This window comes from Camelus bactrianus, chromosome 35, assembly GCF_048773025.1.
Source record: "Camelus bactrianus isolate YW-2024 breed Bactrian camel chromosome 35, ASM4877302v1, whole genome shotgun sequence".
Taxonomy (NCBI): domain Eukaryota; kingdom Metazoa; phylum Chordata; class Mammalia; order Artiodactyla; family Camelidae; genus Camelus; species Camelus bactrianus.
The window spans coordinates 16,129,940-16,706,655 of NC_133573.1; the positions used below are offsets into that span (position 1 = coordinate 16,129,940).

Below are 576,716 nucleotides of genomic sequence, written 5' to 3' on the forward strand. Positions count from 1 at the left end.
GCCAAATGCTGGCGTTGGTTTCTCTGAGGATGCTCTCTGAGGTTTTACATGCAAAACCTGAGATTCTGGGCAGAGTTAAATTCTAAGGTTTATAACTCTGAAAGGGACAGATGGCAGACCTACCCTGAAATAGCTTTTCTGGAAGAGTAACACATGGTAAATTGCATTAATTGTAATAATTGCTTTTTATGCCTTGATAAAAACTGGCAAAGACCTTCAAAGATCTTCTAATCATGGCAAATTAGCACAGCTCCCCTTAGCAGTGACAGAGCTGACAGTGTTATGGCTTTGGCTTCTGCCTAGAGGCTGCAGGATTTAAAAGAGCACAGGGACCACTGGCTCTGGAAATTGATGCACAGTTGGGGTCCTGGATGTGCACGAGCTAGAGAAGCATCTAGTCCCACTGGGGCCCAGGTTGTAGGTATTTCTTATAGGTACACATTTAGTTAATTTAATAGTTATGGCACATAGGGATTTAGAAAAGTTCCTCCCTTATCATATACCGCGGATGCAGGTTACGTTGACGTCACAGCATCTTTCCTCTCAAACCCAACAGAACAGAGGAGGTTGGTGGAGGGCAAGCTTTCCTACAATGTTTCTATATTTGTCTTCTGTTAGCAAGCCATGTGACTCAAGGAGAACTTCTATTATTTAACAAAAAGCTTTCTGGTTGTTCCGTTTCTCTTTCTTCTATAAAGTCTTTTATGTCTTTGCTTTACTGCCCCTCCTTTAAGCACATTGAGTCAAACTTGCGTTTGGTGCATGGAATTAGGCTACAACTTCGGGTATTTTCTCTTTATTTTCAGCTTCCAGGAATATTTATGGCTTTTTCTCTTCGTTCACTCCTTCAACAAACGTAAGAAACCTTTATGGAGAAAGCAGTAGACTGCATTACTCTACCAAAGCAGGGCACATCAATGGCATGTTAGATCGAAAGATTACTTACAGGAGAAGATTTCTTGTTCCAGACACTATTCAGAGCACTTTTGCAATATCTCACGGCAACCCTGTGAGATTAGGATCATCATCCCATCCCTGTCCTGCCAATAAGAAACCTGAGGATCCAGTCAGATGAAGTAATTTTTTCAATGTCACCCATTTCGTAAGTGGCAGAGCTAAAACCTGAAACCAGGTGGTCTGCCTCCAGACCCCCTGCTCTGCATGGTCTGCATCTTGAAGGACTAAGACTGAAATGATGCGGGTGGGAAAACTGGTAAATAAGCAAACAATTTCAGTCCAAACGGCAAGGGCCCTGCTATATATACATGCAACTGTTTTAGGAGTCAGCCAACTTTTCCTGTCAAAGACCAAATAATGAATATTTAGACCTTGCGGGCCAAACCACCCCTGTTACAATGACTCAGTTCCACCATACTAACAAGAAAGTGCCCAAAGACAATATGTAAACAAGTGAGGTGGCTGTGTGTTCCAATAAAACTTTATAAAAACAGGTGACAGGCTGGATTTGGCATACAGGACTGCAGTTTGCCAACCTCTGTGCTCTGGGCTAGGGGATTATAAGGAATTGGGCACCAACTCTGTCTCCAGGTAAGGGGTAAACATTTGAATTAAGTCTTGGCTATTGGGCACCAAAGAAGGAGAGTGGCATTTGAAGCAGGCAGAAACGTGTTTGAGACCTAGGGACATCAAACAGAAAATGAGTATTCAGGAATGACGTGACATTGTGAGTCATAAGAGATGGATAAGACAACAACAGAAAAGAATTTTGGAGAGAAGGACTTTGCCCATGTTAACAAATAGTTTATTGTGAAATAATTGCTTTCTGAGGGTGGTTGATTTTATTTTTTTGTGGGCTTTTGCTCTCCTGTGTGAAGAACTTGTTTCTCTTCCCATGATACAATTTTGATATTTTCCATCTTAATTTGTAGCATGGAAAACATCTTCGTTTGCAATTCTATCAGCAAAACAGGAAGAAGAAAAAAACACAGAGTGTCTACCATCTTCACATAGATAAATATCGTCAAAGAAACATGGTGTTCCAGAGATGCGGGGCTTAAACATTCTAGGAGATAGTCAGATAGAAGATGAGGACAAATTTTTGTCTTTTGTAAAACCCCCCGGGTGTAATTTTGCCATTAGTCAAGATGGATGTTTCAGTGTTGAAACATGAGAAATCGTTGAAGCACCAACGGCATAACAAGAATGCTGCAGGGAAACGAAGCTGATTCCATTCCTTTCCTTGGGCTGTAAGTCAACTAAAGTTGCTTATGACAGCTTGCTGATGAGACATGATTTATAATGTTCACAGATACTTGTCCAAGTTAATAAGTTTATTAGAATGACTGCATAGGTCTGAAAACTGTTGAGGATGGTGTTGGATTCTAGTCTCTAAAATCAAATGATGTTCCCAGGAGTGTTTCTGGGACAGCTTCTCATGATGGCTGAGTCTCTCTGTGGGAGAAAATGGTGGGGGCTGGAAGATAGATCAGGTTCCCTCAAAACACAGGTATGTCCTCTCTATGCAATCAGGGGAGTCCCTTGGTTTTAAGATTCTCCATCTGGAAAAAATAAAGTTTCAAATGAAGCATCAAGTTAATTGGATAATACTCCTAAGTCAGGTGCTGGGCCAAGATGCCAGTTTTCTCAAAAGAGAAAAACAAGAGGTTTTATGTAATTCTTAAGCCCCTACCCACATGGGAAGCATACAACGGTATAAAAGAGAGACATTAGGGTGCTTTAAGCCCCACTTTCCCACATCGACCCAAGGGAGCAGGGTGGAGAGACTCTGCCCTGCCCTTCAAGCCCAGTAGGGCTTTCTCCCAACCCCCACGGTTAGGACGACACGGTGGGGCTCCTTGGACTGCCATCTGATTCCTACCCCTGAAGGGTGGAGCGCAGGCTGGCGAGTTGAAGAAAGGCCGGCTGAGCTGAAGATCACCCTGCCTGCAAAGGCTCCACCAGTGTCTCTTGTAACTGGAGGAGGGTCACAGGGTCACGTGGGAAAGAGCTGACAGGAGGTGGTCTTAATCTGGTGCAAGACGACCACATAGCTGGTGAGGGGACTTCAGCTGGAGGTGAATCGAGATTCACAGAGGCTGAGGAAAGAGCCGTTAGGGGCCAGTGGGAAGAGAGGTTCATCCTACCTCACTGAGGTGGCTGTAGGTGAGGCGGCCCTGAAGGCATCTCCAGAGAACCCACAGAAGCATCACAAGAGGGAGAATGTGTTTGGCACCCGCCAGGCTCAGAAGGCATGAAGCCAACTTTGACAGCCCCAGTCACGTAAGAACGTTCCTGCCCGCCTTCCACCCTCATTTTGTGGGCCTCCCTCCAGTCTGCTCCAGTGCTGGGGGTGTCAGAATCTGCACTTGGCAACGTGGGGAAGAGAAGATGAGCAAAGGAAGGAAACAGAGCAAAGACTGATCACACCACCTTCCCCGACGGCAGCGTCTGGGCTACACTGGGCCTGCACTGGGAAGAGGAGGAGAAGCATCAACTCTGACCAATCTTAAAGTGCTGACTTTAAAAAAAATTAATTTGAATTTGAAATATAGTCTGGTTACAATATGTTAATTTCTGGTATACAGCATAGTGATTCAGTTATACATATATATACATATATATATATACCCTTTCATAGTCTTTTTCATTATGGGTTATTACAAGATATTGAATATAGTTCCCTGTGCTTTACAGTAAGAACTTGTTGTTTATCTATTTTATATACAGTTGTTAGTATCTGCAAATCCTAAACTCCCTATTTATCCCTCCCTCTTCACTGCCAGTTACCATAAATTTGTTTCCTATGTCTGTGAGTCTTTTGCTGTTTTGCAAATAAGTTCATTTGTGTCATTTTTTTAGATTCCATATATAAGCAATATCACACAGTATTTTTATTTCTCTGCCTGGCTTACTTCCCTTACAATGACAATCTCCAGGTCCATCCGGGTTGCTGCCAATGGCATTATTTCACTCTTTTTATGGCTGAGTAGTATTCCATTATATACACACACACACACACACACACACACACACACACACACCACAACTTCTTTTTTTTTAACATTTTTTATTGATTTATAATCATTTTACAATGTTGTGTCAAATTCCAGTGTTCACAAATTTTGAGTCATTCATGGACATATACACACTCATTGTCACATTTTTTTCTCTGTGAGTTATCATAACATTTTGTGTATATTTCCCTGTGCTATACAGTGTAATCTTGTTTATCTATTCTACAATTTTGAAATCCCAGTCTATCCCTTCCCACCCTCCACCCCCCTGGTAACCACAAGTCTGTATTCTCTGTCTGTGAGTCTATTTCTGTCCTGTATTTACACTTTGTTTTTGTTTGTTTGTTTGTTTTTGTTTTTGTTTTTTAGATTCCACATATGAGCGATCTCATATGGTATTTTTCTTTCTCTTTCTGGCTTACTTCACTTAGAATGACATTCTCCAGGAGCATCCAGTTTGCTGCAAATGACATTATGTTGTCGGTTTTTATGGCTGAGTAGTATTCCATTGTATAAATATACCATCTCTTCTTTATTCAGTCATCTGTTGATGGACATTTAGGCTGTTTCCATGTCTTGGCTATTGTAAATAGTGCTGCTATGAACATTGGGGTGCAGGTGTCATCCTGAAGTAGGGTTCCTTCTGGATACAAGCCCAGGAGTGGGATTCCTGGGTCATATGGTAAGTCTATTCCTAGTCTTTTGAGGAATCTCCACACTGTTTTCCATAGTGGCTGCACCAAACTGCATTCCCACCAGCAGTGTAGGAGGGTTCCCCTTTCTCCACAGCCTCTCCAGCATTTGTCATTTGTGGATTTTTGAATGACGGCCATTCTGACTGGTGTGAGGTGATACCTCATTGTAGTTTTGATTTGCATTTCTCTGATAATTAGTGATATTGAGCATTTTTTCATGTGCTTTTGATCATTTGTATGTCTTCCTTGGAGAATTGCTTGTTTAGGTCTTCTGCCCATTTTTGGATTGGGTTGTTTATTTTTTTCATACACACACACACACACACACACACACACATACCACAACTTCTTTATCCAGTCATCTGTTGATGGACATTTAGGCTGCTTCTATGTCTTGGCTATTGTAAATAGTGCTGCTATGAACACTGTGGTGCATGTATCTTTTCTAATTAGAGTTTCCTCTGGATATATGCCCAGGAGCGGGATTGCTGGATCATATGGTAACACTATTTTAAAGGACTCTCCATGCTGTTTTCCACAGTGGCTGCACCAAACTGCATTCCCACCAGCAGTGTAGGAGGGTTCCCCTTTCTCCACCCCCTCTCCCGCATTTGTCATTTGGGTCCCCTTACTCACAACCTGACCATCTCACCCCTAAATTGCCTTGGTGTGTTACGACCTAAGAATGGTCAGAGAAGTCACCAGGTCTGCTAACATTTTCATCCAAGGCAAGCAACTGAAAAGCCTCACTGTAAAGTTGCTTTGATTTTGCATTTATGCTCTTCCTGGGCTGGGCCTGGTTGCCCCCCACCCTTTTTTTTTTTTTTTTTTTTTTTTTTGGCCCTCTTTCCACTCTGTTCATCATCTCAGGGCTGTGATAGCAGATTTCTCAGGTGGTCCCCAAATTTCTAACTGCTGGTATTTACACTCTGCACAATCTCCTCCCCTTGAATAGGGGCAGGATTTGTGAGAATAATGGGACCGTCACCTCCTGGATTAGGTCGTGTTGTATAAGACTCTGCCTTAGCAGAGCAGAGAGGGAAGGCTGCCATACCCTGAGAGGGCCAAGTGGCTAGGACCCGAGTGCGACCTCTAAAGGGCTCTCTAGTCTCCACAGCCAGCAAGAAAACAGTCTGACAACCAAGAGGCGATTAATTCTGTCAACAACCTGAATGAGCAAGGACGAGGACCAGAGTCCCATATAAGACCCCAGCCCTGGCCAACACCGTGAGTTCAAGATGTGAGTCCATGAATAGAAGACCCACCTAAGCCAAGCCTGGTCTGCTACCCAGGGGAAGTGTGGAGGAATCGATATGTGTTGTTGACCAGCTCCAGCTGTGTGGTAGCCTGTTACACAGGCGCAGAAAGTTAATAAGAGAGTTGATTCTGGGAGGCCGCCTTCCCAGGCTCCCTTATCAGCAGGGATCCAGCTGGGTTCTATCAGTGACAGGTGCCACAGAGAGACACAAGGGGAGAAACTAGGGTATCTCCCTGCCTCTCTGCTGTGTCTGGCCTCTGGGGCCATCACTGTGTTTCCCTGATGGTTCCAGCTGCCAGCAGGTGACTTGTCGGGTAAGAACTGTCTTCCCCCACCCCCTCTACCCTCTTCTTCCTTCCCCTTCTAATGGTTGAAGATGTCAGAGATGGAGGAGAGAAGGAGAAAAGCCAAGGAGGGGGAACAGAGGAAAAGCTCATCACACTTTTCCCTGACTGCAGACTCCAGTGATTCCACCTCTCCTGCTGTTCGTCTTGCTCCCTGACGCTGCCAAATTCTGGCTCATCTCTCCCGCTGTCCCCTGGTTTAGCTTCTCAGCCATCCCACACTTGGGTAACCCATTCCCTGCATTAAAGTCCTACTTTTAAAGAAAAATTCACATGGTTTCTGATTGCTGCTGGACCCTGACTGATAAAGCATCCCATGAGTCATGCATGTCTGCCTAGCTACCTAACTATTCACCTCTATAGAGAGGTATGTATATGTGTGTGTATGTGTGTATATATGTGTATGTGTATGTAAGTATATGAATACATATATATACATATGAAATTTTTTTAGTAAAAGAATGAGCCAAAGCAGATTCAGTGAACTACCATCACTTCCAGAATGCTTTCAGGTTAGCAATAAACTTCCAAAAGAATGCATTTTCTTGCATTTAGTAAAATGGCACATTGAGGGTTTTCACAGACAGATCTTTGATCTAATTGGGAATCCCCACTCTAGCCTTGTCATCTAATCTGTCACATCACCCATCTTTGGGTGTCTTCTGTACCTGTTGCTGAACCAGTCCCAGAGACTCTGAAGAAAAGTTCTGCCTCCTCCTCCTCCCCTCTCCCCACCATCTTCTCATGTCTTCAATCTGAAGTTATATCATTAGCCTAAATCCACAAAGCCCAGAATTAGCAAGCACTGGAAGCAAAGTGTGATATCCAGGGTGCCCGGGTCATCCAACAATATATTTCATCCATCATAAAATAAGACATTTCAGAAACCCACTCATTTGGTCATGCTGGTAAATTCTGCTGTAAAGCGTAGATACTTTCTCAAAGAGGTGACTTCCTAGACTATTACAGAATTTCAACTTTCTTGCTCCTTTTTTTGGCATGATATTTATGGCTTAAATTCACAAGCACAAAAAACAATGTCAAGAGAAAGGGACATTAGATGCAAAGACTCAATAACCCAACCAAAGTGAAGCTGCCGCACCATCTCTTTATTTAACATTTGTGTGTGTGTTAAAGAGCAAGTCAGTGGCTGGACTGTGGATCAGAGCTGCCAGGGGCTCTCAATTTCTTACACAGTTAGAGCTATAATATGAATACCGACTCCATCACTGGAACTAGCCAGACGTCTCACCCATCAGTAGCCCAATGTTAGCATCAACAGAGAGAGAGAGAGAGAGAGAGAGAGAGAGAGAGAGAGAGAGAGAGAGAGAGAGAGAGAGAGAGAGAGGAGAGAGACTGACTCAACTGATCTAACTCAGCTGATCTAACTCATAATGGAGTCTAGCCACCTCCTGATACGCAAGTTGTATTTCATACTGGCTGGCGACTCAGTGTTACTATGAAGACTCCCTAACCCTGCTGCGTAGATCAGTTTTGCCCACCCTGGGCCATGATGGAGATGCCCGTTGGTTACAAATCAACAGGCAGTGCAGAGCATTTACCTTTCTGACTTTTGATTTTCATCCCACAATGATGCTGTGGACGGAAACAACAGTGGATTGAAACGTGAGCCGATCCTTTGTAGTGAATGCTTTTGTTGACTTCTGACGAATTCCTCTATCTGTACACAAGCTACAGCCGCAGATGATAAATGAGCAGAGTTCTGACATGAATGCTGGTTGATATTTTTGTTTACGTTAATGAGTAAGAAAGAAGTGAAACAACAAAGAAGACATATGTTGGAATTTCACTCATTTATCAGTGACATGAATGACTTCTTTGCTGAATCAGGTAATAATTTTTGAATACGAGAACACTGCATTTTTTTGTGTGTGCTACCCACAGTGCAGTAGCTACAAATACAACAGACTTTTCAGTTCCATCCACATGGTTAATATTTTCTCCATCATTTAAGTCCAGAAAGTCCAGAGAACAACAAATCTAGCTCAGATTGGTTGTGCTTGCCAATTTCTGTGATGTGAATCTTAGTATGTGATCTTCAAATGTTAATCACTAAGCAGGAAGCCTGATTAGGGCAAGACAGAACCTTGCCCGCTTTGCTAAATGCGGCATCTCCAGGACTCTCTGCAGTTCACGGCACATGGCAGGTGCTTGTGATACTGCAACAATGAGTAAGTCCTCTCTATCTATCTTATTCTGAAATAAACAGGAAACAGAAGTGACTCACCTTTTGGGAGTTATTTCACTACCATTCCTTGTTTTTGAGAGTTTCTTGTTACTTTTTTTTCCCCAGTTGGTGACTGAGACCTGGCAGTCTTCAGAGGCCCAAGGGTGCCTTCTAACACCTTTCCCTTCCTTGGTCAAGATCAGGGAATGGTTGGAGGAAAAAAGTGAATCAGGGAATCTAAATCGCATTTCTGCTACGTTTGTTCAGAATAAATCCCTGTTTGAACGTGGACTTGTGAAATAAGGGAGAGATTAGCAATCCATTCTCAACTTGATTCCTTCCTCCTCATATTTTTATCAGTAACAGTTTTTATTTCCCCCTTATCATCTTCATTCTGGTCCTAAGTGCCTACTGCCTCCTGCTGGGTTTTTCTTAAATATCACTTTGCTGCTATGGCTTTCCTTGGCCAATCCATTTACACGGTCCTTATCTCAGATTGCCATAAGCTCTATTTCTATATTTTTCTCTAAACTTCTCTACATACTACATTTTTTTTTGGTTTCTTTTTTTTATTAAGTTATAGTCAGTTTACAAGGTTGTGTCAATTTCTGGTGTACAGCACAATTTGTCAGTCATACCTGAATATACATATATTCATTTTCATATTCTTTTTCACCATGAGCTACCACAAGATCTTGAATATATTTCCCTGTGCTATACAGTATAAACTTGTTTATCTGTTCTATATATACCTGTCAGTATCTACAAATCTCAAACTACGTATTTTTTTTTAAATTGAAGTATAAGTGGTTTACAGCGTTGTGTCAATTTCTGGTGCACAGCACAGTGATTCAGTTATATATATGTTATATATATATTCCTTTTCATATTCTTTTCCATTATAGGCTATTGATAGTATAGCCTGTTGAGAATAGTTCTCTGTGCTATACAATAGGATCTTGCTGTTTATCTATTTTATACATAGTAGTTAGTACCTGCAAATCCTGAACTCCCTGTTTATTCCTCCATCCTCCCCTTCCCCCACTGGTAAACACCAAGTTTGTTTTCTATGTCTGTGAGTCTCTGTTTTGTAAATAAATTCATTTGTCTCACTTTTTATACATACTATATATTTTTATATATAGATTATCTATGTAAAATTTATTATGTATTTTTCTCTAAAATATTCTATATACTATATATGTTTATTTGTTCATTTTCTGCCTCCTCCTTCCCCAACATAATGTAAGCACCATAAGGGTAGGAATTTTTTTTTTTTTTGGTCTGTTTTATTTACTGCTATATCTCCAGCTTTTCAAAAAATAAATATTTATTAAATAAATGAACAAATTGAGAACCTACTTTGAGCCATAAAACCGTGCTAGGAGGTGTATCACTGCTATCATAAAGCAGATATGATTTTTACCCTTGAAATGTATATTGTTTAGGCAGACCATTATCAAAAATCACACACTTATTTAACTTGTTTTAATTTAATTAAGTAAATTTAATTTGAGGGGAAAGTACAAGGGTATATTAACCCAATCGTAAAGTCATGGAAAGCCTCGCTTAAAAGACACTGAATTTTCAGCTGAGAGCTACGGGATGGTGGGCAGACACAACTAATGACCAAGAGAAACAGCAACGGGAAGCCAGGATCAAGAATGGAAGGCTATATGGAGCCGGCCGCGTTCGCTGGAGCGTTTCTGTCCGACTTCGGGACGTGCGGACTGGCGGCTCCTCCTCAGCTGGGGCGTCCGCCGGCCCGGGCGCAGCGCAGTTGAGCAACTTGACCGAGATGACCCCGGCAGTTCCGCGGCTCTCCTCATTTGGAGCAGGGCGCTCTATGCTTCAGAGGCTCTGAGTATTCTGGGACATGATCCTACCATTTCCTGAAGTCTGGGCACATTACCCCTTTCTGCAGTGCGCCTGCAATTCCCAAGCCTCAGTGTACCGATACTGCAGTGAGCATCTGCGGTGCCCCTGATACATGTTCTGGACAGGCTGGGGGTCCCTGGGAACAGCGGAAGGTGCTGTGTGGGGGCGGCATTCAAGCTCGCCGCAGAATCTGCGAGAACGGGCCTGACTGTGCGGACCATAGTGTGCAATTCTGCAAAGTAGATATTGTTAGACCCACTTTTAAGAATAGGAACTGGAGGAGAGGCCAAGATGGCGGGGTAGTAGGACACACATAGCTCACCCTCTCCCACAGATAACACCAAGACACATTAGAAAAGAAGCAGGATGCTACAGAAACGAGAAACTCATAACTGGGAAGGTGATAACTCATGAATTACAAATAAAATAAACACGAAATTCTAAAAGAAGACATTTAAATCATTAAGAGTGGGAGAGGGAAGCAAGAAAATACAGAGTTTTTTTTTTTTCTTTCTTTATAAAATTTTTTGTTTTGGGTAGGATGGGTTCGAGATATAGTAATGGGCTAATAGACTTACAGAAAAGGGTAACCACAAGCCAAAAACTTACAAGGGAGTCACAAAAACTAAATAAAATCCATGATAATACAAAGGAAAATTACCAAGACACAAAAAGAAGAAGAAAGGAACAAAGAGGAAATACCAAATCAACTGCAAAGATAAGTTCAAAATGGCAATGAACACACATCTATCATTAATTACTGTAAATGTTAATGGACTAAATGCTCCAGTCAAAAGACATAGAGTGGATAATAAAGCAAGAACCTTCAATATGCTGCATACAAGGGACCCACTTTAGGGAGAAAGACAAATATAGATTGAGAGTGAAAGGATGGAAAAAGATATTCCATGCAAATGGAAAAGCCAAAAAAGCAGGTGTTGCAGTACTGATTTCAGACAAAATAGACTTTAAAACAAAGGCCATAAAGAAAGATAAAGAAGGACATTTTATATTGATTAAAGGAGTGATACAAGATGAGGATATTACACTCGTTAATATATATGCACCCAATATAGGAGCACCTAAGTACATAAAACAATTACTAACAGAGATAAAGGGGGATACTGATGGGAATACAATCATAGATGGAGATTTTAACACTGCATTAACATCACTAGACAGATCTTCCAGACAGAAAATAAATAAGGCAACAGAGAAATTAAATAATACAATAGAAAAATTAGATTTGGTGGATATTTTCAGAGCATTACACCCCCCAAAAATAGAATATACATTCTTTTCAAGTGCACATGGAACATCTTCCAGGATTGATCATGTAAAATAGATAAACAAGATTATACTGTATAGCACAGGGAAATATATACAAGATCTTATGGTAGCTCACAGAGAAAGGAATGTGACAATGAATATATATGTGTTCATGTATAACTGAAAAATTGTGCTGTACACTGGAATTTGACAGAACATTGTAAAATGATTATAAATCAATAAAAAAGTTAAAAAAATAAAGTATTGTAGCAATTTTATAATCAATAAAACTGAGCCATGTCAAAAAAAAAAAAAAAAGAATGGAAAGCTATGGTCAAGGACACAAGAACGTAGGGAGCTTGTGCTGTCAGCCCTTTTTGAACAAAGTTGCTTGCTAACAAGACCCAGCCAGTCATGAATTAATAAAAAATCAAAACTTTAGGAAGCCATAGTGGAAGAAATAGCCATGAGAATTGAATCCATTTAGATAAAGGACTAAGAATAAACATAGGGGGAATTATGGTTACAGGCCAGAATGAAAATGTTATCAACTTTGACAACATGAAAATACTAGAATAACCACAAAAATAGGAAGAGGAGGGAGAAATCACAGGAGGAAGCATGAGTGCTAATTTCCTCATCTTTCATAGCAAGGAGTTAGAAGATTCTGTCAAAATCAAAGTAGATGGTTTTAAAAAATTATAAGAAGTTGCCATTTTCTTGAGTTTTCAGTTGTCTTTCTAGATCCTGGATAGAAGGCCTTTATCAGATATGTGCTTTGTAAATATCTTCTCCTACTCTGTGGTTTGTTATCAGTCTCTTAACAATGTCTTTTGAAGAACAGGCATTTTGCGTTTTGACAAAGTCCAATTTATCACTGTAACAGCCTCACACTGGAAACAACTCAAGTGCCCATCGTGGGCAGCGATAAACAAACTATAATACATACATATGGTGAAATATTAGGCAGCAATGAAAAGGAACAAGCTCTTGATGGACACAGCAAGACAGATGCATCTCAAGATAATTATGCTGATGGAAAGAAGCCAGACAAAAAAGAGTACATAGTGTATGACTCCACTTACATAAAATTCTGGAAAATTCAAAATATGACAGAAAGCACATCCCTTTGACTGCATGAGAAATTCAGGGAGGGGTGGAAGAAAGAGACTTGCAAAAGGGCACAGAGAAACTTCTGGGGGTGAAGGATATGTTCACCATCATGAGTGTGGTCCCAGTTACATGCACGTGTACAGATGCAGAACTTACCAAACCGTACATTAACATCAGTATGTGCAGTTTATCTGTCAATTGCACTTCACTAAAGCTGTTTCAAAGCAGAATGAGTCTATTAATATCTTGTGCTTTTATTAACTGTAGAGGATTTTTCTAGGAAGTAATATTACTTATGGTGAAGAAGCCTGTGTCTGGAAGTTCACCTCTTCTTTCAGTTTCCCTTCAGCTTTTTTAAAATATAAATTCAAATAAGTGTAAAACTTTCAACCTAAAATACTATGAATAATACAACCCTATTTTTTAAAAAGTTTTAAGAATCTATGCTGTATTTATGTAAAAATATACACAAAGCACATTTTATTTGTATATATATGTGTATATGCATTATATATGTACTATAACAATTATATTACATATGTGTATTGTGTATATATAAACATATATATACACATAAAGTATGCGTATGTATTTGTAGATGTGTGTGTATATACAAACAAAGTTGTAAATAATCTTAAATGTGAATAATAGTTATTTCTTAGTGGTGGGTTTTTTTTTTTTTTCATTGTATTTTTTTGTCTTTTTTGAGGGGGGAGGTAATTAGGTTTATTTATTTATTTATTCTTAGAGGAGGTACTGGGAATTGAACCCAGGACCTCATACATGCTAAGCATGCACTCTACCACTTGAGCTATACCCTCCCCCCTTTTTCATTGTATTTTGAACTTCTTTGTGTTGCTTGAGTTTATCTCAAGCATGTATGCTTTTTTGTAAAGAAACATAGTTCTTACGAAGACAAAGGTGGGTGAAGAGAGGAGTCGAAGGAGGACCAATTGGAGGAAGAAGAAAGTCTGACATAGTGGGAGGACTCCAGGGAAGCACCTGTAATAGGTAGGAAGAAAGGGAGGGAGGGAGGAAGGAAGGAAGGAAGGAAGGAAGGAAGGAAGGAAGGAAGGAAGGAAAACACTGGAACATGAGGGAATGAACCAAGATGAGCTGAGGAACAGAGATCCTTACTATGCAGGATCTTGCAGCCTGCTTTAAGGATTGAGCACTTCATCCAAGTTTGAAGCAGGGAAATACAATGAGATTTCTAATAAAAAGATCACTCCTTTAAAAATCTATCCAGGTGGCTGCTGTTTTATGGAGGTTTTGTAATAGGAATATAATCATTGCCAGTAAACTTAAAAGATAAAACAACAAAACCAAAAAGAACATATCAGAATTTTCACCTGAACCAAGGTGAACTTTTTCCCTCCTACTTGACTCATCTAGGCAGTCAGCACTGCCACCCTAGCTGGTGGCTGGGGCACTGAAGTGGATTCTGGTTTTTGCTTTTGGTTCTACCCCCATCAGGAGATTACACAGACACAAGCAAATGTATGTTTTCCTGCCCAACATGAAAATCGGGCTTTGATTAGTTATGAAAGGTGAGTTCCTCCTTTAAGATAGGGAGAGAGAGAGAGGCAGGGAGGGAGGGAAGGCAGAAGGAGCAGAAGGGAGGGAGGGAGAGAGGAAGAGAAAGAGGAAGAGAGAAAGGAGACAGAAAGAACTACATAAGCAGAGCTGAATGAAGCACACATGGAGCTGAAGACAGAAAAAAAGAGAGAGAGGAAAAAAAGAAAAGGAAAGAAGGGAGGGAGCATGGTGAAAGAAAAGAAACAACATAAAATGACAAGAATCAATATGAGCAGAGGTGGGTGGATCCCTTCCAGCCCTAGGCTGCTGTAATTATTTAGCTCAGTGGGTTGGGGCACCAGGCGATGGACCTTAAGGGCTTGGATTAGACCCATCACTGTGACCAATTAGTTTCACTACATCCCCTGCTCTGCCTCAGTCACTTTAGGTCATGTACTTCAGTTCTTCAGTTTTTCACACCTCAGATTATTTTTCTGTAAAATGGAAGCAGCCATATTTTTTTCTTCCTTATGAATTGCTTTTAAAAATTTGCATAATTTACATGATGGAAGCCAGGGCATCAATATTTAAGGCAGAATTCTCAATACAGTGCTCACATTTTTGCTTGTCCCAGTCTGTCAATAAAGATTCACTAAGGGTCCACTTTTACGTTCAAAATGCCCTATTCAAAGTTCAAAGCTGTGAAGGGGAAAAAGCAGGTATTAAAAAGAGTCCCCTTTCATCAAAATTCACAACTTCTGATCTTCAAATGACAACATTAAGAAAATGAAAAGGCAAGCCACAGACTGGAGAAACTATCTATCTAAAAATAAAAAATATAAAATATATAAAAAAAATTCTTACAAGATGAACAACCCCATTTTTAAAAAAAGAGCTAAAGATACCAACAGACACTTCACAAGAGGAGATATATGCATGGCCAGTAAGCACATGAAATGATGATCAACATCATTAGTCATCACCCACAATGAGATTTCACTACACACCCATTAGAATGAGCAAAATTAAACAGACTTGACAATGCCGAAGTATATATAGAGCAACCGGTGGGGGGAATATAAAATTGTTCAACCTCTTTTGAAAAGAGTTTGACAGTTTCTTATAAAGTTAAATATACACTTACCAGGCATCCTACCATACTACTATTTACTGAAGAGAAATAAAAACATATGTTCACACAAAGACTTATTCATGAACATATAAAGCAGCTTCATTTATGGACAGTCAAAAAGTGGAAACAAACTGAATGTCTATCATCAAGTGTTTGGAGAATGGATACACACATATGCTATCTTCATATACTAGAATAATAACAAGCCAAAAAAAAAAAGAAAAAGGACTGATTACAGATATATGCAACAATGTGAATGAATTTCAAAAGCATTATGCTGAGTGAAAGAAGTCAGGCTCAGAATACCCTACTCTGTAAGAACTGATTTATATAAAACTCTAGGAAGAACAAATCCAATCTATAGTGACAGAAAATAGTGTAGCAGTTGCCTAGGGCTGAGGAAGGGAGGGAGCTGACTGGGAAGAGACAAAAGAGAATCTTGACGGTGATGAGGTGATGAAAATATCTCATACTTAGATTGTGGTGGTGGTTACATGACTGTATACATTTGTCAAAACTTACTGAAACGTACTCTTAAAATAGGTGCATTTGATCATATATAAAGTATACCTCTAAAAATTAGATTTAACTTTCTAAAAAATAAAAAAAATGAAGCAAGAGTCTTTACATCAAAGAGCCGGCAGTGTAGGAAGCATTGTATCCTTAGGGCATGTTATTCCCAATCATATCAATTTGAGGAGGGGGAGAATTTTCCAGTAGGGGATCTTAAAGCCTGTTCTAATATTAACATACTTTCTATATTAATGTAGCCATCAATCATATCTCAATCTATAAAGTGACAAAGATGCTAAGGAAATCAAGTAGCACATTAACTCTCTCTACTGACATCTTGACTATCCTTTATAATGTCATCTGCCTTCAAACAAATCAAATTTTGTCCTAAGAAGTACTATTCATAATATTTGTGCCATCAGCTTTACATTTATTATGCGTACTGGTTAATAGCAAGGTTTTTTTAAGCTTCAGAGACTTAAGTGACATTTGAAAAATATCTGAGATGAAAAATATAGTAGATGAATAATTTCCTTAATCAGTATAATCGCCAAGAAATTGATTATCACAGTTTACAACTGGTTCATGGGAATATCTTTAAAGTTTTGGACTACCATCAAAATAAATGTGTTACAAATGATCATTTATAATATACAAAGAGAATTAATAATAAAAAGCTACTTTTTCATATCTTTCTACTCAAATGATTTCCAATTACTGTCACTCAGTCTTTTCTCGAATTTCCTGCCATTACCTTCTCATGGTAAGTTTCATGACAAGTATCCACAGGGAGCAAGAATTGTTGCGCTACCTCAGAAAGTGCTGATTACAGCTAAGCAACTGACTTCAGTTACCCAAGAATGACAGACCACATTCTCTGCTGCCTTCATCCTTGCAGAGTGTTCCTGGTCTGGCCCATCCTAAAGGTGCTGATTATAAATAACCCTGTCAACCAACAGGTGATGGAAAGATCACCTTTGGACTCAAGATACAACAGGTTGCAGTCCTGAGGACTTCCTTTTCCATTCTGTTTTTATTTGCAGCTCTTAGGGAAAATAAATGATAAGGGTTAAAGTCTTCTAGGGTTAACTAAGGCTAGGACCCTGCCTGATATGGAAAATTGGATTTTTGGTCTGGCATCTCTCTTCCAGCATTTTTTCTTGGATTATAATCAGTAGTAGACATCATTCTTACTTGAGCTACATGTACCACTTCCTTAGAAATGAACTAACAACTGCTATGCACCAGTGTGCTAGGCACTGTAGAAAAAGTTTTAACTTAATCTTCTGAACCTCCCTACAAAGTAGTGTTTATTGCTATTTTTCCATTTTGCAGAAAAGAAAAATTGAGCCTCAGAGCAGTCAGGTAATTTCCCCAAGGACACACAGCTAACAATTAGAAGAGGTAGGAGTCAAGTATAATCTGTCTGGCTCCAAAGTCACCATGGCACCCTGCTTTTCTTACGGGGAAGCTCAGTGTCTACTTATGGAGACATCAAGGACAATTGGACCATGTTCAAAGGGAGAGAGATTCTGTTCAGAGAATAAGCAGTAGACTCATACTAAATCTAAAAGTCAATATGGGATGTAATTTTGACCCTGCAATATACTGCCAAGCCATTAACATAAAGAATAGTAGTTTTATGTTCATCCTCTACTAAAACTCTACTAATTTTCAGTAAGGTTGATCCAAATAAATTCATTTTTAAGAGCTAATTAGCGAATATTTCAGAGGGTAGTTTGGCAGCATCTAATAAAATGTAGGCAGGCATTCTTTGGACCCAGCATTTTCACTTCTAGGATCTGTCTTGCAGTAAAACATGTATAAATATCGAAATATGTATGTACAAAAACATTTTTTGCAAACATCCTTATAGGAGCGAAAGTGGAAGCAATTCAAGGATCATCACTGAAGGTTGGTTTAAAAAGTTTTGCTACATTTTTGAACAACATTACTATGTAGGTTTCAACGAAAGAGGTAGATTGACATGATGTGGGAAGTTATCCAAAATATATTTGGTGGAAACATAGGTTGCATAACAATGTGTATTATTTTTGTAAAAATAAAAACACACATAAATAGAAAAATCTGGAAGGGTACATGCTAACTGTTAACAGCGGGTTATCTCTGTGGTAAAATGTTGATGAGATTAGGCAGGAGGGGAAACTTTTGCCATCTTAGGTACTGCTAGATGTTTGCAATAAGAATGTGTCTGTGAGTTTAAATAAAAGCAAAGTATTTGAATTTACACTGCTTTTTACTTTTTATAATGTATTCATATACATAATCATTTTTAAAAACATGTGAATAGATCAAAATGTAACAATGATTATCTCTGGATGGTGGGACTAAGATTTCTTTTTAATTTCATGTTGTACATATCTTTATATTTTATAACTTCCCTTAATGAATATGTATTACTTTTATAATCATCATAAATTATGTGAATCCCTGGAGAAACATCTTTCTCTCTGGAATTTGGCTCTATCAGCCATCCCACATGGGAAAGACTGAAGGAACAGGATGTTCTTTTTACCTCGTTAGCCAAAACAATGCATTCTCAACCTAAAACACTCGGCTTGACCAAACAAAAGGGAGTGCTGGGTTTTCTGAATATATACAGGCGTATTCCTATGTCTCAGATGGCTTGGGCATATTTGTTTGGGAATGTGATCAACCAGTCAATCGACACAGAATCCACAGGCTTTTGTTTTGCTCCACAGGCAAGGTACCATAAGGAATACAATAGTGTCATGCGGTCCTCTCCTTCAGGGTGAAGGTCAGGATCTCACTGAGCAGAGAAATACCCACCCACAGACCATCAGACAACACCCAACATAACATCTGAAGGGTTTTTGTTGTTGTTGTTGTTGTCTTTTTGAGGGGTTGGTAATTAGGTTTACTTATTTATTTATTTATTTTTTAGAGGCAGCACTGGGAATTGAACCCAGCACCTTGCACATGCTAGGCATGCACTCTACCAGTTGAGTTATACCCTCCCCCCCCCCCAACATCTGAAGGTCTAAAGTATTCAGTACCACTGTAGGCATGAAGCAGAGTCAGAAGAGATAAAAGGGTTGGCGCAGGTTCACGGCGTCGTGGTCCACTTGCCTCCCATGTCAAAGGCAATGCATCCACCTTAGGGAGCTAATTGAAGTTACTCAACAGAGCTGGGATTAACTCCTGTTTCTTGTACCCATTCTACTAGGCTAGATTTGCTTCATCTTGGCACTACTGATGTTCTGTGGTGAAAGGCTGTCCCATACATTGCAGCATATTTAGCAGCATCCCTGGACTCCCCCCACTACAAGCAGAGAACACGCCCCACCCAGCTGTAGTAATAAAAAGTATCATTGCCAAGAATCACCCTCAGCTGAGAACACTGACCAGGCTGACTTTTGATAGATTATGAGTGAAAAGGGAGCAATTAAGATAGTAAAGAAGGTAAAATACACTATCTACTGCGAGGGGAATGGGCAGGAAATCAGCCAGTCTGAGTGAAGCAATGTACATTAGTGAGAGTGGAAGAAGACGGTTACATACACAAAGTAGGGTAAGACTCTCGCACTGCAGACGTACTCAGACATAAAAGGAAGTATGAGGCCATTGTGAAGTCTGAATAGAAAAATGTCATGATGAAATTAATGTTCAAGGGAGATTGGTTTGTGTGCAACAGAAGGAAAGCCTTTATGGGGGACAGACTGGATTCAGGAAAACAGCTTGGGAAGAAAGAACAGTCTCCTTGGCAGCTAAGGGAGTGGAAGGGCTGGTGACGATGGTGACAGAAAGAAGTGATAACAGATTAGATATATTTCATAGGGAACACTGTCTGGACTTGGCTTGATATGGAAGGGGAAAGAGAAGAATGAATGAAAAATGACAAAGTGTCTGATCCTGGGTGACCACAAGGGTGGGAGTAAAAGTGACAGGAATGGGAAAGTCAAGAAAGAAAGCCAATTTTCGTTCATAGATGATCATGAGCTTCTCCATCAATATGTTGATTTTGCGGTCACAATGAGGTATCCAAATAGAAATGACCACTCAGCAATTAGAGACAAAGACCAGAGTGGTTTAAGATCATCATTCCACACTTAACAGTCTCAGGAGTGGAGACATGACCTCAAAATGGAAAGACCAAGTTTGTGGACAGCTTGTGAATTTGTTCATCTCTTCTTTACAAATACAACTTGTACAAAGAACTTGAATTCACAGACTTAAAAAACCAAAACCAAAACAAAACACCTATGTGGCCCAGAGTGTTTCTAATCCTATTAATTTCTCATTTAGCCGTTCCCTCCTGAAAAGCATACAGGATACAGGCAGAGAAGAGAAGATTATTTCTCCCAGGGTTCATTTTATGTTTTCAGATATCGTCATCATCCAGAGGAATTTATTTATTGCCAAATTAAACTCGAGCTATATCAAGTACCACACAAAGATAACACCACAGATGTGGTCCCTGACTTCTAGACTCTTGCTTACATAAATTGGTAAAACATTCCCAGGTAGAATAAAAAATCTGAAAGTATGCAGAAATAGGAAGTACGCACATCATGGACAAAGTTGAAAGTATTGGTAGGACTGGGGAGACAACTCCAGAACCATACCAAATGGCGCTGTAGGCAAAGCAATGTGAACATGGGGTGGACAGGGGATTCCCCCACCCCCTCACTGAATCACTGAACGATCTTCAGCAAATCAGTTCAGTTCATGGAGTTTGCATATCTCCATCTGTTAAATGCCACTGATATTATCTGTTTGAGGGTTGAGTCATCTATTTACTTATTCAATAAACCCTGAATTTTTTACCTCCATATGCTGGTCCCTGTGGGTGGATCTAGAAATACAAAGCTGAAAGCAACATAACCCTTACCTTTGGGGAAGTTGGTAAAAAAAAAAAAAAGTTTAATTGGAGGGAATTGTATCTGTCAGGATGCTCTTGACTGTAAGTAACAAAAGATCCAACAAAATGTGGCTTAAATAATAATATTATTTCACATAAAAAAGTCTCAATACAGTAGGTTCTAGGGTTGATTCATTCAGTGGCCCAGTGTCATCATGAAGAACACAGGTATTTTCTGCCTCTCTACTCTGACATCCTCAGTATGTCAACTTCAGTCTCATGAATAAAGATGGCTGCTATAGCTCCAGACAAAACATCCTGAGGCAATCAAAGATTGAAACTATGAGGATTAAAAGAAATAATGCATGTATAAACCATAGGTCCTGGCACATAGAAATTGCTTAATGGATGTTCGTTTTTATTATTTTTTGATATTATATGTTACTATTTTGCTCTGGAGAAACTGTATTAGTTTGCTAGAGCTGCCATAACAAAATATATACTGAGTGGCTTAAGCAGCAGAAATGTGCTGTATCAGAGCTCTGAAGGCTAGAAGTCTTAAATCAAGGTGTCAGTAGGATGGGCATCCCTTCTGAGGGCTATGAAGGAAGGCTGTGTTCTAACCTCTCTCCTTGGCTTGCAGATGGCTGTCTTCTCCTCCAGTCTAGTCACACAATCTTCTCTGTCATTATCTCTTTGCCTTCAGTGGTGTTCTTTTTATAAGGACACCAGTCATATTGAATTAGGGGCTCATTCTACTCCAATATGACCTCTTTTTAACAAATTACATCTGTAACGACCCTATTTCCAAATAAGTCCACATTCTGAGGTGTTTGAGGTTAGGACTTCATTACATGAATTTTGGAGTGGGAACAAAATTCAACTTGTAACACGGCTCGTCAACGTGCTTTAGTGCAGGTGTCTTTTTTTTTAACGAATATTTTTTAAAAGAATCTTTCTAGAGATAGAAAATAAGTTGAGAAAGAAGAACTCAGCCAAGTGTCTGGTGGACTAGATCTTCCTTCTAGGCAGCAAATTCCCTTTCTCTGACTATGGGTGGATTTATGATGCACTTGGAAGTCAAAGCCTTTGTGGGAAATTTTGCATACACCGAGCTCTTCATGCAAAGAATTACGTTGTCGTCTTCTCATTTTATTTCCTTTACTTTTTCCCTCCAACTTCATCTCACTTATTTCCTTGCCCTTTTTAAGAAAAGAAAAAAAAATCCAATAGTATTCATTTGCATTTCTTCCCAATATGGGGGGCGAAAAACCAATGGCCAAGGGTCTGCGAGTATGTTCGTCTTTGCTCCACCCTCTTGTTCTGGTAGTGACTGTGTTTGGAGTTTGGCCATGGTTTATGTATACCAGAGAGTAAAACAAAGCATAATACTTTTTACTAAGCTGCACATTCTCCTGGGTGCAGGGAGAGTTGTAAGCTATTAAAAGTTGAGTCTGCTCAAGGGAAACTCCAAGACCATCTGGACCGTCTGCCCTTCTTTCACTGGGAGCCACAGTCACTGTGTCCTTGGCCTGGAGGGATGTTGGATGGAAGAGAGCACGCGGTTTCATTTCTGTAAAGAGAGGGAAGCCGAAAGGGGACCTAACGGGGTCCATCCCTCCTGTCCCTCGGTGGGACTGCGGGCTCGTGTATTCTGCCAAGCTGAGAAGCAGGCTGGTGTCAGCGCCCTCACTTCCCCCGGCTCCTGTCTCCCTCCCACTCCCTCCATCCTTCCTACCGGCTCTATTAGTGTTTGGGAACTGGAGCTTTTTAATCTTGTAAACCCAAACCTTCCACCCCAGAGCTGCTGCCACTGGTGCATCTGGACACACCCACCTGGGGGGATGGGAGACTCAGCACCCTCCCTGAATTTCAATGAAAACCATCAGGTGTGTTCATAGTGATTACTTGCAGACGCCTTATTCAGTTGTATGTACAATTTTTAATTTCAAGCTAAGCATTTTGAAAACCAAATTAAAGACTTTCCCCTTCTCTTTTAATGCTTACCATTAATATTTTTTTTAAAGGAGAAGTGAAAAAAGTTTTAGCATCTCCAGCAGTGTGTTCCATGAGTTTCCTGGTGGGAGGTGATAAAGATATTTTTTTTAACTGACTAAAAATGGTTAGCCACAACACCATGAAAATATCTCAGAATGTTTTAAAATGAAAAAAAAAAAATTCTGTGACATGGAAATAGCAATTTAGAGGGGGTCCAGGGGTTGCTGGCAGCTTTGAATGGCTGATTTCAGCCGTCTCTGGACCTCCCTTATGACTTCCACACCAATTTCCATCTACTTCAAAAAAGCAAGCCTCCTGAGGTACAGAGAGGAGGGGGGAAGTATGAGACCATTTGTTATTTTGGACACAGATGAATCCAACTGAGGGAGGACATTAAAATGTTTCAAGAAACACAGCCTTTGAAATCCAGCAATAGATTCACATCTATAACAGACTCTTCCGTAATATAAACCCCCTCAACCGCGCACGGAACCCTTTTGTGACTCTGTGTGCCTCAGATCCCACCCCCTAGGCACCTTTTTAAGTAGTGGAATTTAGCTCTAGCCTTTACCAATGCTTAACAACTACGTGCGCCATGCACAGATCTAAGCATAAAATTATGGTAGACAACACCATCCTAAAAATTCCCACTATTTTAAACTCTGCTGTCAAAAAGAGGGTGGAGGTGCACTGCTTTGCTATATATTCCTGGAGAAGGATGAACACCATACTTTGTAAAGTGCTGTGTCTCTTATCCAGGAGGATTTCAGTTGATATGGCTGGAAACCCAAACTGATGTAACCTAATTTGCATGCCCAACATGGAGATGTGATGAAGTCTTAGTTACTATTTACTGTTCCTTCAAACAATACTGAATGAATAGTTTGAATCTCATCCATTCCAATTGTTAATGACCTGAATTATTTTACCAGTGGGCAGATGTTTCTCATGACCATCTTTCTGCTACCTTCTTCTTTCCCTTCCATCTTAGTCTAGTCATTCTGAGGCTTTTGATGCCCGCGAACCGGCCTACTCAAGGGCTCTCACTTAAGCATTTTCTAGATGCTTATGTATTCTGGTCACTCCTATTTTTTGTTTACTCAGGCTCCCTTTTACTTAGGGAGAGCCGCTTAGGGCTTGTAACCCTCTCTGGGAGGAGATGGAGGGTGCCAAGGCCTAGAAGAGAGAGCGGGAATGCAAAGCTAGGGTAAGATGCTTCTGTGCATTTCAACCAGGTTTAATGTTTAATGCCATCTTGGAACAATGGAACAGAACAGTGAACTGAAACACGCAAACCTATTGCTCAGCACGACCGTATTATGCAGGGATTATTTAAATGTAGGTGAGACACACACCAAGATCCAGGCACATTTTCAAGGTCAGGTAAAGTGAAAGGTGGTTCTTTTCCTTTAGGTTCTAGCTCTTTGTTACCCTGGGAGGGAAATCTAGTCCTGACATGAATGGATTGGCCCTGAGAGACCCACTGACAGTCCATGTCTCTGTGCAGTTGGGTTAGACGGATTTTTGACTCAAGTCTTGTTCTTCCAAACGTGGATGAAGCCACCAGTTCCATTTCAATAGCCCTTGATTTACTTGATCTTTCTCTAGGTTTTTCCAAGGATGCGCATCTTTGGAAGTGTTTTTGCTCTGTTTTTCTCAAATAATGAAGGACGCTGTTTTTGCTGTTTGGGGTTGTGGTTCCCCAGACTCCAACCAAATCTCTGGGATTACCCAAATTAATACCTGTTACATCCCATTCCAGATATGGGTGGGAGCTTTTGCCATGTGGTCTTTGAGCCAGCTGTGACTTGATTTGGGTGGTTTGGCTCCAAATGTGGGGGTGGGGCTGCGGTCTGGACCACAATAAAATCTCTGTGATGCCATGTTCTTAGGTCTCTGACGATTCACTTTTGGCAACTCCAAGCACGCCCCAGACATCAGATCTCCTCCATCACTCAACTCTTCCTGGATGAGACAGAAGATACAGGTGTTGTCATTCTCACTTTGCAGAGGAGGGAAGTGAGATGCATTTATGTATGGTGATTATGCAAGTTCCGAGGACAGACCACATTAGCATACATTTTGTTTGCTTGTTTCTATTCTTCCCTTTACTATTTTGTGACATGATCCCAGTATCATGTCTGGACATCCAGATTCTTGTCCTGATGATGACACTAATTAGCTGTGAGACTTGAATTCCTGGAATCCCTTGACTTCTCTGGACTTCAGTTTTTTTATCTGCCAAATGTAGGAGCTGGATGCAATGGTCTCCAAACACCTTGCCTGAATGAATCCTCCAAGGTTCATGACATCTTGTTTTCATACCCCAATCTTTTTTTTCAGTGGAGGGGGGATGTGGATAAGATGGCAATATTTTATTTTCCAAAGCTTCAATTAAGCAGAATTGGCTGAGTAGGGAACTTCTCTCTCTCTACTCTTGTTTCCATATATAACGGCATAAGTTGCTAACTATATGCAAGGAAGCATTCCTTGGGAAAATGTGAAAAATGTAAATGTGGTTAGAACTCTTTTATAATGCATACATATGATCACTACTTTATAAAGTTGGTGATCTCTGTTCTCTTGCAGTCAGAAATCAGCACACACACAAAAAAATCAATGAGCTACTGGTAGGGTTGCGTTAGTGCCCTTGAAGAATAAAATGGCAAAAGAAAAGTTATAACAGAAATATCATTAATTGATTCAGTGTGAGGATCTGGAGCCGAGTCTTATTCTGGTGCCCTGTACGGCCCTGAGTTTAATGACAGTTCACTAAATGATGACGTAATGGGGAAGTTAATTTATGCTTGTTGCTCTTCATGATAAAATAAAGCTTGTTACTTTTTTTTTTTTTTTAAGTTTGTGATTATAAATACCACCTTTTCAGTTTGGGGCTTCCTATAAAGACTTTTTCTGAATGGGAACAATGTTGCTGTGGAAGTGAATGGCCGCCATTTTGCTCTCTGAGATCAGTAAGATAAATTCTGAATTGTTAACCTCGGTATCCACGCAGCCAAGCAACCTGACAAAGCTTATTACCCAGGAGCTACAGCATCATGGCAGTCTGATACCTCTATTCTCCCTCTTCTTCTAAATATCTACGTCAGGTCAAATGAATTCTCTTCTTCAGCTACGTCAATGGGTGCCCTGTGGGCTTGTGATGAAACCCAAACTCCATCAATGGCTGAGAAAGCCCTGTGTTTCTAGTGCTGGGAGAGAACCTAGCATGAAGAAGGGTCTTGATGAACGTTTGTTGATTGAATGCAAATCCAGTGTGATCTGGTGCCTGCCCACCTCGCCTACCTCTTCACCTTCCCCAGCCACTCTGGCCTTTTACACGCTCGGGAAATGTGCCAAGCTCCAGTCCTGCTCAAGGTTTCAGCTTAAATTCTCTTTCCCTCTTCTCACCTGGTTAATTCTACCTTCCTTCAGACCGAACATCATTCTTTCGGGTTTTTGATGATACCCCAATCTTATTTGGTTCCTCAGATGACTCTTTCTTACAGGATCAAATTCTCCTCTTTCAGAGAATTATTGATTTTGTAATTATATAACTATGTGTGTGAATATTCATTTATAGATGGTTTCTCCCATTAGTCTAGACTTCACATTCCACTGGGGCAGTGACTGTGTCTGCTTTGTTTAAAACTGTTTACTCTGTATATTAGCACTGTGTCCATATGTAATGAGTGCCCAATAAATACCTATCTTCAAAATTATTTTAGAGAAACCGCTGGCGTGCTAAAATTAAATATTTATTTACCCTAAATACTTGATGCATGTACACTGAAAAAGTAGACAGGGAAAAGTAGGTCCCCAGTTTCTATCACCCGAAGCAACCTCTGCGTCCTTCCAGAGGTAATTGGTGGGCATAGGTGTACCTTCCACGTTTATCCAATAAATCTTTTTTGATGAATGAATTCATGAATCGCTTCTATTATCACAAACCCATGGTGAAACTTTGGCAGAAGGCAGGTGATGAGAGCTTTCCATTCTGTGCCTAAAACTGTAAAAAATAAGCCTTAGCTAAGCAACAATAACAACAAATTTAGCCAGCTCAGAGGAAAAAAAAAAAAAAACCTTTTCATACTGATTCTTTCTCTTTGTTTAAAGCTCTGGATCAAAAAATAAGCATGAACGCAGAATGTCACCCAACACCTAGAAAGAAATGAGATTTCTTTAATGAGGTAACCAAAAATTTCTTCTTTCTTCAAAAGAGATCATCCCATTTTTAGCCTTTTCGGCAGCAAGAGAAGCTACCTGATGAAATCGGAACCATTTGGGTTCTTAACTGGAGAACCCGGTGCACAGCCAGGAACGGGGCAAGGCGTCTTCCTTAGGCACCTGTGGGACTCGCAGGCCAAGCTGATACGCTGGACACTAGGATGTTGGCCACACCAAGGTCTGGGCCCACCAGCAATGGAACAAAAACCGCAGACAGCCCCAGTCTGCTCCAGCTCCTCAGTCCTGATGGACGGGCCACCACTGCTGCTGGCCAGGTACTATGTTGTGTGGTCCTTGCTGGGCTCTCCCAGGAAGCAGCCTGAGTTTGTCCTGAGCTGATCCAAGATGACTGTGTTCATGTGCCAGGACTGCTGTAACAACACACCACCAACTTAAACCAAGAGAAGTACGTTCTCTCATGAGAAGTTTAAAATCAAGGAGTCAGCAGGGCTGTGTTCCCTCTGAGGGCTCTAGGCAGGGATCCTTCCTCGCCTTTTCCAGTCTGGTGCTGCCGGCACTCCCTGCCACCCCCTGGCTTGCAGCTGCATGACTCCAACGTCCTCCTCCCTCATCGCAGAGCCTTCCCCAGGGCCCCTGTCATCACGTGGCTTCTTTACAAGGATACCACTCATTGGATTGAGGACACACTTAATTCAGTATGGCTTCATCTTTGTTCAATTAATGACATCTGCAAAGACTCTATTTCCACATAAGAGCACATTCTGATGTTCCCCAAGGTGGATGTGAATCTTTGCAGGGTCACCATTCAACCCAGCCTGGTCCCCAAGGCAGACGACAGTGTCCAGAACAGCCAAAGCCTGTGCCCATCTGAACACCTCCATCAATGAGGATGGTTCTCTCCCACCACACCTTCATTGTGGTCCATGGGGACCTGAGCATCTTCGTGGGCGCCCTCCACGCACCTGCCATTCAAACCATCACTCTCTCACACCATTTGCTTTCAGACCAGGTGTGATTTTTATTGCCTTGCCCCCAAACCCTCTCCCTCGGTGATCCTAACAAAGCTGCAGCAGCAGAATTCCACCCCACACCGGAGCTGCTACATGATGAGACAATCTCGGAGCTCAGACCTCGTGTTCAAGCAGGGCCTTCCCTAATGGAAACACCGGTCTCGCAGCTGCGTTAAGAAGTGGCTCTTTGTTAAAATCCTGTTAGCACAGTGACAAATAGAGCGGCCCACACAAGCAGCGAGACGGTCCTCCCGGAGTGGCAGGGATATTCTGGGTGGCACGTCGGGGGAGTTATGAAGGGATCGGGCTTCCTTCCCTACTTTCAGCTGTTAGCCTGTCAGCGGAAGCTGCTTTCCCCCTGGGGCGGGAAGGAGCCAGTTTTGCTGACAACACCTGTACACAGAAAGTGCCAATTTCAGAGCGTGTCGGGTAGCAGAAGCATCAGGAAGATGGTGCCTCTGGAGATAAAGTTGGTCCTGTGAATGCAGAAACTGGGATGCTTTCCAGGGTGTGGGAGCAGAATTCTTGATCTCAGGGAGCTCTGTGTAACCAGTAGCTTGTTTGGTTCTTACATGAGGGGCTGACACAGTCTGTAAGTAGCAGGTGATGGGCGATTTTCCTAGTTGGAGGAAATGCTACATTTCCGATAACATATCTTCTTACCCAATCCTGTTTACTTAGTTCACGCCTAATTCCTAAGCCTGCAAATTTATCAGAGATGTTGCCTGATTCTCCAGGAAGTCTCTAGAATCCCATTACAAGACCTGACCTCTCCATTTATAAAGTGAGTATAAATGCTTAGGTAAAACAGCAACAAGATGTTAGAAATATCCAGTGGAAACAGCATTTATTCACCCAACAATATTTAAATATCAATATACTCTAGGTGCTCTGCTCGGAAGGAGGATACTGGGGTACCGGGGTGAATGAGATGGGGTTTCTTCAGTCTGTAATCTACTGAAAAGGGGGTCTGATCATGCTTGAAAATGAAACCCAAAGCCACCTGCCACCAACTTCAGGAGGGATGGCTCTCTGAGTGGGTCACGGGAAGGAGTCCCCTTTGGAGTAAAACATTCCCTTGTTGGAACACCGTGTGAAGGGCTGCATTCCTGGACGAGACAGGATTAGGGCAGAGCTGTTCCCAGGAGTGGGGTTTACCTGCTTCGGTCAATTCATCAGTCGGCCGTCAAAGAGATGCTGTCACCCTACCAAGCACGGGGAAGAGGGCCAGTTGACACCAAAGGCCCAGCGTGGCCAGAAGTGGGGTGATGCTTCACTAACCTGGCTGTCATCACGCACCAACTTATATGTGTAAATAAAGCAAACATTTCAAGAGATCAAAAGCAGAAACTCTGATTTAAGAGATGGAGGGAAGGGAAACCTCTGCCTTTTGGAGAGGCTGAGAGAGTTCTGCTTGACAGCAGAGTGGCAGTGTGGGGCCGAGGAAAGGACATTTGCTCTAGAACCCAAAGAACTTTTTCTGTATCCCTGCTCTACTAGGCACTAGCTCTGGGCGCTTAGGAAAGCTCCTTAAACTGAGGTCAAATTTCCTTTAAAATGAAGACAACCGCTGAGTAAGAATGAAAGAAAACATAAAGTGCCTGGGACCTGGACGTCCCTCAATAAAATCAGTGCTATTAGTAATACACAGTGAATTCAGGACAAAGTTAAGCGAAAGCAAATCACCAAATTCTATTATGTATGGAATAAGCATGAGGTAAGACATGAGGTCACAGCGTATTTACAGGTAGTGTTAATAGAAACCTGACTTATTTCTAGGATGCATAGGGATCCCCTAAGGTTATTAATGGAAAGGGCAGTGACACACATATATAGACATTCATGTATATACAAATACTCATGTATGTATGCATATATATTCATGTAATATGTGTATACACATACAGATATGTGGTATGATTAATAACATATACACAGTGTATGGAGGATGTTCTTACGATCATATTCTAGATGGAGAGATACACACATGAATGATTAGCACCTGATTTGTGGTCATAGAGTGTCCCAGTAGAACAGAGACCAGTGGTAGTTTAGATGCTGGTCCCAGTTCCCAGAGAAGTAAATTTTGGTAAAGATTCTTTGGAAATTGACTCATGCTGACCAGAGCATTTTAGGTTTTCCTTTTGGGCCATTTCTCTGGACTCGTAACAGGTAAATCGGGGCTCTGGGATCTTCAAGTTCAAACTGCTAAGGAAGAAATCAATGTCCCATTTTAAGTCCTGAAGATACAGAAGTTAGTGAAAAATCAGCCAACTTTTTCTGGAAAGGGCCAGATCATAAATATATTTGGCTTTGGGGGCCAAAATGTGTAACAATCTGTCACAACTAGCCAGCTCAGCTGTGGCAGCACAAAAGAAACCAGAGACAGTGTGGAGAGGAATGGAGTGGCTGTGTTGCAGGAAGACTTTATTTGCAAAAATGGGCATGGGCCGGGCTTGGCCTGCGGCCCATACTTTGCTAATTATTTTCCTCAGGGGGCCTCCACATTCTAGGGATGATGGAACCTAAGTTCTGGGGGTAGAAGACGGGCAATAAACCAAATAAAGTGCAATTTAAAACACATCGATCAGGGTAGGCCTTATTGAGAAAGTGATTTTTAACAAAGATTTGAAGTTGGTGAGAGAGTTATATTTGGGAGAACATTCTAGAAAAAGGACTGAAGGCATAATAGTTCTGAAGTGGGAAGAACCTGAGGGCCAGGGTGGCTGGAGTAGATCAAGTGAGAAAGGGGGGAGGAGAGGAAGGCAGAGCACACACGACCATGGGGACCAGGATCACTGGGACTCTGAGCGAAAGGAGACAGCAGAAGACGCTGAGCAAAAGTGGGGTCTGACGTCTGTGTTAAAAGGATCGCTGCTGGACACAGACTGTAAGGCGTTAAGGGGGAGAGCAGGCAGCCCACCTGGAGGATGCTGCAGTAATCCAGGTGAGAAGTGAGGGGGGCAGGAAGGTGGTATGAAGTCTTCAATTCTGATATTTTGAAGGCAGAGCCAAGATTTTTCTCAAGGGTACATGGGGATATTGTGACTATGAAACTTTATTAGAAACTCAACTGTTAAAACGTAACTTTGCAACAAACAAGTATTTAGTACACGGTGTGTAAGAACAAGGAAAAATATAAAGTTAGGGTCAACCTCTGATCTTTATTTTCAGCAATTAATATTGACAGGATTGAGACAACCCAGTTCATTCTGGATTCTTATGACTTTTCAGTCTATACTCCAAATTATCACAATGAGGATTCACCCATGCTAGGTGGTTCCCAAGTAATTTCTGTTCCACAGGATGAATCTGATGTGACTCTAGGCCATCTGGCTGAGCCCATGAGAAAGGAACCCTGTGAGTTCCACAGACTACAAGTGTGGTATCATGGCTAGTGATCCTGTGGTCAAATGGCCCTGCTCAGGGATTCAAACTGCACATCAAAATGGTAAAGTCTCTTTAGTCTTGTAGCAAAACAAAACAAAACAAAACAAAACAAAATAAAACAAAACAACACTTTAACCTGAGCCTCTCTCCCCAACCCCAACTTTTTCCATCTCCTTCCATCTTGCCTGCTTGCTTTTGCCTTAACTGAAAAAAACAAAAAAACCCCACAAAACAATAGACTCATGATTAACAGAACATTTAACTTCTAGTAAAGAAAGAAAAAAATTCCTCTTGCAGACCTAAGAGCCATTTTACAATTTATTCCTCCATAATCCTGCCCTGCCTATCTCATGAGGCAGTTGCAAGGACTGAACGCAATTATCTACATGCAAAGGTATTTTGCACACTACCTGTAAAGTACACAGCACGCGGGCAAGGCCAAAGAAAAACAAACTGGGCCCAAAGTTAGGAAGGAAGGAGATAGTAAAGATCAGAGTAGAAAAATCAAACAGAGAAGAGAAAAACAATAGAAAATATTAGCCAAACTGAGTTACATCTTTGAAAAGATAAACCAAATTGACAAACCTTTAGCTAGACTAACCAAGGAAACAAGAGAAGACCCAAATCAACAAGATTATCAGTGAAAGACAAGACATTACAACAGATATCACAGAAATACAAAAGATCATAAGAAGCTACTACAAACAACTGTATACCAATAAACCTGGGACAACCTAGAAGAAAAGAAAAAAATCTTAGAAACATACAACCTATCAAAAATGAATCAGGGGGAAATAGAAATATGAACAGAAAAATTAGTCATCCTCCAATATCTGCAGGGGATCGGTTCCAGGACCTCACACAGATACCAGAATCCTCAGATGCTCAAGCCCCTTTTATCAAATGGCATAATATTTGCATATAACCTATGCAATCTTCCCATATAATTTAAATCATCAATGTAAATGCCATTTGCTGGCATGTGGCAAATTCAGGTTTTGCCTTTTGGAGCTTTCTGGAATTTTTTTAGTTTTTTGGGGGGGGGTAATTAGGTCTATTCATTTAATTATTTTTTTAATGGAAGTATTGGGGATTGAACCCAGGACCTCATGCATTGCTGAACATTCACTCTACCACTTGAGCTATATCCAAACCCCTGGAATTTTTTTTAAAAATATTTTTGATCCATAGTTGGTTTTGAGTCCATAGATGTGGAGTTCACAGATATGGAGGGCTGACTGTACTAGTAAGGAGATTGCATCAGTAATCAGAAACCTTCCAACAAAGAAAAGCCCAGAACTATACAGCTTCACTGAATTGTGCCAAACAATTAAATAAGAATTAACACCATGTGGTATATGTGTACAACAGAATATTACTGAGCTATCAAAAAGAATGAAATTTTGCCATTTGCAACAACATGAATGGAACTTTGGGGTATCATGCTTGGTGAAATAAGTCAGAGAAAGACAAATACTCTGTTATCATTTATATGTGGGATCTAAAAAATAAAATAAATGAATATTACAAAATACAAACAAATTCACAAACAGACTCACAGGTTTAGAGAACAAACCAGTGGTTACCAGTGAGGATGGTAGGTGGGAGGGGCAAAGTAGGGGTAAGGGATTGAGAGATACAAGCTACTATGTATAAAATAAATAAGCAACAAGGATATATTGTACCACACGGTGAATACAGCCAATATTTTATGATTAATTTAAATGGAGTATAATCTATAAAAATATTGAGTCACTGTTTTGTAAACCTGAAACTAATAAAATTTTACAAATCAACTATACTTTAATAATAAAAATGAATTAATACCAATCCTTGTCAAAACTCTTCCAAAAAAATGAAAGAGGAGGGAATACTCCCAAACTCATTTTATAAAGCCACCATTACCCTGTTACTAAACCCTGAAAAGGACACTACAAGAAAAGAAAATGGCAGGCCAATATCCCCAGTGAAGATAGATGTGAATATTCTCAATAAAATGTTAGCAAACAGAATTTAGCAGTACACTGAAAAAGGATCATTCACTATGATCATGGTGGGATTCATTTCTGGCATGCAAGAACAGTTCAACATACACAAATCAATAAATGTGATACATCACATTAACAGAATGAAAGAAAAAAATCATATGATCAACTTAACAGATGCAGAAAAAGCATTCACGATACAACTCTTTAAAAATTTAGGTAAGAAGGAACACATTTCAACATAATAAAGACCGTATGTGACAAACCCACAGCTAACATCATATTCAATGGTGGAAGGTTGAAAGCTCTTTGGCAAAGATCAAACACAAGATACAGGTGCCCACTCTCACCATCTGTAATTAAAATAATACTGGAAGTCTTAGCCAGAGCAATCAGGCAAGAAAAAGAACAAAGGCATCATAACTGAAAAGGAACAAATAAAACTGTGTCTTTGCAGATGACAGGATTTTATGTAGAGAAAATTCTAAAGACTCCACAAAATGTGTTAGATCTAATTAATGAATTCAGTAAAGTTGCAGAATATAAAATTACTGTACAAAAATCAGCATTTCTATACATTAATAATAAATTAGGTAAATAAGAAATAAAATGATCCCACTTACAACAGCATCAAAAGCAATAAAATAATTATGCCTAGCATAAATTTAACTGAAGTGAAACAGCTCTACAATGAAAACAAGACACAAAAAGAAATTGAAAAAGACACAAAAAAATGGAAGGGTATCCCGTGTTAACAGACTGGGAGAATTAATTTTAAAATGACTATATTAACCAAAGCCATACATAGATTCACTGCAATCTATATCAAGATTTCAATGGCTATTTTTTTTAACGGTAGAAAAACAATCATAAAATATATATGGAACCACAAAAGACTCCAAACAGCAAAAGCAGTCTTGAGGAAGAAGAACAAAGAAAGAGGCATTGCGTTTCCTGAATTCAAGCTTCATTATAAAGCTATAGAAATTAAACCAGTATGGTAATCACAAAGAAAGAGACACACTGGCCAGTGGAACTAAATCAAGAGTCCAGAAATAAACTCGTACACATACAGTCAACTAAAATTTGACAAGGGAGCCAAGAATACTCAGTGGAGAAAAGACAGTCTCTTCAACAAATGGTGCAGGGGAAAGCTGATATTCACATGTAAAAGAATGAAGCTAGACTCCTAAATTATACCAATAACAAATATAAGACTTCCGTAAGTCTTCTAGAAGAAAACACAAGAAAATAGCTCCGTGAAATAGGTCTTGGCAAGAGTGTTTTAGATATGACAATTAAAGCACAAGGGACAAAATAAACAATAAACAAATTGCATTACAACAAATTAAAAAGCTTCTACACAGCAAAGAAAACATCCGTCAACAAAATGAAAAAACAACCTATGGAATGGGGGAAATAATGCAAATCATGTATCTGATAAGGGGATAATATCCAAAAGATACAAGGAACTCACACAACCCAATAGCAACAAAACAAAACTCAAAACAATGGACAAAACACCTGAATAGACATTTTTCCAAAGATGCACAAATGGCCAACAGGTACATGGAAAGGTGCTCAGTATCATCAGGGAAATGCAAATCAAAACTACAATCAAAGTGGGAGGGTGTAGCTCAAGTGGTAGAGTGAATGCTTAGCACGCATGAGGTCCTGGGTTCAATTCCCAGTATCTCCTCTAAAAATAAACAAACAAACCTAATTACCTCCTCTCTCCCCACCAAAAAGCCCACAATCAGCTCACATTGGTTAGAATGGCTATCAACAAAGAGACAAGAGAAAAAATACTGGAGAGGATGTGGGAAAAAGGGAATCTTGGTGCACTGTTTGTGGGGACTGTAATTGGTGCAGCTACTATGGAGAACACGGCAGAGGTTCCACGAAAATTAAAGATAGAACTAACCATATGATCCAGTAATTATGTTTCTGGGAATATATCCAAAAGATGAAAATACTATGTCAAAGAGATTATCTGCACGCTCACATTCATAGCAGCATTATTCACAATAGCCAAGAAGGGAAACAACATTAGTGTCCATCATGACTGGATGATGAAATTGTGTTGTATGTATGTACGTGGAAAAGCTATAAAAGAAGGAAATCCTGCCATTTCTGGTAACAAGGGTGGACCCTGAGGATATTATGCTAAGTGAATTAAGTCAGGCAGAGAAAGACAAATACTGTATGATCTCACTTATTTGTGGAATCTAAAAAAGCCAAAATCAAAGCAAACAAAATTATAAGAGATCAGATTTGCAGTTACCAGAGGCAGGGCGTGGGGGTGGGTGGAGGAATTAGATGAAGGTGGTCAAAAGGTACAAACTTCCAGTTATAAGAAAAGTAAGTACTGGGGGTATCAGTTTCAACAGGATGACTAGTTAACCACTGTTGTGTATTTTAAAAGTTGTTAAGAAAACAATCCTAAGACTTCTCATCACAAGAAAACTTTTTTGGGGGGTGAGGTATTAATACAAGGTGATGGGTGTTAACGAAACTGTGGTCATCACTTCACAATATATGTAAGTCAAGTCATTTATAATGTACACCTTAAACGTACACAGTGCTTGTCAATAAAACTGGGAGAACTTTTTTAAAAAGCTACTTTTTGAACTGTGGGTATTTTGTTAATCCAGCTACTAAGTAACCAGAAAGAGTGTACAATGAAAAGACATGAAAACCCACTTTAATGACGAAGCAGAAGAAAAAAAAAAAAAAAACCTTGAGATTTTTTATTATGCCTTGAACTTAAATATATGATCATATGTTCTGAACTGTATAATATGCCAATTCCATTTTAAAACGATATGCATTTAATATTTCCCAATTACAAAAATATACATATTATTACAGAGAATTTAAAGAACAGAGCAAGTATAAAAAAGAAAATTAAAAAAAATCTGCCATACAGAGATAATTTATCAGCCATAAAGTCCCACTCCATTTACATTTAATTTTTCTGTGCATACATATTATAAACACAATTTCCTTTTTCCACAATTGGGACCACTCTGATATAGTTAGTTTTTTTTTTAAATTGAAATACAGTTACAATGTATAGTTAGTTTTTTATATCTTGCTTTTTTACTTAACTGGATAATATGATTATCTTCCTTTGCCCTTAGATATTGTTCAACAATTTTTAACAAACAACTTAATAAAAATGTATCATGTGGTTACACAATTAACCCTTCTTCCACTGGTGGGCATTTAAATTTAGCTTTTTTCCACATTTCCATTGTGTTTATAAACCTGTAGATAAATTTTTCAAATGCAGCTCTGTGTATAAATCTCTGATAATTTCCTGGAAGTAAAAATTCTGGGTCAGGGAACACAGTTTGAAAGTTTTGCTACTTATCATCAAACTGCTACAACCTTTCTGGAGAGAAGTTTACAGTCCCAATTCCAGCGTCTAAGGATGTTTGTCTCATGCTACTCCAGCACTTAATATTACCTTAAAAAAATATGCACATTTCTCATTGCTACACGTGTCTTACCTTTGCTTTGATTTGTATTTTTTTGATTACTAGTAATCTGGGCTTCCCACCCCTCCACCAGTTTCTTGGAGATATTGCCTCCCTGTGAATTTATGTGCACTGCCCATATTTCTAACTAGAGTGCTCATCTTAAAAAAAATATATTCACAAGGCTGTACTGTGATAGTTTTACGAAGGCTTTGTTGCCAGTTTAGTTTTACATGAAATCGTTCCAATCAACAGCAGTAGAGGTATTGTTCTTCCTTCTGTAATTTCACAAGCTAAGAAAAAAAATCAATTAAAAAAAAACCTCAGGCTGAGCCAAAGACTGCACCTAGAAAAATTACATCAACCCAATCTCCCAACAGGTGATGGCACATGGGGATTCCTCTCCCCACAGCGCATGTTTACAAGGAAGCTACCCAGAAACAAGAAGAGCAGACCTTTGAGTGGTGACCTCTCTGATTCAAATGCAAAGTCTATTTCCTAAGGAACTCAAGACGTTTTGTATTCTGATTCTGCCTTTTTTTACATGTTCCAGTGGTCCTGGTCTTAGGGTTTCAACTGTGAGACTGAGAAGAGAGGATGCAGGAACAGATACAGACCATCCAGCTGAGAGCGTGTTACATTTTCGCACACCTGTTAAGACACTCCAGGGTTGACAGTCTTTTTAGCACAAACATTCCGCTTGGATGTATTTCCGTTTCCATACATATAGCTGTAGGCAAGAACAGAGCTGCCTCTCACAGATGTTAAACAATTGCCTGTTTTCTCGATTCTGCCGCTGCAGTTTCTACGCTGGGCGTGGTGCAGGGTGTGCACATTTACACAACTCCTTTGGCATCATCAAAGTCACTGAAAAGGATGTTTGATATGAGCAGACTTGCTGCAGGGACAAGCAGCGTACTGGAGGATTTTTCTCTCTCAGCTTCATAGCTCTAGTCGACCAGCCACTGGCAGAAGTCATATTCCTTCAGCCCAGAAATGCTGCTTTCCAAAATCTTTTGGCAAAATCTCCTAGAGATTTGTTTTTCTGCTCCTTCCTAATTTAGAAACAGTCTTCAAAGGAAAAAAAAAAAAAGACAAATCGATGTGAGAAGAAATTAACTCTGATTTAATTTTTCATGGAAGGTTTCAGGGTTTATCAACTACAACCACCAATAAAATTGGACAAGATTGTTTGTGGAGGAAAATTAACAAAAATGGGCATGTACCCCCAAGATCAGATTGTATTTTTATTCAAGAAGCAACAGGTGATACAAATTCAAGATTTTATTCAAATCATTTGTAAGTGAACATAATATCTCAGTGGTGAAGGAAGAGTTTTAATAAAGCAAAGATAATGAGTTATGTGAATAAACAGAAAGGTGAACAGTGTTAACTGTGACATTCAAATGACTACATGATTTTAATCATTCTTTTCATAATAAGCAACTCTGTGAACATCTATGGAAGGAACTAAAAGCTGTGCCTCGGATGGAATTTGCAGCTGATTTAGAGCTTTGTTTCCTGCCTTTGGCAATTTCAAGGAAACAAATGGAAATGGTTTGAAGAACTTATAAAAAATCTACCACCGGCCAAAAAATTTAAAAGGTAAGGTGGAAAGCACTAGAAAGAAAAAAAACAAAACGCACACACACACACACACACACATTGTAATTGTGAGACAGGACAAGAGAGAAGAGGAGGAATAACGAGATAGCAATCAGAAGTCCAGCCCATGCCCATCCCTTATTTGTTCTTGGCTGTCAGGGGCTTCCGGCTGATCTTTTTCGATTTGTCATTATTTTTCTTCGGCGGTTCCGGGTTCGCCTGCATGTGTCTGCCGTAGAGGCTGAAAAGAGAGAAGGGGGAAACGGTGAGATCCACCTGATGAACGTGAGCTAATGCTTCTACTGGTAGAGTTTTCATCAACAGATTCATCTCCAGGAAATTCCAGGAAGCCAAAAAAAAAAAAAAACCAAAAGATCATTTGTTTTCTCTGGGGCATACGTTGTATTTAGTCATTGTGAAGTGCCACACACACGCACACGCACACTCCCAGCCATGAAGTCCAGTTCTGGACAAGTCTCTTGGAATCGCACAGTCACTGCACGAAAAGAGCAAAGGAAGAGAGATCCAGGACTAGGAGGGCCATAATGCACAGCTCAGCCGTCCCAGACTGAAGCTCCATGGGCTCCAAGTGTTTAAGTCGACAGTGACAAAAATTGGGTTGAGCTGAAAAGACGGAGTGTCCACTTAGCGCAAAGTGAGCAGCATGCCGGCCCGAGAGCCCTGGGGCCGGCCAATGTGACAGAGAGCAATGGTGCCCGAGCCCACCCTCGCGGCTCACGCGTGATGGATAGCGCCGGGACGGTGACCACCCATCAATGCCACGTTAATCAGTACCACTGATTAAATGTTGACAAAGTACCCCACAATTACAGCGGGTGGCATCCATCGCAGAGCGGAGCCAGCTCCGTGCGGCGGAGGGGACTGTACCCAACAGCAGATAGTAATTAATCAATAATTTATGAGTAACTCTGATTAAACTAAATTAAAAGCCACCCTAAGGTAAATACAGCCCCACCTTAACTCTCCTTGTTGATACCACTGTGTCCTCGAGAGAGGCCGGTGGGTGTCTCAGTGCTTCCCGAGGAAAGACAACGCCTGGCTCCTCTTGGTGCAGCTGCCTTGTGCCACCTGAACAGGCGTGACACAAAGACTGACCTCCCTGTACAAGGTGCCCTGTGCTCTAGGGTCCACCCGAGGAATGGCCACTGTCTCTGCACTTGGCAGATACTGACGCTTCTGAGGACACTGACCTTGTAGGTGACAGGCCGAGGGATGGACCTGGCACTCGGAGTTGTCCAACTGATTTGGCGCTTAGGGAAAGCTGGACACTGGGTTTTGATAGGTCAGACTGTGGTCTATCTCCTCTGGAGGCTTCCAAGCGCCTCCTTTTGAAGCGGAACATGCAGGGTCTACCAATAGTGGTTATCAAGATAGGTCTCTGCTCCCCGGGAGTGAGTCTGGCAGCAGACAGACCTGCAAGCTGAAGACCGTAAGTCCAGCCAGGTGCTGCGAATGTCCTCCAGGTAAAGGGGAGGGGGCGGGGCAAGGAGGTCCCACATGTCCTAGACAGGTAACACCAGAGCCTGCAAGCTGGCTTTCAACTTCCGCAGAAGTTCGCTTGGAGGACTTTTGGCTACTTGAATGGAGAGGCAGGCCCAGGGCTGGCCAGCCTGACAGTGGGTCGCCCTGAGCCTCACAGCAGAAACATCTTCCTCCCCAAGAGAACCTGCCGCCCAGGGAGACAGATCTTAAAATCTGCATAGGCCCTCCTTCCTAACACTCTGAAAACGGCCGCTGGTCCCCACCAAAGTCTTTGTCATGGACACCTGGGGCCCTGGCTACAGCTAAAGAAACATCGCTTCAGGCAGAAAGAAAAGTTCAGCCAGTTCAGCTTTACCACTGCTGCCACTGCAACCCCCAAGATGTCCCTGTCCTTGTTGTCCTATATGGCAAAGGGGACTCTGCAGAGGTGATGAAGTTAAGGATCCTGAGACACAAAAGTGATCCTCCATTATCTGGTAGGGGATGTGGTCCAACCTGTACACCCCTTCCCCCACCCAGACCCCCACCCCCAGCATCTCTCCCAGATGCACCCAACAGGCAGAGGAAACCTTGAGCCAAAATCCAGTCATCCTTTACATTCCTCACCTTTATCAACACACTCTCTGAAATAAGCCTATCCTCAAAATCCCTGCCCATATGTCTTCTCCTCCTAGGAAGTTGCTTTCCTCAAGATCAGGGGCTTGGTGGTGCAGTGGGATGCGCACCAGGGGCCTCTGGTCTCCAAGCTCCTCTCATCTGGTATGAAGCCAGGGTCTGACTCTCTGTTGTGGATTCCCAGGCACCTACGGTCTCAGTATCCTTGGTCCCGCTGCTTTCTGACAGCTTCACGTGTCTCCCCTCTAGTTTCCAAACTCTTACTCCCATAAGAGAAAAAGACATACACCTTCTTACTCACGGACAACATCAAACTTTAAGGATTACGAAAACGTGCAGAAATGTAACTCCCTAGCTCATGAGCTTGGAAACTCAGTGACACTCAGGTGCTGGGAAAGTGGTATCAACAGAAAGAAAGAGGTCAGAGCAGGGAGAAGAGATATAAGACCTGATCAGGGCCTGCTATGCACCACACCCTGAACAAGCAGGCATGGAAGGCTTCCCAGAAGGGGTGGGGGTGCCGCTGGGCCCTGCTGGCGGCAATCCAGCAGTCACCGCAGAAGGCAGTGCCAAAGCCGCTCGGGACTCAGCAAGGCTCTTCTCAGGAAGGAACTGGCATGTTCCTGTTTCAACACACGCCTTTTTATGCTCAGACCCCACTGTGTGCCCAGCCCTCCTGGGGCTACCCAGCACATCGCCCACTACAAAGGGCCAGAAAGGAGAACGCAGTCCTGAACTGGATGCTTAAAGTCCTCACTTTGCCACTGATGAGCTGCTGGCTCTGGGCAAAAGATCGGCAAGCCTCACCCCCACCGTGCCTTAGTTTCTCCATCTGGAAAAAAACGATGTCGTTTTCTCCCAGGGTGGCCGTCATGGTGGGTGGAAGGCGCCCAGCACCAGGGCAGGCCTGGAAGCAGACAGAGAGGGCTCATCGAAAAACAGGACACACGTGAGGTCACAGTCAGGCTGATTAAATAAGATCATTAGATGATGACTTACATCTTCAGGGCATTTTCCTCTGAAAAATAACATGGTATTTTCCTATCCATGCCAAATGCCCAAGCCTTTCTGGAAGCAAAGTTTGCCTCCTCTTTGAAGGAAGCCACCAAAGCAGAGCTAAATGCATCGCCCCACTTCCTCCGTGAGTCACCAGCGGAGCGGGGCTGACTGCGCGGCGCGGCGTGAGCCTCTCCGTCCCCCAGCTGCGTGGGCGGGTGAGAGTCAGTGCTCCACTCTCATGGGAGGTTGGACAGATGACAGCGCCCGTTCCCACCTGGAGACGCGGCTGTGGCAGAGCAGTAAGGACGAGCATCTCAGGGTCCAAAGTCTTGGGTTCCATTCCTGGCACCACCGGCTATGGGCCACGTGGCCTCCATTCGGGAAGTGTGGTGGGCAGAGTACTGCCCCCTCCCCAAATGCCCACATTCTAATCCCTGAAACCTGTGACTCTGTTTCTTACATCACAAAGGGACTTTGCAGGGGTGATGAAGCTAAGGATCTTGAGACAGAAAGATTACCCTGGATTATGTGAGTGGGCACAATGTAATCACAAGGGTCCTTTTAAGAGGGGGGCAGGAGGACTAGGGGCAGAGATCTGAACGTGCCACGCTGCTGGCTTTGAAGACAGAGGAAGGGGCTACCAGCCAAGGAACGCAGGCAGCCTCCAGACGCTAGGAAGGCGAGGAAACGCGTTCTCCCCTAGAGCCTCTGGAAGGATGAGACCCTGCCGACACCTAGATTTCAGACTTCTGATCCCCCTAACCTACGAGGTAGTACATACATTTGTTCTGTTTCCGGCCACTAAGATCACGGTAATTTGTCAACAGCAGCCATAGGGAACCAACCCAGTACGTGAACCTCTCTGGGGCTGGCAGTGAGGATTCTGCTTCATTTCAGCAGAAAAAAAAAATTTTTTTTTTAATCTAGGGTAGTAACTCACCGAAAAGAAGGAAAATTTAAAAGCGAGGTTGCAGGAAGGGCACAGAAGGTGTGTCCCCCCAGGAAAAATGGGGGATGTTTCTACCAGGAGAGAAGGGGGTGGGCAGGCCGACTGCCCCTCCCCGCTTACTACAGTGAGACGGCAAGGTCCCAGCTCCCTGCGTGCTCGGAAGTTGACAGTCATGGCCCTTGTTCTAAATGTACCCGGGAATCTAATTTACGGGGGTGACTGAGTGATGAGACACAGACATCCACGCCTTTGAAAGAAGTTCCATTCCACGCAGTTCCCACGAGGAGCCACAGCACACGAGGCCATGTGGGGGAGCCCAGAGTGGGTCAGGAGGCTCGAGGCTCACGGGAGAGGGCATAGCCCAGTCTTTAGGATGGTTTCATGGGAAGGCAGGGGTGAGGCAGGGTAGGTGAGTACGAGTGAGTTTAGAAGCAGATAGTTGGACTAATTTCAGGGCCCAGAGCTACAGGGTGGTCTCCAGTCGTCCAGTACCTGGGTCTGGGTCAGGGGAAATACTGGCTTGGTGCATGTGAGTTAGGTAAACGTGGTGATTGGGGTCAGGGTTTAATTTCTTTGGATACGAAAGGCAATGCTAACAGATGGGTTGTTTGCTCCTCTAGGAATGAGCTACCTTGGGAGGGTTAGTCTCTCCCCAGCCAGCAAGACCCCCAAGAGATCAAAGCATCATAAAATATAGGAAGTGAAAAACAGGACTGATACAGTCTACAGCTTTCGGGATGGACTGTGGTCCCCCTGACCGCCCCATACCCTCCTCTCATGACCTACCTTCTAGCTCCTTTACCTCGGAAGATGCCAACAATCCCTCAGACCCTGGTACAAGGTGCTTCCTGGATGAGCACACCCCTTCAGGCCTCTGCTCTGCTGGTACCCCTCCTGCCCTACTGGAGCCCCGGCACCTGCGTGGGGGTTTCTGCAGAACAGTCCTGGGGCCTCACTCTCCTTTGCATTCCTGTACCCCATTTACCCCGAGACGTGTGACACTGACAAAGTGACTAAGTTTTGCCACAGTCTGAGGTCCTCATCTGCAATATGATGAAAATTGCTACCTTGCCGGGTTCAGGGGGAAGAGGGGGTTAAATCAGACACAGACAAGGTCCTATCAGAGCAGGTGTTCCAAGACGGCAGCTGCTGCTGCCTTAAACCTCCCACAAAGGTCCGAGACTCAGGCTAAGCTGGCCAGTTTCCCCTGCTTCTCAGATGATACCTCCCCACAGAGCGTAGCCAGGAATGTAGCTTCATCATCGTGAGCCTGTGGGGCAGACGCCTTCTCAGGGAGGTTTCTGGCAGGCGCTGAAATCTGACCATGTCAGCTTGAGTGTGTTAACGAGGGAGCCTGGCTTACAGGCACCAATGGGGCCACAGCTGCTGGGCGGGGGTGAAATGCTCAACTCAGAAAATGGACGGAACGGGTAGCAAAGGGTCTTGGAAAACCTTCTCTCCCCTGAAATCTGAGGTTCCTCGAAGATAATAGGGAGATGTTCAAAGAGGGGGGAGAAAAACCAACAGAGAGCAATCTCAAGTGACAGGAAAGGATCAGTTATACTCAGGAGTCTGATGAAAAGAACCCTCAAAGGCGAGATGCCTGCGGATGCTCTGTGCTGTGGGACTTGAACGAGGCAGCATCACCCATCTGCAGAATCCCAGCTGAAGATCAGCTCCGGAAAAATCATCATGAAATGATTCTGCAGACTGCAGAGGTCACCAGATCGGTCACTTCAGAGGCAACTTGTTAAAGCTGCCTGCACGCAGGCCCCCTGAAACTCCCTGCAGCTCAACACCCCTGGCTTGGTGACATCTAAGGTGACACAGCAGACAATTCCAGCCCCCCCAGAATCAGAGTAAGTTTTGCCACAAATATTACATTGAGCAGTATGACATGCGTGCCTTTCTATGATTGCTAAGTACATTTTATTCAATACGGGCAACTTCATTTTGGAGAAAAAAATCCATTTGAGTCTTATTGTTTCTGTTGGATCCAAGGGTCTCCTACAGACCCTCGCACCCCTCACAGCTGCAGCAATAAAGACTCTTGGCGACCATGTCTTTTGTCTTGAAAAATCTCTTCCCTTGGCTGCAATGCACTCTCCTGGTTCTTATTCTTTCTCCAGACTGTTCTGCAGTCCTGATGTTTTTGCTGTTAGCTCTTTGTATTTTCTTCCCTAGAAGATCACCTGATTTTGTCATTTCAGTGATTATCTCTGAGCAGAAGCCCTCCAAGTCAGTGCCATCTTTAACCCCTGCTATGTCTTATTCCCACTTGGACACTTAGCTATTAAACCCACCCAACACACAGAACAGTTCCCTACTCCGAGCTCCTCAGGTCTGTCCCTCCATGTCTCCAGGACTTTAGGATCAGAACAATGAAGTCATTTTGACATCGGCCTCTTTTTTCAGTCACCCCATTAATCAAGGCTGACTGAAGCTCTCTCCACCATAGAAATTCTGAGCCTGGGGCCAGAGAATGATCTGAGACTCAAGCAAAACTGTGTTTACATTTTTCAGCAGAAAGCACACAAAGCTTTCATCAGCTTCTGCAAAGGTTCATGACTTGGGGGAGAGGATATAGCTCAAGCAGTAAGTGAGAGCTTAGCATGTATGAGGTCCTGGGTTCAATCCCCAGTACCTCCATTAAAAAAAAATAATTAATAAGTAGACCTAGTTACCCCCCCCCCGCAAATAAAAACAAACAAAAAACCCTGTGTTTGAAAAAAAAAAAAAAGGTTCACAACTCAGTGGATTAACAAGCCGCTTTATGGTGCTTGCTCTTCTTTCCATCACCCTGTGATTTGATTCATTCTCCTTTTCTCCTCCCCACTCCTCCCCAAGCAGGCCCGGATCACATGGCTACCGGATCACGAAAACAGGTCCCTTCTTGGTCTCCGGATGCCAATCCCATCCTTCCTACAGTGTGTCCTACACACAGCTGATAGAATCCAGTCTCCTTGGCTTATGCGTGGGAAGCAGCATCCACGACCCACTGGATCAAGCTCCCAGCCTGGTGTATGGCCGAGAACAGACACAGAACATGCCACGCCATGCCCAACCAACCCAACGTCATCGCTCTCTGTTCACCGACAGACAGGTACAGTCAGGCGGCTCCGGAGGAGGGCCGCGTGGACTGTAGGAAAGGTGGGATGGGTGTGAGTTTTGCCACCTATTAGCTGAGTAAACTTAGAGTCCTGTATCCTTCCAGAACACCATCACTGGGAAATGGGAAGAACTACATACTGTCTACGTTGCAGGTGATCTGAAAAAATCTTAAAAGGTGCTAAATCAATCCGACGCCTGGGATTAGCCTTTCCTGGCCATCACCATTCATTCTAGCCTCAATTTTTTTTTTGCTTATCTGTGTTACTATTGCCCAGGATGCCTGCAGTTCTGCAACTCAGACCTCACCCACAGTTTTAGGCTTTTCACAGCCTTCTCTGCCCTGTCCCCTGCCCAATTTCTGCTTCCACAAAATACGCTGAGGTTGGTCGGAATTTCACCCTTAAATCCTTCATAACACGCACAGCAATTTCCGTTCTTGGCTGTTACTTCCCAGCACCAGCAGAACGGCTGGATAAGGATAAGAACACCTGTCAATACGGTTACTGTTCAATCAGCGGTCACTGTCCCCAAAACCCCAGCAAGTAAGGGCTTTTATCGTCTTCATTTTTCAAATGAGGAAACTGAGGCTTAGCAAAAGGCTTGATCAATCCCAGGCGATTACTCCAAAGTGCAAACTCTTTGGGCCTCGGCTGTCCCGTCTCCCGTTTGCTGGATTCCTCAGTGTTGTCCTCCTCACCAGCCTACCATTTGCTGGAGGGCGGGGACTGCAGACTTCCCTTCTTTTGTATTCCACACACTCAAGGCACTTCTGGAAGCACATTGGGTGCTATGTAAATATTATGTTTCGGAATGCCAGGTATATGAGAGGTACAATATGCTGTTCTCAAGTCATTTGCTCATGTCATATGCCTCCCTCCTGTTGTTTTGGGTGTTTCCATGGCAAGTCCTTATACAGACCAAGAAAAGAACCAACTTGAAAAATCTTAAGTGTGTGGCCAGTGACAATAATGGAGAGAAATAATTTTGCTTCTAATCTGTAATCTTATGGTAGGATGCTAAATTTAAAATCTCCACAAATACATCTGTGGACAAAGTGTGAAGCCTAGATTATTAATAAGCATTTGCAATATCTTTATTTATCCTATCTAGCAGCTCCAGGGGGCTGGTGACAGAACCTCAGCACACAAAGTGCTGAGTCTTAAAGAAAAAAAAGAAAAATGAACAGTTACCACATTCCCATGAGAAGTCTCATTAATTCAAAAGGCAATGATTTTTTTGAGATCAAGCCTCCAAGAGATGGTTCCATGAAATTCACCAACAGCGGGACGTGTCTTTTACATTCTCCTCCATTATAACCCTCACCGCTCTCTGTCCCCAACACACAGTGTGAAAAGAATCAACATACACGTGCAAATGGCACCCATATAAATAGCCAAAAGGAATCTGTAACTGACTCAGGACAGATAGGAAGCTATACCAAAATATAAAATATAAGCAGATTTTAAAGCTATCCCATACATTCTAGAGTCGCTATCTTCCGCACTGGAGGGGAGAAATGAGAATTCTGGTGGAGCAAAACTAACAATCTCATGCACAAAAGATGCTCATTAAACTTCATCATCCTGTCTACTCTAATGATGGTTTTACTTAATAAAAATTCCCCAAGCAGTTGCAAGGATATTAGGCAAGGTCTTTGGTTATGTATCAGAGGTCTGAGCTGTCACCAGCAAGCATGCAGTTCAGGGGGTATGTTCCCTGGGGAAGGAGCAAATACAGCTTTCACAGAATACATGCAGAGAAAAATCTATAACTGCAACCTGCTTCCCTGCTTAAGCATTTAAGAGAATAGGTAATCCTTTTAAATTAAACTGCAAAGCGCTAAATGTTGCAATTTCCAGAATAAACTAAAAGGCAAAGGAAACAAGACAAAGGGTATTGGTATGTTTTCTAAACAAGCTCCTTCCTTAATAGACTTCAGACCTGGAGTAGGGGAGAATATTTTTTATACAAAGAATTATCTGGGGACATGGTACTTGAAGATTGAAAAAGAGACATCCAACCATATATGTGTCTGTGTGTTTGTAATACACACGCAGATATACAAACCTATTTATAAATCCAAGGAAGGAAGTGAGAAATTATTTCTATATGTGCATTTAACCCCTTCGACAGTTATTCCTGAGAAAACACTACTACTAAAATTCGTTAACTTGAATCTGGAACTCAATAGCTAAATAGTAATTATCTAATAGAACCCTTAACATGGACAGCAGGAAGTTAATACTATATAATCACAAATTCTTGCTTTTGTCCATATCATATCACCACTTGTAAATTTCACATCCTGCCAATATAGACTTGGATGGAGACATGATGAGAGTTGGGGCAAGAGTGAGGTACTATCCTAAAAGTTGAATTTAAAGGCAGTAAGATCGCCCTCTAGGTGTTAAATGATAACAAGGAAAGTTACCCCAAGCAACACGCACAACTCAGGCCAGCAAGACTTGACCATAAGCCAAACAAGGGTATTAACAAAGCTGGAGAGAGGTCCCGTCCCTCAGAAGAGTGGTGGTACTCATCAGGAACTCAGTGTGCTGAATGCTGGCAGCGGGCTTCTAAGCACCCTCTGGAGAAAGGGGGTGAGGACCCAGGCTGGGAGCTCCGTGCACACCCCGACAGGACTCCGTCTCCAACTGGAAGTAGTGAAGATAAACATGGCGCCATCCCAACCCGTCAGAGGCTGACCCGTGCCTGTGTGGTCCAGCTTCTGGCCAGCTCTCGCCCCTCCTCTGCCCTTACTCCCCACCCATGTTCCCAATTTCCAGCACAGGGGCAAGCAAATCAGGCCCCTTCCCACTTCTGAGGTGGGTACGTGCCATTCACTGTCTGGCACGTGTGTCTCCAGGTCTCCCTGATAGCACGATTACCACCCTCATTTTACAGGCGAGGGAAAGGACAGAGCAGAGAGGGTTTGGATGTGAGTGGCTATGCTGTCCCAACTTGGTGTCAAAACAACTCGCTCTCAAACCTCTCCCTTGACCCTTTAGCCTGTGGCCAACCTGTGCCAACCAGAGAAAGACCCAGGACCTCAGCTCAGACTGCTGGGCAGGAAAGTCCTTTCTTTTCTGTCTGAGTTGCATGAGGAGCCCAGATCTGCTGCTGCCCATGGTGACATCTGTGAAGAGAGCTTGCCTGGATGAGACACCAGCACAGACAAAGCAGAACTGAAAGACGGAGAGAAATGGGGTCCAGCGACACTGAGCCCTGTATCTTGCCATGCCTGAAGTCTACTGCATCGCTGCATTATTATCAGTATAAAATAACCAACTAATCTCCGTTCCTCTTTGGCTTTGTGTTTCTTGCAATCCCAGGAACGCTGAGTCCTGACACATCACTCTGGCCTACTTCAAATCTGAGTTCCTAAGAGAGGTCTTTTCTGCCCACATGCTCTCTGTCTAACTACATTCTTTTCCTTCACACTCACAGTCACAATACAAGTGTTCTGTTTATTTGATTACTTGTTGTTTCCCACCTCGCTTCATGAAAGGTTAGGTCCGAGAGCAGGAACCCTGTCTGTCATCTTTAGCATCCTCTGTGACTGGTATGCTACGGGCACACGGTGCATGTTTGTTGACTGACTGAACGAAAGCAGACATCACTGCACTATGATGTCTGAAAGTATCCAACTACGTAGGTATCTTCCCACCTGGGTCTTCAGTGCCTCTCAAGCACGCACTGTCTTAATCCTTTTGTTTCTCCGGCACCTGCCACCCACCACTCACCTAATGAACACTGACTGGGGGACTGAAAGAACATCTTAGCCAAGGAAAATTTCCTGATGTCCTCAATTCCAGACCCATCAAGGGATTACAGACAAGCTTCCCCTTCAGAGCTATTCCACTGAAAGGCCATGTGCTGTGCAGGTGAATCTTCCAGTCTTACGGGCAGTTATCCTTTGTTCCAAAATTCTGGTCCCTACATCAGTTTATGTGCTTTCCTCAGTTTCTGCGGTGTTTTTGAGGCTGCAGGGCTGAGGGTGAGACCATGGGTGCAGCAGACGCACCAGCGTTATTCTGTGAAGCTGCTTGGAAGCCCAGTCCATTGTCCCTTGTGGAAATTCTCTTTCAAAGTACTATGACCAGGGGTTTCCATCTTTACAGGCCAGTAGGTTTTTACTGAAATGTTAACCATCATTTGATATTAATAAGAACCAGCTGAATACAGGAATAGCTTATAAGAGAGAATTAAGTCACAATGAATAGTATAAAAACACTGGGGTTTTCTTCCTTTCCTTCGGACAAATTAAAAATCAGAGTGAATTTTTATCATCAGGGAAAGAGAGGAATTTTTCTGACCACACGTGGTTCCTTCATGAATGGCTTGGTGTTGCTCACGACCTTTTAAGTTATGATGCTCGTGATCACAAGAGCAAAACTCAGGTAGTGTGTACTACGCGTTAACATTTCCACATGAAGCTTCTGTGGTGTCTTCTTCATTAACTCATTTAAGCCTTAAGCAGTATCTCATGCAAACAGACACCACGCAGGGGTGCACATCCATCCTGCGGCTCTAGATGTAAGTGATGTTACCAGTACAGAGCCAGTGTCACAGAACTGGACCACTGATGCCTGAGCAGAGAAGCCTCTACATTTCCTCTTTCAGGCTTTTCAGGTAAGGACAAGTAGCAAAACCATCTTTAGAGGTATCACCACTCGCACTCTTCCTCTTTCTTCTTGTGGCTATTAATTTGGACCCTCAGCTCCTGGGCCGTCCCTTCCTTTCAGTTTTTCTCAGCCCAGGCGACTGGATGATTTGACCTTGGCAGGTGACTCATGGCCAGGTCAATGGAAAGCTAGACATCTCTTTAAATTTAGGTACAAGCCTACAGGTTCTAGACTGCAGGGCAGCTGACACTGAGCTGGGACTCAGAAGGCTCTGGAATTCACCCACTGGGCAATCTGCGTTTCCCTAGATGGAAAATCAGGCATTTGGACTTAACCATCCAGCACGTGTGCCTTGCACACTGACTGGGCATTTTATCAGAATGCACCCAGAACCCGCTTAGATCAAGCCTGACAGGCAATGGCGTCACCCTCATCGGAGCTGGGCATCTGAACGGAACATGCATGTCTTACACGTGCAACTTGCAGAGCACTTTGCCTATACAGTAACGCATTTACCCTTAAGCAAAGTCATGGTAAGTGAAACCTCACATCTCCAAAGTTCCTCCTATGTTCGGGTTAAATTACAGCATGACGCCTGAGGTTTTAGGCAGCACTGTATCTCATTTACCTCTCCTCCTCGTCCGTGGGTTTTCTGTGAGGTAAGTTATGTTCCACTTACAAAGCAAAGAGATTATAAAAAATAATAACCTTAGGGATCAAAACCAGAAGGCACCCATCTACCTACAGGTGGACGTATCCACACGGTGCTTTGGCCAGGAGGCTCTCACCACATGGACATCAGGAAGAAGCAGCCACAAGAAAATTCAAGTCATCACCTCTTGCCATTCATTTCCCCAGCACAGCTGAACTGCCTCACCTAGGCCGGGCTCTCTCTGAAGTGCCAACCCCTTCACATCCCTGGAACACAGCACATCGTGTTGATTTGTGCTTTCCCTCCATTCCTGATCTCGATATTTGAGCTACTTACTGGCCGGTGGTAAGGAGGAGATGGCAGCAGGGGAGGAGCGAGGCAGTTTTGGGCCAAGAAGCAAAAGTGATACTTGGGAATCAGCCCAGCAACTGTCCAGAGAGTGATGGAGAAAAACACTAGGAGAGTCCGATAGTAGAAGAGACTCTGCATTCAAATCTTCCTTTGTTTCACTTTCATTCTTTCTGGGTTTTGCGAAAAGAACACACTCCAAGAAGGAATGGAGGATTAAAAAAAAATACTTTAGCCCTGATATATCAGCAGATTTAATATAGGTCATCCAGTTCCCCCAGCTATTTTTTTAATCGATTTTTAAGAGTCTCGGAGAAATTTATAGTCTTTGGGTGCAAAAAGTTTAAAGATTAAGCTGTCTATGGTTTACGCTCAATGCTAAAAGCGATCTACTGGAGGACTCCGTGCATTGGCTGTAACTCCGGGTGGGGATCCCGCGGATGCGAGAGGAGGCTGTGACTCCCTCTGGGGCTCAAGCTTTCGTTGTTCAATACCCTCAACGGGTCTATTCGACTGAGAGCAGAAGTGTGGCTGTGGGTGGGGAGAGGAGAGCTGGAGCTTGTCACAACAGACCTTTTCATCCAAGAATCGCAAGTGTGTCGTCTAGGAATCTCACCCACCGAACACTCCTGGAAGGTGTTAGAGCGCTCTAAATATAGACGCTGAACACGAGGTAGAGATGCCAGAGGCCCAGGGTTTCTGTGGAATCCTGCCTGGGGCTGCTCTTTTGTCATGGTTTCCAGTACAGGCAGGCCTCCTTTTACTGGGCTTCACAAAAACTGCCTTTTTTAAAAAAAAACAAAATTGAAGGTTTGCAGCAAACCTGCATCAACTCTATTGGTGCCATTTTTCCAACAGCATTATTTTTTTTTTAATGAAGGAATGTATGTATATCTATATTATATATATATATATATATATACACACACACACACACACACACACGTATATATACATATAAATATATATATATATATATATTTATTGTAGATATAACGTTATTGCACCTTTACAATGGAAACAACTTTCACATGCACTGGGAAACCAAAAACGTTGTGGGACTTGGGCTTTTTGTGTGTGTATGTGTGTGCTATTTGTTTTACTGCCGTGGTCTGGAACAGAACCCACAGTATCTCTGAGGTCTGCCCGTACATCAGGTGGTTGTGGTCATGATGTGGCCAATATAATGACATTTGGGTGAAAAATCAAAGGGAAAGCATGCAAGATAGTTATTACAGATAATGACACACCATGTTCTGTAATAAATGACTCACACTGACCTATCCTCTCATGGAAGAATAGCTATTAGTCAAGAAGATTTTTGCCCCACGTATTTCCCCCAGAATGGTAAAACAAGCCCCTCTTAGTCTACAGAATACCTACAGTGAGTTAATTTTTCCTCTCATAAATATTTCAGGAAGCTATTTTTAAAGTCTTATTTTTAAACACATATTAGCACTTCCAATGTGTGGAGACGTATTCCGTACTTTCGCGGATCTATGGACTAGCTCTGTCCAGAATATAAGATCCACAAAGGTAACGTTAAATTTTCCAGTAGCCACGTTAAAAAACACAGTAAAAAGAAATAGGTGAAATCAATTTTAGTAATAGATCTCATTTAACCCAATATATCCAAAACACGATCATTTCAACATGTAATCAATGTAAACATGATTAACGATCTATTTTACCCTTAATCTAAATGATTCAGTAAGTTTATGATATAAATTTAATGAATTTTTTTTAACTGAGTGTCTTTGAAATCTGATGAGTATTTGGAAACTCTGATAGCACATCCCAGTCAGGCCAGCTGCAATTTGGAAGCTAAAGTCACACATTGTTAGCGGTTACCATTTGGCACAACACAGAGACGGTTCAAAAATGGTGACATCAAGCCATTATCTTGTACTTAGATGAAAAGCATTTTGAAAGCTGATGGACCCTTTCTTGGTGCATGGTTACTTTTCATACTTTAGAAAAAGGAAGGATGGAAATACATATTTTTTTATATATGTATATAAAATTATACATGTAATATTTTTTTAAAAGTCATCCCACTTATCTAGAGAGCCTTCCAATATGTTTGTTTGTTGTCGTTCTGAGAATGAGCCTGCAAAGGTCCTCAGGCCAACACACATAACTGCAAAGTAGAGACAGTCCCTCTTTCCCCAAAGCAAGAAAACATAAGAACAACTTCAAGAGCCAAAGCAGCTCAGCCCGCAGCTGGCTGGGGTACTACCAAGACCCCGTGTGCTCATGACTTTGGCCGTTTCCCAGGCAAGCCGGACCTCCTCGCCCAGCTGTGCGCCTTCTAAAGTGGCAAATCCTAAATCCAGACTCTGCCACTTCACCCTGCTCCGCCCCCCTGGCCACCTCTGACCTGTGGCCCAGGGGGTCCAGGGTGGGGGCCGCACACAGGTCTTCAGAAGCTCACTGCAAATGGTCATGAGGTGGACAGCACAAACAGGCTTTTATAAAGGAGAGAACAATGAGCTTAGAAGAGACGGGGACAAACATTAAACCTGTTTCTACATCAGGGCTAAGAGTATCGTGCCTCCACTCCTCGCCAAGGTATATTTCCCATAAAACTCAGAAAAAGGCAACTGAAAATGAAAGAACGGGTGGGACCCAAAGGCTCGCCTGCTTCTGAGCTCCCACAGGTACCCTCACGACCCTGCGCATGGCTGTTGACCTGTTTCCAAAGACCACTGCTTCCGTCCCAGCAATGACACAGCCCCTCACCTGCTACCCCTCTGGGTTCCCCTTCTCGGCTCGCTCCTCTCATGTCACTGAGGGCTGCCACCCTCACCTCTGGCTAACACTGACAGTGAGCCTTTCTTATGGGGACAGTTTACAGTGCTGACTTAAAATGCCCACAAGGAGCAAGGCTGGTAGGACTTGTAAGTACTGGATGAACACACGGGTTCTGGGCAGACTTCCCAGCTGTGTCGCTTGGGCTACTCCAAGCCTCAGTTTTTCAGTCTATAAAATGGGAATTATAATCAGACCTACACTGCTTCCAGACGTGAGCAATGGATGAGGAAATCATGTTAGAAAGCCTATCACTGTGTTTTGCCCCACAGTAAACATGAACTATTTTTTTCCCCATTACAACCACTGTTAAGAGAGGTTAGGTCACTCGTGCAGGATCTGATAACAAATGGGAAAGTAAAGAAGGTCCAAGCCCTGATTTGTCCAACCTCAAAATCCAGCCTACTTTGAGAGAGAGAGAGAATGTATCTCTATGCTTCGCACCTGTGTGGAAGTTAAGGTGTCTGGCAGGCTGTTAGACATAGTTCTGAGGTTCAACTATAACAACTGACAGCTGGGCTACCTTGGAGAACTTACTTAACCTCTCTGAGCATGCTTTCTCATCTGGAAAATGGGATGCGAATAATAACAGTGTATACCTCTCATAGGGTCATTATGAGAATGAAATACCATAAACTGCTTAGCAGGTACCCAACAGGTGCTTAATAAACAAGGCTTTTACACACAGCGTGCTCTAACTGGGCTTGTCCATCCTAAACTCGGTTAAAGCCACAGAGTTACAAAATGACTTATGGTTGTGTGCCTAGAGTTTTGCACAAAACAGTTTCTTTCCAAAGAGATACTTTCTTGAATGTTATGATACGTATGCTTGAGAAAAACAGCAAATGGTAGAGAACATAAGGTGGGGGCCTTGGATAGAAACCTACCAACAAGTTCAGTCACTTTCTGGGCCTGGTCTTCAACGAACGTAGCACAGTCAATGACAGAGATGAGCACGGAGGGTCTTCCTGGAAGAAGGAGCTGGCTCTTCTGCTCTGTCCAGGATGCTGGATGGGTGGCTCACCAGCACCAGTTGGAAAAATGAATAAGGGTACTGAGTACACCTTCAACCTCCCATTCACAGGCTGAGCTGTCCTGGAATCTATTCAGAGGGGAACCGCATTACGTAAGACTCAATAATCTTTATGGTAACTCTGCAGCGAAAGTGTCATTTGTTGTAATGAACACTGATCATAAGTTAAGCCCCGAGCTACTCTCTCAGTTATTTTTCATTATATTGTTCCTTGCTCTGTTATATTTCAGGAGTACTGAGGGAATTCATCCAACCATGTTCTCTAGTCAGCTCTTCCTTTACTCAGATTAGATTCTGCTAAGATGCAACAGAGCAATTTGCAAACACACTGATTCTTAAGGAAACGCATCAGGCACTGGTTATATGTTCTCTGCCAGTGCCAATGGGCACCCACCTTCCTCCTGGTTATTTGTCCCCTTAATTTGCTATTTTTCTGTCTGTTTATCTTCCACTCAATCCACAGCATCGTTCTCTGGGCCCCAAATCTGAGAGCGTATTAACAACATGTTTCTGGATAGTTGTTCCTTCAGCAGCAACTATCTGTTCAGTGAGACAACTGGGGTAATGTTTCCCGAATCATCACTGCCTCTCATACAGCTCTCACCTGCGAGCGCCACTCTGTTCACAGTACCATCATTCTCTCCTCTGGCTGCTTTAAAGGGCACTAACTCCAAAAGGCAAGTCAGTGAGGAGAAGCTGAAATTTCTCCATTAAAAAAAAAAACAATGAATATGAAAAATTCATTTTGCATGTTGTATATTAGGCTTGAGATAGAATTTCCATATGCCTCTGTGCTCAGTGCTCTTGGAATTGCTTGTAAGTAGGTTGTGAGTCCTTGGAGAGACCACGTCACTGCCACACTTTGGAGGCCACCAGCACAAGGGCTCGGAGACCACGTGGGCTGGCCTTTGGTCACAATCACTCACAGGCTTTACCACTTTTCCCAAGTATGAGGCCTCAGTGCATTCCCATCCGATACAGGGCATTGTTGCTTTCTATCAGGCTTTCATCCTTTCATTTCATTTCATCATTTAATCAGCTTCCATCCCGTTCGCCACAGTGCCAGAGAAGAATTTAGAATATTAAGGATAAGAAAATGGCACCGGCAGGCACTGAAGATCTGGGCTTGCCAGCCTGGGTCTCTCTGCAAGGACAGACGTGGCTGAGAATGCCTCCTTTTCAGGGAAATGTAGTTCAGTGAACTGAACTGTATGCAAATGGGCACAGTGATGCCACAGTGTCTGCTCCTGCTCTTTTCTCCTGACACACATCAGAGAAAAGCTGAGCAGAAACTTATTAGAATGTCTACAGCTATTTAAAAATAAAATGAAAAATTTTCCCCCCAAGACATGACACAGTGCTTCTGGTGAGTGCAAAAAACTATGGGTGGATGTAAAGACTATATGCATTGTAAACATGCGTGGAACAATCCCACACGAGGTCCTATTTGGTGGGAATTTTGTAGTTGTGGGGAGGGAGGGCACAGAATCAGGGCAGGAAGAGCTCAAAATACAGGTAAGGAGGCTGACTCCCCAAAAGCTGAGATGAGCTGTACACCCCGTAACATTATGAACAAGAACGAAAAAATTGGTAAACAAAGGTATCCTGTCTTTAAGGGGAAAAAAAATCAGTGCAGAGTAATTAACCAGAATATCAGTTTCAAATCAGGTGTAACACATGAGGAGACTAAAGAGGCAAAAGGCATGCGGAAACTTTAGTCACTGTTAAACCAAGAAACTGTGAGCACTTGATGCAAACAACCATACAAACCTGAAGCCAAAACAAAAGCCCACTTAAACAGAGAGGACTGTTCATCTGTCTGAGCCCCATCCTCTTCACACAGAAAATGGGCTTTCTCTCTGCCACCTAACAAAGTGGTCACGGCGATTCAATGTCAGGTCCTTCACACCTGAAAATGACTCCCTTTGAACAAAGGCTCACCGTCGTTACCCAAACACTCCTCTCAAAGCGCATCTGCCTATCATGAAGTACTAAGAAATTAGACATGAAGGAAAGCTGCCTCTCTTACCTTCTGAGGCATCTGCACTCTGTCTATGGGGTGTGTATCTCCTTGAATAAATCTACTTCCACTTTATCAAAAAAAATTTTTTTAAATTTTAAATAAATAAATTAAAATTATAAAAAAAATGGAAAGACATAGATGGAAGGATGTTTACATAAAAAAGCATCGTTTGAAATAATACTCATGTGCAGACTATGGATATCTCTTAGACAGAATTACAGAGAAAAAGGACTCTGGCAGTAATCCAAATTGTATCTTCCTTCCTTTTTAACATCTAAATTTCATTTTTAAAAACAAATAGGAATATATTACAATTCATTTAGAAATTCAGAAAAACGTTAAAAAAAAAATCAGCCAGAAGCCTCCTACTTAAACATAACTTGTACTAATATTTGGGTAAATTTCTTTCAAGTTTTCATCTAAAGTATTTTTTAAAAAGCAGTATCACAGTTTAATCATAGTTTATCATTTTATAAGTAGTTTTATTATTTTAATCACAAGATATGGCATCAGTATTTGCCACAATTATAAACACAATTATTGACAGGTGCCTATGAATGTGACTGCTTCCAATATTCTGTCTTTGGGGAAGTCATTTAACCTAACTAAACTTCATTTATTTCTCACTGAAAAAAATAGGGATAAATGATATTAACCATCATCATTAGATTTTTGTGAAAGTTAAAAGAGATAATACTTAAAAAAATTTTTTCCCTTAACGGGGGCACTGGGGATTGAACCCAGAACCTCGCGCATGCCAAGCACACATTCTACCACTGAGCTATAACCCCCATTCGAGAGCATACATTAAAGGAAGTAGTATCTCACAGAAATGCAAGCCTCTGTTGACGTAAACAGTGGATAACACATGAACTCATTTCTCACTGGACTGTCTTAAAATGAAGCATACTAGCATGTAAGTCACAAATCCATGGGGAGGGTAGAGAAGACCCAGACTTCCATTTACCATTTTTCCAAATACTTTGCATTTATTATAAACAAGGGTGCAGATCCTAGACTCCCCAAAACACATCAACAGGTACAAAGCTAAGACAGAAGTGGTGAAACATTAACAGAGGGGCAGGGAACACTGAGGTCTTCCTTCGGGAATTGACCATCAGTGGGAAAAGCTAACTCTACAATGAAGGGACTCAGTGTGCCCCAAGCAGGTCTCAGAAAGCAGCTGTGGCCACGTTCATCCTGGAGGTCAAGGACTTTTTAGACACAGGCACCAAAATGCTAAACCGCAAAGTCTCAAAAACTGCAGCACAGTTTAAATACATACACTTAACAAAGTGCCAATTTAAGACAGTAACAACAAAGACAGTAAAATTAATACAGTGACTTACATATAACACAGTGGTTCTCAACTCTGCCCTCCGCCAGGGGCCACCTGGCAATGTCTAGACACACCTTGGGTTGTCACACCTTGGGGGGTAGGATGCTGCTAAACCCCCTACAATGCACAGGAGAGTCTCCAACAACAAAGGGTCACCTGGTCCAAAAAGTTATCAAGAAAAATCACAGTGTAAAGGAAACTCACAAGTAAAATTAAACCTGAGGCCTTTACTGCCCAGGAGCCACGGGTCTGTTTCCCTCACCCTACCGCACCCTCTCTGATGTAACATCTCCCCCAGGCCTTGTCTCCCAAAGCTGTTCTGTAAAATGACTAGATGTACAGATGTGAACTTTAACATTTAATTATTAGATGTGTATTTTTCTTAATTGCAAATGATGCCAATTGATTGTTTATATCCTGCTGGATAAGTCTCTTTTTAAAAATAATAAAAAAAAATATTTAATAAATAAAAAATATTTAATAAAAATAAATTTAAGGATGTGAACTGATTTAAGGAAAAATATTAAAGCTCATAACAACATACATGTTATTTGGATATGGCAAAATCAATCTTCCAGAGAAGAGTGTTTCTACACTTATTTTGGTTTCTGTGTGGATCCCACTCACAGGAAGCCACTGAACAGCTTCAGTTTGAGGCTGAGGATGATCCGAAGTCAGTAAAATTCTCCAAGTTACAAAATGAAAAAAAAAAAAAAAAAACCGCACAGATTCACTCGTTTCAAGGCTTCTTCTGGGAAGGAACTGTGCTCGTAGTTAGACTTGGGGATTTCAGAACCACAGCATTCCAAAGCTGGGAACTGATCAGGACTTTGTCTAAAGCAGCAGGAGGGCTCTAGAAAATGCTCAGTGAAAAAAGTTTCTTAGTTAGGAAAAAGATGTCCAGAATTATTGAAAAAGGCTGTTTATAACGTAAGGCTAGAGAGGGTTTATACATATACACACAAGGGCAACACGAAGGAAAAACGAGCTCTCAATCAGAATAGATGCCTAAAGACAGAGTTCAAAGGCAGAGACCGAAGAGAGAAAAGCACATCAAACAGCTTCCTAGAATGAAGCTAAATCTAAGAAGCCTTGTGAACGACCACGACTCAGGCTCAAAGGTAAGGATTCTTGACCCAGACAGAGGTTTCCTGGGACCGTTTAAAGGAAATGTTAACTAGTCAAGAAAGCCCATGAAGGAGCACGGTGGGCTGCAGGTTTGTGGACTCAGGACCCCCACAGGAGAAGACCCACAGCACCGTGTTAGGTGATTTAACACAATTGTCCATCTACTGATGCGACTCAGCAATCTGGGTTTCTGGGGGTGAAATGAAGCGAGAATTGTAAGTTGGACTACAATTCGAGCTTCAGTTTAAAAACAACTGCAAAATTAACACTGTATCAGGCAAAGGCAAAAGAAAGTACATTAGAACTTAATCTTCGTATAATCCGTCTTCAATCGCTAGCGATTCAAGGAACCAGAATTGAAGGGATATTAACACATTGATGTCAAGACCTAGAACGTGGAAACGTGGACTGGGATTTTGAGGTGTTTCGTCGTAAGTCCCTCGCTCTAAGCACAATTTTATTAAGGAGCTGAGTGGTCAGGCCAGGAATATGTAAGTGCACTGAGTTCCTGTTTTCAACCACGAACCAGGATCCTGAGGGAGGCCGGGCGTAAGTGTGTGGAGGTGTGAGCGGTGCTAAGAGACGCACTCATGCAGCAGCTGGCGGAGAGGCTGGGCACTGCAGAGCTGAAGCGGTCATGCCAGAGGCATGCCTGTTACCTCCCTCTTCCTCCGCCTCTGTGGGCTGCCCAGTGCCAACGTCCCTCCTCTTCAGAGCCCAGCTATAGTCATGCCGACTATTTCTGCCCATGGGATCATCGCTCTTTCCTCTGAACTCCAACTCTCCAGGCTGCTGGGAGGTCCTCAACCTTCTGTCCACTGGGGCTGGGGATACGATTCTGGATACCTTCCCATCACTTACAGCGGCTGGCTCCTGGGACGCCGGCAGAGGGAGGGCACCGGTGTAGTTTCAAAAAGCTCCCTCCCACCACACTGCCATGCTCCTCTCATGCCACCAGTACTACACCCAGAGCCTGCTTTTACTTCACTGCCCTGAAATACTGGCTCTCTGGGTTGGTGTGCACACCTCAATTAGGTGGCAATCCTGAAAGCAAAGACAGTGTCTTATAAATCTCCGTCCGTGCAGCCTGGTCCCGTACACACCAAGTATTCCTCATACATAATGCTCGTGGGCTGATTGATTAAAAGAGGCTCAGGCTCACTTCCTTCACAGGTTTGTAAGAAGAAATATACCAGGAAACTGAAGGATGCAGCTGGCTTCTTAATTAATATGAGTCACTTGGCAGTTCTTAATTAAGAACTCTAAAATAAAGACCCACCTTTCTACCATGCCAAGTAGGTATCACCTTCATTAGTATTGAAGAGCTGTAACCACAACTTCATTTTTATGCCCCTTTCTCTGCCCTGCCAGATGGGAACATTAGCTGTACAGTATTTATTAATATAATAAACAAAGACAAGTGCAGAAGCTTGGGGGAAATTCAGGCAGAATTAGTTAGTTGTACTCCATTTGGACCAGCTTTACGCATCGGCTGAAGGCAGTCTTCTCTTGTTTTGCTTGCGAGAGGAAGACCCCATTGAGAGTGGTCTTCCAGGCTGCCCGACCTCTTGGCGTCCACTGGACATTCGTGTAGGTGGAAGTCCTTTATGAATGAACACAAAGTATTTTCTGCCCAGTATCAATGTATACTGGATATTCCAGCAATGCAAGTTCGTGCAAACTGAGGTGGGAGTGTGTTTTGTTTTGTTTTGGAGCTCTGGTAAGAATTGTACACCATCTCGCAAAGTCACATCACTGACATGGAGACCACTTAAGAGTATCTGAGCAGCCAGCACATCACATCTCTATTTGACTGCACTTGGAGCCGTCAAATTCAGAAAGAATTTCCATGCACAGATGCAAACATCTGACTACTGCCTCCTCACCCCCAGTGTACCCAGGAACAAGCAGTTTATACACTGAATGTCCACAATAATAAGCCGTATTCCCTTTATTTCTCCAATATGTTACAGGTGGGGAATTACAATGACTTCAAATAAGTTGCATATGGAGCATGTTATGTTATTGACGAAATCTATTCCAGGTTTTCAGCAGCACTGACAAAAGCACTGGTTACATGAAAGATCTGAGAGGTTTGAGAAAGTGTCTACTCTCATAGGGTCACTGGGAAGGTTAAATGCGATTAATTGGAGACAGAGGACTGGACCCAGAGCACAGCGAGTCGTAACTGCTTAACAAACGTCACTATTACAGTCACCACCCTCTCCCCGTCTCGCTGCTCGAGTAACTGTTGGAATAAAGTGCAATTCACTTTCTGGTCCTCCAGATACTCCATCCAGAGGTGAGACAGACAGGCAAGAGTGGAGGGCATTCCTCTCTGCATCACAAGGAGGCTAATAAAATGTGGCAAGATGCCCGGAAGGGAGAGAGATTTTTTTCCCAATAGCTCTGCTACTCACAGAGGACACTTCATTAGCCTGTCTATTACAAACCACTTAAGACACATATTTATTGACAGCAATCTGCCAATTGATTAAACATCTCAATATATGAAGCTGACTCTACATTAATCAGCAGCTTGGAGAACATGATCCTAGAAGTTAGGATGGAGAGTTTTGGAAATCTTGGCCGCACTTCCACCCGCTTGAACCTTCTGTGAAATACCAACACGTTATCAGATCAAACAGTTAGTCATCTTCTTCTTCCATGTCGGAACCCATTATATGCAGACACGTATTATTAACACACTAACATTCTAACATTTCACAGTAGATCCGACTCCCATTCTAGTCCACTTATGTCTTGTACATAATGCTAAGTGTTTTTCAACATAAAATCTATAAAATGTCACTGAATTTAACTTCAATTTTTTTTACCTGTTTTTCGAATAAACTGAGGGCAAAGAAATGTTACATTTTTTACTCTATGTTCTGTAAAATTTTGTGCATTTCAGGAACAGCCACGTGAGACGGGTGGAAAAGGCATTCATCCCTGCACACTGTGTATGTGTTCTTAACAACAATTCTGAATAATTATTTTATACGAATCATATGCTTTTTCACTTTGGCATTGTTTTCTCACAAATGTGAACTTTGAGGTGAAAAAACAAAGAGGCCAAGAGCCCTGCAATTAGCTCAAAAGGAGAACTTTGAGAAGTCTGGTTTATGACTAAGCTCTCACCTTCTCTCTTTTTATTAATTCTTACTCTTTACTAATTGGACTTGATTGTTTGAACTTCCAAACAATCTGGAATGACTTTTTACCACTAAAGGAAAAGTCCATTTCTTCTTCAACTACATAAAAAACAAGGTTATGGAAAGAGTTTTTTTTTTTTTTTTTTTTTTGCTGTTGTGGTTTTTTTTGGGGGGAGGGGAGGTAATTAGGTTTATTTATTTATTTTTAATGGTGGTACTGGGGATTGAATCCAGGACCTCGTGCATGCTAAGCATGCACCCTACCACTTAGCTATACCCTCCCCCTCAAGATTTTTTACTTTCACAGCCTTTCTTGTGCTCATCTTCCTGCCTCCTGAGTGTCACATTCTTCAGTACCTTCTATATAAATATATCCCTTGAAGGCTTCACTCTTGTCCACAACACTAGGAGGGTTGCTATCATGATGCAATATTCCACTGTCTTCTCTGCCTGGCCACCCAGGGATCCCTTGGCGGCCCACTAACCATGCAAAGCTCCCAAACTTCAGTGTGCACAGGAGTCACCCAGTAATCTATGCATGTGCAGAGTCTGATTCAGTAGGTCTGGGGTGGGGCCCAAGAGCCCGCATGTCTGATCAGTCACCAGGTGATGCCAATGCTGCTGGTCAGGAGATGACATTTGAGTTATCAAAGGGCCAGAGGATGTTATTTTAATTAGTGAAGGTTTACAACTAGACCCACTGGCATGAAAATGATCTGGGAAGACTGCAGCTTCTGTGCATAGTAAAACAAAATACTCAATAATGGGAAATAAAAAGAAGGGCTCCGTGAGCACATGTCTTCAAAGTGACCGCGTGAAGAGTTTCAAACTTATCCCACCCACCATGTGCTCACTGATTACCGAGCCTCCCCTGTGGGACAGGTGTTGTGGCTACAAGTGTAATGACAACCTCCATCAAGTGGTTCTTTGAATCATACAGATCTAGACTCGATTCAAACCCCATCTTAATGTTCAGGATGTGTGCACTTGAAGACTTACTTAATCTCTGAGTCCTGATCCCCTCATCTGCACAATGGACCGTGCACACATCACACATATGCACCTGGGGAATAAGAGAACCTCCCTCCTCAGCTCGTGGTGCAGGTTAAATGAGCTCGTGTCAGTTAATTTGAACACATCATCAATATTCAGTAAATGGCAGTTGTTATTACTGAAAATACTGCCTCTGCCCTCAGGCAGCTCAGATGATAATGTTTTTGAAACTCATCTTGTCCTAAATGGGGGAAAAAAAAGTTTGGTTGAACACTCTTCCTTGTTTTGGTAACAAAATCATTGGATTAAGTTTTTAAACTATTGGGCTTTTCACCCATTAAAGTCAAAAAACATAGATTTTGAAAGTCAGGATCACCTAAACTCACTTCGCTTAAATGTCTTATTGCACAGATGAGAAACTGGGGCTTGGTCGGGGCGAGCGATCAGGCCAAGGAGACAGAGGTGAGATATGCATTCAAAACCTACCTGAAGCCCAGGTCCAGGCTCTTTTCAGTCGGACTCCGTCACTCCCTGCAAAGCCACCTAGAAGGTCTAAGACAAAACTGACAGAATCTAGAGACATCTGCCCTGATGAAACTGTGCATGTCAGAATGCGCTTTTTTCATCTTCAAATACTGGAGGGTGCCACATTCTGATTCTTGTGTCCTTTCTAGAAAGGGACACGCCCAGCTGGTAAGAGCTCCTGGGCTGTATCAACTTGGCTCCTACATGCTTTGCCACCATGGAAGTTGCAGGTGTGAGAGGCCGTGACGCCAGCCAGCTCCTAGAATGCTCTGTGCTTAGGGAACTGAACCCCCAAGGGTGGGGCCCGTGTTTTCTTCACCAGGATGATGGGCCTGGTTCCCAGCATTCTATAACACTCAGCAAGTGTCTGTAAACCCATCAGTGAGCGAGAGAGAGTGTGAAAAAATCAACGGGAAAACTCATGAGCAAATCCAGGTGCTCGTGCTATTGGCTTGGCACCCGCCCTCCGCACCCCTTCCAGCTGTGCCAACTGCCCACCTCTACCTGGGCCAGGAGCAGTTGGGACAGACTGGAGGCTCTGAGTCTCTGTCAAGACCAAGGTCTTTCCTCTCTGGCTTATGAGAGGAGAACGGAGGTCACTGGACTGCTAGCATGGTAAGAACTAAAATTATCTAGACAAAGTCGAAAAGGGCAAAGAGAAATGAAATTTAGTAAGTCTAATTCCCTTAAACTTCCCATCTGTCTCATCTTGTGTGGGTATCTTGAAAGCAAGAAAATTATTGGGAAATTCAACCCAAAGGGTAACTGGAGAAAAATCACAGGGACTTAAAAACTGCCCTTTACAACAAAACTGGATCCTCAACCACACCCAGTCCTGCCACGGAACAGGGCAGTTTATTTTTATGTCCCTGTCTTTGTACCTGCGGAAATTTTCCCCTGAAGAATGAACCTGTGCTAAGAGTAGCTCCTGAGTGGGGGCTGTGTACTGCTGCAACCCCAGATAAAACCTAAAAAGAAGTTTATGTTTTTGCCAGATAATCTTATCTGATGATTAGTGACTGAGATGCAACGTGAATTAGACAAAATTTTATTTTAAATTGTCATTATACATCAGCCCCCTAATTTAACAAGAAATTATGAATCATGTAACTTTCCTTGAGGAAAAACAACTTACTTAAACAGTCCCTGCCATTCCCAAAACAGTATTTATGGGTGCCCTTTGTTAACTGATGTATTAAAGATTATTCTAGAACATATGCTGGAATACTGCTTGCATCATAAGCCCTGCTAACGAAAGCCAGCCCATTCACATACCTATATGAAGTTAGTTTCCTTTTCTTATTTTCTCAGCTCTTCAGCTTTCCCCGTTAATACTAGATCCCCTTCTGACTTTTTTGACCATCTCCCAATAGAGTATCATCTCTTCCAACAATCAAGGGTCTGTTGGCCCACTTCTTGCCTGTCCCCAGTGAGAGTCAGAGACAGCATCCATCTTCTGATGTCACACAGCTCCAGGAAGCACCCACCTGCCTTCATCCCGACACATCATTAAGGCAACCATTGATGGGTAAGTGAAATGATACCCAGAGCCAACATGAGCACAGGCTGCCGCCCAAGCCGTCCCTTTGTGAGCTGGGCAACTTTGTTCACTACATGACCCCACCCTGCAGGTGCCTTTCAAGATTCTTTCTCCAACGGTCAGATCCATTTAATTGAAAATAATTCTTCCCAGGTGGAAAGATTTCACAAGCCTGGGACCCAGCATGAGGTCAAATTGGATAATCAGATTTAGACCTTCTGGGAACACCTCTCCAAATGTCCGCTCAGATTTAATCAATGCCACTTTTTGAAATTGAAATACCCAAACTCAAACCCCTCTTCACCCAGAAAGTGACAATTAATTAACCACTTCCTTCACTCTCTTTCCCCATAACCAGGCTGAGTAGCTGGAGCTCAGATCAAAGTGAACTCCATCAGAGTTTCCAGGCCAAATCTGCATTGCTTTCAGCTGTTTAAAAAAAAAATTTATTTTCATATTTTATGGTTTTTCATTTTTACCACCACCAACAAACATCAAAAGATTTGGGTTTAAGGGTGCAAAAGCACCAATCATAATTAGCATCCAACTGTCTGCCAGCAAACCATTTCTGATAATTAATTCGGCCATCACAGAGAAAACTGTCATGTTCCACGGGGGAACATCAGAAGGCCAGCCTTCTGCATGAAGCGGCGGTGCCATCCCCGGCGGGAGCCGGGTCAGAGCACGTCCCCAGGGGGAAGAATTCAGAGCACTGAGATGATTGAAAAAACAGACAAGCCCAGGGCACAGTGCTGCTGGAGCCCACGAGCACCCGGGGGGGGACACAGTCACTCTTCAGAGAGCCCGCCGGTCCCACCACCAGGACCTCGGCCGCATGCTTCTGTGAGCCTCACAATTAAAGGAAAGGAGGGTTTTTTTTTTTTTTTTCACTGTGAATAAATAGCACTACTAAAGGCTTTCTAGAACACCTTCAAACTTCAGTTGGTCCCCTACTACTCACTCATTTTAGTTTGGCCATTTTCATTAAAAAAAAAAAAAAGTCAAAACAGTCATTCGATGATCACACTGATAAGACAGAAGAGAAAGAGAAATTCACTCGATGGGGCAATTCCAAATCCCACAGTCCTTTGTTTATATGGTGGCTATAATACTCTGTATTATTTCACTGAGTTACAGTCCTTGTGGGCCTGGGACCCCCTCCTGGTCCCTACTTTTATGTCCCTAAAGAATGTGTGCTTCCTGTTTCCATTCTGAGAACCCCACCCGGCACAGAGGGTCCAGCCCCGAGTGGGCACCCCCGAAATGTTTATCCCACCCATTTCCAAGTGTAGCGCGGTTTGAGTCAGAGGCATGGGGAAAGCGGGAGCCTGGACTGATCCTCAGGGGAGATGTGACAGGGTGTGTGCTTCTGGAAGCCGTCCACAGAAGCACTGGAGCTAATCTAATTAGCTGTTGCCTTGACTGACAGTGTCTTCTCTCAGCAGGGGGTCCCCTCTGTGAAGGGCAGAACGGAAATTATTCAATACTTATGCCTGTTACGCTACTATGACATATCAAAACTTGCATCAGTATCACTTTGGCCTTCCCAAGACAACGAGAAAAAAAAAAAAAAAAAACTCCCTTGATTTCCCTTCAAAAATATTTCCTTTGGTGTCCCCTACTACACCAACCAAACCAACAAAACAAAACCCCCACCGAATGATGAACAATACACCAGACTTAGAATTCTATGTCCACTACGGGAAAACAGTTGCTGCCTGAAACTGTACGAATAAACCATTGAAAAAACAAAGCCTTTTAAAACTCTTAGATCCTGACTTCTCACTCTTCTAACTGAAAGTAACCTATACCTCCTGTATGAAGAGTAAGTTGCACGTATCTTAAAAAACCCGGGAGGATTTTTAAAAGTAAGTCCCTACTTAGGATTCCAAGATATCTAGCACTCTGCGAGGAAAGTTACAGATGAAAGCAAGTGAACTGCACCACCACCAGCATCATATTACAAACACACATCTAACAGCTGATTCTCAGTGAGTTCTTTCGAAGGCAAACTGCTCGGTTCTACACTAACGCGCCTGGAAGAACCCTAAAGAGAAATACAAACGCAGAAGCTCTTCTGTGTGCCAAATTAAACCTCTCAAGTCTTCCTGGATACAAACAAAGCTGTGTGCCGAGCAAAATCCTGTCAACCGTGCTGGCCACCATCGGACGGTACCACCGGCTGGCTGGAACGACTGGTTCCTTTAGATCAGGTTCCCAACCCCAGGGCACAGGCAGCTGGACCAGACAACTCTCTGCTGTGGAGGGTGGCTCTGTGCCCTGGAGGATGCTTAGCAGTGACCCTGGCCTCTGCCCACTGACACCAGCCACACCCCAACACACATGGGGTGACCAAAATGTCCCCAGACAGTGCCAAGTGTCCCCTGCTGATCAGGACTGCGCTGCTGGAGAATCACTCATTTAGATTGACAAATACATGGAGTTTTGAACAGCTATAAAGACTCTAAGCCCAGTAAGACAAAGAAATCATCTTTATAGATCAGTGTACAGATCAATCAGGGCCCACTGAGGACACAATGGTCTCTGGCTAAGAAAAAAAAAAAGCTTATTTGAGCCTCTTCAGCTCACCAAGAAAGAACAGAGATAAACCACGGATGGTGCCTGTGGTCCTTCCCCCTGCCCGGGGAGCAAAAAAAGCAACCAAAGTTGCCACCCTATGATAGCGGTGTGTTTGCTCTTGTTTCTTGATTCTTTCCTCGCGTCGTGGGGGTTACTCGGCTCTGGCTAGGTGAAGTTGGACCCTCAAGAAATGTTCTGAAAAGCACCTGTGTTTTACAGTGAAAGGGCCAAGGTGGTGAGTCCCAGGGCACTGCAGGTATCCAGGCAGAGGGCAGGGATGCTATCAGGCCAGGGTTGCCAAAGGAGGGGTTCCATGTGCAACACGACTGGGCTAAAAGACCTCTCATGCTCAACTCCCACATTTCATGAGCCTAGGAATGGCTTTCAAAACTCAGAACCCTCAGAGTCCCTTCTGAGAAAACTGTCAGAAGCTCCGGCACTCATCCTGCCTTGGGTGGGTCAGGATCTCACAACCCCAGGACCCCGAGGGGTGATGGGCACCAAACGGACATCCATCAACCTGCCCCATCAGTCACAGATTCATCAGGGTTCCCCACCTGGTTCAGAGCTCTCTCTCCAACTGGTTTTCCCCTCCCCATTCCTAATTCTCATTAACCCAAAAGACAAATTACAGAAGTGTGTGATCTCACACTGATGTTCAATCTGTCTTGTCTAGCATCCTCTATTTATCACATGGCTTCAACCAAGCGGACTGTGACTCCTCTGTCTTTGCCAAAGCAACCCCTTCCCCACGCAGGGCTGAAGCCAGGGGGAAGGCAGCCAGGAAGTCACAGACGGAGATTTGCACCAACGTCTACTTATGCCCATTTACAGACAAGATCTACTGCAAGATGGGCGATGGGGCTATGGTTCCTGTGGCTGCAAGGAACTGGGAAATTTTCTCTGCTCTTGGCTGAGCCCAGGTGAAAAGAACACTTGCCTAGCGGTTCTGCAAAAGTGACAGCAGCCCACATTTTGTTATTCTAGTTTCAAAGCAAGTCCATGGCAATCCAAACAGTGGATCTGTAAGCAGTTTTAAACACCCAACTGCATCCCCCAGAATTTGTTCTAATTTAAAAAGAATGGAGCTATTCCTAGGTATACGAGTTGTTACATTAAATTTTAAGTGGAATTTTGTATCACCTTATAATGTTTTCCTCTAAGGAGTATGCGATTTTCATACCCATCTACGTGCCTCACATAAGTCTAATCCTTTTGCCTCTGCACCTTATGTTCTAGATTTTTTTCCTGCGGCCAGTACATTAAATATTACTCAACTCCCATGGAATAAAAACTTGCAGAAATGTGGCTTTCTCTCTGTTCATCACCACGTAGATGAATTTCACCAAAATTCACAGAATGGGGGCTCTGGAAGGGCCCCATTGTAGATTACCTAGTTTATCTCCTCCACGGAGCTTCTAGGGAAACTGAGTCCATAGAAATTGAGGGACTTTCCTAAAATTAACTGACAACTAAACTGAGACTCTGAATTTCTCCCACTTTGCACTTTCCATTAATCACAGCTGCTTTTCTACCCAAAAGGTGAAGCATTTGCCTGGTTACTTTGGCAGGACCACTTCAGAAAACTGGCAGTTTCTTACAAAGTTAAATATAGATCTCTTCTGCCCCTCAGTGATTCTGCTTCTAGGAAGTGACCAAGGGAAAACGAAAACATATGTCCATACGATGACTTGCACGAGAATGTTCACAGTAGCTGTATGCATAATAGCCCCAGACTGGAAATGACATTAACGTCCAATCATACGCTAAATGAGTAAGTAAGTGGTGGTCTATTTCTACAATGGAATAGTGGTTATTTATTTTTCTGGCAGATATCCTGGGCAAGTTCTCCTGATACAAGAAGAAGGAGAAGACAGTTCAGTTCTCCTGGATTATCACCAGAAGCCCTTTGTACTCCTGGCCAACCTACCTCACTTCTTCAAGTCTTTTTTTTTTTCTTTCTCCTAGCCAACTACTATTCTCTCTTTTCTTTCTCAAGCCTCTAAGACTATATGCCTCCCCCTCCATCTTCCCTCTCAGCCAGTAACCTCACTCCCTATTTCTCTGAGAAAATCAGAACGCTCCCAAGAGAAGATCCATCCAGTCCCAACATGGGTTTACCAACCTACCCACTGCCTGTACCATAAACTCCGCTCTCTCTCCTGTTGCGCTGCATGAACTGCCTGGATCCCCAGCCAAGGCCAACCCCTCCCCCTCTCCATTTCAGATCCCAGTCCCTTGTAGCTTCACAAGGACACTGCTCCAGCAACTGCCCCACCTCTCCTAACTCATCCCCTTCCCCCACTCTGCTAGTCATTCACATCAACATTAAAGCATCCTGTCTGTCCCCAGTGCCCATCTTAAAAACAGCAGTCCTTAACCCAACACCCTCCTCCAGCTTTGCCCACCTCCTTGCCTTCACCTGGAACAAACTCTGAAAAGATGTATCTCTGGTGAACCCCTTCCAAGCTAAGCTTCCAGTGGCAACTTCATTTCATCACCAAGACAAGCTCTTGGCCTCAGTAAGACCTCCACCATGTCAACCCCCAAAGCCAATGTCCAAGTTCTCTTACTCCAGTTATCAATGGCAACTGGCAAAGCTGATCACGTCCACCTCTTGGGACAGTTAATGCACATGGTTTCTGGGACCACCTCTTGGTTCACTTAATGACTGGCGTGGCAGTTCCTTCTGTTGGTTTTTCTTCCTTTTAATGACTCTTCAACACAGGGTGCCTTGGGGCTCAGGCTCTGGGCCTCTTCTTTTCTCTTGACACCCCCTCCTGAGATGATGCCCTCCAGACGCATGACTGTCAGTCACTCTATATGCTGCTGTCTCTCCAGCCAAGACCCCAGTCCTGCCTCCAGACTCGGGGAGTCACCTGCCGCTAAACTCCGCTCCTCTCAGCTGTCTGAGGGCTGCTCCCCCTTGACCCCAAACTGCCCTCTTTTCTCAAATCTGCTCCACTCCTGCGATTCCCCATTTTACTGCTGCCAACTTCACACTTCTAGCTGCTCGGCCATGAAGTCATGTCATCCCTGATTCCTTTCCTTCTCTCCATCCCACCTCCAATTCACCAGCAAATGGTCAGCCTCTCCCACTTCGAATACATAACCAGCGTCCCAGCACTCCTCATCATTTCCACCTCCACCACATGGGCCACGCCACCCTCTTCTGCTCAGGTCACTGCAATTGCCTCTGAATTATTTTCTCTGCTTTCCTTCTCACCTGCTGGTAGCAGTGATCCTTCTAAAAGACTAACCAGCTTCTGCTTAAAACACACCAATGGCTTCCTGTGTCCTTGAGAATAAAGACCAAACTCTTGTCCCTCTCACCTCTTTGACCTCACAATGGCCTCCCTGCTGGGCCAAAAGCTGGCTTCTCCCAGGCTGGGGCACTTGCGGGTCCCACTGTCTGGAGCTCTCTTCCCCTAAATTTCTGCGCATCCTTCAGGTCTCTGAGGCCCCCTAGACACATTCCACCCTCTCGTGCTTCTCACCACCTAACATCAACCCCATTCGTTTGTTCCCTGATGGCCTCTCCGCACGAGAACGCAAACTTCACGAGGACGGGGATTGGATTTTACTCCCTGTTGGATCCGGGGCAAGTAATAGATGCCATAAATACAGGTTGAGGGAAAAAGTGAATAATACAGAGGCTTTGTACTGAGTGGAACAGGCTCCTCCCACTGCTTGCAAGGAAGGCATGACAGGTAAGTCACGTCACTGACACGCTGGCTGAGACCAACACGGACGAGCTCTGCGCTATCCCCGTCACCCTAAGACGGTCAACAGCACCGAGTCAAACCGAGAAGCAATTCAGCCTTGCCTCCACATAAGATTGAAATAGCATTTATGGTCCGCACTTTTACTTATGAATTCAACAAACACTGACGAACGTACAACTGTGGGCGTGAACTAGCGAAAGAGGAAAACATCAGGCAGGTGGCGCCAGGAGGTTTCTGGCAGTACATGCTGTCCACGGATCTGTGTAAAAGTGCGGAATTCGTGGTGAATTTCACCCCCTCCCCCCACTTTTTTTTTTTTTTAAAGCTTAGATCAATCTGGAAACACTGAACGTGGAAAACAGAGGGAACATACAGATCATTATAGGTCTGCGTTAATGTAAAGTCATTCTAGGCATTATTCATAACCGGCCGTGCACATTTCTAAGACGGCATAAACACAAATGCAAAAACTATTACAAATGAACAATCAGATATCAGCCACAGACCAATGATCATTTTCTGCAATTAGGGACACAGCTCCTCAAAGAAAGAAGAGATTTTCCCAGCAGAGAGGAAAGTGGGGCAGGAAGAAGAAAGGATGCAGAGACCCGTGTCCAGACCACTGCATGCTGAACAATGAACATGCCATGTCATTTCTCTAACTCTCTATTTACAATAAAATCAAAGGAGAAGAGTAACCATAACATTTTTATGGTACTTTATGGCTTGAAAATCGTACATTTTCTTCTCCTACGCTGAGAAATTTTGTGTCATGGACAGAACAGTATTAATTATACACTTTTTAAAATAGGTTTTATGTATTTTTATTGGTGTATTTCATACAGAAAGAAGCTGGGGGGTAAGACACTCTTCCAAAGAGGGTTCTATGGTCGATAAAGTTTGGGAAACCGCACCGTGTAGGGCTTGGCTAGACACCAGCGATGCACGCTTGCATGTCAGAGAATGGTTTTCTCAAGGTCTGTTGAGGTTATCTAAATATAAAACACTCTTTTTTTTTTTTTTTTGGCTTTGAACTTACTGATATCTCTGCATTTTATTACACAGACCACCCTAGACTGAAGTTTCTCCAACATCACATCCTGACCTCAAATAACTTTCCAAACTGAAGCCCCAGTGGGTTCATGACAAGTGCAAACCAGGCCTGTGCTTGCTGTAAAGGAGATTCAGTCACTGGGTGTGAGCCTCCTGGCCCCTACGAATGGACAGGGGCCCAGGGTGTTCTCACAGGGGCCCCGGGCGAGGTTAGTTTGGGGATGGGGTGAAACTGCTTTCTCTACAACAGCAGCGGACGCCCAGGGGTGAGGATGCCCAGAAGCTCTGCAAAAACCTAGGCTCAAGAATGACACACATGCCATTCAAATACGCACAGATCGATCTAGTCCAGAGAACAGCTTCTGACCCGCACTGAAGCCTGGTGGGATGGGGGGTGGGGGGTGGGGGGCTGCGTTAGCCAAGAAAATGCTACAGTTGGGCATGGAATTCAAATCCCTTACGGCTTTCACAAGTCAAAGAATGGATGGAGACACCTCGCTGGGTAATTCATGCTTATGAAATATGTGTGAAGTTACTGTGATTTATAAAGGACTTTGTGAAAGCCAGACTTGGCCTCTACAGGAATAACACGATGCCGTGTAAAACGATTTCATTATTAAAAGTATCCTTTAATGCAAAACGATCTTGGACAGTTACTCGCATGTGACCCTGAAGGACCCTGTCCCTCCTGAACAGTGTGACTGGCCGGGGTAAATTATTTCTGTGGTCTCACGCAAATGGAAGTTCTGAATTCAGTATGTTCAAATTATTAAGTTATGAAACACCGATGCTAATAAAACCGCGGCTATGGTTAAGAACTGTGATTAAAATCACACATGACTGTGACCTAGTCAACAATAATGTATTAATTCATAAAGCTGTACGCAGCTTATCCACTTACTGTAATTAAAACATGCTTTATCACAAATTGCCTTGCCAACCCTTAAATTTCCCCGAAACTGCACAAATGATGGCCAAACAGCAGCTCCCGTGATTCTAAATCTTTCAGACCTGGTCACCAAGAAAAAAATAACCTTGTAATAAAAAACTTCATCTCTGTTCTAATGTAACCCTATTGATTCGTAATACATTTAGAGCTGACAAACATTTTGGTACAATGTATGTGTGTTTAAAAGTAGAAAAAAAAATCCACGTTCAGAAATTGAGGAGAATAACAATGTTTCACCTATTTCTGCCAACATATTAACTAATACAGCAAAAAAAGATCCTTGATATGTCATTTGCTAACGGAGGAGTGCTGGGCGAAGACTCAAGCACAGAATTTTATTGCCGGAGACATTTTCATCTGCAGCCAAATCACCAGGGAAACACTTTGTGAAACAACTTCATTCTGCACGGAGACTTTGTGACAATGTTGGCATCCTAAGAATTTGTTCAGGTTTTTCCTTTTGCATCTACCTGTCTGTGCCCGGAAATATTTACAGCAACACCGCAATTCATGCAGACATTCGGTTTAGTGGCTGGAAGCAACCGAGCCAGCTCATGTTTTATCTCGCCAGTGAGTTCAAAATAAGTGCTCTCAAGTTGTATGCTTTTAATATAAATGAGACAATATATTTTAGGAAGGGTTCATATCAACTCCCACCTCCCATTTCATATTAATAGGAACTGATCTAACATTGGGGCATCTCCAAAGTTATGGACTGAAGTTTCTTTATAAGCACCCAATCTTTCTGCCTGAGTTGAACCAGAAAGTTAGGAAAATTATGAGAGAGAGAGAGAGAAGGAGAGAGAGAGAAGGAAGGAGAGAGAATGAGGAAGAGGGGAGGAGAGAGAGAGAGAGGGAGGGGAGGGAGGGGGGAGGGAGGGGAGAGAGGGGAGGGAGGGGAGAGAAAAACCACAGGGTTTGCTGGACTCTGGTTATTTTGATGTACTTTCAATTTCAGACCCTGTGTTTATTTTGCCTTCTAGTGGGTACACGATGCCCAAAACAACTGTTGACATTTCACTTTCCCTCCTGTCCAATCATCACATAAGTGCTGCCAGGTTCTCATCCCTAAGTAACTCTCCCAACCTCTTCATTATTTTCCTGGTCCAAGCGACCATGTCTCTCACCTTGATGAGTCCTTTCGGCTCTCACAGTCTAAGATACAGCTCGCTTTCATAAACTTGGCATTGTGTGTTCACCATAATGGAGCAAAAACACCCTGCTCTTGACTTTTTGTGGATTTGGAAACAGGGGTGGAATTGATTGTGGATGTCAGCCTGAGTGTAGCCGAATTTTGATTTCCTCTGTCACCCAGCACGTTACCTGGTGATGGAGAAGAACACTAATCTGCACTTTCTCTAATAACGTTACTGAGAAGCAGTCAGATGCGGTGGGCAAAGGCAAGGAGGATATGGTAATAGGTGGTCTGGAAAACAAATCCTGAATAATCCGGAAAAGCTGTGAAATAACAAAGGGCTGCCCTATGGAGACACACAGAGGGCATTTTGAAGGCACAACTGCACCCAAGCCAGCCTTTGACCCTGGACTCTGGACTCTGGTTAGCGAGGGAAATCCACCACGAGCTATTGAATCTGGGTCCCAAACTTCTTCCATCAGTGATTTTTCACAGACTGCTGCATGCCGAGAGTGAGCCACTTTCTTTTGTCTTAAATTTTCTGGCCATTAATTATAACCAGGACAGCACATTTTTTCATATCGTAAGTAAACAAAGAAACATCATTCTTGGCTTTGGAGGAATACTGGCATTACATAAAATCAGACCATTATTCTTGAAAACCAATCTATAACATTCTTTTCTGTTCATAAAGATATTCTTCAAAAGGACCCTGAAATAATTTATTACGTGAAAAGACTAATCTCAAACTATCCACCACATAGAACAAAATCCTTGTGAATTCTCTATTTTGAAATTATATACGATGCTTTGCTAGTCTTGAGATTTCAAATATTTATGCTTTTCTGTGCTTTTTAAAAGTCAGGTTTACTGGGGTATAATTTATGCACAGTAAAATCTCATGCTCATTCTTCAAATAAGCCGAAGTAAAAATGTATCAGTTCTTTAAAATCAAAACATTCATTCTAAGGGGTGAAAAGGTAAAAGGTCCCTTTTGATCAGTGCAATTGCTCATTGCTTAATTTACTCAGGAGACAAAAAAAAGTGATTAATGTTTTCCTCACAAAGGGATTTATAAACCAGGATGGTTACTCAGAGATACAACCACAGAGGACAGTTAAGGATCAGAACGCAGCATGAAAAGTTAAGTCCAATAACGCGTGACCATGTGAATCATATAGATGTGTCTGGACAACGTCAAACACATAACGATGATTCATAGAAAAGGGTAACAGATGTGAGCTGTTACTGAGGAGAGAAATGCCATGATCGCCTTAACATGATGGCCACTCCTTTACTTCAGAGTGGATTTCCAGTGGCCACTTGAGATGTGAAAATTATTCTCAGTATGTGAATAAAGCTCATCCATTAAAGAATTCATTTAATAAGTTCACACTTTATGGACCAAAGTTGCATGCCTGATAACAAATGAATGACTTAAAATATATAAGTTACATGTTACATGAAGTATTAGGATAGGAACAAGCGTAAGGTAAAGTCTTGTCACCTCACTCCACCTCCTTCTGAGAACTGTAACAAACTCCGGGATCATAATTCACTTCCACCCAAATAACATAAAAGTGATCAATACGAAACGAGATCCGTGTTATTAATTCTCGGGCCACTTGTATTAACTATGTGGCTTTGGCGGGGAGGGTACAGCGCGCATTTTAGCATGCATGAGGTCCTGGGTCCAATCCTCAGTACCACCAATTAAAAAAAAATTAAAGAAATTTTAAAAAACCCAAAAAACTATCTGACTTTGGTGGGGAGGGTACATATTTAGCATGTACAAGGTCCTGGGTTCAATTCCCAGTACCACCAATTAAAAAAAAAAAGTCTTAAGTAAAAAAAACCCCCAAAAAGCAAAAACTATGTGACTTTGGAAAAGTTACTTAACTTCTCTGTGCCTGTTTCTAAATCTAATAACAGAGGTAATAAGAGCACGCGCCTTCCACGGCTGTCCTTGAGCTAAACTAGAAAATACAGGCCCGTCCTCTCCTGCCACCCCCCGCAGCCGCAGTACATACAAGATGTCCTGATCACTCCCCGGCTGACCCACCGCACGTCCAGGCGCAGACGGCCAACAAGTCACATGGGAAGTTCATGCTTTTGGAGTCAGTTCTCACCACGACAAAAGTGTCTCTCGATGGTCTGAGGAATCTGAATTTAAACACTCTTTCTTCCCATTACGTGGATTTAACCACGAAGTCGCTGACTGCAGGTACCACGACTGGTGTGTCCCGTGTCACAGGTGCTCTGCCCTGCGCACGCCATACGTTCTCTTATTTACTCCTCACAGCAGCCGTGGGATGCATGTAGATGTACTGATTTTCCATGTTACCAAAGAGATGGAAGAGAAGTTAAAGGACATGCTCAAGGCCTTACACCTGCAAAGTGGTGATGCCAGAATGGGAACCAGACTGTGTGTGTCCCCAGTGGGACTAACTGCCACGCAGAGTGCAGAGTTTCCATTTTTGCACGATGAGCGGGTCTGCCGACAGAAGAAAAGGAGTATTTATGGTGAACGACAGAGTACAATTCATAGCAGAAAAGACCAGGAGTGAAAGTTTTCCCATGCTATAAATAAAAGTGATTTTTAAGAGCAAAAATATATATTATGATATGTTAACTTAATTAACAAAAACACTGGTACAAATGACTAAGCTTTACTTATTTCACGGCACTCCTGCAAAGAAAAAAAAAAAAAGGCTCTTTTTTCCATGGCAGCCTTCCAGAAAACCTTCTGTTCCTGATCTAATTTTATCTACAGCAAAATAAAGTCAAAGAAATTGGGGGCCAATATTTAACAGCTCTGATCTCTCAGCACCCTCTTTTTAGATGGAAAAAAAAATCAGCGATATTGGAAAGGCTCTGGGAGTTTCAAGATATAAATCTGTTTTTCCTTAAGCCATCAAATGTCATAACCAATGAGCTAAATCATTTTATATGGCTTTTGAGATTATCACGTCCGAGTTGCAAATTTGGTACAAGCAGATCTGGTTTGTTTGCACTTTGCCCTATGGCACTTAGCAGATACTGTGGTGTTTTTTTGTTTGTTTTTTTTACAAATAGAAGGTTTGTGGGTAACTGTGGCTTGTCAGATGATGGTTAGCACTTTTTAGCAAGAAAGTACTTTCAAATTATGCAATGTACATTGTCTTTTTAAGACATAATGCAATGGCACACTTAATAGACAAAAGTATAGTGTAAAAATAACTTTTATTTGTACTGGGAAACTAAAAACTCGTGAGACGCGCTTTACTGCAGTATTCGTTATTGTGGTGGTGTGGAACCAACCCTGCAGTATCTCCCAGGTGAGCTTGTAAACACAGCTAAGGATTTGGGCCAATCAAGGATGTTGAAAGTCACTTCTGTGCATCTTTTAAAGACTATCTCAGAGAGCCTTTAGGAGGCAGAATCACTTTAGGTGAGATTTGTACAGAAAGTGGTTTTATTTACATGCTTCACAGAAGCTTATCTTTTCTTCAGAATCATTGTAAAAGTTATCAGAAGAAGAAAGAATACTAAAAAACAAACAAACAGGTGAAAGTCAAAACATTTAATCAGAGGCAAATAGTAATACATTTTCCAAAAGCAAAAAAGATTTCCACCTATGCCAGGGACTTAGGGAAGTCATTTTATATTTCCTAATTTGAAGATCACAAATCACATTTTTTTTTATTGCAAAAGCAATTTCCCCCCCAGATTATCAACATGGCAGTAAAAGCGATTCTCACGTGCATTCCAAAACAACAACAGAAGCAGTTTTGGGACCAGATGGGCACAGCGCTGTTCAGCTGCTTTGGGGTATCTGGCCCCCTTCTTACCCAATATGAGAAAGCACGTTCCCCAGTCAGGAGGGTTGCTGTAAAGCAGGAAGACACCAGTGGGAGGGCTGTGTCGTAAAACACCTGAACTATCAAAAGCGGAGACCCACGATGGCCGACGACTGCTCCTAGCACGGTCAGGAACCGAGTCTTTCCATCCTTGTATCTCCCTTCTTGGTTCAACGCCCAAAACATAACTGCTCACAGAGAAACCACCACCACCTTCATGACTTCTCCCCTGATCAATCCCCTTCTCTCCAGCAGAACCAAACCCTTCCTCCCACATCCCACATACCCCACTATTCTCTGCCTGCCCACAATTTCTCCCATCGTAGCTCCCCAAAGACTACACTTCACCTATGTGTTAACATGTTTTTTCTTCCCTTCTACCACGTATGTCACTGAGGCAGGGCCCAGAGATCTTTCCAGCTTCAGGGCTCAGTACAGACACGATAGATACTTCTGTGTACTAGTTTCACCAAGGTCCGTAAGAGTGGCCATCAGTTTGTCAGGATACTGTAACTGACAATATTAAAGCATAAGAATAAGCCCACGGAAAGCCCACACTCAGTATCACAGCTGTCAGGGAAATGCAAATCAAAACCACAGTGAGCTGGCATTTCACACCCACTACGGCTGGCTATTATCCTAGGAGCCATCCCAGATGGGCAATAACGTGTGCTGACCAGGAAGTGGAGACACTGGAATCCCCCGACACTGCCAGAGGGAACGAAATATGGTCAAGAGCTTGGGAGGACAACCTGGCATTTCTCAGATGGTTAAGAGCCATTCCAAGGAGGGAGGGTACAGCTCAGTGGCAGAGCGCCTGCTTAGCGTGCACGAGGTCCTGGGTTCAATCTCCAGTACCTCCATTAAAAAAATAGATCTATTTATTTACAATTAGGTTTAATTAGTAATTAGGTTTAATTACCTCTCCCCTCAAAAAACAAAACAAAAAAGCAATCCCACTCCTAGGAATACACCCAAGTGAAATGAAACATGTCCACACAAAAATGTGTATGTAAGTGTTCAGAGCAGCATTACTCATAGCCAAAAAAGTGGAGACAACATAAATACCTATCAACCGATGAATGGGTGAATAAAATGGGGCTGAACCATACAATGGGTTATTATCTGGTTATACAAAGAAATGAATTTCTAATACATGGTACACAACCTGGACTGTGAACCTTGACAACATTACGCTGAATGAAAGAAGCCAGTCCCGAAGGACCATGGACTGTATGACTCCATTTAAATAAAATGTCCAGAGTAGGCAAATACCTAGAGACCGAAAGTAAATTAATGGTTGCCAGGGCTGAGGAAAGGGGCGAGGACGATGCTAAGGGGTGTAAGCTTTCCTTTGGGGGTAATCAAAATGTTCTATAATTGTGATAATGGATGCAAGCTCTGCGAATACACAAAGTCACTGAATGGTACGCTCTGAGGGGGTGAACTGAATGGTAGGTGAACTTTAATCTCAATAAAGCCATTAAAAAACCACAAAGACACATGGGACCCTGGGCATCTGACTCTTCTTCAGTGGGCACATAAGCAGAAACTGGAATGACCACTAAACTCTGTGCTCGTATCAGAATTAAGTCTCTCTGGGTCATGTTTTTCTTTAGTCGCTCAAAGACGGATCATTTTGGGGAAACGAAGTCAGTTCAAAGATGATTAAATCAATCAAGTCTGGCCATTCTGATGTCTCAGATGCTCACTAATTTGCTGACTCTGTGGATACACGGCTTATTGCTTTTCTCTGTCCTGTTGCCTGTGAAGATATGTCAAAGCTTGTTACGAGCCTCCAAATTAGAGACACAGAGTCGGAGATGAAATCTCCAATTAGCCAAGTTTATAACTTGTTTGAGGAAGCAGGACAGAAATAATGCCAAGGGTGAGGGCAGTTATCCACATAGCTAAAACAAAACAAAAATTCATCTGTGGGGGGTGAAATTATATAGCAAATTCAATGACTTGCTCTCCGAAGTAATGGCTTATCAATATCTTACAGTAACTTACGGTTAAAAAGAATATGAAAATGAATACATGTATGTTCCTATATGACTGAAGTATTGTGCTGTACATCAAAAACTGACACAACATTGTAAACTGACTATATTTCAATTAAAATATATAAGAAAAATAAAAGTAATGGCTTACAAAGAATTAAATCTACTAGGGATATATACAGAAGTTCGAGAACAATTCCGTAAGATACTGGTTTTTAATTGCTAGCTTTGCTTAACTAGTAAGAACAGGAAACAGTGGGGTACAAATGCTAAACTTGCTCAAGTCACAAAGTATGAAAGCATTAGTTGCGGCAGGTGACTTTAGGCTGTATTTACAAAAAAAGACTTTTCTACAGTATATTAATTTCCCCCTTTCCACTAAGTAGCCTGTAAAATGAGATTTTGTTCTTAGACTTTTAAATAGTAGAAATCCACTTAAATATTTCTTCAAAATATACCAGGAGGACCCCATGAACTTGCTTAATCAAACATTTAAGTAATTTCATCTTTATTTATAATTTATTTTTGAACCATCAATGTCATTTTAACTTGAAAAGGTTTTCACTCTAATTTATTCATATAAGCAAGACAAATACCCTAACAAAATGCTGATTATAACTAGCCCTTGTGAATCACAAAGACACCAACTCAGCATGTGTGAAAACTGAGAATTAAATTCCTCTCCTTCTGTGAGATATCTATCTTATTTCTTCAATATCCAAACAACTGGGATAACTGATTTATCCAAATCAATTAACAAAATTAAAAAGGATGAAAAAGAAAAAGCACATTAAAAGAGGAGAATTTTATCATTATTTAAAAAGAAATATTGTACCTGAAAGAACCCTATACATAGCTTTGTAAATCCTAAGAGGCACTTAAAAATCAGAGCTAATAACAGAAGGAAAAGTAAACAAAATTTTTAACTTTCCTATATGGGAGAGACACAAAAAGAAAGAAAACTAAATCAAAGGCTTTGTAACACACTATCTTGCAAATCAAGATAGGGAAGATGCCAAACAGAAGTATCTCTGCCTGCTCTCCCCTATTAAGTTCTTTATAGGCAAGTGAGTTTTTTTAAGAGTAGACAGAACACAACTGAATTCTGCATTGAATTCCGTATGAAAATCTTCTGCAGAAAAAAAATGCAACTACTGTCTTCACAAATCATTAATATTTGACTAACATTCCAATTTTACTGGAAATCACTCCTTAACCTTGATTGAAATAAAATTTTAAGAGACATAAGGATATTTATTGGGGAAAAAAACCAAGCCCATTCACACCCACAGTGGTAAAGTCAACTCCCAACATGCCACTATCAAAAACTTTTATAGTGTTTAACACTATTTTAGGACTTCTGTATAAAAAAACAAACAAAACACATCACATCCCTGCCATTTAAAACTCTTTTTCAAATTTTAGTCTCTCCAGAGGATGAATTAGGACCAGGCAATTCTCATCACGGAATAACACACTTGTAACGTGCTTTGTCAAATTACACATACGCAATTATCTCATTAATTTGGACATTAATTAATTTGCTCTTTCCCTCAGGCTCAATTTGTAATCATGGAATAACACTAATACAAAACTAAATTAAAATATGCAGGCAAGTCCATTCTGTGAAAGCCGAAACCATCTCTTGAGCTCTCTGTGGTTATTTTCAAAATTCCCTGTATTTTCAGACATGTCACCGGGTTGACAGCAGAATTAGCAAGCTCAGAGTCTCATTGATCACTTCTCTGTTACAGGAGACGTTTAAATGAAGACTACACAGGAGCACAGCCAAGCAGGATTTTAACAACTCCTTTCTTCCCACTCAAAACACTGCTGACCTGCTGTCAACATCTATCAAACATGGCAATTGGTTGATGCTTCGCAAGTGTCTATTATTTTTATTGATAACAATAAAGGTATCTTTTGAGAAGAGACTCTTACAAGTAGACAGGTCCAGGAAAGAAAGAGGCACAATGGCAAGGATTGAGTTTAAATTAACAGTAAGGAGTCCTGAAAAACTTTTCATGTTTTCGTCTGAAAAGCAAAAGCAGCTAAATTTTTCATAACATATATTTCACTCATGTTTTTAATATTTATAACTGACACATACAATTTACTAACAAAAATGTGGACTGCGGAATTTATTTAGATTTGATTTACTCCAATCATCTTTATTAGAGAAATTAATTTTTTATTGTCACATATCCAAGATGATCTTCTGCACATGAATTTTTACTATGAAAGAGTTTAAAAATTTAAGTGCTATATGCGTCAAAGGTTTTACTACTGAGCTATCGTGTTTCTTTTTACGTATTTATAAAATTTATTTTTCGAGCTTAAGTGTCAAACAAGGCATATATGATTGAATCAATGATCTGAAATAATCTCTTTATTCTCTTCTTTCTAGGTTAAAAGGTGCGCTGTGTTTAATGATGAAACATTCATTTATTTGGCCATCTTTTCATCTAAAATTTATTTGAGGAAGAGTCAGTTCAAATTTACATTACTGGAAGGGAAAATGCCAAATGCTCACCCTTCGCGATAATATTTTTTTACCTTTCTTTAGCATAAGCATATAAATTCTCAGTGTCACTGCCGCTGAGTTTCCCTGCTATTTTTATTTTCTACTGTCAGAATATTCAAAGCTGACAAATACTGCGGAACAGACATAGTTATTAAAAGCTTCAATTTACAGCAAATAGTGACAGTTTGCTTTGGCTGCTCATAAAGCAAAATCGAAGAGGTGTAAATATACAGGGAAGGTAGAATAAACACATTTTAGATACTTTTAAAAACAGTTTCCAATAAGCAATGCTCATCTGAACTATTACTCCAAAGGTCTTAGTTTAGGTATCAATTCAAAGAATAAAAACAAAATGATGGCTGCAAACTTTCAACAGCACTTTAAAAACTTTACTTACGGGCATCTTTTATATCTAAGGAAGGCTTTTTGAAAAAATCACAAATAAATGACTAAAAATAGAAGGTGGAGAATTTCGAACGAATCAAGACTCATCTATTTGCAAGAGGAAAAAAACTGAATAAACAAAATATTTCCATGGCACAGGAGTGGCTGGTATGCCGTTGAGCTGAATTTCCTACCATAGACAATAACCCCAGACTTTTACGGCATTTTAGTCAATTTTTTGAGGGGGAGAGAGCATTTATGTACACAAACACTACATAAATTCTGAAGGATGGCAGGGGTCAGATGATGTAAGATAAATTTCAGAGACAACACTAAAACGTTTCTGATACGGAACCCTTCCTAACCCCTCAACGACCTTTTTTTGTGAGGCTGACTCACAGTGGTGCTAAACCATAAAATCTATTGCTAGGAGCAGTCAGAAATGGGAAGAGAGACATTAGAAAAAGAAAAAAAAAAAAAGACAAGAAAATTCATACGGAAAAAGCAAGAAAACTTTCTCCCATCCAAAAGCTTGCCATCAGCATAAAGAGGTTAATTCAGAAATTCTGCTCGGAAGCCACGGAAGGGGCACTGACAGCAGGAAGAGTTGATTCACATGCCTCAAGGCAAGAAAACCAAGTAAGAATCTGGAGAAGTGAACCATATCCAAAAGTAGATGAGCTCTTGCCAAACTTTCCAGGGTGATGGGGATGTTCTGTATCTTGACTGGGGAGCTGGTTATTTGGATATACTCATTTGTCAAAACTCAGGGATGTGTGTATACTTAATGGTCTATGCATTAAATGTACATCAATTACACTACAATTTAAAAAATTCATAAATGTATGCCAAGCACATGCTTATTTTAATGTATGAGATGCAAAGTAGTCTTCTGTTAATAATTTTTTAAGAAATTTTTCTTAATAGAAAAATATAAAAGGGAGAGCGAAGGAAATCCAGGGGAAAAAAGAGGACTGGAAGCAGAGAGACAAACCATTAAACTTTGAGTCATCATTGAAAAAGATCTATTTCCAAAGCCTCAAATGGTGTTCTTTGGGGAAGCAGAATTTTAAAAAAGGAAGGAATAATGCCTCTTATTCGCATAACTCTGACATGTTATCTACATTTATTAATAAACAAGCTTTTGTGTTAATAGCAGGCTCTTAACAAAACCCCGTTTTAAAGTTGATGAAATACACCAAACGGTTCAGCGGAATGCCCAAAGACACAATTAGGAAAGAGCCAGGCTACAAATAGATCTCTGAGACTCCTGCACACAATCCATGTCACAAAACAATGCTCTGTGTGCATATTGTGCGTGTGGCAGTGTGTAAAACATAAAAAGAAAAGCCACTGTTAGCTTCACAGAGTAACGATGAGGATTCCAGCTTCGCCTCCACGCAGGATGTGTGCGTATAAACGCGCTGGAAACTAAGCACATGAACTGAAAAAAGAATTTTTTTTCCCTAAATATTCGTTCATTCATTGGTGTAAAAATCTGCGACAGGGTATATACTGGGGTATGCAAATTTATATCAGCTACATTCTTACGACTGACAGGGCTCTTTGATAAGAAATGTTGAGTATAATTTTGTTATTTTAGAACAGTTTTCATTATGACTTGTTTGAAGGCAGTTACACTCGATTTCAGAAGAGCAGGAAGAAGATCACGCCAGACAAGACTGCGTTTTCTGTGGACTGATTACCAGGATGTGCTTTTCTCACATCTTCTGAAAAGTGAGGGAGAATCAAGTCCACTCAAAGGGACTTCAGAGAAGTTCAGTGATGCCTAAATGTGACACCAAAGCTCACAGATGCCTTGGCTGGTTCTGGAAGCTATATTCTCACATAGACCCCTCGGATCTCCAAACACATATGTAAGATTCTGCATTAATAGGGTCTTTTTTTCCAGATAAACTCCAGTAACTCCAGCTGCCTAGCCTAAGAGGGTCAGCATGACCTTGAAGCTCATACAGTTTGCGATATTGGGCTCACTGTGCTCACTCCAAACTTAAAACACACACATAAATGAAGGAAGTTGGTGTGCATTTCAAAAATCACAAAAATCACTGAAACAACCCACATGTACCTTTTCCTTCCTAAGTAGAAAAATGCATTTTGCATCATTCAACAAGATTTGCAAAATGCAATCTTAATGCTTAGTCAGTGGATAGTTACAGATATGATATAGGTGGGAACCCCGTTTCAATTCATTTGTCACAATCCTTACATGTTTCTCCCACGTGCAATTTGTATCTTCTTCCACAATGAGAAGTGGAAGACCAGAAATGAAACAACAAATGCAAAAGCAGAGCTAATACGTAACCACCACCAAAAAAGTGCAAGACATATTTTCCCCTTTTTGTGTGTGTTGTTGGATTCTGTTTGCTATACTTCGATAAAAAAATATATATACCAAAAAAAAAAAAAAAGTACAAGACAGAAAAGTGTGGTGCTTAATCCTACCACTGGAGAAAACTACTATTAATACTTAAGGTATCAGTTCAAAGCTTTGCAGACCACAGGTACCTAATCTGGTTATTAAATTAGTAATATGAAAATTTTCCAGTGTCGTTAGTCTTATACAACACACCTTTAAATGGTGGCCTAGCATTGGGTCATATGGATGCAAACCTGTTTAACTCTATCATCACAGGGCACTGTTATTTCCAACCATTGCTATTAGAAATTAATTAATTAAGTTTTTGCTTGTTTGTTTGTTTGTTTGTTAAAAGGATTATTATTTCATGTACAACATAAAGTGAACACTAGCTAAAGAATTCCATGTCCTTTAAGGTTTTAGCCAGTGGCTGTAGGGTGGGGTCTTTATGAAGTCAATGTGTCCAACCAAACAAGTGATTTCTTGGTAAACTTCAGAATTCCTTTCCACCATAAATCTTTGAGCAATCAAGTGTGCAAAACACATGCTCAATCACAAACCTGAATTAACAGAAATTAAAACTGGAAGGACTTACCTGACCTAAAAAAAATCAGCATAGTATGTATCTCCATAAACATTTTATGTTATACAGAAAGCAAAGGAGCTTTAACAAAAGTTAGAAATTTCACTCAGCATTTTTAAGAAAACTTACTGGAAATAAGTTGTTTAATTTAAAAAAAATCCCCCGATTTCTTGTGTTTTTAATCAACAGAATTAGCGATCACCAGCAACAAATTGAGAGGCAGGCATTTTAGTAGCTGTCAATAATGTTTTCCAGGACCATACAAATAGAAACTAACAGATAAATAATGTTTCAAGGAAAATACCCATCTCTTTAAAATCCTGGGAATATGCAAATGCAATATAGCTTCATACACTCAGAAAACTGGTTCTTTATTCCTCAGAGATTTCTCTGTCAGTGTAACAAGCTAAAAACAAAATATGAGTGACAAGTCCACATACTTAGCTGATAAGGAACATGGAGTCCAACAGTAACCACATTAATCTCTCACCGAAGTTATGTGACTTCCAGGCAGAAATATTGATTCAGACCCACTCTCCTGCCATAAAGTTGGACAAGTATTCAAAGCGGAGCTGGGAAATTTCTCCCCAACAAATGGCAACTTCTAGCACTTTCTTTAGCACGTCTGGCTAATCAAGTTACGAACCTGACTAGTTTAACTCAAGCATTAAGAATTTTTAATAAACAGACTTTGGATAATTAGAGTCTATGTGTGTGTGTATATATATATATACACACATATACATATGTGTGTATATATATATACATAATCTCACCAGATACTGAAAGTTATTCAAAAACTAAGCACTGAAAGAACTAAACAGTATTATCCACATAGTTATTCCAGGTTGGATGTTTTAGCTCCGTGGGTATTAAAAATTACCATAAATCTTTATCATACTCAACAAAAAGAACACTCCTCGGTTACATTTCATTCTTCTAGATTTAGCTTTTTGCGCCTGCTTCCATCAAAGGAGAGTTGAGAAAATTCTCTTTATTTTCCCTCTCCCACAACTTTCTTCAGCTGCTCCAGAAGTCACCCTACAGATGGCTCCTGTATTGCGCTCGTCAAGTTCTGTCATCCTTCCCTACTGGTCTATACAAGGTACAACTTCTTCTAGCGGATAATCGGGTTTTGTGGCATTTCTCCTCATCATAAACACAAAGAGTTTCAGTGGCATATGCCTCTTCTTTTCTTATAATCACTGTTACCTTGTGTGTTTTCATTTTTCATTCTGAACACAAATTTGTCAAATTCAACCTCAACAGAAATAAAAAGCCCCATGTATTTTAGAAGACGATTCCTTAAAGTTCTCTTGTGAATTTTCTAAACTTGGGGGTTGGGATGAAAAAAACAAATAACAACAACAACAAAACTGGTGTCATCTGGTACGTGGGGGATCTTTTTCCACAGATACTTCTTTCCCCTTGAAAATATAAACCAAGTCTGTCCTAATGTTCAAGGTTTGGCTTCAAAGATAATCTGGGGCTTATTAAGAAAAACAGTAACATTTTTGTTAAATTTCTTCTTATGTTTGCTACAACGCAAGAAAAGCTACACTCTACATGTTGGCCTGGGTCTTCGAAGGGAATGAGATTATAAGAACACAAGACTTCCTGTGGCCCCACATCCTCGCCCACAAAGAGTCCTTCCTGTTCCAAATCTTAATTCTGCCAGCCTGCTATCACTGTGATTTTAGTTTGCAGTTCCCTGATTACTAATAAGGCTTATCAATAAGGCTTATCATTTTTCACATTAACCATTCATGTTTTCTTTTCTTTGAAATGTTTCTTCATCCCTCTGACCTATTTTTCCTTTATTCACATCATTTCTTTGTCTATTTTAGAGACTAACCCAGTGTCAGTGATGACGTGTTCCAGAGAACTTCTCCCAGTTGTGGTCTGTCTTTTCCACCTGTGAACAGTATCCTTTTGATAAATCCTTCCCCACTTTTTTTTTCTTTCATTCTGTGTTGCTTTCATTTTATTAAAAAGTTAATTTCAAATCTACATTAAACTAAGCTGAATATAAAGTCTTAATGAAGGAAGCCTGGTGGTCTCATTTACAAAAACATACGACCACTGTCCTCTGGCTTTAAAACTTCGGGAAAGTCATTTTATTTTTAATTTAAAGTATAGTCAGTTTACAATGTTGTGTCAATTTCTGGTGTACAGCATAATGTTTCAGTCATACATATGCATACATATATTCCTTTTCATATTCTTTCTCATTATAGGAAAGTCCTTTAAAACAGCTTCATGTTCTCATGTTTTGCCACCAGACCCCAGGAACACACTCCTGTGTCCACTTCCCACATCCACATCTGCATCTTACGATGCTCGTCAACAACCAGAACAGCACGTCTCTTCAGCAGCACGTCATCCTTTAGTAAAGAAATTACTGGCACAAACTCCCCATCCTCCAGTGTTGGCTTAGGTCTTAAATTTTCAGCCTCCTCTCCATTAATAGTTACTGTCACAATGTATGTGATACAGTGTGACAAACCTGGATGCACACAGGCGGCCGGAGAAAACTCAGCAACATCCTCTTTATAGCCAGTTTCTTTGGCAAGCTGCCACGGAGCCTGGAGTCATAAACATATTCACTTCTCTTTTTAATTTCTTTCTTCCCTTCCCTCCCTTCTCCTCCCCTTCCTCCTCCTTTCCTCCCTCCCTCCCCTCTGCCTCTGAGCCTCTCTCCCTCTCTCCCTCTCTGTCTCTCTCTCTCCCCCTCTCATTTGCCAATATACATGGGATTATGTACAGGTTTTCTACCCTGTGTCATTGGTCTCTGTGTCTACACCTACACTAATACCCTAATACCACGCTGTCTTTTTAAAAAATACATTTTTATTGAAGTATAGTCAGTTTACAATGTGGAGTCAATTTCTGGTGTACAGCACAACACTGCAGTCACATAGGAACATACATATATTCACTTTCATATTCTTTTTTAATTTTAAGTTACTACAAGATATTGAATATAGTTCCCTGTGCTGTACAATATAAACTTGTTGGTTATCTATTTTATATACAGTAGTTAGAAGTCTGCAAATCTTGAACTTCCAATTTATCCCTTCCCACCCTCTTCCCCCTGCCCCACCCCATAACCGTAAGTTTGTTTCCTGTGTCTGTGAGTCTGTTTCTGTTTTGTCAATAAGTTTGTCTTTTTTTTCTTTTTTTTTTCAGATTCCCCATATGAGTGATACATATCACATAGCATTTTTCTTTCTCTTTCTGGCTTACTTCACTTAGAATGACATTCTCCAGGGCCATCCATATTGCTGCAAATGGCATTATTTTATTATTTTTATGGTTGAGTAGTATTCCACTGTATACACTGTCTTAAACACTATAGCTTTATAACAGATCTTGGTCTCTGTAAGGCAAGACATCCCATTCTATTCTGTGCTGTCTCTTTCTCAGAAAGGACTTGGTTATTTCTGACCCTTCACTCCTCCAAACGATTGTAGAACTAGCTTGTCAATTGGAACTCACTTTCCTCTCTGGTTGCCTTTAATATTGCCTCCACTTTGCCTTTGGTATCCTACAGTTCTACCATGATATATCTAAATATGTGTCTAGTTACGTTGCTTGGTATACAATGCATTCTCTCAAGCAGAGGATTTCAATTTTTCAACAATTCTGGAAAATTCTGCCTCTTCTACCCTGAACAAATTGCCTCTCCACTACTGGGAAATAATTCCCCGTGAGACGCTCACACTTCTACATGTTTTTTGAGCAGAGGCACTGAGAGCTTTGGTTCTGGGATAACTTTCCAAGGATGCTTGCGTAGTGAACAACCTTAAAAGATAAAGTCTCCCCCGAGAGAGGAGGGCAGGTTTGTTTTAATGGCCTGGAGAATAAAGGTAATGTCTCTCTCCTGGGCAAAGAGTTGACCTGCTTCCAGTCCACTTAAAAAGAGTGAGGTTCCTGAGCTCAAGTGCCTTTGGACATGGCTCATGGCAAGTCCCAGGTCCACTGGGGCCACTTGGCATCACCCCCATGGGACTTGGGGAGCAGGTTTTTGATACTCCCCATTTTTAACATGTTTATATTATGGAATTCCTAATTAATCTGTGTCAGATCTTTTCATTCTATCATCCTTACATCGCACTCTTTACTATTTTTCATCTCTTCTGTCTGTATTTCACGCCGGGTAGCTTCTTTGTGATTTTCCTGTCCATCAATTCTCTCTGCAGCTGTGTCATCCTCCATGTAACCTACCCGCTGAGTTCTTAGTTGTGACGGTATTTGTTCTTTCTTGTAATTCTACTTGGTTCCTTTTCAAATCTTGTGGATCATTTTTGATGGTCTCTTCTTTGTTGCTCATTTTTTTTCTTTATATAATTCACATGCATTTGTTTTACATGCAGTTTTCAGCACCCTAGTGTCATTAGGCATAGGTGAATCTAAATCTCTTTCTTATTTCTGCTCACTTTTGTGTTTTGGCTTCTGTTATATCCTGGTTGGTAATTTTTGGATTGCTTTGTTCTGTGTTAGCTACTTTTTTATGGTAACCCCATACAAGCTGCATCTGTAGGAATTCTGAGGGAACTGGATTGTCAACGCTTTTATCCAGAGACAGTTTACACTTATCTCTACCAAGTGCCAGAGGGCTCCGCCAATCTGGAAACATGTTACCTAAGTTTTTTTACATTAAGGTTTCCATGACCCTGCGAGAACTATAAATTTACACCCCAGACTCATCCAAAAATAAGCTTCAAGTAGCGCATTCTCAGGGGAGATAATGACAACTATTTCTGGCAGAGCAAGAACAAAAACAGAGACATTTCCTCTTCTGCTCCTTCCGTAGTAAGCTAATCTTCCTTCCTTCCTTCCTTCCTTCCTTCCTTCCTTCCTTCCTTCCATCCTTCCTTCCTTCCTTCTCTCTCTCTCTTTCTTTCTCCAGCTCTGATGTTCAGGGAAGGTGCAGTCCCCTTGAACTTTCTAGCTTTGTAGAAGTGTTTCAAGTTTGACATTCCAGCTTCATGCAGACCCCAAGCACAATCACCTCTTCCTTCCCATGGCACTTAAGCTATTGGATTCCTTACATGGGCACTGCCACTGGGGCAGCCCTGGTCTCTTTACTACACCTCTGCAGTTTCAAGTTATTGTCCAGGCTTTCTGCCCCTTAAGGATCTCCCCTTACTCCCTTACAAGCTCAATAATGTATCTAAAAAGTAAGCTACTCTGATTCACTCTGCATCTAGTCCTTCAGGGTAAGAAGGCTTTCAGAATATCTGGTGCCCTCCCATAAACTATCATTTCTACATTTTCTTTTTTTGCCTATCCCCCATCCCCCCACCAAAATGAGCATCTTTTCCCTTCTGCAAGTGTCTTTTAAAGATGGTTAAAACTAGCTGACCCTAAAAGTAGGCAGGAGACACTATGAGATAAGAGCTTTTCTGTCAATTATAAAATTTTGACCAAAAGCAGTTTGCAACACTGATACAGCTGACATAATCCAACACATGCATCAGACTCTTAGCCCCATCTTCACGAGGGTAAGACAGAGCATTTCACTGACCATCTCACCCCACGTGCCTGCCCATGGGGTCTCGAGGTAGCACATCTCTTTGTGAAACATGGGTGCATTTTCTGAATGAATTTCTGATGAAACAAGACTAGAAATCCTCCAGAACCAGTATTTACTTAAGAGTCATCATAAATTACTATGACACACTTGAAAGAGAAGTTTCCTTTTATTTTTGTTAAATACATCATGTTGCTTCTGTCTGACGCCAAGAAGACTTAAGTTTCTCTCGGCTCACTGTCCTAGTAAGATCACACTGCCACTTTTTCGATTGGCCTTCACGTATACACTCTAGCCTGTCTTAACTCTCAGTAGAATCTTGGGTGTCTAAATTTTGGCAAATTTTAGTCACAGCTTTACAAGTGTATTTTTAGTGATTTGAAACCCATTTTAAAAAGGAAAGATGAATCCATAAATGAAAATGCGGTTGAAATTCTGTGTCTTTAAACCAAGGGAGCTCCCAGAGTTGGAATCAGTTGGACATTCTCTGATAGTTAACAATGCTAATGCAGAAAGACTCATTTTAATTAAAAAATGGAAACCACTTTTTTCCTGCCATTTAAAAATTAAAAGACAAAATAATCAAAGAAATCAGGCAAAAGATGACTATTCCGTGAAGTTAAAGATAAAGAGTAAATCTGGCTACAATCCATGACTGAGAAGTCAGCTGTGGTGATGATAATAATTTTGGGGAGCATCTCTCAACAATCGTTAAAAAAATAGCCTCTAAGACTGAAAGGATGTAAGCATATCTGCTCAGTACGAAAAGGGAAAGGAGCCAGATATAATGATGTAAAGAAAAGACCATGGGTGCTCCGTGGATTGCTGCCTTCACGTCACATGGCCTATGTAACTTTAAGCATCTTCCAGGCAGTTCTGTTCACGCCCAGGCCAACCGGCAGATACAGTCACTGAAAGACTTATTCAGGATGGTCCATTCAAAGCCATCCTGTTCTAAATGAGGGGTGCTCCACACTCACAGACACCAGGAGGAAGGCGCATTCCTAACACTCGAACTCTTTCTGCCCTTTCTCACGCCCTCAGACGGCAGAGTCCTTATGCTGGTGAGATGGAGGGACTGAAAATAAAGATGGATTACTATTTAAAGCTGTAATTTACTTATTCGGGTACCTACATTCTTAAATGGAGACAGCAGCAGCAGATTCTTCGAACAATTCCTCTTAATGCTCTTGATGGGGTAAAAAAAAATATCCTTCAATTACGCCTCAATGCTGCTCTCGGGAAAAGCCCGGGACCATCAGCTCTCCCACTGTGGAGGGGGAGGCTGGCGGGCTGGGAGGCTGCGCCGACCGCCAGAAAGGGTACAAGAATCACCCCTCGCGGAGCAGAACAACTCCCTGCATCGTGAGTGGGCGAGGTCACCCCCTAGCCTTCCGTGGTCTGCATGGAAACACAGGAGGAGGACGCCGCTCGGCACACCCCACAAACTGGCGTGATGACAATCTTTTCACTTCAACCACAAACACAAAACTGCAGCCGAGCCCGGGGGAAAGCTAAGCCCAGGCTGTGAACGAGGCGAGACCACTTCTCCTCATTTTCCCCTTTGGTGAAGGGCTGGCCCCGGAGCAGGGGCAGCTAGTACCTCTCAGAAAGAGAGTGCCCAGGTGGTGGTGGGGCAGTCGCTTTGGGGAGGTGATGGGTAACGGAGCACTTTCGGGGGAGCAGTTCAATCACAACAAACTCCAGGAGTCACAACATGGACTGGGGTTAACTACGCCTCCAAGAACACTGTTTACGGTACAAACACTGACCTTTCCTTTATTGAGAATTTTATGGAACTCACTAAAATCTACAGCTCAGAAGCATCTCCTTTAACACATGATTCTGTTTTATAAGGAAGGATGGTTTCATTTTAATATTAGAAGTTTATGAGATCTCAAGGGAAATCCTAGACGACCTGCTGGGCATTCCCTCTTGTGCGCGCCTCCCCTTGGCTACAGCTGTCGTCCCACTGAGGCCGCCACATGGGGTATCACCGAGGGTGGAGCTGGCTCTGGGACAGTCATCAGTTTCTGCGTAATTCTTGGAGGTATGAAAAGATACTTCTAGAGGATTAAAATCATGAGGACATCAAACCAAGGGGAACAAGGAAGTGTCATATACTAGATACCGCATACTTCTTAGTTCCTAAAACAATGACTACATCCAGGAGGGATTCAACTTATGTTACACGTTGATAAACCAGTGCTTTAAAATACACAGAGCACTAAACACTGAGCTGCAAGCCGAGAGTGAGAGTCAGCTGTCCTGTCTGGGAAATCCTGGGGAAGTCACTTCATCTTCTGGAGCTGCATTTTCCACCCAAGCACAGAGAGGGGACGTTAAGATTATCTGAGGTTGCTTTAAACTGGAGTATGTTATAATTAACAGTCTAGTGTTAAAAGTTGCATCTATTCCTCTTTCCTAGCATCATCTAAGTTTCTTAACCAGTTTGGAGACATGTTACTGGAGATAAACATCTCTTTGCCACGCATCCTTGTTAGAGCCCTCACGCACGCTCTCTGTGGCGTCCTGTGATACACTATTGTTAGCAACACTTACCCCGGTATTCACTAAGTGATAACTATGTGCCTGATGTGGTTCTAGAGCACTCTATACGTATCACCTCACAGATTCCTCACTAACAACTCTATACAGGACATACTATGACCATTCAATTTTACAGATGAGTTCACCGATGCTCAAAAAGTTAAATATGATCAGAAATAAGTGGTGGACTCAGGGTATGAACTGAAGGCAGCCTAACTCCACAACTCATCTCGACCATATTGTTACAAGGACCAAAGCGATATGTTAAATACTCAGCAAATAACACCTACACACAGTTCTCCAAAAACTCCACTGGATGCTTGTGATCTTCAACTGCTCCACCACTCCAAAAATTCACATCCCAGCCACATTTTTAGGTAGCAGGAATATTTTGATACCTAAATATTAATGATATAATAACTTTTCATACTGAACAGAGATTTCTGCCTAAAACTTACTCTCCAAAGGGGGAAAAAATCCCACAAATTTTCTACAGAGATAGATGATTTCTTCTAAACTTCTGTGAAAGATCACATCAGGCAAAATGGAAATGATAAAATATGTATTTAGGAGATGCTGATACTGAAAATATTCTGTGGATAACTTTAAAATTTAGACAAATTTCTATTACGGTGCCATGATAAAATGGACAAGATAATATATTGGATCGAGAAACAAGAATTCAACAGTTCATCTAGGCAGCTACGCAGTTATGAATAATTTTAATAAATATGCAAAGCTGGTATTCTGCCACATAAAATAGCTAGTCAGTTGTGAACCTGAAATATATTTTTAGACTATAACGTGTCTGTCCTTGGAATTAAATAATTAATTGTCACTTTCATGAACACTACTATTTTTGATTCTAGGTAGTTGCATTTCGTCTTATGCTTTTTTTTAAAGATTAATGTTGATCTCTTCACCATTTTATCTGTGACTATTTTATAGATTAATTTTATAGCTCAATTTTTATTCAACGGCTAGGTTCCCCACAGCAGAATACATTGCTGATCACTGGCCACATGCATCTCTATACCCTAGAGATAACATTGCTGAACTAACTTCAAGGACATGATTTGAAATAATAAATCCTATCTTCACCATAGCAGATAGAGACAGGAAGACAAGGAATCCCTGTAGAAACGAATGCATCTAAAGGACCAAAGAACAGCTAATGAAGCAAGGACTCATGTGCTGTAACTGAAAGGGTACATAACAACTACTCTCAAATAATGCATCAAAATACTTTAGCCTTAACCAATGGTCCACGCTTGGGAGACTGGTTCAGGAAGTTATCTGTCAACCGCCACTAGATCATAAAGACAGATCATAAAGATGTGTCCTGGTCTCCAGGATAAAACCAACACTTCCCAAGAATGAAACTCACACTCCAGCTGCCCATCTAGTTAAGAAATCAGCTCTGGAATGCAATATATTTTCCAGGATCAACTTTTCTAACTACATTCACTATGGATACAAAAAGAAGACAAGAATAAAAGTGAAGAGCACTGAACGCCTGAGTTCAGATCCCGTCTCATGGTCATAAGCTGTCCCCTCTAAGCCTGTTTATCTTCCTTATAGCCCTGCAGTTACTGAGTTCTTGCCAAGTGATGTCAACTAAGTAACCACTTTGTGTGCATTTTCTCCCTTAGTTCCCTTAACAATGTGTTTGTACTGTAGCATTGTGTGCAATTGTACTACAGTACAGTACAATTAGAACAAATAATGCTATAAAATGAATTATTATTAACTCTATTTCACATATGGAAAAATATATGTAAAGCCTGCTAGATGTGAGGTACTTAGGAGCTCAGCAAATTGGTGAATCTAAAGACACTTCTCTGAGCCCTCCTGAAGGTTACAATTTAATAAGCAAAGATGTATTATACAATCACATGAGTAAATATAACCTTACAAGAGCATTAAGTGCTAAGGGAGGTAAGAGGTATCCTAATAACAGATTAGCTGGTAGAATAATGTGGTGAGTTGAGCTCAGACTTTGCAGTGAGGCAACCTACATTTGAATTCTGGCCCCACCCCCTATCAATTGTAACCCTGGCTAAGCTATTTACCATCCCCTTGTGTCAGTTTCTCCTTCCATAAAATGGGGATAAAGAGAACTTAATTCACAGAGTTGTTACAATGATTAAATAATAAGCACTCAATAAACAGTTGCGGTTGTTTTCTGCCATTATAAATTATTTGAACTTGATAAGGGGTGGGGGCTGTGGTCAGGGTAGATTTTCCAGAAAAAGTGATAAATGACGCCAAATCTGCAGAACAGCGGGAATGAGCCGCACAGCAGAAGAGGGCAGGTGTTGGGAAGCAGTGATGCTTCAGGCGGAGGTAAAAACCGGTGAAAAGGTTCAATGAGCAATATAGGGTATTAACTAGCAAGGTGATCTTAGATCATTTATTCACTTTGGGATTCACTGTCCTCAACTGAAAAATAAGGAGGGAAATTAGGTTCTCTCTCTGGTTTCATGATCTTTATAATTCTGTCCAATTTGAACACAATAAAACAAAACATTTGAAACAGACTAACTGGACATGTTTCACTCCTTCCTCTGGTTCTAAATGCAGCCAAAAGGTCCTCAGATGTAAATTTTAAGAACATCCCCAGTTCATCTCCTTTCTAGTCCCCCTGCTCTGATCTCCCTCATTATTAACTTCCCTACATCTGTAAATAAAAGGAATCCGACTGCAGTGACCTCGTTTTCTATCTTTGAAGGTGGTTTTGCACTTTCCAACTGCAATGTCAACTTTCTGCTTCGGGAGTAATGTCCGTGGATATGGTTCTAGGCAGCTATGTCCGTTCAAAGGGCCCATTGTGTACAAATATGGCGAGGACATGTTTATGCTTTGCCAAACTGCTGATACAACATCATATGCATTTTTGGTCATAAGAGATGTCCACTCACTGCGAGGCAGTGGGTTTTTCCATCAACACTGTTGTGCACTGCTTTCTGTAGGAGTTCAAGCCTCACTACTTCAACCTAAAGCCTGTTAGAAGTATTTGTAAGTTTCTACTGCTTGACGTGAGCACTGGTACAAACTTCACAAGCACGTGGTGCTGGTGTAATCAGAGCTTATTTTCAACACCCCCAAGTTAGAACAAGGTTACTCAAGACTGTGGCCCATAACCCTGTCGCCTGGGGGCAAATGGGTTCAGAGCATTTAAATAATGTACTTACGACAATGTGGCCACCCAGACAGTGGAGCTGGGATTCAAACCCAACTGGACTTCCCTCTCAAAAAGCCCTTGCGAGTTCTCTTGTAATATCTTCTTAAAATTAGTATTTTCTTTCTTTCTTCTTTTCTTTTTCAAATCACTACATTGCTTCTCCCCCACCCCAATTTTTCATTAACTTCCACTTTGGAATTTCCAAAAGCTGCTCATCCTTCAGCGTTTGGCACACTGTTTTACTCATCCTATGGCTAGATGAAGTCTACCTCTCAGATCATCAAAGAGAAGACACCTTTGTCTAACAGTGACACTACATTCACAACAGAAGCCATTTCTTCATCTTCTCTTCCTCACTCCTGCTTGCACACCAGCAGTCAGAGCAAAGCAAACATGTTGATATTTAATAGTACCTGGTATATATTAGCATACAGACTGAGAACAGTCCCTAGAAAGTACAGCCTCCTTGCAAATGATTTCCAAGTCAAAATTTTAAATTGTAAAACTAAAACCCAGATAAAGCAGTCCCTAGTCAGGCCTATGCAATGCAAGTCAAGTCAGTGAATTGTTTTCTAAAGCCGACCAGGTGAAGGTTTGGTTCCCACTGCTCATGCCAGAGCCCAACTAAGGATGGAAAGTTTGGTATATTTTAAATTACAGAGGAGAGCACAGGGACCAGTAGATTTGAGTTGGCATCTAAATAGAATTCATTCAGTTTTCACCATGCTTGCTACATAACTGTACATGCGAAGGACTCCTTTTTTATTCCATGGCAAGATTTAAAATATAGGCACTCGATCTCTGACAAACAAATTCCTCAAGTTAGCTAGCAATGCACACTGAGACATAAAGTGAGAAGCTGATATTCTACTTCTTCAAGGCAAAAGGCCCAGCTGTTAGAATAATCTGTTGCTGCAAAGTCTTGGGCTGTCCTCCAGTGAGGGATGGACAGTCTGGTGACTGGTCAGAGCAGGGGCTCTGGGAAGATTTTGCCAAAAAGAAGATGAACTCTACCTCCAGACTAAATTGACCTCCTGAATTATAGCCCATAAAACCTCTTCCCTATTAGATATCTCTCCACTTAGGGGTATCTAGAAACCACATATTCAGTATTTATAAGACTCAACCCATCTTCCATGCTCTCCCGCCCTGCATCTCCCTTTCTTTCAGTGTGCCGTTAGTCAGCACTATGGATAGCTCTGCAGGGACTGTTAGCTCCAACTAGGATTGAAATGAAAGATTCTTTTATAGCTTGGGGGGAAAAAGCTGGGGTGCAGGGTATGGGGTCTGAGCTAATTTTATATTCTTTTTTAAGGTCAAGCAATGTGACTTTCTAGGCGCTATCCTCACAATTCTATGACACTGGCACTAATAATTTTTTTCCTTACATTTAAAAGTTTTTAAACTTTGGGAAAATTTTGCCCATACACGAATGTCAAGAGAATAATATAATAATAATAATAGTAATAATAATGATAATAATAATAATAATAGTAGTCCCCATGAACCCATCATTAGCTTCAAAAATTATACACTAGGAGCACGTTGTGTTTCTTTCCTTTTCATTTCTCTCCCCTCCCTCCACTAGATTCTTCTGAAGCAAAATCCCCCAAATTTTATTAGTTCATCCATAAACATTTAAGTATATAATCACAGACTATTACCACATATAACAAATTAATGATTCCACGTCATCAAATATCCAGTATTTAAATTTCCTGATGATCTCAAAACAATTTTTTACACCTTGTTTGTTTGAATGAGATTTTTTTTAACATGCTGGAAAGGTTTTAACACATCATAGTTATTACTCTTATCTTGTCAGAATTGATGCAAAGGAGAAGACAGTAGAACAAAATCTTTAAGCTACCGAAAGACATAACTATCTGAGATTTTATACTCAGTGAAAGTATCTTTGAAAAATGAAGGAGAAATAAGGAGTTTTGCAGATATCCAAAAATGTGAGAGAGTTTATACATGGCATATGCACAAGACAAGAAAAGTTAAAGGAAGCCCTTCAGGTAGAAGGAAAATTATACGAGACAGAAACATGGATTTATACAAAGGAATGAAGAGCACTAAAAACAGCAAATATGTAATATATAAAATGCTTTATTTTATTCGTACCCCTATAAAAGGTATTTCACTGTTAAAAATAGCAAAAATGTAATGTGGGGCTTGTAACATTAGTAGAAGTAAAATGAATGACAACAAAAGCATGCAGCCTGGGAAGTGAGAAATTAAAGTTCACTATTTTACGGATCCTATACTACATATGAAGTGGTGTAATGCCACTATGAAATACTACAGATGTAAACTATAAGCCCTAAAGCATACACTAAACTTAAAGAATAAAAGATTATAGCTAATAAGCCAACAAAGGAGATAAGATGATGCCCGAAGTAATACAGAGTCCAAAAGACACAAAAGAAGGGGAGGGAAAAAAGAGATAAAACAAACAGGAAAAAAAATAGTCAACGGATAGATACAAAACTACATATATAACTAATCACATTAAATCTAATTGGAAAAAATATCTGAATTAAAAGACAAAGACTATCAGATGAGATAAAAAAGCAAAAACTGTAAGTTGTCTATAAGAAATTCACTTTAAACACAGAGATACAAAAAGGATAAAAAGGAAGAACGGAATATACCATTCTAATGTTACTCAAAAATGATGTGGCTATATTGATATTTGACTAAATAGATTTCTGGCCAAAGAATATAATGAGGGCTATAGAATTCCACTGCGTAATGAAAAAAGGGTCAATTTATCAAGAGGACATAAACAATTCAAAACATTTATAAATCTAATTACAGAGCTTCAAAATACATGAAGCAAAAACTGACAGAATTGAGAAATAAACAAATCCATAAGCATAACCTAAGATTCCAACAGCCCGTCTCAACAATGACAGAACAATGAGATAGAAAAATCAGTAGATATAAAAGACTTGAACAACACAGCGAACCAGCAACATACAGAAACAACTGGATATCCATATGTAAATAGATGAACTGTGATCCATAACTCACACCATATAAACAGATTAAGTCAAAACACACTGTCCTAAATGCAGAACCTAAGTTACAAAGTTTCTGAACTAAAACAAAGAAGAAAACCTTGGGAACCTGGATTAGGCAAAGAATACTCAGATGTGATACTGGAAGCACAGTCCCTAAAAGAACAAGTAATAAAGTGAACTCGACAAAATTCAAAGGTGTCATTCTCTAAAAACACTGCTAGGAGAATGAAAAGACACATCCCAGCAAGGGAGAAAAGCTTTGCTAAGCATGTATAAAGGACTTAGATCTAGAACATAGAAAGCATCTCAAAAGAATAATATAAAAAACTATTCATTTACAAAAATTGGTAGATGTGCACAAAAATTTCACTAAATAAGATACAGGAGTGGGAAAAGCTCAACATCATTATTCTACAGATAAACACAACAGAAAACCTAATCAGACCCTATTAGAGAAAATGAAACTGCAAAAACTGACCATATCAAGTGCTGACAAGGGTGTGGAAGAAGTGGAACTCTCAGACACTGCTGGTCGGCACATAAAATGATACCACCATTTTGAAAATGGTTTGGTAGTTACCAAAAAAAGTAAATCTATACCTTTCATATGATCCACCCATTCCACTTTGAGGTATTTACAGTGACACAACATGTCCAATTAAAGAACTGTACACAAAAGCTAGTAGAAGCTTTATTTTTAATAGCTCCAACCTGGAGACAACCCAAATCTCCATCAACAGCCAACTTCATAAATGAATTATGGTATATCCATTCAGTGAACTACAGCAGTAAAAGAAATGAATTATTGATACCTCCAACAATGATTCTCAAGATAATTATGTTAAATGAAAGGAGCCTGATTTTTTTTTAAAGCGTACACACTATATGTCTGTCTGTCTCTCTCTAAAACACTACAAAATGCAAACTAACATATAGTTAGAAAGTAGGTCAATGGTTACCTAGAGATCGAGGGAAAGGAGGGGAAGGGAGGGGAAGGAGGGAGGGATATGGTTTACACAGGAGCACAAGAAAACTTGGGAATCACAAATGGGTTGACTATCTTGATTATGGTGCCTGTTTTACAAGTATACACATGTCAAAATGTATCAGGTTGCATACTTTAATTATTTACTTTACTGTGTATCAATTGCTCTTCAATAAAGATGCTAAGTTAAAAAGAAAAAAAATCTAACTAACCCAATGTCACACAGCTAGCAAAAGATAAGAGCGGGATTCAAACTCGGGCAGCCTGCCTCCAGAGTCAGTGCCCACACCCACTGATTTACACTGAGGAGGGGAGTCCTGAGTGCCTCCTGGAGCTGGCTTATTCCCCTGCTTGCTGTTGGGTAGCTAAGCCCTCCTCTTGCTGTGTTTACTCCCAGGCAGTATCAGGGGCATTGCACAATTTACTTACCTTTCCCCCAGAGAAATGCTTCTCCTGGGTCCTCAAGTTCCACTGGTATAAGCGTGCATCTCTGGGACCCGGAAAGGCTCTGAGACCAGAAGCTGAGCGACACTGCCACTGTGTACCCTCTGGTTCTCTTTTGTAAAGGAGGCAGCTACACTTATTTTCAAAAGCAGGAATTTTGGCATAATGTAAACAGAGCAGCTACAATTCTCTCTCCCTCCGCCCCCCTTCTGATTCACACAATTTAATCCACATGATATCTACATTTTAGGAAAAATACTTAAGACGTCACATTTTGTCATCAATCCTTAGTTAAAATTTCACGGGGAGGACTTGTATGGTACAGAAAATTAATACAACCTGTGAGAAAATTGAACCTCAAACCTGGAAGGTTTTTTGACAGGATCTGTGTGTATTAAAAAGCCCAACATTTCAGTGAGCACACCATCGCTTCTCCCCCATCACTCCCCACCTCTGTCTCTTCTGGGCATTTCATGCGTTTAACAGGTGCCAACAGGTGCACTTCAAATGCCACAGGTGGAGGGGATGAGTAATGAGACACAACCTGCTATGCGTTAAGGCTGATCCAGAGTCCCCTGGTACCTTAAGGCAGAGTGATGACGGAAAGATTCCTTATGCCTTTACACATCTGGGTTTTTAGATTCAGAGTCCGGGCTCTGAGCTGTTCTTCTGACTTGTCAACATATGTTTATATTTTGAAGACTGGGAGGAGGAGCTGCCTCCTCTTCCCTCCCATCCTCTTCCCTTTGCTGTTTATTCCTGAGCAACTACTATAGTGCAAAGCCTGCCAAGTCACCTTCTATAGGCTTTTTCGTACCATCACGATGGAGGACAAAGCACACCTGCAGCCGATGTCCAGGTCCCAAACACAGATGTGTCTGTTAGATGACAGAGGTCTGGCTGATTGAAAAACAAAAACAATAACAGGCAGACGGTCTGAGTCCAGGGCAAACACCCTCTTGCAGCTCTGGTATTTCCCCCCTCCCCGGTACCTTCTAAAATTCTATGTGTGTAGTTCCCTTCAAAGCCTAGCTAAAAATTGTCACTGGATGGGATGGGAAATTGCCGGCCAGGGAAGGCGGCAGCCTTGGAAACATCACAGAAACTGTTTATGGTGATGGAAGCAGCTCTAATAATATCACGAAATCGAAGCAACTCAGACATAAGAAGAAACAGGAAATGCTACAAATGTGTAATGGATGTGTGATGCAAGGTTTTCAAAAAAAGAAAAAAAAGATTTCCTCCAGCAGCAACGTCTAAACTGCAGGTTTCTGTGTACAGCTGAAAGGACATGCCCCATTCATCAAGTGTTCTGAGCGCTGTCTGGGTGCCACACGCTGCCTGAGGCTCCTGGGGACACAGCAGCGCCCGCACAACATCCCTGCTCTTGGGGGGACCTCCACTCTGGAAGGCGGCAGGGCATGAGGTGGGGTCCGCTTTAGGTAAAGTAACATGGAAAGTGTTTCCTTGACACTGCTAAACCTGATGAGACCGAGGGGCAGGCCAAAGGCCATTTAGAAACGGAATCTAAAGGTAAAGCTATTTGTGTTAAAAGACAAGTATCAGTGCCTAAGAAAATAAAGACGTAATAGACAAAACCTCAAGAGGTCACACAGGCAGACCTCGTTTTATTGAGCTTTGCTTTATTGTGCTTCACAGATACTGCATTTTTTCTTTCTCAACAAACTGAATATTTGTGGCAACTGTGTCTCAAGTCTATCGGTGCCATTTTTCCAACAGCGTTTGCTCTGTGTCACACTTTGGTACTTCTCACAATATTTCAAGCTTTCATTATCAATATTTCATTATCCTATTTGTTATGGGGATCTGTGATGAAGGCTCAAATGATGGTTAGCATTTTTTAGCAACAAAGTACTTTTAAATTAGTGTACCATTGTTTCTTTAGCTATAGAAATAATGCTATTGCACACTTAACAGACTACAGTACAGTGTAAACATAATTTCTACTTCTTTCCTAGTGTCCTAGGAAACCAACAATTTCTGACTCACTTTATTGCAGTATTTGCTTTATTGCAGTGAGCTGAAGCCAAACCTGCAACATCTCTAGGTATGCCTGTAGTGGCGTGCTGTCCCTATTTCACTATTACTGTCTCCTAAGTGAATCCGAGTCTGCCTAGATATCTGGTGATCTACATTTTCATATTCCTGAGTGGCACACACTCTTGGTTTCTTCAGTATAAAATCTGGAAGGAGGTTGCAATTTCTTTTTCTTTTCGGGTGCTCTAGGGACACTGACAATAAAATTTACTGAACTCACACACTTAGCAGTTAATTCCAGACACCTGAATCCAACGTCTGGAAGAGATGAAAATGGAGACACGCAAATGTGGGATGACCACCCACGTAAACGTACGAATGATTCTCTATGTACAGCCTGGCAAAGGGGGAACTGGATTAATGAATTCTGATAACAGAGTAAGACCAAAGCAAACTTAGTGACACAGGTAAACGGGAAACATCAACATGAATGCAGGCGCTCTGAATACAGGTAACTGTTGTGCTCTGTCACTTCTGGCAGACCTCAGGCCACTCTGCTCCACCTTCGCTGCTTATTTGAGAAATGTGCACTTCTGGACCTCAGATTTTGGACTCTAATGCTATTTTCTACTTAAGTGAACCAGGACTCCCTGGAGAAGGCTTAGTCCTTGGTTGGGGCAAAAGAATCAACCTGGGACTGGACCTAATAAGAAAACCAAGACACAAAGAAGAGAGGATGAGGGAAGCCTGGGAGGGACTGTTCTAGCCAATGTGACCTCAGTTACTGGTACAAGATGAGCTGAGTCAGGCCAAGAGTCCCCACAATGTCCAAAGAGATAAATGGCACAAAGGATGGTAGAGAAAGGTCACACCCTTACATACACATTAACTGAAGTCCAACTCTAAAAAAATATAAAGTGTAGCCTTCAGTGGATGAATACACAGCCACTTAACCAGAGGGGTAGCTGCAGGAACGTGGGCTTGTAACTGTCATATCAGAACCACTCGTAAAGGGGATGAAATCAGAATCAGAGCTGATGCCGGAAGACAGTCTTCAGGGGCTGAACAGCTGGGAAAAGGAGATACCGTTTCAGGACCCCTGAATGCTGCCTGCACCTTCAACCGCAGGATGGGGATATGGTCCTCCAGGAGGCTGAGTCTGACTCGAGAACCGGAAAAGCTGAATGATCGTGAGCGTACCCTTAACCCTCACACACGGACTGCCCTTTGAGAACGTCAGCATAAACTCAGCATTTCCCCACTTTCCTCCTTGATGTGACCCAAAAGCAACAAGGAGAACATGAGATAGTGTTATTCTTAATAGAACAGATGGGGTCTCCATTTTCTCATCTGAAAGCCAGGCGAACATCTATGTCTCATGGAATCACAAGATCACGTGATCTTATGAACCCACCAGGAACCCACCAAGGCATGGAACACGGCAGGAAGTCAATGAATGTCAATTTTCTCTCCTCAAAGTAACTGAGGCCACTTCTGTCACTCACCAAAACCCCTGGATGCTGGTGCGCAAACAGAAGAGCAATGGGGGCTATTGAAAGTATCTGACTTTATTGTGCATCTGAATTTTTCTGGTAAAAGCTGTTCAAGATTCTTAGTATTTCAACCACAGTAAAACCAAAATCATCCTGTATAATGCATCCACATGGTGGTCTTGAAGGAGTTTTTTCCCTACACACTGCTATTTCTTCTTCTAACCATGTTCCAATATAAAATTAATAGAGTATTTTTATTCAATCAGCTTATAATCAGTCTTCTCATTCTTATTTTTTATCATATTTTTATTATTTTAATATTTTATTATTATATCTTATTTTATTATTCTTATTGCCCTGTCTTGTCCATTACACTTAGAAAAATGAGACAGAGGTTGGCTTCAGGAAACTTAAAATACAGCTCCAAGATTTTAAGCATTTCAAAACAAAAACTTTTATTGACAAAATTTACATTCCTTAGGAATGATCTAGAACTTAGTACCAAAATAAATTCTCTAGTTGCAAGACATATTCTATTAAAAGATCACCACTCATGCAGTTTCTATTGAGAATGCACAGGAACAGATTAAAAACGCTCATAATCTCACATAGTCTGAAACATACACATCATCTTTGTTTACAGCCAAAAAAAAAAAAAATTTAACAAGAGAGGAATTAAAACAAAAATATCCACGCCTCTTATATGGGAGCATGAGGCCCAATCTCATCCTTTAACACAATCAATTCTCCCAAGATCCATTCTTCTGTATTTCAAACTCTCATGACCTTTCAAATATAGAAAAGGTTACTTATCAATCACTTAAGTGGGAAAATAACCCCTCTATAAAGAAACTCAGTGAAGAAGTATGTCTTCTTGTTTTTTTTTAATTTTCCCTATTCTCCATTATGTCTTTGTGAATGACCACCTTTTCCCATGTCCCCCTGAATCCTGTAGGAAAACTGGATTGTTACAGATTCTTCCAAGGATACAGGGAAGTCTGACGCTATCCGAGAGGTGTTACGAACAATGCAAGATTTCACAGTGCTTAAGCCAAGAACAGGAATAATTCACGTGGTTAGTGAGAAATCTTCTCTCAAGCTCTCATTTAGAGAGTCCCTTTCCAAGACTCAGGACACATTTTGAGACGTGATGTCACCTTGAAGTGTACCTGGTTAGAGAGAGACGGATAAAAGGGATGGTTCCACTCAATCTAGACAAACAAACGGAAAGGGGACCTGGAGGAAACAAAACCAATCACAAAGACACACTCTCTGGGGTCTCTTCCTTCTTAACTTCATGGGTCTCTGCAGGTGAAAAGTTGCTTCCTGTTTTGTTTTGTTTTTTAAATAATCTATTCAACAGTGAATACACGTACACAGTGGAACATTCAACAGGCACCAAAGGGTGAAAAGTGAGGAAAATGTGCCCTCCTCTCCCTGCCTCGAGCATCAAGCTACCCTCCCTAGAGATGACCACCCCCACCAGTTTATTCTGCCTTCCGTAGAAACATTCCGAACATTTACAAACACAATCGTACTCCACACGCTCCATGAAACACCCCCTTGATGGACAAAGAGAAGGCACAGACCAGCAGATTCAGAGAGAGGAAGGCCTCCCTCTCAAAGATAATTCCTTCATTTGTGACATTGAGGAAGTGTTTCATTTCTTACAGGAGAGAAGTGTGGGGAAAAAGAGACCTACATAAATAACGAAAGACCATTGCGATGACATAGCCTTCAGTCAGTATTACAAGCTGAGAGTGCACTGCAATGTCTCGGGGCTTGCTGATCCTGCAGCAGCCAAAACAAAGATGCCAGAATGGGTTTTTCTTTCTTTCTTTCTTTCTTTTATTATTTTAGTAATTATTTATTTAATGTTTATTGATTTTCATTTATAGTTGGTTTACAACCTTGTGTTAGTTTCATGTGTAAAGTGATTTGGTTTTTGGTTTTATATATAAACACACACACACATGCACACTGTATGTGTGTGTGTGTATATATGTATACACACACTTTTTTTCCAGACTCTTTTCCATTATAAGTTATTACAAGATACTGATTATAGTTCCCTGTGCTATATAGTAAATCCTTGCTGTTTATTTTATATATAGCAGTGTGTATCCATTAGCCCCACACTCCTAATTTATCTCTCGCCCCGCCTTTCGTAACAGAATGTTTTTGCTTTCTGAAATCAGGGCAACCTGTTACAGGGTTCCTCTGCATGAGACGGACCATTCCTACAAGACACTGAGGGTGGTGCCACGTGTATAGCTCAGAAGTAAAGGAATCTTCAGTGTGGCTTCCTGGAAGGTTACAGTGTCTTAAGGGAGAGAAAACATGCACTGATAACCCCTTCTCCCAAATATAGGTAGTGTTGACAGAAATAAATACTGAGTTATAAAATGCTGAATACCACATATCATGAGCTTAGCATGACATCCACATGGTAAACAGTCACTGATCGCTATTATTATGACTTTTATTACTATTAAAATTGCTCTAAGGAATATTCAACACTCGGAAGAGAGATGATACAGGAGCTCACAGCAAACGGGCAGTAGGGAAACATGCAGGAAGAAGGCCTCTGAGGAAGCAGTATCTAACATGGTACTTGATGCCTAACTGGACGTTCAAAAGGTAAATATGAAGAAGGAACAATCCAGGCAGAGGAAACAAGATTTATGGGAAGCCCAGGCAGAAAGCAGGCTGTATCTCTAGTAGGAAGTAACCCAGCCCTGTCGTTCTGGCTTCATTCCCAGTGGGTCTCCATCAGGGCTCTCCTCCGGTGCCCACTCAGCTCTCACCTGGCTCACTGCCACGACCCTTCTGTCCTAGAGGATGGTGAGATTTGGTACACTCAGGACAGGGCCGGGGAGACAGAAAAACCACCCCCCAAGCGGTCCATCTCACATGTCTCTTACTGTAGCATCAGAATTACTGTATCTTCAGACAGTGCCAGGAAGGCAGCAGACAAAGCCCGTGTCTCACATCTGTCAGAAGGCACACAGGGAGTCCATCCCCAGGAAAGGGAATTTGTCTTCTGCTGTTTCCCCAGGCCATTTCAAGGAGCGAAAGTTTAGCCATCTGGTCCCAAGGGAAAGGACTGAGGCTTGATAAGTCTTGGCTCTGGATGACAGCTGTAATGAAATTCCGAAGAAAAGGTAGATACCGTTTTAAAAGAACGCTGTAAGCTTAACATTAGAACACGATGTTTCCTACCTCCTGTATATGGAGTGTTCTCAAGTCTTACAGTCAGATCAAACGCAACATTCTCCCAGAGGAAAACAAAGAGAAAAGGTTTTACCCAAGAAGATAACGACCACCCTGCTGGGTCTCTGCATGAAATTATGAGTAAGTTCGTGCGTACTGGTTGTAAATGCAACACACAACGGACAAAAAAACACAGTCTTAAACGATCCTTTACATGCCACTTTCTCTACCCTATTAAGATGCTCGTTGTTTCTTTGATTTATCTGATAATAAATTTTTGATGACTGGTAAGTCTCATAAAATTGCTCTGGTGCTGACTACACTGATTAATAAGTCTGAAGAATCGAAAGTGTCAGGAATTCATGTGTACGAATAAGTTACTGCCAAACATATATTAGGCATTCCATAAAATACAGAATAAAAAGGTTGATCTGGTAGTTTTATCTTGTATCCATTTTCCTGTAACAATTTATATTCTGGGTCATCATCATCTTCCGTGGCCTTTAAAAAAAAAATCAATAAAGTAAACCCATGGGGGGGGGCAGAGTCAAGAATTAAACTACATTAAAAAAAATAATGAAACGATACAGACAATAAAACATCTTTTCCAGAAAAATAGAGAACTCAGAATTAGCAGTCACTGCTGAGATGACTCTTAGAGATAACCTAGTTTGAACCTCTTGCTTTTAAGATGGGGAAGGTGAGGGTGGGTGTGACGCGGTCATTTGCCACTGACAGGGCTGGGGCTGGAAGCCACTTCTAAGACCGGTTCTTTAAGAACAGACTTCATGCCCCCTTCTCTTTCCTCACAGCTTCCCAGTGGAGCATGTCACTGAGTCTTGATGTCACGGTGCATCATATGAAAACATGCTCTCCGTCTCTGGGGACGCTGGGGACGCAAACCAGCTTTAGTTACCTGAGAAGAGAATTCTGTGCCCTGTTATCAGGACTCTCGATCTTGCCCAGAAAGACTCCAGAGACCTCCTGAGACAAGGCAGGGAAATGGAACAAATGTCAGAAGGGCTCTCGATGTGGTTACTGGAACCCCAAGACGAGACAGGAAATTCCTCACTTCATACCTCACAGGGCAAAACACTGGTAGCTACCAGGCAGGGCCACAAAGTCACAGGGAGAAGGTTCCACGCTTACTAGTGGGGTACCCACTGCAAAAAGTAGCCAGGAGGCACAAAGGTGGCCCACACTGCATTTCCCAGAAGTAAGGTTCTTGTAGAAGAAACGGGGGGGGGGGGGAGGGTGCCTTTCATTCCCAAAGGATTTTCAAATTCCAGCCAGCTTCAGTTTTTACACAGTCCATTCTTAAGAGATGATTAGAAACAAAAACACTGACCCCTCTGCCAAAAAAAAAAAAAAAAAAAAGAACGTGCCCTCTGTGCCCCTAAAATGAAACAGTGGTGAGTCTGCACGTTATGAAGGAACGTAAATCTGAAAGCCAAACACATTAAGAAAGGCATGGCGGTGGACCAGGGGCAGGGAGGGATTCAACTTTCCAGAGTCATTTAAATACACTTACTAATAAACAGAACATACTCACCTGTGAGGCTGTGGGGGCTATGGAAGGAAAGAGGAAATGGGGTGCTGGAACAAACTGACAAAGAATTGAATACATTTGAGTAACAAGTGTTATGAGTTCCCCTCAGAAATTCATGTGGAAATCCTCACCGCTAGTACCTCAGAATGTGACCATTTTGGAAGATTCTAGGGTCTTTACAGGGTAATCAAATTTAGGTGAGGTCATTAGGGTGGGTCCTAATCCAACATGACTGGTGTCCTTCCAAAAAGGGGAAAGCTGGACACAGAAGTAGACACACACAGAGGGATGACCATGAAGACGCAGGGAGAACACAGCCACCCAGAAGCCAAGGAAAGAGGCCTGGAACACATCCTTCCCCCACAGCCCTCAAGAAAAACAACCTTGCCCACACCCTGACTTTGGACTTCAGATCTCTAGAATTGTTAGACAATTACATTTCTGCTGGGTGGCTTACGCAGACAAAATTAGACAAAATTAGATATAAGCAGGAAAAAAAAAGAAAAAGGCAGGGTGCTTATTCAGTAACCTTGCCATGCAAAATAACCAAAACCTCAATTCCTAAACAAACACTACCTAACTGGATGGAGGAAGAAAAGCACATACATTTCTAAGCTGATAAAATTTATGTGTTCCAAATGAGACTATTTAAAAATTAACTATTACAATGGGAAACTGTATTTTCTTGACCACAAGCTTTTAACACCAGGAGTCTTAAAAAACAAATACGGAATGATACACAAACACAATAGAATAATACTTGGAAAGCTGTTTCCTTAATGGTTGACAAGTAAATTGGGGGCATCAATAAACGTGAGTGGACATAAAACTCACATTCAAGCTTTCTACCTGATAAATCTGACAGAAACTCCTTTCATAATATTATGCATCCTAAACCAAAATATCCGACATCATAGGAGAACCCTGAACTGCCAAGAAATTACAAAAAAAAAAAAAAGTGAAAAAAACCAAAACCTCCAACAGTGCCCGACCAGAATAAGAGACCAGAGCTCAATAAAAAGCCAGCATGTCATAAAACAAGATATTACTGTGCAGAGAATAGAAATCACAGCTTTGTTTGATTATAAAGTGCCCCTTATTAATTTCTCTCTCAAATAAAAACAGCAGAGGCAGGCAATAACTCATCATAGCTGGACAGAAAGCATCAAGCATTGCTGGGAGTTAATAAAGGTTATCAATATGTAGGGTGGACAGATCTCATGTCTTTGAGGAGGTCAATACAGTTCAATACGATTATTTCAAGTGAGTATCGTCTGAAAATGGAACTCTTTGAAGAGGAAGTAACTGGAAACATTTTCTTTCTGGAGTGTAGATGGAGTGTAGACTATGTTTTAGTTTCCTTCTGTCAAGAGGGACAAATTATCTATATTCTATTTACCTTAAACTGATCCTGTAATGTATCATGCTGTACATTACAGCTGTACAGGACAGGCTGAATGCACATGTGAGTCACACACAAGGGGGGGATAAACGGTGTGGGAAGAGGATGTGTATGCTCAGTGGCAGAGCATGTGCTTAGCGTGCATGAGGTCCTGGGTTCAATCCCCAGGAACGCCATTAAAAAAAACTAAGTAAATAAGTAAACCTAATTATCTCCCCCCAAAACAAAAACAAACAAAACATAAATAAATAAAATATTTTTTAAAAAACAGTGAGGGAAAGAAACAGAACTGTTCTGCTCTTTAAAATCGTATGTAAAAGCTCTCTGCAGTGTGAGGTTCCGGATAAACATCACTCTTCTCCCTTGGATGGAGCAGCTGTGTTTTTTCCCATCTGCCCCTCTAAATTTGTTCACAGCTCTTTAATGTTAAGTGCTGTAGTCATTGAGCAAAAAGCAGAAAGACCGACAGAGCTCCAGCTCATTGGTCAAACTTGATCTCACAGAGCTCGCCCAGCACAGCGTGTCTGACGTGTGACCACATCAGAGGACCAGCCTTTCCCAAGGCTGCGTTTGTATCTGAGGCACGTCAGAGAGAAGGACATTCCAGCATATGTGTAAGATGGGGTTTCCTAGATGCTTTCAGGAATCCCAGCTGAGCCTCCTGAAGCTGGTTTTCAAAGCCTGGCAGAGTTTACCTTTGACCTTTATAAGTTTAGAGGGTAGAGGTTCCCCACTGCAAACCTCCCCGACCCTGGTACACTGGAAACATCAAATGGAAAACGCCATCCATTTAAAGACCTGACGTGTTCTGCATAAGCTATAAAGTTATAGAAAAGCTTCCAAAGGTATGTAAAGACGAAAGAAATGAACATGCAAAAGAAAAAGGGAAAATACTAATGACCCCTGAAGTGTATCTGAATAACAGTGCTAAACAAAGAGAAAAAGCAGAAAAGCGAAACTCCTTTTAAATGTGGATGACATCAGGCAATTTGTCAAAAAACTTGGAAGCGAAAGAAAACTGTGATGCACTCATGCTCAAGTAGTCCGCTTTTCCCCTGTTCCCTTAAGAGGACAGGGATTAATTTACCAGCACAATTAGTAGCTCATGGCCACACAGAGAAAACAGGTGAGAGACTAGACTGAGCTGATATTACGTCCCAATTTGTAATCTATTCAGTGCAATTAAAATTTCTTAACTCTGCACGCTGGTAACATACTACATGGAGAAAAAGGAATGCTATGTAATTTATCATTTAAAGTGAACACAAAATAAGGGGTATGACACAGTACTGTCCCGAACCCAACATAGTTTATAGGTTTCCCTTTTCTCTTTGGTTTTTCTTAGCAAGGTTCATTAAATGAGTTGCATTTGCATGTGCACGGGTCCAGAGATGTCAAAAGTCTGAATCCTATTTCATATTATGAAGGAAATGTGATACTACATTTATTAACTTAAAAAAAGAACTGCAATATACATATGTAGCATCTATAAAGGAAACAAATTACCAGGAACACAACACATAGTCAACTTTCAAAAATAAAAACAATCTTTCTGTCAAAAGCTTTAGGGGGGAAAAAAACGGTTCTCCATTTCATCTCTACTATAAGGAAATACTGTGTTTCTCTGGCTTACTTTGAGCTACTTTCAGACATCATCATGAAAGAGAGACATCTTTGTAATCTTGCATACGCATTGTCACCGTGTGAAAATTCACTGACTGCTTGCAAGGTCCTGGCAGATCAACCCTCTCCTCCAGCCTTCTGTGATATTTCTAAAAACCATCTGCTAGTTCTGTGGAACCATTTCTACCCCACCAGAAAAACAGTAAGGTTTAGAGAGGCTTGTTAGAATTTCCTTCTGCAAAGGGCTGTCTTAAAATGGCTGGGATCAGCTATTAAGTTTGAAATTCTTTAGCCTTTTGATAGGCCAGATATAGCTGTGATTTAAGGCTCTTCTAGGGCACTGAGTTTGCAGCTATTTGAGAACATAGTAGTTGTTTAATAAAACCTATTTATACCCACAACGGCTTTAAACAGGTTTGCCCACAGTGCAGAAAAAAGAAAACATTACTTCGTTTTAATTCTACGAGTAAAACATTTTGAGACACAGTAAGCAGCAGATCCAAGTAGTCATTCCTCCTTACAAACCAAACAGGGTGATTTATTTTTGCCAGATTTCCAGTGAAAAGAAATTGCCTGCATTTTCCTCATCAATGCTCACCACTCACCAAACACTGCTCTGTTAAAATGTTTCCGCTAGGTAACGTTAATAATAGTTATGAATGAAGCATCTTCGTTTAAGACTAAGAAACAAAACAGAAGAGCGAGTGAGTGTCGCAACCGTTCCCTGCAGATAAAAGACAGTCCCAGGAAGGAAGGGTGACGCAGACGCACCCTTCGAGTAACACCAGCCTGGAAATGAGGCTTTACAAATTGCAGCCTTCACGACGCGGCCTGTTTTCCAGATGCCACTTTCAACCAACACGTTTTCAGCTTAACATTTGTCAAACCTCTTCTTTTGTGAAGAGTTAACTTGTCAGCTTTTAAAATGGCTTGCGGTTCCTATCCACCCTCCTTGATGGAAATGTGAAAAGTGTGACTTACTCCCTTTCACAAAGAATCTTGTCAAGGATCCTGACTCCAATCTGACTTCTCCTCCTGGGGAAGCTGGAGGGGGGCGGGGGGAGCCTGCCTTCCAGAAACTTAACAAGCAGTGGTGACTGGCCTATCCTAATTCTGCTTCACAGAAGCAGAAGTGGCTCAACAACAGTCTGAAAACGCTAACGTGTGTGTAGGGTTGGATCCTCTACATCCAGACCCAGCGAAGCATTTTAACAGAGGGAGTAACTGACAATGACCGGTCAATGCAGCGACAACAGCCAATGTGTTCCCTGCCCTGAAAGGACAACAGATGAACAAAGAGCCATCTCCATCCCAGAAATGACGAGGACATGATGAATGCTCCAAATGTACTCAGAAGAACAGTCTCTTGAAGAATTACACCCCAGCCTCCTCCCAGCACACCTGCCCACATCCCTCCCCTGCTTAACTGCCCACCCTTATCAAGTTAAATCATTGCCAAGTATTTTAATTCTTCCTAAACACTGACTTCACGGTTGTGTTTCAAACACCCATGTCTCAACATGGAGTCCCTTTGAGTCTGGAAATCAGATCATCCATCTTCCCTGCCTGTCCCTGCCCTAGACTCAGGAGGCCCTCAGAGGATGAGCTTAGAACAGGAAGGTCACCTTGAACGTTGACAGCGGACGTGAAGGAAAATGAAACGTGCTGGTGAGTTTTAATGCTCTCATTTAGGTAATGGGTCAATTGGTTAGGAAGAAGAAAAAAAGAAGAAAAGAAAGTAGACTCATTGGTATTTCAAATGCCATAACCAAACATTAAAGGATGCTTTTATGACAGTCTAAAGATCAATTAAAGATTTTTTAATTGGAGAGGGTGTATGTGACTCATACAAAAAGAGACAAGATAGTGAAGATTAGAAACTACAGCTGTTAGAATAAAGGATCTAAGACAAAGGTACTGAATAAGACACTTCCTTTGTTTAAAAAAATACGAGTGTAGCAAATGAACTGCCTCCTTGAAGGCTGTTACCTGGACAGCTTTAAAAAAGTAGCCAAGTACCTGCTAATTAGATTTTTTTTTCAAGAGAGTTGAGAAGGCTACTAAAAGTCTGCTAATTATGAAGTGCCGCGTAAATTAAAGAATTAAGTTAGATTCTAGTTACATGAGGATATACTAACATACATCTATTCATATAAAAGAGAACCTTAAATTTTAAAAAATCTGTGAAACATAGTGGTGGCATTGTTGTGTGAGTATATTTTTTAAAGACTAAGAGCTTGAGGTAGGGTCTTATTTAGTTAACAGTCCACATTTCAGGCTAGGGCGTTTGATAAAGGAATGTTGTATAGGAGAACGGGAGGACAGAAAGCTGTAACACAGGAAGCAGGTAAGTTCTCTTTCCAGAGGAGGGGAGGGGAGAACCCTAGGAATTCACTCTAAGGGAGGTCCCTGCCCTTGAGGAGTTCAATGTCAAGTGCATTCGCCCAGCAGAGGCTCACATATATGCCTCTAAAAGCAGCCAACAGGGTACTAACTGGTCCCCCCAAAAGGGGACAATGGCTCTCCTGTGCTTACTTACGCTTTTTAACATTGACTTAACTGGACAAAAGATAATATAATTCTCCATGAGGAAAGCAAACACATAAAAAATAAACTAGTAGGCAAACTGCTTAGACTACTCTGATCCTCAAATGTAAGATGCTAATAAAACAGGTAAGAATACATACATCAAATAAAATGTTGTGTCACAGAATCCCTTTCAAATAAGGTACCAATTAACTCAATCAAGCAACACTTCTCATTCATCCAGAATCCTAACGATGCTCAAATAAACGGAAGTGGTTTGGAATGGCATATAGCGGTGATTAACTGCCTAATAATGACGCTGAGGTAATACAAAATCCATACATTCACAATGTGATCTTTCAAAAGGAAATTAAAATTAGAAGCACTTGCATACACAATGTATTCTAATTCTCTGTAAATTCCAAATGAATGTATGGTAAATTAAAAAAGTGTTACGCAGAATAAACAACAGAGCATTTTCCCCAATTCTAGATTGACAGGAACTTATTTATTTTTCTGCAGTTACCATGTACAATGGTTTGCTAAAGGCACACCCAACAAACCAAGCTCTATGAAGCCTTCTATTTACCAACTAAACATCAGAGCCTCACCTAAAACTGATGCTAGTAACAATTAACAGTTTAAGAGAAACCAAATGAACAATAAATTAATAATCTGCAATTATATTTTCACACCTTTTCATAATTAACTAAACGAATTTTCAAGGCTGAGCTATGTTCAAATTCCTAAAAAAAAACTATGTATCTATAATAATTGCACACATCTATGTGGTTCCTGAAACAATGAACACACATTCTATACATCTCTCATTTTACTATTAAGGTACATCTGAAGACATAAATGTCACAATATTCTCTTGAAATCTAAACCATGCTTTAAGCTGCACTCATATACAAGGATATGCTATCATTTGGGCAATTTTAGTCTATATTTGCTTGAGGACCATTATTCTTTCCCAGCTCATCTTCTCTGTGATTCTGTCAAGTGGAAACATGACCATAAGAAGTCCCAGGTGTGTGTCCGGGAGCACGGCTTATGGGGAGTGTGTTATCAGAACCACAGCTGGCCATTCCCGGGCAAGGACTCTGCCCTGCCAGATGTAATACTGCCCCTCTGACCCAACTCAGATTCAGAGAGAGCTGTGCTGAGCTGGGGGGCGGTATTTCTGATACCCAAAAGAGAAGGGGGACTCCAAACTGAACATGAGCCACCTCTTCTCTAACAGCTGGGATGTTAAATTCCCAGAAGTTGGTATCAGACACAAAAACAGATTAAAGCTGACTATAGATTTTTTTTTCACATCTTTTGCATTCACTTCAAACTAGAGTTGACTAGATTTCAGCATGAGGGGGTCATGAAGCTTTGAGATAAATGATCACTTCAATTTGGGGGTCAGGGGTAGGGCGAGGGGGAAGGTAATGACAGGAGATACAGTAACAACTGTGCAGATGGGGGTGGTAGGCTTCCTTTCAACCCGCACACACTGAGGAAGAAAGACGCGGGAAGGGCTAGGTTTTAGGGCTGGCTCCCACAGGTGCCCTTGAGCAGACGTGAGGACTGCAAAGGTTTTGATGCAGTGACTTAAGCTACCTGATTCCTCCTCCTCTGTATCTGCCTTATCTGTTCTCTGAGAGAGATTATTATCTCACTGGAGTAAAAAGCTTCTAAAGAATAGAATGACGCTGTCTTAGTATTCTCTACTGATTTTATAAATAAACTGCTTAACAATTTTGTTTGTAACTTGTGTTATTCCTTGCCTTCAAAGGAGAAAAAAGTATGTTCTGATCTTCATGTGTCTGGTGAATTTCCTTAGCACCACACATAGTCAACCAATGTAAGACCTTAAAAATTTTCTAAACAAAATTGGTATAGATTCCCTTTGAAAATGTCAATTAAAAACAATCTGTAAGTAACAGAAGCAGTTACTACATGTGGTTACTAATTTAAAAAATTAAAAATGCTCTGAGCTGAATGCCACCAATGACAAGGTCATAGATAGCTGTTGTTTTTTTTTTTTTTTTTAACTGCATAATTACAAGTACTATAAAACCAGTCTGCAATTTCAGAAGATCATAGTCTACTTACTATTTGTACGTCTCGGAACGGATGTATTCAAAAACATGAGACACGCCAAGCTGGAACTGGTCAGCGATTGGGGTAACCCAAGGATTGTTCTCTGCTTTGAATATCTGCTTCTGACCAGTTAGATCCAAGTTTCCTAAAAGGAAGGAGTGGGGGAAAAAGTGAAAGTCATCCAAACAACACAAATCAAATCTAAGAAGTCAGTCCCGCCCAGTAACCACAGCACAACCTTAAGGATCTTCTGAGTCATGTGATTTGTTTTAAAAACATGTACCCCAAGTCATCAGTGGTATACAAGCCACGTCAGTGATTGTACACTGGCCCAAGAAATTAGGGAGGGAGGGAGGAAGGAAGTAAATCTGGAAGGAATTCTTGCAAATGTAGCATTTGCTTCATTTTTCTAGGTATTTGCTTACTAGACACAAAGATGACCCGTCCAAGGTTGAGAGAACCATTAGCATCAGGACCTCCCAAAATTCTACCTTGACAATGTGTTGTCATCACTTGTCCAATCTGATCTAAATCTGATCCAGTCAACATCATTCTTCATCAAAGTAGAACAGGAGTGAAGAAAGGTAACGACATTGAACACGTAAAATTAGTACTGCCTCACTCACCCGGTACCGGAAGCACATCTCAGAACCAGCACTAAATGGATCTCGTTAACGTGGTAATGGTAGAAATGCACACTTGTGTAGCCCTTATCAGTTACCAATCACCTGTAAAAAGCATTTCCTCCTTTGATTCTCCAGCCATCCCTAAGGTCAGTAATTAACATCACTTTATAGGTAAAGAAATGCAAACTTGGGGAAATTAAGAAACACGCTTAAGATCAGAAAATGTCAGAGGGGGAATGTGAGTCTAAGGCTTCTTTCTGACTCCAGACCTCTGATTCTTTCTACATTGCCTGCTGAAGCTATCTGATTACCTGTCAATCTATATCAATCAAGGATGAAATTAGTGAAGGTGTCAGTGGATCAGTCAATTCTATTTTTTTCTGTTTGGTATATTTCAAAATAATAGCAAAGGCAGTGTGTGAAACGGCTTCCTATAACATGTTTGCCTATGAAAGAGACGGACAGAGATGTTAACGCAGCAGAGTTGTATGTGGTTTACTTGGCAGGAGACTCACCAAAACCCTTTCCCTAAAAGTCCTACTGAGGAAATTCAATTTCAGGCTCCTGGTCTACAGTCCAAAGTTTTATGGACAAAGACGTCCAGCAATTATTCTTCCCAGAACACAACCAAAGTCCCCTATCTGTCCTGTTCTAAGGCTCTACTGCCAATTTTGTCACAACTGATAAGGTCAGAACAAGGAAAATGCATTCTAGGATGGAAGTATAGCACAAAACACATCACCTCCTAGCTGATCTGAGCTTTAGAAATGAAAATATTTAGTAGGAAGATGATGTAGCATTTCTTTTTAAAACAAAAGAACTGATACTTTGAATCTGAATCCTTTTGGTTATACAGGCAGACCTTGTTTTATCATGCTTTTGCTTTATTTTGCTTCACAAATACTGCGTTTTTTGTAAAGTGACAGTTTGTGGCCACCCAGCATCCAGCAAGTCTGTCCGTGCTGTAATTCCGACAGCATTTGCTCACTTCATGTCTCTGTGTCACATTTTGCTAATTCTCGCAATATTTCAAGCATCATCATCATCATTATTATTATTACTATTATTATTACAAACATTAAAATGATCAATAATCTTTGGTGTTACAATTCACTGAGGGCTCAGATGATGGTCAGCATTTTTTTGCAATAAGCGATTTTTTAATTAAGGTACCTATATTGTTTTTTCAGACATAATGCTATCACACACTTAATGGACTTCAGCATAGTGTAAACATAACTTTTACATGCACTAAGAAACCAACAAATCCGTGTGACCTGCTTTACAGAGATATTCGCTTTAGAATGGCAGTTTGGAATTGAACCTACAGTATCTGAGTTGTGTCTGTATGAACTTGCAACTATTCAGAATAATGGAGAAAGAAAAGACCAGTATAAAATTGGTTACAATTTCATAAGTTGCTTTCAAAGAAAACAGATATTACTAAATATTGAGAGTAACTCATCATGATCTTTCCAAAGCTACTTAGAATCTGTTGGGGTTAAGTACAAAAATACGCAGACACATTTCTCTCCAAGACTATCAATATTGTCAATTTCTCCATCTTAATGGCTCAACATCATTAGTCAGATGTTCAATCATTTGGGAAATTAATGGGCTTTATGCTCTAAACCATGATTCAGAAAACTGCTTGGGGCAAATGAAAATCCAAGACTTGCACATATTTTGTTCAGCTGAGCATTCTACCTGGGTGTAGCCTTGCTTGTAATGGATGGGCATTAATATATTTTGTTTTTATCTTGGGGTGGGGGTGGAGGTTAGCTTCCCAAGAATCAAACTGATCGCTTGTTTAAAATTCTTTATAATTCCTATTTCCTCGTCCGCTATACTCTCAGTCCTCTCTTCCGTATCATTCTCTCATTACTTTTTTCTCCAATTTCCTCTTTTCCAAAAAAGGAGTATGATAGAAAGCATCATTTTTTTAAATGCACAGTGTGTATATTGCCCACTGTACTTGGGAAGCATGGTCACCGAGGGAAGGCTGACGCAACAGGCGACAGTAACCAAGGTGCAGCAACTCACTAAAAAGGTGGGGGGAGCGGGAAGGCACTAGAGGTTCTCTCCTAAAACATTCACCTAATAAACAACCTATACTGACACACTATCATCTTCCCACCTCACAGCCCTGCCCACTGATGCAGCATGAAATCAACTACAAAAAAAATAAGAAATGAGACCTTTGGAAACATATGTCTTCAAAATGAATTAAGAAAAAAAAAAAAAGCCACTAAAGCACCAATTACGTAAGGATGTGAACCAACTCCTAAGCAAAGGGGATTTCCATGTGAGAGGCTGCTCTGCTCTAAACGTCTTTCCTCCTCATCCCCCCAAATTGGTTATCCTACTAAAAAACACAGCCTCCGTTTCTAATGGGTGTAGAGTTAGGTCCGCTGAACAAGCTTCCAGGACTCCCTGTCATTCACACATTATAACCATGAATTAACTCAGCTGGACTGCTTCCTTTGTAACTGGCCCCGAGGGGGATCCCAGGAGTGTGGTATCTTTTTTCTCTGGGGAAGAAGAGTGGGAAAAGCACAGAGTATTTATCAGCACGTTGTATTTTCTGGGCTCTGGGTCAATGTGAGAGCAACGCGGACCAGGGGAAAGGTCTAGGAAGGACCCCACAGACAAGCCTCAGCTATTCCAGAGTTGCCCAGGAATGACTTCCAAGGGCCAGTGAGAGGAAGAAGACTCTCTTATTTCCTGGGCTGCATTACGAGCCCCCTCCCACCAGGATCAAGGTGCGCCCCAATAATCCAGAAGCACAGCCATGTTGTCAACAGGGTTTAATGCATCACCCTTGAAGTTAACACGCAGATGCCCATTTCTACGGGAGAGAAGAGGCTGCTGCTTCTACCAACAACCTAAGAACCCACTTTGTTCACTCAGTAACAGCCTCTGACTGAGCCCGCAGTCCTCTGAGTGGTAGTCCTCTGAAAAACAACCCACTCAAGTTCTGTGCTCCCTGGTCGCCACACGCAGAAGACAGACCTAGGGGAATCATGTCAAGAAAGGTCAGCCAAGTTCCCTGGGCCCTCTCATCTGAAGCCTTTCACCCCCTGGAGATCTGTCAGCCCCTTGCAATGTCTCTATTTAAGCGTGTCAGTGGAGACAGAAGAGGCACGGGGGAATGCTAATGACGGCTGCTAACTGGAGCACAGTGGAAAACGCGGGATGGGGGCTGGACACGCTCCCCTCGGGGGAAAAGGAGTCTTACACTGACGTCTGAAAGTTGGGATACACAAAAAGGACCACAGGCCATTCGTGGGCATTTTCGTTTGTTTTTTTTTTAATTGAAGTATAGTTCGTTTACAATGTTGTGTTAGTTTCTGGTGTACAGCATAGTGATTCAGTTATACATGTATATATATTCTTTTTCATTGCAGGTTATCACAAGATGTTGAATGTACTTCCCTGTGCTGTACAGTAGGACCTTGCTGTTTATCTATTTTATATGTAGTGGTTTGAATCTGCTGATCCCAAACTCCTAATTCCCCCCCACACACACACACTTTCCCTTTGGTAATCATAAATTTGTTTTCTATGTCTGTGAGTCTCTTTCTGTTTTATAAGCTCATTTGCATCATTTTTTTAGATTCCACATATAAGTGACATCATACGATAATTAGTCTTTCTCTGTCTGACTTCACCAAGTATGACAGCGTCTAGCTCCATCCATGTGAGCATCTTCCTTTCTGTCACTTCAAACTCATCTGTCCATCCCTGCTTGGGGGAGGGGGAGGGGAGGGAGGAGGGATGGGATTACCCTCCCCCACCCACACTGGTTTGTTTTAGTGTCAAACCATCCAGAGTCAGACTTAATAGCAAACAAACTTCAAACAGATTCACAAGTGCTTCACAGGCCTAACAGAACTGGGAAGCCTAATAGCACATAATGATTCGGGTTCACGGGCAGGGGCGGGGGGGGGGGGAGCCCAAACAATAGCTTTGTGGCTGATGCCAGGCTTTTCTTTTTCTTAACAAAGACCCAAGAAACCATGCTTAACGTCCACAGCAAACCTTAAAGCAGGCCACTGTTACAGGCGACAGAGATGGAAACCGCACAAGACAAAGCCAGCGCCGCCTCTTCAGAGTCATAACCAGGCTGGGCATAACAGGACGTGCTTATTTTGTTTTCTGAGTTAAGGTCACTGGTGGAGAACACCGTACCTGCTTCTGCGCAGCTGCAGACCTCCCAGCCGGCTCTGTGTCTCCGGCTCCCGGACCCCACTCTGGATGCAGCAACTTGAGAAGAGGGTTAACGTAATTAGAGGCAAGCCCGGCCACGATGCTGTGGGAAAAGCTGACACCGTCTCATACTGGCCTAGCAACAACTTACTCTCGCCTCGGCCGAGCTCATCCGTCAGCTGTCGGAGGTGGGCTCCCTTTCGAGTAATAAGATGCAGGAGGCATCACAGCCCACTGTCAGGCGGCTGCAGGGGCCCTCGCTGGCTGCACGCTTCACTGGGTCTAGTTAGGGGCCCGCGCCCATCTCCTTTATTAGCAGCTGGAGCGGCGCTCCGCTGCTGTTCTAACAAGGATCAGGCAGCAGGATTAAGCACTGTGACAAAGAGGATCTAATAAGCTAGAAAGTGGTGCCTCCACAGACATGCTGGCTGACTCCCAGACACAGGTTCCCTCTGCTTGTGCTCCGGTGGGGCGGCCCGAGCCATGTGGGGAGCCAGCCTGCGCCGTGATTAGCGGTGACCCTCTGACCGGTGTGGCGATGAAGATCATCTGTCACTCAGAGGTTTCCTCTGCAATTGCAAATTGGATTTTCCATTTTATTACCTGCAAAAGGCCCACACAGGCTTCTTTCCAGAGCGCCTGATACAGCCAGCTTTGCCCGTGCAACTGTCATTTTATAAACGCGCAGTCGTGCAAAGCCATCATTCTCCTTGCTAGTAAGAAACATGGTGACCGTAACAGGCAGTTGTGGCCTTGTTAATAGGGCTCATTTTCATGTGTGGAAATTGGTTGTTTTCATAATCATCCTGTTAAGAATTCTTCCCGAGGACTCAAACTCCTAAAACATGTGGCCAGTCACATCATTTATCGATGAGGGGATCTGGGCAAATTTTTTACATCATCAGAGCATCGTTTCCTCCCTCCCTAATTCCAAAATACCACAGAATGCTTTTTTAAATTAATATACTCGAAAAGCCAGGCTCTCTCACTCATGAAAATCTAAGGCCGTAGTCTAACAAGGTAAAACTAGCAACCCATGGCTGATTGCACAGTCCATCATCAGTATACTGGATTTGCCCAAACCCAGGTAATTGATTCGCTCTTGAAGGGGTCGAGGTGGGACCTGATGACAGCTGAAAGATCACCTCTGCTCCGCAGTGAATCCACACCCAGAAGCTAAGCACAAACAGCCCCAACGCAAAATAAAAGCTATGCTTAGGGCCACTGCAAAGGCAAAGAGATATCCTGCATGTAAATTTCTGTGATTCTTATTCCTATGTAATAGGCTACTAATTGTAGAGGTGCATGGCTTCAGGTAACAGCTGGAGATAGACGGTTTCTACTCCTTTTCACTTCTTCAGCAACATATTTTACTGAGTGGAAAACAATCAGAAGGCTTATAAAATGATACTCGTATTGCAATAATAAATGTAATAAAACAGTGGAAACAACCAGAATGTTCACCAATAGGTGAGAAACAGAATAATGTATGTTACAGCCATACAATGAAAAGCTATGCAGTTACCAAAATGAATGAAATCTATTTGTATGTTTTGACCTAGAAAGGTCATTCTAATAAAAAAAATATTAAGGGTCCATTAAGTTTGCTATGATTTCATTTTTGAAAAAAGTATAGAAGAAAGAAATCCCATAAATGTATGTGAGGAAATGTTTATGTGAAAAAGAGAAGGAAAGAGAAAGGAGGATTCCTATTGAATTGTTAATATTGGTTTCCTCAAAGAGGGGAAATTCAGGTGGAACAGGGATTCAAACCAGCAGAACAAAGGGTAAACTATTCATCTTTTTCAAGATTGCAGGTATAATTTTTACAATTAAAAAAATTAAGGGGGAGGGGTACGATTTAAAAACATGATGGATGCTAATTAGTACAAAAGACTGCATCTTATTTAAAACAGCATCATCCTACTGCTGGGAACATCCCACTTTACAGGTGATGGATGGTCTGCACAGCCCTGACTGGACTGAGAATCCAGGTCTGAGGCTGCTGCTTTTTCTGGGCATCATCCATGCAGTCAGAGTAAGCCGGGATGTCTCATGACAGCTCTCAGATTTATTCTGCGGGGAATTTGAGGCCACACTGTCATTCCGGAACTGTCTGCTTAGCCTTCTGGTAACACATTCTGAAAACAGGCATTTTGTTCACTTAATATACACAATACACTGCAGCTCTGTGAAAACCCCTAAAACTGCTACTCTTCCGATCTAGCCAAGGAAAGAGGGCAATTTAAATAAAAAAGATTCTAAAAAGCAAGCCAAATGGTTCCGACCAAAGGGGCATCTGATTTATGTGTGTGCCGGTGTGGACGAGTTCAGAAACCCTTTTAACCAATGAAGAAAAATATCATTTTACAGTTTCCCCCTGGTGTCCTTCTTGGCCATTGGATGATATCTGTGTTCCCGGGTAAGATGGAATGGAAGGGTCCCTCCCTCACTTGTAAACACGGTTACCCAGCAACAGAGCGGCGGACATCCCTAGTGCACACCACCACTGTGGCTTGATCCTGCAAGTCCCTTTCTATGGTTGTTCAATAAATAATTCATGTTGTAAACCTGGCATTTACGTAGGATTCCCCCCATCATTCTCCTGAGTGTGGGAGGTAATCCTACTTCTGCTTGCAGACTTTCCTCTCATTGTTCGTGTAACATCAGGAAGTACAGACGAAAGCCAGAAGACCCGGCTCCAGACCCACGTACCCTTCACTGGCTTCGTGACCAAAGGACCTTGGGTAATTCCTTGTGTTTTCTGAGCATCAGGTTCCTCATCTGCCAAGTAGGGATAAAAGTACCAAGTGACAGGATTTTGGACAGGGGCCAAAAAGTATATCCAATGGCTCTCTAAACTGGAAAGCACTGCATAAATACAAAATACTCTTTTCATTAATCGGGTTAAGTGAAATCTGCAAAGGAGAGAAAAATGTATCATCGGGAAACAATTTGTCTAAAACAGAAGCGCACTCAGGGAATTCATCAAAATAAACCTACATTTGTGTGGTGGCAAATGTAGATTTGCCGGGAAAGGGTCCCCAGTTTGTACGCTTCTCAAAGGTCTGTGATCAAAAGTAGGGCCAAAATAAAATTTAGGAACACTGATTTCATATCCTGTAAGACTGAGAATTCTAAACAGCAGCAGGCTGTGGCACCCGACAGGGTTGGTTACTGGGGTGCATTGGGTCATTCACTGTCCTCCTAGCCCTGATCATCCTTCAAGTTCCCTAGTTCACAGCGGGGAGAGGCTGAGGTCAGGACAACCTTCTGACCACCTGGGAAGCTGACAATGTCAGCACCGGGGAAGCCCCAGTTACCCTGGAGACCCCAAGGAGACAGCCATCATTAATACAACATAAACTAAAATAAACAGATGCTCAAAGTATGAGTTCCAGTCATCACAACTTACTGTAGGATCATAAAGGCATCACAAACCAGCCTCTTCACCATAGCTACTTAAGCTGAACACACACAGGATGTCCCCCTAAAGGATCAAACTATTTCAGCTAACTTAGCACTTACTTAACGTTCAGTCTCAGGTCCCTTCCACAGTTCCCTCCCCAGCAAGATTTAATATTAACAGTGTTTCTTGATTGTTTTGAGACACAACAGGCAAAAACAACTTGTTGTTTTCCTCCTAGGAGGCCCCCTTGTCCTTGTTAATCCCGCAGCCCTAGTACGTGGGGTCACCGTGACAACCATGATGCCCAGTACAGCGGTCCCACAGCATATGTTAGAAGACTTCCAACACCCTTTCAACAAAATGTGTAGAGTCAGTGTGAGGTGACGGGCCGGTAATATCGGAAAAGTAAACCTTTGAAATTTACCTTAACGTCTATGAGACAAGCTCTATGGCAGCATTGATGCTTCTGAGTACAGAAGCGTCGGCGAATACAGAAGGACCAGGAAATGTCAAGTTCTGTCTCACTGACTTACAGTTCATGAAACACTCTCCAATCAAGCCTGCACATATGCAAAAGGACTGTAGTTCCCAGAGTGGGTCTGGGGAATGGACACCTTCCCCACACTGCTGGTGAGAGCACAAATGGGCACCTCTTTTCTGAAGGGTGCTTTGGCAATATATATTGCGAGCTATAAAATCGTTCATACTGTTTGACCTGGTAATTCCACCCTTATACTAAATTTATGCTGAGGACACAATCACAGATACTCAGAGATTTATTAACACAAAATTTCACTTGTGCTGCTCATGTTCCTCCAGAACATCTGGAAACAACTCAAACAGCCAAGGGGTCGGTCAATAAATTATGAAACACTCCGAGGCTGGTATAACCATGTAGTCATATGATTAAAAATGTTTTCAAGTAACATTTAATGACATGGGGTAATGGTCATGACATAATATTGAAGGTTGAAACATAGGTTATAAAACTCACAACGTGTTTTAAAAAACGTAAGAATATACACTGATGTGTATGAAAAAAGACAAAAAATACACACATAAGTATATACATATATGAATAAAGAATAGAAGGAAATCTAACTTTAATAGGGATTATTTCTGGATGGTAAGATCATGAAAGTGACCTTTTACTGTGTTTCCCAGATATTCTAACACAGTGGTTCTCCAACTTGAATGTGTATCAAAATTGCCTGGAGAGCTTGGGAAAATCTCCAGAGTTTTCGATTTAGGAGGAGACATGGGTGAGACCTGAGAGTTTACACTTCTAACAAGTTTTTAGGGAACAATGTTTCTGGTCCCGGGACCACACTTAGAAAAGTCTGTTTATTTGTAGCAGGAAAAAAAAAATTTTTAAGCCACCAAGTGTTTTTAAAAGTTCAAATAAAGCAGCACAAAAAAATTCAATCTGTTTAGAGTGCTGACAAAGAAAAATGAATTTTTAGATACTATTTCCAGTTCTCTTAAGGATGTTAAAAAAAAACCCATGAAGCAGCAAATGTTTAACCATTATCATCATCTTCATCATAATTGTAATAGCTATTAATTGCTGAGCACGGACTATGCACCAGATGTTGCTTCAGAGCTTTGCATATATTATTCCAAGGAGTCACAACAATTTTGCATGGAAAAAAAATATCATCATCATCTTATTTAAAAAAGAAGAAACAGCTAACATTCAGGGAGGCTGAGCACCATACTCAAGGTCACCTGAGTGTAAACGGAAGTGCTGGGATTCAAAGCCCAATTTATCTGACTCTTTCAAAGCCCTTGGTCCTCCCAATAAAGGACACTTCTAAGACATTTTCCTCTTCCTGAAAAAAGGTACTGAGATACTGTGGGAAACAAGAGTCTGACATGGTTTAAGGAGCACTGGGGAGGCATGAACAGAAATACATCCCTTACCTCCCTCCCAGGGCCCAGAATTCTATCATCAGAACCATGATTGTAGCACTATTATTGTTGCCTCCAGGAATTTTCTTTTTAAATTAAAATAAGCTGGCGGAGTAATGCGTTAGGCTGATACACTTTCATGAATGTGACAGAGTGAATATTGTTAACAGGCTGTATTAATATAGAACATGCACTTTCCTATTCAAGTGTCAAAACACAAAGTCAAGGAATTCTCTTTTTCCTTTTTTCTTTTCCTGACTTCAATTGATTATTTGCACAGTTTTTAAAAAGAATGAAATCTCATGTAATTATACACTAAACAAATGGTTATTTTTTAAATAACACAATTTCATTAAGTCAGAACTGTTCAGGAAAATCATTACAGGATTACAGGACCTGAAATTATCCTGGGGAAATTTTGATCGGAGAAAAAGGTCAAATAGGTCTGAATCTGGGTTAGGGCATCCCACACAGGGCGTCAGGGGCAGGCTGAGGGTGGAGCATGCCAGGGGATGCTGGGTGGCATATTTCAATCTTCCTTTCTTGTTTTATTTGGAAATGTCTATACCACCGCAGAGAAACAGCCACGACTCATGATTTACAATAGCCAGGGCTGACTCCAAGCGCTTTTGAGAGCCTCACATGTCTCTGATAGTTTCAAAAGGCTGCTTTCTGGGGAATGTGGGTGGAGGTAGAAGGCAAGGAGATTATGCCCCCTTCACTCCCATCTCCCACCACCTCCTGGACACCACAATCCTGGCACCAAATGAAGACACTGGGCAGATGTGGCCAGAAGATCTGAGACCACTCCCTTTTCATCCAACATGTGTAACTGTACTTTGAGATTCCATGTGTACAAATATACTAAGTCACATCCTTACAGAAGGACTCTGACCATGATCTAAATGCACGTACAACTGGGGGGCCCATTAAGGGAAGTCTGCAGGGCAAGAAAGGTTTGTGAGATGGAGCCTTACACATATCCAGATTTGTACTGAATTTTAATTTCCAAATTACATAAAAAGTGAAAATGGCTTCTTAGATAACTTCATAGGGGATAAAAGGTCAAACACAGGCTGATTCAATCCATATAAATATGATTGCATAATCTTAATAATAATAAAATAATAATCTTACTAACTTTCCCAAATGGCAACAACTTAGCTTTTTAATGCTTAACCTCAGAAACAGTTGCTTAAAAAACAAATTTTCAGCCAATAGGACTCATGCTGAAGTTTAAATGTCATTGTAATACATCACTAGGTGCTTGCTCTTATGGAAGTATGAAACAAAATTAACTTTATTTCTTTATTTATATATAAATACCCTTGAATCCAGTTTTATTAAAGGTTAAGTAAGGGATCAAACTACTACACAGAACCTAAACTTAAGTTATATGTAAAAATGGCTTGTTTCGGATTTGCTTCTCACTCCAGAGCTTACATTTTTATTACTTTGGTGCCATGTGCTACATTCTCTGCAGAGGCTGGAGATGGTAAGGGTGTGGATATTATGCCATATAAAATATGTACTAAGATAATTAAGAATTGTGAGTGACACAAATGCTAAGTCTACATGAATAAAACTGCAACAACTGTAACTGAATTCAAAATTATTCATGCTAAAAAAAAAAAAAAGCCAAATGTGTTTTAGGTTAAGTATTAACAATCCATTTTAATGCATTTTGATGAAACTGATTTTCACTTCTTTTAAGTTTAACAATTATAGCTCCGAAGTCAGAAGCAACAGAAGGAAAACCACTCATATGAGAAGGCAGTATTTCCATGTGTGTCAACACACACATACTTGTCCACTCCCATATACACACACTCACCGACTTCAGGACTTAAGAGATATGATAAAAGCAAAAACTACATACTACAGCAGAAATGACACAGTTAAAAAAAAAAAAAGAAGAAAAAAGTAGAAAAAATTGATGTTTCTACTTTTATAGGTAACAATGTACTTTTTTTCAGCGTAAGTCATAAAAGACAAAATAATTATCCCCAATTATTATAAATAAGAGTACTTTCTAGTCTAGTGCTAACCCAGAGTCAAGCAAAGGCCACAGACATAAAATAATATGTTTAAAATTTTTAACATTAAGGTTTAAGAAAAATCAAAGCAAAATAGTTAACTCAAGGGATAACAGTCTACCCCACCTCCCAAGGATCTATGTGGACGATTCACCAGTCTTCACGTGTGAAAAGGCATTAACTATAAATAACAGAGAAAACGGAGTTTCTCCACAATTTGGGGTTTGGATGAAGATGATTACATCATGAATTTGGTTTCCAGTATTTTTGGAAAGCCAACTGTCTTGGGTTAAAAATATGAAATACTGTCACAGTTAAACAATAAAAAAGGAAAGGACGTACTATAATACTCTAAGTCAAGGGAAAAAGCAACTCACAAATACAAAATCATTTTCAACATGTGAAGGTGTTTCAGAGGCTTGATTTATCTACGAAAAAACAGAGCTCAAATTAGCCAACCCAGGCCCTGGCATTTCACAACAACTCCTCTGGCTGCTACTGGTTTACGCAGTGCGGTCAGTCCCAAGATCCCAGCTTGCTACTGTCAAATTGCAGACTTTCCTGATATTCCTGACCATAACCAATCATAAAAACTTACAGGACAAAAAAAAAAAAAAAAAAAAAAAGAGAGAGAGAGAGAGAATTCATGTATTTTCAAAGGCAAGAGTTGCTTTCAACACTAAATAACAACTTTATGGAGTAAACATGTGACATCCTATAAATTATTCACATTTATCATTTTATTTAACTGTCATGATCTGGATACCTAAAGAAAAGTTCACAAGGGAAGAAAGTCTTGTTTGGTCATAATTTGACATCACGTCTAAGAACAAACGGTGTCCTGTGGCTTGGTCAGGAGCCAGGTCCCTCTGGCCGCTGAGGTAAAGGTACCACAGTACGTGGTGAAGTTGAGGATAAACACACGAGGCTCACACAGTGGTCACAACCAGGGCCTCAATTTTTAAACAATTGTACTTTTAAAATGATGCCAACGCAGAATCATTTATGGGACGTCCAGACGTACCTCCCTTCAGATGCTGTGTGATTTATTTGCGATGACCCAAACTAGCCATGGCCTCTCTTGCTTCTGCACCCATCTAAATGCCTCTCTGTGCTTCCTGACAAACATCACTCAATGTCACCTCTTCGGAGAAGCCTGCCTGGATTTCTCCACTGAAAGTGGCTTCTTATGACTTCTAACTATCTCAGAATCGGTTTCACAGTAACTATTACATGCTGGAATTCTTTTGCTTGCTTTGTTTTTCCCCCCTGAGGTCTGTTTCTCCAGTTCCGTTGGTGGCTCCGTGGACACAGCAGCCATGATGGCCGGCACCAGTTCAGATGCCCATTCTGGAAGTCTTCTCCCAGCTCCTCTGTTAGCCCTGACTGTTGCATCTACACTCCCACAACATGACCCAGCGAGTGTCCCCACAACTGCCATGGGAAAATGACACTCGGGTAGTCCTCGCCCACATCCACACACTTCCCTGCAAATCCCGTATGTGACATTCACAAAGACTTTGGACAAGTCTATATCCCCTCTGGGTCTCCGTCACATGGTCTGCGAGATGAGGGCTTCTCTGGGACTAAAACAATGAACCCACAGGAGCCCGGCCCGCAGAAAGAGCAAGAGAAGCAGACCCCGTCCCTACCACAGCAACTCCTCCCACGACTCGACTCCTGGAACCAAAAAGATACAAGGTGCGAACTTCTGATGGAGAAAATGGGTTTGGAAAAGCACAGGAAGTGCTACCAGGCTCTGACTTGGCAAACACACGAATGGTGGTGTCACCGACTGAAACTCACAATTCTGGAAGAGGAGGAGAGGAAGGGCACGGGCGTGTTACAGGTGACACACCTGTGGGGCACCCAAGTGGAAACTGCCACCAGGCATGAAGGTATACAGCCTGGAGTATCAGGCCAGAGGACCAGCTCAGCAGAGGCAAGGGAGTTAGCACCACTTGTGAATAAAAGAATTCACAATCAAGAGTTAAGCGTCTTTAAGAAATGAGCCCATATAACATATGGTCCTTGAGAGAAGGACCATAGAGACAAAATTCCAGACAATACAGGTTAGAGGAAACTCAGCTTTCTGAAGAGCATGCTACTTTTACATAATTCAAACTATTATATATTGATATATAACATTATACAACTTATTGCGCTAATTGACATAATTTGAGTCGGGGAGTCAAGTGCATGGCAGTCTTTTATTCTTTGCGTTTTCAAGTACAGGTGCCATTTTGGTGGATCAGAAAGAGGAGACCAGCGGCCAGAAAGGTTAAATTGCTCCTTAATTATACAATATTTGCTACTTTTTCATCCTTTAGCTACAACAGTTCCTCAAAAATGTTGTGGTCACTTTAAATATTCCAACTGTGTATGTTCTTTAAGGAAGGACTCTTCCTTTGCCAAAGTTAGGGCTCAGTCTTCTGGGAGCTCCTTGCTGGCACCAAATTACACACCACAGAACAAAGAGCACCTCCCTAAAGTTCAAGGACGCACAGGGGCAGGGGTTCCAATGACAGTTTTCAGGTGCTTTTTGATGATGATGGTAACATTAAGCTCCTACTTGAAGGCTGTGTACAGTAGTTCTCCATTCCCTGATGTTACAACGCTGCACGGGGACATAAAGCCAGCCCCATACCAGCATGGGCCCCTCTGGATAAAGCACTCTTCTGACATCACCAGCCTCAAAGAAGAATGGGGAGCCTCGGCCAGCGTGTCAGGTGTCAGGGCTACCGCAGGACAGGTGAAAAGACACACGTGCAAAGAGATGGACTCAGGAGGATAGATACACAGCGCTGGAGAGAGCATGTGGACAAGGCCGACTGAGGTGGCACCAAAACGCAACTCAAACTCCATCCTCTGTTCTCCCATAGAGCAAATCCACATTATCAGGCTTAGATTTTTAAAAGGACTTGTTCCTAACGTAACTGAGGAGACAACCAGTTCAACAGGATGGAGCGGAAGTATTTCTGTGTATCCTCCTTCCTTAAAATCCAGTGGGAGAAGGGAGAATGATTTCTTCAACGGAACGAGTCAAACATCACCACCTCCTATCACAAACTCTGAAGAATGGTGGCTGAATTCGGGGAAATTTAGACCAAAAAGAGGCAGAACAGTGATGGCTGACCTATAGCTCCTTGAATTCAAACGTGACACCGATTTTTCTAACAGTCCTCAAAGCACCATCCAATGGGCCTCTGCTGAAGTGCTCATAAATCAGGTGAGGGTTTGCTGGGAGGAAAGCGGGTGCAGAGAGTATCCCCAGAGAAACCCAGGTTCACAGCGAACAGAAGATGAGCTGAAGGGTGAGTGACAGACGGCACCTTTACTGTGTGAGGTGGGGGTGAGAAGAAGGAGGGAGTGGACGCAGGGGGGTCATGTCAGCACCGAGAGAGCCTCCAGTTCCACCACCAGCCCCAAGGAGGGAAGGTCTGGAAAGGGAGAGGAATTTCACCTATGGAAACATAGCTCAAATGAGAAACAGGGCTGATGCACAGACAATTCCTATCATGGGAGCAGTAAAAATGAATGAAGTAGAACTCTACGCGACAACATGACATTCTCAAGACAGAATGTCGAGCGAACGAAGCTAGAATACGTACAGAGTAACTCCATTTATAGAAAATGCAGAGACAGCATAACTACATGATTATATCAGAAGTGAAGGCACCAGTTACCTCGGGGGCAGAAAACCTAAGGATGGACTGGAAGGAGGTCTGAGAGGACTCCGAGATTCTGGTGGTCTTCTGTCCCCTGACCTGTGAGTTCCTGCAGGTGGATAATTCCCTGAGCTATAAGCTTATGCTGTATCAACCTTTATCTATGTATTATGCTTTAATAAATCCAGCAGAGAGAGAGCGAGCGAGCGAGGGGGAGAGAGAAAATAAATAAGTACTCCCATGGGCATCCTAGTCACCCAGTAAGTGGAAAAACCAGGCTGGCCTCAGCTGTCTCTCTAGCAGATTCAACATCAGGAGACCATTGACAAAGTTCCAGGAGAAGAAAAGCTTATTCAGGAGTTTTATACCCAAATTTTCTATCAAACAAGAAAGGGCAGACATTCTCAAGTATGTAAGAACTCAGGACATAAAACAGTCTCCTAGAAACACAACTACTTGACAATTAAATCCAGGCAATTAAGCAAAAATCAAAAAGCCATCAACCTATTTTGAAAAATAGTTTAAAAACACAGTCACACATATTTATATATTAAACATATATAAATAATGTATATAATACGTATGTGTAAAATGCCTCAATGTTGCCAGTAATTTTAATGTTTACTTAGAGTGATCTTTTAGGAATTAATGCCTTCAATTTCTTTGTCTCAAAGAGTAAAACTTTAATAACTTCTTCATTCGATTTTCCTTTCTCAGATTCAAATAAAATTTAACATTTAAAAAAAGTATTATGTTCTTTACATAATCAATATAGTTGCCTTTCTACCTTCTGGCCCACCATTCTGTCCATATCAGAGACATATATTTCTTCTATTTTTTTTTTTTTTTGACATTTTGATTACTTAATCCTTTGTTAATAGGATACAATCCTTAAATTAGAGACATATTTCTTGAATGATAGTTATTGAAACATGATCACTGTTATTTCAAGTGAGTGAGATTTTGAGTCAATTTTTTTTTAGCTTTCTGAATGTTTTTGTTCTTTAAAATAATGAACATAAATTACTATATAAAAGCAACATGATTTTTTTTTCCAACATGAATTCATTGGGGCCAAAAAATGGTGACCCTTCCTCTTGTTCACCACGCTCCAGACCCCACCAAAAAAAGTGCAGAATTTAATGTACCTACAACACAGACCTTGTTCTCTATGATCTGTGCCCACTGGATGAACTGAGCCCCAGGGTTCAAGGACGATCAGGTGCCTCACTGACAAAACAGGATCCCTCACGAGGGGAGAGCCTATGTGCGATGTCCCTGTTTCACAAACAAGATGACACACTCTGGTGATTAAACTTGTTTTCCTGTTATCAAAACCAACACTCTGGACTCCAGAACACTTTCCTCTAATGACTTGCCTGGAGTTAATGAGGGAAGACTTTCAAGCAACTAATTAGCACACGTGCCTCCCAGCACAGGCTGCCAGTTGGTGATTTCTGCCGAGATGCCCACCAGTGAGGGAGCAGGGTGCTACCCTCTCACCTGCAGTGACCACAGCCGTCGACTTGCAAGTCGACTCACCAGTCGACTCACCACAGTGGGAAGAGTAAAGATGTTCCGCCTGGCTGCATCTTTGGTAATCATCACGTGGAGGAGAGAACTGGAAATGGAGACAGACAACACAAAAGCCCCCCAAAGCACCCGAGTCATTTTCCATGTTCAACAGAAACAAATTCTGCCTTTTCTGAGATAAATATGTGTTTCTGGCAAATTCACCATCGCAATGAAGATCAATTAAAAGTCAAACAGAAACTGGTAAGAAGTTAAGAGTTCCTTTTCCTTAGATACAGCAGAAGGCTGCTCAATGGGTGGATTGCAGCCACACACATCTAAGTGTTCCTGATCAGGCAAGGTAATGACGGGGCTGGAATTTAGAAGTCTGCATCCCTCAAAACGCACCAAGTGCCTAACTCAGGCCACAGCTTGGGGCACAAGTTTCAGGAGACTCTTAAGGAAAATTTTTTGGCATCTTTCCCTCCAGACCCATACGGTGAACAGGGCCCTGAAACTTCCAGCTGTGAAAGGAGTAAACATGAACAATAAAGTGATAAAAATAAGAAAAAATGTTATAAAGAGTATTCGAGAAACCACTAGCCACGCGGCGTCGTGCTAATGACTTCTACTTTTAGATGACAAGTTGTGCTATTTAAACAACCAAATTTCACTGCAGACATCCTTCAGGAACAGGTACCAAGGCAACCAGGCTGATGCCAGGCGGTGGGGAGCCGTGGGGAACCGGAGGAGGGAGAGCACACTTGATATACTGATAAGGATCCAAAACACAAGCCACCAACTTAAAAAATTATCTGAAGAAAAGCTGAAAACTGGACTTAATTCAACATCCATCTGGCATCTCGGATAAAGAAATAACTCAGGACTCCTCGTCTTTACGAAAGTTGATATTTCAAAACTGCAAGCAAGGAAGATTCAAGTTCCCTGAATGAGATTATTTTCAAGAGATTCTTGTGGTTGACATTTTAGTGATATTTCTGGACGTGCCATCTTGGGTTGATTACTCAGGTACGGAATATTAAACTAGTCTTCCCCATCACTTACTCCCGCTAGAGCGGCTAAAAGCATGACAGGGCTGCTGTCAAAATACGTCATCAAAGACTCCTATTTCAAAATAGTCCTGTGTCAGAAACTATTAATCATAATATCAATATATAGAATGAGGGAGGCGAGCAATACAAACTTCATTTCCCCCCAAAATGAATAATGAATACACCTACACCCTTCATCAAATGTCGACCCAAAAGCCCAGTAGAACGAGGATCCTGGAGTCAAGATCCAGCCAGCGCACACGATTCTGGAGGAGAAGAGGTGGGCCCACCACGCAGCCAGCGAAAGGGATGATTGTCACGGATGTAACTGCATGACAAAGCTCGTGTGTCCGTTACCATGTGCAACAGGATGAGCAATGGTTCCCCAAATACATTCAGCATCTCAATCCCCAGAATCTGTGAATTTCAGCTTCTACGGCAAAAAGGACTTTGCAGATGTGACTAAGTTAAGGATCCTAAGGTGGGGGAATTATCTGGTTGGGCCTGAAAGCCTCACAGTGGTCCTGCTCTAAGGGATAGGGGAGGAACCAGTGTGAGAAAAGGCAATGTGACGGTGGCCGGAGAGATGGATGGCATGCATTTAAGGCGGGGAACAGACCAAGGAGTACCGGCAATCGCCAGAAACTGAAAAAAGGCAAGGAAACTGGATTCTCCCAGAAAGCCTCCTTACAGAACGAACTGTGCCCTCCCCTTGATGTTAACTTAGTAGAACTGATCTCGGACATCTGACCTCCAGACAGTAAGAGAATAAACTGGTGTCTTCAGGCACTAGGTTTGTGACAATCTGCTATAGCACCGACAGGAAGTTAACGCACCATGGAAAGATATTCTGGAGCCTGACTCCCCTGACTCTCTGAGCTATTCACAGTGTCCCCTCCTTCCACTTGGGAAACTTTTCACAGCCTCGATGTACGATTCGTAAAATGTCTATGAAAGTGGTTGCCTCCTGTTACAAAGTGTGAGTAACATAACATGTTTTTATCTTGGCACAGAAAGTCTGCAAATGAAGTATGTTTATAGACTCATACAGAAGCTATAAAACATTATTAGGGATAGTACCAAAACAAATATACCTTCCATCTCATCGACACATTTTCAACTTTCTTCTTTTATAAAACTTGATCAATTTAAGACAATCAAATGAAAAGTTACAAAAATCCTACTAATACAGAAAATTTAATGTTACTCAAAGCAGTGTTTGCTACAATTCGAGGAGTCATCCTGGGTTAAGACTTGACAGCACAAAATACAGTAGCGCAAAGAAAAAGAAAACTGTGATCAATTGAGGCTCAAAGTACTGTTCTGAAGGATTCAATCACAGACCAGAAGATTTTTGTTAAAGCAGTCAGTGATCAGCTAAAACTTAAAAAACAACTATACCGAGTGAGCAAAAGTTCTGGAATATCGATTAAAAGAATGAATTTTTGAAAAGAAAGAGCTTGAGTTTTTGGTCGCTGCCCTAGGAACACAGTGAGCTGAGAAAGAACATTCTGCAAAGATGTAGTGAGGTTGGGCAATTCACTTTTCTGCATTCTTTTACAGCAAATTATAGCTCGCGAAGTCTTCTGGATAGCCATTGCTTTTGCTTGGGTCAACTGAAATGCCCAAACAATGAACCTGTGGCACCCACCATTGATCTTGCTAATTGCAGCTGCCACTACCATTCGCTCCTCTCATCTCCAGGCAGCCCTCTCTTCCAACACTATTCCATTCATTAAATGGTCAGAACACACAAGGTGACTGATGTCGTGTTTCACTGGCAATTTATACAACTGACTTGCAATGCTGTTGTTGCAGTGAATCGTGATTTATTTGTCTCACATTGTAGCACATAACCTTTTAAATGCAAGGGGTAAAAAGTCAAGACCTCTTCTAAGTTTATATGGGACCATCTACCACTACATCCTATGAACCAACTTTGAAGGAGGACCGATCACATGAGAGAGGGAATTCTTTTCTTGTCTGTAGCTAGCACTTCATGTACAACTCTACCTGTGTGTCCTGGGCTCACTCTCTGTTCTTTACTTGTGTGGGATGAAGAGGGAAATCTGGGCAGTCTCCTTAAATGTCATCTGTACCAGTCAGCTAACAGAACCTCGATTAAAGGGTTAAAAGGAGGAATATTTGGGGTGAGAATTCTACACTGAAGGGTCCATGGATATTCATCTGGGGGCGTCTTAAAATTTCCCAAGTTTTATCTAAAACTTCATATGCAAAAACATTTTAGGGAGAGTAGCTCTGTAGGTTTCTCTGGTTTCACAAAGGAGTCAGGGATTCTTGAAAAGATTAAGCATGATGGCTTAAGGGAACGGAACCTTTTGTTGCAAAATAAAAGAAAGTGAAGGCATAAATAAGCATGTGAACAAATGAATAGTATCAAAGGACATCAAGTTTTACACCAAGGTTTATAAATAAAGGTAAGACAGAAACAGTTGTGTTACAGGCTGAATGGTGCCCGCTCCCAAAATGCTCACGTGGAAGTACTAACTCCCAGTACCTCAGAATGTGACTGTGTTTGGAGACAGGGTCTTTACAGAGGCAATTAGTGAAAAGAAGGTCATTAGCATGGGCCCTAATCCCATATGACCAGTGTGCTTCTAGGAGAGGGGATGTGGACATGCAGAGACACTCAACATGGGTGCACACACAGAGGGACGACCGTGAAGACACAGGGAGAAGGCGGCCATCTACAAGCCAAGGGGAGAGGTCTGGACCTGGTCCCTCCCGGGTGGCCCTCAGAAGGCACCAACTTTACCAGCACAATGATCTCGAACTCCTAGTCTGCACTAAGAAAATGAATTTCTGTGGTTTAAGCCCTAGCAAACTTACACAGTTGATATTAGCTGTAACAGTGAACTAAGAAGATACTTCAAAAAGTAATGAAGACCAAGAGATTATTCTGCAGGTTAAAAATTTGTAAATACCAAGAATGACGGTGGAAATGGCCTTAATGAACACTTGTAAGTAACATGGAAGAATAATATGCATGAAAATACTTCCTAACAATTACAGAACACTGCAGGGTACATGATGTTTTCCAAGTGCACATGGAAACTCATCAACACAATGCAGCGGGCCATAAGACAAGCTGGTAAATTTCAAAAGGCTGAGAGTCACAGAGATGATGATTTCTGATCATAATGTAATTAAACAAGAAATTAATAACAAAAAGATTATAAAATTATCAAACATTAAAAAAATTTCTAAATAACCCACACACCAAAGAAAAAAATCTCAAGGGAAATCAGAAAATACTTTAAATTGAATGGTAATGAAACCACAAAAAGCGTGGGTGCAGCTAAAACAATGATTAGAGAGAAATTTATTTCTCTACATGTTTGTATCAGAAAAGAAGACTGTAAATCAATGATCTAGGATTTCACCTAAAGAAGCTAGAAAAATCTGAACAAACTGCACCTAAATTAAGCAGAAGAAACCAGCAAAATATAAAACAAAGAATAAAGAAACTGAATGAAACAGTAACACTGGGTTTTTGAAATGAGTAATAAAATCTAAAGTCTAGCTAGAACATTCAAGGGAAAAGAGGAGAAACAAAATTTACTACTATCACAAAATAAAAATGGGGACATCATTATAGATAACATAGAACAACTTAAAAGAAATACACAAAAATCTCTGAGAGATGCAAATTACCAACTGACACTAAAAAAGAATCCGAAGTCTTACAGCTATGAAAAAAATAACTTAATGCTTAATTCAAAACTTTGCCACAAGGGTGGGGGATAGCTCAGTGGTAGAGCCCATGCTTAGCATGCACGAGGTCCTGGGTTCAATCCCCAGTACCTCTATCAACAACAAAAAAAAACAAACAAAAAAACCCAAAATAAACCAAATGACAATGGGAGATGTACTATAAAGCTATTGCAATAAAATTATTTTTTTTTAATCTTTCCCACAAGGAAAACTCAAGACCCAGATGGCTTCTCTAGCGAATTCCTTCAAATATTGAAGGAAGAATAATGTTCAATTTTATACTTTTTATAAGATCACAATATTCCTCATATAAAAACTATATAAAGGTACTACTATAAGAAAAGAAGAAAACTAGAGACCAATATCGTTCATGAACTGAACAAAGCAGAAAAATTTTAAACAAAAAATTAGCAAATCAAATCCAGAAATATATAAAAAGGAAAATACAAAAAACAGAAAACACATGATCATTTCAATAGATGCAAAAAAGCATTTAACAAAATCCAACACCCTTTCACGATAAAAGCATTCTATAAACAAGGAATAGAAGGGCAATATTCCTAAACCTGACAAAGGTCATCTGCAAAAAAACTGAAAACATAATACTTATTAGGAAAAAAGCATAGACAAGAAAGGCTAACCCATGATCAGTTGTGACAAGGCACAGTTGTGGGTCTAACACTGAACTTCTGGTGCTGACACCACGAAGAGCATCACCCTCCACTCCCCCCTCCCCAACTCCACCCCTGACCAAGAGGAACTCACACTCCCGCATGCAGCACCATTCGGGTCTGGTCGGGTTATTATAACATTACTTATTTTATTTGAGCTAATATAATATACAGGAGAAGCTTTTAGGGAGATGCTACATAAACATAATATATTATATATGTATTCAGGTGATAGGAACTGTATTTACAGATATGCCTCTGGAATAAAAAAAAAAAAAAAATTAAATCTGGAAGCTCAGCACTGCCGGCATTTCTCCGGGGCAAGAAGACATTTAGTGTTCTACTAAATCAAAGGATGTTCCACTGGAAACAGTGGCATGCTTTACCAGCTGGTGTTAACACAGATTGATGCACAAGTTCAATCACACCGAACCTGACACTGGGCTTCCTGAAATTTATAATATGGAATTGAAACCTTTTATGTGTTGCAACTTCCCAACCCCTTTAAAGCAGTAACTCACCAGGCAGAAGTATAATTCATTTGGCGTTTTTAAAATCCACACTTAGAGCATTTTCCAGGGCTAAAGATGCACTGGAACAGAATATATAAAACGGAAGTTGTTAAAAAATACATCGTGGAGGAAGACCTGACGGGAGTCGTTTCTGATGATCGTCTAAGACCACGAGAATCAAAGAACAGGATATATTATTTTTGGGGAAGCATGGCAAAAGGGACATGAACACAGAAATAAAACGTGAGCGCATGTAATATAATTCAAGGCAAAAATTCAACGTCGGGTAAAGATTTCTCTATCCCTCGCATTTTCTTTACTTTCCAAAGAATAAAATTAAGGCATCTATTTGGAAGCACTGCTGTCATCTAATGATACACAATGCCCTTTCACAGGCTCAGTATTGACACATTTATGGATATACTATTGGGAGGAATACTTATTTTTGAAGGCAAAAGATCTGAACTGAAAATCTCATTCTGTCCATAACATGCCACATCAGTAATACAGCTTTGGGCAAGTCACTGTCCCTCTACACACCTCGGTTTTGCCATCTGTAAAAAGTGGCCAAGGAGTTCTCCCTGGTCTATTACACAGAACTGAGATCAAGTCTGTGAGATCATTTTGCCAGTCATAGTATTGTGTGTGGAAACAAAAGGATTTCTGTCAATCCACCTAGCTTAAAAGTAACTTCAAACATGTTCACGATTGACTGACAAAGTCCATTTTGAACACGTGGCCCAGGCTCTGGGTTCTGGTTCTGTCTCTTACAGCTTTATTATGCTAAGGTATTATGAGCTGTGGCAACCACTTTACAGATTAACAATTACGTCTTCTGAGACAAGTATTTTTGTTCATATCTAATCCACAGGGCCCTTCTTTCATAAAAAATGCTATTTCTTTACGCAGACTAATTTCTATTTTTCTGTGTCCTAGAATGGACCCAAAACAAAAGCAGCCAATGACTCCACCCCCGTGAACCTGGATTAGTTATCCCAGATGGCGGCAGGAGTTCTGCATTTCAGCTCCGAGTCCAACGGGCCATGTGATCTCAGCAGGTTGCCGTCCACCGCTCAGAGCCTCACGAGCTGCCCCGACCCCATAAAATGGGGAGAAAGCCCCCAGCCTCTCACAGCTGTTGTGAGATTTACATGAGAAAATAACATATAAAACGCCTAATGGAGCAGCTTACGTGCTCAATCAATACTGGCTTTCTCCTCTCACACCTTTTGGCTTCCTGGGATTAACACAGAGAAACTGAAATAATAAAAACAAAATCATAAAATATTTAACCCTAAGTGATGTTAAATGCACTAAGAGATGCTCTGGTACCTCCGAGCCTCCTGCCTCTCCCCTCCTCCTCCCAGCAGACCTACATCCCCTTCTCCCTGCTGAACACAAGCCCTGTGCGGACCCCTCAATCCCATCGATGCCCTGACGGCACCTCTCCCCAAAGGCTTCCAGCTGGAAGGTCTCAGAACCAGAATCAGTCACCTCTTCCAAAGGACAGAGATGAAGACCAAGAGCTTTACTGCCAACAGTGAGGATGAGTGAGTAGCACCAGCAGCAAATGTTCACGGAGCCGGCACGTTCCAAATGCTTCCTGCACGCCGTTCACCGGACTCCCGTGTGCAGCCAGCATTTGCCACGTTAGAAGCCCGCGTCTAGGAGTAAATCCGGGGTTTGCAAACTCCAGTGTATACTGGGGCCAGCGAAATCAAGGTAGAAAGAGAAGTGAAAGAAACAATAATGTGAGTGAGGAGACTGGACTAACAGCATGTCCAAAACAATGTCTCAAATTCTTGACAGTTTCTGTACAAGTTGAGTTTGAAATAAGACTATGTTTATCACACAATTTTAAACTTAAAACTTTCAACCACTCTCCAGCCCACGCCACCTGCAGCACTCCTAACTAAATGTTATAAAATTCTACAGTTGCTCAGTGAGTAACAGGATACTTACATTGTGTTGTATTTTTGTATTTTAAGAAATAATTTTCAAAGGGAAACGAAATATACAAAACGTTGTATAACCCTGTTAAGTCATTTCTTCATTTCTGTTTAACCAGGAATCTTTAGGGGCTCAGGGGAGGATCTTGGTGAGCTGGGAACTGTACCCCAGGTGGAAAAAAGCCAGCAGCTCTCAGCTATGGCCAGTGATTAAGATGTGGGTGAGTGACTTGTTCAGGGTTGCCTGTCTTGGGATCCGTGGAGACAGGACTGTGACCCATGCAGGTGCATGTCACCTACCACACTCTGAACTATACTGTCCTGTGTCTTGTCTTCCATCACGTGCCTTAAGAAGGACACATCAACAAAACCAAGGAGAAGAGAAAAAGATGGCAAATTCAGTGGTACTACTTCTCAACCCAAGTAGACAGACCATGCCCATTTCTGCCTTTCATAAGTAACAGGATTTACACAGAGAAAACCAATTCTGGTAACAGTATAAAGCTGCCTGGGATCAGGGCAGATAATTATCCAGAATGGAGAATCCAGACTACAAAAAAAATTTTTTTCTTAACTTCTTATTATGTCCTTGGTATCTGATTTTTCTGGAGACAGGTTAGTAACTGCCATTACATCTTTTCTCAAGAGAACCGAAGATTTCATACGATAGCTAAAGTAGTTCCAAAACAGTCTGACTTCACACTCTAGATCTTTAATGTTTTTAATTTACGACAAAATAAAAAAGACTTAGAAAGATGGATTTATCTAGTGTGTTTCCAACATGAATGACTAATATGTAGACGAGTGATGAAAAGATAACAGTGTGTGCACACATCAGTAATAGTGAAAAATGGAAACAACTAGAACAGAGGGTATCAGGAGTTCTGGGAGAAGAGAAACATCACGATGAAACAAACAAAAGATAATGTGAGACAGTGAGAAATTCAACAGCTGGCAAACAAAGCTCTCTCTTGAAGAAAGGTAGTCTTAACCGTGGGATGAAGAAGTGAGTGAGAGCCAGCACCACGAGGCGTTCGATACTTCAGGACAAGTTCATAGTTTTATAAAGGACACCAGAAAGTAAAGAAGTGAATGTTCATGTATGACTGAAGCATTGTGCTGTGCACCAGAAATTGATACAACATTGTAAACTAACTACATCACAATAAAAAAAAAAAAAAAGTGAATGAATGAATGACCAAGCCACAAGCTAACCACAGAGCCTTCTAAGGCAGAAGAACCAGGTGACCTGCTCCCAGCCTCAATTACGCAGCTCACAAAAAGGGCAGAGCCTGGCTGGAAAATCATTTGTGAAACTAAACGTGTATCAGGAAAACGGGGATGATGGGGCAGAAAGGACGGCAGTGAAACCCTTCCTGCCACGCCTGATGCCCAACCTGAGGGTTCGCCTCGTGCTGTCCTCATTCTCTCCCCGCCACGTCTCCTCTCGAGTGTATGTCCCTTCTGGTACTTCCCTGCTTTTTCTCACCCTTCGCACCAGAGGCTAATTCTCCGCCTGTCATCCGTCCAGCCAATCACTGTGTGTGATGGAGACTGGCTTTTGGACCTTCTCGGTCATTGCTTCTCACCAGGTGCTCAGCCTCTAAATAATCAACACTTAACAGTATAAAAATTCACCATGTGTGTGTATTATTCTTTTAATCCTCACAACAATACAAGGAGGAGGGGGTTACTACTACCCTCATTCTACACGAGGCAAAGTAAAATGACTTGTCCACAATCACAGAGCAAGGAATTGGGGGGGTGAGATTTGAACCCCAGCGTAGGGATGAAGAGACAAAGTCTCATCCATAATCAACCACGTACATTAAAACACATCTTAAACCTCTGGGTAAGATCATCGACAGCCCATGGACAGAGTGACAGTAACGGGTGATAAGACATTTATAATCAGGGACTTAATGGGTCAAAAACAGAATACTGTGTTTCCTTTTCTTCTGCTTCACGTGAGAACATTATTTTTCTTGAGCTTTTCAACACCATTAAGAAAAGGATTAAGAGGTGTGACAGGAAGGATTTCAGGCTCCCTCCTTCCTGATTCTGTTCATTCTGGAGACGACAGTCAGAGGGAAACTCTCAACACATGACATCACATACTCTCTGAATGGGATTAACATGTGTTTCCACTCTTCACAAACAGGCAAGAAAGAATACACAACCTTCTGATACTTCTTAATAAAAACTGCTACTTGACTAGCAGCACGGAGACCAGGACACTAAGCCAGCTGGCCCAGGTCTGAGTAGTGACGCACGCATCCCTGTCACAGGCTGGGCAAACTGGTGCAGGTAAGGTTCTGACATTTAAAAACACTTTGCTTTGTGGCATGCCTGGTGGACCAACGCCATTTCCTTCTCCAAAGGCAAGTTATCTGGGTGACAAATGCAGAAGAGGTCCCATGACCGTCTACAAGCCAAGAAGCCAGAAATGACTCCACCAAGTGCAAGCAACTGAATCCCGGAAAACTCAGGAAAGAGACCATGTAAAGACATGTTTCCCATCTTCTGCACTGAAGACTCGTTAAGTCTCACCCGTGAGTGAGAAAATACAGAATCTGCACAGAGTACGGCTCGCGGAGCCACCGTTTCCGAGATCACCGTTAGGCTGTTTACTCTGGGGCTTTACCCGTCCTGAGGATGGGTCAGGACACCTGTCTCTCCTTCCTCCCCCACCAGTGTGGGCCTTGTCTCCACTGCACTCCTGAGTTCTGCCATGAATTAAAAGTGGGTGAAAACTTCCATCAGTCACCCTGCTGCTTTTTAGAAGGAGAGAAGAGGTGCTGGCTGAAAATACTGGTCCAAAGGAGAGTTGTGGAGTCAGGCAGGCTCAGGAGATTTCAATCATGTCTGTTTCACCCCTTTGCTGGCAGAGTTAGCTGCTCAGGTTGGGAAAACATTTCTCCTACCACGCAAAAGCACTCTCACTGCGTGAGCACTGACGAGTCATGATGGGACCAAAGAGGGGAGATTATGGTCCCTGACTTGGCCACAGACACTTGCCTATGAGCCAGAACCCTTATAGGTCCCTGATTCTCTGGCTTCAGGGCTTAGGAACCAGAGTGCTACTCGGCTCTATGTTCTACACTCCACCGTCACGTCCAAGGGACCTCAACCGACCTGTGGTATTATGTTTATGCTAATGATGCACAAAATTACAGATGCAGCCCAGACCTTTTCTGTCGACCCTGGAGTCTAATATCCAGTTGCCTTCTTGATTAGATACCCAAAAAGCAGCTCAAACCTCTAGGAATCCAAAACTCAGCTCCTCTCCTCCTCCATCTCCCCAACCTACCCTTCCCGCTACCTTCCTCGTCTTCTTAGTTCCCTAAGACCCAGTCACTCTTTGCTCCCTCCTTCATCATTGAAATCATCACCAATTCCTGTTGGTTCCGCCTCTGGAACACCAGAATCTAACATTACTGCCACCTGGATAAACGCAGAAGGTCTGCCTTCCTTCTGGAGGCTCCAGGGGAAAATCCAAGTCCTTGCCATTCTCAGCTTCCGGAGGCCGCCACTGTCCTCGGCGCATGGCCCCTTCCATGCCCAACTCCAACCTCCTGACTCTGTCCCCAGATCTTCTACTGCTGTCTCTGACCGTCCTGCCTCCCCCTTCTAAGGACCCGCACAATTACTCTGGGCTCCCCTTGGTGATCCAGGGTGATCTCCCCATTTCTAGATGGGACATCACATCTGCAAAGTCCCTTAACCATGCAGAACAGCATTCTCCCAGACTCCGGTCACGAGGACAGGGCGTCTCTGGGGGGAGCCATTATTCAGCCTCCCACACCATCTCACTCAGAGCAGAAGCCAAAGTTCTCACAACGCCCCACAAGTTCCCATGTGATCTAGTCCCCATTCCCTGTCAAAGTCCAACTCTTCCAACTCTCCTCCTCGCTCAGCCGGCTCCAGCCACACTAGCCTTCTGGCTGTTCCTCAACACACAAGCCCATCTCAGGACCTCTGCACCTGCTGTCCCCTCTACCAGGAAAGCTCCCTCCCTCCCTTAGGCCTGTGACTGAACAACACCAAGGTATGACAAGACCTTCTCTGTTGACTCCATGTAACAAAGTAACATTCCCCTTCCCCCCCCACCACTTGGAGAGTCTCTTCTGTTCTCATTTTTTTTCCCCGGGGCATTTAACATCACGTGTTATGTTCTCTATCCATCTATCCATCCATCCATCCATCCATCCATCCATCCTCCCTCACCCACTAAAATGTTACAAGGGGTGTTTTGTCTCTTCTTCTATCCCCTGGAAATACAACATGAAGCAGGGACTCAGTAAACGGTTGCTGGATAAGTGAATTCTACGTTACTGGAAAAGTAAGTCCCTTCAAAACAAGACCTGGCCTCAAGTAGGAACTTAATTAATGTCTGAATGAATGAGGAAACGGATGGGTGAATGACAGACACACTCTATACCTAATTTTCTATAGGTATATGGACTAACGTAAAATCAAGTGCTTTCCTGTTGATGAACCAGACATGACTGGTAAAGTAATTTATTCAAGTTTGTGCAACAGAAGGAAAGTAATACAATTACATATTAAAACTCCACGCAAGGCCTGGACTTTGTTCTGCAGTGTCCCTGCACAGTCTTAGCCCTGACAAGTCAGAATCCATTTGGATTCCCTTGCTTGTTTCAAAAAATCTTGCCAACGAGGTTTCAAGTTAATAAACTCCAGATTTATTTTTAAAGGAAATTCTGCAGAAGTCTCAAAAGCATTTATCTTGTTTATTCAGATATGTAAAAAGTTGAATATTCAAGGGTCAGATCATTATTCACCTTTTCAAATACACCCAGGAGAGCAAGCCTGGAGCCAGAGGATGCTGCAGGGACGGACAATCCAAGCCCCAAGTTACACAGTCCCCAGCCCCGCCCCGTGGCCAGCCAGGGCGGTCCAGGTGACCACCCTGGGTACCAGGCGCACAGGCAGACAAAAGAGATTCCTGCTGTGGCTGGATGCTTACTGGCAGGGGAAGAGCCAGGGGAACAACGCAACCGGCCTGGGCTGGAAGAGCAGAGCATCAGTTCCTTTCACAGAGGTCACCTCCTCCGCATTCTGCGAAGTGTTATCCCAGCCCTGCTGCTCACACACCAGCAGGGAGGACCAGCCCCACAAGTCACCACATTCAATCTCCTCTCCTTCTGCCACTGTCTGGGGCAGGGAGCAGGTGGTGTGCTTCATTCACACTTGGAAACACGGCCTTCTAGGAATCCTTACTGGCACACAGATGGGAAGAGGGCAGCCCAGTGGTCAGGAACACGGATCCAGAAAACTGGGCATCAGGGTTCAAATCTCGCCTCTGTGACCAACTGTGACCTGATGCACACATCACCAACATTTTCTAAGCCTCAGTTTCCTCAACTCTAAAAGGTCCACTTTCTATTTTTTGGACAATTACAGGAGCCAGCACAGGGAAAGCACTTACCACGGTGCCTTGGCACATAAGGCCTTAGTCCATCTTATTATAACAGCTATTATTACAGTACTATCATCATTTTCTTTAAAAAAAAAATCACTGTTCAAAAATAAATAATACACCTACCTTTATCTTGAGTTTAGCTAGGGGCTTACCATTTACTTACAGCTAAGTGTCCTTGCAATTTGGGAAAAATGCCACCAGCCAGATGCTGAAATAAAGCTTTTCTAGGTATGGCTAGCAAAAATAAACTTATTTAAAGACTTTCTCCTCAACAAAAAAAAAAAAAAAAAAAGAAAGAAAGAAAAAAAAGACTTTATCTCCAATTCTAGTCCTGAATATATAATTTGGTATTAGAGGGCATTAACATGACCAAACATGACCACGTGCAGAATTTAAACAGGACAAGCAATGTAAGATTTAAGAATATACAGGTACACAGGTACGCATGGGTTCAATCAGCTGTTTTCCTACCAAACTATTAGCTGATAGAAATCTCTGACTAATCCAATGCCCTACACTGCCCCATGCTTGAAAAATGAAGTAAAACAACAAAACACTTTTTTTTAACCATTTCTCCTCATCGTGCTAATCCAAGACAAAGGTCAGAAGCACTAAGTGAGTTTTACCAAATTACACAAGACATAGCCTCACACAGTTGGTCAGGGAGGGAGCAGGCGTTTGTATCCTGCAAAAGTTCCCCATGAATTACTAATGCCAACATCTGTGGCTGGCAATCACGGTCCAGAATCTTTCCTTTGGTAAGAAGTGTTTTGTTTTGTTTTGTTTTGTTTTGCCTTAAAAATGTTCCTGAACATTTTCTCTTGATCTCACGCAACAGGACTTGATGCCCCGTAACTCCGTGAAGGAGCTGAGTGACTCTGCAGTCCTTGACATCAGGACAAATTCCTCAAGACCTCTGGCAGCAACAAAGGAGCCACAGCAGTCGGGAAAGTCAGGGGGAAGCTGTATCTGTTCCATGGAATTGCATGAATGCTTCTTTTAGACTCATGCTGCCCAACACAGCTTTCCCTCCCATGGAAATGTTCTCTACCTGCATTTTCCCATATGGCAACCATGAGCCACACATGGTTCCTCAACATCTGAAATGTGGCTTGTGGCTTCCATGCTGGACAGCACAGCTCTAGACAGAGGCCAGCCTTGGCTTGCTTGTCGCCCTCCTGACACCTTGCTATTTAAGGTCCTTGTTTCATGAACTCATTCGGTACTTATCCCGAGTGTCTACCTGGTGCCTCGCACGTGGCCGGCACCGGGGATACAGTGGGGAGCACACACAACCCCCCAGCTCTCATGGAACTTCCATCCTCATTTATAATAACCACCAGCCTCTTTAAAACCACCAGACTCACTGGATTTACTTCCTCCGAGAATGTTGGGTCAAATGTGCTTTTTTCAATTGTGGGATACTTTGGAGCAGAAAAGCAAATAGTTCTAGTTTGAGAAACAATGCAGTTGACTGTAGTGAAGAAATGAGAGGCTACCCAGAGTCTGCATGGGAGAAGCGAACTCATGGAAGATGTCCAGAAGGACAGCCTCAGGAACATGAGGAAATGGGTTGGACGTTATGTCCGAGGGAGGCCTAGAGGCGCTTAGGGCCACCTGAATGACCAGGCAGAGGAGGACGATTCAGGGGCCACAGCGGGAGGACCAGAGAGTTTCCAGTGAGAACATATTTAACAATTCCCACTGGAGATGGCAGCAGCAGAGAACCAAAATCAAGGCTGGAGATACAGCTGTCGTACATATTTTAACCATTTGGTAAAAGTTTGAGGGATTAAAATAAAAAATTAAGGGATCAAAAAAAAAATAAGAATGATTAGACTTTAAAAAGAAGGGGGGAAAAAAATGATCCCTCCTGGTCAAGGAGGAGCCCTGGGGAGACCGAGAACCACTCGTCCCAGGCTCCTTTCGCTGCACCACGCAGGCAGCTGAGCTGGGTCACCTTTCAGCAGCAGCTCCTGAGACACTGGTACCACAGCTGCTCCATGAATCATCAGGGAAGGTCCAACCCCAGAAGAGCTAACCCCTGGTCGATGACAAATGCTGCTAGAAAAGTATCAGGACTGGGTGCCTTGGATGGAGGCTATGTGCCCAGAAGAGAGAAGGTTTTTTCAGAGCTGCAGCACTCGGATCATTATTACTAATTAAACCCAGAACACAGATCGTTCATCAGCAACCTTACCGAGTTCTGGGGGCAGAACGGTCAGGCGGTTCCCCTGAATGTGGAGTTCCTTAAGCTGAGTAAGCTCCCCAATTTCCTTCGGCAGCGAGATCAGGTCGTTATCCCTAAGGCTGAGCTAAAGAGAAGAAAAAAACAGGAGCTGTCAAAACAATTTTCACATCAAGAGGCACTCGAAAGACACACTCGTCCTGGCCCCGTGCCCTGCCTTCTTCGAAGGCTCAGTCCTTTCCATTTATTTACCAGGGTCTGCAGACCAACGAGGAACAGTATTGGGGAGGAGTGGTTTTATTCCTGCAAAATAAACCGTACTCCGGCTCAAATTGACTCGATTCCACTCCTCCCAGGGCTGCAGAAGTGAATTGATTTTCTAAGAATTTAGATAAATTACTTACTATCTGCAACTTTGTGAGCTTCCCAATATCTGGTGGCAGGATTTCAAAATCGTTGTCACTTAGATAGAGTGCACGCAGGGTGGCTGCAAATTAAACAGCAATATATAAACAGGGTGGCATGGAACCCAGCCACTTGAGGTCTGATCAATATGAGGGAGTCAGCTTTGATTAATAACCCTGGCTCGGTGAAAAGCCTGTGACATACCTAGGGCTCACAATAATAACAAGCAGGTCAAACTTAGATTTACTGGCTGATTGTGGAGCTGGTGTGTTCAGGAAGACATCTATATCCAAGTGAACTGACACAATTAACAACTGTGGGCAACCGGCAGTTTCTGGCCCAGAGTTTTCAATACGCTCTCAGCAAAGATAGCTCTCGTTTTTCTATTACTTCCGATTTGCATTTATGGGCTTGATTTGCATCCAGAGCGAAACAAAAGAAAATCACTGTGTCACCTGGTATCAATGCTTCGCTCCCATAAACAGAAAACTAGGTCAAAAAATAAGTAACCAAAGGCTTTCCTCTGATGGAGGCTGTGATCGCTGTTCACTGTTTCCATAGTCAGACTAATTATTATTGTTTCTATAGCCTTAACGGCAAAAATAAATGAAGGTGAAGGAGCTAAAATAATGACAGGGAGCTTCAAAAATAGAGAAAACCCTAACTTAGGCAGATTATCAGTAATCAGCAATTTGTTCAGAATACCATACAATACTAGTCCCCCATCAACTCAAGGCTAAAACCCAAGGCATCTTTTCACCCTTAACCCGAAGGAGGAGTATAATCTGATGTATGCTGTATTTCTTTACAAGTGTTCAGTTACATTCTATTATCTTAAAGTTCAACAGAACTGCATATATACCCAAGAAAAACAATTTCTTCTGCGGCTCAAGAAAACTGTTAAAGTTGGTTTCATGTGCTTTATGAGAAGTCTGGGATAAAGAGTCTATGTAAGGTAAAAAAATGAAACTAGAGACTAATTCGGAAAAATCAGAATTTCTGGATATCATATAGGTCACTATTTGGAGAAGCAGAACATTCGTTTAAAGACAGCAACTCTTCCCTAAAAATTTCATGAGTTCTCGGAAAAATCAGTTTTTCCTCTTTTTCCATCTGCAGTAAGAAATATGCTTGCCTATAAAAGTTCAAAGTGTGTTCATCTGTGATCTATAATTTCTTAATTTTTGATAGTATACTGCAGATACAGTAGACTACGTCAGAAAGAACTTTTTAAAAAGCTTAAAACAAGAATTCTGGCTGGAAATGTTTAAAGTTCCTATTAGAGGTTTATTAATGGATTTTTTTTAATTTCTTTTTTTTTTTTTTTGGTTGGAGGGGGGAGGTGATTAGGTTTGTTTGTTTGTTTATTTTAATGGAGGTGCTGGGGATTGAACCCAGGACCTCATGCATGCTAGGCATGCACTCTACCACTGAGCTATACCTCCCCTCTAACAATGGATATTTTTATAAATAACTGATTGGACTATCTTTGGGCAAAAAGCCTACAAAGAGTTAATAGCAACATTAGGAAGACACGTGTATTATTATTATTTTTTTTTTTCTGGATGCTCTTTAAAAAGAAAGTCAAGTTCCCTAGCTAAATGTGAGACTTGATCTCATTTAGGTAAAAATCTCCATCAGAAATTTAATATGACATTACTAAGTCCACGTGAGGGCAATGGTGTCAGGTAACTATACATCAAATACAGACTGCTGAGCTATGAGGGAATATTCAGAAGGAATCTGAGGGAAAAAATATATATGTCCAATAATTTCTCTTGGAGTTTGGACCCTGGCAAATAAATTTCACTTTTAGAACGCAAAGGACCATTTTAAGGAGATTTATAGAATTAAAAGTTTCATACTCAGGTAGAAGAAGTTTCCAGGAAGAGAATTTTCATTCAAGTTGTTGTAAGTCAAATCAAGGACCTCCAGAGCTGGGAGTGAGCCGAATCCTCGAGGCAGGGTGTTGAGTCTATTCATGCTGTTGTTGGGGGAAAAAAAATGCAAGACGTCACACAACACAGAAGCATGTATTTACACAGACTGCTCAGCTCACCTCTGTGTCACAGGCCTGGGAGCCTCGTGGGAGAGGCTGAAAGCTTCAAAGATGGCCGTTAATTCCATAATAACTTTGTGTCATTTTTAACCAGCCTAGGAATCCTAGTCTGAGAAGTTCCATGTTCATGAAATGTTTGTTAATGTCTTAGTTTGTCACTTTCTCCAACGCTTGATGCTCAGTGACTGTTCCATGCAGAAAATTAAGACATCACAAAACATCCATTCTTCTAGAGAAAAACTTCCTGATGGATGTAGCAATAATAAGACCTCAAAAGATACCAACGGAGCCTTGTAGTTTTCAGACTTCTGCTTTATTTGATTTCACTTTTTCCTCCCAGTGGGAGACAAAAAAAAAAAATCCTTTTTTTTGTTTTGTAACTACTAACAGTAGTTCAAAATAATTCTCCACTTAGAATGGAGGTTACCAGAGGCTGAGGGAGGCGGGTCATGAGGAGTTACTGTTTAGTGGGAATAGAGTTTCAGTTTTGCAAGATGAGAAACTTGCAGAGATTGGCTGCACAACAATGTGAATGTACTTCATGCTTCTGAATCATAAACTCAAAATGGTTAAAATGGTAAATTTACGTTATGCATATTTTATCATAACTGAAAGATTTTAAATATACACATCTCTCCAATGAAAGCTAAGGAAAAATTTTTTTCTATTATCTTTTTTTCCTTCAAGACTCTTATTTCCCTTAACGTGGCTCCCTCTGAACACACTTAAAGACCCGATTAAATTTTTTTTAATCTAATATAGGATGACAAATATTTAAAACTTGGGAGGAACTGTGACACTAAAAATAATTTTATCCTTCACCACACACACAATAATACTAATAATTCTAGACGCCGATCCTTCTCAGTTTAGATACAATCCTACTCACATCCATCAACCAGGCTGCCTAAGAAACAGCTGACAGCAGAAAGAGGAATCCAGAAAAGAGTGATTTCCACCTCTTGATGGGTATCAAGTCCCAGGTTAACTTTACACCTTGCAAAATAGCCTCCAGGACAATTTTTCCAAAGCATATGGAAATGAGAATACGCCCGCCTATGATGGAGAACTTCATAAAGCCAGAGCAACGGCTGCTGGGCGTCTTTGCTCTTTGTCTTCTCCAAAAGCTACAGGAAGGCCCCCACAGACCCTTCCTTTTAGGAACACTGAACTCCAGGGGTCCTCGGAGGCTCCTCCTGATTCAATAAAGCCTTTCTGCCTAAAAGGCAAGTATTTTTCTCACCTGCACAGTGACCCACTCACACACTTAGGGGAAAAACTAAGTCCAAATCCATGAACACTCAACACTCGGCTTTAGTGAAAACTGTGAATTCTTCCCAAGACAAGCTTCCCCATCTCACTAGGTGGAAAGTTACTCCGGGAATAGCTGGTATGATGCTCTTTCCATGAGGTTCTCCTTGAAATAATTACCAACTTGTAACCTACGTTGGCTTTACATTTTTTGTTAAAAACAAACAAAGAAACAAAAAAACAACTCTGGACAATGAATGACATTCAAAAAAAATGAAAAGCATGATTCAACTTTCCTCTATCTATTCAGATGGTCCAAAAATTCTTGCCGGTTTTTCAATGATCACAATAAAAACAAAATAAAAGCAACTTGTGGTTGAACGTGCTGTTTGGATCATGCATACGTGTGGCCTAATCGCTCTGCTGTAGGAGGGTCTCCTGTGCATATATTTTTTTAAAATTCTAGCTGTTCATTCTAAGGGGTTCTTGATGCCTTTGCCCTAACCAGGGCTGTGCAGGTATAATTCTTTATGCCATTTGACATCAGTAATATCATTTATGGAAACCGAGCCTAATTCCTCTCCCAGAGAACTAAGAATTTTATTCAGACTCTGACAACCCCGTCCGTGCAGCTATGTAATTAAATACAGAAAGCTTTACACAGTCAATAAGTCACCGAGGGCCAAACAGCTCCAAAGTCGACAAAGAGGCAACTCAGATGCACTGGGTAATAAAGGAAAGTTTCCAACTCTGTCCTAAGGCTCCTTGAACAAAACAAAGCCAAACAAAACCTGTAAAACAAAACTGTCCCTACCTGCACCTCTATTTCAGGCCTCCCCTCCCCTCCCCCCCCCTGTACTGTCTTGTCAGTTTTACCTCCCGCGTATTTTTCATCTGCAATCCCTCCCCGCCGTCACTGTTCCTGCCCTAGTTCACCAGGAACGCTCATCTAGAGAACTTATGTGTCTCCTGACCTGAAGTCACACCCCCTCTGACCTCTCCCCATCATGATCTTTCCTATGGGAAATCCTCCCACCTCACTGCACACCCGCCACGTCACTGTGCCAACTCCCCAGTGGGCGGCAGGATGAGACCACAGCTCCTTTCTCTGACACACACGCCCTTCATTAGCTCTTGACTCCTGCCGACAGACATCTATGTATCTTTAGGCTGTTTCCCCACCTGTGATGTATGCTCCCCAGGGTGGATGGGCAGGACCACAGCAGTGCTTGGCACAGAGTTGAGAGCCCAGGAAAGGCTCATCCAATGTAAGAGCAGACTTTCAGGCTGCTCTGCCTGGCCTCACCACCTGTCTCTCCCCTCCCGGCCTCACATCTTAGTCTTGGTGACACCAAACAACCTGCAACCTCTGGAACAGGCAGAGCTCTGAGCTTTCACATCTGTCATTCTCACCATCGGAGACGTCTTCCCTCTACTTGTGAGTCTGACCAATTCCTTCTCAGCATCAGGTCTCAGCTCTCATACCACCCAGGAGAGGAACCCTTCCTTCCAAGGATCTCACCTGCTCCCTGTCCCTCTCTCCCACTGCCAACTGACAGCCTCCAACCCATCTGTGACCCCGCTGGACACTGTCACTGACAACTGCTCTGCCCCCATCCTTAACGCCGGGGGCTGTGACCTTCACTGCTGATCCCCACGCTAGCAAGGCTCCTGGTGCAGAAAAGGCACACAGTCATGAAATAAATGAATTCATAAGTAAAACAACGATGATGATAATAAAAGCTAACCCTATGGACTGCTACCATGTGCCAGGCACTACTCCTAGCCCCTCAGATGTAACTATTAACTCGCTTCGTGAATGATGCAGACATTAGGCAACAAAGCACCTAGTTTTGTAGTTCTTGGATCTAGATCTTGTTTTAGCTTCTTTCTTATATGCAAATAAAGTATTAGGACTTAATAATGTTCAAAACAAAGACGTAAATGGAGGATCCTTTCTTTCCCACTTTGCCCGACAAGTATACAGTCTCCCCATTTGTAGGAGGAAAAAGCCACCACATACAGTGACTTTCCCCCTCCCTCAAACTCCACTCCCCCCCAGATGTTAGGAGAAAGAGTCCTCATGTGTCTTACAAAGACTGTCTCTCAACCAGGGTGCACACCAAATTAAGAGCATCTGACCAGATGCCTGGTGGGGAAAAACTCAACTAAACATCAGTCCGTGCGTAAGATTTTTTTCATGATTGCTTCCCAGTAAATTGATAAATACCTGGCCGGCTTCTCTAGCCACTCCATGCAAATCACCGACTGCATCACAGCACTTAATGGCTATAATTTAACGAATACATGACTTCACGGAGAGGATGAGGCATGAGTGGGCAGCTGCATTCAACAGCTCCAACAGTGAAGCTGGAGTGCAGAAGTCCAAGTTCTGGGTGGCATCCACGGTGTGTGCTGGGCAGGGCACAGACCCCCCCCCCCACACTGGGGTTCTCTTCTGAGCTCAGCCACTAACCTCAGGAGCAATCAGGGCAAGTCACTTGGCCCCTTGGAAAGGGCTTGGCTTCCATTCCACGAGATGATGGCAGTAATGCCTGCCCTCCCTCCTACCCAATAGTTGAGGGGGTCAAATACCAGTGTGAGGACTTTGAAAACTGTGAAGCAATGTAAGAATACAAGATATTATTATTATTATTATTCACTGCAACCTGATTCCACAACCTCAGCAGCTGAATCAAAACTCCCCTCTTCACCTCTGTGTGAAGAGAGACTTGGGACTATAATCTCTTGACCACAAACAAGAATTGTAAGAGTCAATGGAGCGGTGTTAGGAAATGCATCCTCCCCTCAGTGGAAGGAAGCTGCTTTGCACACTACTTTGACTCAAAACAGAAAAAAGAATCAACACATTGCAACTGGTCTGCACAGTTAATGCTATGCAAATGGATCCTTTCTCGGTCAACGTAACAGAAACAAAATTTTACTGGAAACAAAATGCAGTTAAAAAAAAAAAAAAAAAGACTTCCTTATTGCACCAACAATTAGCTTCTTAATTAGCACGCAAACAGACATGCACTAATGGAGACCATAGAAAGGATGCATTAAAACAACAAAACTTTTTTAAAACCTAAAACAGAGATAGAAACTAGAACTCGGCTTCTCCTATCCAATAATAGCAATGACAAGCCCCGCCCCCGCCCCGCCCCCTCCAGCGCTTCCTCTGCTCAGAATCCTCTCTCCTCCATGAGACTCACCTGACGTTCAAGTGTTTGAGCTTCTGAAGGCTGCTGATCTGTGTGGGCAGCTCCTCAATCTGGTTATTAAAGAAGTTCAGCACTTCCAAATTCTTCAGTTCTGCTATGTTCGGTGGCACAGCTATGGAAACAGAAATGCTAAGGGTGAACGCAGGCCCCTCACTCCCCGCCAGGAAAGCCAGCCACACAGTTTGTTTTCCTCTCAAGTGAAAGGAAGGTGCAACTCCAGCATGACCGTCTTGCTCACCTGTATATATCGAATTTAATTTCTGCAGGTGTTTTGTAGAAACACCGGGTAGAAATGGAAATGTTTCTTCGAATGGCAGGAGAAAATTTCAGTACCATGAGCAGCCTGTAAGTGACTATTACAGAGCATATCTATTTCTATTTTTAATTTTTATTTTTTTCCTTCCAGTTTTGAGATATTGACACACAGCACCGTGTAAGTTTAAGGTGCACAACATAATGATCTGACTTACATATCATGGAATGATGACTTCAGTAAGGTTAGTTAAACCCATCTTCTATATATAGATACTAAATAAAAAGAACAAAGACTTGCGATGAGGACTCTTAGGATTTACTCACTTACATATAAAATGATACTTTTCTGATTGTCATGTGATGTCTAATAAGTGCAATTGTTTTCTTCCTTTTGGTTTCCCCACATCTCCACCGAAAGGAAGTCAGCCAACTCCAGATCCCTTCCTGAGTAATGATACATTCACCAAGCTGTTTCAATAATCCGTTATTTGCAGAGCCGTTCTCTTAACACTGGACGAAATCACAATTTTCGAACTCAACCTGAAATGATGAAACAGTCAACCTACCTAGTTTCTGATTTTGGCTTCTGGCCTTTGCATATCCTGATCAACGTACACACAACCCCTCTGACATCAGATGAGCAATAGATCACTGCAGTGTTATTACACAGCAGAGTGAAAGGCCACCTTGGTGACACGATATAAACAGAGGAGTACGCAGATCAAAGGTTACCACTGGAAGCTGGAAGGCTCCTCCTTTCCCAGAGTGTAAGTTTGCCAATACAAAGTTAAAAGCCAAAGGCATCTTTTCCTCCAAAGCACCAACTCTCAATTGGCAGCAGAAAGATTTCAAGAGATTATACTTCTTCTACCCCATTCTCTGATTCATTCTTTCCACAGACATTAGTTACTGGCCACGAACTCGTCCACAGTTTGTGTAAACTCTTAAGATCAAGACTATTCGGGTAACTGAAGCCACGGACAAGGGGCTTGGGTTCAGTACAAGGAAGTACAATGTCTCATGTCAGGACACTTACTTCCCGTCCCAGCACCTCCCTCCAGGGGTGTCCCCAGAAGGCTGCAGACACCTGGGAGCACCTGTGCTTAGAACCACAACCAAGCTGTGTGTCACATTCCAAAGAGATACCTGAAGTATTTAAGGAGATAGCCATTCCAAGAAGTCCAGTGGATAACTCCCACGGGAACGGAAGTCGAGAAGGCAGGCGAGCTGTCATTACAGTTTTGAGTCATCATTTTTCAGCTTGATAAAATGTCTAAGGCATCAATGACCTGATTTCTTTTAGAGGGAAGCAGGCTTGGTAAAAATTAAGAGAAATGCTTTCACTGGAGGAAGGGACTGTGACAAGTAGGAATCAGTCTGAACTAAGACACTCGGGAAGAGGCAGTGGCCCAGATGGAAGATGAGCAAGGCGTGGATTCGCTCCTTAAGAGGCTGGTTGTGTGATGGAGACAAAAGGGGGGATTTTAATGGGAAAAACTGAGGCACCTGGGAATTCCCTCCAGCACCCACACTCTTGGCTGCCAGCCTGAATGCAGGTGAGCCCTACCTGTACGATTTGGCCGCAACAGCACATCCTTAGGTGTGCCCTCAGTCACACACTTCTGGGGGGAATGAATGGTATTCACATTGTGTAAATGACTGCAAAGAAATTCACTGGCCTGCACCTGATGGCTTTCTAGGGGTCCGTTTACCTGCTCTCTCTGCCTGGATCCTGAAGTGTGCAAAGTGCAGGTCTACAGGTGATTACAGCCCTGCTCAGAGACCTCGCCCTCTCCCCCATTCACCTTCCGGCTACCACAAAGCTTCTCTCACTGCATTCATCTGATTAGTTTGAAGAGTAATAAAGAAAGTTAGTGCAACCAGGAGAAAATGATGATCTCAATTTCACCACAAACAAAGAATAATGCAGCCAGAATTACTGCTGCCTTCCCAAAGTTACTCTGCCAATGCAATTAAATGCTGGTCCGAAGGTATCGCCTTTTTTGACAGGATGAGAGATTATTTCACTCTCCTTGCTAAATCAGTCCAATTTAAAACCACCAATTATGCTAAATGTGATTTAGGGCTTGGTTTTGTGGACACAAACAATAACCCCACATTCAATTTACTCAACGTCTCCCAGATTTCCAGTGCACGTGCGAATTTTTTTAAGACTCCATTCAAACGAGATGGGGCAAAAAATTACAGCTAATATTCTCCCTAAACTATAGAATTTCCACCCCTACCCCCCAACCTGCCCTGGCCATAGTTAAAAGCAAAAGAAATGAACCTCCAGACCTATCTGGACGGGATAACACTGACTCTTCCAACCAATGTTTAGAGAAATGTTTATTATGTGCACAGAAACATACACTTTTAGCAGCCAGCATCTCAGTACTTTTGGGATAAGGTAAGAGAGGCACGCTATGTAAAGAAAGTAAGTCACAAGAAAAGGGGTATCAGAATCAACAAATGGAGACAGGTCTAGTGCTTGGAAAGCACACTAATCCCAACAAAACCGTCCATAAAAAAATAACCAATTACTTTTTTACTGCACAACAATATGAGTTGTGCAATAATGAAATCTTATACATAATATATCACATGAACAGTCTACGGAAAGCTACCACGAAGAGTGGCAATGTATCACTGGTCAGAATATTCTGGTGGAATTTTTCAAGACAGCTATGTGACAAACTAGCAAGCAGCAGCATTTTAAAATCTACCTAAACAGTGAGCATCAATCTATTTCTTATTATGCATCTGAAATGTTCCTTTGTTGTCAATCTGTCCAACTTCTGACCGTGAGCCCCCAGCAGTCCACAGGCAACCAGGAGCTGAGTACACAAAAGAAGGAGAGGCCCTGCAATGCAAGAATGCAGGGGGCCTGGTCTGGTCATCTTGGGCTTGCTCTGTGCTCCCCTGATCAGCCCTGAACTCGCTGTGCATCCTTTCTCAACTCACAACCTCTCTGGGTCTCCATTTCCTCCATTTCGAAGTGAGAAGGTTGGATTATGACCATTTCTACATTGCCCTCCCACCTGGCTTTAACATTCTCTGATTCTCAGAAGAGTTGGGTTACAAAAAAATCAATGATATGGATTTAAATAATGCAAGAGAGGGGGCCTCAACTAGGAAGCTCAGTCATGTAGAACTTTGCTGATGGCAGAGAATTCAGTATCATTTTCTGTCTAACCAAAGATGGCTGCGTCAACTTTTGAGGCTTTAGTTGCTAAAAGAAAGTTGCAGAAAGGTCCCTAAGGACTCTCAGGTATTCCCCGGCTCCTAAATGCCACTTTCTGGTCTGGTCACATGATCGGGTGACCACTGGGGATGCTCTCAGCCAGAGCTTCTGCTGAGTTTTGGAAAAAGTGACAAAGACGGGGTCATGTCAGCCCAGGAACTCAGCCCAGAGACTTGTCTCTGAGTACATTCCGTATTTGTAACTACTCAGACCAACAAGTCCAGGAAGACCCTCTTTTCCTTCACGTCCTCCTCAGTCTAGGAATCTGAAAGTCACTCTGGAGTTCCTTCTCTCCAGGAACAGGGTACCAGCCCAGACTCAGCCATCAGCCCCTGCAGGGTTTCTGCATGGCTGCAGGACAAGAAACCCAAAGTGCCTGGGGGGCTGAGGAGTGGGGGCCAAAAAGGCACTCAGCTAACCTGAACATCTCTTTACAAAGCTCCCTGGGGCAAGAAGCCCCAGACAGCACTGGACAGACACACTGGACAGACCAGAGCTCCAACTGTAAGAACCCACTGATCCAGCTTTGCTCCCGAACAACAGCTTGGATCCTCCTAAAAGGACGTGCATGTATCTTCCTCAGTTACATTCACATCAGGCATAGCCACCAGGCGCCGCACAGATGAAGTGCACTCATAAAACCAATGTTACGCTTAAGAACATGCTTCCCCCGCTAGCTAACAACAGCTAACACCGTTTCCCCAACAGAAGAACCAAAAACAACTATCACTGTAGTAACTGGAGCATTGTTCTAAGAGTGTTTCATTCTAGGGTAGAAAATTAATAATTGCACGATGAATAACTTATTTTTTAAAGGCTTTTAGGAGGTTATCCGCACACTATAAATAGCCGGAGACGCTCTGGGGCTGGGCTGTCCAATCCTCTCACTATACATGGCTACTTAAATGTAAATCTAGACTGGGAATGTAAGTTGGTACAGCCCCTATGGAAAGATTATGGAGATGCCTCAAAAAATTAAAAATAGAATTATCATACAATCCAGCAAGTTCACTTCTGGGTATTTAATGGAAGGGAACAAAATCAATGTCAAAGAGAAATCTGCACCCCCATGTTCACCACAGCATTATTCACAGTACCCCAGCCATGGAAACAATTAGGTATCTGTTGACAGATGAATAAGGAAAATGTGACCCACACACACATACACACAACACACACATGTACACACACACACACACACACAATAGAACACTCTTTAGCCATAAAAAAGAAGGAAACCCTGCCTTTTACAACAACATGGATGGACGCTGAGGGCATTATGCTAAGTGGAAAAAGTCACACAGGGAGAGACATAAACTATATGATCTCACTTATATGTGGAATCTGTTTTAAAAAAAGAAAACAAACAAAAACAACATACAAAAAAAACTCAAAGAAGAAAAGAGATCAGATTTGTGGTCACCAGTGGTCCAGAGGTGGTGGAGTAGGGGACGAGGAAATTGGATGAAGGTATCAAAAAAAAAAAAGAAAAAGAAAAAGAAAAATTACAAAAAATTTAAATGTAGATTAGTTGAAATTAAACTAATAATTCAGTTGCCTGGTCAGACCAGCCACATTTCAAGACTTTGACAGCCACAGGGGGCTAATGGCTACCCCACTGGACAGCACGAATACCAGAACGTTCCAATCACCGAACAAAGCTCCACCAGATAGCACTGCTGTAACGCAGTGCGCTCAAACCTTCAAGTGCATCAGAATTACCAGAGGGCTTGTTAAAACACAGATTGGGGGGAGGGGGGTGTACTCCAGAGTTTCTGATTCAGTAGTTTGGGACAGGGCCCCAGAATCTGCATTTCCAACAAGTTTCCAGGGGATGGTGGTGCTGCCAATCTGGGGACCCTATTTTGGTTCAGAAAACATTTAATTCAGTGGTGACATGAAAACCATTCATCCAATACTTAATGTCCCTTACCGCGTACAATAATGCTGAGTCAGATTAGAATACTCTTACCCAAGTCAGGACTCCTCTGCCACCTCAGTGAGCTGCTAAGATTGGGGGCTCATGAAATGTGGAAAAAAATAAGGACAAAAGACATTTTCAGGGGCTTAAAGCACCCAAGTGGGGGCTGTGATCAAACCATGTCCAGCCACCCAGAGATCGTCATTCTAAGGGAAGTAAGCCAGAAAGAGAAAGAAAAACACCGTATGATAGCACTCATATGTGGAATCTAAAAAAAAAAGAAAAAAAAAGAAAAGACACAAACAAACTTATTTACAAAACAGAAACAGACTCAATGACATAGGAAACAAACTTATGGTTACCAGCGGGGAAAAGGGGGCGGGAAGGGATAAGCTGGGAGTTCGAGATTTGCAGATACTAACTACTATATAGAAAATAGATAAACATGTCTTTTCTGTAGAGCACAGGAAACTGTATCAGTATCTTGTAGTAACCTATAATGAAAAAGAATATGAAAAGGAATAGATGGATGTATATGTATGACTGAAATGTTATGCTGTACACCAGAAACTGACACATTACAAACTGACTATACTTCAAGAAAATAAATAAATAAAATTAAAAAAAGAAAAGAAAAAAACACATCCAGCCAGTTTCTGCTTCCCCACACAGATGGTTATGGTGACAACTGCCCAGAGTAGCATGAATGACATTCAAGGGGGAAAAAGCATCGGATTCCCTGGTCCACCAAGTCACTCAGCAACAACTTCCTCATGCCCGAGTGTGGTCACGTGACGAGATGCCACTTGCTGTACTTCTGGCCTTTGAAACACAGGCATCCCTGCAGGGTGCTGGCAGCCACGGCAGCACGGGCAGACCAGCTGGGGTGCAGCCGATCCGGGGGCTTTCTGAGCAAAAGCATCCTTCAGCCCCGGAGGCAAAGAACCCAAACTGCTTAAGGTGATGGGCTCTGGGAGCAGCAGGCACCACGCCAACAGAAGGACATGAGTTCGCCTGCACGCAGCCCACACGGATAGGCCGGTGAGTCAAGCGCTGGTCTTTAGAACCATATGGACAGCGCCGACAGCCGGAGCCCCTTTGGCTACAGGAGGGAACAGACCCGGCACTGGTGGCTGGGAAGCCAGAAGCTGCTGGGAGCACATGGAGGCTGTCATCATGAGCACAGATGTGAAATCTGGAAGGGAAGTCTACCCACCATCGCCACCCAACTTCTCTGCCCAGCTCTTCCCGCAGCATCCACTAGCCCTCTTCCCACAGGGCTGGTTTCCGCTCTGCTGATTCCTGCGAAGGAGAAGCACTAGCGAGGGCGTGAAAACCGGGGACCCTGCCCGTTCACCTCTCTGAAACCCCAAATTAGTGGCTCAGCCGCTGCCTCCTTTACGGGAAACCACTGACGGGCTGCCGGTCATCCCAAGTGCAGGGAGAGGAAGCCTCAGAGCAAGGACTTCATGGAACCACCTGCTCATGGCCAGGCTGAGACTCAGATGCCACCCAGGGGTAGGCACACGCCCTGCGCTGTGAGGGGTGAAACCCTACTGTCTCATGCCCACTTCCAGGGACACCAAAGTGACCCTGACCCACGGACCAAACCCCGCCCAAAGATCCCATACGGATAAGGTAAAACAAAATCAATGGATAGCACTGCTTCCCCAAACTTGACATATTTATACTAAAAATAGGAGAGAAGCCTCTGTTGCCCTAGCAAATAACAATGCCCAGTCGGACCGTTCCATGCTTTTGCTGCTACATACAATTTCTTTAACAGAGAAGGACAGGGGATGGTAGAGGACATTCAAATGCAGCCATTCACCTAGATTCCTAAGTCACATTGCTGCAACGAAGGTACTAGAAAGATGGCCCAAAAAAAGCATGAAATTGCATAAAAATGAGTGAGATTATTCATTACATGGAGGGGGGAGAAGGACCATTTGAGAGGAAATGGTGAAAGCGAACACAGCTCTACCCCCACATGTGATGATGGTGACACTGGGTAACAACCACCCCCCTTCACCTAGGGGAGAAGCCAGATTAGAAGGAACTCTGTGAAATATGAAACCACATGGAGGGGGAGGGTACAGCTCAGTGGTAGAGTGTATGCTTAGCACGCATGCGGTCCGAGGTTCAGTCCCCGATACCTCCGTTACACACACACACACACACACACACACACACACACACACACACACTACACGGACTATGACTTGGGGCATTCTTGGTCAAAGTGAAAGGACAGCCCTTTTAATCCTCGGCTACAATCGCTGGAAGGCTTTGGTCCAGACACACCACAGAGGTGATGTCTAAAATAATTACACAGATGCCAATTCCCTCAGCCAGTTAGGAATCGCCGCCTCTAATGCCACTTTAATGATTACACGTAAAGACGACTCCCCTCACTCTCGCGTACAAGTAATCATGCTCTTCAGACGCTCGCACGCAAAAAAACAAAAAGGTCATTTGTACCTACAGTGATTAGTGACTTTCGTTTTCTGGCCAAAAACATGAGGTGGATAATGAACTAATTATATTTTAGCACAAGAATTTGAAGTTCAAAAGTATATTGATGATAACCAGCTTCCCAGATTTTATGGGATTTCCACCCCAGAGCAGTTATTAAAACAGTGAATTACAGGAGTTACAGGTTATTTAAAAACATAAAGTTTACAGAACAGCAAAGCAAATTCGCATTTAACAGGAACTACATGTTCTCAAGGTAAAAATGAAATAGAAAAAAGAGCTAAGCAGCCACTCAACAAAGGCCAACATCCCCCAAATATTATTAGCGCTGTAAGTGACAATAGTAATACTTCTTTCAGTTAATCAGGGGTATAAACTGAGCCCCCAAACCCAGGACATACTTAGCGTATCCTATCATGGGCCTCTTGAAGATTCTGCAACTTAAGAACTTTTACTAACCAAAAATATCCCTGACTTAAATCACTGCAGGAAAAAAAAGAAAAGAAAAAGAAAAAAAAAGGTCTCACTCTTCAGCAACAACTCAAATAATCAATTAAACAAAAATTAGGGGAAAAAAGTTACAAGCAAGCAGTAAGGCAGATTTTACAGTATAAAGTCAAATACACAAAAATCTATGTCCCTGGGCTATAAAAAGTGTGTACGCACAGCCAAACAAATCTCCTAAGAAATTGACAAGCATGAATTTCTGCTCTGCGGATGCAAAATTTAGTTGACATGTGGTTCTTGTATTAACTTTCCAGAAAAAACCAAGGTATGGTCCAGGCATCCTTCAGGAGTCCTTCCAAACCCTGAATTCTTCTAGGAACACACCTGGGAGATCACACTCTGGGGCTGAGGGGCTGGAGCACCCGCCAGGCTGGAAGTCAATAAATGGCTTTCATCTGGGAGCTGAGTGGGAGAAGCAGCTCTAAGAGGAAAGGCCATGGCTTTCCATGGCCTGGCAGGAAGTGCCATCGCGGAAAGGCAAGAAAAAGGGATAGAGATTCCTTTCTCTAGGGAAGGTTCCTAAGGAGTCTGGAAACACAGTGAGAAAGAAGAGAACACACAATAAATGTCAATCAATCAATGCAGAAAGCAAGCTCAATGTCAGAGCTATCTAGGCTCTTAAAGCATCATTATAATGAGATATTATACACACTCTCTCCCATCTTCGATTGTTACAAGAGAGATGAGGGATGGGTCCAGTTCACACACACGCACACACACATTCATACAACATGCTCTGCCAACAGTTCGTGTCTTTTACAGTAAGAATTAGTTCCGCAAGAGGTCCTGCGGGGTTGCTTCTCTTCCTTCCTTGCCTTCTGTTTCGGTGCTGATGAAGCGGGTGGAGGAAGATGCCCAGTGCTGGAAAAAATCCCACACTGTCCCTTTGTTAACTCCCCTCCTAACTGTTCACAACTCTGCCTTTAACCTTAGCAATTCTCCCTGCTTTTCTACTTGAACAAGTGAAGCTCCAGGGTCGGTATGTGGTGTGGTCCACAGAGCTTCGAGTGTCCCGGAGCGGGATGTCTAACCTGCACACATCCATCACCAGCATAGGCAGCAGCGGGATGGTGAGCCCGGAGGCTTGAAGCTGTAAGAAAGTCCCCAGCCTCCAGCTCTGGTCCCTCAACCACGTTAAGCCTGTGGCTTCCCCTGGATACAGAGCAGGGTGTTCCAAACCGCTAGCTCTTTTCACGCCTTCCTTTCACACTTAAGTCATGGTCGCTGGGGGTGTGGTCCCCAGAGGCTCGTAAGCTGTGGGTAACCCATGCTTTATTTTCACCAAGGGCTGGTTCAGTTGGCTGGAAGGGAGGGCTCTGTGGAGAAGGTTAGAATTCATCTCAACTTTGGGAAAGAGGAGCGAGACGAGGAGAGAGGGGCAGACGCTTCCGCTAAGAATCAGGGTATTGGCCAGAGACTAGGCAGGGAAAGAAAAAGGCTGAAAGAACAGCAAAACATTAGACAAGAAAGTTCAGATCGAAAATAGGTGAACATGTCGACGAGTTTGTTAACTAGTGGTCAATCGTATCAGAGTGGTGTTTTGTTTGTTAAGCTGATTCACAAAGAGAAAGAAAAACTGACAGGAGAAAGGCATTCCCAAGGTTTTACCAGAGTTGAAAAAAACGTATACACTATAGGCAGACCTCGGAGATACTGCGGGTTCCGTTCCAAACCACCACGGTAAAGCGAGTTTCCCAGTGCATGTAAAAGTTACGTAGTCTACTAAGTGTGCAACAGCACTACGTCTAAAAAAATTATGTACTTACCTTAAGTCAAAAGCACTTTATCATTAAGAAAAAAAAAAGCTAACCATCATCTGAGCCTTCAGGAAGTCACAGTAGTCACACTGAAGATCGCTGATCACAGACCACCATAACAGATGTAGTAACAGTGAAAGGTATGAAGTCTTTTGAGAATTGCCAGCATGTGACACAGAGATATGAAGTGAGCCAATGCTGTTGGGAAAATGGCACCAACAGACTTGCTCGACGCCAGGTTGCCACAAACCTCCAATTTGTCAAAGAACACACAGCATCGGTGAAACGCAATAAAGCCAAGCACAATAAAACAAGGTCTGCCTGTATCCACATTCTGTTCAAGAGTACCAACTCTTACTTAACAAAATTTAAATTTAAGCAGATAAGTTAGCTGGAGCTTGTGAGCATTTTTAAAAAGTTATCAAGAATGAGTTTCGCAGCACATTAAAAATCACCTTCTGAAAGTTTTGTACAAATTTCCAGGAAATATCTCCTTTAAGATATAGCATGAATGCATCTACATTGTAAAAACACTAATGTTATCTTTCCCCAACTCCACGGTTTCTAAATCTGAGCTTCACGCACCCCGAAAACACTCATGCGTGATTTTAACAGGATTCACAAACCAGTTGAAATTATCAGGATTATGTGCATTTTTTAGGAATCGTGGACACAGCCTTCACTCTATTCTTAAAAAAAGGTCAGTCAGTTATGAAATGCTAAGAATTGTTCTACAAGAACGTATATACGCAAGTATTGCACCTTCTAGAAGATCTTCTCCCGCCCTCCTGCACGACACACATGTAGAAACACTTTACCTAGTAGACAGTCAACAGGTGATTTATAGAGAAATTTTTGCTAGTAAGTCAATTCCCTTTGAGGGTTCTATTGTAAATAGTAAAAGAAGCCCTTTCCAAGATCAGCTCCCCGCAGCACACAAGCTATGGTTTGGAAAATGACAGGTCCAACCTGCCCACACATTACGGTCACCACAGCCAACCACCTCTCTGAAACTCCTGTAACTGAAGTCGTTCTGTTGAAAAATATACTGTGGAAGAATTAACATACCGCCCTTTGAGCTAGCTCCCTCTTAGCAAAGGACTCCAAGAAAAAGTATTCTAGAGCAGGTACCTTTGGGTTGGTGGGCGATAGAGATCAGAGGGTGACAAGAGTCTGAGCCGAGGACACAACTGCATCAAGACCCACCTTCTCCACCTTCACCCAGTGGCCTTGGGCTGGGCTGGTTCTGGACTATGACCCTGTAGGCTTCCTCACTAAAACCCAGAATAACAAAGTCCCAATGACAGGCAATTTTTTAATGGTACCTAACCAGTGGCACCATGGGAAAGGTACTGTTCAATTAAAAGCTATCAGACTCAATACCATGTATACATTTCTTTCAAATCCAGTCTTCTAAATGATGGCCTAGGAACAAACTGATAAATGTGCACTAATTAAAAGAATAAGATATTGATCAAAGCCTCGGTATTATAAATACATTCATACCCTGTTAAAATGCAAACGGTAAGTTGTTTTGATATTGTCACAAGATAAATGCATGACACAGAGACGATTTATTTTGCATATACCCCCTCCTAGTTTAATTTCATACAAGCCATGCACAAGAACTTTTGCATAAGGCATGACAAATAATCTATGGGAGAGGAAATAAACAGATTTGGGAACAGGAAGGTGTTGAAAGACTAGTGAAGGTCATTCTTGTAAGTTGGGACAGTTCATTTTTCTCATTCATCTCAACAATCTATTATGTCTGTAGAAAAGGGTTTCCATTAATTATGCTTTTTAAAAACTGCTTTTCTTCATTATAATTGGATCTGCATATTTCAAGATGGCAGTATTTTCATGTAAAATAAGCTGCTTAATTCCTTTCTAGTGACACAGTAGAGATCCTAACAATCAATACATCTATAGCAAATCTTAAAACATTACATTAACTTCCACATATTTCAAACATTAAAAACAAATTACTGAAGTCACTCAAGAAAATATGCAAGCATTTTCTTATTTGCTATAATTCCAAATTCATCTATCAGTTATAACTAATAGGAAATAGTCAGGTGAAAAAAAAAAAAAAAAAGAAACAAGTTTTGCCGTAACACTTGTTTTCTGCCTGTTTAGTCATTTCCAACACATTAAATGACAAGATATGGTCACAGTTAAGGTTTGAAATGGCCAACAAGGCTGCTAATAGCTCAAGAAAATGTTTTACATGGCAGTTAAAAGTTCAAAGTATAAAACTCCACAGTGACATTCAGAGACCCACACTTATGAAAGGTTTACACAGAGCTCACTGCTCAACATCTGCACGGAGCAAAAAGACATCCTTTGTCTTTCTTGCAGAAAATGATGAGTGTTTAATCCCTAACATCGTGGGTCGCAAAATGAAAAACACTATTATCATATTTGAGGTGTTGGTAATGTCTGTACATGGGCTTGGCTTTAAGAATAAAATTATTTTTAAAATTAGGAAAAGTATCACATTAAAAAATTCATGCTCAAGAGACTGTTTTATCATTGATGCAGAATGCAATTCATTTCAGAATGCACAGTCTTCTTCCCCACCCAATGGCATTCAAGAATCGATCTGAATACGCACAAAATGCACATTTTCCTGAGTTTTACTTTACATAGTTATTTTTGAATTAAAATCTTGTTACATAGATCTATATTTTAAGTTTTCTTCCACAGGGAAAAAAAAAATCTCGCATATACTCAATACAAAATACTATAGAAGGCAATAAAATTCTCCGAATTTAAAGGAACCGGAAGGAAAGTTCCTAACATGACACAGTGGCCATAATACACACTAAAAATGACACTGAAACTCAGTGTGTACTTCAAACAGAAAAATAACATACCTCCTTATTGAAGGACCTCCTTAATCGTGATAAAATTGCACTATGTAAATGACAGTGGCAACATGCCCTGTTGGACGGAGCCGAAAAAGCTTGCAAAAAAATTTCGTCTGACAGCACAAATTTGGTTTGTCATCTTTTCCACACAAGACGATGGTGGGGAAAATACATATCTCAACAGTGACCTCTAGTGGACCAGTCCTGAAATGGTGGCCTCGGAAAGAAATTCCTCTTAAAGACTGAGAACAAGTTGAAAAACATTTACAAAGCTAGTACTCCCAGACACCATAAAAACCAAGGATCGGACAAGATGCAGACTGAAAAAGACTCAGCTGTCACTGGCTCACCAGGGAGGGTTGTCACAAAGGCAGGCAGTGGAGGAGGAGGGCAGAGACACAGGAGGACCACCTTTGAAATAAGCGCCACGTCCCCTCCTTAGTTAACACTGAGAGCAGGCAAGCCCTCAAGTCTGTCATCTCGGACCGGGGGGACACCTCCCAATTCATCACCTACCAACCGCTCATCAACCGGCATTAACTGAGGGCCTATCTCACGCTCAGCGTGCTTCTGGCACTTTGGTGGGGGTGAGTACCACGTGAGCATGTGACAAGGCTCCTACCCTCAAGAAACTGACATACTACAGTTAATTCTATGGAAATCTTAGTAAATCATTTGGGACTTGAAACATAGAAAACTGAGTGAGTCACGGGTTCTAAACCGGGAGATCTAGGTTGTCCAGTCTCCGTGGAGAAGGGCAACTTGTCCGAGGCCACGAGGGCTGCTGGGTGGGAGAAAGCCCCCACAGCTGGTCATGATGCCAGCTTTCCCTGCTGTGGATCCTTGGGGGTCCCTGAGGAGCACAGGCAGGCACACCTTGGAGATGAGACACGTCTGCTTCCAGACCACCACGATGAAGCGATTATCTCAATGAAGTGGGTCACCAGATCCTCTGGTCCCCCAGGTGCATGTAAAAGTTATGCTTACACTCTACTGTTGTCTATCGAGCATGCAAGGCATTATGTCTAAAAAACAATGTACACACCTTCATTAAAAAGTAATTTATTCAACGGACTACTACTTGGCCATAAAAAGAATAAAATGATGTCATTTACAGCAACATACATGCGCCTGGAGATTGTCATACTAAGTGAAGTAAGCCAGAAAGAGAGAAAGAAAAACACCATATGACAGCACTCATATGTGGAATCCAAAAAAAAAGAGACACAAATGAAATTATTTACAAAACAGAAACAGACTCAATGACATAGAAAACAAACTTATGGTTACCAGGGGGAAAGGGGGCGGGAAGGGATAAATTGGGAGTTCAAGATTTGCAGATACTAACTGCTATTTATAAAACAGATAAGCAAGTCTCTTCTGTACAGCACAGGGAGCTATACTCAATACCTTGTAGTGACTTGTAACAAAAAAGAATATGAAAAGGAATAGATGCATGCACATGTACGACTGAAACATTATGCTGTACACCAGAAACTGACACAACACTGTAATCTGAGGATACTTCAATAAACAAAAAGGAAAAAATGTACTTTATTGCTAAAAAAAATACTATCAACTGAGCCGTCAACGAGTTGTCATCTTTTTGCTGGTGGAGGGTTTACAATCTTGCGATTACAATCAAGATGTGACACAGAGACACGAAGCCAGCAAATGCTGCTGGGAAAAACCGGCACCAACTGACTCTCTCGACGCTGGGTCGCCACCGACCTTCAATTTCTAAAAACCCGCAGTGTTTGCCAAGTTCAGTAAAGCGAGGCACCGCCCAACGAGGTCTGCCTGCACATCTCCCCACGTCACTCCTCAGTGACGAAGGGGCCCCTATAACAATAAAGCTGCCATGGACACCAACTTCCAGAACGCAAGGGGACGCTTCACTAGAGGGCTCCCGGTCCAGCACATCTGACGTGAGCCCGCCATTAGTTAAGAAACAGAAGTCCATACTGGGCACAGCTCCTCCAGGCTCCACGCTGGTTCATCCTGAAGAAACTGTCAGGTTCCAACACTGAGCACTTCACCAGCAGCCGGCTGTTTCCTGCCCTGGTCCGCCACCTACCAGCTCCCTTCCATCAACCACACCTGCCTCATACAAGTCATCACTGGGGAGCCACTATGCGCTCAGCAACAGGCATCCAAGAAGAATCAGAAATGGTCCCTGCTTTCAGCACAGCACAAGATGCATTTGGAGAGAGAAAGAACAGGAAGCAATGGTGGGACAAGGAAGTGCCACACTGGGGTCAAGAGTCCATGAACAACGGGAGTTGGGGGGAAGGAAGCTTTCCAGTTGGCCAGGGTGGTCAGGGGAGCCCGGAGAGAGGATGGACAGAGGGCAGCGGGGGCGCTGCAAGGGAGGGAGGGGGAGGCAGGGCGGCGCAGGGGCAGAGGGCAGGTGCGATCAGGGGAGAGAGGACGGATCAGTCTCCCTCTAGCGGCACGTGGGGAGGAAGGCTTGGCTGCAGGATGTGGGGCCAGAGGGCAGGTGCTGGACGTCAGGCCAACAGCGTCTCCCGCTAGCTGTGTGCAGGCCTGCAGGCACTGGGCAGAGACCAGGGTGTTTCCAGGGGCAGAACCTCATCTTGACTCTGAAAGAATTCCCACTGGAGCAGAAAGAACCTCCTTCTGGTTCATAGAGAGTCACAGCCAGTCACAGCCAGAAAGCAGAAGGCGAAGATTCACTTGCCTCTGACCTTAATTCCATCACGGGCACATGCATCTGGGAAAACTGCTGCAGGTAGTCACCCCCCAGTGAGTTCACTCAAACCCATCAGCACTGCCCCAGTCCCCCAGGTCTAAATGTAAATCGTGTCACTGTAAGAACGAGGAACCTCTAACAGCGCGTAGTATGACAATTTTGAAAGACTTCATGAACTCTCATGTCGAAAACCTCAAGAATTTCTGTTCACAAAATCTTGGGGCATTTAAGGGTCACCAGCCCTCCTTCTCATTCCTCGTGACCTCACTCGTCTTGCGTTGAGTGGACCTGCTGATGTCAAAACCACCAGCAGGAAAAAGAGGCAGACTCAGAACCACACAGTTTCAACAGCCCCACAGACACAGGCTTAGGTGTGTGGAGCCAAAAGGTGTCCCCAGATCAGTTCCCAGCATGAGGGACCAGGTCAGTCATTCTGTAAGGACGCAAGTGTAATTGGCACCAGAAGAGAAAAACACTCACTTTTGCGAGATACAAGCAGCGCTGAGGGGTTTATCTTTTGAGTCCCAGCGGTTTGAATGTGGTGCTGTCAGCCAGTCCCCATTAAAAACCAGGAAACATGAAAGACACTGATTACAATAAAAAGTGACAGTAGGGTGGGCTCGCCCAATTCCATGTAATGCATATTTATATTTCCATCACATGGACATATTTACTATAAACACTGGAAAAACCAGAGCAAAGGCATTCATTTAAATGCCAGAAAAATAGTAAAAGATGCTAATTTGACCTTAGTGGAACAGATCGGGTGTCGCTGACACTACTCACAATGGCATGAAACAGAAGTTGCCAAGACAATTAATTAGAGCTTCCTGGGTTAGGTCAAGAGTATTTCAAATGGGGGGGGGGGAGGAAGAAAGAAATACAAAGTTTGGATCCATTCACAGTTAACCTCTTTCATAAAAGACACAATTTAACACTGTATTTACGTCCCCCTCAATTAATCTCACACTGCATGCCAGGAAAAAGAAACCGACCTGATCCCCGAGCTTTCTCTCTTTGTGGACATTTAGAAAGAAATAAACTACAACCATCTGAAATAATTTTTTAAAGAATGGATCAATTAGTGATATAATAGGAATAAAATGTGTTTGGCTTTCTTGTTTAAATGTAAACTGTTTCCGCTCTAGTGATGACATAAGATCTAAAAGGGGTAGTAAGCCTGGCAATTAAGAAATATTTTCATGAGCGAAGAGACAGAGAGCTTCGGGAATTTCTGCTCACAAAATCTGGGGGAATTTAGGGACCACACAGTCCCTTCTGAACTGGGATTAGGGTCTCAGTGGAGAAAAGGACCATGTGCTACAAAAACAATGAAAGTGGCACCAGAACACCTGTTACAAAAGCGATCACACGTGACTTGCCACCGTCACATTCAGCTGCTGGGGCCACCGGTACCCAAACAACAGTCGTGCCACTCTGCCTTCACCTTACGAACATGTGCTTTTTGCTAACAATGAACTAATCTGCCTGTCTCCTGCCCATGAGGGGCCTTAACTGCCACTCTTAACTCTCAGGTATCAACAGCTCTGTGACGGTGCTTCAAGCCGTATATAACACACACACATACGTACATTCGCGACACACATCCCGCAGCGTGACTTTCTGCTCGGTTTCACTGGACTCGGAGAAGCTCCCTAACAAGTTCTTGCCACATGATTAGAGAATCATTCAAGTCTGCAGGAAATACGGCAGCACGAAGGAGGGACAGTCAATCAGAAATGAGAAGGGAGAGTGGGTCGCTGTCACTAAAATCTTTAAAGCCACAGCTCTAAGGATGAAATAGCCCACATCAGTCGCACAAGATTTGCTTTACAAAGAGGTGTGAAATCCGCTGTGCGTTAACCGCACCACAACACAACCAGTACCCAGTACCATTTTCTGTGGAAACCAGATTCAAGAACTTCAAAGACGCAGATGCAAATGGATAGAATTTGTACAACTTCGTGCTTTTCTCCCCCCATCAAGCAGGGAAAAAAGGCAGATCAATAAATGTTCCCCCTTTGAGGAAAACATATAAATGAAAGCAAAGAATTCTTATTCTAATATTTTTTGATAAGAAAGTGTTTGTTTGTTTTCATGAAATAATAAAGACCCAGCATTTCAGGCCACTGCATTGAGCATGCTGGACAGGGACCATTTGCAGAGAAACAGTGTCATTGTCTTTCTTCAGTTAACACACATGATAAGGAAGAATCCTCAAAACAGAGCAAACTACAAAATTCAGGAAGATCATACGTACGCTCAGGTCCCTCAGCGTTGCCCAAATCAATTTTCAGTTTGCCCAAATAATCATTTGACATTAGTGTCTTTAAAGGAACACAAGAATCAGCAGTATCACCACGTTCCCTACAAGTCAGAAACTGGGTAACAGAGGATGACATCAACTCACTCGTCAGCTTGTTGTGGCTGAGGACCAGCTGCGTGATGTGCGACAGGGTGACTGTAAAAGAAAAGAAAAACACAGTCAGTTAATGCACCCAGAATACACCCACGCGCCTGCAGGTCAAGTGCTGAATTATTTTCACAGGTTGAACCCTTACCGCTCACAAAAATAGAAGCAGGGAATTCATGGAAGGCTGTCTGTTAAATGTGAAACCAAATTAAGAAAAGTCACGCAATTAACAGTGCAATTAGCACAGTGAGTTAGAGCTAATGGGATTAATGTCGCAGGAGCAAACCTGACAAGGGCCCGTTAGCAACGCTGGGCGACCCGATGGGCTGGCCCAGCCGGGGCCATCCATCCCAATAGTGTGAGCCGGTCAGGCGAACCGGCCAGGCAAACCGGCCCCAGGGTCCGGACAGGAACCACGCCTTCACCTGTGCTTAAAAGACCATCCCATCAAGACAGAGAGGTCAGCTCACGGAAGGCCGGCAGCCAGTGAGTTCACGCACGTCCACTGTCAACCCCGAAACTCCCCTACACTCTCAGATAATTAGGGTAAAACCCCTCCCCAAGTTCTTCTCAACAAGTTTTGGTGGACATTTCAAAGCACCTGCACGTTATTCACCAATTTTAAACATCACGCAGGCTTAATCTGCTGAAAAAGATTAGATCTGCTTTGAAAAAAAAAATGGTTTTTCCGACTACCAAGAAAAAAACATACGTAGATCTACTTGAAAAAAACAAGCAAACAAACAAAAAAAGCCAGAGGGGGAAAAAGTGACCTGCCCTCTTCTTTGGGTTCTAAAACATCACTCAGTGGACAGCAAGGTCTATGTATATTTTATTTACGTGTACATATAGATGTGTGTGCATATTATATACATAAAATTAAAATCTGAATGGTTATGCAAAATATACTAATTATACTATATCACAGTTACATGTATTAAGGTTTTAAAGATATATATATGTGTTAAATATTATTTAGAAATTTTTTTCAACATTCTTTCTATAAGAACATTGTATTAATGCAACAAGGTTTTCCCTTTAATGGGACAGTAAGATAATTTTTTTTTCTCAGGAAGGGACTCAGTGTTGGGCCCCAACCTATCACCCCCGACTGCAGCTTGCATTTTTCTTATTTTCCAACTACCACAAAGTTAGAGAAAAGCTCAAGATACAATACAAAGATCTATTTTTCTGCCCTGACCCATCTGAGATAAAGCTTTTGGTCTAATGTCCCACAGAACTTTAGGGTATCTCTACCAAGACACTCTCCTGCACAACCACAACACAACCATCAAAGTCAAACACTTAACATGATACAATCTTATCATCTAGTCCTCAACCTCCATCCAAGTGTCACCAAACATCCTAACTCTTCTTTTACAGAAATGGATCCAGTTCAGAATCCACACGGCAGGTAGCTGCCGGGCCCCTTTGAGTCACCTCTCAGTCTGAGGACCTTAGCAATTGTGACGCATGCAGGCCAGGCTGTTCTGTATTACATCCTCCACGTGCCCTTCATTCTTTTTTTTTTTTTTTAATTGAAGTACTGTCAGTTACAGTGTGTCAATTTCTGGTGTACAGCACATTGTCTCAGTCATGCACATACATACGTTTTTTTCATTTTCATATTCTTTTTCATTAAAAACTATTACAAGATATTGAATATAGTTCCCTGTGCTGTACAGAGGAAACATTTTTAAAATCTATTTTTATATATAGTGGCTAACATTTGCACATCTCAAACTCCCAAATTAATCCCTTCCCACCCCCTTTCCCCTGGTAACCATAAGATTGGTTACTATGTCTGTGAGTCTGTTTTTGTTTTGTAGATGAATTCATTAGTGTCCTTTTTTTTTTTTTAATTCTACATATGAGTGATATCATATGGCATTTTTCTTTCTCTTTCCGGCTTACTTCAGTTAGAATAACAATCACTAGGTCCATCCATGTTGCTGCAAATGGCATTATTTTATCCTTTTTTATGGCTGAGTAGTATTCTATAATATAAATATACCACAACTTTTTTATCCATCTTCTGTTGATGGACACTTAGGTTGCTTCCATGTCTTGGCTATTGTAAAGAGTGCTGCTATGAACATCAGGGTGCATTTATCTTTTCGAGTTAGTTTCCTCAGGATATATGCCCAGGAGTGGGATTGCTGGATCATATGGTAGGTCTATTTTTAGTTTTCCGAGGAATCTCCAACCCTTCGTTTATTCCTGACTAGATTTAGGTTATGCATCCCTGGCAGCGATACTGAGGAAACGCTGTCTCCTTCTCACCACATCCTATCAACTGGCACAAGGTTTCCATCTGTCCCATCACTGATCTTCTCTCAATTACTTATGTCTACCAGACTGCTCCACTGTAAATTTATTCTTTTCCCCTTTGTAATTAGTAAAAAAAAAAAAAAAAAAAAAAAAAAAAAAAAAAAATTGGTGGGGAAGAGGGAAGCGAGGATACTTTGAAACCAATAAAATCTTGTTCTACATGTTTCATGGTCCCCAAAAGGGGGCCAATTTTGACCCTCATAGGACATGAGGCAACATCTGGAGACATTCTAACTATGGCCACCAGGAAATCTAAACTTGCACATTGGCTCACATTGTATTTCTGTTGGACAGCACTGGTCTAAAGCAGTGGCAAGTAGCGGGTAGGGAAACGCTGCTAAATCCTACAACGCACCAGGCGGCCCAGTCAGGAAAGAATTATCCAGGCCACAACATCAGTGGAGTTGCTGCTGGTGTATTTATCGCTACTGCATGGCTTTGTCGTTTCTTACTGCAGTCAATGGGTTACATAATTTTTCTCAGATTATGATGATGTTCATCATGACTCTGATTTGGCCAGTTGGAAGCCCATCCCAGCAGGTCCCTAAGTCCTTTTGACATGTTCCCATGGCTCTTTGGGAACTTCCGTGCTTTCTGGCAAGAGACAGTCAAATTCATTTTGGACTCTTGCTGCCACAACCCTGGAATCAATTAACTATTTCTCTAATGAGCTCTGCTTGTTTTTTGTTTGTTTGTTTGTTTGTTTGTTTGTTTTGGTGGAAAATGATGTTTTTAAGCCCAAACCTGGGCACCAGATGTGCTCATTGCTATTTGGGGGCTCAGTGTTCCCAGCTCCTCTGAGTGGACAGAATTAGAGAAAATACACACACACACACCTACACTGATTTCACTGTTTATATTAACTGAAAATCACAAGTTCACACCAATAGACAATAGACCAATTCCAATACAACATCACACAGCTGATTCTCATTTTCCCCCTTTCCTATTTGTAATTTCCTTCTCCAACAGCGAGAACTCTGGCTTCCCTTATGTTTAATCTAGTTCAGCCTGCAATATATACCCCTACATTTAACTACAGTTGTCTCAGCACTGGACTGGGTCCCCCAGAAGTCTGGTACTGATCCTGGCTCAAGACGAGCATGAGCAGGCGAGCTTGAGATGTGCAAACTTTAGTTCACAAGCTCAGGAATGTGCATTACATAAGGCTACAGGTACCTACCTGGCCAGTGGGGTGCGGAAGACACTGCTGGACATTATCTTCCCGGGCACCCCCAAAACCCACATTCCTCAAACATGCCTTGAAGGTTCATACCTGGAGACAAAGTATGTCCTGAACAAGTAAGAAACAAGCCTGGGGGTGGGGGCAGTGGGGGGGGGGGCTGCACCAGTGAGCCTCTGGGACCGCTGACGTCAGCCTGTGCTGTCTTAACCCTGCTAAACTATGTCCTATGTGAGTGGGCTCTGGGGGACCTTTTAAGGGCTTTCAACTACCCAACCAGTGTAGTAATGCAGAAACCTATCACCCAGCCCTCTTTCTTCCTATGGGGACACCCTTCGCACTCTGTCCCACTCACCCTCCTCACGTGCTCCCCCACCTCTCTACCTCGCACAGACAGACACTCTCCTCACCCCACTCCCGGTCCCTCATCCGTCTCTGGGCCACCAGGCCCACCACCCACATCCCTGAATGCCTCTCTTTTTCGGTCATACTTACTGGCTTTGGGCTTGAAACCTTAGGAGAGGAGGAAGGGAAGAGAAAAGCAGAGGAGAAAAGCATTTCTGTGGGTTTTACAAGCACCACCATGGTGACTTCTTACCTGGCAAGTTCGATTTTAGACACTGCATAACATCTCATGCATTAGTATTTATGAAAGGTAAGACTGTTCTTGTCCACTAAATAAAGCATTCCTTTATCTCTGAGGTATATAGTCTGACAAGAAACAAAAAGAATCTCCAAGAGCTGCCCTCATACCAAAAAGATGAAACAGATTCTTAGACATACAAGCTGAGGTGACGGTCAGCTCCATTGTGAGAGCAAACCAAAAATAACAGGCATTCCTCTCTCACTTACACAAGGACAATGCAGAGGTTCCTGGCATCTTGTGGCCAACCACCCCCAATGCGTGGATCCCACCCTCCATGTTCTAAAATGGCTGCCTGAGCTTAGCCATCACATCTGCAGTCCCTTCAGGAAAACAGGAAGGGGGGAAAAAGCCTTCCTCCTTGAGGATACTTTTAAGAAATTGCATGTGGCACTTCCACTTATAAACAATTAATCAACATTTTGTAATACAGTGATGCCTAGCTGCACAGGAGGTGGGGAAATGTAGTCTGCATTCCAAGTGATCATGTGCCAGATAGAATTAGGGGTTTTATAACTAGCAAAGATGGGGCAAACGGGGACCGGCAGACAACCAGCAGCCTCTCACACCAGCAGGCCACTCCATCTGAACATCACAGAAATCAAATCTGACTACAGGAAAACCTTGATAATCCAATATCCTCCTGCCTTAATTTTTTCCTAAAATATCACAACTACCATAATGAAAAAGAAAAAAATTTGCTCGCCTCCCAGTTAACACTCACAATGAGAGCTTTAATTAGGGAGAGTCGGTTCTTTTCCACCATTCCACTATGTCTTGTCAACAAGTGTTCAGCAGGAAACAAAGTGAAGAACTTTGGAATTTTTTTTTAATAAAGGAGGGAAATGTATTTGTTATTTCACCTAATCACACCACTAGAATGTTTTTCTTTCTCATTATTGCCACAGGGCTACATGCAATTGTAGGTAAAAGGGGAGAAAAAGTTCATAAAAGATCTTTGAGGAAATAGTTAAGGCAACAAAGGACTCTGGGGTGGGTCTACGGGCAAAGCAGTTAAGCTGGACAGAATGGAAATCCCAGAATCCAGCACAAAGCCTGTGACAGGCTAAGAGCAAGTAGCGACAGACGTATTCACACGACCCGCCCTTTCCTTCCACTCGGCTGCGGTGAGTTCATTGTGTGTCACCTATGGAAACAGCACTGGTAAAACTTAAAAAAAGGAGAAAAGGTCTATGGAAGTAGAACGGATTATTTCAAAGTACAAAAGCTGCCCTAATCCAACGTAGCAGCAAAATGGAGTCAGGCTGCATCCCCCGACCTGAATGATCACCTCCATCACACACCGGGAACCTCCCCATGGGACCATCACACTGCGGGGTCCTGCTTGGCCATCAACTGTCAGGGAGTCGAGGCACCAGAACATGTGAACAAACTGTTATTAAAACTCCTGAAGAAATACTATAAGCTGAGTTTTGCCCAGGCATTCTCAGAGTAGAACAGATTTCCCAAAGTCAGCTAAGTAACTAAGAAAACACGCTGATGGTACACGGTTACATGTTTCCCTGCCTTGGCTGTCATTCTGCCTCCAGCCTTTAGAGATGGGACTTGGGTGAACACAGTTATTAGGTCAAAATGAACAGGGGGGAAGAAAGCTGTGGGGAGAGATGTGTTTGCAGGGGAAGCGGAGGCAGGGGTGGGGTGAGGAAGCTGGCACTGTGTATGAGATTCACAGTGGTTTCCTCTCTAGCCAAGGAGGAAGTCAGCAGGAAAGTGCTAAAAGCTCAAAAAGGAACTGGTTCATTCAATAATTTCAACCAAGGACCACTCAGGCAATGGTGGACTGGATGTTTGCCAGGAGCCCAGTGCCGATAATCTCCACCCTGGAGATCCTTTGAGAAGCAACGTCAACCATACATCCTCATCAGATAGGGACAGTCTTGGATTACGCCTGCTGTCCCTCTCAAAACTGGTTTGGATGACAAATCACATAGTCACTCAATTTAGGGAACAGAGAATATGCACCCAAACCTAAACGGCAAGGTAGAGAGGGATCGTGGGCAGAAGAGAAGCGTATCTGAAAGGATAATGAATGGCTGGTCAGGAGACGTCACTTACTGTGAGATGACATGTCTGAAAATGCTTTAAGGTAAGGGGTACAGGAGGCACTGAAACTGGACTCGGAAAACGTATGGAAACTGGAGGTTATGGAGGCAATTCTATGATTATCTGAGCAAAGAGATGGAAAACAGGGAGGCACAGGACTGGGCCGGGCAGCCAGGATTATAATGGAGCAAATTCAGAAAAATCAAAGGATGAGCTAAGCACACCTAGAAAAAGAATCATCATTTCTCGGTAACACAAGGAAACAGATATTACTATTTAAAATAGGTTCGGTTTTTTCTTTCCTCCTTCAGCTTAACGTAGGCAGCAGGAGAAAAGAGAAGTAAACATGATAAAACCCCCATAAGATGACACCACAGACTTGCTTTCAGAATAACCCAACACACCGCCACGACGTGCCACACTGGAAACTCGCTACAGCTTTCAAGTTGGCAAATTAGAAGCAAATTATTCCCCTGGTCGCATTTGAGAGAGGGTAAAAAAGTTCTAGCTTCACAGAATGACATTTATCTCCAGAGGAAAAAAAGAAACACAGCCAGGGTGAGACAAGGGGAAGGAATGAGACTTCGAAACACACAGATGTGGGAGCTGAAATTCTCTGCCATCTTGTCACGGGTCAGAACTAGCCATCTTCGGGTTCCATATGGAAGATTCTGTCACGCTGGTCCCAAAAAACTGGATTGCAACTGTCAGTTCATTTCACACACTGTGTTTCCATGGAAGCAACCAGAAAAACACAGCTACCATCAGAAGGTAAATGGTGTACCTCTTTTTTGACAGCTCTTGTGGTACCAAATATTGCATTGGAAGAACAGCCACCGCAGCTCCTGGGATGTTCAAAGAAGGTCATCTTTGACTTTTCCAGGGGACATCATTCAAATTCTGTGCAGCCCTGCAGATTACACTGCAAACTGTGCCCTCTATTAATTCAATTCCTCCCAAAGTTGTTGACTACAAAGCAGAATTAATTTGAACTTAAAATACAGGATGGTCCAAAAGGCTCTTCCATTTTGGCTCCCAGTAGGCTAGAAAAAGCGACAGTCCTAAATAACCCTGATTTGGAGATGCCACAGGGATGTGGGACACAGCCACGTGTCAGCACCAGGAAGCCACGCTGACCAGTGTGGGTCTTCCGTCTCCAGAAGACATGATTAAAACTCCTGCCCGTGTCGCAGGGCTGAAGTTATTTCACCCCTGGTGGAAGGATACAGATTCGGATCTTCTTAAATATGCGGCATCTGACAATATATTTAAGGGAAGACAGACAATAAAATGTCTGATACCCAGATATAATACAAATACCATATTCATCAACACAACCAGAATCATAAAAACATTTCTTATGACTTTCATTCATAATTTAAAACTTCAAGAAAAAAAAAAAATGACAGCATGAATGCTTTCCTTTACTGCACCACTAATTACTGTGGTGAGTCGGAAATGCTTCAACAGCAACTTTCCCAAATTGGTTACTTGACTGAATTCTACTGCTTGCAGACAGAGGGTTGCTCAACCACAGTTAATTGCTTTTTCATTCAACAGAAAGCAATTTATCGTACATGCCGACTGACAAAAACATGATACCTCTTTCTGTACACACGTTAAGAGCAGAGAACTCACACGTGCTGAGAATCCCCACGAGCTGGACACTGACCTGGGGCTTTGCGTCCACTGGGACATTAAGTCAAAAGATGCTAGACCCAGAGCACTGTGTTACTGACCACTGGAGGCCACATCCTTCCTGTCCAAACAGGTCATTGCAGTCCCCCCTTCACAGAAAAAAAGACCAAGAAAAAAAAATGATAAACTCGGAAGATGCCTGGGAGAATGAAAGTGCAAAATACAGTGAGCTACCTAAGGTACGCAGCCATTATTTGCTCTTGGATTCTAAGTAGAATGGTTTTAACAAATGCTCCCTGAATTACAAACTGCAAGGTACCATACTTAGCTGGTGTGATAGGACAGAATGAGGGGGACACAGCTGTTGTCCTCAAGGAGGGCTTAATGAAACACTCTGACACAAGGCAGAATGTATCAGCACCCTGAGGAGTAAGTGGACCTGGAACTCCCATTAAAAGGGAAATGCTGGATCTAAAGAAGACATCCAAACCAATAGGCACATGAAAAGATGCTCAATATCGCCACTTACCAGGACTGAAAATCAAAACTACAATGAGGCATCACCTCACACTGGTCAGAATGGCCATCATTAAAAAGTCCACAAATGATAAATGCTGGAGAGGGCGTCGAGAAAAGGGAACCCTCCTGCACTGCTGGTGGGCATGCAGTTTGGTGCAGCCACTATGGAAAACAGTATGGAGATTCCTCAAAAAATTGAAAACAGAACTACCATATGATCCAGCAATCCCATTCCTGGGCATATATCTGGAGGAAACTCTAATTCAAAAAGATACATGCACCCCGATGTCCACAGCAGCACAAGTTACAATAATCAAGACATGGAAGCAACCTAAATGTCATCGACACATGACTGGATAAAGAAGCTGTGGTTTATTTATACAATGGAATACTACTCAGCTATAAAAAAGAATGAAATAATGTCATTTGCAGTAACATGGATGGACCTAGAGATTTTCACACTAAGTGAAATAAGTCAGAAAGTGAAAGATAACTATTATATGATATCACTTATATGTGAGATCAAAAAAATCATACTAGTGAACTTATTTGCACAACAAAAACAGACTCACAGACACAAAACAAATTTATGTTTACCAAAGGAGAAACAGTGGGGAGGGACAAATTAGGAGCCTGGGATTAACATGTACACACTATTACATATAAAATAGACTAAAAAAACAAAGTCCTACTGTATAGCACAGGGAACTACATTCAATTTCTTGTAATAGCCTATAATAAAAAAAACTGAAAAAGAACAGATACAGAGATATATGTGCATATACATAGAACTGAATCATTATGCTGTACATGAGAATCTACAACACTGTAAATCAACTCTACTTCAATAAAAAAATTTAATTAAAAAATTTTAAAAAGGAAAATGCTGGGAAGTATTTTCAGGGTTAGTAAAATCTTCAAGGTCCACAATCCACTTTATTCTTTATCTGCCCATTTGTCTTCCTCCCTTTTTCTCCTCCCCTTCCTTTTTTTTTTTTCTTTTTTTACCTATCCGTATTGACTTAATTTTTCCAGCATAAACTATTTTATTTGTGTCACATAAAACAGGCGTGGTTTTAGAAATCAGTTATAGAAAAAAAGCTTAAGCTCCTCAACAGACGGTCGGGGAACCGTGGCCAAGAGGCACACTGATTTTTCTAAGGTTCCCCCGGATCAGAACTGAGGCTCTAACCAAGGTTTCCACTTTCTACATCTTGAGCTCATTCTTTCTAAACTGGAAAAATAATATTCACGCTTGGGCAGAGTCTTCTTCTCCAGACGGTGGAGAGTCGTCTCAGTAAAGAGTATAAACTTGAATGTGAAGAGTCCTTTCTATCTTGAGTAACGTGACAGTCACATAAAGGGACTCAGAGCCCAGCAAGGATAGGAAGTTTCAAGCAGTGCGAGACCCAGATTATAATTCCATGAGACCCTGAGCGGGGAAAAAAAAAGAAATCACTGGATTTTTTTTCTGGAGGGCAAATTCCTCATCTTTAAATGAAAGGCTGAATTAAATTACTTGATCCTGTGAAACATACAAAACAGAGAAGAAAAGAAGGAACTACTATTCATGGCAATGCCTCCTACATCAATAAACTAGGCTGGGCACGTCACAGCCGCTCATTAGAATCCAAAATGTTAACGTAAAAACAAGAGCTAATGTTTACCAAAGGCTTAAAATGCGGTTGCCACTGTTCTAAGAACTTCACTACCTCGTCTACGCCTCACAATAACCCTATGGCAGCACTTTTATTCCCCGCCTCCCTCCCCATTTTAGACGAGAAAAATGAGGACCAGGTTAGGTAACCTGCCCATGGTTTCCGAGCTAGTAAGCAGAGGGGACCCTTTAAAAGCTGTTTCCAAATGAGAGAATCTAATTAATTCTGACCTCTTCTTTCAGTGGTGAATCAACTATAGCAAACAAATACCCACAAGTGGGTGACTGTATATCAATTTATGATGTCCAAAAGGAGTCAGTCCACAGGTTCATTTTTTTCCACCAAAATGAAGCCAGGGCAGCATCAGATGTGCATGCCTTCCACTTCAGACAATACGGCCAAGTTCTCGCACCCCTGCCCACAGACAAGGCAGCTGGGGCGGGGGGCGGCGGGGTGGTGTGGGGACAGGCACTCTCTGCTTCCCAGGGGCTGATGGTGGACATGTCTCTGATTCCTCAATTCTCTCTGCCCCCACCTCAACCTCCCTCCACACTTCTTATCCTCGACCCAAGAGCCATGTTTCCCTGGTGGCCAAGCCCCCTTGAGAAGCAGGAAGAGCCAGAATACTAGACCCTCTCACGCAGAGCCAGGTGGTTCTCAGAGCTCAAAGCATTTGGAAACCTCCGACAGCCACTGAGTACCTGAGGACCTCTGTGCTGTCAACTCCCACCCGCACCCACACGGGATGTGGTCTTGCAGGCAGGGCCTCGAGGTTTGTGCCCCTGGCTCTCAGCTGCTGCCCCGACACCATCCCTCCAGCCCCAGATTCCCAGTCTCCTGGACTGACACCGGCTGTCCGCTGCCCATGGCCCAAACCTGGGTATGTGTTTTCTGATCCGCTACAGGGTGTCCCTACATCTCCTCCTGGTAACAAAGAAACACAGACATCAAACCTGCAACCCTTAGATTAAAATGATAGATAAACAACAAATTTCTTCTGTATAGCACAGGGAACTATATTCAATATCTTGCAGTCACCTATAATGAGAAAGAATACGAAAACTAACGTGTATATGTATGACTGAAACATCATGCGCCAGAAATTGATGCAACATTGTAAACTGATTATACTACAATAAAAACCAAAAAATTCAAAGAATAAGTGCTTCAAAAAAAAAATAGTGAGTTTTGGGAAGACAGTGGAGGCATGACAACCTGCTTCCAGAATCTTGAATCCATACATCAGACAGTAACTAGAGAGCCATCAAAAATCCAAGGACATGATTCAGAATAAAACAAGGGGATAAAGTAACCCCACAAGCTCTCAAATACAAGTGGGTGGGAACAAACAACTGTAACCCACAGGACCGGCATGAACTCGGCATCCGTGTGGGGAAACCTGAGAGACAAAGGGGTGCCCTGAACACCGGGGAACAGAGAACCCCTAAGAGCCAACCAAACCCACTAGAACACATGGCTGACCTATCCGAGGGGAGATGCTGAAAGTCGGGGGCTGTGCCCACCCCAACAGAGGAGGGCCTCTAGGAAGAGCTGATGGGACAGGACACGTCCAGCCCCTGGGACCTGAAAACTGACCACCTAGGGCTCCCTCCAGGAGCTGGAATCAAAACTGAGCGAGAAAGGAAAAACAGAGACCAAGTGTGACTCTGTGATTTATAGTAAGAAACATGAATATATTTGGTGGTCTTCTCTATTCGGCCACAAAGCTCCGAAAACCCTTGGAATTTCTTAGGTGATGAGAGCAACAAAGGTGTCTTTGTTATGTTTATAAAGTGGCTTTGGGAAGTTTCTAAGGATGGAGGATGGTGGCCAGGGCAGCCAGCCCTGTGTAAAGAGGGCTAGAACTTTGATTTCAGTCTCACCCCTGGCCAGTCAGTTCTTCCTAACTTGATCTAGAGATTCAATGCAGTCTCAATGAAAATCATAGCAAGTTTATTTTGTGAATGTCGACAAACTGATTCTGAAGTTTATATGGAAAGCCCAATGACCCAGAATAGCCAATAAAATACTGAAAAAGAAAAACAAACTCAGAAAATTGACATGACCCAACTCAAAACTTACTAGAAAGCCATAGACAGCAATTGGTGAAAGAAACAGACAAATAGATCAATGGAACAGGAGAGAGCCCAGAAATAGAGCCACACAAATACAGTCAACTGATCTCTGACAAAGGAACGAAAGCAATTCAATGGAAAAGGGATAATCTTTTCAACAAATGGGGCTGGAATTTGACATTTACCAAAAAAAAAGAATCTAGACACAGAACTTACACCTTTGACAAACATTAACTCAAAATGGTTCAGAGACCTAAATGTGAAATGTAAAAGGATAAAGTCCCAGAATACACGACAGCAGAAAATCTATGCAGCCCTTGATCTGGTAATGACTTCTCAGATCCACCACCAAAAGCACTATCAAAAAAAAAAAAAAAAAAAAAGCGTTGACTGTGACTTGATTAAAATGAAAAATTTCTCCTCTGTGAAAGACAGTATTAACAACATGGAAAGAAAAGCCATAGACTGAGACAAAATTTTTACAAAACATATATCTGGTGTGGGACCTCCTTCCAAAATACACAAAGAACCAGATGACTGGATAAAGAAGTTGTAGTATATTTATACAATGGAATACTACTCAGCCATAAAAAAGACTAAAATAAATAATGCCATTTGCAGCAACATGGATGGACCTAAAGATCGTCATTCTAAGTGAAGTAAGCCAGAAAGAGAAAGAAAAATACTATATGATATCACTCATACATGGAATCTTAAAAAACAAACAAACAAAAAGACACCACGAACTCATCTAAAAAACAGACTCACAGACATAGTAAACAATCTTATGGTTACTGGGGAAAGGAAGTGGGAGGGGATAAATTTGGGAGTTTGAGATTTACAAATGTTAGCCACTGTATATATAAATTGACTTTTTTAAGTTTCTTTAGTACCGTATAGGGAACTGTATCTTGTAATAACCTTCAATGGAAAAAAAATGAAAACGAATTATATATATGTATATGCATGACTGAGACATTGTGCTGTACACCAGAAATTGATACACTGTAATTGACTGTACTTCAATTTAAAAAAATACACAAAGAACTTTAAAAAGTCAACAGTAAGAAAACAAACCACCCAATTAAAAAATGGGCCAAAAAGCTTAACAGACACCTCATCGAAGAAGATATACAGGTGGCAAATAAGCTTATTTCCACATCAGACGCCATTAATGAGCTCCACACTAAAACAACAAGATACCAGTACACATCTATCAGAATGACTGAAATCCACACCACTGACACCACCAAATTCTGGCAGGGATGTGGAGCAACAGGAACCCTCATTCACTGCTGGGGGATATGCAAAACAGTGCAGCCACTCTGGAAGATAGTTTACACCAAACAGATTCTTACCATTCAACCCAGCGATCATTTTCCTTCGCATTTACCTAAAGGAGTCAAAGAAATTTGTTCGCACAAAAATCTGCACACAGATGTTTATAGCAGCTTTACTCATAACTGGCAATTTGGAAGCAACCAAGAAGTCCTCTAACAGGTGTAAGGATCAACAAACTGTGGTGCATCCAGACAATGAAAGGTTATTCAATAATCAAAACACACCAGCTATCATGCCAAGCAAAGATAGAAGAAATTTAAATGCATATTGCTATGTAAAAGAAGCCTTTCTGTGAAGGTTACATACTACAGGACTTCACCTACACCAGGCTCTGGAAAAGGCAAAACTATAGACATAGAATTTCAGCGGCTGCCTGGAGTTCAGTGGGAAGTAATGAGGGAGACAGGGAAAAGCAGAACACAGGTGGTATTTGGGGTAGTGAAACGACACTATGCTGCATATGTTAGAAGCCTCAACACAATGTACACTACGGATTTTAGCTAATAATAATGTATCAATGGTTCATTAATTGCAACAAACGTAGCACTGGCGTGCCAGATGTTAACAACAGGGGAAGATGCAGAGGGTTAGTAACAGGGGAAATGGCTGTAAAAATGAAGCATAATTTTTTTTTAACAAGGAAAATGGGGATAGAATATGTACAAAACAACTGTTTTCAGCAACACTGGTGGCAGTGGTTAATATCAGCACAGTTAACTGTGTGTAATTTATCACTTGTGTGTAATGTACTAAATAAGGAACTGTGTGATATTCTAATTCTGTCATCATTTGTATCCCTGAGAAGCAGGCTTCTCAGAGTGGAAGAAAAGTAAAGACGTAGTGGGAAAGAAGTTAAAAGCCTTACAGCCTCATATTTGAATTGGACCTACCAGTATGAACGCATTAGACATTTTAATCTTTACATATATATATATGCATTTCTGTGTGTATAATGTAAACATACATACATATATATAAACACTTACACATACATATATGTATTCTTAGCTCTATCCACTAAAAAGCCCTGAAGGTCATTAATAACCCAGGAATAATGAGTACGCTTGTAGCCCAGATTGTGGCCCTAAAATACTTCCCACTAAGACAGACAGACAAAAACAGGGTTGCTGTGAGGACAGCCCACTCTAGGTCTCAGACAGGAATTCACAGACACATCGGGAAGACCCTGTTGCTGCAGATGGCAGGGAAGTTACAAGGCCAGTCTTTGGTCATGTCCAGTGGAGGGGAGAGTCAACTACAAGAGGTTCCCACAGGCCACAAATGAATGATCTGCACTTGAACAAGGTCAGTGACCGTGAGGCTGTGGTGTGCACGGATGCAAACATATTCTTTTAAAAAGCAAAATTTCTGATAACTACTTCTACATTCAGACCTTCTCCCATTGCTCTGGGGTGTGGCCTGAGCACTGGGAGTGTTTTGAAGTTCCTGGGGTGAATCTAATGTGTAGACAAGTTTGCCAGTGGCTGGTACAGACACTAGTGATCTGTGAGCAAGAAACTTCTCAGAGGAAAGCTTGAGATGTGAGTGATTTTTTTTTCGAAAGAGGGCAACGTACGTATGGAGCAAAAACCATGTCTGGCCTGACCAGTGTGGTCTGTGAGAGCGCGTTCTGCATCAAGAATGGTAAGCCTTTTTGCCCATCATCTAAATTTCAAATATTTTCTCTATTTTGGTGATTCTTGCCTTCTATTTCAAAAAGTGTATAAGAGCACACTCCATGACACAACAATTCCAGTCCCCATTCCAGAAAGGAACGTATGCATTCACATGGTCACAGCAGCACTTCTGGTAACAGCCCCAGCCTGGGAACCACCCAGACATCCATCAGTGGCAGAGTGGATGAATGTACTCGGACAGGGTCATACCCTGGATCTATAACCAGCTTCATAACACAAAGGAATCTCATGAACAGGATGCTGAGCGTGAGAAACAGTAAAGAGTGCACCCTATAAATCCTCTGGTTTTCAATGGTGCGCATCACAGGTAAAGGGAGTCTATGCTGTCAGAGTCAGGACCCCGTCTTGAGAGGACAGTGACTGGGAGATGCCAATTGCATTCTGTTTCTTGGTTTGAAAATCTGTCATGCTGCACTGTTATACGTGCACTTATCCACAGGAATACGTCAGTAAAGCTTTCTTGAAATGGATCTTTTAAAAACTATGTGTATTCGGAGAAGAAGGTTCCCATTGGCAAGAGTTTGGGAGGGTCGGCATCCCCGGACATATCCCTCAATCCCTGAATCGATACAGAATCAATAGCCCTGCAGGGCAGGTACTGCGGCTTCTAGAATGGGACCAGGTTGCTGGTAGACACCCAGGGTATGCTTGATGAATTAGCCGTTTTATCTTTGTGAGCTTGTCTGTCTAAAACAGTGGCGACATGAGCAGGGCTAGATGGCAGCAGGTAAGAACACAGCTTCTGAAGTCTGATGGCCTGGTTCAAATCCTGACCCTGCTCCGTACTATCTGTGTAATGTGGAGCAAGGTACAAACGCTCTGAAGATCTCTGCGTCCTCAGCTGTAAGCTGCAGGATGAGGATGAGGATGATAACAGTCCTAATGAGACGGTGACAGTAACCTTCTCATGAAACTTTTCCCAGGCGCCAAGTACAGACGCAACAGAGGTGTGCACACCAGACCCATGAGGGATGCTTAAGCCAGGGATGGGATGGGGGTTAAAATTTAGTCCTGGAGAGCTTCTCAGAGGAGGTGACAGAGGATGGAGTCCTGTGGAAAGCAAGCCATCACTTCTTCAATGAGCATCAGTTAACACTGGGCAGAGGAGGCTGGCTGGAGAGAGACAGGAAGGGGCTGCCCAGGCATGCACGTTTCAAAACACAAAGGCGGCCTTTAACGTGCAAGTTACAGGAGCAAAAAAAAATTAAAAGGTCTTAATGAAGATTACGGTGAAAATAACATGGTCTTCACAGCTCTTTTATCTTTACCCCGAAGAAGTCCTATAATGATGAAAATTCCTAACAGGCATGACCACCTCCTGATTTAACAGCCCATCCAGATAACCAGCCTTTGTTCGTTAATCAACAAAGCGTAACCTCTGTTGATTATTTTGAAGGGTCCTTTAGAAAGGCAACTCCCTCAGAGGCAGCTGACTTAGTTCTAAGATTTATCAGAGAGATATTTCAGTCTAACCTGAAATAAAAAAAAAAAAAAAAAAGATACAGGTTTTGACACCCAGAGGGCAATAAGCATGATGAGATCAAAAAGTCACAAAAAACTTAAAAAAAAAAAAAAAGAAATGATAAAAGGTTCTCTGGCCACTGCTGGGACTCTCTGCTCCCACCAAAGCTGAAGCTGATTACAGGGCCCTTCAAGAGCAATTTTATCACCCAGATGAAGAGTGCAGTGTGGGAGAGATTCTGCAGTGAAATCACTTGAATAAAAAAGTACAGAATTGGTACCATTACTCCTGGAAGCTTTAAGGAGAATGTGTGTGTAGATTACATGCCCTGTAGGCGGGCGGAAATGAAAGAAATAAACGGAGGGGTCATTTGAAGGAAACAGCAATAGAAATCTGTCAGGATGCTAGGCAAATGGCCCAAACATACCAGGTTCTGTGAAGCCACACAGAAAACATCAACACACAACACACATAGAGGCCTTGCCCGGTCTAATTAACCAGCCTACCCCTGGTTCAGGCCATCCACTACATTGGGACTGGTTACCCCGGGGCTTACACACTCTCTCTGGACAGTCATACAAAGTCACTGTGCACGCACGAGGTCCGGGCACGATGCTGGGCACCTGAAGTGAAACAGCGCACTCAGCACTAACCCAGTGCCGCCAAGTGGGTACCTGCGTTTCCATTTGATGAGGAGGAGCGTGAGGCTCAGAAAGGTCAAGTCGCTTCTCTGAAGTTGCACAGTGCTAAGTGGAAAACGGACCACCTGAACTCCGAGGCCCGACGTGGAAGCACTGGACCATGTTTGCCTCCCAGGGTAGGACCTGACCACATCCAGCATCTGGCTGGACTGACAGAAAACTCTAGGACCTGTCGATGTGTGTCTCCAGCCTAGGGAGCCTTCCCCATCAGAAAGCTTTTGGTACCCAAACTCCTGAGAATATTTTTTAAAGGCAACTGACTGTCTCAGAGGAAGGAAGTACTGCAGTTATAAGACACAACTCTCCCAAGTACCCAACCTCCACTCTTACCTTCAAAGCTGAATTCTTGCTCGTCATTTGAGAAACTAAACAAAGCAAAGATAATGAAAGGAAAGCCTGAGACACGATAACCATTCTCTGTCCGTGCAAATCAACTGTCCTGTGGACTTAATCTTGATATTAATGCATAAAACCTAATGATTACAGTTAAAGTTTTACAAGTTAAAGACTATAGGAATTCATATACTACAGCTAACGTCATCATGCCAAACATCTTAGTATGTAAAATATTAAAATATAGAGTAAGCGCTACGTGCACTACTGAGAAATGAGTCCCAGCGGAGGAGGGGACTCTGAAGGCATCCTGGGACCCTCTAGACTCCAGAAGTCGGGAAGTGTCAGCAGCCACTCTTGGGGTCAACCACACTCCAAAGGCCAGAGATGGTGGACTCTCCAAATTCACTTCCATTGAACTCCCCAAGGCTCTTCCCGAAGCCACTTTTTGGGAAAAAAAAAAATTATCTTGTTTTCCAGCACCTCATATGACACCGGAAACACCTGTTTCAGGAAGCAAGTGGCTATCTTTTCTTTTCCAATGAAAGCCAAGGCTTCAAAGAGATAACACAACTGAACTGAAATAGGGACTATAATAAGCCAGTCTCCCTGCTTATAAATATTACACAAAGAATCCTCTTCAAAGCTATGGTCCCTGAGGTTCCCTGAGGTACCACCACGGCCCCCGCAGGGCAGAGGCAGTGCAGGGACACATCCTGATCTTAAGTGCCAATTCAGTACCAGAGACACCTGCTCTCTCACTGCCACCAAAAAGCCATCACAGCTGAGAGAGGCCAACACGCTCCCAGGAGGCTGAGATGCTAACTCGCACAAAAGGGAAACTAACTGGCAGGTGTCTCCCTAAGGATTACCAAATGCACATCATCTATGGCCTCTCATCCCCTTGCCTTTGCAGAGAGGAATCATCAGCACCAATCCCAAGCTCCGTCCCAGGCACAAACGAAGCATTCACAGTAACTTTCCCCTCTCTGTGCCCAACAAGCATCATCTTTTGGGGTCTTCTAGACATCTCCCCTTCTCCCATGTCACCTCCTGGTCTGGGTCTCATCAACTCGCTGGCCTAATCCATCCTTCTTTCCTTCATCCATCAAACGTTTTTGAGCACCTGCTCTGTTCCAGGCATGATCATAAAGAAGGTAGGTACCTGTGAATATTGCACGGGTTTAGTGCTGCCAGCCGGCCAGTGGGGAAGAGAGGTGCTTAGACTAAGAACACATCACAGTCCTGTGTAACAGGAGTCACAAAGCAAGGTGTGTCCACCTTCACGGAGGAGGAAGTGACTATGTCAGCGTGATACAGACAGAGATGGCTTCACAGTGAAGGCTGTGACAAGTGAGCTGAACTTTGGCAGGTAAGTAGCAGGATCTGGGGTGAAGCAGAGGGAGGAAGAGGAAACAATATTTCTAAAGGCACAGAGACCTGAAAGGCTGCCCTGGTTCAGGAAGGACTATCAGTTCAGGGTGGCGGGGACACCAGATGCATGGAAGGAACAGGAGCAAAGGTAGATTGTGGTCAGATTCAGAAAGGAACATGTCATCCTAATGAACTTGGAGCCTTACCATTGCTAATGGACACCCAGGAGAAATGTTTAAGGGAGAAGGTCCAAACTTCAGCCACAGTCAGCCTGAAGAAGGGTTTGAATTCACATCTAACATGTTGGAATTAGTTGCCAGTATCTAAAAGTTAGGAATTTTCATATAAAATTCTGGATTCTTGGCTTCATAGAAAAAAAAAAGTCTGGCAAACATGGGCCAGTGACAATTATTTGGCTCTGACAGCAGACGTAGCGGCTGCCCTCTTCAGATGGGATCCCTATTATGGAACTCATGACCATCCTCAACCAGCCCCAGAAGGCATTTGAGTTTGCCACCCCTGATTTCAAGGAGAGAGTTACAATAAAATGTGTGCCACAGGAAAATAACACTGAAAGCAATACAGAGCCTAAAAGTACAGGGGCAGTAAAACTGAAGGCAAGAGGGAAAGTTAGGAAGACATCACAGTAGCACAAGAGGACATAAAAGCCTTAATGAAGTTAGGAGAATAAACCCAGAAAAAGACAGAAGTCAAGAAATGTTTAACTTACTCCAGACACGAAAATACTTATGTAGTTTTTGCGTGACATTTGTTCAAAGGGCAAAGACTATATTAAGGGAATAGAAAAATTATTCAGAAATAATCTTTAGTCCACCCCAATGCCATCACTCAGCATGGACAACTGATGATGTACAGCAGCAAGAGTCTGTGTGATTCTCATCCTGCCTCTGCTGTCCGTTTTCCAGCTGGGACAGAACAAATTCTGACAGCTAAGCTCTTGACAAGTGCTGTTTACAAGCAACAAGTGGGACTTAAACTGTAACGTCTCAATTACTTGTTATACTCAGAAGCCCCTCCAGCTCCTCCAAGGGGAAGGGCCTCCAGGGAACTTACAAAGGCCGTTGACATCCAGCATGTTGGAGATGCCCCGGTCACTCATGTCCACTTCCGGCTGATTCTTCTCCCGGCTCTCCTCCACCAACTTTTTCAGAGACTTGGACATGATCTGTACCAAACGACAACAAAACAGCACGTGGGCGACGGCCGGCAGGCTGCAGGGATAAAAGTGAGAGAACCCCGGGCTGGCACTCTCCAGGTTTCCCCCGGCCCTGGGAAGTGGGCAGCAGCAGGCAGGGTCCGGGTGCAGGGAGGGGGATGGAGAGGGCGGGACAGGGCAGTGGGAAGGGTCCAGGCACCATTCCCGCCGTGCAGAGAAGCAAACGCAAGTGCAGTACCACTCACGCACACTCACTGCGGAGAGCAGCACCTCACAGGGCGCGAGAACGACAGGCTTCCGCAGAGCGAAACCGCGCGGCGAGAGATGCACTCGATCAGCGCAAAACGGGCAACCGAACGAGGAACACGCCCTGTCCCGGCGCACAGCGCAGGCGCACACCGTGCGGCTCGCAGCTGCACGCCCCGCCCGCGCCCGACCCTTCCCAAATTAGGAGAACAGTTCACTAGACGTGGCTCAGGGCGAGGCTCCGCCCATAAGAGACTGCCTACCCCGCGGCTGGCCAATCACGTCTGCTATTCGGCCTCGAGACTCCACCCACCCCAGAGGTTAGTCCATCCCTCTGGAATCCACCTCCCCAACCCTGGCTTGGAGAATCCGATTGGACTGGAGTCGGCGACTGCGCACTAGTTTGGTTCAGGCTCAGTGAGCAGCTCGAAGCCAGAGACCTGTGGGCGGAAGCCGGGGAGCTCTGGGAGCGGCTGCGAGGGAGTGGTTTGTAGGTCAAGCTGGGGCGCGGGGAAGCTTCAAGTAAATTTTCTCTGTGTGCTGCTGCCTTGTGGTTCCACTTATGGGAAGTTGCTACCCCGAGTCCCTTCCTCACAGTTGTGCCTCCCGCTATATTGTGAGCTCCTCAAAGCAAGAACTCCTTGGTGGTCTGTGCATCCCTGGCCCCCAGGTCGCAGTCACCAGATAAATACGTGACTTATCTGTTCTTATCCTACAAAGTTATGTCATAGTTTAGTTTGCTTTCTATTGAATGATGATTTCCTTAAACAATTTTCTTTTTTTTTTTTAACTAGAATTTTAAACTGTTCTCTTTTTCTTCTTGTACCTTAAGCTTTTCATTACTCCTCACTGTTGGAATCCACTGAATTTTTCTTGAAGATTTTATTGGAATCTACTAACTTACTGCTCTTACATTGATTCTAGCCCTCCAGCTGAGAGGTTATCTATAATTTATTTTCACTTTGTTCCTGGTTTTAAACAGACACTTGTATAGGCATTTAGCTGGAGTACCTATACCCTTCAAGTAACTTTCTCTAAAAGAATGTGTAGGAGGCACAACTGTTGAGTTGTTGAATGTTTCAAGATGTTTTTATTTTGCCCACACCTTTGATCATTTGACTAGCGTGTAATTTTGGGTTCAAAATCAGTATCTCTTAAATCTCAGTGGCAGACTCCCACCGACTAGTGTTTCCTGTGTTGATGGCCATAAATGTATCAGTTTCCTCAAATCTTTGCAGGGAGCTATTGTTTTCCCTTGGGAAGCGTTTGTGATCTTTGATTCATCATGCTGAAATTTCACCATAGTATCTCTGATGGGAGTAGTGTTTTTTTAATCTGTTTAGTGCTTTTGGGTCCTTTCCAGAGGAAGATTCATTTCTCTCTTCCTCTCTGGAGATTGTTTTCTGTTATTCCTTTGAAATTTCTTTCCAGGCATTCTCTCTGATTTATCATTCTTTCTGGAAATTTTGTTAGTCAGGTGGCAGCCTCCCAGGCTGGTTTTCCATAGTTTTGTTTCCCACCCCCCCTCATATATTTCATTTCATTTCTTTCTTTCTTTCTTCTTTTCCCTTTAACTTAATTTCTGAGAGATTTTCTCTTTTATTTTCCAAATCTCTATTAAATTTTTAAAAATTATTTTGGCTATTAATGAAATATACTTCCTAGACCTTGTTTAGTATACCCTGCTTTTGTTTCATGAATGCACACTCTCTTCTCTAATCTTTCTGAGGATAAACTGTTTTTAAACCTCTTTTCTGTTTATTAAATTATGTTTCCTCATGTCCCTTTTTTGTTAGTTTATCTAGTCCGTTCAGGCAGCTGTAACTCTTCCTCTGTCTGGTGATTCCTGGCTATCATTTTGTATTTAAGCATGAAGCCCAAGCTGATTTTTCTAGATAGCTGATGTAGTTATTTTGTCCCTCTTCTGTTGTTGATGTGAATTTGTTTCCCTCCTTGGTCAACATAAATTTTCCCTGGGCTGTTGGTTAAATTCCTTCAGAGGTTAGAACCCAGTTTTATGGCCACCTGGGATCACCAGGCTGCCTTAACTAGTAGAAGGAAATGTGAGCATCAGTGGATACAGTTGTTACATCCTGTTTCAGCCCCTGACACTGCACCTGCCAGCCCCACAACTAGATAACCTATGGAAAATCAATTCCCAGTTCTGCTGCACTTCCCTCTTGAATTTATTTCGGGGTACGTTTACTTTCTGTTTAATTTTCATCACACTTGCCTTCACTTCCACTTTTCCAGAGATTTGTTTTCATTCCCTTATGATCTGCTCTCTTTCTTTTCACTTTTACCGAATCTTAATGAACTGTGTGTCCCTAAGTTCCAGATTTTTATAGCATGAAAACGGGGCTGGCTTCCTGGATATGCAGACTGTGCATACAGTGACCCAAAGCTCCAGGCTGGGATGGGCCCATGCTTGGTTTAACGCTCTGCTGTCACTGGTTTGGAATATTTAATAATTTTTAGACAAGGGATCCTCCATTTTCCTTTTTGCACTGGGTAAATTAGGTAGCCAGTCCTGCAAGAAAAAGTCAGTACTTATCAGAGCTTAAATCCCCTCTGCAGCATCACTGCCAAGGACACCATGCTTACTTAATTTATGCCTCAGTATGGAGGGATGTACTATTCCTGCCTTCAAGCCCACATGGTGGGCCAGTTAGAGACAGCATGAAAGATGCTTGGGCTACAAGTGGCACTTCAGACTGAGAACAGCAGGTCAATTCACATAAATCATTACATAACTCATTCATTTAAAAATGCTTTTTAGTCTCTAACCTGTATTTATAACAAACTACTAAAACATATGAAGTAAGTCACCACATTAAAATTTGAAAAGCAAATTTCTCATTGAATCTCCAAAAATTATCATATCATTTTTCTTCCAGTAATCTCCCCATTAAATTAATGGCCATGGAGTGACATGAGGTCTCTGTAAGTTAAAATTTTTCTTCCATTAACATTATTTTTGACTCTGTGTCATCTCTAAGATTTCACCAAACCAACAGCTATTGCATTCTAATTTTTTCTAGGTCATACAACAGTGTCAGTCTTTTTTAATAATGTCACTAGATCTACGATAAAAGTTGGACTGTCATATTTTAAAAAGGTCACACTCAATCCTTCAGGCAGGAGGGGAGGCACTCTCTTGGTTGGTTGCTGAGGTTAAAATCTCAGCTGTGTCACGCAAGTTTAGGTAACTTTTCCATCGTACCTCATTTTGCTCAGCTGTAAGATGGGGATGAAGGTTCTTTGTGTTCCATTTCAGCGAGTGATGTGAGAATGATGCCTGCCATAGAGCACATGTCACGTAGATGGTAGTTCTCATTTTTTTTTAATAAAATGAAAGATGTTAGTACTTGTTTGGTGAATGTAACCGATTTTTAACAAATTCCTCCAATTACGTGGAACTGAAATTTAATAGGAAATTATCTCCTAGCCCTGCCAAATTGTCACCTGCCCCATCCATCCCCTACAACATTCTTCCCGAGAATGTCTGAGGTGCCAGGAGATTCCTGGCCTGCGGTGTCCTCTCACTGAGATATCCCATCCTGAAGGCCAGATGAGGGTGACTTTGGCCAACGATGGCTAACTTAACCTTGAAGACCAAAAGGCAGGTGCTCTGTCCTTCCTGTTAAGGTCCAGTTCTTTAGGGAGACAGAAAAGGAGTGGGGAGAAAGGTCACAGTGTGCGGAAGCCTGGCTCCCCTCAGTCCTGGGCTCCCTTCCCTTCCAATTAAGACCTCGCCTCACCCACCCCTCAAGCCCATTCATCTTACATATGGCTTTTTGGATTCTACTTACAGCCTATGGAATGAGAGAAGATATTCTTATTTCCTGTTGTAAGTTTTCAATTTTAAAGCATCATAATATCGATGATGCTTTTTTTTTTTTCAGTTCTCACATACCTCCTAGGATCGTGTGTCTCCCTGAATGAAAACGACTCTTGTAGACACCATTACTTGAACGACGCAATCACAGAACAAAGCATCTTCTACAGCGTATGTTAATCTTGCTTTTAGCTGAAATTCCTAGCTCCTGGGTTATTGCACACCTTTCTCCATATTCTGTATCTTTGTGATTCATTTTTGGATGAAAGAGCTAGATCTTATGTCTACGCCGACCAACTTGTATCTTGGGGGTTTTGGTTCCAGCCTGCCTCTTCAATGCATGAACCCTTCTCCTCATAGGGTGTCACCCGTAGGGTTGATTTACCAATCCATCATAGAGTTAAAAGGAAGCAGGAATTTTTAAGGTGAGAACATCTCATTTATGTGGCTCTAAACTCTGTGCCAAGATCCCTCCTTGGGCATTTGAGTCGTAGAGGAAGAGGAAGTAACACATTTGATAATGTCTTTCATTCACTTGGTCCCATGATCTTAATAAGACTTAACTTTGCATATTTAACCTAATGGCTCTTTGTTAAAGGCAGAAAAAAAAAAAAACTTTCTAAAAGCTTCGCTTAACTATGTATAACTATGTGTTGTTAAACTAGGACTTGACAACAGCCAAACATGTGGAAGTTAACTAGACAGGCAGCTTGGCTCCGGAGTTTCCATCCTGAAGGACTCACAGACTTCATCAAAATGTAAACACTCAGCTTGCAATTTTATATGGACCCCACAGGGAAAGACTAAATTTTAATGAGTTAAAAAATGAATTCAGCATCATGGTTTACCTTTCAGTAATGTTTATTATCCCCAGTTTGACATTCGCAGTGAAAATCGCACTCCTATTTTATTAACTTTCGGAAATTTACACAGTGCACGTGCCACAATCATTTCTGACTCTTTAAGTGTTTTTAGAAAATTTCAGCTCAAACTATTAGAATAAAGAAGCTACATTCTACATTCACAAGGTATATATACAAATGTTGATTCCATATATGCTTTGACGAAAAACATAAAAGTTCACATTCTTCTCAGGGCACAGGCAGGGGGTTCAACGGATCAGGATGGCAGGATCCCATCCCGCGTGAGGTCTGTGGGTCCAGCCCCTGCAGACAAACCAAAGTGCCGAGCAGACCCGGGCTGTCGGGGTCAGCTGTCCCATGTTAGGCGGATTGCTGAGGGTCGCGCCACATACTCCGCATGAAATTTGATGAAGACACGATGGGAGGAGGCCACAAAAGGACCTATATCAGTGTCCTAAAGTTGGGGGGGGGGAGAAGTAACAAATTATCTATTTCACAAATTTGATTATTTTTCTAGAAATATTAAGTGTAATTTTTTTAAAAAGTACAACATAAAGCAGCTTTCTAGAATTTACAGAAAACCTGCACATACTTCTAGAATTAATGTAGAGAATTTACAAAGGAATATGGCTGGGGGTTGGGGTTGAGGGGCGAGAGGAAGTGACTGCTAATGGATTCAGGGTTTCTCTTTGGGGGAACGAGAATGTTTTCCAGTTGATTGGACAACAGCTACACAACTCCGCGAATTTACTAAATTTTACTCTAAGCAGATGAATTCTGTGGTATGCAAATTACATCTCCATGAAACCATCACTAAAAGTTGAATTTCCAATTCAAGTTGTTACTGACATTTTCATTTGTCTGATGGAAATACAACTTGTATTTGCAAAGAAAACGATCGTATGAGTCAAGTATACTACTTTCCCCTCTTAACATCTGTAGTTTCCTTTGGGGATTTCTTTTCACATCCTTTGTGGGAAACAGTGTGTGTCTGCTGGAGGTGGGTGGTGGGGAGATGGGTCTTTGTTTTCTCTCATTTCCAAGTCATTCATTTAACAACTATTTATTGAGAGACTTCCCTGTTACAGGAATTATTTTTAGCACTAAGGATATAAAAAAAATGAACCAAACGTACAAAAAGCCCTGCTTGCATGAAGCTTACTTTTTAATGGGAGAAGACGAACTATGAAGCAAATAAGTCAGTGAAATGTCCGGGAGGCTGAGGCTGTCACACAGGGTCAAGGTTGCAGACGAGGGCCCTGCCCCTCTATTCTGCTGGGTCCAACTGCATTAGTCCTACGTAAGAGTCATCACAAAACAGACTTTTTTCTAAGTTAGTAAATTATTCAGGTGTGTGAAGCACAGGGATATTTTTTCCTAAGAGATATATTGGGGTACACACAATATTGTACACTGCCCCAGTGCATGCACGTTTTCCTTCCATTTCAGCCTGCTCCCACATTTCTCCTTGTTACTTCTATGTTGAGAAAACAGTATGAGCAGATGCCAGAAGTTTTAAAGTCTCCTTTGATTCACTTGCTTTTTCTTTTATTCTTTCATGTTTCCAGATGTTCAGATTCTGTTACTGAGAGTGGTGCCCATGAACGATGACAATGACTATACAAGAAAACATCTTCAATGTATTGTATGACTAGCAATCTAAGGAGTGACTTCCATCATCACTCTGTAAACACACTGACCTCAGTGCTAAAAACAAAAAACAAAAACAAAAACAAAACTAAAGAAATCCATAGCATCTTTAAAAAAGAAAACAAGTACACTTGAAAAGAAAATGCAAAACAAATATTGTGAATGCCAGCAGTTTAAAAAAATGACATTTCTATTATAGACTTGAATTTAATGTGCCTCAGTTTTCTTTTATCTGCACAGTCCAGGTTTTCTTTGTTCTTTCCACCTCACAGGATTGTCACAGTATTGAATGGGTTGCATGTTTGAAAAAAAAAAAAAAAGCCATAGAGACATAAAATAATGAAAAACAATGATGTTGTGAAAATAGTTTCATTTCATTGTGAAAATGTTTGCAAATTTCAACTAAATGACTAAGACCTCGTCAGCGTCTACATCTGACACATGACACATTTACTGTGCTCTCTTTTCTGTGGCCCCCTGTGAATAAGTATAATACAATGTCTAGTGATGAGGAGACCCAAATTTCTCCCCAAATTATTGGCTCTGTGTATAAGGGCAGAGCTACCAGAGAGTTTATTAAAATGTTGTCTACAAACCAGAGAAGCTTTGTTCAGTAAGTTAGGCTGCACCCATGCAACAGAAAACCATCCGATGATTAAATATGACACATCAGTGTTTTTAATAATCAGATGTTAATGACAGCCACAAAACAGAATAAAATATGTGTATATTGCAAATATATTCAAAGAAAAGTTTGGAAGAATATATAGAAGAATTCTCAGTTTTAAAAAAAAAGTATCTATTTTTAATACTTCCGAGTAGAACATTTTATCAGTTTTACAAACTGCAAGTTATATTCTAAGAACTCTAAATTTCCAGCAGATGTAATTCTAAGAATTCAGTTTGCTAAGAAGGCATAAATGAGTAAAGAGCAGAGGAGTAGGAAACAAGTGACTTATCGGTAGCCACATCTCCCGTACATGAAAGCTCTGTAGACAATCTACTCTCATACAAAGGAGGGGACAGTGAGCGCAGATGCAAGCAATACTGAGTCAATGTCAGAATTCGAACTTAACTTTTGGGGAAGTTCCAATACACTTGAAATTTATGAAAAAAAAAAAAAAAGATCATTAGTTCCCAGGCCAGCTGTTAATACCCTGTGTATTTCTTCAGAGAATTCCCACAATTTTCAGCAAGAAGTGAGTGAAATGGAGCCAGGCATCCAAATTTTCTATATAGTCTGCCCTCCCTAAGGGCAAGTTCCTCTGTGTCACGGATTCAACCAACCACGGAATCCCACAGATACGGAACTGCGGATACAGAGGGCTGACTGTATTCGTTGCCCTTGGCCAGTTTTTATAAGGGACTTGAGAAATCCTAGGATTTGGTATCCACAGGGGGTCCTGGAACCAATTCCCTGTGGATACCCAGGGAAGACTGTAGTTCTATTCACGTAGAAATAACCATGGATATTCAACCCTGGGCAGTGCATTGACATCACCACGGAGCTTTCAAAAAGCAGCATGCCATAGGCCATAGATCCTCTCCCAGAAATTCTGATTCAGTAGGTTGAGTGGGGCTGGAAGTCCGCAACGCTAATTAACTGCATAGGTGATTATGATGCACAGCCAAATTTACTATTACTGTTAATTTGATGCAGTGCCCACTAGGTGGCATTCGTGCTCCCAAAATAAAAAGGAAAGTCAGAAAACACTTATAAAAGTGCACTGTGCTCTCTGATTTCGTATGTCTGCCTTTAAAAGTGGATACTAAGCTACTTTATTATTACAAATAGCAAATGGGAATTTTTTAAAGTTCGTTTTACTCACTGAGCCACAATACGGTCCAGAGGATGGAGAATTAGCATCGGGTCCATCGTACAGGATGAGATAGTTATGGACACAGTCTCCAGGATCGTCAATGCTGACAAAGTAAAAGCTGACGGTGACAAGCCTTCCAGCAGGAGCAATGATGGCCCATTCGCAGTGAGTGTTATTTGGGTAAGTACCCGGATAGCCAGGGCTGGTGACCGAGCCGCTGTCTCCGTAAAGAGTCCCACCACAGCCTACAAGGAAACAGTTGCAGGAAGTTTGATTCAGTGGGGTATAAACCATCCAGCGTGCTTTAGTGCGCTTCAGGCAATGAGGTGGTTATTTTCTTAAGGTGCTGAGACCCTCTGCAAGAAAAGTGGATGCAGAAACCCTTTTTTGTTCCTTCTTTGAGCCACCTCCCGCCCACTCCCTCTCCACCTGCTCCCCCACCCCACCCCCACCTCCACCTGCACCGGACAATCCTTTCTTTCTCTGACTATCACGACTTAGGGAAGACTTCCTCCAGGTCTGTCCTTTGAAAATAGTGGGTTAAGAACACACTGAGAAAACTGACAACTTGATAAAGAAACTGTAGGAGAGAGCAATTAAAGTTGATTTGGGTACTTTTGATGGTGTAGCGCTCTCTTCACTGGCAATAAGTCGACGATAATGATGCGGGTGAAGTAGAATTAAAAGTGAAATTCTGGGTCAGAACCAAAGAAAGAGAGGGTGTTATTTTAGGTTTTGACAGTAGTTACTTTGTTATAAAAGTGACTTGACCAGGCTTGTAACTGACAGTTCCAAGACTGACGTTAACACAAAGCCAAAGCTCTTTAAATACTGGTGTTAATTTGTTCAGTTTGACAATTTGTACAGGAAGGTTATCATTATTTAGACCAGACAGCCACGGGGATCCAGGATTCCTGCACACAGGAGGAGATTGCGGGAATTAATTAGAAAGCGCTGGCTTGGGTGTCTGAGCACTGGAGTTTTGGTCCTACCTCTGCCACAATCCACCTGTGCATTTGGGCAGCTCAGCTAAGTTTGTTTTATTTCCTTATCTGTAAAATGAGGGCAGAGAGATCATCTTTTACCTTTTTTCAGGTGCCAAGAAACTGTTATCTATGACTGTCTTGATAGAATCCTTTTCTAGAAGAACAGGATATTTGAAATGAGTCCTTTTTTTTTTTTTTTAAGTGAAAACAAGTTTATTTAGAGATACACATTCCATAGAATGTGGTCCATCTCAGAAGGGAGAGTGGCCTCAGGGTGTGAGGGTGGTTAGTTTTTTTGTTTTTGTTTTCCTAATTCATACTTTTTATTGAAGTATAATTGATTTACAATGTTAGTTTCAGGTGTACAGCAAAGCAATTCAGTTATACATATACATATGTATATATATTTTCTTTTCAAGTTCTTTCCCATTATATGTTATTACAAGATATTGAGTATAGTTCCGTGCCCTACAGTAGGTCCTTGTTGTTTATCTATTTTATATATAGTACTGTGTATCTGTTAATCTCAAACTCCTGTCCCTCCCTCCCCCTTCCCCCCTCCCGTTCCCTCTATGCGCACTTCCTGGAGAAAAATGAGTCCTTTTTTAATCATTCTTATTTTGAATGTTTTTAGATATTTTCAGGGACATTTCATAAAGGTATCCTTCCTCTCTTGAGTTAAATGTACTCACATGACTCAAATTTCCCTCACTGATTTGGTCAGCCAACCACAAACTCAGGAAGGTGCTTACTGCCCTGTAAAAGCCATTAACCTCCGGGACTGCCAGGAAATGAGAGGGTCTCTGAGGAACACAGCTGCTTATGCATACGCAAGTATTTGCTCGGAAATTGGCTTTGGGGCCAAGTTTCTTGTTTGTTTTTGTTTGTTTTAATTCTCAGAGAACTACCTTGATGACCAAACCAAAAATTAAAAATATGACAAAATCAGAACTTATAAAGGAATTTAAAAATCTTAACACCTTACCTGTGCTTTATATGTAAGTATATATTCCCTACAGAAATGATGAATGAAAGTAGAATTTTTGTCAATCTCTATTTTCATGGAGATAAAAAAAAAATCTCTATTTTTAACAGAAAGTAATCAAGTACACAGATGAGGGGGAAGATCAGGTCACTTTAATTGTCTTTTTCTGTTGGACACCGTGTGTTTTTCTCGGCCGCACTACTTCCCTCACAAAGCACAGATGTCTTACCAGAGGCCGACGAAGTCCAGATAATTTCATATCCGTGACCAGAAGTTGCCCCGTCACTCTTAAATCGTAGGTACAGCTCACGACTTCTGGAGAAAATGGGATTTGGCAGCAGAGTCCCACAGTATGTGCCAAGTAACGGTGAACTGCTCTCACTCCCATTTCTTACCTTCAAAAACAAGTCATTAATTAGACATATCGTGCCTTTTCCTCTGATTTATTGATGGTTTACACGTGAAGATGTGAGACGACTGGAATGACAACTGTTTTGGGAAAAAACAGTCTTTTTAGGTACTTAATGAAAGGTGAACACATGCAGAAATCACCTTCACTTGCAAAGAAGAGAAGCATTCAATTTGTAGATCAAAAACCATTTATACTTGGATTCTGAAATATCTGTTAATCTCCAGTCATTAAAATATGAAAGCACGTTTCTACACCCAACTAAATAAGTGGTATGTAGGCAATCAGTTTTACCTTTGTTCTTGGGGAGACAGTCTGAAGAATGTAATTAAAGTGAATTTTTAAAAGAGGGCGGAGGGAGAAAAATATTAATTTGCTTTGTTTCCAGTCAATTCAGCCCTACTTTATTCCTCAAACTGCATTTACATTTTTCCCCCTCCTTGAAAATTGCTCAGCTATAAAGGGGTTATGAAAAAAACTACAACATACAAAGAATGATAAAGTACAAAGCAAAAGGAATTTTTATATGGAAAAAGGACATAACTCCATAAATCTATAAAATTTCTGACTGTTAGATACATTTTAAAAACACATTTTGAAGAGGAATATACATATATATATACATATATATATATATATTTTTTTTTTTTTTGGTTCACTGCATGGAGTAGACAGGTGAAAACAGGAAACAAGGCAGTGTGTGAGCGAGGGTAACCACCCTGTGAATTCAACCCCGTTTTGCCCTCAAGCCTGACTCCTGCTATGCATTCACACCCAGCCCTACACCGAGGAGGATGCTTGAGGGATATTCAAGACATCTTATCCAGGCAGTGGAGAGTTGGAAGCAGCTCCGCATGGATGGATGCTGACTTTATACTGATACATGTATTTCAAATCTTGGAAGTGCCTCCATCCCCTTTATAATTCCAGCGTTTAACAAGTGGTTAACTGCTAGTTGTCTCAAGTCATAGAGCTTCTTCAGAGGCGCAGTGGGTAGTCTTGTTGGGTTGTGTTGATCTGGAGAGACTCCTTGTCGGTCTATGTAGCAGTAGCCAGGGGGAGAAAAAAATTGCCTTTCTGGTGCTTTCTGGATTATTCTGCTAAGCGGTTAAACCAAGTGGCCGTGCCATGGATGGAGTAACCAGTTGGCTTTCAGCAGAGAGGGCCACCATATGCAGGAATGCTGGGGGTCCAACCTGCCCCCATGACCTTCTTGGCTTTCGGTCTCTGGGTCTTTTTCCTCCAGGTCCCCTTTCCAGCTGATGCTCTGGGAGGAGGGAGACATTAAGTCCCACTGAATGTGCTAAGGTCTCATCCTCACTTCTTTCTGCACAGGAGGAATGGGACAAGAGCAGTGGGCATCTCTGGGGCTTTAGATGACCCTGAAAGGGGAGGTGAAGGCAAGTGCAGATACCAGATGGGACCCGGAGCCAGGACCTTGCGTGGTAGTAATAGGAATCTTCAGTAAGAAATTTCCATCCCATCATCACTGTTAAAGTGAATGGGATGCTGAGGCTGCCAATAAACCTGTGCCAGGATCTTCCTGCCAAAAACCAGACACAGCCGTACTTTACAGGACTATGTTGCAGTTTCCTGTCTTTGCTTATTGGACAGGAAGTTTCAGACCCATTTCTATGGGACAAGGGAGGGCAGCTGGGGGGGGCAGTTGTCACCCCCAGTGCTGGAGAGCCAGCCCTTGCTCCCCGGTATCCAGAGGAAATGGCAAAGTTAATGCTAGTCCATGAGGGGTCAGCTCAGGCTGGATGTGAACCATCCAGCTGCACAGTGACTCTGAGCTGTCGGGACCATGCTGTCCCTTTCCCCCATCCGACTCCTCCCCTTTCTGCTTTACACCTCACACAACTGTTCAGCCTCCACGGTGGGTGAGGTACGTAGGTCTGAGTGTAATAATGTGATTGATGCAAACAATAATGTCTCCCCGCTGCATCCATCTCCTCCCAGCCTCCTGCCATGGCAAAATTTCCCCAGAAAAAGGCAGGAGCTTCCTCTGACTACACAATCCATTGAGAATATTCTTTCATAGAGGACTTAGATTAATTCTAGAGGAGAGAGCATTCCAGGATGATAAAACTTAACAGGTGTAGCGGAGCAAACAGACTTTTGGGAAACCTTACCAAAGATTTGCATGTACATGAAACAAAGCTGATTTAGAAAGTCTTGGGTAAGGTTGAGGTGTAAATTCAATTCACAGACGAATTCAGCATCTTTGTACCTACAAGTCTTCTGTTGCACCTCAGTTTACTTCCTAAGAATGAACACGTTTCCAACAGAGTCTGCAAAGGACCCTGGAGTGAACTCTGGGGGTTTCATGGCAAATTACAGGCCCTGAGATCGAGGCACAGGAGGGCTCTCTCCCAGTGTGTTTGGGGAACAGGGTGGAGGGTGTTGCAGGGTTGGGGGTGGGGGAGACAGGCAAAGAGCAAAGGTGCTTCTTCATCCAGATTAGGAGAAAGGAATAGAGCAGTCCTTCCTCTGCTGAACACATGGCCAAGGAAACACTCCCCTTAGAGAATATCGAAGATGCCCCAAACTTCTTGTGGCTATCAGGTGAACTATTAAGTATCATTTAATTTCATTTTTATCTCTATTCCAAGCACACTTCTTCAAGTCACAGCCATCCTCCATCTCCAAATTAGCCGCTTTGCACTTGGACCTCCCTCTGGTCCTTCTGGTCTCAACTCACACATTAGCTCCTTCAAGAAGCCTTTTCTGTCCCCTCTGAATTAGGTGCCCCAACCATGCTGTCTCTGTTCATCAGCAGGAGGTGATGCTTTCCTGTCTGTCTTTCAGCAGATTTTGAGCCTCCGGGGGACCCTGACTATGTCTTGTCCCCTGTTGGACTTCTAGTGTCTGGACGTAGAAGACAGCTGGTAAATTACTTAGGAAATGAAAGAGTAATGGATAATTTAACACAATGAGGAAGGGACATGAGACGCATTAGCGGAGAAGGTGGTGAAAGGTCTTAAGTGATCCATCATCTTTTAAATAATTCGTGGCCGTGCTATTCAGTTGTATGTTACCTCCAAGAAGTCCCGTGTGCATCCACTCGAGTCCTCGATGCCAAATGAGTGAAAGAAGAGGGAAACAGTGTGGTTCTGGGGGACTGTGAGAACCACAGTGCAGTCCATGTTACTGGCATAGTCGTCCGGCCAGCCAGGGCTCTTCAGATTGCCAAAGGCCTTCGTATATTCTCGGTTGCAATCTTAGAGGCAAGAAAATAAAGTACTCGTAATTAACGTAGGCATCCCCAAATGTAGTGCTCTTCCATCTGGACGGGGGTAATTCAGAAAGAGCATTAAGGGAACAAATGTCAGAAAAAGGCGAATCCAGCCTCTCCATTTACCTTTGAGGTTATTGGGACCCCAAGACGTGAGGTGAAGGGCTCAGTGACCCAGGGCACCGCACATGCACCGTGGTGCCTCGTTAGCATAAAACCCCCACCCTGTGATGTGTGAAGTATGAAAACTCTCCTTTGAAGACCAGCATTCCTGTGTTCTCCGCACTTTTCTGATTACACTGAGGTGGAGCTGACCGACACGAAGACTTTTTTTTAGCATTAAGCCTCTACCTCTAAGAGTTTTGCATGAGGATTTTTTCTTCAAATCCTTTGAGGAATTTTCTTCTGACAGACCTGGTAAATGACTGCCCTTGACCATTTTGGGGAAAAATATCCAGAGTGTTTTTCATGTGTTTGTTTTAATCAAAGGCAGCTTTGGTTGTAATCAAGCTTGAAATGAACATTACATAAAAGTATCTGGAAGTAAACGTCTCGGTTACAGGAATCAATGAACTCTCAAGGCTCCTTCATTTTTCCAAAGTAACCTAAGATAGAGATTTTTCTATGTGGTTAAGTGAATAATTAATACAATAACTGTTCTTCTTTTTTAATTAACTACGTACATGAACTTTGAAGAAGATGCTGCCATTCTAAACATTCTAATTAGTATTTTGCTCACCTGACCTCTTCAGAAGCCAGCGTTAGTCATTTGCTAAATTGAGCCGGGCTTCTAACCCGATGTGGGTGTGGTTTATGTTAACAAACTGTAATTGACTCACAGGAGTCAATTCTAGCCGTGACTGTAAGGATGGCAGTGGTTCTGAGTCAGAGATGAACTACCAGGGCTCACCTGCAATCCGATAGGTAAAACCCACTCTGGAGTCTCCGTTAAAAACTTCTGATTTGAAAATGACAATTGTCGTGCTGGCAGAGGAGTAAAACGTGGGTACTGCTGTCGCATTTCGGCCACAGAAGCGAGTTCCCGGATTTCCATGACTCTGAAATGAAATGGGAGCCAAAAACTAGGAGACTGAATTTAAAAAGAGAAGAGGCCCAGAGCAGAAAGTCAACCGCACATCAAAATGCGGCTTCAACAGCCAGCCAGGGAAACCAGTTAGAGTTTGAAACAGTCTGCAACCCAACATCCCATGCATCGTGGAAACGACACGTTTCACATTCTCCAAGTAGTGGGAGGTGCAACCATGGGACAGACGCCTGTTCCCCTCCGGTCGCTTCCTGTCCAAGGCCTGTGCCACGGCTCAGAGCACGTGCAGCCCATCCGCGCTCACCACGGCCCTGCGCTCGTCCTGAACTCAGTGAGACTAACCAGCCCTGCTCCGGGCCTCGCTCAGCAAACCCAGCCAGAGCTCTGGCTCTGCTGTGAATCCCAAGAGGCAGCCAGGGCCTGTAACAAGGTCCCTGGTTCCCCTTTGTAAAACCAGGGCGGTCCTCCTCTCGTCTCAAGGGATTAGAGAAACGCAGCCTAATGCCAGGCAGTTCCTGCATCAAAGCAACTGGTACCGAAGCTCAGACGTTTGTGCCCCTCGCTCCCTCCCAGGCCCACCTCTGATGCGTGTAGTTTGTGGGCGCCCACCCAAAGGCCCCCTCCCTGCTCCCACCTGCACACTCCTGCTGTTGATCTGTGCTTCTTTCCACCACTGCTGGTCCTTTCCAAGCTTCGTCTGCTGTATCCTCTGAACTTTCACCGCCTTGTTACTTCCACCCCCGTAAACCTCCTTAGCCCTTCTCCACTGAGGCCTTGAGGGAAACCAGAGTCTCCAGAAGTCTCTCAGTGGAGACTTCTCTCTTCCCACACCCCTCAATCCACAGCGTCTGGATGGTGGTGGCAGGAGGGGAAGGGGTACCCCAGGGTCTTCAGTGCAGTGTTCATTGCTGCATCAAAGCTATTTCTCCTTAAGGGCCTCTACGTCCGGCCCAAGATGCCCTCTGGCCCTCCTCATCATTCTCACTTCCCTTCGTTCATTAAAGACTTGTGGCGTCTCAGCTCAGTCATTTTCTGTACCCCAGTTCCTGCCTTGACCCTTGAAGACTTCAGTGTTGTTATAGACAATCCATGAAGCATCCCAAGTTTGCATTCCTGATCACCAGTGGCTTTCAGCTCTACTCTCTGCAGTGGCCTCTTCCAACACCAGCTCTCTGGACAGATCTTTTCAGCATCTATAATCCTCCATCCCATTACTCTCTCAAGATCCTCCAATGAGATCTCTTCCTACTCCTGGACACCTGGAAAGTTCCACTTTCTCCCAGTCATCAATTTCTTATCTTTCCTCCCTTCCTACCAGGCTGAAGCCCTTTGTCCTTTCCTTTATTAATTGAGTGGAAGGTCATAATGTATTCATGACAAATATTGGGTCTGATATGAGGCCAACTCATTGCTTTTATGATCCAGAGCTGCTCTGTGCCCTGTAAGGAGCATTTCAGCACCAGAGGGCAGTCTGGCCTGGTCCCCATTGTCTCAGCTCCATGAAGCCATGGGAAATCCAGGGAGTTTCTATCCAAAGCCTGTTCTGTGTGGCCCTAAGTCCTCCCTGGGGGGAAGGGTACCCCTGGGGAGTAGGAATCTTATCCTGAAATCTACCTACTACCAGTGGAATGATGACAACCTAGCACCTTGACCCTCCTGGAGGCTAGGATGTATCTCACTGTCTATGCTTTGCACAAAACTCAGCAAATCCTGTGTCTACTAGGCAGTCAGGACTCCTCAGACCTCTTCGCATTGGAGAGGTCTCCAATCTGGCCACAATGGATTCCCCCTGCCCCCACCAAGAGGCAGGTGTAAACCAGAGGACCCTGGGTTTGTAATGAGGACAACCCTTGAGAACATGGACAGTGATGGGCTGGAGTCTCTATTATTGCCAGTACATGGGGATTTGAACATGACATTCTTGGAGTGAACCAGAGTATATCAGTTGCCCCTCAAATTGCAGAGAGATAGTCAAGGTATTCCCAGCTGCCCCCAACGAGGTATCATCCTCAGGTCATGAGCCCTCACTCTGCATGTGTTCTCTGAGCAATCTCTTCCCTCTCACTATTTCAGCTACCTACTCATATGATGATGGTGCCCAAATCTTCAGGCGTTCTGTCGACGTCACACTTTTATAGTCAACTGTCTCCTCAACATCTTCTCATGGGCAATTCAGACCTATCACTTAAAAAAAAACAACACCAACCAAAAAAAAAAAAAAAAAAAAAACCACCAAAACAGCTTTTCTCTCTTATATTACCATAAATATAGCCCCATTAGACTGGTACCAAATGGCTTCTTAACTGTTCCCTTCAATTCGTCTTACACACAGATCCGCACTAACTAGGTAAGTATTTCTCCAGGCATGGTCCATGGAGCTCTGGTGTCAAAATACCAGAGGTGGTCATCAAAAATTCAGGTAAAGGATTTCTATGTAGAGAAGTTGGTCTCTGAGGGTGTGCCCAGGGGTATGTACTTTTATCAAGACATCAGATGCTTCTTATGCGCATGACCTACAGTTCAGGGTTCTTAGCGCCTACCAATAGAGGGTTTAGTATATGGCTGAAAAACACATTAGGCTGGAAGCACCTTTGAGAACTTATTTAATCATGCCCTCATTACTTCAAGGGTTTTGCAAATACTGGTGAAAAGGTCATAGATGTGACTTGTCATTCATCCTACATTATTACCTCTGGTGGGTCCTGAAACTCTAAGTAATTCTGGTCACAGTCTTGGGAATGCAGCTGGAATGCCCACACAGTTATCTCGACCTGCTGATGTGGAGGGGCTTCAATGACCCAAGTACAGGTGGAAAATGGGACATCTGGGTCTGTTGAATTGGGTGATGAAATACTTTGGGGGGTCCAAGTTGCATTATATGTTCCACCACAAGGCACTGAGACGGGGGGAAAAAAGAACAACTTATAAGACATTTTACTTGCAACTCATCACACATACAATATTTAAAATTCTGCCTTCCTTACTCTTCCAGCCCAAAGGAGCTCTATTTATATCATTCTATGAAGGATTTATGGTGCATATTCTTGACAAAGAATTGTACCAAATTTCTACCATGGATTAAACACAGAGTAATTAACAAGGTGCTGAGTAATTGATGAGTTTAGATGTAATTAACATTGAGTTTAGTAATTAACATTGAGTTTAGATATAAGCACGGCATTATTTTTAGTGCATAAATACACGTGTGCTTCATAATATGTAAAAATGTCTCAGTTTACTCACTGTTCACGAAGGTATAGGTAGCGTTAAATCCTTCCCGTTCTAAAGTTAAGTCACTGACAAACTGAACCGTAAGGAAGTTTCCAGAAGAGATAAAGGGAGCAGGCACGGTAGAACCACAAAACGTTCCAGCCAAGTTGGCATTTTCACTGTCCCCATCATATAACTGAAAAGAAGAACAGGCCATTGGTTATCCATTATTCACAAAGAAGTAGTATTTTATACTAAAATGGACATAAAGTTACAACAGTGCATGATTAAGAATCTTACATTGATGTTCTTAGAGCCAGTTTTCATTTACGAGCAGAATTGGTATTGAATCAACTATACGATAATGATTTTCAGTAAAAACCTGGTATGATGCCTAAAACATTTTTTTCTCACTGGGAAGGTAATTTAAAAACTAATGTGTCATTAGAGCCAGCAATGCCACCGCTCTCTTCACCACCGCTCTCCCTACCACCCTTGTCCAAGCCGCTGTGGTCTCTTGGCTGATTCTCACCACAGCCTCCACACAGAGCCCCCTGATCCTGCTCTCATCCCTCCTGAGTCTGTCCTCAACATGCCAGCTGGAGACTACAGTTAAACTGTAAGTCAGACCAGGTCACTGCTCCGCTAAGAACCTTCCTAACTGCTTCCCGTCCTCTCAGTATAAAAGCCAAAGCCATTACAACGGCCTCCAAGGCTGAATCGAACCTGCTCCCACTCCTGAATTTTTCCATCTGGTCTCTCATTGTCTCCACTTTCTTTGCTCTGCTCCCTAAGTGAACCAGGCACTCCTGCTTCCTGGCCATTGCATCTGCTGTTCCCTTTGCCTGGACCGTTCTCCTGTTTACTCCCCTCCATGCCTTTAGGTCTCTACTCAAATATCACTGACTCAGGAAAGCCTTCCTTGACCTCCCTGTTTAACATGCAGACTCTCCCAACATTCCCTTTCTCCTTTCCTGCTTCACTTTCCCCCCGAAGCATGTATTGCCTTCTTCACCCTGTATCTATGTATATAAATTTTTTTCTGGTCCCCCGAAGAGAATGCAAGTTCCATGAAAGCACAGGTTGCTGCCTGTTCTGTTGACTATGTCTCCAATTTTCAGAAGTGTCTGGCGCATGAAAGGCACTCCATGAATATCTAATGAAGAAATAAGTGCCTTGTTTCCTTTCTCCCACTACCTACCGCCCAAACCTGTTCTCCCCGGCTCATCTTTGTGTCAATAACTGGCTGAAGCCCCAAACATCAGCTGTCTTTAACTCCTCTGTCTCTCCCTACCCCACATCTGTTCCTCTCCACCTTCAACATCTGTGCCCGGGGCTCCATCTCCACAGCAGCCTTCACGGTCCTTCACCTTGATTGTTGTAACATTTCGTAATAGCTCTGTTTCCCCCAAGCCTTCTCCACCAAGCTGCCTGAGTGTCTGCAAACTTAAATCAGATTACGCTCCTGCTTGGCCTACAACGTCCCTGGGCATTCCCATTGGACCTGAAGTAAAATCAACGCACACTCTTCACGGGGATCTGCAAGCCCCTACCTGGTCTGCCTGTGCTGTTGTCTACCCCCTTCCTCTCCCCTGCTTCCTGGAACTCCTCCACCTCCCTCCTCGCTGCTCCTCCTGCCAGGAGCTCTCTCTCCTCAGCCCTTGGACAGCGGACTCCTCCTTGTCAGCTGGGGTCTCAGCTCAGTGTCACCTCCTCTGGGAGCTCAACCCTACCCAGTGTGCCCTCCCCCAATATCTTCCTGTTCTTTTTCCTTACTGTAATCAGAATGAAATTTTATTAATTGAGTATTTACTTCTGGTCTCTCACCCATCAAGTACGTAAGCCCCACGGGCGGGGAGATTTTGATTAACCACTGAAGTGTCGCCAGCACCCAGAACAATTCCCAGACACAGACCTGGGAGCTTTCCACAAATGCCAGTTGAAATAGCTTGGATTTCTCGAAATAGCTTGGATTTCTCTCAAACACATTGCTAGAAAACAAAGTTTTCCATCTCAGTAATCTCTACTGCATTGCTAAAACAAGTATCCATGTGTGAATCCAAATACTGAATTTATAACAGAACTATGGTGTGTTATAAACCTCAGCACAGCTGTGCCCGCTGACACTATTTTAAAATGCTGGGACCATACAAAATACAAATGGTTAAAACCAGTCATGTGAAAATCAACATAAAATAAACGTACCACTAGATGGCACTGTCTCTCCTGCTTAAACACGCTTTTAGTACAATTTAGTAAAATGTTAAAGCCAAAAGAAACTGGAGAGTTGAGCGATCTAATCCACTACCTCATTTTATAAAAGAATAGACTTGCTAAGTTTTAGGTAATGTACTTTTTCTGGTAAACAAGTTAGAATTTTATGACAATCACTGCTGCCTCTATGATTTTACATTCACATCAGCAAGTGTTTTTCTTCTCTGCACTGTGTGCCAATCCTCTGTGCTAGATCCTGGGTTTACAAGGATGTATAAGGCACTTTCCATGCCTTCAGGACACTGGTTTGACACAAACAAATTAATGGGAGGGAGAGAACCAAAAATTAAATGTGTGTGTGAATTATACATAAAATAGAGGAAAAGTAAGTTCTACGAGAGAATTCAATCCATTGGCAATGCAGGTCAGAGTGAGGGTAGACCTCAAATCATCACGGTGATTTGAGGCTATGCCTGGCATTTTGTGTTTAGAAGCCACAGGGCAGAATCCCATCAAAATTCTGCAAAGTGAGGGTTTATCCTATGTCCCACCTAACACTGGAATGTCCTGCCAGGCTTCTGTGTGATAAAACTGTTCATAATTGTTGGATCTTAGAACCCAAACCCATGCTGGATAGAAACACAAAAGTATTTTTGCCCCGTGTTAATATGCACCCAGTTTCTGAGAATGCAATTATTGTGTGAGTTGAGGGAGGGCTCTGGTTTGTTTTGTTTATAACTTTTTTGAGTTATTCCACCACTTTGGAAATTTATATTATGGCTGGGTGCTGCTAGTGGCATTTAAGCTGCAGACAGAACCTACCATTTTCATTTGAAGTACCTTCTCCGTGACTCCACGTAAAAGAAAAATCTGGCTATTCCCCAAACGACTTAGCATAGCTGTGTCAGAACATTTGCATATTGAAATACACACTATTTTATATACTTTCTTCTTCTTTCTCCTTTTCACTGCATTTAGCATAATAATAAATTGATATTATGTATATAGTTAGCCTATGGCATTGATGACTTTCATTTCGGATGGTCAAAGAATCATCAGAAAACAGTGGCTATGCCAAGGGGCCCTGATTGGGTTGAGAAATTTGATTGGATGGGAAATTTAGGAAGGAGCCATCACCCGTCTTCCAGTTCCATGTTTCCCAGCAGAGGAATGTCGCTTATGGTCACAGTCCTGAGCCCTCTCTGTGTTTACTGCTCTCCGCAGAGGAATGAGCTAACTTAAACTGATGTTAAGAAACTGGGCATACACCAGGCAGCCTGCAGCTCCTCCTTACCCACTTCTCTGTGGTAGCCAGCCTCCCAAAATCCAGCTCAGCTGTAATAGAGGAGAATGAATCTGACTCCATATTGGATCTGTTCCTTTAATCCTGACCACGGTGCCCTGCTTTCTAGGCTCAGTCTTGCTAGCTCTGCACCTTTTGTGAAATAATGTTGCCTTTAGCCTGAAATATACAGGACAGCCTATTCTCCGGGGCTCTGACCTTTAACAATGTTAGCACTTCTGCACTTATGTGGAGATGGCAAGTTGCAAACCAGAGAATAACCTTTGTTTTGTTGGAGGTTTACAAGGACACCATGACCTGGCCCAGGTGGATGGCTGCGAGAACAAAGAATGCCTGCAGCAAGAAGTTTGCAACAACCAACCACACCCCCTCCCTTGTTTTTTGTGTAAAAGGAGCCTGTATTCTGACTAGAGTAGGATGGTTCTCCAAGACATTAGTCTGCCATCCTCTCCGTCTGCCAGCTTTCCGAATAAAGTCACTAGTCCTTGTCCCAACGCCTTGTCTCCTGATTTATTGGCCTGTCGTGCAGCGAGCAGAACGGGTTTGGTCTCGGCAACACAGCCACCCCATCTAGTGAGCCTTTCTGAACCCCAGAGTGACGTCACTCACACCCTCTTCTGCTCTACTTCCTATGTTGTTCACATTTATTGGTTTTGCCATGTTGTATAGTAATTTATATGCTCACATATCAGTGTCATCCCCTTTCCAGCTCTGGGAGAAACCCTTATCTTTGATTCTCCACATCTTTATTACCAGGCACCATGCCCAGCACAGAATTGTGTCCGGTGACTCTTCACAGAACAATGTGACGTCAGTTTCAACAGCAACCCCTCAGTGAAATACACACCTCCCTGTTTACTGTGGTCCCCTTAATAACTTTCCAGGTCAGCCACTTCAAAAACAACAGTGATATAATTACGAGTGAATAATGGAATTGACACGTTTTCACTGGTATGTCTACCTACAGAATTAAATCAACTTTTCTAAAAAGTGATTTGATGATAACATCTAGGAAGCAATCTAAAATGAATCAAATGCCCCATTTATCACAGAGAATCTCTTTAATAAAGATACCTGCAGGCCTCACATTCCAAGAACTGTTCTGCGATTTGCCAGTTTAGTACAAGCTGAAAACGTTCCCAGTTGAGGGAAATTGCTTTCCCGTGAAGGAAAACAAAAGTAGATCTCAACAGAATTTCTTTTTCTCAAAAGGACACTTTATATTGTAGCTAAAGAATAAGTCTTTGTTTTTGATTGCTATTTCTGCCCTAAATGACTTGAAGAAACTTAGAAAATTACTAGTTGTTTTAATGACATTATCAAATCACATTCATAGGAATGGATCTTGAGAATAAATTTAACCAGCCCTCCTTCTGGCAGGGCCACACCCTAAACATCCCACAGGAATTTACATTTATAATAATGTACCTATAAATCAGTTCTTTTTAATGTTTTAAGAAAAGGAGTTTCCACAGCCTTCATGCCCATCAGGAATTACACAAAGAGGGGGAAAAGAAATAAATTTGTTTGTAAGTTATATGTCTGATGCCAAACACTCTAGCATACATTATCCTCCAAACAACCTTGCAAGGTAAGCATGATTATGTGAATTTTGTTTTTCAACAGATGAAGTGATGGGGAGTCAGGGAGATAGGGAAATTGTGCGGTGGCAAAGTTGGGTTTGAGTCCACGTTACCCATCTCGAAAGCATATGACCTTTCTGTAAAATCAGGGTGGCACTCAAATGGCCCTGAACATCAGCTTCCTGCTGCCCTGGCCATTTTGGTCTCATTTCAGAAGAGAAGAATTCAACCCGAATTGACATCTCCTGTTATCTGTAGTCTTTCACAAACTCCCCCTTGATCTGGCTTCTGTGCCCAAACTTTATTTAAATGGTTGTCATCCAATCTAATGAGTTTTTTCTTTATCTTATCCTTTCTTGGCCTCTAATTTACAATTTAATAGTATTGACCATCCATCCTTGGTAAAAGACTTTTCTCCCTTGACTGCAGTGATAGCTGCACTATTCCTGGCTTATAAGTTTTTTTTTCCCCCATTACCCATCTGCTTCTCATCCTGCTCCTTTTGAAATCTCCAGCTGCCTCCCACTGTCCCTTTCCTGGAGTTGAGTGGGAGCCTGGCTTTCAAGCTCCATGCCATCTCTTTCAAAGAAAGCACATTTCTCCTGATTTAAGAACTGTGCTCTGTGCTGGAGCTCCGGGCCATTCTGTGCTCCCGGGGAAATTTCACTTGTCTGCCCTCTGTCACCGAACTGAACCAGTACCTTAACCACGGCTGCCTCCTAATAGTACTGACATTCTTTTGATCTTCCCAGCCTGGTGCTTTTCACAGTGAAAATATAAGACAGTCTATAATAAAGTGCTCAAATGTATAGTTTGTCTAAGACTTTTCCTTCCCTTTCTTTAAAAACCCATTTCTTTAAAATTTAAGATCATTTCTGAACTCAAAATTTTCTCTTACACCAAGCCTGTCACCTCCAGCATCTTTGCACCCTCCTTACCTAACAGTCACTTCTACCTGGGGTCCTAACTCCAGATTCTCCCACTGACCCTCCACCCAAAGTGCTGATTCCAGAGTCTTCCACCTTAAACACTGCTCTCTTCACATCACTCGTTGGAAAACCTGCAATGACTCCTTATTTCCAGCTGCCTAAAATCTAAATCCATTAGTTCGACTTTCAACACCCTTTGTAATCTGGGTGTTTCTCCACGAAGGCAATCTTGTTTCTTGCTTCTCCTGACCAATATTCTATTCTGATAAAGCAGCCTCTTCACCTTTTTAAGAACAGGCATCCTAACTCCTGTGCCTTTTTCTCTGTGTTCACCTTGCCTACAACGCCCTCCCTCCTGACTTAAGTAAGTGTCTCCTCACTCTACGAAGTCTTTCTCGCTCACGGCAGATCACCACGTACCATTCTCCCTTTTCAACTCGCACATGGCCTCAAGCCTGGATCCAGTGCATCACTTAGCACTTAAATAGCGACTATCCTGAACTGCCTAGTGTCAATCTGCACATGCCATCCCTTAATTTGGGAATCAAATTCAAGTTCCTCATGAGCAGAAGTACATATTTCTTGTTTCCCCCAAGAGTATAGTAGTATATATTGATAGATGCTATGCAGTATTTTAATATGAATTCATATAGCCTGATAGATACAATGATTCAATATGAATCATTTAAAAATCGAATAGTCGTTTATTCGAAGAGTCGTTTAAAAATCGAATAGAAAAGTTTTGAGATTGATTTCTAGGAGGACTTCAGAACTAAGATATTTTTCACATCTAAAAGTAAGAAGTAAATATACAAACTTCGAAATATAGACGAAGTAAGGGGTGACTATTTGCGTACAGACATTGTCATTTATTTTAGACTTTGCCAAAGATCCTTTGAGTATCTCGTTCCATGCAACCCATCTACCCACAGATTGGCTTTTGACAAGGCTTGGAGGAACAGCAAATCTTAAAGACAATGTCAAAAGCCACACAAAAATTTTTGAGTCATTCATATTAGAGATTAGTTTGATGTGAAGATAGAGAATCTGTAACACTGTGTGGCATCATTGAAGAACAGTTCATTTTAAAAGTGAGCTGTCCTCACAACTCTCAGGGATTCCTGTGTGGGATGACCTGGAGGACACCATGTAAAGGTCCGGATTAGAAGATGCTGTTAGGAAACGTGGTAGCCTTACCTTTACATAATCATAAATGCATCTCTGCAAAGTAGTGGCGGCCTCCAGAGCAAACGTGTTGAAGGTGAGTTTGATTAGCTTGTTTACAGGTGCGATGATGAACCAGACACAATTTAAATTCTTGTCATATCTTCCGTTCAAATCAGAATCAGGAGAGGCCAAGGTATAATTTGAGCCTGTGAGATAACCACCACATCCTTGCTGAGGCCCTGGGTTAAAAAACAGACACATCACTCTGCAAAGCAAAGAAAAAGGCTCTCCAATTTTATGTGGAGGGTTGTAAAGATCATATAGTTTCTTTCCTCTGTCACCCTTTGGTGCACGTTATTGGATGGTTCACTGGGCTTGGGTGAGCTTGTGCAAGTAACACTGACACTTGCCTTAGCGTCTTCGTCACTTTGCTCATCTTCAATCACCAACCCATCAGTCTCTACTCCCTCACATCCAGTTGCCTAGAAAAGTGGGCACCCAGCTATGGTTCTACATGCATTTTTAGAACCCCTGATGTGATATATTGAAGCTTTTTCTATCCTTGAAAAATCCAGTTTTACACCAAACAAAGTCTTTTGCATAACAAAACCACTGGAAACCGTGAACACATTTTATTTTATCTTCTGCTTTTATTATGAACACTATCGGATTGAAAACTGAATATAAGAAGCATTTACCCACATCCCAAGAGAACTGGCGCTCGATCTATCTTTTATTTAAATAGTTTGGTAGAGAAAGGCTGAGAAGCATTTTAACAGTGCAACCCACTTTAGATTGAACTACACTCTGTATACGATTTTTTTTTCTTTTCCAAAAATAAGGGAAAGCTGAAAAAGAGGCACTTTATTGGTGAAAAATATCTACTTTGAAATGGAAATGCTGAAATTCAGAATAAAAATACAAAACAGAGATAAATAATATTCTCAATGCTCTAGTATAAAAAAAAAAATATGGGCCAAACTCCTCAGAACACAGGATTTCATTTCCTCCACTCCACTGTCTAAGCTGATGCCTTTGAAATGATGTGAGAGCATCAAAGCAAGAAGAACTTTACTGACAATTTTGAAGGAAACACAGGAGGATGAATGAAGCTCAAAACAGCCCTCACAGGAATAGAGACGAAGCAGGGGTCCCAAACAGTATTCATAAAGCTTGCATTCTACACCAAGATGGATCATGATGGGTTCCAAAGTTAAACTTCACTGACACTGGCCTTCCATCTACTTGTCTTGTTCTATTTACTCTGTTGGCAGTGAAAGGATTGCTTTTGACATTAGGGGGCACTACGATTTAGGACTTGGCTCTTGTCAGGAACGGCAAACAATGGCAGCTGACCTGGGATGCAAGGGCTATCACATGCGCAGTGTTTTTTCAGTATATGTGCTTTATTTAGTAGGTCAGGCTACCCTGTCATAGCTCCTAGCTCTGGTAAAACTACAGATAACTTGCACAGTCAGATCTTTCCTGGAGTCAGAACACTATCGAAGGCCCAGTCCCTGATGCATCCATAGATGGCATCTAGGAAGAAATGATTCTGAAACCAGAGCAATGCTGATCACTCTGCTCCCATGAATCAAGCCTGCAAAGTAAAGAAAGAACTGGCATTCTCACAGCTTTTACTCTCGGGTGGACTGACTTTTACTGAGGGAAATCACGAAAGTTTACTTACATTCAAAATCAGGGAAAAACAATTTCTAAGGGTGTTATTGAATTGAGAAATTTATTTATCTATTAAATGTTGCTTTACTCGTCAAGGAAATATGTTTAGTAAGGCAATGGGAAAAGATGAATGGTGGTCCAATTGTTAGAGCAGGCAGATGAGCAGAGAAAGGGGGACACAGACCAAATGGCAGGAATTGGGCAGAAAGGAGAGGGCACAGGCCAAATGCAGGAAACTATGCATCATGTAAGCACCAGGGGTTCCTGGGCAGAGAAAGGAAAGCAGGAACCTTTGGGCTGATAAGGGGTCACACCTTTTGGGGTGATGAGTGGCCTGGAGACCGACAAAGAAAGGTGAGGAAAGGCAGGAATTTCCAGTGTCCCAATGTAACCTTCTGCTCATTATGCCCTCATTTCAATAAAATTGTCCTTGCAGATTAGAAGTACCCATCGTGCACTGACGCCATGATACTTTTGATCCAGACTAAATAAGGACAAAAGTCCCTTCTTCCTCTGGGAAGGTGGAGTTGGGATGATAATCAAGGAATATGACCCCAAACCCTTCCTTCCCCAATGAATATTCTGCTCATTCATTTTTACATCCTATGCAACCAATTTGCCAAAGAAACACAGGACAGCCGCTCATCTGAGTCTGCCCACTCTCCCCTTGAAAGTGTACTATCCATCCTTTAATAAACTCTCACTTTACTTTTTTAACCACTACATCTTGTCTCTGAATTATTTCTGGGATGGGACAAGAACCTGGAACACCAGTTGCATCCACTGGCAACACAATAGCAGTGACGTGTTACAGATAAACAATGATACATTTTAGAAAATGACAGGTGCCATAAAAGAGGCAAGGAAAGAAAGCCTTGGGAGTTTTGCCTTCAGAAGGGGGAGTTTCCTTTAGGCTATGAGGCTCTAGAACGTCCAAGGAGGAGGTGACACTGGATCTGCATCTCAGAGGATAAACAGGACAAGACCATGTGGAAACAGAGTTGGCGTCAGCAGTGCAGCCTTGCAACCAAAGGCTCAGTGGACAAGAATTCACATGTATAGAATCTGACCTGTTAGCCTTTATTCTGTGGATAGCGGGGAGCCACTCGAAAAGGTTTTGGCCAGAGAAACGGTAGGGTCAGAATGAATGCACTTTCTCACCATGTCTGATGTAAAAGTGCCTCCGGTGGTCGCATTTACACAGAAGGGGATGGGACTGGAGGACACGAGACCAGGCAGCAGGGACACGGCCATGCGCTGGGCTGGAGGTAGCAAGGGGCAGTGCAGAATTGTAGGTTTGTTTGTGTGCAGGGCAACCGTACTACTAACCTTCATCCTATGACTACATCAGCTCCAAAGAGTAAATGCTATTTTTAAACATTCAAGCTACATGTTTTACCACCACTTGCATAGTAATGGTTACTAATAAGTTAACAAGGGCAGCATGGCCACTGTGTTGGAGTGAGTACCATTATACACACCAATCGCTCAATACTACTACTGCTGCTGCTGTACTAATGTCGTAAGACATCCTGCCTTCAGGACACCCCAGAGCAAGAATCCATACGTTGTTGGTATGTGCTGGCATAGGCTGAGGGGCAGGATGCATGTTCTTCATTCTTCAGCCCCCCTCTTTGCAGTGTCCTAGAATGAACAGAGTATGTTTTCCTGACCACTTGATGTTAGGTTTGGCCATAGGACTTGTGTTAGACGATGGAATATTTAGTGGTCATAAAGTAGGAGGAAGCCTTAAATGTGCTTGTGCTTTCCAGCTTAGACTTTGGTGCTCCTATGATCCACCAAGAGCTCATATCTTAGGAAACCACTGGGGAAAGAGAAAGTGGATTCATTCCGAGCTGACCCGAACCTGGACTGAACAGTGGAGTCAAGCATAGTCAACCTGCAACTTGGAAAAGGCAGACAAACCAGCCTGCTGACCCATAAGCAATAAAAATAATGCTCTAGGTATATGTCACCAAATTCTGAATGGTTTATTATGCAACATTATTGTGGCAATAGCTGACAAATACACAAGTAGTGTTTTTAAGTTATCACACTGTAATAGAGCACGTTGCTTAATTTATAAAATATACCCACAGAACACAGAAAACAGAGAGCTAAAATTATCATCAGATAATCCTTGCCAAAACAGTCAAATAATAAAAGTAAATATAATATTATATGAGTGAATTATATAATTTGTATTATGTATGAATAATATATGAGTAAATATAATACTATATGAATACATAGTCAAATAATTGAAGTAAATATAGTATTATATGAGTAAACATCTTTTGGTGTTTGTGGGTACAGGAAATGGTTATAATTGTTCTGGTTCTCCCACATTAATATTTAAATGTAGCACCACTGCTCTGTGCTTCTCTTAATATGGCAAAATGGAAAAGTTAGCATAGGTCTTTAGGGAAATATAAAGATGAATATTAACAAAAAAGGGTTCTTTACCAAAAAGTGCTATTGCCACATTACTATTTCTGTATTTCAACAACAGCAGGATACATGGGAAAAACGAGAGAGAATTCTGTGAAATAGTTGCATGTATTTGTTTACACTGAAATTTTTAAACTCCTTTTTTAAGCTAGTGTATGACCTTAACCTTGATGTGTTCTTTAGCATCATACATCCATCATCTTCCTTGTTACTACACATTTTTCTACCATCCAGCGAACTCCCATCCATCAGCACCTACTTCATCAGTCAAGTTGTGTCAGAAGCACCCCGTAACGACACTCCCTGTGTCTGAAAACAAAGATGTCACTCTAACCTTCCAACCAAATTAGAAACACCTCCTACAAAAGAGCTATTTCTTCAGAGAATGCAAAGGTTTGGCTAAAGAAATACTGGAAATATAAACCCATAGTAAGCAGTGAGATCTGAGTTGAGATCTACTTAATTAAAAATCAGTAACTGATTCCTAAATTATTTCCCTTCAATTATCCCACTTCAGAGTTAAGTTCAAGCCAGAAAAAAAAATATGATAGTTAAGAAATAGCTGTATTATCAAAAAGAGGAAACATCTTGAAGGCTTCAGTGGAGCTAGATACACTCCTAAATAATTACCTTGAGAAGGGACATTTCTGCAGCTGACATTACAGGGGGCTGACATTTTATTGAGGTCTTCTGGATACGATGTCTCTCTATCTCTGGACAAGCACTACTTGGACAGATGGTGGATGGCTAGCTGTACTGTCAGGTAGTGATCAGCCTGCCTTCAGGCATTCTCCTGTTCCTCAGTGAGCTGGGGCTCTGAGCTATAGCTGAAGGAAGCAACACTGAAGTACAGGAAACAGAATGCGAACGCATTTCAAGCAGGTGCCTTAGGGAAATGGGAGCTCCATAATCCTTTCTTTGAATAAAACTTACTGTGATTCTTCAAAGCTGCAGTTTATAACTGCCTTCAAGCAGTGAATCCATTTTAAAAGTTCAGATGTTTCTTTTTAGCTAAAAGTGAGTTGGGTTTATTATTTTACCCTAACCTTAAACATGCACCATCTTTTAAGTATATTTATGTTGTGCAAGAAAAAAAATCTTAATGGTTTTCGTAACCTTAGTTGTGGGGTTTTTTTTGTTTGTTTTTGTTTTTTTTTTTTTAGTAATTTCATTCCATTTGACTCACTTTAGTTACCCAAATTTGAGACCCAGCCTAATTTAACTCAGAGTATGTACTCAGTTTGGTAATACTTGGGAAGCATAGAACTAAGATAGGTAGTTTACTAAAAAAGAAAGGTAATTTACTAAAAGAAAGGTAATTTCAGCAGCTAATCAGTAGCTATAATCACAAGTAAAAGAGCAATGAAATATATAAAGAACTTAAGATAAGGAGAATTTTATCATTATCTTTTAATTTATTTTGCATTATTTTGGTATTACTGAAAACACTTTATGTATGCATTAATAGTCCCAGGGCATTTCATGAAAATCATTCCCACCAAACTTGAAATTTTAAAAATGATTTATTAAACAAAATGATATAATCACATCACTTTAGACAGAAAGAGGAACTGACAAGACCCAACACAGATTCATGACAAATTCTCAGCAAAATAGGAATAGAGGGGAATATTCTCAACTTGATAAAGCACATATTTAAAAAACCTATAGCTAACATGATACTTAATGGTGAAAAACTAAATGCTTTCCTCCTGGGATCAGGACCAAGGCAAAGACATTTTTTCTCACCACTCTTATTCAACAAAGTATTAGAAACTCCTGCCATTACAATAGACAAGAAAAAAAAAAAATACAGACTGGAGAGGAAGAAATAAAATTGTCACTATTTGCAGATCGGAAAATCCCAAGGAATCTACATAAAAATTCCTAAAACTAACAAGTGAATTCAGCAAGAACTGAGGATTTAAGAATAATACACAAAATCATTCACATTTCTACATACTAACAATGAATTTGTGAAAAATCAAAGTTAAAAATACAATTATCCAAAAGAAAATGAAATACTTAGGTATTAACTTAATGAAAAATATACAGAATTTGTGTGCTGAAGATTGCAAAGTGGTGAAAGAAATAAAGACCTAAATAAATGTTGAGACATATGTATTCATGGACTGGAAGACCCAACATAGTAAAGATGTCAACTATTCTCAAATTGATGCATATTTTTAATTGCAGTTCCTATCAAGACCCCTGCAAGATTTTTTTCTGTTGACGCACAAAACAACTTATTTTAAAATTTACATGGAAAGGTATGGGCTCTTGAATAGCTAAAACAACGTTGACAAAGAATAACAAATTGGAAGCAATCAGCCCACCTCTTACTATACAGGCACAGTAATCCAGATTTTGTGATACTGGTGGAGAGTTGGACAAAAAGGTGAATGGAAAATAACAGAGAACCCAGAAATAGGTCCACACAAATATGTCCAAGTGATTATTTACAAAGATGCAAAAGCAATTCAATGGAGGAAGGATAGTCTTTTCAATACATTGGACATCCAGAGGCAAAAAAAATTAACTTCAACCTAAACCTCAGAGCTTAAACACAGATGAGTTCAAAATGGGTCATAAACGTAAGTGAAAAATGTAAAACCATAAAACTTAAAGAAGAAATCAAAGCAGAAAATCTTTGAGACTTCAGGATAGGTAAATAGTTCTTAGCCTTATTATTAAAACACTGTATATAAAAGGAGAAATTGATATATTAGACTTTATCAAAATTAAAAACTTTTCTTCTAGGAAAGGCCCTGTTAAGAGGATGAAAAGGCAAGTTATGAACTAGGAGAAAATATTTGCAAACCACATACCTGAAAAAATACAGAAAAAACTCTCAAAACCCAATAGTGAAAAAACAATCCAATTAGAAAATGGGCAAAAGTTATGAACATATATTTCACCAAAGAAGATATACATATGACCAAAAAAAAAGACAAAATTTACTATTAGGAAATGCAAATTAAAATCACAATAAGATATTAATATGTATCTATCAGAATGGCTAACACACACACACACACACACACACACACACACACACACACACACACACACACACACAGAGTGATAGCTCATTGTAGAGTAACCACATTCCACAAAAGAACGACCATGGCGAGGGGGTCCCGAAGTACGGAGAGCACAGAGAATACTGTATAATGACATGCTAACCAAGATGACAGAAGACAGATGACAATGAAATAGCATCTGAAAGGGCTGAAAGAAAATAATTGCTAAACTAGAATTCTACATTCAAAGAAAAATCCCACAAAAGACAGTATAAAGCCATTTTCAGAAAAGCAAAAACCAAAAGAAGAAGAAAAAAAAAACATTTTTCCAGAAGAATTGCAATAAATGAAAACACACTAAAGCGAGTTCTTCAAAAAGAAATAAACTTATCCCAGATGGAACCCATAGAAATTTAGGGGGAAAGGACAACAAAAATGGTAAATATACAGAATTACTAGTTGCATAAAACAATAAAATGTTTTATGTGCTTAAGACATGTAGAGTTGAAATAATTCATGTTGAGAGCACAAAAGACAGGAACTGGGTTAATGGATTTAAAATGTTGCATTTATCATGATATGGTAAAAGGACTAGTTTTAAATTAGATTCTAATGAGTCAAGGATGAATACTGTAATCTCTAAGGTAATAACCAAGACTAACTGAATATATAAGTAATGACTTTTAAAAGAGAATAACATTTAATTCAAAAAAGGCAAAAAAAAAGTTAAACTTCTGAACATAAGGGACAAACAGAAAACAAATAATACAGTGGTCTATTTACATCCAATAATGTTAGTAATTTTATTAGATGTAAACATGGTAAATTCTCCAAATGAAAAATAAACAGTCAAACAAAACCCAAATAAATTCTTTGGGGTAGAGAAATGTCGAAAATAGAGAGGTTGAAAAATATACCATATACTGAAAGAAAGCTAGGGACACCATACTAAATCAGAAACACTAGACTTTCAGACAAGAAGCATTAAAAAAAAGGACCTTGCAGAATGATATGAAGCAATCATCGGAAGATATAACTTTAAATGTATCTGTGCCACATGACATTGCCTCAAAGTGCACAAGAGCAAAACTTTAGCCCTGAACTTTCTATTGAGCTTTTAACTCTCATTATCTGACTCCCTACTGAACATAAGCTGGATGGCTTCAAGGCACCAAGTTCTCCATACCAAAACCAAAGATTATTATCTTCCCCTATGAGATCTGGTCCTCTCCTGTAAATTTATACTTGGATGAATGTATCACAAGTTATTGTCCAGGAAACTTAGGATCACCATGTCTTCCTTTTTCCCCACTGACTTGTTCAAAGATGACTATTGATTCTGCATCTTAAGTGCTTCTCCTTTCACCCCCCTTCTGTTTTCTGACATTGCATCACCCCGTCTCCTGCGATGTTTCCCAGTATTTCCCTGCCTAAAATGCAGCCCCTGCTTCAAAGCATCCTCCTCACAGATGCTAGAATGGGCTTTCTAAACCAAGTCTGAGTGGATTATAGTACTCTCCAGCCCCCAATTAATGGTTCCACTCTGCACATGATATAGAGCCCTCCCACAGAGACCCCTTGCCTCTCTCTCCTGTTATTCTCTCTCAGCCCCTATCATTCTCCACCTTACACACCCCAAAGCATTACAATCATGTGCAGTCACTTCTGAAATGAGATGCTTCATACATGACCTTCCTTGTCCACAAAGTGCCTATTTTCCCAGTGAATGCCTTCTCTGCCTTCCAAGTTAGTTCTATTTATTGCTAAGATATACTGCATGCCAAATGAGTGTCAGGGAATGTTCCAGTTTAATCTTCACCACAACTCTATGAGGTAGTTACTATTAGTGGGACCATTTGATAGATGAGAAAATCAAGAGGTTAAGGAATTGTTCAAGGTCAAACTCATTGGGATGTATAAGAACTGAGTTTGAATGGAAAAAGTCTGTCTCCAGAGAATGCACTACATTTATGAACCATTAACCACAAGTCACGGTTCACATTCTATGTCACACTTTCTTGAACTTTTTTTCCTTTTAACTCAACACCAAAGTACCTCAGATCCCTTCTTTTCTGCTGCCACTGTCCTTGGCACATACTTCTGCCAAAAGCATTTAATCCAGAATTTAGTTATTTTCTGGCTCTCGAGGGGGCTTCTCAAGAACAGGGATATTGTTGAATTCATCTCTGTGTCCCAAAGGAAGGCTCATCGATCATCTGCATATTCAACAATGTTAAGTAAACAAGGAAGGAATGCATAGAAAATACATAGCTAGTTCTTACTGGGTAGATCTTTGCTTTCTAGTCTATGTTTATAAGGGGAATTCTTGGGATTAAATATATTTCTTGATTTATAAAGTTGTTACTACGTTATAAACACATATTATGTATATGTGCATGTGTATGTATGTGTGTATAACTATATCTATATATTTTAACAAAACAACTTTTTGGTTCTATGTATTAACCTGTTTCAAAACTAATTTAGTTGACTCTTGTGGCCTAGTTGATTGTGAAGAAACAATCAGCAGAACAACAATAAAAATACCACCAAAAGATTTAAAACACTGCCAAATGGGGTAGTTTTTTTTTTTTTTTTTTTTTTAATAGGAAACACTTGTTTAGCTAAAAATTTGCAATGACAAATGTTAGGTCTGTTACTTAAAAAAATCTAATATCTGAATATTAGATTTTAAAAGGCAGAGTCAATTTAAAGCTTTGTAAAATTCCAGACACGTAGAAGCTCAGTGACAAGTGGTCATTATCCTTATGCCTTGAGGATTCGTGGCAGCCTCACCTGGGAGTGAGCTGGAACAAAAGCTACCACAGAAAGTTAACAGATTTTTCAGACATCGGAAGGAAGAGAAGAATATAGTCCCTGATAATGTTTTATCCCTAAACAACTGATTTACAAGCAAAGAATTTTCTTCAATGTTTATTGCTGACCAGGCATAAACAAGACAGTCTGCTTTCCTGTTCCTGGAAACGCCACATCAAAGCATCAAAACCAGGTCCATCTGAGTAAGGATGATAATTATTACAGGGAATCTATGCTTACAATTTAACCCCAAACATCCAGTGGCCTGATAGGTTGCATTTTTAGGAGGGCCGGAATGGTTTCGGTTATGCAGAATAACTGCTTCCCTGCTTCTTGTTTATTTCAATGGTTTTTCAGAGCATTACCTTATAATTTACCATTAACTCAATTTTATCACTTAGCTTGGTCTCCACAATGCCATCTGGTTTCACTTTCCCAATGACCTCCCTACCCTTTTAAGACCAGGGGCAGCAATCTGGTCATTCAGGAAAGCGGGGGTGAGATCACAGACTGATACTAGAATATATTTTAATAGAAATCTTTTTTCTTCTTCTGTGGGCTTATCTGGAATTTTACTCTTGCCTACTTGCTTTCATAAAGTTCTGGTCAACTAAGCACTTGGTTTCTTTATCATATTCTCACATTCTCAGCTCAGCAAAAAAACTCTTTTTTCACAAAACCCACAAAGAAGAAACTGCAGATAACCTTGTCTTTGGCATCATCTCCCAAGGGAAGCCTAATCACCAGTGAAAGTCACATGACTTCAAAAGGGCAGAAATAAGCTTAGTCTAGTTTTTTCTGCAAATGGGTTTACAGTTTCAGCTCATTTCATTCTCAGACTTCATTAGAGGCAGCAAATGACATTAAGAGAACAGACAAACAACACTGCTTTCGAGTAATACTCCCATTACTGCTAAACTACCGGTTATCTGAGCAGTGACTTACGGAATTATTCACTTTATAATTCAATTATCTTATTGCAGTTGTACTTTTGGAAGTAATGTCATCTGACAGCTTAATCAGGCTTCTAAGAGGCACCACAGAGACACAGACGCATCTATTTTTAGCGTTGTTAAATATTTTTAAGTTTTTTTTTTTTTTTAATGTTTAGCTATAGGACTTTAGAATGCCTCTCAAAGTCCAACCTTAACACCAAAACTATGACATTTTAAAATAACTAGAAGCAAAAGTCTGAATTTGATATGATGTTAGGTTTTTCTCCATTTGTTGTGACCATATTTTCCATCTTTGGGGCTTGAGACTGTCATCAGCTTTCTCTGTCCTCCCCACCCCTCCTGCTTTCCCTCTCCCCTCTTACAAGGAGACTCTTATTCAACCAGCTCAGCTTCTTCCCACTGTAATAGAGGAGAACAAATCTGACTCTACATTGGATCTGTTCCTTTGGCTTTAACCACTGTGCCCTGTTTTCTAGGTTTATTCTTGCTAGCTCTGCACCTTTTGTAAATGAGTGTTGCCTTTAGCCTGTCTGGTAAACAGGAGAGCCTTTTCTCAAGGCTCTGACCTTTAAGGATATTAACACTTCTGCACTTATATAAAGACAACAAGTTGCAGAGTGGAAAATAACCTTTGTTTTGTTGGAGGTTTACAGGGACACCATGACCTGACCCACGTGGACAGCTGCAAGAACAAAGAATTCCTGCAGCAAGACGTTTGCAACAACCAATCACACCCCCTCCCGTTTGTTTTGTTTTGTTTCGTATAAAAGGAGCCTGTGTTCTGACTGGAGCAGGATGGTTCTCCAAGACATTAGTCTGCCATCCTTTTGGTCTGCTGGCTTTACGAATAAAGTTGCTATTCATTGCCCCAACACTTCATCTCCCGATTTATTGGCCTGTCGTGTGGTGAGCAGAGTAACTCGGTAACAGCACCACTGCTGTCCTCCTTTAGCATGTCTGAGACACATTTTCCACATGTTCACGTAGCAGGTAAAAGTCCAGAGACCAGACACACATGACCCAAATGTTGAGTTTGATCCTGTATTCCTATTTATCTCAGGATGAATGTCATCCAGTTTACCACCCTGAGTAGTCACTGAACTATATAAACCATGACTGCATACTGAGGGTGAGGTGAACCTGGATTATAATTTACTGCAATGTAGCTTTTGATTTTAAGTTAGAAAACATACTTTAGGGTTTGCTGGTTAGATTTCACAGCACAGTAAGTTTGAAAGAACACAGAATCATTGCACCACAGAGTGGTCCTGTTGATGATAATGACCCTTTGCTCTCCCTCCTTCACCTTAGAGAGACGGTAGGGTCGGTCATGGAGCCTTATAGAAATCCGGGACTTCCATATTACTTTTTAATACACATTGGTCTTCCTCTCTGACATCTAAGGAACTTTACAGAAATTACCTACGTTATCCCCATCATATTCTTAAAAGATAGAAAATAGTAATAATTCAAACTGACCTTCTTTTAGTGAATAAAAGTTAAGCTCAAAAATGCATAGGGCTTTTCTAAAGCATCTCACTAGGCAATGATGTAATAACGCAACTGGTCTGGACTACCTGCTCCTGGTCTGCAGTTCTTCCCACCTGGGCGTGTCCCCACCTTTGTCCCCGATGAACACGTGCTTTGGTGCTTTATCCTTTCTCTCATGGTGAAGGTCTCTGAGCCTGACCTCAGTGCCACCTGACTCGGTCTCTATATGCCAAGTGCCCTGGGATGGAGGAAGACAGAGTGGCCCTCAAACTCAGCACGTGGGCTGGGGGCAACGGGAGGCTGGGCACTTCAGTCATGTGTCCAGAATGTACAGCCACTGGTGAAGTGAATCGCTAGTCCCTGACATCCTTGTCCCTGATACTAACATCTTCTCCAGGGCGATGTCCTTGTCCTTCTAGGACATGTCATCCTGAAGGGGACACTCTTCACCCTCTCCTTGGCAACTCACTGATCCAAATGCTACAAACCTCAAAACTAATTGGGCCAAGTTCAGTTTTTGACCCTGACTTTTTGCTGAAGAGTTGAAGACCTTATTTAAGAAAAATAGTTTAGTGACTATGGTCCAACACAGACAATATACGTACTGTAAATCCCTGATCTAGTCCTATATCTAGAGGCTTTGTGCCTAATGTGATGAGCAGGTCATAAACAGACTGACTGGGTGGCACTCTGGTGTGAGACCAGCACAGTAAGAAGAAATGGGGGGCTGGGATGGCTTAAAAACACGTTTGCAAGTCTGAAATGCTTCAGGAGTGACCCAGGTGAGCAGTCACAGCTGAAGCAGCCCTCAGTGGCAAAGGATGGGCAGGAACTCAACAAGCAGAGGTTGAAAGAACACAGGGGACTTAGAAATGTCAGTTCTGCACCATGGAGTTTGCACACTTCAGCCAAATCCATGGGGCCGATGGCTCTCTAAACTTCATGGGATCACGGACACCACTGACAATTGGGTAAAAGCTGTGCACTCTCTCCAGAAAAATGCCCAGATCTGCAGATAATCTCAGAGTTTCAAAGACCCCAGAAGCCCAGGATGATCACTTGGCTGGTTATCAGTCATTTGGGATCAATAATTCACATAGGGTAGGAGTCCATGGGGAAAGTGGGAAGGCAGGTGTACCTTACAGGTGGGTATCAGCTCCTGTAAAGTGCTTGCTTTGCTTTCTCTGTACCTATGTCCCGTGCAGGTGGCCCTTCCTAGCAGAAGTCCCATTAATAGAGAAGACTCAATTTCACTACACAGTTAGTAATTAGGGACAAGCTAAGGGATGTGTCCCCCAAATTTGTTCTGACCCATTAGTGATACAAATACAACAAACACATGAGAAGTCACCTAATAATAAGAGCCGGCTCCTCACTGACTTCTGAAAAATTAAAGCCGACGTATACAAAGTATCATCAAATGTGTACTCTAAATAACAAATTTGTAAAACTCCACTATTTGGTCCAGATCAATGAAACTGAGATGTCATAGACTAAAATGGTCTTGTCGCATCAATTATTTTCTCAGTGAAAATGCTGTTTTCCAGGCTAAACTGACAGTGGTGGAAACAAATACTCACTGCCTCCTCCAAAAAGCTGCTTTATCTATCTGTGTAGTTTTTAAATGAATGAGATGAAGGTGAAAGGTGCATTTTATCAGCTAAGTCTAAGTTGTTTTTTTTTTATCCAGGACTGTATCTAAAAGATTTTATAAAGTCTAGAATTCAATTTACTCTTATTGGTTCCTTCCCCTTTTCCTGACCATAAACAACAAAAATCAAACCAAACCAAACTGAAAAGTTATTCAGAATGTGGTGTTGAAAGGTTTGTAAGACCAAAACAGTACAAAATTATAATATGTATTTCTCAGTAGGAAAACAAAAATACTATGACAGATTACATAAGTTCAGCCATTATGAAAAATAGCATGAAGTTTCCTTAAAAAACTGAAAATACATTTACCCTATGATCTAGCAGTCCCATTCCTGGGTATATATCCAGAGGAAACTCTAATTCTAAAAGATACATGCACCCCAATGTTCATAGCCACACTATTTAAAACAGCCAAATCATGGAAGCAACCTAAATGTCCATCGACAGATAACTGGATAAAGAAGTTATGGTATATTTATACAATCGAGTACCACCCAGTCATAAAAAAAAAAAAAAAAAAAAAAGTGAAATAATGCCATTTACAGCAACATGGATGGACTTGGAGATCATCATACTAAGTGAAGTAGGTCAGAAAGAGAAGGGAAAATACCATATGATAGTGCTTATATGTGGAATCTAAGAAAATGAGACAAATGAACTTACTTAGAAAACAGAAACAGAGTCACATACAAAGGAAGCAAACTTTTGGTTACCAGGGGTGGAAGCGGGTGGGGAGCAATAAATAGGGAGTTCAGGATTTGCAGATACTAACTACTATATATAAAATAGATAAACAGGAAGGTCCTACTGTATAGCACAGGGAACTATATTCAACATCTTGTAATAACCTATAATGAAAAAGAGTATGAAAGGTATATATATATAATCTACATATATAATGTAGACCTGAATCACTATGCTGTACACCTGAAATTAACACATTATAAATTGACTATGCCTCAATTTAAAAAAAAAGATTACATAAAACTACTTCTTAAATATTTTCAAGTGGCCAATAGTATCTGTATAGATGGGAAAGAGGTGGAATGCATCCTCATGAAGCCATGGGTAGCACCATGCTGACAGGTAACGAGATCCCATTTCTGCTGTCCACGTGCACATCTTTTCTCTGACAGTGACCAGAAGAAAATAGTTACTGATAGAGACTGTCCAATGCTCATGGATGAACAGGGCCTTTATCGATGTAAGATTTTTCCTTCTGTGCTACTTCAGTTCAGTAAAATCACATTAAGCCCCAAAATATGCCTTTTTGTAGCTCAGAATAACATAGTAATTAACGAAGTGAGACAACACTGGCTAACTGGGGAAGCTTCAAGGAGAAAACCGTGTGGAGTGCTTTAGGGTTATTTCAATGGTCATGTGAGACTGTATCAGGAAATGGAAAAACAACTCGAAAGCTGCTACCAAGAGCAATGCAAGAAAGTATCACTTGATTCTAAAGTCTGTGCTAAAGGCAAGAATAGACAAGTTCCTTTGCACAAAAAGATCTCCAGAGGAAAATAAATTTCTCTTTCAAAATAGCCTTCTCTGTTTTGTAGGCCACTTCATTTAGGCAATTCTATTAAGGCAATACTGCTGCCCGCCCATGAGACTTGTTTCCAAGTTATTGTTGATACAGATAAGTAAGGTAGTTGGCAAAATGATTTTCTGATACAATTTGTCACGACGTCTGCCTTTCATTGGGAAGCCTTCAAAACGCAAATGTCTAACGGCGTGAAAAAGTAACATACAAAGGGTAAAGTGGTTGAAAGCCCCTGCCCTGGATCAGAGGGATAAAGGTTATTATCCACAGCACCACAGAAAGAGGAAGGAAGACTTTCAACAGTGAGTCAGGAGTCTTACTGTACAAAACCTCCCAGGTCTCTCTGAGTCTTCACAGTAAGCAATTCATTTGGTGAACTGTTTGTTTTCAGAACACTAATTACATCTATAGGCAAATGGAAGAATCAAAACACTTCCCACAGCCAAATATCAATTATCTTAGACGGTGCCCCTGATGCGATTAGTACAGATAGAGAACAGATTAGCCTTATATTTTAAATGATTCAAAAGTTCTAAGTTAATTTTACACACATAATTACTTCTCAGGAGCAGGAGGAACAGACTAGGGTGCTATTTTTGATTTATCTTCTCACCTTTTTCTTTCATCTCTGGATGACTCCCAGATCACTACCTTCAGCCCAAATCACTTCTCAAACTTCAATTTCCTCCTATATTTCTCCATTTAGATATCTTATGGGCCCTTCAATCTAAAATGCTCCAAATTGTAGTAGAAAAGAACAAATCTGATTCCATATTAGACCCGTTTCTTTGGCTTTAACCCTGCGCCCTGTTTCCTAGGCTCAATCTTGCTAGCTCTGCACCTTTTGTAAAAGAATGATGCCTATAGTCTGAAATATACAGGAGAGCCTATTCTCAAGGCTCTGACCCTTAAGGATATTAATATTTTTTTACTCATATAAAGATAACAATTTGCAGAATAGAAAAAAGCATTTGTTTTGTTGGAGGTTTTACACGGGCACCATGACCTGACCCACATGGATAGCTACAAGAACAAAGAATTCCAAGAACAAAGAATTTCTACACCAAGAAGTTTGCAACAACCAGCCATACCTCCTCCCCTTTTTAGTATAAAAGGAACCTGAACTCTGACTTGGGGAAGAGGGTTCTCCAGGACATTAGTCTGCCATCTTCTCGGTCAGCCGGCTTTCCAAATAAAGTCGCTATTCCTTGCCGCAACACCTCATCTTCTGATTTACTGGCCTGTTGTGTGGCGAGCAGAATGAGTTTGGACTTGGTAACAAAACCATATATAATATTTCTTCCCTAAATCTTAGCCTCCTAAGGCACCACTACCCAACAACTTACCCATAAGAACTCGTCCTCAACCCGTGTCATGGAAAAATCATCAAGTTCCCAACTTTAGTGTATTCTACCTTCTAGTGTATTCTACCTTCTGCGTATCTCTGAGATTTCTATCCCTCCTTCTATCTTTATTCCCACTAATTAGTTTGAGCCTGTAACTTCTTCTGTCTGGAGTTCTGTGATAAGTTTCTTTCTTCTGAGGTTATGGGGTCCACCAAGAATTCCTCTACCCTACTACCACTATGATCTTTCCAGAAGTCCAGTCTGGCCATGCAGTCTTTACTTAAAATTCTCTCAGACTCTTCACCATCTTGAGGATAAAGTCAACATAGGCTACAACATCTTCTTTCTTGATCTGGCACTTGCAACCTTTAGGCTTAACTCCTATCATTTCCACAGGTGATAAAACGAGGCTCAGGTCTCATTTGAGATGGTGGTGTAGACACTTCAAATACTAGAGAGAGACATTTGTTTAGCGATTTTTTTTTTCACTCAAGATACATCATATGTAATTTTTAAAATCAAAATTTTATGTGACTCATTTCCCTCAACTTAAATGAAGCACAACTTAAACAGGTGAAAAAAAATTAAACAAAGCAGAAAAGTAAAAGTCACAAAAAACAGATTAACATGTCCAAAATTCTTACCCAGTGTCTCCCGGAAGGTTATCTTCCAACCTCTTGCTGTTTGAGATGAATCCGTCTTGAACACCAGGAACATCGTATTATTGCTGCTCTTCACGTTTGGTGGAAGCTGAGAACCACAGAACTTGCCAAGAAGGCGATCACTGATGTTAGAACCATCATAAATTGCCAGGTAGTCTTGGGAGCAGAAGGCGGAGGGAACCACATCAAAATCACTGAACCTGTGAAATGAACCTTGTGAATACTGATGTTTTCCATTTGGATTCCATTAAATTGTAGCTTTAGTTCTTATTTTTTTTAAAAAAAAAAGACAAGACAAAAGCTAACAGCAGAGCATCTAAGATTCACTTGATAGGAAATATTAGAAATAATATACTATTTTACTGATCAGTTCAAAAGTTTAACCAAAACTTTTTGACTGACTAAAATATGTCAAAAAGTGTGGTAAGTACTGAGACTACAAAGATGAGTAAGATACAGTCCAGGACTTCCAGAATTTACAGTCAAGGACATATAAAGTATATTTGACATTAAGTTTTGACAAGTCAAACTGATATTTATTTATCATTTAGCAACACTTCAATTTTCCAGTCTCCTTAGAAATATGGTATTTACTCTCTTCCCTTGTTATTTTGTGAGATCCAGTGATACCATTATCCTATTCTTTACAGGAAGGATGCTAACAAAATAGAGTAAAAGAAACACTGATTTTAGAATCATAACTCCATTCTCGTTCCCACAGTCTGTTTCCTTCTTTTAAAATGGAGTTTATTTTAAGGTTAAGTGCAACAAGATATAAAGACCAGAAGACGGAGAAGATGGCGGAGTAGAAGGACGCTCGCAGGTCACCCTCTCCCACAAATACACCAAGACCCAAATCTACAGACCCACTCAGCCAACCAGAGCACCTGTGGAACACCGACAGAACATCGCCCTCTTCAAAAGACAAAAAAGCCAAAAATCTAGTAGGAGAAAAGGAAAAAAGAAAGAACAAAAGGCAAAGCAGCGCGGGACGGGTCCCGCGGGGAGGGAGCGGCAAAGGAGGACTGGCGCTCGCTCGCTGGGTCTCCCCTCTCCAACTGAGAGGCCAGCGGGACAGAGGGGGAGCCTCCGAGGCTCGGATCTGTACAGAGCAGCCCTTGACTGACAGAACTAAGTTAAACGGGCACAGAGCGTCCCCCCGACACCCAGCCTGAGACGCGGGCCGGCAGTGGCGGGCAGGGCCAGGCTGCACAAGCCGGGCGGAGGACGGAAGCGGCTGCACGGAGGCAGCCCCGGGGGAAAGCAAGGGGCTGCGCGCCGTGGCTGTTGGTGCACAGGGCAGAACAACCTGGGCCCTCCATAAAACAGCGAGGTTGATGTGCTCTCGGGGGAAGGGTGCACACCCCCATCTCTGAAAACCCGCGGAAAGTTTTCGGGGGAAGAGAGGCGGGGCACAGGCACAGCCGCCATATCCTCCGCGCTGAGCACTCAGGCGGGGGCGGGGGCGAAACCTGCATCCGCACCGAAGGGCTTAGCAGCCTCAAAGGCCAGACTGAGACTGGCCTGCAGCCTGGGGCAGATAGGATCCTTCCATCCTGGTCCCTCAGAGAACTTGCTCCACAAAGACAAACAAGGAGCTGGGTTTTGGCTCGGAGCAGGGACAGGGCTGTCCCTCGGTCTTCCCTGAGCCCACCCGCGGAGCGCCGACGAGGGCGGAGCACGCAGCAGCACAGAGAGCGGAACTACCGGCGGAGCAGGTAGAGGGAGACCGGCCCCCCCCCACCCCGCCTTTCGGGCAGGAACACAGCCCCTGACCGAGGTGCTGGGAGGGGGCACGACCCGCCCTCCTACCCGGCCAGTCTGCAACATCTGACTGCGGCATCAGGAGGGGCAGCGACCCGCCCGCCCACAGCAGAGAGCTGCACCTGACCCAGTGTTAGGAGGAGGCGCGATCTGCTTGCCGACAGGTGCTGGGAGCAGCACAGAAGAGGGCGCCAACGGAGGGCCTCTGAAAACAGCAAGCTGAGCTTCCAAAACAGGACGAAGACAGAAAGACTTCACATTAAAAGCACACACTCCAGGAGAACACCGACAAAACCCCCCCCCCTTTTTTTTTTAAATCTGTTTTTACCTGTTCTATTTTCTATTACTCTCATAATCTTCTTAATTCATTTCTATTTCTCTTGGGTTTTGATGTCCTGCTATTGATTAGACACCGGTTTCAAATACATCTATTCATCTCCCCCCCCCCTTTTTTTGTAAAGGTTTCAAAAGGACGTCTCAACCCGATTAATACTCTGCTTCAACTCACTCTTCTATTATTCATTATACACTGTTTTCAAACCCTCTTTCTCCCTTCTTTTAAAATTCTTTCTATTTTTTTTTCTTTTTTTCCTAAGTTCTATTCCTAAATAGGCATCAGATAGATAAAATCCTTAAAGACCAAAATAAACAACTGATACTCCATAAACCACAGTGCCAAAGAGGTATGAGCAAGATGAAGAAGCAGAAAAACCTTTCCCAATTAAAAGAACAAGAGAAATCCCCTGAAAGAAAGATCAACGAAATAGACATCGATAGCCTACTAAGATCAAGATTTCAAAAAAGGAGTGATCGAATTGCTGAAGGAATTAAAAGAGATAGTGTTTAGAGATATAAAATATGTCAAAAATGAAATTGAAGCTATAAAGAAGAGCCAAGTAGAATGGGTAAACTCATTGACAGAGATGAGGAATGATCTAATAGCTGTGCAAAGCCAACTAGATAATGCAGAGGAACGAATTAGTGATCTAGAAGACAGGGCAATATAAAGCACCCATTCAGAAGAACTACAAGAGAAGCAAATAAAAAATAATGAAAATAGCATAAGGGACCTATGGGATAATATAAAGCGTCCCAATCTTCGTGTCATAGGGGTCCCAGAAGGAGAAGAAAGATCAAAGGGGATTGAAAAGGTTTTTGAAGAAATCATGACTGAAAACTTCCCAAACTTAAAGAAGGAATCAGATATCCAAATACAGGAAGCTCAGAGGGTCCCAAACGGGAAGAACCCAAATAGACCCACACCAAGACATATCATAATCAAGATGGCCAGAGTCAAGGATAAAGAAATGATTCTAAAGGCAGCAAGAGAAAAGCAAAGAGTAAGTTACAAGGGAACCCCCATAAGGCTCTCAGCTGACTTCTCTACACAAACACTACAGGCCATAAGGGAGTGGCAAGATATATTCAAAGCCCTGAATGAAAAAAAGATGCAGCCTAGGATCCTTTATCCAGCAAGGCTATCCTTGAGGATAGAAGGAGAAATAAAGAGTTTCACAGACAAAAAAAAAAAAAAAAAAAAAAAAAAAAAAGCTGCAGGAGTTTAGCAACACTAAACCCATGCTAAAAGAAATATTGAAAGGGCTATTCTAAATAGAAAAGCAGCAGGATGCTACAGAAATGAGAAACACACAACTGGAAAGGTGATAACTCATGAATTACAAATAAAATAAACATGAAATTATAAAAGAAGACATACAAATCACTGAGAGTGGGAGAGGGAGGCAGGGAAATATAGAATATTTTTTTCTTTCTTTTTTTTAAATTTTTTTAACAGTAGGATGGGTTTGAGATCATGTTACTATCAGTTTAATAAAAACAGTTATAGTAATGGGTTGATAGATTTACAAAAAAGGGTAACCACAAGCCAAAAATTTACAAAGGAGTCACAAAAATTAAATAAAATCCATGATAATACAAAGGGAAATTACCAAACCACAAAAGGAAGAAGAAAGGAACAAAGAGGATATACCAATTCAACTGCAAAGATAAGTTCAAAATGGCAATAAACACACATCTATCATTAATTACTGTAAATGTTAATGGACTAAATGCTCCAGTCAAAAGACACAGAGTGGCAGACTGGATAATAAAGCAAGAACCTTCAATATGCTGCATACAAGAGACCCACTTTAGGGAGAAGGACACATATAGATTGAGAGTGAAAGGATGGAAAAGGATATTCCATGCAAGTGGAAAAGCCAAAAAAGCAGTTGTTGCAGTACTGATTTCAGACAAAATAGACTTTAAAACAAAGGCCATAAAGAAAGATAAAGAAGGACATTTTATAATGATTAAAGGAGTGATACAAGATGAGGATATTACACTCGTTAATATATATGCACCCAATATAGGAGCACCTAAGTACATACAAGAATTACTAACAGAGATAAAGGGGGATATTGATGGGAATACAATCATAGTCGGAGATTTTAACACTGCATTAACATCACTAGACAGATCTTCCAGACAGAGAATAAATAAAGCAACAGAGAAATTAAATGATACAATAGAAAAACTAGATTTGGTGGATATTTTCAGAGCATTACACCCCCCAAAAATAGGATATACATTCTTTTCAAGTGCACATGGAACATTTTCCAGGATCGATCATGTACTTGGGCACAAAAGAAACCTCAACAATTTTAAGAAGATAGAAATTATCTCAAGCATCTTTACTGACCACAATACCATGAAACTGGAAATCAACAACAGAGAAACAAAGGAGAAAAAAAGGAAAGCATGGAGATTAAACAATATGTTATTGAAAAAACAATGGATCAATGAGGAAATCAAAGCTGAAATTAAAAAATACCTTGAGACAAATGATAATGAAAGCACAACCACTCAAAACCTATGGGACACAGCAAAGGCAGTGCTAAGAGGGAAGTTTATAGCGATACAGGCCTTCCTCAAAAAAGAAGAACAATCTCAAATAAACAATTTAACCCACCACCTGAATGAATTAGAAAAAGAACAAAAAGCCCCAAAAAGCAGCAGAAGGAAGGAAATAATAAAGATCAGAGAGGAATTAAATACAATAGAGATTAACAAGACCATAGAAAAAATCAACCAAACCAAAAGCTGGTTTTTTGAAAAAGTAAATAAAATCGACAAACCTCTGGCCAAACTCACAAAGAAGAAAAAAGAGAGAGCACAAATTAGCAAAATAAGAAAGGAAAATGGAGAAATTACAACAAACAAAATAGAAATACAGAATATCATACGAGAATATTATGAAAAACTATATGGAACCAAACTGGATAACCTAGAGGAGATGGACAAGTTTCTGGAAACATACTGCCCACCAAAACTGAATCAAGAAGAACCTGAACACTTGAACAATCCGATCACTAGAAAGGAAATAGAAATAGCAATTAAAAACCTCCCTACAAATAAAAGTCCAGGACCGGACGGCTTCACCGGGGAATTCTACCAAACATACAAAGAAGAACTCATACCAGTCCTTCTCAAACTCTTCCAGACGATTGAAAAGGAGGGAATACTCCCAAACGCATTCTATGAAGCCACCATCACCCTGATACCAAAACCAGGCAAAGACACTACAAAAAAAGAGAATTATAGGCCAATATCACTGATGAACATAGACGCCAAAATCCTCACCAAAATTTTAGCAAATAGAATCCAACAACACATAAAAAAGATTATACATCATGACCAAGTGGGGTTCATCCCAGGGACACAAGGCTGGTTCAACATACGCAAATCAATCAGAGTAATACATCACATCAACAAGAGAAAGGACAAAAACCACATGATCATCTCCATAGATGCAGAAAAAGCATTTGATAACATTCAACACCCATTTATGATAAAAACTCTCACCAAAGTTGGTATAGAGGGAACATATCTCAACATAATAAAAGCTATATTTGACAAACCTACAGCCAGCATAGTACTCAACGGTGAAAAACTCAAAAGCTTCCCACTAAAATCTGGGACAAGACAAGGATGCCCACTATCACCACTCCTATTCAACATAGTCCTGGAAGTCCTAGCCACAGCAGTCAGGCAAGAGAAAGAAATAAAAGGGATCCAAATTGGAAAAGAAGAGGTAAAAGTGTCATTATATGCTGATGACATGTTAGTATATATAGAAAACCCTAAAAGGTCCACACAAAAGCTTCTAGAGCTGATTGAAGAATTCAGCAAGGTAGCAGGTTACAAAATTAACATTCAAAAATCAGTTGCATTTCTTTACACTAATGATAAATCAACAGAAGAAGAAAGTAAAGAAACAATCCCCTTTAAAATAGCACCCAAAGTAATAAAATATCTGGGAATAAATCTAACCAAGGAGGTGAAAGAATTATACACAGAAAACCATAAACCATTGATGAAGGAAATTAAAGAAGACTTTAAAAAATGGAAAGATATTCCATGCTCTTGGATTGGAAGAATCAATATTGTTAAAATGGTCACACTGCCCACGGCAATCTACAGATTTAATGCAATCCCTATCCAATTACCCAGAACATATTTCACAGAACTAGAAAAAATCATAATAAAATTCATATGGAACTATCAAAGACCTAGAATTGCCAAAGCATTACTGAAGAGAAAGAAAGAGGCTGGAGGAATAACTCTCCCAGACTTCAACAATACTATAGAGCTACAGTCATCAAGACAGCATGGTATTGGTACCAAAACAGACATATAGACCAATGGAACAGAATAAAGAGCCAGAAATGAACCCACAAACTTTTGGTCAACTCATCTTCGACAAAGGAGGCAAGAATATACATTGGAATAAAGACAGTCTCTTCAGCAAATGGTGTTGGGAAAACTGGACAGCAGCATGTAAAACAATGAAGCTAGAACACTCCCTTACACCATATACAAAAATCAACTCAAAATGGATTAAAGACTTAAACATAAGACAAGATACAATAAACCTCCTAGAGGAAAACATAGGCAAAATATTATCTGACATACATCTCAAAAATTTTCTCCTAGAAGAAATAAAAGCAAGAATAAACAAATGGGACCTAATGAAACTTACAAGCTTCTGCACAGCAAAGGAAACCAGAAATAAAACAAGAAGAAAACCTACGGAATGGGAGAAAATTTTTGCAAGTGAAACCGACAAAGGCTTGATCTCCAGAATATATAAGCAGCTCATACGACTCAATAAGAAAAAAATAAACAACCCAATCCAAAAATGGGCAGAAGACCTAAACAAGCAATTCTCCAAGGAAGACATACAAATGATCAAAAAGCACATGAAAAAATGCTCCATATCACTAATTATCAGAGAAATGCAAATCAAAACTACAATGAGGTATCACCTCACACCAGTCAGAATGGCCGTCATTCAAAAATCCACAAATGACAAATGCTGGAGAGGCTGTGGAGAAAGGGGAACCCTCCTACACTGCTGGTGGGAATGCAGTTTGGTGCAGCCACTATGGAAAACAGTGTGGAGATTCCTCAAAAGACTAGGAATAGACTTACCATATGACCCAGGAATCCCACTCCTGGGCTTGTATCCAGAAGGAACCCTACTTAAGGATGACACCTGCACCCCAATGTTCATAGCAGCACTATTTACAATAGCCAAGACATGGAAACAGCCTAAATGTCCATCAACAGATGACCGAATAAAGAAGAGATGGTATATTTATACAATGGAATACTACTCAGCCATAAAAACCGACAACATAATGCCATTTGCAGCAACATGGATGCTCCTGGAGAATGTCACTCTAAGTGAAGTAAGCCAGAAAGAGAAAGAAAAATACCGTATGAGATCACTCATATGTGGAATCAAAAAAAAAAAAAAAAAAACAAACATAAATACAAAACAGAAACAGACTCATAGACATAGAATACAAACTTGTGGTTGCCAAGGGGGTAGCGGGTGGGAAGGGACAGACTGGGAGTTCAAAATGTAGAATAGATAAACAAGATTATACTGTATAGCACAGGGAAATATATACAAGATCTTGTGGTAGCACATAGCAAAAAAAAATGTGACAATGAATATATATATGTTTATGTATAACTGAAAAATTGTGCTCTACACTAGAATTTGACACAACATGGTAAAATGACTATTATTCAATAAAAAATATAAAAAACAAAAAACAAACAAACAAACAAACAAAAAACAAGATATAAAGACCAAACTGTGGTATCTGGCATATACTAGATGATCAAAAAAAAAACAAAAACAAAAACAACAAAAAACAACAAATGATCATCATTATTGTGATTGTGAATACCAGGAATATGAAATGTTATTCTTCATAAAAGAAAAAATGTAAGAAATCAATGGTAGAAAAGAATGAACTAAATTCTCTTGAGTCTCACGGAATTACTATAAATTCAGAAATTCACACTTCAGATTGCTGTGGTCTCCACAGCTCTCAGCTTTCATGACATGTGCTACGACTGCCCTCTTGTACCTCTGGAGATTTGACATGGCCCTGAGACATGCTTTGACCCCAGAAATGTAAGCAGGAGTCATGTGTATTACTTTTGGAAGATGTTTTAAAAACTGCTACTCAATCAGCCACACTGCCTTCTACTGCAGCGCTCAGTGTGGAAGGAAACAGAGAAAGGCATTTCCATCAACCTGGGTGGCCAAGTGACCATGATAGGAGAAGCCTCCCGTCAGGCCACACTGGACACACTCATACAAGTGAGAAATAAACATGTTGAGTTAAGCTACTGTGCCTTGGGCTTGTTTGTTACCATTTAAAACCTATCCTGACAGATACATCTCTGACTTTTCTTTTATGGTCTAACACAGTATTTCAATCCAGGCCCTCTGTTTTGTCACTATTTGTAACTATTCCCAGAGTTCCCAAACAAGCAGGCCTTCCTACATGGCTTTTCTTAAGGATTTTAGGGTAGGTATTTTATAGTTCATTTTTCTTGAACTGCTTAAATTATTTGATATCCTGTCATCATTACTGTAGGGTCTTCCTTCTCAGCTATTTTTTGGTTTTTCTTTCTTTTTTTTTTTTTTTTTTTTGGTATTTTTGCTAGCCTTTGTAAGAAATAACATACAATATAGAATGATTTGAAAATAACTCATGATTAAAGTATTCCTTTTAAGAAGCTTAAGAAAAAATGATACAATATTTTTAAAACAGGTTTTGGTTGGTCAAATGTTTTCAAAATGACAAAAATCAAGATGAAAAATTTCTTAATCTCTTTAACCACATGTAACATCTAACGTTCTTGTAAAAGAAGAGGTTGAACCATAGCTAGTTGGTTTCCAAAAACATTACAGTCAGTTTTACTCTCTATAGACAACACATTTAGTGCCCACAACACAAATCCACAAAGAGAGATCAAGATAAGAGGCCAGCATATTTTGAGAGCCTTGGTAAAAGGATTCATGTTTTATGATTGTCTACAACTTTTGTGGTGCCTAGAATAGTACCTGTTTCATAGAACGTAGGCTCCTAGAACGAATATAGTAAATAATTCTCCAAACATGCTGCTGTGAACTTTGACCGTGGTGAGCCCCAGGGCCCAGGCAGGAAACAAAAAGCATGTATCTAAACATACATGATAGTATGTGCTACAATCCTACCCATGTAAGAACCAAATATTGGGCCACAATAGCAAATGACAGCAACCAGCCCTCAGCTTCCCTTCACAGGCCTCCTGCTCCCGGCCATCCAGCAGTTTTTGTTGGTTCTTTTGTTCCCTGGACTTAAAGGGCTTTTAGGCTTTGGGGCACAGCTTCTTTACAAACAGTCCCAGGTGGGACCTGCAGGTTCTTCAAGGTCCAGCCTGCAGACCACTTATGGTCTGATAAAGGAACCAAATCAGGCTTGATGAGACCTGTTACGGTCCAAGGACCCATGTGACATGGGAGGTCCCCAGAGATCAACTGCAGAGAGTTGATGATTTCGGGGGAGAGAAGGTGATGACAGACATATAGGAGGGAGGAGGGGTCCTAGCCTCTTAAACTTCTATTTAAAAAATGCTGCATTGCCATAAACTACACCAACTTTCAGGGTTTTCTACCACATGCTCTTCATCACTGAAACACAGGAGCTAGAACTAGCTCATCTTAGATGACAGCAATTTTGAACATTACCACGCAGGAGAACAGGAGGCTGCTTTCCCGTAATCAGTCTTGTTGGAAGGAGGCAGGATCAAGTACGGGTTTTACTGATGATGTAAGACACCTCATGTAACACCAGTTTAGAGGTGTTCCAATACACAAATAAAAATGAATTTCTTAAGTGGTTAGAAAATGTACCCTTTGAGAGAGAGCACAGGGAAGTTTTCAGCACATGGTTTGGGGAGGAAATCTGATATGAATTCTGATTTTGACGGTTCATTAAATAGTGTGTCACTTTGGGAAAGTTATTTGATACTTCTCAGCCTCAGTTTTCTCATCCATAAAGTGAGATTAATAAGATATACCTCCTATGACTGTTCTAAGAATTAAATACAAGAACGGTGGATGTTTTCATTAACGTTCCTTGGATGTAATAAGTGCCCAGGAAGTGGAAACTGCTTTCTCTGGCCCTCCCCACACCCTCTGATTTCAAGATAGGCTTGTAATGTTACACCCCATTACACAAAATTTCTTTGAAAATGCTGGAAAATCACAACAATTGTTTTTAACTGGTGGAGTGCCTGTTTTTCCCTTGAATCTCTTTTGGCTTGTGTGGAGAGCAGGGGGCCCATTTCCCAAGTTTCCAGGATAGACCATACCATATACTCTCTCCCTTCCTCCAGATTCCCACATACACCATGGATGAGAATCAGTGCTCTGCATCATTAAAGGAGTATCTTTTCTGTAAGTAGAGCTGAAATGACTTTCTTAAGAAGGCAATGGTCCCTCAACGTACTTGAGCTGAATCACTCTGTCATCTCTGACGGTGATGGTGTACACACAGCGCATGTCGTTAGGGTAGTCAGAATAGGAGTAGGAAGGGCTCTTGACGATTCCAGTGGAGAGGTTGAACACGCCGCCACAGGCTGCAACAGGACCGGGGACACGCAGAGAACAATTACGACTCATCGCAGAGGAAAAGAATTTTAACATATTACTGACCACTGTACCTTTTTCCCCAAGAGAGATATTAATTATTTATCTTAAAGCAACAGAAGCCTCCCTTTATTGTGTTTACAAATAATTCAGATTTTTCCGCTGAAATAGGGAATAGAATCTTATGATTTTTAAACAAGCGTTGATCAAGCTGTCTACAAAGAGTGAAAAGGTCTTGGTAGCTACAAAGGTCTTTGTACAATCTATGACCTGTCTTCTTACTTTGCTTTTGATGTAGAGAATTCGCAAATTGTAACAGTTGAATACATTAATCTTTTCCTTTAGGACTTGTGCTTTTTGCATATTGCTAAAAAATTTTTTCCTCACCAGAAGATCATAAAAATATTCTCTTATATTTTTTCTAAATGTATAAAATATTGCTTTTCACATGAGTAAAGTGTCTTGGGAAAATGAAATATGCATCTGGACAGTGCAGGCCAAAAAGTCACCTTTTGCAATGTACAAACAAAATGGCAGGAACATTCATTCTAACTTAAATTATTACAACAAAACTCCTGCCAAAGCTCATGGAAGAGGGCCTCCCTATTTTTTTTTAAAAAAGAAAATATTTAAGCATTCTTGGACCGTGCACCAAATTAATAATTTTTTCTCTTAAAGTCTCGGCATCTTCAAGTTGGTGATGTGTGAAGCACAATGAAAACACCTTGTGGGAATTGATCAAGAAAAAAAGAAAATCCCAAACTACATCATTCTGGCCACTCACGGGTTATCCTATAGGAAAACTTGAATCCAAAATCCGGGGTGTGTGCATTCGAGTAGAAGTTAAGCAGCACTGGACCAGAGACGGTAACAGGAGACAGGATCTCATCCCCACAGAGCGTCGCCAGAGGCGTAGAAGATAAGTTATAACCCTTAATAATGTGCACGCCGTCATTGTCACAGCTTCCTGTTACGGTGGAGCGAGCTGTACAAAGCATGGGACAACCAGCAGCAACGTAAATAATGATCAGAAGCAACAGAAACAATCAAACACAAACGTCAGGAAGATTCATGCAATTTACATAGAAATTAAAATGAGAATCAACAGCCATTTGGGTAAATGCTGTTTAACCTGGTTTCCTGATGAAAACAATGTTTACCCTAGTTGCAAAACATGCACAGGTATGAGAAAACAGGTTGAACTTCAGAACAGATAAATCCTATTTAGAAACAATGCAGAATTTTCTTCCTTAAAAATTGGCTCCTTTAATTTGGTGATTATAAACTGGGGACAACTGTGCTTCCTAGGGAGATTTGGCAATAGCTGAAGACTTTGTTTGCTGTCATGCTGGGGTGTGCTGCTAGCCAGGAGTGGGTAGCGGCCAGGGATGCTGCTAAACATGCTATAACACTCAGGGCGGCCCTTGATCCCCTGCCTTCCCACTACAAAGAAAATCACCCAGCCTGAAATGCCAATCGTTCTGCTGCTGAGAAACCCTGCTGTAACTTGAAGCTTATATGCAGACAAAGGACTCCTACCATCAAGAGGCAACTAGGAATTCCTTAATCTTTATAAAAGAACTGTTATAAATGTTCACACAAACAATATTAACTAGAGTTTCATGACCATAAAATACATATCATCGTTTTGTTCTCTAATTATAAAACAGATGGACTCCAACCCATTCCAAAGAGAAATACAAAACAGAATAAACAAAAGAATTAAAATCTTTTATTACTACAAATTACCCAGTCATTTTTGTGGGTGAATTATACTATTGAAACATTAATTCGGATCATCTTGAGAACGGTCTTTCGTAATCTAAGTTTTATTAACATAAAATAATATCATGCATTTTATGTGGTTAAATATTCATTTGAAACATTGAATTTAATGCATCTGTCAAATCTGAAAATACAGATGAGCCATGCTATGTTCAGTTAATCTGCTCAATATTTCTATCTTTTCCACTTTTTTATGACTAAAAATACTATTGAAACAAATATTCTCATATATAAATATTTGCAGAAGTTTCTCATTTCATTAAATACATTTTTTAGAAGTTGAGTTACTGGTACTAAGGTGAGATTCTTTTTCAGGCTTATCCAAGTCCTCTGGAAAAGTGTTATTGCCAATTCACATCTCCACAGCACATTAGGTATCTGATGTTTCCTCAATTCTACATTTTCATCACCCTGTAGGGAAACCCTGTGCTCATTAACAGTCACGCCCTATTCCCCTTGCCTCTTGACTGCCCTCCAAGTCCAGGGAACCACTCACCTACTTTTAGTCTTTGTGGATTTGTCTACTCTGGACATTTCACATAAACAGGATCATACATCGGGCCTTTTGTGACTGGATGCTTTTACTTAACATGCTGTTTTTTTGACGTTCATCCATGTTGTAGCACACATCAACATTTCATTCATTCCAAGCTCAATAATATTCCATTGTATGGATAAACCACATTTTGTTTATCCAGTCAGGAGTTGATGGACGTTTGGTTTGTTTCTATCTTTTGGTTATTATGAATGGTGCTGCTAGAGGTGTTCATGTACAAGGATTTGTGTGGATGTATGTTTTCAATCTCTTGGGTAAATAAGTAGGAGCAGAATTGCTGACTTATATGGTAACTCTATGTTTAACGTTTGGAGGACCTATCAGCCAAATAGGCTGCACCATTTTAGCACCATATCAGCAATCAGAACCAGCAAGAGTGTGCTAACTTCCTACATCCTCGTCAACACTTACTATTGTCTGTCTTTTTAATTTAGCCATCCTAGTGAGTATGAAGTGGTAGCCCACTGTGGTTTTGATTTGCGTTTCCCTATGACTAACAATGCTGAGTATCTTTGCATGTGCTCATTGGCCACTTGTGCATCTCTGAAGAAATGTCTATTCAAATCCTTTGCCATTTTTAAACTGGGTTATATGTTTTTTGTTGTTGAGTTGTAAGAGTTCTTTTATATTCTAGATATTAGAATAGTCATAAGCTTTCATTTCTCTTCGGTAAATACCTAGGAGTCGAAAAGCTGGGCCATAAATTAGCTGTATATTTAATTCCATAAGAAGCTGCCAATCAAATTCTTCCAAGTGATTACATCTTCTCATCAAGAATGTATGATGCTTTCAGTCATTCTGCAAGCTTGCCATCATTTGATATTGTCAGTCTTTTTAATTTTATTCACTCTGTTGAGTGTGGAATTGTACATCATGGTATGTAATTTACTTTGTTCTGATGACTAATGATGTGGAATACTTTTCATGTTCTCAATGACAAAAAAAAAACATTTTTTATCTCTTCTAGATGCTAACTTGAACATGTATCTAACACCTACACACACACACACACACACACACACACACACACACACACACAAAGGTACATTTTACCTACTTAAAATTCCCCATTGGAACTGACCAAAACTACATTACATTATATAAACACATAACTATGATATAATGGAGTCTAATATCAGACTGTCTATTTGCTATTAGAATACTCTTCTAAATTAAAGGAACCATGGTATATATTTACTTTATAATTTCAAGTCTCCTGGCACTAGATCTTGGTTCAAGGGTGGGCATGTGACCTAAGCCAATCCAATTAGAGAGCAAACTTCAAGACTCTTGAGATCTGGAATAGACAGTGGTGTGCTGGTAAATGTAACAAGCAACCCTCTGAAGGAAGGAAAAAAGTCCTGATCTGCAGCATTTGCTAATTTCTGTAGTGTAAATACTCCCAGGATAGCCAATTTCAAGCTACTAACATAAGGTAATTAAATGCAGAATTTGGAATAGAGAGCACGGTTGACCCTTGCAAGATGGTACAAGCCATCTCCAGCATGCCACTGGATGGACATCCTCTCTCTTCCTGGATGTGCGTGAGGGGCACACGAGCCCCAGTGTAAGGGCAGCTACCCTCCAGCCAGGAGAGAAGCCAGCCAGCTACACTGGAGTAGCACAGAGTGAGAATAGAAATATATCTGATGACATAACTCAAGTGCTAGACTAAGCAGATATGAGGCCCACTCAACTTTGAGGTCTTCTAGAAGTAAAACCAATGTATTACTCTTTTAGGTTTAAGCCAGGCTGGATTCGGTTTCCTGTTAATTGTGCCATAAAACTCCTAATGGATGCAGTATGGATTATCCTAATCATAATCATGGCTGGTTTTTGTTTTTGTTTTTGTTTTTGTTTTTGTTTTTGTTTTTGTTTTTAATAGAACCCCACCATCCTGAGCACTGTTGATAGATTGACTGATTATTCCGAGGTAGGATGTCAGACCCAATCTCGGCCAACCAGATGTGTTCAAACTGTAACTGAGTAGAAGGGAGTTAATAGTAGGAGCCAAGTATGTTCAACTCGAAAACATCAGCAGTTGCTCTCCTGACTGCGGTAGGAAGCTGGGCTGTAACAAGGGAAAATGAAGTTGACACGCAGAAAGAGAACAGAGGAGAAAAGACAGGGTTCCGAAGGCTTCTTGTTACTGCTTCTGCTTGTTCCAGAAGTCTATTGTTCCCGTTCTTATTTTTATACCTTCCTTTGATGAGATGAGATAACTCACTGTCCTTCCTATAAACTCTATGTCAAAGCAAACTTGAAGACACTCTACCACTTTTAACTGAAAGAATCTTGATGTACACATTTTCTTTTTTACATATGGGTACATCAAAAACCTTCTCCCCTTTCTGGGTATATTATCTTAGAGAAAAATTGGTATTTTTTATCAGAAAATATCTATGCCTTTAAATCTTAAGTCATTTTAGGAACACATTTGGCTTTTTAGCTATGCTTCTATACATCTTGAAGAAATTATGAGGTTATCAATTCAAGATATATTTATTAAATTAACCCCAAAGAATTCCTTCTTTTGAAAGTCTTGGACTAGAAATGCTTCTAATTGGGCATAAATCTACAAGTTAAAAATATGAAAGATTTTACTTCAATGACATTACCATGTAATCAGAAGAAATATAATGTTGGAAAAATAGGACAAAAAAGAAATACATTAAATTCAGACCCATGTTTTAAATACTGCCAAGTTTTGTACAATAATTATAACCTTGTCTTATTTAAAAAAAAAAAAAAAACAGATTTGTTTGGAAAAAACAAAAGCTCCACTGGAAAATGAAACATTCAATGGGGGTGAGTTTGAGATTCAAAGAATATTATGAACTATAAAAATATCTTTAGCCAGCAATAATATATAAAGTCATAAAAGCAAAATCATAGAATGAAAGGAAATATTGTTGACATTAGATTAAAATCTCAGCTCTACACGGGTCAAATGGCCTGCCTTGGAGATATCCTTTAAGTATTAAAGAGTTAATTTTTCAAATCTTCAATGATATAGACTATTACAATGGTGATTGTATTAGAAAATTATGGAAAGGCTATGAAAGATAAGGGAAAGTGTGTCATACTTGATTATGTTTCAAAACTGAAAGGAACTAGTTCAATTACAGAAAGTTCATTCATGAAATAGCAGTTGTATATCTATACTGAGACATAACCAAAACTCACTAGCTGTTTACAAAAGGCCTGTATTCAACAATAAGGAGGGGCAGAGGAAGTTGAGAGGGGATTATAATATTTTTGTAGATGACAACAGATCATCAAATAACTGAGCAAACCGTTCAAGACAATCTGCTCATTCTTAAAGCCTGGCTCAAAAATTGTGAAATTTATCATATTTGGCAAGTTGCTTAATGATTAAAACATCCTTGTGTCCTTCCCAGTAGTCATTTCTTTAAGGTAGGATGCTCTTCCAAATTCCATCCATAAGAAATCAAGTATTACATAATATCATAATTTTTAAAGTTACCTGAAGTCTAAGAACATATCAAGGTTAGCATTAACAAGGTAATATACAAGGAAATGAGATATAAATATGTCAGCAGACATCAAGTAATTCAATCATGTACATCTTTTTCTCAAGTTCTACATATCACCTCACTGCATTAGCTCAAAGACATCAGTCTGATTCTTCAATGAGAAGACACTTGGTGACAAAGACCACAGACATGAGAAAATAATGATATTAAACACCTTCCCATAATCATAGGGGAACCAACTGAATATATAACCAAAATATACACAAAATTCTCAAGTAGAATACAGTTAAATGCAGCTACGATGATGGTCTTCTAGGGAGAGAAAAGAATTTAGTCAAGGTTTAAAAAAGGTTCTTCAAGGAGCAAAATGGATATCAAAGTTGAGCTGACCAAGAGGTGGCATTCAATCAGAGAACCTGTCAGGGAGAGCAGTACGTGGAAGCTGAATGATGCTGTCTCCACGGACAAAAGCCCGTGTCAGGGGACAAGGACCTACACTCATTCTTAATACTGTCTTCAGGAAAGGATTTGGGGGATATTTACTATTCAAATCTCTGAGGTGCAAAACAATTCTCCATGACTTGTTTTTCTGACTATTTTCCATCCTTCTGAAAAACCTTAAAATACATTTATTATTTGAAATGGGTAAGGCTCTAGCCAATGTACTGAAATATAATTTTTTTATCCCATTCTTCTGGGCTTTATTACAGAGAGCAATGTTCAGTTCTGGATTTCATCATGATTCCAAGAACTTCGAGAGAATTGAAAGGAAACCAAGGATGAGGAACTCAGCAAATAAACATAAACTTGTGTAATGTAGATTTAGACTGCAATTTTCCCTCAGAGTCACAGATAGAAAGGGAGAGGTGACAAAGAAGACTAGAAATAGTGAAAAATCCTTTTGGTTGAAATAGTTTCATATTGCAGATAAGATAAAGTCTTTTCAGTAAAACAGCCAAGGGCTCTTGGAAAAGGGATGTGAATCCGGGGGCAGCTCCCAGTAGCCCTGACATTCCTCAATGGAGGAATGGTTTGTGGGAGGGAGAAGAGGGTGGTAGGTTAGACTAAGCTCCACAGAGCGTGAAGGCTGTCTTGAAACACAGGCAAGCAAAGAATCCCACATAACTAAACCGTCTCCTCTGGGGCTTGGCCAATTTGAGGAAAATACCAATAGGAACTATTTCACAAGAATCATTGCCCAATGCTTTCTAACATAATGTATTGTGAAACGGGCCTATGTTCTGATTTCTTGAGAAACAACTGAGAAAGCAAAGCAAAGAAATTGTGAGTAGCTGGATAATGCCACTTAAAAAAAATAACAAAAAACAAACAAAAAAACCCCTTAGATTAAATGGAGGGGAAATGGTAACTAAAACTGCCGAAACTAATTGTCATGCTTTTTGGTGGAAAAAGGGCAAAAGGAAAAATCTAAAAGTAAATTTTCTTCTTTTTTTTATTAGGTATAGCCTGTAAACTAGGACTTCTAAGTGAATGAGGGAGAATTCAGGGGGACCTTGAAGGCCGTCTCTAGAGGACAGTAAGCAAAAAGCATCTGCATTGGTCCTCCCCATTTTCTGTGCTAAAGCACTGCTCTCTATCCAATTCTTATCAAGAGATGCTCCAGATCTGAGAAAAACCGAGTTTACAATTTGTCTAGAGGTAGGATTTTTCTAGTTAAAAATTTGTAAAGCCCTCATTATTACCAAGGTGAGTCAATGTTATTACCTAATTTTAATGATAGGAAAATTAAGGCACTGAAGGCACTGGCTTGCCTTAGGTTATCTCATCTGCTAAGTGTTTTTTCTTTATCTATAAAGTTAAAAAAAAAAAAAAACCTATAAACTTCCCAGCAACTTGGAGGCATCTACTTGTCCACATGAATAGTGAAAACAGAAAAATATACTTTTAGGCTGTTCAATATTTGAGAAAATAAAATAAGTATTCATTTGATAACATCTGATTCCAAAATAAGTCCAAACATTGATGGATTCGCCCTCATGGTTTGTTGTCGGCTTTTGTCTGTTTCTGGTGTTTCATTTTTGACCAAAACAACATTTTGAATTTGTCTAATCTCTATTTTATTTTTCAAGTTTTGGAGACACTGTTAAAAGGGCCAAGAGCCATTTTAGTCTTGAGATAACATTTTTTTAAAAAGTCTTGTAAATGCTCAAATGGAAATGTTTTCCATGACTTTTGATTACTTTCCCTGGAATTTTTACAGTTCAGTAGTGATTATATGGAAAAGAAGAGGAGTCTGTAGCTGGTGGAATGAGTAGTATTGGAAATGTAATAATAAAGAGAAAAAGAAACTTAGGCCAAGACAAAATACCAGAACACACCTTTAGAGCAACTTATTTTAATGGAAAGTAGGTCACCGAACATTTGTAACCTCCCCAGGACACCAGCGTGTAGCTCAGTAACCAGTTCACTAGCCTGAAGGGTAAAACCTTTCCTCACCAGCTGTCGGGGTTTAGCAGATACAATGTATGGGCAAGTGTGTTTCCCCATAGTATTTTGTAGCCCGGGACAGCTCATTTTTTTCTTGACAGATCCACCTTTTGTGCCAGTGGCCCACCCAAAGAGCAGATCCAGACCCTTCATCTCCACCCAGGTCAATGCGGACTCTGCTGGCCAGCTTGGGCTGAGAAATGCCTAGTCATTTGGACCATCCCTCAGAAACCATTCTCTGGCCTGGGAAGACCAAGGCTCCCACCAAAAAAGCTGTGATTTTTCCTGAGAGCAATTCTCAGTTTTATCACGATGCACCGTACATGAATTCCTCAGACTCGCTTAGAAGAGGTGGGAGGTAATATGATTACTAATAAGAATCCAATTACAAAATAAATCTGATTAATGTTGCCCTTTTTGGGAATCATCACAATTCAATAAATCTAAGCCAGAAATTACTCTCTTAGCTGTTTGAAAATGCCGAGTGCTTGTAACACTGGAAATGTCACAAGACATCATCATAAGGATATCATCTTATAAAAAAAAAAAACAACAGTCTCTTTAACTGGGTAAAAATTAGCAAATCCATTTGTAAAAGGGAAATCACTTAATCTGGCAAAACCAACTATCTGTTCTCAGGTGACTTGTACAAGGGTGTGTCTGAAGATCCTGACTGGTGGCAGCAAAAATAACCAAGCAATGGCCACTCTGATGAATGAGGGTTCACAAAGTATGTGTCTATAGACATGATTTGACTTTCATAACTACCATTTTATAGTTTTTAAAAATTACAGTGATTATCAGAAAGATTAAGTAATTTGGACAAAGCTATGTAAGTAAGTGGCCAACATGGCACTGAGATGCATCCTAGAATTGTGTCCGCTTCTCCCAGCACACACCCCACCCCCCATCAGGTCATTCACAGTATACTCACCCCTCTAGTCACACCTAGTCTGCTAAACTCAGGGAGCTGCTCTTTGGGGTCAGTACAGGTTCCCTTGTAATAATACATATACCATTGGTACTGGCAGGACTTTTATTATACAGTATATTTACCAGCACTTCCTTTTCTAAATGATATAGGCACATGACATTCTTGTGCTTCTGCAATTTAATGAGAACAAATGTTCATACAAATGCACAACCGAAGCCACATGTTTTTCCTCTTTTATTCAAATAACTTTCCTTCAATTATAGGAATAATAGAAAAGGGATAAAGAAAATAAATATCACCTACAAACCTATAACTCGGTAGTAGCGACTCTACATGCTGCTTAAGAGCTTTACAGATTTTATTCACACAGGTTATTTTAAATTAAAAAAATTGGATCTTTTATATAAACTGTTTTACCTTCCCCTAATACTTTATATATCATGAACATTTTTTTATATTACTGGAATTTTGTGCTAGTAAATGCTGGAAAAATTCTATTTTACTCCATAGTCCATTTTTATGGTGACATTCATCAACCCATACTTGGCATTTTCTAGCCAACCTGTGCAAAAAACCACAACTTATAGAGATGCAGGAAAAGGAGGTCATAGAAAAAGGATCAACTGAGAGAGGCTTGGTATAATTTATCAATGCACAGCACTGACATGTCATTTCTGTTTTTATGAAGCATAAATTTCCCACGTGCTGAATACTGTAGAATACTTTGTGAAGTTTAACTTTTCACTGCCATGGGAGACTAACCCAAACAGAAAGAAAGTTTGATTATACAGAGGAAGCCTGATAAATGTACAGATTAATTGTGATTTAAAACCAGGAAATTAATTTGTAAAAAATACTAATGTGACTGAGCAGTTGAAAATGCCTGTCTACTTGAAGGGATCTCTTTTCTGCAGTGGGGTACCTCTCCTTAGATGTCATGTTGTGTTTATTGTAGTCAGAGCCCGGCCCAAACCAGCAGCTCCCCTGTACCCTTTGCCAAGAGTCCATTTCCAAAAGCCAGGGAATGAACTCAAAGGGGCACTGAGGTTAGGGTTTCTCAATCCCCGTGCGATTGATGGAGATGAAAAAGGAGATGAAACGGTGTCCCATGGTTATATTTAATGAGATTAGAACAGATATTTATTCATTTTATCAATTCATTCACCTATCAACATTTATGGAGCACTGACTGACTCAGTTAGTTTAGTGTGTGTGCATGTGACTTTGTGTAGGCACATTTACATATGTAGAATAAATACAAATGAATAAATTAGAGACTGTAATTAACATATAGTAGATTTCAACTTACTTTAAGCCATTTATATGATGCTTCTGTTCTTAAAGCTCTTGGGTTATTTTTTTCACCTCTGAGTGGAATATGCAGGATGGTGTATATGTTCTTAAAACATTGGATGGAATTTTAATCACACTTACATCAACTCCACTGTAACATTTTTAATATTTTCTTTAAATGGTGATTTTTAGACTATCTTTGCCTCTACTTCCCACACGTTCATTTAAGAAGCAACTGTAGTTTACATAAGAATAAACTTACCTTCTAGATGGAAAGACACAAAAGTCAAGAGGACCACGGACAGAGGATCGGCTTCTATGATGTAGGTGCAGTTCATGTTGTTGTCGTATTGTTTTGGATAGTTTGGAGAAACGATGTAATCTGAAGGGTTAGTGAACGTCCTTCCACATACTACAGGGGAAGAAAAATGGGTCACGAGAACATTTGTTCTCACATATAGTATCTTTTTATCAGTGAAGGAAAGCCTCAAATTTCCTAAACTCTCTAGAGATATATTTCCTGAGATACTCCAAGAGGAAGAAATAATTAAGAGAATGGAGCTCTGATTTAAAAACAAATATCCAAGCAAATTGAGAACATTGAATATTTTGAGAAAATGATGCAGAGTTTTGGCCTCAGTGGATTTTACCACAAATCCATTGCAAATCACTTAATTTTAAGACACTAAAGAAGGGATGACTTAGCAAAGATTGAATAGGGTTCATGTAGCTAAAGAAATAAAACTGATGAAACTTGATTTGTACCAGATCAGTACACTAAGAAGTTTTATTTTTTGTTTTGTTTTTAAAAATATTTAATTAATTTTTTTTGTTTTGTTTTGCTTTTTTGTTTGGTTTTGGGGGGAGGTAATTAGGTTTATTTACTCACTCATTTATTTTAATGGAGGTACTGGGGATTGAACCCAGGACCTTGTGCACGCTAAGCATGCACTCTACCACTGAGCTATACCTTCCCCACCCTTAAAATGTACTATAGAAAGATATGCTATTTTCATTGCTATTGCTATCTGGCCATAAAAACAATACCTTCTTTTTAAAAATGGTTGAATTTATTAGTCCCAACTCTTTAAATTTTTTCATTTTTTATTGAAGTAGAGTTAATGTACATTATTGTATAAGTTACAAGTGTACAATATAGTGATTCACATTTTTTAAAGCTCATGCTCCACTTGTAGTTTTATGAAATATTGGCTATATTCCCTGTGTTGTACAACATGTCCTTGTCGCTTATTTTATACACAGTAGTTTGTATCTCTTGGTCCCCTACCGCTATGTTGCCCCTCCCCCTGGTAACCACTACTTAGTCCTCTGTATCTGTTTCTTTTTTTGTTATATTCACTAGTTTGTTGTATTTTTTAGGTTCCCTGTATAAGTGATATCATACAGTATTTGTCTTTCTCTGTCTGACTTATTTCACTTAACATAATACCCTCTAAGTCCATCCCTGTTGTTGCAAATGGCAAAATTTTATTCTTTATGGCTAAGTAGTATTCCATCGTACATACATACCATATCTCAAATTCTCACATGGATCCTGGTGTTAGAAATAAAGACAACTAACTTTACCACTAAAATGACATTTGTTTTCATGTAACTACTAACTAGTTAATCCACACACTCCCTACCTATCACTGAGGGAAATAACAGTATCCTTTTAAACTGATATTAAAACACACACATTCGCAGATACAACAAACCAAGTGAAGACCTCAAATTAGGTCTGGGGTTGTCTTGTGTTACTTCCGTTACACCCCACTCTTACTCATGTCGGAAATACCTGTTCTCTGCACTGTTTCCTCTAATTCCTTTCACCAAGCTTTTCCCTAAGCAGTGGTTTGCAGTTAGCAGCTATTTGATTTCATTCGGCCAACAGGCACACACACCATTATTTCTCAGACTTGAAAACTGTTCCATGTCCTGCTAATCTAATTTGTGAGTAGTCATCACAGAAGGAAGGGAAAATCCTGAAAAAAGTGACTCCCAAGGTTGACTGAGCATGGCAATTAGCTGGGTGAGAACTAACCACATAAGGCCCTAGGCAGGGAAAATCTGAATTCAGAAAGGCTCGGGGTGAGGCCCACGACTCAGCGTGCTTTTACAGTGCCAGGTGACTCGGTTGCAGGTAGGCAGTGGGTACAGGCTGGGCACAGTGACTGTCTAGTAATTACTGCCGGCTTCTGCCCAACTCCTGCCCCACTGTGGATTGTAGGGCTAATTTCAGACACTTCTTTCCTGACCTAGGGTTAAATTCAGTTCCATTCTTGCTGATTTTGCAGAAAGGGTGCACTTTCAGGATTAGGTGACCTGCCCAGGCTCTTCTCCTGGAACCCTCAGCTCCAGCCAACCCTGGAGCAGACCCCACACCTCTCCCCACGCCTGCCTGTGGCAGCCACACCCTTTGAAGGACCTCTCTGTTTGGTTTTTAGTGCTACTTACGGCTCATGAAGGATGCAGAGAAGCCCTGAGCCGGGGCCTCCTGAGACTGGAACACGGCAGTGAACGCGTTTCCTGGAGTGACGATGGCACCGGGAGCCACGTTCCCACAGCTCGTGGCCATCAGGGCCCTGTCGGCCTCCTGTGCTCCCGCCCATACCTGGCAGAGCCACAAACATGACTTAGTGCTCCTGGTTTTCCCATCAGTGTTTAAATGTGCTTAGGCTGGAAAATAATGGTACTCAGGTGTATACAGACCTAAACTTAACAGTAAATACAACACATGCAAATCTGCAATATTTTCTTTTGAGAATCATTTCTTTAAGCTGCTTGTTTACAGCACAGCCCGCTCTTGATTCTGTCAAGGAGACTGTGTTCACTTTTGTGTAGCTAGGCAATGATTTTTTTTTTTAAATCAATCACTACCCACTACCAATCCTCTTGCCTTCTCCTAGTTGACCTGATCTAGCTGAGCTTGCTGGGTGCAAGGGAGACAGACCAGCATGGATAATACCATGGGGTCTACCATTTGTCCTGGGTGGCTGGCAAACTCTGGACTGCAAGTAGAGGACATTTACCAAGCCAGAAGCCCATGGAGATTAATATATTTGTAAAGCATGAAGAAAGCAGACATGAATTTCAAGTCTACATGTAATTACCATGAACTGAGATAAATCATGGAAGACTTCCTGGTAGTGTTGAATTTTTAAGGTTCATTTTGAAGAAAGGATGAGATTCAGTCACTGTGCAATTCACTGAAGACCAGGTGGTCTGGGTCTGGTCACTTTAAAAGAAGCAACCAATACGCTCATTTGAAAAACAGTTGCTGGGGAATAAATCATGAGTTTCAAAATTCCAAGTCAAACCAATCCTAACTGGTCTAGGGAAGGACATTAATCATAGTGCACATAGTGCATTAATCATTTTGCACATGTTGAAGTGCAAAAGGGAGCTGTTGTAGAGCTGTGGAGAGGATATAAGAAGGGGCTTTACCTGACCTGGGGGGAGGTGAGCCCAGTGGCAGGAAGGGGCAGGTCTAGTGCAAAGAGGCCAGAAAGTGAGTGAGGAGCCAGGCTGCGGACTCTGTGCAGGCGCCGTGGCAGGTCAGAGATCCTGGCCATGTCTCTGGCAGGAGCCGCTGGGAGGGGCAGGCTCAAGGGGAAGAGGAGGAGAGGAGAGGATGCTGGGAGTCTGCAGTAGTTCAGACAGGAGATCAGGCATGGAAAGTGCTGAGTCACTCAAGAAAAATACTGTTATTAGGTAGTGAATGCACATGATCACGGAAAAGGCTATTAAACATATTTAACCAGTGAGACTCAACCGGGTGCAATTTTGCCCTCTCCAGGGGCATTTGGTGATGTCTGGAGGCATTTCTGATTGTCACATATGGGGTGGGGGGTGGCATGTAGTGGGTAGGGGCCAGGGACGCTGCTAAACATCCTATGATGCCCCTCCCCAACCTCCCCCCCACCCCCAACTAAGAATTATCTGGTCCAAAAAGGCAAGAAGGTAACTGGGTTTGGATTAGCCTTACTAGACTATTCATATCAAATGACTCATTCCAAACATAGCATTTGCAGGAATATTCCTCAAACAAAGCAATAAACACATCCAGCTGTGAAACATGTTTCTATTAGCAAATTAGCCCTACAGGAACGGGCGTGAGGTAGCACTGATTCAGAGCGCTGATTTACTCTCGGCTCTTTAAAGCTGTATCATTTCAACTGACTGTCAAACACTGCATATCCAGCTTACTGGATTTTACTGAAGACAAATTATATTTGCCGTTTATTAGATACAGGAGGTGCCTGGGGCTGCAGCTACCGAAAACACATGTGAAGCTATTCTGCCAAATAGCTAAGATAAAAAAAAAAAAAGTTGGGAAAGAAATGTCCCCTTAACTATCCATGGAAACAGTATATGGAAGTTTTCTACCCACATTTTGTAAAATTATAAACAGGACTGAGAGAGAGCTAGCTACATATATTCCTATTTTCACAAATATCACTAAAAAAGGCAAAGTGAAATGAGCTAAAACTTTTAAGAAAGAATCTCAAGTTCTTCAATTAAGGGCTTCAAGAATCCTCAAGGGCTTACACTTTCCTGAAGTCATTAATTATGGGTCTGACATGGCTTCTTTTTGGCCCAAGAACATAGGTGTTATAATGATAATAATGGTAAAGAGTTATTAAATATCCATTGCCAGCTCATCAGTCAAGAACACATTTCATTGGCTATCCAACCTAGAACTAATTTAAATGATACTGGATCTACAAAATGTGACAAAATTGTCAAAAACTTTTTGACTTTTCTTAAAGTTGGTACAGTTCAACCTGGCTACATGTGACATCTTACCACTCAAACAATTTTCTAAAAAAAATAACATTTATTGAGTACCAGCAGATTCACATGCAGTTGTAAGATATAAAGAAATCCCTTGTACACATTTCCCAGTTTCCTCCAATATCGATATCTTGCAAAACTATAGTATAATATCCTAACCAGGATGTTGACATTGGCACAGTGCCTGCATCTGATCAGTTCCCCAGTTATACTTGTGTTCACACGTGTGTATGTGTGTATCCGGTTATAGCCCAGTTACACACCACCACATTCAAGATAATGAACACCTCCAATGCCAAGGCTCCCTAGACTTGCTCTGTTATAACCACACACGATTCCTTTCTACATCTCCATCTTCCTAACCTCTGGCAGTCTGTCCTCCACTTCTGAATACTGTCATTTCAAAAATATTACATAAATGGAGCAGTAGAGTATGTAACCTTTTGGGATTGGCTTTCTTCACTTGGAATAACTCCTTGGTGATTTTTTCAAATTGTTAGCCTGTCAGTATAACCAAGGAGGACCCTGTGGGGTCTTCCATGGTCAGACCCCTCCCCATATCCTCTGCTGCAGCTCCTCCCTGAGGCACCCAGATAATAGTATCCCATTTATATTTACTGAGTTTTTCAGATACTTAAAACCATCACCAAAGGGAAGAAATTAACTACTTGATGATCGAGGGTGCATTGTCCCCAGACCTTTTGGTGCCTGGGGGTTGATGGTATTGACTGCCCTGTTACTTCCACATCAATCAACCAACCAGAGAATTGTGCACGAGCTGATCACATACCCTGGGACTCCTCTCTCTCACCTGGCCTTTAAATATGCTTTGATGAAATCCTTTGGGGAGTTTGGGGTTTTCTTAGGCATGAGCCACCCCATCCTCCTTGTTTGGCCCTGCAATAAACCTTCTCAGCTCCAAACTTCAATGTTTCAGTTTGTTTGGCCTCATGGTGCAGCGGGCATGTGAGCTTGTCTTTGGTAACATCAAGAGTTTGTTTTTAACTGGCGAGTTGTACTCCACGGTATGCATGCACCAGAGTTCATTGAACCATTCACCCACTGAAGGACATTTTCACTGATTCCAGTTTTTATGTATTGCCAATAAAACTGCTATGAACATTTGTATACAGGTTTTTGTGTAGACACAGTTTGCATGACTGGGATAAATGCCTAGGGTGCAATGGCTAGATCTTATGGTAGGTGTATGTGTAGTTTTATAAGAAACTGCCCAGATCAGATGGCTTCACTGGGGAATTCCACCAAACATACAAACAAGAACTCACACTGATCCTTCTCAAACTCTTCCAAAAGATTGAAGAGGAAGGAACACTCCCAAACTCATTCTATGAAGCCACCATCACCCTGATACCAAAACCAGACAAGGACACTACCAAAAAGGAAAATGACAGGCCAGTATCTTTGATGAACACAGATGCAAAACTTCTCAACAAAACATTAGCAAATAGAATCCAACAACACATAAAAAAGATCATACACTACAATCAAGTTGGATTCATCCCAGGGGCAGGAGGATGGTTCAACATACGCAAATCAATCCATGTGACACACCACATCAACAAAAGAAAGGCCAAAAATCACATGATCATCTCAATAGATGCAGAAAAAGCATAAGAAACTGCCAAACTATTTTTCAAAGGGGCTGGGCCATTCTAAGTTCCCACCAGTGATGAAAAAGTGGTACAGCTGCTCTGCATCCTTGCCAGGATTTGGTGTTGTCACTGTGTTTTGCATTCTGACAGGTGTGCAGCAATATCTCACTGTGTTTTTAGTTCTTATCTTTCCTAAGGGCTAGGGATGCTGAGCACCTTCATATGTTTATTTCCCACCCAAATATCCTCTTTGGTAAAATATCAGTTCATACCTTCTGCCCATATTCTAATGGGACTCCTTATTTTTACTGTTGGGTGTGAGAGTTCCGTCTATATTTTATATATTAGTCTGTGATCAGGGCAAGTGTTTGGAAATCTTTTCTCCCAGTTTCTAGGTTTTCTTTTCATCTCTTCATAGAGGCTTTCACAGAGCAAAGGATTTTTCATTTTGATGAGGTAAAATGTATTAATTTTCTCTTTCATGGATTATTCTTTTGATGTTCAGTCTAAGAACTTTTCATCTATATTTAGGTCCCAAAGATTTTCTGCTCTTTTTTCCCTCTGGAAGTTTATAGCTGTGTATTTTACCTATCAGTTCATGGTCTATTTTGAGTTCCTTTTTGTATAAGGTGTGAGGTTAAGGGTTAATTTCAGTAGCCAGGCCCCTCTCACTGGTTTTGCTCACCCACCTCAGTATCTCTTGGCAAAAACAGGAGTCTCAGGCTGGCAGGAGAAAAACAAGAGGGCATCTCCCAGGCCACTTAGTTTTGGCAGAGCTCCAAACTGATCCCACCTGCCAGTGGTGCTGGCCTTGCCTGATGTCAGAGGGATTTCCATTTGATCCAGAGGAGAAATAAGCCTAAATTACTTTTCAGATTCCATTTTACAACTGAAGATCTTGCGAGACTTTACCTACATCTGTACATTTGATGTTAGTCCATGAGAGAGAGAATTTATTTGTGTCATGAAAAAAGCAATTAGGGAAAGTGTTCATTCACTGAGTTCTAGTATATGTGTATCATATGTAAGTCTGGGATTTTTATTTAAGCAGCGTGCATGGATGAGTTAGATGTAAAACATAATTTGAGAGGTCATGTTAAATAATACCAACACTGACCAATACAAGCTGTTTCTACTCGTTAGGTGGTTTTATGTTCCAAGTACTGAGCACTGTTTCTGTTATTCTGTCCCATTACTTCTCATGCTTAAAACAGTCCCACTAAACTAGGAATTATTCTCTTCATTTTATGGCTGAGTAATTCAAAGCCCAAATGTTTAATCAGCTCATAGAGGAACATGTAGGTGTAAATGCAAGTGATGTGGGGTCCAGGCTAATGGGAACCAAAGGCCAATGTTCTTTCCACTCAAAGGCATAGAGCCTCTTAGAGATATAACATATAAGATGCAAAATAGCACAGATGGAATGAATTTATGATACAGTCATGGCGTAAGTCACTGAAAGGGGATGTAAGTGCCACAGGAGCCACATTTCTAACTTTAAAGGAAGAGAGCCTGACTGACTGCCCCCGGCCATCATTTTATGTGGGTCCCTCCTTGTCTTTTCGACTTATGGGTGTTTAAGGCTAAAGGTGGAGACTGGCACTAAATACATGTCCAGCTTTCTGAAATTTTTATAGGATGCTCTGCTGCCTGTCATGGTAACTTTCATTCATTTTGTCCTTAAGGGTCCATTAGAACAGAAAAAGAAAAGAAAGAGAGAAAGAACTATAGATGCTCATGAGAATTTCATAAGGCCAGACACCCTCCTAAATTAAAGATCTTTGTTTATGTATTAGCAAATGAAGTTCACAGGGCAAAGGGCACTGTGGTTCAGCTTTGAACTCCTAATGGTGGAGGTTTCTCTCTTTTTCATTTGAGCAATCCAAGCAGCAGAATTGTCCTTTTTTTACTTGGAGAGGCAATGAGTCATTTCTAATCTAAACATTTATGTTCCTGAAACCAGCTCGGCTCCAATTAAATAAACAAGCGCACTGACCTTCACAAAGCTGTTCTGACACTGCCCGTCACCACTGGGGATTAGGAAGTTGTTGTCAAAGCTGATCTCCAAGTGTTTACTTTGGTGAGTAATGACTGTCCAGGAACACCTGCTGTTCTCGGGAAAATTCTGAGGCCAGTGAGGGGACCTGATGGTGCCATTATCCGAATGAAGTATTCCACCACAACCTGAAAAATTGTCGTGAAAAAAGTCATCAGTGTGTGATGACAATGACAGTTTTGGTAACCCCAGACTTCTGGAGGAGACACATTTCTAAACGTGAGATTTTAGTGTAGCTTTTCAGTGCCTATGAGTCTCTGACTTCAGGGTAGGTCTACAAGAACTCTCAGTAAACATAGGGTCCCTGAGGCCACAGGAAGTTTCAGCTGTTAGTTTTGTTACGTTTACACTGAACTCACCTGAGACCATGCCATAAAGAACACAGATTTCTATCCTGTCTTCGAACAATAGCAATATTTTTCCCTCCCATTGAGACTGTGTGGAATTTCTGTACCAGAAACCCCAAGTTTTGTATTTTATTACCACTAACACATGAGAAAACAAGTCTACACTCATTTGCAATTTAATTCTAACATGCTGGACAGGAGAAAATGATTTTGAGGAGGGCAAAATCTTCCATTAAGCAACCTGGTTCATTCGTATTGAAAGGCTGATAGATGGAAAATGAATTACAGGGATTGAAAGAAAGCAAAATCTAGAATATTTTTATATAATGTTAAGATAGGTACTTAGGACAAAAGAAAAAACATGGACTCCAAACAGAACAAAGTTAAGGCGTATTCCCTGTATCTTTTGCTTTTAAACCCTTGGAAAACCAGTGGTTCATCTAAAACTCTCCTCTGATTTCAATAGCAGCTAGTGGTTCATGAAGGGACAGTCTGATTCATTCCACAAGGATCTTCTCAATAATTCGGACTCTTCTAGAAAGAATTGCCCTGTGTGATACTGCAAGGCAGTAACAAGATCCTGACAAAAAGTATCCAATGTGAGTCATAACATTTTCTGGGCATTTCCATGAAGTGCATGGCTTCCATGCACAACAACTAATCTTTTGAAATCAAATCTATGCTGTTTTGCCACATACAGAGCATCTGTTCTAAACCACAGAGCTTATCCTGTCACTTTGATGCTCAAAATTCTTCATTAGCTCCCTGTTGCTCAAGGGACAATACAGAATCCAAGGGTCTTCATGATGTGGGCTACTGGTTTTCCTGCCCTCAGCTCACCACCCAGCACTCTGCCTCCAAGCTCTAAATATTTTAAACTACTTGTGATTCCAACACATATTTTCTTTTTTCCCCCACTTACTGAGATATGTATTATTAAAATATAATTGTCACATAACATTATTAGCTTTAGGTATACAGCAAAATGGTTTGATATAGGTACATAGTATGAAATGATTATAGTAAGTCTAGTTAACATCAATCACCACACAGTTACAATTTTTTTTCAGCTGATGAGAACTTTTAAGATCTCCTCTAATCTTAGCAACTTTCACATACACAACACAGTATTGTTAACTAGAGTCACTCTGCTGTACATCACAACCCTGGGACTTACTTATTTTATAACTGGAATTTTGCAACACATATTTTCTGATATTTGTCACTCTTTAGTTGTGCCATGCCCTTTTGCCCAGAGAAGCATTGTGGTGAATGATTCAGATCCAAGTTTCTTGGCTCCACTGTTTTTATTCAAATCTTGAGTCTACGGATGATAAGCTACATGTCCTGCAAAAATTATCAACCCATTTATCCTAAGCAAGTGGAGAAAATGTGTACTGACGTTGTGTTTTCCTTCCAAGGTTGCTATCCGAGATGGCAAGCGCAAATATTGAGAACTGCATCTGAGACAGAGTTGGTACAAAATGTATACTTGCAGGATTAATCAATTTTCAAAATACAGCAGTGAAAAAGACAGTAAGTGCAGAGAATGTTCTTTTACCTAAAGTCTCTGTACTCCATGTAGCATAAAATCCACCATTTTGCACCGAATGGTCTGTGTTAAAAATCACCACCAGCTGGTTGGACCCGGACTGGATCGTCCTGGGGTTTGAACTTCCACAGTAGTGTCCTATTACAGGCGATCCAGGAGAGCCCCCATTCCTAACAGTGACAGAGTCCCAGGCACAGGTTGCATGGGCTTCGATGTCAAAATCTCTAAATGTTAGCTGCAGGAGAAAAGAGAAGGAATGAGGCAGTCTGAATAGTAAGAGAGCTTAGTTCTATATAGTTGGTTAAAATCCTGACAAATCCTTTCATTTTGTTTTAATTTGAATAATTTTGTATTTCTTTTTTTATTTTATTTTATTGAGTTATAGTCAGTTTACAACTTTGTGTCAATTTCTGGTGCAGAGCACAATTTTTCAGTCTTACATGAATATACATGTAACTATTTCTGTCTCTTAGTTCATTCTCCCCTGCCCTCCTCTCATTTTTCTTATTGAAGTTTCTCTTGGAAATTTTGAGAAGGGGTAATTTCTCCCAGAACTGGAGTCATAAGGGTCATGGTCAGTCCCCTGGACTTGGGGGGGAACTCATCGCAAGAATACGAATCCATCTCTCTCTGGATGGGGAAATCATCTTCTCTACATGGCTTCTCCTGTGCTTGAAAAAGATTCCATTCCTCATTAACTATAAACTTGTAGATGCCCATGCATATACTCGGATCAGAGAATTTTGAGGGAGAAGATATGATGGCAGGATCAGAGCCTCATCTAATCACTTGCTTATTAACAGAACACTGCTTCCACAGAGCATGGTGCTTTGGTCCTACAGTTTCGGAAGTGTTTCACCCAGTCATCAGAACTCACAGTGATGGTGTGGCCGGGCGGGGCTTCCAGCAACCAAGAACAGTGGGTCAGGCTGTTGTAAGAGGCCGGATAGTTGGGGCTTGAGATCACTCCACTGTCACCTATCTGTATGCCGCCACAGTCTGAAATTAGATTTGTAACCTTCTAAGTAAGACAGGGGAAAAAAGCCCCACCCAATTCTGCAAAGCCAAAGTAAATACTACTTATAGCCATTGTACTTTATGATTTTTTTAAAAAAGGACACTGAATGAATAAATAGGTGACATTTGGATGAAAGCAAAGTAAAACTGGATGAAAGATTAGAAATAAACAGAATCCCACAGAGTGTTAAACAGAATCACATAGTGAAGACGGACTCAAGTTGGATACAAAGGAGAAGGAAGATCATCTGAACCATAAATGGAGAAGAATTAGATGAGCATGTAACTGACAGTAAATACACTAAGGGCAAAATAAATAACATGGTCTTTCTTGGAAAAAGCTAGGCCAGTGAAAATAAACAAGCTTGAAGAATATGACCAAGTCCCATAACTAAAGACTTAGTCACTTGACAATAAGCACCATATATTGCACTCAGTTATCCAAGTACACATTGGCATAGCAAGTTGAAAAATGGACATAGTTCTCAAGTATAGTGTGGTCTGGTGTTCCACACAAATAATACTGCTTCCTTAAGTCTGACTCTTTTCTTTTCAATCTGATAAAGAAAAACCCGCTGGCAACATGGTTGACTGAGTAGATAATCAATCTCTCTCCTTTCTCCAACCAACCGTTCATAACACAAAGAAGTACAAGATCAAATTATAGCCAACATATATTTGCTTCAGAGCCAAACTTAAGGGAAAGAAAGGAAATCTTCAAAGTCTATAAACAATAAATGCACTCAAATTCTGAGGGGGTTATCTCAAATTCAAAGTGTGTCAGTCTAAGATATGGAACCAAGATATGGTTTGAGGTTTTGATGATCAGGCAAAAAGAAAACATATGGCCTCAGACTTCCACAAAAGGAAGGGCTGGAGTTGAGGCTTTTGGATAAAGTTGGAAATCTAAAAGGACTGCCTTGTGAGTGAAAATGGACTAGAAAAATTCTAATGGTCCAGATAAGCAGAAAGGAGGGGTACTGCTGGTCTGGAGCTGAACTTTCAGGTACAAACTGAATGTCACAGGTGCAAATCCAGCACAAAACATTAGCAAATTATGTTCAGTAATATGTCCGAAATACACATCATGACCAAGCAAGGTTTATCCAGAAGTGAAAGGATGGTTTAACAAGAGAAAAATCTTTCAGTGCAATTTATTATATTAACATATTAAAGTAGGAAAAAATTAGATCATCCCAAAAGATGCCAAAAAATTATTTGACAAAATCTTACAGTGAAAAAAAAAACCTTTTGCACACTTCGAATTAAAGAGATTTTTTTTTCTGATGTGATAAGGAGTATTTCTTGAAAACCTAAGAATAACCAATATATCTAACAAGGAAATGTCACAGGCATTCACATTAAGGTCAGAAACAAGATGCCATCATCCCTTGCATTTGACATTACGATGGTGGCCTCAGCTAGTGAAATAAGACCGGAAAAAAGAAATCAAGAATTGGGTTTGAAAGAAAAAAGCGCTATCAATTTGCAAAAGATACGATTGTTTATATAGAAAAACCAGAGATAATCTCTCGATGAAATACTCAAGCCAGTAAGAATATAGGCAGATCTCTGGGCTATAGATCAATGTATTAAAATTTAGAAATTCCTAGTGACAGGCAACAACCAGTTAGAAAGTATAATTTTAAATGTCTCATTGGTATTACCAGTAAAATCAGCCCTGATAGCTGTCCAAAAATAAATGTAACAAAATATACGTGAGATCATTGTGGGAAATGTCATTAAAATGTATGTATTATTTTATTGCCAAAGTAGGAGAGCTTATCATAAGTCCTACCTGTAAAGGAGTATCGTGCATGGAATCCAACATGTTCTACACGCTCATTGGTCACAAAGTGTATCCACACCTGAGGATAAGGTATGACCAATGGTATTGCAGGTTGTGAAGAACCGCAGAGCCTCCACATCAGAAGCCCGTCAGCATTACCTGAACAGAATAACACACCAAGTGCCATTATGTATGTATCTTTTGGAAAATATAGTCATTGAATTCAGTAGGAACAAATAATTAAAAAAAAATCTGAGGTATTCATTGACACACATTTAAATTCTGGTTTAGTAGCAAATATTTCACAGATTGCCTTTCTGTCTTTCCCAATTGCAAAGGAAAGAGTGCCTCCAACAGGGCAAAAAAAAATTTTTTTTTATATGGACCTCTTTCTCTATTGTAGATGCCATTTTGTTTCAATTTGTGTTTTCATCATTATTTTTAGCGTATCTAAACAGATACAACTAATTTAAAAATTGGGGTATGCTTTTTATTTTTAGGGAGTAAGAAATATGTCAATAGTGACAAAATATATTAGCAAGATAAAATTGCTGATTACCTAAAATTTTAATGATTTCTTCACTTTATTTACTCAGCTAAAATGAATTGGTGGGAGGGTACAGATCAAGTGGTAGAGCACATGCTTAGCATGCACAAGGTCCTGGGTTCAATCCCGTGTCCCCATTTAAAAAAATATTAATAATTAAGTAAATAAACCTAATTACCTCCTCCCAAGAAAAATAAATAAATTAATTAAAAGTTTAAATAAAAATACATAAATAAAATAAATAGAATGGGCTATTCAGTACTCAGGCCAAGAATATCAGATTTGGAGCTAGCTATTTTTAGGTAGATGACTCTCTGCAGTAATTTGATTAACATTTATAGCTCACACTCTCTCCTCCCTGCTTAGTCTGTCAGACAACATCACCGATCTCATAAGTCAACAAACACAGTATTCTGTCTCAAAAATGACTGTATTTCATTGAACAAAATTTTATATACAGCTGTTCTGCTTGAGTCTGTCAGCCAGTGGTTTTGAACCAGGCAGAAGTGGTGAGCATTTATCAGAACCACATGGAGAACATTCCCAAACTACAAAGTCCGTGTCCCTCCTAAGCCTTTTCTAGGTTCATTTACCTCAGAAAGCCCAGATGATTCTTCTGCTGAGGCAGGTGGTCTGTGACCACAAACTTTATCAAAATCTTTTTCTAGAAAATTCTGTCCTCTATGCTCCCAAAGCAAGCATCAGCTTCTGTAGTTGCCCTGGTAGACTGCCACTGCCAACTCTACTAACCTCCACTGCTTTCAGCCTCCTTGTCTTGAAATTTTGCAATAACTAGGAACTCAGTGAACCTTGGACAGCATAAGAGATCTTCAATGTTACTTTGGAGCATTCAATGGATAACTCATGCCTCTACTATTGGAAAGAACTAAAATTGAGTTATCATTCCTGAATGCAGATTTTAAAAAAATTCGTAAGAGAACTATAGTTTACTGGGTACAGTCAATCCATTTCTATTATGAAAACAAAGACAAACTTGACTGCTTTGGGGATAATTCCCTAAATAGCTTCCATATGCCTCTCCATCTAGCACATTGCAATACTTCTTTAGATATCTAAGGCTTAGGGAGACTTCCATGGCCTCTTTTGTGAATCCTGTAAATTCAGGAAACCACCAACACATTCTGAATGTAGAATGCTACATTCTAGTCTCTCAAGTAACAAGTCTAGAGTAGATGAGAATTGAAGGGACCACCTGAATTCATTAAGAGAGCAAAGTCAAACCAGAATCTCTCTGGGGTAAATCACATCAGTAGAGACACAGGGTCTAGCTGTAAATACTGATCTGTCTCATTCCCTGTTTATGGGGTGTATTCCTCAGCTGGACACACATGGGATGATGGCTTTGTCTGCTTGATGTTCTTCGGGTTCCTGTGCACACATAGTATAGCCATTTGACTTCCTTCATTGTGGGTGGTCTCCAGGCATAAGGAGAATGCTGTAGATGAATGCTAGAATGTGTTCCTTGATTGAACTCACCTACTCGGAACTCAAGGACATCAGATTGACAGTCTTGGTGACTTTCTAGGTAAAAATCCGCAAAATGAATGTAAATGGAGGAGTTTTCCTGATTTGGATTGCTGAGGGTCCATTCACAGTTTAGGTTGCTTGAATAATTACTGACACCATCATAGCCTGGAGAAGTAAAGTTCCCCTCAGGGACATTTGTAAGGGACCCACCGCACACTAGAAAACAGAAGGCAATGAAATGGAGAAAGTAGTAGTAAGATTCATGCTGTAACAAAGACAGGAACAATACAGAAACAGTAACTACAATAACGACGGCAGCTTTTTTTTTGCTTCCATTTATTTTTCTAGCTGATGTCAGCGTTGTGGGTGAAGGGCTGGCTCATGCATGCCAACTGTAGGAGAAGTTCCTGTGGGTTTAGAAAGAAAGATCTGCAAAAACAAGCAGCTTCTTTATTTCCCTGTAGGTGTAGATTAGGTGGGTGGGGTTTAGCTGTGCATCAGTATCTCCTAAGTGCACCTACCGTTCATTAATATTTAATTTAGAGCAATATCTATACATAACAGTGGTCTTAGTGACTTCTGATTAACACTCTTCCCCTTGACCTGAGAATTTAATTGGATCAAACAGCTAATATAACATTGGTGTTCCAATGAATTTGCCCCCTTTAACAGAGAACGAATGCTCCTTGTGTCAATGAAATAACTTAAATGCTTTTTTTAAATATGCAGTTCTACTCTTCCTAAATTTTAAAGCTCTTAGATAATAACACCAATCCAGAAAGTAGGATATTTAGATTGGAAAGGCCATATTTTGCTTAATTTCAAATACTCTACACATCATATGTGAACCCCCATTCATGTGTGCTGGAAATCTGTACATGGATGGATGGATGAATGACTAAGAAACAATAAAATCTGTTTTCAAATAAAGTAGTTACTCTGTGGGAGTAAGTTACCTTCCAAGAGGGAGATGGTCTCTTCCAGCACAAAAGAATGGACCAAGGACTATGGAACTGGCAACCAACGGTAATGGCGACATTGTGTGGAGGTAAGCTAGAAGCTCTTCTAACAGCATTTGTCAAGGTGCTAATTCACAATAGCAGTTTTCTTTTCCTAAACTAGAGGTCATTTGTCTTTTGGTTGTTTTTTTTTTTTTTTTCCCCAGCATGGGGTTTCTATCTGGTTATGTCCGTCTTCTTTGGAAGATCCTGGGGTAACTTTCATCTCTGAAGGGACAATGGATGGCTCTGCTGTGGTTGGCAGTGTCTGTGGGGCAGCTGCAGTGCCCGGGATAAAACAGGTGTATTTATAACATCCTAAATTACCTGCATCTTCGCTGGATGTGTAGGAGGCAGTGAAGCCTCCATATGGCCTGGACCCATCTGTGAAATAAATGACCTTCATTGTATTTCCTGAAGATTTGATCTCATTGCTGCCGTTCACACTACTGCACAATTCCTCTAGCTGTGGTGAGTTACTTCTAATGCCGCTAAACACCTGTTGGGAAAAAATAGTTTAAACCTTTAGACACACACTCGATCTTATTGAGTATTCCTAGGAGGCGATGTTCCCAGCCCAGAGATGCTTCCTTTTAATGAAACTGCGCTGAAATGAATTCATTCACAACATGGGCGCTCAGCCCAGTGCCACAAGTCACCACATTATCCAGAGCACATTTTGTGGCCTCAGGGTCAATGCCCTAAAATAGAAATACTGCAGTCGTGCCTTCCTGCCATGTGGTGACAAATGAAAAACTGCTGTGCTCTCTGCAACCGGAAACTGCTCAAAATGTAAAGTCACTATGCTAACACGCACGCATCTTAGTTCACAGAGTTCACCAGGGGCACAGCTTTTCTTTACAACACACCAGGACCTTTGATATTTGGAAAGAGGGCTTAAACGTTAGTCTCTGATGATTTGAAGTACAGAATAACTCAAATATTTTCAAATGCCTTGAAAAGTAATTTTAAAACTCAACCTCAATCTCAGTACCATAGTTCTTTCCTAATTACTTATGGATTCAAAGCTTCAATTTTCTTACTAGTTTGAAATTTTTAAAATGGATTAGAGCATTGTTGACAGGGAAATATTAAACAACTCTAGGTATGTACATAGTTAGGATAATTGGCAAAATATCCTTCTACCTCTGTACAAAGCCAAGGGAATATTTTAGCACAGCTCAAGAAAAACCCAGAAGTGACTAAACTATAATGACTGAGTGAGTGATTGATATTCCTGTTCTTAAAAAGGATTTGAATGGCTCACAATTAGCAATAATGAGGCAGAGTTTGACACTAAAAGCTATGGAGAAGGATAATTTATTCCACAACGAAAGATGTAAGTTTTTTGTTTACCATAATTGATCATTAAATTTAGCTCTTTGGGGGCTTCTGGTTTAAAATGTCTTCTAGCTCATAGGACCAGACACAGCTTTTCTTACCGTTTCCTGAGCACAGACAAAACAGCAGACTCTGCTAATAACTCACTTGGCTCACCTTATCTGATTAGCAAAATGACCTCTCAGACATATATACCCTTATCCCTGTTTTCTAGATTGAGACACTAGAATTTAGAAAGATTATGCAACTTGCTGAAGTTCAAAGAGCCAGTGATAATAAAATTGGAAATCAAATTAACCCTCTGATTCCAAATCACAAAGTAATGCATAAAGAAACAGAAGGTGACATGTACCTCAGTAACACTGAAAACAGGAGTGGGCATTGCGTCGCCAGAATCCGAAGGGGTCCTGAGCGACTACAAGGCTAACAGACTACGTGGGATGCCATGGTCAATGGCCTTCACCCTTTTAGAAGCAATAAGAGGGCTGTTTCCAAGGTCCTCCTCTACTCCTGTTTGTAAGCAGAAACTCCAACTCCCTGAAAACAGCGGGGTAGGAAGTGGGTATATGAGATTCAGGACATGCTCTAACATCGGCTACAAGCAGGAATGAAATCAGACTCCGGTCTTACTGTAGTGCACGCAGGATGGTTTAGGTTTTCTTCTCCATCTGGGAAGAGAGTGAGATAGGCAGCTGGGTTTGGAGGAACTGTGTGGTCGGGCCACCTGGATAAGCTATTAGTCTGGAAGCTGTGGACTCAAACCTGCCTTCACACAGCCTGCAAATTGTAGGAAATGTCCCTTCCTCCCCTCCTTCCTCCCTCCCTCCTTCCCTTCCTTCCTTCCTTCCTTCCTTTCTTTCAGACAAGTTCTCAAGTAAATAAAAGCTAAGCAAAGGGCAAACCACAGCCCCTTGTTTGGGGCAGAATGAAGAGGAAACACAATAAACATTGAACCTATAAAAATAGATTTCAGAGAAAAGGAATGTGGGGATTGTATTAAAGATTAAGAAAAGAAATCTATTCTGAAAGTGATCCTTTGATGGAGTTTTAACCTTCCCAGGAGAACAGACCTGTAATATGACATTTGTAGTTTCCCCTAATTCCATAGTTAGGTCTCCACCGCCCGTCACCTCCCATGAAGCCCACAAGTGGACAGCCCCAGCCATGCATACAGAGCTTCCCATCAGCCTTTTCACACTTCATCCTTAAACATGAATGAACAGTCCAGGGTCACCATTTAGGGAAGCGTCCAATGTAAAAGCCAGAGACCAATATAAGTAAATAAGAAACAGGAATCTGAAGGAAATTGACTCACAAAGAAGCAACAGAGAGCTTCAAATGATTAAAATTAATATATTCATATATGCATGCAAATATATTGACTATATGATGTTTTAATATATAATATATGCAAAGATGAGGGTAAAATAAGGATAATTACAAGTATTCACGTCCTCAAAAACTTTGTCACCCATGCCCTTGGGGAGCCACAAGAGCACACGCCTCACTAAAAAGAGGAAATTAACCAAGAAAGAAAAGTGTGCATATGATAAAGCCAGGTATCCAGCCCAGAGGAGGAATGAAGGGGCTTGCAAATTTGATAAGGAAAAGAAAACTGAACATGACAGCGGGTATCAGGCATACAGCTGATGGGCAGAGGTTAAAGGAAGAACTTCGTTAAGGAAAATGAGTGAAACTGATAGATGTGCTTTATCATGTAAGGTGGGGATGAACGCCTGGAGTGTAAATTGCGTGGAAGACTGAGTGATAGATACACAGAAAACCAAGAAAAACCATGAAAGTGTAAAAAGGACACAACTATGGCTATTGGAGAGACAAAAGCAAACGCTACCAGAGTACACTGGCTTCCGTGGGAGTGACGTTTCCATAAACATAATCGTGTAAACACTGAGTAACAGTTTAAACCCATCTGTGACAGAAGTATCTGGGGAGGAAGTTGGGGGAGGAAGTGAACCGCTCATACCCCCGTGTGCATTTGTGGTGGAGGTGGGGTGGTTTTTGAAGACAGCTAAATCCTCATCTTCCACAGTTGGACGTGGATAGATGATGTCTAAGACAGGAAAAGTAAAGCAGCAGAACAGGAATAGTATTTTGAAATAATGACATAAATACAAAGAGAAGTAGCTGAAAGAATTGAAAATGGGTGCCTTTGGTATCTATGATTCAGAGATGGGGAAGCAACAAGACACGATTCAGAATTTGTGGCTGATGCAGTAAATTTTATTATTTGAATTCGGAAGCTATGACTTTTCAGATTATCTTTCTTGTAGGGCATTGGATATTCTGCTGGTAAGATCCTCATGACCATATTTCAGTACGATCTCAAAGGAAAAAAAATTGTTCGCATATACATCAAAATTTTAGTAATGGCCGTGTAGGATTCCAAATATTTTTATAGTTTTTGTTTTCTGAACTCTCCAAACACCTTTCAATAGCATCCATTATATTTATAATAAGGAAAATGGATGAAAATTAGTATACAAATGAATTTGTCACATGATTACAACTACATAATGTCATTTAAAAGTACATAATATTATAATTGCCAAGAAAAATAAGAAAATGTATCAAAATATGGTATAGCGGGAGTGGTTAATTTTTTTCTACTTCATTCTTGTCTATTACTCATTCAACAATAGGAAAAAAATATTCCTTTAAAATAAGCAAGCTTAGTCCAAAACTTCCTATTTTCCAAATAAAAGAAAATACACCAGGTTCTGCAATTTTCAGTATCTGATAAAAGACAACATTTCAGTCCTTCAGATATTAGAACTAGGGAGAAAAAATTCGAAGCTTGAATATGATCATTTTAGGACAATACAAAGCGACAGCAACATACAGAGATGTTTCATAGTTTTGAAATTTACTGCCCAGTAGGAGACAATGAAACTGAAAAAAATTGGCTTGGTTTTGAAAAGGACAATGATAGCCCTTCTGTTGATTCATTCAACAATTGCTGTGTCCGTCACGTGCCAGGCACTGGGAATTCAGCAGGGAGCTAAGCGCGTGTCCCAGTGGAATGCACATGCTCGTCGGGGGGGCGGACAATACACAGGCAAACAAATACACACGCAGAATATCGACTGGTGACAAGCGCTGTGGCGCCAACAATGCAGGGAAAGGGGCAGACCAGTGTCGGGCGGGGGTGTATTCGGTGTAGGTACTTGGGGAGGGCTTCATGGATCAAGTCATTTGAGCAGAGCCCTGAGTGAACTGAGGGAGTGAACCAGGCAGCCATCCAGGAGGAGCATTCCAGACAGAGGCAACGGTACCTGGGAAGTGAGTGGTGGGAGCATCCAGCATATTCCAGGAAGAGAGAGGAGACCAGTGTGGTGGGTCCTAGTGAGCAGGAGAGGAGGGGAATTTGGGATAAGACGCACAGGTAGGAGAAGGAAGGGGCGGTAGATAATACAAGGTTGGTTGGACCCTTGTGAAGATTTGGGATTTCCCTCTGAGTGAGATGAGAGGTCCTTAGAGAATTTTCCAGGAGAGCAACACGTTCTGATTCACTCTGGCTGCTGTGTTGAGATGCAGAGAGACAAGGGTGGCAGTAGGCTGAGCAGCTGGGAGTCATGAAAGTAAATCTGAGTGAGTGCTGATGGTGGTAGCAGTAGATGTATTGAGAAGGAGTTAGATTCTGGATCACTTTTAAAGATACAACCAATGAGACTTGCTCATGGATGCAGTGTAAGGTGTGAGACAAAGGACTCCAAAGCAGACATCAAGGCTTCTGACTTGAGCAACCCAAAGTCTGGCACAGTTATTCACTGAGATAACAAAGACTGAAGAAAGGGCAAATGGGTGGAGAAATATACTAATATTAATCTATTGTTAAATACAGTTAACACTGCATATACGCATCTCTCTCTACATCTATCTGCTATTTCACAGTTAACACTCACGGGTCTCATTTGCTTTCTTTTGCTAAAGGATGCTAAGAATTCTGGGAGTATATCTCAAAGTCTGAGCTTGGCAACTTGCAGGGCAGGCAGCAGGTCTCCCAGAAGAGTCACTTGGTATCCCTGGCAGGGAACAGTCATTACGCAGGACCACTCACCTGCTTAAAACTTTTGGTGGGGGCTTGTCCTGTGACCCTGGTCCCATTCAGCTGTGTGCTACCCACAGGCTTAACTTTTCTCTGTTTACCCAGTTTTGCTGTGTGTAGTGATCATTTGCTCTTAAAATTTATCCGACCTACGAACCTGACGCAGGTTGTGACAACTAATGTAATCGAGCAGGACCCCACGAAGCCTTCCCGGGACAGACCCCTCCCCTATATCCTCGGATGTAGCTCCTGTCTGAAGTACCTCATGTATATTTACTGAGTTTTTCAGATGCTTAAAACTACCACCAAAGGGAAGAAATTAACTACTTGATGATTGAGGTCGCACAGCCCCCAGGCATTCTGGCGCCTAGGGGCTGATAGTGTTGATCGCTCTGATACCTCAGCATCAATCAACCAGAGAACTGTGCAGGGGCTGATCACATACCCTGCGACCCCCTCCCACAGCTGGTCTTTAAATATGCTTTGCCGAAACCCTTCAGGGAGTTCCAAGTTTTTTGGGATGAGCCACCCGGTTCCCCCTGCTCAGTCGTGCAATAAACCTTCCTCTGTTCCAAACACTGATGTTTTGGTTTGTTTGGCCTCATGGTGCATCAGGCACACGAATTTGCCTTCGGTCACACTAACAGTCTCTTAAAACAGCTTTTACAAATATTCTGGCAACACTTACGGTGATTTTGTTCTATCTAAAATACTTAGAATTTGTGGAAGATACAGCTGCTCAGAGGAGAGTATTCCTAACCTAGTTTTCTGACTATGATTTATGGGTCAATAAACTCCTTCAACAATGGACTATAACATCCGTGACTGCAGGGGCCACTTACCATCACATGCTCACTACTGCAGAATGGACGGGCTTCCAGCCTCAGGTTGTTAAAAGTTAGGGTGACCCGCCTTCCCTCCTGTACAGTGATTCTCCACTCACACATCCAGCCATGAGGATTTGGGTTCAGGTAGTTGGGTGAAGTAAATGTTCCAGTAGGGCCCCGTAGATCCCCACCACACTCTGAAGGAGGGGTTAAAAAAAAAAAAAAACAAGAAAACTCTCAATCCAATCAAAATGACCCTTCTATAAGGAATATTCTCAAAAGCAAACCTTTTTTTTTTATTGTCCCACTAGACAAAATTATCGCTCTGATTTATCACTGTATGTATGTGAGGACTTACGGGGAACATTTGTATTCACCTTCTGTCTCTGATATTTAATGTTTAATATCTGCTTCCATGAACGATTGTTCACTGACAGCATTTTATCATCACGGCCCAAGAAATAGGAGAGACCAATGCATGTGTTAAGAGTTAGAAAAAAAATCAGAAGGCTAAAGTAATCATCTAATTTTTTCAGACAAAATCTTCATGTCACCTCAGTCTATTGGGGAACATGGACTGAAAATTCTGAGTGACTGGAGCACCGAGGATGGGCTCTCTTAAGGTGAGTAATGTAATACAGTTCTCATCACCTTATATTAGCATTAGCTCCTTTTCTTTGCAGCGTTGATCGAAGTTGTGATTTTTCACTTACTGGTGTGACTATTTGATTAATGTCAGCCTCTCCAGTACACTACAAAGGTCCAAGAAGACAAGGGTTGTGGTGTTTTTGTGCAGCTAATGTAACACCAGTGCTTAGCAAGTGTCCACCTAGTGTAGATGCTCAATAATATAGATGTCTGAGTGTATCTATAAATAAGTGTTATTTATTTTTAATGAAACAATGAACTTACCTTCCAAGCTGGCATCAAACCGTAGTCTGAATCCTGAGGCAGAGAGAGAGCTGTCTGTGACAAATCTGACCAAAGCAACGTTGCCCGAAGTGTCTATGCTGTTGGGGATGGTGTCGCCACAGAATCTGCCCAGTAAATGACCTGTGAGAGTCAAATAATGAAGTAGGTACATGTCCAGCTGGTTGACTTCACTTAACCTCTACTTGAGGTGTTCCGCCCGTACAAAGGATATAATAAAAGCTAAGACTCTGCCCAGGAAGAAGTGGTGACCTCTGTCAAGAGAAGCAGGTCAAACATGAATAAAAATCAATATATTCAGATAGATGCAGCCAATTAGGGCCAAGGGCGTCAGCACCAGGGGAAGACTTGCTCGCTTGGTGAGTGAAATGGTCTGAAGTGACAGTGACCAGCGTCCATCTCATCTTATTTCCAGGATCTATCACCCTTTCCTCTCCTGACCCTCCGGGATGCCCCTTGAATATCTGTGTGTGGCCCTGGAAGGTCTCCGCAGGGAGAGGCTGCCTTCCCCATACAGCGCTGTCTCCACGGGGTCCCTGGGAGAGAGGGGATGATGACCCTGGCTGATTAACAAGAGGAAGGGAAGTGCCAGGCTGCTGAAAGGCAGGGCACTTCTCCTATGCCACAGCTGGCTCCTTAATTCCAGGGACACAGTCTTACCACAGGATGATTTATGTTCCACAACTGCTGCATTAATGCAAGGACACACCCCAGTATCTCCTTCTTTGTTCTGTTTCTCCCCCTGTAGTTTCTGTTTCAGCGCTGAGCTCCACAGGAGGGACGAGCCCATAATAGAACAGAATAGCCCATAATAGAAGATAATTGGCATCACTGTAATGAAGACCATAATGGCAGAGGCTTCCAGTAAAAGACCCCGGGGCCCGGGACTGGGGGCTGGAACTGTCTGAACCAGCTACCTGGTTGACGTCTTCCTGCTCAAATGTTTTCTTTGCCTTCTTTCTCTGAGCAATAAAAGCAGCTCTTTTTTTTCACTTTGTCCTTCTGCCTCTATTAAGAATTCTTTCTCAGCCAGTGGGCAAGGACCTACCTGCCTGATAGGCTTTCCAATGTGGGGGCCCCTCCATCCACTAACACCAGGATAAGCCATACAATGACACCTGGGGTTTGGACATCACTGTTTTATGGGTAAGAGTCAGGGGAGAGAAAAGCTGGCACCTGCCAGAGCAGATGGATCTGTACTTCTCTGCAAAAAAACCAGTCTTGCCTTTCTTGGAAGTGAGGAAATTTCAGAGGCTGAATGAGTGACATGTGAAAATAGACACCCCCTCAAAAGGCAGCAGACATAGTTCACTGACCAGAGGTATGGTTTTCCCAGATCTCCACAAAGTCTCTTTCGCAGCCAGAGGAATTCTGAAGATTAAAGTCTTCAAAACGGAGGGTGAGATAATGTCCCAAGGGGCCCTGGAGATGCCAGTCACAGAATAAGTTGTCCGCATATGGAAGTGTTGGGTATCCGTTGCTTTCAATCACACCACTCTGCCCCGTCACTGTCCCCCCACACTGGGCTGCAAAAAACCAGAAATATTCTATTACAGGGTTTTAAAAAAAAAATAACTGTGTTACTGCAGTAATGGGTTTCTTAGGGCCCTGAAAAGTACTGTTCAATTATGTCTTATCAGCTGATGTGATAGCTGGATTGAATTTTATGCAATTTGCCTCAGGCTGTAAAACGACCTGTGGTGTAGGCTGAATATTGTTACGACTAGGTTTTTCGAGTTTTGCCTGTTAAATGTATTTGGTGAGTGTTCAGACCCACCAGATAATAGATTCTGTGTAATTGTGACCACATGGTTGTGAATCTTCAATATGCCTATTTGTTGCTCTTTTTTACTGAAAGGAAATCAAAACACTGAGTGAATGATTTGGCACTAGAGATTTAGGTAGAAAACTTCTCAATTATTTACTAATGTTGAGATCAGAGTCACTGTTCTAAAAATAGTTATTTGATTACTAAGGAGTTTTACTATTTAGAGTCATGTATATTTCATGACAAGAAACAAGAATTTGATTTAACTGAATGTGTTTTTTCACTAACAAGCTAGGGGAAAATACAAAATACTCAGGTTTACTAAAAAGAGTGTTTTAAAATGGAAATTACAGTAAAAATTATAATTGATAAATGACTGTGTAGCCTTAAACATTTACATGCTTTACTTATTCCTATCATCAAAATAATTGTTAAAATCAGGCAGATAGAAAGACTTCTTTAAAAAGACATGATTTTTTTTTTTTAAGTTTTAATGTAATCATTCGGTCACTACTTTTCTTACTGAATGTAAAGATGTTGTTACCTATAGAATACTTGGCCTTGAATCCCACATGAGTGGGGCTGTTGTCAGACCGGAATCTCAAATACATCACGTCTCCTGAGGACAACTGACTGGCAGGCAAAGATGTTCCACAAAACTTGGAAAGTACTGGTGCATTGGAATCAGCTCCATCTCGCAACTCAAGGTAACTGGACGTACAGCTAAAGTGGAAAGAGAATTCTGTTGAATTTATAAAGCTGATTGCTTTGACATATTCTGATAATAAAGACTCCACTAACTTTCTCCAAGGGCATTATTAAATCATCGTTTTGGTGGCGTGATGTACACAGCACAGCATGGACACAATGACAGAGGCAGTGGAAGGGGCATGTCACTTCAGAATGCTGTGTATGTTTCCTAATCAGAATGCACCCCAGTTGGAAGCTCCAAAGGATGGGGTTTACGGGTACCAGAGTGAAGAATTATTTACTCACCTTCCATACCCTCTGCCAGTCTTATAAATGTAAGAGTCATTCTTAAATCAACCCCTAGGAATTTCAAAACCCCAAACATTTTGTTTCACATGATGCTATGACACACTCCACATGACAAAGATGAACGCTTTCTTGACAGCTCTGCAGCTTAGGTTAATGGAGAGCCTCAGCCGGAACCTTCTGTGTCCACAAAAGGGTAAGTATTTACCCAATATTTCTTGAGAAAGTCAACCAGCAAATTAATGCTCAGTGAGGGGGGGAGTGGCATTACATCAGGCCCACAACTGGTTAAGCAAAAGCTCTTGGACCTAAGTTTTGCCCCATGCACGTACTCGTGAAAATGTATACACACTTTCGTTTAACGGAGAGAAAAATACAGATTTTTTTTTCTCAGTCTCCATAATTAATCCATTTGTGTACAACACAGTAAGACTAACTCTCTTACTAAGTGGAGATTGGGAAATTGTATTTCTACTTGCTTTAGTCCTGTTTCTGACACTGGTGGCCCCTGGTGCCACAAGTTTCCATTTGTTAAACAGGTATTTTATCATGTATGACACTGAGTGATGCTGGGCAAATATCCATTTGACTCTTATTTTTCCTGTAGGAGGAAGAACGGATAACACAAATCTCAAACAGCCGCCCTCAGTGTCTCTTGGAGGATGTGCATAGGGTCATGAGGGACAGTGTCTGTTTATACCATCTGCTCAGCTGACCGGAGGGTGGCTGGCAGGCTCGGTTTTCAGGCTCAAGGCATTAAGCGTTTCCCTTCCCCATCCCTTGACTTCCTTTGCAGTATATGCTGCTCAGAAAAGAAGAAGGAAATTGTTCTGAGACATGACAGCAAAAAAGTCCTAACTCTGGGGTAGGAGAAAAATTAAACAGAGGTGACCTACTTGGGTGACACTTCGATATTGAATTGGTCTTCAAACTGCAGTCTTATGAGCTTCCCAGGAGGAGCAGCTAGGAGCCAAACGCAGTCAGCATGCTGGGGATAATGGTCCGGGTGGTTGGGGGAGGTCACATATCCAGCAGAATCCGCATCATGGATGTAGATATTGCCCCCACAGGCTGTCAGGAAACACAGTTAAATCAGTCCACAGTCTGGAGAAAGAGGACACAGGCAACTACCACCTTTATCTTGAAAAGTCTCCTTATCTGTAGTGCCAATCTCGATTTCCTTTCATCTGGAATTAACCTTTTCTTTTTAAGTAAACACATTCTGAATTTGCTATCAAAGGGGCTACCACATGTGACTCTTTTTAATTTGCCAAACTATAGATTCTCGTTGGAAATTTCACTCATCCTTAAAGCCAACCAAATGACTGTGGTGCACGGTGTCTGCAGTAGAACATCATGGACGTACCATGATGTATCCACCACTTCAACAAACATGGAAATGCACCAGCACTTATAACTGCCCACTGACCACTCAGGTCAACACAGTGATGTTTAAAAGACTCAGCAGATATACATTTGTACAACTCTGTGGGCATTCACTCCTTATGTTTCTTCAGGATTTCAATGCATTTGAAGAGCAAGGGGTGAATGGCACGAGAGATTTTATTAGCCAGTTTTATCGAGAAGATAAAATGAGCTTTTAATACTTTCTCTGAAAGACCAAAGTGTTATATAAAAATATTTTCCTTTTATCAATAAATTTTTTTTTTGCAATCTCAGCAAGCAAACCAAGCAAGAATAGTCTGGGTACTGACAATGCCAATGAAGTTAACCCGTTCAGTAACAGCCTCACAGATACGGGATCTGCTGAATCCATGGACAGTTCTTTCCATTGTCATTCAGCCACTCATGATCATATCCTGAATTGTGTCATTACCCAGAACGCCTTCATCTCTGAAACCCTGGATTGCAAGTTCCTTTGACGGTCTCCCGCGTTCCTAGTCTTTTCCGTCAGACTCTTACCGCACAGTCCCAGTTCCACAGTTGTATTCCATCCAAACCGTTCATGGAAATCGGTGCCACAACAAATGCACGTTCCCCACTTTCGGCGCAGCCCAGCAACCCCCCCATTCTACCGTGTGGGTGACAACAGCTGTCTGCTGTACAAGCCGGCTGCGCTCCCCAAGCCCTTCCCTCTCCTCTCTCTCGCTCGTCTCAGCACACTGCTCCGAATTCTCCTTAGAAAGTAGAAGTCAGATAAGAACTCCCTCAACTTTTCACCCCTTACACGTTACCATGCTTAACAAACTCACCAGCATCTCTGCCCTCCTTTACACTTCCTGTATCTCTGGCCTGTCTCCCAGTCCACTCTGTCTCCACAGGGACTTGCTCTATTTACTCCTTCCATTTATCCTGCAGTTTTAATCTCCCCACTGCCTTTCAGTTAACATCTCAGCGCCTTGCGGTGCCGCCCCCAGTACTGCGATGCCTGCCTGCTTCATCACCTCCTCCTGCATCTCTTCTCTCACAGTAGCAAATTCTGGGGAATGCCTTATTATTGGATAACTATTGAGACTTTACATGCTGTCACATCTCATCTTCACTGATTGGCAAACCCCTGTCTCCTTCCCCTGGGCAGCTTCTCTGATCCATAGCTCCCAACAGACCCCTCCTTAGAGCGCTCATCGTACCACATCCTAATTGTGCATTTGCTCATCTGTCTCCTCCTCTGCATTGAACTCCCTGGCAGACCTGGTAGTTTGCACTGTGTGAAGCACTCTGTAAGTGTTCGATTAATTAATGAAAAACCTAATTAACCAGGTGAGAGAAAAGAAGCATCGAGCACAGGAACACAGAAGTCTCAACCAACCATTCTGAAGGAGTATCTTTGGAGAACTCGGCTAATGTGATGCCAAAAGTTGTTCACTGAAGAACGTGTGTCAAAAGCTGAGAAACGGGAGAGGTGTGGTGGAAAGAAAGATGGAGAAGCAGAAGGCTGCCTGTAGGCAGGGAAAATCGTTGACTCAGAAAGCTGGGAAGAGCAAGAGTGATCATATCACAAGAAGTTTTGAAATCAAAAGACTTTTAAGTCTCATATTAAGGCAGAAAGATCAGGAGAAGGTAATGACCATACCATTCTTGCATGAATAGGAAGTCCACAAAGCAATAAAGAGATACAGTGTTTGCAAAGAGACCCTTAGTGTATATGAATCCCCACTAAATGTTAACTTTAAAAATAGAATTCAAGACTGACTGCATCTGGGTACAGATGGAAAAGTGGGGTTCCGTAGAGTGGGCTAAAGTCTGCTCACTAGACACGAGGCACTTAACTCTGTAAAGACTCAGTACCAGGGGAAATCCTTCCCATTCATAACATAGCAGCAAAACTCAGCACGGAGATAGGGAGAGACCAGAAACCCACGGTCTATAAAGTAAAGGTGCTGGTGTCACAAAGCTGTGTTGTTAACGGCTCCTTCCAAGCACCAGAGCTCTGGTGCCAGGAAGTGATGAAAGTACATTCCTTGTCATCATGGAATCCACTCAAGGTATTAGGCGATTTTCTGTGTCAGTTGCTGGAGACTTATTTCCTCTCCTTTCCCCAAACGAAGATGTTCTGCTCACATTTTAAATTCTTATATTTTGGAGAACGTGCCATTAAACATATGGCTTTATTTAGGTTAATGTGTATTTTGAAATATATTCAGGAGTCTGAGATTGAGGTCATAGAATTATCCTGAAACCCAAATTATCTAATTTTCAAGGGACAAAGACTTACTCTCCACTGACACCACTCTCCTTTTCCAAGCTATGCTTGTTTACTTATTTGTTCAATTAAACATTGTCTAAAATGTCACAAAAATTAAATCATTACCATAGAATTCAGTATAATTACAAGAAAGCATAATGAAGTTAAATTAAGTAAAGATCGCTACTGCAATATATAATTAAATGGGTAATAACAGAAACAGAGGATTATGTGTTAATTTAAAAAGAAGCATACAAATGATTACAAAACAATGTAATTATCATTCTTACGTTTCTGTAACTGAATGTAAACTTATCATTAGACATTTTGTAACAAAAGTCTAACGAATTTCAGGGGATCACCAAGATCAGCTCAAATTATACTCATGGAGATGTTCATTTTGTGCATTCTCTTGATATGTGGCCTTGGAAAAATCTAAGCCTCATCTTCCTTATCTGGAGAATGGGGACAATGATATCTTCCTTAAAAAGTAGTTATGATGACATAGCAAATGTATCAAGCATAAAGTAAGTACTCAGTAATCAGTGTCTATTCTAATTAACATTGTTACTCTTAGTTCAGAAAAAAATTTTTTTCCATATTTTTTCCCCCAATCTAGTTAAACAAGGAAGACCAAGAAATTGCAGGGAAAGTACAGACATTCTTCTCAGTGGAAATACTCACCTAAACTCTTTGCCTCATACGTGATCTTAAATCCTTGCCCTTCATTGCTACTGTCAGAAATAAACCGAACAAACATTTGATTGTCTGAGGTGAACAGAGTGGACGAAGGGCGATTGCCACAAAAACGACCATTTCCTCCATGGGGACCCAAGGGTGGAGAAGAGATGTCAGGTCCATTTTTTAGCTGGAAAGACAAATTAAAAACTGCATAATTTCCTTCATATTGATAAAGATGAGGTAGAGAAGTTCTATCAATTTATGTCCTAGGAGGAAAACCTCATTTTGCTATCTCTCTCTCTCTCTCTCTTTTTTTAGTCATTTACAACAGTCTGTTATTAAGCACTTATTATAGGCCAGGCACGTGTCCAAATACATTATGTACAGTATCTAATTTAACCTGAACAGCCCTTGAGATAGGTACTGTTATTACCACTTGTCTCATTTTGTTTTGTGAATGATGTGTGCTGAGAAAGGAATTTGGAAAAGTAGCAAACACGCGGTCCACCAGAAATTGTCACAACATTGTATACTGACTATACTTCGATTAAACAAAAAGAAAAGATAAAAGTAGCAAGCAAGACCTACCACCAAGTAATCCCCCTGGTTGCAAGAAGAGTCTCTACTTGGAATCTGGAAGGGCTGCTCAAAGTGGACGGCGATGGTCAGACCACTCTGAACCTGGACGTGCCAGGAGCAGTTGAGGTTGGGTGTGTAGGTCTCTGGATACTTGGGTGATGTGATAATCCCTCTGTCTGCATGCAGATATCCACCACAACCTTCCCAGGAAGAAGCAAAGATAGCACACTGAAATAACATTCACCACTGGGTTTTTATGCTTTTTCTGTTTTTCTTGAAAATTTTCAAAGCGTACGCAATAGAAATGCGGGTTGAAACTCACTGGGACCAAAGTGCTGGAAACAATTGGCACAAGCACTGATGGAGCACACGAGACCGGGTACTCATTTTGGTTTTGTTACTAAGATTGGGATACAAAAGTCAGCAACAGAGATCAATCACTTTGCATGAAGCTTACTCTATAGATGAGTAAGGTATACACTAAACACATATATCAGATGTGAGACAGTGATAAGTTCTACAAAGAAAAATGAAAGGGGAGAGGGAGAATGGATCTGTCGCCTGGGGCAGTTAGAGAAGGCCACGTTGTCGGGGTAACATCCGAGCAGAGAGTTGACTGAAATGGGGGATCCAGATGTATGAGAGTTCGAGAGAAGAGCATTGTAGTCCAGTAAACAGTTGTTGTAAAGGCTTGATGGGTGAGTGGTAGGTACATCAGAATGGAGCGGGCCAAAGGTAGCAGGGTAGGTCATGCAGGAAACTGAAAGGACTTATTTTGATAAAGAAGAGGAAGATACTGAAGGGCTCTGAGCATCAGAATGGCATGATCTGACTTCGGTTTTAAAAGAATCAATCCGTCTGTAATACTTAAACTGTAAGGGAAGGGGGCATGGAAAAGCAAAAGCAAGCGGTCCAACAGGGGGTGATTTCTTGAGTCTAAGGAGGGATGACAGATGCCTGGACCAGGGTGGCAGCAGTAGAAATGGTGAGAAGTGGTTGGCATCTAGATACACTGTGAGGGTAGGACCATTGCGATTTGTGGATGAATAGGATTTATGAAGCCAGAAGAGAAGAGTCACAGATGATGCCAACCTTTCTGGCTTAAAAAAACTAGAAGAATGTCCTTTCCATTTACTAGAATTGAGAAGAGTGTGGAATGAGCAAGTTTGGTGGGATGGGGAGGTAAAACATGGTGGGAGTCAAGAGTTAGTTTCCCACATGATAACCATATACATCACGAGCTGTCACTGGTACATATGCGAACTATGGGAGAGGTTGGAGTCGAGAAAAGAGTGGGTGAAGTGGGCACTCTTTTGCCAGTTGTCAGGGACTGACCAGCTCATTAGATCACATAAGTAGTTAAAATGCAGAGGCGGACATTTATCCTAGGTCTGTCTAATTTCAAAGCCCATTCTCTGAAACCACCATGCAGCTGGTCTCCCTTGACTGTGAGGAAAATCATTTACCTTCAGTTGCTCTCTGCTCTGGAAAAAGCATACAGAATTGAGGAGAAAACATTAACTTTTCATGTCAAGATTGATAATCTACTTTAAAGTTGCATTTTTTTTTCAGTTAAAAATATGAGAGTCTTCCACTATTTCCCATTCTGTGGGCTACTTCTTTAACTTTTATCCAATTTGGGTTTAAAAATTATTATTGGACTTCACATTTTGTCGAGTTTTGAAAGTCTCAATCATACTACCCCTGACAGCCCCTTATATACTATGCACATTCTTGGACTCACCGAACTCATATTTCAAGAGCAACAAATTCTTCCTGCCAACCTTTAAATGAATAATTTCAACTAAGGGATTTATGAAGATGCCTCCTCTATTACTTTGACTATTATTTCTCAGATGGAGGATAACTCTGACTTACTGCTCCTTTGATGCATTATGGATGTGTACTGTCTTCTGGGTCCAGCCATCAGCTAGGCTGAAATATTGTTTTAAACATCTTACTCTTGTGCCTACTATAAATAGAAGATGTCCCACCCAGAGAACTGAAGGCGGAGGATCTTTCTGTACAACCTGGTCCGTTTTTTTGATTAGGACTCAGTATCTGATCTCAGGATAGCCACCCAGCAGTGGGGCAAAGACCTGTGTGCTCTGACTTACTTATAACATGTGTCCTGGCATTGAGAAATCAGCAGAGTGTATTAGGTAGAGAGCAAGAGATGATGAGATGAGATGGGATGGGATGAGATGAGATGAGACTAACTAGAACAAACTATGACAACATATTACTCTTGTGAAAGGATGCATTAAAGCCCGCCCTGGTTATACTGAAGTCCGAGGTGAACTGGATCACCATGTACTCTCCAGTAGACCGGATGGGTTCAGGGATCTCTCTGCCACAAAGAACTGCTAGCTCCTGGGCCAAGCTATTGTCTCCTACAAAGAAAGGAAATATCAGTGTGAAAACACAATGTCTTAAGAATCTGTTCTACCATCATTTGCAACCCAGCCCAGGCGGCTCACACATTACTCTCAGAACACCACATTGGTGGGAGACAGTGGGATTATCAAATACAGGGACACTGTAGGGCTTACATCATTCTGGCTCCAGTTTGTAATGATGCCATCTGCCTTTTTCTTTACCTTTTTAATAACAACTTCTTTGCCAGTTCCCACTGCCTTTCCAAAAACAAGACAAAACAAAACAAAACAAAACAAAACAAAACAAAACAAAACAAAACAAAACAAAACAAAAAACGGCTGACAATTCTCCCTGGCACTAAAATTCAAAATGAAGAGGACACGCGATTGGGAAGTAATTGAGGACCAGTGTTCATGTGTGCATTAGACACTGATCTAAACTATTCTGATTGCTTGACTGCTGAAGGTCAAGTATCTTAAAAAAAAAAAAAAAAGAAGTTTGGTTCTTCAGCCTTAGTTCTAAGGTTATAAGGTCATTTGCCCAGAAGTGTGTCTTCACCTCCAGAGGGTTTTCCTTTTTTCTTTTTTCACTTATCATTTTTCTGTTCTTTGTTTTGCCATTAAAAGAACACACTTCTGACCATGTGTGGAGAATGAGAAAAGATACCGTCAGCAGTGTGCTGCTCCAGAGACACAAATGGGGGCTGTGTCACCCCGTGGCCCTTTTTTCTTTGGTTTCTCTTGATATAAATTTGGGTCAAAACAACTGTCTCAGTCAAAGCCTGAATGGAGCAAAGGAGATTATTAACAGACTTGGATTCCTTGGCAGGGAAAATATGTTTTTTTCCCCGGAGGCAGAGAATTAATGAATTTCAATCTTACAAAAACAAAAATAGAATATGAGACATGAGGAAATTTGCCCTTTCACTCAACCAGCAAAATGATTCCTTTTTGACACTGACCACAACCTAAAACTCATTATTAACTAGTTTAGAAGACAAGTTGTCAAATGTAATGGCACAGCTACAAATACAAGATGCTTAGAAAGGCATTCTTCGGAGGGTTTCTGACCCCTGAAAACTTCATTCTTTACAACTCAAAAGTTTATCTGTAATTTTTTTTGCATTTATTATCTTCATTATGCTCTTTTGTTGCACCTTTCACCCCAAATCATTTCTGTGGACATTTTCTCTAATTATCAGTGTCACAAAATTTTAAAGTTTATTATATGTTGCTATTTATTTCATATGTGTATATTTTATTCCTCAGTGATGGTTCCTCTGGGCAATGTGCTGATAGCTGATTGTTGATAGGAAAAAGTCAGGAGTTATGGTTTACCATCTAGTCATGCTTGTATGAGTGACTTGAATCTTTACTTAGCGCCCAGTCTCTACAGAAGGAAAACAAACACCTCTACCATTTGATTTTTCTCACTATACTTAGTGGGGGCCTAGGGTTGATAGGATAAGGGAGACAAGAACTTACACATTAGTAACCTGTGGGCCAAAAGCAAACATGTTTATTTTGTCCAAAAAAAAAAAAAAAAAAAACTTGCTCTGAAGCATTTCTAATTAATTGACAAAATTGGAAATTCATAGAAAATTCCATACTTCTAGCATCTCTTGGGAAATAAGATCCATAACACTAAGCCTGCATCCCTAGTAACGGCCCCTTTAATTCTGCTCTCTGGGTTAGTGCCTCACTGGGTGTTACCTGCTGTCCAGGTAGGCATTGAGGTTGCAGTATCTGTCACATAGAGTAGTGGTTCTCCAACTTAGAGGCCATCAGCTGGAGGCAAGGACTAGAGTCAGGCGAGGGAGACCCTGACATTGGGGGCAAAATTTAAGGAGGTGCCAAAGACCTCAGAAATCGAGATAAAAATATTTTAGTGCAATATTTAAAAAATTGAAATTTAATGTAAAGTGAACAGAATTTAAAAATTTTAAAGAAAGACAGGATCTGACTCTACGCTTTCCCCTATCCTGCCTTGCCCTCTTACCCTCAAATCTTGGCCTTAACAGGAGACAGATCTGGGACCCATCCTGAGAATTTCTGGCTTAGTTGGCCTGGGGTGGGGCATAGAACTTGCATTTCTAACAAGTTCTCAAGTGATGCTGATGCGGCTGGTCTGGGGACCACACTGTAAGAAGCACTGATTGGAGGGTATGGTCTCTCTGTCCTCCCCGATTCCATGCAAACTGAAGCAAGATGTTCTGTGCATCTTGCATTGAAGCATTATTCATTTCCCTCACTTATTGCATAACAATACCACACCTGCGTATAGAGGGAAAGATGAAAAAAATATTAGCCCTGAATTCTACCCATTCTGGCCTGAGATGCCGTAGACATAGAAAATTTAATACGTTGCAATTACAAATACTTTTCACACTTGGATCTTAAAGCTATAGTTCTAAAATATCAAGCCTTTGAACAAGTAAGCAGCACTGACTAGTATTAAATATTGGAATTATATAATGTAATATAAATTCTATTAGAAAACTCAGACTATTATTTCCTACTTAAGCCACAGGTAGCACTTCCTCTTGGGAATGGAATGCTCTCTCTGATACAGTGGGTAGCGTGTGGGTTATTTTGCTACAGGCAATTTAGTAGGTTCCTTATATTCTACAGAAATGGTAATCAATTCTAATATTTGATGCTCTCATTGACCATAATATCTGTGAAATTCCATGCAAAATGGATGGAGGTGGGAAACAAGTATGATTATAATCGAATGTAACTAAACATGCATCAGGGTTGAAACTTGGTAGGTTTGGGTTGTATTTTGTTTTTTAAATGTTTCTCACCATCTCTTATCACAAGTTTATCATAGTTGCATGTACTGTGAGATTCAATGTCCAGGGAAAGGATGTTGAGCTCCACAGTCGAATCAGGAGCCTGGATAAGCCACATACAGTCCATGCCATTGCTGTAGCTCTCAGGCCAGCCTGGCGAGTAAAGAAAGACTGGAGCATCTCCTGTCTGCAGGAACCCGCCACAAGCACCTGCAGAATGAAAAGCAACAGCTTTGAAATAACCTCTGGCAGAGAAGAAGGTAGCACTGTCACTTCAAACTTGCCATCCCAGGGGGATGGCATAGCTCAGTGGTAGACTGCTTGCTTAGCATGCATCAAGGCCCTGGGTTCAATCCCCAGTACCTCCATCAAAAAGAAATAAACCCAATTACCTCCCCTGCAAGTATTAAAAAAAAAATTATACAAACAAAGTCCCAGTCCTATACTGATATGAAAATACCAATTAAAACAATTTTCCCAAAGAAATTTTTAAAAATTATGTATGTATGTATGTGTATATGTATTTCTTGTCTCTTCTCCCTTCAATCCTTTATCATAATGATCTCCGATCTTGTTATTCGGAAGAATTGTTTTTCCCCTTAATGGAGGCGGTAGGGATTGAACCCAGGAACCTGGGCACAGCAAGCAAGCAGTCTACCATTGAGCTACACCCCCCACCCCCCATTCCCTACAAAGAAATTTATAAATATTTTCTTAAATCCACTGATTCAGACAGCAGTGATCTCCATAATTTTTTGAAGAAAAATACATCGTATTCTACTTTTTTCACCATAATTTTCCCACATAACCCAATTTTTAATGAGTGCTTCTTCTCTGTCAAGCATGAAGTTAAGTCCATGAAGGAGATCCTATTATTACTGTTACCAAGGTAGAACTTTCTTCACCTTTCTGGGGTACTTTAATCTTCACCTTTTTTAGCATAGCTATTCATCACGTCACTTATATTAGGCAGTTATAAAACAATTTTTAATTTGGTAAAGTGAAGCATTGGAAAAAACTCATGAGCTTATAATAACAACATCCTTTATTTTGTTTCGTTTTTGTTTTTTTTTCCCTAATAATAGCTTTGTTGAGCTACTATTCACTCACCACAAAATTTACCCTTTAAAATAGTATAGTTCACTGGTTTTTAGTATATTGACAAAGTTCTGCATCATCGCTGCTCTCTAATGTTAGGACACTCACCACCCTGACAGAAACCGGGTACTAGTTACCACTGACTCTCTGTTATCCTCGCTGCCAGTCTGTGCAAACCACTAGTCTACTTTCTGTCTGTATGGACTTGTCTATCTAGGACATTTCACATAAATATAATCATACACTATGTGGCCTTTTGTGGCTGGCTTCACTCACTTAGCATACTGTTCTGAGGTTCATCCACATTCTACAATCTGTCTGTCCTTCCTTCACTTTAAGGCAGAAGAGTATTCAACTGTATGGATGTACCACCTTTAGTTTTTCCACTCAGCAGTTGTTTCACATTTGGGTTGTTTCCCCTTTTTCACTGTTTACAACTAATATTTCTAGGAAAATTCCTGTATAAATTTTTGTGTGGATGTATGCTTTCAATTCTCTTAAGTTTATAACTAAGAGTGGCATTGCTGGATCATATGGTAATTCGGTGTTTCCATTTTTGAGGAAATGCCAAACTGTTTTTCAAAGTGGCTACACTATTTTACATTCCCTCCAGCAATGCACAAGGGTCCCAGTTTCTCCATCTCCCCGTCAACAACTGTTATTGCCTGTCTTATTGATGATAGCCATCTTACTATTAAATGCATATTTTCTAGTACACCACTTTAATTTGTTTATTCTTTCATCATATATTTTTTTAGTTTTTTTCTCAGTGGTTGTTTAGAGGATTGCAATTAACATCTTAATTTAAGACAATGTAGTTTAGATTACTAGCAACTTAATTTTAGTAGATATAAAAAACTTTGTTGTAATATAACTCCATTCCCACCCACCCCCATCTTTTGTGGTATTATTGTCATAAAAATTATATATTTAAACATTATAAGGCCATCAGCATAGTTTTATAATTATTGTTTTATGCAGTTGCCTTTAAATCAGATAGCAGAAGAAAAGAACTACAGATGAAAATACGTTTACACTGCCTTTACAATTACTTATTTAATTTCTTTACTACCTACTGTCTAGCATTTCAGCCTGAAAGACTCCCTTTTGTATTTCTTACAGGGCAAATCTGTTAGAAAGGAGTTCTTTAATTTGTACTTAGTTTGGAGGATACATTTGTTGGTTATAGAATTCTTGATCAACAGCCTTTTTATTTTAGCACTTTGAATGTGTGATCCCACTGATCTGACTTTCACGCTTTCTCATGAGAAATGAAATGTTGATTTTGTTGCGTATGCTTTTTACAGGATAAATCTTTTCTGGTTTTTTTTAACTTTTTTTTAATTGAGTTATAGCCATTTTACAATGTTGTGTCAAATTCCAGTGTAGAGCACAATTTTTCAGTTATACCTGAACATGCATATATTCATTGTCCCATTTTTTTTTTCACTGTGAGCTACCACAAGATCTTGTATACATTTCCCTGTGCTATACAGTATAATCGTGTTTATCTATTCTACATTTGAAATCCCAATTTGTCCCTTCCCACTGCCTGCCCCCTTGGCAACCACAAGTGTCTATTCTGAGTCTATGAATCTGTTTTTGTTTTGTATTCAGGATTTTTTTTTTTTTAGATTCCACATACGAGCAATCTCATATGGTATTTTTCTTTCTCTTTCTGGCTTACTTCACTTAGAATGACATTCTCCAGAAACATCCATGTTGCTGCAGATAGCATTATGTTGTCAGTTTTTATGGCTGAATAGTATTCCATTGTATAAATATACCATCTCTTCTTTATTCAGTCATCTGTCAATGGACATTTAGGCTGTTTCCATGTCTTGGCTATTGTAAATAGTGCTGCTATGAACACTGGGGTGCAGGTGTCATTTTGAAGTAGTGTTCCTTCTGGATATATGCCCAGGAGCGGGATTGCTGAGTCATATGGTAAGTCTATTCCTAGTCTTTTGAGGAATCTCCATACTGTTTTCCACAGTGGCTGCACCAAACTGCATTCCCACCAGCAGTGTAGGAGGGTTCCCCTTTCTCCACAGCCTCTCCAGCATTTGTCATTTGTGGATTTTTGAATGACAGCCATTCTGACTGGTGTGAGGTGATACCTCATCGTAGTTTTGATTTGTATTTCTCTGATAATAGTGATACCGAGCATTTTTTTCATATGCCTATTGGTCATTTGTATTTCTTCCTTGGAGAATTGCTTGTTTAGGTCTTTTGCCAATTTTTGGACTGGGTTTTTTGTTTTTTTCTTATTAAGTCGTTTGAGCTGCTTATATATTCTGGAGATCAAGCCTTTGTTGGTTTCATTTGCAAAAATTTTCTCCTATTCTGTACGTTGTTGTTTTGTTTTACAAATGGTCTCCTTTGCTGTGCAGAAGCTTGTAAGTTTAATTAGGTCCCATTTGTTTATTCTTGCTTTTATTTCTATTGCTTGGGTAGACTGCCCTAGGAGAGCATTTTTGAGATGTATGTCAGATAATGTTTTGCCTATATTTTCTTCTAGGAGTTTTATTGTATCTGTCTTATGTTTAAGTCTTTGATCCATTTTGAGTTTATTTTTGTGTATGGTGTAAGGGAGTGTTCTAGCTTCTTTTGTTTAAATGCTGCTGTCCAGTATTCCCAACACCATTTGCTGAAGAGACTGTCTTTATTCCATTGTATATTCTTGCCTCCTTTGTCAAAGATTAGTTGGCCAAAAGTTTGTGGATTCATTTCTGGGCTCTCTGTTCTGTTCCATTGGCCCACATGTCTGTTTTTGTACCAATACCATGCTGTTTTGATTACTGTTGCTCTGTAGTATTGACTAAAGTCTGGGAGAGTTATTCCTCCAGCCTCTTTTTCTTCAGTAATGTTTTGGCATTTTTAGGTCTTTTGTGGTTCCATATAAATTTTTTTATGATTTATTCTAGTTCTGTGAAATATGTCCTGGGTAATTTGATAAGGATTGCATTAAGTCTGTAGATTGCATTGGGCAGAATGACCATTTTAACAATACTGATTCTTCCAATCCAAGAGCATGGGATATCTTTCCATTTTTTTAAGTCTTCTTTAATTTCTTTCATTAATGGCTTATAGTTTTTCATGTATAAGTCTTTCACCTCCTTGGTTAGATTTATTCCTAGGTATTTTACTACTTTGGGTGCTATTTTAAAGGGGATTGTTTCTTTCCTTTCTTCGTCTGTTGATTCATCATTAGTGTAAAGAAATGCAACTGATTTTTGAATGTTAATCTTGTAACCTGTTACCTTGCTGAATTCTTCGAATAGTTCTAGTAGGTTTTGTGTAGACCTTTTAAGGTTTTCTATATATAGTATCATGTCATTGGCATATAGTGACACTTTTACCTCTTCTTTTCCAATTTGGGTCCCTTTTTTCCCTCTCTCTTGCCTGATTGGTGTGGCTAGGACTTCCAAGACTATGTTGAATAGGAGTGGTGATAGTGGGCATCCTTGTCTTGTCCCAGATTTTAGTGGGAAGCTTTTGAGTTTTTCACTGTTGAGTACTATGCTGGCTATAGCTTTTATTATGTTGAGATATGTTCCCTCTATGCCCACTTTGGTGAGAGTTTTTATCATAAATGGGTGTTGAATGTTATCAAATGCTTTTTCTGCATCGATTGAGATGATCATGTGATTTTTGTCCTTTCTCTTGTTGATGTGATGTATTACATTGATTGATTTACATATGTTGAACCACCCTTGTGTCCCTGGGGTGAACACCACTTGATCAGGATGTATAATCTTTTTTATGTGCTGTTGGATTCTATTTGCTAATACTTTGGTGAGGATTTTTGTATCTATGTTCATCAGTGACTCTGGTCTGTAGTTCTCTTTTTTGGTGGTGTCTGCCTGGTTTTGGTATTAGGGTGATGGTGGCTTCATAGAATGAGTTTGGGAGTGTTCCCTCTTTCTCAATCTTCTGGAAGAGTTTGAGAAAGACTGGTACCAAGTTATTCTTTGTATGTTTGGTAGAATTCCCCAGTGAAGCCATCCGCTCCTGGACTTTTATTTGTAGGGAGGTTTTTCTACTGCTAATTTGATTTCATTTCTAGTGATCGGTTTAAGTGGTCAGTTTCTTCTTGATTCAGTCTTGGTGGACTGTATGTTTCCAGAAACTCGTCCATCTCCTCTACGTAATCCATTTTCATTTCGTATAGTTTTTCATAATATTCTCATATGATATTCTGTATTTCTATGTTATTTGTTGTAATTTCTCCATTTTCCTTCCTTATTTTGCTTATTTGTGTTCTATCTTTTTTCTTTGTGAGTTTGGCCAGAGGTTTTTATTTACTCTTTCAAAAACCCAGCTTTTGGTTTGATTGACTTTTTCTATTGTTTTATTAATCTCTATTTTATTTATTTCCTCCCTGATCTTTATTATTTCCTTCCTTCTGCTTACTTTTGGGGTTTTTTTGCTCTTCTTTTTCTAATTCTTTTAGCTGGTGGGTTAGATTGTTTGAGATTGTTCTTCTTTTTTGAGGAAGGCCTGTATCGCTATAAACTTCCCTCTTACCACCGCCTTTGCTGTGTCCCATAAATTTTGTGTGGTTGTGTTTTCATTTTCATTTGTCTCAAGGTACATTTTAACTTCAACTTTGATTTCATCATTGACCCATTTTTGAATAGCACGTTTTTAATCACCATGCTTCCCTTTTTTCTCCTTTGTTTCTCTGTAATTGATTCTAGTTTCATGGCATTGTGGTAGTAAAGATGCTTGAGAAAACGTCTATCTTCTTAAAATTGTTGAGGTTTCTTTTGTGCCCAAGTACATGATCGATCCTGGAAAATGTTCCATGTGCACTTGGAAAGAATGTATATCCTATTTTTGGGGGGTGTAATGCTCTGAAAATATCCACCAAATCTAATTTTTCTATTGTATCATTTAATTTCTCTGTTGCTTTATTTATTCTCTGTCTGGAAGATCTGTCTAGTGATGCTAATGCAGTGTTAAAATCTCCAACAATGATTGTATTCCCTTCAGTTTCCCCCGTATCTCTCTTAGTAATTGCTTTATATACTTAGGTGCTCCTATATTGGATGCATATATATTAATGAGTGTAATATCCTCATCTTGTATTACTCGTTTAATCATTACAAAATGTTCTTCTTTATCTTTCTTTACGGCCTTTGTTTTAAAGTCCATTTTGTCTGAAATCAGTACTGGTACACCTGCTTTCTTGGCTTTTCCATTTGCATGGAATATCCTTTTCCATCCTTTCACTCTCAATCTATACGTGTCCTTCTCCCTAAAGTGGGTCTCTTGTATGCAGCATATTGAAGGTTCTTGCTTTATTATCCAGTCTGCCACTCTACATCTTTTGACTGGAGCATTTAGTCCATTAACATTTACAGTAATTAATGATAGATGTGTGTTTATTGCCATTTTGAACTTACTGCAGTTGACTTGGTATTTCCTCTTTGTTCCTTTCTTCTTCCTTTTGTGGTCTGGTAATTTTCCTTTATATTATCTTGGATTTTATTTAGTTTTTGTGACTCACTTGTAAGTTTTTGGCATGGTTACCCTTTTTTGTAATTCTATTAATCCATTACTAAAACTGTATTAAATAGATAGCAATATAAAGAATGGTTTATAATATAAAGAATGGAGGGAAAAAAGGTTTGAAAACAGTGTATAATCAATAATAGAAGAGCAAATTGAAGCAGAATAGCAATTGAATTGAGACATCTTTTAAAAACCTTAAAAGTAGGAGAAAAAAAATCAGAAAATAATATTTGAATCCTGTGTATAATCAATAACAGGAGATTAAAACCAATAGAAATAAAAATGAAATGAGTTGGATTTTTAAAAATAATAAAAATAAAAATATTTTAGAAGAAAAATTTAAAAGGGATTAAAACTGTAGACATACACAATTGTTTAAAAAGTAAAAATTAAAAAGGTAATAGAAAATAGAACAGATATAAAAAAGATTTAAAAAAAATGTGTTCTCCTGTAGACTGTACGCTCTTAATGATTTTACTGAGAAGTCTTTTTGTCTTCACCCTGTTTCAGAAACTCAGCTTGCTGTTTCCAGAGGCCCTCTGTTGGCACCCTCTCTGTGCTGCTCCCAGTGCCTATTGGCAAGCAGATTGCACCCCCTCCCAACAGTGGTTCAGGTGCTCTGCTCCTTCCTGGGTGTGGGCAGGTCACCCCATCCCCTGATGCTGCTGTGCTCGGGCAAGGTAGGTGTGCTGGCTGCGCCCCCTCCCAGCACCTCGGTCAGGTGCTGTGCTCCTGCCAGGAAGGTGGGTGGCCTCCTGCCCTCTCCCGGTGCTGGTCTGTCCCCTGCTCTGTGCAGCTGCCCATTCCACCTCAGGTTGGTGCTCTGTAGGTGGGCTCGGAGAAGACCGTGGAACCGCCCCACCCCTGCTCCGTTCCAAAACTCAGCTCCTTGTTTGTCTTGGTGGCAGGAGTTCTTTGAGGTACCAAGGCAGAGAGATCCTATCTGTCTCAGGCTGTAAACAAGACTCAGTCCTACCCAGGAGGTTGCGAAGCCCTGAGGTACGGATTCAGGGCTCGGCCCTGCCCTGGCCCGGGTGCTGTGCACAGGAGGAGATGGCAGCTGTGGCTGTGCCCTGCCTCTCTCCTCCCAAGAAGCGCCAGTAACAGCGCCATGGGTCTGAGGGAACAAAGGCCACAGCACCCCTCCCCCCAGGGCACACCAGCAGTGTTGCTTTGCTTTTTTTTCCCCCATAATTTATGGGGGGCCCAGGTTGCTCTGATCTGTATCCCCTCCCAGCCATGGCACACAGCCTCCTGCAGTCCTGCAGGGCTATGTCAGTGCAGCTGCCTCAGTCCTCTGCCCGTCTTGGGCCGCCTGTCCTGGCCCCCAGCTGATGACTCGCATCTCGGGCTGGGTGTCGCAGGGGCCCTCTGTGCCCGTTTAACTTAGTTCTGTCAGTCAAGGGGTGCTCCTTACAGATCCAAGCCTTGGAGGCTCCCCCTCCATCCCGCTGGCCTCTCCATTGGAGGGGGGAGACCCGGCGAACAAGAGCTAGTCTTCCTTTGCCACTCCCTCCCCGCGGGACTGGTCCCACACTGTTTTGTTTTTCCTTCTTTATTTTTTCCTTTTCTGCTACCAGATTCGTGGTATCTTTGTCTTTTGAAGAGGGCGATGTTCTGTTGGAGTTCAGCAGGTGCTCTGGTTGGCTGGGTGGGTCTGTGGATGTGAGTTTTGGTGTATTTGTGAGAGAGGGTAAGCTACGAGCTTCCTTCTACTCCGCCATCTTGGCTACTCCTTTCTTTTCTTTTCTTTTTTTTTTTTTTTTTTTAGCTCTTTCAAGATGATCCCTTTTTCTTTAGCTTTGATAGTTTGACAGTGATTTGTCTAAGTATAGATCTCACTGAGTTTGTCCTACTTGGAATTTGTTGGGCTTCTTGGATGTATAAATTAATATTTTTCATCAAATTTGGGAAGTGTTCAGACAGTGTTTCTTCAAATATTCTTTGTTTCCCTTTCTCTTTCTTCTCATCTGTGACTCTCATTATGCACTCATATATATGTTGGTATAATGATAGTTTCTGAAGCTCTGTATAGTGGTCTTCATTCTTTTTCTCTCTTTCCCTCAAAGGAAAATCTCAGCTGACCTCCCTTCAAGTTCAATGATTATTTTTTCTGTCTGCTCAGATCTGTCATTGAGCCTGTTCAGTGAATTTCAACTCCATGATTTCTAGTTGGTTGTTTTTTCTTTTAAAAATTTCTATCACTTTACTGATACTCTCTTTTTGGTAAGACACCATTCCATACTTTAATTCTTAGACATGGTTTCTTTTAGTTCTTTGGCATATTTACAATAGCTCATTTAAAGTATTTGTTAAGTAATTCTGACATCTTGACTTTCTCCAGGGTAGCTTCTATTGATTCCTTCTTTTCCTTTGCATAGGCTATACTTTCCGGGGGGGGGGGGGGGCTCTCATAATTTTTTGTTGAAAAACTAGACATTTTAAATAACCTAATGTGGCAATTCTGGAAATGTGGCAACCCTTCCCCTAAAGTTGGCTGTTACTGTCCATTGACTTTTGTGCACAAATTCTCTAATGTCTGTATTCATTATCGTGTGTAGCCTGAAATTCTGTATTCCGGTTAGTGATCAACAATTGATTAAACAGATATTCCCCTTTTAATGTCTGGAAACAATAATCCTCTCAGTCTTTTGTGAGGGACTGTGTGTGTGGGGGGGGGGGGCAGTTAGGATAAGCCTACCTGACCCTAGAAGGCAGTTTACAACTCTGCCTTAGTATTCACTGTCTACTTTCACAGAGCCTTAAGAGCATGTGGAGGTGAGAAACTAGGGTCTTCTCTGGTTTTTCTTGGGCATGTTCACAGCCCTGCACATGTGTGGGGACTTCTATATTCCCAGAAACATGTCAGAGCTTTTCACAGCCCCCTGTGGATATCCTGTTCTTCAGTGTTTACATTTTTGGTTAGCCTCTTATTAGCTGTAAGTGGTATCATTACCACATGCAGTTGTGATGCTAAACATTGTCACTGATGATTTTCAAAAAACACCCCATTGATGGGGCTTTTGTACACAGCATGCTCTGTGTTAGGGCAAATGAAGACAAATCCAGAGGATGGAACTTTTATAGGAAGCTGCCAGACAGATTAAATAATAATTCCCTAGGGATAGGATGATTTTTGGAACTCCTGATCTGTTCCACCCACCCCTTCCAATAGCTGTTGGGCTGCGGGTTTTCACCGCTAAAATAATCGTGAGGCTATTGTAATGCTACTGCAAAGCTGGGGTGGGGAAGAGGCTGAAATAGGGAAAATTAAGATACCAGAAAGCTGGCTACTCTTTCTGAGATTCAACCATTTTTCTTGAATAAACACTGCTTAGATTGTTGTCATCTTTAATTAATTTCCAGCATTCTCAAAAGTTGGTTTTGAAAATTTTTGCCAGTGTTCTCACTGTTTTTATGTAAGAATGGATTTTCAGAGGTCTTTACTTCACCATTCCTGAAGCTTATGAGTCTTATACCAGCACGTGTTTGAATCTTGCTGGGGCCAGCAAGAAATAAGTGTAAAATTTTATAGGACTAGGTCTTAATTACTTTGTTCTATTACTACACAGGCTGCAAAAGTAAAAAAAAAAAAAAAAAAAAAAAAAAAAAAGACAAGTAAAAGCAATTTTAAAGTAGAATATTTGAATATTATCCAGTATCTTCAAAAGTTAAAATTGTCCTCTATATAAAATATTTCTGATCTTGAATTTATACAAAGCAGTTGTCATTCTAACTGACTGTGGGTCATTAGTGTTGTTTGTCAAATATTCCATCTTTCCTTACTTCCAAACACAGGGTGAAATTGCATTTCTTAATAATTCTGTGGTTGGGTGAAGCCTTTTGACCAATTTTGGCCAATGCATTATAAGCAAAATGCATCATTTTTAAACTGCAGTTTTAGACTGAGACATGCCAGGGCTCTCTTTCCTCCTGCCATGGTCACAGGTAATGTCCCAAACAATGTCAGCTCTGACAGCCTAGTTATGGAGTGATGATGGTGACGAGGCCCCCAGTTAACCTATGGGGAATATGTAACATGAGCAAGAAGGAAGTCTGATTGTTTTTCAGCTACTCAGAGCTTGGAATTATTTGTTACTGCAGCATAACCAAGTATTTCCTGACTGATACGCTAAAAATTTCCTACTTGACATGTTTAATTTCCTTCAGATGACCCTAGTCCACAATAGGCTCACTTTCCTTTGATTGACTTTTCATTGCCTGTACCAGCTGCTTTGTTATTTAGTTATTTAATTACTATATCATTTTTTTAACAGACAGATGAATGCTTTATCTTTCTCAACTACTTTTAAACTCCTGGAGAGTAGACATTATATCTTGATTTCCTTTCTTAGTCAGGATACACTTACCTCAGTGTATCTATAATAAACCCACAATAAATATTTGTTGAAATAAATTAAATATATGTTTGTATAAGGAATGCTAATGGTACAATGTTCAATACATGAATACATTTTAAAACATTAAGCTTTTTTTCACTTTAATGAAACTTTCAGAATGTGAGGTCATCATGGAATACTCACTTACACCAACTAGATGACTAGTAAATTATAAAATTTTCTTACCCACTTATTTTCTCCTTTGCTTGTTCTTCATTAAAAGAAATGAGATTTATGATATTACAGTCAATCATCCATTCAAATAACATAATTATAGAATATATATATGAGAAGAGAACTTACTGTTTTTGAGTACTATATTGTATTTGTTGATACACTGTTTTGCATGGCAGATTACTTCCCTAACTTGAGATGTGTGGATATAAAAAAAGCTTAATTCAAGTTTACGTATAAGAGCTATCCAGACTTAAAGTGACAGCTCAAAATTACTTTGGGCAATTCCTGATGGCTCCTTACTCTTAGATAAATAAATATTTTAAGGAAGAGAGTCATAGTCAGTGTTATCAAAGTACCTTATAAGAGAGGCAAAAAAACCCATCTCAGGACAGAATATTAAGAGGCATTAAATAAAAGTATGAATTACACCTTCATCTGTGATCTCTGCTGATACAAATTCCCAAGAAGTTAGCAGCAAGTAGACTCTAATCTTTTAGGGTCTCTTTAGTCCCAGAACAAGTTCAAAGTTTGAAAATCTTCAATGATACCCTATGATAATGTGTCCCAATCAAATATTTCAAGGACTGAGAATATGCTATAAGAAATATCTGCTGAGCTTATTCTACGTCAACCCTCAAATTCAAGAGAGTCCTTCAAGATTGTTTAAACATATTTTCAAGCAAAAAGCACAGTCTCCCAAAACACTGCTTACTGGGAAAATTAGAAATGACTCTCAAATAGTGAAGTAAAAGCTTAATATTTAGGCCAACTTTACCTGAAACTTGAAGTTTTTACAACCAGTTGAGGACAAACCGAAACATTTCTGAAGTCATACTTAAAATGTAATACAGAAGAAAAACAGTTACTTCTATTAGTTGATCCTTAACTATTGTGAGTGTGTGTATGTGTGCATAGTATTTGCAAACCAAACTTTCAGAAATCTCTGAAGTGACCTCTAGAAATTGTAAGTAGAATAGCTTATGGATATCAAACCCTTAATTATTATGAAAAATATAATGGAAAAATCAGCATTTGCTGGAAGTAAACATATAATTTTTATGTTTTTGTGAAATTAAAAGAACACTTGAATGCATGAAGGAAGGGTTTTGAGACTGTAATTATAATACTTACTCATTTGTGTATTTGGCCCTTATTAGTAGGAATCTTTGAAATGTCAGTCTACACATATCAGCCCCTAAAAAGAATTTTATTTATTACCAAGCACACCTGTAGCAATGGTAGGTAAAGGTCCAACAGAGGCATTCATCGCAAACCACTCCAGAAGGAATCCTTTCCCCGAGACTGAAGAATCAGAAGAAAACTGAAATGTCAAAGAACTTCTAGTAGAGCCAAAAGAGTCGGTCTGGGTACCACAGTAGGTTCCAATCAGGCGGGAATGAATGCCAGACCCATCATAAATCTGCATGTAAAAGGCATAATAGAGCACTGACTTTAGGCAATCACCTCTGTTTTTCTTAATAAAAAGAAAACCAAAAGGATAACTTTTTATAATTTTATCATAATGGAAAAAATAATGAAGTAACATTATATATTAGTTTAAAATAAAAAGTATTGTGAGATATAAAATATGACTGCAAATAATTAAATGTGTTTTGAAATTATTTATATCCATCCTGTAGGATTATATTAATGAACATGTTCCTTGTGATGTAGCTCATTATATGATTTACAGTAGAATTTGGGGGTGGAAAAGTAGAAACCAGGATAGTTGCACAACAGTGCTGACTGAATGTACTCTGGGGGGTCAAAGGAGGAATTAGGAAGAAAACAGAAAAGCAGTAATAAAGAGGAGAAGTTTAATGAGAGAAAGTGGACAGGTATCCAGGAGTTCTATTTCCAAAGAAGTAAGTAAGCAGAATTAATAACAACAAAAGAATTACAGCTTGCCAGGGCTCAGCATATTCAAAGCATTCAATAAATCTCTTCCATTTGGTTCAAAATATTAAATTGCGTTAGTTAGAGATGTACTTTGCAATAGTTTCCAAATACATAATCTTGAGCACGTTTATTTTTGCTGCACATGTGGATGGATGGTGTCCAACTACATTTCACATCCTTCCCTCCATCTTCTAAATAATCTGAACAAGTTCATTATAAATGTTATTACAAATTTCTCCATTGAAGCCACGACATAAGCTCAGATTTCACATTATCTAATAATTATTTCTACACATAATGAGCATCTATTAGGTACTGGATTCTTTGGGAAGCACTGTGGATCTAAAATGAATAAGACAGACCCTTGGCCTTCAAGGATCTGTTCATGAAATAGTCAGACTCATAGAAGCAGAGAGTAGAAGGGGGTGGTTGCCAGGAGATGGCGGGAGCAAAAAATAGGGAGATGGTCGAAGGGTACAAAGTTTCAGTTTTGCCAGATTAATAATTCAGAAGATGTAATGCAGAGCAATGTGACTGCAGCTAATAATACTACACTGTATGCTTGAAATTTGCTAAGACGGTAGATCTTGAGTATTCTCACCACACCAAAAATAAAAAAGATGGTAACCATATGAGGTGATAAATATGTTAATTAGCTTGATTATGATTATTATTTTACAGTGTATACATATATCAGAGGATCAAGTTGTACATTTTAAGTATAAACACTATTTGTCAAATATACCCCAATAAAGCTACATAAAAGATAATCTGATAGGCTTTCTGAAATTGATATAATAACTAATGTCTGAATGCCAATGTTCACCACAGTCGTTATATTTATTTATTTTAAAATTCACATTCAAATGTTTAACACTCTAACATAAAAATAAGTAGGATAATGGGATATAAGAAAGAATGAATAAGATACATATACATGCTTAGACAAAGCCCAACAGAAAAATTATAATAATGTTAAAAAAAAATAAGTTAGATACAGAATTCTGGTATCTGACTTTTCAAATTAAAAGAATTACCATTGTATAGGTAACCTAGAGGGGGTACTCATGATGTAGGCTAGACCATCCTGTATCATTCGCAACTGCTTGAATAGACATTAACTTGGATCTGTTATGTTTTAAATTTTTTTAATGGAGGTACTGGGGATTGAACCCAGGACCTCGTGCATGCTAAGCATGCACTCTACCACTGAGCTATATTCACTCTCCCCAACCTAAATCAATTTTTGCCAGTAGCAATTCACCTAAATTTATAAACACTGATTGCACTTGGAAACTCACCTTTAACTTGTCATAATAGCAGTTAAATGTTCCTTCAATGTCCATCTCCAAGATTCTACCATGGATAACTTGAGATTCATTCAGATTCACTATCCATTGGTAATTGGAGTTGTGAGGGTAATTGCTAGGCCATAAGGGAGAGGCGATTTTCCCATGAGTTCCCACAATATTATCATTGCCAAATACTAGGAAGGAAAACAGAGTAGTAAATCAGACCTACTTGGAAAAGCTCTTTAATCAAATGAAAGAAACAAAAGGCAAGGGGTTTTGAAAAGGATGGACTTTTAATTGACTGCAATTTCTTTTCTGAACACTGAAAGAAATACTGCTTCCTTTTTGGTTTCTCTGCTATCTATTAATTCCTAGGAGAAGGGTGATTTTGTGAATGGAATTCCATCTCCTTAGCAGGCTACACAGTGCGAAAACAAGCAATAGCTTCCCATGTAAAAATGGGTTCCCAGACCCCAGGGGACCTGGGGCCATGGGAAGGGGTATGACCAGCCCTGCTCTGTAATTTTGGTTTGCCTATTTTCCTGTTTTACAAAAGAATAAAATATGTTTTTTTAAATTATATAAGAGAAATGGACATCTTCAAATCACATACAGAGAGGCTAATTATGAAAAAGTTGAGTTAGAAAATAAAAATATTTATTTAACATTTTATCCAATTAGGAGAATACCTTGTTATTATAATATCTGGGCACTTAAGCATATCCTAAAGTAACATTAGATGTTTTTAATCCAAAGAACATAGACTTTATGGGATCAAATAAACAAGTTTGACTTAAGTATACCAAACTGGAACCATAACACTTTAGAAAGCTCTTTAATACAATACCATGAAAAAAGTTTAATTTAATATTGGGTAGACACTAGAGCTTTAAAAGAATATTAAAATCACTGAGAATGCTCTCCCTGGCTCTTAATGAGCCATTCATATAGAATTTAATTTTTTGCACATTTTATATAATAAAGTAATTCCACAAAGACAAGAAATATCAGGAAATAGGGTAGATCAGCATTGTTCTTAGTGCATTACTGAAAATACTGTTATCCTTTCTAGTTTGTAGGAAACATTCTGGAAGCCATCACTATAGTGGAACCAACTTACTCTTTGCAAATGCAGCCTGGAAGCCAATGCCACTTCCTGAGCCATCTGAGACAAATCTGACCCATAGGCTATGCCCAACAACGGATGAGTAATTGAGGGGGAGGGTGTTTCCACAATATCGTCCCACCAAGTGGCCAGTGGAGTTTCCTTCCCGGATCTCCACAAAATCTCTGCTACAGTCCTGAGAATCCTCCAGCTGGAAAGTTCTGATATGGGGGGAAAAATTAAAGAGATTAAATTGATAGGATACATTTGGGGATTATTCTGAATCACATGCTGGGTTGACCTGCTTACTTTTAAAATTTTTTTTCTTTAATTTTAATCACAATGTCTTTTAGCTGACTCAAAAATTTTCTTTCACTCAAATTTGTTGAAATGGCTATATGAGAGATCTGAAGACAATTAATACACTGCCTTCAAGGAATTTTCTTTCTGGGGGAAAACTAAGCAAGAATACAGGGGAAAAAATCATTATAAGGCAGAATATTGTGCCATCAGACCTATAAAGTGGGATAAGAATTTTGAGACAAGAGGTATCATATCTGATGGTGAAGCTCAGTAGTAGCTTGATGGAAAGACTTTTTGAGACTGAAATGTAATAGTAGCTGGATTTAAGGTGCAGAATGGTGGGCATGGAATGCGTGGCAACCGAAGTACAGATGCAGAAAGGGTGGGACATATTTAGAAACCTGTGAGCCGTCTAGATTGGTTAGAACATTGAGTGCTTTAAGAAAGCATAGCTGGAGTGGTTTGATGGGTTAATTTTGGGAGAGCTTAAATGACAATTTCTGGAAAGGAAGGAAAACACAGCATTTGTAATAATGCAAGCGGGTGTTCAAGCATATTCAATTTCTTTGTATTCTGCAGTTATGATGACATAAGGGAAGGGAGGGTAGGAATAGTATCTGCCTCATCTGACTGTAATTAGTAACATATATAAAGAGTCCAGATCATGTAGATGCTAAATGAATGCTTTTAAAAATTGGCCTTAATGCTTAAAAAACTTGGATATAATCAAGATAATGTGGTACTGGTGTGAGGGTGGATGAACAGATGGCTGGAGTAGAGGAGATTATCCAGAGCAGGAGCTGCAAATATACAGCCAGTTCAACCAATTGATGGCGCCAAGTTTGGGCTTCAAAAGAGCCTCTGTGGCTGTATTTGGACATACAGCTTCATTACCACCTGTGTTACCACCTGTATATATGTGGTCATAGTGGAAGCATGGCTAGATTGGGGGTTTACAAATGAACAAGTGGGGAGTGATAAGTAAAGACAAAGAGAGAAAGAGAGAGAGAAAGGAAAAGAGCAGATTAGGGAACACCCATATTTTGAGTACAGTGAAAGGGAGAGGAAATGATAAATACAGGAGTAGTGTGGAAAGTAAGATAAAAACAAATTCAAAGTCATGTCACAGAAGCTAAGAGAGAATTATGGAGAGGGTGATGAAGGGTGTCAAATGATGCAAAGATCCAGGATTAAGAACAGGCTATAGGATTTGGTTACTCAAAATAAATTAGTAACTTTTAAAGGGGCAGTTTCAGAGACTCCACTCTAGGGTTATTTTCCAAACATACTCAGGAATCAATTAGATGATTTTTGGTGATTTCCACAAAATGATGAATTACGATAACAACAGCAAGACAATACCAAGCTTTCTGTAACACCCAACAATTAGAATTTACAAATTCTCTACATTTATTCTTTTCATGTGCCCAATAACATGTATAAAAAGTATCAATATAGTTGACAAAGAATCAAATCTCAGAAACTATTAAAACTACTAAAAACAGTGCTCTCTGAGCACTATTAGATGAAATTAGAACTAGGTCACAAAGAGATAACAAGAAGATCGCATAGTTTGAATACATAAAACACCTTTCTATATAAACCATGAGCTAAACAAGAAATCACAATGGAAATTAGAATATGTTTAGGACTAAATGAAAGTGAAAACATTGTGTATTAAACCTTATGGAGTGTGGTAAAAGCAATATTTAGAGGGAAACTTATAGCCTTAAGTGTTTATAGTAGAGAAGAATAAATACTAAGAAAAATTAATTAGATGTCTAGTCCCAGAAGTTAGAAAAGCAGGAAAAAAAAAAAAAAAAACCACAAAGGAAGCAGAGGAAATAACAGGACAACTTTAAATACTAGAAAAGAATTTTTAAAAAGCTATTTCTTTGACAAGACCAATAAAGTTATAAACCTCCAATAAAACTGATCAAGAATAAAAGAAAGTTTAAATGAACAATTACTAATAAGAAAAGGACAAAATTACAGATACATCAGAAACATTTAAAATTACAATGAAATCTACTAAAAACCCATGTCAATAAATTTGAACACTTAGACAATTTTTTTACAAAAATACAATAATTTAACTAGTTTAAGAAAAAATGAAAAACCTAAAAGACCATCAAATCAGTAAAAATCAGTATTAAAAATTGCCTGCAGACAAAACAAGTATCTGAGCCCAGATTATTTTATAGGCAAACCCTACCAAAGCTTCATCAAATCAATATTCCAATCCTAATCTTATGCAAATTGTAACAAAAATATTTAAAAATATGACAGTGTCCAACTTACTTAATGAAGTTAGTATCACCTTGAGAGCAAAACCAGTCAGGAGGGGTCAAAGAAAGAAAAAGTATAAGTCACTGTCAATAATACAGATGAAAAATCTTACATAAAATATTAGCAAAATGAATCCATCCATCTGTCAAATATGTAAATCTTAACCAAGTTGAACACACAATGGTTTAAGATTAGAAGATCTATTAGAACAATTCAACAACAATTCAACACACACAAGCATTAAAAGAGAAAAACAAACGCAAAAATATATCAAAAGAGTCAGCGACAACTGCAGAAAAAAGCATTTGATAAAACTGAACACCCATTCATCATAAGAACTCTTAGAAAATTAGGAATAAAAGGAATTTTCTTAACTGGATGAGAAATGTCCACCAAACACTTAAGAAAATACACTTAGAGGTAAAAAAATTTTAAACATTTCTTTTAAATGAGGAACAACACAAGAAAGCCTGTTCTCATCACTTTGTTCCACAATATACTAAAGTATTTTCCAGGGCAGTAAGAGAAGGAAAAGGGGCACATGTTCTAAGAATTAGAAAAGAAGGCCTATAAAATCAATTCATATTCAAGGGCACTCATTCATTCATAAGTACATACTAAGTACCTTTTTTTTTACTTTCTTTCTTTCGTTTCTTTTTTGTTTTGTTTTGTTTTGTTTTGTTTCTCTGTCAGGTCCTTTTCCAGGCACTGAAGATAACAGCAGGAGACAAGAAACAAAATTTTTGGCCATTCTAGAGAATGGAATGGTTGCTGGATAAGATAATGCAAAAATTAATAGGGTTTCCTTATACCAGCAAACAAAAATTTATGCACTATAACTTAGTTAACTTTCATTCAACAAACTCTTTACTATATTGCCAGACACTGGGACAGGACAATGAAGAAAAGAAACAATGTTTCCCCCTAGAAGGAGAGAGAGATAATAAACAAATAAATAGAAAAATAGTGAGGCAGTGAAAAGTTCTAGGAGGAAAAACTCAAGTAATTAAGGGGGGTTATTTTGGGTAAGATGCATAGGGTATATTGTAATTTTAAAAACAGATGTCATTTTTAGTGGCAATAAAAATAAGATGCCTAGGAATAAATGTAACAAAATGTAAGATTTTTACAGAAAACAATATGAAATTTTAGTGAAGGACATAAAAGAAGACAAATGACTGGCAAGATATCCCAAGTTCAAAAAAATAAAGAGTCAATAAAGATTCTCCCAAAATTAATCTATAAATTCAATATAGTTGTAGTAAAATCAGTAAGTATGATTGCATTTATGTAAAACATAAAGCTGAAAGCAACATTATATAGTGTGTATGGAGAAATGTGTGTGTGTATATATATATATATTATGTATATATATATATATAACATATGTATGTATATGTATATAATAAACGTATATAAACATGCATAGAAATTATTCATACAAAATTCAAAATATGGGTTATCTCTGTGACAAGAAGGTAAAGGGATATGGATAGGAAACTTTTGCTGCCTTATACTATTTTACTTATTTCAATAAATTTTTAAAGAAAAAAGTAATTTAATAATAAAAAATGGTAAATGAAGTGAATACAAACTATTCTGTTTTCAGAAGTAATGGAAGAGAGTTTTTGCTGAGAAGGACAAGATAAAGAGAAGGAAGAATGACCTAGTAAGACAACAGATAAGAAACTTGGAAAGGATAAAAAATCGTCTCAAGAATAGAAGACTTACTTCCCTATTGTGTATTTTTCAGTCAATGCCCAACATTATGTGTGCAAGATTTCACGTGATGGGAAGTGTAGCGCACTCCTGGGGCTCTGTTTCAGCTAATGGGTTAGGATGCTTCAGGGAAAGACTACCAGCCTGGAGGTTCTGGGACCTTGAGCCCCACAGTGGGATCGCTCTATCAGACACGCCTCTGAGCTTTCACTGTCACCCAGAGCACTGGAGCAGACTGGTCAGCTCTGCTCCACCATTAGCTTCTCAAGCCAGATACTAGCATTGGTAGGTCTCTAGCTGGACAATGAGTCTGCAGCTCTCACAAGCCCATCAACACGGGTGACCACAGTGTGGATCATCCGGATCTATATTCCAGACATAGTTTTAGCAGCAAGCTGGGACTGATTATGGAGCAGCAGAAGATTCAGGAAGTATCCACTTCAAGCTAAACAAACACATTTGTCTTACCTCCACTGTCTTCCTTGCCCATGAGATTCTTTGTAAAACAATGTTTATACCTACAATCATTTTTGGCAAAGACTTGTTCTGAATCCATCTTTAGGATGGTTGTCAAGTTTGGCGCTTAAATTCAGGCTCAGTTTTATTACCCACAATATTATCAATAAATATGCTAAAATTGTGTTCTTCTGATTCTCAGAAAAACAGAAGGAAGTGTGTTCAATTTCCTTAGCAGGTAATTTACATGAAATTGCCCCTGAAACCTTTCTGCTCAAAGTGCAGCACATGGTCTCACAGCATCACTACCACCCGAAAGCTTGTTTGAACTGAAGAATCAGGCCCTACCACCAACAGAATCAGAATATGAATTTTAACAAGATCACAGGTGATCAATGTGCACGTTAAAGTTTGGTCTAATGGCCCAAAAGATTGCTAAGTGCAGGTCTTTTCTGTTTTAGTACCAGACTGGTATGAATCCAATGCTAAATGTGAAAAAAAGACATTTCATTAAAAATGATAGCAGGATGGTATCTGTAAGAATCAAATTAAACTTTGTAAAAAGTTTTCTTGTTCTTGGAAGTCTTTGTTTTAGGCCGCTTCATTTTATAAGTAAATCTACCTTCTTTCCAAACACATTGGCTCAGATCTGCTAGTAAAAATAGGACGTGGAACAAAAATAGTACAATCACTGTTTCTCATTATCTCATTTTGATTCTTGAACCAAGATCAATCACATTTTAAATGGACTGTGCCGGCAAAAAGTACATTTTCTGTTAATTCCTTTAAATATCTGTTTTATAAAAAAAAAAATTCTTTTTAGGTTTTATTTCTCCCCTGTCCTTTTGTGTTACAGATTCAACCATAATTTCTCCAGTTTTTCTCCCTACTCAGTTTCACGGCAGTGTCCACAATCCAAACCCCATGTTTTAGAACTTGATGTATTCCGTATGCTTTTCATATGCTCTGCACCCACCCCAAGGGAATGTTTCCAAGCTCCCATCTGGATACGGTTTAGACCAGGGCAGAAATAACTCACTCAGAGGCCTTGCCGTAAAACCCTTCTCATTATCATCGACATAAAGGGGAACATCTTGCGTTCCACAAATTATATCTTAAAAGTAAAACTCAGGCAAGTAACACGAAATAATCAAAATTAACTTCTGATGGATGAGAAAAGAAAAAGATGAAACATTAAGATTTGTTGATACAGTTTCTTCTGTGTAGCACAGGGAACTATGTTCAATATCTTGTTATAACATTTAATGAAAAAAATGAAAAAGAATATATGCATGACTGGGACATTGTGCTGTACAGCAGAAATTGACACTTTGTAACTGACTGTATTTCAATTAAAAAAAAAGATTTGTTGATGCAATAATCGGGATTTAGTGACCTTTAAAGAGTAAAATGGATGATACTTGCTTTGAGTATTTACCTCTCATTTTCTATAAGAAGCACCCGGTGTTGTCCATTTGCGTTTATCTTTGGATTGCCACGTGAGACACTTTAGAAATGGCAGAGGAGAGCTTTTCATTGGACATCAGGGCTGCATCAGCCTTGCGCTATACACGTGAACATCTGTAATCACAACTGTGGCCCTATATGGACGTGATTATGCCCTACAGATGCAACGAATCTCTTTAGGTTTTAAACAAATAGCTTCTTGACCTGAACTTATCAGTAACACATCAAGAAATGGGATCTTGTCTGTCTTAAACATTCCCAGTACCTGGCCCGGCTCCTGATAAGCACTGGACACCAGATCGATCAAGAATGTGAATGTTGTAAAGACCAAGAGGAAAAAGACCCCAAAGAAGTCCTTTTATTTAGCAATATGAGACCTAGTAAGCCATGTGAAGGGCTTCAGATTTTATCATAAGAACAATGTTCATCTTTTATTCATCATTACATATAAAGCATCTATTATGGGAGTAACATGTGCTTTATATACAAAGCAACTACCATGGGGATAACAAGTGCTTACACGTATAAGCACATAGTAGGGACTTAATAAATACTTATTGAATAAAGAAATACATATTAAATATATATATATATATTTCTTTTCATAAAGAACTTTGGGTTTTTAGTGAAGACAAAAGCAAACAAAACCTCTTCCCCACGTGGCAACTTAAACTTGCAGTGCCTTTCAGGCACTCAGAGGGTGCCTTTGTTTTGACACAATGCCACTTGGACCCTGCATCAGGCACTGTCTGATTGATGGACTGAAAGAAAGCAACTTGAGATGGTGGAACGTGGTCCACAAACAAGATTTCTCTCTCATTTTAAAAAACCCATTCTTAATGCACAGAATGGCATGTCTAGGAGAAGGAGCAAGACTCTTTTTGAATAAACGGACCAGTGTCCTCAAAACAGTCCTCTTTTCTCAACAGTAAGTTACTAAGTAGATGTTTTTCAAAAACAGAGTTAGCACCCCCAGCCAAAGCCCAATACTATGTGACATAGTAAAATAAATAACATTTAATTTTAAACGGCAATTTAAATACCCAAATCTTATCATTCAATATTTGTTAAGCATCCATTACCAGCATGGCATGTTACAAGTACCTCTCTTTTAGATTAAAAAGTCCCATTTCACAGACCACATGCTTTTCACTGTCTACTTCTAGAAAATACATTATTATTTTTTTAATTAATTTAACCTAAGACCACTCAGAATGTGATGTGACCCTACTGTTGATTTCATATCCTTAGTTCATATTCAAAAGGCTTACAGTTCAATGAGGAATATGAGAGTGGTTTTACAAATCAACCACTAGGTTCTGTAAAAAACTAATAAACAGAAATCTCAATTATACAGAGTTGGGAAACCAGGAGGGGGTGCTCTCGTGCCTTGACATGACAGCAGAGCCCAAGAGGAAGAAGACTCTTCTTTCCTGGCAAGGACTCAGCCAATGAGAAGTCATGGAGTCTGTTTACTGTAGCCCTCAGGGCTCTCTCTTCCCTTCTATAAAAGCATTCTCCCTCCCATCCTGTGCAGGGATTTGCAGTGGCTCACCGTAGTTGTAGACCCAGAATTGCAATTCTCTGCTGATCCTAAATAAATCCATCTTTGCTGGAGAAATAGCTGGCAATCTATTAATTTCTGATCAACATTTTGGTGGCTTATACAGGGACCAGATGAGACCCACGACAGCTCTAGGCTGGTAAGCAAACAGGCGTGGTACCCACAGATTGAGCCCAGTGTCACTCACTGCTTTTCCTGTGGACCCTAGAGTTCAAATGTATGTTCTTCTCTTGGATCTGAGCTCATACTTTGTTTGCATTTGAAGATCTCCAGGTTTTATTCAAGATCTATTTTGAAGTTTCATCTTACCAGTCAATACTTTGTTCTGCACGTGAGTAGTTGTTGGGCACTTCTTTCTGATTTGAAATCAGACTGTTTCAACTGAAACTGGCTAGCCTTTGACCCATTCCTTCGGGAACAGGGGCCATTTCACTGAAACTGTGCCAGTTTTGTTTAGCCTTCAGTCTATTCCTTTGCAAAGGGCTAGTCTCTCGAAACTGGCTGAAAAAGCCTTTGGCCTAGCTCCTTTAGGACCAACATATCTCCTTAGAATTGGCTAGTATTTAGGCTTGAAAACCATTTAAGCTGTTTGTGGTATAAAATGTTTGAAAACTGGCTGAACTGGGATCTTTCCTTTCTAATAAAAGGATCAGGATGTAACAGGAAACTATGTCCACTCCAGATTTAGTTAATGTGGCAAACCAGCCCTCACAAACTCTAGATGAGTCACCTCAGAGGAAAACTGCCAACATTCCTAATCTTCAACCACAACAAATGAAGGCTCCTAAATGAAACCAAAGCTCTACTAGCTTCTGCTATTATTGCAAAGAGCCAGAATATTGGAAAAGAGGTTGTTACACGTTAAAGTGCTCTAGGTGCCTTCAGCCCTCTAACCAGCCTTTTGGCATCTTCCCAATTCTTAATAATGGCACTCTAAGGAACTACAGGGGCTCTTCTCAATCCTCCTCTTAAGTGGCATGGAGAAACACTTCTCCAGATTGGGGACGAACTTCTTCCACGCTTAACTGACACTGGAGCCACACTCTTGGTGCTCAACCCCACTACTATAAAACAATCTCTGCCTCGGAGTACTGAAACAGCTCAAGTAGTGGGGAATGACAGCAGCTGTCCACCTGGAAGAGATGCCATCGGACAACCTCAACCCAATTTAATGAGAAGAACCAGATGACACAGCCTTCAAGGTCACCTCCTGACTCCTCATGGTGATCTACAGGAAATTCCACTGGGTAATGCTGGCTTCTCATGGCTCACTGATGGTTCTCATTTAAAAGGTGACAAAGGCAAATATAGTTCCAAGGACGCTATTAAGATTCCTTTTGATGTTCCTGAGGCAGCATCTTTACCTATAGCTACTTTGGCCCAACAGATTGAATTACATGCTTTTACATAGGCTTATATTTTAGCCAAGGACAAACCTGAGAATACTTATACTGGTAGTTGATATGCTTTCAGAGTAGCTCATGATTTTGGAATATTGTGGAAGCAATGTGGCTTCCTTATTTCCAGTGGGAAAAAAATTTTAAATGGCCCCTGTGTTTAGGAATTATTGGATACAATACTTTTACCTGTCTTTTTAGCTATTATTGAGATTCTGGTTATTCTAAAACTGACTCTCTGAAAGCTAAAGGAAATCGCTTTGCTGATATCTCCATGAGGAATTCTGTCCTCATGGAGCCCAACAATTGGCCTCAGAAAAAAGAAAACAAGATGGGAAAATCAATAATCACTGGTTTGACCAAAAGAGAAACTTCTGATTTGGATCAAATTACAACTTATTCCTATCAGACACTCTAAAGTTCCCACTCGTCACCTCTGTGCATGCATTAAACCTCTGTTCTACTGACCAGATGATGGCCGTCATAAATCAATATTAGAGAGGAAACATTAACAAGGCTGAAAAAAGTGCCTACTTCACTTGTCCCATTTGTCCAAAGTGCAGCCTGTTCGTACTGCTCTCAGACATTTTAAACTGCCTAATGGATCATTCAAGCTCTGGCAAATGGATTTCATACAAGTTTTCCTCTAATGGATATAAATATACTTTTGTCATAGTCTATATATTTTCACACTGGGTGGAAGCCTTCTTTTGCAGCCAAGCTACTGTCTCTTCTGTGGCAAAAGTTCTTTTGGAAAAGATCATCCCTACCTGGGGAACTCCTCCCAAACTTCATAGTGTTTGAGGAATCCACTTTACTGGCCAGACGCTTTGACAAGTCTGCTCTGTTTGGCTAGTTTTACACTTTCACTGTGTTTACACCCTCAGTCCTCTGGTTTAGTCGAACCCACTGGCAGAATCATTAAGAATCAATTGGAAAAATGTATGGAGGCCCTCCAAATACCTTGGTCAAAAGCATTGCCATTAGTTCTTCTAAATCTTGGATTCACCCCTTTTGTCACTCATAAACTCTTATCCTCTATAGTCACAGGATTTCCAATGCATTTGCCTCCCACTTCTTTTGACCCACAACTGATAGAAGGAGAGAATTTTCAATATTGCAAATGATTAATTGCTTCTATTAAAAATAACCATGGTTTGATAGAGCAATCTCTTCACAGTGCACCCTTGGGAGATGAAGACATTAAGCATCACCCTTTGGAACCTCGAGATTTTGTCTATTGGAAAAGACTCCTTCAGAAGAACTCACTTTGACTTCACTGGGAAGGCCCCTATCAGATACTGCTAACCAACAACCCCTGTGACACCAAACTCTGAGGAACAGACTCTTGGATTTATGTGGCACACCTAAAGAAATCACTGAAGCCTGACTGGACCTGCACATCACCTGGTGACCTGAAAGTAAAGACTTTCTGGAATTAAAGTAGACAACATTTGATGAGACAGACTAGACCTGTTAGATGTTTGTCATCAAACTTTTGATGATGACATAAGGCTTCACATGATCTCCAAGGTTTATGGTCTTGATATCATATGAATTTTAAACGAAAAGTGCCTAAGCTGTGTAATCTAAAAAAAGAAGAAGAAGAAGAAGAAAGAAACAAAGAAACAAAGGAAGGTGGGAAAGGACAAATGACCATAAATACAAAACAGAAACAGACTCATAGACATAGAATACAAACTTGTGGTTGCCAAGGGGGAGGGGGATGGGAAGGGATAGACTGGGAGTTCAAAATTTGTAGATACTGACAGGCATATGTAGAATAGATAAACAAGATTATACTGTATATAGCACAGGGAGATATATACAAGATCTTGTGGTAGCTCACAGTGAAAAAAATATGACAATGCATGTATGTGCATTCATGTATGACTGGAAAGTTGTTCTCTACAATGGAAATTGACACAATGTTGTAAACTGACTATAACTCAATAATTAAAAAAAAGATAACCTGTTCCACCCCCCCCAAAAGTACCTGAGTGTTCTCCCTCCTATGCCTCCTAGTTACTCAAATATGACCTTAAAGGTTCTCGGTCTTTGCACTTCCCCTCCAACATGAAATGGTCCTTCCTGACACTGATGCACAGAAAGACACTGAAAGTAGAAAACCTGACTCTTGAAATGCAACGGTTTCAGAGAAACATCTTGATCAAAAGGGGGAAATGTAAAAAAAAAATTAATAAACAGAAGCTTTAATTAAATAGAGTTGGGATACCATAAGGGGGAATCTCTCATGCCATGCAAAAACAGCAGAGTTCAACAGGAAGAAGAAAGACTTCTCTTCATTCCTGAAGGACTCAACCAGTGAGAAGCCATGGACTCTGTTTACTATAGCCCTCCCAACTTCCTTTTCTTCTCTATAAAATTGTTCTGCTTCTCTTGCTATGCAGGGACTTGCCATGGTTGCAGATCCCAAATTACAATTCTTTGCTGATCTTAAATAAACTCATCTTTACTGCAGAAATATCTGGCAGTCTATTTATGTCAGATCAGCAGTTTCAAAAAAACCTTTCAAAATCATTCTTCTGTTAGGAGTAGAAGAAAAGGTGGATTGGGGTGGGAATAAGATATCTGGGCAATTGAAATGGGGAATTCTGCTGGAAGAAAGAATGTTAATCATTCTCCCAAAGAACCTAAATGTCCCCTTTTTTAAAAGATGAAATTAATATTTTCTGAAAATGAGCATTCCAAAAATTAATGTACCAAGAGATCAGGCACGTATTTTTGGTAATGTTAGGCAGAACTCTAAAACCATTCTTAAGAGAATTTTAATGCTGTTTATAACCTCAACTATGACTGAAACAGAGGAAATTTGGAAACAGACTTCCCAAAGTTCCCATCGTATTCTCCAACAGTTGTTTGGACACATATGCTATTAGTTGTCCATCCTATTAGTAACAGTGCTTCCTTCCTGCAGATTCATTCTCACTGAAACAATACACTATAAAAAAGGACTTACATAAAAGACAGCTGGAGCTGGTTGCCAGGGGAACTGACAATGTTCCAGACACATTCCACATTAGAGGGATAAATTTCTGGGTATCCAGGGCTGTTGAAGATGCCTTCAGCCATGTGGAAGATTCCACCACAGGCTGGAAGAAAAGAGAAACAAAGTGAGTAGCAGAGTACATACTGAATACGAGACACCATAAGATAAAGAAGAAAGGACATTAGAAGAGCTGTTGGCAGCAACAAAGGATATGTTATTTCCATCTCATAATTTTAAAAATCCATGTCATATATAATAAGGAAAAGATTCTGAAAACTGAGAACTAAAAGCTACAGGGTATGCTGGATTAGAAGGACTCACTGTGGTTTCTTTTCTAAAAGCCTTTCCTCTCGTATGTAATATGAGAATGATTTTAATCCTGTAGCCCCCCTGCATTTCTGACCAGGATGATTTCCACCCTGGCCTAGAACAGAAGGCAGTGTTTCAGCTTCTTCTTCTCAAGAGAGCACCGAGGGGGAAGGGTATAGCTCCAGTGGTAGAGCGCATTCTCAGCACCCAGGAGGTCCCGGGTTTAATCGCCAGTACCTCCTTCAAGTGGAAATCAGTGAAGAAACCTAATTACCTCCCCCTCATAAAAAACAACCAAACAAGTCAGCAGAGCACTGCAACATACACAAATCTCCTAGGTGTCTGAAGGCTTTTAACTGCAAATGACGAGGAAGCCGGCAGCTAACAAACAGCACTCTCCTAGCTAAGAGACCCTGTACCGGGTGACTCCTGCTTCCCCTCCTCCCCACGTGCCACTGTCCATCCCGCATCAGTGACAACACCCAGCCCTGCCCGAGCCCAGCTGTGACACCAGGGAGACTGAAGAACAGCAGCTGTCCATCTGTAAGAGATGCCATTGGACATTGTCCATCAGCGGCTCCCTTAACAAACATATCACGAGGGAGAACAAGGGCACATGGACAAGTATGTCACCCAAGATCACTCCAACCAATGCTACCCACTACCAGAGCTCACCCCAGCAGAATCAGTCCTAATCACCGAGCCCTGGGAACAACCTAAGTGTCCGTCAATGGATGAAGGGATAAAGAAGATGCGGTAAAGAGTTCACTATCATTAGAATTTACAGGCATGTTAACCTAACTTGGAAGAAGGCAAGGTTAGACATAGAGGTGATCTCAGGAAACTAGCTCTGAACTCTGAAGGTGGAAGAGTCCCAAATAACAAACCAAGGATTTTCTACCCCTTCCTCTTAACCGAGCAGCGCCAGCTGCAAACAGCTCTTACCTGATGTTGATGCTGCAAATGTAGCGTGGAAACCATCAAAATTCACCACAGAATCTGAGACGAATCTCAGCGTCAGAGCATTGCTGAAGGAAGTGATGGGGTGGGGCATGGAGGAGCCACAATAGCGGCCTAAATAATGAAGGTAATGACAAGGAGATGAATGATGACAGGTAAGCATGGACTTGCTAGGATCACAAGAGACCAAAGCAAACAGAAGAAGTCACTATCAAATTGGGGTCAGTGTTTGGGACGCTGTCTGATAATTAAAAATAAACTGTAGATACAAGCGTAAGAGAGACGATTTCTAAATATGATAAAGAGCCTTAGGGGGAAGATAAGAACAACACAGATTATCTCCAAATGTAATTACTGCTAAAATCTCCAGTGTGGTTGGGGCCTGCAGAAATAAATGTGCTAATATTTATTATTATATATCAAAAGTGATATATAATAGCAGAGAAATGTGTGAATGTTGGAGCCAGAATATCTGGATTCAACTCCTGGCTCTGCTGTTGACTAGCTCCGTGACCTGAGTCAAGTTCCTTAAGTTCTCGGTGCCTCAGTTTTCTTACTCGAGAAAGGGGAACATGGATAATAATGAAACCCTCTATCATAAGGATATGAGGATGAATTGAGTTACTATTTATAAAGTTCTTCAAGTAGCACTCAGCACCAGGTAAGTGCTATATAAGCGTTTATTAAATAATATAGCCTCATCCTTGGCCAAATGCTTATAGGCAAAAACCACAAGGAATGCAATCCGAAGTCTGCCCAGAGCAGAGAATACCCATCAATTGCCCCCTATTGTCCCAGCTACTGTTCTGGGCACTGGGATTAAAGCAATGAGCAAAACCCTGTTGTCCCAGCTAGTGTTCTGGGCACTGGGATTAAAGCAATGAGCAAAACAAAGTCACCTTTCTGAGGGAGTGTGTCTTCTAGGGCAGGATGAGAAGCTTGTGCGACAAAGCTCACATAGGAGTGACTCACAGAGAAAGCTGAAATAACCTGAGATTGTTTTGCTTGAGGACATTTCAGAAACTAGAAGGCAGAAATCTTGAATTTTCTTGGGATGTCTTACAAACAGAACTCCAGATTATTGATTGATTGATTGGTTGGTTGGTTGCTTGATTCTTTTGCTTCCACTGAGGACAAAACCAGAAGAAACATGCCCCCTTTGCATATAAGAACTGTGGTCAGATACGGACAAGAGATCTCCCACAGAGTGCGATCTAATGCTTGGAACGGACTGCGCTTGCCTACTGTCTAAAGCAATCACAACTTCCAATTAAGAAAAAAATGTATGTAAACTATTCACATCCTTGGACATGAACAAGCTGTTTCTTGACCTTCACATGCACTCCTGCTTTCTTAGCCTCTCATTATCCTAACTTGGCTTATGTTGCCCTTCATAGTCATTGGAAACATTCTAACCTTGAATGACACCAAATCCATATGTAAGGATAGAAATAAAACCCGGCCAGGGCCGCAGAGGGAAATGAGCAGGGCAGTACCTCGGAGGGGCGCGTCGGCATGACTGCCGTCCAAAACTTCCAAAAAGTCTTGGGTACACGTTGTGCTGCTTTCGAGTCCAAAGTGACTAAAGGAGAGGGTAATATGATTGACTATAAGAAAAAAGAGAGAGAGAGAGAGAAGGCTATTTAATAAAGTGCTGATACGCAAAACACACAGGGAGAGAAATGTTAACCCTGATCCTTTGACTTGCTGGTTCTCCAGCATGGAAGCAATGAATTTGGAAGATGAGCCCAGGGGTACAGGGTGTGAAGGGGAAAAGTAACTACTCTGCTACAAGCTTTCCTTTGAAGAGTGACAGAAGCGACATCTTTGAAAATGTCGATAGAATCTGAATGCAGGTACCTGTAAGAGGACCCCTGGGTAGGCTTACTTCATGGATTATGGGGAGTGTACCAGACATTGCTGTGTTCCTCTCAGAAACATCCTTCTCAATACAATAATGTCCTTAAATTCTGATTTTTCACCTGTGCTTGTAAATAAGGCACATTCTTCTCCCTGGCACACCAATCCTAACACTCCCAGAGTGACTTTAAGGCCTCAACTTGGGACCCAGAGGTTCAGTCATTTATAAAAAAAAGCTTTAAATTACTTGCAGAACAGTATGTGCATGGGTACATTTTCCTTTTGTTTTTCTTTCAGGGTCTGAAATCTTCAGAATAGAATCTTTCCCTATTACCGTCTTTGAGCCAGTGAGATCTTTCCTCTAAATGCTTTACAACTCTTTAGAAATTATCCTTAGGTGCAAAACTGTTGGACCCAAGGAGGGGTCTTCTTTATCCAAGGCTCAGTTCCTGGCTGGCTGGCAGTGTTCTTCAGCTAATGATGGCATCACCACCCCCCGAATCACATGCAGGGCAATAAAGATATTCTTTTGTTAACTCTTAACATCCCTAGGGAAAATGTTAGAGAATATCGAAGCCAAACTTTTCATTTTTCAGATTAGCTAATGGGGTCTCATTGGCTTAAGCGAATTTCCTGTTATCACACAGGTCATTAATTACAGAGCAGAGTCAAGCACTTAATGCCTTTTTCACATTATGTCTCAGATCATCAATTTTTCCTGAAAACTTCGAGGAAGGACAGGGCTCATTCGAAGAATCCATCATGGCCCCAGGATCATCCTCCTTGTGGTGACTTCACTTCAGGCTTTAGGAGTCTCCTCATTTTCTCTGTAAAATGTGGATGATAATCCTTACCTCTGGATAGTTACCAAGTCAGAAAATAAGATTCTAGGATTCTAAAAATAAAATAATGTACGCACTTATTAAATGTTTCTCCATGGCCTGTGCTGGGATGTTTTTAATACGTGCATCGCTGCAGAGAACAGATTTTGTAATTAACTCCCACCTTGATTGAAGACCAACAGGCCCCAGGGCATTGCACCCCCAAACTGTGAGCTACTAACTTCCAGGCTATGGATCCTGTTATTCATTGATTCATTTAGCAGCTGCCTTCAGCATAACTGCACTCAAGGCACAAGTATCAAAAACTATTTATTTTTCCTTTTTTTTAAATTGAGTTACGTCAGTTTACAATGTTGTGTCAATTTCTGGTGTACAGCACAATTTTTCAGTCATACATGAATATACATACATTTGTTTTTATATTTTTTTGAGCTCCTATAAGATCTTGCATATATTTCCCTGTGCTATACAGTATAAACTTGTTTATCTATTCTATATATACCTGTCAGTATCTGAAAACCTCGAATTCCCAGTCTGTCCCTTCCCACCCCCCTCTCCCCTCACAACCACAAGTTTATATTCTCTGTCTGTGAGTCTGTTTCTGTTTTATATTTAAGTTCATTTTTCTTCTTTTTTCTTTTTTTTTTTTTAGATTCCACATATAAGTGATATCAGATGGTATTTTTCTTTCTCTTTCTGGCTTACTTCACTTAGAATGACAATCACTAGGTCCATCCACGTTGCTGCACATGGCGTTATGTTGTCATCTTTTATGGCATTGTATAAATATATCACAACTTCTTTTTCCAGTCATCTGTTGATGGACATTTAGGTTATTTCCATGTCTTGGCTACTGTAAATAGTGCTGCTATGAACATGGGGGTGCAGGTGTCATTCTGAATTAGGGTTCCTTATGCCTAGGAGTGGGTCATATGGTAAGTCTACTTTTTAGTCTTTTGAGGAGTCTCCATATGGTTTTCCACAATGGCTGCACCAAACTGCATTCCATTATTTTTGCTTACCCCCCCCCCCAATATCACATGCCTGTCAATTCAGCAAGGTTATAGGTTTCTGCTTTGCTTCCCTTGCCAGGCCTTGAAATTTAAATAAATAAGTAAATAAGTAAGTAAGTAAGTAAATAAATAAATAAATAAATGAAATTAAGAATAAACAATAAAAATTACTTCCTACCAGATTAGGAAACCCCTGTTCTCGGGCACAGCCGGAATTGAGACTTCCAAAAACAGAGGTGGAAGGCCATCAATTGTTCACATGGAGGACATAAAAACATGAGTCATAGATGGACTTTCCCACAGACACGATCCATCCTGGATTCTTTTTTCCCTGTTACTTACATGGAGGCTGAGCTTGAATGGTCCAGACACAGTTCTGATTGTTTGGATAGTTGGCAGGAAACAACGGAGAGGATATAGTGTCGGCAGAGCTGGTGAGGATGTAGCTGCCACAGGCTGAGAAACACACACACACACACACACACACAGGTCAGATACATCTGGTTTCTACTGGCTCTACAAGACAGTTACTTGCTGAATGAAAACGTAAATGATGTTTCCCAGTTTCTAAAATGTCAAGGAAGCCCTCTGCCAAGGAAGCGGCACATAAACCATGAGAAACTGGGAACACACCCTACGTTTACAACAGTATTCTTCAGTTGCAGGAAGTGGGGGTGGCAAAGGACAGTAGGGTCAATGGCTACAGATTGTCCAAATCAGTCAACAGAACTCTGGCACTGATTCACTTACTCTGCCCACTGGTAAATGACAGGCAGAGAGATAATCTCTTTATGAACAACTTCTTTTTTAGGAAAGTAAATACTCCATTAAACTAGACTTCCCAAGGGCAGCTGTGTATCATCAGGGAAGTTGCAATGCTCTGCAGGAGTAGAAGACTGGAAGCCAGCTGGGGTGTAAGAGGCACCTCGCAGAGGAGACAGTGGCTGAAGGAGGAATCTGGGGGTGAGGAACGGTAGTCCAGGGAGAGGGCAGCTCCAGCAAAGACAGACGGGGGTAAGAGCTGCACCACACAGACTTGGCTGAAGTGCGGGGGGCTTGCAGAGTGTCTGGGTGAGGCTGGAAAAGCATTAGGGCAGAATATGGGCCTGTGGGGAACATCCAGAGAAGCTTGGCTCTGTTCTCCAGTCAGTGCGGAGCCAGGACAGATGCTGGAGCACTGAAGGTCACGATCAGAACTCACCATTGTAGGTTGAAGTTTGGAGGAATATGGGAAAAGAGTGGGTGAGATTGAGGAGGATGTTATAACAGCCCAGAAAAGACCTACTGGGGATTTTTTTTAACTATGAAGCAAAACATAAATGATTAATGAAATGAAAAGAAAAAAAGTGTTAAGAAACTATTCTTTCTTTGAAAGAACTTTGCAATCTGTCTTGCTCCAAAATCTAAAGTTGCGTCTTTGAGAGAGTTCAATCCAGAAATTATTCCTAGCCAGGGCTCTTTACTATGGAACACAAGCAAGTTCACTGAAACAGACTAAATGACTAAACAACCACACTTATTTGAGATGAAAGGATCATCTGAATAAAAATCAGAGGTGTAGGGAAACCGACAGCAACCCCTCCAGCTCTGGGTTGCATCCCTGACAGGGGGATAAAGGGTTACTCTCTGAAAATCCCAGATGAAAGGCAATGGAAGAACTGAGAAATGATGATTTAAGGAAAAAAACGATGGATGGAAAACAACACTGATTCTTCACTACATTGAGGGTTAGACTCTGACTCTACAAGAAAGTCTTATTATTTATAGTAGTGTGTTTCTTAGCCTAAAACCTTGGATAAATGCTAGATAATTTATCTATGAATGAATAAATTTGAATAAACACTTCTTTAATAGTATCTCTAATAGTAAAGGTACTTTTAAGTATCATTTTGAAAACTTGTTTGAGAGGTCAGAGACCCAAAGGAAGTTAGCATCATCTAAGTTAAAAAAAAGGCAAAGTTAAAAGTATCAACATTTACAATCATTGCAAATCATAGTTCTGTTCTGCTGAAATTGTTGCATGTTAAGTACAAAGCTGGGACCAACTTCTGAAGACTGATCTCATTTTATTGCAGCACCAACAGGGACCCTTAAGAACAGTTTGTGCCTCGGGGAGACCCACATGGTACTTGCCTTGTCTGAAGCGAGCTCGGAACCCCCTGCTCTGTCCAGAAGGGCCAGACTGAAATCGCACGAAGAGGCTGTTCCCTGTAGAGATGATGGGGTTACTCAGCTGCTGTCTTCCACACACACCGACAAGGCGGGTGGTCGCAGAGCTTAAACCATCAAATGCCTACAAGGAAAGACAACAGGGAACATGGTGGTTCAGAATGCCAGATGGGCATGAACATGTTTCCATGGACCATCTGCGCATTGGTGAGCTTCTGGAAAACACATTGGCAGGATCTAGTGCTTTATTTTATTGCTTTGTGATACAGTTCCATCATTGTGTCTGAGTATTTGGCCATTTCTAGGGACATTCTAGGAATTCTGGTAGGAGTTTCTGTCAGAGAAACTCATCATTGGATGGCTGGATATCTTTATAAATGCCATCCCTTTTGTAATAGAAAAGAACAAATCTGACTCCATATTAGACCTGTTTCTTTGGCTTTAATCCTGTGCCCTGTTTTCTAGGATTAGTCTTACTGGTTCTGCACCTTTTGTAAAACAATGTTGCCTACAGCCTGAAATATACAGGAGAGCCCATTCTCAAGACTCTGACCCTTAGGGATATTAATTAACACTTTTGCACTTCTACAAAGATAACAAGTTGCAGAATGGAAAATAGTATTTGTTTTGTTGGAGGTTTGCAGGGACACCATGACCTGACCCACATGGACAGCTGTAAGAACAAAGGATTCCAAAAACAAAGAATTCCTACACCAAGAAGTTTGCAACAACCAACCATACCCCCTCCCCTATTTTAGTACAAAAAGAGCCTGGATTCTGACTTGGGGAAGATGGTTCTCCGAGGCATTAGTCCGCCACCCTCTTAGTCTGCTGGTTTTCTGAATAAAGTCATTATTCATTGCCCCAACACCTTGTCTCCTGATTTATTGGCCTGTTGTGTGGCGAACAGAATGAATTTGGACTCAGTAACACTTTCATCACTCTTTCCCTCCCCTGACTCCAGTGCTGTTACATCATGGGTATATGCACAGCATATGTTAAAATATTTGATGCAAGAATGAGTATAGGAGCAAATAGGTAAGAAAAAATGAGTTATCATTCACTTTCAGAAACCCAACATTTGCTGCAACTTCTTGCTCTTCACAGAGTCATGGTTAAGAGGAAGAGAAATGGTAGAATTCTTTCAAATGATATAATGATGTGAACCTGATTTAGAAAATTATGTCACTATTAAAAATAATATATGTATATATAGGCTCTGGTCTGTCCTGTTCTGTACTAGGACTTAGCTGACCTATAGATGCCAATGGAATAGAGTTTATATTACAGACATACAAAACTGCTGCACTGGTTGGTGAAACTGAAGTTTTGCTCATTTCCTTGTGAGTTTTTTAATGCTCTTACATGCAAACTGGGGGGAAATGAGTTCTTTTCTTTGGATGATAATAATAATAATAATAATAATAATAATAATAATAATAATAATAATAATAATAATAATAATAAAACAACAACAACCATTCATTAACTGCTTACTATGTGCCAGAAACAGGATTCAGCATTTCACATACACGATCCCATTTACTCCTCCCGAGATTCCCTCCATTTTCAAGAAGAGGACCACTGATGCACAGAGACCTCAACGACGTGACCAAGTCACACAGTTCCTAAGAGGGAGCAGGACATGTTGAGCCAAACAGCTAGATTCTAGAGTCTAAAGATTTAAACCTTTCATTTCATCTAGTGCAAGATACCAATTAAACTCACCAACCACTAGGGTGAGATTAAAGGTATGAAGTTAAAATATGACTTTCATGCAAAATAAACTTCCATTTATATCTCATAAGAACGTCTTGGGGAAAAATAGAAAGTTCAGGGATTTAATACAAGGAAGGTACACACAAATGACTCTAGAATACCTAGTGAAGATTATACTCAGCGTTCTCTTTAGCACAAAAGTATGACTGGGAGGCTATTCTCAGTGTGATACATACAAGCACATGAATCAAACAGCAAGAGGATTTTTAACTTTTTAATGAAAGCTTTTACAATGATGAATTTTAAATAAATGTGGTTCTGGAGCCTCATTTCTTTTCTTTTTTCTTTTTCTTTGCATCATTTAATGTTCTAATTTTATCTAGTTTTTTTGGAGGGGGAGTAATTAGGTTTATTTATTGGATTACTTTTTTAATGGAGGTACTGGGGATTGAACCCAGGACCTCACACATGCTGAGCATGCGCTCTACCACTTCAGCAATACCCTCCCCAACAATGTTCTAATTTTAAATCTACCTATCCAATAAAACATTAAAATTGATTTTATTCAACATTTAAAGATTGATTTAAAAACTAACTTGTATATTCTTAACCAATTCAAAATATAGTTTCCAACCTAGACTGCTTTTTTGAACACCTTAAATCGGAGCCAAAAGAGTATACGAATGATCATCACAAAACCTCTTACTATGTTCACACTTCAACCTGCTCTCAAATATTACCACCATTGGTTTAATCCAAGACTTATTTATCTCTGTACTTGGTTTTAAACTTTCTTAAGGTTATAGCTATAACAACCTAGGATTTCAGTAATTTTATATTAATACTAGCTTGCTTTCAAGAATACCTTCTTAGAACATCACAGGGGTCTACAGAATATACCAATGGACTTTTGGTCAAAACTACTTATATAAGACTTCTTGTTTCTCTCAAGGTGATTTGTTTGTCTGAAACAGCATTTCCTAAACTTTAGTGGAACTTGGGTTCTATGAGGTTTATAGACTTCCCCAAACAAAACCACAAAAAACACCACCACCAACACACACAGATTCAGAGGAATTTTACAAGTCCACGAACCCACAAAGGCAAGCCTCTTCTGGTTCCCTTTATTTCTCTCCAAATTCAGAGGTCTAGCGAGTAAGTAGATATTATACCTTCCCTTTCTAAGCTGTCTTTTTCTCTCTCAATGGCTGTACTCCTCTTACGGCAAAATAAGTAAGGTAGAAATTTGAGGCTAGAACCTTCCGACAGTCCCATGAATGAGCCATTCCCCTAGAGGCTCTTGGAAAGAACACGTCTTCCAGAAGGACTGCATGCTTCCCAGCCCCTCCCACCCCAGAGAGCCTGGAATTACAGGACTGTGGCTGAAGTGCATATGGCTTGGGCATTGCTTCACAAGGAAGTGATCCAAAGTAGGTTCCCAAATGTCCCTAAATCAAAATTATATACCAATGGCACCCCAAATTTGATTAGCATGTTGTAACTTTGTAAGCATCATCGCTGATACCCTAAACTAGTCCTCAACACCATGTGACTTTTTTTTTTTTTAGTGAAGAAAGTGAGACTTCACAAATGTGCTATTAAACTACTGTCTCATCACTACCGTCTCATCCAATGGAAGGTGGTGACAGTGGAAACTTTGATCCAAGATCATACAGCTAGTGAGTGACAGAACCAGGAACTTGATTCTTCTCTCTCCAAATGCTACACTATGTCATGTTACTTCTTTTTAAAATGTGTGTGATGGTTATTAAGTTATACTTTCATAAAATGGTAATTAGGAAGATATAAGACCTCAGGTTATCAAGGAGACCACTGGGGTCTTTTTTTTTTTTTTTTTTTTAACAGTTTGGAATAACAATTCTTTTATTTGAGAGTGTTCCTAACACTCATAAGCTTTAATTTATACAATTATTTTTAAAAACTGCAGGGAAGAAAATACAAGAAAACTTATTGCTATTTTTAAAATTCTAAATTCATAAAAAATTATCAATACATATTTCCTTTACTTCCATTTAGTTCCCAAGGCAGAGCTAGCAAATTATATCATTACTGGCTACACATACAACATCTTCATATAACTTATGTCTTATTTAAGTCTGCTGCCAAGAGTTTCTTAGGCCTGGGAATTTACTTTCTGATCTGTTGCTTAGGTGGTAAAAGTCACAGAAATACACAAAACAACAAAACCTGTACATCGCGATGAACTCATTTCTCGGTAACACTAGTAAAATAAATTTTTGCGATTCAGTCTACAAAAGATGAAAGTAGCCACCATCCCTGGGAGTTCCAACTACAGGAGCTCTAAACACAGAGGCAGATCTGGTTAAATGGTGATCTAATTTCTACGAAAAAGTTAATCAGTGTCTTTGCAAAGTATCCAGAGTTTTGTCAGATTTCCAGACACCAACACATACATTCAAAATACCTAAACTTATATTGGTCACACAAAATAGGAGGGTTTTTGAAAGAATAGAACCAGGCACATAACAGACAATAAATGTCTGCTGTATGAATAACATACATAAGAGCACATGGGCCTCTGAGAACAGAGGACTAAGGTTGAGGAAAACCCAGAGTTAAGAAGAAAAGCTGTTCTTTCTCCCATGGATTGGGGTGTATAAACGCAGAGCAGGCATGAGAGTGGGGAAAAGGCTATTTACATTGGGGAAGAGGTCAAATGGGCTGTTTTTCTGGGCCCAAAGGGCAGGGGAGGAGGTTCCAGTCAAGGACAGGGGCCATGCCACACACACAGCACCCAGGTGCCTTCTCTCTGGATGTCCTGGGTGTTCACCAGAACGTGAGAGAACGAAGATGGCAGAAGACGGATGGAGGACATCAGACCCACATCCCAGAGTATCCAGAACACTTGACATGATGGTGCTATCAGGGACCCTCTACACCCTGAGCTGTAGCCGGAAGTTAGAACTGAGCCAAACATTTATGAATTTTAATGCCTGACACTTTAGAATGTTAAGGAGATTTGAGCAAATGTCAACCCTTTTTCAAAGTTGACATGTGTCAACTCCAGCACAAAGTGATGAGGAGAAAAACCATTCAAGTGAGAGACCAGCATCGATTCCTGAAAATATTTATAGAGCCTGTGGTCAGAGTCCAATGACTGGTAATTTGAGAAGATAAAGGAGCCAAGCAGAGGGAAACTTTCACCTTTCCATACACATACTGATGATGGAAATACAGATTATTTAAAGCATGCATTATTTAAAAGCAGGTGGCAGAATTCCTTTTACAGAGAAGAAAGAGAAGGTGTTCATTTAGCAAAACCTCCTCACAGGCTCCTGGAAATTGACTGACTGTGGTTGGAGAGATATTGTAGTGTGTTACCGTGAACAAGTCTCTCTCCTTCTGTCCTTTGGCTTCCTAATCTGTAAAATGGAATTGCTGTGAGGATATAGCTCATATTGTTCAATAGAATTAAATGAGTTAAAAGACATCAAGTATTTAGGATCATTTCTGGCACATACTACGTACGTAATAGATATTAGCCTCTGCTGTTAAAGGGAGACTGAGAGACAGCTAAATTGCTGATTAAGAAATGAATAAAACATTGGAGGGAGGGAACTAGAAAGCCATGGAGGCAAAGACAAAAAGAGGTCCAAGGCGGAGGTTCATCCAGCAATATGGGTGAGGCAGGAGCCTGCATTAGAGACATAACCCATGGAAATTACCCAGATGGGCAGCAGGGGTTGAGGGTGGTAGGCAACCTCTGACTCGGCTCCCAGTGATTCATGCCTTTGTGCCATTTCCTTCCATGGAGTGTGTGATGGACCTAATCACTTGTTTCTAATAAACAGAATAAGGTCCAAGGAATGGGATGTCACAGCCATGATTAGGCTGTGATGGATGGACTCTTCCATCTGCTAGCACCCTCTCTAGCTGGCCCTGTCTCTCTCACTCTGTACTGTCGGCTCTGATGAAGCAGCCTGCTATGTTGTGGGATCCTCCACCGAGAGGCCAGTGTGCCACGGAGCTGAGGGAGGCCTCAAGCCAATAGGCTGCAAAGAACTGAATCTGCCAACAGCCAGGTGAGATAAGGCCCAGCAGGTGAGCCACACCCGGGCTCCCGCCCCAAGGAAACTAAACCTGTTGCTGTTTTGAGTCCTGAAGTTTGGGGACAATTTCTTCTGCAGCAACAGAGAACCAATACAGGGAGCATGAAATGAGGGATTGAGGAAGGAATGAACACTGGATTTTTTAGGGCAAGAATGTCTCATATCACATGTTATCAACTGCTACACTGCCCTTTGCAGACATCGCCTGCCAGGGACTGAAATATCTAGCCAGAGTCTGCTGCACAGAAGAGCCTCCCGTGTTTGGGACTTTGGAGAAATAAAGAGGCCTACTTTCCAACGTTCTCTTAACAAGGGGCAGAGAGGATGGGAACAGCCATAAGAAGCAAGTGACAGAGGCCTTGAGATGTTAACAAGAAAGGTACACGCGGATGACCACCACACCTCTGCCTCCTCACATCTCCACTCAAGAGCCCCTGAAACTATTAAGGGGGATGATGGGTTTCCTAGACCTCTGAGTGTGCCCTTCCTCACCTGGAGCGATCAACTGTGTCAAACTCTCCTGAAAGGACCAACAATTATTCATGGAATTTAGTGGCTTGGAAGTCACGGGAGGTCTAAGGGGTTGCTTGGGTGTAATGACGGGGAAGTTGTAGAGCGGGTTGAGTTGTGGGTGCAAAGGGGGTAAATGTAGATGGTGTGGCACCTGTCTCTCATTTTTGAGACATGGCTGGCTCTTCTAGGGTTGGAGTAAGGAGTCACCAAGGTGATATGAAGTGCCTGGCATGAGACATGTACTCACTGAACGTGTTACCCTTATGGGAAATTCTGTTGTTTTCTTTTTTTGTTTCTTCCTTATTTCCATGGGCAGTCGGGCTATCACAACTTGTTCAAGAATTTGTATGATCCATTGACATACCAGGTTGAGATGGGGATGACAAGACAGCCAGTCTAGTTCAAAAAGAGCAGTGATTTTTTAAACAGCTCTATGTTCCTCTCCAAATATCTTCCTGACAACATATACCCCACTCCACAACACAGCTTCAAAAATACTCACAAAGTGGAGTCTAAATGTCCATCGACAGATGAGTGAATAAAGATGATGTGGTATACATACACAGTGGAATACTACTCAGCCTTAAAAAAGAATGAAATAATGCTATTTGCAGCAACATGATTGAATCTAGAGGTTATCATACTAAGTCAAGTCAGTCAGACAGAGAAAGACAAATACCATAGGATATCACTTATATGTGGAATCTAAAAATGATACAAATGAACTTATTTATAAAATAGAAAGACTCATGGACGTGGAAAATAAACAATAGTTACCAAAGGCAAAAGGTGAGGGGAGGGCTAAATTAGAAGTTTGGGATTAGCAGATACACACTACTATACATAAAATAGATAAACACCAAGGTCCTACTGTATAGCACAGGGAACTATATTCAACATCTTGTAATAACTTATAATGGAAAAGAATATGAAAAGGAATACATATATATAACTGAATTACTACTCTGTACACCAGAAACTAACATAATACTGTAAATCAACTATACTTCAATAAAAAAAAATTTAAGGGAACGTGTACAAGAATGTCCATTTCTATAAGGGATGCAGGAGCACAGTAGTAGAAGCAATTTAGATGGACATTAACAGTAGAATGGGTACGTGACTCATGGTGCATTCATAAGGTGGAATCTTGTATGGGGGCAAAAAGAATGCATTAGATCTGAATGCATGCAGTGTAGACAAGTGCTCAAAACAGATTGTTGGATCAAAGGAGTGAATGGAAGAATATGTTATGTAATAAAAAAGAACAAACCTGACTCCATATTAGACCTGTTCCTTTGGCTTCAACCCTGCACCGTTTCCTAGGCTCAGTCTTGCTAGCTCTGCACCTTTTGTAAAAGAATGTTGCCTAGAGCCTGGAATACACAGGAGAGCCTATTCTCAAGGCTCTGACCATTAAGGAAATTAACACTTTTGCACTTATATAAAGATAACAAGTTGCAGAATAGAAAATAACATTTGTTTTGTTAGAGGTTTTACAGGGGAACCATGACCGGACCCACAGCTTCAAGAACAAAGGATTCCAAGAATAAAGAATCCCTACACCAAGAAGTTTGCAACAACCAACCACACCCCCTCCCCTTTTTATTTCTTTTGGGAAAAAAAAAAAAAGAACTTGGAGTAAATATGGTAAAATACTGAGATTTAACAGGTAGGATTTTTTTTTTCCTGATACACTTTACACGCATTATGTAGTTGATACTTTTCTACATACTTAAAATATAATAGAGTTTTCACTGAAGAAAAGACAATCTACTGTTCAGCCATAAAAAAACAACAACATAACGCCATTTCCAGCAACATGGATGCTCCTGGAGAATGTCATTCTAAGTGAAGTAAGCCAGAAAGAGAAAGAAAAATACCATATGAGATCGCTCATATGTGGAATCTGAAAAAACAAACAACATAAATACAAAACAAGAAACAGACTCATAGACATAGAATACAAACTTGTGGTTGCCAAAGGGGAGAGAGGTGGGAAGGGACAGACTGGGAGTTCGAAATTTGTAGATACTGACAGGCTCATGCAGAATAAACAAGATTATACTGTATAGCACAGGGAAATATATACAAGATCTTGTGGTAGCTCACAGTGAAAAAGAATGTGGCAATGAATATATGTATGTTCATGTATAACTGAAAAATTGTGCTCTACACTGGAAATTGACACAACATTGTAAACTGACTATTACTCAATAGAAAAAGTTTAAAAAAAAAAGACAATCTATATAAAGGAAATAATGCTCTTCACAGCATTATTATAAGAAAAAACAGAAATAATCTAAGTGGTCAGTGATAAGCTAATATTAATTTTAGTGTTCCCATAACAATATAGGGTCAAAGAAACTATTTTTAAGAAGTGTATTAAATAATGCTAAGTGAAAAGGGCAGGATACAAAATGATGTGTTGTATTAACTAACTATCTGCCTGTGTATAAGTGTGTATGTATGCGTTTGCATGTGTGTGTTTCTGTAGGAGATAAGCCAGCATGTTCATAGTTTGTCTCTGTATGGAAATATTACGGGTGGCATTAACTCCTTATTTTTTTTCTTTTCTGGATTTCAGAAATTTAGTATGAGGAACACATAAAATAGCATACATATTTGTTTAAGTGTTCAGATCCCTACAGAGATGTGAAACCGTGCTAGTCAGATACCAGTGCTGCAGTTTCTAAACCATATGGGTGGATTTTAATGCCATTTAATCTAGCCTTCTGCTGCCTGATGGGAATGTATCAAGTTCACTGGATACGGCTTCTGTTTGAAGATCTCCAAGACGTTTGTTCATTGGCCAGTATCTACAACTGTAGTCCAGACTTGTCTGCAGGCTCCAGGCTCGCATATCTGACCGCATTCCAGAATCCCTGCTGGCATGTCTCATCAACCCAGGAAGTCAAGGTCTCAAACTGGGTCCTCTCCCACTCCTCCCCCTAATGCCTCCTGCACCTTCTTTTCTTGCCTCAGTAAATGCCAGAACCATGAATCCAAGTGCCAAGCTATTTTAGATCACTTAAACGTTTAAAACATTTTGAGTTTAAATCTCTCAAACTCTAGGGACCCCTTCACATCTTGCCTACATCACTACAGCAGCCTGAACTTTCTCCTGCTTAATTTTGTGTCCCCCTTTAAGACAGCCTCCCAACAACTACCACTGTGCAGTGTGTTTTCTGAAGTGTAAAATCCAACATGAAACGAAGGCAGGGTATGCCGATCGATTTTAAAATCACCCTAAATAAAGACAAGCAATCACTGATGCTTTGCTTAAGAACCAAAGAACAGTGCCAGATACAGGGACAGCACGTAGCCCACAGCCCCTCCCCTACGACCAAAGCCCTGGCGGATGGAGTGACCCGTGATCCCCTCCCTGAAACAGTCATCCCTCCCAGGGCGAAGCACATGATGGAAGGGGGGAAATGAACATTCGCTTCCTCAGTAATGTTTGTATGATCGTTTCTAGAACCTGGAATATATTCCCTCAGATTGTGGGAGAGTGGGAGGTGGAAAAATATTTCTACCGCATCTTTTATCTTCTTGTTCTACTAAGTTTCATCTTGCTCAGGGAAAAAATAAACCAACTAAATGTGTGAGTTAACGTTAGTATAAACTGGAGTCAGAAGAATCCATTTTCATTCAAAACCACAGCACGGTTTGCATTCCCCAGAGTAAGCCAATGCTTCACCTTAACTTCAGAGTTAAGGTTTCCACGCAAGCAAATTATGAATGTATGCTTTTCTTTTTCTTTTCTGCACTATCACCTTTTTCATTCTTAACTCATTTGTGAGTCTTCTGTAAGGTATCAAAATAACACACTTATGAAGTGAAAAAAATCACTGAGATGATATATAGAAAAATGTGTGAAAATTTTTATATTTTAAGATTAAAAAATTAAGATAAAAATGAGTCTTTTCATGAACTCATCATGACAGTTATCTAAGGGTCACAAATTTTAAAAAGATAAGTTAAGACCTTTAACATGGTACCAACAGTAACAGAAGCAATAGTGGTATTAACAGAAAAACCAGAAGTAGCTAACACTGATCTGTACCAGATAGTGTGATGAATGCTTTAAGTCATTTTTAAAAATTCAATCTTTCTTACAAGCCCATTTCACAGTTGGTAAAACTGAGGCTCAGAAAATGTAAGTAACTTGCTCACAGTCACACACTGAGTAGTGTGAAGCCAGTGTCCTGTCTGTCTAATAGCTGACCAATTATCATGAAACCAACCCAAAAGAGAAAATCAAGCTTTATTCACTGAAAATAGAATATTGAGAGACCATGATTCTAGGAAGCTAAGGGAAATGTCTTAGAAAGATAATCATGGGAACAGACTAGGAGTCTCATTCACTTACCTAGACCCAGAATCAAACATCCTTAGTGGCATTTTAGGAAGTCTTACTTGGGGCCTGGGTGGATTTCAGGGTGGCTGGCACCTGTCACACATTCCTTCCCACCAAACATGCACGGGATTCCCAGCGTGGCTGACTTAGCAGACTATAACACTGTAACAAAGGGCACAGTGTACCTAACGCTGAAATCCCTGCCCCCTAAACTCAGGTCTACTCTTGGATTCAGACATAAATCCAGCCCTTGCCCTTTCCTGGTCTAACCACAACCTCGTTGGACCGGCGTGGCCTCTTTTGTCATCTTGCCCATGGCCTAACTGGCTTTCAACCTGGTCTTTACCCTGGACTTCATTTTAAATTCATTTCTCGCGACACACATCTACTGCTTGGATTGCCTGGAAGGTTATCAGGGTAAAAACACGTGGTAGAAGATAAGATCTCAGGGTACAGAAGAAATCATTTACATCAGGGTGAAAAGTCGATACTGAAGATGACAGTCCGTGAAATGCATTCACATGTTATATACGGTGCACAGCTGCTAATGCAATTCCCATTTTGGGTGTGGGAATTGCTCCAAGATACAGGAAATATTAAGTGATCGGGAGGAGAATCCGTTAGGAAATCATCCAAGCTGTTAAAGTCATAAATGTAGGTAAGGAAGGAAGTGGAGATTCGAGCAGCTTTTCTTGGGGGTGTGGGGGGAGGAAGCATCGGTTTCCTCAGTCAGTGATAGTTTCTAGCTGCACTCGTCTGAAATGAAACACCAAATTCAGTTCACGGCACACATCCAGTGTCAGGACTCTGTCACTCCTATTTCTTTGTTCTGCGTGGTGGCACTCCACCTTCAAACTTTACAGGAGACAGTAAACTCTGATCATTTGCAGTTGCTGCAAGCTGGGACTCAAAGATTCCTGGAAATGTTGGTATGAAAAGAAATCCAAGAAGCTTGTTTAATTTTCACAAATAAACAAGCATTTAAAGAGATTCAGAGCTGAAAGACAAACAAAACAAAACCAAGCTTGTGCCCACAGATTAAGAACAGTGGCTTCAATTCAGTTATTCTTTGCCTTGGGGATGAAAAGTCTCAGCACAGCTTTTGGTAACTAAGTTGGCACGGGGAGGCAAAATGGCCGAGAACGTTACCCAAAGCAAGCAAAATAAATCATTTAAAAGAGATTAAAAGAGATTTACAATAGTCAAGACATTGAAAATAACCTACATGTCCATCAACAGATGACTGGATAAAGAAGACGGGGTGTGTGTGTGTGTGTGAGTGTGTGTGTGTGAGTGTGTGTGATGGAATACTACTCAGCCATAAAAAAGAATAACATAATGCCATTTGCAGCAATATGGATAGACACAGAGATCATCATGCTAAGTGGAATAAGCCAGACAAAGAAAAATACCATATGATATCGTTTATATGTGGAATCTTTAAAAAAGTCTCCAATGAACTTATTTACAAAACAGAAACAGACTCTCAGACATAGAGAACAGACTTAGGGTTATCAGTGAGGGAAGGGGGTGGGAAGGGATAAACTGGGAGTTCAAAATCTGCACCTCTTGGGGAGTGATGAAATGTTAGGCATCTTGATGGTTTCATAGGTGTATACATCTATCAAAATTCATTAAATTGTACATCTGAAATATGTGTAGTTTACTGTACAGAAAGTATAACCACAATAAAGTTGTTAAAAGAAAAAAGATTTTCAGAGATCAACCTCAAGTATCAAATGGAAACTAAATTTTCTGTGGTTAGAAGTTAAGGAGAGAGGGGAAAATGAGGAAGAGACAGAGAGAGGTTGATTTCTGTCATGGATTTATTTGTAAAACAATAAATATTTTAAAAAGAACTGTTTAAGAATTGTCTCTTTGAAGCACTGAGTTCTGTTATTCCTGTGTCTTTGTGCCTGGTTTTGGAAATGATCAATGTTTTAAAAGAAAACACATCATGGGTAGAATCTTTAAAAAAATAAAACAAGAGATGGATCCTGTGTTCCACACTTGCCCTGTCCCACCCTGTGCCTTACTGTCAAACAACGTGAACAGCAACAGACCCTGCAGCTTTGGGGTGGGGTGGGGTGGGGGGAATCTGGTTTTCTTCAGTTCAAATCCAATGCTTTGCTTTCTTTCTCCTAGATCAGCACAAAAAGCTTCTGAAAGAAAACCATTACTCATCATGTGCTCCTTTTTTTTTTTTTTTTTTTTTTTTTGCACTAGGGTCTGGAGTCCGCATGTATATTTTCTCCATGTGAGAGGCTGGGTCTGGACTGTGGTCTGTTTGCTTTTAACTGCTTCTTACTGATTCTCACAAGGCGGACATTCCATTGTGCTGAGCAAAGAGGATGCTGAAATCAGAGTTTGGAGTCTCCCGGGACCCGTCGTGCTCCTTGTCTGACTTCTCTCTTCCCACTCTCACACTGAGCTGTAACCCACGTTTCTCAGAGATCATTAAGAGCTTGCAGCGCTGCATGGATTTAAGGCTCAGAAGAGTACCTCTCATTAAGCAATTAAGCTGTCAGTCGCAGGTCACGGTAATACTCAGCCTTCGTGAAAGGAAACATAGTGGAGTCATCTTCATGCTGACCATACGGGAGTCCTGCCTAGCCGGTGGGTCCCACTGCCGCCTTAGCAAGAAATGCTCACAATGTGCCATTCAGGAGAGCCGAAGGTCAATCATGGCAGCCACTCAAAAGGGAGTGGGCAGGGAGTGTAAACACATTACCAAAGTAGTTGAAACCTGAGTGCAAGCTGAGCTTTCTGATTAGTTTCCTCCCTGCGATGCCATCCCCACGTCAACAGAAGTAAAAAAAAATCCAGGTACACCAGAAATTGACACAACATTGTAAACTGACTATACTTCAATTAAAAAAAAAAAGAGAAAGAAAATCCAAGTTCTTTCTTTTTTTCATTATAGCAGCATGAAATTCTAGAAAACACACTTCTGCGATGTTATCTAAGTTCTCATGGGGCTCAAAACAGTGGGATCGTATGTCAGTAATTGTGCCAGCTGCGCTCAACATGTTCCCAAAAGTGTCGCCTGCAATTTTCCACTGAAGCATCGATCACTGTAGGAGCAGAGGCCACAAAAATTCACATGTTCCTGCGTTCAGCCACGCATCTATTTCTAATTTATGCCTCATACAGACTGACGCCGTGGGATACAAAGACGGTTCCTGTGGGCTTCATGAAATGGGACAGAGGCTGGCTATGACTGCTTTGTTGTAAAATTTGCATTTGTTTCTTCTACTGGCTCAAAATTTGGCCTTTAGTTCCACAAAGCCAAGTGACGATGGCTTGGGTTTCCCTTGGGCTTACACTGCCTCCACTTGGGGCCACTGGGGAGGAGACCGACCACAAGACCAGATTCTGTACAGCAAGTGGAGAGTGGATATGATGCCTTCCCCACTCCCGATAGACTTGTGCCCTGGGGGATTAGCAAAGCTTAGCGCTGGGGAGTCAAACTGTGGCCTCCAGAAGGAACCCACTGCTGACATCACCTGACCCTTAGCGTGTTTCTCCAGCTCCCCGCCTCTTCCTACCCACACACACACCACCGAGCTGGACCCTCTCACCCAGATCTCCTCTTTCTGTGTGGGTTCCCCAGGCTAACTAAGACTTCTACAGGAGCAAACTAAGGCCCTCAGGCCGTGGAGAGAGTGAGTGGTGGTGCTGTGCCTGGAAACGAGCACTTAGGAGCGTGAGGTACAGAGCGGACACCAAAGATTGACTGGATGCAGGACCCAGACCCCCTGACGTCAGAGCAGACACACTTTGCACCTTATATTTGAAATCCTTACGCTTTTCCCAATATTGATAAATGAAGTGTGGGTTCATTTATTTATTTATTTATTTTACCAAAACACATGTTCTTGCTTTAGGTTTCCCTGCATTTTAGTGCTGCTCCTGCTTATCAATTTCTGCCCGGTCTTGAACCTGATCTGTCTGCACCATGATTTTCTTATTTTTCAAAAAGCAGATGACAGTGAATTATCTCTAATCTCTCCTCTATGAATCTAACATTCTATGTTATCCATGCATTTATGACGATAAACATAATGACTGTTGAAATGAATATTTACATTTCTGACAATCCAGTTACAGGAGTTTTAAAAACCTGGTGGCTGGTCCCATCCAAGCATAATTCACCTTGGTATTGAATAATACACTTGAGCTCTATTTAAAATCCCATGAACACAAACATTATCTGGCAGCATCATTGGCAATGGAATATTTTTCTCTTTGCTAATGACTCCGTCTAAGTAACAGGACCAAGAAATTAATGTGAATGTCTCCAAAATGAATGACTGGTCTGTATGAACTTAAGCCACAGAGATATTATGTAAGATACTGGACTTTAGAATACATTTCACATCCAGTGTCCATCTAGCTATAAAGATAGATGGCTGGTGCCTCAATGCCTTCCTTCATGAACCCCTGGACAGCTAACTATAAGTTGGAGCCAAATTCCAGCCTCCCCAGTACACTGCCTGCCCTGTTCCAAACCTCTGCAGACCTCCCATCCCCATAATTGGGTCCACTTGGCAACCACACACAGCAGATCCCTGCCCCAGCTTATCTGAACAGTCTTTTTTTTCACATTTCTTTATCCTTCTGTAAAGGTGATTTACAAATTGTACAAACAAAAATGACTGAGCTCGTATATGACTTCTGCATTTTTCCATATAAATTTGCAAATCAGAAAAGAAAGCTTATGGTTGGCCATGTGCTCCAATTTCTCACTCTGAAACTATGAAATTTATAGGACCAGTCTGGCCCATCCTCAGGTCTCTGCCCCAATCACATACTTCATCAGTTACTCCACTTATGTCTTACACTCAGCTGGTTGGTTTTTTTTTGTTTTTTTGTTTTTTTTTTTGTCACCAGCACCCTGCCCTCCCAGTATTAAGGCTTCTTCACCACTAAAAAAATATTAACAACTTTCCACTGACCTTGCCTTACCATAGACTATAACCCTTTATCCCAGGATACTATTCACTTCTTTAATTCTGGGGGAAAGCTAAGAAGTCCCTGCATCTCCTAAACCCATTGTGATGAGGGGGTTCCCACTACCACTCACACCAATCCTACTCCTTACAAGGTCATCAAAGACTGACCCCGGTGGCTTTGTTCCAACCTCATCCTAGTGGTCCTCTGCTGGATTTGATACCTTCGCTCATCCACTCTTAAAATTGACTTCCCTCTTGGCTTCTTGCTACCACTCTCTTCTGCTTCTCCACCAGCTCCTCGAGTACACATTCTAAGTCTCCTTTCCCTTTGTTTCTCCATCTTCCCCCAAAGGGTGGGGTTTCCTAAGAGTTTACTTGACCGTTTTCTCTTTACAAAATACTCCACTATGTGATCACATCTACTTCTGTGCTTTGAATGACCAGCCAAATATACAGACTACAGACATTACCCTCAAATGGATCTGTCCAGCTCAGACCCCATGCACTGACCCTATCTGTCAAACTCTATAAGGAACATTGTGTAGACCTTTCAACTCAAGTTTCCAAATCAAACTCCGTAGTCTATCCTTTTACTCACTTGCATTATTAGTCACCCATTCTTCAAGCAAAGAGTCTTAACTCTTCATCTGTATCACCCACCCCACACTCCACCATGTAATTAGCCTCCAAGTGGCTACACCAACATAAGGGTTTTCTGGTATGTCCTTTCTCTCCACTCCCAAGGCCACTGCCCAAGGTCTTTCTATAGCTTCCCAAACAGCCTTAAGACCATCTTTTTCTTCTTCTGCCAACCCTATCCTCACATGGCTGCCTGCTATTATTGTCAAATATAGGTTTGAGTATATTACAGAAAACTTCCACAGAGCATAAAAGAGTTTGTCCAATCTGGAATTTTTCCATAGACCCTTGGTCCCCACAAGCTCCCTAACACACACGCTCCCCAACACACACACATACATTCCAGGGACAACAATCTCCTTTCCTCTTCCCAAATGTCTGTGTACGTTCATACCTCTGGGCACAATTTACCCTATCCTTTCCCCAAAGCCTCCTCTCCTGGCCTCACTACCACATTCCTACTAGTGAAATTCTACCACTTAAATGTCATCTTCAGGGTGAAACCTTCCCCAGCTTCCAGGCCCAAAAGAATCATTCCTGTTTCCTCATGATTATTGTTACAGTTTATTGAGTCCTATGTACACGAAATGCTCCAGGGTATGCTAGGAGAAAGGTTCATAATTAGGGTCTTTTTAAACTGAAGACCTGGAGGTCCAGGATCACAGGTGGGAAGCCTTGACCCTGGCCCCTAAGCCCGTTGCTCCTGCAAGTGGTCCACGCCACCTCCCTCTTTCACTGCCCCTGGAACCTGCCTCCGCCGGTGGGCTCACTGTCAGCATCATTATGACTACAACCAGCATGAATGGAGGACTTTCCATGTGAACAGATCACCTGCATGATCTCAAATGTCCCATAACAAATGTGACACAGACACTCTGACCACCCCCATTTCATAGCTAAGGAAACTAAAGCTGAAAGATTAGTTTTCTCCCAGGTGACACAGCTAGAAAATGGCAAAATTTAGGACCACTCCACCACAGAGTGACACCTCTCAACCACGGCACTGTGGTGTCCCACATTGCTGGTATAGCTCAGTTTTTACATCAATGTGTTGCTCAAGTTCTTAGCAACTTCTGCTTCTGATATTCCATCTCCCCACTGGTGTGGAGGCCCCCAACTACTTCATATAAGATTCCTTGATCCTGACAACCTGCCTGGACTATATAATCTTTTGTCTTTTACCATATCTGCCAGACCTGTATGGGGGTTAATTTTTTATCTCCATGCCTATGATCAGATCATATTGGAGGTTTCACTTCCTCCTGTCTGATGCCTCTCACTACAGCTTGTGAAGTTAAGCCCAGCTGCGTGTTGAGATATGGCAGTGGTAACTAGAAAACCTGGTCTGTGTATTTATATCTCACGTAGGTGGAAAATCCTACTCATGACCACTGGCAGGAAATAATGCAGCCATACTGGGTGTGCCTTTGACCTAGGCTTTGTTTTGTTCACACACCTTTGTATGTTGAATTTGATGGATTATGGAATTTACCAAAGAGAAGAAACTTTACCTGGAACCGTACAGGCTGGGGGAAGGAGCAAGTGATGGACAGATGCCAACCACAGGCAAAACTATTAGATAGACAAGTTGTTTCTGTCCCATTCGACCTTTCTTGAAGGTGCCTCTACTGCTTCAATGTTTTATTTCAACTTCATGTTTAAAGGCTATTTTCAGGAGAGTGCAGAGTTCCTGATTGATAGTTATTGCCTTGCTTCAAATTTGAGGTACTTACTGTCTTTTTTCCTTCCAATGATCACTGTTGAAAAGTCAGTGTTCAGCTTGCCACTTCCTAAAAGATAGTTTGTTCCCTTACTCACCTACTTCCCTGGCTGACTGTAACATTTCTTTATTTACCTTTACCTATCTTAGATAAGTATATCTTTCTCTTTATCCTGCTTAGCTGTTTGGGTTCCTTGGGATTCTTGTTTTTATAGATTGATGTCTTTCATCAGTTTTGGAAAAGTCTTAGTCACTAGCTCCTTAAATATTGCTTCTGGTCCATTTATCTTTTTTCCTCTTGGGACTCCAGTAAGTTTGTTACAACTTTTATATGTGACCTCTATGTGTCTTAACCTCTCTTCTGTGTTTTTCATCCTTTTGATTTTACATGAGGTTTTTTTTTTTTCCAGATAGATTCTTCTGACATCTTCCAGTTCACTCATTCTCTCTTCACCTCTGTCTAATTTGTCTAATATGCCAAAAACAAAAACAAAACCCTTCTGCTGAGATCTTAATTTCAGCTTGTGTATTTATCCAGTTTTATAAATTCAGGGTGTTTGGTTTTTTTTTTAATATTTACAATGTCACTTTTTATGATTTGTAGTCCTTGCTGAAAGTTTTAGGTTTGACTTTTATCTCCATAAGCTTAGTAACTATAGCTGTCTGCTAACCTGTGCCTGGTAATTTTAGCAGGTGGCATATTAGTGTGTTATTTTCATGGTCTGTTATTCATGTTGTATCTCATTTATGTTGCATTGTCTCCTCATATATATGAATATCTTTGATAGTGTGCTTGACATTGCATATGAAAATTATTGGTAGAAATGTGGCCTTGAGTGATTTTATCTCTCTTTGAAGAAGAGTTTAAATTGCTTCTGCTAGCTGTCCAAAGCCTAGATGCTTCAGCAGTACAGGGTTCCCCTCACTGTTCTATGGCTTGAGATTTGGAGGGGGAGGGCACTGAGATGACTTGAACCTGGGATGCAGTCTCTATGAAGGCTGTTTTACTTTCATTTTACCTAGGAGTCAGGATAGTTTACCAGGACTTCCATCCTATTCAGGTCCTGGACTCAAACTTTGCTCTTCTTTGCCCTGAAAGGCTCTCAGAAGTGCTGCTAACTCCTTCTGCATCAGCAAATGCCCCAGGGGCAAAAGCAGTCCCAAATACTAGGCTCACGTCTCTTTAAATCAGAAATTTAATTTTGCAAGTTCTTTGTTGCATTTAGGGAGATGTCTTAAAATATCATCCAAAATTTTAAAATCGTCTTAATCAGGAGTTACAAATATGGAAAGTAGATGTCCTACACCTTAAGTTTGTATAATGCTTTGCCAATTTAGACTCTGATGACTCATTTTAAAAGGTTAATAAGGTCATAAATCAATGATTAATAAATTATAATGATTTAATCTTGAAAAATAATACTTGAAATCATACCTTTAGACTGGACTACTTTGAAAATTATGAAACAACTTTTGAATTTTCTTGAGTTAAATGTGAAAGCTAGCCAGTTGGGATTTGTGTAAGAAAGTGTCAGGAAACTAAAATAGAAAGATCCATTAGCCAAGAGAACCTGGTTTATATTTTAATGAAATGTCTCTAAATACAAATGAAAGATGGAAAAAGTTTTGTTTAAAAAAAAATCAAGTGAGTAAAAAAATTAAATTAAAAACAAAAAGACAATTTCAAAATACAGCCTCATTCACTCTCACATTAAGCATAAAGCATTAGTTTCAGGGGAGAATGCATTAAGTTGCTGAGAGCAATAGAAATTTTTGTCATCGAACCAATAGCCATATCCCTTCTCCTCCACTCCTCACTCTTCATCTATTCTGTCTTATTAGACACTGATTCATTCAAGTACCAGAGCAAGATATACTGATTGCAAGAAAAGTAGAACCCTGTGAGGACCCCTAGAGACTTAATAATAATTGATTTAAAGTGGTTATGGTAAATCCATTATTATAATCCACTATAATTTCCTAATCTCTCTTGTGGCCAATTCTAGCCAATAAGGGGGCTTTTGTAAAAATTCTGCTTTCTTGATTAAAAAAATACAAAATAGAAACAACTAACGCTATCCCTTCTCCACTTCTTCACATACGAACCTAGGATGTTCAGAAGTGCTGCAGCCATTTTATGACCATGAGGTAACAAACCCAAAAGGAAGAGCCAGTTCACTAAGAATGGTACAGCAGAGACTGAACTGCTAAACTAACACTGAGATTATCTACATCCTGGTTTGTATTTAGGTTAAAAAAAAAAAAGTCCTTATCTTCTAAGTTGCTAATAGTTGAGTTTCCTATGATTTGATGTCAAAAACATTCATAACTAATACAGTCACTACACATGCTCTCATGGCAATGTTTTGACCCAACTTTGACTGGAGACAATGCATGAGATTTGTGTAACTTACCAGAACACAAGAGTCCTGAGGTTCAAGGTCAAAGTCAGTGAAGTTCAACAGGACACGGTGATGTTTTTCCACCTGAATGACCCAGGTACATTCAGTGTTGCTCCTGTAAGGACTGGGGTAATTTGGAGAATGAATCTCTCCACTGGGAGCCTGGAAAACGCCACCACAACCTGTAAATGGGAGACCCAATTCAGTAATGAGAGGAATCTCTGGTGCACAAAATTTTACACCATTATCTGATGGCATAAAACAGTACGCTACTTTGATCACCATTTTTATGTAGTCTGTGCCAAACATTCTGGAGGACTGAATGTCCACCATTAATTCACGCATTCCAACAAAACAAAGAAGGATGCCTAAGAAAAGACTTCAAATACTTTAAATATGAAAGCCCAAAGTTATTTTTATAATACTGAAAGATAATGCAAATGAAATCTTGTTTTCACAGAGCCATGAAACTTCTCTTCATTGTTCTCTAAAACTGTAACATATTGTAAGAATAACTTATCTCCTTCTAAGAATGTTGATAATTAAGTACTGAATGCTTTTATAAATAATTTAATATCTACCTTTTAAAATGGAATATTCTGCACTCGGTAGAGTCATTCTGTTTTTGTATTCCTATGATGTAATAAAATATCACTAGATGTCTAGCTCTATGATCCATCATTTCTTAGATTTATGATAATATAAACCAACAATAGGAAAATTCAGTATTGTTTTCTGGTAATCAAAAACCATTTTGGATTAAACACTATATGTAATTTAATTAAATTCATGTCATTAACTTTAGGAAAGATCTAATATGCTTACAATATTACCTTTGAGCTGTAGAAGCAAGGCCATAGGCAGCCTAGAGTCACATCTCTGCTTTGGCATTTTCTAGCTGTGTGACTTTGGACAGGTCACTAACTTCTCTAGGCCCCAATTTCCTCATTAGGAAAATAAGGATATGAAATAAACTTCCCTCGTAGGGCGGTTGTGAGGATTAAATTAGATAGTCCTTGTAGAAGAGTTCGAAAAGTGCCTGACACACGGTTAGCATTCAATAAACGTAGTGATCATGAGTAGTTGTAGAGATGGACATTGCTAAAAGATTTTGTGTGTGAATATATTATTTTCAAAATCTGCAACAAGTAATTTATTTTGACAGCCTAAGATGGTGGGCAGAAAGTCACTTTATGACAAAGGATAATAATTCCTCACAGATTTAACATTTACAGTATTTGCCAAGCATCCAAATGTGTATAGAATGGCATGAAGTCGTTACCACTTTGCTGATGCCCAGATTTGAGGTTGGCAGACAGAGGTGCCCTGAAGAATGAGTCTAACCAATCACCCTGCTCCTGCTTTCAGCATGGGCGTGCGTGCTTGCGCGGGCTGGTTTTTGTGTACAAGGTGAGTCTTTGGAAGTTAAACTATCCTGTTTGGGGGGGAAGAGTGTGTGCCAAAGCAGTATGCGCCATTAGGGAGGTCACAGAGTTGGCAGGATGTGGCCTTCATACCGCTCTCCAAACATTTTATGAAATTTAACAAGGGTTCGGCTGGAGTGTTTTGAGATACCTCCCGGGTGCACCCACCTCCAGGAACTGCTCTCCATGAGACGTTGAAGCCTCTCCCATTTACGGAGCTGTCGGTCTTAAATCGGACTGCCAGCTCGCTGCCGGTGCTGGAGACCTGCATGGGGTTCTCAGATGATCTCTGCACACACAGCTGGGCTATCCTGGGGGAGTGGAAGTCAGGGCCTCCGTAAATCTACGATGAGATGTAGAAAAAGGAACTTAGATATTTAAGCAATTACAGCCCTTCCTCTGACACCCTGTTATCACCAGCCTCTGGAGTCTGTTATCCTTAGGGACTGAAGTCTCAGCCTCCCTGGGTGGGGATGAACTATAACCCTAAGCAGAATTTTCAAAGGCACTCCCTCTGCCTTAGGAACACACAAGTTCAACCACCCACGAAATGCCTGCTTGTCCCATCAGCCAGAACCGTAGAGCTGAACTGAAGGGCTTATTCCAGAATCTTCCTTATCTCCCCTCTTCCTCTTTCTCATGCCTTCATTGGATTTCCTGCTTTCTTTGGCAGAGGCATTGCAGATAACACAGTATTGAGTCTGATTTTCTAGCTCATCTGGGCACACAGGCAAAGTCCTAGCACGGGGCCATTTGGTTTGTGAAAGTCAAGTTCACTGAAGGCTATCAGTCGCCCTATTACATTTTGAGGATTTTCTACCTTGCAAGCTGAATAGTTTATAAGGTTAGGCATTTACCAGGATGCTTGCCCTCCATCGGGGAGAATGTAACGTCTATCAGCGTGCTCTGTGGCACCCTAAGGAGGGGGTCTGGCAGATCCCCCCTGCACCTGCTCTCAGCTGCTCCCCCACAGGAACAGGACCAAGACCATCCAAATTCCACTCAGGAATTGCCGTGAACTCTGCCTGGCCAGATCTATCTCACCCACTCTCAGATCTCCTAAGTCCCCTCCAACTTGCAGCTATTCGTCTGACCAGATCCTACATCCCAGTGACACATTCCTCCTGGCAACTGTCCTCTGGTTCTCATGTCCAGCGTCTTGTGGGCAGGCCTAGCCCAGCCCCGGGGGGGCCTCCGGGATGCTAAACACAGGTTCTCATTGGCCCCTTGGATAACCAAGGGGGGAAGGTGAAGATAAGAATTAAATAGAAGATATGGACCCCCATCCCCCCATCTTCAATCTTGCCAAACTAGAGTTTGTAGAAGAAAGTCCAGGCATGCTGGTATCTGGGCCCTTCACCCTCCCCCACTGGTACGTGCACTTATGTCCACACTCAGGTTGGAACCGGAACCAGGAAAGCACAGCTCAGTGAGATGTGTGCGCCCACCTCTGCACACACATCTCCGGCCCCTGCCCACCCTGAGGGCAGCTGTGGACCACAGGGGAACCACCCAAGTGTCCTCTGGGGAGAGAGAGAACAAGCAGCCTTTTTCTGGTGAAGAGTGTGTGATTTGAATCCATAATGAAGCCTTTGTCTTATTCACTGCCCCCAGCCATGCAAGAAAGGCCAAAATGAATGAAACTGCTGTTCCACGGAGGGGAGGCCCAGGCACAAGGGCTGTCATTGCAAGGGAATGAAGCAAGCCAACCGCTTCATGCTTATTTTCATCAGGAGAAGCTATGTTTGCGTGGCCCCCTACGTCCCAGCAAAGGCAGGGCCGGAGAAAGAGCCCTGTGTGGCCCTTTACACGGACACACACGCACGTGGGAGAAAGCAGACTGCTGCTGGTTTCGAGTGGTCTCGCCCAGTGTCCAGATTCCCCTGCTGCCCGGCCCCGGGCGCAGCGCTCAGAGCCTGAACGGTCAGCACGCGCTCCTCACCATCAGCCCAATAAGCAGCTCAGATTTGGAGAGAACACTGAGCACGAGGATTTAGTTCTAACAAAGAAAACTTGCACATCAGCAAAAGAGTCTTTGTTTTCCCCGCTCAGGGTCCCCTTGAGATCACAAATGTAACATGTATGAGTTGGCCAGAACTAGAAGCCCCCAGCAGGATAAACACTGTTGCTTTTGAAATCTTTGCTTCCCCACTTCCTGAATGGGGCTCGCAAAAGACAGCGGAGCAGAGTGCAGTGGGCAGTAACAGCCCACACCAGGCATCTGTCTTGGTTTATTCCGCCGAGGAGTGGATTTCCTTCTCTGCTCTAAGCTGGCTCAGGCTTCGTTCCCAGAGATCGAAGGAAAATCAACCAGTGTTTCTCTGGCTGAAACAATAGCATGGTACTTTTGGCTTCCACAGATAAAACCAAGAGGTCACACGTGACTCTTCAGAAAAGGAAAAAGATGGAAAGAATTTCAGGGTGTGGTTCACTGGACAACAGTGTATGACTCAACTTTGGGAGGGGAAGGATTGGTTTGATGATCGGAGATTAAAAAATGTGTTTTTAGCAAACGCTCAGGATATAGACCATTTCAAAGCCTATGGTTTTAATCTGTTTTGAGCATTTCTTTCTGCTCTGTTAGCTCCATTTATTGTTCTAATCAAGTCAGCATTCCAGGGTTATGAGTAACCCAACGGCTGTTGCTTAATGCAATGGGCCACTCTCGGGACACTGATTTTTGAGGGAAAAATATATTGGCTGTTGGTTAAATTTAGTGAAGCCCAGGGAGCCCCATACCTAGTGACAGTGAGGTCCTGCTCGGCCACGCAGCAGAGCAGGTCAGGACGGTGGGCAGGAGGAGGGCGCACGGGTGGAGCGAGCCAGCAAAGGTTCTAGGCCACACACCACCAGGGGTAAAATCTTTTGAAACCTGTTGCTAACATGTTATCAGCACCTATGATGTGAGAGACAGAAAAAACTCATTCTATCCTCATTATCCCAAATTGACTACAGCACTTTCTGGAATGTTTGCAGAGATGTCAAACAGGTTTGGGGGGAGAAGTTAAGGGGTGACTCACTTCAGCCTCAAAAAAACCCTTTCCCCAAATATTTAAGGGCCTCATAATCCTCAAACCCTGGTTCTGAAGGAACACGGGAGACCGCTTTTTCCTAATGAAAACAAGCCCCGCGCAGACAGCAGCCTCTTCGCACAAGTCCTCTCTCTCCCTGCAGGGCCCTGTTGGAAGGCTGCTGCCCAGAGACCTGGTTCTGTCCCTCTGTCCTCCTGTCCCTGAGGCTGCTCACAGGGAACAGCCCTGCTCTTTGCTTTCTCACGTAATGGGTGTGACAAAACCAAAGCACAATGAAGCTTTTTACATTTTGCCAAGTGGGCAGCAGTCGCAGGCGCTTTGGAATATGAAAATGGAGGGTGAGGACCATGTCACATTATTGTGGAGAAGTCTGCTGCCAGCGCTTTGTAAATGCGACTGAGAAATCTTGCCAGCGGGAGAGAGCACGTGAACGCTGCGCGTGGGAGTGTGATGTCGCCTTCACGAGCTGAGTGTGCATTTCGGGAGCCATCTCATTCTCTCCTCCTAAGGAACCGGTCCTCCCCTGAGATGGAGTCATGACTGGGCAGGAGGACTGCTGTGAAGACAAGGGTATGGGGTTCTGACCCCAGGATTCCCAGCTCTGCCTCTGACTTGACTTAACGCAGCATACATCGTCCTCCTTGGCAGAGACTAGAGCTGCTACATGCAACTCCGAGTGACCCTGCGTCCACTCAGGGAGGGCGTGATTTGAGAACCCCATGTTTCTTCAAGGAGAGAACTTGTTTTGTAATTAGATAAAGAGTTTAAGTGGTAAAGTTTTCTGTAAAGTACAAGCCACTCATTTCAAAACCTTGCTCACCACCCACCTCTTTCTTTTGGCACTGACTTACATGGAGTGTGTGCCAGGGGATGGATTTAGTTCTTAGCTCTTCCACTAACCATCCTTAGGGTCGTGGAAAAACCCATCAGGCATTTTAAGCCTCTGTTTTGACAACAGCAAAATGGGGGCAAAATTCCCCTCTTACCTCAGAGGATTCATTAACATTCAAATGGGAAAATGGATGTTGAAATGCCTTGGCAAGACGCCATCAATGCACATTATCATGGTGCATCAGTCAGAGATTTGGGCACCTTCAATTATTCCACAAATATATACTAAGTGTTTACTATTTGCCAAGCGCTGTATGGCCCTAGGGGATATAAGCCCTGAAATGAAATGAAACAAAAACAGACACATACCCAGGCTTCATGGGGTTGAAGTTCTACTAGAAACAGAACCTTGTCAGGATGTGCTGGGGCAGTCCCTACAGCTGAGGTGGCAGGAGCTTTGTGTGTGCTTGGAAGTCATCTAATGACTAGATTCCGGCAACAACGCTGATTACAATGCATTCTCAAGGCTGCCCTACTGATCTCGGATAAATCGTTTACAGCAGTGTTAGAAAAGGGGTGGGCACTTCCTCTGCCCATGGCCATGTCCTGCCCCAAGCACCCGTCTTTTCTCTAAACTCTGCATCCCACTGACTTTCCTAAGGGAGCTTTCTCAGACTGGAAGCATGGGGTGTTGACTATCCCAAGAGGCACCCTCCATCAGTGGGAATGGAAGTGAGGGGACCAGGGCTCAGCCTTGCCTCCTCAGAGGGATGATTCTGATGAGCAGAACTCAGGGGACCTCACAGGGTCACCGCAGGGTTCAGCCCATGGGGGGCTCCCTCATTGGCTCTTCTTCCTTCACCCTCCCTGCCACAGTTCCCTCATTCCTGCCTCCTGGCACCAGCTCTTAGGTATACCATCTGCCACCAAATCCTTCGGCTCTGCTTTTAGAGAAACCCAAACTGAGATATTAACCCCATTTGTCTACAAGCATCCTTCACGAAGAGCTGATACTCATCAAAATGACTAGGAATAGAACACTGCTGGCCACGGGAAAGACTTTAGGGATTTTTTTGCAGAATGATTTCCAGTTCTACTCAAAATCCTCTAACATGCTGAAAACAATCTAAATTCCTACCTCCAGGACGTCAAAGTTGCAGCTTGTGTGATATTCGACATCAAAATCGTGGATGGTGAGCTGAATGCTGCTCCCAGGAACTGTGCTAATGTACCAGATGCACTCCTTGTTGGCAGGGTAGGGGTTAGGGTACCCGGGACTGCTGAAGGAGCCCGTGTCCCCAGACAACTCTCCACCACAACCTGTGAAAACAGCAAGGCTCAGTCAAGGCAGCAGCGTCCGGGAAAATGTCAAAGATCAAACTATGCAAAAGATAACTGAAAACGTACAATGCTCAACTTATGAGAAAAATTATAAAGTCACAGTAAAGTTATGACAAAGCAGTTATAAAACAATGAGAAGAAGTCATGACTACAGCTTATTAAATTTATTTTAAAAAAACATTGATTATGTTATTTGGTGCAGCCCTTACTCTCACCACATCAGACGTTTGGTAGTATTTTCAAAATGTCATTCTAATTCTTAGATTTTCTTCATTGTATTTAGGTAAGAATTTCCTAGGAGGAAGCACAATGGACCGTGGGGACAGTCAACACTTTGTCTCTTGGTCTTCTGTTTCCTTGTATCTCCTAAGGACTTATTTCTAAGTCCTTTCAGACCTAAGATGTGGAATTCTAAGCACTAAAAAATCCTTACCTTTGTATGAGAGACTGTAAGAAATAAAAAAGAAATATGAAAAGGAATATATGTATGTATATGCATCACTGGAACATTGTGCTGTGCATCAGAAATTGACACATTGTAATTGATTTTACTTCAATAAAAATTATATATATGTGTGTGTGTATATATATATAGTAGGGTTTTTTTACACAAAAACCTTCACACAGATGTTTATAGCAGACTTATAGAACTTGGAAGCAACCAAGATGTTCTTTGGTACCTGAACTAGATAAATAAACTGTGGTGCATCCAGACTCTGGGACATTACTCAGCACTAACAATAAATGAGCTGTCAAGGCACAAAAACACCTGCAGGAAATAGGCATGCATCCCAATCAGTGAAAGAAACCAGTCTGAAAAAGCTACACATTGTATCATTATGACTATCTGACATCCTGGAAAAGGCAGAACTATGGAGACAGTAAAATGATCGGTGGTTGCCAGGGGCTGGAGGGGAAGGAGAAGTGAACAAGCAGAGTGCAGAAGACGTTTAGGGCAGTGAAACTATTCTGTGTGATACCATAATGGTGAACATACATCATTATGCATTCATCAAAACCTACAGAATGTACAACATCAGATGTGAACCCTCATGTAACCTATGGGCTTTGGGTGATAATGATGGGTCAATGCAGGATTCTCAGTCATAACAAATGTTCCATTCTAGTGGGGGTTGTTGATAACGGGGGAGGCAGTGCCAGGTGGGGACAGGGATACAGGGGAAACCCACCCTCCACTCAATTTTGCTGTGAACCCAAAATTCTCCTAAAAAATAAAGTCTACTACAAACAACAGCAGCAAAAATGATACAGGTCCTGACCCAGAGAACTTATGTCTAAAAACCAACCAAACAAATAAAAACCTGATATACAAAACCCAAATCGTGGGAAAAGACTACAGCATGTTTTACGAATGTTTAGATGTCATGCCTTAGAAAGTAATTAAGGCAAATCATTAAAACAAATAATCAAATGCTACAGCATGTGGTACACAGTGAAACACTGCCACCACTTACCGAGTGCTTAGACATTTGCTGTTTTAATACTTATGATAGCCACATGAAGCAAGTACTATTACTGCCTGCATTTTGCAGATGAGTAAATCAGTGCAAGCACAGGTCAAGTGGCTTTTCCAAGGTTACTTGGCTTGTAAGTAATGGAGCCAGGAGACCAATCCAATGCAATCTGGCCATGCCAGAGCACTTAATTACTATATTCTACTGACTCTATAGTTTGTAGGAATTCAGAGATTTTAGAATGGGGAGACAGAAAAATTTATGGAAGAAGTAAAATCTGAAGACAAAATTAGAAAAAAAGTAAAGATAAAATCAGAAAAAAAAGATAAATTATCTTATTTTCCAATAGCAATTTCTGATGATTAAAAAAACATGGTTTGTTCTATTAACATATCCGGTTTTCCTTTTCTGTTGTTTCAGAATATTCTTTGTTGGTTGGTAATTCCTCCAAGCACCTTCTCTAACTGCGCATCACGGTTTCTCATGTTTAAGAATCACAGTGCCCCCTTGCTGCATTGTGAATGTATGTGCACTTTCACATGAATAGGACTTAAAACGTAAGATGCTAAAGCTGTGGTCATGTCTACTACTCAACTTACGCAAATCCATCCGTACAGGGAGTAAGAAAAAAAAAAGGTCTTTAAAGTTCAAAAGACAGAGTCTCCATGTAGAATCTCCACTTAACTGAAAAAAGGTAGGAATTCTAAGAAGACTCTTGGTTGGGTAAAGAAACCTGATTCCTGTTCCACATGCTACCATCTTCTTGAGTTGCCAGTTTCCTGCGTCTGTTTGAAAACCTCTGTGTTTTCAGACTTTCCATTTGTTGCACTGGGCAATATCTTTCTTATAAAGTTTGTACTTTTATTTCCGGTTAAAGTCCTGAGAGTAAGCTATTTAAACTTAGGTGTGTTGTCATGGTTCACAGACTGTGGCAAATGTTAAAAAAACAAAACAAAAAAAAACCACATAAGTTCCATGAAGATTAGAAAATATTTTCCTCCTACAACAATCCATGGAAAATAATCCTGAAGCCAAAATCAGCACAGATTGTGTATGTCCTTAACACCGCTGCACACGCCCAGAGGGACACCAGTCACAGTACATTCCATCAAATGATGCTTGCAGGAGTATCTCACAGTGGCCAATACAGATTATTTTAAGATGTAGCATTTTTTACTAAAATACATTATAGGTATAAGCAAAGCCATTCTGTTACCCCCATTTTTTCAACCCACATTTTCAGCTCCTAGGGTTCTCAGTATCAATTGTTACCAAATAGATAATCCAATGGGGAAAAAAAAAATCTTTGGAGGAAAATAACTTTGTAGCCACATCATATAAAAGAGAACAAGGAAATGCCAGCTTGGATACCTCATCTCTGCATTTCTGTTTAGCTTCAGTTCACCAGATAATCGAATTCCATTTTTTTATCATAGTTGATTCATCTAAAATTCTGTATAGCATTTTTCCATTGTCTTTTCCAGTTGTTTTAGGTTTCCCTGTAAATTCTTTTGCAAGCAACAGGATAGTAGTACCTTTAAACTAGTCACTGTAAGCTGGAATGATAATCAGATTGTTGGCAGTCAGGGATGCTTTGAAAAATGATACTACTTGTTTTATTTAGCCACTTACAGCTCTGGAGACCCACAGTGTACTTTTCCCTAAGATGTAAAACCAACACAAACAAGGTTTATAAGAAAACAAGGCGCAGTTTTATTTTTAGGTATGCCATGTTTTATTCTCATGAATAACACTTATGTGTGTGTCTCCTAAAGAGAAATTCCAGTATTATTAAAAGCCATACCTTTTTGGAGAAAAAAATATTGTGTGGTTGTGAGGAGTGAAAGAAACTATTGGAACCTGAAAATTCTTTGAGGCTTTCTTTTTATCCTTGCACACTCTCACTACCTCTGAGGTTTATTATATCCAAAGGTAACAATTTTGATTTAAAAGTTCACATCAAATGCAAAATAGAATAAGTTCATTTTAGGGCTATTTTGCTGTAAAAACTATGAAGTACTGAAAAATAAAATTAATTCTGATAATTATGATAGAAATTTAACTCCCTCTTTGTGTTTCTATTTTTTCAAAGAGATAAAAAAGAACTTTTCAATTCCTACTCCTTGATTCAATCAATATTTATTGAGCATATGCATAGTACAAATAGTGCTATAGAAAACAGGTTATTCAATGTCTTTTCAGAAAAAAAAATAAGTTATTTCAAAAAGTGTTATTTCCACATGCCCTCCTGCAGATCATTAAATTCTTTTTGCTTTTCCTGCAATTTGCAAAGAATAATTTCAATAAGTTTTGACCTGAAAAAACAGTGAACTCTATTTCATCTTTCACATGCTAATTGATGGTAAGTTATAAATAAGAATAAATGAATCATCATGTTGAGCTGTGAGAAGATGTTTCAGAATTTGCTAGTTTCAGTAGTATGATGTTGGCATAATTCTCATTTAGTACTAATTTCAGTCCACAGATGAGGACTTTTATCAGCATTTCCCTAGCTGTGCATCACTCTCTTGGGTATCTTGGGTATCATTTCTTTGTCTTAGATATTGAGATTCTATAATAAATGTGTACTTGGTATCAGGCAAAAAAAATTATGTCAAAATACACCTTATAAAACTGAAAAAAATGAATGACGTCTGTTTTTTTCTCTGCTCTAAGTGACAAAGAAAAACATGTTCATAACATAATTAGGAACACTTCTATCAACCAAAAAATTAATTATGTAATGATCAGCTATAAAAAATAATAAAATAATGCCACGTGTAGCAACATGGATGGACATGGAGATTGTCATTCTTAGTGAAGTAAGCCAAAAAGAGAAAGAAAAATATACATATCACTTACATGTGGAATCTTAAAAAAGACTAACAAACTTATTTACAAAAAAGAAACAGACTCACAGACGTAGAAAACAAACTTACGGTTACCGGTGGGGGGAAAGAGGTAAGAAGAGATGAACTGGGAGTTTGAGATTTGCAGATACTAACTAATGTATATAAAATAGATAAACAACAAGTTTATACTGTATAGCACAGGGAACTATATTCAATATCTTGTAGTAACTTATGGTAAAAAAGAATATGAAAATGAATCTATGTTCATGTATGACTGAAGCATTGTGCTGTACACAGAAATTGACATAACATTGTAAACTGGCTATAGTTCAATTAATATATATATGTATACAAAATATATATATAATGAATTTGATAATTTGTTTCATAAATTCAAGCTGTTATTAAGCTAACAGTGAAACATTAGAACATGAATTTGGAATTCTATAATTATGGTAATAATGAAAAATTAAAAGTTCACACCAACAGTTGAGCTTTTTAAATTATAAATGAAAGCCAAGAACAACTATAATTCCCTATAGTTCACTGCACTCTCTCCCTTGGTGTGGGATTCAGGGCTTGACAGTCTCTTGTTAAAATACAGTTTCTCCTGAATGAGTCACAGAAAAAACAATTCTGTTTCAAAATCCATCTGCCTGTTTTGAAGATGAAACAACAAGGCTTCTGGAAAAATCTCAGGTGTCTTCACTTCATGTAGAGTAGAAATAATAGTGCAGAAACCAATATTAAATATTAAAACAAATGAAACTGCTAAAAGAGAAAAAAACACATTTAGCAGGCTATGCAATAATTTAAAAAAATCATATCCTTGTCAGCCATGTCTGTGATCTTGGGTGAGTGACCAAGTGGTCACAGGAAGGGTAGGAAAGAGAGATGGAAGATTGACAAGGATGGAGATGAAAGAAGTTATTTCAACCAATAGTTATCAGGAAAGACACAGTAGGTGATGCTTAAATTCCCCAAATCCTTGTCATCATCATATGACCTGTCTGGTTGAATGAATAATAAAATGCAGAGAAACAGAGAATTTTCTATAACTGGGCTTCAGTCAGCTAAAATAGAGGACAATGATTTATAAAAGCATTTCAGGAGTCTATATAAAGAAAATAATTAAATGCTGAAAATACTAACCAACGTGTCTACAATGGAGTGATGAATAAAACGTTTTGAGGGACACGTATTTAGAAGAAATAGAGACAGTGGCTCTTCGCACCCAACGGGTGAGAGATTTTCATGGAGGAGATGACATGATTTCAGAGTTACACAATCTGCATGTGTGGTTGCAAACCTTTTGGAAATATAATAACACACCAAGTAAAGCACAGGCCATGGCAAAGGACAAACAGACTCCAATCCTGACTGTGCTATTCTTTGGGTAACTAACTTAAAATTTCTAATCCTCAATGTCTTCATCTGCAGTATCAGTACTTAACTTCAATAGGTTGTGACACTGATTAAGTGAAAAAAAAAAAACAAAAAAAAAAAAACAAAGTAAGGTTTTTAGCTAAGTGCCTTGCATATGACAATCACTCCATATATGTTGTGTGTTACAACTGAACAAAAGTTCATCTAGATATAGAATGAGATTTGAGAAAGACTTGGAGCTAGAATTGGAATTTTCGGGACCAGCTAAAGAGCCATCATGAATAGCTGATGGGAGATAAGAAATCAATTGTTCATGAAGCTACAATAAAGTTAGTTCTTATTTGCATGGTAGTTCACAGTTTTCCCAAGGGCTTTTAATGAGCACATTATCTTATTTGAAATTTATAACCACTCTATCAGGTAGGCAAGAATGATCATAGCAGACCCATTTTAGAGATGGGCAAAGTGAGGCTCAGGATGACTGCTGGACTTGTAACTCACATAGTGAACAGCAGATCTGGGGCCAACCCCTCCCACCCCGATCCCCTACTCTCAGTTTTGTCTTCTCTCCACTAGGCTTGTTGGGCATTTCAGCCCTCAGGCCCTGGAGCAGCAGTGTTGAACACTGCCCTCATTACTGTCCTGTCCATCTACTGAGGAAAAAAAAAAAAAATCACCATAGCAACCTGAAATAAATGAAGCAAAAGTTTTTTTCACTTAATCTGAGGCAAATCTGACAAAATCTAATATATTAACGTTCTTAGACATCAGCCGAACCGGAATAAAATAATGTTCTGAAGAGAATCACATGTTTTTTCAGTTTCAGTGAGTTAATCTTTATAAAACTTTCAGTACTATGGTGACTGATAATCTGTTTGGTTCTGTTTTTCTCCAACTCCCAGTTGTCAGCTGAAAGGAAGCGCTTACCTTATCTGCAGGAAGCACATTGATTTACTGAACTCGTAACAAGAAAGAGTTAAAAGTTGTTGCTAACCCTACTTACTTGTGAAGATAACTTATATCTTTTTCATGGAAGAAAGTTAGAAACTTCTAACACTGTTTTGAGGGGTTTTTTTTGTTTGTTTGTTTTTTGTTTTTTTGTTTTTATCTGTTTGTTTGCTGTAAAACCAGCAATGAATTATAAAATTCCAGAACAACAAAAAACATCATTTGCTTACATTCGATCCTTAAGATTTTGGGTGGCTGTAGTTTGTTTTTGTGTGTTTTGTTTTGCTTTGTTTTTAATAAAAGAGCTTTAATAAAAGCAAACCAGCAATGAAATGGCTAAATGGAATTAGAGGCACAACGTTTTAAAAGCACATCCTGTATTTCCTGCGATTACAATTGGCCAAATGCATCACCTCCTTACACTTGGCATTTTCCTGAAACTTCGTTCCATAAACCAACAGTGCTGGGAGGGCTGCCAGCTTGGAAGTGACGTGGCCAGAGCCCACTGAGGCTGGAGGAGAAGGCAGGGAACGGACCCAAACAGGACATCTTCAAACCTTATCCTCTAACTTCTGAGGGAAATGCCTGAGAAGTCAGTGGCCAATGAAAAAACGTTACAGAGAAGATGAAAAGCCAACGTATTGTAAAAAAAGTAAAATAAAAAACATACATTTTAAACATGAGAAATAATGATGCTCATATGATTCATTAAAATGACATAAAATGATTTATATTTTAATAGTTTTTCTACCATTTAAAAATAAAAACTTTCTCTTCAGTGAAAATTTGAGAGGTGACTCACTGGTTAGACCAATTTCCCTCTGTCATGCAGAAGGGCAGAAAGTGAAGGGACTGGGGTCCCAGGGAGAAGTTACCAATAAAGACTCTTTCTAGAAGAGTAATAGGGCACAAATGAACCTGTTTACAAAACAGAAACAGACTCACAGACACAGAGAACAAACTATGGTTACCAAAATGGAAAGGGTGGAGAGAGATAAATTAGGAGTTTGAGATTAACAGATACAAACTACTATATACAAAATAGATAAATGACAAGGTCCTACTGTACAGCACAGGGAACTACACTCAGTATCCTGTAGTAAACCATGAGGGAAAAGAATGTAAAACAGCATTTTATATATATATACACACACATATATATGTTTAACTGAATCACTTCACTGTACACCAGAAACTAGCACAATATTGTAAATCAACTATACTTTAATTATAAAAGGAGTAAGGGATGGGGCAGGTACAATGTGAAATGGTAACCATGAGCTCAGAACGTGGGAAAATCCATCCCAAAACAATGTTGAACTGTTTCCTGGAGTCCATAGGCCTCACTTCTGACATATCTATGAGACATACAAATAATGTAATTAAAACAACTTTGACCAGAAACTTTCAGGTTGGGGTGGAATGGAGCTGGAGACAAATATGAGCTCCTTTAAAAGGCCGAGTTGTCTAACGGTGACTATGGCATATATAAGAACCATAAAAAGCCAGCAATTCCTGGTGTGGTTTTACCAGTTAACTCCCCAATAGTCTAAAAATGCATGCCACACTCCTGGGGGATAAGAGAAAGGGATGTGACAGGTATCGGTCCTAAGAGGGAAGACTAAAATCAGGTCAACAGTCCCCTCTGACAACAAAACCATGAGTGGGGCCTCCAAAGTTGTCTGATTTTAAGGAATTGCAGATTGATTTTCTGGGGGATTTTGTGGCGTAGCACTGATCCTGTGAGGACACATGCTGGAGCAATCACTGAGATGAAATAAGAGAAGAAAATCCATTAATGTAAAGGCTAAAGAATGTGACATTCTCTAGAGGAAAAGAAAGAAGGCAAAGCATGGTGACCTCAGAAGAGGAGACAGTTGTCAAAGCTGCAGGACCTCCTGTATTGGATTGAACAGTGTCCCCCAGAAATCATGTCCACCTGGAAACTGAATGTGACCTTATTTGGAAATAGGGTCTTTGGAGCTGTTATCAAGTTAAGATGAGGTTGTGCTGGAATAGAGTGGGACTGGAATCCAATATAATCGGTATCTTTTACAGAAGAGGGAGACTGGGACACAGACATACAAAAGAAAGAAGGCCATATGAATATGGAGACAGAGATGGAAGTTATGCATCCACAAGTCACAGAAAGCCAAGGATTCCCAGCTCCCAACAGAAGCTAGAAGAGATAAGGAAGGATTCTTTCCTACAGCCTTGGAGGCAATAGCCCTGCTCACACCTTGATTTTGGACTTCTAGACTCTAGAACTGTGAAAGAGTAAATTTCTGCTGTTTCAAGCCACCCGGTTGTGGCACTTTGTTACAGTAGAACTAGGAAGTGAGGGTGAGGGCACTCTTCTGGGTGGTAGACCTCACCTGGCAGAGAGGGTGAGGAGCTCTCTGGGACCTCTTTTATATGGGCACTAATCCCAATCATGGGGCCCCAGCCTCATGACCTAATCACCTCCCAAATGCACCACTCCTAATACTATCACCTTAGGGGTTAGGTTGCAACACATGAATTTTGAGGGGACACAAACATTCAGACTCAGAAAAGTCTATTGTTGAGAAAACTAGAGACAAACTTGGCCTAGGTGTCACATTAGGAGAAGAAAACTCAGGAGCTTAGGCTGAGTGTTTAGAAAGTTTCATCTTCCATAGGAATTCACTCCAGTCCGAGACTTTGTGATAATCATTTTGTCTAACTGTATTTCCTACAGCAATGGATATGGCATAGCGTTACCTATTTTCAATGGTAGGGAAAGAAAAAAAAAAGAATGAAATAATAAGGTCATAACGTGAAGTTAATGACTTGGAAAATAGATACAAGGATACAAGGAACTCAAAAATCAATGCTATTCATAGTTATAAAATGACTTTTAAATTACTATATAAGATGTCATATTAATATTCAAAATTGGGATTACCATAGCCATCAAACTCTCTGAGATGTCCTAAATCTGAGTGTTTCACCTTAGTAACCATTAAAGAGAAATGGACTCAATGTACTTTTATTTTAGGACTTTTCACATAGCATACATTTTAATTTCCTGTATATCAAAGGATAAAAGTGTTCCATTTTGACCCAGAGAAGTACAGTTGATCTTACCATCTTTTCATTTTGATTAACTATATCCTTTCTCATCTAACCTATTCATTCCAACCAAGTTAAAAAAAAAATGGTTTCCTGGTAGAAATATTTTGCTTACAATTCAAGAGAAATCAATCAACCATTCTCTTTCTCTTAGACATTTTTGAAATTATTAGACTTCTTAACAAAAATATATAAAAAATATCTTCCAAGGAAATGCAATGAGACCCAGGCAGCTGGACTAATTTCCCCTAAGATAAGTAGTCATGAATAAGACTGCTAATAGCTATTTCATGCAATCTCCCAAATAGGCAAAGACAGAGGAAACGTGTTCTCACTACATGATTTCCAAGTTCAATACTCTTACTTCTGTTTAAAAGCATTCATTCTAATCCTGTCTTCTTTCAATGTAACTACTTTGGTACTCAGTGCTCTTGCAGGGAAAAGCTCAGGAGCCTCCCCTGTGCATCACTCACCTCCGCCCACCCCCAATTCCTCCTCTCACCTTTCCCCCCACCCCCGATCTTTCTTCCACAGCGAGGTTGCTCCATATCAACAAATGGACGGATGTGGGCAGCATCGTGCCACTGTCGTGGTATCCTCTGACCCTCCGAACTCTGTCCAAGCCTGGGCCATGAGATTATGTCCTGTGGTTATAATACCAGGGACACAGGTCTCTCGCAGGACCAATGCCATGGACGCCCAGCCAGCCCAGGTCTTCTCCGGCTGGGCTCCTACGCTGACCAAACCCTCAAGTGCTCCACTCTGGCCCCGCCACTTACCTCCAGCCAAACCAGTCTATTCTAGGGGGTTCTCCTTTCACGCTTCACTGTACTATAACTTCTCCTGCAAGCTGGTTTACATAACTAAACCATGGTAACAGATGGGATGATCTCTGTGGTCCATCCCGGCTCCGAAGTGCACAATTACATCAACCATGCATAGCAACTCCAGAGGAAGCACCTTTATAAATGAGTGATAAAGCTTTATCTGTCCTGTTGAAGGACAGATAGCAAGCTATTTTGAACTCATTGCCAAGTAGTGAGCTGCCCCCATCATTGCTACTGACACCTGAAGAAAGACTGAACTGTGCAATTTAGCGGGGAGACCTTGGAACTGGAACATTATTTACTTGGGAAGGACAGCATATATTAACTTGAAAACATCCATTATCCTCAGTGGGAATTCAGTTGCAAAATTACCTACTATAAGCTCTGACCTCTGCAATGCAATATCACTTAATCTCTTTTGCAGGAAAAAATTGTGGGGGGAAATGATTTGCTTTTAGACCAAGAGCAGCTGTGTGAAACACAGGCTTGGGAGTTAGACACCACACACTTGGTTGCAGGTCCTCATTCCATCATTTGTGGAGTTTGGGGAAGTTACTTGACTTCTCTAAGACTCCTTCCTCACTTTTCTTATTCACAATATGGGGATGACAATTCTTATTTCAGAGAATTATTAGGAGGAGACTGGAGAAATATTTTCAAAGTGCTAACCAAAGGGCCGGCACGTGGTAAAATAACATCAACTCTTTGAAAATTTTAACATCAATATTTTTTTAAATAATTACTTGGTCCAGTAATAACAAATGAGATGCCAATTAAATCAGGGCACCAAGCATTTAAATTATATTTTTGCTCATTCTTTTTGTGGCCATGTGGTTTTATTTGTAGCATCATTAATGTCTTTAAGTTGAATTTAAAAGTACATTTAGATAGTAAAATACACATTATTTAGCCCCTGAGTATTCTATAAGTATAATTAGAAGGAGAAAAAAATCAGGGACAAAGTAGATCAACGTCATCACTTGTATAGAAAATATAGAACCAGATTAAATCTTCTAGAATGTGGTTACTTTCCTACACCAGAGATTCACTCTTCATTTTGCATCAGTGCCCCTGAAGGCTGGCATTAGTTTCTCTGAATATACAGAACACAAGTCCTTGGTTACATACTGTTAGAGATAAGTCTGGCAAATAGTTAAGTAAACACTCATAGAGAGAAATCTCTGGGGGCAAAAAAAAAAAAAAAAAAAAAAGGAATGTTCTGCAGTAAACATTGTGCTTATTCTGTGTTGGTTTAGTCATTTTGGGCTGCTACGAAATTCGAAACTTGAAAAAAAAAATGCATGGTTTCTTTTTTCATGGTGTGCAGAAAAAGTGTGGAATCCCCTGGAAAGTATGTAGTGAGTCTATCAGGGGTGCTGTTGCTAAGGGACCAAAACACAAACAGAAAATTCAAGAAAGCCTCTCTTTTGGCCCAAATCTCAAGGACTACTACAGAAATTGTGTAATATATGATTGGGGAATGTCATGGTGATTTGAGGGTTTTTTTTTTCTTTGTAGCACTGTTTCAAAGAGTGGCAGTGGAAATACAGCTCAGACTTTCTCAAACAGTAGCAACATGGGAATTGGGATGCCAGACTTGGAAAAGGTCGCCACTGGTTACAAGACTCAGAGCCAACATGAAGTGAAGGTCAACTGTGTGTACATATATTTTCTGTTGTCGTCAAGGCGGCAGATAATGTCAGGATTCAGCTTTTCCCTTCATCCTGAAATGTCTGCATATTGTCGGTTGCTAATATCTGTTGAACGGTGCCTCCAATTACTAGGACCTTGCTAGGAAATTTGTGAAGCCACAGCAGAAGGAGCTGCATGATTTCCTTGAGTAGGTTATCATCCCAATTTTACAAATGTGAGTTAATTTATAAGCAGATTTTTTTTATTAGCATCATCCATGAAGAACTTCTCTGCAAAAGAGATGTTAAGTGAGAATTTGCCTTAAATAAAGATCAGACACTGCATCATCACACAGAATTCTGTGCTTTGGTTCTGCATTAAGGCTCTCCTCCCTGTCAGTCTCCCTGCTTAAGCATCCTCTAAGAGTAACACAGAGATGAAAGGTCAAAATATCAAACGGGTTGAAGTGGTCAGAATGAGTAAGTCAAGACACAGCAGGAATAAATGTGGAAGAAAGCCCCGTTGGCAGTTAAGGGAATAACTTAAATTACACAGAACTAATGTTTCCTAAAAGCTTCTCTCTTACTTACGTTTCTACCCAAACTGAACAAGATTTCTTTATTTTTTTATTACAGTACATAAACAAACAACCACAGGAGTCTATTCGTTTTTACCAAGAGACTGCTTACAGATTTACTGAACAAAGGACACATCCTCGATCACAGACGCAGCTACTTCCCAGGCAGAGTGGGAGAGGTATTTTATCATTTCTTTCTCTGTGCATTCGACCTGTCACCGCCCAGCAGGAAGTGACACCATGCGATTAATCCGTCACCAGCCGAGAGAAAAGTCTCTCCCCGAGATGAGGACCAGACGGCGTGATTCCCAGCCTGGCCCTCTGAGCGTGCCCCGGATGCTTGGCTGACCACAGTTCAAAAATCACTTTCATTGTGAGCACTGTACCTCCAAGATGTTGTGAGCTTTTGCAAGGCGCAGGAGCCAGGCTCAGGAGAGATAACAGGAAATAAAACTCCTGCAATGCCTCTTATCAGCTGGTCTCTGACCATCTGCCCTGCCTCGACTTCTGTCTTGCCTTTAGCTCATGATTTCTCAATTGTTTGTCCATTACTGCCCTTCTAAGGAGGCTTTTTCAATATTTTTTTCCCCAATTGCTCCAAAAATTGCATATCACAGATATACTATGTGTCTGCTATGCACTGTATACGTCTGTGCTTATACAGAAAGCATACGATATTTTCAGCCTCCCAAGAATCAGCCTCCACCCCCTGGGTTTGGTACTGAGGATGTTTGCTCTAGTTGAAATACTGCCTGTTGAAATCCCTCCTGTTTCTACTCAGAAATGTCTTCCTCTCCCAGATAGCTGTCTGGCTGGTGGATTCTTGTTTACTCTTTAAAACTCAGCTCAAGTACCCTAGCTGCCTGGAGGGCCTCTCAAACTCCCTGAGGCTATCCTGAGCCTCCTCCGGGCACCCACAGTGTCACGGGTGATGGATTCTACACCAGGCTTACCTCTCTGACTCCACAACTGCATGATTAACTCCCACAATCAAGGACACTCTCTCCTCCTCCTCCGACGTGGCCTGAATTGTCACATTGAAGCTCTGACCCTCAGTACCCCAGAATGTGACTGTGTGTGGACGTGGGCTATTACGGAGGTGATGAAGTCAGAATGAGGCTCCTAGAGCAGGGCCCTCATCCAATCTGACTCGCCCCCTTATATGAGGAGGAAATCCAGGCACACACAGGGATGGCAGTAAGCCGCCTAGGCAAGGCCAGGTGAGCACACAGCGAGAAGGCCGCCACCTGCAAGCCAAGCAGAGAGGCCTCCAGAAAAACCAAATCTGCTGACACCTTGGACTTGTAGCCTCCAGAGTTGTGAGAAAATTAATTTCTGCTGTTTAAGGCCCCCCATCTGTGGTATTTCATTATGGCTGCCTGAGCAGATGAACATGCTCTCTGTATTCTATAAACACCAAGCCCAGAACCTGGTTGTGAATAAATATATGCTGGGTGGTTGCTGGAACGCATGACTGAATGAGGACACGTCCTCAGTGAACATCTGCTCCCAGGGGCCACGAGGAATCGCTGTCACACCACGCACAATGCAAACTGTCTGCTGTTTGGAGGGAGGCCCACAAATCCCCCCGCCTGGCCCAGTTTACCGGCCCTCACACCCCACGGGGGAGGTGGGTACCCAGCATCCACGTATAAGGCCGTCGGATGGATGAGGAATCACAAAAGATAAACCCTTTGTCCTCGAAGAATGAACCTCCCAGAAGCCCCAGCACACGTACTCTAAGTCAGAAAAAGGAAGAAAAATGACAGATTGGAAGGAATTCCCCTGAAAGACCGACAATAGCAAAGGCTATGGAAATGACCATGTCAGGGAAGAGAACTGAGGGACGGTTTACGAGAAACGCTGCTGACCTGGAGGAGGGTCTTTGCCAGAGCTCGAAAGATTTATTTTTGATGAGTGCTTTGCTACAGGACTGCACGTCCACAGGTCATCAAGAAGGCGCTGGCCCACGTCCAAACCGAGCCAGCCACGGAGGGCCTGGACATGCTTTTTAGAAACCCGGAGCCGATTTCTGAAAAAAAAAACCCTCAAGTCCTGAGAAATCTCGTTAATAGTTGAAAGGCGGATCAAATGGAGCCAGACCCCATTCAGGAGGGTGATGTCATCTCTCTCCCCGAAGAAAAGGCCACACTCGCCTTTGTGAGAACCCAGGGTGACATCACCTCCCCAGCCGTGCACTTCACCCTTCCTCTGCTCCTCCCCGTCCAGGGGTTTTCTCCCTTTGCAAATGTCCCTCTTTCACTCACAAAGCTCCTTGACCTTGTTTGTATGCCACCGGATTCCACTGCCAAGGGAAAGAGGGCCCCTGCGAGGGGTGACCAGAGGCGGCGAGGGGTGTGCGCAGCTGGCCTGGAGGCTCCTATTCACATGGCTTACAGAAAGTTCCACACTCCCTCCAGCAACCCAGACGGAGGCCCCCGAGGCCAAATTCAGCCCCTGGACAATGCTGTCAGCACTGAATGCATTTAGCCAGGCAGGGCAACTGTGGCCATTTCTTTCTTTCCAGAGAGGGGTTCTCTTTGATGGTTCGCACAAAGGCAAGGCCATGTGGTTTCATTTCACATCTACCGCGTCACTTTCAACATGGGTCCAGGAAAGAAAGCCCGATTGTAGATCCATCTTCTGAAAGCAAACAGAAGGTTTGTGCGGGCGACAAAGAGGCACATACTGGGAAGGGGCTCACTGACGGACTGGCAACGTGAATGAGGTGCCTGGGGACTCTTCGTCAGCCGCAGGGACCAGGAGGTGATGCCGTGAAGATTCTGAACATGTCATGAAGAGTTTTCAGCTGCTGTCACCGCACGGTTTGGAAAAGAGTGAGAGCGGAGAAAGGACCAGAAATGAGATGTGATTCCAGTGAAAAGAGGCTGGGAGTTTAAAGGCAGCTGCTCTGGGCCTGGTGAGGAGAGCCACTCCCGGCCTGCCTGCATCGGGCGGGCTGTCCCCAGCCCTGGCACTTGGCCTTGACTCTGAGATGGAGGTCTTCCTGCAGGCACTGTGCCAAGACACAGTTTCTGCATTCCATTCACACACGTGCATGTGCACCCACGAACACACAGTCAAGGGTATTTCTATTACATTTTAAAACTGAGGCTGGTTTTTCCAGTGGATCTGGCATCTTGTATTTATTTGTTTGTTGTATTCGAATCCCACAGCACACCGTGTCACTTCAGATCCTACTCAAAACTCTTTTCTCTGAAACCTGCAGGGTTTACAAAAAAGAGAGGGTGGGGCTCCTCTCCCTGCCCGAGCCCTTGACTGTTAAGGACCCAGGCCACTGCTTCCCTCTCCAGCAGCTCCTTCAGCAAAAACTCTTTGCCTTTTTTTTTTTTTTTTGAATAGTCAATTTACAATGTCATGTTAGTTTCTGGTGTACAGCACAGTGACTCGGTTGTATATGCATTATTATATATATATAAAATATATGTTTCTTTTCAAATTCCTTTCCATCTTAGGTTATTACAAAATATTGAATACCGTGCTCTGTGCCACCAGTAGGACCTTGTTGTTGATTTGTCTTATATATCGTGCTGGACCTCAGCCTCCCTGGACTTGCAGGTGCCCGTGCTACCCTGCTCCCTCCCACCACAGGGTCTTTCTTCTACCGGGAATCCTCTTCCTTCCCCATTTGCCTCCTTGACTCCTGCTTATTCTTGGATTGGAGTTCACAAGTCCTATTCTCACACAGGACTGCTCTGGCTTCCCGTCCGGGTCCAGTCCCCTTCTGTGCTCCCGTGTCACGTATCACACTTTTGCTTTTATATCTACTTTTGTGCTTATTTGCTTGATCGCTACTCCTCCCGATTGCCTGTAAGCTCTAGGAGAGTAGGAGCCAGGCGTGCTGGGTGGATTCACACGTTGTCCCCTACCCTAGCTCAGCACCTGGCCCGAAACAGTTCCTTCCTTAATATCTGTGGCAAGAACACACGGATGACTGAGAAATCAGATTTATGTCTTCAGCTTACCAACAATGGGTAAGAAGTGAGGGAACCTCTCCCATCAAAGACCCCTTCCCTGACCCTTGCTTTTTCTGTTGGCCCCTCTTCTCAGGCTATCTCCAGTTAAAAACCTAGTTTAGATGCAAACTATAAACTCTGCCTACCTGTAGCATTGTGTTAACTATAGTATATGACAGTCAGTTAATTTTGCACAGATCCAGACAGCTAACAAAGCCCTTCCAGAAGTTTCTCCCCAAGCGTAACTGATATCTCATGGGCAACACAGAGTTAAAAAAAAATTGTTCAGTTCTGGTCCCATCTGACAAAATTCTGTTGCACAACTCTGGTTCCAAGCTTAGCCAGCTTTCGGCAATTGGGAGTAAGTTTTGAAACAGTAAACAGGAAAAGAGGATAGACAGAGGGTGTCTTTGACTCTCCCAAAGGAAGACAGTTTCCAAATGGAACTGGAAGAAGAAAATTTTCCTAACCCAAACTCAGAGCTTGCAGCAGACGATTCAGCCATGTCTAGCATATTGGCTGGAGGAAGCCAGTGACACAGCCATCCAGTGTGGCCAGTAATGACCATTAAATCACACTCCTTAGTGTGACCTTAGTGATACAGTCACCCACTGTAGCCAGTAATGATCATTCAGCCATGTCCTTCATGTGGCCTTGGGCCAGTATGGCTAGAACAGCCCGGAGGGGAGAGGAAGCAGCCCACTGAGGAGAAAGATGTCAGCAGGAAAATAAATCACTGCTCCTGAGATTCTCCATCCTAGCTGCATGGCAGAATTACTTAGGGAGCTTTTTAAAATTAGCTATAGTCAAAGTCCTACCGCAGGTCAACTGAATCCTATCCCTGCAGGTTAAAACACAGGCATGGGGACTCTTTAAAACTCCCAGGTGATTCCAACATGTATCTAGGGCCAAGAACCACTCCCTCTAGGTCCTGAGCCTTGGTCTCCTGGTTAGCATCTCTTACTTTCCACCGTCTGTCTCAGTGTCAGTAGGAAACGAGCTGGGGCCCCTGCAAGAAAGAACCTCACCGCTTCCGAGATCAAAGAGGAGAAAGCTCTCAAAGCGTGGTCTATGGAAAAGCCCCATCAGTATCGCCAGGGAGCTTTTCAGAAATGCAGACTCATGGGCCTTAGTTAGCGCCCGCTTCCCCTCCCCCATCAGAATCTGCATTTTAGCAAGATCCCCAGTGTTGCATAGACACGTAAAAGTTCGAGGAACACTGTTCTGGAAAAAAACCACCTTCACCCTTGAAAATCTGGGTCATTTCCCAAGATTTTCCTGTTTCTTCTAGGTCTTTCTGCACTGTCTCTTGTTTCCTTAGAATCAGGCCATTTCTGAATCACACAATACGAGAGATGGGCTGTGTTACAGAGATGAATCAATCCAGTCCCTTCACTTACTAGATCAGTAAGTTAACATTCCAAGGTTAAATCTACCTCCTTGCTGGAGAGGACAGTCCAGAGCTTCCACAAACTCAGTTACTTTGGGAACTCATAATCTGTATTCCAAGCTGTAAGTAGCTGTGGATTACCACTGAATATTTTTAAATACTGAAAAAACCCATACTTACAGTGTAATGAAATACACTCAGTCTCCAGTTCATAATAACTGAATGTCTCACACTCTTAAGTATATAATAGGGCTATTCAGTTGTGTACAGTGCTGAGAGGCATATAATAAACGCACTATGATGTTACCAGCCCTCAAGAGTCAGCATTCCTGTGCGCTCACTGTGGTCTCAGCCCTGATTGTGACAGTGGGAGCTTAGAATGTGTGTGTGTGATTCCCGGAATAACATGACAACCCCACTTCTCTTCCAAATCGACTGCCTCATGCTCGAAGCCCTAAGCCCTTGGCTGAGAACCGCTCATATATTCACAAGGGCTTTTATTTTTCAGGTCTAGATCACCCTAGGAGAGTTGGCTCTCCAACTGCGCTCACCAGGGAGACTAGTTAAGATGCAGATTATCAGGCTTCCCTTCAGAGTTTATGATTCTTTAGGTCTGGGATGGGGCCCAAGAATCTGCAATTCTAACAAATTCCATGTGATGAGGATGTTGCTTTGGGGGACCAAGTTTTGAGAATCATTGATGTGGGGCCCTCTCCCTTGAGGTTGAGCCACATGAGGTCAGTCTAGACATTTCAGAACTTGTGCTTAATACGAATTTTCACCTTCAGAGGAATGATGACCCCTACTCATCTTCTGAACCACCAATTCGTAGATAGGCTCTTGCATGCCCCGTACTGTGTCTGGCAGGTACAACACCATCCTTGGTTTAGCGCATCACCAGCTTAGGTTTTCCGCTCAGGCTCCCCTCCCAGCCCAGTCCTCGCCCTCCCCCTTCTCTCTCTGATTGACTCATTCTTCCCCTTCGATCCTTGTGACTCCTCTGCTCAGCGTCAGGATGAGTCTTAAATCTCATTCTATTGCACTCCCTCTGAGAGACTTCCCCCTCAACTTGCAATCTGCCTGCCACACCCAGGTACTGGTCTTCTCCCGGAGAAACTTCACCAGCTCCCTCCCTGCTCTTGAGCAATTTACTCCTGCGCCGACTTAGCTGTCCAAATCCTGTCCACCTGGACTTCACATCCTGTCTGAACCCTAAGAGGACCTAACTCACCAAGAGCCACCAATGTCTGAGTACACTAGCACCAGATTACCACCCGGGTCCCACCATTTGTGAATGGCATTGTTTCCAAATACAGAATTGCAAAGGGAACAGTTCTTGGACAAATAGCAACCACCAAATAAAGCTGAGATCAGCATGGGGCTTACCATGGATGAACCACTGCATCTGAAATCCTTTCTCACGGCCACCAACCCCATCGGTGTGGAACAGCACGTGAAGCTTGGGGCCAGTGGTGCCTCCTGCAGGTGGCGTGTCTGCGCCGCAGTAGCGCCCCATCCGCCTTGTGCCATCGTAGAGCTGAAATCAAAGAGACACTTCCCAATGTAAGAAAGCTCCACTGGGGCTGTCAGATGTAAAAAGTAAAGTCTTCTCATGGAGTGAAAGCTGTTTCTTGGTTCAAAAGTTAAGGGTAAATCTACTGAGGTGGTTGGAGTACAGAAATTAAAACAGATCTTTGTAGACCAAGAGAGATCCCCTCCAAAGTCTAATCCAGGGACAGAAGGAGGAAATGCTGGGCCAATGAGATGTGTTCACATGTTAATCACATCTAAGAGATGCCTAATGAATTAACAGTAAAATAATTGTGAGCTATAAATTTTAAAAATAAATACTAGATGATAAACAGTTACACATTTTAGAGAGCTATGAAAAGGAAAATACAAAGATACAAAAATTAATCCCACTGAAGATAACCATTGTAAATACCAGAAGTTTCTCTTGCCAACCTCTTTCTTCATTTGTTTATATATATGCATGTAAATATGTGTGCAGGCGTATATGTGTGTGTATTAATTTGGGCTACACATTTAATTGTGTTCCCTGTTTTTCACTAAGCATGTCACTAAATAGTCCATGTAAATATTTTTAATGGTGGCGTAAAATGCCACTAGTATACTGTATTCACATTACAATTCTGCTATTGTTCACTTAGGATATTTCCAATTTGGGGGCCAATAATTGCAAATCTTTGTTAGATATTTTAAATTTATCTCAGGAAAGATTCCTAGAAGGGGAATGAATCAAAGAGTATAATCTTTTCTGGCTCTATATATATATTATTAAATTTCTTACCAGAGAGTTTATACCAATTTATTCTCCCATTGGCAGTTTATAGACATATTTATTGCAGTGGATCTTTGGCCATTTTGACAGCTTTTATTTTTAAAGCTGGGGCTAATAGTGAAAATTTGTTTTCTTTTTGGAATTGTCTGTTTGTTACTTTGAGATTGAAGGGTTTTTTTTTTTTTTGCATGTTTCTTGGGCATTTCTGTTTCTTCTCTTGGAACTTTTCTGCTGAGGTCTTTGTCCATTTTCCCACTGAGGTATTTCTCCATCCTGTTGTGTATTGGACATCACTGAATTATCTTACTTAATAATTTCATCAGATACACATCTCCAAACTAAAAACATAAACCTCTCTGCCATATCTCTTCAGTCAGGAAGAAATAATGATAATCCCAAAAAGATCGGCTTCTTCATGACTCAGGCCAATATATTTTCTCTTAATCCTTTAAAATCCACATTAAACACTTTGTTCCAGTTACCCTTGGGATGAGCTGCCCATTATAATTAAATGGAAAATGTCTGGTCATAGGCATGCAGACTTCCTATATTGAAATTCTCTTGGAGAGCACACGCTTGTGAGTGTGCATGTTTGTGTTTGTCTGTACGTAAATGTATTATCTGGTTTCAATAAATTCCAAACTGACCAAATTATTTTTAGCTCCTGAAATGCTATGATATAAAATACTGTTTGAAACGTGTTGATTGGAGCATGGAAAACTTTATCATCAAATTCCACAAAGACCCTCCATGGAGCCTGCCCTAATCCTTGTTGCTGGTCATGAATTGGTTTTCCTTTGAAACCTCTCAGCTTTTCATTCATGCCCCTTTGTGGAAACAGTCACATTCCAGTTATATAGGCATGTGTCCGCCTCCCTTACTCATGATGAGTTTCCTTCGAGCCCAGACCACCTCTCACATCCCCTCACTGCCCAGCACAGGGCTTTGACCCGGGATAGATACCCAGCATGTCTTCAATGAAGGAACACAATGATTTCCCCCACAGCTGCATTTATTTTGACGGGACTTAAACCTGCGGGTTACTTGAACCTTGCACAGTGAGCTGCCCATTAGGATTTTACAGTCCGAAATTTCAGCATGCTGCTTTCAGGCAGCAAAGGGTCTGCATCCTTTGTGGCCACTCTGCAGAAGGGGAGACCAGGCAGGGCCTCATTCAAGGTCGTAACAAATCGCAACTTTCTAATTCGGGCTGTCTTGGCTGAGTTCTCAAGACAGCCTGCTTATCAGACATACATGCTTGTGTGACATGATAGGGGGGAAGGTCAGCAGAGATTTCAAAAGAGAAACTCAGAAGTCCATGATATCACTCACCCTTAAGTACTGAAGCTGAGCATTTTAAGTAAATGAATGAAGATGGGGTTTATTTTTCAGGCTTCTCCCTTGAGCTTCCTTTTAATTTTTTTTAATATTGCTTCTTTAAATATGTCTATTTATCATCAAGTTTCTAATATTCTTGATGGTTAACAGAAATCATAATGAGACAGCAAAAATGAGAGAAAGAATAAAGCCACACAGAAAGAAGAAGGAACAACAGATCCCTTCACCTCCCACCCCGGCCCCACCATCTTTCGGCCCCACCATCCCCAGCAGGAGGTGGAGGTCAGGAGAGTCCGTGTTGTAATCTGTTTACTCCTAACCTGCTGCTTCGCTGTAGGGGATGTAACTGAGCCATAGAGTTTTTATTAAACCTAGTGCACGAATTCCAATTCAAAACCAATTAATACAAAAATAAACATACTGTTCCCAGGCCGAGGCAGAATAAGCGAGAAAATGCTCTACTGTTTTCCACTCCAAAGGCTCATTCCTGAACTGTGGATGGTAGTGCAGTGAACAAAACTTTAATTATTTCATCTTTATCTAACAAAACACAAGGTCAGATTTCTCTGGAACCGGAATCGCTCAAAGCTTCCTGGATCTTCTGAAACACTAGGTAGGGTAAACATTTTGAGGAACCATATTTTAGATTCTGTGCAAAGCCATAAGCAGTACCATATTTCTGTCTCCCAGCTCAGCAAGGTTAAGAAACTTGACATTTTCACAAGACTTGGAAGGTTTTTTTTTTTTCCCCTTCCTTCCGGTAGGGATTACTTCACTGAAGGAGAGCCCCTGAATCCCAGCGGTTCTTAAATAACACATTGTGAATGGGATGGGGGTGGGGACAAGGGGAGGGGGTCTGGGGGGAGCACTGATGAATAACAATTAGTTTCTTTTTGCCTTTGGAGGGGAGAGAATGATGCATTGAGGTAAACCTCAAATAGACATTGATGAAAATACTTAAATATAATGTCAAATAAATTAATGAATTCATTAGTGTTGAACAATATCTCTCTACCAAAAAATAACCCAAAAAAACCCATACCCCCAATTTTGTGTCCTTCTAACGTTTACACTTAATTAAATCAGGAGGTTTTGTTTATATTCACACAGATGGCTAACGTCACCTCAACAATCTATTCCCGCGTAAATGTACCACACAAAAAGAAACAGTCGTTTTTCAAAGTACACAAATACTGGTTACCGTGGAAACCAGTTGGTGCCTGCTGCTCCTGATTCCGTTTTCAGAGCAGAACTTTAACCACAGGACATTCCAGCTGTGACTCACCGGGACTACTGGCAAGCACACTGGCTTGGTCCTGCTAAGGGTACAATCACCCCTGCTTTTAGAAAGCCTCAAGATTGACTCCATCTGAACAGTATTTGAGGCTGGAATTGAGTCCATAGAAACTGGTAGCAATTAAGAAGAGAAAGATTGAGATTCTTACTTTGAATATGCAGATCTAATTTGCATAACTGTGTTTAGAAGTTTGGGGTTTTTATTGCTGACATTTTCAAGTTGGCCATTAACTGTATCTTCAGATATGGAGATGTGAATATTTAAAACCCCCCATGTAGACCTTTTATGGTTATTCTCTTAAGGGGACGATTCATTTAGGACTTTTGTGTTTTAGCTCCTCCACCCCCATGCCACCCTGAAATATCTCAACCACTCTTAAGACATTCAAAGAGGAAGGAAATCTCTTGCCTAAGCCACATTTACCAATTTCTATCTACTTCCTTTGCATAGGTTTGATAATTTCGTGCAGGCATAGTTTACTAGACCATTAGAGACTTCAGGCTACAGTTGCAATATGAAATGATCATGGACCGTGGACTCCTAAATATTAAGAACCCATACATACACGGAGGAAGATATAAAACCAAAGACACATCACTTGTTAGAGAAGGCAGGTAGCTAGATATGAGCAGAGAAAGAGGGACATGGGCAAATGGCAGAAAATCACACATTTTGTGAACAAAGGGGGTCCTTGGACTGACTAAGAAAAACAGGATCCTCTGGACTAATAAAAAACCATACCTCTGTGTTGATAAGTGTCCTGGAGGCAGAAGGGTAGGGCAAGACAGGAATCCTCACCATCTGAATGTAACCTTTCAATCATTATAACCTCTGTCCAACTATAACCTTTTGCTTATGATACCCCCATGCGAATGTAACCTTTTGTTCATTATTACCTCACCCAACTTCCTGATCAAGACTAAATAAGGATGAAAAATCCCTCTTCCCCACCTGGGAAGGTGGAGCTGGGATGAAGAGCAGGAAAGATGACCCCAAACCCCTCCCCACCGATGAATATTCTGTGCATTCATTTTTACAGTCATATAATGAGCTTGCCAAGGAGACTCGGGGCAGCCACCCACTGGGTCTGCCTGCTCTGTTTCTAGAGCGAATTACCTATCCCTTAATAAATCCTCACTTTATTTTCTTAACCTCCGTGTCTGGTCTCTAAATTCTTTCTGTGACAAGACAAGAACCTCTCGACCCCAGCACACTGACAGAGTCCAATTTTTGTAAGATTAAGAGTTTTTGCAGGTACTTTACAAATCACTGGAACTCAAGTCTGGAGGAACCCAGAGTCAGTTAACATGTAATCTGTTCCTTCAGTAAGAATCAACTTTATGAACTGTAAGAACTCTCAGAACAGAAATGTGCTTTTCACATGTCTCTTTGTTGCTGAGTTGTTTCATGATTTTGAAAATTTGTGATCGTTTAATGAATGAAATTGTAATTAATTGTCACCTATCTGAGCTTGGGATGTACAGACTGACTGCTTTTCTAAACCTATTGGAATCACAGTGAGCAACAACTAAAACAGCCTTTTCTATTTTAGATTGGCATCTAATTCATACTTTTTCTAAGTATTTTTTTTTATTTACTTGACATTTTTCTGGAAGAGAAAAATGTATAGTGGAGGATTAGTTTCAAGCATTAATTAAATATAGTCCCTCTAGAGAAATTAAATCAAGAATTTCTTTGGAAAGGTATTAGAATATGGAGAAAGTTCTGGGGAAAGAAATTTTAGCCTATTTCCCATTACAAATCTTTAAAAACTCCAAAAGAACTTTATCCTTTAGAGTTTAAAATGTAATTGAAATAATTCATCTGCCATGAGGAAGAATCCTAAGTGTGGTAAAGAATCCCCTAAGAGAGAACAAAAATTCTAGTCCACGTAAAGAAGGTAGTTAAGTTTCTGAGAATTATGTTCAGTGAGTTCCTACAGTGGCTTTTTGAACTCAAAACCACTAATAGATTATATTTCCATTGGAAGCAGGAAAGTCGCTTTATGACAAGTGTAGACTAGAGTATATTCAATTGGTCATTGTCAAGCTCTAGATTCATGGTCTAGTCTTGCTCTAAAATTTGCTTAGAACATAAACTTGTGAAAATTACTTAACCTGCATAAGCTAAAATTTCTTCAGAAACTTGGCATCCTCGTGGCACTTATCTCATAAGGTTGGTGTGCTTATTAGCAAATGAGACAAACCATGTCATAAGTTGAATGTGAGTCCTGGCCTATGGTAAGTGCCCCAAACATTATTCTAACTCTTGAGCAGAGGCAGAGGGAACCAACATTGCTTCCAAAGAAACCACACCGGAAATAGCTTTTAGAGAAAAAAATGTAATGGGTCTAGAGAACTTGAACTGACTCATGTAAAATATTTCTCAGAAATCATCCTTGGCAGACCAGACAGGGAAGCAACCAATCAATGAATCATTTGGGAGGAGACAGATGCCCATCGTGGGCAGTGTGTTGCCATGACGACTTGGTTTTGTGTGCACACGGAGGCCACTCCTGGCACATGGGGTGCAGAGCCCAGTGCAGATGATACCGTGGGGGAGACTGGAAGCGCAAAGCACGTGTCTGGGTGGAGGGAGATCATGAGATGGGCTGCAGATCAGGGCAGGGCTGGTGGCGGAGACGACATTGGGAAATCTGTCAAGGCTGCCCCGGGGAGTGGATCAGGGGGAGGCAGCGGGTCAGCAAAGTGGCTCTACCTGTGTTTTTTCCTGTTGCAGCCTCCTCCCTGCTTTCTGACTGGCCAGCCTGCAGCTCTAGACGCTCCAGAGGAGTAAATTCTTGGACCATCTCTTCAGATTATCCCCACCCCCTAAAAACAAAACCAGGATCTAGGGAGCTGTCTTGTTAGAACAGTTATTAAGAACATTGTTGCCCAAGTTTATACACAAATCTCCTGGGTAAACTTGGAACATGCACAGTTTCCTTTAAATCTGAAGGGCTTTGAAATGTTTCCAAAACAACAGGAGAAATTGCCAAGCAAGATTCACAGAGTAGGGGAAAAGGCTCTCATTGTGGGTGAGAAAAGCCTTGGTGAGTTAAAAACATAATTAAATTGTGGGAGGTAAATTACGCAAATGTTCAGGGAAAAGTGAAGAAGCAGAGCGTGGTGGCCTCTAGATGGCTCGGTGATGGCCCCAGGAGGTGGCCTCCTCCATTAGACACAGGGGCACACACAGTGCTCCCAGGGTACAGAGGCACACATCTCCCTCAGCACAGGAAGAGCCACACTGCCATGCGCTGCCAGGGCAGGGCAGGAAACATGAGGTGCCCGTCTAAAATTAAACAGTTACTCACAACGCTGGGCTTTGCATGAGACCCAGAAACCCACTGAAAGACCACATTCTAAGTTATTTGGTGTCACTCTGAATTAGAGGTTGGTCTCAAACACAGACCATCTAGTCTCCTTTCCACGTGGTGGCTAGTCACTGGCCCCTCTTAAGGGCGCATTGACATTTATTTCTGCTTTCTACATATTACTTATTTTAGAAGCCACAAAGGCTAATTTGGGTTTTTTTTTTTTCAATCGTGGATGTGTGCAAAGATTTAACTACAAAGATGTAGTTAAAATTTGAAATTTGAAAAGATTCTATGGGTTTCACAACCAGAATCAGTGGCTGTATTGTGATGATGGAATAGACAATGTTGCAAAAGCTGTGGTACAGTAAGTAACAAGGAGAAACATTCACAAGACATTGTTACACATAAAAAAAAAAAGTCACTGTAGACTAGTATGTACACAATGATTCCCTTCGAATATTAAAATAAAATAAAAATATTGGGAGACTACAGGAAATAAATACTACCAAGTATTAGTAGTAGTGATATAATTGGGGTTATTTTTATTTTATCAGGGTTTTTCTATACTTTCTAAATTGCCTGAAATGACCATATTCCTGTGTGATCAGATAAGTTTATTTTAAAAGTATTATCTTTGGGGACCTATTGAAGAGCCATGTCCCCAAGTCCCCATATCCCCAGAGCCATGTGCACTGATAATGTATTTCCAGTCTCAGAATTCTATACCATTTAGGTTCTCAGATACCCATCTAGTCCACTAAAAATTTTATGCTGTCTCCCTAATCTTTTTTATGTATCTGAAGATTATCCATGAAAATTAGCCCATTAAAATGTTTTTATATAAGGTTATCCCCTCCAGCATTAATTTAAAACCATATATTGTCCCCTTATGCTTCCTCTTTAATAACTAGGTTTTTATTATTAATTAGACTAATTCTTTATTAAAAAAAAAAAAAAAAGGACTTCCTCAGATGTTTAGGGACTTAAAGAGCTCTTACAGACATAAGTTTTGATACTCACTGATGGACCAGTAAGTACCTATTCCCTCCCTAGTGGTAAGTGAAATGCTTTGAAAGCCAAGTATATTGTCCCCTGCGTGCAGGTGAACATTTAATTCCATGAACCGCAGCCTTCCCTCTGCTAACTTTACCGCAACTGGGAAGCACCAAACATTTTTTAAAAAATTACTCTGCCTCCTAAAAGCCTCACCATCTTCTACAGATGCACTCAGAAACAGGGAGGACTCTACAGCACAAAGAGAAATCCTAGCACAGTGGAAGGACCAGGACCGAGCGCGAGCGCTGCCAGGCAGACTCCTCCAACTTAGCAGGGAGAGAATTCACCTGCTCAATAAATAAGTAAATGGAAGAACTGAAGGGTAAAGATGTCATTAAAAAAAAAAATTCTGAAGTGTTCCAAGTGGAAATCATCCCCATTTTTAAAAGCAATCAGTGTCATTAACTGAAATCAGCAACAGTGATTCCTGAGTTTTGAATTTAGCATTTCTGGTATATGTGTTCTCATTCATGACACGTACCTTTGGATGCTGGGAAAGGCCCTGCGTGCATTTGATGCCTGTGGTCTGAGGAGCACAGCAAGGTGAGGACCACCAGGAAAGGAAGGGTGGTTAGAGCAGTTTCAACTTTTGAGCTTCTAATGGAGTTTTTACTGGCTTCCGGGCAGCGTGGACATTATCTGTAGTTCTGATTATTATTCATCCTGATTCTGTCCTTCATGTTTGAGAGAATACTGAGAGGGGAAAACACACAGTTTCTTTTGAATCTGAGAGCAAAGGCTCTCTTTTGAAGGCTGGTGATTTTGCCTCATTAACTGAGGCAAATTAATGCAATCACATTGTGAGAGATGGTGGGAAAAGATCAGCATTTTTTTTTTTTTTTGAGGAAAGGGATTTTGATCACATTGAGATACACATCTCTCTGTTTAATTTCTTGTAATTAAAAAAATCACATTTTACTGGGGCAACTTTGGAGGGTTAAAATTCTTATAAAATGCTCTGGTTACACTTAATGACACGACAAAGTACTTGGCTTAACTGACCAATGGATACACTTCATTCTAAACTCCTTTGGAATCTGCATCACGCTTTGTCCAATGCTAGATTCCTATCCAGCAGAGAGGCATCACCTGCATGATTTGGTGTACTGTTTTCACTTTTTGTGTGTGGTTTTGAAGAGCAGCTGTCCTTAGAATTGAAATAGCTCATCTCTGAATTCTAAGCACAAGGCCAGGCATCCTAGAAGCAAACTTCCTCGGACAGACAGTTCCAGGAAGCGTGACTCATCTGCCCAGGAAGTGACTATGGAGTTGCCATGACAATGAGAGTCAGCGCAGACTCGCTGCTGCTAAGACACCATCTGCATCTCAGCTTCCCTCCAACCAGCAAATGCAAACAGGATTTTAACTCCCCCACTCTTAGATGCAGATACCGATCCTGTGGCTTTTGCGGGAAATCTGGGAAGCCAGGGAAAGGAAGCTCTTCTCTCCACACATGGAGCCAACCTGTGCTAATCACGCTGGGAAGGCTGTTTTGGAAACTGTAGCTATTCACTTATTGCAAAATGCTGTAGAGCAACAAACAATCTATCAACTTGTGTTTATGTTAAAAACTAATAAATAGTATTTATTAGCATGTGCTCTGTGCTGAGTGTTACTCTCTAAGCCCTTTCCACGTATCACCTAATTTAAAATTCCCAGCAGCTCTAAGAATGCAGATAGCACTGTTACCCCCATTTCAGAGTTTTGGAAACTGAGGTAGGGAAAAGTTCAGGAATTCAACATTTTGAAAGGCATCAATTATTCAAGAAGACTTTTTCTTGTTTCCTTCATCGATATATTTTTTTAAATAAGAGTCGTTAAATTCAAAAAGGCAGCAAAGTCCTTATTCTTAACAGAGGATAACAAAAACGATCTTTTTAGTGACAGTGGTAATACCCAAAACTCCTGTTAGTCAACTTGATTGACATTTTCTTCTTTATATTTCTTAATAGAGCTTGATGTAAAATAATTGGACTAAAATGTGGGCTTTACCATTTATTATGTATCCTTCGTGAGAAGTGTCAAAATGCATGAATGAAGTTGGCTGTAGACAGAAACCAAGAGGAATGTCTTAAGAAATGAACTGATAATTGTACCACAGCCTAAAGAATGCTCTCTATTTAGGGATTTTCTCTACCTAACTAAGGGCTTCTCTCATTCAAGAGTAGTGCAAATAATGACAATTATGTAAGTGTTTACTATGTGCCAGTTTCTTTATATATAAAACTCTTTTATGCTGATTATCCCATTTTACAGATGGGAAAAGTGAGCCACTTAGAAGTTAAGTAACTTGCTCAAGTTTCCTGGCTAGTTAGTGGTGGAGTCAGGGCTTAAACCCAGAATATCTGGCTCCATATCTATCCTTATACTAAACTGAACAGGTGCCAAGACTACGGAACAAGAGGCATGTTCTACTCTGGAGCCTGAGTGCCTGTGAGATATTCTCTAGTGAGCGAGGAACAGATGAGTGACTAAGTCTTTGTTTATTATCAGCATCCACAACAGTCTGCAGATAGAAGAGAGCTGGTTTAAGCAGTCTGAATTCTAGGGAATTCCCCAAGAACAACAGAAAGAACCACATCTGCAGTTCTTTCCAACTGTGGTTTATCGTTAAACCACAAAATTTGGAAACTGAGGTGGTTGTTGCTGAGACTTGTAAAGGATCTGTTACATCTTCATGGGACCAGCAGTGATGTGCGCTACATACACAAACATATGTGGACACTTGGTTTATCAGAGACGATGCGAAGTCTTTAAAAGGATAAAAGGAACGGAAGTCCTCCCAAGAGCTGGATGGTGGATCAAGGGAACTTGGAAAAGAAAGAAAAAACTCCAAACTTTTGGAGTCAAACAGACCAGGGCTGTGCCTGGGAGAGTAAGTCAGACCGCCGGAGTGAGGAGCGGCCACTCGTAACTGGCTGTCCCGAGGAATGGAGATGGTATTTCCAATGGACGGAGGCTCCCGGAAGGGTGAGAAACACCATCCTGAAAGGTAGGAGGAGGAATCTGAATGGTCACGTGGGAGTTATCCTCTCTGCAGAAGGTGCGTGGGGAACAGCAGTAAGCATTTCTTGAGTACTCAACAGTTGCCGGGTGTGTGGTTTGTTTTATTTCATCTTATAACATCTAATGAGATAGTATTCCTTCCATTTCATACTTGAGGAAATTGAGGGAGCGAGAGGTCCATTCTGTGCCCAAGGTCACAGCTAGTGAGAAGTTCAAAGCCAAGCTCTGAACCCCGGTGGACTCCCGAGCCCGCACTCCAGTGAGACAGACCTGAGCATGAAACTGGCTCCATCGCCTCCCAGCAGCGGGGGCCTGAAGTGAGCATTGTTGCTTATCTGAGGCCCTGTTCTCCTGTCTGTTACGTGGGGACAGAAACAGCCACTGCTGGGCTATCCTGAAGATAAGAAGCCAAGGTGTCTCTCAGAGTGCCTAGCGCATAGTAGGCACTAAGTGTTGTAATTCTCAAAACAGACACCTGAGATGCGAAGCAGAACTTTCCAATCGCTCATGAACTTGGAAGTGTTGCTTATTTATATGAGAATAAAAATGAGAATTAAAAAAATAAAAAAATAAAAACTTGGAAAACATCTCTAGAAGAATGTTTCCCTAAGAATGTTCTCTGGAAAACAAATGCCCAACAGATGTTAGAATTCCGAGCAAAGGCTGATCTATCTGGAATGTCACCTTTGGCATTGTCCTGAGTGTTTCCTCCCAAGGGGGCCCCCTCTATCTCTCCTGGCTGCCGCCCTCGCCTGCAGCTCTGTCAGCCCGCAGCCTGATGTCTTTCTGTCTTCACTGTGGAACCACCCCCACCGCATCCACTGTTCACCCAGTTCTGTTGACTTCGCCTCCTAAGTGCTCCCAAGTCCTCCTGTCACACCCGCCCTCCTCGGCATCGTGGAGATCTGGCCGTCTCTCTCTTGGGGCTGCAGCAGCCTCTTACTGGCTCTCACAGGTCCTCTTCCCTCCCTCCAATTTATTCTTGAAGCCAGAGCGTTTCAAAGTGCCCAAGCCGAGCATGCGCCTCCTCTGCTCACACTCTGGAAAGATTTCTGCTGCTGCTCTCAGGAGGTCACTGAAACTCTGCGCACAGCCACAGGGCTCCGCCTTGCAGGCCTCTGCCCTCCTGGGAGCCTCCACTCAGCTTGGCCACTCCGTCCCCTTCCCCCTCTGCCAGGGATGTTCCCCTTGACCCGACTGGAGCCTGGCCCCTCCCAGCCTTCCTTTCAACTAAGCCTCAAACTTGGTCTATAAAAAATGCAGAGTTTCAGCACAAATGATTTCATCCACTTATTCCCCCCCAAATTAAAAGACTTTAACAAACACTAACATAGTTTCTAACAGCTCAAGGTCACCTCCCTAGGATGACTCCAGCCATCCTTAAAGAGCCTGCCTGAGAAAGCTAAGGCAGCCTAAAGGATTTACTGTTTGTTCCAGCCAACACGGAGGATAGGACAATGGCTGCCCTTTTTCAGAGTGTTTACTTAAGAAGGGCTTACAATTGTGAATCCTCCTCCTGTCCTTTTGAGATGTAGCTGTATCTCCTGCAAATCACGAGTGTCTTTTTCCAGGATCTGGAAAAACATTCCTTTGAAAAGAAACCACAGGAAGGACAGGGCCCCTGTCTCCCAGTCTCTGGGAGCAGAGCAGCCTCACTTCCATCACTGCCAGAGAACAGACACGGCTGGCTGCCTGGTCACACTCACACTGACCAACCCTTGGTCATTCTGCACTTCCCTGACTCTGCTCGAGTCCCCTGGTCCCCTCCTGACTCCCTCGTTCTCCCTTTAAAACACCCATTCATCTCTGTACAAACTGAAATTGAGCTCAGTTCATGCTGGACCCCCTTCCATATCACAGGAAAGCCTGTCCTTTCCCCTTTAACTAGTGTCTGGTTTTGTTTCTCTTTGACGGGTCCTCAAACAACTTCCCCTAGTGAAACCTCCAGCTTTTTATACCTTGCTCAGTGAGTTGTCCCCAGGGATGCCCTCCCTGACCCACACATGAGCACCATCCTCCTGTTCCATGTCTTTGGAGCCCCCAGTAAGGTTCCCTGACAGCACTGAACACAGATTGTAACTAAATTTGTTTTGTGTGATACACTGATGAAGATCTGTCTCCTCCAAGAAGACAAGGAAAACTGATGCTAAAAAGGTATATTTCCATAGCCTATGAGTCTCAAATCTATTTGGATGACTGAATGAATGGATAAATGAATGAACAGTGCATATTTAGGGTGTAATAGCTTGAGGAAGTACTACAGTAAAAACAGAACAAAACAACAGACCCTATTCAATTGTGTTTGAATCGGCATTTCCCAAATTTATTAGAACTCAGGTTTCTATTTGTGAAACATCTATCAACAGGCGTGGCAGGGGGAGCCAAGTGGTTTCCGCAAATCAACTTCCCCTTTGTCTGGTTCCTGAATCACCAGGTGGAAGGCAAGAGAACACCTGCATTGTTCTCTAACATGACTGGGAGGCAAACTCGGATAGCACTAAGCATCCGAGGATTTCCGAGTTCTCCATAACAACAGCCAGCATTGCCTTCATTCCAACAGTACATGGGCCTGATGGTTCATAGCTGCAGTTACGGAAAATGCTGCTCAGACCACAGACTTAGAAAACATGGGTGTCAGGCTGGCAGATTCAGGGGCATTACTGATGTTTTCATCCAGTTTTTTCATTCGAAGCACACTGTTTTGTAACTGAAAGGACATGGAAGTGCAATAGACAATGATATAAACATCTGGTGAACAGGATGACATCAGAAACAGGATTTGGCAAGAGATGAAGTGCTTCTTATGAAGACCAGAGGGGAAAATGCATTTGACAGCAGTCACTGACATGACGTAAGTGGGAGGGGGAGGCATGAGGAAGGGGTGAAAGGACGTGATGCGGGAGGATGGTGGCGAAGGTGCCACATAAAGAAGGGGGCGGAGAAAGTTTAGAATCTGAATTGAAAAACTGTAACGCAAATCTGACATTTTTACTTAATGAGATCAATGTAATCATAATATCACCAAGCCTTGGGGAGACAAAGTATGCAATTCAGCTGTGGCAATGGAAAAGGAAGGCCTGTGGAAAAAGAAGCAGGCAATGGCACTCGAAGGTATATGTTAAGAAGACACTTATTTTTTATATATATATATATATATATGTGTGTGTGAGTGTGTGTATGTGTATATATATGTATGTATGTATATATATAAAATATGTATTCTATATATATAGAATATATATAAAGAATATGAAAATGAATATACGTATGTTCCTATATGACTGAAGCATGTGCTGTACACCAGAAACTGACACAACACTGTAAACTGACTATACTTAAATGAAAAAAATAAATATATGTATATATAAAGCAGATACCTATTAAAATAGTTACAACTCCCCAGGAGAGAGATTTGAAGTGAGAATAAAATGTGCTATCACAACAGATGTGGGCCAAGACAGTGGCCTCAGGTGCGGAGCTAAGGCTTCTGTGGGCATCCCCAGGGATTCTGACTGAGTAGGTCTGGGGTGGGGCTATGAACATACTTTTCTAACAAGATCCCCAGATGATTCTGGAACCCAGCCAGATTTAGAAGCCAGTTACAGGGGCTTTATCCTCCACCATCAGCTTCTTCCTCAGCAGAAACTTTATTTATTAATTTTTTTTTTACAAAGGAAACGTATCAACACTAGTGGAACAAAAAGACACACAGGAGTAGCAATGGGCAGGTGTCCACCTGGACATCATTTAGGTGTCTTGTTCTGAAAAAAGCGTGGCGTCTGCTGAGCTCTTAGGATGCTCTCCTCTGTCAGAAAATAAAGTGTTTCTTAGAGTAACAGCTCTTTCCCCGAGGAGAAGTGCTCTCATGGACTAATTCTGATCAGCAAAGAAATGGCTGTTAATGAAACATTAGGAGAGAGTGATCAATTTCCCTCGAACCTGGGGTGAAAGGACCCATCGGTCACAGGCTGGAGGTTTTAGGGAGTGGGAATTTAAGGGGAGACATGAGCCCATGAACCAGCTAAATTAAAAAAATAAAAAATAAATGAAAGAATAAGGAAGACAATTTTTAAAAAGGAAAGGGAATTCAAGGAAAATGATAAATTCTAAAAAACTGAAATTAGGTCCATAAAGTCAGGAGTAACTGGGGTAGAGGGGCAATAAAAGAGGAAACCTCTGAAGAACCTAATCTAAGAAAAAAAGGAAAAAAAAAAAAAAAAACCCACGGAGCTAGCCAGGAGCTTTCTGACCATTTTGTGAGCACGTACACAAATGAGCAAAACTTTGGAATACAGTGCAGTTAGAAAAAATGTCTACTTTTTAAAGCTATGATTGGGGAAAAAAGAAAGATGAAAACGTGGGCTGGGCCAAGGCTTGCAGAAGATGGTGTAATGTGATGAAGGTGAAGTAGACACAGGCCTCGTATGATTTTGAAACTAGAAGGAATGATAAAATACAGTTTAGAAGATAAGACAGTCAGTTCCCATAGTGAATTTTTCCAGGCTTCAGTGAATTACACCCTAAAATCCAGACAGGTTCGGTGACCACAGAACTAATTTTGTGATCTTGCTCACTTCATGGATATTTCAAAACACTGCTTCAGCAGGCCCACAGAACCCATGCCCCTGCTCAAAGGTTCCACCCAGACGTGAGCTGTGAGCAACGCTGGCCAGAGGGCGGGGCCTCACTGCTCCCGGTCAGAGCTGGTCACACTGCCTGGAGGCCACACTCTCCCAGACAGGCTAGATCCAGGCCTTGTTGTCCAACTCAAAAAGATGAGCCACCTGTGATCGTACTTTGTCACCAAAGGAAAGTCCAGTTGGTTGTAAACGCTTGAGGAACAAGTCATGGCTGGGGCGGCCACACTGAAGCCAGGACTGTGAGGCTGCAGGAGCTCACGGGACGGTTTTGGGGAGAGAAATGGGCATGGAGGACTCGTGCACGGGGAGACACAACAAAGCTGGAAGGAAGGAGAAAGGGGGGGAGACCCCACTGGGCTGCCCTGGCTCCTGACCTCTCCTGCTTTTCAGTCTATCCTGTGGGTCATGAGCTTCTTACTTTCCTAGCGTAACAGCCCTTTCCCAAACGCTAATCTTCCCTACGGGGCTAGTCCTAGTGTGTACCTGCAACCAAGGGTAAAAGGCAGAAGAAGGAAAACAAGACTGCCAGCGGTCAGAAGGGGAAATGTTTCAGCTTCCGAAGTATGGGAAAGATTATTCTGGCATCTCACAGATGAGTAAGGTTGCTGGTAATTTTGAGAAAATTTTTCAATTGGACACTAAACATTAGTTGTCAGTATGCAGCAAAGATACCATAAATGGCCCCTGTACATCTATGAAAAAGCCAGGCTAACATAGCATGAATTTCTCTTTGTGATGCTGTCACTAGAGTGGTCCATCTGAGGGCTCCATGGAAGCTCCCTCTTGTTACCTCTGAGAGTGACAGACAAGTAAGAAAGAGGCACATACAGAGAGTGTGTGCGGTGTCGTGGCTGAGGGTGCCGGCCTGGAGCCCCAGGGCCCAGTGGAAAGCCTGGCTTTGCTACCTATAATCATTGTGACTACGGACAGCCTGCCGTTGTCTCAATCTTCTCACCTGTCAAATGGGACAACGGTGTCCCCTACATTGCACGGCTGCTGTGAGAACTACCCAGTGAACAATAAGTGTTTGATAAATACCAGCTACTATTATTACCAAGTTGTTTGAATAGAGATATCCCCAAAGCGTTCGATCGTAGGTGCATTTTAGCCCAAGAAACCTATCATTTTAGAGTACTTGAAATAGGTAGCATTTCGTTGACATTTGAATCATTTATTTTCAAAGCCAGGGAGTCTATATGCAAATGAATAATGCTCTAAAGACCAGAGAATCGGGACCTCGAGGAATCTTGATGAGACAGAATTCTCAGGCAAAAAACAGGCAATTATAACTTACTAGAAATAATATCCTATGTTTGGCTGTGAAGCCATTGCAACTCATGCAAAAGTGACCTGCAGGTCTTTAATATGGTCCAACATTATGACTTGGCTAACAATGAACCCATTTAACCTCAGCCTACAACCTTAAAGTATAGGAACCAGGTAATATGGTCCAAAGCCAGGAGTGTTGAATCCAATCCTGGGCCATATTTTAAGAGACACCGACATACAATAGAATATGAAGAGGAGGGTACCCCTTGAGAGTTGATCCTTCTGGACCCCGTGGGAGCATCTCTCCTCACTGATCACTGTCACCTTCCGTCATACTCTCCTCCCTTAGCCTCCATGACACAGTAACCTCACAGTTTTCCTCCTCCCCCTTCTCACCACCCACATGCTCCCAGGTGACCCAATACATGCTCTGGACTCCCTGTACATCTCTGTGCTGATTTCCCCCAAATCCATCACTTTTGTTTGTATATTGAATCACCTATTAGGAATCTCTTCTTCCACATAGAGACTCAGGCTCAAAATAAAAATGAAACTGTGAAATCAAGTTATAAAGTACAAAAAGAATCCTTAAGGTTTTGGCTTCCCAAAATTGCATGGTCTCATTTACTCCTTTAAGCAAATAACCCTTCCTCCCACTGAGTCTTTTATTTCCAAATCTGAATCATTTCATTTTGCCCAGAGGACAAAAGAATAAAGGACGGATTTGCTTCCCAGTGGATTGTTACCAACCCACACTGCTCAGCAAGGCTGGGCAAGATGTCCGACCAGCACCTAATCAAGTTCTTTTATAGTTTCAGTTCTGTTAACCCCAAATAGCTCAATTCTGGCTGCAGTAATAGCCACTAAAGTGGGACCTGGCTAAGTCATTTGAAAAAAAGCCCTTTAACTAGAAGTTATTAAAATAATGAAAACTAGATTTTGAGTCTGTGGCTTTTCTCTCCTTAAATGGTTATTTGTGCTTTTAAAATTTCCATCATAAACCAGCCATTGTAGCGATTGCTCTGGTCTTGCCCGCTGGCTTACAGAAACGGAAAAAATCTCCTCCCTCTGGCAACAGCGTCATTCTTTGGAAGCCTTTGCTGAACTTCTGGTTCTCATTTGGTGTTTCTGCTGCTTTCACCATCAGTGTTGCACAAGGTACCTGGCGTGTCTGTCACAGCGTCTATGGAGGGCCTGTGACTAGCGGCTCTGCCGTGGTTGGAACAAGTATTTTCATTTGACAGTTTTTAAACACCTCCAGAAATTATCTGATGGGCCTTTTTGTTGCCATTCCATCCTCAAGTAAGTCCAAAGAGGTGGAGTCCTGCCCTTGAAGAGATTTCATCTCATTTCCTCCCACTCTTTCTGCCAAAGCCTCCTTTAAAGTCCAGCTCAAAAGCTTCCTCCTCTCCCAGCTTTCTCCACTGTGCTTTATCAAATCATGCTCAGGGTGCCCGGCATTGTTGTTAAACATGCAACAGTCTGCAAGCCCATGAATTCTGCTTTGGGTTGTGCTCAAGGTGGTATAGAATTGCAGTGAAACTGTAGAGAATACACAAAAAGGTCGATCTGGAATTTAGTTCTTTCTCATTAGGCTGATGCTAAAATGTGGCTGTGATATTTCAATTTAACCTGAACTTACTGAACTCTTATAAGATCTGAACTCTATAATCAATGCCTGAGTTGCAAAGTTAGTTGGAGACAGTTCACATCTTCTAAAAGCTCATAGTCCAGTAGGGCATGTGAACATAATCACAAATGGTAAAAATATGATATGATAAACTTCTGTCTTTGTGGCATGAACAAGTGGCTTTGAAAGCAATTTTTCTTTTCTTTTTTTTTCAAAGGATGAATAAGATCTCACCACAGGCACATTAAAAGATGCTCAACATCACTAATTATTAGAGAAAGGCAAATCAAAACTACAATGAGGTATCACTTCACAGTAGTCAGAATGGCCATCATTAAAAAGTCTACAAATAATAAATACTGGAGAGGGTGTGAAGAAAAAGAAGCCTTCCTACACTGCTGGTGGGAATGTAGTTTGGGGCAGCCACTATGGAAAACAGTATGGAGGCTCCTTAAAAAAACTAAACATAAGGTTACCATATGATCCAGCAACCCCACTCCTGGGCATATATCCAGAAAAAACTCCAATCCAAAAAGATACATGCACCCCAACATTCACAGCAGCACTATTTACAACAGCCAAGACATAGAAGCAACCTAAATGTCCATCAACAGATGACTGGATAAAGAAGTTGTGCTATATACACACAATGGAATACTATTCAGCCATAAAAAAGAATGAAATAATGCCATTTGCAGCAACATGGATGGACCTAAAGACTATCAAACTGAGTGCAGCAGGTCAGATATAGAAAGACAACCCACATGATATCACTTACATGTAGACTCTAAAATATACAACAAATGAGCTTATGTAGAAAACAGCAACAGACTCACAGACATAGAAAACAAACTTATGGTTACCAAAAGGCAGTAGGGGAAGGATAAATTAGGAGTTTGGGATTAGCAGATATGAACTACTGTAACAGATAAACAACAAGATTCTACTATATAACACAGAGAACTATATTCAATATAATGTAATAAACTATAATCGAAAAGAATATGAAAAAGAATATATATATATATATAAAACTGAATCACTATGCTGTACACCAGAAACTAACACAACATTATCAATCAACTGTACCTCAATAGAAACAAAGAAAAAGAAGATGATTGGTCCAGGTAAATAGAATGAGAAAAGCATGCCATTGTCCAGCTTGTAAAGAGCATCTGAACACCAGATCAAGGGAAGGGAACTTTAAAACCACTGTCAAGTTTGTGCAGGTTTGATGATTGCTTTATGTTGTGGCATATCTTCTTTGAATACTAGCATATATAACTTTCTCATGGGTTAAACACTATGACTACTATTTCTATAATATTGAACTTTTCTAAATATAAAGTTTTTTTTAAATCCAAAAAAGAATCCTTCAAAAACAAGAGAATCCATATATTCAGGACCTCACAAAGTCCCTTAAAGTATAGAAAGCTTTCTCTGTTTTGAAAAACAAAGGAGCTATTTAGATACGTTCACCTCAAACAGCTTCGATTAATGCTAGTTTTTTAAAAGAATTGGTTAAAAAAAAAAAGAGAGAGAGTTAAGACAATTTTACAAGGATAAGGTATTTTTTCTGAGAATATGTTCTCAAAGTTACAAGTGCCAATGCTAGAAGTCTTTGCAAGCAAAGCTTCTAAAACTCACTGATCATCTTAAGAAAAACACTAAGTAATTGTGTTATGGGTAGGTGGAGCGAAGGCAAGTGTCCTAATGTTATCAGTGAGTGCTTGTTACTTCAAAAGAGATTCTTAGCGAAAACATTATATATGGATTCAAAAAGTGTTATATATTAACAATGTAGATCGATATAAAGATGATGTGTTAGGTGACTCAAAAATGATTTTATTAATGATGAAAATTGGATTCAAAATATGTGCAAATAGTTCGAGTAAAATTGTTTAACGAAGTATGAAAGTAATATTTCTAAATTAAATAATAGTTCATAAAATACATAATTTTATATATGAATGTATAATCACATTAATAAAGTAAGTAAAATAAGAAGCTGCCTAACTTTTCAATGTATATTCCTAAAAAGTTGTTAACGCAAGTTAGCAAAAAAGCTCTTGTAAATAAAGTATCTTAAAAATAGCAGATTACTTCATATTTTGGTTTGCTTAGTTTTCAAGCAACTTTTATTGCATAGCATTGTATATGGAGAGTTCAATAAATATCACGGGTGGTCATAATTATAACAAATAGAAACTTCCATCTTGACGAAAAGAAAAATTAACTGAAATGAACTTAAATTTAAGAATCAAAATCATGACTCCTAGGTAAATCAGGTAAATTAGGCTTTAAGTAAAGCCATGATAAATATTTTCTGATCTCTTGTTTAAGGAGAACGAACATAAAAACCAACAAAAACTAGAAGTTATTCTTCTACTTCTGCATCATTTAAGTAATGTGAGGTGAATATGAGTCCAGAAGTTACAGTGAACCCTAAAAGCGTAGTTATTTGTGTATGCAATTCAGTAGATTAAATGTCTTTACTATTAAGATGATACAGTGAACAAGACATGAAATATACCCATTGAAATACCACGGGTAGTTGCAGGGCAGGGTTAGGAGTTCGGGTCTACAAGCACAACTTTTAGCTTGACTCGCCTAGTTTGAGCTGAAAATGCGGTGACTTATTTAGGTTCAGAATACGTACCTCTAAATAGTCGGTGGAGCAGTTTATGTACTCTTCCAAATCAAATGCTAAAAACGTATAATTCACAGTGTTTCCTGTTGTTGCTTGGATGGTCCAGTTGCAACGCTGATTGACAGAGTAGGGATTTGGATAATGTATACTCTCCAAGATGCCATAGGTTCGATTCCTAATCACCACGTTATCACACGCTGGGAAAAAAAAAATAACCATGCTTGTTTAAGAACGACTATCATATATATCATAATTGCTCCAAGATATGTGTGAGATTTTTCTTTAGGAAAATGTCTAGATTTAAAATATATGTATGTATATGTACACACACACACATACACATGAAGTTGGTGCAACATCTTTATAGGGAAAAGGTCTCCATTTAGAACAAATTGAAATAATACTTAAGTGAATTCATAAACATTAAAGTGTCATGAAGATTGCCTACGTTAAAACAGGCATCAAATTCCTGTGAACTGGAATTTGCAGAGCAGAATAGCTTAGCACTACTCAGACATCAGTCTAATCTGTTCAGAGAAGTGTATGAAACATTCCGTGCTTCTGTTTTTCTAACTTTAGCATTTGGAAGGGACAGAAATCTTGACCTTTAAATTCAACAGTTTAAAAACACAAAGTCCTATGTGAATGCGAAAAACGAATAACAACATGGCTTTGTTGAACATTCAAAAGTCGGCAAGAAATTCACAATAAAGACTCCGTTATTCCTTTAGTTAGTCACCCGGGAGGACCAAATGAATCGAGGCGATGTGAAAGATCTGAAGAGGAAATTAAAATATTAAATTCTGGAAAAAAAAAAAAAGGCTTCAATCCAATGGCATTTTCTTCAGCTGAGTTTTCAACAGGACTATACTAGGTACTTCCAGCTACGGCTAGTCCTGGGAGTCAGTGCCAAATTCAGCCAAATTAAGGGCTTGAACAAGGCCTATGCCTGCTTTTTCGCAAGTCTTTTTCATATTGTATGATGTGCAATACAAGTGAATGGGAAAATAAATATTAACATTGAAAAAGCTGTCTCTGAAAAATGTGGCTCGCTTAGATGCACTTCTGCTACACTGCTTCTCGACAGGGGGCTGGCACGTCACTTGCAAGCTGGGGTATGGAAAAGTACACATCCGTGGGTCTTCAAAATCTTCCTTTGCTGGAACGAGGGAATAAAACTAATTCTTGTTAAAAATCTTTCAGTCACATTTTTGTCCACAGAGGACTTCTAAAGAATACTTTGGTTTAGATGCCTGGGAGAAGTTATACCTGTTAGGCAGACAGGGCTTGTGGGCCTCAATGACCACAAAACCAGGCAGGGGAAAATATATTCCATTAAACCCTACACGCTGCTCTCAGTGCTCAGAAATTATACTACCTGCAAAATTCCAATTTGAAATGGCACATGGTACAGAAAATCTCACTGGTTAGCCTGATTTTATCTTCAAGAACCTAAATTCCATGTGCACTAAATTACTCCTTCAGCGTTCTGACATTATGAGAGCAAAACAAAATATCGTAGAAATAAAAAGAAAAGGAAGGGAACTTGAATAATCATTCTGACTGTGACCAAGAAGCAAATCAGCACAGCAATAATCAAATTAGAGAAATGATTAGGTGCTCATCCAAACAGATCTATCCCTGATAAAACTGGGGAGAGATTTTCATATACTAATGATGAATTTCTGAAGAACAAAACTATTTATACTAAAACTCAGTATTCAGAACTACCTAGAATATAGCCTATCCCCCAGAAGTAAGTGTATGTGAATTTTTAAATTAACGTATTTCAAGGGTAAGCATTAATACTCTTTCAACTAGCCCAAAGGGATATCGTGTATTCAGATTATGATCTTGTGATTTTCAATTCCATTTTTAGGAAATTATGCCAAAATAATTGGTAAATTTAGATTTAGTAGGGCAAGGAACTCTACTTTCAGAAACCCAAATAAATTGTTTACTAAATAACATAAATTTAAGGAAACTTGTTTTCTTGAATGTCTATTTTGAAATTAACTTTAGGAAGTATTTAATTCTAGAGCTAGAAGGGAGATTTCTCTATCGACTAATGTAATTTTTTTAAGAGAAAATAATCATGCAACCCTAGAGAAAACGAGTGACCTTCTCAGGGGTTAGGGGCCAGGACAAACCCCTGGGACCCCTGATTTATTGGTCATACTCCTTTAATTCTACCGTCTTATCTCAAGGGAAAGCAGAATGTAAAAGGAAATCTCTACAATGACCAGAATTTTCCATAATAAAGAATGTGCTTTTTTTCATATATGATTCACAAGGACCATAGTTTCCCTTAATAAAATTTAAGTTCCTTTTGAGATAGAAGATCAAAAAAATAGTAGTAATAGTCCTGGAGACTCTACCTCCGATGGAATTATGTCTACTAGAAGGTTGTACTGTTTAATCCAAATGAAAACCCATTAGCTATTACCTCACTGATCTTTAGCTGAATGGCAACTATCTCAGCACATTCCTTTTCTAAGTTTCTCTAGCTTACCATGTGCTTTAGCCACATGATTTTAAATTCAACATATAAGCACTTCTCCCTCAAACAGAGTTAAATTTTTCTCATAAGGAGCCAAGATTGATTTTAGTTACTCAAACCAGTGGGTTGTGTTATTTCAGTTGGTCTCATTCATCAAGAGACTGAAGACCTCAGTACAGGCACGGAGCAACCAGTATATACACTTACTCTGCTGGTATTTAATCAGGAAGCCGCCTCCTTGCTGACCTTCATCTGTCCTCAGTTTTAAAGACACGCTGTCTCCACTGGAACGAATGACAGGCGGTTTCTCGTTCCCGCAAAGCTGAGTTAGCAAATGAGAGTTGGTACTTGGCCCGTCATACACCTTTAATAAAACATGTTAAATGTCAGATGATTATGACTATAAACATTACCTAAAGGACTCTGTAATCCTCAAGAAGTGGGGGAGAAATACATACACGATACAACCAAAGAATAGCCCTGGATCAGAATATGTTTTAGGACTGAATTTAAATGTCTGTAAACTTGAGCCGTGAACTCAGGCCATGCAGCCATGGCTGTGTATAGAAGTGAGGGAGTGAGCCCCTGTTGAAATGTAAGCACTGAAAATCAAAGATTATTACTATTTTTGAGATCACAGCCATTATCAGTAGCCTTCCTTGCTTTTTGATTTCATAGTTTACCGTTTATGACATTTTAGTGCATTTTTTATTTAGATCATTTTTTAGTGGAGAGGGTGACTTGGTGGTACTGTAAAAATTCCCAGTTTAATGACTTCAATTATCTTCTCTAATTCATCAATACAGTCTTCTAGATTGTTATTTTTCAATGCATATACAGAAATGATATGGATAATAATTATGATAAATCTCGTAACTCCTTTCAGGAGACTTAAAATATATCTTAATAGTTCATATACAAGATATTTTAAATACTTAGTATACCAAGCCATTCATTAATGCATGCCGTACTTGGGTTATTTTCATCCAATTTTCTTTTAATTTTTTTGTTTAAATTTTTAAATACGAATATTTTGTTTACATGTTGCCTTTTCCTGAATCGCAAAAAGAAAAATAAGTGATGCATTTCTGTGTGTTGGGCGAGATGGGAGCAGTGAAGGGACACAACTGAAATTTCACACATACAGCCAGATAGTCGAAAGTGCAGTTTGGATGGTGCTCCAAATGAAAGTCTTCAAATTCCAGTTCAAACGGACTCCCGTGGCTGGCTTTCAACCACCAGTAGCACTCAGAGCTGTGGTAGTAGGGCATCGGGTAGTTGGGAGAGGTGAACACGCCGGTGGGAGTGGTGAGGTTGCCCCCACAACCTGCACGGGAAAGAGACGGGGTGACACACATCCTTTTCTTCCCAGTAAAACAGACTCTTTACTACTATATCAAACTGGTGCTACCAGTGACTCTCCTCTAAACCAAACTGCAAAACAAAACTGCCCCACCAAAGAGTAGCTAGCCTGCAGTCCTAATTCACAACCAAGATGACCAGCTTGATGAACTACACCAGGGAACAAGAACACTTTCCCTTATTTTGTCCTTCAAAAATAAAAGCAAAAACAAAACGGCTGCTGCTAGTTCAGAAATATTCACAATGTTGAAGTTTATTACAAATAGTACTCACAAAATACAGCCGGGGAAAAAAAATAGCATGGCAATCCAAGAATCAAGAAGCCCATCAGACTGGACTTGCCAACAAAAGGCAACTCTTTGCTCCTTACCTGTCAACGATCCATCCCAGGAAGCTGAGAATCCAGTCCCAGAGCCAAAGAAGTCACTCTTAAACTTTAGCCAGAGTTTGTTACTCTGGGAGATGATGCTTGGGGGTGGATTTGAGCCACAGTACTTTCCCAGGGATGGTGAAGATTCATAGCCTCCATTACTGTGACCAAATACAGACAGGCTTGTTTATTAGGTCACTGATAATATTACTATATAAACATTTACATTCGTTGAACTTTGAGACCAGAAACAGATCAGATTGTCAGTCAACCTCTCTCAAAGACACTCTAAAAACAATTTCAAGTTTTCAATGTTTCCCTTCATTAAACAGTATTTGAATAACTTATAGAATAACCATCGTTTATGGTTGGCACGACATTTTATAGAACCAACTACAAACTGAAGAGGAAGTGTTTAATCCTCTTTCTCGCCAATAAAGCATCTGGAAAATGTGTCAGAGAACACAGGATAATGAGACCATAATTACTAACAGTACAAACAAATGTTGTTTAATTTTACAGAGAAAACTTCAATGCTTTTCTTCTAGTTTGAAAATTTTCAAAATTTAATATATCATATTAAATATATTTGACATAGTTAAACAAAATTTTGAAAATAACTCTCTCCTCAAGAACTTTTGGGGCCTTAATCTAATTTATTATCCATAACTGTTTTAAGCCTAAAAAAAGTTTCACTCAACATTAAAGTCCAATGATTGCTGAAAATTAAGAAAATTATGTTATTTTAGCATTATATGACATGATTGTGATTTATTATTTTAGCACCTTATTTTACATCATAGAACAAATTTATTCTAAAATAGTATAATTTCTAGGCTTTTGAAATGCCAAATAAAAAATTTAATGCAGGCGCACCCCAAATTGGTTAGTCTAATTTAATTCAGTATAATGATCTGGGAAGATACCAATATATAATTTAACTGACCTTCACTGAAAATATAAATTTTTAACTCATTTTTTCAAAGCACCAAAGAATTAAAGAAAAAAATGCCTTACACCGAATTTCTCAAGCCTAAACTTTTATTATTTGAACACAAAAAGACTTTGTGAAAACGTTATCTTACCATCATTTTTGTGATAGACTAAATGGACAGTAAACAGCCTAAAATTTAAGTTGATTGTACATAAAGAAAGTAGATATTCAGCATTTGAATTGGAAGTTATCTAATTTCAGTGCAACAGTACATCTGTTTACTCTGCCCAACTGAAATCTGAAATTTAATTTCAAATATTCCCAATAAAATAATCAATTCTAAATAACCACTGAATCTTACACAACTTTCTGTTTGCCTACTGTTAAGCCAGGCTCCAAATGACAAACTTTGTATCTTGCAAGAAACGGCACAAAAGGGAGCTTTTACAGAAAATTTCTCTATTTTTTTTCCTCAAAAATATAGAAATAAGGAATGAAAAAGATTATGATGAAATAAAGGTGCTTACTTGATTTCCACATAATCTGCTACACATACTCCACCAATGGCCTCCTCCAGGGAGAAGTGTGTGAAGTGTAATGCAATCTGTTGGCTGGTTTCCACCGTAATCCTGTAAACGCATTCCAAGTTGTTGGGGTAATTATTGGGGAAGTTTGGAGAAGTGAAAGTCCCAGATTCATCTGTATAGTCTTGCAAGCATGCTGTGGGGGGGAAAAAAAGCAGAGCAAAAGACAGAAAATAAAAAATATTGTACCATATGTACAAGACATTCAGTAACATACACTTTATTAATTTACGTCAATGTACTTGATTTCGATAGACCTTTCTGGGATGTTCAAAGAATGATTTCCTCTCGCCACAAAGGTTTTGAAATCTCAAAGGCAAAAACAATTACTCACAGTAAACCTAAGCTATGGAGTGGAAGTTGTTACATGTGATCACAATTTTTTGGCTCTTGGAAGTGCTCTAATTTTTCTAATCCATGCAAATGATCATAAACATTAAAAATGTGGCTCAACTACAGAAATCACAGAGGGAGGCCTAGAAATAATTCATATTTGTTCTTTTTTTTGGTAACCTTTCTTTAAAATGTGTTTTTGCCAAAGCACGCATTTATGAGAAGTGACGGAGCCAGTCCTCAGCCACATGGTTAAAAGAACAGGAGGTGAGACTCGGGGGTCAAAGTGACCTTGAATCCATGCCCAGCTCACACACTGACAAACCAGACGACCTTAGGGAAGTTACTGCACCTCTGAGTCTCGTCTCCGAAATGGAGATGGTAACTCTCTTTGAATAAGGGTCAGAGAAAATGCAATTCAGGGGCTTGGCACATGGTATGTGCTCAGTAAATGGTAGTGACCAACATTATGTTTTAAAATAGAACAGAAAAGTGTAAGTAAAACAGAGCACACACGTGAGGAATAAATTAGATCATTCCTATAAAACATTTACATAGTACCTGGTTAATTTTATGCCCTGAATGACTACTAACTCTTCTACTTTAACAGCTTTGACTTGACCTATTCAGTCCTTCAGACTCTGTCCACTAACATGCCCACTCAGTCTCCTATGCCCTCTAAACCTCAGATATTTTCCAAAGCAAATCTGGTTCCAATGCATTCTTAATGCATCTTCAACTGTATCCGGTAATAACATAAACCTAGGATCCAGGAGTAGACATGGGTCTCTGATGGAAAGGTTTTGGAGGAGAATAAACTATTCTTTGTGATGAATAAAAAGGAAAATGAGGATGTTTAGATGTGTCATTTCCCTCAGTTGCAGCTGTATAATCATACTCAGAAAAGAAAAGAGGAACCATTGGTTTTGAGAGCACAGAGATGCACAGGAAAAGTGACAGGTCCTACTATCTATGTATAGTCCTTAGAGTAACAAGCAGGTGCCACATATTTGGTTTACTCTATTTTAAATAGCAAGTAATCAAGGCTTAATTTATTGAAGGCATCAACAGCAATATTTAATTTCAGAGATGAATTGTATACTTTTCTATACTTTTCTATTGTCTGCCAAGATATTTCTCCAAATGTCAAGGAAGAAAGAAGAATAGAAGGAAGGGAGGGAGGGAGGGGAAAGGCAGAGAGAAAACAGGAGAAGGTGGGAGAGAGGCAGGGTGTGTGTGAAGTGGTGGTATTTTAAGTATTTCAGGCCCGGTAATGAGTGTTACAAAGATTAAAATGTATGGATCAAATGGACAGTCGATGAAGGCTATGCCCCAGTCTCCCTGAGCTGGCCGAACTTACAGACTCATTGACCACCCCCACAATCCAATAGCTTTTGTCAATAAATCAAATACCTAGAGCAAACAATCTGTTCATGTCACTTATTCTTAAAGAGATGATGTTCCTTGCTTTCCCATGGTACTCCCAGACGGGAACTACAATTGCACTGAATATTTTGAATACAATTTGCAATTGGCCTGCAGGAGAATGGGGTGAATAATCAGGTTCGGAGGTAAAGGAAATTTTAATGAAATTTTTGACAAGTAAGGATGACTAATTTCCCTCCACCTTGTCCATATGGGAGTGATTACTGTGGCACAGTTGGGGGTTGTTCTTGAATCCCTACTGAAATCTTGATTCCACAGCTGACTTCTCTTCTGTTGCTGGCACAAAGGTGAACACAGTCCCTGAGGTATTCAAATGGTCTTCGCATTTTTCTCTTTGTCTAACAGCTATATTTAACAACCCTCCACCCTTGCCAACACACCTTTAACGAATAAACTCCTACCTGCCATTTCAAGTCAAATTCAGATATCACTCCCTCTGTCAGACCTTTCCCAGTCAAGCAGAATGAATTTTCTTGTGCTCAATAAAACTTTATTCAAATAGCAACTTGAACCCCAAACATATGTTTTCATGTGAGTATATTTCCTCTGTTAGCCCTTGAAATATGAAAAAGACCTTATGAACCATTAATAACTGTTACCACAGTGCCTGGCTCAGATCACATCTAGTAAATATTTGTTAAAACTATACTACCTACTGTACTGAAAACTAAGAGCGGGTGGGACAAATATCTAATTTCCTCCCATTCTCTCTACCCCATCCTTTCTCCCTCCACTTTTCTCACCTCATTTTCTCCCTCTCTCCTTGCTATCCTCTCTCCTAGGTAGGTTGTGATTCTTTAATCTTTTGTAATGTTCACTGAATTTAAATTGTAGGAATCTCTGTATCCAGACATGACAAGTAACTATACTAGACAAGCCCCTCCTCATAACAACTGTAACACTGGACAAAATACATGAGGCCCTGGACAACAGGCAGTCCAAGACTGTGATCCTTAAAGAAAGAAAATTCACCAGGCAGGACTCTTGATTTCCTTGGCTGTTTATCCAGGCAGAATTTTCTAAACGTAGCTGTTTGCTGAAGCCAAAGTAATGAATGGCAGTCCTGTTGAGCTGAGGAAGCAGGGATCGGGGTTTAGGCTTCCAAAAGAGCTAGAACTGCAGGGAAATGCTCCAGTGAGGAAGAAGTATTCAGAGAGGAGAACCAGACATCTGTGTAAACTTCCCTATGATTTCTTGCCAGAGCCTGGACTGGGCACATGTGAGGTAAGATTTCAAAAGTCATGCCGGAGAGTAGCTCCTACTAGGCTGGACGCAGAAACAAGATACTGGAGGCCAGAGCAATGACGGCAGATTTGGGAGTCCTCTCCTAGTCAGAATGGGGTACCTCATTAAGACCTCAGGCATCCAGCTGAGATACCAGAAAGGCTATACCTTTCTGAGCGAAGACCATGATCAGGAGCAGGCCTTTTCTAGAGCTTCTCTAACAAAGTAGAAGTCTAAGTCTTGACAAGACCTGCAAGAGTGACCGAACTTAGAGGCTGAGACCTACCAAGTTAGAAGGGCTTAGGAGAAACACCTATACGTCTTCACAAATATACCTTAACAAGTAAAAAATACAAACCTACAGTAGTGCAAAGTAGTACAAAGCCATTACTGAATGGCCAGTAAGCTTCAGAGGGAGCTAAGAAAATCCAGAGTCTCTACAGCGTATCATTCACCATATTTAGTGTAAAACTCAAAAATTGCTATCTGTACAAGTAAATGGAGAAATATGGATCATAGCCAAGGAAAAAAAATGTGGTCAGTAGTGAAGAAAAATGTGACCATAGTCAGGGAAATACTAATCTTGGGACTTCAAGATGACCCAAATGTTGGATTAGCAGACAAAGACTTTGAAGCAACTATGAGAAATATATTCAAAGACTTAAAGAAAGATATAGTCTCGATGAGTAAATAAGTAGGGAATCTTAGCAACAAAAGTGAAACTCTTAAAGAGAACTACATGGAGATTCTGTAGCTTAAAAGTATACTGAGATTAAAAACATATCACGGGTAGGCCTAATAGAAAACTGGAAGCAGAAGGAAAAAGGCGAGTAAACGTGAAGACGTACTGATAGAAATTATTTAATCTGAAGAGCAAAGAGAAAAAAAATCTGCAGAAAAATGAATGGAGTCTCAAAAACCCTAAAAAAACAGAAATAGCAAATAGTCTAGCACACATGTAATTAAAGACCCAGAAAGAGAAGAGAACGAGAATAAGAGAGAAAGCAAAAAGGAAAGAAAGAAAGAAAGGGACACTAGAATTTTCCCAACTTTTATGAAAAACATTAAATTTGCTACAAGGAGTTAAGTCAATTGTAAGATACCGAAAAGGAAAAAAGAAAACTGTCCTCATTCACAGACATGATCATCTATGTAAAATAACTAAGAAATATGCTAAAAAGTTCCTAAAACTAATAACTGAGTTTAACAAGGTTATAGGATGCAAGACAATTATACAAAAATCAATTTAATTTACAAAAATTATTCAAACTGGAAAATAAAATTTTAAGTACCATTTACAACAGCATAAAAACATGAAACACTTGATAATAAATTTAATGGAAATAAACAAAAACTCTATAGAAAACTTTAAAATATTATTGAAAGAAATTTCCTAATATTTGAATAAAATAGAGAAGTAAAATATGTTAATGGATTGGAAGGTTCAACTTAAGATGCACTTTGTCCCCAAATTCATCTATAAATTCAATATAATCTTTATCAAATTCCCAATAAGTTTGTATTTTTGTTTGTTCTTTGTTTTGTCTTGCTTTTTAGTAAAAATTGGAAAGGTGATTCTAAAATGTCTATGGAAGTGTAAAAAGTCTAGGATAGCCAAAATAATTTTGCAAAATCTGGATGATTTACACTTCCTGATTTTAAGATACTCCATAAAATTACATAATATTAAGTAGTGGATTCTACTGTCATAGGGGTAGAGATACAGATCAAAGGAATAGAACAGCCATTCCAGAAGCAGGTACATGGGCAAATGATTTTCAACAACTATGCAAAGGTAATTCAGTGCAAAAAGGTGATTCTTTTCAACAAGTAGTGCTTGAGCAATTAAATACCATTTGCTAAACAAACAATGTTGGATGCATAATTCATATTATATGAAAAATTAACTCAAAATGGATGATAAACAGATGTAAAATCTCACACTATAAAACTTGTAGAAGAATGCACAGAAAATCCTCACAACTTCAGTAAGCACAGATTTCTCAGACAAAATCCAAAAAAGAAACACACTAACTGTAGAAGGAAACTAGGACACACCAGGCTTCTGCTCCTCAAATGATACCACTGAGAAAAATGAAAAGCCAGCTGCACACAATGAGAGAAAATACTTGCAATACATTTATCTGACAAAGGACATACATATACCCAGAACACATAATATGTGACAATAATAAGACAAATAGCACACAAAAATGAGCAAAATCATTTCACTGGACACTTCCCAAAAGAAGATATATGAATTGTTAATAAGTATGCGAAAAAGTACTCAGCACTATTAGTCACGAGAGTCTTGCAAATTAAAACAATGATGAGGCACAACTATGGAACTACTGGAGACTAAAATGAAAAGACTGACAAAACCAAGAGTTGGTGAAAAAAAATAGTGGAGGAAGTAGAATTCTCATTCATTGCAGGTGGGAATGTAAAATGGTGTAACCACTTTGGGACAACGAAAGCTGGCAGTTTCTCATAATATTAAACACAGCATTACTAGAAACTCAGAAATTCTACTTTTACGTATTTACCCAAGAGAACTAATACCGTAAGTCCACAAAAAACTTACACATCAATGTTCGTAGCAGCAAATTTTCCAATAATAGTTAAAAACTGGAAACAAACCAACTATCCAAATACAGGTGAATGGATAATCAAATTAAGATATATCCACAGACAGGAAGGCTATTTAGTAATGAAAAGAAAAGAACCATTTATAAATAGAATGACATGAACAAATTTCAGAAGCATCATGTTAAATAAAAAAAAGTCAGACATAAAAGGATGCATCTTGTGTGTTCCCACTCCTATCTGCCTTCTGAACAAGCAAAACTAACTTACAGTGATAAGGACAAGGTCTGTAGTTAGTTGGTGGGGCGGAGGATGTGGACGGGTCCATCAAAGGGTCTCTAGGATACTTCCTGAGATGACAAAAGTGTTCTGGGTCTTGAACAGAGTGGTGTTTACACATTTATACACATTTGTTAAAATTACAAATGAATTTCACTTTATGAAATTACAAAATGGAAGTCTGTGTTATATTAAAAGAAGTGAAAGTTCTGTGCAAAAGACAGGTTGAATTTTCCAAAAGAAATCCAATAAATAATTCAGAGATTAAAATCAGAATAAATAAAATTATTTATTTTTTATTATAGAGAAATAAAAAATATTTTTGAAGCTGTACCTGCTATAAATATTAAATGATAGAATATTTACTATTAAGATTTGATTGTAGCTTTATGAGATTCACGTATCTAATTTTATAGAGAGACAAAGGATTGTTCTCTGAATTTAACGTGTCTATTTCTTGAAAGGCTAGTAACTCCTCTAAACTAACACTGAAATCTGTACAGTGTTCACATGTTCGTCCCCTGACAGTGTAAACTGCTCTTTGTAGAATAATATTGCTGTTGAGAAATAGCAGGCTTACACTCACAGGCAGGATACTAAGAATATGCTAGACTTTGGCTTCCTCTTATGCTTTGCAAAAAACCACAAATAATTAAAATTGAATATATTCCCATCAAAGGATATTCATGTGTTGCCATGATGCTTTTTACCTCAACACAAAATGCAAACATAAAAAATGTCTTTTGTCTATATCTTATGTCGCCAAAGGGAAACTCATATCCAATGGCAGTTTGTCTTTGATTATGGTCTAACAACATTTACAAAGAGATGAAGAATAAAAGTAGGTTTCTCCCATCCATTATGTTCAACTGAACTAGCAGTGGAAAAGCTCATCTCTAAGGATCAAAGACAGCTATTAGAAGGCCTCTCATAACTTTCTTTCTGAGCAAAGTCAAAAAAAAAGGAAGAAAAGAGAAAAATACACAAATGTCTTCTGTGGACCACTACAAAATCACAAAATTATATTCTTCTAAAACTCACAATGTGTATCTGCTTCTAATAAGCACTTTTAAATAAGGTTTAGTAATGTAGCATTCAGTTCGTTATCAAAGGGAAAATGCAAAACACGGATAATCCTCCAACTCAAAAGGCAATGATGATATCAGTCCCATACGATTTGGGTGCCAGGAACGGGAAACACTCATGCTGTGGAGAGAAGAATGAATCTCCCCGGGAGACCCTAGATTACGGGTAACTGCCCCACCACCTCCCTGCTTTGCCTTGTGCGGTAACTTATGTGAGTATCCAGTTACATTAGTGATCAACCTATAGGCGGAGCTTCCTGAAGTCACTGATGAAGACATCTTGTGTCTGCATAAATCCCTGTGGCCTCAGATTTCCTAGACATGTGCTAAATAAATAATCAGCCCACGAACCAGCATCAGCCTCTACTGGCATATTTGGTTTAACATTCTTCAAAGTCAAGACTTGAGAGAAGATAAAATTACAGGTTCAGTGTCTCCACAAGGAAAGAAGCCTCCCTAACCAAAATCTAATGTTTCCCTGAAATTTTCTGCTCGGCGGTCACAGTCATGGCTTTTTTTTTCCCCCATGCAGATATCAATTCTAACGAATATGATGTAAGCGAAATCAGTAAAGCAGCTACTGTAAACCTGTATTTGGGTATCAGTAATTCTATCTTAAATCTGGCACATTCGTAGTGCTTTACAGCTGTTTTGTCAATTTTCACAGGAAATGTCTACGCTTTTTTTCCCCCAACCGTGTGAAACAGTCAGGCATTATAATCTCCACTTTTTAGAGAAGAACACAGGAAGGATCTGAGTCTCCTGGAGATTAAGTTCTGAAAAATCACTTAGTTCAGACCTGGCAAAGGTGAGATTCACACCCAAACCCTCCCTTTCCAAATCTTGTGCTAATAACCCCGGTTTCTCTCAGTATGAAATGTCAATTTAGAAAAGAAGGTGAGTGGAAAACTAAGATGATCACAATTAAATGTTCTGCTTAGCAGTTTCATTCTAAGGACTAAGAAATATGAGAAATTAAATTGGAAATCTCCTGAGCTGGGAAGTGCTGAGGTATCCATATATACAAAGATATGAGAAAATACTGACTAATGAGAATGTAAATCTTTAAAAGATCAATAGACTTACTAAAAATTCTTCCAGAGGGAAAATATCTGAATATTTCAGAGTAGGAAATACAGAATTCAAGCTGGATGGAAAGAATCAGAGAGGCTTGTGACTTGACCAAAGCACTTCAAGTTAGCAGCAAGGCCGGGACTAGAACCGTGGCTTCTGACTTCGTCTTCAGTTTTTCCTTCACCGTATCATAGAAAGTACTTTTCACCATGAGCAGTTACAGTGCAACCCACCATTATACCCCAGTTATAATTCTATAGCAATGCATGGGGCTAAGTAAGGCTTAACTTTCAGAGTCTCTGATAAATGGCAAACTTCCATTAGAACCACTGGAACTGCTTGGTGAAAACCTACCCTAGACTTATTTGAATCAGAATTTCTGGGTGGGGTCCTGATACCTGAATTTGTGATGAGAAAACCCCACTCAAGTTCCCAACGAACACTAGAGTTTGGGAACACTGCTCCACAGGTTTAAAGTTTTCCAATAAGGATACCCCTCTCCATTCATTTCCTCTTAAGAAATACTCATTTGCCCTTCTAGTAATCATTTCGTGACTTCTCGCTCCTAGATGCCTCTTGTGGACTCATTCCAGGATGACTGATGGAAAACAGTACTAAACACTCACTGTTGGGTAGGTAGGAGCTCTGACCTGGGAATGAGGAGGTTGGGAGAGCCCACTTTTTAATCTAATATAGATGTGGTTCTGATGCCCCCTAACCGCTTCCCCAAACATCTGTAAAGCTCTTTTCTTAGCAAAACATATATACAGTCCACCATGGTTCTAGCATAGCTCCAAATGGAATGTTACGAGCCACACCATGTGCAGTTCATCTGGGGCATTTCTGAGAGCTAGTCCAGAAATGGTAAAACAAATGGACTCGATGTTTGGACTGGATTGTTTGGATTTGGCTTCTAAACCAACTGGCTGTGTATTCTTGGGAGGATAAATTCAATCCTGGACTTCAACTTCCCTCATTTGAAAAATAAGGTAATTGGGCTAGATTCGTGTTCTGAACTTTCTGACACACCATAAAAATACGCTTACATCAATCAGGCACACGCACAGAAAATTCAAACAGGTTTCATGAAGTGATGCCAAACTTTGCATGGTAAGTTCTGATATTTTCCAGTCTATTCTTTTTTGTTCTATTCCCTACTTTTAAAAAATGTACGTAGCAATCTAATAAGATAATTTCATGACCCACTAAGGAGTCATGACTGTTTCATGGACTTGGTGTTACATGAGTTTTCATCTAATATTAAAGTAGAAAAATGTGTAAAGTACATTTCTCTATTTTTTCTTATCCCTTTAAAGTCCCCTCTTGGTAGGATTATATTCATGTAGATGCAGCAGATGTTAACAGAAAATGAAACTGCAGTTTAAATTACTAAAGCTAACTAATCAATTATATTCTCTCAGAATTCAAATATTTTGTACTCTAAATTAGCAAACACTTCAAACCTAGTTTCATAAGTTACTAAGAAATTCTGAAGAGTTTCTACCCAGGAACATTTTCTTGTTAGTTCTTTGTTTCCACTTCCCCAGGCACATCTGGATGAAGTCAGAAACAGAGATGAGGGAGGGAGTCAAAGTAATGACCAGGAGCCGATCTGTTTCCTCCCAAACACATATTTAGGGGCTGACATCATATCCCCACAGTATGAACTACAGATGGAAAAGTAACTGGATGCAAGTCAGAAAACCTAACCTTTATCAGATGAAGACGGGAAAGACTTCAGCAGAGAAACTCACACCTGTTGTGCCGAGGGACTAAAAATCAACAACCAAGTACTGTCATGATTGCTCTAAAAATAACTTTTGCTAGAGCAATCCAATAGGGTGAGGGCCAGTAATTGAGCTTCCCTTGACCCTCTTCCATGATATGTTTTGTTCTGCAGAAAATATCAAAAATAAGATGACAACTGGAAAAGAAGCACCCAACACCTCCCTATTTCTGGGTGGGCAGCTCACTCAGACTGCAGGGCTAGCCCACTGCCTGGCTGTCACTTGCCCAAGCCCTGCATCAGTCTCCTGAGTCCAGTCCCTCCCTGAGCAGTCCTGCAGGGGCGCCCTCAACAATTCATGAGAGCCAATCACCCACGTCCTCATCTATGGGAAACCGAGACAGGCTCCAAAATGCTAAGTTGAGGGTGCCATAAGGCTTCCTGGGTCCAGCTGTCCGATTGCTATTTAGAATATTTGACAGCAGAGGTCAGACTGATGACATCATCCAGCAAAAGGGAGGCACACGGCGACCAGCCAGGCTCAGCCCTGGGACGGAAAGCAAACACTCCCTGGTCTGTGATTTCAGCCCCTGTCTGGACCAAACAGAGCCACAGTAGTGATTACCTCCCAGGGAGGCAGACTGGAGCATCTTTAGCATTTGCCACCTCAGAATCCTCTTCTCTTCTATCTCCTGTCTTGTCCTGTGTTCTCTTTGGTGGTCAGTTTCCGTCCAGCTTGATTTTTTCCTTTTTTCACAACCTACTTTTATTTTCCCTGTATCTTTTCTTTCTGAATTAAAATTTAACACACCCCCACCAGGGCACTCCTATTGCACTCGGGTCTTTCAGCACTAGATATATTGCCTGACAAGCTAGCGTGCTATCAGCAGAGCTGTATTAGTCATTGCAGAGATATTATTGCATTTGTTACAAAGATTTCCACAATATTTTTGGAGGCCCCACCCACATCATATGTTATCTAAGTTACAGCTAGTTTATTCATGCAGCAAATTAAACTGGTATTCATAGTTGATTAGAGCCAAAAGACATCTCAAAGATCATCAAATCCAATCCTTTAACTTTACAGATGAAGAAACTATGGCCCAGAGAGTTCAAGTGACGTGCTCCAAATCCTACTCTAATATTCAGTTGTGGCTTGGGCCAAATATACGAGGCAGATGAAACCACAGGAGTATGAAAAAATGTGCGCATACTGTAATTTCTTGAGAAGCCAGTTCTGGTTACTGGATGTTAAAAATCTGAACAAAGTCCAGTGACTATGTCAATCGCGTAATGTAAGTTATTGTATTTTCTGGAGATTTAATTTCCCAGGTGCTGGAGCTGAATAATGGACTGTCTCTGAGAGTGGGGCCCACCAGAGAGAAAGATGTATGCTTTTTTTTCACACTCAGGGTCTGGAGAAACCCAAAGGCATGTTTCCAAAACACAGAACTCAAGCTATCACAGAGAACAGCCTGAAATGAAGAACAGAGGCCAGCCACTCTGAGGAGAAATAAACAGGAAATTGGTAGGGACTCCAAGTGGAAGATTAATTTACCTTTTTCTTTTTTTTTTTTTTTTTAATGGAGTGGGGGCCTTAAAAAATGAGTACCTGGGGATTTCTGGATGCAAGACTGTGTCAGAGGGCACACCTCTGGCACAGGGGAAGGCTCTCAGGTCAGTCTGAAGGGAGCGTCTGAGAATTGCATGCTTCTGGAACAATCCAAAGGTGTGAAACGCTTGAGAAGCCCGATCATCCCCATATGCTTACAATGGGTAGTATTTTGGTTCATGAAATATTTTTCTAAATAGTAATGCTAAAGGAAAACCCAGACTCTTTAAAAAGGTATACATCCCAGGGAGGAACATGAGTCTAAGGAAACATGACACTCTCGTAAACCCCACAGGCTTTGGGGCTAGGGGGCATCTCTGGTTAAAGTCTGACCTTCAAGACCCTGCTGCCAAAGGGTGTCTGTTTCCCACACTGCATTTGCAAAGAGCAAAGTAATGATGAGAATTAAGCAATGGGAAAAATACAATAAAAGGAATACATGCTGAAAAGGATCGGTTTCATTAGGTCAAATTTAGAAATGTATATTTTGATAAGAAAGCTTTCATTTTCTGCCGTAGAATTGCACGTAGTAGTTTCTTATTCTATCTGTTGTTGTCCTTCTTCCAATTTCATAAAATAAGTGTTCAGTCTCTTCAGTAACTTTTAATTTGGATAGAATTTGAATCTCACAGAAAAGTTGCAAGAAAAAGCTCCCCAGTTCCTTTTACCCAGATTTACTACATGTTTACGTTTGGCTCCCATTGCCTTATTGCTCCTAAGAGCATAGTCTCTTACAAAACCACAGTGCAATTACCAAGATTGGAAAATTTGCCATTGATAAAATACTCTTACCTAGGCATTACTCTATATTTGATATGCAGGCACTGAAGTCACTGCATTTCATTCTAAATGCATTGTGTCCATTACATTCATTACGTTCCCACAGACTTCGCCATGAAGTGTTCTCATAGCTTATTTTGTAATGGAGCAAATGAAACCAAGCATATAATGCTGTTCTGTTACCTGACGATGTATCAATTGCTTCATAGTCTATTAAAAAACCTTCATAAGCAAGGTCAGAGTCAGCCACAAATAGAAGCCTCAATGAGTTGGTACCACTGGTAAGAGAGGGTGGGATGGATTTTCCACAATACCTATTTGAAACAAAGAAAGAACACAGGTTGAAAACTTTTAGCACACTGAAATGATGGACCAAAAATTAGGATATGTAAAAACAATAATAATAATATCCCCTATTAACCTTAAAAATCAAATATATTTCAAGCACAAAACATTTACAAAGTTGCTAAAGATCAGCCAACCTCCTTTAAATACTTTTGTGGGTGTGTGCCTAACTATGTGATTTATCCTATATAAGAAGCTTAATGAAATTAGAAATGACAAGCTATAGCAGGTGACGATATAGCATATTAATGAACATATTAACAGAAATGTAATGAACACACTTACACAACAAAGGGAAACCATGTATTATAAACTCATAAAGTCAGCTCTCTCCCTTAGAGGTTTTGTGACTTTGAGTGGATCACTCAACCTCTATGCCTCAGTTTTCCCATCTGTAAAATGGGGATGATGACAGTACCTACTTCATAGAGTTGCTTTGAGAATTTTATGAGTTAATACACTGTATATACACTAGAACAGTGCCTGGAATATTAAGCCTTGTATAGGTGGAATCTATCCCCTTTAAATCACGGCCCTATGCAGAGGTTGAGTCTGATTATTAAACCATGCCAAGGTTTTGCTGAAGAAAGCAATTTTACTCAGAATAACTATTCTAGTTAGGCTAAAAGTTTAACTGTAATAGAAGACATTATGTCATGAGAGTTCATCTAGAGACACATTTGTAAGAATGACTAAGAAATAGAAATCTCAATTCAAAGGGCATGTGATAAAAGCAACCTAGTGGAATGATAGGCAAAAAAAAAAAAAAAAAAGAAAAGAAAAGAAAGAAACCAAAATAAGAGGAAGAATTAAATATGGGAAATGGATGTTAATTTCTGAGGAAGAAAAAAATTTGGTGTATAATATCATTTAAGTCTTTAAAATAATTTAATATTTTGATTAAAACAAAGGGAGATGAATTAATATTTTAAATGTCTCTCTACATGCCCAGGTCTGCCAAATTTGGACAAGATCATTGTAGTTTACGTCACTCAGCAAAGATTATATATTTTCAGTGATTATGAGTCAAGTATGATAAAAAAAAGAAAAAGAAATCTGAAAACTGAAAGATTAGGACAAGAAAGCAAAAAGTAAAGAAGAAGAAAAAACTAGGAGAAAAAATAAGTTTACGGAAACAATGGGTAAAGTAAAAATTCTTTAAAAAATGGATGAGGGAAAAGAAATTGAAACACAAAAAGAAGAAATAAAAAAAGAAATCAGGAGATTTCTATTTCCAGCAAAGAGGTAATAACAGGGACTGGACTTACATAATCTTGTATAAGAAACAGCTGAAAATCTGGACAGAATATATAAAACAATGGCTCTCAAGACATTGGATATGAAGCAGTGAAGGACAATGACTCTTCAGAGACAGCAGACAAGAGAGTTTCAAAGCAAAACTGTAAATGATCAAACTGATTCCAAGTAACTTAACTGCATTCCAAAACAAAGCTTAAGAATACTTATAGCAATGCAATCCAGTGCACAAGCCCAAAATTGAAAATGTCTGGCATCCTACTAAGCATGAAAAGAAGGACAAAGTATAACCTATAATGAGAAGAAACATTAATCATTCAAAGCATAGCAAGAAATGACACAAAGACTGAATTAGCAGACAAAGACATCAAAATAGTTTTAACTGTATCTCACCGATTTAAGAAGCTAGAAGAAAAAAAAAATAAGGTGTAAAGACATGGAAGATATAAAACATCACCCAAACTGAATTTCTAGAAATGAAAACTACAATGTCTAAGATAAAAAATGCGTTTGGTAGGATTAACGGCAGAATGCACACTGTAAAAGAAAAGATGATTGCACTTGAATACAAAGTAATAGAAACTTTCCAAAATGAAATGCACAGAAAACAAGGACTCAAAAATCAAATGAACAAAGTATTGATGAGTTGTGGGACAACAGCCAATGGCCTAAGATACATGTAATCTGAGTCCCAAGTGGAGGGGAAACAGAAAAAGCATTTCAAGAACTGACAGCCAAAACTGTTTCAAATTTCTTAAAACTATAAACCCTCAGATCCAAGGGGCTCAATGAAATATTATGCTGAGAAAAGACAGATGAAAAATGAGTACATACAGAATGATTCCACTTTTATGCAACTTCAGAATATGTGAACTAATTTACAGTGACAGAAAGCAGCTGAGTGGCTTCCCAGAAAAGGATAAGGGTAGAAGTGAGGAATTGTAACAGGCAGGAAGAAGGCTTGGGGGTAATGCACATGTGCATTAGCTTGATTTTGGTGACGCCTTCATGGGTATATTCATATATCAAACTTAATTACTATTGGCAAAGGCTACAGAGTAGTGAGTCATGATGTAGAAATGGTCATTGAGAAGTGTGTTGACCTCATCTGGTTTTTATAACACAACATGGTGGATTTTAACATCCTTCACTGAAGCAGGCATGCAAGAAAGCAAGTTTTTATGTTAAAAAGACAAAAACGAAATAGTATCACCTCCCAAGAGATGTGTCAGACTCAGCGTCATAGATTTCTAGATAATCCTTGGTGCAATTGTAATGAAACTCCAGATGAAATTCCCTGAATAGGAGGTGAATCAAGTGACCAGGTTGGACTAGTATGTGCCAGGTACAGTTGACACCATGCGGGTAGATATTTGGATGGCCAGGACTTTGAATGCTTCCTGTTGACTCTGTAAGAACTTGTCCACATGCTGTTAAAATAAAAATAATGATTATTAGAACAAGGAACTAAAATGCTACCTGGAATGCCAACTAAAATAATCTGATCATAACCTCTTAATAGATCAAAAAGAAAAATGTTCCTTCTATGCCATTTAAGGTAACCTAGTTTTCCCCTTACTAATACATCAATTAATATGAGCTGATTAGGAGATATATATTTTCTTTACCTTTGAGTCTGCTTTAAAAGTTTTACAGTGTAGATGACCAAACATCTACAATGTCAATTCATTTTCTATAATAATTTATTTCTATTGTTCACTTCTCTGATACAAGCCCAAAAGGCAAAGTTGAGGAGTCAGTCTCTTACCCAAAGCTTCAGTACTAAATCTGGCCATGAAACCATGATTTTCAGCAGAAGAGCTTTTCACAAATATGACATGAAGAAAATTGTACACAGATGTTACAAGGGACGGTACGTCTGTGCCACAATACTTCTTATTTTCAGAAGAACCCAAAATGGAACTGCTACCAATCTAAGCAAAACAAAACAAAACAAAACAAACAAACCAAAAAAACCACAATTTTTTAAATGTATTTTGAGAGATATTTATTTTGGAAAACTGCATCAAAAAAATTTTTTTTCTAAAATGTTTTATTAGTATGGTAAAAATCCATTTTAGAATATTTTAAGCACCCCAAAAGAAACTCCATGCTCACTGGCAGTTATCCCCCATTCACCTCAAACCCTGGTTCCAGGAAGCCACTAATCCATTTTCTGTTTCTACAGATTGCCTCTTCTAGACATTTCAAATAAATAGAATCATACAATATGCGTTCTTTGTGCCTAGCTTCTTTCACTTAGCATAACATCTTCGAAGTTCATCCATGTTGTAGCGTGTGTCACTACTTCATCTCTTTTTAACGCCATATAGCATTCTGTTGCAGGGATACATCACATTTCATTAATCCATTTATCAGTTGATGGGCATTTAGGTAGTTTCCACTGTTTGGCTACTATGAGTAACAAGCGTAGTCATTCATGTACAAATGTTTGTGTAGATATATACTTTTTTCATTTCCCTTGGGTACACATTTAGAAGTGGAATTGATGGAGCAAATGATAACTCTATGTTTAACTATTTGAGGAACTGCCAATTGTTTTCCAAAGCAGCTATACCTTTTAAATGCTAACCAGCAGGCTTTAAGTGTAAAAGGGTTCCAATTTCAACTCTTGTTATTATCTGACTTCTTGATTATCGTCATTCTAGTGGGTATGAAATAACATCTCATTGTGGTTTGATTTGTATTTTCCTGATGATTAGTGATGTTAAGCCTATTTTTCATGTGCTTATTAACTAGTTGTACATCTTCTTTAAGGAAATATATATTCATATTCTTCACCCACTTAAAAAAATTAGATTAGTTGGGTTAATTTTGGGGAAGTCCAATTTTTCCAATTTTTCTTTTGTTGTTTGTGATTTTTGTGTCATAACTAAGAAGGCTTTGCCTAACCCAAGGTCAAAAAACTTTGTTTTCTTTAAGAGTTTCATCATGTTAGCTCCTACATTTAGGTCTATGATCCATTTTGAGTTAATTTTTGTATATGGTGCAAGGAAGGGTTCCAGTTGCATAATTTTGTATGTGCATATTCAGCAGTATTTGTTGAAAAAAATATTTTTCTTATTGAAATGTCCTGGCACCCTTTTCAAAAATCAATTGTTCATAAAGGTATGAATTTATTTCTGAACTTTCAATTCTGTTCCATTGCTCTATATTTTTATCTTTACTAGAATAACATACTGTTTTGATTATTATAGTTTTGTTCTGAGTTTTAAAATCATAATTGTGAATCCTCCAATGGTGTTCTTTTTAAAGAATGCTTTCAGTTACCCCAGTTCCCTTGCATTTCCACTAGAATTTTACAATCAGCTTGTGAATTTCTACAGAAGTGCCAGCTGGGATTTTCATAGGGACTGAATTGGATCTTTAGATAAATTTGAGAAATATTGCCATATTAACAACATCGTCTTCTAATCCATTCACATGAGCCATCTTTCCACTTATTTAGGTCTAATTTTCTTCACTGATGTTTTGGAGTTTTTGAGTACAAGTTTTACACGTCTTTTTTAAAGATATATTCCTTAATGTTTATTCTTTTTTATGCTATTGGAAATGGAATTCTTTCTTTGATTTCATTTTCAAATTATTCATTGCTATGAAAAAGAAATGACTTTCATATTCTGATCTTAGATTCTGCAACATGCTGAATTTATTAGTTCTAATAGTTGTGTGTGTTTGTGTACAGATTCTTTGTAATTGTCAACATACAAGATCATGTTTTCTGTGAATAGAGCTAGTACGCCTTTGTTTTCATTTCATTTTACTTCCGTTCTTTGTTTAACTGTTTTATCAAGAATTTCCAGTACAATGTTGAATATAAGTGGTGAGAACAGGCATCTTTGTCTTTTTGCTGGCCATAGGAGCAAAGCATCAGTGTTTCATCACTAAGGTTGATGTTAGCTGTGGGGTTTTGATAGATGTCCTTTATCAGATTAAGGAAGCTCCCTTCTATTCTTGGTTTGTAGAGTGTTTCCATCATGAAAAGGTACTGGACTTTGTCAAATACTTTTCTTACATCTGTCGAGGTTATGATGTGGTTTTTTTCCCCTATATTTTATTTCACACTAACTGATTTTTGGACCTATACCTACCTTGCATTCTTGGGATAAATCCCATTTGGTCATGGTATATACTCCTTTTTGCATGCTGCTGGATTCAGTTAGCTAGTATTTTCTTGAGGATTTTAGCATCTGTATTCCTAAGAGATACTGGTCTGTACAAACCAGTTTTGTTTCGTGCAACTGATTTGAGGATAACATGACATAATATTTTTAATAATATCCAATCAAATGCAAATGTTCTTACCTCAATATAGTCTGTATCACAGTGGACAGAACTTCCCACTTCAAAGGCAGTGAAGTTGAGGAGGATGACTTGGCTTTGGGGTTGGTGGATGACCCACCTACAGATCTTTTCTCCTGGATACACATTAGGATAAAAGGGAGAGCGAATGACCCCTTCTCCAGTTAATTCTCCTCCACAAGCTATAAGGATGAAAATGACAGTAGCGTTTGTCCAAAGATAAGCGACTGTTGCCTTCAATTTTATTGCAAAGTCTAACTGCATAAAGATATCCCAGAATGTGACACTAGTATTAGAATTTCCCCCTTATCACTGGGGGACATAAAATAACTAAATTATTTCATGAAATGAAAATGTTACAGTCAGGCAAATTAGACACCTAAAAATTAAGGCAAAAGTTTTCTTACCAACTTGATAAACAGCTCTGAAACTAGCTCTTGCAACAGAAGCATCTATTTTAAGTCTCATCCAGATACTATTAGTAATGGACTTAATGTGAGAGAGGGTTTCATTGCCACAGACTTTTCCAAGCAAGGTTTCATCATCTCGAACCTAAACAGAAAAATAAAATTATCTGTAATCCTAATCAACAAAGTTACCTTGGCCATGGTGGCATTATTTCGAGATAAGAAAATGGCAGATTCAAAATGAGTTATATTCTAATCTGGGTTACATATTCATATTATGAAAGGTAGTCAGTGGGTCATTTTTTAGCACCTTGAAAGGTAGTCAGTAGGTCATTTTTTAGCACAATGCAATAATAGCAAAAATTGATTTAAAAAATCTTAAGCCAAAAAAATCCAAAATCATAAGAAGTTTTAAAATGTTCTCCTAATAATTTCCACAATGTCAAAAAGGAAATAAATTTACAATTTTGCATTATTTAGAAAACAACAAAATATGAGAACATAACATATCAAAATTTGCAAGTTTCAGCCAAGTATGTAATCAAAGAAATTCAAAGACTAAACTGCTTTCATTATTGAAAGAAAGAAATACAAAGTAGATGAAAGAGAGTCAACTTAAGGAGTCAACTTTAAAAATTGGGAAAAAAAAGATACCAAAATGAGAAAAAATAAAGTACAAATAAAAGCAAAACCTAATAAAATACAGAAAGGTAAAATCCGTAAATACATTCAAGAACTGGTTTTTTGAGGGAGGTTAGGGGATAGAGATATGAAAAGACATGTCTTTGGCAATAAAGATAAAGGAAAATAAAGAAAAAGAACAAAAACTGGAATAAGCATAAATACACAAAATCTAAAAAGACAAAGACACAGATACTGAAAAATTTGTTCATTATGGTAATTCTACATAGAACAGTATGTTGAATATTTGAAATAGTTATTTCAGAAAAATTCTTAAAATTATTTCAAGAAGAAAAATAAAATTTGAGTAGACAATAAGTCATGGATAAAATTGAAAACATTACCAAATAATTACTCTCCCCCCCAAAAAAAGAACTAGAAAATGCTCTGTCTGGTAAGTTATTTTAAACTTTTAAGGATCAAGTAACTCCCATATATAATTTGTTCTAAGGAACCCTAAAACATGGAATGATTCCCAAATAATTTTTCTCAGAACCATCTCACCAAAACCCAACATAGATAATACAGAAGAAAAACCATGGGTAGATCTTACCTATTAATATAGATACAAAAATCCTGAACACAGTTTTGGAAAAATGAATTCACTCCACTGTTTGGCTTACATATCAAATCAAACATGAGAAGAAGAGTAATACAAAAGTTGTTTGAGATTATAAATTATTCATTAAGCTCATCAATAGATCCCAAAGGCTAAACTGCATATCTCTGCAGATGTCAAAAAGTTTGTTGGCATTCCTATTAATTAGAAACAAAACTCTTAGAAAGTCAGGAGCAAAAAAAATTTCCTTCTTATAATAAAGACCACTTATTTTAAATCAACAGTCAGTATCTTATAGTGTAATGGCCTTGAGCCTGGTCTATGAAGTCACGTAGACTGGGTTCAGTTCCCACCCTTGTCACTTACATAACCTGAACAAGTTACTAAATCCAGGCGTAGCTCAAGGATTTGCTGGAGCCACCAACAGAGGACACAAATGTGTGAAATCCTCAGCAACATGCCTAGTACTAGAAAATGTGGGCTCAAGAATAGCTGTTATTCTTGAACTTTTTAAAGGTGACACACTAGATGTTTCTCACCCAAATCAGGAATTATTGCATCGATGTACATACTACCCTTGTTATATAGAATTATCTTGGAAAAGCTAGCCATCCAATATTAATCCATTCCCTCAACTAACATCATCAAGGCGTCAGTAAATGCTAGGACCTCTGCTGGTGACCTCACTGTGAAAGACAGCCACCACTCACAGGAACTCACTACAAGCAAGCACATTGTTTTTAAAAGGCATGAGCATCATGTTTGGGCAAGTGCAGAGTGCTACATCATTACTTAACACAATGGTTCTCTAGGTACAACAATAGGCATTTTGGAAATCCGTGAAGACATTTTTTGTTTGTGTTTTAATTTTTAACACAATGGTGGTGGGGCACTATTGGCATTTAGCGGCTGGGGGCCAAAGATACTAAAACACCCTGAAATGTAAGAGACAGTCACACACAACAAGGATTCTCCTGTAGCCTAGGTGATATTCATTGCAGCAACTTTTATAAGTGTAAAATCTAGCTCTATTTTATATTCTAAATGCAAAACATTTTTGCTGAGTTTTAAAATACACCAAATTTTCCAAGATGACAAGTAGAATGTAAATCCAAAAAAAAAAAAAAAAGCTCTTTTTAATTTTCTCCTGGAAATCTGCCAAGAATTGGTCACCATTTCAGAAGATTCATCAGCAGCGTCCAGAGCCATGCCAGCAGGCATTTCCACCGCAGCGTTGAAATGGTTCAGGGAGCAAACAATTTACGACTTCATTTTGTCTTCAAGTGCAGCTTGGCCAGACTTTTAACATGCTGACATCACTCTTTTTTTTTTTTTTTCCCCACTTTTCTTTGCTTCTCCTAAATCTTACACTTAGAACTTTATTTTTATTTATATAATGTATGTACACAGTGTGGGCTTATATCATCTATGAATTTCATTGCAGAATAGTGTGAGGGTGATCTCAAGGTATTAAAGAGAACCACTGACTTCACCAAAAACTCTGAACTCCCACAGAGGATTAGGGAATATTTCTCAACAGAAATAACTTTTTTTTTTAATTGAAGTATAATCAGTTTACAATGTTGTGTTAGTAACTGGTGTACAGCACACTGATTGAGATAGACAGATAGATGATAGATAGATAGATAGATAGATAGATAGATAGATAGATAGATAGGCAGACAGACAGATGTTCCTTTTCATATTCTTTTTCATTATAGGCTATTACAAGATATTGAATATAGCTCCCTGTGCTAGGCAGTAGGAAGTTATTGTTTATCTATTTTATATATAGTAGTTAGTGTCTGCAAATCCCAAACCCCCAATTTATCCTTCCACCTCCCCCTTTTCTCCCCTGGTAACCACAATTTTGTTTTTTATGTCTCAAAAGAAATAACTTTTATGCTGAAACCTGAAGGAATATCCAAGTCAAGAGGAACTGGAAATAAAAGAAAGAGCTTCAAAGTGTGAACCTCAAAGCCGGTGGGGACATGGCAACACATCCCTCCCACCCGTAACTGGTGGAAGCATACATTTCTGGAACAGAATTGGACAATATATATCAGGAGTCTTGAAAATGTTCATAGTTTTGGACCCAGTAACTTTAAGTCCAACACTCCATCGTAAGGAAATCACTGAAGATACAGGCAAAGACACCCAAGGATCCACGTCAAAGCACGCTCTGGAGTAACAAGAAGTAAAAATATTCCAAATGTCTAACAATAGGAGGGCAATGAAATAAATGATGGTACAGCCATACGACTGAGTCTCACACAGACATTGAAATTGCATGCCTTTCCTCTGGCTCATTCCCAACCAGCTCCTTTACTGAGCTGTAACACAAATTTCACATACGCCCATAAAGTTATGCTAAATAGTTCTCTAACCAAACAGCAAACCTCTGAGGCAAGAGAAAATTTCTGTTTCACCCTCAGCATCTAACACAGACCTTTGCAAATACAGTGTGACAGACGCTCGTCAACTCACTAATCTTAAGGCATGGTATGATGGTTCCATTTTTGTTAGAGACACAGACATACCACAGTTCTTGGAAACCAGAAAAGCATGAAACACAGAGTAAGATATCTTCCTGCTCTGGAATCCTCCAAGGTGCCGTTCGCTTCGGCTGAGATTATAGTATCTCTTTTCTATTCTGCCCATTAGAAGATGACAAGAGGGAAGAAAAACAGCCAAATAGCAGCAGAGCAAGCTAAAGTGGGCCGTTCCCATGGGCTTCACTAATGAAATTCAAGGACTTCAGCAAGGAGAAAGGCAGCTGCAGTCCAAATGTTTTAAGAGGAACTTACAGGGCTCAAGGGCTTTAAACCTAGAAGGTACAATTGATTTTGGCTAGGTTTCCCTCTCTCTGTGGAAACAAAACCTTATTAATTCCAAAAGCCTGTCTTCTCCCTGGATCCCAGACATGGCAATACTGTAACCACAATCCTTAAATGCTCTAACGTGACCAAACACTGTTGCAGCACATCTTGCATTCAATATCACAGGGCTTGTGAATTTGTATACCCCTCCCCCACAACAACAAAAAAAAACCCCAAAACCCTCTTTCCTTTGTGTTTGTGCACTGAGCTAGACTGCATTATTTTTCTTAATTGTTCACATCCGTCTCTGAAAGAGGATTGAACATCTCTGCTCCTTGCCCTGTAACTTGTGATGCCTCCCTATGGAGAATTAATATTTATCCTTCCCATCATCTGTGGGCTTGGCTATAGGGCTTGCTTTGCCCAAAAGAGTATGAGCAGAAGTGATGTACCAATTCCCACGTAGAGGCTTGAGTCAACCATCTGTACCTTTCTCCTCTCACAAGACCAAGGGTCAGGGTCCCAGGGACAGATGGAACGAGGACCAGACCAGCAGAGTTGCCACTGACCCTAAACCAGCATGTTAACATGAGTGAAGAATAAACATATATCGTTGTAAGCCATAGAAATATTTTGTTTATTGTCGGTTTTTACTTGTTTCATCGTTAGTGACTGTTACCGCAGCATCACTTAGAGATAGATGACTCCGACTTGGACCTGGCTCATACTGACAAATGGGTTTTCATAAGAAGTCACGTGAAGCCATACCCTGGTCACTTCCAGAAGCATCAACACACCACATTCGTTCTTCATTGCTGTTCACCTTTACAAACCAATGATAAGGACCATTTCAAGATCTATGCCGACCAGGCCCAGATTTTTCATTGATTGCCTTATTCATTCAGCAAACACTGATTGTTTCAGGCTGAGAGAGCCAACTGATTACATATGACCCATGAGTTTTAACCCTATGGAACAGTCTGAATGGCTTCTGATTTTTACAGGCAGCAGACTGAACTTGTTCCTGAAGAGAAACGGCTCATAAAAATTTTTTTAATAAAAGAAGAGTTTTCATAAAGGACCTACAACCTGTAGAAAGAGCTAAAATTAACTAGGCTGAAAAACATGGTTCATATGAAATTTTCAGTGTGCCTGGAGCCCAGGCTTTAGCATCTGTAGTGGATCAGGTCCCAAAGCCAGGTCTTCATCCCCGTGCTCATTTGTTTGTATCTGCTAAGTATCCAGATTTGTTTTTATATAACAATTTCATAACTCGAGTTAAGTATTTAATCTTAATTCAAAGCAAACCAAATACGCTGGCATTTAGGTTTGGTCCAACCACGAGCTGAAAACAGAACCTTCACATCCAGTGGTATTTAACATGTGGCTTCCTGCGCAGCGAGTGACCAGTTGGAATGTCTCTTAGCTAAATAAAGACTTGATCCCAGAGACCAGCCTCGGGTTAATCTGCGCACACAGGAGAGGGATGTGGCCCCGTTCCAACCGGGAGAGTAAAGGGTGAGGGAGAAATGAGATGAGAGAAGCCACCCAGGGACTAAATGTTACTTTCTTAGGTTATGATCTTCACTCTTCATTATTTTCATGATTTCATAGTTAAATTTGTAAAGCTTTGTATGCATTATGAAATAATGTCCCTTCTGAGATCTTTTTCAACAGAGTAAACTGTGAACGAAGAATACTGCAAACCATATCAGTAACAAAGAATGCTGAAGCCATCAAGTCATCAGCGGCTGCCGCCACCCCCTAGTGAGGACAGGCCTGCAGCCCAGCCTCTGCAGCCACTCACAGTGGTGCTCTCTGAGGGGACTCAGAATAAGAAAGGACAGGATACTGGCCCTAGATAGCTAGGTGCTTGTCAAAGAAATGAATACAATGAGCCCAAATGTTTCCTTCCTCCTATACATTGAAAAGCACTACATTCTTTAACTTGAGATGCCTGGTTTTCTTTAACAGTTATCTTTATTGTTCCAACTACCTGGCCTTTGTCGTAAAGCTCCTATGTATCCTTGCTCCTCCCCTACCTCTTTGGAGCAGTCCCTCAGAGTGATCTGACAGGCTGTCATCCCAGGCTGAGTCCTCAGAATTGTCCACCGAATAAAACATATCTCAGCTTTTAGGTTGTGCATTTATTTCAGTCGACAAAACTTACCCTTCTTCTGATTTTTAAAAATCTGCTTTTCTAAAACCAGGAATACGTGTCCAGTTTTACCTAAAAGTGTGTTCCTCTATGATCGTAAACGCCAGTGTCACCTGCTCCTACCCGCTCTCCCCTCCCCATCAACAGAATGATCGTCATGTTACCTCTTACTAACCATTCACTGCTGTGCCAGCCACTGTGCTAAGAACATTCCGACTGTTTCCCTTTTCATTAGAAAAAAAAAAAAAAAAAAGGCTAAGTTCTTTACCCCATGTGCAAAGCCCTACAAGATCTAGTGCAGCCTAACTCTTGTTTTTCTCTACCCCTGCTTTGTGATTCCAGCCACACTCATCTGTTTTCAGTTCTTTGTGTTTGTCAAGTTTTTTCTCAATTCAGTCTCGAAGGCTCTGTCAGCGCCTCTACCTGGAACCCTCCTTCTCTCGGCTCTTTGCTTTGCCAACGCCTTCTCGTCCCTAGGGAAGCTACCTCTGACCATTCAACTGAAGTCATCAACCCTTCTGCTTTCTCTCATATCCTTCCTTTCCTTCACGATACTTCTCCCACCTTGAAATTATGCAGTTGTGTTCTTACTCGTTCCATCTCTCTGTGTTTTACACACCCATCCCTCAGCACAGTGCCCGGCATCTAAATCGTTTGATAAATATTTAAATAACAAATACATAAATGAGTGAATGATCTCTGAAGCCTGCTTTACAGAGTAATACCACTATACTATTATGGATGAGGAAACGGAGGCTCAGGGACATTAAATATCTTGCCTTTAGTGAAACAGAGAGTCAATGTCCTTTATCATGTTTCCATGCAATATTGTTTTCACTTACACCAACAAGCACCAGCCATCCTCTCCATTTGCCCCAATATGCTCTGATTAACCCCATTTCCACAGACTCTTCTTCTGCCTCACTGCTCCCCGGCTCACTTGTTCTGCTAGGTTTGTGTTCTCCAGGTAAGCATGCTACTCCTTTACATACAGGAAGGGCGCATTCTACACAGTCCCTCACTCCAAAACTAGACCGTGCTACCATCTCAGTCTATCTTCCAGCTCCCATGGCGCCAACCTGTACGATTATTCCACCGGACCAACAGCATGCTTTATCACTTCATTAAAAAGCCCAAGATGGCCGAGCAATCATGGGAAAACTGTGCTGATAGCAAAAGTGTTAATAAACTAACCAAATGTTTCTCGTCTCTGCCCAAACCCCAAATCCAATATGGTAAAGAATGCAGACTATTGAACATCGCTCCATTTCCCCCCTTTTTACTACCATCTATAGAAAGACATGTCTTTGAACTAAAATTAACTTCAATATGTGCTTAAAAGAAAACAATACTCTTCAGGCTCCTCTGGTGTTTGCTTTCTGCAGCTACAATCCAGCTTCTGGTGTCAGAGATCTTCTTCTTTCTCTGCCATTTGGGTTTAGACCCGTAAGAGTTTTTCTGTGAATCACAGCCACGAGACTCTGAACAGCATGTCCCCTGGAGGATAACGAGTGTGCTCAGGTAGACCAAAATTCACAGCCCTCCCTCCACCATCCCCAGGGCTGGAGCTGAATAGCTCCAATGCCTAACAAAGAGCAAAAGGAAGTCCTTTGTGAATCTGAATTCCTCTAAAGATGTGTGGGGATGTGGGAGTGATGCGCAGAGCCCAGCTGGGAGCAGTGGGGGTGGGATGAGAGAGAAGGAGAGAGGGAGGAGGTGCTGACAGGTTCAGAGGGAAGACAGATCCTCAGTGTTCTAGTGTATTGTGCTCTCACACTTCCCCATTTATTTATTTTTTTTAGTTCTTTAAAATCTTAGAGAGTTTACCTAGTTTTGATCTACAGCATTTTCTTTTTATTTTCTGCCTTGTCTTTCATTTCATTTTCTATTTTCTTCCTCAACCTACTAATTATTTAGGAGCTTATAGATTTCCAAGAAGTTGGACATTAAATATTTTTTAACAATAATTTCCAGTTGCATCACATTATAAAGAGATATGTGGACAATTTCTGCTTTGTGAATTTACTGAGATTGGCAAGAGGGCTAAAATATAATTCATCTGTCATCCCATGACATTTGTAGAACAGGTACACGTTCCCTAGATTTCAGAAGCCAAATTTAATGTAACTTTCTTCTCCCTGTCTTATTAATTAGTTATCAAGTCCTCTGTGCCGTTTATTTTTGTTTTGTTTTCCTCTTCTAAGAAGGAACAACTTCCCCAGAAGCCCTCCTTTTCCCCAGAAGGTTCCTCTCCTTCCCCTTCCCTTATCCATCTCTCTTCTCTGTTAACTTTCCACTCTCCCCAAGTCTTGGTGGGGAGGGGACAGATGATCTGGGATTGGCCAAGGAGACTTGGTGAGGAGAGCAGGTCTATTCACTTCTTTCCCTTTCACATCCCATTTCAAGCCCTGGGCTTAGCACCACACAGGCTTCTGAAATTATTATTCAGACTAGTACTTGCATTCCCTAGGATTAAAAATTAAACTTTCATTATTGCCTTACATGTCCTTCGCTCAGAGTTCGGAGGCTTAAATCACTTATGAAATATTAATGAGAGGTGCTGCCTCCCATTCTGGAAAGATGGCTCTGTCGCATTCACTGAACTATTCTATCTGATTTAAAAGCTCTCTTAGACAAAACACATGGACTAAGAGTTGATCTATTCTTGCCATGCTGACTTTTTTATTACCAGCCACATCACATCACCCATGGGCAAGGCACAGTTTCAGTTGAAGGAGCTATATAAATCCAAGAATTAATATGTAAATGTGTGTTTCTTGTTTAAAAAAGAAAAAGAAAAAGAAAGATATGCTATACTGAGTGTGGGCAATACCACATGTATTATCTTTTGTAGTTAAATTTCATTCTCAAATAAATGTTTATGGTGCTCTCTTACTGAGCAAAAAGTCTTTCAAAGCCACACTATACATGAAAGAAACACACTCGGCTTTGGTATCTTAATCTACATTTAAAGGACGTATTCCCATGGCAACAAGCCATCCAGAACTACAAAATGAGAATATTGGGGATCCTTAGAAGTACATCTATTCACACTCAAAAGAAAATTCCCTATTATCATTCTCCCCCATCTCTCTAGAATCACCTCTTTGGTCTTCATTCTTCCTAACATTTTGGGTGGTCTTCTCTCTCTTGCAAATAGAGTTAATAAATGTCAAAGCCATCTTCCCTCCAAACCACCAGTGTATCTGAAATTCTATTCTTTTTTTTTTATTCCTTTGATTAAACATGTCATTTTTAGGTATATCTTTTAAAAATGAAACCATTTTGGGAAGCAATATATTGACTCATAATGATGTTATTTGAATCTGGTTCCAGTATCATTTTCTTCCACACCCACTGTCTGAAACATATGAAAAGAAGTAGGTGTACTTTTTCCTAAGGGCCTAGTTCACAAATTTTCCCTTAGATAGATATGGTTAACTTTGACCTAAGATAATACACGCCTGTCTAGACTCCTACGTAGGTACATCGAAATCCTGTTCTGACAATAATTAAGAGCTTGACTTTTGTGTCCTCAATTTCTTCATTTGTAAAATTAAGGATTTAGATTAAATGACCTTGGAAGTCCTTGCTGGTGCTAAAGTTCTATAAAACAATTGGCTGTATTCTTTTAGGTGGCCAAGGATATAAGAGAAGTCTATTCAATTATTCCAATCACGGTCCATGACCTGTTCTTCTGATAACAGAGTTCTTTTACTTTTTCCATCAACACCCCTTGAGAAAAATTTGATCCTGACTCTGTGGGTATGTGTATACATCAGAATGCTGATACTTCAATGGCCAACCATGAAAGGTCCTCATTGGATGTCTCTAAACTAATAAGTTCAGGGTAGGGGTCAAATTTGGCCCAAGAGAGCCTTACATTTATACAGTGTTTTTAATTCTTCAAGCTTCTTTTATGATTTATTTCTTTGATTTATCTTCACAAAGTGTGAAGGAAAAGGTAGGGCATCTTACAGAAGTAGGAACTCAAGTATCTAGATTAAGAATTGTCCAAGGTTATAAGCCATCCAATGGCTGAACTAAAATAGGAACTTAGACATAGTGTTGAGTGGAGGTGGCAGAGTAGAAAGACCCAGAGCTCAGTCCCTTCCACATGTGCAACAAATGCACAACTATTTACAGGGTACCTATCCATGAGAATGACCTGAAGACTCGCAGAAAAGATTTTCCATAACTAAAGATATAAAGAAGGAACCCTAATGGACAGACAGTAGTGGCAGACATGCAGTATAGTCAAGACCCATATCCCCAGGTAGGTGACCCACAAATGGGAGGTTAATCACAACTGCAGAGGTTGTCCCAGTGAGTGAGGGATTGGAGCTCCACATTAAACTCCCCAGCCCTGGGCATCCTGCTCTGGGAACATAAGCCCCCAGAATGGCTGGCTTTGAAGGCCAGCAGGGTTTGTGCGCATGGGAGACAGCAGGCTATAGGAAACAGAGCATGCAACATCTCACACACTGAGTCACGGTGCAGGGCCATGAGTCAGACTTACGTGCTAATCTTGGAGAGACTCCGAGACAGCCAGAAGGCAACTGGGACTCCCTGTGGGGACACAGATGTTGGCAGCAGCCATTTTGGGGAGCTCATTCTATCACAAGGACATTTGTGCTGCCAAGTACCATTTTGAGTCCTTCCTCCAGTCTGTCAGTGTCAGGGGCTTATTTGCCCACCAGTGGGCTGGCAATTGGCAGTGGTCCTCCAACCCTGCAGTGAGCCACCCTGGGACCTGGCCACACCCACCAGCAGGCCAGTACCAGTCCCAGGATGCCCCAGGCCATGTGGTCAGCCACACTGGGGCTTGGACCCACCCACCAGTGTGGGTTGGTAGCACCACACAAGGCAGGCCTAACAGCCAACTGGAGGATGGGCCAGCCCCACCTACCAGTGTGTCCACAGTAGTTGGCTCTGTCACAATAGAAGGGCCCAGTCAGCCCACACAGGGGGCACCTCTAGAGCATACAGCTCTGGTGACCAGAGAGGATTATGCAGCCAGGCCCCAGAGAATACCTCCTACATAAGGTTGCTTCTCTAAGATTGGGAAATATAATCTCCCTATCTAGTACATAAAAATAAACATAGAGAACAAGGCAAAACAAGAAGACAGAGGAACATGTCCCAAACAAAGGAACAAGAAAAATTCTCAGAAATAGAACTAAATGTGGTGGACATAAGTAACCTATCCAATAAAGAATTCAAGGTAATAAACTTAAAGATGCTTAATGAAATTGGGAAAAGAGTAAACACAGTCACAAGATTAACAAATAGAAAATAAAGAGAAGAAGCAAAGAGAGCTGAAGAATACAATAACTGAGATTTAAAAATATACTAGAAGGAATCAAAGGTACATTAGATGATACAGATGAATGGATCAGCAAACTGGAAGACAGAGTAGTGGAAATCACCCAAGCTGAACAGAAGAAAGAATTTTTAAGAATGAAGACAAAGAGATAAAAGAAAGTTAATGGAGAAACCATACATGACCCCTAAAGAACAAATACCTTTTATATGTCACCATTCTTATTATATTACTATTACTACTTTTTTATATATTACTTGCCTTTAAAAAGCCCTGTTTCTGTGCACAAAAACAAAAAACAAAAGCAATGTCAAAATAGTAAGTAATGACTATCACTCTCACATGCTACAAAGAGATCAAAAAGAAAAGGGCATGGATTTAGGGCTGAGATAGTGTTGGTGCTAGTAAAGAGAGCAGGTGAAATCAAACCATAAGGAGAAAATCAATGTTGTAGGGAGGTAGCAAATGGTGACAAAGTGCAAAAAGCAAAATCAGAAATGACAACTTCATTAATATAGGAGAAAGAATTCTGGGGGAGGTGGATGAGGAAAAGAAGGCAATATGCTATGTGCACAAAATTTGTAGAGTGGCAGAAATCTATAAACATTTAAGAGGTAAGTAAAACTTCTAAGCAACTGTAAGAATCTCGTTGAAGATGGGTATCATGAACTCAAAACAAAAGCTGAGCAGAAATATTTTTGCCACACCATTCAGAAACACTCAGGAACTTAATGGATAGAACTTTAGAGCAGCACATTTGTTTGGCATAATAAGCAGAATGGAGACTCAAAACAGACAGATCCTTGGGGGTTAGAGGTCACACTGAAACTGTTTAACCAAATCACATTTCAGGCAATACAGCAGGTGAAGCCTGACATAGAGAGAAAATAAAATACGGATTAGCGGTCTTAGAAGCAGGGACAGCAATTGTTAGTCCGTGGTAACTGGTCTTTCTCCCCTATCTTGATTCTCCAATCTGGATTCCCAACAAAAATCAACTTCACTACAACATAGTAACTATAGTTAGCACTGCTGTATGATGCATAGGAAAGTTATTAAGAGAACAGTTACTAAGAGCTCTCATTACAGGAGAATGAATTCTTTTTCCGTTTTCTTTTTATTGTGCCTATATAAGATGATAGATGTCAACTAAACCTATTGTGGTAGTCATTTCACAATATAAGTAAATCAAACCATCAAGCTGTACACCTTAAACTTAACAGTAGTGCTTCAATTATTTCTCAATAAAACTTGAAAAAAAATTTTAAAAGATAATGAGGATAGTAAGAGACTTCATCAAGTGTATATAACATCACATTATAGGGGTCCCAGAAGGAGAAGAGACAGAGAGAGAAAGAGGCAGTAAACTTACTTAAAGAAATCATATCTGAAAACTCCCCTAACCAGGGAAAGGAAACAGATGCATATTATCTGTACTATACTAGTTTTGGATGGAATTATATATATTAAAAAATATATATAAAAAAATCCATTTTATCTAATGTATCATTTAAAGCCATTGTTTTCTTATTGGTCTTCTCTCTAGATGATCTGTCCATTGATATAAATGGATGGTAAAGTCCCCTACTATTATTGCTACTGTCACTTGCCCCCTTTGTTTGTTAGTATTTGCTTTATGTGTTTAGGTGCACCTATGTTAGATGCATATATATTTATAATTGTTACATCTTCTTGTTGCATTGATACCTCTATCATTATGTAGTGCCCTTCTTTGACTCTTGTTACAGTCTTTGTTTTAAAGTCTATTTTGTCTTATATATGTATTACCACCCAAGCTTTCTTTTTGTTTCCATTTACATGGGGTAACTTTTTCTATTCCCTCACTTTCAGTCTGTGTGGGCATTTATTTATTTATTTATTTATGTTAACATTTTTTATTGATTTATAATCATTTTACAATGTTGTGTCAAATTGGCAACCACAAGTTTGTATTCAATGTCTGTGAGTCTATTTCTGTTTTGTATTTATGCTTTGTTTGGTTTTTGTTTTGTTTTGTTTTGTTTTTAGATTCCACATATGAGTGATCTCATACGGTATTTTTCTTTTTCTTTCTGGCTTACTTCACTTAGAATGACATTTTCCAGGAGCATCCATGTTGCTGCAAATGGCATTATGTTGTCAGTTTTTATGGCTGAGTAGTATTCCATTGTATAAATATACCACTTCTTCTTTATCCAGTCATCTATTGATGAACATTTAGTCTGTTTCCATGTCTTGGCTATTGTAAATAATGCTGCTATGAACATTGGGGTGCAGGTGTCATTTTGAAGTAGGGTTCCTCTGGATATATGCCCAGGAACAGGATTCCTGGGTCATATGGTAAGTCTATTCCTAGTCTTTTGAGGAATCTTCATACTGTTTTCCACAGTGGCTGCACCAACCTGCATTCCCACCAGCAGTGTAGGAGGGTTCCCCTTTCTCCACAACCTCTCCAGCATTTGTCATCTGTGGATTTTTGAATGATGGCCATTCTGACTGGTGTGAGGTGATACCTCATTATAGTTTTGATTTGCATTTCTCTGCTAATTAGTGATATTGAGCATTTTTTCATGTGCCTATTGATCATTTGTATTTCTTCTTGGAGAAGTTCTTGTTTAGGTCTTCTGCCCATTTTTGCATTGGGTTGTCTATTTTTTTCTTATTAAGTCATATGAGCTGCTTATATATTCTGGAGATCAAGCCTTTGTCAGTTTCATTTGCAAAAATTTTTCCCATTCTGTAGGTTGTCATTTTGTTTTACTTATGGTTTCCTTTGCTGTGCAGAAGCCTGTAAGTTTCATTAGGTCCCACTTGTTTATTCTTGCTTTTATTTCTATTGCTTGAGTAGACTGTTCTAGGAGAACATTTTTGAGATGTATGTCAGATAATGTTTTGCCTATATTTTCCTCTAGGAGGTTTATTGTATCTTGTCTTATGTTTAAGTCTTTAATCCAGTTTGAGTTGATTTTTGTATATGGTGTAAGGGAGTGTTCTAGCTTCATTGTTTTACATGCTGCTGTCCAGTTTTCCCAACATCATTTGCTGAAGAGACTGTCTTTATTCCATTGTATAGTCTTGCCTCCTTTGTTGAAGATTAGTTGACCAAAAGTTTGTGGGTTCATTTCTGGCTCTTTATTCTGTTCCATTGGTCTATATGCCTGTTTTTGTACCAATACCATGCTGTCTTGATGACTGTAGCTCTATAGTATTGTCTGAAGTCTGGGACAGTTATTTCTCCAGCCTCTTTCTTTCTCTTCAGTAATGCTTTGGCAATTCTAGGTCTTTGATGGTTTCATATAAATTTTATTATGATTTGTTCTATTTCTGTGAAATATGCCCTGGGTAATTTGATAGGGACTGCATTAAATCTGTGTGGGCCTTTAGATCCAGAGAAAGTCTCTTTTATACATATCTTGTTTTTCACCCATTCAGCCACTCTATATCTATTAATTGGAGTATTTAGTCCATTCACAATACTAACAAACACAAAGGGAGAAATTGATAGTAACAATAATAGTAGGGAAATTTAACACCCATTTACATCAATGGACAGATCATTTAGATAGAAGACCAATAAGAAAACAATGGCTTTAAATGACACATTGGATCAAATGGATTGTATATATATAAAACATTCCATCCAAAACCAGCATAATGCACTTTTTTTTTTGAGTGCACATGGAGCATTCTCCAAGATAGATCACATGCTAGACCATAAGCCTCAATAAATTTAAGACTGAAATCCTATCAAGCATCTTTTCTGACCACAACAGTGTGAGACTAGAAATCAATTAAAAGAAACATACTGCAAAATAATACAAACACGTGGAGGCTAAAAAATATGCTACTAAACAACAAATGGGTCACTAAAGAAATCAAGAAGAAATAAAAAAAAATACCTGGAGACAAATGAAAATGGAAACACAGCAATCCAAAATCAATGACAAAGAGCAAAAGCAGTTCTAGAGGGAAGTTTATAGCAATACAAGCCTACCTCAGGAAATAAGACAAATCCCTAATAAACAATCTAAACTTACACCTAAGGGAACTTAAAAGAGAAAAATAAGCAAATCCCAAGTTAGCAGAAGAAAAGAAATCATAAAGATCAGAGCAAGTATAAATGAAATTAGTACTAAAAAAATAGATCTCCTCAAGAAAATAATTAGCAAACTGAATTCAAAAATACATTAAAGGGATCAAAACCATGATCAAGTGGGATTTATCCCAGCTATGCAAGGATGGCTCAATGTCTACAAAGTAATTGATGTGATATAGCACATTAACACACTTAAGAAAAACAACAGTAAAAAAGCTGAAAACATTTCCTCTAAGGTCAGGAATGAGACAAGGATCCTCACACTCACCAATTTTATACTACCTAGTACTGGAAGTCCTAGCCACAGCAATCAGACAAGAAAAAGGAATAAGAGGAATCCAAATTGGGATGGAAGTAGTAAAAACTGTCACTCTTTTCAGATGACATGATACCATATACAGAAAATCCTAAAGATGCCACCAAAAAACTCTAGAACTAATAATTGAATTCAGTGAAGCTGCAGGATACAAAATTAGTATATAGAAACTGGTTGCATTTCTATACACTAATGATAAACTATCAGAAAGAGAAATTAAGAAAACAGTCCCACTTACAATTACATCCAAAAAATAAGATACCTGGGAATAAATCTAACCAAAGAGGTAAAAGACTTATACTCCAAAAACTATAAGGCATTGATGAAAGAAATGGAAGACAACAAAAACAAATAGAAAGATACACTGTGCTCATGAATTGGAAGAATAAATATTGTTAAGATAACCACACTACCCAAGGCAATCTACAGATTCAGTACAACCCCTATAAAAATACCAATGGCATTTTTCACAGAACTAGAACAAATAATTCCAAATTTTGTATGAAAACAAATGACCATAAATTGACAAAACACTCTTGAGAAAGAACAAAGCTGGAAGTGCCATACTCCTTGATTTCAAATTATACTACAAAGCTACAGTAATCAAAACAGTATGGCACTGGCACAAAAATAGACATATAGTTTAATGGACCTGAATAGAGAACCCAGAAATAAATCCACACCTCTATGATCAATTAACCTATGACAAAGGAGGTAAGAATATACAATGAGGAAAGGACAGCCTCTTCAACAAGTAGTGCTGGGAAAACTGGACAGCTATGTGCAAAAGAATCAAACTAGCCTACTTTCTCACATCATACACAAAAATAAAATCAAAATGATTTGAAGACCTAAGTGTAAGAACTGAAATCATAAAATTTCTAGAAGAAAATGTAGGTAGTATGCTCCTTGACATCAGTCTTAGGAATATTTTTTTTTTTTTTTTGGATCTGTCTCCTCAGGCAAAGGAAACAAAAGCAAAAATAAACAAATGGGACTGTATGAAACTAGAAAGCTTTTGCCCAGCAAAGGAAACTATCAACAAAATCAAAAACAGCCTACTTAATGGGAGAAGATAATTGCAAACAATATATCTGATAAGGGGTTAATATCCAAAATATACAAGGAACATGTATAACTCAACATCAAACAAACAAACAACTCAATTGAAAAATGGGCAGAGGACCTGAATAGACATTTTTTCCAAAGAAGCCATGCAGATGGCCAACAGACATGTGAAAAGATGTTGAATGTCACTAATCATCAGGGAAATGCATATCAAAGCCACAGTGAGATACCACCTCATACTTTTCAAAATATCTATCAACAAAATGACCACAAATAAAAAGTGTTGGCAAGGATGTAGAGAAAAGGGAACCTTTGTGTACTGTTGGTGGGATTGTAAATAGGTGCAGTCACTATAGAAAACAGTATGGAGGTTCCTCAAAAAATTAAAAATAGTAATACCATATGATCCATCCATCCACTTCTGGGTATTTATCCAAAGAAAATAAAAACACTACTTTGGAAAGACAGACACCAATGTTCATTGAGCATTATTTACAATGGCCAAGATATGTAAGCAACCTAAGTGTTCACTGATGGATGAATGGATAAAGAAAATGTGGCACACACACACACACACACACACACACACACACACACACACACACACACATTGGAATGTTACTCCATCATTAAAAAAAAAAAAGGAATACTGACATTTGTGACAACAGAGATAGAAGTAGAAGGTATTACGCTAAGTGAAATAAATCAGACAAAGAAAGACAAATACTACATGATCTCACTTAAATGTGGAATCTAAAGAACAAAACAAAACAACAAACAAGACATTAATATGGAGAACAAATGGGTGGTTGCCAGAATGGAGGGGGCTGGGGGTGATGTGGACAAAATAGGTGAAGAAAATTAAGAGGTACAAACCTCCAGTTATGTAATAAATAAGCCATGGGGATGTAACATACAGCATAAGGAATATGGTCAATAATACTGTAATAACCTTAATAACTTTGTATGGAGACGGACGGTTGTTAGACTTCTTTTGGTAATCATTTCATAACGTATGTAAATGTCAAATCATTATGCAGCATACCTGAAACTAACCTAATATTGTATGTCAACTATATTTTAATTTTTAAAATGCCCCCCAAAATTAAAAAAATAAAATAAAATGAAATGAGAACTTTGATGAATTCATTCCAACCCCATCCTGGCTAAAACATTCTGTCACCGTCTTACAAAGTTAAATCTTTCAGAGCTTGTTTTATGTTTTTCTTTTCTGACAACTTTTCAGAACAATTCAGAGTTCATATAACCCCTTATTGAAATTCAATTAGAGTGTACTGCAAAGCCAAAGAGGATAAATGATTCCAGATGTTTGGGTCAATCCCTAGAGCCATTAGAACCATCACAAAGAATCTGATAAAAGGTTACTCAGATTTCCCATAAAATGAAAGCTATATTTTTGCCTATGTGAGAAAAGTGTTCTGCCTGGTTCCATGTTATAGTCCTGTTACCAAGTTGCTAGGTACAGAATTGGGAAATTCATGAGCTTCCTCCCTAGGGAAGGCGAGCCAACACTTGTAGTCATGGTTACCCTACTGCATTTCTGGTCTTGTCAGAGAACAGTACATCAGAAACTACTGAATTCAATTCCTAGCTCCACCACTCTTGAGACGTGCAACTACGGATGCGTAACAACTGTTCTGGGCTTCAGTTTCCCAACAGCGAAGTAGGAGTAATAACGGTTGCTATGAAGGTTCGATGAATTAACTCAGGTAAAGCACATACCATCTCCAACAGGCAGTAGGAAGACAGTAATCATTATCTACTTCATTTATTATCATATTTTAAAGTCTTAGAATAGCACCTGGTTGATAGTAAGTACTGTCTAAGTGTGAGCTATTTTTACTATTCACAAAGTAAAAAAAAACAAAAACAAACAAAAAAAAAAACCAGATGCTGGAAATTTAATTTTTATTTATATAAAAATATCTCAAATTGCTTCTTAATGAAAAACTTTAATGTACTTTACGAGGGACTTGAGACAACTTAAACTGAACGAATATACACATTTACCTTACCATCAGAGTTTAAAATCTCTGAATTAAAAAAATATTGTGGTACCATGGTCAATGTACTTGTTATCAGTGAGCTAAGTCCAGATCTAATGCTAAAATTCTGTGCTTCCTCTCCCTACATGTGAAGGGGGGAAGAGGGCAAGAGGATACATAGGTTTTTCCTGGAAAAAATGAATTGGTTTAACTCACATGAGCAAACAAAATTGTCAGTGACTCCCTGAGTTTATAGAAAATGATTGCAGCCAACAAAAAGCGTCTTGTTTCTCTTGCCCAACACTTTAATTTGTGGCTTGACCAAGAGTTTAAGCAAATGAAATACCAGGCTAGGCAAACAAAAACTGCCTTTTTGTTTCAGATATTCTTATTACAACCATCCCACACATTTAAATTCAAGTTAAAGTTTTCTGGAGAGCAAGCAGAGCTGATGAAGGTTAAAAACCCTAAACTCTGAAACAAGAGTTACTTAATGCTATGACTTAACTCTCTACCACTGACTCGCTAAGCTCACCTAGGCGGATGCTTTCACATCTCTAGGTTGATCTCCCCTACATATAAAATTGTCCTGACCAAGCTCTGAAATCTGTATTCTAATAGCAAATCCTATGAATCTTGCTTATTTGCATTTGCTTGGCTATCAGGACTCAGCTGAATAGCCTGAAATTAACTTAGCATGATATGAGTTTCTGTCTCAGCTTCCATTTTTGTCCTTTGATCTTCACTGCCAGTCTCCTGTTTCACCATCTACAGGTCTATTTTTGGCGAATTCTTTCACATTCTCCAGAACAGTTGTTCTCAGACTCTAGCCTGCATCAGAATCACCCTGGGGGTGGGGCGGGGTCTCTTACAATGCAGCTTTTGCTCAGCCTACCCTCTGGAGGCTCTGACTCAGTGGGTCTGGGATAGGGCACAGAATTCCATCACTGACATCCAGACCAGCCAGGTTGTCTGGATGCTGCTGACCCAACAACCATTTGAAGACCTCTGCTCTATAGAATATTAAAAAAAAAAAAATGTTGATAAACATCATCTGAGGGTCACTAAGTAGCAGAAGTTACCTCGATGTAATTCAGAGAACAGCCACTCTGGCTTTCCAGCTCCATGTGGGTGAAGTTGACCTGTATTTTTTCTCCCGGGGGCTGCTTAATCGTGTAGATGCACTGTCTGTTGTGCATGAAAGGTCCAGACAAGTCAGCAGAGAGGAGACCCTCTGGGTCTGTGTAGTTCCCTCCACAATGCAGATCCGCTGCAGAGAGCACAGACGAGAAGGGACAGGTCACAGGGATGGCCATTCCTCCCACTCCCTGGCATGAGATATAATTGGCTAAAATTACACACACACATCATCATCATTTATCCACTCTGTTCACCGTTTACAGGTTTATGCCTTTAACAAGTGCTTCAGCCTGAAGGTCTTATTGTGCTTGTGGGACAGCCACACAGTGCCTCAGCAAATAGCTGTAGAAATGTGTGTTCTCACCTCCAATCTAACACCCTCATCTACAGGTTACTTTTTAAATGCATTTATGCCCACCTTCATTCCAAAGAGAACTGAGGCAGTTCATGAAATATATGTAACAGATATGTAGGTAGAAAATGAAATATGAAAATAAAAATATGAAATATGTAGCTAGAAAAATGAATCAGATTAAAGGGATAACAAGTAGAGAAGGGCAAGATGCAGTCACGGGAAAGTTACATGCACAGAAAACAGATATGGATACACATATGACAGAAAGTCGCTGCGGCTCCAGCCCGAAGCCAAAGTAAATGGAGAACGAGGACTGGTGAAAAGACTGCTTACTGCTCTTTTTCCTGATACTGGGACTTAAAAGATGTTTTTCCTGTGAATTCTCATCGGGGCAGGGTGATGTATATTAAGAACAAAATCCTCAACAGCTCTAAAATAAAAATCATAGAGCATTTCATTGTTTTTTTGTTGGTTTGTTGGTTTGTTTTAAGGTATAAATGCAACTGAAAGCCATCGCAGCTATAAAATCTGACATGTCTCAAGGTAGACTGCATTTCCCTCCTGAACAACATCTCTCACAACAAAACACTGAATAACAGCCAGGGAACTGATGTGTGAATTATTTAATTTTAGGGGCCACAAACATATGTTATAATGTGGACCCCATAATTTCGGGACCATGGGATACTACAGCATTAATAGTAGAACACTGGGAAAGTAAAGAAAAAACTTGGAGCAATATGAGAAATATTTATAAAGACATGTTATCAGTGTCAGTCAGTCACCTGCAGCCTTAAAATATAAAGCAGCTCTCAGGGTAACACTCTCCTGTACCTTCATATTAAGCTCCCAATTATCAAGTTACTTACAAGGTGATGTTAAGTAGGTGATATGAAACCCTTGGTCATTAATCTGGCTGTCAGAATGGAAATGAACTCTGGCAAAGGGACCTGTAGTCTGGAGTGGTGGGGCAGAGAGAGTGGTGCAGAGCTTCCCAAGCAGGGGGTCCTGATGCAAAGGGCCATCTCGAATCTAAAACAAGAGAAAAAAAATCATTAAGCACAAAGTGGTTAGATTTTTAACAAACCCAGTCATTTTGTACACTAACTTCAGAAAACTCATCTTTAAAAGTGATGGCTCTGGGAGGGTCTCCTGTCACCTATGCATCTAACACGTGGTTGGGGTTCTGGGAAGGGTAATCTCCCATCATCCTGGATGCCTTATGTTCTGTCTGAATTTTAATTCTGAGGCTAGATGTAAACTTGGAATTTTTCTTACAAATATTTCTCCACATTTTCTTTCCTAGGTTCTTCCTGCCCCAGATATTTGTTTTGAAATGATAAATTCCTAGTGATCTAGGAAAAGAAATGAATATACACAAAAAACCAGAAGAAGGAACACCAACAATGCTCATCGAAGCACAGCTTGGTCTAAGCGCTCAGGGGGATCAGAGGTGGAAAAGGAAATGAAGTTAGATTAGATGCAACATAAAGACAGTTTTGTGAATTTCAAAAGTACAACTTTCATAGCAAGTAAGTACCACAATAAGGATCATGTGATCTTAGAAATCCTTTTTAATTGTTGGGTTTTAATCTCTTACAGAATAGTGTCAACCACTCTATTTCTGTTGTAACTGCAAATTCTGTCCTACAGAGAACACCCAAGCATCAATGATCTAAATAACACTTTAATATGGCCAATTTTGTTCACTCAAATTACTTTTTTATTGGCAGCAAAGTTATAAGGCAGCATTAGTTTATTCCTGTAATTTAGCTAGATCCTTGAAATATTGTTGAGCAATGAGAGGCATTTCAATGTTATCAGAATGGTTGGTTCTACTACATGTGTATCCAGGAATTGATATGTATGAATGAAAAATAAATGCCTCTAACTTTAATTTGGTGGGATTTTTTGAAATTAATTTCAAGAAAATTCACTTTAATGTCAACATTTAAAGGAGTATCTTTCTGATATTTTCCAGGGAGAGGTCCATCTTCCAGTCATTCCCAAAGGTTCCAAATCCGTTTCACCTGCTAAATTACTAATGACTTTAACTTGTGGAGATTCCTATTTGACAGTCGTACCCCTTCCATCCTTTATGAATAATTCCCTAAGGCTCCATTCTTCTTTAATGGACTTGGAAAAGCTTATTATCTTTTTTCACTACTACAAGGGGTACTAAGATTTATGGTGATAAACAAGACAGGAACAACATAAGAACTCAATCTTCTCAACGATCGTTTCATTCTACAAATGGAGAGCAACGTTTTTAATAGACCTACACGCTAATGGCATTTGAATATAACAGCTTTTTTCCCTCTTCCATAGTTTAATTTTTTATTAATGATAAACAGGAGGGGCAGAGGGGGACTCCTCGCCTCTCAATGACAATTAGCGATATATTCCAGCGAGGCACACACTTCAGCAATCCATTTCAACACAGCTGCTGTTAAGTTATTTTTCTTCGTGGAACACTGTAGTCAACTTGTGAAACACCTTGTCCATTTACAACAGACAACTGAAGATTTGAATCTGCATTGGAGAAGAAAGCCATTCCTGGGTGTTGATTTCATATATTCTGCTATTCCCATGTTAGGGGACGGGGCTTCTGGGAAATGACAGGGGAAAACAAGGCAGTCTGTTTCACAGATTCAAGCAGAACCCAGAAGCAGCAACAAGCTGGTACAACTAAGAAAAGGGAGTTAGCAGGACTAAGGCATCAGCTGCCTATTGAGGAATACATCCAACCATTGCTAATAAACTGTGGTCATCCAAGGCGATCGCCAATCATGGTTCCCTGAGTTCTAATCCTATCATAGTAAGTTCTATCTAAATCCAATCCTTTACCTCAAGATAATCTTTGCTGCAATCATCATGGTGCTCCAGGCTTAAGGTCCCAAAGGTAAATGTTATCAGGAGATCAGGACTGGTTATCACTCTCCACACACAATCTCTCCCTGGGGGATACTTTCCAGGATATCCCGGAGATTTAATAGAGCCATAAGTACCAGTCAGTGTACCTCCACACTCTGAAATAAAAAGGAAAAGGTAACTTTACATTTGTATACAAAGTTATAATTTCTGTAGAATTATCATAGCCTTTACTGTAAGAAGAAAAGCTTTGTTTAAATAACTATGTGCAGCATTGGACACCCTCATAAATTAAGCAAGACTTTCCATTTTTGGTTTTGATAAAGTTATAAATCCGGGAGTACCGACTGATAAATAAATGAATCACCCATCTATTGAGCTCTGTGCTTATTAGCCATCTTTTGGTGGCATGATTTAACATTCAGTGCTGGACTGTTTGAGGGACCAATAATGGGATGACAGATCTATTTTTTCACTTTGAAGGAGATTCATTTCTGTACATCATCTCTTTTTTTTATTGAAGTACAGTTGTTTTACAATGCTGTATTAATTTCAGGTGAGCAGCACAGTGATTTGGTTACATACTTTCAGACCCTTTCCCAGACTCTTTTCCATTATAGGTCATTACAAGATATTGAATATAGTTCCCTGTGCTATGCAGTAAATCCTGGATGTTTATCTATTTTATATATAGTAGTGTGTATCTGTTAATTCCAAACTCCTAATTTATCCCTCCCCTCTCCCTTTGTACATTAACTCTTACAAACACATTAACTCTTACAAATCCTTTCAAAAAACCAGGTCATTTTATACATTAGAATAGTTAAGTGTTACATAATTTTCACTTGAGAAGGTTTTTTTAACACTGTGATATACTTAAACCATTCATTTTATAAAGAAACAAATTTGAATGTCAACAGGTGGTTAAGCCATTTTCCCAGGAGTGGAGTGAGGGGAGGATGGGCTGGGCTTTCTGACTTTCACTCCACTGCCACCACCACTGCATCCCACTGGCCCCTAAAGTTGCCTGTCAGCAACTAGAAGAGTCTTTTCTTTATTAATACCCACATTTACCTAGCAAAGAATCTGTGGTGGCTTATAAGAAATGCTACTTAAAATAGAAAAAACAGAAAACAAATCTAGACTACAGTAAATATAAATTAGAAAAAAAAATAAGAGAAGGTGATATTTCAGATATGCAAGCTTTGAAATTTACATAGCCATGCAGGTTATTCAGACAAAACATTTTGCTACCAAGGCAAAAAGTGAAGCTAATTTAGTTACATGATTCTCACTGTTCCTGATGAGAAAACACCTCAGTTACTCAGAGGAAGAGACGTTTTTTGAAACTTAGTACTTGAAAAATTTATCACATGGGTAAAAAAATTAAAGCACCATAAGTTAATGGGAAACTGGGGAAACTGCCATAGATAATACAAAAAGTCACTATCTCTAAAATATGAAGAGCTTCTAAAAAGAACAGAGATGTAAACAAAGAGTTCACTGAAAAAAATTTCAAAACTCCTTTATACATGGAAAAGATGTTCAACCTCACTCATAATATAGGAGATACAAATGAAAAATTCAAGGAGATACCATTTCTTGTCTCTCAGAATGATAAAAACCCACAATTTTGAAAATAAATGATCAGTGAGGCTCTGGAGAAATAGGTACTCACATACATTGTTGCAGAGCATGCAGAACAGTACAACTACAGAAGAGACGATGGTGACTGTATTTAGCAAACACTTAGGCATTTATTTTTGGACCAAGCAGTCCCAGTTTCAGAAATCTATCCCAAAGATGCACTGGCAAAAATTTGATAAGACAATTCACAAGGCACTTGTTGCAATATCACTTGGAATTCCAGAAGACTGGAAACAAGTCAAATACCCATCTGTAGAGCCTGAGTTGAACAGATGGTAGATGACAGGTCTACACAGTGGCACACTACGCTCCAGTTACTGAGTGATCTTCAGGATTTCGGAAGGAGCAGAATCAAGCATTCATCCTACCTTCCCTGCATGACCTTTATGTGAGAGTGACCAAATAGTTGACAGGAAAGTTCCACTCCATTGAAGAACTCCAGAAAATAAATAAAGAAGAAATGATAAACTGTCATCATTTTATAAGCCCTGATAAACAACTAATCAAAACAATGAGCCCGAGTGTTGCTAAGACCATAGAGGAAGAGCAAAAAAGAGGCTTTTCAATAGGAAGAGCAACCCAAGGAGATCAAACACTCTATAATCAATGTGACAGTCATAACAGAGAGACAAGCAGACATGAAGTACCTTCTGACAGTGAAGGAAAAAAAAAAGCCTGAATTTGATTAAACCTCCTGATCTAACTACCCCATTTACAACATGATAAATGGCACATGGGATAGAAACAACAAAATCCACAATGTGAGATAATCTACAAGACAAACAACCCAGTTTCTTTAACAAATAAATTTGAACGATGATTAATATTTTAATGCTAATATTTAACATTAATAATTCTTGTTTGCTTGCTTTAGTTTTTATTGTTTTCAGTCACTGAGCAGCAAATAGCAAAGGACTGTGATCCTTGAAAGAAGGGAAGCACATGTGTTAAGTCCCCCATTTACCCCAGAACTCTCCCTAGGCGCATTTCCCGCAGTGCAGTGCAGGGCAGTGGGGCCCACACAGTGGCAAGATTCTTGCTGGGTGAAAGAAACAACTCAGAATTGGGGGCTACTGAAGTGGCTGGGATCTTGGAGCAGGGTATTGCAGAGAAGGCAGCTGCATGAAAATAGCACCAAAAAATTTACAGGAGTTTCCTTGGGTCCTTAGCTGAATCTTAGGCTGCATATGCACAGGGGAAGACTGAAGACTAATAGAAAATATAAGAACTATGAGACAAAGCCAAAACCTCTGTGTGTGATCTGAGTCCCAGAAGGAGAGAGGGAAAGTGACAGAAGCAGAGGAGAAAACCATGTGATCATCTCAACAGATTTAGAAAAATATTTAATATGTTTCAATATCCATCCATAATAAAAATTCTCAGCAAGCTAGTAATAAAAGGTGTGATGGTGTAAAAATGTTCATAAATTCTTTGACACTTCTCCCATTGAAAGGTGGGGGTCTATGTCGCTTCCTCTTGAATCTGAGTGGGCTTGTGACTGCTTCAACCAAATAAAAGTAGAGCAGCAATAACACGCTATGACCTTCCAAGGACAGGCCAATAAAAGCCAGGCAGTACCCACCTGGTTGTGTTGTAATACTTGCTCTGAGAGAAGTCAATTACCATGAAAGAAGTTCCACTGCTCTAAGAGCACCATCCGAGAGGGGCTACACATAGGCAATCATGTCAACAGCCTGATTGAATTCTCATCCAAAGGTCAGCATCAATTGTTAGCCATATGAGTGAGTCATCTTGGATTTCCAGCCTAGTTGAGTTTTTAAATGACTACAGTCCCAGCCAATATCTGATTTTAACTGCTTAAGAGGTCAAGTGATAATTGTTATGCTGGGCCCTTTCCAAATTCCTGTCCCACAAAAACGGAAACATAATAAAGTAACAAATGTTCTACAACACTAAATTCATAGGTAATTTGTTATGCAGCAAGAGAAATTCAAAGTGAACTTCCTTAATCTGATAAAAGTTATCTACAAAAACTTACAGTTAAACTTTATATTAAAAGGTGAGACATTGAATATTTCCCTATGAAGCTGGAAACAAGACAATGATACCCACTCCATTACTTTAATTCAACATTGTATTAAATAAGTCAAGGAAGAGAAATAATAGTTACAAAGATTGGAAAGAAGTAGAAAAACATAACATATTGACAGATAACATAACTGTGTGTATAGAGAAATCCAAAGAATCTATCAAAAAATGACTAGAATTTATGAATGAACTTAGCAATATGGCTGGATTCAAAACCAAATATTTAAAAATATTTATACATAGAATATATCTATATACTAACAACAAATGAAAAACACAATTTTAGAAAAATAATATCATTTAACATAGCATAAAATATCAAATATCTAGGGGGAGAAAAACTAATAAAAAGTGTGGAATACTTAAGCTCTGAAATCTGTAAACCATCACTAAATTAGTAAATATACAGATAGTCCATGTTCATGGATTGGCAGGGTCAATATTTTTAAGAATTCATTTCATCCCAAATTGATTACATACTCAACGCAATGCCAACAAAATCCCAGTAGATTGTTGGGGAAAATTAACAAGTTCATTCCAAAATTTATGTGAAAATGTAAAAAGATCTAGCATACTTCAAAAGAACAAAAAGGTTTGACACCACGAGATTTCAAGCTCCAGTAGGTAAGTCAGTGTGGCTCAAGGAAAGATAAATAAACCAACAGAAAAGATAAGAAATTCCAGAAATAAATCCACAGATTTATTGATGAATAAACTGGAGTTTTGGTATGCTGTTCTACTTTTTTATATGTTTAAAAAGTTCATAGTAAAAAAGTTTGAGAAAAAAAAAAGCACCAAAACCAAAATACCACAAAAAGAACAAGTCATCAAATGACATGAAGATAAAAAACCCCAAATGAAGGAGCAGGCAATGTCCTCACAGCATCCCTGCAATATTTCACTAGCAGAAATTTCATAAGAGATGCTTTAAGACTCATTTTTTTAAACTTTTCCATTTCATCTAGGTTATATTATCTCTGAACACAAAATGAAAGTCTAATTCATCTTAGATTTATTTAATTTAAAAATAATTATCAAAATAATCTATCACTCCATCCCAAAACAGCTCATGTATCCAGAAGTCTAATACAGATCAAGAAAATGTAATAACCTCAAGAGGCTGCTTTATTTCTCTCCATGGAGACACTTACCTGGTGACTGTGTTTCCCATCTTATTGTAAAGCCCCTCTCGTTTCTTAAATGTTCAGAATAGAAATGGAAATAGAGGGCATTGTCACTACTGAGGAGTTCGTCAGGGGGGCTGGAGCCACAGAACCGTCCAAGTTGAAATGCTGCGGAGGAATCGCCATCGTGAATCTGAAGAAACTCATGTGGACAATTGTTTGCTGATTCTAACTGGAAAAACATGAAAGTCATACGCAGCACCTAAAAACAGAAAGGTCATAGGACATTCGTTTTTATTTCTATGTTAATTCTAAAGTATTTCTCCTACTAACTAGGAAGCATTTATTACTGAATTGCTTTCAAGAAGCAATACATCATTTCTTAATTATCCACAAGCACATATGATAATTCTACATATTAAATGACTTGTGTTAAAAAATTGCTTATATCAAACATCTTAATATTGATGAAATAGATTTTTAACAGCTTTACTTAGGTGTCATTGGTACGTAAAGAACTGCACATATTTAATGTTTGGAGTTTGGCCAGACATAAACACATGTGATACCATTACTGCAGTCAATGAACAGACATGTCCAACACCTTCTAGGGGCTCCTTGTCTCCCTCTCTCCTGTCCCTCTCCCTCTCTCATTCTCTCTTCTCTTTCTCTTTTTTGTGGTAAGAACACAACATGAAATCTACCCTCTTAAAGTTTGAAGCGCAAAATGCTACATTGTTACCTATAGGCCTTCTCTGCTGTACAGATCTCTAGAAACTATTCACCTAACGTAGCTGAAATTTTGTACTCATTGAGTTGTTACTCAGCGGGTTAATGAAATAGATTTATCTAGATTTCATGAAACTGGCAAGTTCATTAAACAAAGACACTCCAAATGTATAGCAAACAACACTTCCAAATCAGTAAAATACAGTGGACATTTGAAAAACTGACCTTGAATTTAATGACGAATAACCTGTAGCATGTAGCATACACACAGTTCGTCACCGAACCCCTGAGATGCTGATTCCTTGTGGGGGGGTCTCTGAACCTCTCAGTTAATGCTCAGCCTGGATAGACAACCTCAAGTGTAGACAGTAGGCATGGTGTAGGCATGTGTAAAGGACGCTAGTCTTTGGTGGAGATGAGTAATACCGAGAGCAGACATTAGGGGAAAGGTAATATGAAGATTTCTGACTATGCAAGTAGGTGATAATAATCATAAATATGTGTCCCCAGATTAAAATGTTAGAAAGTGCATAGTTAAATATATAATTAATTCAATATAAATAATAAAATAATTAAATATATAATTAGTTTTTATTATAATAATAATTATTAAGGGATGTGTTGATATCAATATCAATATATTAATTATATAATATATAATTAAATATAAATGATAAAATAATTAAACATATAATTATCAATTATAATAATTTATAGTTATTATAGACATAATTATATCATTAACTATATGCATAATTATATAGTTGCTTGTATACATAATTATATAATTAATTATAACATAATTAATGAAACATAAAAAATTCAGTACTAACAACTTCATTTAAAATAGCCAAGCTACCAAAAGGGGGCTGTTGAATTTAATTTCCATGATGATCTAAAACCACAATATTCATCTCATGAAAGAGGGTATCAGGAGATTTTGAAGCTCTTTGCTCGGGCGTTCTTAAGATCTGTTACCCAACATTACATCATTTTCGCCTTGAAGCAATTTCAATAAAAATCAAATAACTGTTCATGAATTCAACTATTTCAGTATAATTTCCACTGTATTTTGTAAACTGTGAGGGGGATAAGAAGATATAAAATCACAATTATCAAGAAAAACTGCATGAAGATTTTTACAAATTGATAATAAGAGCCTTAAAATTTTTTCACAAAATGACTTTTCTTTTTTTTTTTTAAAGAAAAGTGTTTTCAATGTCAGGAAATAGAATTCATGAAAACTAAATGGACGGAAGGAAATTCACATTACATAGCCACCAGAAGATTGACTTTATTCTATTGTGGGGTCACCAGGCCTCAAAGAATCCTCACTCCTCAAGGGAAAAAATATTTCTGACCTTGTACAATGACCTTTGCAACATTAGCTTGCTGGGAAAAGTTAATAGGATTTCAAGGGAAAGCCTTAGCTATTTAGATACACAACTTTAATGAGAAAGAAATATTTGGAAGAGTCTGAGTAATTCATGGTGGGGATGAAAGCACTGAAAACCTCGGGCCCAAATCTTAATTTGCAGAGTGTTTGTGTAGCAGCTCATTCATTCACTGGGGGCGAAGGGCCTGGGTTCATGTCCCTGCATGTCACTGACAAACCACGTGCCCCTGGACCAATTTCTCAGCTGCTCTTCCTCGTATGTAAAATGGGGATAATAATTCTTATTTTTCAGGGTGATAAGAGTTAAAATACAATGATGTCATATACGTGAAGAAACGATCATCGCACACGGGCCCAAGCAATGGCACAGAGAAGACGTCATTAAGAAAACCATCTTAATAGCAGCCCCATTTTTGCATAAGAATCCACATAACCCTGAGTGATCGCGGCTGTCTCAGTGACAACATTACAGGCTTGCAGTCAGCCCATCCATGTAGAGAAGCGTCCGTACTGGGCCAAGCATGGACTCTGAAAGACCAATGTGACTTTGAAATCCAACTAGTCCAATTACCAGCTAAAGAGTTTTTTTTTTTTAATCACTTAGCTTCTCATAGTTTCCATTATTTCTTCTATAAAATGAGGATACTAGTACTTAACTCAAAGAGTTAGTGTTTAAGGTTTAGAGAAAGGGACGTAAAATACTTAACCCAAAGCGTGACACCTGGAAAGTCATCAGTAATGATAGCTGGACTATCACTGCATGTATTTTGTGTGACACACACATGACATACTACACATTCATGTATCTAGATGAAATGTACATTTGGACAGGAGATACTGTATTTACCTTTCCCTCTTCAGTTCGGATGACCCAGAAGCAGCTGACGTCATGAACGTAACCAACATCAGGGCTCATGTAGCTGAAGCTTCCTTCCATCCCTGAGAGGGACCCTCCACAAACTGCAAAGAAAAGGAGACGAACTCTGCTTTTCAGACTCTGAAAAGAAAGAGGCTAAGGCCACCCTCACCCTGCTGCTGAAACATTCAGAGAAGTCTGAGTAATGAACATTGGAGACAAAAGCCCTGCCGTTCTTTCTTCTCATCTGACTTCTTTTTCCTTCAGCATCCACCCAAATCCCACCTCGTGTTCCAAGTCTAGTTGATATCCCATCCCCCCCCCCGAATTTCCTCGGCCTCTCAGTGTTTCCTCTACCTCTGCCCACACAATTTAGTTCTTTTCTTTAGTTCTTGTCTCTTCTCAGCCGTTTTGTATTAGTCTTGTCTCCTCAACAGGAAGATAAGCAGATAATACATGGAGACAATACTTCCTGGTTCCTTATCTCTCCACAGGGTCTACTGTTGTCCTAAACACATAGTAACATCTCCAGAAATGTGCATATCTGATAAGGCGTGACGTCGTCACAAGAGGTTTTTAGGAAGGAGGTTGAATATGAAGTACTCTTGAGGGGCAGATACATTTGGATGGGAAGCAAAGAAGGAATTTGGATAAGTTTGGCAAGAGATATTTCCAGAATAAAGGAACACAGAATAAAGCAGAAATATTCGTTGGGGCACATGGGGTCAGGTGATAAAGAAAGCTGTTTGGCTTGAAAGGAAGTATTTTTAGGGAACCAGTGAAAAATCAGGTTAGATGGACAGGGTGAAGCTGGTTATAAAGGATGACTGAAAACAGCCCCAGTCTTTATTCAAGAGGCAACAGGGAGCCACTGTACATTCTAGAGCCGGAGAGTGACTTGATTATGTGTAATATTCCAGGGAAATGAAATGGCTGCTGTAGGGAAAACTCTCCCTTAGAAAAAACTAAACCACTTCTGCATATTTTGTTTTCAAAATGGACATAATGAAAATGGCAAAGGTGAAATTAATTTTTCCTTTGAGGAAAAGGTTCTTATGGCTTAAATTGAAATAAATATTTACCTTGTGAATTTCATACCATTTCTGCAAAGAAAGGCTTAGTTCTAAACCTTGGAGCAACTGGACAAGAAAGCAGGTTCAGCAGAGGAATTGGCAGCAGGACTCACTCAGGGATGATACTTCTAAGCTGTGAGCATCTCTGCTACAGGAGATGCTGAGCGTACCTTGCTGGGGAACCTGACAGAGAGATCCGGTCCAGAAAGGTGTGCATTCACAGCTGAAAGCATTAATGCTGTCGACACAGGTTCCCCCATTCAAACAAGGGTTGCTCAGACACTCGTCAGTGTTTTCTGTGCAGTTGACACCAGTCCAACCTGATTCGCACTTACAAAGATAACCGGAGACTGTTTCCTAAGGAAAGAAGAAACGTAATGTCACACAACAAAGGGACAGACGATCAACTTGAATCAACCCAAGTAATAAAGAAAAGCAGTGCTATGTATAATATGCGGAAGCTGTTGAACCATAAACATCTTCCAATAGCCTAACTCGGATTAATTTGTTTAAATGGTAAACGCAAAGTATAAGAAATCAGCTTTATTTGGATCCCACTGTAGGTTTTGTTTTACCACTTTGTAAATCACTGAGACAAAGCAATGAACTGACTCACTGGTTCTTCTTGGGAACTAGAGTTGTGGCCTACCTTTTATCTGAAAGTTATTGACATTCCTTATCTTCAGCTTGAATCATTACCTTTAAATTCATAAATTATAGAAAACATATTTCACAGAAGTGAAACTAGAATGATTCTCCAGTACTCAGTTTCCTTAAGAGGAATGAAGGACTCACAATGCATTGTCCATTTAAACAAGGGTGACTCAGGCAAGTATTATTGAGTTGCACACATCCATTCAGCCCATAACCATTTCCAGTGTAACCCGGGAGACAAGCGCAGAGAGGGAAGGAACCTGTTTAGAGATAAAAACGGAAGTGTAAGTACAGGCCTCCTCCATTTAGACCCCGTAGCAAAACCTCAGAGAGGGAAGGAACCTGTTTAGAGATAAAAAACAGAAGTGTAAGTACAGGTCTCCTCCATTTAGACCCTGTAGCAAACCTCAGGCTCTGCATTCTAGACCAGGAATCACCGAAGTCTATCAATCTCCCAGGGCAGACAAGATGAGGTATGAGAAGGAAATATTAGAACCTTTCTTTTTCTAGTTTTCAACCTTAAAAGTAAAAAAGACATGACACATTTTCACTACGCTATTTACAGAGTGATGCTGGCGCTGTCAGTCCATAGGTCACTGTTCTGAGTCGTGCACAGATGTGAAATACACCAAGGGAAAGGGGAGCGTCTTTTCATGGAGGGGTTGACAGCAGCAAAGACTATTCTTATGAGGATGGTATCTGCTGTTTGTGCCCTGTACATATACTGACTAACTTAATCTTCCATTGTAAACTCCATTTACAGATGAAGACAATGCACAGAGAAATTAAGTGTCTTGATCATGGACACACAGCTAGAATACGGTGGAGCCAAGGGAAAAATTAAAATCCAGTCTTTTTCTAGAATTCACACTCCTAGCCATTTCCATATGCCATTAATCATTTAATAAATATTTAAATGTCATACATATTTATATACACACACATATATATATGCACATATATATGGCAAGTTGGTAAAAATAAAAGGGGTACTTCGAAATAAAAGGGATGTGGTACAAGGGATACTGAACAAAGGATTGTTCAATAAATGCATTTGGGGCCACCCATTTCAAACCAGATCTCTATGTGATGCTATAGATAAAAATAAATCTCAAAAAGATCAAAGATTTTAGTATTAGAAATAAATAAAAGTATGAAAGACCAGCTACTTGGATATTTTTAAAGAGTTTGGTGGCGAAGGCCTAATTCTAAGAGGAGAAATTCTAAAAGAGAAGATTCACCTTTCTGACTACACTAAAAGTTTAAACTTCTAAATAGAAAAATTAAAATAAAAACAACTTGTTGTTGTTTTTAGGAAAGGAAAGTACACGTATCACATAAGATAACAAGATAATATCCTCACAGCACAAAATTTAATTTTACAGGTCAGTAAAGCAGATGGATGATCAAAGGACATGAAAAATATTTTTAAATGGCCAGCAAATATGTGAAAAGTATTCATTATTAATTACTGAGAATCAAAAATTACTAAGTCAAAACTAAAATAATGAGAAGGCAATTTTTGCCTATAAAATTGACCAAAATGAAAAATAACTATAGTATCCATTATGGTCAAGAGTGGGATAAATGTATATTTTCACACACTACTAATGAGTATACAAGTGGATACATATTTGGGAGAAAATTTAGCAGTACACACAGGTGGTGAAATTTCTTTCATGCAACATGGCGGATCCTGTTGGTTTTTCACCCTAAGTCCATTTTCCCTTACTTAGTAGTGACCTCCTTATTTTAACTAGGGGCATGAGTGCCTGAAACAAAGACTATATTTCCCACACCCCCTTGCAGCCAGGCTTAGCCACTACACTTAGTTCAGACCAAAGGCATAGAAAGGGGAGTCCTTAAGAGAATTGACAGGTCTTCCTGTCTCCCTTTCTCCTTCCTGCTGGAATACAGTCATGGATCAACCAGCTGGCTTTATTATCTTGGGAAATAATTGCAAAATTTAGAGTAGATCATAAAAGAGCATAGTCTACTGCATCAAAAAAAGAATCTCAATGTAGAGTGTTATAACATGGATTAATTTTTAGTTTGAAGATCAAAGTAAGAATTTTGAACATAGAGGATCTTGATTTTAAAATGCTGATTTGTTTTAGAAGTTGATGTTAAAAGACCCAAAACCAGAGGGAGAGATGAGTCATTACCCAGAAGGGAGGAGCAAGACGCGAGTGGGTGGCAGCCTCCGTTATCCACCGAGCACAGGTCTATGAGTGTGCACACTCTTCCGTCGCCCTGGTACCCTGATCACAGCAAGAGCAGGGGCATGAAAAATGCTGTTAGGAATACGCAAGAAGAAGAATCCCCACCTGAGAACCAAATATCACGAACCAGGCCAACCAGAGATCTTCTGTCATCAAAACAGACAATGTAAAGAGAATGTGCCATCGAATAAATTCCATAGTTAAGACAAAGGAACAACAAGAAGTAAGAACCTGATTTCAGAAATAATGTTCTGTGTTGTTTCTTATGACAAAAATAAAAATAAAAAGATATATGAAACTACTGGTAGACTTAGAAATTGTGGACACTAAGGAAGTCGACATTTTTAAATTACAGTGACTTTGAAGATCTTGGAGCTAAATTATTGTAGAAGTCCAGAGTACTGTTGTTTCTTGTTAATAAAACATATAGGATTTCAGTTTATCCCTTAGAACTCCCTGAACTTCTTGGATAGTAATTCAGTTTAGATTAGTGAATAGTAGCCATGGCTTCTTTCTGGAAGAGAAGGGAAACTAACATGTATGATATGTTCACTATTATGTCTATAATTTAGTAAACTTTATATGGAAAACATCCAATGAGTTCATTATATTAATAAATTATTTGTGGGAACGGTAGGTCTGTGATCCATAGAGAAAAATCTGTCAAATTCTGCATTATCTCAATAGAGTATTTCACAGTTTGTAAAGGCTTGTTGTTCTCCATTGATATTCAAAAAATTTTTTATTTCTTTCTTATAATTTGACTATACTAATGTGCCCTGAATCCGTAAGTTAAGTAAGGATTTTTGCACCATTCAGTTCGTCTCCTTAGATGGAAGTCATATTTAAAATAGAACCCGAGATCCTGTTTTCAAACGTATACTTTATCTATGATGGTTATCAGGAAATTTGGTGTAGCACCTGGCGGACAGGAACGACAGTAGTAAGATCCCAGTGTATTTACACACTCGACAGGTGGAGCCACGGAACAACCGCCATTATTTATCTCACATTCATTGACATCCTCACAAATGTACCCATTTCCTTGCCAGCCTAGAAAAACAGAAGATTTGAAAAGTTAGCTGTACCGACATGTGAGCAAAGAAGAAATACAAATAGTCAAAAACATACGCAAACCTGCTTACCTATATAAGAAACTACAGATTAAAATGAGATATACTCTACCTATCAGATCGGCAAAAATTGTTTTAAATACTTATAATCAAATTCTAGCAAAGAGGTGGGAGCATGGAGTACTCGTATATGCTGTTAGTCAGAAGTTAAATTAATCAAACCTATTTGGAAAGATATTCATTAAAAATTTTTAAATACACACCTTTGGACTAACAATTCCATTTCTTAGAACTTATTCTACAATGATAAAACTGCCAGTGTAAAAAGATGAAGAGAAGCAAATGTCTACTGTAGCATCATTTAATGGGGAAAAAAACAACTCTCAATGGTCCACAGGGGCAGAGCTGAATATATTATGACTCATCTACACCACTGGAAAATAAAAGCTATTTTTAATAATATGCACACACACATTGGAAGAATTTCCCCTATGCATTTTAATTGAAGATACCAAATATTAGAATGATATGCAGAGCTAGGATCTCAGTTTGGGGAAAGGATTATTTCAAAACCTACATCTAGGTGTGTGTGTCTGTATGAGTTAAAGTAAAGGTAGAAAGGAGAGAGAACTAGTTGCAAGCAGTGGACTTATCAGAAGAATGAGCTTAAAGAGGGAGAAAGAGAATGGCATTTTACTTGATGGACATGACCTTTTTATTCACTTGTTATGAGTTTTATTACTAATAATTCAAATGATTAAAATTTTTAAAACTTTAAAATCCTACAAAGTATTTATTTTCTTTGATCTAAGTAGTGATCTCTTCTAAAAATGTAAGAAAATGGTCATCTTTGCGGGTGAAGAAATGAGTGCACAGCAAAAAGCTGGAAGGATATCCCCTCAAACATTAACGGTTGTTCTATGTATTTTTTTCTGGTTTTTGTTTTCATATTTTTATGGTTTCTCTATATTTCAAAAGCAGCGTAGTTTGCTTTGATAGTCAGGAAAAAATAAGGTGATTAACAGGCAAACAAAAAGGTTTCGTTTCTCTTTTTCCTCTCCAACAACAACAACAAAATGAGAATGCGTTTGCCCAAGTTACACAGGAAATAATTGACTTTTTCAATTTCTAGTTTTTAAAGATTGTCATTGGCAAATTATCTTTAAGAATGTGATTATTTGCAAAATTCGCTTGCCCCTGAGAACTAAGAGGGAAAAGTTCTTGACGTGTTTTTTTTCCATCTCTTTCCAGTTATATAAGATCGAAACATACAACATGACGAAAGTCACTAAACTGGACACCCTTAAATGAGGAAGTAGGTGTGTGGGGTTCCCTGCCAAGACAGAATCAGCAGCTCAGCTCTAACCCATGGTAAAGCAGACCTGAGTTTGAATCCTGGCCGCTGATAAGCTCTTGGATCTTGGGCAAGTTATTTACCTTCTCTTAGGCTCAAGGTCTTATATTTTAAAATGGGAATACTACTAATTCCTACCATTTCTTGTTTCTGTTGTAGTTGCATGAATTCGAAGTCGCCTGGCACAATGCCCTGATGACGTTTTCATAAAGAGCAGCTGCTGTCACTCCAGTCTTGTGCTCCACTTTTTAAGAACACCCAAGGAGGGCAGACAGGCCTTGTAAACCCTCTGAGGCTGTCTGGTCAATTGCTAACCAGTGCACCCAGCTCAGTGCCTGACTCAGAGCGGGTGCTCTGCCAGTATGCCCTAATGGGATAATGATGACCTCATAGAAAACATTAAGCTTTGACTCAGACTAGCGCAGTCAAATCCTGAGTCCATGTTCCCAATGACTGGACATGTGACCTCCCTCTGAGGTTTGGCCTCTGTGGGTTTGTGATGGAACTGGACCATCTTGTTTATAGCAAAGCCCCAGGATCTTCAAACAACGCATCCAGGTGAGGACCACTGGACGGTAGTGAAGACACTCAGAGATCAATTTGCCCAAGTTTACAAACATCTGGCTGGTACAAAAGGTGGAACTAGAGCACGTGTCTTTTTGATCTCAAGCCTAGTCAGCTGATGGCCCTAGCAATAAAGTGTGTGAGCTCACAAACTCTGTGGCCAACCCCAGCCCCAATGTCTGATTCTAGCCATGCTGGGACAAATTTCCCATTACTTCTGTTGAACTGTTAAACCAGTTAGATGGTCTGGAGTGGGGGTTAATGAAACAGGACATGAAACTGGATTGGAACACCTGCTAAGAAGGGTCTTCTTGTCCTTGGGCAGTGGAAGGAAATCGGTTCCGGCGTCTTACCTGGCTGGCCTGCAGAGGCCAGCAGGGCACCCCTGGCTGGATGCAGACACACCCCACGTACCTGTCGGACAGGCCCCGCAGTAGAAGGAGCCTGGAGTGTTGTAACATTGCACATGTGATGAGCAAGGCGGAGGCCAGAGGCTGCATTCGTTTGTGTCCAGCGTGCAGGCTGTACTGTTGGAGGGGGATGTCCACCCAGCATCGCAGATGCAGCTGTACTTGGGCTGGCAGGACGACCCGGGTGTGAACAAAGACAATCAAGAAAATGAGCAAAAAAAAGCCTTCCAAATCCCACTGAGCCCCCGACTGTTTATTTTCTAACGTTCGTTCATTTCTATGAGGCCAACTGAGCAGCTGCTCCTTTTCTTCCCATATGATTAAGCATTTAGACCAGACCATGCAAAAAGAGAAACTTTATTTCAGAGTAAGGGAAACCTACAATTTGCCCCCCAAAGAAGCCAGGGAAAGAGCAACAACAGTCAAGAGCTGTAAGTCAATATAATTAAAGTTGATCGACTCAGCCTGCTGTGCTTTCAGAGGGAAAAACACCCATGTAGGCACAGACCTTGCAAAATCAATTCTGTTTGTTTCCTTTTCGAAGGTCCCACCCACATCCCCCCTCCCACTGTCGTTGGAAGAGAAACATTTTCCATCACATGGGTAGGAAAAAAATAGAACTAAAAAAAAAGGCCTGAAGGTCTCATGCAAGGTCAAGCAGACCAGGGCTGGGCAACCTTGAGGGCCAGGAGTCAGGGTCATCAGGGCTCAGAGCACAGGGGACACTTGGGGAAATGGGCTCACAGAGTCTGCAGCACTCACAGGGCTCAGGGGTCAGAAAAAAATACCCTGACTCCTTAAAGCTGCATGCTGCAAACAAGGGCGGGCCTTTATGGCCCCATGTCTTGTCACTGTTAAAACTCACAAGGCCAAGAGAAGGTCATGTCTCACAGGGAGATTCATGGAGGAATAATAAAAAAGTTAGTACATAACAACATCAACCTCTGGGTCCCTTTCTGCTTATTGATGGACAATTCTCATCTCCTCCTTCACCTATGTCCGGCTTAAGGGCAGAGGGTGACTTCCTCTCTGCAGCCCCACAGGGTCCTGCTCATTCACAGTTACATATAATGAGGAGCTAATGACCAGGACTCCCTCCAAGGAATCCCACCCATGAAGGGACCCACCTGTCCAGCCTGCACTCGGACCAGATCCTCGCAGACGCCGTGGACACAGTGCAACCGGGAGCCCCCTTCACAGTCATCATATTTGGATGCACACTGGGGGCCGTGGTTCTCAGGGGAGCAGAGACAACTGTTGGTTGCACAAGAGCACAAAGTCACGGCTGGTGCTTCAGAGTGCGTGTCTGCTTTCTTAGCATCGATTAAAAAGAGAAAGTAATAATTCCGATTGCAGGTCAGTGATGTTCCAGTGGAATCATAAACCAGCAAACCAGATTTATTGGCTGGAGTTTTGGAAGAAGATCACTCTGCCCTTTACGGGGCAGATTGAGTAAATGTGTTATCTTCTCAAATATGGGGTGAGAGAAGCATGACTACCGCTATAAATTCTTCTGATATCAGGTCATCCAGCTACACTCTCAAAGGTCAGGCATCTATAAACTAAAGGGGTTGGAGTTCATTCCGGATGGGAAAGGGAGAGGTCGTCAAGTCCGTTCATTGTCCACCCAGCTGGACCCACGAGTAAGCACAGGTGACCTTGACTGAACAGATAAATCACCAAATGTTCTCTCAGCTTGTATAACCCCACAGGCAATGGCATATCCGTGTCTCAGAGTCTGTGATGATGATTATACTAAGAAGGCAATACTTCTATCCGTGGCTGTAATTAACATAGTAACATTTCTTTCCTAGATCATTGTAACTCACACAATGTAATTATTACATGATAGCTAAGCTAGCGGTGGGTGTTTTGAGATTTCAGTTCAGTAAAGAGCAAATAAATACAATTGTTTTAAGCTATCATCATCTCAAAGTTGCTGTTCGCTCTATGTCTGTACTGCCAGCTACAGAGGGAACCAGGACAGAGTGGGATGGTGGCTGGGGGAGGGGCAGGGGCAGAGGCGTCCCCTAGCCCCCTAGGCTTAATTCCACGTGTTGGAGCACCGGTGTTGGGAGTGGGATCCCGGCCCAGAGGTCACTGTCTGCCTGACTCCAGCCACACTGGCCCTCAGAAAAGAAACTGGCCACTGGGGCCGAGGATCAGACACAAAGAATGAGAAGGACCTGTATGGCCATGGACCTTGAACTTGTTTCTTAGTGTTTCAGTAAAGGGGCCACTGTGCCAGGTCAGGACGTTCTTTTAACAACACATATTGAGGCACAAAGAGCTCAGCTGATGTCCGTGGGTAAAAACAAACGTGTGATTGACAGCGACGGAAATGAGAGTTTGGCTCTCTGAGAAGCAACAAGAGCTACACTCTGGGCACAGAGCGTGGTGTCCCCATGGAGGGCCCCAGAAACAGCTGCTGGGGCAGCTCCTCCAAGTGGGTTCTAAGGAAGAACAGATCAATGAATGTGGCCAGAGATGGAGAGGAAGAATATGGTGGGTATCGTTCAGGCCCTCACACAGAGGGTTGCCAGAACTAGCAGATAAAGATACAGGATGCCCAGTTTAAAATTTGGATTTCAGATAAATGAATACTTTTGGGGGGATAAGTATGTCCCATGCAATTTGCAACATTGATACATAATTGTGTAAAAGCTGGTCCACTAAGAAGTTACATTTCTGAGCCTTCCAAGGTTGCCTTTCTCATTAAGACAAGGTCACAGGTTAATAGCAATCCATGATTAAACTTAAAAAAGAAACTCAGTTAGTCCTTCCCTCCCCACAGCTATTTATCTGCTTCTCATCTCTAGCTTTACACCCTCCCCCTCTCATATTCTCTTTCCTTTCCTCTTTGCTTTCCCATCCTTACCCAGAGTATTATTTCAGAGAATTTTATTAGACTCTTAGAGATGCTAGAACTATAGGCCATTTCTAAACACATTTGAGGATTTGATCCAGGTGGCTTCCTGGATAAAAGTTTATTTTATCAGCACCTCCACCTGCCAAAATAAAATTTTTTTTTAATCTTTAAACCAACTATAACTAGATTTCTGAGTCGATCGTGTATGAGATGTCTGAGAATTCAGGAGCCCATGGGACAAGAATGCCTAGGTTTAAATCTTGACTCAGCCTATTCACTATTCACCCTAGACAATGTCATAATAACATCACTCCCTCTGCCTCCCATTTTTTTGTAAAATAATAATGGCAATCTGTGAGCACAGTTTTCACCTTGGGGTCTAAAGGCATTTTCCTTTAGGAAGTGCTCAGGAAACTGTGTTTATCTCATCACTAAGTGTTTTACTATTGGAAAAGGACTTGAGATTTGAGAGATTCTGGTTCAAGGACCTGCCGTTAAATCCTCTCTTTCTCTCTCCTTTGCTATTGTCATTGAGAGATGAGTAGATTTTAATCCTACACGCTTCCTTAAACAGCTACAAAGTATACTTCTTTCATTTCAGATAATGTGAGAAAAAAGAAGGAGGTAGGGAGGAAGGAAGCCAAGTGCACTAGCAATTTCCTCACTATGATCCTGGAAGACAAGTATTTTTAATCCCACTTCACTGGCAAGGTTCAAATTGCCCAAGGCGCAGAATTAGCAACTGGCAAAAGATGAATTAAAACTTGGTCAGCGTTATTCCTGTACCATTGTTTTTCCGTGTCACATTCCCACGTTCTGAAAGTGAGAGTTAGTTGAAGACTTTCCATTTTTGCCTGTCTTTTTAACATCACAGTGTTTGCATGGAAAATGTGTTTTCAAGCTGTCCCTTTAAAGAAAAAGAGGAGTGAAGTGTACACCTCCCTGCAGAAGTCACTTTTGTAATGACCTTCCATTGCTGATTTGGTTCCAGCAAAACAAAACTGGGCTTTTCAGTCTTCAAAAACATTGCAAGTGCATTTGGCAATGGAAAAGAGGTCACATATACTTTCAAAGTCATAGTTTAACTGCGTTCGAGTCCATGGTTCAATTTTAATGTAACTGACTAACTAAAAGAGGTAATCAGATTAATACGTAACTATGATCTGAGCTGAAACCAGATTATTATCCTCATCATTTAACCTCGGCCGGTTTTAAAATCCACCAATGGTAAGAATGAAAATAAATAAAATAAAATATAATCATCGTTGTGCTCCTAGAGGAAAACAAAACAACAAATTCCACTTTTTTTTTTTCTATAAAGCCTTCTAGATTCTGTGCCTGAAGTATATAACATACCCCATCCATGCATGGCATATTTGGATCCCAGGGGCTGTTTTAAACTGATAGTAAATCAGGAAACAATAAGAATCAATCTTCAGAAAAAAAAGGCAAATGCACTTTTGAGAAGCAGCAAAATATTGTCTGTTAGCTGTCTGAGCACTTGGGACAAGACCATGAGCCACAGAAACCGGAAGAAACAGATCATTGTTTTCCTTGCTCTACTGTCATTATCCTAAAAAAGAATTTGTACCAAAAATTTTTCTATGAAATGGGGCTTCCAATTAACTAGTATTTGCCTAGTGCTTTCTCTTTCAAATGTCCTTCTAATTAAAAAAGTTATTAATCCTTTTAAATAAAGACAGCTTTGTCTCCCCCAAGTAAATGGGCTCCAAGAATTAGAGGCTGAAGGAGGCTTCAGACTCAACACAGATGCTTCCCATGGTGACCACATTTCTTCACATCCAGATTATTCAACAGCAGCTCAAGTCTTCCTTCAGCATGTGCCCCATGAAGTTTCCAGAGGGGGTTTCTGGTCTCAGGGAAGCTACTGATTAACAAGGATTTATCCTTACATGATTAACAGAACTCAAGAGAGTAAGTGATCTCTTTCATGCCACGTAGATTCCACAAGGCGAGCATTTAATCTTATGCTCACCCACATTTTTCTTTTATTCCTTCACAAAGCCTTCATCGTATGTCTGAACTGGAGTATTTAGGTCATAGATAATCAACTGGAATTCATGAGGCTCCCTAAACTATCCCCTTTATCAAGAGGAGGAAACCAGACTGAAATGCTGTGCTCTCTAGTCACCTCCCGCATATGAATGGCAGAAACAAGAAACCAAACCACTTCCAGAGTCAGCACAATGAGTCCTTGGGCTCCTTTTACAGGAGCGTGCAAGAAAGATGATTCAGTGTCGCCCTTGTAAAGTTGAATCTGCTGTTTGGGCAGCTCTCAACAAATAAAGTGGTTCTGCTCTCTCTGTCTCTGTCTCTGTGTCTCTGTGTCTCTCTCTCTTTGTCTGTCTCGCTCTCACATATCGGGACAAATAACTAATCTTGACATGCAGCAAATTCTCATGTTAATTTTTTTTCTTTTCCTTTCCATTTTGCAGGGGTGAAAATACAGTTTTGTCTGTGTGGGGAAAACCATTCTGGCTTGGTCTATGGTCTCACTGCCCTTGGCTGCACGGCTTTGTTAGTCTGTTGGCTTCAAGATTCAAGAAGACAGTGATAATAAAAACCAAGAGTGAGCTCTCATCTCCAGGACATTCCTGGATATCAGGAAGGCGGGACATATTAGTGCCAGGAGTTCTTTGCCACCGATATCTCCACGCAGAAATCTTCTCTGATAAATGCCCATAAACAGAAATCAGGAGATAATGCTTTCAAGGGAATGAAAGATTAGACCTGCATTCTGGATCCAGCCCAAGTTTGCATGTTTATGAAAGCAGGGATCAGGAGATTCCTTTAAATGAGAAACAAAATCCAGAAAGCAAAAGGCTCTTGGATCACATACTTCATTTCAGTGAGAGGTGGTTAACTTGGGGGTTGCACACTGCTCAAACTTATAGACGTATCCACCAGAAGTTTGAATGAGTTAAGTTGGTAACTTGGAATGAGCAAACATTTTTAAGATCAGATCAAAAGAACAAAAGAATCAACTAAATCAATGAAAAAGAGAAAGATTGTGGCTACTTTGGGAGAAAATAGTGTGTTCACAGATGACAAGGCAAAAAAAAAAAAATTACTGCATTCCTTTTTGTTGGAAAGAAGAGAATGGATCTTGTTCCAAGGGAAAAACAAGAGAGCAGGGACCCTGGGGGGAGAGAAATGATTGCTCTTTACTCCAGTGAGATTGTGCCCGAGAGAATTTGCCATAACAGAACCAATTTCTTTATCTTTTAATAATCACAGAAAACAGGAGACCAGCCAAACTATGGGGAAAGATCATGCCTAAAGATTTTTTAAAAGTGATTTCAAGGAACTATACAGAAGGAAGTTTGACATTGACCTGCCATAAACTTTGGGACTTGATTATTGACAAGAGGGTGCATCAGTCAATATAGCTTTAATGACTGGGATGCCTAACTGGGCTTCTTAAGGGAAGGGAAGACTTCCTGTAGAGGGGGGGTGCCTGAGCTGAGTGGGATAATGCTGTACACAAGCCATCTGACAGAGTCATTCAGAAGAGAAGACAGGAGCCGCATGCAGTTAGGGGCCTGATGGCTAATGGAAGAGAGAAAGGACAGTTAGCTGTAAAACCTCAGTTCCGTCTCTGGTCTGGTGATGGTCTACATTTTACATAGTGCTTGAACGGAGATACCTTTACTAAATCTGCCAGCTCTCTCATCTACAGAATGAGTGCAGCAGTGGCTGGCTGGGATGGTGGGGTCTCCCTCTCCTTCGTTAAGCTCTTCTTCAGTGGCTGCCCCTTCGATGCTCTGACTCCTGCATCTTCAGCCTTATCCTGTACCGCACCATCCACACGCTCCGCACCATCCTCACTCTCTACGCCAGCCACGGGGGGGTGGCCTTCTTCCAGTTCCACAGGGGCTCCAGAGAAAGGATTTCTTCATCTGCGTTGAGGTCACACAAGCTTTTCTTCATCTAAGTAAACAGCTACGTGTACGTTAAAGAAGTGCCACATAGCTTCCTCGTGGAGCGCCTAGTTTTGCTGGTACTACAGATAGTTAATCTTAGATGCTCTTAACCACGGGATGTTTTAGTCCTTCAAAAATACACCCCAATTTTTTTTTAAAAAACAGGAAAAAGTGAAAGTTTTGAGCTAAAGCTTTCAGAGACTTGATATGTTTCTTTTCAACTCTCTGGGAGCTTTTGACCTTGGCCAGGAGAAGGACATTCCCCAGGGAGCTGGGGCACCTCCAGCCCAGGCCCAAGAATGAGACATGCAAACCCAACTGGAGCAGAGCCACCGTGGCTAATATGCAGATCCATGAGTATGAAAAATAAATACTTATTGGGCTAAAAAAAAAAAAAAAAAAAAAAGGAAAAAGTTACCTGTAACTCCCTGCTGTATTTATACAGGTGGCTCCGTTCTGACAGCCCAACGGTGTCCCCGCGTAAATCTCACATTCGTTAACGTCCACTGAGCACAGAGGACCCTGCGTTCATACAGAGAACAAAGTCAGGTGCCACAGGTCACAGAGGCCTCTGGGGCCAATATTCACATGATACATCTGAGGATTGACAGATAGGCAGGAAAGAAGCCCTCGGTCAAGCCAAATGCCATCATGTTAAAACTGACCTCAGGTCATCCTTCCTCTGAAACTCAGAGGTGGCCCAACAGAGCCAGAGAGCTTCTTTATAAGATCACATCAGCCACACCAGAGAATTCCTTCTACCAACTCATCCTCACTTCCCTGTGGAGCTATGCCTGGGACTAGTCACTTCACTTTTCTTCACCGTGCGTGTCAGATAGCACTCCCATCGTTAACAGAAGAGGGCAGGAGAACTGGCAGGGCTAGGTCGAGATGTGTTTAGTACACTCAATGCTGAACAATTTCAATTAATGTCAGCAGGATTATCACGCCCTTCCCTGTGGTTGTCCAATCAAGTGTACCCCTCCTTAAGAGGGCTTCGCATGCAGTGGGCTATATAATCACGCTCGCCACTGTTTGGATTTTTGGCATTCATGCCATAATTCATTCTGATTTGGGAGACCACAGAATCCTGGAAACCCTGGACAGAGAATGAAATAGGATTCTGAAGGGCTCCCAGGAAACCACCGATGCTGACTCACCATCATTTTTAACCCCAGACCAAGTGACTCACCTTCCACTGGGAGGGACAGATACAAAAAAAGGAACCATGGAGGTTGAGGCAGGTTCCACCGTGTTGGCAGGGGTTGCTGCTGCAAACCTTTTGCTCAGTGGTCTGAAACAAAGACAGGATGGTCAGCAAGACAGTCACATTTGCTGCGTTTCAGTGCCGGTGTATACAAAGTACCACGTTTGCATTGTGCTGTACAGCAGAAATTGACACAACAGTGTAAACTGACTATACTTCAATAAAAATATATACATATAAAAAAAAAAAAAAACCACCCTACATTTGACTCCTAGTCAACTGAGGTTCTTCTTCCAAATTTTAAATCAATTGCTTAAGTTCTTCAAATCCACTCTCTTTGAAACAACAAAAAGCATTTAATATTATCCATCCTATTCAGATTTCTTTGCTATTTACATGTATTTAAGCACGGATGGGATGGGGCATGAGTGAGGGGCCAGGATTCCCATCCGTTCTTTGGGAAAGCATTGTTCACCCAACACACATCCATTGGTGGGCAAGGGTAAAGACTTCAGGTGTGGAAATCTCATGGACATTTCTATTGTGCTAAGAAAGTGAAATGGAAATGCCGCTGCGTCTGCTGTTGTTTTTATCTCTGGTGCCTCCAGATAAGCATTTGAAATATGATCATCTTTTGCTGCCACCCCTCCTCCCCTGGGTTAAGATAACTGAACCCTTTTCAGTCCAAGCCTCTTTGTTCGCAATGTGGCCTGCGGCTTAGATGCACCCTGCAATCCCGAGCTCACATGACTGCTTTCAGACCAGAGTCACAAACAGACCCGCCTTTGTCTGTGGATCCTGGGGAATCCTGCCATATGTCAGCTTCCAGTTCCCATCTTGTAAGACCTGTGATGCCTCAGGACAGGGAGAACTTCTTCAGAGAAGATAAGTGATTATGCAAGGAAAGCTATCCTATTAATTTCACCTAATCTCAGTCTAATTCTCTGTTTTAAAAATTAAAGTAAGGGCAAATTATTCTTTACTTTTTTTTTTTTTTTTACTGTTTGGTTACTCAGGGAAAAATCAAGTCTTTCCCTTCATTTGCAGATGAATCTGAGGGCAGAGGGCAGCAGACTGACTCAGCACCATTTACTGCAAAGGCCATTCTCCCCCACCTTTGTAAGAAGTCAAATAACCATGCATGGTAGAGTGGGGGTCCTCTTTCTAGATTCTGTTTTCTTCCCTTAATCTGTCTATCTTTGTGCCAGTACCACAAGTAACCCTGAGCATCAAAGGATACCATTAAGAAAGTGAACCACAAATTCATTAGAGGTTTTTCTGGTGGATAAAACAACACTGCCTGGGGGTTAAAAACTCAGAAGCCTATGGAGGCCCAGCAGGAAGTGGAATCCGTGAGCAGCCAGGAGGAAGACAGTAGGGAGTGGTGGGGACTGGAGTACCCAGAGACCACTTGCCCCATCCAAAGGCCTGAAGGCACTTACATTCAAAAATCATTAACAGCTCTTCCTGGGGGAGGCGTGGGGAGAGGGAGGACATTCTGAGCTAACTTGACCTTGGCCTGCAGCTCTTGCCCTTTGGTAGGAATAAAGAAGCACTCTAGGAGACCAAAAACTCAAGCACAGTGTCTTGCTAGTCAACTACCTCCTGCAATGATAAAGGCTAAAAGGGTAATTTGTTATCAAAACTAGGAGAAAGAGTACATGAACTTGCTGACCAAATTTAAAAACACCAAAGTAGAGGATGACATTTGAAACAGAATCAAAAACAGATCAAGAATATTCAGAGTACTGGAATCCTTAACCTGGAATCTCCTTACTTTTATCCAAAATTTGAAACATCGGGACATTCTATGCATTTCTCTGTGTGGAATATCATAGCTTCCATGAAAGTCTTAAAAATGCCAGCTCCCTGCAAAAGGGGTAAGAAGTCTGAAATTGTAAGGACCAGTTTACAAGTACGTAGTCAAGTTATGGAAGGTTTGTTCTAAGAAATTGTTCAAAGTTAACTACCAGCCAATATACTTTTAAGAAGATTTGGACCATTCAGAGATACACCCTAGACTTCTGAGTTGAATGTTAGAGAAAATATGTGGCCTTTCAAAACTGAGTCCTTGTTGCCAGCATCTGCCAAGTTGGGTGCCCACGCGCTGACCAGCTTTAGCCTACGGACGCCCACGATAACATGGTTAAAAAGGGACATTTAAGAGGATGAGTGTGTAGACTGCTGAACTCAGAGGCAGAGGACTTCACATGCCCAGTGACCTCAGGCTGGTCACATCATTTCTTCAAGACTCAGTTTCCTCATCCTGAGCATCCTGGGAAGCATAAACTGTGATGAGGATTAAATTATGGGAAAAGCAAAGTCCTTAGTATTGATCATCCATTCACCTTAAGAAAAGGATACCAACTCCACCACCGATTCTAGTGTGTCTCCAGTGAAAGGGGTTAGTCCCTTGCAGTAATGGGACTTACCTGCTGTAAGCTCTGAAACTTTCTCTCCAGATCCACAAGCTGGCAGGGCGGAGAAGAAAACATTCGTTAGCCGCAGTTCCCATGCAGCGTTACCCTGTGACACTGGTGACGTATTTTCCTGCTACCCTCTGCTGGGGGCTCACTTTATCTGTTTGTTCCTTTTCTCATTGACTGTTCCCTACTCTTTGCCCTCTCATCTCATCTCCTTCCTACTCTCTTCCATTATCCTGGATTCTTTCCTAAAAGAAGTACAACCCATTGATAAGTTGATTTGTTGCTTCTCTGCACATGGTGACTCTGGGAATTTTCCTAAGTGACAGGGATCCACCCACCTCACCAATAGGAAGGTGGCTATCAGGACACGGAGCAAAAGCCACTTCTGCAACAAGCTCGTGTCGCGGTGTTTCCAGCCTCTGTCCATCACCACCGCTACGTCATCTATGAGAGCTGGGTCGTTCAACCAAAAAGCCCATACTTAACACCACTTTTCTAAAGAGGATGCAGAGTTGGTATATCTGCTGCAGAATGGTTACTTATGATGTTGCCTTAAGGAGAACTCACTTGCTCTACTGATGAGGACCCCAGACTTACCCTGGAATCAAGCTGATGGATTTGACTAGAAATATTTTGAGGCAGACCAACTGTACCCCTTTTTAAATCTGTAATATCATCTTTGTTCTTCTGGATCTAATTTTCAAAAGAAGAAGAAGAGAAAGAAGGCTGAAAAGGTGAAGGAGGAGGAAGAGAATGCTAGTGAAAAAAACCACATATATAAGAATAAAATTTTTAAATTTGAGGATATTCTATGTTAAGCTCTAAGGTCTTATCCATTATTATAAAAATCAGAACAAAGCCATGTATAATAAACTTCTGACTAAAATAGCCAAGGCATAGTTCCATTTACCCTTTCAGTAACAATATATTAAGGAATTTTCCATTTGCATTTTCCCCATAATAACAGTTTAGAATCCTTGGTAAGAGGTCTGGCTTGGAATCAGACTGCTGGGGTTTTCAATTTTGGCTCAGCCATCTGACATATGTCCCTGGGCAAGTTACTGAGCTGCTGCAGAACCCTTCTATCTGCCTTATACATGGGGTAACAATAAAGCCAACCTCACAGGGCAGCCTTGAGGGTTAGATGAGCTAGATTATGCACGTAAAGTACTCGGCACAGTGGACAGCCCATAAGAAGCTCTAAAGGTTTGCTCCTAACATTATGACTGATACGCCACGTGATGCAGTAAATAATGAGCACTAAAAACACTCAATAAGGCAGGAAAATAATTAGCCAATTTTGTTCTGTGGCAAAAGTAAACTGGTCACATCCACACCTTTCTGTGGTTCCCCTCCATCCTTGCTCCTCTTGTAAAGAGGTCTCAGTATTACCATCTGTACCTTCTCTGGACTAGAGTATGTCAGTCTACACCATGAGCCATTAGCCATGCCCTCTACCCACTATTCACCCTAGGGCACTGTTTTTTTACAAGGACTTGTCTCACCTCCAATTATGTTCCCCGAGCTAAAGATTCAAAATACAGATTCACATAGACCCATTCAATCAACTAACCATATAAGAATATACAAAACTACCTCAATATATTTCCAATGTGTTACCTGATGCAAACATTCACCAACGTCTTCATCATTTAATTTAATTTTTCCCAGGGATCCAGTTCTAAATTCAATGTTTTGAGCAGATCCAGTAAGAAACACTAAGTTTCCCCTCTCTGCAGCTATCCGAGGCCTATGTAAACCAGAGAATGCCACAGGTATTATCATATATACTTTTTAAGTCTAAAGAACAAAGTTTCTCCCTGAATAAATGTAGACTGCATACATCTTTGCTTTCTAGTCTACTGAACCAAATCCCCCCCGCTGACCTGCCATTACTTTCTTTGCAAATTTCTTGGAGACATCTCTTAGTAATTGCATACTCGCCTTATTTGCAAAATGATAAATAGTTTGTGTATAAAAAGATAATTCCATACATCAGTCCAATTGTTTTTTTCCTATTTGTTTTTAACATTATTGTTTTCCTCGAGAGAAATTACACCTTTGCTTATCAGGCTCTTTGTGAAAACTGATGAGAAACTACCCTAGATCATTAGCAGGAATAATCCTTGTGTCTACTTACTGTTCGAGGTCAGTATTTCTTTTTTGTCTCTGCAGCGCAAGTCCTCCAGCTTCACTGTAAGATTCAGCAAATGTCAACAGAATAACCAAACTCCAAAGAGGAGGTGAGGACATGTTCCCCACCAGCCTCCTAGGTTGTCAGGTAGGAGGGAGGCCACTCCAACCAAATGAGCATGGGAGTTTGGAGAAAGCAAACCAAGCAGACGTACTTTGCCCTGTGGAACGTCCTGCAACTTTTCAGTTCTTTCTTCTTTGCCCTAGAAGGCTAAGTTACTTTTTCCTCCTTGGGGATGTAAATGATCTTAGATCTTCAGTACTCTTCAACTTGTGAGGGGTCAAAATCTACCTCTGAGTGATGCACAACTTAATCATTATCTGTTTGACCTTTGAAACAGTAACAAACTGCTTTGGAAACATCCACTAAAATGGTCGTTGCTTAAGAAGTAGCCACCTTTCAACAAATGCTACTGGGAAAATTGGATGTCCCTATGCAAAAGAATGAATTTGGACCCTGACTTTACATTAGATACAAAAAGTAACTCAAAATGAATCAAATACCTAAATAATAGGAATTAAAACTGTAATGCTCTTTGGAAAAAAACTTAGGGGGAAAGATTCATGACAATGGATTCAGCAATGATTTCTTGAATATGATACCAACAGCACAGGCAACAAAAGAGAAAAAAAATAGATATATTGGACTACTTCAAAATGTAAAGCTTTTGTATATTAAAGGACACTGTCAACGGATTGAAAAGGCAACTCATAGAATGGCAAGAACATTTTGCAAATCATATATATGATAAGAGGTTAATATGCAGAATATATAAAGAATCCCCACAATTCAACAGGAAAAAACAAATAATCCAGTTAAGAAATGGGCAAAGAAAATCAACATTTCCTCAGAGAAGATACACAAATGGCTAAATGGTACATGAAAAGATGCTCAGCATCACTAATCATTAGAGAAATGCAAATCAAAACCACAATGAGGTACCACTTCACACTCATAGGATGGCTACTGTCAAACAAACAAAAGCAGAAAACAAGTGTTGGTGAGGATGAGAAAAAACTGGAACCCTTGTGCACTGTTGGTGAGAATGTAAAATGGTGCAGTCACTGTCAAAGAGTACGGCAGTTCCTCAGAAAAGTAAACATAGAATTACCATATGATCCAGCAAGTCTGCTTTTGGGTATATATCCAAAGAGTTGAAAACAGGGACTCAGAGATATTTGTACAACTATGTTCATAGCATCATCATTTACAATAGCCAAAATATGGAAGCAAGCCAAGTGTCCATTGACAGATAATGAATGGTAAAACAAAATGTGTTACATACATGTGATGGAATATTATTCAGCCTTAAAAAAGGAAGAAACTCTGACACATACTACAACATGGGTGAACCTTAAAGACATTATGCTAAGTGAAATAAGTCAGTCACAAAAGGACAAATACTGGATGATTCTACTCGTATGAAGAATCTAAAGTAGTCAGATTCATAGAGACATAAAGTAGAACAGTGGTGTACAGAGCTGATGGTCAAGGGGAGAAGAGAATGGTGAATTATTGTTTAATGGTTACAGAGTTTCAGTTTGCAAAGACAAAAAAAAAGTTCTGGGTCTAGATAGTGGTGATGGCTGCACAACAATGTGAATGTGTAATGGCACTGAACTTTAAAAATGACTAAAATGGTCAATTTTATGTTACATGTATTTTGCAATTAAAAGAAAATTGAAACCAGACTTAGGAAGATGGGATGGAAATTGGTTGCTATAGAAACTGTCAAGAAATAAAAGGATGCTTTTGCATGTAGACTCATTGATTTCAAAAATGTAGAAAATAGCCTGTGAAAAAACATTAAAGTGCCACTTAAAATTTTAGACAATATCTATATTAAACTACTCCCTGAAATAAGGCTCTGCAGTTTGATACTATGCAGAAATGTAATTCTGTTTTACATCTGTTCTATTCAACCACCACAACTAAAATAGGAGAAATAGCTGGCAAGCTGCTGTTTTCTTAAGGGGAGACCGAGGTCAAGTGAAGAATTTCTTGTTACTTTGTTAAGAAATGGGTGTCATACCACAATGTTATTTCAAGTTGAATACATTTTTTTTTAAGTTACATTAGTCCAAGGTATGTTTAAAAGCTTAACAATTTGGTGTGGAGGTGGGGGAAGATCTTGACTCAGGAAACTATTTGTCAAATTTAAGAATATGATACAATAGGATGAGTTAGAATCTTCCAACACAAAGGACAATTCTAACTCTGAGTTTTGAACATGACTATTTTCATAGTTCTTTGTTCCTAAAGATCACTGCACTCAGCAAATCTTTTAGTGCAATAAAAGATGTCTCAGGCATGATTTCAATAAAAACTTCCTTTTTCTAAAAACATAATTTTCCTGTTTTACTAATGGGTTTATTATTACACAAAGTAATTTCTGTGCTCCCAATCTTGCCATCCAATTCCTAACCATCCCTCATGTTAGAAAGAAAATGAAGAAATATTCTTTCAAGGTCTCGCTGACTTTGGGTGACGAGTTAGGGAACGTTCCATCCAGCTCACCTGCTCAGCTCAAGCTGAGATCAATAGACAGATCAGTCTGCAGATGATGACTCGGTGGAAGCGATATAAAAATCAATTGCTGTTTCCATAGCATTATCACTCATTCGTTTTACCTGCCTTAGTTGGAATTTCTTCAGCAAAGACAAGTTAAAATCATTTTAGAATCCATGACCTTCAGACTTAGAAGGTGAATAATCTCCCCTCTCTCCTTCTTCTAGTAAACATTTTATAGACTTGAAATTCTATCTTTCATTGACTGGCAAAGCTCCTATTTCCTCCCGAATTCAAAATGCATTCCACAAATACTCTTTATATGCCCTTTACATATTAGCCGTTCTACAAAAGGACAGGAATACAAAGTGGAACCATTGCAGATCTTGCCCTCCAGCATCAGGTCTAGGGGAGATCATTGGGTTGAGGGTAAGAATGTGGGCTTAGAAGCTCATTCATTTGGGTTGAAAACCCAGCTCCATCACTTTCTGACCATGGGACCCTGCTTCTTCATCAGCAGGAAGATAATGACAACATCACTGAAGGTATACAACATGTTTAGCACATTTGGTCTCTGGCATACAGTAAGTGTCCACTAAGTATAAACTGTGGTTATCATGTAAATAACTCTCCTCTTCCACCACTTGGACTTGGGTTTCTTAAAGCAAGAAATAATATAAGAATCCTCTACTGACTTAAAAATCTTGGGTGCAAGGAAAATCAGGGGTGTCCAATCTCCCCTTTTGTAGAAGAGGATTCCAGAACAGAGACACGCACTGGGGATTTTGAGTGAAGGTGATAGTTTACCTGCTGCAGGGACGGGAGGCAAAAACAAACTGATGTCTGAGAACCAGGCATGGTGGCTCCAGGAAGCAAGGAAGACCTCCATGTGGGTGAGTGGAAAGCAAGATTAAATTTAAATCCCAGAGTCTCCAAGAGCAGACAACCCGAAGGAAACAAACTCTTCCTCAAGGTGAAGCTGAGGAAACAGAGATAGGGAGGTTTGCTCTGGGAGTGGCTCCGTGCTGGAGGAGGGGACTGCATGTGACAATACACCAAAGAAAGCCTTTGTACACGTTTTTTTGCATCCACTGAAAAAAATATTAATTCTGAACACTGATAATATTAATGACGTTTACATATCTTAAATTTGTCATGAGGTCTATTGTACACTTGATTTCCACTTATCAGCCTTTACTCTCTTTTGTATCTATTGTAATAGAAAAGAACAAATCTGTCTCCACATTTGATCTCTTCCTTTGGCTCAAACCCTGTGCTCTGTTTTCTAGGTTTAGTCTTGCTGATTCTGCACCTTTTGTAAAAAAGCATTGCCTAGAGCCTGAAATATACAGGAGAGCCTATTCTCAAGGCTGTGACCTTTAAGGATATTAACACTTTTTCATTCATATAAAGGTAACAAGCTGCAGAATAGAAAACAACGTTTGTTTTGTTGGAGGTTTACAGGGACACCATGACCTGACCATGTGGACAGCTGCAAGAACAAAGGATTCTGACACAAAGACACTTTTTAGTATAAAAGGAGCTTGAATTCTGACTTGGGGGAAGATGGTTCTCCAGGACATCAGTCTGCCATCTTCTCAGTCTGCCTGCTTTCTGAATGAAGTCGCTATTCGTTGCCCCAACACCTCATCTCCCGATTTATTGGCCTGTCATGCGGCGAGCAGAAGTTTGAACTCAGTAATGCTATAACAAAGTTCATGTAAATATGCTTTGCTTTGTTGCAGTTGTTACACGTGGTGTATGGAATTAGGGCAGTTTCTGTTTCTCCATCCGCATGTGCAGTGTATTGCTAATCAATAATTCAAGTTAACCTGCTGACTTGTGCTCCCAATCCTGGTGGGAATGGAGAAGATCCAGATATGGCTTCAACTGCAGTCTTGCTACTCAAAGCGTGGTCCATGCACCCAGCACAGGCATGATCTAGGAGATTGTCAGAAATGCAAAAATCTCAGATTCAATCTTGGACCTACTGAATCTAAATCTGCATTTTACAAAGACCCTCCATCCCTGACCCAGAGGGTAAAGACGTCTTCACTCAAGATGAGGGCCACGTGGCCTCCCTCATTGCGTCTGTATTTCCATTTTTCTTTTTTCCTTAGGTTGAACTTCTAATTTTCCATAACTTCCTTTTCTAGTTTCTAATTCTTTACCTTCTTTTGTTCTACTTTCTGAGAAATTCTTTGTACTTATCTTTTAAAAGTTATAGATTTTTAAAAGTTATAGATTTTTAAAATTTTGGCATTGTATTTTTAATTTTAAAACCTCTTGCTTCATGTTGTAGCATCTATTACTCTAAAAATACGATGGCTGCTTTTTGAAGTTTTCTTCTATTTACCACATGGTCTCTGATTTCTCTAAGTTCTTTTTCTCCTATTTGCTTGTTTAGATCTTTCTATTCCATGTTGAGGGCTTTCCTCATGTACCTATCAATCCTTATGTGTAAATTTAAGAATAAGACCCTAAAGAGTGGATGGTAAGCTCTGTGTGCATGGATGGTGATCATAAATAGTAGACTTTATCATGGAGTGGTTGAATTATAAGCTGGCAATTTCACTGGGGAACACCAAATATCCATTTTTAAAGGTATCTTTTCCCCCCTGGAGACATTTACTTTCTTCATACACACACACACACACACACACACACACACACACACACACACACACACTACTCTAGTTTTCTACCTGGATGAGGAAAGTTTGCTGGAAATTATACTGCTAAGTGTGTAGACTTTATTTAGCCCTTTTTTCCCCATATCGACCCCCCAAATTCTTGGAGAGCACCCCAATTCTATATTAACATAATTCCTATCATTGTTATTTTATATCCCAAGGTTTATTTTTCATTCCCACTAGCTTCATCTGAATTCCATTGTTTTACAATCTTAGTACAGATTTATTCCAGACATATGACATCCTCAACAATGAAGGAAATTCAAAGAAGTAAAGATCATGACCTTCTCTGGTTTGCAAGAGAGGCATATGAACAAATCTAAGGCACTATAATAAAGCAACATTATAAAGACAGGCATGGCAACATGGGACAAAATATATACTAATATACTTTTAGGAAAATAGCATGTACCAAACTGAAAGAGGTCCAAAACCCACTCTAGGCAGACTGTAGATATGGTGGTTCTATAAATCCAAGAGGATCATTTTGGAGAAAGGTGGCGGAGTAAAGGTGGGGCATTGATTAAAGGCCTTAAGTGGTAAGTTGGAGAATTTTGATTTAATCCCTTTTATTTAATGGGAAGCTGCTCTTGTATCCTGAGAGAACTAAGCCTTATGTGACATTTCTGATAAGTCAGCTAAACTCATGTGGAGGGGCAGGGGCTGGATCAGTGTAGGAGTCATGAGAATGGGAAGAAAAGTTGAAATGGAGAGGTGCTTTGGAGGAAGAATGACAAGAGTCTCATATCCTCTGTTCTAGCCCCATTTCATTTTATAGCTTGGTTACCAAGTCCAAACTTGTTCTGCTTGCCACATGACAAGCCAATTAATTGGAAGCCAAGATGTTGGGGTAAGGAATAGTGGCTTTATTTGGAAAGCAGGCAGACCAAGAAGGTGGCTGACTAATGTCCTGGGGAACCATTTTATCCCAAGTCAGAATTCAGGCTCCTTTTATACTAAAAAGGGGAGGGGGTGTGACTGATTGTTGCAAATTTCTTGGTGTAGGGATTTTTTGTTCTTGGAATCCTTTGTTCTTGCAGCCATCCACGTGGGTCAGGTCATGGTGCCTCTGTAAAACCTGTAACAAAACAAATGTTATTTTCTATTCTGCAACTTGTTATCTTTATATAAATGCAAAAGTGTTAATTTCCTTAAAGGTCAGAGCCTTGAGAATAGCCTCTCCTGTATATTTCAGGCTCTAGGCAACATTCTTTTACAAAAGGTGCAGAGCTAGCAAGACTGAGCCTAGGAAACAGGGCTCAGGGTTAAAGCCAAAGGAACAGGTCTAATATGGAGTCAGATTTGTTCTTTTCTATTATCACAGCTTCAGTTTGGCTTTGGTGCTTTCCTGAATCCCTTTCTATTTTCATATCAGTTTAAAACAGAGCACTGTAGAATCAGTGTGCTTTTAGTCACTAATGAAAACATTTGTGAATATAATGATCTTTTTCAACCTTTGTGACACAACTCAGCGTCTTTTTCAGGGATATACATTGCTTGAAAGGTACATTTACATATGCCAGTTTTTGTAATTTTCTACAGAATTTCTGAACATTATTGCTCTAATTGTTTATTCATTTTCCACGAAGGATTACATAAAATAATTATGTAAACTGATGTAAATTCAAAATGATTCATTTGCTCTTTTCATGGGAGATGCATTACCTTCCAGGAAATTATGAAATCCACTGTGGCAGGGAACTGCACTTTTTGAATGCAGTGTGGTCTTGACTCAATGAACATAATCCAGACATTCGTCTCCATGCTCATTATTACAATGATTGCAATTACCCTTGAGTAGAAGGAAATGGAATTAGGAGTTAATCATTACCATTTGAATAATTCAGGTTTGGCAGAGATTTTCCTGAGAAGGTAGATTTTGTTACATATTATTTAGAGTTTGGAGGATTTCTTTGCTTTTTTTCAGATTTTTTAAGTATAATAATCTCTGCACAAAGAGGATATAATCAGAAAATTCACAACCAGAGGGAGGAGTGTAATATAGGATAGAGCTTCACATAAGGAGCAAAGGGGTACTAATGGGACATGTACAGACATACGAACACACACACACAGTCTACATGTTAACTCGAGCTAATGTCACACACTCTGAAAGATGAAAAATATGTACTAGGGAGCCTGGAGTCATTGTGGAGACAGGGACTGGTTAAGGATGGGACACACAGCAGAGAAAACATCAGTTGCTAGAATTAATGGCTCAAAAATCAGTAAGGAAACACAACACAACCCTCTCTAACTCCCAAAGCTCTGGACACCAGGATTTCAGCACTTTGGCTGGCTACATTTGAGCTTGATTTCCATGAAGGTGTGCAGCTGTGAAGTGGAGGTTATCTTTGATGAGGACCATGGGTAAACCCTCCTGACATCCCTTTCCAAGGTTACCTAAAAAGAACAAAATAAATGTTCTACTCGGTGACGCCTTAAATGCCCTGAGCAAGACAATGAAATGATGTTTATACTATAATCAGAGAAAATGCCAGGTTGTATTAATACTTCATTGAGAGTGATTGTAGCAATGTGGGTGGTAAATCACCACTACTCCAATCTTTTGAAAAGGAGGAAGTACATTTTTGTAACAATATTCTGTGTTTGATGAGAGGAACAGAGCAACTGAGCGTGTCGCCACTGAGGAGGGGAGAAGGAAGGGCTCAGAGATTCTTGGCAGCTACAGAGCTCTGCCTCTTGTACTTTTCATTGGAGAGGTACAAAGAGAAGCGGCGCACAGAGGCACCTTTATCTGGCGATGGGAGGCTTTGGCCCACGGCTGTGATTTATGATGGGAGGAGCATTTTAACAAGGCTGGTGTCTTGCAAAGGGGGCCATCCCCCCCAGGGATGTGTTAATGGAAGTGCCACACAGATCTGTGGGAAGATATAAGATGTTGTCATCAAGGGCAGGAAGACGGATGAGATGATCTCACTTCTCAGTCTTTTTCTGTGTCATTATTCTAAGATCTATAAAAACCAAAGCCTTGGTCCCTTTGTATGTTTTTTTTTTCTTTTAAATAGTGGCTTGGGCTATATTTATTACACAAGTACTGCTAAATCAGGCTTTGTCAACAATTCCTAGCCTGTGTTTAGAGGAGGCATAAACAATCCCCTAGGAGTTATACACAATTCTGGCATGAAATACTTTTCTTATAACATCTAATATGCTATTTTTGTTTACGCTGATAGATAGAATTATTCCAACAACTCCCCAAGTCAGAAAAGACATAATGATTCTGTTATGATACTCAGCATATTCATATTCAAGTCAGATTTATTAGACAATTATTTATTAGAGATGCTGAGGAGACAGAACTAGGTGAGATGCAAACTTCGTCCTGGAGAAGTCTAGAGAGGAGACGGTATTATATGCCATCAGAATGCAAATGAAGCTGTGACCTGAGAGCTTGAGTACCATGTTCAAACTCTATGGTAGAGATGTGGAATAGAGGATTGGTTTTGAAAGAAAGAATACTTTTAATTATAAAAGTGATATATTATATTCAATGTAATATTCAAAGTCTGACTTCTTTTCACTTAGCAAATTGTTTTCAAGGTTCATCCATGTTGCAGCATGTACCAGGACTTCATCATTTTTCATGACTGAATCCATTTGTATGGATATCCACATTTTGTTTACTCATTCATCAATTGATACACACAATATCATTTCCACTTTATGGCTGTTATGCATGATGCTGCAGTGAACATTCATGGACAATTTTGTGTGTAGATATATTTTCAGTTCTCTTGGGTAACATGGTAACTCAACTTTTTGAGAAACTGCTGAACTGTTTTTCAGAGGGGCTGCTTGCTGCCTAATGTTTTACTGATTGGTTTCACAATCACATATTTTAGCATTGTTTTATTGTAGCACTAATACAGTAGCATTTAATCTGCTTCCAGTCTTGCTATGCTTAATATCTTCATTCCTATATCCCTTTGTCCCTTTGAATTATACCATTAAGGCAGACTCCCATGGTGGGTCTTGTTTTTAACATTCTTTTACTTTCAACCTACTTACATCATTTAATTTGAAGCAGGTTTCTTACCAAAGTATAGAATTGAATCATGTTTTTAAATTCACTTTGTCAATCTCTGTATTTTAATTAGTGTATTTTGACCAACTATATTTAAGACAATTATTGATATGGTAGAGCTTGTGTGCTATTTGATTATTTGTTTTCTATTTGTTTCCTCTTCTTCCCATTCTTCTGTTTCTCATTTCTTGCCTTCCTGTGGGTTAAATATTTCTTAGGATTCTGTCTTGATTTATTTACAGTGGTTCTGAGTGCATTTCTTTGTATAGTTTTTGCAGTGATTGCTCTGGGCATAATAATACACAATACATAACTTATCACTGTTGACTGCTTTAAGTGAAATGAAATCTCATTTCACGTAGGTCCCTTTAACTTCCCCACTTTTAAATATCATTGTCTTGAGCATCAGATGATATTACAATTTTTGTTTCAGTCATCAACTGGGATTTATAAACTTCATGAGGAGAAGTATATTTTATTGTATGTATCCATATTTCTGCTTTTCCCATTGTTCTGTCTTCCTGATGCTCCAGGATGCCTTCTTTTATCATTTTATTTCTGTTTGAAGAACTTCCAATAGCCATTCTACATGGGTAGGTTTGCTAGCAACAAACACTTTGTTTTGCTTTATTTAAGAATATTGTCACTTCCCCTTCATTCTTGCAGGATGGTTTGGACAAACATAGAACTTCCAGTTAACATCTTTTTTTCTTTTCAGCACTTGAAAAATTTTGTGCCACCTCCTTCTAGCCCCCATGGTTTCTGATGAAAAATCTGATCTCATTCCAATTGTGTCACTTCTCTCTGGCTGCTTTAATTTTCTTGTTTTTAGTTTTTACATGTTTAATTATAAAGTGTCTTGGTGTGGATTTCTTTCATGGGATCCTGTTTGGGATTCACTCAGCTTCCTGAACCTGTACATCTTTTGCTAAATTTGAGATGTTTTCATCCATTATTTCTTTGCACATTCATTCGGCTCTATTCTTTTTCTCCTCTACTTCTTGGACTCCAAATACATGAAAGTTGGCTCTTTTGTTATTGTCCCCCAGGTCACTGAGGCTCATTTTCCCCCTAGTCTTTCTTCTCTTTGTTATTCAGATTAAGTAATTCTATTGATTAATTTTCAAGTTCACTGCTTCTATTGTCAGCCATTTCCATTCTGCTATTGGACCCATCCAATGAGTTGGGTTTTGTTTTTTTTTTTTTTTGGTTATTGTATTTTGCAGTTATGTAATTGCCATTTTTAAAAAAATATTGGGATATAATGCACATACCATAGTAGTTCTTTTGTTAACTTAAAAAAAAAACCCTCTTTTTGCTGAGCCTTTGTATTTTTTGTTTCAAAAGAATTTCTAACTACTTATTAAGGTATTTTTATGACAGCTGCTTTAAAAATCTTTATCAGATGATTCCAACATCTGATTCATCTTGGTGGTGTCATCAGTTGGCTGTCTTTTCTTATTTGTCTTTTTTTTTGTGGGGGTTCTTGGTATGACAGGTGATTTTAGATTGTATCCTGGATATTTTGTTTATTATGTTAGAAGATTCTGGGCCCTCTTTCAATCTTTCATTTTAGCAGACAGTCACCATGATTATGTCCAGCATGCAGGACCTTTTGGTCTACAATTCAGGTGGCCGTTTAAGTTTCAGAGCCTTTGCAGTGTTCATTTAGTTTACCTGGTGCTGCTGGAGCTCACAGTGGTCCCTGATGGTTCTACTTCAGGGGGAAGAAGGTTTCCCCAGGCCGAGTCACCGGGTACCTCTGGGTTAGAGAGAGCCTCCTGCTCATGGTGATGAAGAGACTTCCAGGTCAGGTAGTCTGGTGATGAGATCCCTCTTGCCAGTGCCCTCTGGCTGCCCGGTGTCTCTCAGCAAGTGGGAGGAGTCTCGGGCCTGGCAGGGAAGTAACGCTTCCCCTGGACCCTTGTCAGTGCGGATGCCTATACATCAACCTTTTTAGTTGTATCAGACTCACCTGGTGCTGCTGGCAAGACTTGTTCCATCCTGGGCTCCCTTATGTTGCTAGCTTGGTGGTCAGGAAACACCAAGCCTGGGTCACCTTGTCCTTCTGTTGGGTGGGAGGTCATAAGACACCCTGACATCCCATAATTATGTTCCCCTTCCAGTTTTGGGAGTACTTGACTGGTTTGTTTTCTTCTTTACACCTTTCAGACTTTTCTCTCTGACCCCTCTTGCGTTATGTTATAATCATACTTATCCAGAATTGGTAATTGTACTCATCAGGGAGGAGCAAGGAGAAATGAGTCTTCTCTCTCGTCCAGACAACAAGTCAGAATACAGTATTTAAAAAATTTTCCTATCTGCACAACTTCCCCAAAAGCCAAAAGCTCAAGTCATATTCTAGAATTATTTTTAAACCACATATTTCAAACTTCAGTAAATGTGGCTATTGCTCTGTGTATAGAGGTACACAAATTAAATAGTTCTTGGGACAGTGTTTAAACTCCACAGTCTGATAGCATTCAGCATTTTCCATATCAATTGAGTATGGTGACTATATTCACTCACTTAACAAGTATTCATTGAGTGCTTACTTTGTACCAGGTACTGTTTCAGTCACTGGTAAGGTAGCAGTGAAAAAACAAATAAATAAATAAAAACAAAAAAATAAAAATCCCTGCCCTCCTAGAAGTTTACATTCTCTAAACCATGGAATATTGTTCATTTAAAACCAATTCAAATTATAGCAACGATGTCACTTGCTGTCTGTACATCTAGGGTGAGCCCTCAAAGAGCAAACTCAGCTTGCATCTATTACACAAGGAGCATCACATTCCATTAGGTATTTTCAACCTTTTTGTGTGTGTGTAAAATTTAACTGTACTTGTGTAAGGAACTAGCTAAGCAAGCAAAATAACAACTATTTTAATAAAAATTATATTTATGCTAGATTAAATTCAGAAGGCAGAAATCTGTTAAATGTCCACATGTTTAGCCAAGCATTCAAAGCTGGTTGCAAATATGCATGTTTACTTTCAGACTTTAAAGCAAGTTTTTCTCAGTTTTCCTAAAATGCATCAGAGCTCAGGGAAAGCCTTCTTGGGAAGGCCACTTTATTAACAGAAGCTGATAAATGGAAATAGAGTAAGAATGAAGCTGAAGATGGTGTTGGATGATGTGGTTTGAACTTGGGAGAGTGGGAGGGAGCCAGTACCATAAAGAGAAATATTGAAGTTAGTCATGAGTGGAACTAATGTTGGAATGGAAGATGATTGTTTTCAGATATGCTAAACTTGACGTGACAGGAAGATATTCAAATGAGAAATGTCCCAGCTTGAGCATTCTAGAATTTTCTGGGTGTCATGGGCAAAAAAAGCAGTTGTAGAAAAGGGTGAGATCTCTGAGAAAAAATGGCTTGGACAGTGAAGGGTGAAGAGGTCTGAGGACTGAATCTTCAGGAATGGACACAAGTCCAGCTCCAAACCTCTCTCTCCTCTCTCTTTAGACTCTGTGGGGGATCTCACCTGATTATAGAGCCAACTTGGCTAAATAAACATGTTCCATATGCACACTCTTATAGTTTAAATCTGCCCTGATATGAATAAAGATGCAAACAAAATAAATTACAGAGCAAATACCTGAAGTAAACAATGAAGCCATAATATGTACAAGCAAATAAATAAGAACAGCCCAAGGCTAAAAAGAAGAGTTCTATGGGAAAATTAATGTCCTGCCTTCTATTTTATTGTGAAAATTTCTACCTAAATTAAGATCTGTAGAAAAAAATAAGATTCTGGAAGCTTTTAGGGAGCAAGTATGGTGTAGCTGAGGAAGAGTTGTAAGCGCTGGGTGTAACTGAAAATAAGACTCAGAACCTACGGTAAACATGTAACAAATTTCTTTGAGAACGTGGGGAGTAAGATGCCAAAAAAGTTCTTTGCACGTGCTGAATAAATACATTTAAAAAGGAATCAACTCACAAATCAAGACAGAAATAGTAATGTAGTTGGAGTTAACAGTTGCATAAGATTTTGAAGAGCATGAGGTAAAATGTTCTTAGAAGTCCTAACGAGAGAAAGGGAGAGAAGTGAGGATTTTTTTTAAAAAACTGAAGTTTAAAATTTTAGTAGGAAAGTGAAAGAATGACAGGAGAGGGAAAATGGTGCAGAGATTGACTGGTATAATCTGAAGTTGAAGAACATATGTGGGATTCTTACTACTTTTTAATAAAATATGCAGAGGGACTTCACCAAATGAAATATTCTAGGCACAACTAGACATCTTGGAGAGTACGCTGAATGGAGAAGGAAGAGGATGGATTGGAGGTGGGTCTAAAAAGATGCACGTTAAGAAGGTGACATGATAGTTTTATGCAGCACCCTTTGACATCAGAAGTTGAGAGGAAGCGACTTCCAGTACCGGGGGGTTCAAGGCTGTCGTGAACATTGTAACATTATGTAACCCATTCAATCACAGGCTATGAGAAGACTGCTGAAACCTCTGACCCTCACTCAGTTTCAAAGTCCAAAGCTGTTCGTAAGTCCGTTTACAATGGGTGGCCATACAGGCTTAAATCCTTATTGTGTTATCTTGGCTTATCTGGGAAGCTGTTGATTCCAAATTTGTATTTTAAATTGTAAAGTTACCCAAACAAAAAGAGCGAGAAGAGCCACTTCAGCCGGGATGCAAACGTGGCAGCTGGCCCGCAGAAAGCATCCTTCAGGAGCTGCTTGAGGCCGGGGGGTGCGGCGCTCACTCCTTTTTTCTGCACTGCTGCAGCTCGAACCAAACCAGCTTCCTTTGTCATTAGCTTCATTTCTGTATCCTCAGAAGTCTCCAGCTTAATAACTTCTGACCCAAACGAGGTTGAAGTTGGAACAAAGGACAGATTGTGGTTTTTGTTAAGGAATCCTACCTACTACCTCTTTTTTTTTTTTTTTTAAGTGCTATGTAATCCCTCGACTTTCACAATTTCAACCACCGGTTTTATCTTTTCAAAAGGCTCTGTCTTGGGAGAGGGAGCAAGTTTGCTGGCAGCGAGAGGAATTTTCTCAGTTTTCAAGGCACAGGGCACTGCCTACAGTGCAGGTCTGACTGCACACAACGTTCGGGGTTCTCTGAAACTGAAGAGGGTCAGCTGATGCTCAGTAACAGGGTCACTAACGCCCTCCCCACTGTCATCTGGCTCTACTGCCTGTCACCAAGGATTAAGATTGTTATCAAGCTCTGGCTCCTTCTTCTATGACTACCCAACTCCTCTTCAAAACCATTTTCCAATTCGATTCATTTTGTTTGTACTGGTGTGTCTGATTATCTCACTCATTATATTTGGGTATGGAAAACTTACTAAAATACGGGGTAGGGTATAAAATAAATTAAGATCATTTGGCGAGCCATTTAAAAGACAGTCAGTGATGCAAAAGGGAGAATGAAAAATCAGTTTCCTGTTAAAAATGGCAAAGATTCAATTACACAGTTCTTTTTCAAAGGAAGAAGCTGTATTTTCCAAAATGTTGAGTAAGTTTATAGCAGTCCAAATATCAGAAAACAGAATTCCCAAGGCAAACCATATGCATATTTATTACCAATAACGTATAGTGGGCATTCGGCAACAGGACATATTCTAAATTATGCATGGGTATATATGCTAATTAAATGACACCCTGGTAAATATATCTTCGTTAAGGTCTGAGTTTGGTGCTTGCTATTTATTTGCAGTTATAAGTTAAGGGCAGGAAACACCATCTACCTGCCCATGGATATACTTCAATAGTTTTAAACATTTCCCAAAGCTGTGCTTTTCCTTTCAGTTTGTAAGCAAACATCTCCACAGAGCTTCCGTGGGGCTAGAGCTGGTGATGTGTAGCTTAACGCATTTTGTGTAACTTTGCTCAGTGGGGCACACGACACTGCAATTACAGAGTAATCAGAGTAAAACTCTTGACCCTTTTTATTGGTAAGATTCTTCTCAGCGGTGAGGAAAACCCAGTGAAAGTGCACGAAAGTGATTGCAGACAGTCGTATGCTATGATTTATGAGACTTGCACTAAGGTTTATCTCTAAACACACACACAAAACGTGGATAGTGGCTGTTGACGCAATCTGCATTGGCTCACAGCTTCCCTATGCCCATAGTTTTCTGTGAGTGCTTCTGAAAAAAAGGTGGTAAGGAATTTGTTTTTCAATTGTGGTAAATTGTACATAACATAAAGTTTGCCATTTAAACAGTTTTCAAGTATGCAGTTCAGTGGCGTTAAGGACGTTCATACTGTTGTGCAACCATCACCACTGACCACCTCCAGAACTTTTTTACCACCCCAAACCCATACTCGTTACACACCAACTTCCAGGCCCCAGGTCCCCCGAGCCCTGATAACCACTAGCCTACTTTCTGTCTCCATGAACTTGATTCTTCTATGTATCTCATGTAAGTGGAATTATACAAACTGTCGTTTTGGGTCTGGTTCATTTCGCTGAGTATGTCTTCAAAGTTCATCCATGTTGTCATGTGTCAGGATTTCTTTCCTTTTTATAGCTGAATAACATTCCATTGTATGTCTACATCGTATTTTGTTTATCCATTCATCCACCAATGGACACTTTGGTTGTTCCCACTTTTTTTTTTTTTTACTATTGTTAATAATGCTGCTATGAACACTGGTATACAAATATCTGTTTGAGTCCCTCCTTTCCATTTGTTTGGGTATATACTCAGAAATGGATTGCTGTTATCATGTGGTAGTTCTATGTTCATTATTTTTTTCAAATTGCAATGTTTTTATTAGAGTATTATTAATTGCAGATTTAAAAAAAACACACTTGTGGAAAAAGGAAAACACTCAGAAATGCTATTACAGATTAGGCAAATTAGTAGGAGGAAAAAAATTTCTTCAGTGTATATAAAATGTAAATATTTGCCCTGGGATTTCCCATAAATGGCATAGTCCACAAGGACTTATTTGGAATAAAAATGTCTATCAAATCTCCAGTAATAGCCTCTATAAAGTCTGCAAACTTGGTACACTGAAGTTAAAAAGTTACTAGCACATTCCAGATTTTCTATGCAAAAAACAATGGTCCCAATCAAGGCAACTTGAACATCAACTGCTACATGAGAAAGCAGAGGCACCAAAGCAAATCGCTCTTCCAATGATGATCTGCCACTCACTAGGCTAACTATTTACATTTACCTGGACAGATTACAAAACTATACACAGTACATAAAACTACTACTTGAGTCTGGTGGAAAATGAAAGATTTCTTTATCAGACACTCCAAAGCACATCAGATCAGTCACTTGAACTTAGGGAGAGAAAATTAGGAAGAGGCCCTCTTCTGTTGAGAAAATGGGGACTCATAAACATCCATGGGTGGGCAGGTACAAACCAGGCGCTGATCTCCATAGATGGCATCAGTCCGGGCAATGGTTGGCCAGAATTTGTTCTCCAGTTTCACAAAGGGGAGTGGGAATGCTGCCACTCTCTGGAATATGGCTGATCCCAGTGGGAGGACGTGACGAAGATCAAGGAGTGTGGCAACATCTTCAGGGGGATGACCCTGGGGTCGATGCGGCCCTCCTTGATGTCGGCAATTTCCTGCTGAATGCTGATCATGGCGTCACAGAATCTGTCCAGCTCTGCCTTTTCTTCTGACTCGGTGGGCTCAATCATGAGCGTGCCGGCCACTGGCCAGGACATGGTAGGGGCTTGAAACCCGTAATCCTGAACCCTCTTGGCCACATCCATGGCCTCAATATTTGCAGACTTTTGAAGGGTCTTGTATACAAAATAAACTCATGAGCCACATAACCTCTTGCACCCTGGAAAAGGACACTGTAGTGTTTTTCTAATCGCTTGGCCATGTAGTTGGCTTTTAATATAGCAGTTTCTGTGGCCTGTTTAAGGCCCTTGCCTCCCATCATCTTGATATAAACCCATGAAATTGGCAAGATGGAACTAGAGTTCCCACAGGGCCACACTGATGGTACCCAAAGGCTGGACATCTTTGCTTGGCTTCACCGAAATGATGGGATGATTAGGCAGAAAAGGCACAAGATGTTTCTTCACTCCAATGGGCCCCATGCCGGGGCCGCCTCCTCCATGGGGAATGCAGAAGGTCTTGTGAAGATTTAGGTGTGAGACATCAGACCCAAAGTCTGCAGGACAACAGATTCCCACCTGAGCGTTCATATTTGCCCCGTCCAGGTAGACCTACCCTCCGTGCTTGTGGATCAGGTCACACACCTCTCCAGTGTTCTCTTCAAACACTCCATTGGTAGATGAGTATGTAATCATGATTGCTGCCAGGTTCTCCTTGTGTTTATCCACCATGGCCTTGAGGTGAGCTGCATCAATATTCCCATATTTATCCACCTCCACAGGCTGAATCTTCATGCCTGCCATGTGGGCACTTGCAGGATTGGTCCCATGTGCAGATTTTGGAATGAGGCAAACCGTTCTGTGTTTTTCTCCTTTCCTGTCCAAGTAGGCTCCGATAGTGGCCAGCCTGGCGTATTCCCCCTGAGCTCCTCTGTTAGGCTGGAAAGAGATTCGGTCATAGCCTGAGTTCACACAAATCCTTCTCAAGTTCTTGGAAAAGCTGCTGGTACCCTTGAGCTTGGTCCAGAGGCACAAAAGGGTGGATGTTTGCAAATTCCTTCCACGTGATAGCCGTGAGTTCAGAAGAGCTGCTGAGCTTCATGGCGCAGGACCCCAGTGGAATCATGCTATGAACAAGGGAAATGTCTGTTTTCCAACTGCTTCCTATATCTAACAGTATCTGTTTCTGAGTGATAGCTGTTGAACACTTGATGTGTGAGGAATGGGCTAGTTCTCTTGAAGGCAGTTCCTAGAATACCTCTCCGTTCCTCACCCATCCTTTCAGCAACCAGCTCTGCAGATGACTCACAGCCAAAGATCCACAACAAGTCATCCAGATCTTTTTCATTGACTGTTTCATCAAGAGAAATACCAAGCTTGCCATCCTCGAAGGGCCGAATATTTATTTGCCGCTGAGTGGCCCTGCCCAAGACCTCCTTCACTGAGCAGCCACACTGAATCTTCAAAGTTTCAAAGAACAAGTCATGCTGGAGTTGGTGCCCTGCTCACTTGAGAGCTTCAGATAAAATCAAAGTGGCATTATGTACCCTCCTAGCAGTATGTTCCAGCCTGTGAGACCCACGGTAGATTGCAAACATTGCAGCCATATTTGCCAAGACAGCCTGAGCTGTACAGATGTTGATGGCAGCCTTGTCTCTCCGGATGTGTTGCTCCCTGGTTTGAAGAGCAATACGATACACTTCTTTCCCACTGGCATCTCTTGTTACCCCAACCATTCTTCCAGGCATCATCCTCACCAAGCTTTCTCTGGCAGAAAAATGGCTGCATGTGGTCTGCCATAGCCCAGTGGCACCCTAAATCTCTGTGAGCTGCCCAGGGCGATGTCTACCCCAAATTCTCCAGGAGGCCTCAAGACACACAGAGCTAAAAGGTGAGTAGCACAGCAGGCCAATCTCCCTGCCTGATGGGCTCTCTCCACCAGTTCTGTAAAGCCTTCCACCTTCCCTTCGGTGTCTGAGTACTGGAACAGCACTCCACTGACATCCTTCCCACTGAAGTCCATTTCATGGGGTAACTTCAGTTCAATGAGGACTCCAGCACACTTGGCTCGAGTCTGGACAACAGCTATTGTCTGGGGATGGCAACGGGGATCAATAAAAAATTTCCTCCTCTTGTGTCTGTGGCAAAGCTGCATTGCCTCTGCAGCCACGGTGGCCTCATCCAGCAGGGATGCATTAGCCATGTCCATGCCTGTGATGTCACACACCATGGTCTGAGTAAACTCTCCAGTCTCCCCTGAGACACCTCTGGCTGGTATGGAGTATACTGGGTGATCCATCCTGAGTTCTCCAGGAAGTTCTGCAGAATTGTCTGTGGCACTGAACAGTTATAATAGCCCATGCCAGTATACAATCTCCAGAACTGGTTCTTGCTGGAAATGGCATGCAGAGTTGCAAGGATTTCGTTTTCACAGACATTTTCAAGGGTCTTTTCAAGTGGATACTGGCAGGAATGGTCTTCTCGATCAGTTCATCAACGCTCTCCAGCCCTAGGGCCTGTAGCATCTCCCTCTGGTCTTTGTCCCTGGGGCCAATATGCCTCCAAGAGAAGTCATCGCGTCTGGGCAGGAGGCACTCTAGAAGGTGTGAGGCCCCAGCCCCACTGCCGTTACTGCTGTCATGGCTCTGTGGCACCCAAAGAGGCCCCACACCTCCAAGCCCAGACGCAGCCCCCAGGCCCTGGCGTACATCTGCATGGCCATAGTCACCATCTCCTGCCCGGGCCCATGAGGGTCAGCCATGCTTTCAGCCCCTCTTCTGGTCACAGTCCCCTGGGTGGAAGCTGCCCCCAGGTGGCTGGAGTCTCTCCCCGCTGGAAAACCGGAGAGACAGTTGGATCTTTGGGGCAATGAATGGGTGCGGCTCTGAGCCAGGACACCAGCGGAAAGTTGTTGCTCTGTTACTATTTTTAAGGAATCAGCATCTGTTTTCTAGAGTGGCTGCACCATTTTACATTCTCACCAGCAAGACAGAGTTCCAAGTTCTCCACATCAGAATTGTTTTTAAGAAGAAAAATACAAATTAAAATTTTGTGATATAATTTCTGGTCTTCTTTCTATTTCTCTTTGTCACTTGTTTTTATCACTGAAATCAAAACTACGGGATTTATGATACAAGACTTAGTCTGATTAGAACCCCAATTCCAAGTCTACAGACAGGGAGGGACAGAGAAACTTAAGTCATAAAAGTTAATTCACAGAATAGTCATATGAAATAGGGTCAGAGGGCAGAGTTTCCTCCCTAAAATATGAATGCTTTCCTATAGACTTTAAAATGTGATGGCAAATTCAACTTACAACAAGAAGCTGAGAAGGAAGACAGAAGCAAGCTCTGAAAACAGCAAACTAAAGGCAAGTATGTACAAACAAAGAAGGAGTTTTGCCTTTCAGATGGAAATAGAATTAAAGATAATTAGGAAATGTGCACCTACATTTTCTGTGGCTTACTGATGGAGAGGTAATGAAGAATTCAGCCTTATTTTTTTCCTAACATTTTCTTCAGATGACTGTATAAGGTGAATGATGATAATTTGGTTTAAAATATTCTACATATTTGGTTTAGATAAAATAAAGGAATGTTAAAAATCAAAATTAAAACTTTCAACATTTGAAAGGCTAGAATTACAATCATCATTTTAGAAATAGGAAGAATCATTTTTAAAAAGTAAAACAACAGGATTCATAAAGCAACTTCTTTAATTAATATGCACAAATATACAATTTCTCAGGTTCATATGCCTGTTATGATGCTTTATAAAATATTCAGACATTAAAATTCTGAAGTGCCTAAATTTGTCTATACCATACTATAGAGAATATTTTACATATATTTAATTATTTCATATAAAAATATATTCTCCTAAAGCATAACAATAATTTTCACCTTACAAAACACAGCAATATAAATATAAGGAAACAAATTGGCATTTTTCTGATAAATCTCAATTTCATATCAAAGAGAGATTAAGATAAGTTAGTTGAATTTTGTCCAAATTAATTCAAAATAGAATTTCAAAATTACCATCTGGATATGATGGAATACTGTGACCATCTTTCAGAGTTATTTAAAAATTACTCATATAGGATTTTGATTAGTTTAGCTACTATATGTACGTTGAGACTATTTCCAAGTAGACGATAACGCTGTTTGACTGTAATCTTCTCAGGAAATCCTAGAAAAGAAAGATTACAATTTATTATACATTTGTAATATTAAGTACCAGAAATAAAATGATGTATTCTTTAGTAAAAGCACAGCGGTTATTTATATAAGTAAGTCCTTAAGGACTCCATGAAGTTCAATTAATAAATGAGAATTTGAAGCCAAAAGTATTAAATAACATTGCATTGTTTACACAATGTGATATTATCACATCACATATTATATTATGCTCGATACACAAACATGTAACACACATAGCATCCACAGAACTAATACAAATCTGGACATTAGTGCACTTTAGGAAAAGCAGTGGCTACCATTATTTCAGTTATTTTCTTTCATTTGATAACAGCATTAAGGAGATAGAATTCATACACCATAAAATTCACCTTTTTAAAGTATACAACTGAATGTTTCTTTAGTATAGTCACAGAATTTTGCATACATCTCTACTATTTAATTACAGAACATTTTCATCACCTCAAAAAGAAAGCCAGCCCACAGCTAACATCACACTCAATAGTGGCAAGCTGAAAATTTTCCTCTAAGTTCAGGAACAAGACAAAGATACCCATTCTTGATACTTTTATTTCAACATAGTATAAGAAGTCCTAGCCACAGCAAACAATTAGGCAAAAAGAAAAAGAAAAAAAAAGAAAAAGAAAGGAATTCAAATTGGAAAGGAAGAAGTAAAACTATCACTGCCTGCAGATGATATGATATTATATATAGAAAACCCTAAAGACATCATCAAAACATGATTAGAATAAATGAATTCAGTAAAGTTGCATATACAAAATCAATATACAGAAATCTGCTATTTCTATACATTAATAACAAACTATCAGAAAGAGAAAATAAGAAAGTAATCTCATTAATAATCACATCAAAAAAATTAAGATACCTAAGAATAAATTTAATGAAGGAAGTGAAATACTTGTACACTAAAGGCTGTAAGATATTGATGAAAAAAATTAACAAAACACAAATAAAGATACTTCATGATCATAAATTAGAGAATATTGTTAAGCAATCTACAGATTTAATGTAATTCCTACCAAAATTCCAATGGCATTTTTTACAGAAATTGAATTCACAATCCCAAAATTCATATGGAATCACAAAAGACCTCAAGTAGCCAAAGCAATCTTGAGAAAGAAGAACAAAGCTGGAGGCACCATGCTCCCTAACTTCAAACTATATTACAAAGCTACAGTAATCAAAACACTGTGACATTGGCATAAAAAGACACATAGATCAATGGACCAGAATAGAGAGCCCAGAAATAAACCCATGCATATATGGTCAATTAATTTATGATGAGGGAGCCAAGAATATACAATGGGGAAAGGATAGTCTCTTCAATAAATGGTGTTAGGAAAATTGAGACAGCCACATGCAAAAGAATGAAACTGGACCACTGTTTTAACACCATGCATAAAAATTAACTCAAATGAATTAAACACTTGAATATTAGACCTGAAACCATAAAATTCCTGGAAGAAAACACAGGTGGTAAATTCCTTGACATGAATCTTGTCCATACATTTTTGGATCTGATTCCAAAAGCAAAGGCAACAAAAATAAACAAGTGGGACTATATCAAATTAAAAAGCTTCTGCACAGCAAAGGAGATAATCAACAAAATGAAAAGGCAATCTACTGAATGGGAGAAAATATCTGCAAATCATATAACTGGTAAGGGATTAATACCCAACATATATAAAGAACTCATAAAACTCAACAGCAAAACAATAAACAATCAGAGTAAAAAATGGGCAGAGGACCTGAATAAACATTTTTTCAAAGAAGACAGATAGATGGTCAACAGGCACATGAAAAGATGTTCAACATCACTAATCATCAGGAAAACGTAAATTAAAACCACAATGGGATATTACTTCACATTTTTAGAATGGCTATTAACCTAAAGACAAGAAATAACAGGTGCTGGTGACGATGTGGAGAAAGGGAACTCTTGTGCACTGTTGGTGAGAATTTAAATTGGTGCAGCCACAATGGAAGACAGTACGGAGGTTCCTCAAAAAATTAAAGGTAAAACTATCATATGATCCAGTAATTCCAATCTTCATATTTATCCAATGAAAACAAAAACACTAATTCAAAAAGATATGCACACGCCCATGTTCATTGCAGCACTATATACAATAGAAAGATATGGAAACAACCTAAAAGTCCACTGATAGATGAATGGATAAAGAAAATGTGATGTATACATACTAAGAAATACTACTAAGCCATTAAAAAAGAATGAAATCTTGTCATTCGTAAGAAGCTTGAGGGTATTTTGATAAGTGAAATCAGAGAAAGACAAATACTGTATGATCTCACTTACATGTGGAATCTGAAAACCAAAGCAAGTAGGCAAGCAAGCAAGCAAACAACAACAACAAAAAACCCTAGCTCATAGATAGAGAGAACAGACTGGTGGTTACGGGGGTCAGGGAGCAGGGGACAAATGGATGAAATGGGCCAAAAGGTACAAACTTCCAGTGATAATATAAATAAGTCCTGGGGATTTAACGTAGAGCATGGTGACTACAGTTAGTAATACTGTGTTGTCTATTCGAAAATTGCTAAGAAAGATCTTAAAAGTCTCCATCATAAGAAAAAGAAATTTCTAATTATGTATAGTAATAGATGTTAACTAGATTTATTGCAGTGGGTGATCATTTTGCAATGTGTAAAAATACTGAATCATTATGCTGTAATGTTGTATACCTGAAATGAATACAATGTTACATGTTAAAGATACACTTCCATAGAAAAGTTTTTTTTAAAAAGAATGCTGGTACCCATTAGCAGTCACTCTCCATTTCCCCTCCTTGAACTATTAATCTACTTTCTGTTCCATGGATTTACCTATTCCAAGCATTTCATATAAATGGAACCATACAACATGTTGTCTTTTGTTTCTGGCTTCTTTCATTTAGTGTTTTCAACGTTCATTCATATATAACATGCACCAATAGTTCAGTCCTCTCAATGTCAGAATAATATTCTATCATATAGATATACCACATTTTATTTATCCATTCATTCATGGATAGACATTTGGGTTTTTCTACTTTTTGATTATTACATGACTGTTAGGAACATGTACATATGTCTGTACATATTAAGTTTTTGTGTGGACATATATTTTCAGTTCTCTTGGATATAAACCTAGGGGTGTAACTGCTGGATCATACAGTCACTCTATGTCTAACATTTCAGGAACTGTCAGGATGTTTTCTAAGGCTGCTGCACCATTATATATTCCCACTAGCAACACACAAAGGATCTGATTTCTCCACATCTTTTCAACACTGTTATTGTTTGTCTTTTTGTGAAATAGTGTCTTATTGTGGTTTTGATTTACATTTCCCTAATAATTAATGATGCTGAACATCTTTTTATGTGCTTATTGGCCATTTGTCTTTTTTTGAGAAATGTCTATTAAAATCTTTTGCCCATTTTTAATTGGATTATTTTTCTTTTTATTGTTGAGTCACAAGAGTTCTTTATATATTCTGGATACAAGGCCCTCAAGGTTGCTTTTTTATACTCTGCTCCCACAAATTGACTTCCTCATGGTGGAGAAATTTGCTACTTTTTTTTTTTTTTCAAAACAAAAATGGCCCACAGATAGTACATTTGCTGGAACCAAACCTTGCACATAACACCATAAAAGACTGTCCATACATAACAGGGTCACTATAATGTTAATTATAATATCAGAATGTCACATTCAGTGGCCTTTGGCATAGCAATTAAATAAAGGAAAAGAAAATCAGATAATAAAATAAAGATCATTAAAAACAGCAAAATTTCATATAGCAAAATTTCAAACCTTGATAAAGTTGCTTTATCAACACTTGACATGATACTTACTGCAATAAAATAAGTGATTACCATAATAAAACCATATTTGCAACTGAGTATGATCATAAAATTGCTATTATAAAGATAATGTCTTAGGCAAGCACATTAGTCATCTCAAAAACTATTTACTTCAAAGTAGCCAGAGGTAGAAATACATCTACAAACAAACTTTCAGAATATCCCAGGGGTGGTCTTTTGTGATATTAAGATTATATCAGAAGAGGAGAAATGTTTGAAAACAGTAAGATTTGTAAAAACTATATATAGTGTGTGTGCATTTTACATACAGATGTTAAAATCCACATCCACTTACATAAATTTACATACATTTTTAAAGTTAAAAGGTGACTTTTTCAAAACTTAGGTACATTGAAAATAATAATAATCCTCAAAAACAAAGAAACCTAGAATTAACGAGGTCAGGACAGCAGCTTTCATTCAGTAAGCGTAGGTTAGTGTTCCCTTCTCCCAAAGCCCGCTCATGCCACTAGCCACAAAGAGAATCGGGACAAAATGTGCCAAGGATCAATGCAAATCCATCACTGCCGGTAGACAAGCAGCTCAAAAAATGCCATTTAGGACCCAGGGTCGATGATGTCAGAGGCACACGTGAAGGACAGTTCTGTCAGCCCTGCTCAGTGGTGACAATAGGGCAAGCCTGACTATACAAATATACCACATATTTTAAAGAAAGATCAAGCAATTAAACAGGCTTTCTCATGTCTTTTATACATATATTCTCAGAGAGCTTTGAAAAAATCCTATTTTGCCCTTGAGATACTTTTATTAAATACTGAGAAAAAATATTTATGAAGTAAAGGTTACAAAAGCAAATAAATACCTATCATTTAAAACATAAAAGCTGATGCAAATTTTATATTATGTGTCTCTGTGTAAACATTTTACATATGTGAACTCACTTCACTGTCACAACAACCCTGTGAAGTCAGTACTGTAATTATCCCCACTTTACAGATGTGTAAACTAAGGCAGAGAATGGATAAGCCGGGCCTAGGATTCAAACTCAGTTAGTCTGACTCTGGGATTTGTGCTAAATTTCAATATTACCAAAGTGACTAGTACTACCAGACAAAATAAGCACTCAAATAAAACTTAGAAACTAGTTGTTATTAGACAGTAAATCTCTTTTCTCTCTTTAGTACTGTGGAAAGTACCTTTGATTGCTCATTTTAAAAAAGGAAAAAAGAGTAACCAGGACAGTAGAATGGGAATTAAATTCCTGAGAGCAATTCTCAGCTCTTTTTATTTGTTTGATGATGTTCTCACTCACTGTGACATAAACTAAAACAAGGAAAGTCTGTGTTTTTCTTAAATAACACTCCCCGGGATATTTGGAACTGAATGAGATCATCAAGAAAAAGGCAGAAAGTACAAAATAAACCTGGTTGCTGTGACTACGCACGGAGAGTCCATTACCAAGAGGGTAGTCAAATTCTACTGGCAATTTGTTCCCAACGTACAAAAAGGTTCATTCCAAAACCTCATCTCTAAATCCATTATTTAGAATTTAAAACCTGATCTATATGATCACAATATGTTCTTCAAGAATAATACTTTATTTTATTATAAGAACATTAGATTTAGCACAGCAAAGTTTCGCTTTTCTGCATTCAAGCTCCCAATCAGAGTTATCAAAAACACGTTTCCTCCTTGAGGAGCCCTGGAGGCAGGTTAGGGAGGTCCACCTTTCTCCCTTCCCACAGCCAGGTGCTAGGAGCACATTCACTCCCCCCAGGAAAAGGATGGCACCCACAGAGCAGGAGCACCGACGCCAAGCAAGTGGGATCAGGGAGGGTGGGGCGCTTGAAGAAGCAAAGGGCCATGTCCAATGTCTTAACAGCAACAATCCCTGGATTTCCTGGACCATGAAAGGCCTTAGGACTTTGTCTTTCTCACTCTACAACCCTATCTTCATTTTTGTTTTGGGGATTCCCTCCTTCAGATCCCCTAATCTCTTGTCACTCTGGCATCTGAGTCACCCTTACTTTCCACCAGGAAAGCTGCTTCCTAGACTACCTCTCCACTTTGTCTCTCCTGTACTCAAACTTTGTAGGGAAGGACGAAGGTACAGGATTGTAAAGAATGTCCCTCCGATGAGAAGGAATACAAGTACATCCCCCCCCACACACAAAAATTCCTCCACTGCCTTTTAATTTCTTCATTAAATAAAAGACCATCCTAGGCAGTCTCAGAAGATCTAGTGTGGGGTTATTAGAATAGGACCCCAAGAAATAATAATAATAATAATAATAATAATAATAATATTATTATTATTATTATTATTATTATTATTTGGAGAGAGATGCTATTAACAAGCATCTGTGGGGACACATGAGGAATTGCTGATTGGGCCCTTCTGTCCCTGCAAAGCACTTGGAATCAATATTGGAGCAAAAGGGGAGGGAGAACTGAGTCTGAAGGGAATGGACTAAGGCAGGTGACAAACACAAGCAGAGACAGGAGGGAAGGACAATGTCAAGAACAGCACAATCAGGAAGGGAAGTTTTCTTACATTCATCACAACCCTAGTGAATTTTTAGGTCTTTAATAAGTGAAAGCTGGGATCCGCATGTAACCCACATACCGAACTCTGGAGGAAATCCATGGAGATTTGCTATTTCTTTAGGAGTGAAGAATCGAAGTTTGAGCATTAACAATTTTGTTATCTTTTCTTCTTGTGACAAACTGGTAAGGGATTTGTAGACATTCTCAATCTGTAAGAAAGCATCCAAGATGACTGATCAAGTAGAGGGCAGCTACATTTGTTAAGATACCATCATCTATTGTGAGACAGTTTAAAAATGGTGGACGTGCAGTCTGCTGTAACACACGGAAGCACAGGGCAAAACGTCTCTGTGCAGTGAACTGTATAACTGGCTCATCACTGGCAACGTAAGCTTTGAAAATGAACAAAAACTTAATGTGGAACAGATCTGGATACTTTCAGTGTATCTGTCCTCAAAAATTAACTCATAAGAATATAAATATTAATATTAATAACTGACATTAATGACATAATAAATGACATTAATAAATGACAATATAACATAACAGAAATATAGTGAAAACTACAACAAAAAAGAAACTTGGTCAACCAATAAGTCAACTTTACAATGTGAACAAGTAGCCAATAAATATTTATTGTTTATGACCAATTTTATCTAAGTGTTTTCTTTAAATGATAAAAAATATTTAGTAAATATGATTTCTCAAATCCAGACATTCATTTGCCTCTGATAGGGTTTTTTACCATGGGTAAACTTTATTAATAGTAAGAGTTTAAATCAGTATAAAAGATAATGTGACTTCACTTCAAAATTATTCAGAAGTATATAAAACCTGCAATATATTGAGCTTGTCTTCTATCATACTACAAAAAAAAAAAGAATTTGCAATTGAAGTATTAATAAAAAGCCTTGCTAAAATATAGATTTTTTTCCCTAAAAGGCATTTTTATAGTATGTGCTTCAAAGGAAGGCTCCAATAAGAAGATACTTGTGCACAAATTTAGAAAATATTCACTATTATACTCTGCATTTCAAATTACTCTTTATGGACTAAAAAGAAATACAAAAGGTGAGATACAGAAAAGAGTAAAAACAAAGTATTTTTTGGACATATACTCATATCTAGCAATAACAAAAGATTTAGTCTATAGTAAATATTATATACATATATTCACTCCAATTGAACATGTAAGATTACCTCAACATTCTCAAATGTTAAGTATTAGGCAAAATGTTATTTAAAATAATTTTCAGATATTTTAGTTCTGAAGCATGCACAGTACCTGCACATCCTCTGTAGTCTGTAACACAGATCCTGTCCCTTCTACGTAGCGTCCGTAACTGAAAAATTAACATGAATCTTTTCATCTAATTGCTAAGGCTACATTTCTTAAATATTTCATGACTGAATTAATCCATTTTACAAAGTTATATTCCTCTGAAATATTCTGAATAATATCACATAAATATGCTTTGTGATTAAAAAATTACTAGGTGAAAGACAGAAGATCATTCTATTTAAACTTCTCAGACACTAAGCTTGGCATAGTTTTTCATTGTGTAAATACAATTTTGCATTATGTATTATTGTCATTTATTCTTATTAAATATCATTTTTTAAATATTCATCACTAGAAAGTAAGCACTTGTTACGACTTTACATCTAAATGCTATTCAATACTGGCAGCCCTGCCACATTACACTGAATGTTATGTAGGTGAAAATAAATTGCTTTTTTTTTTAATAATGCCTGAACCATCATTTCTTCTCACAAACCCAAGACCCTACTCTCCAGTAGCATGACACACTCAGGCCCATCAAACATGCACCTGCCTCTTACTGTGACACAGTATGTTTTGACTCTTTATCATACGACAACCTGACTATTGGGGAAAAAACTATTAAAAATATAAAACACTACAGAAATGCAATGTATTAGTAATATTTCTTTCCCTAAGACCATTGCCAAGATGGCTGTTTGACATTTTATTTTTTCCCTAATACATGAATTTAAAACATAAATTAGATATAAAATATAAATTAGAAACAAACTATAATTAGAGAAAAAAAGTCATATCACAGAAAAACAGTTTCCACATATATCACATGTATGTGTGTGTGTTTATATTATCTACACTATATTATCTACACTAAAATAGACTTTGACAATGAGGCTTCTTTAATACTATCTTTATAATTACAAAAGAATTTCAAGGTTGCTTTTTATTACAAAACTGATAAGTTCTGTTTTATGAGAGTCCTAAACAGAACCTATCAGACTCGGAAACAGACAGCAGCTGAGTGAAGTCTTTTAAGGTAATGGAGAGCAATATGCCCATTCCCCTGGAAACACAAGGGCAGAGTGTGATACAACCCGACTGAGTCTGGTACGCTCACATCAGGGACATGGTGCCTGGCGCAAGACAACCAGCTAGCAGGTAGAGAGAGAAGGCATGAATTCTTCAATCTTACCACTACCTGTCCAATGAGCTTGAGTGGCACTAGAAAAGCAGAGAGAGGGATCTTTTACATACATTTCTCAAAGTGTCTAACTTCCCCCTTCTTTCTAGGTTTTAAAAAAAAGTTGAAAAACACATGAACATTTGAGAAATAATCCAAAAGAAGCCCTCTAAATGTCCATCAATAGGTAACCAGCAAAAAAAAAATTACGATATACCTATACCATGAGAACAGGAAAGTTCTTTATGCACTCATATGCAGTAGGATCCCAATTATATTGTCCACTGAAAACAAGGGCACATAATAATGAATAGAGTATGCTATCATTCATGTAAATCAGACAGTAAAAATATGCATGTATAAATACACCCTCACACATAATACCTCCCAGGCGATTAGACAGTGAATTGAAATCACTGGTTGCACGTAGGGATGGAAACTGGACAGCCAAGAGGCAGAACTGGAAGGGAGTCTTACAATTTTAGTTCCTTTTTGAATTCTGAACCATGAGAATACATTATGCATTCAAAAAATGAAATACAATTTAAATATGCTTTAATGTGCTCTAGATTATTCAATGTTATTTCTTGCTTTTAAAATTTAATTTCTTCACTGATCATGGAAGTGGACATAAGTTTTTGAGGTCTGATGTACCACAAAAAGAAAGGTGCTTAAAAAAATTAGCAATTCACCATCTACAGACACCGTGTTTCCACCGTGAATAATTAAGCGCCTATGAAGGTCACCAAACAATGGCATTGTCTTTTATGAGCACTTTCGTGGGCCGTGCACACGATGTTCTGCCAGAAGGAATTTTCCCTCGTGCATTCTACTGGAACACGAAAGCAAGCAATTAAGGGCGAAAAAAATCATTCTAGCAGAAACATTTTATAAAATGCTCCTTGTTCTGAGAAGAACTAAAAGAAACAATAATTACAAAAAACCTGGTTATTTTGGATATGCCATGAATAGTCTCTTTAAAACCTACCCTTTCGTAAAGCACATGGACCTTCTAGAAGTGGGCTTAACAATGTCTAGCAAAAGAGCATATCGCAGTAACGACTTTGGTGGTAAAAAGTATGAGCTCATGTCAACGTCATCTTCCAGAAACTCTTTTAGCATTTGCACAGAGAGATCACTGTCCTGTTGATGTTTCCTGCCAATTTCTTCTGCAGTTTCAAGCTTAAAAAGAATGGCCTCTTTTCCAGAACAGTGTGTGCTGTTATCAAAGCAAATATTTGATTCGATTTTCTTTTCTTCAATTTTCTTTTCTGCAGCTATCTCATGTTTTTGTGGATCTTCAGATCCAAGTTGGGGAAACTCCGTCAGTATCTGGCATCAAGTAAAAAATACACAAACTGTCAAAAGCTTTATTTAAAAATAAGAGACAAATTAATAACATCTAGTCAATGTTATGCAAGAGAACTCTTTAGCATTTACAGAGCTGTCATTAAAAGAGATAGAAATTGAGGTTTACTAGTATTTATACAAGTTATTACAAGTTACTCATCATACAGTGACAGGCCATCAGGCTACAGTTGATTTATTTCATGAAGTTACTGCTTTCTGTATTTATTAAGATAGCAAGTATGTTGACTATAGATACAGCATCATATTTGGAAAAGCAGGTGAGAAAGCAACAGTAACATTTCTGGAAAATGTGTTTTGGATCAAAGTTTGCCATTCCCCTCCATTAAAAAAAAAAAAAAAACTAAAGCATATCCATGATCTAAAGGAAAATTAGTAATTAAAAAAGAAAAACATGCTTCACCCTGAAAGGTTATTTCTATTCCTGAGTCCCACAGGAAAAACTTGTTCCTGCAAAACATGTAACCTGGTAGTAAAGTCCTATTTTGGGAAAGAAAAAACAGTTCCAGGAATTTTTAATGATGAAGTCTTTGTTAATATACTTTATATGTTGTTTTTGGAGCTGCCCACTATGAAAGGGAGATATACTGTTACTATATTATATAATATAATACTGTATAATACTGGTATTGTATTACAGGGGATTCAAATGGTACTACTGAACCCCTGTTACCAGGACATGACTTTTGAGTTCTTACCTGTGATGGTTACGGAGAGCCTCACTGAACCACTGAAACTGTTACCCACACTAGTTTTCAGCAGAAGCATATAAAATTGCTAGCATCATTAGAGATCCGATCAGTAACAACTGAGCATTTCATTCTAGCTTGTACTAATCTTTACCATATTTTAATCAATTAAGGCTAAACAGCATAAAGTTAAAAGAAAATGCAACAGATGTGTTAAAATACTCAAGCCCCTTTTAAGATAGCATGGTGAATTTTATCAAAAGTAGTCAATGGCTTCTATCGAGGGGAAAAAATAGATGCAATATAGTCAATGGTCAGAAGAGAAATTATAGGGGAAAAGGGAGGATAATGGTTAATAACCAGCAGGAATGGTTATTTTTCAAACTTCTCTTTGACCTTATTTTTTTTCCTAATAATGAAAGGAAATTTTCTGGTTTTATTTAAAGCAATTAAAGTGGCATCAGGAGGGGAAAAAGGCGTAGAAGACAGACGTAGGGCATAGCGTACATTATAGGCACGACAGGACACACATAGACCTCCGTGAAGCAGCTCCTGAAAGCCAATTAGCAGACTGACGTATATTTACAGTAGACGAATAATAATGATGATGATGATGACAACAACAACAATAGTAAGAAATACCTGACCAGGGCCTTGAAAAGGGAGCGGCTCTGACTGAAGCTTTGCAATAAGGAAATACCGTAGCCTTGAATTTGGAATGCCAAGCTGCAAGTAAAGCAGGACAGTGAGTTGTTATAGGAAATCAGGAAGGTCTGTATCAACTGTCAGCAACCTAGTAAAAAATTCACACAGGTCTACATCAGTTTCTGCCAAACAAAACTCTGTTGTTGACTTGTAGAAGACTTCTCTGTAGTAAATTCTTAAACCTTCTAAACTGCCACACTTTGTACCTTTATTTGAATGACATAAAGATGGAAACTGATGAATCATATGTCTGTGAGTCACGTTCACTTTATATTTCCCAGGTAAGAAGTCAGAGACATTCTTACATTCATTACTGATAGTACAGTAATCATAAAAAAAAGTAGAATTCAGATATAGCTATAATATTCAGATACAGAAAGTAAGAACCATGTCTGAACTAATTTTGAGATTTACCTATAATATTATCCAAAATGGATCCATTCTTTTTATTGATTCAAATTCCCTTTGGGAAGATTTCTATGAGAGTTTATAATTGTGGTACTTACAGAGGTTGGAGACAATAGAAATTCTTGGTACTGAAAGCCACAATTTTCTATCGTTTGTATTAACAGGTCTCTGAAAAGAGAAAAATAAAGGGAAAGGAAAAAGCTTTCACTCTACTGTTCAAAATGGGATTCTTGTATAAAATATTACACATAAAACATCATTTTATGTGAAAACTTTATCTCCACTCAAGTTGTTTAGAAAGAATAATCCAAGTTCTTTTTTAAGTCCAATACTTGAGAAATTACATTCCTCAAAGAGGTAATTGTTATTATAAATAAATAAAGCTACCAGACAATTTATAAAATTGGTGAGAGTTAGAGTCACACTAATCCATGAATGATAAACTTGCTATGGGAATGGAACTGTATCCATAGCCAATCAGATGGGGCAACACTGAGACAGACAGCTGGAGAATCAGGGACTTAGATGGATGCCTTCTCTCCAGCTGGGCTACCATCTGAAAGGGACTCAGGGCTTGCTTCTCCCATCTAACTGCAGGACAGAAAATGCCTGTCCACAGGACCAAATCTGAACCAAAAACATTCCTATTTCTAAAGAAACAGCACCAAAATAAGCAGCAAAAATTGAGAAATATTCTCATTAAAATGAGTACTCATTATGGCAAAATTCAGACACATCAAAGTGGGAGAGAATCGGTTGAACCTAATTTTGGGATACTTCACGTTACTAACTGTTCAAAATCAGCATTAATGAATAAAATACATAAAATATATAAAATGTCAGAATGTACATGTTTAGTTTTAAGATCTTTATTTCACAACAACTCCTATTATGAAATATACCAAGTCTAAGATGAACATAAGACACACATTTTTTACCTTGCAGAAGATACTTCAAAACCTTTCACATTTTCTAAGAGAATATACTTCGGTAATTTTTGTAATCTAAAAAACAAAACAAAACAAAAACAAATGGAATTCCAAACATCTTATTACTTAGAAGTAAGAAGTAAAGAAAATCCTTACAGGTGGGAAATATGAGGTAAATAATTGTCCGAACTCTCTTTTTATAAAAGAATTTTATCAGGGATGGAGACAACTCATAACTTATTCCTTTTCCCCATATACACGGCACACCCGATAAAGTTAACATTGGAAATGCTCATTTCCACTGAAGTCTGTGTCAGAACTCAGTTTGCACAGAGCCTCTGGGCGGCACAACTCAAATGTACACACAGAAGGACAGTTTCTGGGGTTAGCACAACTTTCCAGGCCATGGGCAACAACACTCACTAACATTAGCATCATCTGCTCTAATACTGTGAGCAGAGGCAACAGAACTCAGCTATTAGGCTGTAACTCCCTGTCTCTCACTTTAGTGGCAACCATGGAATTGACAAAATCTGCAGTCACTCCACGAGTCATGGCAAAAGATAAACGAAGCACATGGTATCTGAAGGCAGCGTGTATAAGCTCTAATCTCTATAAATGACAAACATCGTGTTCATCCAGATCCAAAGTTCTACATTTACAGTAAGCTTGTACAGGGGTCTAAGTTTTTACCTTGGGAGAATATCTATAATATATAAGAAGCTGTTCGTCCTTGGATCAGTCACATCACCTTGCAGGCCAATTCTAAAGGGGTAAGTACGGAAAGCAAGTTAAGTTCATCAAGAATCAAGTTCATAAAGATACCAAGTCACTTCTAAAAAGTCAGAACTGAGAGAACTAAAATTAGTCAGCCCTCACAAAAAATACGATCACCTCTGCTGCTATGGAGAACAAAAGTGTATTTTTTTCATTTAATTAAAAAGAAAAAAGCCTTGCCTGTCTAATAAACACACTTTTTGCAAAAAAATATGCCAAGTGACTTATATGAGGCAAAGCAGAACTTGAAGTCGATGAAGAATAAAATCAATTACCCTCGTAAAAATCAGTTTGTTTAGGAAAGGCACACACACACAACTGGCTGATGATGCCTTTTGCTCTGTCCCACGTGAGACAAGAAAAGTTTAGATGAATGAGCTGGTTGGGCAGAGTGGCAATGTAGAACTGATGGCAAGGATAACTGATCACCATCCAAGCAGATCAAAGTAGAAGGTAGGACTAAGATCGTCTTGCCCAGTGTAACAAGGAGGGAATAAAGCTGAAGGCTTGCTTCTACAAGGAGTTGCAACTTGGCTAAACTAACTAGGTCAGACTATGTCACATAACAAGTGGCATCTGGACTAGCAATTAGGTCTTGTAAGTAACATTCAATATGATCAAGAACCAAGCAGAAAGGACGACTAAGACTGGGCCTTTATCACAGCAGCAGAGGACTAGGGATTAAGCCCTCGCTCCTCATTAGCTTCATAGTCTTAAGCAAGTTACTTGACATCACTCATCTGTTTCCTCACACCAGACGGCAGGATCAACACCAACAGTGGATCTGAGGCTCAGATGGGAGGTTAGGGTGGACTTGAATAGACTGCTCAGAAACCTTGGGTTCTTCTCATTTTGGCCTTTTTTCTCTCAGTGTTCAAAAGGGTGATTGTACTATGGGATCAGTGACTGTGGCTGTCAGCAGCTGGAGCAGGGCTAATGCAGAGCAGAAGTAGAAGCAGGGAATATATAGGGAGCCCACTGCAGAGGGCCCACTGCAGACAGATGAGGCATCCCAGTGCTGGGGCTGCATTCTGTTCAGTACCTCTGACTTAACTATAGTTAAACAGCCCATACACACACTTGCATATGCTTGGAGCCATCTTTACATGGAAGGCCTGCCTTTTCTGATAAACTCCCAATCTGCTCCCAGACAATTCAGATATCATCTCTAAAAGAATTCCTCCCACCTGGTATGCAGCAAGCCATTTTCTCCTCCATGCTGTCATGGCGGTTTCAGTATTCATTCATTATAGAGCTTAGATCACGTTATAAGCCCATTATTTGTCAGCCATTTCCCCTTGGACTATAAGTTCCATAGGATGGAAACCACAGCATCGAAAGCAATGCCCAGCACAAAGGTGCACAATGAACTCGGGGAATTAACTTCCCAGAAAACTTCAAATAAAACTTGGATGGAAATTAAGCATGAGAATATTTATTTAAATTAGAATTTTTACTACTTGTGATATCCCACTTAAAATCACATCACGTATTTAAACAGGACCCTACAAAATAAGTAATGAATCCTGGCTCTGACATTGTCTAATTGTATGGCCTTGGGAAAGTTATTTAACTTTTCTATACCCCAGTTTCTCACCTATAAAATGATGAGACTAGTACCTATCCCATAAGCTTGTTAAACTAAATGGCATACTCCCAGTAAGGCACTCAGAGGGCTATCATTATTATCATTATTATTTACAATAATTAGAAATATTATTATTAAAAATATCTAAGTGAAGATGGATTAGTTAAGAGTCTATCTAAAATATAATTCCCTGAAATACACAGCCAAATAAATACCATAGAATAAAAAACTGAATTGGGACATAGTTTTAAAGAGTCATTTGATTAATTGTACATATTATTTAATGTACATAACAATTTTGAGAAATGTAAAATTCACAAATGCATTCTTGACTAGCTTTAAATTTTTACAGTCAAGGAATCTGGAACTTGAATATTTACTGTGGAAATTTACTTTGAATAATCAGTGTAGGAAGATATTCCGGAATGCTCACTAGCTTAAATAATTTAATGTAATTTAGGTCAGAAACAAATATTGGATCTTTGGTAGATATCAAAGAGGTACCATGTAGCTGCTGCACATCTACTATTGACCAAATTACTGTTTGGCAGTAATTGCTATTTTCCTTATGATTAATGCTAAATTACAAGTGTGAGTAAAGGAATTACTTATGAAAAATTTCAAGCCTACAAAAATGCAGCTGATGGACTTCAAAGTGTCCATGCTTGAAATTACAGTATGATTTGATTTAATGAGTCTTTCAAAAGTTCTCTTCCTAACAGAGAAATATTTATTATACATACCTTGTAAATGGCTGACAGGGAGGGCTCATTAAAATCATATTGAAAGATAATCTGTCAAACTCTTCTAGTGTAATGCCCTAAAGAATGAACATTGGGGGGAAGAAAGAATATAAAAACATGCATAGAATGGGGAAGAAGGAAAATGCTAACTAATTATAAATAAATACATCAGAAATTGTAACAGTTAAGTTTTATTTATAGTACTTGAAAGTTTATAAAACACTTAATACTTTTACAATAAACTTTAAACTAACTTTCCAAAGCAATTTTGTGAAGGAAGTGGAGCCATAAACCGGAGCTATGAAAAATTAAATGACTTCCCCCAAAACCCAGAGCCAGCCAGAGCAGAGGTGGAAGGCTAGTCTCCTGCCTCATAAGCACTTCGTGCCCTGTGACACCTCAAGTCTAAGACTGCTATGATTTCTGAATCAAACATGGACAACTTTATTTTATAATTAATGATTCTCAGCAAAGGGTCTAGAGAATTTTTTTTAACACCTTTCTATTAATAATACTTTTTATTTAGGAAATGTGATTTACTGACTAGTCACCATCCTTTTCTGTCAACATACACCCTTGTATGTTTCTGTTAGTATAACACCAAAGAGAAAAAGGTTTCATTTTCATATATCCACAATTATTATATTGTTTTACAGTTGTGTATAGTCAAAGAAGTTCAAAAGATTGTAGGTAAGATGAATCAAAATCATCTCTACTGGACTAAATAGTTTAGAAATAGACTATTTTACTCCTGTTTTATATACAATATCAGAAGATAAATATAGAGAAACACAAGTCATGGGTTTGCCAAATCTCATTAAGCAGTCTCAGTGTACACTCTTTGCCAGAAATTTAAAACAAGCCCAGAATCACAACCTTCCAATTATGAGACATTTCTAAAAAGTTCAAGCACATGAACAAAGCAGGAAAAGATTTATTCTGAATTCTATAAAGAGTGAGTTATCCTGGGAGACACACCAGTTGTCTCTATTGTATTAAAAGTTTGAACATACACGCCTATTGTTATTAAATCACAGGCTTTTACGTAGTTTAAGATATATGTGTAAAATGAAATGAAAATTAAATATTGAGAAGTTCCAAAGCACCTCTGGAAATCAGAGTCGTAAAGAAAACAATTTGACAATCACATACTCAACAGTCTGTCAGAAAACCTGGGGCAGGCCAGTGCACTTAGCACAGCACAGCATATGCAAGTTAAACAGCCTGTCCACACAGGGCTATTATGAAAAGCAACTTATTGATTTTACAACTAATTGTGGACTGATTAAAGCTGACTTCCTAAAATCAAAATAAAAATATGACAAAAATCTTTTATATCAGGAGCATCCTCAGTCTAGAATCTAAAGTTTAGAACCTAAGTCCAGAGTTAATGCCTCCAATACAGTTAGATGTAAAAAGAAAAAAAAATCACAATTTTAAAGGATTCCAGGAGAGTTTTTTTTCTTTTTAATAGTACAACCCATATGACAAGCAGTTACGCAGAAAACACTCACTCAGTGAAACCATCCACAATTTTCTAGGTCGATGAATGTGTCAGGATTCAAGAAAGTAGTTACAAAGACTTAATGATTAATTTTAATAATTTGATATCTTAACACTAATGGATATCTATCCTTTTTCCATAACAAGGCCATACAAGTTAATAAAAACACCTTTGCTTTATTTACTTTCTCAAAAAGTTTCCTGGCTATTCTTACACTTAATTTTCTTTTAAACTTTAGGAAGAAGTTGGTAGATTAGGAAACAACTTTTGACTATTTTAGTGAAATCTACTGTTACACTAAAGAGAAGTAAAACTTTGAGGTGCATGATAAATCGCCAATAAAAACTTACCAAGTGGTTATTTCCTCCCATTCCCTGCCCTCTGAGTGCTGACATTCCTTTGCTGATGAATATCATGACGATTAGATCTTTCTTGATCATTGTACTAATCGTCACTACACTATAAACTAATTTTCTATGACTCGTAAATGCTTTTGCCTTTAGACAGATCTTATCTAATATCAATTCTGAAACCTCTGTTGTCCTTTGTTACCATTCACCTGGCATCTGTCCATTTTTTTAGCCACGACATGTTGTTCATTAAACAATGTTCATAAATTAATCCACCGATATTTCAGCGCGTCTGCTATATGCTAGACACTGTGCTCGGCCTGGGAATACACCATGAACATACAGACAAGGCCTCTGCTCACATGATGTTTACACAGTAGTGATTAGTAATTTCCCATTTTCTACTTAGATAAATGACAGATTTTAGTTTTATAATGAGTTATCTTTGTAACTGGGGAGTCCTGCTCCTGGTTAAACACCTGTATGTAATTTTCAGGACTGACTGTAGGCAACGATGAAGGCTTCACCAGCAGGTGTCCAGGGGAAAGCCGCCCTCCCTACTTCAGACCTGGTGCCAGGCTTGTGCCCTGCAGTGTGGTCAAGGGCTCAGAACCCCTGGCAGGTCGGGCTCAGAACCCCTGGCAGGTCACGCTCTTCACATATTTGCATTCCTATGTCTCTTTATCTGAGGCCTTGCACACAGGTGGCCCTGAAGGCTTTAAGGGAGGAGGAAGGGAAACCTTGAAGATACTCACCCTGCTATGACTAGTACCCAGCACTTTCCACTCCCAGCCTTCCCCGCTTCACCTTCTCCCCCGATGCCAGGGGCTCTTTCAACAGTGAGCTGACCCCCACATCTGACCCAACTCTCCACTGGGGTGCTGCCCCCTAGGGAAATGGAACAGGGGGCGTCGGCGTTTTCTCTGCTTTATTAGAGACTTGCTTTTCCCACACAGCAATTAAGACTTCACTCTCATTTTTGCCCTGTTGCTTAATCAGCTACTCTGACCCCTGACAGTTCAGCTGAGCTCCTGACAGCAACATTAAAAATGTCCTAAAAATCTACAGCTTCATTTATCTTTCCAAGAATAGACGTATTTTCTGAGACTCACTTTCCCTTCCTACTGCAATTATATTATCATTTCTACACTGCAAAGATTTACAACATTTCACCCTGCTTCCTAACCATAATTTCTTTCCGAACATGGCAGTTTTATTCCTGGGTTCTTTACTCTGATTCCTCTCTTGCTTAGTTAGATTAACTGACTGAGTCATTTTTACAATAAAGGCCATTTATTCAATAAGAGTCATTTATTTCAATGGGAAATAAATAACAGAAAGATCTCTGAAAAGTTCCTAAATACCTGGAAATTTTAAAACCATACTTCAAAATAACATATAGGCCAAAGAAGAAAACAAGAGAAATTAGAAAATATTTTGAACTGAATGAAAATGAAAATACAACCTATGAAAATCTGCAGCTTGTAGCCAAAACTTAAGAAAATGTATAGTGTTCAAAATGTATAGTATATAGTTTACATCAAAAAGAAAAACAATCTCAAGTCAATCATCTAAAGTCTCACTGTTAAGAAATATAGAGTAAATTAAACACAAAGTAAGTAGAAAAATAATAAAAATGAGTAGAAATTAGTGAAACTGTAAACAAATGAATAATAGATAAAATCAATTCCATCCAAACCTATTTACTCGAAAAAAGCAATAAATTTGACAAGCCTCCAGCTTCACTAATAGAGGGAAAAACAGAAAAGATACAAATTCTTAATATCAGGAATGACATACTGGACATCACTACAGATCATGCAGATAAAAAAATATAAGGAAATATGAACAATGTTATGCCAATACATTTGACAAATTAGATTAAAAAAGATAAATTTCTTCAAATAGCCTCAATAGTCTTATAGCAATAAATTCATAGTTAAAAAGCTTCCTACAAAGGAAACTCCAGGCCCAGATGGCTCCACTGATAAAATTCTATCATTTATATAAAGTACTAATACTTATTCTTCACAAATTCTTACAGAAAATATAAGGCTCATATTACCCTAATATCAAAATCATACAAACACATTAAGAGGAAACTATAAAAATCATCTATAAAGATAAATGCAAAAATACTTAACAAAATATTAGCAAGTGAAATGCAGCAATACATAAAAATGACGCTAGTATCATGACAAGTAGGATTTATTCCAGGAATGTAATATTGACTTAATATTCAAAAAAGGTAAGGGGTTTGTTTACTATATTATCAGAATAAAGGGGGAAATGATATAATCATGTCCAAAGATGTAAAAAGAAAGCATTTGAAAAACTCAAATCCATGCATAATAAAAATTCTCAGAAAACGGAATAAAAGGAAAATTCCTCAACTTGATAAAAAGTCATCTATGAAAAATATGCAACTAACATCTATAAAATGGTAAATGAATGTTCTCCCCTAAGATCTAGAAGAAGGCAAAGATGTCCAATATAACATTTTCTATTCAACACTGTAAAGGTCCTAGATAATGCAATAAGGCAGGAAAAAAAAATTACACTGATTGGAAGGGAAAAGTGAAACTCTTTTTTTCTCAGACAATATAATTGTACATGTTAAAAAAAATCCTACAAAATCAGTATAAAAGCTACCAGAACTAATAAGTCAATATAGCCAAGTCTCAGGATACTAGGTCAATAAATAAAAATAAGTGTATTTCTACATGCTAGCAACAAACAATTGGAAAATAATTTAAAAAAAAATACCACTTATAATAGCACCAAACCCCACAAATATTTAGGGATAAATTAACAAAAGTACATGTAGGACTTGTACATTAAATACTACAAAATATAGCTGATACAAATTAAAGAAGACCTAAACAGGTGAAGAGAGAGATCACGTTCATGGGCTGGAAGACTATTTTGTGAAGATATTAGTTCTTCCAAAATCAATGAGTGATATTCCAATCAAAGTATCTTTTTTTTTTTTTTGTAGAAACTAGCAGGCTGATTTTGAAATTTACATAGAAATGTAAATGACAGCATAGCAAAAATAATCTTGGAAAAGAAAATTAGAAGTTTGAAAATTTACCATGCCTGAATTTAATACCCACTGTAAAGCTGCAATAACCAAACGTGTGTTATTGCTGTGAGGATAAACATATAGATATAACTGAAGAGAGAATCCAGAAATATAGCCACACATGCATGATCTATTTTTTTTGTAAAGGTGTCAAGGAAATTGGGGAAAGGACAGTCTTTCAAGAAAATGGTGTTAGGACAATTTTATATGTGCTTGGAAAAAAATAAATGACCTCTACCTCAGACTACACACAAAAAGAAACTTTAAATGAGTCATAAACCTAAACATAAAAGCCAAAACTATAAAACTTCTGGAAGCAAATAGGAAAAAATCAAGTTAAGGAAATGAAAAGATAAGTTATAGAATTAAAGAAAATATTTATTTTACATATTATGACAAACAACTTGAATCCAGAAAACTTTAACAGCTCTTAAAACTAAATGATAATAACACAAATATTCTAAATAATCAATGGGAAAGAAATTTCATTACAGAAGACATAGAAATGTCCTGTAAGCACATGAAAAGATACTCAACATTATTAGTCACCAGGGAAACACAAATTATAATCACAATACCACTATATGTTCACTAGAGTGGCTACAATTTAGAAGACTGTGAAACAAGTGAAATACTTAAACATGGATTGTGCAACTGTAAAATCATAGAAACACCATGGAAAACAGTTGGTATTTTCTTATAAAGTTAAAGAAATTTACCAGCAATTCCCCTTCTAGGTATTTATCACAAGAAATAAAAACAGAAGTCCACACAAAAACTTGTACATGAATCTTCATAGCAACTGTTTATAATAGTCAAAAACTGGAAATAATCTAAATGTCTAACATCATGTGAATGGACATACAAACTGTAGCGTGCACAGAATATTACTGAGCAGTAATAAACAGTAAATTACTGATATATACAACAACACGGGTAAATTAAAAAAAATTACACTAAACAAAAGAAGTTAACACTGAAAAAAATTACACTCGTGATTTTGTTTATGATATGCTAAAAATAGAAAACCTAATCTGTAATACAGAAAACAGATCAGTGGTTGCCCGGAGCTGGGGTCAGAGACTGACCAACACAAGGTACTAAGGAACGTTTTAGGGTGATGGATGTTCTAAGTTTCAGCTGCGGTTATACAGTCGTATATATGGGGTCAAAACTCAAACTACACATTTAAAATGAGTGCAGCTTATTATATATAAATTACTGCTTCGTGAGAAATTTGTGTGTAAAATTTTTCACAATATGAATTAGGAGAAAAACACAATTTCATACTATTTTTAAACTAACAAATGTACATCAAAGTTAAATACTTCTGAGTTTGTCACAGGTGAAACAGAACCTTTAACTTTGACAGGCGGGCTAAAACAAGACACATTCAGTCGTAATACCCAATGACTCTTTTTACTTTTTTTTCACTCCTGCTACATATATATATATATTCTATATATACAGTACGTTGAGTATTGCTTAAAAGTAAAGAATTAAAGTTTAATAGCACTACAGAACCAAACATTTAGAAGTTAAGCATATCCTTACATTTCAATCCTTTTTCTCAGAGACCAAAATACTGATCATCCTTCTCTAAAGCTGCAAATTTAAAAGAAACAAAAAACATGCTATCTTCTGATATAATATAAAACGTTAATTCCCTTCTCCTAAATGTTTTCATTTATATGTGACTTATCCTCAAATGAAGAAACAAGAAGCCAGTATCTTGCAGTAATCCTCAGTCATATTTTCCTTGCTACATACACTTATTAAAATAGTAATTGTTACTCACCTCAATTGTCTTGGCCAAGAGCTGTGTGTGAGGAAAATTGTACTTGTACACTTCATTAGCAACAGTGTTTACATCAACCGCAGCCACCACTTGTGCAGGTATACAACTTTCTGTAATGAGAAATGGCATGTCTTAAAATGTAAAGTCCTTGACATCAATTTGCTTGCAACAGAGAGAAGCCAAAAATAGCAGAATTTTTCTAGTACCTTTCCTCCCTTCCTCAATTTTCCAGCCAGATCTCAGGTTGTAGGTGGACACCTAGGCCAGGAGGAGCCAGGCCTGAAGTGGAATATTTATACACTTCTAGTTCATCTCCCAACAGCATTCTGATGCTAAAAGTAAGATTTAAGTGTTTTAGTCATTATCTCTTATATTTGCTTCCCTCCCTCTGGCAAGATATACACTTAGGAATTGAATGAAAAGTTTTCCTAAAGTAAAACAAAACAAAAATAGAAAAGTGAAGCAGATTCTTAAGAGCCATATCACTTGGAAATTTATAAATATGCCTTTAGGTAAGTTTTGGTCAGTTTTAAGTAAAAAAAATTTTTTAATAGCTTTATTGAGATATAACTCACATATCACAAAACACTTATTGAAGATCTCGGTAAGTTTTTAAATGAGATGCAAAATTAATTGGTATCCAAATGTAGAAACTTCACAGATCCAAAATTAAAACATTTTAACAGACCAGGAGAGAATGTAAGAAGAGTAAGGGAAATAATTGCAAGGGCACAGCTTCTTCATTGCCCCTCTGTCCCACTGCTAAAGAAAGGTATTTTCAAAATGCTTCCAGATTCAGAAAATTTAGCCACAGTCCTCCAGTGACAGTCAAAATTTGAACTGTGTAAACGTAGCTACTGTTATATTTTGCAATTACCACCCTCTTTGCACTTCTTCCCCCATACACATACAAATCCAATTATGTGTAAACCCTGCCCCAAAACAGTAGAAAATGTGAAGAGTTTTTAAAAATAAAACTATTGGAGCGTTCTCAGGAAAATCATCAGAGAAACTGTTACAAAATTACACAGTAGTTCCAAAAAGCTCTTTCTTGAATAACCATTCCTGTTAAAAGAGTTAAATTAGGAAGCCCAAATATCAAACAATGAAAAAGAAAAATATTAGGATGTGAGGAGCTAGGGCTCATGCCGCAGGCAGGCCCCCGTGATGCAGGCAGACCCACATTATGGAAGACGGGGCAAGGAAGGAGGTTCCTACACACTCCAAAAACAATCACAACCCGACACTGAGGCCTAGAAAAGATGACGTCAGAGAGACAAGGGCATAAATGTGTCTAGGTAAGTCTTTACTAGGTGTCTACTAGGCTTGAGACCCTGGGCCCCCTTCTAGGTCCCCTGCTGCCTTGTATATAAATCACTGGAAACTTAAAGGTCCAGTCGGTAGCATCATAGGTAGCTGCCTCCAGTTGAGTTTAAATTCAATAACTGGTTCACTTGCCTTCACATAGAGTAAATTTAAGTTCTAAATTATATCTTTGTCAGAGACATCAGAGAGAACTTACAACACAAATCAAGAAAGGTTTTAAAAAAACTAACAAAAATATTAGTATATAAGGACCACTCTGCAAAATCACAAACCTTATAACCGAGGTCCAGAACTAAGCAACTACTAATCACTTTAAGAAATCTAGGGGCTGAATAAACTTCATTAAACTATTGTTTTGCTAAATAAGATAACCTGCAATTAGCAAGATGTAGCCTGCTTGCATTTTTATTACAATTGCAGCAAGCTGGGATTGCCTGGATTTGATGTGTATGACTCTTCTCTGTTTTCAGGCTGATTGAAAATCCAAAGACGTGTGCCGAATCTGTACCATAATCAATAATTAATTTTATGTTCTTGTATTATGTGCCTGCAAGACATAAAAACCAACAAAAAGCAAGTGTCAAATGAGTATTTTCTGTGGTGATGCAAGAACTGATGAACCGAAAATTCTTTCTCAGGAAACAATAGATTTTTAGTCAATAAACAAATGCACTGTTTGCACATTCTAGATTGTTATAAAATTAGGACCACATGACCTAAAAAGTTATTTCCATGATGAAAGTGAACATACTAAGATCTAACTGACACTAATTCAGCTTTCTTTTTCAAAACAGTATTGTTTGGGAGGTATGGGTGTGTTTCCAAGGAAAAATTAAACTTATAAATAACAATTTAAAAAAGCAAGCCTGTCAATTCTAAAAAATCTAAAATTAAGCTCCAAAGACAGGTTGTCCTGATATTCTAACTGTACAGTTTAAGCCTATAGCCTCCAAAAATCTTTGTTATACTGCATACACAGATTTTTAAGATGTTTAACTAAAAATATCAGATGAATACAATTCAACAGATTTTTGCCTAGTGAGATCTATCACTCAGGTGATCCAGGGTTAGTAATTCTCAAAGAGGAGAGAACTGGGGAAACGGGAACCACAGGATTGTTCAGTGGCAGCAGAAGGAGAGGATGTGTTTTGCAGTACTTTGACCTTACCTGGGTTTCATTCGTGGTATTTCAGTTATTATTCTGGACTGCATATTTATCAACAGGAAGCATATTAAAAGGTGAGACATCCTAGTTAGAGAAATGCAACATAAGTGATTTTAAAAGAATGTCAGATTGGATCTACAAGGAAAGGATAAGGTGTATCATGCTCCCACATACATGAGACTTCAACTGAAAAAGGCAGATTTAGTTACGTTAAAAGAGACTCCTGGGTGAGACATCAGCAGTGCCACTCAAAATCCATGCACAATCCCTGGTCTTGAGCATGTTTCTTATTGAGGTGGGCAGAAAACACACACACACACACACACACACACATATCATATTCTAATAGTAATTATCTTCCTTCTTTTTCTGATCACACTTCCTGGAAAAGTTTAAGAGAAGAACCTCTGTTGGGAGTAGTAAAAATGTACAAGTTCACACTCTATCTGCCTTCCCTAACCAAATAAATCAAAAAGTTTAACTGTTCTTGCATAGCTAAGGTGGGGAAGATACTCAATATTTAAAATTGCAAATATAAAATTAACTGGCCTACTTAGACATAAGGGAAGTCACTTATTTTTTTCTTCTTTTCCTTCTTTATCTTTTTTTTTCTAAACTGTATCTCATCTAGGTGAGTAATTACTTGAATTACCTCATTCTAATCACACCTGAAACAGCTAGTCAGGTATGTTAACACTGACATCTAGTTGTGAAATGGAAGATCAGCTGAATATACCCGATGTCTATTTCTTTTCATTCAAAGTGATAGTTTAATTAAGAAAAAAATTAAGCAAAAATAGATCTGCAACAATTCTGAATTTAAAATGACTGCCAAAGTATATTTGTTTCTTTTTAAAGATTCTTACATTTCAAAAACCATAAAGTATTTCTGTAAATTAAATAAAATTAAAAGTAAGTTTTAAAGTTTTTATACTCAATTTCTTAAAAGTCTCCTTAGAAGTTTAGCTAATAATTAACCCCCCCCAAAAATTGACTTCAGTTTAAGACATACTGTGAATCTGACTAAACATAAGAGCCCATCAACCAGAATGCGGATGGGAACTGCTTGAGCTCTGTGTTCAGACCAGAGCTGGGGAAGTGGGACCAGAGAGAAAGGTGCCAAATTAGCTTACAGGGAAAGGAAAATAAAGATGCTACACCACATAATATAGTAAACCCTCCTTGAAAGCTTATACTTTTCATCATTACTGACTTTATGAAGTTTTAAACCCTAACCAGAATTTCTGCTACAGGCACCTCTAAAAGAAGAATTAAGTGTTAGAATTTTGCACTAGACTGGAAAGCAAAAGTTTGTCATAAGACCTCAGAGGAAAATGCAATTCAGTTACTTCATTTCTCATTTTCCTCTTCTGTACTCCTCCTGACTAGATACTTTTCTTTAAACTTTTTCCCACTAAGTCACTAAGTCCCATAAAAATCAACAAACATTAGCTATCATTATTTTCTTTAATCAAAGCTGTCCTAGGCACACCCTACAGAGATCTTTTAAAGTGTATATATGTGTGTTTGTGTGTTCACGTGTCCTGAGAAAGGTTTTGAATATGGAGATCTAGCTAGTTAGCTCTTTCTCTGCCTGTGTTTGAATTTTAGCTCAACCATTTCCAACTGATTTAGACAAGCTACTTGACACCTCCTTATGCCTCAGTGTCATCATGTGTAAAACAGAAATAATAAAGTAACTACATCATAGTTTTCTGAGGATTAAAGTAGTTAATACCTATAAAGTTCCTACATTTGTGTCAGCCTAGAGTAATCAATCAATATACGGTTGCTATTATTATTATCAAAAGGACAAAAGCTTTTAAAAATAAGAATATCAAATGCTAAGAAGAACCGGGCGTGACAGAAATTCTCACTGCAGATGTGAGCATCAACTGAGGATTCAGTGATGTAGGAATAGTTTGGCAATATGTATCTAAAGCCTTAAAACCTGTTTTGGACTTACCGAGTTCACATTTGGGCACATATCTCAAGGCGTGGCAGACAGAATATGACCCCTCAAAGATGTCCTAATCCCAGAAGCCTGTGAAATGTTACTTTACATGGCAATGGGGACTTTGCAGATACAATTAAGGATCTTAAAAAGAGATTTTCCTGGGATATGATGATAGTCCCAACGTAATCACAAGATGGATGGAGGAAGGTTAGAGTCAGAGGAGGAGATGTGATGACGGGAGCAGAGGTCAGAGAGGAAGATTTGAAGACGCTACACTTCTGGCTTTGAAGATGGCGGAAGGGGTCATAAACCAGATGCAGTTACCTCTAGACACTGGAAAAGGCCAGGAAGCAGACTCTCCCCTAGGGCCTCAGAAGGAACACAGCCCTGGCAACACCTTGATTTTAAGACAGCTGACCTCCAGAACAGTGAGATATTATATCTGTGTTGCTTTAAGCCATTAAGTTTACAATAAATTGTTACAGCAGCAATAGGAAACTAATACAAAAGGCAACAATAGGGATGTGAAGACAAGATTCCCATAAAGTATAAATGCTACTTTGTTTATAATAGTGAAAATTATATTTCCTAAATGTGGAAATTCCACAAAATGGAATATCACACAACCATAAAAAACCAAGCTTACAAATATATTTAATGGCAAGAAAAACTCAAGATTTTCTAAGTGAAAAAAAAGAAAGCTGTAATTTATTTTAACGTTCATGGACACATGTAGAATAAACATCGAAAAGATATCATCTAAATCCTCGACAAGGTTTATCCCTGAATAAGCACCATGTATGATTTTTAAGTTTTCTTCTTCACTTGTGTCACATCAGTATTTCCCAGCAGACAATAATCTCAGGAGGAAAAGAATATGGTTTGTTTCTATCCGCATCACACAGCACAGTAACTGACACAGAAACCAGTCAATAATTATGTCCTGAATAAATCAATGGATAAATGAGTATGTTTTCAGTATGTCCCAAGTTTTCAACAAATGTATTTGTAGAGTTTAAAAAAACACTAAATGTAAAAGTGATATTTTTAAAATATTTGACTTCACTAGTAATCAAAAATCCACAACTATACCTCGTAAATTGTATAGTCTTAAATATTATACTGACATACCTGTGGTCACACAAACACTCCAAGATTTAAAACTCATACGTCCTTTTAAAAAGTAACCTGACAATACCATCAATCTTTAAAATGCCCATGCTCTATAACTTATTTGTTCATTCAACAAATATTTATAGAGCATCCACTCTGTGCAAGCACTATTCTTGATGCCAAGGATACAACAGTGAACCAAATAGAACAACACAAACAAGTCCCTACACAACAAAATAAACAAAACCCCCAAACAAAAATGTCCCCACCTTATGGAGCTTCCATTCTGGAAGGAGAGGCAATCAAAAACATAAACAAGCAAAACAGACAGTATGATGGGCAGTAATAAGTGCTAAGGGGAAAAATAAAACAAAAAAGGGTACAGGGAGGCAGAGCAGAAAGTGCAATCTTCTACAGCAGCCAGGGAGGCCCTAGGAAGATACCATGAGAGTAAACACAAGGGACTCATCATGCTGCTATCCGGGGAACAGCATTCCAGGCAGAGGAAACAGTAAGTTCAATGGCACCGAAGCAGGAATGTTCTTGGTGCTTGGAGGTAACAAGGAGACCACCGTCTCTACTCCATCCCACTTCCAGGGAGCTAACGCTGATAGCAGGACAATGTGCATCCTTCCTGACCTTTTTCTGTGTCCAAACTCATCCACGTTAAACATACACATACTATGTGTATGTGCCCAGGTATAAGACAACCAGAATAAAAGTCAGTCCTTCATTTTCCACATGAGAATATCCAAAATTAGATGTATAGACATTTCCACTATATACATGAACAAAGGAACTGACTTCATATTATACAATTTATTAATTTAGTTATATAAACATTTTTAAATAACACTATCTTATTATGTTCATTTAGAAGTTTTGCTTTTTCCACTCAAATTTCGTGAAACAATTTTATTCTATATGCATCTTTGGAATCACGGTCATTATCAGAAATAGAACCACTTTTTAAGCTAGCTAACAGTTTTCAAGAGCACATTAGCTTTCCTTCACTCAAAGTTCCCTGACATCTAGCATGTTTTTAGATCATACATGAGGATGTCACTGGAAATTTTATGCCAATGACAAATACCCACTAGCTATTTATGATCTCCACAAAATAACCCCCTCCTGTATTGCTTTGTAATGTAACTTCTAGAAGATTTGTTTACAATGGTATCTAATATCTGTAATTGTAAGGTCATCCTCCCCAAAATGATCTCTAAATCTTTAAATTCATCTATATGACTTTTCATCAATTCCGTCAAGTGATCTCAGTAAGCATCCTAAACTGGTATTAAGTTTTTTTCAGGGCTAATGTTAACTTTTCCAAGCAGTATTTTATTACTTTGCTGTTCAAGTATAATAAATGAATATATTGCATTGAAGAATTCATGACAAATATGTCTTTAAGGGCATGTGTATATATGTTTGGGTTTTGGCTTTGTTTTTATTCTGAATAATGAAATCACATGCCCTTTGCTGTTACAATCATGAGAGAAATGTAGAAGACAATCTCTTCATTATAAGTGACCTTGGGATTTTAAGTATGTCTCCCTATCCAAATCCTGAAATGCCAACCCACAAAACAATCTGTAAAATTACAGATTCACATCTTTGCCCCTCAAGCAGGGCCACCAACATTCTGACAGTTCAAAATTAGCTGAAAGAAATCTCACTGGATGGAGAGCAAAGCAGAGATAAAGGACCAGTATTAAGTCAGAATCAACAAAGAGAGGCATTAAGCTTAAATCTTCAAAGAATATAGTTTTTAACTATCGACTCAGCAAAAAAACAACCACAAGAAAATAAACTGAGGCCACAAAAATAAAATGCCTTCAAAAGAAGCAGCGATATTTCTCTGGGACTTTATTACCATCTAAATCTCAGGGATTTTTAGGATAAAATTTAAACAAGGCAAAACTACTTGTTTCCTATCTCTTATGTGGTCTATTAAAGTTCAAAGGACTTCTAACTAGAATTGTATGACTGTAAATCCTTTGAATTGTGGGTTCTTTCTGGACCAAAATTCACCTTTAATTAAGGAACATGCCAAGTTTCTGAGGGTCGTGTATTTGCTGAAAGGTTCTGTTTGTTGCTTAAGTCTCATTCATTGAGAACTAAAGGATTATGAAATTCACCACTGAGTTTGAACAAAAATCACTAATGGATGCTCAGAATTATTAAGCTTAACTCTCTAATGGGGCTGTTCTACTCCAGTCCAGGGTTTCTGCAAGGTCTGTGGCAACTCAAGGTCCACGGATGAAAAGAATTTGTGGATAAAAGTAAAAGCAACTATTGATTCTGGTAAACTCATGGTATTTACAGTGTTTTTTGTTTTTTTTTTTTTAATCTCAGCATACAATCTACTAAGTACTTTCCAAAAATGAGATGCTTTTTGTTTTTTGCTTTTAGGCAGGTTGAGAGCTAATTGGCACTATTTCTGAAGAGCACTTTTTAGAAATACTCCTGACAATTTTCCAAGGGCAAGGCAAAAAGCCAAAAGAAATCCTAAGAAACCTCTAGACACCAAAAAATACTAAATTCTACATGTAACATTAATCTCATATACCTTTATGATAATAATCATTCTGTAATCACATAGATTTGCTCTCATTTACCAACCTCTTCTTTTCAACCTTCCATACAAAGAGGTAACATTTCTTGACAGGAATGAAAGACAAAACATCTGAACTTCATTATTTTCACATTATTAACATACACTTAAAATTCTACATTGAGTTAAAACCAAGTTATTCACAACTGACTTGATTATTTTGAGAAAATTTCAAATGCTTTATCATGTAGTACCAAAAAAAATCTCTATTGTCTACTAAAATTTCACATATAATCACACATATAAAAACCTTTCATGATTCTTCTTATTTGGCCTCTGTCCAACACACACACAGACACAAACACACACATTTGTTCTGTCTCCTACATAACACCTATTAACATCCTTCAAAACACTATCCATGGATCAAATTTAGGAAATACTTAGTTCATCAAAAAAACAAACAAAAAAATAACAAACACAGACCTTCATGATAAAAATTTAATATCTAAGCTTAAACTTCTCACAATATAATGGTGTATATTTCAAGCTATACATATCTCATAGCAAACATGATCCTTGTTCATTTATTCATTTGTTGATTCATTCAACAAATACGTCTAAGTGATGTTCTAGACAACACCTATCCTTTTATGGAACTTATATTCTGGGGTTTGGGGGGTGGACAACAGATAAATAGGCATACAGTGTGCCTAACAATGGAAAGTACTATGGGAAAAAATGAAGCAGAGTAAGCCAGACAGTATGGGAGAAGGAACTGGTTCAATTTTCACAGTGGATGGTTAGAGAATGTCTCATTAGTAGCAACATGAAGAAAATGAGGAAACAGGTCTAGCAGATACCTGAGAGAAGAACTTTCTGGAACAGAAGGAAGAGATACTGTAAAGGTCCAGAGATGGGGGCTTGCTTGTCAGTAGGAGAAGCAGCAAGGAGACTTGGTACTATGGACTCAATGTTTGTGTCCCTGACAAATTCTTGTGTTGAAACCACCTCCCGGTGTGATGGCACAAGGAAGTAGGGCCTGTGGGAGGTGATCAGGATTAAGATCAGGTGACTGTGGGTGGCGCCCTCCTGAATAGGATTAGCACCCTTAAAAAGTCACATGAGAGCTTGAGTCTCCCTGTTCTCTGGCACGAGGACACATGAGAAGGTGGCTCTCTGCAACCAGGAAGAGGGCCCTCACCAGAATTCAACCAGGCCGCCACCCTGATCTTGAACTTCCCAGCCTCCAGAACTGGGAGCAATTAATTTCTATTGTTTATAAACCACCCATTCCATGGTACTCCATTGTTGTAGCAGCTCACACGAAGACTGGAATGGAGTGTGCGGGGGAAGCTGCAGGAGGTGTGGTCAGAGAGAGAAACGGGCTGGCTCCAGACCAAGGAGTCCTGAGGGTTTTGTTGAGGCCTCTGGGTTTTATTAAGTGAAGTGACAAACCTCTCAGAAGTTTTAATCAGAGGGATGTCTTCTCTGATATATTTCTTACAGGATCACGTGGACCACTGTGTGAAAATAAACTCAAGGTGATAGAGTGGTAGCAGGGAGACCAGGAAAAAGGTTATTGCAATAACCCTCTGTCCAGGTTTTCTGAAAACCCTCATTAAAGCTCAGTGGCAAATGCTTTTTCTGGGAGGTAAAACTGCGAAGTAACAAGCGTGGAGGCAGTGCGGAGGGGCAGGAGGGAATGCAGACACATGGCAGTGCACTACTACCCCGGCCACAGCTTCACAAGAAAGCCCAGCCAACTGCCCTGTCACCAAGGCCTTGGCCAGGCAGGCTGTCATGGGGAGGGACCTATCAAAGCTGACAAAAGCCCTGCAGTCAAGACACAATGTGGTCTGAAGCCGCACCTCCCATATTCCCATCTGCACGGCAGCAAGGAACATGGCAGGGGCGGTTGGGGACCGGGGCAGGGGGACATCTGCTGGCGCTTTCCTCATCTTCCTACTAGTCAAGCCACCCGGTGAGGAAGTGTAGGAAAAACAGCCGTGTCTCCTCTCCTCACATACAACTACCACACTCACTTCTGACACCAGATGTGTGAGTCTCTTCCCCACAAGAAGCCATTCTCTGAGACACCAGCTGGATGTTCACAATTTAGTTCAATTCTGACACTGTCTTCCTTCAGATCACACCTGTTATAGACTCAGTCCCAGAAGACTGCTCCCATTTCAGATACCAATCTCAAGTAATAAATCCCCAGGCTCCCACAACTCCTGTCCAATTTAGCTACAAATCGGAGGTTCCCCTTGCTGGATTTGAACATTTTTAGAACATCTCACAAAACTACATTTACTAGTCTATTACATAATAAAAGATATTACAAAGGATACAGGTGATAAACAGCCAGATGAAAAAATTCACAGGGCAAGTTCTGGAAGGCTCCTGAGTGCAGGAGTTTCTGTGCTCATGGATTTGACATATGCTACCCTCCTAGCACATTCACCAACATGGTGGATACATTCACCAACCCAAAAGCTCTACAAACGACAGATATTTAATGTTTTCGTGGAAGCTTCATCACACAGGCAGGATCAATCCTTAACTTAGTCCCCAGCCCCTCTCTTCTTCCCAGAGGGTAGGGGAGGAGCTGAAAGTTCCAAACTTCTGATTATTGCTTTGGTCTTTCTGATGACCGGTCCTCATTCTGAAGTCATCCAGGAGCCCAACAAGAGTCATTTCATTGGAACAAAGGATATGCCTATCACTCAGGAAACTCTAAGGTATTTAGGGGCTCTGTGTCAGGAATCAGGGTCAAAGACCAAGTATTAAAACAAAGATGCCCCTAGTGTTCTTATCACTGAGGAAGTTATCAGAGGTTTAGGAACTAGCAGCAGAGACATATATACATGGCTTTTCTATTATTTCACAGGCATGAGTCTCCACCTTCTCTCCACTGAGAGTCATGTTATCTGACCCCTCCAAACAGCTGCTAGAGCAGCTAGATCTCATGTTCACAGCCAGGGTTGCACATCTGAGAGCAGATACCAGGGAGAAACTGAGCATTCTGAGGGTGTGAGCCAGCCCCGACCCCTGGCAGTGTTATGGGATGAGGCAACAGCATCAGAGTTGGGGGCCACACTGAACAAGCAGCCCAGGTCCCTGGAGGCAGTGGGGTCAGGTGACTCTAAGGGACACATATATTATGTTTGATAAACCAAAGAGACGAGGTGATAAAGGTAAAGATGGAGAGAAATGATAGAATCATAATTATGGTTTGAGGGTCTAGCCTATGGAATCTGCTGATGTAAGTGAAAGAGAAGACACAGAGGTGGCTCCAAGACTAGGTCCTGGACCCTGGAAGTTGGGAGATGCCTCTACTGGGACAAGGAAGGCTGTGAGAGCAGTAAGGAGAACAGGAGCTCAGTTTTGCACATCTTTAGAAAAAAAAAAGAGATAATGGGAACATTAACAAATCCTGCCATCCAGAAAAATCACAGAGAAGCTTACTTTAGAGTCAGTCAGAGCTGTCAACATAATCAAACAGAATGCACATTAATCAGGACGCGGAGCCCTGGCACTTCTCACTCACCACCTCCAAATCCAATTCCAGCTTCTCCTCCCACAGCCCCGTCAGTGCCAATCAGTCATTTCCCAAGCCACGCTACGGAACACTGTGATACAGGATGCTGGTAACTGTGCTCCCCTCCCCTACTAAAAAAAAGTGTCCCTTGCTTATATATACATAGTAAGTGCTGTTTTAAGCCAAATAGCATCTTTTTCGTAGGGCTTCTCAACACCTTTGCTACATTAATGTGTCCTGAGAATGATTCAAGGGACAACACTGTGTGAAGAGTTTCTGAGCTTCTCTGACCATCAAGGCACACAGACTAATGCTGCTGAGAAGAGTGACGCAGGGGGTACCAGCCAGGAAGTGGCAACTAATCCAAGAACTCATTTTAATCCTCATTTCACTTGGCTTGTATCGTCCAATCACTCCTTGAAGTCCTCGCCTCCCTTTATTCTCATGGGACAGCGTTCTCTTGGTTCTCCTCACTCTCTAATTTTTCCTGCACAGTTTCCCTCCTTGAATACTATTTATCTACCCGGCCACAAAATTCCATCTTGTTGGCCCACCTCCCTATCCACTCAACATATTGACAGAAATAAATCTTCGTCTCCAGTCCTATCTCTCCCTCAGTCCAAAAGGCACAAATTCCATGGGTCCCACAGACAACTCAAACTCTGAAATGGAACCTATTATTTCTCCCCTTCTTGCCTATGCCATCTGTTAAATCACCCAAGTCATTAATCTGGGTATCTAACATCCAAATAACTACCAGGTCTTACTGTTTTTTAGATTCTGTAGATCTTATGGGTAAAAGCCTTTCCTATTTACTGGCTCTGCCTAAATTCATCATCTCTCAAAACTAATCCCCTAACTGACCACTTGGCCTGTTATTTCCCCACCCATCCTAGGGTCACAGGGTAACATTTCTAGAACACAACTCCAAGTTCATTAACCTTCCTTTACTATCCCCTACTCAGACCCATGAGATGAAAATCTAAGTAACTTACCAGGTCACATGTGCCATTTCATGGTCTGGTTCCTTGCAAACACCTCCTCCTTTCTTGCAGCACTTACCCTGCAATGATATCTTAACACTGTGAGTGTCCACATAGCCCGTGCTATTTCATGCCTGTGTGTCTGCACAAAGTGTTCCTTCTGTCTGGTTTGCCATTTCCCTTCTTGACTATCTGGAAAACTCCCAATCATCTTTCAAAATCCTTCTTGGTAAAAAATACCATAGTAAAATTGAACAGCAAACACCAGTTTAAAAAAAAACAAAAAGAATACACCAATGGCAACAAGACACAAAATAAATACAAATAACAAGTGTATGAAAATGTCTGACCTTCTCTAAGGAATGTCAGCAGTGTTACTTACATACTATGTACCAGGAACCATACTAGGTCTATGTATACATTATGTCATCAAATCCTCCTAACAGGCCTACAAGGTTAGTATTATCATCCCAATTTTATCAATGAGGGAAGCCAACACAACTAAAAGAGGGGAAAGCTAGTTACAAACCAATGTGGCATAAAGAAAAGGAACTAAGATTTACTAAGTATCTATATGAGTTTTCATACATCAACTCTTTCATTTTACATTCCATTACCCTCTGAGAAGGTGTATTAAGTCCATCTCACAGACAGGGTACCTGGGCCCAGAAACCTGAATTATGTTCCAATAGTCACACAGCTAGTATCTGACAGATCTGCCTAATCCCTAAATAATGGCATTAACTTAAAAAGCCAGAGAAACACATGGAGGACTTGAGAAAGCACTGGGAAGGAAACCAGGAAAATGAACATGAAACAGATCTGGGAGAGGGAATATGCTCCCTCATCCATACTGGATACGTTTCGTAGGCCATCTCCAATCCAGCCGGCCATGCCTGTCTTAGGTTGTCCTCCTCTGAGGATATTACCCGTCGTTGGCTGGCCAGCCGTCCATACTGGATACGTGTCGCAGGCCATCTCCGATCCAGCCGGCCGTGCCTGTCTTAGGTTGTCCTCCTCTGAGGATCTTACCCGTCGTTGGCTAGCCAGCCCTCCATACTGGATACATTAAAGAAGCCATCTCTTATCTAGCCAGCTACATGAAATTTCTCACAGCTTGTTTATCAGTTCAGCCCATGGCTTATTCTCTAGAGCCTTCAGACAGAAAAATCCACTCTCTTCAATGCCCTTCTCTTTCACCTCTTCATTTTCCTCCTGTATCATCTTTCGTAGTTTTAAATAATTATTTCCTTCAACAATTTACTCCTGTGTAATTCAAATCTAGTCTGAAGACTCTTTGACAGCTTCATATAGTTAATAATCAGTTTCTTCTAAAGGCCATTTTTAACACCATGTAACAACTTTCTGTAACTTTTACATATTTGATAATATTTGCCCATGTTTACTGAGCACTTACTATGTTGTAAACACTATTTACCTGTTTTATTTTTCTTAATTCATCATCTTCACAATTCCCCTTTGAGGTAGGTGCTATTATTGACCTTTTTTATAGAAGAGAACATTGAGGTATATAGAAAGTTGAGTTTTCCCTTAAGGTCACATAGCCAGGAAGTACCAAGGCCTTCTAACAAAAGAACTGTTCTCTTAGCTCAGAGACAAAACAGCCTCTCCCTGAACTGTCCCACGTAAACACTGTGCATGGTTACGCTCCCACGGCGCCAGATAACATAATGATTTAAAAGACCAAACTGTGCAAAAACAAAGCATCAAATTTCAAATTACTGGACATGATTAAATGATTGTCAGAAAGAGTTTAAGTATCAGAAATTAAAAAGAATGAAAGAATTTTCAAAATAGAAGCAAAAAAAATTTTTTTTAATTGTAATGCCTGAAGGATTCCTAAAAGAAGGCCAGGTAATTCTTACTAAACATGATTATGTGGCTAAAACTCAATACTAGTACCTTGAAAGACCTTTCAAAATTATTTTGGAGGGCAAGACTTTTTGCTTTTAAGGCTGTCCAGTTTTGACTATATATACAATAGCAATCAGCTAGAGCTTTCCTTTACTCACCACCTAAACCGCATTTTACTCTTTTGCTGATATTTTATTTTATGAGACAGATGGATTCTTATTTGCTAACATTCATACATGCAGGTGCCCTTGCAGGCTCCACCGCTGTGTAACTCATGAAACTGCTTCCTCCACTGTTTTCTGGAAGATGTTTTCACCTAGAAGATTCCCATTAGCCAAAACTTTACAGACTGCGCAGGCATAAAGACTATTGAAGTGGTAATGAGTGGTTCCTGCACAGGGGCAAGTCTGTATTAAAGAGTCTAATGACATTTGTTACACTTGTGGCCATTTAGAATCTTTGTTTATGTCTCCTATCTTTCAAAATTTTGCCAAATACAAGTCCCTTCTTCCCAAAACAAGCCAGAACTCACTCTCCCGTCTGTCCTAGTCTGGCAATGAGATCTAATGTCCACCAATCAGTTCAACTCAGAAGCAGCAAGGTGAGGAAGCAAACGAGAAAATCCGTCTTTTTGGTGAGGCAAGTGGCAGAGATCCAACTTTCAGGGGAACACTGTGATGGCATGTCTCACACGCAGTCCCCAGCAGTCCCCAGCATCACTGGTGAAAGCCGTGAGAGCAGTGTGAAGGTTTGTGGGGCAGTGCCCAGAATGTGGTTTGAGCAGAGCTCCTGCTCACCTCGCCTGTTTGTTGGGTGTCCTGTAAATTCTGTGAGGTTCCAAATGTCCTTTAATAATTTTTCCTCCACTGATGTTAGCTAGAGCGTGGATTCTGTGGTTCGCAACTAAGCATTTAGTATCATACAAAAACGGGGGCTACCAACATGATAGTAGACTAATGACCAATTCAATAATAAACTTAACAGTCATCTACAGAGAACCTGTCACAAGGGTGGTTCTGTGCTAGAGGCTGAACGGGAAGGGGAATACCATAGGATGTGGACTGTGTTAATAAATGGACATGAAGATACAGAACACAGATATAAATAAAGTTAAAAGAAACTTCAAAGATATAGAAGCATGTATGTAGTTACTACAACACTACAACAGCATATTACACATACAGCTAAGGATGAAAAATGTTTCATGACTTATTAAAATGTCCACTGGGCTTGGGGCAAATCTGTTGTGCTACCAAAGAAAGTAAATGTACCTTTTATAACTGGTAAAATTCACTTATGTCAGACAAAATACTTGCAAATCATATATGTCATAAAATTATATACAGAATTCATACAACAGAACAATAAAAAGACCCCAATTCCAAAATGAGCAAAGTACTTAAACAGACATGTATCCAAAGAAGATACATAAACAGCCAAAAAGCACATGAAACAAATACTAAATTTCTTTAGTTATTAGGGAAATGCAAATCAAAACCACAATGGGATGTTGTTTTACATCCATTACGATGACTATTATCAAAAAATGGAATAACAAGTCAAGAATGTGGAGATAAAAGAAACTGGAACATTTCTCCATACATTACTCTAAGGAATATAAAATTATGCAGTCACTATGGAAAAGCCTGGTAGCTACTCAGAAAGTTAAACACAGAATTCACTGAGAAATAAAGACAAAAGAGACTGAGAAAATAACTGAGTGACAAACGAGATCATTTTAACAGAAAATATTAAGGCCAGGTAATTCTTACTAAATGTGATTATGTGGCTAAAACTCAATACTAGTAACTTGAAAGACCTTTCAAAATTATTTGGTAGGGCAAGACTTTTGGCTTTTAAGGGTGTCTCAGTAGTTGACTATATATACAGTAGCAATCAGCTAGAACTTTCCTTTATTCAACACCTTAAACCACAGTTTACTCTTTCACTGATATTGTATTTTATGACAAAGACAGATTCTTATTTGTTAACCATTCATATATGCAGGTGCCCTTGTAGGCGCCACTGCTGTGTAACTCATGAAACTGCTTCCTTCACTGCAACCCAGCAATTCTACCCCTCAGTATATATTCAAAAGAACTGAAAATAGGGACTCTAACAGATACATATATACCAATGTTCACAGCAGTATTACTCACAATAGCCAACAGATGGAAACAGCCCAAGTGCCCATCAACAGATGAATGGACAAAATATGATATATGCATGTAATGGAATACTATTCAGCCATAAAAAGGAATGAAGTATTGATACATGCTACAACACGGGTGAACCTGGAAAACATTATACTAAGTGAAATAAGCCCGACACAAAAGAACATTGTATAATTACACTTATTTAAGGTACCTATTACAGACAAATGAATAGAGACAAAGTAGAATGGTGGTTACCAGGGATTGGGGGAAGTGAGACATGGAGTTATTACTTGATAGTACAGAGTTTCTATCTGTGATGACAAAAAACTTCTGGAAACGTAGTAGTTTTGATTGCACAAAATTGTGAATGTAGTACTTAATGCCATTGAATTGTACACTTAAAAGTAGCTAGTACAGTTTGTGTTATGTATACTTTACCACAATTTTAAAAGGTCAGTCATAAACCTTATCTAGAAATCTGTCAAAATTTAAATTCAGTATTATTCCTGTTGGCTGCTTTTTACTGTTATTTAAGGTATAGATTCAATTAGTGGCTCTAACCAGAAAAGTGGCAGCATAGCATGGTGAAGAGGTCAGGTAAAGAGACCTAGGTTACAACACTGGCTCCACGACCAACTAGCTTATTACACACTTAAAACAGGGCCTGACATGTGAAAGGTCCTGAATAATTGCTGCAGTTAACTGCCGTTGTTATTACTTTGTATTATTGTATTAAAAACCCCACGGAAAACAGCAATGCATTCTATTACAGAAAAATGGAAAACTTTGATACATCAAAGAAATGAACTTTGGACAGCAAACGTGTGGGGCGATTAAGACGCAACATCCCTAATATGCAGACATCAAACCATCAGATGAGAGAGGACAAGACAGAGGCAGCAGGAAGGCTACTCTGGATCACAGGGTCAGCCAACGAAGGCGACTCTGAAGAGGCCACGAATGAACTAAGACGTGAAAGATGAAATACAGCTGCGGCGGAAAAGCCTCAGGTGAGGGCACTCTGTGGGGAGACAAGAGCAAAAGCAAAGGCCAGAACATAGTGGGAACTTGGAGGGTTTGAGGAGCGTGGAGAAAGAAACCTCTCCTGGGAGAGAGAACCAGGGGAGAGTGGTAGAAGTAGTCAAAGAGGCAGACAGAAGCCAGACCTCATAGGCCTAAGAAGAGGGGACTGAGATTCTAACCTCAGAGGGAAACCACGAAAGCTGGGAGTGACATGTTCCAGTTCACTATGCAAAAGATCCCTTTGTTGCCACATGGAGAAAGGATGGGGTAGGAAAGCAGAGTGGAAGGAAGCAGTGGAGCAGTTGGGAAACTATTTTACTAATTTAAGAAGGAGATGATACAGCTTAGATTTGGGGTAGCAGCAGTGATAATAGAAATTTGTGTACAAATTCAGGTTGCATTGGCTGATAGAAGAGAGAATATCTGTTTCCTTAACTCCCCCAAAATGCAAACTAAAATTATACAATTTCCCCTATCAAATTCACAAAGGTTAAAAATGGATAATACAAATCCTAAGGAAAATGTACTCGAGGGAGGCACTCAGAAACCTCCCCAAAGCAACTTCCTGTATTATCAAGTCTTTTAAAAAAATTCTCATAATTTTTCACTTAGTAACTAGCACATTGCCAGTCAAATCAGCACAAGTCAGCACACTGAATTAATGAATTCAACTTTTAGATCTTTTATTAATTAATTTGACTTCTAGAAAACACAGGGAAAAGAAAATCAAGATTTATTGTAATACATTAATACTTGCAAAAAAATGGGGGGAAAACTAACATTCAACACTTAAGGAGTGGCTGAATTATAGCTTATGATAAAGCACTAAGCAACCTTCAAAGTCACATTCATTAAAGGATTTCAAGATGTGGCAAGGAATGCTAACATACAACATTAGAAAATTAACTAAGAGAGCAAATAGTACTAAAGTTTTGTTGTGTTTTCCTGCTGGTAAGTTTTGGCATAAGAACTGAATATAGAAAGCCATCAAATAGGTACATAATACAAATTTAATAATCACAAACCTCTTCCAGAATCAAAACTCGATAATGCTTAGAAAACTGATGTGCCCAACACATCACATATTGTCTCTATCTTACAGTACAAGTCTCTTGTTAACCCTTGGTCCTAAAAAAGGAAGCAGGGAAGTTTCAGTTTTGTGGTTGTCTTGGTAATTTAAGAATAAACATACACATCCCAAGTCTGTTTGTCACTCTGTATCTCCAGTGCCTAGCTCAGTACCTGGGACCGATGAGGAGCTCAATAAATATTTCTGAGTATCACAGAAAATAACCCTTGTGATTCCAACTCAGGACCAAAGAAATTTAAAACCTCAAAATGGAAGAGGTACATAAAATAGAATAATTTATAGTATTTTGAGTGGTTACAGTGTACCAGGCATTATTATAAACTTTACCCACTTGTTCTTTAATCCTCACAATAATGCATTTCTGAAAGAACTACTTTTCACGCTTTTAAAACCAGGAAACAGGTTCAAAAATGTTGAGGAACTAGCCCAAGGTCACATTGCAACTAAGTCTGAACTCAGTGCTTCTGGAGCCTAAATGTACTCAGACGTGATGTATCAAGACAAGACGTTTCTTTTCAATTATCAGAACTGACCAGGACTTTCCTCTAGGCTTCACCTGTAGTTCCACTTGGTGTTCACTAACTCCCAGCTTGCATGTAGTCATCACTATGTCGATCCAGCCCTCACCAGCACAGCCCTGCCCAGCGACCTCCCTTTCCTGGCTGACTTCCTCGAGGATAAAGGACCAAGTTTCCAAGCCCCCGGGTAACAGCCACACTCAGAACTGGGCACTGGCACAGGGCAGGGGCCTCGCCCTTCCCCCTCTGTCAGTACCATTTAGGTTGGGCTTTTCAGCCAAGCCTTGCGGATCAGGACTGACAAACATTACAGCCCGGTGCTCGGCCCGCCCTTCGGACCAGGCTCGCTGAGAGAGGCAGAGAGTCCCCGCCGGAAGGGGCCGGCTGGGGCGCCGCGCTGGACGATTTCCACGAGAACCGAGCGCCGTCCAGTCTCCGCCCCAAGCGTCTCGCCGCTGCTCCCCTCCCTGGAGCCCGAGCTCAGACCAGCGCCAACGCACAAGTGCAGATAGAGGCGCCCTGTGCCCCCTTACCTCTTAGCGCGTGGTGCATACCCCCAATGCCGCTGTACAGCTCCAGGACCCGCAGGGGCTCCATGCCGCCGCCCGCCGCCGCCCGCCGCCGCCCGCCGCCGCCCGCCGCCGCCCGCCGCCGCCCGCCGCCGCTCGCCGCCGCTCGCCGCCGCTTCAGAGCTAGTCCTTCCGGTCCCGCTGCTTCTCCTTCCCCCTCGGCCCCGCCTCTCCCTCGCTTCTGGTTCCGCGGCTTTTCAATTCCCCCCTTCCTAAAGCTCAAGCTCAGAACTTCACAGGGCAGCTCTAGGGGCTCAAGGCTGGCAGGGGTCACCAAGTGAACGAAGAGCAGGAAGCACGAAGGCCTCCCAAGTGAATGGGAGCCACTCTGTGGTCTGATTTAGGCTCCATCTTCCTTCTAAATTGTATTCAGGGGTCTTGGGAGGGAGAAACATAATCCAGGACTCAGAAGAAGGGTGTAATCTGCCTCTGTCCCAAAATGAATGAACACAAGTTAGAATCCAGAAAAAAAAATCATTTCTCTAAGCATGCTGCTTTTTCGCCCCTTGGAAGCCTGAAGTGTCCACACCTCTCTTCCACTAGCCTTGAGCACGTACCATGTGCCTGGTGTTGGGCCCGCACTCAGGTCATGGGGATAAACCAGTCTTCTCCCCAGAGAAAGCCCTGAAGGTTCCAGTGCAGAAAACAGCATATGTGCTGCAGAGCCCGAGGCGAGCTAATACAAAGGATGCCTGCTTAGTTGCTAGTGGGGTTCATTATACTTCAGCTTGGAAAATACCTCCAACAAAGGGTCTGCTGTAATATAATGTAGAACTATTTATGGCCATCCAAGTGCCAGGGCCTGGCTTCTCCAAGATGGTCCAGTGACCAAATTGTTAGCTAAATTCCAAACTAAGAAAATATGGTCAGACGCAGGAGAAGGCATGGTCTCACTGTGAAGTGTTTTTCTGTTGTGCCCACAAGTTCACTTTTGTTTGAGGGGATACCACTTGTCATATAACTGTATCTGAATTGTGGAACTGACTGATCCATTTTGATGTGTCCTATGAAATTTTTCACTGTAAATGTGTATTGGACTTTAAATGTTTGGTTTTTGTTGGCCATATATTTCAGAAAAGAGGAGTGGTGTGAAAGATACTGGGGAACAGTGTCTCAGTCCTGGCATTGCCAGTTACTGGTTGTGTGCCTTGGCAGTGAGCCTGGTTTCTTCATCATCTGCACAATAAAGAGGAAGGAAGAAGGGGAAATGATTGCTTAAGGGCCCTGTAGCTCTAAGATTCTGTGGCTGAATTAGGACTTTAAAAAGTGAGTCCTGATTGGGCCACATGCTAATTATCGGCTCAAATTGAAATGATCTAGAAAGAAGACATTTTAGAAATCTGCTTTAAGCAAATATGCTTTTAAACCAACTCAGCTTATAGACGTCATATACCCAGAAACATCTATATAATGCATGAAACAGACTTTTCTAATATTGATTACATAATTCGAGTACCATAGATACAGATCAGGGCATATAATATAAAGAAAGTTGTATAAAGTGATTTATATAGTCATCAATCAGTATAGTAAATAAATCTAAAATCTGTGTAGCATTAGTGTAATAAATCAAAATTAAAATGACCAAGGATCTTACCTTGTAGGCCAGAAGACAGAAATATATGAAAGAGTTCATGAAAAATACCAACCTCCTGAGCAGAAGGGAGGTAGAACGTCATCCACACACAAGCTGATTACAAACTGTTCACTCTGATACTTAAGGGTCTTCACGATGTAGCCCCAGATTTACTTTTTTGCCTTAACTTTGCTTTTTTCTCTTCTTTAACGCTCCCACAAACTAGAGGCCTCGGCATTCCCCAAATGCCACTTCTCAGGTTCCTTGCTTACTTTTTTACCCTGCCTGGAAACCCCAGCCTTCTTCAAGACCCTTGCTTCAAGCAGAAGCTTCCTTCTGTGCTCCCAGGCTAGTATCCTCCCCTCCCAACTTGTTTCAGTTCCCCAGTACACCCCCTCCCAGTCTTCTTGTTATGGAGTCCAAACTCATTCTGCTGGCTGTATGAAAGGGCAATAAATCAGGAGACGAGGTTTTAGGGCAAGGAATAGCAACTTTATTTGGAAAGCTGACAGACCGAGAAGACAGCAGACTAACATCCTGGAGAATCATCTTCCTCAAGTCAGATTTCAGGCTCCTTTTATACTAAAAAGGAAGGGGGGTGTGGTTGTCTGTTGCAAACTTCTTGGTGTAGAAGTTTTTTGTTCTTGGAATCCTTTGTTCTTGCAGCTGTCCTTGTGGGTCGGGTCATGGTGCCCCTGTAAAACCTCCAACAAAACAAATATTATTTTCTATTACATTCTAAAATACAAACCCCTCCTCTTCCTATCACTAAATCCTTTCAGGTGGTTCTAGCCCAATGTTTGTCTTATATACGGCACATCTTCTCTTTACCTGGTATTTTCTTTCTAAAGCTTATCACCCATGATAATCACTTTAAGAACAAAAACTTTCTCCATCATCACAATTCACAACTATCTCCATGGAAGCATCTATAGGCAGTCTGCCCCCTTGGATTCTGTATGCATTCTCTTCCAGACACTGGCACAAATTGTGTGAGTTGGGGGTGCCACAATTGGGAATAACCAAGGAGGAATGTGGGATGGGCAGATAAAGAAAAAAAAAGATACATATTGATTATTCTTTCCCAAATGTTCTTACAGGAGAAAAAAAGCTTTCTAATCCTGTAATCTTCTATAAAGTTATCCTCAGTGATATATCCAATAGAGCTGTTATCCTAATCAGAGAAACTGAACATACTTTTTGAAATTACAAACAGCAAAAATTGAACTTTAAAATATTCAGTGCATTTTCCTTCAAAATAGAAAATACACTTTGCTTTAAAAAATGCTACTTAATACCTTGCATATATGAAGCATATCAGAAATAATTAAGGGGCACAATAAAAGACCGAGGGGCACATTAAAATGGTAATAGCACACTCTCACTTATTTAAAGGGCTCCTTGTAAACCTAAAATCTGATGATATTTTATTCTTCCTCTCCTGCCTGTCACTGATCATTAATATCTAACAAAATTAAACAAAGCCTGCCAAATGCTTAAAATACTTTTTGCCACCATCTTTGAGATTCCGTGATCCCGGCCATTCTTTATTCCCCAGGGAAACATGATGCAGGTTCCTACATACGATTGCCTGCAGGGAGAGAACACCCTGCTTATGCCAATCTGAGTAGTGAATAAATTACACTCTGGTTTTACAAAGAAGAATGGTTTTTATGAGTTGCCTGGAAAATTAAAATGTAGTCATAGGGGAATAAATTGGCAACGAATGCCCTCGAGAGAAAGGAAATCATATTCAGAAGAAATTTGAATTGGAAAGACTCAGAGAGCTCATCAACCACGTGACTATTCCAGACACTTATTCCAGAATGCCTCTGACCAGTTCCTGATCCACCAGCATGCTAATGAGGGGCCCCGCATACTGCACAAAGTAAGCTCTTTGGTGGTGAAGAGCTTGAATTATTAGAAAACTCTTATTTATAGTCATGTAAAATCCAGTCCCTTTTAGATTTGCCCTCTGCACTGATTTTGAAGAACCACTCCCACTTCTGTAATGAATTGCACTGTGGTTAAGACTAGATGCTCGAAAGCCGAAGAATGTAGATGATCAGAAATCATAGTTCTGCCTCTTCCTAGCTGTGTGACTTTGGGGAAGTCACTTAACCTCTCTGAGCCTAAGATGTGTGAAAATAGAACATGCAGTTGCTATGGGGATTCAGTGAGAATTAAAAGCACTTTGCCCAGTGCTGAGCCCAAAATAAATGTCTATGTGTGTGTGATAAATAGTGTCCATATAGTGACATTCTCTAAGTGCTGCCTTCTCAGTCCCTTCAACCGTGTCATAGGGCATGACTCTGACCCCTGGAGTCACTCACGCTCCAGTTTGGTGATACTTGTTTTAGGAGCCAGAATTGAACTCCGGGCCCAAACAAGGTCAGATCAGCATGTAGGGTGGTCCAGATGGACACTGAGATTTAAGGGCTCCGAGGGAGCTTGTGGGAGGCATCCAGGGGTAGCCAGGGCGGGGAGCAGCGTGGAGTACAGGCTGGATGTGGGAAGCCATAGGCATGACTGGGGGAGTGCTGAGCACAGATGCATCTAAAGTAGGAAGACAGACAGCAGTGTCCCTAGTAAGAGAGACCCCATCTCAGCTCTTAACTCCCAGGGAAACCACAGCAGCTGTGAAGGTGCATCTACGGGGCTGGCCATCTTAGGAAAAATTTGTTAAAGTGACCTCACCCCAGATGCATGAGTAGGTGAGACGTGGGGTGGACCTGAGGGGAAACTTACTAACACCATCCAGTCAACTTATGGATCCTCTGATGTGTCAGGCACTGAAGAAAATTTTAATTAAAAACATTTAAGGGTAAAATCTGTCATCTGTGTCTTACTGTAAAAGTGCCAATAATAAAAAACAATTTAATACCATCTCCCTAAGCATAAGACTATTTGACCAACTTCATTGATTCCAAGCTACAACGAATAGGGTGGCCATTAGCCACATCTGGTGACTTACATTTAAATTAACTTAATTAACATCAAATATTTAGTTCATTAGTTGCCCGAGGCATGTTTTGAGTAGCCCATGTGGCTGGTGGCTCCAGCACAGGCTCAGGAAAAATAGAGATGGTTTCCATCATCCCAGAAAGTTCTATTGGACAGAACTACTCAAGAGTGACGTCTCTTGAAGCCTAGACCTTCATAGTTAGCCCACCAATAACTGGATAGTGTTGAACTATGCAGCAACTGTTTGATTACTGCATACTGAACACTCATTTAAATTAAGTGCCCCCCCAAACATAGAGTAAAAGGAACTCAAATAAAAGCAAATCTTGTAGCCAAACATTTCCCTTCTTTCTCTGGTGGACATCCAGTCACCTTATTCAGAGACACAAAGGAAATAGGAAACAGCAGGTGTGTTCTGTCAATGACATAAATTGCTAAGAGAAAAAGTACAGACGGAAAAATAGGAACTTCATGGTGTCTGGATAGAATAATACTTTTCTGATGTGGAGTCTATTTTAGGGAATTCTGATTGTGAATACAATCTTACACTTAACCCAGAAGAAGAAAAAGAAAAAAAAATTTTAATTGTCATCAAGAGGATATTTAATCATAGATTTTCCACTGAAAAGCACAGACACCACACAGTGTGCCTTATAGCTTTACCATTTCAAAGGACTCAGTCCTAGATTTTGACATTGATTTTTCTCTTTGAGGCTCTTTCTGAAATTTCCAATCAAACACTGTTTTGCAGCAAATTTTAAAGATTACATTTTAATTAAATTAAAGACAGGGAGATTCTCTATCTGTAAAACTGCTTTCATATGCTCATGGAAAGTCAGAGCTGGAAGGAATCTTAAGGACTATTTGGTTCAGTGTTTTTCCAACTATTTTTAGATGTAGAACCTTTTGTTCAAACAAAATCTCATCTAGGATCAGGGCAGAGACAGAGAGGTTGAGGGTGTGCCATGGGTACACACACAGACCCACACAGACACACACACACACAGCTGTTCTGTTGATGAAGCATAGTCAGTAGGCACCCCAAAATGATATCCCCTACCCCCATCGACACCCACACCCCTCCAACCCCTAACTGCCTCTAAGCCCCACTGTGGGACATGGATTGAAAACCACTGATTTCAGTCACCCTCAGTTTGAGAGATGCAGACATGGAGATCAAAAGGATTAGGTAACTTGCCTGGGCCCACAGGCAGGTGGAGAACAGGGAATTCCAACTCACTGGAAAGATCCTAACTTAGTACAAAAGACATAATAAACAATCTTATGGTTACTGGGGAAAGGGGGTGGGAAGGGATAAATTTGGGAGTTTGAGATTTGCAAATGTTAGCCACTATATATAAAAATAGATTTTAAAAATGTTTCTGCTGTATAGCACAGGGAACTATGTTCAATATCTTGTAATAACCTTTAATGAAAAAGAATATGAAAACAAATATATTCATGTATATTTATGCATGACTAGGACTTTGTGCTGTAAACCAGAAATTGACACATTGTAACTGATGTACTTCAATAAAAGCAAAAACAAAGATACTTAGTAGGCTCCACTGCTCCATGCCTGCTGGGCCCCTATACGCAGTGGCAAAGCCAGGCGTCCAAACTAAAGCAGCCCTAGTCACCAGAATACATTGCTTCCTGAGAACAGGTTGGCCTGAAGAACAAAGGCAACTTGTGAGGATTACAAAGCTAAGCCGAACTCATCCAGCAAAGCATGTTACAAAGGTTAATTTTGCATCACCAAAGAGCATCAATCTCAAAGACTAATTACTAACATTGATAATAGATTCTCTGACCAGTCACTCTTGTAAAGGCAGCTTGATACAGTGCAAGGAACATGGTCCTTAAAAATAAATTGGTTAATATGAATCCCAACTCTAGAACTCACTTTCTACATCTATGAAACCAGGATAATATTTGTGAGCAAATTCATTATCTGTATCCAATCATTTATAATTTATCTATATCTATATCTATATCTATATCTAGAGAGAGAACTCAGTAATATGCCTAGAACAATAGATTCTGATTTCCTTCCACTTTGTGCAGTTTGAACTTTGTTCAGTTAACAACTGAACAACAAATTGTATCATAATGTAACATATAACCCAGTCTTTTCTAATAATTACATGTAGAGAATTATTTTTCTAGTATGTTTTCAAAAAAGTTATCTTACCAGGAGACTAATTTGCATATTATCCAGCAAGATCTCTCTCTTTGTTGTTTCCTATTACAGCCTTCATTCTTTTCAGGTGTGAAAACAAGACTCATGCTGGGGAGATAGGAGATAAAAGTGTAATGCCTTCAAGAGCTGTTCTTTTCTCCTTTGCTCTAGTAATTTACCCGAATATTCAGAACTGTTTGATGTCACCAAATCACACAAATCAGATCCAGCAATACCAGGAAAAGGAAAACACACATACACTCCATAAAAGCCCTTATTCCTCCTCATAGTCTTGTTTTAAAAATTGATATAGTTATCAGCACTGACAAACTACAATCCAGAGAAAAAATCATACACAAGGATCATTTTACCCTAGCTAGTTAAGTAGTAGTTTAGATACACAACCGTATCACTTAGAATCGTTCTCATATGATCCAATGGTGATAAAAATAAATGAAATATAATAAAATCATGTAATACTGCCCTTACTATATTTATTCACTGTGCAAGCAAAAAACCCAACTTTGTATTTACTTAAAATTGTTCAAACTGACTTTATCAGCTTTCAAAGTCATTTATGTAAATATACAACAGAAGCCAGCTTATCCCCCAAACTTTCTGTTCACATTTGGTATGCACCACAGACCATTAACCCCTATATTCTGGAGTTAAATTTACTCCTGCAGATCAAGGCTATTAGTGTTTCATTTCCATCTAAGGTAATTACTGCTAAGTTAAAATATAGTACAAGTTCCAAAGGGATTTGTTCTAAGTTTAGTCATTCAGGGAGTAGGAATGACTGAAACAGACAAAAGTATCTCTTAATACTAGGATATCAATAATAAATGATAATATAGGCCTATAAGTCTCAAAGAACTTTATGAATGTTTAAAATGCTCATTAATCTACTTTAGACCTATCAGGTTTTCTCTTTTGATATTCCAGTTTATTACAAAGAATGAAAAACACTTCACATGATTTGCTCAATGTCACATCAACCAATATTCTCTGGGTTAACAGATTATTTACAAATCACAGAAGCACATTTTTAAAAGAAGAGAAATTATAAAATAGCACCAGTATTTAAAAAAAAAAAAAGTCTGGAAGGCACCAAATAATTAATGAAATAAAGGAGTTGATATATTTTGAGGAAAAAAATTCATGTTAGCAGTTAAAAGTCATTCTGGTTGGGGAAAAGTGTCTGGAATCTGCATATCATATCTTTTTTTTTTTTCCCACTCCTTTCATTTTAGATCTAAATCCTGGAAGAGAGTGGGAAAAGAAAGGAGCAGAGAACAGTATTTAGGTATCTTTGTAGAGTGCACAGTTTCCAAATCCAAAAGCTTCAGACTGTCGTTTCATCATGTTACTTGTTCCCTGCAGAGATGAGACATTATTATTTGGAAAACAAATTTTTGATTATCACCAAACATGAAAGAGAGCTGATGCAGGTACTTTCAGAATGCCCATTATATGGAAAGCCCAAACCAACTGGAAGAATCTCCCTTCTGACCATGCTGTCTCTTTCTCAATAATGATCGAAGATTTACACCCATTATGCATAATTTGGAAAGTTGAGATATACGAAAGAGAAAAAAGAAAACTTGAAAACTACAGGAAAGACTTAGGGCTAATATTTTGAAGTATCTCCTTTCAGTCTTTGCACTCACTGTATCTTACTAAAATCATAATCTTATTGTATATATATTTTATCCCTTGAGTTTTTGCACCAAACATTTAACCATTACCAGTTCTGCATTTCATTAAATATATCAAAGAGATATATAATTTTTAAGTGTTATCTTCATTTTCCTGAATTTTAGAAATAATACATGCTAATTTTGAGGGATAAGACAAATTATAAACATACAAAAAAGGAAAAAGATACGTCCTTCTATGAAACCTTGATTCCACCCTTACCCCTAAAAAAAAACACTTGTAACAGTTTACTGAATCCCTTTCCTGCCTTGTTTCTGTAACACATAAGCAATGATGTATTTCTCTATTCTCTCAGTATTGAACATTTAAGAGGCTTTAGTGTGTCACTCCATCAACAGTGTGATATACACGCTCGTATGTTACTATTTAAATGTTCTCTGATAGTTTCACCAGATCGAGTCTAAAAGTGGGGTTACTTGGTGAAAAGTTGATAATTATTACATAAGCCCTTGATGCAACTGGTCAAAACTCATCTTCAGAAAGACCGCAGAGCCCAAATTCCCATCAGCGGGAGCCAAGGATGCTGACCCACCATATCCTCATGAAGAAATGCTGCCATTTTTAACCCTAGTCCATCTTATAGATCAAAAATTTGTATGTCATTTTTATGTTTCCTTTTTTTGCTGAACATCCAAAAACTAAACTATTATATATTTAGGATGTTTTACTATATATGTTTATTATCATCTGGAGGTTTTTTTCTTTTGTCAATTGTTTGTGATATTTGTACTTCTACTGGGATAATGTGTGTTTCTTATTTGAATTATCACAATTTTATTTTTGTTGTTAGTTTTATAGCTACCAGCCATATGTATTAATTACAAAAACACTTCCCATTTCCACATTTTCCATTTAATTTGGCTAATAATATTTTATGACACAAAAAAGTGCTTAATTTTCTGCAGCCAAATATGCATGTTTTTCCTTTGTGGCTTATGCTATGCCTTTTTAGGCTTAGAAGGCCCTTTACATAGAAAAAATTGGCTCAATTCACCTACATATCATTCTCTTCCTTACATTTCAGTTTTAAAATTTATTTTGCAACAATATGCAAGGTGATGCTTAAGACTCAACTTTTCTCTAAAAATCTAGTTTCCCCTTTCACACTGGTTTTTAATACTTCCAGTCCCACACACTATAAGTGAGTGTGATCTGGGGGTACTGTCCCTTCTTGGAAAAGTCTGGTGAAACACACCTTTAATTACTGATGCTTTGAAATGCATTCTCACATCTAGTAGGAGGCCTCACAATTCCTCCTCTTCTTTTGCAAACATTTCTTAGCTATGCCTTCCTGTTCTAAGCTCTTTCCAATATTTTCCTAAGATCTGGTACCAGTCATCCTCTAAGTTCCTTTCTAAGGAGAGGAGTGGAAGATACCAAAGCCCAGGGCTAGCAAGACACATTAGGTTTTCCCACACACCTTCTGGGTTTAGGCAGTGTGATACCAGAGATTCTTCCAACCCTTTCAGCTTCAGAGGGGAAAGTTTTAAAGTCCTAAGTCCATATGGATGCTTTCAATTTAATAAAACCTTTTTAAAATCTTGCTCTATCTAATGTATCACTTATTATTCATTTCCATCCTTTTCAGACCTACTGGGGCCATCCTACACCAGCCTTGATGCATCACGCTGTGCGTTTAACATTGTTTAAATTAGTGTTGCACAAAATCTGTAAGAATCCATCTCTCTCACACGCTCTTTGCCTTTTCGACTCTTGCCCCCATATCTTCACATTGCTCAAAATTGACAGGTCCAGAGAATCTTACCAGATACTGTCATGTCTTCGAAACCCATCATCTGCTATCAAGAGAGAAACAGAAAGGAGAAGAGAGGAGGGGAGGGAAGACAAAATGAAAAGGGGAGGAAAGAAAAAAATCACAAAGGTATAAAGCCTCACTAATATTGTCCCCATATACTTATAATAAAAATGTAATAAAATAGAAAGTATTTCAAGACATGAAATTTTTCTCTTATTTTTCCTAATTAGGAACCAAAATACAGACCTTTCTTTAATTTTCAATTCAAATTAATGTCAAGGTTTTTATTATTGCTATTATGGCTTGCTTTTAATTAAAGGCAATTTTAGCACTAAATTCTAATATTTCAGGAGACCTTGGGTACATGGGTGCATGGACAGGTGTTGTGTGTTTAGTCATTATCTCAGAATTTGAATACCCTAAATTTACCATGCCATTTAAGCATACTTTAAAAAAATAACCAAATTGATATCAAGAATTATTAGAGAAATGGAATTCATAGACCAAGTTTTCAAATTCTCAGCAAATTTTGATAGGTCTATAAAATTTTCACATTAATATCTGGGATCTATAAAAACACCAACACAGGAAGCTTACATGGCACTCCAGTTACAAGTCCATATTCATATTATAGTTAGATAGTCACCTCCATTGTAAGGTAAACACAGAAATTTTTGGCACAAGCTCAGAGTGGCATATATTTGTACACATATGTATATGAGTGTTTTACATTTTTAAAAGTTATTCCATCACTCCCTTTTTGAGGGGTGACAAATATAAAGTTATCCAGGAAGGGCACATTTGACAATAAAGAACGTGAAGAGATGATTGCTGGACATAAACAGAAAAAAAAAATGGTCCTTGACATTTGCCATGATTAAACACTAAATATAAATCTAAGTATCTCGTCCACCTCTTTTTACACATTATTCTGAGCTGTCATCAATAAATCATTACACTTTCCAGAGGGAAAAAAAGTCAATGCCTGAAATGCAAAATAATAATTTAAACACAATACATAAAATATTTTTTTAAATTTGTCTTGAAATGAGTTTATTTTAATACATATGGGACTCCAGGATCATTATACAACTGATAAAAATTGACATTTAACTTCATGGGAACAGCATTTTAAAACATATTTTAGCTCCCAAAACAATAACATAAATCAGTCTCAAGTGATAAAAGTCAGTTGCTTAAAAAACAAAAAACAACAACCAAAAAAACCTGCCTATGAGGAAACACTACTCACTCACATTTACAGCTTTCCTTGTGATTAGAGGTGGACACGCATGAGAGTACCAATTACAACACTTGCATAGATAAACCATCTTCTCCTCTGCATCACCAGTAACTCTGGGGAGATGGTCTGTGAAGTCAAAGCATCCCCAAAGCGATCCTCTCCCCTTTTGACTTTAAGACGAGTTAAAGTGCAAGTTTTGACTAATGCACTGAACGCTAGACTCCACATTCCAAAGTGAAATACAACAGTATAAAGCAACATTTTCAAAGGAAGCATTCCAAGAAGGTTATGTAACTCATGTTAACTGTTTGCCCATCTCAAAGGTAAAGTGTGCTGGAAATTTCTGAAGATGAAGGTTTTTGGAGAAAGTTGCCAGCAGGCTGTGTGGACTGACCTTTCTCTCCTAGAAGATCTTTGGGGGGCTGTTTTGCTACTCATTGCAAGTGTAAGGCAAAGAGCTTCAAAGGACCCCTCCACCCCAGGGAGTTTAAAATTGTCTCCTCATTACCCTCTGAGCTTTGGAAGGTCAAGTCTTTCCCCTGGACCAGATCTGAGCCACGCAGGAGAGAGCTAGCCTTCCCAGATCCTGTTCAAGGACCACTTGCTGGAAAGAAGGTACCAAAGCAAAAAGCAATGAGGAATGTCCTTCTGAATGACATCCTAGAGGCTGTGGATGACCAAATACAAATGCACTTCTGCAAGTTAAGGGGCCTTAGGGAGCCAAAGAAGCACCTGCTAGAAAAAGAGCCAATTTTAAACACATGCCAAATGGAGAGATATAAGCACCAGATCACCGACAGTACTTGTCAAGTAAGAACTTGATCTCCCCAACCTTTTCCCCTTTATAGAGGGGCAAGAAACTTCCATTAGCAAGATGGGGAGGGGGGAGGGGGAGCAGAGAGAGAGAGAAACCCAGCATTCCCATTTACCTGCTGTGCATTCAAGCTGGGGGAGCGAAGACATGTAACTTTAAAGCAAGACTGTGATTTTGATGATTACACGGACATGAACATTATAAATTACTATTGTTAATTTTCTCAGTAGAAGCCATCAGAGAAGCATTTGATTTTCATCAAAGTGACCAGAACAGCCATGGGACTTGCTTGGGTTTTCATGTGTAAGGTGATCAGACCATTTGAAAAGCTGTCCCCTTGCCTTTGACTTATCCTCTCTTGCCCTTGACTTTCAAACATAACCTTTTCCCGTCTTCTTGATGCTTCAGTTTAACAGTAATAGTAACAAAACCCCATATTATTCAGCACCTACCCTGTTCTAGCTGCTCTAATGTGTATTTTATATACAATTCTCATTTCATCTTCATACAAATCTGTATTATTTACCACCCCCATTTCACCTATGAGGAAACTGAGGTTTACCCACAGTTGAGGATTGGGAATTTACCCAGCCTGACTCGAGTCTGCCATCTTTCCCTGAAAGAATGAATGATATGTAAGCCTCGCAGTTCAAAGGATAAAAAATATCAGGCTTGCTTTCCTTAATAAAGCATACGTGAATCTCCCCCGTTTCATGAGAAAATGGAAACATTCCACTGAAGGAGAATTAGTAGAAAAGTAAACATCGTTGTTGTTTTTTTTTGTAATCATAAAACCTGCTGACGTACACACCCACTCCCAACTCCTGGGTGATGTCGTTTTGTCAACAGCCACGGAGCTTTCTCAATCCAACCATGAAATAATCACAATCACAACAAGATCTAAAATTTGTGATGTTTGAGCTTCAAAACCTGCATTTTCGTATTTTAACCTAATTGTCTTTGCACACCAACCCCGTGAGTAGGTATCAGGAATACTGTTTCTGATGAGGAAATTAAAATGAAAGCTTTTAAAAAGTTGTGATTTATTCAACATTAAACTTGAGTAAATGACAGAGCCAGGCCAAAAGGAGTACATATCAAAGGGAACTGAGGGGGGAGGGTATAGCTCAGTGGCAGAGCGTGTGCTTAGCTTGCATGAGGTCCTGGGTTCAATCCCCAGTACCTCCATTAAAAATTAAATAAATAAAAGCCTAATTACCTCCTCTCCCCCCAAAATAAATAAATAAAAGCCTATGTATCTCCTCTCCCCTAAAAAATTTTTTTAAAAGGGGAATTGTCATATCAACCTATTTTTGTAGCACCTTTGAATCCCTTCTTTACCATCAATATTTATATTAATCATTCTTGACTGGAATGCTTATACTTTGCATTTTTCAGGAATCAAAAGGCTTCACAAATCCTCTTACATATACTCTATCCCTCACTTTGTGCCGATGAGCTAATTCATGGCAAGTAATAATGCATATGGTTTTCAGATGTAGACACTAGGGCCCCCACAAGTTAATGAGCTGGCCAAGTCAATGGAATCCAAGAATCTTATAGGATTTTACAAAACTGAGCTGCATTTGTGTCCTAATATGGAAAGGCATGCCTTTTCTCACTGGAGAGATTATTCTAGAACTTCAGAACCATGCCAATATATTTCACAGTAACCTAGCTGTCTGAATCGCTCTTCTCTGAGAAAACAAAGCCTCAAGCAAGGAATTAGTCCTGCTAACTAAATTCCATTCTTTTACTTTTTTCCCCCTTTTTTGAATTTAAGAAGTTAAAGCACACTTTTCTATCCCTTCTTCAGCTCCTCATAAGCCGAGACTCGTAAACATCCTCACGTTCCAACCACTGTATTTTTCACACTCTCCATGGCCACAAATAGGAACAATTCACTGGCACAGTGGTTCTCAGACTTCAGTGTTCCTCAGAATCATCTAGATACCTTGTTGAAACACAGATCTTGGGGTGCAGCCCCCACCATTTCTGATTCAGTCAGGTCTGGAGTGGGGACTGGTGCTTGGCACTTCTAACAGATTTCCAGGTGATGCTAATGTGCTGCTGGTCTGGGGATCACACTTTGTGGGAACCCCTGGCCAAGTATTCCTCCCAAACGTTCCCTTAAAGGGTCCCCACGGAAAAGTGTTCGGCTGCTAAGCCTTCTACGTGGAGGAAAAAGAAACAGCTGTCATGACTCACTGCCTTTTTCAAGCTTTTCCAGCCACAAAATTAAAAACAGAAAAAGACTAAATTGAAAGCAAAATGAAAATAGCTCAAGTCCCACTGTCCAAATTTTGAGATGCACGGCATGGTTTCTGGAGTTAGGACAAAAGACACAAAAATGATTCAGGTGAGCCCTAGGCTGACCACACTGAAGGCTGGCATTATGAGGCTCCCAGAAAAATCTGGGGACCAAGCCAGGCTGCTCCTGTTCTAACCCAGCGTCATCTCAGACACTTGCCTCCCAGCTTTCTTCATCCCTCAATAGTAAGTTCTTCCATATAATCCTCCAAACACATTATCAACATATAACTCTTTTAATTAACTCATTTTTTCTACACCATTTCCACCATTTTTTAACAGAAAAAAATATATCAATTGTCCATGAACAAATACTGTTGGAAACTCAAACAGGTAGACCGAAAATCCATAGAAAGAAGCTGGCAAAAGTGTTTTCTTCAGTTTCCTTTATTTTTCTGATGATCATCTCTAGGTAATCTCAGATAATTTTAATTCCATTTTTCATCTCTTTGGGGAAAACGAAGACATTTTATGTATGGTATAAATTACTTCAGTATTCTAGTGTATTTCTCAAAAGTGTGACAGCCCTGCTTACAGAAACATTAAAATAACTGACAGGAAGTGTTGTTATTACAAGATACAACATTTCTGCTTAGAAAATATGCTTTGAGTTCTACCTTTCATACAGCAAAATGTTGCGGGAACCACTGAGCTTTCACTCTGATCACCACGAGTCCATTCAATTTCAAAATACGGTCCAGCCAGAGAAGGATAAGGCTCCTCAGTGATAAACCAATGCCATCCCAATGTAGTTTTTATGTCCCAGTGCCAAAAAAAAAAAAAAAAAAAAGAAAAAGAAAAAGAGAGACAGAAAACATAAGGATAATGGTAAGGTCACCGAATACACAGATTTGGGAAGAAGTCATTCTGTATGAGCATGAGTCACCAAAACGACTTCCTTAGTGATAAAAGTTGCCTGAGTAACCTAGAAGCCTCACTCTGCTAAGAAGTACCCGGGCAGTGTGTTGGGTTTCAAACCCACTAGTCATTTCCTTCACTTAATTGCTAACTGCTCTTCCTGGCTGCCGTTTGGGGCCTGTGTTTTATGTAGTAACCCGGCAACTAGTTATTATGCTCTATTTTATCAAGGGGAACAAAACAGTGAACTTGACATTTCCATGGATTTCAGAGTAAGAGTGGTTATTATTTCACTCTGACTTGAACGGGGGCATTCTGGAACTCCTGAACCGGACCTCAACGTGATGGCAAGATCATGCAAGACACAGAGACAAAAGGATTTAGCAGAGATGTGTTGGGCAGACTGAGTGCCCTCTGTGCACAAGTAGGTGCTTTATTCATTTCAAGGTCCTTAGCACATAGCAGAGAACCTGACCCACAGGAGGACTCAAAATATATTGACTGAAGGTGGTCACTGGTTCTCTGTAGAATATTCCATTCTGTTAAGTAATTGTGCCACTGCTGAGTTAGAATTTCATTGGGCTATTACATTTTCAGGCATTTTTTCTTCTGTATCTCCAAGGGACTGTGATATACGTTGCCCTTAGACATATATGAAGTACTTTAACGATGCTCCGTTTTGACATAGAGCTGGTGTAAGTGAGCATTACTTGGAAAAATCTGATATACAACAGCAATAGGATTAGTGTTGTGCAAGAAATGTTTAAAACTGGGTGGTAAGCTCACATGTGTTATCAGTAACATGTCTTGACTTTGGCTTTAGGAATCTTGGTTTGTAGTTCACTGAATCTCTCATTTCACACAAGTCTTTCATTATTCTTGGCCTGTACAATATTAGTACCCCAAATGTTAATAAATCTCCCTAAAATTCAAACAAATAGAGAGTGACTAAGTATGGACAGAAGTTGTTCTTACAGAGGCGATGTGTTCCAGAAATGTGGTCAGTTTCTTTCTTTTCCACTAGCAAATGTGGGTAAGGGTTTTTATTCATTTAATTGCATGCAGGGATGATATGCTGTAACTATCAAATCACTCTGGTGGACTGAGTCAGAATTAAGAAATGAGATCTCCACAGAAAACCCCTACAAGGCCCATAGATGTCTTGATGATTCATTAAGGGCACCATATTCTCTGAATCACAAGGATTTTGTGGCTGCATCTGAACAGGAAAGAAAAAAAAAAAAGAGTTAGACAAGACAATATGATAAGAACTCCAGAGACTTCAGGACACTACCAGCAGTAGTGCAAAAAAAAACACAAACAAACAAACAAACAAACAAAAAACAAAAAAACCCACCAGCAGAAATACCCCAGTCCAGTGAAGTCTGAAGTGTGGGGCCTGTAGCAGAAAGTCCTGGGTTCAAATCCCAGGTCTACCACTTCCTGGCTGTGTGAGCTTGAGCAAGTTGCTTAACTTCTCTGTGCCTCAGTTTCTTCATATGTCTAACAGGGTTGTGAGGACTCCATAAGTTAACACATGGCAAGTAGTAGACACTAAATACACATCAGCAACCATCATGATTACCATTAGCTTTCCTATCTGGGCCAGACTCCAATTCCCGTAAGGACATCCAAGTTATGCCTGGTTATCATTATCACTGCTTAGAGTTCATTAGTCAAGGATGATGACAACCAACCCAAAGTCAGCAAAAGAAAACCCCTGATCAGACATGCCAACATCACAACACTGCATTCCCTGCACACATGCAGAAACCCCTACAGTGCTAGAGATGACAGGTGAATAAATGACAAAACTGTTTCAGGACAGTTTTTCATAATTTATGATAGAAAAAGTATATTTTAATCTATATTAAGCTCAAATTCCATCATTCTGTTCTAGCAATTCCACATAGCCATATGAGTCACATTAGAGGGCGTATTTCTAGTATTGAGCTAATTAGAAACACAAAGCCTTACTCAATATTTTAGAAACCACTGCAGCAGAAATAGAGAGGGCTGCCAATCCCTTTATTCTGCTACAGTTAACTCAGAACGGTCTTTCTTTACTTATTTCTTATCATTTTAATGAATTGTCTTAATCCTTTTGCCTTCTTAGTTTTATCATTACGCCATCTTATATTTCCTTCCATCTGCCACATGGCTTTGTGTAGGAGTACTTTAATTTATGTGTTTATTTTTTTCTACTACTTTGTCTTTTTCGTAATTAAAAGAACATAGTTTTGTATCTTTTGTACTGAGCTTTTTCCCCTTAGCAGAGTGTTTTTCATTTTCATTTCTAACCCCTACAAATCATACTGATCTTCATAAACATACACAGAGACCAAAGTTTTGAGAGGGTATGTTTTAAACTCTGAACTAATCAAACATAGCCAAAATTAAATTTAATATTCAGGTTTCTGAAGAAAATCATCTCTCTGGTTAAATGAATGTGATATAGTAGAGCTAAAGCTTCTCCAGATTTTTGGAAGGACTGGTCAATTCAGTAGTCAGTTTTGAAGTAAGTGGGATGGAGTTCTTTTATTTTTCCCAAATAGACAGAAAAGAGATCATGGCTGTAAGATAAGTAGTATTCCCTTCTCAACCATCAAGACAAATCAAAAATTGTTTAAAAAAATTCTTTGGTTCTTTCAAAGAAAAGTATGCTATTAAACAAAGTTATTATTATTTAGACCCATTACCTAAATATCTTCTGAAAAAAAGTCTACCCCTTGGGAACTCAATGACCTTCTCAGAATAAGCTGAGTAAATTCCCAGGATGCCAAAGCACTTGCAAATTTTCTAGCACTGGCATGATTTTCCTCTCTATCCAGAAAAAAAAAAAAAAATGGTAAAAACAACATTATAGGACACAGGGCAAAACCTGCTTGTTTTCTTAGGCTCTCACTCAGCCAGTCACTAAAATTGTGATGGCATCACTTAGCTCTCTCTCAAATAAGGTCTGGCTTTAGAACTCGGCTGGTTTTGTCCTGCTTTTTGGATCAAGTGAACCAGTAACACTTCATGTCTTTGTCTAACATCGATTTGAACTTTTTTTTTTTTTTTGGCACTAGGTTTTCCCTCCATATGTTAGTTAACATCCTTGTCCATCCTACATCCCCAGAGTCAGAGATGGTGCATTAGACTTTGATGAAATTATACATTATATGCATTTATAGTTTTATGGGAAACTACAATCTGCTTTCCCCCCAAAAAAGATTCAAAGAGAGTTCTAGAAGTTTGTCTTTTTCTCTGAACTTTTTTTTCTTTTGAGATGGAAAAATGATGGACATGGAAGTGTTTTGTGTCTCTGAACTTGTAGAAACCATCTTGGAGGATATGGACGAAATCCCCGATTTTGCACCAACTGTGAAAACCATACCAACACGCTTAAATCACATATGGAACAATATAAAGCAATTGACATGAACTTATGTGAATAGTCTAGAAGTGTTGTAAGAGGTAAAACAGCATGACCCAGTTTATACCCCACCTTCTTCACGAGGTTTTACTTTATACAGACTAGGAACAGGAAGATACTTCCAGGTAAATGGATTTGAATGAATTATCATTCATCTCAGATCAATTTTCCACCTAAATTTTTTCTTCCATCTATAACACATCCATTCTTTTAGTTAGTCTGTCCAGAAAGCTCAGAGCCCTTGACTTGCTCATTCTCTCTCTAACTCAGTCTCCAGCAATCCCTTCTTCTTCACTGTGTCCCCCAAGATCAAACTTTTACCATTCACAGGACCTACTGCAAACAGCTTTCAGATCAGTCTCTCCAGTTCTTCCTCCGCCACATGCCAGAACAATCTCCCTAAAACACAGCTACAAGCACGTCTTTCTCCTCGTCAAAAATTGCAGTGAATTCCCACTGCCCACCACATTAATTATAAACTCCTCTCCCTGGCATTTAGTTCTCCAATGCATGGTCCCATATTAGCTTTCAGTGACCTTTCTCCTACAATTGCTTCATAATCCAGCTACCCCGGGATTCCTGCTGCTATCTAAAGGTCCCCAGAACTCCGCCACCTATCCAATTTTTGCTTATCCTGTTTCATAAGCTTTGAGCATCCTCTCTCTACCATGATAAGCTATAGAAATCATACCCAATCCTCAAACACCACCTTTTCTGAAAACATTTTCTGATCTTCCCCAAATGGACATGATCACTTCTCTGTCTAAACTCTTAGGCATTTCATTCATCCCTCTACCAGAGCATTCACTCATAAAAGAGCTGTAGTCATCGCTTCTGTGTAGTTCCTAATCCCTTTTCAAGGCTATGAGCTCCCTAGAGGTGTGAAAAGTTTCTTAACTCACCTGAATATACTAAGCAGCATTGCAGACACTGCAGAACAGGAGCATGGGAGGAAAGATGTGATGGTGGGGGAATGTGGTGTATTCACGGAACAGAGAGAAGCTTAGAGCCCCACTGAAATTGCTGTCTGGTGGGGAGCAGTGGGAACTGAGGGTGGTTGACATACTTAACCTGATTTTCAAACTATGAGCCTATGAGTTGAGCCTCACAGTCAAACTATGAGCCTCAACTTCTTCCAAAGCCAAGTTTCTGTTACCCTCATCATCTTTTTTTGCAAACTGTAGTTATTTAGTTTGCTCTTTAAGCATTGTCTCTCTGTACCACACACACCCACATACAGACTCAGCTCTACAACCCAAGAGCACACGGATTACATCTGCCTTGTTCACTTTCCCCGCTGTCTGTCAGGGGGCCTGGAACATGGCAAACATTCAATAGATGGGTTTTGAGTGAGTTAATAAAAGCTGCGGATCATGATACTCAGTAAAGATTAGGGGCGGCCATGTGCAAAATGTCTAGCACACTGCTTGAACATAGTAAACACTAGTAAATGCTAACCTCCTCTTTCTCTCCTCACTCCCTCCCACCGTCCTTCCCTCCCCTCTTCCCTTCCTTCCTCTATGAACCACTTATGCATTAATTCATACATTCAACAAGTGTGTCAGGCTCCTCTGTAGGCACTGGAGCTAGCATAGTGAACAAAAGGGAGAAAAGTCCCTGTCCTCACGGAGCTTACCTTCTAACAAGGGAGTGAGTGATTCACTTTGGATCTTTAGGGAGCCTTAAGCATGCAGTTATTAAGTGCTTTGGGGGGAAGCAGAGCCTGGAGGAAGGGAAGCCAATCACAGTATTGGAGGGATGAGGTATAAAAAGGCTTGGATGTGAGTCACAGCAAAAAAACAAGAGGAACGGGTGCAGGAAGCAATGGGCAGGACACCCACGGGATCTGAGCAATCCAAGGAGAAGGAAGTGGCAGGGGTGATGAAAGGTTCCAACCTCGTTAGTCTGCTGTGTTGCCTTAAATAAGCAGGGAAGTTCGGAGGGGAAGCTGCTGTGATTGGTGGGTTTCAGGGTGTGAGATGAGCTAAGTCTGGCTTTGGAGATGATGCCTTTGAAGAGACAGAGAAGAATCTGGGTGAAAATATTTAACTCTCAAAGTAAGGATTTAGAGCCAGGCGAAAAACCAAACTCTCATTTTATCTATTCTGAATTACTGTCACTGTCATTTGAATAGCTTCTAATATGACATTCTCCATGTCTGCCAAATTCCTTTAGGATTCTGCTCCTTCACAACATAATCTGGTAGTTACCCTACCTGTTCAGCTTCAGAAACATGGGTATGCCCCTAAATAATATTTGGGAACTGAATTGGTTAATAGCAAGCAGAACTCCATCATCAAGGCAAAGAGGAAAGAAAGTGCATTTGCAGTCAGAAAGGGCTCAGTTCAAATGAAGCCCACTTCCTCCCTCCATAGCCAGTGATATGACCACGAGCAGATTTTTGGCCCATGTCTTCTTGGTTGCCTAGTCTTTAAAATGGATGATCTAATTTAGCCCGCAGATGCTGGAAGAGAGTTAAGCTAAATTAAATGCATCTAAAGTTGCTGTCATCCAGTAGGCATGAAAATTGAAGCACTTAGTCTATTATTATTATTATTACTATTATTACTACTACTATTATTATTATTCTTTCATGCCATGCCTTTTAGATTTTGGCGTGATATTCAGCCTCTCCTTTTATCCATCTTCTCACTGCAAACATTCCAGCCAGGCGACCCAGCTAGGAGCTGTCCTCTTGGCATGGCCTCCAGCTGGCCAGCTCCCCTAAAGCCTTCACAGGCCACTAAGCTCCCCACCGCATGGCTGGCTGGTCCGTCAGTTCAAATTGCCCGATTCGACTGACATCACCACAGCTTGCAAATTCCAAAATCACTGTTAGGACTTTAGGTTTGGTCATGTTTCCGCCTGGCCTGGTGTCCTTATTTATAACACAACTTGCTGCACGTGGTGTTTAAAGCGGCTTCACAGGCCAGTGTTTAAAAATCAAAAAACAAATACGAAAACCAAGAAAGCTAGGTCTACAGACTGTTTATTTCTGAAAGATTCCTAAGAACACGGGGCACCAATATTAGGTACCACACCCAAGGATGTGCGTTCAGACACTGATTTCCCCTGTTGATGACTATTCCCCACCTTGGTTGAGGCACCGGGCTGGGCAGTGTAGAATTCATCTCAGAATAAAATGAATTCTTTTCAAAGTCTCATGCGTTCTACATGAATGAGTAAAAGCGTATTTGTAACTTTCACTTTTCTACACTCTACAAATCACCCCAAGCTCCAGCGAGTTCTAATAGGAATAAAACACTAGATACTGTATATCTGTGTGTGTGTGTCTGTGCGTGCACACACACACGTGTGCGTGCTGGGCGGCAAGTCGTATGGATTAAATGTTTGTGTCCTCCCCCCTCCCATGTATGTGTTGGAGCCCTCATCTCCAATGTGCTGATATTTGGAGGTGGGGCCCTTGGAAGGTAATTAGGTTTAGATGAGGTCATGAGGGTGGGGCCCCCAAACTGGGATTCGTGTCCTTACAAGAAAAGGAGGAGACCAGAGCTTGCCACAAACTGGGATTCGTGTCCTTATAAGAAAAGGAGGAGACCAGAGCTTGCCATCTTTCCACCACGTGAGGATCCAGCAAGGAGATGGCCATCTCCGGACCAGTGAGCAGGCTGTCATCAGACACCAAGTCAGCTGACACTCTGATCTTGGACTTCCTGATTCCAAACCTGGGCGAAATAAAATGTGTCTTGCTCACATCACCTAGTCTATGGTATTTTGTTAGAGCAGCCTAGGCTGAGTAAGACAGCAGGTGGCCATATCACAGTCCTGAGAAGACAGACTGGGGACAGGTTAGACAGGAGGAGGGATCCCCCGAGATGAGGAGGAGGGCCAGAGTCCAGCCCAGAGGAAGTCACCACAGGCCCGAGGAATTTGCTGTGGTCACCAACAGGGCACCCTGCCACGCCGCACTAGAGCCTTGCCCTCATGTCCATGGTGAGTCAGTCAGCAGGCGTCCCCTGACAGCCCCAGAGCGTTGCCCTGGGATCAGCATTTTAGGTGGGAGTAAGGGCTACACTCCCTTCCCCCCAGGGGGAGATGGCTTTTTCTCATCCTCAGGGTTCCAGGCAAACTCACAATGGTGACATTTGCTGAGCAGTGGCTGGAATAAAGGGCTCTCAGAGAGCAAGAAGGAACAGTGGAGCATAAATTGGTCCGCCAGAGCGTGACGCCCCAGGAATGCTCCTGGGTAGGGACTCACAGCCTCCCGGAGAAGCAGGGACTTCACAAAATCCATAGCAGGAAAGCCGTACGGCAAGGGGTCCTGCAGCTTGAACTTGGCTGCCCCATTCACCAGAACTAACTGAAATGAGGTAAACAAAATACTGCCTAAAAGAGGCTTGCACAAAGAAGGTAGAAGAAACCCTTCATTTGGTTCTCAAGTATTTTTCTTAAATGCCAGGTAACCTCCATTACCCTCCCTTCCAAAACAAGAAACAAAAACAGAGGGAAGAATTTTACCTCCCTCCCCTCTTCCACTGTAGAACCAAGATGTTTCTATTTTTAAAGTGATTTTAGAGTTAACCCTTTCCATACTCCTTAAGTCTTCAAAATAGTTTTTTAACTGTGATTTTTAAATTGCTAAGATGTCACTAAAAGACTGACTTGGATTTGTTCTCTTCAGCTCCCTTTGGGGATAAACACTCTTCTGCACGCTACTAATATTGCAACCAAAACCCTTCAGTTGAGTGATTTACCTAGAAAGGTTTTAGTATTTGAATCTGAACACTCCCTTGGTGCCCTGGACCAAAAGTTTTTTGCTCTGTAGACAGTTTTATCCCCCTCCTTCCAGGACCAGTTGCAGGAATTCTTCTGGAAAATAGGCCAAGGGACCTGTGACATTTCCCAGACAAGTCACCAGAATCCTGCAGTGTACATCACCAAATGAACTAAAATCAACACATAATCTAGTTCCCTCAAACAGTCTATCATTTGAGTTATGTGACTGCCTTTCATTAATCAAATTAGGCATTTAAAGCAACACTATAATTGGTGCAAATTATACCTTTAATGACTCTTACTACAGCAAAAAAAAAAAAAAAAAAAAAAAAAAAATGAAACAGAGATCACTCAATTTGATTTTGTAACTATGGACAATGAGTTTCCTCTTTCACCCAGAAGTTGCAGATCATGTCAAAAGTCGAGTGTGGATCATATGGTAAATCTATTTTTAGTTTTAAAAGGAATTTCCATACTGTTTTCCATAATGGCTGCACCAAACTGCATTCCCACCAGCAGTGTAGGAGGGTTCCCTTTTCTTCACACCCTCTCCAGCATTTGTGGACTTTTAATGCTGGCCATTCTGACCAGGGTGAGGTGATACCTGATTGTGGTTTTGATTTGCATTTCTCTGATGATTACCAATATTGAGCATTTTTTTCGTGTGCTTATTGTCTATTTGTATGTCTTCAAAGGAGATATGTTTGTTTAGGTCTTCTGCCCATTTTTGGATTGGTTTTTGTTGTTGTTGTTATTCAGTTGTATGAGCTGTTTGTATATTCTGTCTGGAAATTAAGCCCTTATCAGTTGCATCATTTGCAAACATTTTCTTCCATTCTGTAGGTTGTCTTTCTGTTTTGTTTATAGTTTCCTGTGCTGTGCAAAAGCCTGTAAGTTCAATTAGGTCCCATTTGTTTAATTCACTTTTATTTCTATTGCCTGGGTAGACTGCCCTAGAAGAACACTGCTATGATTTACATCAGAGAATGTTTTGCCTATGTTCCCTTCTAGGAGATTTCTGGTTTCTTGTCTTATGTTTAAGTCTTTAAGCCATTTTGAGTTTATTTCTGTGTTTGGTGTCAGGGAGTGTTCTAATTTCATTGATTTACATGTTTTCCCAACAGACTTACCCAAGAGACTGTCTTTTCTTCATTGTATGTCCTTGCCTCCTTTGTCAAAGATTAATTGACCATGGATGTGTGAGTTTATTTCTGGGCTCTCTAGTCTGTTCCCTTGATCCATATGTCTGTTTTTGTGCCAATACCATGCTGTTTTGATTCCTGTAGCTCTGTAGTATTGTCTGAAGGCTGAGAAGGTTATGCCTCCAGCTTTGCTCTTTTCCTTCAGTATTGCTTTGTCAATTCTGGGTCTTTTGTTATTCCACAAATTTTAGAATTATTTGTTCTCATTCTGTGAAAAATGTCCTGGGTAATTTGATAGGGATGGCATTAAGTCTACTACATATATAAAATAAACAGCAAGGTCCTACTGTATAGCACAGCCTATAATGGAAAAGGATATGAAAAGGAATATATATGTACAATTGAATCACTATGCTATACAACAGAAACTACCACAACATTGTAAATCAGTATACTTCAGTCAAAAAATCAAAATTAAATGGAATGGTATCACACCCGCTGACTTCTACCCACATATATTTTATAAAATATTTATCTAGTGTTGACAGATTGAGATCATCAAAGTCACTACAGCGTTTTGGGACATTCATAGGTAGTGAAACCAGAAGCAAAATGAAGAACCTTTTGTGGTCATTCCAAAAATCTTTTACAAAAAGAAAATCTTCTGGGAGATCTTTTATATTGCATAACAATATCTTTCTACAGTTTAATCTCTGTAACTACACACACACAAAAAGACTAGTAAAGACTGTTCGTAAGGAAAAAAAAAAAGTCGGGTGTGGTTTTATGGGGGGAGGGGGAAACCAAGAAGAGACCGGAGGGAAGGGTGGGACCGAACTTTGCAAGAAAAACCTCCCCAGAGTAGGTTCCTGGTGCGAGAGATGTTTCGCGGTTAGAAAGAAACCTCTGCAGAAGTTTCTTGCTTAAGAAGAAGTCCGTACATTGGAGCAAAACCAGGCTTTGGCGAGTTCTTAAGAACTTAGGGGCGCTCTAAGTCTCCACGCAGGCGATCTGCACACAAGAAAGACGAGGCCCAGTTCGAAGTTGGGGGGAACTTAGAACAGCGCGCGCGGAGCCGGGGAGACTTGAGTCAATCTCGTCTAACGGTTTCCCTGAACCGCTAGGAGCCCTCAAGCCCGGCGGGACAGCAGGGCTCACTGACTAACTGCCAGTGACTCAGCGACCCCACCCCTCTCCCCCGGGCTTTCCTCGGCCGCCGTCTCGCAGCTCGCGCCGTCCAAAGCCGGACCCAGCCCGTTAGGTCCCTGAACAGGGATCCCAAAGACCGGAGGACGAAGAGAGCTGCAGACCTGATCGTTCTCCCTTTCGAAATGGGAGATGCGCAAGGCTGCGCGGGGCCCGAGCCCTTTGTCCTGGGCTGTGCGCGCCCCCACCCCACGCTCCAATCTCAGGCCCTCTTTGTTTCTTTCTCCACGCCTTCCGATCTGCTGGATCCCGCACTCCCCCTCTTCCTGCCTCTTTGCCCGGGGGTCTACCCACCCCACTCCAAGCCGCCTGTGGCCGAGTTGCCGCGCGCCCCTCCCACCCGCTCGCCTTCCCCCACCCCTCTGTGGCGCGGTGCCCGGGACCCCTCTTGTCAGGTCTGGGGCTGGCTCTCCCACCACCAAGTGACCCCGCCTTTTTCAGCACCCAGGGGTGAGCAGAGCTCCGGCCATCATCAGGAAAGCTCCTGAAAACCCCACTCCAGCAAAGAAGTAACGGGACGGTGCCCAGTCTGAGTTGCTGAAGATGGGGGAGGAGGAAGGCCCCAGGGCTCCCCCGCCCCAAACCCCCGGCCCAGCCTTCCTGCACCTCGCCGGGTCCCCATTGGCTGGCGCACTCCGCCGCCGGGATGGCAGTGGGAGGAAACCTTCTTTCCAAAGGGGGTATAAAAACTGCGCCCTGGGCGGGGTCCGGTCCTCTGCCACTCTCGCTCCGGGGTCCCCGCGCCAGAGACGCAGCAGCACTCCCTTCGCCCATACCCACCGCACCCTTGCTCGCCTCTCCTCCCCGAGCCGGTCCGCGCCACCGCAGCCGCCCAGACCACCGCCACCCTCTGCAGCTATGTCCACCAGGTCCGTGTCCTCGTCTTCTTACCGCAGGATGTTCGGCGGCCCGGGCACAGCGAGCCGGCCGAGCTCCAGCCGGAGCTACGTGACCACGTCCACCCGCACCTATAGCCTGGGCAGCGCGCTGCGCCCCAGCACCAGCCGCACCCTGTACACCTCGTCCCCGGGAAGCGTGTACGCCACGCGCTCCTCGGCCGTGCGCCTGCGGAGCAGTGTGCCCGGGGTGCGGCTGCTGCAGGACTCGGTGGACTTCTCGCTGGCCGACGCCATCAACACCGAGTTCAAGAACACCCGCACCAACGAGAAGGTAGAGCTGCAAGAGCTGAATGACCGCTTCGCCAACTACATCGACAAGGTGCGCTTCCTGGAGCAGCAGAACAAGATCCTGCTGGCCGAGCTCGAGCAGCTCAAGGGCCAGGGCAAGTCGCGCCTGGGGGACCTCTATGAAGAGGAGATGCGCGAGCTGCGCCGGCAGGTGGATCAGCTCACCAACGACAAGGCCCGCGTCGAGGTGGAGCGCGACAACCTGGCCGAGGACATCATGCGGCTCCGGGAGAAGTAAGGCGGCGCCCACGCGGGGCTCTGGGAGGGAAAGAGGGGAACGGGAGCTGCCACGCCCTTGGGGATGTAGCCGCGGCAGCCGCTGCCTGGGGGACTGCGGGGGGACAAGGCTGTGGCTGCAGCGGCGCAGCCTCGCCCTGAGCCCAGACCTTGCAAGTCAGCATTTCACCTTTACCCCCACTCATCACCCAAGAACGCCCCGTTTCAAGTTTCACATTTTTGAAAACAACCACTGTACTCGAAAGCCCTTGCAAACGACGAGTGCGGTTTCCCCAAACTTTTGCAAAGTTTCTTGGCCTCCCTCTAGCGGGCTACCAGCCCCCGGGCCGTGGAGGGAGCCAGACAAAGGGATTGCGGAGTCTCCCCCAGGAGGGGAGGGGTGGCGATCCCCTCGCTGGTCGTTGTGGCGACCGTGATTGCTTTTCCCCGCTGCTGCCAATGTCCCGCTAAAACTTGCCGAAAGCAGCGGTTCTAAAAGCCGCTGTCGTTGGTCGCCCGGGGAGGTGGCGCAGCAATTCTTGTCTAGCGGCGAGGACGTGGTGGTTGGGTGTGGTCGCCCCGCCCCTGGCGGTTTACCGATTCTCACTTAGTTAATATCCGACTTTCCAGATTGCAGGAGGAGATGGTCCAGAGGGAGGAGGCCGAGAGCACCTTGCAGTCTTTCAGACAGGTATGTAGATTCTGGTCCCACTCGAAGACACTGGACCCCACCCACCCAACCCACAGGCAATTCTAAAAGTTACTTAACCCAAGTCTAAACAGTGCAAAACTTCACGTCTGTGCGCCAAGCCCCCTAGTGGCAGAAAGTGCACAGTTTGGAGCTTCTCCGCATAAAAACCCTTGAATAATTAAAGCGTTCATTAGGATATAGTCTTAAACTTTTTCCTTTGTTTCAAGACTTTTTTTTCCCCGAGCAATCTTTTTTTTTTTCCGTTTCGTTTTTGCAACACGTCGATACTCCGACTTCGAACAATTACAGTTTGGTTTTTAGTTTGCGGTTTTGCTAAAGTCAAGTTGGCTAACTTTTACAAGGCCACAAAAAGCGCAATTCTGCCCTATAGTTGAAAACGTAAAATGTATTGGAGGATAAAAAAACTCAGTTTAATTGGACTTAAGCCAGCGAGTTTCTTTTCTTCGCCAAGTTCTATTGTGGCCTTAAGATTAGATGGAAGTATCGCTATGCACAACTACTTTGTGACCTAATAAGGGTGGATAGGAGCCATCTGTCCCCTTGGCTGAAAGGTATTAATGGTTTCTACGGGCTTCACGACGGAATGTAGATACAGACATTCTGGCAAGTGTGATGGCTCCGGACAGAAATAATAGGAGTCTTTGTGCTCCCAGAGAAGCTTCGCAACAGGCTACATTCTTATTGAATATGTAATGATGCAAGCACACTTCTAATTGGGCACAAGTATTTGCTAACATCCGTTATCTATTATCTGGCCCAGACTCGTGAAGTATGTGATATGAAAAGTTCTTAAAGCTATAGTCATACTTCACATTTGGAAATGCCTTTCTTTACTGCATCTTTGGATTCTTTAGCATTCTCTCCAGAAGGAAAGAATAAATCTGAAACCAAAGAATGGCATTTTAAGTAAAAGGGTTTTTTTTGTTTTATTTTTTATCCATAGGATTTTTAACTTAAAGTTGCAATGCCTATTTTCAGGAAGAGTTCCCAGCATAGTTTTTTTTTCCCTGAACACTTACTGGCATTGGCTTTAAATACTTTCCCAGATTAATAACCTAGAATAACATTTTAAAACAATTTTTATTAAAGTATAGTCAGCTACAGTGTATCAATTTCTACAATAACATTTTGAAGCAGAAATACATTGACCAAATTAATTTAAAAACAGCAATGTGTGCTTTCTTTTTGCCATGGAGCAGTTATGATCATCATATCTGTAATGTGTTCTACTGAGTAGTAAGTTAATATAAAATAATTTTAGTATAAATTGTCCCTCCTATTTAGGGATTAGATAAAACCTCTCCTATTCTCTTCAAAGAGAATGACACATTGAACTTTTTTTCATAGAGATTAGTAAATCATCTTGTGTATCTTTTTTAGGGCTTAAGGACAAGCAAAAATGAATTTTTTCCTATGCTTGATCTTTTAATTATTACCCATTCCTCATTCACGTTTCCATGAAGGTGATAGAAGTTTGTCAACGTTTTAACCCTGTAAGGCTATAAACAGTACAACAAATATATTTGTTTACAAAATATGAGGTATAAAAGTCCTCATGACATTTCCTTGAGGGAAAATAAAATATTTGGGATGTAGCAGTTTACAAATGGTGGAAACACAAAAGGAAGCAGCAAGAATTTTACAGGTAAATTACCCTCTGTGCGTTTTTACCCTTCATTCTGAAACAAACTAACTGAATTGACACAGTGCAAACTGTCAATTGCATGGAAGTGTCAGAGGATGGACACACCCTTGTGGTGTAACATAGGGGAGTTTCCAGAGAAAAATCTGCCAGAGAAAACGAAGTAAATACACTTCAGAGTTACATTTTTTTTTCCTTACATGCCTGAACCACATTGAACTGCATATTTGCCATTTCACATCCTGGATTGCAGTATAAATCTAGCCTTGTAACCTGAATGCCAGATAATTTGCTTTGGAGCTTAAGAATAAATCAGGAGATCTGAGCAGAGGGGGAAAAAAAGAGCTTAAGTATTATCTGTGAAATTTCTGAAGCATGCATTTCTTATTCCATGATGTTACCGCCCTCCCCCAAATCTTTAAAATGCTGTGGCTTTGATCTTCTAGATTAAAGAAAGTAATAAAAAAAAAAACCTTCATGGGTATAATTCGGACTCCAAAATCATAGATTAACCACCTTAACCTTTTTTTAAATGGAAAGACTGGGGATTGAACCCAGGACCTCATGCTCGACCTGTGAGCTATACCTCTGGATTTGAAGATACTACCTACCATGTATAACAGATAAACAACAAGGTCCTACTGTATAGCACAGGAAACTATATTCAATACTATGCAATGGCCTAAAATGACAAAATATGAAAAGAAATACATATTATATACATAAATGAATCACTATGCTGTACACCAGAAATTAACAACATTGTAAATCCACTTTACTTCAATTAATTAATTAACTGATTAATAATTGATTGAACACAGTTGGCCACATTGGCATACACTTATTTTTAAATTGTCTGTTAACCACCTTGAGTACAACTCAGTAGGGTCACAATTCAAAATTGTTAATGAAGAGAAGAAAACACAGTATATTATAGTGCTGTGTGATTAATCAGCTTATTCAAAGGTTATGAAATGTGTCAGTGGCTTCTGTATAGTAAAGAGACGAAGTGCAGATGGTTCATTTAAAATGAATAAATGGAACAAGCCATGGACTTTACCATCTCCTCCACATTCTTCTGTTTTCAAACAGGATGTTGACAATGCTTCTCTGGCACGTCTTGACCTGGAGCGTAAAGTGGAATCCTTGCAAGAGGAGATTGCGTTTTTGAAGAAACTCCATGAGGAGGTAAGAGGAGTCACTGTTGGGGAATGGATGTGGGTGAAGCTGCTTCCATCCTTGGCATGGCTGATCTTCTGTCTTTTCTCTCTTCAGGAAATCCAGGAGCTGCAGGCCCAGATTCAGGAACAGCACGTCCAAATCGATGTGGACGTCTCCAAGCCTGACCTCACGGCTGCCCTGCGTGACGTCCGTCAGCAGTACGAGAGCGTGGCCGCCAAGAACCTTCAGGAGGCCGAGGAGTGGTACAAGTCCAAGGTCCGAAACAAGGACGCATGGCCAGAACAAAAGAAAAGCATTTTATTCTGCAAACGCCTACCTGTCTCTGATTCCTAAATACCTCTTAGCCCCCAAGTGTAGCTGCCTTTGCTTTCTTATTTATTTCTTGCTGAACCCTAAGCAGTGCTCACATGCCTTCCTTTAGAATAGCAGACTCCCTTTCTGTCACCCTCCTTCGAAGTAAACCCCAAGGCCATGCCCTTGACCTTCCGAGCTTTTAAAATGGGGGAAAGCAGAATGAATGTCTACTTGAAAATCTCAACATCAGCCTTCCACCTCATGTTCTCTGATTTTCAAAACAGAAATTTCAACGTTTTCCGGAAGATGTTGAGATCTGAACTTTGAACCTACAATTTGGTTATCCTGCCTTATTTGTTTGTCTGTTGGCCATCTTTAAGCTTTCCCATTTGTCCAGGCCAGGTAGCACCTTAGGGGATTTGTGCACAAGACACATGGGTGACCCACGTTTCCTCTTCCTCCCTGGCAGTTTGCCGACCTCTCCGAGGCTGCTAACCGCAACAACGATGCCCTGCGCCAGGCGAAGCAAGAATCCAATGAATACCGGAGACAGGTGCAGTCTCTGACCTGTGAAGTGGATGCGCTCAAAGGGACTGTGAGTATCACCCCACAGGGCAAGGGGGCAGATAGCCAGCTTGGAGCCATTCAGGTGGCCAAGCTCAGGGTGCCATTGGAAAACAGCTTTGTTCAAAGGAAGAAAAATTGGCATTTTAATCCCAAGAAAATGAGCTGTCAGAACAGATGCAAAAAGAACTTGGAGCTCTGAAGGTTTTAGTGTATTATTATCATTGCTTCTATTAGAAAGGGACTTGGTACTTGAATTCTCTGCTGAAAATTGGAGCATTTCCCATTTTCTACTAGGGAAAATGATTGCCCATGGTCTGGAAGTGGTGGGTCTTGGTTTTGGTTTTCTGGGAAATAACACTGGCCACCTCTCCGATCTGCTGCAGAACGAATCTCTGGAACGCCAGATGCGTGAAATGGAAGAGAACTTTGCCGTGGAAGCTGCTAACTACCAAGACACTATTGGCCGCCTGCAGGATGAGATTCAGAACATGAAGGAAGAGATGGCGCGTCACCTTCGCGAATACCAAGACCTGCTGAATGTCAAGATGGCCCTCGACATCGAGATTGCCACCTACAGGAAGCTGTTGGAAGGAGAGGAGAGCAGGTATGGAGCCAGGGCTAGAGCGAATGCATTCAGAGCTGCTGTCTGCTCAGTCTTATGCCCCTCGCTTTACAGATACTGTGTCACTTAATCTTCAGAACGTTTCTTCAAGGTGGCTACTTACCACTTTTGACAGATGAGGGACCTTAGCTTCAGAGAGACTGAGTTACTTATCCTAGTCAGTTAACCAATATCAGAGCTGAGATTTGAACCCATGATTCTGGGAAAACCGACATCAACTCTGTTATATCTCCAGCCCCTTGGAGAAAATGCTTGGAGTAAAATATTTACATGTACTAATGGGTCCAGTCGTGGGCTAATGCTTCTGAAGCAAGTCCCTCACCTATAAATTACAGGAGTCAATTTTCTTATTTGACAAAAACCAGAAAAAAATATAATTTTAATACAAATTTGTATAACTTTGTTCCTTGTTGTTCAAGTTGTTCTCCAAAACATTTTACTGTTTTTCTTCATCTTGTTACAGGATCTCTCTGCCTCTTCCAAACTTTTCTTCCCTGAACCTGAGGGGTAAGCATTTGATTGTCTTTTAAGAATAATTTCAGCAGCTTGCAACCATTTTGTTTATAAAGCACCCATTTTTTTAAGTGGTACGTGAAAAATGCCATACAAGAGAAGATGCTATAGGATATCCATAAGTTTCAAGCCCAAGTACTAACTTAAATCCTCTACTTCCAATTAAATTGCAACTCCATTTTTCTTCCTCTGGATGGAGTGTGCACTCAAGTAGTCCATCTCGTTCTGATGCTACAGTGGTGTCAGCCCCTGAGTTTTAAAATAGGTGACAGTCTTTAGAATTACTTCGGGAATAGCACTTTAAACAGTTGTGAACAAAAATCATAATTCTTTGGACAAAAATGTTTCTTGTCTTTTTAAAAATTTTTTCATTTTACTTATTTCGGGTTTCTTTTCTTTATACAGAAACCAATCTGGATTCAATTCCTCTGGTTGACACCCATTCCAAAAGGACACTTCTGATTAAGACGGTGGAAACCAGAGATGGACAGGTTGGTATCTTTAAATCAAAACGGGAGTAATCTCAGACAGGCCGTGATAGCCTTTTAAATCAATCAGTCTGTCTCCGATACAGCTAGCTCATTTGGGAGGTTTCAGTTTCGGGGATGCCCCCTAAGAAGAGAATGGGCCTCTTTTTCCAGCCCTCCACACAGCCAGCTAATTATTTGGCTGCCAGATTTGAAGATGAGATAGGCAACCTTCCTGGGGTCCAAAATTAGTGATTTGCTTTGGTGCTTAATTTGAAACAGGAGTATAGCTTCCTTGAGTTACTCCTTAAACTAGCTTCATTAGGCTCCCTCAGTACCAGGAATGTTTTGATCTTGGACATATATGGCCTCCCTTGAACACTGCTAGGCCCTTTTATGATGTAATACAAGGACATGCTTAGGATCAGGTAGTTTCTTATTACCTGTGTGCCAGGGAAGAAAGGGTCAAAATGTATTGTAACCTTCCCGTAATTTTCCCTTGCACAGAAACTCAAAACATACTTGCTCTACACTTAAGTTTCTTTTTAAATTTATCGATTTTAACTGAAGTGCAGTCAGTTACAATGTGTTAATACCTGTTGTGCAGCACAATGTCCCAGTCATGCATATTCATACATAGATTCATTTACGTATTTCTTCCATTAGAGGTTATTGCAAGATACTGAACATAGTTCCCTGTGCTATACAGAAGAAACTTTTTTTTAAATCTATTTTTACATATAATGGCTAACATTTGTAAATCTCAAACTCCCAAATTTATCCCTAGAAGACATGTTTTGATTGCTTTTGAATTTTGCTGCTTGGGGTTATTACAGCATCCTTCTTTATAGATACCGTATTTTTTAAATTTCTTTTTTTAAGTCGTAACAATCTATTGGATACATATTTTGCCTGTAGGTGAAGAGCGTTTTACATATGTTATCTGTCCTCCCCCAGCCCCGCCACCGTGACCAATGCAGAACTAACACAGTCTTCCAACTTTCACAATAAATTATGTGTTCTTAGGATTCTCCTTTGACACATTTTATGGGGTAATTTAATCATCCACATATAGTATTATATTTGATTTTGAGTTCTATTTTTCTTAACAGGTTATCAATGAAACTTCCCAGCATCATGATGACCTGGAATAAAAACTGCACATACTCAGTGCAGCAAAATATGACCAGCAAGAATAAAAAAAGAAATTCATATCTTAAAGAAACAGCTTTCAAGTGCCTTTCTGCAGTTTTTTCAGGAGCGCAAGATAGATTCGGAATAGGAATAAGCTCTAGTTCTTAAGAACCAACACTTGTAAGAGATTTAGAAAAAAGTTTACAACATAATCTAGTTTACCGAAAGAGCCTTGTGCTAGAATACTTTTTAAAAAGTATTTTTGAATACTATTAAAACTGCTTTTTTCCAACAAGTATCTGATCCAACTTGTTTCTGCTTCAATAAATCTTTGGAAAACTCTTTTAGTGTCTTACTTATTTGGTAATATCTAAGCAATCCTCCAAATTTTATGGGAATATATGTTTTAGTTAATTTTTTTTTTATCTTGGTTAAATTGCCACAAAAGCAAGGTTTGGTGAATTTGAGAAATTCAACTTTACGCTTGAAGTATAGTTCTTAATTTGGTCATTTTCGATGTACCTCACTTCTTTGCAATTAAGTTATTTTTTAAATTTACAAATAGATATAGAAAGAAATAACTTGTACACAAAATGATGATAGGTCTTTCCAGTGAAATGAATCCATCTGGGTCCATGTCCATGTGTGGTTTCAGTTCTAACAAAGAGACCTCCTAAAATGAAAAACTGACTAAAACTGCTTTTTGGTACATGCAGCATGTAGGCAGTACGTTCCACTGTGGGGCTTAAAGCATATGGCAGTGGCGAGGGTGTAAGGGCTGAATCTTTCATTAGCAAGATGCAGAGCAACAGGACAAGTTCATCTTGTTTCAGCATGGAAAACCAGCCTGCTTTTCTGTGTGTATGTGATCTCTGAGTCTATGTATCTACCTATAGATACTTTTAAAGACCTTTGTGTTTGGGGAAGTGATGTTAGACACAAAGGAAAATTCTTACATGTTCGTTGGGAGTTGAAATTAACACACATGAGTCACGTAAAATGAAGCAAACTCTCTACTTAGCTTTCAAAAGCTGGAGCGATAAGAACGTAGTCGTGTGGTCTTGAGAAGCTTCCTATGGATCATAGGATGTGAGCAGAGTTTAGGAAGAGGTGTATAGTTTGGATAAATAAAAGAGGGAAGGTATCACCCAAAGGCAATAGAGTTGTAATGGTCCATTGTGTGCCCTGGAGGGAAATTCTTTGAGTTAGAAGTTCCCCTGCTTCTCTGAGTCGCGATTTCCCATATACCCATGACCCCTCTCCTCTAGGAATGAGGTGGCAGGCATTTGTTGTAATTTTTAAGTGTTTACATCTCCCCCCCGTAGAGTTGCTGAGGGGAAAGTAAGACAGTTACCCTTAGCTTAAGTACCAGGCACTGTGCTAAGTAACATAGCTGTGATTTTCATCGTATTTCTTACTGTGGGTACCGCATGCATAAAGAAAAAATTGGCCGGGGAGGCAACCTCCATCAGGGCGATTTACATCACCTCGTAGGATGGTCTTGGTTCTTGCTGACTTATTAAATAGTGCCCCCTTTCAGACTCACAAGAGTATACTAGTTTGGACAATAGATTCTATGTGGTCATCTTACCCTCAGTATAATCTTACAGGAAAGGATATTCATCCCAAGATTCCTTGAGTCTGCCTGCACCATCCCCAACCTCTCCCTTACCCCCCCCATATATGAACAACTGCCATGTTAGATGGTGTAATCAGTATTGCCAGAGCAAACATCCAAGTGCTTGGGCCCTGAAGAAACTACTTGATTTTCAGTTCTGTTCTTTGTTCTTTAGCCATTGACACCATGTTCCTCTCAGACTCTTAACCCTATTTCTCCAGTCTCTTCTTGCATTTCTGCCCCACCATTGGCTTATGACGATCATCCAGGGAGGACACCAGCCCCACACTGGTTTTCTTCATTCATATAACCCTTCATGATTAAAAGATGAAGGAAGGGAGGGAGGGAGGAAGAGAGAGAGAGAGAGAAAGAAAGTAAAAGAAAGAAAGAAAAGCAAGCAAGCAAGCAAGCAAGCGAGCTACAATTGGGTTTTTTCCTCTTAGGGGAGAAGGAACCAAGGTGACAAATTCTGCCAAAACATTTTGAGACTAGTGGGCTTCCCACCCTTAAGAATATCTCTTCTAGCCCTTTCTAAAATCACCTCCCTGAAATGGAAAAAGATGAGCTGGCCTCCCTTATCTGCACCTGTCAGAAATCAGCCTTTAGAGAAAAGTCTCCTGGGGGCCCACCTAACAGGAATTCAAATCTATTTAAGATTTTTTCATGTTTACCTTTCATTATACTTGTTAGCATTTTCCTTATCTTCCACTTTGAAAAACTCATAGAAAGAAACTCTGTTCTCATTGCCTATGGGGAAGCCAAAGATAAATGCTTGGTTCTTTTATGTGTAACGTTAATCCAAGATTAAAGGAGATTTGAAAAAAAAAAGTAGGGGGTGGGGAGAAGGAAATGATGACATAAGTGTAAGTCTCAAAAAAGTTACCAAGGGGAGTGGGCAGTCCCTGGAAATACTGTGAAAATTAAGCCCTGCTAGGGTTTCTCGCAGTGGGGACAGATGGAGTAGAACAAACGTCTGACTGGGTTACAGCTTCCTGATGTGGGATCCACCCTCCCAGGACTCGCCTCTGACAAAGGCGCTAGGAAAGTGAGATCTCTTTCTCAGGCTGTGGGATGAAGGGAGGAAGGGTGTGCACAGTGAAGCACGGGGAGGGAGAGGGGGTTAGTGAGGACACCGGATTCCCCTCGTCTTTTCCTGAAGAAAATAAGGTTGAGCAGACACGATGCTCCCAAAGAAGGCTCACTCTCCAGCCTACCAGGCTTCAGCTAAATAAAGGGTCTCCACAAATCCCCTAGGGCTGCCCTAACAAAACACCACAGACTAAGGGTGCTTACACAACAGAAATTTATTTCCTCACAGTTCTGGAGGCTGGAAGCCCAAAAGCAAGGTGCTGGCAGGGTTGGTTTCTTCAAAGGCCTCTGTCCTTAGTCATTTCTTTTTATAGGGAAACCAGTCATGTTGGATGAGGAACCACCCACATGACCTCATTTTTACTTTAATGACCTCTTTAAAGACCCTGTCTCCAAGTACAGTCACATTCTGAGGTAACAGGGGGCTAAGACTTCAACATATGAATATGGGAACAGGGTGGGGAGACATGGGGGCAAGAGACACACAATTCAGCTATGAGAGGGTCCCAGTTAAACACTTGAAGAACAGCCTCCTTGTCTGTACTTGAAACAGGTCTGTGATGGAGATTTTCAAATCTCCCTGATGGTTAAT

The 576,716-nt window shown here is 40.4% G+C and overlaps 4 protein-coding genes, 1 non-coding gene and 1 pseudogene across 12 annotated transcripts; 1 reads left to right on the forward strand and 5 right to left on the reverse strand.

Moving 5' to 3' along the window:
• Nucleotides 1-37,880: 37,880 nt before the first annotated feature.
• On the reverse strand, nucleotides 37,881-197,140 carry RSU1 (Ras suppressor protein 1). Of its 3 annotated transcripts, none has more exons than XM_010966825.3 (9): nucleotides 196,983-197,140; nucleotides 196,625-196,736; nucleotides 176,529-176,579; nucleotides 158,365-158,485; nucleotides 153,705-153,823; nucleotides 151,839-151,921; nucleotides 151,447-151,561; nucleotides 118,523-118,655; nucleotides 37,881-38,621 (listed from the first exon to the last, which is right to left on the reverse strand). In XM_010966825.3, the coding sequence occupies exons 2-9, from the start codon at nucleotides 196,731-196,733 to the stop codon at nucleotides 38,519-38,521; spliced, it is 834 nt and encodes a 277-aa protein (XP_010965127.1). In that variant the 5' UTR covers nucleotides 196,734-196,736; nucleotides 196,983-197,140; the 3' UTR covers nucleotides 37,881-38,518. The 3 variants fall into 3 exon arrangements, with proteins under 3 accessions (XP_010965127.1, XP_010965136.1, XP_010965146.1); XM_010966834.3 differs by having other exon boundaries at nucleotides 196,977-197,132; XM_010966844.3 differs by having other exon boundaries at nucleotides 196,973-197,116.
• TRNAA-AGC (transfer RNA alanine (anticodon AGC)) lies at nucleotides 153,213-153,284 on the reverse strand. Its single transcript has one exon. It is a non-coding gene; the product is annotated as a tRNA-Ala (tRNA).
• Nucleotides 197,141-201,654: 4,514 nt separating the features above from the next.
• CUBN (cubilin) lies at nucleotides 201,655-475,454 on the reverse strand. The gene is made up of 67 exons (XM_074358517.1): nucleotides 475,221-475,454; nucleotides 474,701-474,830; nucleotides 473,678-473,773; nucleotides 473,087-473,125; nucleotides 470,640-470,741; nucleotides 469,866-469,969; nucleotides 463,762-463,888; nucleotides 462,639-462,801; nucleotides 460,155-460,286; nucleotides 459,177-459,272; nucleotides 457,153-457,271; nucleotides 456,528-456,714; nucleotides 455,276-455,388; nucleotides 452,331-452,565; nucleotides 447,460-447,641; nucleotides 445,482-445,644; nucleotides 444,200-444,387; nucleotides 424,092-424,236; nucleotides 423,688-423,866; nucleotides 421,130-421,295; nucleotides 420,575-420,791; nucleotides 417,943-418,073; nucleotides 405,558-405,750; nucleotides 404,097-404,257; nucleotides 403,510-403,691; nucleotides 402,572-402,728; nucleotides 399,874-400,061; nucleotides 378,744-378,894; nucleotides 358,998-359,179; nucleotides 354,165-354,339; nucleotides 352,585-352,754; nucleotides 332,138-332,297; nucleotides 330,347-330,460; nucleotides 327,786-327,896; nucleotides 326,275-326,403; nucleotides 324,991-325,123; nucleotides 312,831-313,036; nucleotides 311,720-311,904; nucleotides 309,747-309,939; nucleotides 297,337-297,534; nucleotides 294,398-294,544; nucleotides 292,161-292,351; nucleotides 291,576-291,759; nucleotides 288,142-288,316; nucleotides 286,794-286,972; nucleotides 285,798-286,007; nucleotides 284,464-284,604; nucleotides 283,567-283,748; nucleotides 277,645-277,816; nucleotides 276,329-276,535; nucleotides 274,294-274,443; nucleotides 272,356-272,477; nucleotides 271,488-271,713; nucleotides 269,520-269,707; nucleotides 263,571-263,727; nucleotides 261,376-261,525; nucleotides 251,385-251,585; nucleotides 250,461-250,590; nucleotides 239,818-240,035; nucleotides 222,244-222,452; nucleotides 215,051-215,213; nucleotides 214,498-214,703; nucleotides 211,673-211,820; nucleotides 210,566-210,747; nucleotides 207,345-207,510; nucleotides 205,154-205,389; nucleotides 201,655-202,128 (listed from the first exon to the last, which is right to left on the reverse strand). The coding sequence occupies exons 1-67, from the start codon at nucleotides 475,331-475,333 to the stop codon at nucleotides 202,021-202,023; spliced, it is 10,863 nt and encodes a 3,620-aa protein (XP_074214618.1). The 5' UTR covers nucleotides 475,334-475,454; the 3' UTR covers nucleotides 201,655-202,020.
• Nucleotides 475,455-488,416: 12,962 nt separating this feature from the next.
• Nucleotides 488,417-494,835, reverse strand: LOC105078325 (glycine dehydrogenase (decarboxylating), mitochondrial pseudogene; annotated as a pseudogene).
• Nucleotides 494,836-495,779: 944 nt separating this feature from the next.
• TRDMT1 (tRNA aspartic acid methyltransferase 1) lies at nucleotides 495,780-539,059 on the reverse strand. 6 transcript variants are annotated; one of them, XM_010966894.3, is made up of 12 exons: nucleotides 538,921-539,057; nucleotides 521,575-521,655; nucleotides 519,287-519,412; nucleotides 519,081-519,190; nucleotides 509,929-510,000; nucleotides 509,245-509,310; nucleotides 508,405-508,474; nucleotides 507,836-507,919; nucleotides 506,125-506,468; nucleotides 503,960-504,017; nucleotides 502,754-502,883; nucleotides 495,780-496,273 (listed from the first exon to the last, which is right to left on the reverse strand). In XM_010966894.3, exons 4-12 carry the CDS (start codon nucleotides 519,134-519,136, stop codon nucleotides 496,173-496,175), a joined length of 981 nt encoding a protein of 326 aa, XP_010965196.2. In that variant the 5' UTR covers nucleotides 519,137-519,190; nucleotides 519,287-519,412; nucleotides 521,575-521,655; nucleotides 538,921-539,057; the 3' UTR covers nucleotides 495,780-496,172. The 6 variants fall into 6 exon arrangements, with proteins under 6 accessions (XP_010965196.2, XP_010965180.2, XP_010965189.2 ...); XM_010966878.3 differs by lacking the exons at nucleotides 519,287-519,412; nucleotides 521,575-521,655 and adding an exon at nucleotides 512,344-512,420 and having other exon boundaries at nucleotides 538,921-539,059; XM_010966887.3 differs by lacking the exon at nucleotides 521,575-521,655 and having other exon boundaries at nucleotides 538,921-539,058.
• A 26,350-nt stretch (nucleotides 539,060-565,409) lies between these two features.
• On the forward strand, nucleotides 565,410-573,759 carry VIM (vimentin). Its single transcript, XM_010966920.3, has 9 exons — nucleotides 565,410-566,302; nucleotides 566,915-566,975; nucleotides 569,731-569,826; nucleotides 569,914-570,075; nucleotides 570,584-570,709; nucleotides 571,065-571,285; nucleotides 571,767-571,810; nucleotides 572,222-572,307; nucleotides 573,396-573,759. The coding sequence occupies exons 1-9, from the start codon at nucleotides 565,425-565,427 to the stop codon at nucleotides 573,435-573,437; spliced, it is 1,716 nt and encodes a 571-aa protein (XP_010965222.2). The 5' UTR covers nucleotides 565,410-565,424; the 3' UTR covers nucleotides 573,438-573,759.
• The last annotated feature ends 2,957 nt before the right edge of the window (nucleotides 573,760-576,716 follow it).

Coding starts and splice junctions, on each gene's coding strand:
- VIM (XM_010966920.3), top strand. CDS start 565,425: ATGGGGGAGGAGGAAGGCCCCAGGGCTCCCCCGCCCCAAACCCCCGGC. Junction 566,303..566,914: donor ATCATGCGGCTCCGGGAGAA/GTAAGGCGGCGC, acceptor CCGACTTTCCAG/ATTGCAGGAGGAGATGGTCC. Junction 571,811..572,221: donor TTCTTCCCTGAACCTGAGGG/GTAAGCATTTGA, acceptor TTCTTTATACAG/AAACCAATCTGGATTCAATT.
- TRDMT1 (XM_010966878.3), bottom strand. CDS start 538,984: ATGGAGCCCCTGCGGGTCCTGGAGCTGTACAGCGGCATTGGGGGTATG. Junction 507,920..508,404: donor TTCTATTGTCTCCAACCTCT/GTAAGTACCACA, acceptor CTTTACTTGCAG/CTTGGCATTCCAAATTCAAG. Junction 496,274..502,753: donor TGGATTTCCTCCAGAGTTCG/GTATGTGGGTTA, acceptor TTTCTTTTCTAG/GATTTCCTGAGAAGATTACA.
- RSU1 (XM_010966825.3), bottom strand. CDS start 196,733: ATGTCCAAGTCTCTGAAAAAGTTGGTGGAGGAGAGCCGGGAGAAGAAT. Junction 151,562..151,838: donor AGCTCACAAAGTTGCAGATA/GTAAGTAATTTA, acceptor TCTTCTCTTTAG/CTCAGCCTTAGGGATAACGA. Junction 38,622..118,522: donor CGTTCCGAGACGTACAAATA/GTAAGTAGACTA, acceptor CTCTCTTTTCAG/CCTCTACGGCAGACACATGC.
- CUBN (XM_074358517.1), bottom strand. CDS start 475,333: ATGTCCTCACCTCCTCTTTGGAGTTTGGTTATTCTGTTGACATTTGCT. Junction 359,180..378,743: donor GATGCAGTGGTTCATCCATG/GTAAGCCCCATG, acceptor CTGTTTTCACAG/GTTGTGGTGGAGAGTTGTCT. Junction 215,214..222,243: donor GCATTTATGATTATGTAAAG/GTAAGGCTACCA, acceptor TCTTCTTTTCAG/TTATATGATGGGGACAGTGA.